Source organism: Felis catus, chromosome B2 (assembly GCF_018350175.1).
Source record: "Felis catus isolate Fca126 chromosome B2, F.catus_Fca126_mat1.0, whole genome shotgun sequence".
NCBI classification, from domain to species: domain Eukaryota; kingdom Metazoa; phylum Chordata; class Mammalia; order Carnivora; family Felidae; genus Felis; species Felis catus.
Window position 1 is genome coordinate 18,471,552 of NC_058372.1, and position 576,716 is coordinate 19,048,267.

Below are 576,716 nucleotides of genomic sequence, written 5' to 3' on the forward strand. Positions count from 1 at the left end.
TTTTTTTGCCCCTCTTATAAAAACCAAAGTACAAATTCTGAATTGTGCATTTCATTTTCCAAATACTTCCAGAAAGCTGCTGCTTGAGGCCCTTGGTACAGTAATATGTGAAGAACTTAATGGACGCTAGCCAGTGGCAGAATCAAGCCAGCTTTGTCCTAGTTCTTCTTGGACCCGGCACCTTCTTTCTCCATTCTCATCTTATATGTTTAACCCAAGAGGTGGCCTGTGTGGTTGTGGTGTCAGGTTTTCTGTGCTGTCGGCACGGAGACTGACGCAGGGCTTGAAATCACAAGCTATGAGATCATGACCTGACCCGAAGTCAAGAGTTGGACGCTGAACTGACTGAGCCACCCAGGTGCCGTCATTTCCCTAATCTCTCAATGCTTTATAGCCTTGAGAACTAATCTTGGTAGTATTGTAAGGCTGAGGAAATGGAATAATTCATGCCAAGTGTTAATACAGTGCCTGACAGATGGTAAGCCCTCAATAAATGCTAACTATGTAAAACATATATTTATTAAATGCCTATTGATTGCCTGAGGTTGTACTAGGTCATGAGCATACTAATATGTGTACAATTTGGTTCCTTTTTCTCAAGGAAATCATAGTCTTGCGAGTGAAATGGGACTAATAGTTGTGTAACATTATTGTTTGCGAACACTCTCATGCACTTTGCTGTTCCGATCCTGATAAACTCACCTGTGAGGTATTATTCCTGAATTCCTGCTTTGGTTTTCTGCCTGGCATCCCAGTTGCTGTAGGATTCGAGGACGTTTTATATCCAGAGGACAGCCAGATAAAAATGTCTGTCTTCCCCACTTTCCTTCTGGAATCCATTGAGACTATTCTCTTGATAGGTATTTATACTTCACGTAAGTCTAGTGCTCATCCCAAGTGCCCTTCTCAATGCCCATCACCCATTTTCCCCTCTCTCCCCACCAACCCTCAGTTGGTTCTCCGTATTTAAGAGTCTCTTCTGGTTTGCCTCCCTCCCTCTCTGTTTGTAACTATTTTTTCCCCCTTCCCTTCCCCTGTGGTCTTCTGTTGAGTTTCTCAAGATCCACATATCAGTGAAAACATATGATAATTGGCAGATAGATATATTTTAGAAAATAAACTGTTTAGACCGGCGCCCTGCCAAAAACCAAAAATGCACAGAGTGCCTTCTCCCTGTTCAGACCAGAGTAAAACTACTCAGAGCAAACAAATAAACAACAAGCAAACTACAAAACAAAAGCAAAATCCCCAGTTGTGTCTCCTTCTGTTACGCAGGTACAGCTGAGAGAGACTGCCAAGCAAGGAACAGTAGAGAGCTGGTGAGTTTCTAGGAGGTTCTGGCCAAAGCTGGGAGATCAGGTGCCCGTGGCTCATTTCGCTGGTGTTAATCTGCGATGCCTTCGGTGTCGTCACATGTATTTCATTAGTGTTTTTCCCTTATTAAATATGAAAATCATGTCAAAGGTAAATGTCAAGGGGCTATAAAATTACCCTTCTTATCTTCTGAACATTTATCAGTTGATAAATGGAAAGACACCGCTGCCAAAATAACTGAATGAATAATTTATAAATGACTGATGCATCTTGTATGTTGTTTCAGGCACAAAACAGTAGGACATCAATAATCAAAAGAAGTTGGATTAATTTAGCAGTATTTTGCCGCTGATGTTTTTATCTAAATGCTGCAGTGTGGATCCTGGTGGCCAGGGAACCTGGTTTCTCTTGTTTTGCTCCTTACCTACCTGGGGTACTGGGGGGGGGTATGGAGGTGGGGGAGGAGGGGGCCCCTTCTCTTACCTCAGACCTCCTTCTCCTTTCTTATTTGATCTGCACATCCTCTCTGCCTCCATGGACCTTTCTGCAATACGCCAGGATGAAAACAAAACAAAACAAAACAAAACAAAACAACAAAACACCTTGATTTAAAAAGGGCTTGCACGCCTCCCTTGAATTCTTACCTTGCCTAGACGTCATTTCCCCCCATTAATTTACATTGAGCCAGTGTTGTCTTTGAAATGCTAGTCTTTAGACGACTGTCTTAAATGCATTTAGAATTCTCTAACGTTGTCATCGTGGTCACCCTAAAAGGCTCCTTAATGTGCATTAAATTAATTAATGTCCTTAAAGGACCAGAGCAGAGCTCAACCCTGTTGCTTCTGGTGGCCAGGGTTTAGGTACCGTGCCAACCGCCAGCCAGAAAAAAAAACAACAACCCTGGAAGCGTTGCCTCCCTACAGCAGTAAACTCAACAGCAAGTCTTCCCGGGAAAGGCCGTTGGGGGGGAGGGGGTGGGGGTGGCGAGGGGGACCCATGCAGCCCCAGGAAAGTTCTGCGGAGAAAATTTGCCTGGCCTTGAAGATCTCAACCTGGATCCAATTTCCCCCGAAGGTTAAGCAGCCTTATTCCGGGACATAAGCTAACAAAGGGGAAGGGGCCAGACAATTAACATCATGATTTATTCTGACATGACTCTTGAAGGGTGGCCACTTTATTATTATTATTATTATTATTATTTTTTAAATTCCACCCTGTGGCTTTACACACCAAGCCCGGGATCTGCTCTTTGTCATCCCATTGTCAAAACGGCCTCGCCTCTGGTCCCCAGGTCCCGGCTGCCTGTTAAAGTCCACGGAGCGCGACATCTAGCCCAGCGTGGTAATCGGGCTGCCCCCCCCCCCCCCCCCGCCCCACTGCCCCTCGGCCGGGCTGGGCCGCGCTGGGTCCACTCGGAGCACCGAGCCATCCCCGAGGGCTCCCCGGCTGCGCGCGCGTCATCAGCCGCTCTGCCCGGGGAAGCGGGCCTGGACGGAGATGGGGACGCACCGCCCGGCCGGGGCGAGGGTGCAAAGCGGCGCCCTCCCTCGCGGGGCACCGAGCTGCTCTGCAGATCTGGCCCGGTCCCTGGACCTTCACAGGCAGTGCCGCAGAAGGCACGGGCGCTCCCGTTTGGGCATTTATTACCTGGAGCAAAATGTGCAGAGAGGGTCGGTAATGAAGTACTTGACTAATTCAGTGTGATCCAGCTGGCTGAGCCAGAGGGGCTGGCTGCCGAGGGAGGCCGGGAAACGAACGCACTCACTGCTAGCCGTTTTCCCTTGGCACCTGGGAAGCCAAAACAAAGGCGTGCGTGGATCAAAAAGCAGAGAGGTATCAATAATAAAGAAGGAGAGGAGACCGGGAGAGAAGGAGGGAGGGTGGGGGTGGGAGGGGGGTCAGGCCATCGCTTGTTTTTAAGAAAGTTATTAGTTTTTATTTTTTTTCTCATTCTGTCTCCGAGTTCAGTCCCCCTTCCCGCTCCCTGGGCGTTTACATTCTTTTGGTAACAGACACCCAAAGTCTGGTGGGTTTTCTTTCTTTCTTTCTTTCTTTCTTTCTTTCTTTCTTTCTTTCTTTTCTTTCTTTCTCTTTTCCTTCCTTCCTTCCTCTTTCTTTCTTTCTTTCTTTTTTTCTTTTTCTTCCTTCCTTCCTCTTTCTTTCTTTCTTTCTTTCTTTCTTTCTTTCTTTCTCTTTCTTCTTTCTTTCTCTTTCTTTCTTTCTTTCTTTTTCTTTTCCTTCCTTCCTCTCTTTCTTTCTTTCTTTCTTTCTTTCTTTCTTTTTCTTTTCCTTCCTTTCTTTCTCTTTCTTTCTTTCTTTCTCTTCTTTCTTTCTTTCTCTTTCTTTCTTTCTTTCTTTCATTTCTTCCTTCCTTCCTTTCTCTTTCTTTCTTTCTTTCCTTCCTTCCTTCCTTTCTCTTTCTTTCTTTTCTTTCTTTCTTTCTTTCTTTCTTTCTTTCTTTCTTTCTTTCTTTCATTTCTTCCTTCCTTCCTTCCTTTCTCTTCCTTCCTTCCTTCCTTCCTTCCTTCCTTCCTTCCTTCCTCTTTCTTTCTTCCTTCCTTCCTTCCTTCCTTCCTTCCTTCCTTCCTTCCTTCCTCTTTCTCTTTCTTTCTTTCTTTCTTTCTTTCTTTCTAAAGTTCTTTCTTTCTTTCAACTTGCATGTTTGCCAATGAATTCTGGCCAAGCAGGAAGAGACAGGTTCACACATACAGAAATCTATACAGTGTTTCTGGTGGAAATGGCGGTGTGCTTTCGTCCAACAGCGCGGTGACTAGAGAACTAATGTGTCCAGAGGACGTCTTTCTCTCTGGCTGCATGGAAGCCGGCTGCCTTCTGGTGTCCTCGTCCTTCGGTACCTGCTAATGGCCCACATGAAGTCCGGCCTCTGTTCGCTGCCTCGTGCCATAAATAATGGATCTTGCGTGTTCAAATGTGCTTAAACACTCTGAGGGCCATCTGCTTACAAAGACAATAAATAAAATACTGGATGGCTGACTTTAGTGCCGTACGTATTGTAATTATCTTTTAAAAATAGACACGGCACTCATCCTGGTTTCCAAGCATGAGTCATAACAGTCCTGTGGGACTTCTTGTCCTTCATACTCAGAAAAAAAGGGGGGGAGGGGCTCCCTAGACAGTCAGAAACAAATGTGACAGATGAGCTTTGGTGGGAAGAGTAAGTAAGTTGGTGAGGGAAAGGGAAGTAGTTCTACCAAACGTGAACTTGATTTATAAGGCCAATCGGGCCGTGAGTGTATGCTTAATAAGCAGCAGCAAAGTGAAAGTTTCTGGTAATAGTCTTTACCCCAAACTACAAGGTCTGATTTTAGGAAACACCGCAAGGTGTGAGGTCAGCTTCCTAATCTTTTTTCTTACTTTGTGCTGTCTTCATGTTACCTTTCTTCAGGGTCCCTCAGGCTCTTTCCTTTGCCCTCAGCAAAAACTCTTCTTTAATCTAACTAAAGTGTAAATGACTACCAGTACTTAAAGAATTAAGCCTCTCTCACCCTTGGACTATTTTTATTAAATGAATCAAATGATCAAACACAAGAGATGAAACTAAAAGTTTTGAAACATAATGCTTTCCGGCAGAGATTTGTGTGCGTGTGGCTGAAGACCCTTCATTTCCCCCCAAACATCACATAGGTTAGGCAGTTACCTGAATAATCCACGTGTAAGGACCAACGCATCCTCTCATCATCCTTGAAATTCAGGGGTATGCAGATGTTTTGTGGCTCTGAGCATATGATAGTTCTATTGGCTTCTCTGGCTATGAGAAAAAAAAAAACCAGGAGGAGATAAAATATTCACTTTGATTTTTAAAACTTTAGAGTATCACCTATGCTTATATGTGATACTTATAAAAAAAAAAAGCTTATATGCTTTTTTTTTTTATCAGGGCTTGAGATCATGTTTTGGTGAAGAGGAATGGAGACCCACTCAAGCTAGCTCAAGGAGCATTGTAAGGAGGGAGCCAGTGCAAGGAAATGATTGTTATGGACTCTAAGCTCCAGAACTCTAATATGGCTGAGTCTCACATGGACTTCAGTGAGACGGTGATTCTGGATCTGAGCAGCACGGGATTATGATTCATCACTTGAGTGCTCTGTGATTAAAGTGACTCAGCTATGCCTCATATGTCTGTTCATCCAGAATTTCTGCTCTCTCGTAATTTTGGCTCTCACTAGGCCCAGATGGCCTCTATAGCCCAGTGGCCTTATTTTCAATCCCCAAGAGGGAACTGGATTATACCAGTTCATTATGAGGCCCCAGGACACGGGTTTTGTACAGACAGACTATGGTGTGGGTCCCTCTGGGTCAGGTGCTTATTCCTCACCCACTCAACACCAGCCAAAGGTGGGTAGGGTTACGTGGGGCAGAATGTAGACCAGTGGTGGCCTTAGGCAGGAGGTATCCTTTGGGATGAGTTAGCAGACATTCTGATGATTATTCCACCAGGTGTAAATGAATGTTGAATTTGGCATTTACTCATGTATGAAATATACTCTTGTTTATTGGGTGCTGGGCTCTGTGATTATTACATATTCTACATATCGCTTTGGTCTATTGAATTATTACACAGTTAACAATTGACATATATTACCCTTGAATGCAAGTCTTCATTTTGTGAAGTTTCTTATGCCACTCAAGCGCATTCAGGAAAATGATTCATCTGGTGGCAACTTTAAGGGGTAATGGGACTTGCCTTCAGAATGTATCCTCCGTACTTTACATAAGCTTCTGTGTAATTCATTTCGCTTTATATACTTCTCGTCACCAAATAATAGTCTGCTCATATTTGTAATGAACTAGTTTCGACAGAGTCTGGCTTCTAACCTTCACCTTTGCGTGTGGAAAAAAAAAATAGATTCACTGAGATAAAATGCTTTGTGAGGAGATTCCACAGGATAGCCTCAAACCAGCTTTTCTGTCACAACAAAGCAGCCACTGGCTGCCTTGGAGGATGGTTTGAATGAGTCCATGTCGTATCCTCTTGTGGCATTTCCAGAACTTTACTCTTTGCTCTATAACCCCTTTGAGAACACTAGTTCAAGGAGTATCAGTTTGGGAAAGCAACATGGCGCCCATCTACTCAGACAGGTCAGGCACCGTTTGGGGGGCGGGGAATGGAAGGAAGTCTGTGGGATGGGTAGGGTCTGGATGACAGAGATTAAGTAGGCAGGCAGTACTTAGAACTCCATCTCCAAGTATCACATCTAGTCATGGATCAGAAAAGCAGCACCAGACAACCAAGATGTAGTAATGTGGTGGCCCAAGGGCCGAGAAGACTGTGACAGTGGGGCACCTAGATGGAGGAGATTCAGAAATCGGGGAGCTGGAGGCATTTAGGAGATCTGAAGTGATCATAGGTATGGCACAAAGCACCTTCTAGGTCAGTGGAGACTGAACTTGGATTAGGGACCAAAAGCAATAGCCAAGGTCCATTAGAATAGACGCCCAGGAGAAAGGAAGGATATGGGCTCAGGAGGCCTCACAGGGGAGCCCTGTTACCATAGTGTGTGCTTGACTGGGCGGGGTGTGGAGGTGGCATTGGAGTTCAGACATGGTCTGGAGGAGCACATTCCAAGTTAGCTTGATAGGAAGAAAACCATTGTACCAAACACTCTGATTTAAGAAGTGTGTGTGTGTGTGTGTGTGTGTGTGTGTGTGTGTTCAATGAGATATCACATCACACCTGTCAGAATGGCAAACATTTACAGCTGAGGCAACAACAGATGTTGGCAAGGATGCGGAGAAAGAGGATCTCTTTTGCATTGTTGGTGGGAATGCAAGCTGGTGCGGCCACTCTGGAAAATAGTATGGAGGTTCCTCAGCAAATTAAAACTAGAACTATCTTATGACCCAGCAATTGCACTACTACATATCTATCCAAGGGACACAGGTGTGCTCTTTCGAGGAGGGTACATGAACCCCTGTGTTTATAGCAGCAAGATCAACAATAGCCAAAGTATGGAGAGAGCCCAAATGTCCATCGACGGATGAATGGATAAAGAAGATGTGGCATATATACACGATGGAGTATTACTTGACAATCAAAAAGAATGAAATCTTGCCATTTGCAACTACGTGGATGGAACTGGAGGGTATTATGCTAAGCGAAATTAGTCAGAGAAAGACAAATATATGACTTTACTCATGTGAGGACTTTAAGACACAGAACAGATGAGCACAAGGGAAGGGAAGCAAAAATAGTATAAAAACGGGGAGGGGGACAAAACATAAGAGACTCTTTAAATATAGAGAACAAACAGAGGGTTGCTGGAGGGGTTGTGGGGGAGGAAGAGCTGAACAGCTAAGGGGCACTAAGAAATCTACTCATAAAATCATTGTTGCACTGTATGCTAACCAACTTGGATGCAACTTGTGTGTGTGTGTGTGTGTGTGGGTGGGTGTACACATGTCTGTCAGTGTGGGAAAAAGCTATTTAAGGAATGTTTGCCTCAAAAATGGTGAGCCTGGGCCACTTGGATGGCTCAGTCAAGTGAGCATCTGACTCTTGATTTCAGCTTAAGTCATGATCCCAGGGTCGTGGGATCGAGCCCTACATTGGGTTCTGAAACAAGCCTGCTTATGATTCTCTCTCCCTCTGCCCCTTTCCTCTGCTCGCTTTCTCTCTCCCTCTAAAATAAAAATTAAAAACAAACAAACAAAAAGACAAACAAAAAACCCAACAAAAACTGTGAGTCTGGGTATTGGCCTAGAAAGACATAGAACTGGGCAGATGAATCCTTACCCTTCTGTCCATATTGGAATAGAACCTTCCTGTTCAGGACGAGATAACAGTGGCTAGTCAAGTTGATATCCAGGACAGAAAACATCTATTAATGTTAACTTAGGCCATTATAGAATAGTTTAGCAAATAGATTGCTGGAGTTAAAGTGACCATACACGCATGCCTCATTACAACTCTGCAGACACTTATATTAACATCTGGCACGTTCTTGTTATATATCTACACTTTCACTCATTATTACAACTAACGCATTCTATCATGCCCGATTCGAGGGCCATAGTGAGAAAAATGGGGTGATCCTGTGAAGAACTCAGGGAGATTTATATCTGTTGGAATGCTGGCAGGAAACACGTATGGAACACTCAAAGGGATAACGGAAGTGAATTTAATAAAGGGACTGTTTAGAAAAGTGGGGGGTACAGTTAAGAGAACTTCTAAGAAATGATGAGGCATCCAGGGTCTAGAAGCAGAGAAAGCCATTACCACATCTGCTCTAGAGTGGCATGGGAGAGGACAGGGCTACTGGAACCTTATGAGAGCAGGAGGCATGGAAGGGGGTGGCCTGTGGTCAGAGGAAGGCACTGCTGTTAGAATTGTCACCTTGAGGGAAGAAGAAAGACCATGCTCCCCATATCCTAATCTCTCTCTCCTTCTTCCTTTCATGATTTCTCAGGTCCCTCACGTTGACCAAACCCACCCAGAAGTCAGAGGCCAAGGGAAATCACGAGTCGTGGTCTACAGAGGTAAGCCGCCCAGCCTACAGAACAGGGTAAAGAGGGGTGAAGTATGGATCTGGGGGGGCAGATGCAGCATGATGGCCACAATGTGTTTACAGGTGAACAGGAGGCAGGTCAATCTATCTGTACATTCCTAAGCTAATTGACCGAACAAATTAAAGTTGTTCTTGATGGGAAGATGGTACTTAGAGTATCAAAAGGCCTGGTTCTTTCATACTAATTAGATCTAAGCAACTTTGATGGACTACTTCTTAAATTATTAAGTAAAGCAGTAGAACCCTTTAGAGATGAACATTAGGTGAGCATTAGTAATTTTGCTTGTTACTCGGTGAGTTTAGCGTCATTTAACGTTAGCTGGGTTCTCCCACACTGTCACCCTTGGTAGCGTGTATTCGAACACTTGCCCTAAACACGTCTCTTGAGAGGGCGTTTCATATGTGCCGTGGGGGAATGTTTTCAGTCTTTAACGAACTGAGATTGGAAAAGAGGCCTTGTCATGTGCTGGGCTGGCATGGCAAACTGGTTCTTTTAGGGTATCATTCATCCACTCATTTTAGGATGTCTGCACACGTCGGGATTAGCATAGTGGCTAATGGGACCTCAGCCCTTTGGTGAGATGACATTCGAGTCTTAGGATTTTGACAATTCATGATACTTAGAATTATAATAACTGGCAATCAGTGAAGGACCATTGGAAAGGGCCCGATACAATCTAAAGCATAGAGCATGAATTTAACTACTGAAGTACATTTTATTTATTTGTTTACTTTTTCTTGACGTGCATTTTAAAAATGAGTCTTTGTCTTTGTGACATTTTATTTTTATTTATTGTATTTTTTTATTAAAAATGTTTGTAGTCTATTTGTTTTTTGAGTGGGGGAGAGAGAGCAAGGGAGGGGCAGAGACAGAAGGACAGAGAGAGAACCCCAAGTGTGGGGCTGGAGCTCCCGAGCCATGAGATCATGACCTGAGTTGAAATCAAGAGCCAGATGCTGAACTGACTGAGCCACCCAGACGCCCCTGTCTTAGTGACCCTTTAGCCCTAAATAAATTATTCTACCTAGAACACATGTGTTGATGTAGTTCTGTTTGAGGGCAACACATTTTACTGAACACTTACTATATGCCAAGAAGTTCTGGGAAAGGCAGTAGAGCGGTGTCTTGAAGGATTTCCTTTTACTGACAGAGAAAGCAGACCCTTGGCTTGCAAACACATTTAGTGAGCAATTCTGTACCTTCTTTGAAAAGCAATCTGTGGTGAAAAAAACCCCAACAGATTCTGGTCATTCAAACTGTGGTTCTTAGATGGGGTTTCATTTGTTGCCTATCTAAGTCATAAACCTTTGGTGGAGCCTGTTTTGAGGTTGTGCTTTGTAATTCTTGATGAATGGCCAATGGTAATTATGTTTATTATATTTGATGATAGCAGCAATAGTAATGGTAATAATAATAAAAATAATAGGCATCAGTATTTGTGACCGTGTAGTAATAATGTTCCTTGTGCCTGTTAAGTGTGGTCTAGCTCCAAACAGATTAGGTAGCTTGTCTATCTCATCCTTACCAGTACTGCTCCCAGGATGCAGCCACCTCTTGTAAAGAGGACAGAGATGTGACACAGAGACACAGAGGACACTCTGTGACAGCAGGGACAGGGACTGCCTTATTTCCTGCTGTGGTCTTAAGACACAGTCTGATGTACACCAGGATATCACACATTCGTATACATTTCTAAACAAAAGGAACAAAACTCCCAACGCTTCAATAATAAAGGAACACAAGTGGATTCAACATCCCTCTAAATCCTTTCTCAAATGCTCTCTCTTGGGGCGCCTGGGTGGCGCAGTCGGTTAAGCGTCCGACTTCAGCCAGGTCACGATCTCGAGGTCCGTGAGTTCGAGCCCCGCGTCAGGCTCTGGGCTGATGGCTCAGAGCCTGGAGCCTGTTTCCGATTCTGTGTCTCCCTCTCTCTCTGCCCCTCCCCCGTTCATGCTCTGTCTCTCTCTGTCCCAAAAATAAAATAAAATAAAAAAAAAAAACGTTGAAAAAAAATGCTCTCTCTTTCCTTGGGAGTCAGTAGGAAACACAACCTACTTGTAACAAATCTTTTGCGCATTGGATATTTGTGCTAAAAATGGATTTGAAGTCAGAGAAATCTCTCCAAAAGTTCTATTGAAAAGAGTATTTACTTCCTTCTCTACAATTCCTGTTTCACAGTGTTTTATTCACACGTACCCTTCATCCTAGAGTGGGGGGATTCACGGCAGGGAAAAAGACCACAATTAACAGATCTTAGTGAAAATCAGACTCAGTCTATGGTTTTGAATGAAGTTTAGGCTCCATAGTTTTGTGACCTCGGGAAAATCCTTTACTACAGAATATGAGAAAATGATGCTCAAGTTGCCTGGTCATTGACAAATAATAGATAAGGGTTTTATTTTTCTCTACTCCTCACCTCATGACGAAGAAGTTGAGGCTATATCTCTCTGGCTATAAACTGCATAATCATTTTAAAAAATTGGGCCATGTCAGTATTGTCCCTCATTGAAGTGTTGCAAATTCCATGTAACAAATTTGAACAAAGCCTTCACATTTGGTTCAAGCCTTCAGAAAACAGGCTTGCCCAGATTTCAGGTGCTCAAGTCACAAAGCCCTGTGATTTGGGGGCCTCCCACCAGCCAGACTGACTACTGAATGGCTCCCACTAAACCCCTTGAGTAAATGTCTCTCTTGGACCCAGTGTGGATGACTCCTACACTTATCTACGTTCTAGGGCTGTGATGAGGATGAATTAATGCTTATGAAGAGCTATAATCACCTTGGATGAAAGGAGTAGAAAAATAATGACCCTTCTTCTTGGCACCTTTCATCTGAGGATCTCAAAGCACTTCACAAGCTTGAACTAATTAAGCCAAGGTAATTGCAAGGTATAATGACAATAACAATAATGATTATAATTATCCTCAACATTATCCTTAAGAACCTGATTTGAAATCAATTCTTGACACTGTCTCTGCCATGGCGGTGGTCAGCCTCTTGCTCTTCTGCAGAGGCCAGTCCTCCCTCTGCTCACTCACCCCTTCCTCACCAACAGTGCCCATGACCTCTACCATCACTGGGGAAAGAATCCGGGTTTCATGGAAAGGGGGGATTTAGTGTTCTGGGGTAGGTCCTGTATTATCGTGGTGACTTTTGCAAATGTAGGAATACGTCACTGAAAGGAATGCTTATTATGTATTCAGTGATGGTTCTTGAAAGCATTTTGGACGAACGCTTTCTCACTGAAATTCTTAGTGACAATAGTTTATGCTTATATAGCCCTTACTATGTGTCTGACACTCTTCTACGTGCTTCCTGTGTATTTACTTATTTGAGCCCCACAACGACCCTATAAGGTTGGAACCATTAGCATCATTATCCCGATTTCACACCTGAGGAAACTGAGGCACAGAACAATTTGGTGACTTACTCACATCACAGAGTTTATCGTAAGCAGGTCGCGGAACTGGTAGGTGGCCGCCGGGAATTTATGGGCAGTCTCCTGCTAGAATGTGCAGTTACTCCCTGTACTTCACGGTCTCTGTTGAGAGGAAACAGAATTAAAGTTATTATACATGAAAAGGGGCCAGTTTTTCAATACCTTGTGTAGCTATTTTTATTTTCTGGACCTCTCAGAGCGAGAAATGCACGACTTCGGAATGCCTTATCCAGATCCAAGCCCTAGTTTCATTATTTATGAAACTTTTGAAAGGACCTGGTCTTTTAATGCCTCAATTCCCTCATCTTGAGATACAGTTTTTTCCTTATAGATAGAATTATGTGATGACTATATGACCTAATAGATAAAGAACTTAGAGTCATGGCTGGCACATAATAAGTGTTCAATAAATGATGACTATTTTTATTACTCACTTTTTACCAGGTAACAGATTTACTTAAACACTTAAAAAGTGGATGTCCAAGAGGCCCTAACATTAACGCTTACATGAGACATAAATGAGAGGTCTTCTAAGGTACGCAGACTGATCTTTATGGAGAGCCTTGTGAACTTAAAAAATCCTTCCGAGATATCAAGGGTCCAATTCTGTGACAAAGATCATTGAAAAATATCCACTGATGTTAGTAGGTCCCCCCCTTCTAGGGGACAGTCTTCTCCAGGCTTATTGTCTACATCACCAATGGGCAATGTGGGTTTGGGATTAGGCAAGGACCTATTACCATCTTCTGGTCTACTGGTGCTCCACAGAAAATATTTAGGGCAATAGTCAACTGTCCAGTGCTCTTTCTAGGATATGGTGTTTATGTGTGTGTACATGTACATATATATATTTTTTTCTTTTCTTTTCTTCTTTTCTTCTTTTTTTTTCCTTGATGCCCCTCTGGAAATCTCCCATCTAAACCACCACCACGTCACCCTACAGCAGGACCAGTACTGATGCTCCGAGAGGTAGAATTTCCATTGCTTTAGCGGTGGCACACAGCCCAAGTAATATAGGTGGAGATCTATTTACTTAAATAAACCTTGGGCATGTCCATGATGAGATCATGTTCAAGGTTTTTTTCATATTGTGTAACATTAGATTAATCCGGCATTGGCTAGAGTTGATGTTTCGGCATTGGCTAGAGTTGATCTTTAACCTGTTTCACTTTGAGGGGTCATCTCTAGGGGCACTAACCTTCCAATAAGTGAAATTGCATAATGCTGGTCTATTTCTGGAGTCTCCTGAATGGAACATATTTTAAAATTTTTTCTCAAAAAAAAATTTTTTTTAAGTTTATTTATTTATTTTCAGCGAGACAGAGATAGCGTGAGCGGGGAGGGGCAGAGAGAGAAGGAGAGAGAGAATCCCAAGTAGGCTCCGTGCTGCCAGCACTGAGCTCAATGGGACATTTCTTGTGGGTGCTGGGGAAGCTGTCCTTTAGGAATTGGAGTGCCTCAGACATGGGATTTTTAGTGTGTAGGAGAAAACAGCCCCATTCAAATCCCTATCTGATAGGTCCTAGATTTTGTTGATTTCGTCGTTTCCTTCAAAGATGGAGGGTTTTGGTTTTTTTTTTTAAGCCTATCTTTAATGCTGGCACTGAACCAAGGATTCGATTTTAAATAGATTGATTCGTTTTCATCTCCTTGTCTTGCCATTGGGCTTATGACTTTTTAAAATTTGTTTGTTTTACTCTAAAATTAGGGGCGCCTGGGTGGCTCAGTCGGTTGAGCATCTGAGTTCGACTCAGGTCACGATCTCACATTCATGGGTTCGAGCCCTGCATCCGACTCCGAGCTGATAGCTCAGAGCCTGGAAACTGCCTCGGATTCTGTTTCCCTCTCTCTCTGTCCCTCCCCACTCACACACACACATGCACACACACACTCTCAAAATAAATGAACATAATGAAAACATTAAAAAAATAAAATTAGATAAGCATTTTCTTTTGAGTTATCGGGGCCACTGCGTGACCTACTCAAGTATGGTGATAATTACCTCCTACATGTTCCAACTACGTGCTTTTTGGGACCGTAGAGATACCTTGGCTATTCTTTTGGTTGGGAAGAAAGTCTTGGAAAAGAAGAAATGAGAAGGCTTGGTGGGGGGTGGGTCTCAAGCCAATTAGTTGACTGTACATGAACTCAGAGTAGAATGATGTAACAAACAAAGCCTCAAACATTAATCTTAGATAGAACATAGGCTTAGATGCTTAATTTTCTCTGTTTTCTTAGATAGTTTGGTCTTACAGGCTCTGATATTCTGGGTGCTGGGATTCTTTGCCTTTTCTTCTTACTCATTTCCAGAATACCTCTGGGTTGAGCCGTGCTACAGCTTTGCGTTCCAAATGTCAGATCCTTCTGGGAGGGGCCAGTTCTGGGTGGTTCTCAGTTCTTTTTTTTCTGCCAGGTTTTCAAACCAGCTCAATTTCCAGCTTACTTTTCATCCCACATTTAATGGGGTAATGGCATTGAGTTCTTGGGCTTTTTCACCTTAGCCTGAGGGGCCTCCTGCCTGAGAATTTAAATCTCTAGTGAGCTTCTCACTGTAGCTCTAATGAGATGATCAAGAACCACCTGAGGCCACATCCTAAATTATGGACTACTGATGGGAAAGGCCTGTCAGTTGGCCAGGCCAGGGGACACCCTACCTGGCACCTTTTTACGTTTTACAAAGCTGATTGGTGCGACCTAGCTCTAATTAGCATTTAACTACTTGCAGTTGAACTATACGGGGAGCTGACGGTACATAAATATGCACACAGGCAGAGCTTAGGGAAAGATTGAAGCTTTTTGAAAACTGTTTTAAAAATTCACCTTGTACCTTGAAATGACTTGGACCTTGGAACCCTGGTTTTCATTCCCATGACTTCGGCCTTTTCTCTCTCCCGATGCATCTGACAATGAAGTTTTGTTGGTAAAATAAATGAAGGCGATTCACTTGGATTCTTTCCGTCTTTTCAGGCTTCTTATCAGGGCTTTTGGCGGTCTCAAGTCCCCCCTCCACCAGGATGGGAGTATTGACTCAACCGAGGGAGCGGGGTGGGTCACAAGACAGCCCCTTGGCTCTCCAAGACCAAGACTACTTGGGAGTCTAACATCACTGTTTTCTTTTAAAAAATTTTTGGAAAATGTTTATTTATTTAACGTTTATTTATTTTTGGGACAGAGAGAGACAGAGCATGAACGGGGGAGGGGCAGAGAGAGAGGGAGACACAGAATCGGAAACAGGCTCCAGGCTCTGAGCCATCAGCCCAGAGCCTGATGTGGGGCTCGAACTCACGGACCGTGAGATTGTGACCTGAGCTGAAGTCGGATGCTTAACCGACTGCGCCACCCAGGCGCCCCAGAAAATGTTTATTTATTTAGAGAGAGACAGAGAGTGTGAGCGGGGAAGGGGCAGAGAGAGAGGGAGAGAGAGAATCCCACTGATAGTGCAGAGCCTAATGCGGGGCTCGATCCCACGAACCACGAGAGCCATGAGATCATGACCTGAGCCCAAGTCAAAAGTCAGACACTTAACCAACAGAGCCACCCAGGAGCCCCTCTTTTATTTTTTTATTAAAAAAAATTTTAATGCTTATTTATTTTTGAGAGAGACGGGGGCGGGGGGGAGGGGCAGAGAAAGAGGGAGACCCAGAATCTGAAGCAGGCTCCAGGCTCCGAGCTGTCAGCATAGAGCCCAATGGGGGGCTTGAACCCACGAACTGTGAGATCATGACCTGAGCCGAAGTCGGAGGCTTAACGGATTAAGCCACCCAGGCACCTGTCATTTGTTTTTTTAGATTCCACATATAAGCTTCTTAGTCAGTGAAAAATAGTAAGATCATTCTCTAACTCAATTTAGCACTTCTAAGATGGCCCCAATCTTTAGATGCATTTACTCTGCTTTACTTTGTTTTTTTTTTATTTTGTAATTTTTTTTAATGTTTACTTATTTTTGAGAGAGAGGGACAGTGTGCCAGCAGGGAGGGGCAGAGACAGAGAGGGAGACACAGAATCTGAAGCAGGCTCCAGACTCCGAGCTGTCAGCTCAGAGCCCGATGCGGGGCTCAAATTCACAAACCATGAGATCATGACTTGAGTCTAAGTCGGATGCTTAACCAACTGAGCCACCCAGGCGCCCCCCCTACTTTGGGGTTTTTAATGTCATGTCCTCTCAGATAAGCCTCAGCCCGTGGGCTTCTATGAACAGTGTCAAAGGGGAAGAAGTGAGCCTCCCATCAAGTCCTAGATACTGGAAAGTGTGTTTGGCTGTTCTGATATTGCTTCTGTGTTGATCCTTGTCTGCCAGCCCCTTCCAGTCCCTTCGCTGGACATCTGAAAGATGTCCACAGAATGTCTTGGTGTTCGTGTTGAAGGCAGAGACCAGAGAAGAGGAGAGGAAAAAAAGGGAGTGGAGCAGAGTCCCTTAAAGGAAGAATGGGATCTGCCAGGAGGTGGGGTCGGTCAGGAACCCTGAGGCTCTCACACCGCCTGGGAAGAGGAGTTTCCCTCAAGGGTCCTTTGGAGGCTGCTTGGAAGTTGATGCTGACCTCAGCCTTGAGTAGGAACCCACTTAGAGGTGATGAGCACCGTAATCTCTCCTTTTCTCTCTCTCTTTTTCCAGCCCCATCCCTGCCAACAGAGCCCTGGAGCTGAAAGGGACGGGATGTGGAAGAAAGGGTAGGGAATGAACAAGGCTCCTGCAGGGCTGATGATAAACCGAAGCAAAGACACTCTGGGGAGATAGGGTGGGGGAAAGTAGGGACCAAGGGTTCATCTGTCCTCTCCCCGCTTGGAGATCTCCAAGCTCTTGAGGTCCCTGTGGGCCTATGACTGGAGGTCTCCCCCAGGCCTGCGAGGAAGGCACTGGCACTCTCTTAGGTCAAACCCACACAGCACACGGTAGATGTTAAGAAAGTATCTGGACCAAAAAAATAAATAAACAAAAACAAAAAACAAAAAACAAAACCCCCCAAACGAAAAAACAACCACAATTTTTTTAAGCAACAATAAAATTGAAAGGGAAGGATGAGAAAATCTTTTCCTTCTTTATCGAACAGAAATATTTACCTAGAGAACAGGTTTTAGTTGCTTTTCAAAGACTCCAGAAAAAAAAAGTAACTCATACCAAAATGCTTTGTGAAACTAACAAAAAAACCCACAACGTATTTGGCCAGGAAGTTCCTCTTTGTGCAAAATATATGGATGCGGACTCCTTCTAAATTTCTGAAAGGATGATTGAAAAAATGAGGTTTTCTCAAGAAATGAAGTAAATCTGAATCGCTCGCCTAAAATCGGGGGGAAGAATAGAAATGTCAGCAATAATGAAATGAGTAAAATAGCTCTTAATCCTTATTCACTGAAGAGGAAGGAATATGTTGCTTTCCCTTCACCCCTGTCTTTGGAAGCGGCTAAAGTCATAGACTTTATGACTTTTGAATGAATTTCCTTACCACAAAAGACATCCATTCAAAGAAGGGCATATTTTTTTTTTTTAATTTTTTTTTCAACGTTTATTTATTTTTGGGACAGAGAGAGACAGAGCATGAACGGGGGAGGGGCAGAGAGAGAGGGAGACACAGAATCGGAAACAGGCTCCAGGCTCTGAGCCATCAGCCCAGAGCCCGACGCGGGGCTCGAACCCACGGAGTGCGAGATCGTGACCTGGCTGAAGTCGGACGCCCAACCGACTGCGCCACCCAGGCGCCCCAAGAAGGGCATATTTTTAAAGGAAAGGCATACAAGCAGAGAGAAGACAGGTAGGGCCCAATGCCTTCTGCTTCTTATGGTATACTTAAGAAGCCTGAGATGAGATCACCTCTCATCACGGGCTTCCGCTGAAATTAGTGTTCCACATACAGTCACCGTGAGGGGCACCCAGCTTCGTGTGACGAAGGAGCAGCCGCCTTCTGGAACACATCCAGCAAGGACGCCCTGACTTGAATATGGGGGCAGGTTTTCCATTGTAATGGAGCATCTGTCGTAATCAACAGATGTACTAGAGAGGTTTCTGCTGTAGGAAATGTATCATTATTTATATTATCCCTAAATAGACCAAACAAAACCAGAATAAAGGCGAAAAACATAAATCCCCTCCGTGTCTAAGAAAAGGTGGAAGGAAGCAGCTTAGGGTTATGTGTCTTGCAGCCCTGACTTTCGGTCTGGTCTCACACGGGAAGGTCATGAAGGCAACATTCCTCCTCTTTTGTCCAGAAAAGTGCCAAAGAGATGTTCATGCCCCTGGCAAAACTGAGTGATCCGGGTCTAGAAGTTTCAGGTAAGTTAAGTGATGTCTTCCCAAGAAGGCCAGGGAAAGGAAACGGTTTATGATGGTGGCTGGACTGTGCCTTTTCTCTCTTTGTGTTGTCCTTTCTGTCTCAGTGTCAGAGTGTCTTATATTGGAGTCAATTTTATTTGATTAACATCATTTTGAATCTACATAGGAGTTGTCCACCAGAAATTATTAGTGGTGCAGAAAAGAGTTTGTTCTGGCTTCTTTTCTTCTTTTTGTTCTCTCTTCCTTCCTTCCTCCTTCCCTGCCTTCCCTCCTCTCCCTTCCCCCCCTTCCCTCCCCTTCCTTCCTTTCTTTCTTTCTTTCTTTCTTTCTTTCTTTCTTTCTTTCTTTCTTTCTTTCTTTCTTTCTTTCTTTCCTTCTTTTTTCCTTCCTTCCTTCCTTCCTTCCTTCCTTCCTTCCTTCCTTCCTTCCTTCCTTCCTCTTTCTTTCTTTCTTTCTTTCTTTTCTTTCTTTCTTTCTTTCTTTCTCTTTCTTTCTTTCTTTCTTTCTTCTTTCTTTCTTTCTTTCTTTCTTTCTTTCTTTCTTTCTTTCTTTCTTTCTTTCTTTCTTCTTTCTTTCTTTCATTTTTGGCTACTTTGCTCTGTCCTTTGAGTGACTGTATTTTATTGGAGTCCCTGCTTATGTGCATGGTTTGCTCTGAGCATGTGGTCTGGTGCACAATCTGTGTCCTTCTCTGTCTCTGGTAGCCACCCGACTTCCCCAAAGTTCTGTCGCCTTCAGCTCCTGTCTGTGAATAATGGTGTTTGTTGACAACCTATGTCAAAGAGAAGTTGTGAAAAAAATGTGCAGGGTACTTAACAGAGCACTCCAGGCGTCTTGGAAAAGACGCACAATGTAAATACAAGGGAGCCTTAGCTTGGAACCAGTCTCTGAGCACTGCTCAGGCCTCACATATAATTTTATCTCTCCATCTAGGGCCAGAGTGCTTGGCAGGACAGTGAAAGACAGTTTCTGGATTGCATATTCCAGATGGAGTGTGCGTGGTGCTATTGTGCGAAAGGGTGTGCCTTCACGTACGGCCTCCTCATGACTTAGTCATGGAAGTCCTCATAGAGGAGAGATTTTTAGGAAGCCTTTTATTTATTTACTTATTTATTTATTTATAATTTTTTTTCAGTGTTTATTATTTCTGAGAGAGAGAGACAGAGAGCAAGCAGGGAAGGGGCAGAGAGAGAGGGAGACACAGAATCGGAAGCAGGCTCCAGGCTCTGAGCTGTCAGCACAGAGCCCGATACAGGGCTCGAACTCACAGACCGCGAGATCATGACCTGAGCCGTAGTGGGCCACGCCCAACCGACTGAGCCCCCCAGGCGCCCCTAGGAAGCCTTTTAAAGATGAGAGGAAGAAAGGTGTGCAGTGAATGCAGGATGGAAGGGACGCTTTGCGAATGTCAGGCGGGATTCTAAAAGCGGGGACAGAAGAAATGGGGATCACTGTGTATTAAAGGAATGAAAGTGAATTGTATTCACTTAGGAAGATGAATTTTAACATCCTTCCAGGAATCTGATCTGGGAGGGAGGCTTCTTCTAACCTCAGAGCTGTGAAAATGATCATTACTCCTTTGAGTGATTCTGAGAAGGAAAGCCCCAGTTTACAACTACAGGCAGGTGTTGTGGCAAGTTTATAATATATTCCAGACAGTTTTGTTTTTAACTTGGAGGATGATTATCAGTTACGACTTATGGGAGGTGAATCACCCTAAAATAAAAACTGCAGCCCAGACCTCTACAGTCCTGAACATATCTAACCTTTCATACGTTTTTGGTTAATCAAACGAGTACGTAAGTAACTGTGTGACACAGAGGCTGCTTGTGACCTTGTTTGGTGAAAATGGTTATAAAAAATTAAAGACAAGGAAAACCTACAAGGTGGAACGGGCATTTCGCTCTGCCTTAAGGCCGGTCCTGAATCTAAGGGATGAAAGAAAGAAGACAATGATGGATTAACAGAGTGTGACAAAGAGCCAACTTTGTCACCAACACGAATTCCCTGGCAGAGCACCTCCCCTCCCCCGCCGCCAGCTCTCAGGCCAGTTTGGTTAAATTCCTTGGGCCCGGGGGCGCCTGGGTGGCGCAGTCGGTTAAGCGTCCGACTTCAGCCAGGTCACGATCTCGCGGTCCGTGAGTTCGAGCCCCGCGTCGGGCTCTGGGCTGATGGCTCCGAGCCTGGAGCCTGTTTCTGATTCTGTGCCTCCCTCTCTCTCTGCCCCTCCCCCGTTCATGCTCTGTCTCTCTCTGTCCCAAAAATAAATAAAAAACGTTGAAAAAAAAATTTTAAAAATAAATAAATGTGAGGGGCGCCTGGGTGGTGCAGTCGGTTAAGCGTCCGACTTCAGCCAGGTCACGATCTCGTGGTCCGTGAGTTCGAGCCCCGCGTCGGGCTCTGGGCTGATGGCTCGGAGCCTGGAGCCTGTTTCCGATTCTGTGTCTTCCTCTCTCTCTGCCCCTCCCCCGTTCGTGCTCTGTCTCTCTCTGTCCCAAAAATAAATAAATGTTGAAAAAAAAAAAATAAAAAAAAAAATTCCTTGGGCCGGAAGGTAGAGGTCTCTCCCGAGCAGGGGCTCAGGCTGGCCCTGCACCATCACCAGGCCAGAGAGGCTAAGGAAAAGTGGAGAATTTTCAGCGCAAAATGGAACTTGCCGTCTGAAAGCAGAAGGGCTGTGTTTACATCTGGGGCCACCATTTATTAGCCAGGGTGAGTGTCATTTTTAAAATCCAAGCCTCACTTACCACACCTGCAAAAGGTAGACAGTTTCTCACCAGGGTTATTGTAAAGATGAAACAAAAAAGTAGGTTTGAAGGGCCCCTGGGTGGCTCAGTTGGTTGAGCGTCTGACTCGACTTCAGCTCAGGTCATGATCCCGGGGTCATGGGATCAAGCCCGGTGTCGGGCTCTGTGCTGAGCGTGTAGCCTGCTTGAAATTCTCTTTCTCTCCCTCTGCCCCTCTCCCCCACTTGCATACGTATTCTCTCTCTGTCTAAAATAAAAAAAAAAAAAGTGAAAATGGAACGTTTTTTTTTTTTTTTTTAAACAGAAACAAAACACAAATTTTTGCTTGACTTAGTGACTGGAAGTGTAGGCCAATGTTATCCTTGTTTTGAGTTAAGATACAGAGCCAAAGGCTCTGTATTTAAGGTCCAAAAACGAGACATAATTAGAAATCCTTTGAAAGAGGGATCTTGGAAAAAAAAAAAAAAAGGTGTGGTATCAATACAAGTATTCCATCAAAAATCTATTATTTTGGCAAAATGTTGGGTTGAATTCTGGAAAGGCTCCTCCGGTTTTTTTTCTGAAGCACCACCCCCCCCCCCGCCCCCCCCCCCCCCCCCCATTCCCAGCCGTGGTGAAACTGGGCATAATCGCTCCATTATGACACATGCTTTCCTGCCACATTAAAGCAAAAATGAGTTTGCCAAGAAAAAGCACCTTTTCTCAGAGGGCGTAGCACATGTGGTGGGAAAACTAGTCTGGCTGGTTCTACCTCTGCTCAATCTTTGAGTGCAATTTTTGCTGTCAGCCATAGCAAGGAATATTGGAGCAACCGTTGTTGTGATGCCAGTTCCTCATTTGGGAACACACACACACACACACACACACACACTCATTCTCAGAGTCACTGGAAAATTATAAATTGACATAACTTTCTAGATGGCCCGAGGACTTCAGAGAGTTAGAGAAGCATCAATCAGATAAAACCTGTGTGTGTCACCTATGTTTTAAAATGTTACAGTCATGTTTAAATAGCTGGTAGGTCAGTCTTTTTAAAAAAAAAATTCTTTTTCTTTCTTTCTTTTTTTTTTTTTTTGAGTATGCAGCAACATAAGCTTTGATACACTGGAGAAATACAATTCGTTTCCTCTGTTCGTTTTGTTTTAATTTTTTGCTGCTTTCATTTATCCTGGAGGTGGTCCCAGTCTGCTCTGTCACCAGACCCAGGGGACCGGGCGGGGAGACAGGCCGCCCAGGAGGGAATAACCGGGGCAGCTAGGTAGGTAACTGCGGCAGATTTTTCTCTCCCATCCCCTGCTCTGTGCCCGAAGGCCGTGAACACGACCTTCAGCACACCTTGTCATAGGAGGAACTTTCTGGAAGCCAGCCAGCTGAAAGGCCCAAGGTCAAGCAACGAGCATGACTATCGGCCACGAGAGGAACCTGGGGGGACCCAGGGAGGTGACGGCAGGTGGAAAGGCAGTTAGTGAGCCCCGCCAAGCTGCTCGCTCGCTGCTGTGGCTCAGTCGACGGCAGCGGCTGCTGTGACCGCTGGGAAGGTTTTATCTACTGATCAACACGGTGTACCAGAGGGTTGATGGGAGAGCCCGCTTTCGCAGAGGGTTAGAGGGTTCCAGTTGTAGCCTGCAACCAGGCGGCAGAAGGAAAAGGGGAGGAGGGAATTCCAACAAGAGACCAGCAGGATCATTTCTTTGGAGCACAGACACCGGGTCCGGGCTTTGCCCGCTCCATCCGGGCTTTTGCAGCCACGACTGCCTGCTTGCATTAATTAATTACCTCTGGTTCCCAGACACATTTACTCCAAACTACCTTTAGGGTTCAAAGTGCAGGAACAGAACGACTTGGGTGGAAAGCAATTAACAAACAGGTCATTTTAAATTAACAGACACTTTTACCAGCTGACCCAAATAGCTGGTTTACATATGTCATGGCACAGCCCAGCGATGCCATATATCTGGTGAATGAATGAACGAATGAGTCATGTGCTCTCCAGTCAGGTACAGTGAGTTTATTTGGGGATTTAAATATTTCATCCAGACATAGTTGCCAGAAAGCTAAACCAAAGGGGGGGGGGGGAGAGAAAATAAAACTAAAAGCTTACACAAATTTTTAGTATCAGTCACCTTTATTTGGATGTAAAAAGTATGTTCGAATTTCTGTAAAAATGCATTATTCATTTGCTGTCAGTTTTTTTTTCCCACTGTGAATTTTTCTAGTATCCCTAGAATAGTTATTATTTTTGGAGTACATCCCTTTTCCCTTGCGTGATAGGTATCTATGGCTTTTTACTCCTATTTTGAAAAGAGGCACTCTGTTATATTGCCTTGCCGATAGTGGGGATTTAACAACGTTGAATGAAAAAAAAAATGAATTGTATATATTCCCGGAATTCAAAATAAATGACTACAGAAGAAAACCGCAGAATTTTATACCAAATTTCAGTAAGTTAATAAGAAGCTACCTATTGCTTCGTAAAAGGGTTCTTCATATAGGATAATGGGTTCCTTGACAGCATTTAACATTATTTGATTTACGTGCAACTTTTCAGGAACAGTTAACAACATAAAGTGGGAGAATGCCCATTGGGTTATTGTGGGTGGTAATGACACCTGGGAAGTAGCTGTGTTTTCATGTAATTTACAGCAGCAGTAAACGCATATTGATTAAAATATATCCACACGTGCAACCTGTTCTTCAATCTATTATTTAGATAGACTAAGTAGAGGTGATGCTCCTTTCGGTGTTTTGTGTAGTGCCTAGAGCACTGTTAACACTCATTAAAAGTTAAGGATAGTAACGTCTGGCTAGCACGCGACACAAATTTTCCATTTTACAAAACATTGAACAGAAATGGCAAGGCATGAAATGCCAGGCAAAATGCACAAGAGATATTATAGTGTCTTTAGCCTGCTAAAGACAAGTTGAGTATATTTGGTAGACTTTTCTCACCCAAGGTTTACCACTCAATACCGACCCATTATCACAAAGAACCAAGAGAAAAGGCTGATGGGGTCCTATGTTAAGGTAGATTAAGCAGGCACCTCCAAAAAAACCTGAATAATTCAGGGGTCAAAAGTAGTAGACTGAATTAAAGAATTGAAATGTAGTAAATACAATAAGACATGAGGACCGGTTCTAACCAAATTATTATTTATTTATTTTTAAATTTCATTGTAGCCAGATTTTTAAAGTGGGATATCCTGAATTTGTTATGAACCAAGTTCACTACTAATGAATTTTGAATTTTATTTTCCCTACGGAAATCTCACTGGGAAAATTTAGGCACTTAGGGAAATGCACTGAATTCTTCCTGTATAAAAAAAAAAAAATTGGCATCCTGGGGGGACAACCTTCTAAGACAAAGCCTTGGAATGAGAAGACCTAGGCTCTGGCCCGGTGCTGTTGTTAATAACTATCTGACATTGATAAAGTGTTGTAGTCGTTTGTACTAGTTTACTTTGGTTACTTCCTCTGTAGGTGAACGGCACTTTCCTGCAATGAAACTTCTTAGGTCTGATGGCCTGTGATTCTAAATAAGCAACTTTCTACCAGGAAGTCATTTGTGTTCAACCGACAGATGGCCAAGATCACCAGAAAAATGTATGGATAATCCTAAAACTAGTACGAAGAGCCCTGGAGTAGGAGTAGGAGGTTAGGAGACCTGCAGTGTGCTTCTGCCTTGCTTTCTGCCTGTATTTCATTTTCCACTTTAAAATATGAAGCAGAGGGGGCGCCTGGGTGGCGCAGTCGGTTAAGCGTCCGACTTCAGCCAGGTCATGATCTCGCGGTCTGTGAGTTCAAGCCCCGCGTCAGGCTCTGGGCTGATGGCTCGGAGCCTGAAGCCTGTTTCCGATTCTGTGTCTCCCTCTCTCTCTGCCCCTTCCCCGTTCATGCTCTGTCTCTCTCTGTCCCAAAAATAAATAAACGTTGAAAAAAAAAATTAAAATATGAAGCAGAGGACAACCCTTACCTAATTTGCCTGGTGCTATGAAAAAAATATGCAATTTCCTATATTTAAAAAAAACCTTATTTTTTGAGAAATACAATATAATAATTATACACATATAATATATAGTATATAAATATACATATATAATATATAGTATATACATATATAGTATAGTATATAGGATATACATATATAATATATAGTATATAAAATTATTATATTGTATTATATATTGTATATAGTATTGTAGATTGTATATATTGTGTGTATATTGTATATATTGTATATATAGTATATATAAATATAATATTGTACATTATATATAGTGTATATGATTATTATACTGAATTATATGTTGTATATTATAGTATCTATAACTATAATAGTGTACATTATATATAGTATATATGATTAGTATACTGAATTATATATTACATAGTGTACATTATATATAGTTTATATGATTATTATACTAAATTATATATATTACATATTATACATTATATATAGTATATATGATTATTATATGGAATTATATATATTACATAGTGTACACTATATAGTGTATATATGATTATTATACGGAATTATATATATTACATATTGTACATTATATAGTGTATATAATTATTACATTGAATTATATATATTATACGTATTATACAAAAATTTTACCTAAGTTTCAGTCTTGTGGGGCACCTGATGTTGCAGTGATTTGCTTCCAAAACACACCAAATTTCCTTTAGTTGTCCTATGTTTTCCAGAGCATAATACCTTTAGAATTCTAAACTCAATAAAAACAATGTATCCGAGTCAGCCCCTGATTTTTAAAAGTTCCATGAACAGACTTCCAATCAGTAGGACATGATTGTTTTCCCTTGTTTCAGATAAATAGAAAGCCAGTACACTGATTGAAATACAGCCAGAAATAAAATAAATAAAATCCACCTTTCATCAGATTCATTTCAATGTTTTTATTTATGTGACAATATTATTAAAAAGCATCTCAATAACTTAAGCAAACAGGCTGGAGTGGTTGAAATACCACGACTTTTGAAAGGGAATCACATGTTTACAGGCGACTTTCCACATCTGTCCTACACAGGATACCAGTTGACTTCAGAGCAACGCCTTCCAACATAGGGGAAAGGAAAACAGAAGCCACAACAATGAAAGAAATGAACAGTCAAGTGACCCAAGTGCCCAGATAGTGGGGAAACTGAGGCCGAATATATCACTTCCTCAAAGTCAAACAGCTAGGAAGGGCCAGTCTTGGAGCTGAATCTTAGCTTACAGATCTGGGCTCTTTCCACCACCCCTGCTAGTCCGGATACAGCTCTGTTGCCCCAAGAGAGAGGGAAACTGGCCGGGGATGGGGGAAGAGGTCAGCGCGTGCTCTCTTCTCCAGATAATGCAGCTCCTCGCATAGTCTGTTGGCGAACCTCCAAGTTTTACCAGTTTGCTTTGCAGATTTTGTGCCGTTCCTTCCCACTGTGCATCAGCTCCAACTGCTACACCCTTGCCCATCCTTTTCCAGGTATGATGTGGCTTCGGGAAATGAGACAAATGCTTTCATCCTGGGACACGTTTGGAAATTCCTGCTTTGCATACTTGCAGCCTTGCTCTCTATTCTGATCGAGCAGGAAACACATCGTAATATCAGCAAAATCTATTCTAATTTTCACAGGGGCCCCTCCCGCCTAGAGACTCACCACAGCACTTTTCACCTCCAGGAATCCGATAATAAATACAGTACCCTCCCTTTTTCATCCAGGGCTTGTTCCGTAATGACAATAACAACATTCACTCTTCCCTGTTCTAAAGAGGCCGCGGGTATGGTCAGTTCCCTGTGCTATCCACCTGGCTGGGGGCTTGGAGGGCTTCATTCCCACATTCCAGTCTCTAGGGGACACCTGTCTTATTCCAGGACCCTTGCGTTTTCTTAAACACAACCTATTGTAAATCCACTCCGCTTAAGCAAATCCAAGACTTGTAAGAGTGAAAAGGTTGAGTCTCTCCTTCTGCCACCTTGAGCAATAGTCCATTCTGGGCAATCAGTTGTCCGATTCCGTTCAGAGTGTTTAAGATATTTTTTATTTATTTACTTTTCATCTATTTATTTATTATACTTCGGAGGACTCCAAGAAACAAAGAACTGTTGGTGTTTTATAAGAATATAAAAAGAACAAACCATTAAGTAATTTTATAAAAATTAGAATTCCAAAATTCTAGTTCAATGTTGTTAGTACTTCTGAACATTCTCCTTTTCTTTTAATTTTTTAAAATGTTTATTTTTAAGAGAGAGAGAGAGAGTGTGAGCAGGGAGGTGATGGGTGGAGAGAGGGAGAGACACAGAATCTGAAGCAGGCTCCAGGCTCTGAACTGGCAGCACAGAGTTCGATGGGGGTCTCAAACCCACAAACCAGGAGTTCATGATCTGAGCCGAAGTCAGACGCTTAACCGACTAAGCCACCCAGGCGCCCCCTTAACATTCTCCTTCTAAGTATCAGTAGGTGGTGCTGAGATTAGCAACCACAAGACTGCAGATTACTAATACTTTGTGCTGGAAATGTCAACTATGAAATTAATTTGGCTGGTATTAAAAACGTTGGTGCTAATTGTAGGCTCAGAAGGCACAATACGTTTTATCAGCACAAGTCACACTATTGTGCAATTATTATTTACTCCTAATCATCCTATCAGTTTGCCAGAATTGTTTCTTCTCTGCAATTTTTTTTCCTATTACTCATCAATATCACTATAGTAGCTGAGCCATAAGCAAAATGATGTGTTTGAGAAGCGTAAATGAGGAGGTAAAAACAATTGCAACTTTTAAATGATGAGTTTTGTGCTCTAGACTTAATGCCAGAAATCGCAACTTTGAAAGATCACTGATAGAATTTAAAAATCATCAGAGTTTGAGACTGATTTTGGAGGATAGTTGCTTTACACCTTGACCGAGGGAGGCTGAAAACTACAGCATATAAAATAGAAAGTGGTCTGGGCTGCGCTTTACTGTGAAAACATCCTAGGCTTGTTTCCCACCACTGTCAGGATCAGATGGGGTGAGCTTTAGAACTTGGTTCTCTAAACAAGCCTCTCTCAGTTTTGTCAGGGTGAGTAGCAAGGAGGTTTCAAAGGAAGGAGGTTGCCACGAAAGACAGCAGAAGAGAGGTAAGTTCTAACCGATATAAAAAAGCTGGGCTAGAGAGCCATTTGATAGGCCGGCTTTCAACAAAAGGCAAGTTTCAAGGATCGAAGGGTTTAATAACCAAACTTGTTTGATTTTGCTGAGGACGGAATGCGTCTTACGAACTGCACCTGAAAGCAAACACTATGACTCTTAGAAGTAGAAATACAGAGTTCCAGGATGGGTCTGAGGACAAACAGTGTCAGAAGTGCCCAAGTTGTCAATTTCAAGACAAATACCTTCAAGTAATAGAGTTCAAAGACGCGGCTGGTTTTGAACGTTTTGCAACTCAACCAATATGGTAAGTTCTCTTCTTCACGTGTGTATTGACCTGAAGGCAAACATAAAAATGTTTTTCTAGAAGACCCTATAGTTTTTACGTACGTATGTATGTATGAATTTTACGGCATGATTCACACATAACCCTATACTCATTTTGGATGTACCCCACAATGGTTTGATATTTGTATCTATTGCAAAACGATCACTATAGTAAATCTAGTTAACAGGGGGTTATAGCTTTTAACTTTGAACCAGTGGGTTTATTTTTAAAAAAAATTTTAATGTTTATTTATTTTTGAGAGAGAGAGATAGAGTGTGTGGGGGAGGGGGCAGAGAGAGGGAGACCCAGAATCCAAAGCAGACTGTCAGCACAGAGCCTGACACGGGTCTCGAACTCACGAACGGTGAGATGATGCCCTGAGCCGACACTTAACCCACTCAGCTGCCCAGGCGCCCAGCATGGTTACTCTTTAATTACTTCCGTAACAATGGGAGGTAAAATTGGAGGGAACCGTAAAGATTTCTAGTTCCTAATCTAGCCTTTCTGGACTTAAATGATGAAAATTAATGATCAGCAAATAATTTTTCAGCAGTAGAGGTCTCAAAGTAAGTAATTCTTATTTCTATCACAATACGCAGGTCAAAAAAACACAATATATGGAATTATTTGTATAATTTCCTACTCGCAAAGCATAATTTCTCTTCTTCCTTCCTTCCTCCCTCCCCCCACCCTTTTATCTTCCCACCTACTTTATACGCAAGTCAGCTCTCGCTTTTCGATGCACAATGGACTGCCCATGCACTTTTTAGTAACCATCTCTATTCTCTTGCCTCCAACAAGGCAGTGAGAGTCTTAACTATAACAGCAGGACATAAAGATAAGGGCCAAGGTTGGGCACAGAAGACGTGCTGGCTGATGTTTTATTATAAAGCTGCCTCTCTGACAGGGGCTATTATAGATAAATATGGAACATGATCTGTTTGAACATGGAAAAGGAAAATATCCATTTGAACAGTGAAGACCTATTATCTACACATACCTTAATTTAATATTTTATTTCTTTGTGTCTACCAGATTAACAGCTGAACATATATTACATACCCTTATCTAATATATATGAATGTAAACCTAAGGCAACATTTTATTGAGAATCTCGAGAATTCCCTTTTCTAACGTGGTAAGAATGGCCCAGATGATGGCCTAAATTCTCACCAAACCTGAAAATCAAGTCATTGCAATTTTACTGGGCTAGGTGCTAAACTTTGCATTTTTTGCAATTCGGTTTCTTTGTGGTAGGTCAAAGATTGTCTTTGGTTGAGGGACAAAAAGCTTGGAGAGAGATAAGATTCCCCCTATCAGTTTGAGCAACTGACTCGCTAAGAGTCAAGCTGGAAAATGCCTCACGGTGTTGTCAGAATCAAATGGAAACATTTGTTATATAAGGCCTAAAAAAAAAATCTTGTGAAAATTACTGCAACTTCCCTACTGAATTCATAGATACAGATTTTTGAAACAGGTAAAGTCCACAGGTGTGGGATAAAGGCTCAGTGTATACAATAAAATAAAACGTTTAAATGTACAGGTAAAAATTTGACTTACTGTTTTTTATCTGCCCTCAGCTTCAGATAGTGGCGTGTAGTTCATGAATTTCATATTCAGGGGCCACTGTGAAAGTTTAAATTGTGAGTTGTTTTGGAAAACCTTAAAAATCCATAAAACCTTTAAGAGATACAAAGGTGTATTATTATGTTGGCTAATTTCTATTTGGTAGTAGCTTCATCTTTTATAATGTGAGTGTTTATTAAAGTGCTTCTATACTTTATTGAAAATTTTTTTTTAATGTTTACTATTTATTTTTGAGAGAGAGAGACAGACACAGCATGAGCAGGGGAGGGGCAGAGAGAGAGGGGGACACAGAATCCAAAGCAGGCTCCAGGCTCTGAGCTGTCCGTGCAGAGCCCAACGCGGGGCTTAAACCCAGGAACCATAGAGAGAAAGACAGAGCATGAGTGGGGGGAGGGGCAGAGCGAGAGGGAAAGGGAGACACAGAATCCAAAGCGGGCTCCAGGTTCTGAGCTGTCAGCACAGAGCCCGATGCGGGGCTTGAACACACGAACCGTGAGATCATGACCTGAGCAGAAGTCAGACGCTTAACAGACTGAACCACCCAGGTGCCTCACAAGTGCTTCTATACTTTAATAAGGAGATACTTTGTATGCTTATTATTCCTTTAAAAGACACCTTTGAAAGGGTATGTATATTTGCTCTCTTTTCTTCATTTTAATACTTGGGTGAATATATTCTTTCCTAAATTAAAGATAGTAAGTGGTATAAAATTTGATAAACTTTTCCGAGAAATAAGCTGAGACACTCTGAAGGAGACCTCTGTGACATACTCACACACGTTTGTAAATTAAGACAAATCATGGAAACAGCTTGCAATACACATGTATTACCTTTTGATGAACTGATACTTTTCAGCGTTGCGTGTTTTATATGGTCCCCACCCAGGAAGGCACGTTGTTGGCTTACTTCATCAAGCCTCTCTTTATTTAAATATTCGCTTTCTTTTTGAAATGACCTAATTCCATTTGGTGTTCACTACGCGTGCCGAATGCCTCTCTTTCTGGGGAGGAGGAACGGAAGGGGTGGGTGCGAAGAAAGAACCATGATTTCTTCATGAACTGTCTTCCTATATCCCAACTACCAGCTTGTTCCTCTGTAACCACATTGATCATTGCTTGTCTTTTTTTTTTTTTTTTAAGTTAATTTATTTATTTTGAGGCGGTGGGGGAGAGGGGCAGAGAGAGAGGAGAGATAGAATCCCAAGCGGGCTCCTAGAACTCGGGGCTCGATCTCAGAAACCACGAGATCATGACCTGAGCCGAACTCAAGAGTCGGATGCTTAACAGAATGAGCCACCCAGGCGTCGCTATCACTGCCTGTCTTGTGTTATTTATGTGTCTGTTTCTTCACTCAGAAGAGTTTGGTTGAACTCTGATAAGCAGCCCTGGCTGGATCTTCTAAGTTTCTCTCTTTTTCTCTGGATGCTCCTGTGTTTATGAACATCACAGGCTCCTGACTTCTCTGGAACCATTGCTTTCCTTGTCCAGGGTCACTGCCTAAAAGCTGGCCGAAACTCATCCCATCATTAACATTTCTCAGAGAATTCTTGGGCCAACGGGCTTGGGAACAGAGAGTAAGAGAAAAAACCCCTGGGAGAGAGATTTCTGCTTTAGTTCGGGACAAATGGGCGTCAGGATGAGGCCATAGCCCATTCCACAGACGGTGTCCTGCACAAATTCTATCGCCGTAGGCATCCCGGTCTTGCCTGGGTTTCTCAAACCTCATTTATATCAGGTTGTGAGTAGGCTGAGTGTTCAAACGAAGAGGCCCCTGAGGCTTCCAGAAACTTTCCATTCCTAGAATGTCAGCTTGATGTTTCCTGGTATCTTGAACCAAGCCTACCTTTCAATCAGGAGCCAGTGTGGAATAGGGTGCAAGAGAACAGGCTCAGATCCCAGGTCCAGTGCCAACCTTGTAACCTTGTTGTTTAACCTCTCTGTGCCTCAGTTTCCTCCTCTGCTACGCGGGTGTACTCATAGCATCCCTCTCCCACAGCTGTCACGAGCATTAAATGACTTAACACACGTAAAACATTGAAAACAATGACTGATATCTCTGACATCTAGAAAGCCTGGATTTTTAATCTAGCTGCGTTTGGTATTTATTAGTTTTATTACTGTGTGGCTTCTTTGCTTTCAAAGTTTTTTGACTTTTCCTTCCACTCCAAGAGGTTAATCTAATGCTGCAAATGACTCATACTCCCATGTTCCTTAAGGATACAGATACTGACCGGTCATGAGGTGAACAGGAAGAAACAAAACAATAACGTTGCTTTTCATGATGGTGCCTATGGATACCTCTGTTCTTGATGACCTAAGGCCCCTAAAGTCTCTCACCTGTCTACTTTGAATTCCTTCCAAAAAACTAAAACAAATAGTACCCCCCCGCAAAAACAAACAAACAAACAAACAAACAACCCCTCTATTCCGAGACCTTATTTTGTCTTAGAGACCTGCCTTCAGGCAAAAAACTGAGAAACCCTATAGCGGTAGCACATGAGGTAAATATCTCTGCTGTGGTCAGTTTTCAAGGTCAAAAAGGTGAGATAAGTATTTTTTTCACGTGCCTTTCTGGACTGAGTAGTTTAGCCAGGAGGAAAACGTGTGTATTTACACACATGCATACATGTATACGTGTGCACACACATACACACATTAGAGTAGTGAAGACAATGAGACAGTTATAAGACAAAAGAAAACAAAATTCCAAGGGCGGCGCCTGGCTGGCTCTGTGGGTTAAGTGTCCGACTCTTGATTTGGGCTCAGGTTAGGATCTCACGGTTCACGGGCTCGAGCTCCGAGATGGGCTCTGTGCTGACAGTGTGGAGCCTGCTTGGGATTCTCTCCCTCCCTCTCTGTCTCTGTCCCTCCCCCCCTCCCATGTGAGCGCTCTCTCTCTTTCTCTCAAAAATAAAAAAATAAAATAAATAAAACCTTAAAAAAATTTCCGAGAATAGGTGAGTCACCAGATGGTCACATATTTGAGAAGAGGAAGAAACACATTTGGCTACTTTATTTATTTATTTAATTTTTGATTTTTTTTAAATCTTCCTTTATTTTTGAGAGGGAGACAGCGTGTGAGCAGGGCAGGAGCAGAGAGAGAGAGACAGAGAGGGAGACACAGAATCCGACACAGGTTCCAGGCTCTGAGCTGTCAGCACCGAGCCCGACGCGGGGCTCGAACTTGCAAACTGTGAGATCATGACCTGAGCTGAAGTTGGACGCTTAACCGACTGAGTCACCCAGGCGCCCCAATTGGCTGCTTTAATAATTGTCTCCACGTACATTTTTTTTGTTTTCTTTTACAAAGTCACCATGAAACTCTCCAAGTGCCTTCGTCTAACAACCCAGCTTCCCGGGTGCTGTTCTACAGGCAGTGAAGCCTCCAAGTCATCTCAGCAGGCACAGTGTCCTGCCCGGTGGCTGGGGGACATAGACAAGACCAGCCAGACCAGGATAGCCATCATTGCGGTGGGACCAGAGGACCAGAATGTGTAATCAACCGATCGTGTGAAATTGGGCCATCCAAACAGCCTCTCCCTGCCTCTGTTTACTCCTTGTTAACCGAAAGAATTGCGCTAAATGACCTTAAATGTCTTTTCTGCATCCGAGATAGAAATATAAGAGGCAAGGTTTCCTTCATAGACATTGGCCAAAACCTACCTACAGAGTGAGATAATTGTGTGCCTCCCCCAAGATTTCTCTTTTGCTTGTTTTTCATGGGTTTTGACCATTTTGTCATCTATTATTCCCGACTCTGAGAGATGGACCAGTCAAGTGGGAGAATGATTGAATGAGCCAAGCCATCACTTATATATTTATCCTTGAGGGCAGCTGTTGGATGGTTCTTATGGGTGAGGTGGTTTATCCCACTGATTGGTTTATTGATATATTTTCTTCTTCTAACCCTTCGGATCCCTTTACCACTAGCAGTAGAGAATAAAGAGTATCTCACATTTCATATGTATGTGACCTTTTATTGCACACGCACATGAAACACATACACTATGAACAATTCTAAGAATGAAGGTAGATAGAGTGCTTTTCAGCCAGGTTGTTTACATGCACAATAAAAAGGGAACAGCATATAATAAATTTTTAAATCAGTTTTTTTTTTTTTTTTGGTAGGGGAATCTACAGTCCCCTCCCCTCAGTCGCTAATGCATTAAAACTGAAAAGCAAGTTGTCAGTAAATGACAAGTAATTGACTCATGATGACACTTGGCTTCTCCTCTCCTAATGGCTATTATTGTTGCAGGATGGGCTCATTAGTTCCTAGGTGTGGTTTTCCAACCGGGGCCAGATCAGTTTATCAGAGACCAAATAAGCACATGGGATATAATTAGAGATGTGTGAAGGGCCAAAGCATCCACTCTTCCCATTTAGAAGAAAAATACTCACTTTTTCTTGGCAGCCACACCTTCTAATTACTTGCAAATGTTTAAGAGTCATTATCTTCAAAGTTTGGGGCAAGACAGGAAAAGAGGGGAAAAGCACTGATAGTGGAAACACCGGGGGATCAAAGGCCTTGGTTAACCACCAACTGGGTTTTCTTTTGGGCGACGCAGAAGCCCCACCAGAGGGGACCAGTTGACAGCGAGTTGGCTGAGCTGGCTGTCCAGGTGGCCTGGAGAACTGTGTGCCGTCTCCCTGCCCATGAGCTACCCTTTCCACCCATCTCCTTTGAAGCCCTTCCGTTGAGCGAGAGGTGGTGACGGTGGTGGTAGGGGTGGGGAAGGATGGGTTCGAGTTTCCAGGGGTGAAGTGGTTAAATACTGCCACCTTTCTTTCCCTCTGCCACCCCACCTCTAGCTCCCCGCTGGGCAGGGTTGAAATGACCTTCTTTACCTTCAGACTTGGCATTTCTCCCTGGGAGTCTGTTTGGTTATTGAAGGTCCTCACTACAGGGGTCTGTAGCAGGGGCCTCCCTGCTAAGGGAGGGCCTGACGAGAAATTTTACTTCCACTGCTGGCATGGCCCTGGGCCTCATTATACCTCTGTTTAGGCATTTTCTATAATTTCTGCAAACCATAAGAGCTACCTAGTTTCTCCCTGTTGAGTGTTCAGCAAATGGGAAACAGATTAAGACTTTAAAAAGGGATAGTGTCAGGGCACCTGGGTGGCTCAGTTAATCATCCGAAGTCAGCTCAGCTCATGATCTCCTGGTTCGAGCCCAGCGTCGGGCTCTGTGCTGACAGCTCAGAGCCTGGAGCTTGCTTCAGAGTCTGTCTCCCTCTCTTTCTGCCCCGCCCCTACTTACCCACTCTCTCTCTCTCTCTCTCTCTCTCTCTCTCTCTCTCTCTTTCAAAAATAAATAAGTATTTAAAACATTAAAAAAATAAGTAAAAAGGGAGAGTGTCCATGTGGGGCTCAAACCCACAAACCCTGAGATCATGACCTGCGCTGAAACCAAGAGTTGGGTGCTTAACCAACAGAGCCATCCAGGCACCTCCTAAGGGCAAATCTTAAATCTCCTTGAAGGTGTTTGGCCTTTGGACAAGAACACTACAGAACTTCTTTGACAATGGTAGTCCATTCAATTATGGAAATGCTTCTGGAAGTTTCATGAATGAGTTAAGACGACCTAAGAATGAAGGAAGCATATACTTTGGTCTGGAGTTAATTCATAGATACAATGTTTCTTTTCTTCCTTTTTGTTTCTTTGCTCCCTCTCTTCCTCCCTCTTTTCCTTCCTTCCTTCCTTCCTGTGCTACCACAATCACGCACCCTTTTCTACTTGCAAACTATTTGAGAAAATATTTTCTCATTCAAATAAATCCTGGTGGTTTCTCTTTCAATCTTCCATTCTTTAAGGAGCATAATGAAATTCAGAAAATGCTGCACAATTTTGAATTACTTTAGAGAGAAATATTTCCAAGTAGTTTCCTCTGTCTCAGGAATTTTTGCGTTCAGGATTCTCTTGTAAAAGCTGCCATTTTGCCACTTAACGTTCAGTCAGCCATATCCAGCTTTTACTAGAAGATGCTCTAATTAACCAAACAGTGCCTCCATTTCTTTGAATTTTTATGCCACTTAAAACCCTTTAAAAGGGACTGGATTTTTAAACGTCTTCTCTCTTAAAGTTGAAAAACATTTTTAGTATCTGTTAAGTGTTCATGTTGTGCTCAGCACTTAACCGGTGCTATAAATGTTGGACTATATGAGAACCATATGATACAGAGTCTCTGCTAGAGGTTTTCATAGCCTGAAAGAGAGCAAGGGACTCATTGCATGTGTGTATGCGTCCCTATGTTGAGTATATATGGTATTTGTACATCCACATATATTTCTCATATATATGGACATAGACATACATATACACACGCCTATGTTTTAAACCAATGCGATGCACATGCATGCATCCAAAGACGCACACACAGAGCAGTTCCTTCCCAAACCCGAAGTCCTTGAGACCATAGGAAAAATACATGGTTGAGGGACTGAAGTCGAAAGTGACTTTTAAAATGCTATGGAGGTCATTAATATAAATAAACACCAACCCGACATGAAGCCCAAAGCAGTGATACTCTGCAATACAGGATGTGGTGTTGTGCATTTCACTTGCCATCCTTTGCTTACTGAGAAACTGCTCAGCAGCCCCCTTCACTGAATTTCTAGCGAATCCTGGCTGAGTGAATCGCTTTGTTCAAGTCGGTATGGTGCGGAGCCTAGTCTGTCCCGCCACCCCAGTGTCTCGTGCCTTCCTGGCTTTGTGCATCTTTCCTCTGAGTCTCTTTTAGGGTCCGACTGAAGCCTTGTGATGTCCAGCCTTTCGGCTGCCCACGAAAATCTCCCACCGACACCTGAGCCATTTATCCCTCTATACGTCTCTCAGCTCCCTCGTTTCTGACTGAACGTAAGGAGAGATGCTCAAAACCACAGTCTTCCCCCCCCCCCCATCTTCTTTTATCTCCTCCAGACTTCATTTCAAAAGCCAGCACTCCTCTTTTTCATTTACCCACGTTTTTTTTATTATTATTAACATTTGGTGAGTTGCACATAGAGCTCCGCATATATTCTGTTTTGGTGGCTATAACACATTTAAGAAAATACGAGCTACCATGTCATACTTATTATTTAATCCTTTCACAAAGACCAGCCTTGTGTCAGACACACTGAAGCACTGAAGGAGGAACAAGGCGGGTATGGTTCTCATCGGCACGGAGCTGTGTGCCAGGGGCTGTGCTAAATGCTTCGGTACACACTCCCTTCTTGTATCAACTTTACAAAAGAAATCTGCCCATTTTATGAGGGAGAACACTGAAGCCAAGTGGTAGAGTTACGAGTCAAGCTGGACAGTCTATCTGAGGCCAAACTCACTTATTTTAAACACTACATGGCGTTACTTTCACCTTATTCTACTCCAGATCTCTGGCTCTTGCCACTGGGTAAGCAGAAGAGAGGTAGCGTGACCCTGGAGGTAACCACGAAAGAGCAGATGATGGAGACTACGTCTTGGGCAGAACTCCAAGATGGCTCCCGAGATTTCCCTGGTATACGGTGTGTGGTTCCCTCCACTTGAACGAGCACAGAATCTGTGACTACGATGAAATGTCCACCCTTGTGATTAGGTTACATTATATGATGGATGCATGGCAAAGGTGAAGGGATTTTGTAGATGAGTTTTCTTTGAGTTAATTCAAAGGGATACGGTTCTGGGTGACACTCACTCCATCAGTTGAGTCCCCAAGAGTAGAGATTCTCTGATGTAAATATTCTGCTGTGAGATGGCCTATAAGCTGGGAGAATCTAGGGACTGAGAGCCACCCACAGCCAGCCGTCAGCAAGGAAATGGTGACCTCAGTCCCACATCTGCAAGGCAATCAATTCTGGTTGCAACCAACCAGTGAACTTGGAAGAGGACAATGAGCCCCAGATGAGGTCAAGCCCCCACCAACAATTTGATTTCAACCTGGTGAGACCTAGAGCCCATATCCATAAAGATTGTGAGATAATACATCTTTGGTGTTTTAAGCCCCTAATTTTATAGTGATTTGTTGCCCAGCAATAGAAAACAAATATAACACAGGGTGCCTAGGTGGCTCAGTCGGTTAAGCACCCGACTCTCGATCTCAGCTCAGGTCTTGATCTCAGGGTCTTGAGTTCACCACACCTTGGGCTTCATGCTGGGTGTGAAAAAAAAAATACAACATGCAGGAAACATTAAGAAGGAATAAAGATCAGAAGTTAAAGCCTTCTTCCCAATAAAAAACAAGAAAGTTGGTAAATCTCACTTAAACTTCAACTCTAATCACACTTTTTTCCTTTTTCTCCTTATACTGCTTATTTCTCCTGAAGTATGTTCACTAACTTGGGTTTTTTTTAAAATAAAACTTCATTTATTATGAACTTGACCACAATTGTATTAAACTAGGGATGAGTCTAATCCCTTTAGAGAGATGCCAAAATTCACTAGACTATAATAAGTCTCACTAGGATATGAATGCCACAAGAATGTGGGCTTCCTCCTGGCCAGGATTTTTGTCTGGCCCATAGTAGACACTAAATAAATATTTGATCAATGATTCATGGAAACTCGTTTTGTCCACCTTAGCTCTCTGCTGCAGTTTGCTGAAGATTTACTTATCTCCTAGTTTCAAAGTCTGAACTCCTTACTGATCTGCCCACCAACAACCATGCCTTGATTGAAGCATCCAGTCTTACTTCTCTGGGTTTTTCTAGGTGACACATTAAAAAAAAAATTTTTTTTTTTTTTTTGCAAAAGAACCCTCCGGAAACCCACTGCTGTGGTTTTAAAATACAGAAACACCTTCCTGTGCAGTCATAATAATTGATCACCTCTGATCCAAGAGCCCATGTGTTCTAAGTGAGCATTTCCGATTTATAAAATCAGAAAGGAACTGGAAATGTTCAGACATATGCCCTAAATCTGGAAAGGAAGACATATACATTGGATAATAGTTAAGTGAACATGGTAAACTTCGCACTATTGGTAAGAAGAGGTTATTTGAGCAGCTTGATTTTTTTTTTTCTGTGTTTCATAGATTAATGCAAGGTAATCAGTATCAGGCATTCCAGTGTCTTTTTTCCCTCAGTGCAAGCACATTTTCATTCATTGAAACAATATGCATGCATCAAAAATGCACTTTGGAAACCCATTTGTAATGAGTATTCAACAATTACTGTGCATGTAAAGGAATCTACTATTATCAGAACTCCAAACTCTTGGGAATTTATTGGGCACGGAAGAATAAATTTTTTTTACTGTAGATAAAATGGCACAATGGAAGTTTTAGAAAAAAAAGCTTTTCTCCCTGTAATCACTATTTCTTTCTGACAGCTATCTCTTTGGAGAAAACTATCTAATGGCCTCTCTTTACCAATCAGATCATTATAGTAATGGGTTCATGTCCTAAAGACATCACATTAAAGAAAGAGCAGTAGCTGAGCTCACAGATTTCATGGAATATGAATTTAGACATTTCTCTGTTTCATGCAGAAGGTTTTAAAATAAAAAGAGAGCATCAAAGCATCAAGAAAAGGTGCTGTTTTGTTCATGTAGATCAAACTTTTCATTTTTCCTTTTTTATATGTTTTTTTCCATAGTCATACACACATACACACACTTAAAAATTTTTATAATTTTATTAAAAAAAAAATTTTTTTTTCAACGTTTATTTATTTTTGGGACAGAGAGAGACACAGCATGAACGGGGGAGGGGCAGAGAGAGAGGGAGACACAGAATCAGAAACAGGCTCCAGGCTCTGAGCCATCAGCCCAGAGCCCGACGCGGGGCTCGAACTCATGGACCGCGAGATCGTGACCTGGCTGAAGTCGGACGTTTAACCGACTGTGCCACCCAGGCGCCCCTTAAAAATTTTTTTAATTAAAAAGTTTTTTTAATGTTTATTTTCGAGAGAGAGAGAGAGACAGAAAAAGAGAGAGAGAGTGTGAGTGGGGGAGGTGTGAGAGAGAGGGAGACACAGAATCAGAAGTAGGCTCCAAGCTCTGAGCTGTTAGCGCAGAGCCCGACACAGGGCTCAAACTTATAGACCATGAGATCATGACCTGAGCCGAAGTTGGATGCTCAACCAACCGAGCCACCTAGGTACCCCTAAAAAAATTTTTTTTAATGTTTATTTCTTTATTTTGAGACAGAATGCAAGTGGAAGGGAAGAGAGAGAGGGAGAAAATCTGAGGCAGGCTCCAGGCTCCGAGCTGTCAGTACAGAGCCCGATGCAGGGCTTGAACCTAGGAATCGTGAGATCATGACCTGAGTTGAAGTTGGACGCTTAACCCACTGAGCCACCCAAGCGCCCCATCACTCACCTTTCTTGATCATGATATTTCTATATGAGGCAAATGAATTTCTTGTTCAAAATGCCTCTAATTCCTTACCATTCATTCCTTTCAAATGGTTCAACTTGTAAGGAGAACAGGAAAGATGCAGGACAAGAATCATAGGTCTGTGTAAGCAGCTTCATAGGCGCCCGATCAGGACAAAATGAGGGGCTTGCTCTGCCCGGGATGCAACAGGGATGTGGTTTGGAAACGTTTAGGAGCCTCGCAACCTTGTGAGAGAAGGAAGGGAAAAACAGGAGAGAGTAAGTTTGCTCCTGCAGCATCTCTGTAACTTCTGTCTAAAGCACGTGACGTCAGAAGCTTGAGCTGAGGCTCAGTACATTTTTGTCGGGTACCTGGGGCTGCCTGACAGCCGATCCCTATCAGTCACGAGAGGCAATGTGCTCAAAGGTGGAGAGAAGAACCACTCTCTGAAAGACCACTTTCCATCTTTATTATACACAAGCGAGCCATTCTGGTTTGAAGCTTCCCCTCACTGTGAAGAATGGACCAATTCAGAGTTCATTTCGCTGAATCAGCTTGCTAGAGCAGTCCCATTTTGCCATTAAGAAGCCAGTGTCTGCACCTGAAGAATCAATTGGTTCCTTCATGGAACGAAAACCAACTGTTGTTTTTAAATAGATCATGGCAATTGGCAAGAGAGATTATATTACACTATCAGTGAGACTATACACATATATATGTATATATACATATACATATATGTACACACATATGTGGGTATATACATATATCTATATATGCATACCTACATGCCTAGGTATACATGTGCACATACATGCACACATCACAGTTGTTACCTCCCGATGATTGTGGTTTCAAGACCGACCCGGGACCACAAACAAACCAAAAGCAAAAAATACAGTCTCAGCTTAGGAACTTGGCCAAAATGGCTTTTCGTTCAACCTAAGTTTCGTCATCAAAACCACTTCCCCACAGAAGTATTCGTCCTAAAATGAAATAAAATCTCTCAATCTTTTAAAACTTGGTCATGCTTGAGTTCAGAGATGCTGCCATAGTTCCAGATACAAGCAAGTGTGTGTGTGTGAGATCGGCATCATCGACAAAAATAAATCCGTTGAAAATGCAGAAAGGAAGAAACAAGTGTTGGCGAGGATGTGGAGAAACGGGACCCTCTTGCGCTGTTGGTGGGAATACAAACCGGGGCAGCCACTCTGGAAAACAGTGTGGAGGTTCCTCAAAAACTTAAAAATAGATATACCCTATGACCCAGCAATAGCACTACTGGGTCTTTACCCAAAGGGTACAAAAACCCTAATTCAAAGAGATACGCACACTCCTATGTTTATTGCAGCTTTATTTATTTATTTCGTAGTTGGAAAGCAATCCAACTATGAAAGCAACTATGAAAGCAATCCAAGAGCTCATCGATAGATGAATGGGAGGCTTAAAAAAGAATGAAATCTTGCCATTCCCGACAACACGGATGGAGCTGGAGAGTATAATGCTAAGCAAAATAAGTCACTCAGAGAACGACAAACACCATGTGGAATTTAAGAAACAAAACAAGAAAAGAAAAAAAGACAGAGAGAGAGAGGAGAGAGAGAGGCCAAGAAACAGACTCTTAAATATAGAGAACACACGGGGCACCTGGGTGGCTCAGTTGGTTAAGCGTCTGACTTTGGCTCAGGTCATGATCTCACAGTTCATGGGTTTGAACCTCACGTAGGGCTCTGTACTGACAGCTCAGAGCCTGGAGCCTGCTTCGGATTCTGTGTCTCCCTCTCTCTCTGACCCTCCCCCATTCATGCTCTGTCTCTCTCAAAAAAATAAGTAAATGTTAAAAAAAAAAAGTAAAAAAAAAATATAGAGAACAAACTGGTCATTACCAGAGGGGAGGTGAAACAAGTGATGGAAATTGAAGAGTACACTTACCATGATTAAAAACAAAACAAAAACAAAAACTGAATTAAAAAATGCAAAAGTACACAGGACTAATGATACAAGTTACTGAAAATATCCGACTTACAGATAACAATTCTTTGCAAATGGATTAAGAGAATGTGGAGAATCTAATATTTTGGCCCAAGTATCTCCCTTTGTTTGGACACATCATAAAATGATAATCTGAACATTCACAGGCCAGAAGGGAAGTCAGTGAAGCAGAAACACACTGAGAATTGCAGGGAGAATTCAGGACACTCAGGCACAACCCAAAGAAATGTCTCAATTATGTAAGTATTCAGTGCTATCCCCCATGCAAATTTGCCTTGTCCATGGTGCTTGGGTGGCTCGGTTGGTTAAGCCTCCCACTTCAGCTCAGGTCCTGAGCTCGAGTTTCATGGGTTCTAGCCCTGCTTTGGGCTCTGTGCTGATGGCTCAGAGCCTAGAGCCTGCTTCAGATTCTGTGTCTCCCTCTCTCTCTGTCCCTCCCCTGCTTACACCCTGTCTCTTTCTCTCAAAAATAAAATAATTAAACACAAATGTTTGCCATGTCCAAATTCAGAATACCTGGTACTCTATAAGCAGTAAATTCTCATAAAATTTAACTTATTTTTCTGCCCCTTCTCCTCCTCCCAGGTAAGACACTTGAAAGAATCTAATTTTGCTATAGCTGAAAAAAAGAAAAAAGAAACAATATGAGCTGGGTGCTATCTCTGAATTGGTCCTATAGAATTAAAAAAAAATCGCCATCAGTGTAATTCTTGCTGTGAACTGAATCGTTTCCCCCCCAAATTCATATGTTAAACCCCTGACCTCTAATGTGGCCGTTTTTGGAATAAGGAGGTAATTAAGGTTAAGCGAAGTCCTAAGGGTGGGGGTCCTGATCCTGTCAGGTTGGTGCCCTCACAGGAAGAGGAAGAGACACCAGAACTCTCTTCTCTTCCCTATTTGTGAGGTCACAGTGAGAAGGCAGCTGAATGCTAGCCAGGCAGAGAGACCTCACCGGGAACCGAATCAGCCGACAGACACCTTGATCTTGGAATTTTTGGCTTTTCAGAACCGTGAGAAATAAATGTCTGCTGTTTTTTGGCTACCCCATCTGTGGTGTTGTGTTACGGTAGCCTGAGCAGGCTAAGATCTTTTTACTCTTCGATAGGCCTCCAAAAAGATCATCAGTTTCCTCTTGTAATAATTCTGACACTGTCCCCATATTGAGACAACAGAGGTACATAGCTGTTAATTAAATGATTGCTCAAAGGCATAGCCCAGGCATCTGGATGTTCTTTCAGAGTACCCAGCATTCCGGGGCTTCCGGGGGACCACACTGGTCGTGGGGGCTTGGCAGACGACCCTGCTGTCCTGCCCCGTCCTAGAGTGTCCCAACCGAAGTCACCCACTGCTGGCAAGTGAGATCTGCCATGTCCTTTAGGCAGAAAAGGCCTTTGAGAAGCGTTGAGGTATCCCTGGAAGTATTAGTTTCAGGGCGCTTGTCATGCAAAAGGAAGGTTGCCCTTCATTTTCTTCCTGCTTGAAAGCCAGGGGTAAATACTAAATACTGCCGTATCCCCTGGTTAGCTCCGTTTCCCTGCCTCTTCGGACAGAGCCCACAGACGTGAAGCACCCTTTCCTGATGCCTCCTGAAGATCAGCAGGTGTACTCATTGTTGCAGAGTTGTAGAACCGTAGTGGTTCCAGAGAGAGAGATTTGGTGGGCTGTTTCTATAGTGAATGAAACCAGACAGCCTTTTGTTGTTTTTATTTTTACCCATGCCAGCAATAGGTTTAGAAATTTTTAAGCACTTTCTTTGTCTTAATTAGATGGCGTTATGATACTCATTATAATAGATAATAGTTGACGTTAATCAAAACAACCAACTTTCTAATTGAATTGATAAACCAATCAGTCCCCTAAGGCACTTTATAGCATACTATGTGGCGTGAGAATAATTAGATGTATTTGTACAATATGGTGAAAATTAAAAGTAAAAATATATATATATATATGATTTGTAACTGTAATTTAAAGTGTTGATTTTTTTTTCTCAATAATAATTATCATCAGTGGTTCTCCAGGGAAATTGCTAGTGAAATTCATTTGGACTTTTATGATCTGAAGAGCCTAAGCCCCAAATTAAGCAAACACATACATATCTATTTTTAAAAGAAAACAGGCACATTTGCTTATTTACTTAAACTGGATTTTCTTTTCTCATCCAAGCAATAGAAAGACACACTTTGAGGGGGGCTTATGCCAGCAAGAAATCCACATCTCCCTCAAATGCCCAGATTTTAGTCTGTTTGATCTTTTGAAACTTAGTCTTTTATATCACGAGGTGAACAGAGAGTTCTGAGCAAGTGTTGATGTGGAAGGTGGGGTGTAGTTAAGGGAAATGGTTTGTCAGCCTTGGAGAGCTGAGGAGACTTGTGTATCACTTCTGGGACTCGGGTGTCCGTGTGGGCTCAGGTTACTGTTAAAACACAGCTTCCTGTGGAAGGGGAGTTTCGGTAGTACAGTGATTCCCAACCAGAGTCCCATGGAGGGCTTGCCTGGGGGGGCCGCATCCCCAGAGTTTCTGCACGTCGTGGGGTAGGGCTGAGGGTTTGCCTGGCTGACAAGTTCCTCATATTGCTGCTGGCTGCTGGTCTAGGAGCGACAGCTTTAGAACCACTCCTATGTGCTGTGTAATACAATTTAATAAAATGTATAAGTGGGGTCCTCTATATTTTCCAAGGTCAAGTAAAACCCTGTAATGGACAGTCCTTTGGTAAGCACAAGAAGCCCGGTTGCCATAATACCCTCTAAGAGATCACACAAAATATGCCTAAGTACAATTTATAAGGCCTTAGGACAAGCCTCTCAAATTGTAAAGCTTTCCAAAGCAAGTATCCTTTGCTTTACAAAAACATATGTGTTTGCAGGTATGTTTGTGTATCTAGGAAGTTGGATGCCTTTCCACTAGTTTCCCTGCTTTGTAAACTTATTTGTTGAAAAAATGTTCAAGGATGAGCCCCCAGTGACCCTGGTCTCATCATGGTCCAAAGTAGAAGACTGGTCAAGAAGAATAAATAAGGTATTTTTTAAAGTCATACAGAAAGAGATCTAAGAATGGAATCTCAATTTCTTATTATGAATCTCATTTTTCATATGTATTCCAGAAGAATCTTGGGAAAATTAATTATACTTACTGTAGTCCCTGAAATCAAGGGTCTTCACTTAGGGTTTTTGTGTACCTAGGAACTTCGTGGTAGGCAAAGAGGCCTTTTAACTTTTCTGAAATTGCACATGCAATATCATATACATGTGAATTGTACATTTTCCAGAAAATATTTTGTACATTACTTCTAAGAGCTTCCCAAAGCTATACAGATTATATATATACATATATACACATATGTATATATATGTATATATATGTATATATATATGTATATATATGTGTATATATATGTATATATGTGTGTATATATATGTATATATGTACATATATACGTATGTATATATATGTATATATATATATACGTATATATGTGTATATATATATATATGTATTAGAAAGAAAATATATACCTATAATATACAAGAAATCTTTACTTGCTAATTCTGGCTATCTTTAAAATCACAATATTTATTAAAATTATTTATTTAAACTATTCACCTGGACATATTCTGGACTGTATCTCCCAAATGAATCAAAGAGTGGTAGTTGCTAACTTACTTTTCAAAATCAATGTGGAAAAAAATAAAAGATCATAGGATATATGGTTGACACTATAAACAATGGCCCAGTTCAGAAACCATGCCAATATCTAAGACATTTGCATTAGAGACAATGGCACTACTGTATTTTTTTTTTTTTTTTTTTTTTTTTTTTTGCAGTGAGGGAAGAGGCAGGCATGTTGCCTGCTCAGACAGAGTTATGTTGGGCAGAAATCAATACGCCATTTCCAGTTTGTCAAGACGGCTTCATGGAGATTGTGGGATTTCAGTCTTCTTCATTCCTCCTACCTGTTTCATGACCGAGATCTCAGCTTAGTCTTGAAAATGGTTCAGAGGGTGATTATGTTCAAATAACACACATTTAAGGGCATCTGGGTGGCTCAGTCAGTTAAGTGTCTGACTCTTGATCTCAGCTCAGGTCTTGATCTCAGGGTCGTGAGTTCAAGCCTGGTGTTGGGCTCCACGCCCAGCGCCCACTTAAAAAAAAAGAATAACAGTCATTTAAATGTTTACATTTTATGCAGTGACGTCTTCGATTGATTTTTCAAATAGAAAATAGGTCGGCCATAGGCTTTAAGTGGGGTCACAACAAACTTACCTTCGTGCGGAAACAGACTGGGTCTTATGTGGTGGGGCTTTGCTATTGTCACATTGTCATGTACTGAATGGAACTCAAGACCAAGTGATGGGGACTAAAGATTCTAAAAGGATATTATTATAAAAGAGATATTTATCAGGCAAGTTCCACAGCATCGCATTCAGCCAGGGAGGTGGGCATTCACTCACTGGATGGTGAGTTGGCCTGGCTTTTAGAATCCACCAGAACTCTGAAAGGGTCACTCCTTTCCGTCAGCACAAGGTGCCGCCTGGGAATTCTACACAACCATAGTAGATTCGCCTTATGTGACTTCCAAACTTCAGAATAAAGTCTTCAAACTTTACAGCTCTCTAAGGCAACTGTCGTCTGATAGAAAAAAATTAATGAATGTGATGCCTTCTCTCTGCTTTCTCCTTTGTAAGGCAACAGTGCAGTTACACCACACAAAAATGGTGGCTTATCCTACCCTCCACTTCGTAGCTCCTTGAAAAGAAAAAGACAGTGACCTAATCGAAGCCTCAACCGGTTTCTTTTTCTTTCTCAAGGATTTCAAAAATGGCACTCAAGTGAAAGTCCTTTACGTTTTAGTCTGAATCACACTGGGGTAGTATCGATGGATGAAATATTTAGTGACTTTAATTCAAACATTGTTTCTCATTTCAGGAAATCATCTACCTGTCAGTGTATTACGCATGGATTCAAAAGATAGCACTATTATAAAGGAGAGATTTTTTTTTTAGAAATTATATTGTCTCTATAAGTATTGAAATGTAATATATTTCAAAAAAAAAATAAACAGGGAATAGGTGTCATTGTTTAGTGTTTTGTGGGCTGGGATATTATTCCTAATTTGAAATCATTGGAGTGGGATGCTATTCCTTAGATTGGAGATTAGCCTCCAGGGGATATTTGTACACTTTCATGTTTGGGGGAATATGTTATTTACCACCTGTAAGTTGCCTATCTTGTTATTTTTGTTGGGAGTAAAAGCTGTAGCCTCTACCTCCATTAGGTAGTGTAGTTTGGTTAATGGATGGGTAACAGGAAAGAGTGTAAAGGGAAGCCAACGTTAATGTGAACTCCTGCCGTTTTTATTATAGTGGCACCCGCAATAGTTAAGGTTGAGCAGCTGTTTCCATTATGAACTCCTATTTCAGGGGTTTATAACTGAGCTGTAAAAATTTGCTCTAGGCGAAAACTCCGCTCATCGGGTCTTAGCCTGGGAGAAATTTTTTCCCCTACCTTTTTTTTTTGAAAAGAAGAAATCAATTTAGCCATTTAAAATAAATAATCTAAGAACATGGTAATTTCAAAAATGTTGAGTTTTTATCCTGTTCATTCCAGATGTTGGGATTGGCGGTAATTACATTCATGTACTTCTAACAAGAAGTAAGTCTCGAAATCATACCCTTCAGATGTACACTTCAAATGTCTAATGCAGACTGATGTAGCAATTTACCAAGACAAGCGATTTCTTAAGCCATAAAGCTAGTCATTATGCGTTATAAGTATACCAATAGGCTTCTTATCTTAACAGTATTAATTTCCTTATTAATCAGATCTGGCTATAGAGATTGGGGTAACTATTTCTAGAACTTTAAATTCCTTTGCATTTTAACAGATCAATACAATGACATGTGAGGCTGATGTAGGGTTATTGAAGGCATTGGTGACATTTTTATTCCTATGTTTAAAAGTTCTTGACAGATATAGGAGGGTTTTACCTACCTGGCCAGAGAAGGCTTTGTATACACATGATGACAATAGGAATCTCTATGATCGACAGAAAGACTACAGATATTGACATCACAGCATGTTTTAAAACATAGGTTTCATTACTATTCGAATATGGTGAGACCAACAGATCAGGAGACAACTGCCATTTGAAGACATTGCTTGTTACACTCTTAGATCTCAAGAGAAGGGGCACACCATAGCTTGGAGGGCCACACAAGGAAGCACCAGGAGTTTGAGGTGGCAGAGGGAGAGGGAGAAATTTGTGGAAGAGGTTTTATTGCAGTTTCAATGGGAAGGAACAGAAAAGGCAGAATAAGCAAGTTTAGGATTGTCTAATCTGAATAATTTCAGCGGGCTCTGGGGGCATAAGGGTCCTCCCTAACTGGTACTTTACCCTATGGATCCCCGGGCAGGTGGATAGTGATCCAGCAAGTGAGAGCATGACAAAAGAGGTGGCTGGGGATATGGTCTCTGGATTGGTTGGATTGTATTTGAGAGGTGCACTCATTGGCTAGTTTACTCTTTCTAGGAATTGGCTCATCTTGCGAGGAGCAGTCCCTCTAGGGTCAGCGAAGCCCAGATGTCAACATTTTTAGCAGAGGAATTACTAAAGAGTAGATAGAGTCTGTGAGACATGTTTCCATATTGCTTTCCAAAATCACGTGTTGTCATCAGTGATGCATAAATATTACAACTTCTGTTTTAGTCTAGACCAGCCATGAGTACAAGCTATGTGCTCTGGGGCAAGTTACTAACCCTCTCTGTTTTGTAGTTTTCTCATCTTTAAGATGTTGAGAATAAAATTGTCTATGTCATAGGGTTGCTGTGAATATAAAATGAAACCATCCATACAAAACAGCCTGGCACATTGCAAACCCTAAATAAATGGTAGTTTTGCCATAAAGGTAATTTCCTTGGAAGCCAACTCTCCATTGCACAAGCCTATGGACTTGGAGTCTAATGGTTTTGAAAAACTGTTCTGAATCTAGTGGTGTAGAGAGAAAAAGCATTCTTGTTCTTGTTATGCATTGGCTATTATGTTAGCGTGGTTGTCACCTTTGAGGATAACTGCATATGAGAAAGAGAGCTCCAGTGAGTCCCCAGGATGCTCAAAGCAATGGCAAGATATGTGGATACCCCAATGGGGGTTGATAAACAGATGATCTTGCTTATTGTTCTTCCACCATTGTCCTCCTTGGTCTATCTAGCTCCGTCATTGACTGCAGAGGTCACTGATGCGGATCCAAATTCTTCCTACCCATGGCTAACACGGCCACTTAGAACCAACATAATAACTCTTATCCTTGTAGGCTGGACAACAGGTAGTTATTGTTGCTGTTTTTAAACACTTTGTTTTGGAAGAAACACAACTTCACTTGCTACCTTCCTTCTCCTCAAAACAAACCCTTAAACCTCCAAGAGAGAGTAGCAAACCCTAGCCAAGAACAGAGTAATGTACAATCCTACTATCATTTTCTTCAGTCATCATGGGACTTCTTACACACATTTTTCTCATAGGGAACAATAACCACCGATGCAAAATATGTTTTTCATGTAACACACAACATATGTGACGGTGGATCTATTATGTCTTTCCCAAATTTATCTGGAGTTATGTGATTCAATTATTTTTTTAAAAAATATTATGTGTTGGCTTTCATAGGGATGTGGGTATTCGAAGTTAATAGAAAAAATAGGTACTTTTTCTTTTGGGTGAAGGAAACAAATTCTTCCAATAGTTGTGGTTCACGCAAAGACTCCTACAATCAAACAAGGATATGCCAGTTGTATTGAAGGAATCCTTTCCCAAATTGTGTTCCTAGTGTCCCAGGAGATATTAACAGATTGATATTCCTAGTGTCCCATAGACAGTAAGAGATCGGTCAGAAATCAGTAAGAATTTCTGATAGTCTCAGAAATTGTTGAGTTAAAATAAATCTATGGTAAACAGTGTTGTAACATGAAATATTTTTCATTGTATTTAGCTTCTAACCACATCACTTTTTCAGGATGTTCATGTACACAGTGAGGATCATTAGTATTCCACTGATCAGTGTTTGAGAAATATGAAAATTGAACTAAAGAGCCCCACGATTATTAGATCATTGCCTCATCCTTTGCATGGACTTATGTGATAGTTTCAGTCTACTTCTATCCTTTGGAAGTGTGCATGGACTCATTTAGCTTCCTGGGTGCCCAGTAGCATACCAATAAAACTAACCTACACTGCCGGAACTTTGTATTTTTAAAGTATTTAATATCAAAGATGTCATATTCTAATTGTTTTCTTTCCCATTTATCTATTAATTCACACATCCAATTGCTAAAGTTTTTTAGAGTGCATTAAATTCTTGATATTAGTTTCTTTTTTCAACTACACTTTCTTTTTCTAGTAAAAGTTTAGCATCTATTTCGATAGATTTAAAAATGAAAATGCTTATCTCTATCAAAATACCACCGGCATTTTTTCACAGAGCTAGAACAAACAATCCTAAAATTTGTATGGAGCTGCAAAAGAATAGCCAAAGCAATCCTGAAACAGAAAAGCAAAACTGGAGGTATCACGATTCCGGATTTCAAGCTATATTGCAAAGCTGTAATCATTGAGACAGTATGGTACTGGTGCGTGCGCGCACACACACGCACACACACACAAAGATCACTGGAACAGAATAGAAAACCTAGAAATGGACCCACAACTATATGGTCAACTAATCGTCAAAACAGCAGGAAAGAATATCCAACCGAGAAAAAGACAGTCTTCAACAAATGGTGTTGGAAAAACTGGACAACGACATGCGGAAAAATGAAACTGGACCACTTTCTTATACACAAAAATAAATTCAAAATGGATGAAAGATTAAAAAAAAGGATGAAAGGGGCACCTGGGTGGCTCAGTCGGTTGAGCATCTGACTTCAGCTCAGGTCACGATCTCACGGTCCGTGAGTTCGAGCCCCGCGTCGGGCTCTGGGCTGTTGGCTCAGAGCTTGGAGCCTGCTTCCGATTCTGTGTCTCCCTCTCTCTCTGCCCCTCCCCCGTTCATGCTCTGTCTCTCTCTGTCTCAAAAATAAATGTTAAAAAAATTAAAAAAAAAAAAAAGGATGAAAGACCTAAATTTGCGATGGGAAACCATCAAAATCCTAGAGGAGAACACAGGCAGCAACCTCTTTGACCTTGACCCGAGCAACTTCTGACTAGACACATTGCCGAAGGCAAGGGAAACAAAAGCAAACAAGAACTATTGGGACTTCTATACAGAGATAAAAATCTTCTATACAGAGAAGGAAACAATCAGTAAAACTAAAAGGCAGCTTACAGAATGGGAGAAGATATTTGTAAACAACATATCTGATAAAGAGTTAGTATCCAAAATCTGTAAAGAACTTATCGAACTCAATACCCAAAAAACAAATAACCCAGTTAAGAAATGGGCAGAAGACATGAATAGACACTTTTCCAAAGAAGACCTCCAGATGGCTAGCAGACACATGAAAAATTGCTCAACAGCACTCATCATCAGAGAAATACAAATCAAAACCATGATGAGATACCACCCCATACCTGTTAGAATGGCTAAAATTTACAACACAAGAAACTAAGTATCGGTAGGACGCAGAGAAACGGAAAACCTCTTGTACTGTTGGTGGGAATGCAAACTGGTGCAGCCACTATGGAGAATAAAATGGAGGATCTTCAAAAAACTAAAAGTATAACTACCCTATGATCCAGCAATTGTACTATTAGGTATTTACCCAAAGGATACAAAAATACAGATTTGAAGGACTACGTTCACCCCAATGTTGATAGCAGCATTATCTACAACAGCAAAACTATGGAGTGAACCCAAGTATCCTTCAACTGGTGAATGGATAAAGACGAGGTGGTATATATATAAAATGGAATATTATTTAGCCATCAAAAAGAATGAAATCTTGCCCTTTGCAATGATGTGGTTATAGCTAGAATGTATTATGATAAGCAAAATAAGTCAATTAGAGAAAGACAAATACCATATGATTTCACTCATATGTGGAATTTAAGAAACAAAGCAGATTAACATATGGGAAGAGGGTGGGAAGAGAAGAGAGAGGAAACAAACCACAAGAGACTCCTAATGATAGAAAACAAACTGAGCGTTTGGGTACCTTTGGGTACGAAGGAGGGCACTTGTGATGAGCACTGGGTGTTGTGTGTGAGTGATGAACCACTGAATTCTACTCCTAAAACCAATATTGCACTGTATGTTAACTAACAAAAATTTACATTAAAAAAGGGGAAAAAATAAAAATAAATATTCTTGAGAATAAGAAGCTAATAAGGGCATTTAAGAATCATGGCTACTTTTCTAGAAAATAGAAAACAAAGTGATCTCCAAGATCAGTTTTGAGAATGATTTTCACAAAATCCTTTTTGATTTATTTTTTAAGTTTATTTCTTTATTTTTGAGAGAGAGAGAGAGAGAGCATGTGAACATGTGTGCAAGTGGGGGAGAGTAAGAGAGAGGGAGAGAGAATCCTAAGCAGGCTCTGCACTGTCAGTGCAGGACCCAATGCGGGGCTCGAACTCATGAACTTGAACCATGAGATCATGACATTAGCTGAAGTCGGATGCTTAACTGACTGAGACACCTCGGTGCCCCACCAAATCTCTTTTTAAATTACATGGTAGAATCTTCAAGTGTTTGAGGACCATGGAATAATACTGAGCAAAGCAATGCCCCATCAACAGCAATAGATAGCACAAGTTTTGTGTGGCTGAAAACAACTTTATACGTGTAAATTTAACTTTATACTTGCAAATGTGTATTATTATTAAAATGGAATTTATGTGTCACATTTGTTACACAAATATCATAGCCACATAAATGGATTTCTACACAAAGAAAAGACAAAAAAAAATCTTAACCTTAATGCCTAAACAAGTTTAGTCAGTAGGAGTCTGAGGTTTTTCTCCCTAGGCATATCCTTAAGTGTACATAATTTCTACATATATTATATATGTGTATATATATATATTTATAATTATTTATTATACATATTTATATATAATATATATAATTTATATATAATATATATATTTATACATATAATATATATTATATATAATACATATAATATATATTATATATATATTTTGTTAAACTCAGAACAAGTATTGTCTTACTACAAGCCTTCAAAATTATCTTTTTAATGTCTTATATTTCATAAGTGTACTCTGATTTATTGAACTACTCATCTACTGAATTATTTCCAAGTATTTGTAAATAATTCTGGAATAAACTTTTTTTGTATGTAGTTTTTCCCCATGTGTTGGTTTAGGCAACATTTTCAGCTGTGGAATTACTATATCCAAGAGTAGAAAGACTTTTCCAGTTCTTGAGCCATGTTTCCATATTGAATTCCCAATCCATGCTGGGTTGCACTGTTATCAATGATGGATAAATATTACAATTTCTATTCTAGTCTACTCTAGTGATGAACATGAAAACAAAATAAAATTTTGCTTATTTATTTGATATAACATATTTTGGTGTTGGGTTAATTTGTATTTCATTTCATTTCATATTTTATTTTATTTTGAGTGAAAGAGGGGGTGAGAGGGGCAGAGGGAGACAGAGGGAATCTTAAGCAAGGTCTATGCTCAGTATGGAGCCCAACATAGGGCTCGATCCCAAGACCCTGGGATCGTGACCTGGGTTGAAAACAAGAGTTGGATGCTCATCCCACTGAGCCGTCCAGGCGCTCCTAATTTGTATTTATTAAACTCTCAGGTTAGGCCTTTCTTTTTATGTTTCTTTATTTGTAAATTGTCCTTCAAGTAGTTAAGGTGTTTGGTAATTTCCTATTGTGGTCTTAATATTTCTTTTACAAACTTGTATGTGCTCTTTAGGTGCTTCAGTGTTAACTAATTATAACAAAAACATTTAATCTCCAATTTCTCTTTTTATGTCAGTTATTCACCCATTTTGTTATCCAGAAGTCTTTACTAAATTTCAACATGAGAGAAATAAAGGTATTGTGGGTTTCATTGCTCACCATTGGGATTATTCCAAGGAAGAAGATTTTGACCTTACACTAAGTTTTCCATGTTGTCTCTATCAGAAAGTGAGTTCTGGTTTAATAAATCCAGCATAACAATTATGTTCTTTCTCTTATCTTCCCATAATGCAAAAATTCATGCCTTCCTGGGTAAACAAAAAGGCTCAGTTACTGTCAGTCCTGATTCCCCCCTCTTCTTTCTTCTTCCTTGTTAGGTCTGCTCATTATAGGAGCTCTTCTGGGCTAGTCCATTTCTTGCCTCTGGTGCTCTTTGGTTCCCACTCTGGTTCTTTTCAATTGTCTTTATTGCTTTTTATCATCTATCTCCTCCCTGGTTTACGCTGTGAGTGAGAAGTCATCCTCTATTGTACCCTGTGTTTCAGTGTAAGGCAAAGAAATCTGATTCATCAGAATTCCTCTTAGGGACAATCACTTTAGTTACTGTAATGACTGTGTAGTCAGACATTTGGGTTAAAAACCGAGACCAGTCTTGAGTGTGTCTGTCACCTACGTTTCTGAGAAAAAAGGATGCTGGTAGTGGTAACACTGTTATTTATTAGAATAGGAGACGTGGGAGCTGGTCCGGATTTGGGAGTGGGGGAGGAGGCAGAATTCTGGTAGAGAAAAGGATGCTGGTTATTTATTGTGACCCCTCCTTGTAATTTGAGAACATTTTATTAACATTCACTTAATACTTTGTGTGACATTAAACAGAAGAAGAATTAAACTGGGAAGAATTTTGTGCCTAGGAATATGTGAAGCAAAATAGAGTCCGCTCATGTGGGAGAAGGGGCTGGGGGTGAAGGAAAAGGTCGTGGCCCTCTTGGTCACATCCAAATTCACAGAATCCTACAGTTACCTGCTCAGCACTCAAAGTCAAGTCTTTTCAAATTTACCCCATAAAAAAATGATCAATCATACAATTTCTCTGCATTTTATAGATATTTGTTTAAAATTTAGATACCCAGATCTTTTCACCTGCTCAGTGACTTTTACCTTAAAGAAATTAACTTATTTGATAGCTCGGATTATTTGGGGGCCAATAACTTGTGATTTTACTCTATTTTGATATTTGGTTCTTGTACTTCTACATACAAAATTCCATGCATGAAGAAGGCTTTCAGCAATCAAGAGCTCTTAGAGGTCTTTAAAAGAATGGTCATTCATAGCAGCATTATTCCCAGTAGCTGGAAACAGTTCATCAAAGGATGAATGGATAAACAAATTGTGGTATATCTATACAATGGAATATTATTCAGCCATAAAAGGGAATAAAGTACTGATACATGCTACAACATAGATGAATCTCAAAAGAAAAGAAACCAGATATAAAAGGCCACATATTGTATGATTCTATTTATGTGAAACATCCAGAACAGGCAAGTCCATAGAGACGGCATGTAGATTGGTGGTTGCCAGAGGCTAGCAGGGGGCAGAAAAGTAAAGCAGCTGTTAAATACATATAGGTCTTTTTGGAGTGATGAAAATGTTTTAGAACTAGGTAGTGGTAGTTCAATATCGTAGATATACTATGCTACTAAAATAGTTTTCACTTTACTTCACTAAATAGATTCTTCACTTTAAAATAGTAACTTGGTTTATTTTTTATTTTTTTCAATTTACATCCAAATTAGTTAGCATCTCGTGCAACAATGATTTCAGGAGTAGATTCCTTAGTGCCTCTGACCTATTTAGACCATCCCCCCCTCCCACAACCCCTCTGGCAACCCTCAGTTTGTTCTCCATATTTAAGAGTCTTTTCTGTTTTGTCCCCCTCCCTGTTTTTATATTATTTTTGTTTCTCTTCCCTTATGTTCATCTGTTTTGTCTCTTAAAGTCCTCCTATGAGTGAAGTCATACGATTTTTGTCTTTCTCTGATTGACTAATTTCACTCAGCATAATACCGTCCAGTTCCAGCCACGTTGTTGCAAATGGCAAGATTTCATTCTTTTTGATTGCTGAGTAATACTCTGTTGTATATATAAACCACATCTTCTTTATCCATTCACCCATCAATGGACATTTGGTCTCTTTCCGTACTTTGGCTATTGTCGATAGTGCTGCTATAAACATGGGGGTGCATGTGTCCCTTCGAAACAGCACACCCGTATCCCTTGGATAAATGCCTAATAGTGCAATGGCTGGGTTGTAGGGTAGTTCTACTTTTAGTTTTTTGAGGAACTTCCATACTGTTTTCCAGAGTGGCTGCACCAGCTTGCATTCCCATAAAATAGTTACTTTTATGTTCTATGAATTTCACCTCAATAAAAGAAACAAGAATTAAAGAATGTGCTGGAGACGCATTGACCCTGGTTCTGATCCTAGCTCTTCCATTCACTTGTTGATTGACCTTGGATGAGTTACTTCACCTCTCTGAAACTTGGATTCATTTTCTGAATAAAAGTACCTACCTTACAGGATAGGTAACTGGCAAATGTTAATCCTTTGTCTCCAATAATATCTGAGTTCAGCTACCTAATTCCATTGAAACCATTAGAATCAATTATTTAGAAAGAGTGCATTCCTTTGTCTTTTAATGATAGAGGTACATACATCTTACAGAAAATATAAACACTAAATGAGTGGAAAGAATAAAATAAAAATGACCCGTGACTACACAACTTCAAAATAAACACTACTGATAAATTTAAAAATATTTCCTGTGTCTTTCCCTCTTTGTATGCCCCAATCCCTACTCCTTTTTCTTCATACTGTCTCATCATCACCCTTTTCTTTCTCCTTCCTCCTTTTCCTTTTAATTAGATAATAATATAACTCTAACTTCCCCATGCTTTTCTCGTCCATTGATCATTATATTATAAGCAAGTCTCTATGTCCTTGATATGCTTCCAAATATATTTTTATGATTATATACTATCATTTGTAGATTCTCCATATCATAATTTACGTATTGCTTCTCCTATAGCTTCACATTTAGATTATTTGAAAGTTTCTAATATAAATATTGCCACAAGAAAAGTCATGTCATAGTTTTTAGAACATAAGCTATGAGATCAGAGTGATTTTGGTTATTTAACTTTTCCACTTTCAGAATTCTTATGTCATAAATAGGCATAATTATATTTACTTCTGTTTTAAAAAATATTTATTATGTAAAGAAAGAGAGAGCATGAGTGAAGGAGGAGCAGAGAGAGAGGAGAGAGAGAATCCCAAGCAGGCCCCATGCTGTCAGTACGGAGCCTGACGCGAGGCTCAATCCCATGAGCCGTGAGATCATGACCTGAGCCAAAATCAAGAGTGGAATGCTTAATTGACTGAGCCACCCAGGCACCCCAATATTTACTTCTTAAGATTGCAGGATCAAATGAGATATTTAATGTAAAACAATTAGCTTAACGATGTAAGATGAATTTGAAGACGACTGTCGTGTTTCCTCCACCAAAACAAAACAATAACCTTATTGGCATTTGATTTCAATTTCATTAAAAACCAAATTATTAGGAAGAATTGACATTTTTATTAATTCATAGACTTCATTCTTCTCCTTGCACTGTGGTCATCTTTTAAAACCCAGATGATAGGCTCCTGGGGGGGCTTAGTTGGTTAAGTATCTGACTCTTGATTTCAGCTCAGGTCATGATCTCACAGTTCATGAGTTCAAGCCCCTTGAAGCCTGCTTGGGATTCTCTCTCTCTCTCTCTCTCTCTCTCTCTCTCTCTCTCTCCTTCTCTCCCTCTCTCTCTCTGCTCCTCCCCTGCTCATGTTCTCTCCCTCTCTCTTATAAGAAATAAATAAACAAACTTTTAAAAGATTAAAAAAATAAAACCCAAATAAAATGCTGTCACTTCTCCATGCAAATTCTTCACTGGCTTGCCATCTTTTAGTATAAGGTCTTCTTTTTTTTTTTTTTTTAAAGGGGCTTTGCAGATGTGACTAAAATCATGGCCCTTTAAAATGTTTATTTAGTTATTTTTTGAGAGAGAGTGCGAGCAAGCAGGGGAGGTGCAGAGAGAGGGAGAGAGAGAGAATCCCAAGCAGGCTCTGCACTGTCTGTGCAGAACGGGATTCAAACCCATGAACTGTGAGATCACAACCTGAGACAAAACCACGAGTCAGACGCTTAACCGACTAAACCACCCGGGCGCCTTATCTTTTAGTACATGTTCTTGCAATTGACTTGTAAATCCACTTTTCTGGTAAAATGGCCATTAGATTCTTCCTGAATTGCAGTGTCCATAATTACCTACCACTCCATAAAGATATGAGGTCTTTTAGGTCCCTCTGTCCTTATTGGGGAAATACTGTGTCCTTTCCCTGCACTGCCTTTCCTCAAATTGTTTATCTGCCAAATTATTATTTGGTTTTTAAATTTATATACAAAATTTACATCACTATAAAGTCACCCCTGATCACTTTTCCAGTCCGACCACTCTGCTTCTATAATGTAATTACTCCTTTTGTTTATATATCTTTCTCTTCCATTAGCTTTTTGGCCCTTGGTAACCGGGACTGTTTATTTTTTAAAATCTCCTGATTCCCTGGATCTAGAGTAGAACCCGAACATGAAAGGAGCTCAAAAAAAATTCACGAATTTTGATGATGGTATGGAACCTGTTCTAGAATATTGGCACACTTTCATGTTTCTAATCATGAGAAAATTTATCAAATAGTAAGTTTATAATACTAACTAATCACTTTAGAATGATATACATATTGACATAAAGAAATAGCATTCCTGGTCTTGTATGAGAAATGTTATAGTTTACCAGCTGTATTCAAATATATGCCATCTTTGAAGAATCTATTTTTCCAACATAAACTTTATGTCAACAAGGAAACCCTCTGGAAACCCTGAAAAATCTTTTTAACATGTTAAAAAAAATGCCTTTTTTTTTATAATCCATGGCGGTACTTACTGTGTTTGATAACCTCATGACGTTAAATATGTTAAGGGCATAATCAGTGTACTAGGTTCTGAAACCACTAGCCAGTTTCTTGAGTATAATTTCACTGTGTGCTCAGTTAAATGAATCTGTGTTGATGGCATTCCCTTTCATGTCACATTAGATTAAGCAATTAAATTAGATATTTGAACTGTTCTGCAAGGAGTTTGCAGCAGGCAATTCTACTTGTACTTTGAGTTTGTCCTCAGTAAAAAAAGAAGAAACACAAAGTGCCGCTTTCAAAGTTTATGCTTTTTCTGTATCTGAAAAATTATAGATCAATCTCCTCTTGTAAGGACTTAGGAAATAAGACATGTAAAATATTTTTTTTCTGACCTGCATAGAAAGGGAAATGTGTGTATTATCGTTCATACACCCTATGTGGGAGTTCAAAGCTTTGGTGTTTTTTAGAGGAGTAGTTTTCTCAGTTTTTTCCATGACCACACCTAGGAGAAATGACACTTATCTGATACACGTGGTCTCTGATGCAGATAAGATTAGCTTCCGTGTTTCCCCCTGCGAGTCCCTGCGAGCTTACTGTGGCTCAACGTTTCTTTTCCTCTCAAGAAAGCATATTCACAGACAATCAATGAGACAGACCTTAATTAAGAGCTTGAATAAAGAATGAACTCATTTGTAAACTATTATCAGTAGTGGGTTATATCCAATCAAATGTGTTCTGTACACTGAATGGGAGTGGGGGGCGGGGAAAGCCAAAAATCTACCCGATAGTTTAACAAATTATGGAAATAGTTGAGAAGCTTAAAAGGCATTTTTGCCTTTAAAAGAGAAGCGTAATTCTGAAGGAAATGCTAGAAATTTTTGGATAAATTGTGATTATAGGAAAAGAAAGGTTGTAAATTTCATAGAACATAGGAACTCAGCCTTTATAAGGCTGTTATTTCATCTATTATGTGAGTCTACTCTAAAATTAACATTCCACTGGACTATGGAAAGAGAATAATGGATTAATGGCTTTTAGGGCCTAATATTTTTAAAGTCTTGATTAAATTATGTTATAAAAAATACTTTACATTAGTGGTTAATGAAAGAGCAGGCTCTATATGTTCCTGCTTTCGTGTGATTACACACTTCTTTCTGGAATGTCCCTCAGTCTCTGTATATTACAATCTTATATATGCTTTAGAACTCATCTCACTGCTCAAATAACTTTAGCCTTGGTCTACCCTGAGGGCTCTTAATCTGTATTAGTCAGCCATCCGTTCTTATCTCTACATGGTTGTCTCAAAGGCAGCTCGAACTCAACAGGTTCAAAACCAAAGACGTAGCCTATCTTCTCTCCCTGACAACCCAGTCCTTGTCCACTGTCCCTGTGGGCCATCCATGCCGTTCTGTGCCAGAGTGTCATTGTCGAGTCCTTTTTATCTCAGGGACATTTTCCATTACCTCTGATGTGGACCGAGTCATTGCCTTTTTATTTAGGCCACACGTGTCCTCTGTTCTTTCTCCACGTCCCGGTCAGCGTGATTGAATTGAAGCGCAAATATAATCATGTCCTAAGTACAATGGGAGAGTGTCCACATGGGCATACACACACAGACACTAACCTAAAACTTTCAGTGACACTCCCTGACTTCCCTGCTGGCCTGACCTGGACTCGCTTTGGGTCATTTCCCCTCAGCTGTGTGTGTTCCAGCCTCATGAACTTTCTCTCGGACACGTCATACTCCTCCTGGCTTTTGCCATCACAGATACTTTGCCCTCAACCGTACTGTCCCCATTGCTTCCACTGTCATGCTCCCCAGTTAACCCTTTGTTGGCTGACTCCTACTCCCCCTTTCAAGCCCAACTCAATATCACTTCCTTAGCTAAGTCTTCCCTGACCCTGTAACCTAGTTTACTGTGCATTGCAGTCTCCTACACTATTCTCACTTGACCCTGTACCATTAACAGATACACATTTGGAGTAACACCTGTCTCCCAGACTTGATTGTGAAGTTGAGGCCCTTATATTTTTCCCTCGTAATTTTATTCCCTCAGTATTATTCAGGTCAGCATCACCCAATCATACTCAAACGCAAGTCTGATTTTCAGAATGATAGTTTTTATTTCAGTTATTTAACTGAGGTGGATTTAGTCTTGGAATGCTATCGGCAACGAACAGCTTCAAAAAAATTTTAACTTGGCATTCATTTTGCTCTTTTTTGCTGAAGATAACGTCTTAAAACCCTACCGGATGCCAAGATGGGATATAAATGCACTGTTTGGAGATGACACATTCTCTCCCCTGCTCAGGTAGGAAAAAAGTAGGACTCAATTCACCCCAATGAACAACTATAAATAATAATGGTGGTATTATTCTTTTGTCTCCCCCTTTGCAGCTGCTAATGGGCTTTGACAGTTAGCTTTGCTCTTTTATGAACTCTCCACCAGCTGTAATCAGACATGGGGAAGTCAGGCAGCAAAATTTGCATGTGCCAATTCTCACCCTAGCTTTCGGAAAAAAAAAAAAAAGAGCATTTGAATGTAGAAAACATTTTTGAATGAGAGTTTTTCCAATGTTCCAATGTAGAATTCCATCTTTCGATATCATACTGCAGGCTTTGATTGTAACGTTAGTTTTCACCTCAGAACAATGGGTGCTCTGCTCTTTCTAGAAGGGAAATAATGGCACTTTTAAAGAAATAAAGATTTGCAATACAATGCCAGATGACCAATTGACTTGTGGACACATAAAAAACTTGCATACAAAGGCTTACTGTTGCTGCTCAAGAATTTAGCCATGTTGACATTATGCACATTCTGATGAGAAGCCAAGTGGGAAAATAATATTTTAGTGAATTCTGCTAGCACTCACTCAGGCTCACATTTATTTGCTCTGATGTTCGGTATTAAAACCCGGGCAACTAGTGGCTTATTTGAAAGCTGATGACGAGAATGGAAGTTTCCTTGAAGAAAAAAGCTATAAGGGAGGTCAAGACCTCACTGTGACCTCAAATGTAACTATTACCCTACTGGTTAGTTGAAATTGGAGATCAAAGCCTGAATGTGCTAAATGTATGGGGCTGTGAATTGTTTCTTGAAAAAGGTAAAAGGAAGTACTTGATGGCGTGGCATTTGTTTTCATTTGGGGGAGTGGGGAAATGTATTTGCCCTCTTTTAAAACTAGAATTGTGCACAGCGTGAGAAAGGAATACTTCATAAAACATGCACCGCTTGATCTTTTTCATTCTTTGGAAGTGAAATGATCTGCACAGATTCCATGAAAACTGATTTTTAATGTACACGAGAGGCAGATTACGTTTACCTGAGTTTTTATCACATTTTTGGTTCTTACGTATAGTTTTCAGGAGTTCAGATTGGGGGGGAGGGAAGAGAAAAAAAATCTCTTAATATGTAACATTTTACTTTCATCTCTCTCTTTCTCCGTGTCTGGGAAAAACGTACCCGTCCTATGTGTTTCTCTTACTCTTTTAGTACTTTTGATGTCAGCTGTTTGGGTTCTCCATACATCAAGCAGTTCTCCGTGACACCAGCTGGGTGTCCCATAATTCCATTCAGTTATGACACTATCTGCCTGGAGATAGTGTCAGATCCCGCAGGTGGTGAAGGGTTCAGTCCCACGAGACTGTCCCCGCCTCGGATGCCCATCCCAGGTCCCAGGCTGTCACCTGTATTTCTGACTCACTGGCTGTCAATCAGTGTTCCCAGAATCCCCTCTTTGGGCTCAATAATTTGTAGGAGTTTCTCACAGAACTCAGGGAAATATGTTTACTGGTTTATTAGAAAGGATATAATGAAGGAGTCAGAAGAACAGCTAAAGAGACACATAGGACAAAGGACTAAGGGAAGGGTCTCACGGCTTCCATGTTCTCTCCAGGCATATCTCTCTCAGCACCTGTACCAACCCGGAAGCTTTCTGAACCCCATACTTTTGGAATTTTTATGGAGCCTTCATCAGGTAGGCTTGATCGATCATTAACTCAGTCTCCAGTCCCTCTCTCCTTCCGGAGGATGAGGGGAGGGGTGGAAATTTCCAAGCTTCTAATCATGGCTTGATCTTTCTAGTGACTGGTTCCCCATCCTGACCAAGACCCCAGCAAGAGCTGCCTCATTAGAACAAAAGACACTCCCATTACCTAGAGAATTCCAAGGGATTTAGGAACCCTGTATCAGGGGTGGGGTCAAAGACCAAGTATTAGAAATTAGAACAGAAGAGGTTCCTACTGTTCTTATCAGTTAGGAAATTACCAGGATGTTAGAAGCTCTGTGCCGGGAACAGGGGGTGGAGAGAGAGAAATATGTACTTTTTCTATCATTCCGTACTCCCCTTCTCATTTTGTCTCTTCCTTTCCAGTAATGGGTCGTTTTATGGTAGAACATACTTTTCAAGCTATAGTCATAAGATTACCTGGATCAGAATCGTCACCTAAAAAAAAAAAAAAAAAAAATCCAGATCCCTGAGCTTCACTGAAGATGTGTTCCATTGGCATTTCCGGGGGAGACTTTGAAATCCAGTATTTAACTAGCTCCCCAGGTGATTCTTATACACCCTTAAACTTTAGAACCACTGTGGTAGAAGATGCTAAAAAAATAGGATGAAAGGTAACATAATCTTAGCGATTAGCCCTATTCCTCTGCAATTCCTGATCCCTGTAAAAATAAATGCTGACGTCTTTCCAGTAAACCATTTGCCTCTCTCTCTCACCCCGCACTCATTTGGTCTATGTCTTATTCTGCATCCTGCTGACCATGGCCTTGGCTCCAGCAGATGGGGACAGATGGCTCTCCGGCAAGTCAGGAAGGAGCCCCATCCTTAGGTAGGTTCCCATTTTTCTTCTTTTCACTTTTGCTTGCTCCTCGTTTTGCTCCATTTCTGTTCGGTTCTATTTTTGCTCTTAGGGGTTCTGGAGGAGTATGGCGTTCAAAGCCAATCTTTGCCGTTCTTTTATGAACGAACACAGAGAACGCGGCAAAGACTGGTCAGACGATGATATCAACGAGAAAGCTAATATCGCCTGGTTGCAGGCGGCCGGTAGAGTTTTAACTGTGAACAAAAGGGCGCAAACAAAAAACGCTTTCTGCGGGAGAGAGAGTGACTTTTGAGTGGGCAGTATTCAACTCAGATGTTTTTCTTTTCTCTCCCTGAAAGCAAGGGAAGTGTTTAAAGACCCGTCTTAGTGCAAGCAACCCAGAAGACATTAGCCTGCAGGCACTTGCGGACACATTCACCAACAACGGTGTTCATTATGCAGCTAGGAAATAAGATTGGAGGTAGCAGAATTTCAGGTAGGTACCTGGGTCTGTGTCTTTTAAAAAATGAAAGCGTTGGGGTGCCTGAGTGGCCGTTGGTTGGGCGCGTCTGACTCTTGATTTCAGCTCAGGTCACGATCTCTCAGTTCTTGGGATAGAGCCCCACGTTGGGCTCTGCACTGACAGTGTGGAGCCTGCTTGGGATTCTCTCTCCCTCCGCCTCCCTCTGCTTCTCCCCCACTCCTGCACGTATGCTCTCTCTCAAAACAAATAAATAAACCTTAAAAAAAATGGGTGTGTGAACAACTGCAACCTAAGAACCTTATTTGAGAATAGTGTTTCACTTCTGATGCAAGGGAGATTTCAGAAACGCCCAAGGAGAGTTTGGAAATAGAAGTGAGTCAGGAGACAAACAGGAAATTGATGAGAGAGGAGGAGGAATTAGAACCAATCCGAGATATTTCCCTGACATTCCTTTTTAAGGGCTTCATCCGTACCTTGGCTGGGATGGAAGAAACCGGTTAGAGTCACAGCCACACACAGCCTGTCAAGGAAGAGTCCGTGGTTTTTCTCAACATACCTTTTTTTTTTTTTTTTTTTTGTCTTTACAGATTTTCACATCAAACGAACCCTTCAGGCATCAGGTAAAGGGAAAGGGAAAGGTCCAAGTGACATGGATGGTCCTGATTTTGATCCTCAGAACTGAAAAGCCTGAGTAGCAGGATCCGTAGAACTGTGTCTGAGGAAGGACGATTCTCGTTTGGGTTACTCGCCTCGTCCAACGGCATTTCGTCACATTTAAAGTCGTTGGAAGAGAAGGAGAGTAGAAGTGAAAAAGGACTGGCCTCTGGTCTGTCTGGCAGGGAGAGACCCGGTAAGACCTTGGAGCCTCCGCTGTTGCTGTTTGGAGTGAAGGATGGCGGGCGGCAAGGAGACCCTTGCACAATGATGCTGAGCGAACCTGGTCTCAAAGGTCTCTTCCAGCCCTCAAATTCTTTTAAATCCTTTCATTTCCTTAGGTGTTCTATAAATAAAAATTTTAAAGGTTAGCGCTGTTCCTTCTCTTTCCAGTTCTTTGCCTTAAGAGTTTTGATGGAGTGCCACGGTTCATACCTGGTGCTTTTAACTCTGCTCCCACCTGGATATGGCCAAAAGAGGGGCTGGAATTCATTGCCTCAGTACCCGCATGTGCCCCACCAGACTGTGGGCTGCTATAAATCATTTTACTAGGTCCTATTTCCTGAATATTTCTTTTAGGTAGTGGGGGAAGGGCGGGCTGTAGAATTCAAAACAGATTTATTGCAAGTCCTTTGGAGAATAAACTGCGAGGGATGACCCAGCCTTTGCTGCTCCTGCATAACACGGTAAGGGACTCCCAGCGACAAAGACGAGTAATTAGTTTCATTTGTAGGTGAAAGAGGGTCTTTGAAGACGTCTGGCATTAATTATGATGGTGGTCACTGTGGCCGGTTCCAAATCCTGCTTTTTAAGATCGTGCACTGTCAGTTTAGAGAGGAGTCTGGGGAGGAAGGGAGTCCTTAATGGAGCACAAATGGTAGACGTCTGAGACAGATGGCATGGGCAAGGGGAAATGACGTACCATGTCCCCTCCTTGGAAAACCCATTCCTGAAAGTTGCGTGAAAGGTTCTGTTTTTTCTGTATCCTAGGGACTTTGCCCTCTGTCTCAAGAAATAAGCCACCATTCCAAATGTTGCCACACTGCATACGGACCTCAGCCAGCTCTTGTACTCGGTCATTGTCCCAACATATCCCCGGTTTCTTACCACCTGGGGGATCTCACATGCTTTTGTGCAAACCCCACACAATCCTAATTTCCACCCTTCTCAGGATACCATTGGAATCACTACTGAACTCTGAACTCATGCTTTGTGGGATGAGCAACTCCAGAGGCTCTACCGAGTGCCTTTCCTGGCCGCTAGGTTATCTCCGGGTCCTACAGATCATAGGGTCCATGGAGTCTCGGAACCTTCTGTGACTCTCCAGGCTCCTCCGGGTTCTGCAACTTTAACATACGGTGGGTTCCAGAACCCAACAGCACTCCGAGTGTTATTCTCACACATCCTCGTTCTATTCTGTCCGTGTTCTCCTACGGTTCTACTGCTACCTCTGCGAATTGTAGGCACTGGCATTTGTTGAGCCTTTGGTATATGGTATCATTTTTAATCCTCACAAGAATGTTGTGAAATTCTTTAATATTTGCATTTTTTTTAAAATATTTTTTTTCAACGTTTATTTATTTTTGGGACAGAGAGAGACAGAGCATGAACGGGGGAGGGGCAGAGAGAGAGGGAGACACAGAATTGGAAACAGGCTCCAGGCTCTGAGCCATCAGCCCAGAGCCTGATGGGGGGCTCGAACTCACAGACCGTGAGATCGTGACCTGGCTGAAGTCGGACGCTTAACCGACTGCGCCACCTAGGCGCCCCTAATATTTGCATTTTACACATGAGGAAACTGAGGCACAAACATGCAAAATCATCTGCAGATGTTACACAGCAAACATCAGAGCTGGAGGTTTAACCCAGGAGGTCCTGATTCGGAGGCTTGGCTCATCACCACAAGTACCGCCAGCCATGGGGCGCCCCGGGAAGCCATAATCCAGTGTTCTCTTCGCCTTCTGAGCTTGAAAAATGTCCTGCTTCTCTGTGTGTTGAGCAAGGCCCCAATTATAGGACCTTAATTTATTTGCCCTATTTCTAAGAATCAAAGGCCCTGACAAGCACATAGATTAGTTGTCTATTGCTGTACAATGAATTACCCCACAATTTAGCGGCTTGCAGCAATCATTTATTATCTCATAGTTTCAGAGGCTCGAGAACTCAGGAGTAACTTAGTCGGGTCCTCCTGGCTCAGGGTCTCTCGTGAGGTGTAGGCAGGATATAAACCGAGGCTGTGCAGTCTGATGTTTGACTACATCTCCTGAAAACGTTCACTCACCCAGCTCTTGGCCGCAGTTCCTCTCAAGAGTCTCTCCACAAGTTTTCCTGGGTGTCCTTAGGGAAAGGCAGTTAGTTTCTCCCAGAGTGAGTGACCAAAGAAAGAGCCACAGTCTTTTCATAACCTAATTTCAGAAGTGATGGGTTTTCATTTCTGTGTGTCCTATTTGTTAGAGACAACTAACGAAACCCTGCCCACTCTCCAGGACAGGGGACTCCAACCCCACCTCTCAAGGGAAGGAGTATCATAGAATTTATGGAAATATTTTTACAACCATCACATGCAGGTACTTGAGAAGTTACTTCATGCAAAGTCCTATTTACTGCAGTCCCGAACTTCATTGTTTAAGGCACCTGTGGTACAAAAGAAAGAATCTTCTGCTCTCAACCATGTCAGATTGTTCCAATCCGAGCCTGATCGGGTACGAGGTGTAGGAGCTTGGGTGCTAGCTAGTACCTCAGTTTCCAAACCTGAAGAGTGGAGATAATAGTCCTTACTTCATATTTGTGTTATTATGAGAATTTAAAACTTAGGATTTCTGTGAAAGGGCTATGGAAAAAACTATGCAAATAGAAAGAATTTTTGAATAATTTTGAATATTAGAAAGCTCAACATTGTGTTTGTTTGTTTTTTAATGTTTATTTATTTTGAGAGAATGAGGGAGAAAGAGACAGAGAGAAAACACAAATGGGGGAGGGGCTGAGAGGGAGAGACAATCTCAAGCAGGCTCTGGGCTGTCAGCCCAGAGCCCAACTTGGGGCTTGAACCTATGAACCATGAGATCATGGTCTGAATAGAATCAAGAGTCAGATGCTTAACTGACTGAGCCACCCAGGCGCCCCTCAACATTGTGTTTATACCTCCTGGATAATATGGAAATTATAATTTTGGAGCCAGGAATATATCTAAAATTCTCCCATTCTTCATTTTGCAGAGTATTTGTGAAGTTAGCAAAACAGTTAAAGTTAGCTTTCTAATAAACTCATGGCATGAGCTCCACTGGATGGAAGAAAAAGAATATTATTGAGTGTATAACAATGCACACATTTTGATCAAGATAAAAACAAATAAACAGAGTCATTAAGACAACAAAAAATGAGCCAGCTTATAGAGTAGAGTTGCATGTTTGACTCTTTAGAGGGAAGACAGACATCAGTACTAATTAACAAATTATGAAACTCACACAGTGTTAAGGATAATTTTGTGACACCTATTTCTTGTTATAAGAATACTGCTAACAACAGTTCCTGCCACCAAATATTAATTAAAACTTCCCCCCCCGTCCTCGTCTACAAAGTAACGTCAACAGCAGAAAAAAAGAAAAGTTGTGACTGTAAGGATGTTATTTGGAATCCCAAACACAGTGAAATTTGCATAAATTCTAATAAAGCAAAATTAAAATCCATTAACACTTGTCTCTGGTAATTAACATAAGTTTGCTGTTTTAAATGACTCTGTTTCAGACATATGGAGGGAAGGAAGGATGGGACAATGTGGAGCCATGGAAAAATATGAAGATTATAAACTAAGAATAATGTTGCTTAGAAAGTCCCCAATTTTAGGGAGGAAATAAAAGTTATTTAGGCTTTTAGGAAACATTGAAAAATGCTTTCCCTTGTATAATGTATAGATTCACTCAGGAATTTCACCAGATGTTTGTTTTACAAGATACATATGACACTTACATTTATGTACATTAATGATAATTTACTACTCAGTTCTAATTGCTACCCTCTGGAGAGAACAGAAATGTTGACAAATATTGATTATTTAAGACAAACTACAGAAAACCCATATTTTCTGATCTCAAAACACAAGAGAATTTAAATTTTTCTTTTTCATGGATTCTCAAATATTTGAAGAGAATTAAGCCATAATGCATTGAAAGTGAATACTTCAAGCTCTATATTTTGGCTTATTGATTTGAGACGAAACACTTTCTGCTAAAGTGGAAAATAAGTTTCTCTGGAAAAAAGATAAATGATAAACTTTCCTCAAAAACAGATTGTTGAGGATCATCGGTTGTAGTTGCTCCTAGACTGGAAGAAAAGAGAGTGAAAGGACAGAAAGACGGAAGGAAAAAACAGGTGCATCTTAGTATTATGATGGTGATGGTGGTGATAATGATGGAGACGATGCACTGAGATCTTTTTTGAGTGCAGACTGGATACCATGCAGTGGGTTAATGTGGATTATATTATTTTCTACTTGCAATAATTTACCTACACTAGTGAGAGTAAAATAATGACAATTACGATTTATCGAACATCTGTCACGCATCAATATTTGGACGTTGTGCCAGGCACTTCACCGAACCTATTTCTAATCCTTCCTAATCTAATCCTCCCTAATCTAATCCTTGTAAGAGAAGTATGATAGTAATTGTTTCTCATGAGAGGAAATTGAAGCTCAGATAACAAAAGTACAGTGTTCGAGTCGCACGTTTCATAAGTGTGCGAATCAGAGTTCCAACACAGATCTGTCGAGTTCCTTAGCCTTTTTTTATTCTACCACTCTGAAAGGGCATGTTCTCCTAGATTAATGACAATATTAATAACAGTGACGGTAGTAACACCACCACCACCGCTACCAATAAAAATCTGTACCTATAAAGTGCTTTCCAATTTACAAAGTCCTTGGGGTGGGCAATTGTCATCTGATAGAAGGGTTGAGCTTTCTGTGAGATGAAATCTGTTTACTGTCACCTTTTGTTTTGAAATTGAAAAAAAAAAACTATGGTAGAAAACACGTCACATAAAATTTACCATTGCAACCATTTGAAAATATACAGCTCAGTGTTGTTAAGTGCATTCATATTGTGCCACCATCATCACCGTCCATTTCCAGAACTCTTCATCTTGCAAAACTGGAACTTTATGAGAGTTCCTCATTCCTCCTCCCCCCCCCCCCGCCCCCGTCCCTGGAGCAACCATTCTGCCTTCCGTGTCTATGAATTTGACTACTCTGGGTACCTCACATAAGTGGAATTATACAGCACTGTAATTTTGTGAATGTCTTATTTCACTTAGCAAAATGTCTTAAGGTTCAATCATATTGTGGCACATAACAGAATTTCCTTCCTTTTAAAAGCTGGATAATATTCCATAGTATGCTTAAACAACATTTCATTTATTTATTCATTCACCCGTCAATGGCTTCTTAATTTCATATTTGCTAAATTATTGACAAATCCAATGTTGTAAAAAATTTTACTCTGAGTTTTCTTCAAGGGTTTTGTGTATTTACCTCTCGCATTTAGATCTTTGATCTGTTTTGTGTTTGTTTTTGTAAAGGGAGTTAAGTAAGGGTCCAACTTCATTCTTTTCTGTGTGGATATCCAGTTTTCCCAGCACCATTTATTGAAAAGACTGTCTTTCTGCCACTGAATGGTCTTGGCACCCCTGTCAAAAATTTTTGACCATATATGTGAGAATTTGTTTCTGGGATCTCTATTCTATTGGTCTATGTAAGTACTAAATCCTTTTGATTACCGTAGCTTTGTAGTTAGTTTGGAAATCAGGAAGTGCGAGTTGTCCAATTTTTTTTTTTTTATCTCAAGATTGTTTTGGCTAATTGGAACTTCTTGAGATTCCATATGAATTTAAGATAGATTTTTCAATTTCTGCAATAAAAGTTGGGATTTTGACAGGGATTGCATTGACTTTGCAGATCCTTTGACTTGTATTGACATTGTAATAACATTAAGCCATCCCAGGCCATGAATAGGAAATATATTTCTATTTACTTAAGTCTTCTTTCATTTTTTCAGCAGTGTTTTGTAGTTTCCATTGTACAAGTTTTTCACTTCCTTGGTTAATTCTTAAGTATTTTATTATCTTTGATGCTATCATAAGTGGAAATGCATTTTAAATTTCCTTTTCAGATACTTATGATTAGTGTATAAAAATGTCATTCACTTTTGTGTGTTGATTTTATATCCTGCTGCTTTGCTGAATTTCTTCTTTTTGTGTGTGGAATCTTTAGGATTTGCTACATATAAGATCATATCATCTGCAAACAGAGATACTTTTATTTCTTCTGTTCCAATTTACAAGCTTTTTATTTCTTTTTCTTGTCTAATTGCTTTGTCTGGAACTTCCAGCACTATGTCGAATAGAAGCTGCTCTAAGAACACATGCAAGGCTGCCTGCCTGGGCTAGAGGGCAGGATGTGGGAAGCTGCTACTGTGCTAAGAGCTTGCATTGACCAAAAAGAAGCACAATTTACTACTGAAGACTTTCTTGGAAATTACAAGTCTTTGAATAGACTTGAGAGTTCCCAAATGGTTACATCAGACAGATTGTGCCACTAATTGTGAGTTACTTGGGTAGATAGATTCCTGGTGGTTCCTCTTTTGTCATCTTTCCCAAATTGTCCTTTTATTTTTAAATGAGGGTGAGACATCAGCTGATTGATAAGTACAGAAATTTTCTATGTAATATTTGGTGAAGTCATCATTCACATGGTAATTTTCTGCAGTTTAATGACCTATAGACTCTGGAATAAAACAAGAGACAAATGAATGCACACACAATACATAAATCAAGGGGGTGTGCTCAATTTCTTCCTTTCTAGGTTTTTCAGTTTGCTGTTATTCTTTCTCTTCCCCCCACCCCTGCTTCGAAAAGCTGATAATGAAACAAGGCTCCTCTCCAAGGGGATGAATATGGTTTCTGCCTTTTTTGTGTATAATAACGAAAAGAATCATTCATGGATCCAATGTGAATTAGAATTTCAGAGGATCTGGATTCTCACTCACCTACATCTTCTTTTTCGGAGGGAAAAAATGAGTTAAAACAAATGTTAAGTGCTGAGCCTAATTCTTAACAGCAGCTGTGCTTATGGTCAAATTTTTGTGGCCGTTTCATAGATCTGGACTTGTTTATCTCATGACGGCTGGGTTTGAGGCTTTGTACTTCAGAAGCTCATGGTCCACATTCTACAAATGGTTATTTCTGCACCTGTGGCCAGCTTTAAGATTTTCTTCTGCCTTGCAGGTGTCTTAAGAGCTGGCTTCAAAAGTCACAACAGGAACCAAAGTGGTAATTTTCTTTCCAGAAACTATCCCATAAGTTGTGTTTCAGATTGGAAATTGCATTACATAAAACGTATTTTTGTTAGTGCTGAAATACCAGAGTCCCCGAAGGATCGTGTGAATATGGAGGAGAGTCTCAGGCAATATTTAAGAAATACCCATAGTTTTGAAATGTGATCCAGATATTTAGAAAGAATACCTAGGGCGCTGTAATATTTAGGAAAACATACATTTTGAAATCTGTACTTATACGCTCTCATTTTATTTATGCAATGACAATCAATTAGGAATCTTTCAAATTTGAAATAGGGAGCAGTCAATAAAATATGCCATCCATACAGTGAAGAACTAAGAAAATAAAGACATAAAAGAATCATATTTATGTCAACATGCAGGCTTGTATACACACATATGCCTATACTTCCAATAGTTTACTTGGTATCTCATGAATTGATATTCCAAGATTTAAGATTTGCTGTTTTGAGGCACCTGGGTGGCTCAGTTGGTTAAGTGTCCGACTTTGGCTCAGGTCATGATCTCACAGTGTGAGTTCGAACCCTGTGTCGGGCTCCGTGCTGACAGCTCAGAGCCTGGAGCCAGCTTCGGACTCTTTGTCTCCTTCTATCTCTGCCCCTCCCTCACTTGTGCTCTGTCTCTCAAAAATAAATAAATGTAAAACAAATTTAATAAAAAAGATTTGCTGTTTTGCCAATTTGACTTTCTTTCCATCCAAGTTAGGGAGTTAGATTTTGTAACATAACATTAAAAATCACTTATTTTTCTAAAAAAACAAGTGTAGCTTCAACTACAAAAATTTCATTGAGCAGAATGAACATATTTGGAATTATTCTAATCATATTTTCCTGATTTTGTGTTTCTTTATGAGCTTATCAAACGTGGAAAATTGGTTGCTTTATTCGCAGGCCCCTTCTAATGTTGTTCTTTAGTGGCTGAGTTAGCATCAATGACAAAGAAGCCATTGTCAATCACAAATATTATCTGACCATTATGTTTTCCCCAGGCACTGTACTTGGTCCAGGTGAAGGAAACAGATATGGCTCCTGCCTGCTTGAAGCTTGGGGAGGATAAATAAACACATGAGAAATGAATAAGCAAATGAATGTACACACAATACACAAATCAAGGAGGCGTGCTCAATTTCTTCCTTTCTAGGTTTATCGGTTTGCTGCTCTTTCTCTTTCTCTGCCCCCCACCCCCCTAGAAAAGCTGGTAATGACACAAGATGCCACTCCAAAGGAATGAATATGGTTTCTTCCTTTGGAGAATCACAACCCCATTACCGACGATAGTGACCCTGTAGACAGAAGAATTTCGGGATGTGAGGGAATAGATGGGTTCCAATTGACTTAAACAGTCACTTGTGAAGAGAGTTTGCATGAACTCATTCTTTCTACAAGTACTTATGGAGTACCAACTATGGACCAGGCATTTGCTATTTCCTTTGGGTAAGACTCTGAACGAAATACCTGCCTTCAAGGGCCTCAGCATATGGTGTAGAGGACAGAATTGTATGAGATAGTGTGGGGATTGCTACATCAGGAATAAGTATGGTGAATTATTGGGATACAGAGGAGAACATATAACTCACTATGATGGGGTGGGTACCAGCAAAGGCTGCTGGAGGAAATCATGCCTAGGTTGAGAATAAGCATGGCTAGACATCAAAGCAAGGTGAATGAGAACACTTTAAGAACAGAGAGGCAGGAAAATTCCTGGAGATCATGTCTAGAAGCTTAGGTGGCTTCTTTTTTAAAAATATTTTTAGGGGCGCCTGGGTGGCTCAGTTGGTTGAGTGTCTGACTTCAGCTCCAGCCATGATCTCTCTGTTTGTGGGTTCGAGCCCCACGTCGGGCTCTGTGCTGAGAGCTCAGAGCCTGGACCCTGCTTCGGATTCTATGTCTCCCTCTCTCTCTGCCCCTCCCCTGCTCATGCTCTGTCTCTGTCTCTGTCTCTGTCTCTCTGTCATAAATAAATAAACATTAAAAAAGTAAAAAAAAATATTTTTAAAATATTTCTTTTGAGAGAAAGAGAGAGTGCAAGCAAGGGAGGGGCAAAGAGAGAGGGAGAGAGAGAATACAAAGCAGGCTTTGCACTGTCAGCACACTGCCCGACGTGGGGCTTGAACCCATGAACTGTGAGATCATGACAGGAGCCGAAATCAAGAGTCAGACACTGAACCGACTGAGCCATCCAGGTGCCCCAAGAAGCTTAGGTGGCTTCTTAGCTGATGTGGGACAGTGGATAGGTCTGTGTGTGTGTGTGTGTGTGTGTGTGTGTGTGTGTGCGTTGTATGGTAAGATGCATACTGGACATCACAGAACTAATTCATGAAAGCCCTTGTTAATCATGTTAGGTTTTAACTTTTATGTTAGTTTTATCTTGCAAGTTTGAAGCTTGGATGAATGTGCATCTAATTTGTTTCTTACTTGATCCAGTGATAAAAAGCTACTCCATCAAAGTTATTACGTGTTTTATCATAAATTAACACATTTTACCCAGAAAATTAGACAGGAAAGCATAAAGAAACATGTAAAAAACCTATAAATCACATTAACATTTCATTTTTTCCCCTCCACTCACACCAGTTAGGTGTTACCTGGAACTCTTTCACTTCGCATTGTATTAGGAATATTTTACTCTGTCGGTGAGTTTACTAATTTTTTTTTTTACAGTAGCACAAGTCAGGAGATGTCTGCTCTTTTAGGTGCCAGCCTGCCAGGCATATTGGCAGAGATAAAGTGAGGCTTAAATGGGGACAGCAGAAAATACTGTTTGGGCAGGGAAGAATTTTAGGATCTCGGGAGGCTACAGTTGGAAATAATCCTACTATCCCTATGCAAACAAATTACGACCTTCTCTCCGCATTTCATCCTCCAGTAGCAACTTGCGAGACCTTAAGTGAGTGCAAACCCTTCTGTTTACTATGGAAGAAACTGGAGTTTGGGAACATTAATAGCCAGGTAGAAGCAGATATAGAACCAAGTTCTAGAGTGATGCTTTTTCCATTACCCTTGGTTCTCCAAAAACAAAAACAAACAAACAAACAAAAAAAAAACAAAAAAACAATCAGAATGACAAAAACTTTCTTTCCCCTTGTTCATAGGCCTTCGTTTTTACCTTAAGTTTGCCCAGCTAACATGAAAACTCACTTTGGAGAAGTCTATTTGTTCTGTCTCATTTCTAGAACTGAATTGAATGCTATTTTCAAATATCTCCTTGAACTTTGGGATGGTTAAAGAATGCTCTACAAAAATTTTTAATCTTTGAGACACCTGGGTGGCTCAGTCCATTGAGCATCCGACTCTTGATCTCGGCTCAGGTCATGATCCCAGGGTCGTGGGACTGAGCCTCGCATCAGGCTCCTCACTGAATGTGGAACTTACTGAAGATTCTCTCTCTTTCCCTCTGCCCCTCTCCCTGGCTCCTGTGTTCTCTGTCTCTCTCTAAAAATAAGTAATTTTTGAAGCTGGACATTCCTTTCAAATATATTGTAAAAGTAAATAATCCTTTGAGATTTAAGATATTTTTATTGGGCTTTGATTTGTTACTAAGATGTATAATTTTCTCATCTAATTTTAGTCTTTAATTTTCTATGAGTGGTAATTAAAGTGCTATGTCAGGCATTTGGGGGAATACAGAAGAGAGAAACCAAAATATTTAAGTTGAAATTACTTTATAATAATAAGCTACACAAACATTTGTTCTAAACCTCAATTCTTTTATTGTCATAATTGGAAGCAGCTAAGAAAGTCTTCCTTTTGTTTGTCTTTGGCATGTAATGAAGTTGAAATATAACTATTTATAGTGACTAAATCAATAATCCACTTCTCCAAATACGATTATTTCCATAAAGTTTACATTTTCTCAACAGTAGACAAATCTTGATCATAAATATTATTTTTTTCCCTCAGGAAAGAAATCAAAATCCATTTTTAAGGACCAGTTGAACGACTAGAGATTTCAACATGCCTAAAACTGAAGAAATATTTTGTGAAATACGAATCCATTGTCACTACCTGTCACCCAGACCCCTTCCCCCACAGCACTTAAAAATTTCAGCAGGAAGCTTTCAACCAACAGAACACAGTGATCGATACCACAAGCAGGGACTCACAGAGTCAACGGCATGAAACATTAATTGTCATTCTGACAGTTCAGGTTTTGAGACACGATACTCTAGTTGAGACGAGTCAATGCATCGGGGCGCCTGGGTGGTTCAGATGGGTTCACTGTCCAACTCTTGGTTTTGACTCAGGTCATGATTTCATAGTTTGTGAGTTAGAGCCACCTGTTGGGCTCTGCGCTGACAGTGTGGAGCCTGCTTGGGATTTGCCCTATCTCCCTCTCTCTCTGCCCCTCTCCCCCCCCACACACTCTCTTTCTCTCTCTTTTTCTCTCAAAAAAAAAAAAAAGACTAGCCGATGCATCAAGTATCATCAACCAGGCTGCTTCATACAGCTGCTCAGGATGTGCACTGCCAACTTCCAGGGGGAGCCATAAAACAAAAACAAAAACAAAAACAAAAACAAAAACAACAAACAAACAAAAAACACCTGTTGTCTTCTGTAGCAAACCAACACCAAGTATTTAAGGAGTACTGCTTTAAATAAATTAGTGAGTTTTTATTTCTGTTTTGAGAGTGTTTCATTTTATTGTAATTTTAACTGAATGTGTCCCCTGAAGTAGGTTGGTAAAGGACAATTTCCAAAGGTGGAAAAATAAGTAAGTGGCATGACTAGGCATGGGGAGGTGTGATTGCTGTTTCAAACCCTTCAAACCCTGGTTTGCCAGCAGATGTTGAACATGTTGTTTCGACACTCCTTCCCTCCATGTACTCTTCAAGAAGACACGGCTGGCGATGTTTGCTTCATATTTCAGATGGGATGCTTGACAATGTGTGCCACGCCTTTTGCCATTCTCAGACAAAATGGGACACCCTAAATGTCTTTAGCCTTTAATATCGGCAAAGTTAACACATCCCCCGGGCCTGCTGCGGACGACAGGAAGTACATTGAGCAAGTGAGCGTGAATCCACAGATCCCCTTAAAGGCAGGGGCAAGGGAAGGACCAGAGTTAGGGCTGGAAAGATTTAAGCTAAGTGCTTACCTGTCCTTCTGCGAGGGTTCAGCATTAGTGCATTCTGTCTTCCTTACTCTGTCCCACTGTTCCACATGGGGGGACCTTGAATTACAAAATGGATTCGTGATGCTTTGAAATTGAGGGGGTGGGTGGGGGAAAGGAGACAAGCAAAGGCCTGCCGGAAATTAGAGATCACTGCACATCTTTCTATGCTTCATCTCCCTTGACCCGGGGCTTTGCACTTAGTGCGAGGGGAAGGGTAGTGACAAAACGGAGGTGCCAGTGAACCTATGTTTTGTTATTCTACTGAAAACGGTAGGTCCTTAATAAAGGCTAATACATTTCATCGTGCTTAGTATTGAGGATCCTTTGCTATACAAGTGAAAGGCGAAAAACACTATTCGGGATACATTCTCGTGGTTTTCCTGTTTTCCAAAGACTGGTGACCTTTTCAGAGTGCAGAATCAGGTTGGCAACATGTTGCGATGATGTACGGAGGGAGGTATGAATACGTGACAATTCACAAGATTTTTCAGAGCCCATGGTGAAATTCCAGGCAGAGGGGAAAAAAATACCCAAAGGACTAGCCCTGTTGACTTTTCTTGTAAAGCTTCCACAAGTTTTAAGGATGTAAAAGTTTTGTGTGTGTGCGTGTGTGTTTGAGAGTGTGTGTGTGTGTGTGTGTGTGTGTGTGTGTGTGTGTGTGTTTGAGAGTGTGTGTGTGTGCGGTTGAGTGTGGGTAAGAGCTCCTGCCTGCGACTCTGAGTTCCATGAAGAATTTGCTTGTAGAAACAGGCCTTCTCTCCATACAATGTTAACATGTTGTTAAGTCTAATACAAAGGCAATGACTTAGGATATAATGACAAATCAATCCGAAGCATCAAATGAGGGCTTTTTAAGGACTTTACTCTGTCAAATAAATATCCGGCTTTGCATTAAAATCTGATTGAAAGAAATCACTGTAAGGGCCACATACCTCCACCTGCTAAGATGAACACAGAATGAAACCTTTGTCCCACACGCCCAACATTTGTCTTTTTCTTTTCTACTGGGCTATTATTTCACGTTTGTTGCCCCAGCTCTGGGCAGTGCATGCTGTCTGTGTTAAGTTCAGGGCTTTTGTTTATGGACTTCACCAGCACCTCCAAGAGGTACCCTTTTAGTTTCTTTTTAAAAATTTTTTAACGTTCATTTTTATTTTTCGGAGAGAGAGAGAGCGAGCGCGCGCGCGTGCATGTGTGCGAGTGAGTCGGGGAGGGGCGGGCAGCAGACAGCCTGATCCGGGGCTCGAACTCATGAGCTGTGAGGTCATGACCTGAGCCAAAGTCGGAGGCTTCACCGACTGACCCACCCAGGCGCCGCAAGAGGTGCCCTTTTAGTTAGTGAATTGCAGGACCTGTGCCCTGGGAGCACCCTAGCGCGTGCTGCTTTGTTTTAAGCAAAACCCACAAAGGGTAAACTCGCTTGGCACAGAGACTTCTCTCATCTGCCCCTTCAAATGTTCTTCTTCCCCTCCATGTTCTCCCACCCCACTCACTTCCTTGGAAATGTCTTTTTTTTCCAACTACTTGACTAAAAGTCAAAAAATGCAGAGTTTGGCACTGGTGTTTTTTCCTCCCGTCACCGGTAAGTCTTGGAACAGCGTTGACTGAAAGTGTTTTCGAAAGCACATTTTCACGCCTTTATTATTCAGCAGTCGTACCTGACAGGTTAAGTTCACTCATGTGTCACGCTTCTTCCTTCTTTCCGTTTTCAGAGCATCATTTATGGCACAGGAGGAGGAAAAGGAAGTGGAGGAGGAGACAGAGTGGGTTTTGTTGCTGTTCCTGATTTATTCAACATCATTATCGCACACGCCAAGTCTTTTTTTTTGTTTTTTGTTTTTGTTTTTGTTTTTGTTTTTCTGGAGATAGACAACAACATCCGAATGTGTTCCTTTCAGCGAGTCAGCTGAAGTAGAGATGCTAATTTCTCTATTGATCATGATTGCGGTTCCTTCTTTTCCTTTGTCTTCCTCTTTCTCTCTCTCTTTTTAAAAAACACTTATTTATTTGGGGGAGAGTACAGATGGGGGAGGGGCAGAAAGAAGGGGGACAGAAGATCTGAAGTGGGCTCTGTGCTGACCTCAGAGAGCCCGGTGTGGGGCTCGAACTTATGAACCGTGAGATCATGATCTGAGCCAAAGTCGGACGCTCAACAGACTGTGCCACCCAGGCGCCCCTCTCTTTCTCTTTTTTTTTTAATTTTTTTTTCAATGTTTATTTATTTTTGGGACAGAGAGAGACAGAGCATGAACGGGGGAGGGGCAGAGAGAGAGGGAAACACAGAATCAGAAACAGGCTCCAGGCTCCGAGCCATCAGCCCAGAGCCCGACGCGGGGCTCGAACTCACGGACCGCGAGACCGTGACCTGGCTGAAGTCGGACGCTTAACCGACTGCGCCACCCAGGCGCCCCTCTTTCTCTCTTTTTAATAAATTACCCCCTTAATGCTTCACTTATGATTTCCAGCTTATATTTCTTTAAAGTGGAACGTGCTAAGTACAGAAATTATCTAGATTTTATTTATTTTTTCTGACTTTTGTTGTTTTCTCCATCTTCACCATCTTTTCATCCGTATCTATTTTGACAGTTTTTCTTCCCCCTAATGACTTGCCTTGATTTGAACAAAGTACTCATCTCAGTTCTCCTGGAAAGCACGTTCTCTTTTTGCACTCATATTTAGTTCAATAAATACGTAAATCCGATCGTCCCATGGTAAGTATAGCACAAGTGACAGGAGCAGATTTGAGGACTCTTGAGGAGCCAACCATTGACCTGGTGGGATCAAAGCCATGTTGGTGACAAGAGAGGGGCCGGGGGGTATCTGGAGGGTCTAATTTGAAGATCAGTGAGGGGAATTGGTATAACATTCTTGGGGACAGCCGCTACACAGAAAGCACCAGTTATAATTGATTGGGATATTGGGGTACTTGGTGAGAGACACAAAGAGACAAGCAGCAACGTGGAAGAAAAAAACAAAACGAAACGTTATGGGTATGGGGAGCTTCAGTGCCGTGATTCCCAAACCTGGATACATTTAAAATTTTTTCAAATGGTTTTGTTTATTTTTGATAGAGAGAGAGAACAGGCAAGGGGCAAAGGGAGAGGGAGGCAGAAGATGTCAAGGAGGCTCCATGCTGAGACCAGAAAGCCCCATACAAGGGCTTGGACTCACAAACCACGAGATCACGACCTGAGCTGAAGTTGGATGCTTAACCAACTGAGTCACCCAGACGCCCCATACCCGGGTGCATTTAAAATCACTGAGGAAGCTTTTAAAAGTACTGATGTGTTAGCATCACCCAGGCCATCAACTAGAATCTCCGGGGCTGGGACCCGGACATCAGTGTTTTTAAGAAACTCCACACCCAGGAGCCTCCCATACAGACAGGATTGAGACCTCAGCTTTAGTATGAATGATTGGTTTAAGTAACAAAAACAAAAAAGATGATTCTCACACAATTATCTTCGAGCGTTTCCTCCCAGCAGATGAAGGGAAAGGACAGTTTTGTTCTACCTTCAAAGTACCAGAATCACTGTTGGCTGAACTTGACGAGGAAAGTCTGCTTGTCGAAAATGGGGTGATCTCACAATGGCCGGAAATGGGAACCAAACCCTGTTAGGCAGAAAGCAGCCGGTCACGCTCGTGTATTAATCTGCGTGGACTTTAGCTCCTTCCCGACTTCTAGGAAGAAACAGTCTGCCACTCAACAGCAACAAGAATTTGTAAGTGTTTGTAAGTGTATCTGTGGTGAGTACTTGTCCTTAGTGCATTTGCTTTTTTCTCTTTAATTTTTAAAATGTTTATTTATTTTTGAGAGAGAGACAGAATGCGAGTGGGGAAGGGGGAGAGAGAGAGAGAGAGAGAGGGAGACACAGAATCGGAGTCGGGCTCTAGGCTCCGAGCTGTCAGTACAGAGCCTGACGCAGGGCTCGATCTCACGAACCATGAGATCATGACCTGAGCCGAACTCTGACACTTAATCAGCGACTGAGCCACCCAGGCCCCCCTAGTGTTTTCGCTTTTAATAAATACACTTTTAAGTATGCATTTCGCTGTTGGCCTCCCTGGATGTATTCATTCCATCCTTAATTTTTTTTTGTTGTTAAATGTTTTTTGCTATTTCCCAAAGAATGTTAAATCCCAAATATACACAGTGGAGGACTCAGAAGGGGTTTTTCTCGTTGAGGTGTTTTCTTTCATGAATTTTTATGCCCTTTTCTCAATTAATTTTTAACAAGTGTAATTTATCTCTTGTCCCTGATTCTCTATTCATTTTTGGATTCTCCCCGATTGCTAAGAACTTGTAACCGTTTTACAATTTATAAAAGGAACTCGATCAAAGTTGAGCTATGCATGTAAAAAACTAGAACTAGGATACAAATTTATTTCTGGCCTTTGAGTTTGACGTTGTTATATGTATGTGTACATATATTCCTATATAGATACATACATGTTTGACAAACAAACAAAAAAAAGCATAAAAACGTTCTAAACAGTGAATGGTACCAGATAGAAAATTTTTCTTGCTTCTCCAGAGTGAAACACTTTGTTTACATTAAGTCAGCTTTGCTGGTAAGTGTATATGTGTGTGTGTGTGTGTGTGTGTGTGTGTGCGTGTGTGTTCATGTATTCTTACTGATTCATTTCATTGTTTTGACCAAATTATTTCCTTGACAATTTTATTTTTGCTTAAATCACCTATGATTTTTTCACTTAGCTAGCAAGTGGCAGAGATGGAACTCAACCTTTGGAATCTCTCACTGAAAACCCTCCATGTTTCATGCTACAACATGGATAAGCCTCGAGGACAAATGGTAGGTGAAAGAAGCCAGGCACAAAATGTCGAGTACGGTATGATTTCACTTATGCAAAATCCCTAGAAGAGTCAAATTCGTGGAGATAGAAAGTGGAAGAGGGGCTGCCAGAGGCTGGGGGTTTGAGAAATGGGGAGTTATTTTTTAATATCTTTAATTTTTTTTTTAATGTTTATTTTTGAGAGAGAGAGAGAGAGAGAGAGAGAGCAGGGGAGGGGTGGAGAGAGAGGGAGACACACAACCCAAGGCAGGCTCCAGGGTCTGAGCCGTCAGCACAGAGCCCGATGCGGGGCTTGAACTCCTGAGCTGTGAAATCATGACCTGAGCTGAAGTCTGACGCTTAATCGACTGAGCCACTCAGGAGCCCCAAGGAATGGGGAGTTATTATTTTTTTTTTAATTTTTTTTTCAACGTTTATTTTTATTTTTGGGACAGAGAGAGACAGAGCATGAGCGGGGGAGGGGCAGAGAGAGAGGGAGACACAGAATCGGAAACAGGCTCCAGGCTCCGAGCCATCAGCCCAGAGCCCGACGCGGGGCTCGAACTCCCAGACCGTGAGATCGTGACCTGGCTGAAGTCGGACGCTTAACCGACTGCGCCACCCAGGCGCCCTTGGGGAGTTATTTTTAAATGGATGCAGAGTTTTGGTTGAGGAAGATGAAAATGTGCTGGAGATGGATGGTGATGGTGGTTGCACCACAGTGTGACTATGTTTAAAACCACGGAACTGTATGCTTAAAACATGGTTAAGGTGGCGAATTTTATATTATGTATATTTAGTCACAATTTAAAAAACGAGAAAATAAACCTATGTGTTTTCCAATTTAGCAAGCCTTTCATTTTATTTATTACAGATAATACATCGTTAATTTTTATTTTAACGTAGTCAATTTTAAAGATCTCTGACAATACGCCAGTAGTTTAATTCGTGAGAATGGCCCGAAATTGAGATAATTCCTGAACAGAGGTGATTCCTGAAAATGATGATTGCCATTTGATTGGAAACTATATATATTATTTTTTTAAACTTTTTTTTTAACATTTATTTATTTTTGAAAGACAGAGAGAGACACAGCGCAAACGGGGGAGGGCCAGAGAGAGAGGGAGACACAATCCGAAGCAGTCTCCAGGCTCCGAACCATCAGCACAGAGCCCGACGTGGGGCTCGAACTCACGGACCTCGAGATAGTGACCTGAGCCGAAGTCGGCCGCCCAACCGACTGAGCCACCCAGGCACCCCGGAAACTGTATATATTCTTAAATAAAAGATCCCTTAGTGTTTTCTTACATGTGAATAGGGTTGCACGGTTTACAAAATGCTTTTAGGTATAAATTTATTTCTTTTTTAATTCTCAGGACAAACTTATAAGCATTATCCACATTTGACAGATTAGAGAATTAAGGTGGAGAGAAAATATCCGGTAGAGATAAGTCACCGACTCCATGCTAATAGCTCCCGTAAGGAAACTTTACCAGTAGAAGCACCACACCCGAATTGCCACCTCTTTAGGGAATGTGACTCCTCACATGAAGGCAGACTAAAGACATTTGCAGGACAAGGGGTCAGGGAACGGAAGGGCAGAAAAGACAGAGGATGGGGATTGTGAGGAGCTGTACACAGGGTCAGTCCATAGCAATTTGGGTATTTGATGCTTCTGTTTTTGCAAATCTCCGTATTTCTGCTGTGAGGCACAGCAACACCTGAGAGAGTGTATTACATGTAATATTGGAACCTTAAATTAACCAGCAAACTCTGCTTCCTTCCCCTGGTTCCTTAAACCCTTAGTGTTTGTGATTTGCTTCTCATTCTTCACACACACACACACACACACACACACACACACATCTCGAAAGTAGACAACAAAAGCTCAGAACCCCCAAACACAACCGACATAAAACAAACCCTCCCTTTCGTGTTCGGATGGAATGTCTCCCATTTCGGTGTGGGTCTGTTGTCTTTGTGTTAGAATGTGAGTGCCCGGTGGGCGGGGACCCTGTCACTCTGGATTAACTCTCCCACGGGTTTAGTGAATCACTGCAAGCCGAGGTGTGCTTATTAAACTTGAATGACTGATAAGACAAGTAATTGCGCCAGAAGAAATGCTAATTTTAAAATGTCTCTAAATTCCTGAACTTCACACGTGGGAAGTCCAGTGACCTGGGGTAGCTCTTGGGAATTAGTAATCCGATACAGAATCTTTCCCCTTTGTGTCACCTGTTACAATTTGGCTTCCCTTTGCTGGGACTGAAAATCATTACCAGCTGACAGCTCTGTGAAGCCTGATGTCTGCAACCAAAGCGACGTGTAGAATGTTGCTGACGCCGGGCAGGTAAGGACCTTGATCCATACGTTTGTCTGGATTGCTTAGATAATCCAGATCACTCTGCGGAGTTCTGGAAGTCCGTTTCGATGGATATTTATTTTAGTAGGTTGCCAACTGAGTCTGAGGACAACAAATCTTGATTTAATCTGAGGCAGGGTCTAGAATTGTTGACTTTGCCTTTTATTAACGTTATAGGAAGAGGAAGTGCCTATTTTGATTAACTGAATAGCCATGGAGTGGAAAAAGATCTATTTGCGAACACAGCAGACTGACTAGTACTTAGAACGAAAAGAGAGTGGATCCAGACGAAACCAGGATCTCCCGGATCACACCATTCACACGGCAGCAGATTTTGGAAACCACATTGACTCTTTTGGCTGCACTCAAGTGATATCAACTAAGAGGTATGTAAGTTGCAAAACAAAACAAAATAGAGCTTAAGTGCGTATTGCTGGACTCCCACTAAAACACGGGACAAACCTTTGCTTACATAGAGATGCTATGGTGTCATGGAAAAATGGACGGGCTTGGAATTAGAAAAGCTGGTTCTGCAAGCTAGCTCTACTAGCTGTGTGATTGGTCAGTGTGAGCCCAGTCCTCAGCTAAACAAAGGGAAACCGTTGTATGCCATTTATATTTTAATTAATTAATTCGTTAACTAACTTTAAAGTTTTACTTATTTATTTAGAGAGAGAGAAGGGCAGAGAGAGAGAGAGAGAGAGAAGCCCATTCTGCACTGACAGCACAGAGCCTGATGTGGTGCTCAGTCTCATGAACCGTGAGATCGTGACCCGAGCCGATATCAAGAGTTGCTCGCTCAACCACCTGAGCCACCCACGTACCCCTTGTATGTGCTTTTAAAAGTGGTTGTCTGTGAAAGTTCCAAATACCGAATGAAGATACACCCCTTCTCCAGGAGTTAGAGCTTAATTTTTCTCCCTTTGGAGATGGACTGTATTTAAAGACTTGCTTCCAGTGAAGCGTAAGGAAAAGGGAAATTTGTACCCGTATTGTGCAGAAAAGTGGCAAATATGAGCTTAACCAAGTGATCAAGGCCAACATTACCAATGATAAGTAACGTCAATAGTATATACCCAGTGAGATTATGTCATGAGTCAGGCACTTCACTCTGGTGTTCTTCCCCACCAAACCATAACCCTAGTCTTGACATTGAACACAAATTAAAGGTCATTCTATAAACTGCCTAATCCATACTCTTCAAAAGATATTAACCTCTACAGGGAGCCGGGTGAAGGGTCTATGGGGACTCTCTGTGCTATCTCGGTGACTTTTCTGAAAATCCAAATTTATTCCAAAAGAAAAAGAAAAAGAAAACAGTGGTCATGATAATTGAGCTGATGTACATGACGGGAATTTGTGGACACACAGGATTCTAAAAATGTAGAGAGTATTATTATTATTAGAATAACTACATTTAACGCTTAGTGATCCACAAAGTATATTATTAGTCAAGTACTGGGCTGATAACTGATGTTTGGAGTTCTAGACGACCAGCACCCTCAAAGTAATGAGGATTTTTCAGGAAGAATTGAATTACTATCCATATAATCTACATGTAGACGGCTCAGATCATGATTTGTGTATCAATAACCAAATAACTGATAGAGTACATAAATATGTTAATTTCACTTATACAAACTTGGATGAAATTGGGCAGCAAATTAGAAATTCAAAATCTCGAAGATGCCTATAAAGATTAAGGTAATTTTCCATTTCCTCCAGAATTGGCAGCACTAAGTAAAGCGAGATCAATATTAATTAAGAAACCCAGGGAGAAGAATAATAAATTACCGAAATTGGTTGGTTAACTGAAGTTGTTATGTCATTCAGAAGTTAGAATTACGGAATTAGACTTAAAAGGAATTTTAGAGATCAGTTGCTCAAATCCTTTTATTTTAAGGGGAAAGGAAGAATATTTAATTTGGAGATGCTGTAAAGCTTTTTCAAGATCTTCCCCTTGGTTGGCAAAGGCACAGAACGTGGATTTCAATCATTTCCCTCAGAGGCAGGGGCTCTTTTGTGGGGCATGAGCCTCTGGGATCTCTCGACCCCTGCAATTATATGCAAACACTTACCTGTATGTACACATTTGAATTTTTCTGAAAGAAGTTCATAACAGCTTTCATCAGAGCCTTAACGGAGCCTTAACCTCCAGAAGGATAAGAGGAGCCACTGCTTTAGAATTCAAAATATTACTCATTACAACTGCCCTTGGAACATTGCTAGAATAATTTTAATGTTTCTACAGCTTGCATCGTATATTTTTAATTTTTAATTTTTTAAAAATTTTTAGTGGTTTTATATATTTTTGAGAGAGAGAGAGAGAGGGAGAGAGAGAGAGAAAGAGAGAAAGTGGGGGAGGGGCAGAGAGAGAGAGAGAGAGAGAGAGAGAGAGAGGGACAGGGCATCTGAAGCAAGTTTTGTGCTGACAGGGAAGAGCCCGATGCAGAGCTCGAACTTGCGAACCGTGTGATCGTGACCTGAGCCCAAGTTGGACGCTTAACCGACTGAGCCACCCAGGCACCCCAGCTTGCGTCATATTTCAAATAGAGAAAGAGTAGCTGGGTCCTGGTTCCCAGAAGTTATCACATTCTTTGGCAAAACCAGATGATAAGATTTCATCTGGACATGTTCTCCTTTCTTCTGCGAACAAGGTAGGCTTTTGTCAACTAGGTAAAAGGTAAATGATGTATGGAGCACCTCTGATGTGCTGATCTCTAACTATATTAGTCTAATATCAATACTAATATTCCATTTTACAAACGAGGAAACGAAGACACGGAGTAACTTAGTAGTTGGTAACTTGTCTGAAACTCACAAAGCTAGTAACTGGTAAAACCATACTTTTTGAAGCCAGATACCAGGGCTTGTACTTATAAACACCACAATGCACGTCTTTGCTTCTGATGTATTAAATAATTCTGTGGTGCATTGGATGAGCAAGCTTATCATTGTGCTTTGTGGAGATTTTTTTTTTTTTAATTTTTTTTTCAACGTTTATTTATTTTTGGGACAGAGAGAGAGCATGAACGGGGGAGGGGCAGAGAGAGAGGGAAACACAGAATCGGAAACAAGCTCCAGGCTCTGAGCCATCAGCCCAGAGCCCAACGCGGGGCTCGAACTCACAGACCTCGAGATCGTGACCTGGCTGAAGTCGGACGCTTAACCGACTGCGCCACCCAGGCGCCCCATGTGGAGATTCTTAATTGGCAACAGTAAAGGCCGCAGAATGTGGAGAAAGAGGTATGGGCTCGGTAGGTTAAGGTAATACAAACGTGAGGAGTTCGGTTTCCACCTCCTTCTAGCTCACCTTGGACAAGCAACGTGACCACCCTAAGTCTTGGTTGTCTTATCTCTAAAATGGGGATAATAATAGTATTTACCTCATAGGGTTGTCCCGATGATGCAATGAGATAATGCATGCAAAACACTTAACATTGCTCGTGCCAAAGAGTCTATGCTCTTTAAATGTTAGCAATTATTCATATAACCGGATGTGCTAATTCTTCTTCACTTCATAATATGGTTTTCGTCAACCAGGAAAAGAGGAGCAAAAAGGTTGCCACATATAGTTAAACCTTAACATGGTTTAAATGAATTCCCTAAAATTTCAATTTATCCCGATACCGACTTTACCAATCTCTAAAAATAGCCAAATGAAATGCCACCCTGGCTGTGTGCAAGTCTGTGGATATTCTAAAATCTACTGAATAGTACAGTTTAACATGGGCGATTTGTACCGTATGTGAAATATATCTCAATAAAGCAGATATATGTTTTCAAAGTTACCATGGCTGACACAAGACACAGAGAAAACCCACTAAATCTAACCAAGCATTTAATGAAGGATAGACACTTGATTTTTAGAATCGAATGATGTCAAATGCCAGTAACTGCTCGTTGCCTGATGCTTTGATTCTTCTAGAAGTTGTAGAACTTGTTTTCTGTGTACTAATAGACTTCATTGTACTCATCTGGTGGCCTGAAATACAACAGTACAAATGGCATGCAGCATATGATCAAGGGGTGCCTTAAACGAAAGGAGTCTGTGCCTCAATGCGTCCAAGTAGGTAGGAGATATCAATATGTTACAGGTAGATAAATGATTTCTGTGGCACGTTTTATACATAAACATCATGAGTTATGGTACTTCTGTTGATACGCATTCATATTCTAACATGGTATTCAGTGGGACTCGTCTATAAATTGCATGGAAATCCTGATTTATAAAACAGTGCTCCTCAGGGCTTCCCTCCGTTCATTTTTGCTTTTGCTTTTTGGTTACTATAACATTTTGCAGAGGATCAAAGAGGCGTTCACACAGAGTATCAATGCATGTCAGTGGCTTGGATTTGTAGATGTGCAGAATAATGGCATCTTGTTAAAAAAAAAAAAGGTGTGTCCTCGGGAAAGGTGTTGAAAAGACATTGAAATCCACGATGTCGGTCTTTTTATGGATCCAGTTGTATTTTGAACAGACAAAATGCCCTCCAACTTTAGCGTCTTGATGGCTGTTTTGATGCTGAGTGATTCCAGCTTCACAAATCAAAGGAAACGAAGGAAACATTACACGACCTATGCAAATTCTTCCTCACACATTTACTCCTAATATACTTCTTTGAGGTGAGACGTTGTGCCCAAGTTGAAAGTCTAAAAGCTGGAGAGAGCTATCGGCTTTCTGTCTGGGATCTACCGTGCAATCAAATGGGACATTTTTGATCTGGATTAGCTGTCATAGTCTCCTCGCTTGTACAATGTGAGTCAGAAGTGCACATTCACGAGACAACGGAACTTCACATTTTAGTGTAAGACTAACGTCTCATGTCCTAGACCTTCTCGTTCCTTATGAATTAACAGCATTAGACGATGGGGCCAAGAAGAGTGTCAGCTATCAATCGTGCCTTATCGAAGTAATATCAGGCGAGATCATCAAAAGTACTTCATTTTTTTTTTTAAGTTTATTTATTTTGAGAGACAGAGAGAGACAGCATGAGCAGGGAAGGGGCCGAGAGAGGGAGAGAGTAGGAGAATCCTAAGAGGGCTCTGCACCATCAGAGAAGAGCCCCACCTCAGGCTCGAACTCACGAACGGTGAGATCATGACCGGAGCCAAAATCAAGAGTCAGACACTTAACCGACTGAATCACCCAGATGCTCCAAAAGTATTTCATTTTAAAAACTGTCTGTTGGGGCGCCTGGGTGGCTCGGCCAGTTAAGCGTCCCAACTTCGGCTCAGGTCATGATCTCACGGTTTGTGGGTTTGAGCCCCGAATCGGGCTCTGCGCTGACAGCTCAGAGCCCGGAGCCTGCTTTGGATTTCGGATTCAGTGTCTCTCTCTCTCTCACTCTCTCTCTCTCTCTCTGCCCCTCCCCCGCTCGTGCTCTGTCTCACTCTGTTTCTCAAAAACAAATAAACGTTGAAAAAAGTTTAAAAACTGTCTCTGTTATCGAACCATTGACTCTAGGTGAACCTAAACCAAAGGAAGAATTTGCAGTTTGAAATGTTTAGCGTGTCTTTTCCACTTAAAGCAAGCAGCTTTGAAGGCCCTAGCGGTCTGGGGGCTGGGGTGGGGGTGCGGGGGGGAAGGGATAGTTCAAAGTCCTCTGTATTCTCTGAACCTAGCTTTTCAGACAGAAAGCTCTGTGTGCAGCACAAGTTTTCAGAGTCAGAGTCCAGAGGAAATCAGGCCTTTGGCAGAAAGTCCTGTGCAGGGGGTGGTGGTGGGGGGGGGGGTGCTGTTCCTCAGGGGAAATTGCTACCTCTTTTCCAATTAGTCAGAAGCTTCGTGGAGGAAATCAGGCTTCAGAAGCTGTTTGAATGATGGCAGCAAGAGAATTTAGGACTAAGTGGGGCCTGTGGACGGCGCCAGGTGCTAAGTGCAGCTTGGGAAAAGCTTGCAAGGGGATATGGCGATGTGATCAAATGCTTCGACGGAATAAGAGACGCAGAGAACGCACACCACGGTGGTGAGCGTGTTCTGCAAGTGGCACCACGTGACGTGTGCTGCTTGTCACCCGCACGAGACTCCGCTCTACCCCAAATCCAGTTTTTGGGCACACCGCCTCCTTCGGGCACAAGTACTAAGCCCATGCTTCCAGTACTGGAATCACGCACACCGGCTGGCCCTGAAAGCCGCTTCCGCCGTGATTTTGGGGGGGATGCCGGAGATCTAGTTCGCAGGTCGAGGTTTTTTTTCCCTTTCATTGAGTCATTGAGTAACTCAATGAAAAATTCACATTTACCGAGAGGCAGTTACTGTGCTAGAGATACGGGACCAGATGGAGAGAGGTCCTGTCCCCTTAACTCTGCGGGACGGGCTGATATCAAGCTGGCAGTGGGCTCCGGGCACAGAGGTACCCACCCCCCACCCCCGGGGGGTAGTCAGCAGACCCAGAAGAGACGCCCAGAGAAAGCGGCAGGTGGAAATTCAGCCGCTCCTCCTGGGATGAGTGCCAGTTCGCTACAAAGTACAGACAACAGCAAAGGACCGATGGATATAAAAGGGCTGAGAATTTAAAAAAAATCATGCACGAGGTACATGGCTGTCCCTGTACGAGACGGTGGTGAACCCCAAACATCGCAGTTTTGTGGCTGGACAGGTGGCACTCGGGTGACACGATCTATACATTCGGCGGAGCTGAGCACAGTGGTGGGATATGGAAGGAAGATGAAAAGCATTGTCTTGGATGATGCACTTTTTGATCGCTACTAAGCTAGAGGGCTAATCGCTATGTCTCAGATACTGTTAAAGTAATAGTTAATGGTTATTATTGTCTTACAGCATTTGAATCTAGCTTAAAAGAGAAGTGTGTGCTTGGAGCTAAATATGAAAGCTCATCACAACCACATGAGATGAAAACAGAAATTTCTATTACTATTGATAGCCGTGGATGACAGAGATGATATTTATTACCGCAGACAGCTAAATCTCTATGTATATCAGAGGGGAGGGGGAGGAAACTTTTGGAAATCAAATGCACTGACAGGAAATGCCTAAGTGAAAAAAAAAAACACGTCGGTTCAGAGAGGCAACCTTTATCTTTCACTCTCACGATTAAACATAAGCAGCCTCCTTTGGGCCGGGTTTGTGAGTGTCCCTCTCCAGTGTTAATTTCCACTGGTGTGTATTTGTTAATAAGAATCTATTCATATTTCTCAGGGGTAGAGTTCATTACTTCGGGAACATTACTTACGGAGATTTCCCATAATCGGAAATCTCCATAGCTCTTGTAAAAATCTTTGCTTTTCTTTAAATGTGGACACCAGTTTAGAAAGATCAGCCACCGATAACTCAGGAAGCTTTAAAGTGTAACAAGTGGAAAAAGATTAATTAGCCTTGACTGAGTTAGATGATAACACAAAACAGGAATACTGCGTATTCAAGGTTATATGGCAGGATAAGAGATTAGAACGTGTTACGTTAGACTTTACTATGATTCATGTGCAGAACTTCTGGAACACCTAAGTATGTCTGACCCTGGGGTCAGGGACCATGTTACTGATTGTCTTTCTAATCCCCCTTAATACTCCCTGATAAAGGAGATCCTCAGCACTCTTGAGGAAATATTTTTAGGGAAATCCATGAAAAGCGTGTGATATGAAGAAGTGTTAATAATTGGACGATGACTATTGCAGGGTCACATAAGAATAGAAGCATTTGTTTATTTCTATTTTTTTGTGGTAAGAGGTACACGTGTATGTAATGATGCATTCAAACAACATGGCACTCACAGAAACTGCTGGCTGTCCAAAATTCCTTACTTTATTAAAAAAACGTTTATTTATTTATTTTGAGAGAGAGAGTGCAAGCAGGGGAAGGGCAGAGAGAGAGGAGACACAGAATCTCAAGCAGGCTCTGCACTGTCAGCACAGAGACCGATGCGGGACTCGAAGTCCTGAGTAAGATCATGACCTGAGCTGAAATCACGAATTGGATGCTTAACTGATGCCCCTGTCACTTAAAAAAAAAAAAAAAAGTTTATTTTTTTTTTTGAGAGAGAGAGAGAGAGTGCGAGTGGAGGGGAGGGGCAGACACTAAATCCAAAGCAGGCTGCAGGCTCCGAGCTGTCAGCACAGAGCCTGTCACGGGGCTTGAACTCACAAACCGTGAGATCGTGACCTGAGCTGAAGTTGGACACTTTAGCCACTCAGGCGCCACAACTTTTAATGTTTTAAAACAAGCTTACTATCTTTCAAGTCCTGGGGATCTCTTACAAATTCCTTTTTTATTCTTTGATCAAAAATGGTATCAACAGATTACCTTTGATTTCAGCTCGCTGTTCATCTAGCAGATTCAGCTCGCTGTGAATGACTAATAGGAAATATCCACCAATGGGTATTTGCTCCTGAAAATGTGCATATTTTTAACCAGATCAAGTCTTAACGGGTGGAATGTTTTGAGGTTTTTGTTTTTGTTTTTTATTGTCAGGGAGGTTGCTTAAGGTGCTGCCCATGCTATTTGTTGTCTTATGTTCTTCCCTCTAAACCTATTTATTTCCCTTCTTTAAAAAGTCTGTCAGGGAATAAAAGTCATATAGTAAACCCTGTTTAGCAATAAGAATTGCATATACAACTTTATTCCCCTTTGTCAACAATATAATAATGTAATTTTTTAAAAGAGAAAAATATCATTGTCTCGGGATTTAACCTTGACTCATTTTCATCACGTGACTTTTCTTCCATTCTTTGTTTATAGCCAGAGACGCATTTTGACATGGCTGCAGTCTTAACATAGGTTGAGCTGTGTTGGAGAATTCAGTGAGGTGATGCCTGTAAGATGCAGCCACAGTATTTTTTTAATCCTTTTTAATGTTTTTATTTATTTTTGAAGGAGAGAGAGAGCATGAGCTGGGGAAGAGCAGGGAGAGAGGGAGGCACAGAATTCGAAGCAGGCTCCAGGCTTCGAGCTATCAGCACAGAGGCCGATTTGGGGCTCGAACTAACCAACTGTGAGATCATTACCTGAGCTGAAGTCAGACGCTTAACCAACTGAGCCACCCAGGCGCCCCTAAATTCTTTGCCTGCATTTTAAGATTTCATCCCCACAAAGGCCCAGTGAAGCTGACGGAATCATTGCTCTCATTTTCCATTGAGGGAACTGGTGCAGTGAGGTTAAGTGACCTGGCCAAGGTTACTCAACTGGTAGGATATGAAATCAGGCAGATCAGATCATCCTAAGGCTTGTTATTGTTATTAAAATGCCATGCGGTGATTTTTCACAACAGTGTGGGCACCGGGCATAATCATTAAGTGTCTTAAAGTTATTAGGTGAAAAGGTAGCTGTTTGCATCTTACAATCGCATCTGGCAATTGTGACTAACGAAGTTAACTTTTTTCCTTTTTGGTTTATGAGTCCTGCTCTCTTACTTGTATAAACTGTAGGTTTACAAACGTTGTAAGCAACAAATAGCATCTCTGGACAGATTGTCGTGGGTTTACGCAAAGTCAGGACGGTATGCCATTGTTTCCGCTTCGTGGCTTGATTCTACGGCACGAAATGAAAAGATTCTACCTAAGAGAATTCCAGTCATATGGTCTGACATGTTCACAGTGGTTTAAATAGCCGTGCACTTAGCACGGAGAGAGAGAGAGAGAGAGACAAAATATGCGATTTAATTACAATTGCCGCGATGAATTCCGAGTTGATCTTGCTTCTCCCACATGAGTTGACCACAATTTTAAGCTTGGCATCGTCTGAAAGCTTGAGGAATGTATTTCCAGTAATTGCCAGGCCACTTCATTGTTCCTCTGTATACATAAACACTAGGCTGTGATCAGAGTCGTCATGCTTGAGCTGTGATCTGAAATTCACTTTTGCTATAAGGATTGACTAATCTGGTTCCTACTGACAGCAGTTTCCATTTACTGTATTAGCTCTCTCACTTCAGTGCCACGCAGCTCCAGTTAGGGAGAGGAAAGCAAAAACTGTTAAAAGTAGTAGACGTGTTAGTCATCACATATCAAATTGCTCAAACATCTGATGTCGTTGCGATCCGTGTCCCCCCCCCGCCTTCCCCCCTCAACCCGGCAAGTTAAAAAAAAAAAAAGTTCAACAATCTCCACTTGTTGGAGACACAATGCTGCTCTGCGCTGAACAGGTTAAATGAGGGGGCTGCAAATTAATGATTCAATGGGAAATAGCGCATGCTGCAGAACTCTTGCAACAGCTTCCCCTTTTCTCCCCCGTGCTTCATCACTCTTGCATGGCTTGGCCTTTCTACCCTTCACCCCTGCCCTGTCATTATCTGCAGATGTTATCTGCCCAGCATATGTTGTAACCTATGAGATTCTGGGACTTGTTCCCACCCTGCTCCACTCCCCCTCCCTCACCCCTCTGTGCTGGGGCCCTGGTCCTTCCAAAGGGAGCCCTTGAGACCGGGAGAGACGGACCGACAGGCAAAAGGGAAGGAAAAAGAGGTAGTAGATCTCTTACGTTAGCGTGAGCTACAGACTGTGCTTCATTGCCACCCCTATTTGATGAGAGCTGTTGCGACACGGTTGAAAAAGTAAATAGTCATCTTATGAGTCTTAAGGAATTTGATTCCAGGCCATGGACTGAAAGACACTTTTCTTCCCCCCTATGTCAAGTGCACTCGTGTTTTATAAAATGAGACATCTCTGAGAAGAGAATAATGTGGCATTCTAGTGAGAGTACTAATTGAAAAGCCGTTTCATTTGCCTTCGTGCTTGTATTTATTGCTTCGTTGAATTAATTTTGATTATTTTACATTTTCCTAAATATAGACAAAATAAACCAAGAGAGAATGTAAAAAAGTAAAATTAGGTATCAAGATATACTTTTTAAAAATCCATATAGGGGCGCCTGGGTGGCGCAGTCGGTTAAGCGTCTGACTTCAGCCAGGTCACGATCTCGCGGTCTCTGAGTTCGAGCCCCGCGTCGGGCTCTGGGCTGATGGCTCGGAGCCTGGAGCCTGTGTCCGATTCTGTGTCTCCCTCTCTCTCTGCCCCTTCCCCGTTCATGCTCTGTCTCTCTCTGTCCCAAAAATAAATAAACGTTGAAAAAAAAATAAAAAAAAAAATCCATATAAAATGGGCCTGTCCATGCCTGACCTGATCTTCCCCGTTCGAGCTCAATTTTGTCTGTAGGAGGAAAATCTTTGCTACATCTCAGATGGTTCCACCATCACATATCAGCAATGATGGGTTTTATAAACCATTGGCCACGTCTCACCTTCTGCCCACGTCCACTGTATCGTGTTTATGGGGCATCTGGGACTGAGGCAACTTCAGACTCCAGAAGTAACCCACTAGGGTCGCTCTAGAGAAAATCTAAATTGGATTAATCTAAAATACCATTTTAGACTTTTCCGTTCCGTCCAGGCAACCGCGACAGTTTTGCTAAAGGCCCATAAAATACAGCGAATTGTTAAATAATATTCCCTTGGCGAAAACCAAATCGTACTGAGAAATCTTTGGAACTATTTCTACCATATGTCTCTTAGATAAGATCACAAGTGTTAAGTAATGTGGTAACTTTTAGCAGGTTAACAATCACAGCTTCAGTGTCATAAGATCGCTGGGTAACTGTCATGACCCAGAATCAAAGTCTTTGGTATTTGCTTTCACATACTTTCAAACAGTAAGCTCCATTAGCAATCTTCTCGGATAGTCTCAAGTAGTTTCATATTTGCAAGTGGTGATCAATGTTGTAAAAACATACATTAGCCATTAAATTGATATTTCCCTTTGGGAACCATTTTCATAAACATTTACATTTTCTCAAATAAAAGACCTGAGCTCTTTTATCATAATATTGTGGAGGGCCATTAATTGTGAAGACAGAAAAAAACAAAAAACAAAATGGAAGCTGGAATTTGGGCTTTAACATATATCACTTAATGGGACTATTCTGGTTGCTGAAAATAAGGCTCTATATGATACTGGGAAAATGTCGTTCTTAAGGATTTATCTTTTTATATTTATACTGTGTTCCAGTTTATTATTTCTGGGCCTAGTTTCTTCTTTATCTTCCCAGCTCTGTCACTAACAGGCCATGTGATTTTGGGTATTTAGCCAAATCTTGGCTTGATGTTGGAGTAATTGACCACTTGGTTGCTAAGATCTTTTCTAGCCTTGAGAGCCTTTGACACCGTGGTCTATATCTTGTAGTAGTCCATTTGTTCCTAGACACAATCAGGGGACACTTCGATAGGAGACAGTACAAGTGTCGCCACCTATAGGTGGAAAATATACTTACAATAGCGAAAGAGAAGGACCATATCCTGGTCAAGAACACCCTAAGAAAAGAATAGGAATTCATTTTAATCCTTACAAATGCCCAACTCCACCTACCACCATATTCCTAAATGTTTCTCTTTTCTTTTTCTCCTTCTAATATTACTGCAGGTTTCAATCTATGTTATCACTACACAGTTAGCTTTAGTTTCCTTCCGCATGCTGTAAAAACTTGACCGATGGATCTAGATTTTGAGATTTTTACCATGTATGAAAAATTTCATGACTTCAGTATTATTAAAGACTTCTATTAACCACACGGCTTCACTCTTCATGTTGAACCAAATTTCAGGTTAGGTACCCAGGGGAAAAAGGGACGAGTACAAACCACCTGGAGGAAAGTTTGAATCACTTCGTAATTGAAGATGCTGTTGTGGCTTTATGGATTCAATTTTTAATGAAAATGAAATAAAACCATTGTAGTGTTGGTAGCATGAAGATACAGTAGATAAATTGAAACTCAGCTTCGATTTATTTCCCTGTTACGGGTAAGGGGAAATCTTCCCTCAAAGAAAAATGAACAATTAGAAGAAGAAGAAGAAGAAGAAAAAAAACCTTGATAAATTAAGAAACCATCTACCAGTTAAACTGACACTCCATATGCAGAGGAAACAATTTCCATGCATGTTATAAAAAATGTGTTAAATCAACTAACATTGATATAACTTCAAGCAATTAGGAGAACGCTAATAATGATATGAGTCTTCAGCTGTAAATAATTATGCTGCCCCAAGGCTATGCTTTAATTCTGGCTTGCTGTATCTATAAACAATAATCAAACTGCAAAGCAAGTTGTGTTGTTTTTGTTCACAGTTTGTGAAATGATTTTTATACCCTACAGTGATGCTGATGGCTATTTTGACCTTCAAGAACTCCGGCCTGTGAGGCTAAGAGCTAATGTGCACTTTCATCGATGTGAGTTGGAGACACACAGCGGGTTGTAGTGCCTGTTTTCCATGAGTATAAAAGCTGCTCTCGTCAATCAGTGTGTGTTGTGAAAAGGGGGCTTGCCGCTGTGACTCAATAAATGGGGACATTAGGAGGAAATGTTCTAATTGCTGCTACCCACATCTTGTTAATGAGTAATGTACAGTGAGACTCCATGCCATTGTGGCTAAACTGTTTCTACAATTTATTCTTATGTTGCAACTAACATTTAACATAATGAAGTATCATAATTGCAACCATTAAAGTCAAGATTAAGATTTGTTTAATTAGAATTAAGAAAATGTAAAATAGAAAACTACTTTCCAATGGTGGGTATACAGGATGGGTTCAGGGAGACGCAGGGGAGACAGCTCGCGGGGTGCCCGTTGCAGACATTGCATGTAGAAAATTGTTCACTGGAGGTCTCTTCCTTGGAATTTGTTGGTGTTGTTGTTGTTGTTGTTGTTGTTGTTGTTGTTAATGCTCCAGTCAAAAGTATAGAGAAAACAAAGTATACAGGGCATTAACTTGGCCACGTATAAAGATAGTGTGTTATTATTCAGATCGTTAGAGTTGTAGCTTTTAAATTTCAGAATTTACATTACCCCTAGGCTAAACAAATAATATCTTAAAACACACAACTCACATTACCATCAATGCAAGTTATCAGATGAATTAGGGAGGAAATAAGCCCCTGACTTTGTATAGGAAATGTCATAACTTTGTAAAGCCAAATGGACACTAAACCTCTATTTTAATTATCTACATGTCCAAACACAGGCGCTTATATAATATGATATTTTTACATAAGCGAAGGGACGAAACATGGTTAATGGAATGCTTTGAGGAAATATGCCTTGTCCAAATTCATTAAGTGAGACCGGTTTCATTTGGGTCACGTCGTGTTTTTCTTCCCCTCACGACTTTGTTAAATGCTTAAAGGTTCTAAGGTGCTACCAGCGATAGAATTTTGGATTTTCTCTCTCTGAGAACTGCTCTTCACCCTCTTCTAACACTCTCTTTCTAGACAACTCAAAAACTCCAGTCCCCGCCCCCACCCTAGGTCTACATTTTGTTATCAAGGTTCTTTTCTTTGGGAAAGAAGTTCTCCTTTTGTCGCCATGAAATCTATCAATAGCAGACTCTGCCATAAAGGGAGCCCCCCGGGGAAAGAGTACTAGGTTTGGGGAGAGACCAGGGTTCTATAAATCCTTGTCTATCTTAAGCCAGTCAGCTGAAATCTCGTGCCTTTATTTTTCCCTAGACAGATGGGGTTAACTCTCTCTGTTCTATCCTCACAAGTTTTGAGAGCATCTAATAAAGGCACACTGAAACTTGAATGTGTCCAAAAAAATGCAGCTTGGGGTTCACTTCATGGAGGTTGACCCATACTGATTTCACTGACTGCATTGATTAATTACCTTGAAAGGAGATAAGAAGGGGGGTGACATTTCACTACTTCCAAAAGAAACTATCTTCTTTTCTTCTTTTTCTTGTATCTTATATGCATCACATTGAAGAGGTTCTCAGTATGAATCAAGTGACCAATTCCATAAAATAATATCAAGTTCTTTTTTTATGAACTTTAAGCTAAATTTAAACAAGCACTGCAAATTATCTGAAAAACAGAGATCAGGATGCTTTCTCACTTATTCTTTAACAAAGCTGTAAAATATTATGTGTACAAACTAAGCGAGGATCTGATTTTCATAGCAATATATTCGAAGATAATGGTGTTTGAGAACCCTATCTGATTGGCTGGCCGTTACAGTGTGCTAAGCAATTGTTGATATCAGATTTCTTGGCTTACTATGGAATTTATTTTTGTAGTCTTTTCCCTTCCCCTCCATTATTAATTTAAAATGACAGCTTAGCTTTTGTATATACTTAAAACTTTGGGGGTGCCTGGGTGACTCAGTCAGTTAAGCGTCAGACTTCGGCTCAGGTCATGATCTCGCGGTTCATGAGTTCGAGCCCCGTGTTGGGCTCTGTGCCGGCAGCTCAGAGCCTGGAGCCTGCTTTGGATTCTGTGTCTCCCTCTCTGCCCCTCCCCCACTTGTGCTCTCTCTCTCAAAAATAAACATTAAAAAAATTTATAATTAAAACTTTGTATAAAATTCGAGTTTACCAATTTGTAGAAATGCTTAAGAACTTCAGCTTACAAATGCAGTTACATTCATTTAATCCATGTATTTAATCATTCAATATTTATTGAGAATCCTGTATGTATCCGTTGGTGGGCGGGACACTGCTTATAAAGAACCACAAGGAGGAACAGGGTGATTTGGGAGGAGGGAGAGATAATGACTTGCACTTTGGACATAGTACTTTGACTTTCTGGGGAACTTCCAGAAGCGTTGGGTCAATTGGTGGCGTTCAGAATGATCCTTGACTGATAATATGTAAAGATCTATTGCCTTTCGTAAGAGTTTAGAACTTAAACTTTCTATGCAATTGTGGAAAAAATTGACAGTGTTCAGTATGTGAATTTACAATGTTAGTTGACTCCTGCTGTTATGTAGGTAATTCAAGAGCAGTTGACAATTATGTTTAACTTGATGATAAAGGAAAAATTGTGGTTGCTTGAAATAGGATATTCACATATATTCTAAACTTTCACCAGATCTGCACTAAATGATTATATGAGTGAAGGAATTTGTGTTAGCCTAATTCTTTTAGTGTTTAAAGCAAGAACTTCCCTTCCCTCCTTTCTCCCCCCCCCCCCCTCCCTTCTCACTGTGAATCATCTATGCCTTCACTAAGATGGCAACCACTGGCCACCTTTGAGTATCCTGAACCTAAAATGTAACTAGTGAGACTGAGGAACTAAATTTTAAATTGTATTTAGTTTTAATTCATCCAAGCTAATATTTATTTATTTATTTATTTATTTGTTTATTTATTTTTGAGAGATAGAGACAGAGTGCGAGTAGAGGAGGGGCAGAGAGAGAGGGAGACAAAGAATCCGAAGCAGGCTCCAGACTCTGAGCTGTCAGCACGGAGCCCAACACTGGGCTCGAACTCACAAACCTCGAGATCATGACCTGAGCCGAAGTTAGACGCTTAACCGACTGAGCCACCCAGGCACCCCAATCTTAATTTTTGAAAAAGTGAAGTGGATTAGAATACTTTCTGCTAAACACAGCGTTATTGTTTGGCAGGACTCCGTTTCTCTTCAACTGCTGAACTGCGTGAGATCTCAGTATTGCCCTGTAATGAGTATTTGGGGCACAGGTGTTGTTTCACTATCACTCAGAACCACGTGATCAATCTGGTCAATGTCAATGGATGCATTCAATTTGATTTTTTCCCCCCTAGTCACCTAAGTAATGTTGCATTGTATTTATTTGAATATTTTATGAAGACAGCACCAATTACAGTGATAATGATGTAAATCATAACTGGTAATCACATGGATATACTTATTATTTAATTATCTCATAACAAAGTATATTACCATTAAAAATTGAAGTATGGGCGCGTTTTGAGATTCAAAGCAATGGCCTACCACTGATGCAGAATTGAATGGCGATGTGAGAAGATTGAAATAGCAGATGAAAAAAGAGGTCAGAAGAAGATGTCATGAATTTCACCAGGAACAGCAAATACGGTTTACCGCAGCAGAGCAAATTGGAGATGCTGGTTTGTTTGCTGCGCAAACGAATTTTTAAGATGATGAAGTTGGCAACGTAAAAGGGCCGTTTTCTGAAATACATGGTGAATTGCTAATGAAATACATGGTGAAATACACGATGAATTGCTCAATGGTCAAAAAGAATTGATGAAATTAGGTGCCTGAAAGCAAAATTAAATGTCCAGAAAACTATTTTTAGTTTTCTAACACCCTTTGAGCTTGGAAAATTGGCAAGCTATAAAACAGCTTGGATTCTCACAGACACAGAGAAAACTCTCCATTTTTAGCTGGAGAGATGATAAAAGAATGTGTTATTTTAGTTACAAAAATTTTGTTAAAAAATGATGAGGGTAAGGCTAAACAATATCTTATACAAAGTAAAAGATCTTTAGTTAAGCTATCAGATAAATGCCTGTAAAGTATAAGACCTTGTTAACAATATTAGAGATCAATTTGTTCAAAATTTAAACAAAAACCTGTAAGTACTATTTTTAAGCTTTCAATGAGATGTGAGGAAGGAGATGCTGCCCTTCAATACTTTGGGAGTAATTTGTCTCAAAGACTTCCAAATTTCTGAAGAAATGTTGCCAATTCATGGCTTAAAGAAAATCCAACTGATGATACAGATAGTTTTGAATGCTACATCTGTCAAAGACTTTCACTTAGATATAAAAAGTTTCGTTTTTATAATGATGGAGAGTGTTCTAGCAATGTTAGACCAAAAAACAAGTGTTGTTGGAATTTTAAAACAAGAGACTGATGTTTCTCTTATTTCTTTGTTTCATTGCATAACACATAGAAAATATTTGTGCAGGGGCACCTGGGTGGCTCAATCGGTTAAGCATCCCACTTCGGCTCAGGTCATGCTTGTCGTTTGTGAGTTTGAGCCCCGCGTCGGGCTCTGCGCTGACAGCTCGGAGCCCGGTGCCTGCTTCGGATTCTGTGTCTCCTTCTCTCTCTGCCCCTGCCCCACTTGTGCTCTGTCTCTATCAAAAATAAATAAATGTAAAAAAAATTAAAAAAAAGAAAATATTTGTGCAGGATTTTCCAAAACAGATTCTATGAAGAAATTGCATGGATATCGTTATTAAAATCATTCCCTGTAGATATGCAAATGTCATGAATTAACTCTAGTATGTAGAAATGCCGAAAGAAATGGAAGACAGTAAATTTAATGATTTTTATGTTCTTCCAATGCTTACTGGTAGAGTCATAGAAGAGTTTTACAAATGTTTCCTGCATTGTTAGCTCCAACATCAAGAACACTCGGTGTATTCAATACTCAACAAAAATAGCAAAAATAGCAATGCAGTGTACATTTTCTCACCAAAGATGCACAGCATAAAAATGAGCCAAATGTGGGGTGCCCGGGTGGCTCATTGGCTGAGTGTCTGACTCTTGGTTTCGGCGCAGGTCGTGATCTCACAATTCATGGGACAGAGCCCTGCGTTGGGCTCTGTACTGCCAGCACAGAGCCTGCTTGGGATTCTCCCTCTCTCCCTCTCTCTCTCTGTCCCTCCCTTGCTCATGTGTGTGCATTTGTGCTCTCTCTCTCTCTCTTAAAATAAATAAATAATGTTTAAAAATGAGCCAAATTTGACTCTTTTCCAAAGAAAAGAAAGCTTATTTGTGACTTTGGTAGGCAAGTGCAAGAATTTATGTTGAAATCAGTAATAATTATTTTATGACCAATTATAATGATTTTATACATTTCTTCCAAAAGAATCAATATGCAGAATACCTTAGCTGTAATCAACAGCATTGTATGAATTGGCTGAAGCAACTACAAAAAATTGAGGAATGCTTTGTTGATATTGACTAAAGTTGCTTTTCAGTTTGTATCTTTTTGAATTCAATGTTAATAATACTAAGTTGACACAGGAACTGGTGGGTTTACTTCACTTGACAGATATAATTTTAAATTAATGTGCTTTTGATTTCAGTTAGATAAGCCCTTCCAAAAGAGCTGAACCAGACCACGTTTGTTAACGTAGACTCGAGTGCTATAGGAAAATGATCTTTTTTTGGTAGTCGATTCAGTTATTGGGAAACTGTTAAGGATGTTTGGAACAAAGGGATTATGTGACTCTACCCCAATTGTAAATTTTATGAAATCTAAATACAGTTCAAGTATTATCTATGAAAAGTAAGATGCGATAGAAGTGTAAACCACATATCTGATTTTGAAGATTTTTGTATGAAACAAGGATGTTAAATAGCTTGTTATTTTTAAGTATTTATTCCATGCTGCAATGGTAATACTTTGGAAATATTGGGGAAATGAAATGTCTTACTAAAATTACTTGACTTATTTCCTTATACTTTTATTTAATGTGGCCACTAGAAAATTTAAAGTTATATTTGTGATTTACATCTCACTTCTGGTAGACAGTACTGATCTAAGTACATCTTACCGTTCTTCATTCGTCTTTACTTACATTGATGTCTAGGGCTGGTTTCATGAAAAAATCATCCCTCCTTTTTCAATGAAGAAGACATCCCAGGGGTCTTTCACATGGTATTCAGGCTGCAAAAATTACCTAATCCATTCTTAATCAGCTTAACCCATGTATTACAGGTGCCAACGAGATTACTAATATACCCATAACATTTGTTCTTGCTCTTTTTTTTTTATACCATATTAGTGCTTTTAGGTAAACTACCAAACCTGTAAAACTTTTTTAATATCATGGTCGTGTTTGAACACCAAAATGACGTAGATGCGTAAGCGTCACTGGTGAGTTTTGTCTTTGATGAGTATATCTAGACCTGGTTCAGTGCTTGACTGCGTTAGTTAAACTCTATCCCTCTCTACTTAGTTGAGTGTTTGAATGTAAGTATATGAAAACGACCATAATTTCATCTCTATCATGGTAAATGGAAAGGTCATTTGTGATTTGTAATAGATTCACCTTGACCACCTATCATTTCTCGATTTACCATAAATTCTCAACTATTCAGTTTTCCGTGTGTCTTCTGCGTAGTGTTAGCCGAGAATGGTTGACAGGGCTTGCTTCTAGGTCTATGATCAACAGTCTGAAGGGGAGTTTGTAGATCATTTGTAGAGATTATTGCACTGGGGTTTGGGAAAGTCTTGGAAATAAGAGATCTATGCTTGGTTTGTCTCTGAGTTCAGTCTCTCACTCTGTTTAGATTGTGGGTAGACAACCTTTGTTGTCCTTGCTAAAGTTAGGATGAACCCCAATGAATAGATGACATTCCTTGAACACATGTTTTCTTAATGTTTTATGTTCGCTGCCAACTGACCAATGAAACTACAGATGGAAAACTTGGGATAGTCTTTTTTCTTTTTCTTTTTAGTGGAAGGAATTAGTAGACTGATTATACATCTTGATTAATGGGGTACTTGGGTGGTTTAGTTGTTTAAGAGGCCAACTCTTGATTTTTGGTTCAGGTCATGATCTTGTGGTTCATGGGATTGAGCCCTGTGTCAGGCTCTGTCCTGTAAGCATGGAGCCTGCTTGGGATTCTCTCTCTCTCTCTCTCTCTCTCTCTCTGTCTCTGCCCCTCTCCCACACTCTCTCTCAAAATAAATACATGTAAAAAAAGATTAAAATGGAAGTACTAGGAATGACAGTGAGCTCAGAGTACCAGAATCTGCCAATCATAAAGTGGGCAGGATCAGCAGAGGGAGAAAATGAAACTTAACACGATGCTATAAGAGTACCTCTGTACAGTGAATTGGGTCTTTGTGAAAGGATCTGCATTTGTTTAGAGGTCACCCTGCTGTTGACCGGGGTTGAAGACCACAGTGTCACAAGAGAAAAAGATAACAATTGTAGCAAACGACCTGCAGCTCCTATACAATTGTCTATAAATTTTTGATTGTGAATAACCAATGCAAGTAGGAGTACACTTTTCTTTTTGCGTGCATGTCTCAGGATGGAGGTTGCATTTTAGGACTTCATTTTCTCCTTGAGATTCCTGTGGGGAATTTAAACCTGACTTAATCTCCACAAAGATGTGCTGTGGGGAGAGGGCAAGACCTATACACCTCTAAATTTATGGGGATGTTCTTGGATGATGTCTGCTTTGACAACTCACTAGTCTTGGTGATAGCTACATTGTCTCTGCCCTCGAGGGACTTAGTGAGATGGAGAAGACACATGAAAACCCACAAATACAGTAATCCTACAGGTGTTATGATTACTGTGTTCACGAAATGATGGTGGGCACATGTAAAAAGAAATGGTCATTCTGCCTGAAGAAGACAAGTGCCACATCAATAAGGACTTGATGTCTGAAGAGTCTAAAATGATGGCCAGGAGTCTGCCAAGCATACAAGGTAGGTGAGCGCAATCTAGGATGAAGGAATAACAGGGGGAGAGGTTTAAAAAATCACAATTGCAAGAGATAGAGAGTAGCCAGAACCTGAGATATGTGGCAGGGAAGGGTGGGAGAGGAAGCTCGAAAGGCAGGCCTGGGTCCCTGAAGGGCCTTATGAACCATGCCAAGGAGTGGGGTCTTGTATATATAGGTGGGGAGCAACAGTGTAAGATTTTAAGCAGAGGAGATCATAGCTTGGAGAAGCTATGGAGAGTTAATTGGAGGGGCAGGCAAGGGACTTGGGTAGACTGTAAACAGGGGCCATTTGGTCTGGCTGGGTATCACTATCCGTGAAAGCAGTGGTACACTGCACTAAATGGGCAACACCTTCTGTCCACAAGAGAAGAAAAAGCTCTGACTTGTAGCATTTGTTAATTTCTATGGTGCAAACGTTCTCACCGTAGTCTATTTGAAGCTATGGACACGGTATCACTGAACACACAGTAAATGATCTCAAGAGCAAAGACAAGGAGGTGTATCCGAGTCAAGGTGATGAGCATTCTGGGCAGAACAGCATGGTTGGAGGCTAAGGGAACTGAAGAAAATGAAAGACATTTGGCATAACTGTGGATTAGATTTCAAGGGATCAAGCATTTGGAGCTCAAAGATGAGAAATGAGCTTGATCACAGTATCATGTAGGGCGTAGGAGCTAAGACATTTGGATTTTATCCTAAGGGTAATAGGCAGCCATGTGGGTGTTTTAAGTGCAGGAGTAACATTTGGCCCATCCTGGGGAGACCACACTGGGCAGGGGGTTGAGGCATGATTAGTGGAGAGTGTAGCGGGGTGGCCAGTAGCGTAGGCAGGAGGTAATGGGGGATAATGCAGGCAACTGACCAAGGAGAGAGGAAAGTACGAAGATTTGAGAGACAGATAACATGTGGAAGTGACAGGTATTGGAAACTGATTGGAGTTAAAGATGAGTGAGAAGGATTTCGGGGTGCTTCTGTATAGAATATCTGTGCAGACATTTTTCTAGGGGAAGATGAAACCATGGGTCAGTAGTTCCACAGACAAGTTATGTGTAGACATACAGGTTTGAGTGTCCACAGGAATGGTGTTTGACGCCAGAATTATGGGTAAAGTCCTTCTTGGGGAGTGTGTGGTGGGAAAAAAAAACAGACCATGGGAGGAAATTTGAAAAGCTTAGGACGCACTAGCATTTAAAGGCAGACCATCTGATTGGTGTTGTGCCAGGGAAGACCAAGTGAATATGATGATATTAAACATCTATTCAGGACACTTCATTGCTGATTTCTCTTTCTTCACCCTGATCTGTATGAATGGGATAAAGTACAATAATTGCCTGAAGTCATCCCTGAGTTGCTTTTGTTTTTTTTTTTATTGTTTGAAAAACATTTTAAAATTTATCCTTATTTTTTAAAAAATGTATTGTCAACTTAGCTAACATACAGTGTGTGCAGTGTCGTCTTGGCCTCAGGAGTAGATTCTCATGATTCATCATTTACACACAACACCCGGTGCTCGTCCCAACAAGTGCCCTCCTCAATGCCCAGTTTGTTCTCTGTATTTAAGAGAGTCTCTATTGGTTTGCCTCCCTCTCTGTGACTTATTTTTACTTCCTTTCTCCTATGGTCTTCTGTTAAGTTTCTCAAATTACATTTATGACTTCAAACCATATAATATCTGTATTTTCTGGCTGACTTATTTCATTTAGCATAATACCCTCCAAATTCCATACACGTAGTTGCAAATGGCAAGATTTCATTCTTTTTCATCACTGAGTAGTGGTCCAGTGTGTGTGTGTGTGTGTGTGTGTGTGTGTGTGTGTGTGTGTATTCCATTATGTGCATATATGTATATATATATATATTCCATTGTGTGTGCATATATATATATATATATATATATATATGCACATCTTCTTTGTCCATTCATCAGTTGATGGACATTTGGGCTGCTTCCATAATTTGGCTATCGTTAAAAGTGCTGCTATAAACATTGGGGTACATGTGCCCCTACGAACCAGCACTCCTGTATCCTTTGGATAAATTCCTAGTAGTGCTTTTCCTGGGTTGTAGGGTAGTTCTATTTTTAGTTCTTTGAGGAACCTCCACACTGTTTTCCACAGTGGCTGCAACAGCTTGCATTCCCACCAACAGTACAAGAAGGTCCTGGAATTGCTTTTAATATGCTGACCATTACATTCTTATCAACAATAATATTTCCCTATATGTTCAGATAGGCATGATCGATTTTTAAAAACCTTAATTGAACACCTACTATATGCTGAGCTCTGTCTTTTTTTTTTTTTCCAACGTTTATTTATTTTTGGGACAGAGAGAGACAGAGCATGAACGGGGGAGGGGCAGAGAGAGAGGGAGACACAGAATCAGAAACAGGCTCCAGGCTCTGAGCCATCAGCCCAGAGCCCGACGCGGGGCTCGAACTCCCGGACCGTGAGATCGCGACCTGGCTGAAGTCGGACGCTTAACCAACTGCGCCACCCAGGCGCCCCTGAGCTCTGTCTTGAAGAGAACACATAAGTCAGGTTTCGGTAGCCATTTAGTTCCACGTACAGACTCTAGAGTTGCACTCTAAACCAACGTTGCACTATAAAGTCTATTGTTGTGCTATTCATGAAATTTGGTGCCATCAGTGTGACCATTAACATTTTGAAAGATCTGCTTCATGTAATTCTATAAGAAGGGGAACTTCCTAATTAGTTCTCGTTGGGTCACATCTCCCTTGTTTTCTGTTTTCTATTTCTTAATCTTCATCTTTTGTCCTTTTTAAAAACAATCATCTCAGGGTTCTCATACATACTTACGCTGTGGAGAAAATGAAAGTTTTTTTGTCAAATCACATAATATTGAAATTACTCCCCATTAAACTCAACAACCTTCTTTCAGTTAAGAGGAAACTGATGGGGCGCCTGGGTGACGCAGTCGGTTAAGCATCCGACTTCAGCCAGGTCACGATCTCGCGGTCCGTGAGTTCCAGCCCCGCGTCAGGCTCTGGGCTGATGGCTCAGAGCCTGGAGCCTGCTTCCAGTTCTGTGTCTCCCTCTCTCTCTACCCCTCCCCCGTTCATGCTCTGTCTCTCTCTGTCCCAAAAGTAAATAAACGTTGGAAAAAAAAAAAAGAGGAAACTGTTGATCTAATGTTCACAAGGAGGGAGCACTAAGTAGACAATCTATGCGTTGTGTTGAGTACCAGCTCTGGATTCAAAACTGATTGTTTAAAGACCCTTTTAGTTACAAGGATACTGAAATTATTTAAAAAAAATTGCTTTCAATAGGAGTTCTTTATTAAGATTCACATTTCTAGGAAAGGATGTCTCGTGTTTGATTTGTTAAAGGAGCTTCACGGTGAGCTATTCCTTCTCTTGTGTTAGACATGAGAAAGCCATGGGTGGAGAGGGGGCCCGTGTCCCACCCCTGACACCTGATACCAACTTGCTATCTTGGCTGCAACAAAGAGACCTTACTATTATCACATATCTATTGCATGTCTCAAACAGGTTTGAAATCAAACAGGTTTGAACTCTTACGAGAGTTGCAAACACATACCTGTACCAAAACAAATAACGCCGAGTAACTGGATGGCAGCGTCGAAATGCTAAGTGTTCTCACACGTATTTACTTTATGTGTCGTGACAACAATCTTGTGAATTACTCGTCAGGTTTATGGTCCCCATTTTGCAGATGGGTAAATTAAGGCGGAGACTGGTTGTCACACGTAAGAGAGTGAGAGAGCCAATGAACAGGATTAGAGCTTGTACTTTCCACTGTGACTCAGAAGTGTGGGAAGACTTAAATCAGATAAGAAAGTGGGATTCACAGACAAGTGCAGGCACGTGCAGGTGGTAGAATTGTAACTGTGTTACTTAATTATGGCTGAATTAATTTTAAAAAACTACAAGGGTTTTGAGTCCCTCTGAATTTTCTTTTTTTAAAAAAATTCTTTTTAAGGTTACCTATTTATTTTGAGAGAGAGAGAGAGAGAGAGAGAGAGAGAGAGGGAGAGAGGGAGGGAGAGAGTCAGGGAAGGGCAGTGAGAGAGGGAGAGGGAGAGAGAATCCCAAGGACGCTTTGCACTCTCAGCACAGAGCCCGATTCGGGGCTTGAACTCACAAACCGGGAGGTGATGACCTGAGCGGAAACGAAGAGTCGGACGGTTAACCCACGGAGCCACCCAGGCGCCCCAAGTCCCCCTCAAGTTTTCTATTCACGCGAATGTTGTCCGTGGCTAAGAAAGGTGGCCACAAAGAGTTAACGTGGAAACAAAAAGAAAACAAAATTCCCTGAAATATTGAACCAAGGGTATAGAAACAATGTCCAGAGAAGAGCAATTTTGAAATTCCAGAGGGCAGATGACAACTGACTCATGAAATTGTTGTATACTAATTAAGCATTTTCTCGTTTTAATAGCCTCCTTCTGAGGCAAAATTCTGTGGCTGCTGGATTTGAAGCGAGTCCACACCAATCAATATCAATCTGCTGACAAATGTTATTAAATATCTCTCTGATACCTATTTACAACGAAGAAAATAATTTCACTGCCACGGGATTGTAAATGTGTGAAAAGAGCCCCTGACAGCTTACCTCACTCACTGTCTCCAGTCCCGCGTCTGGGCGCTAAAGCCAGGAGGAAGGACATAATTAAGGAAACATATGAAGGCTAGCACTGGGTTTGAGATTAATTAGCTGTGCGTCAATAATCTCATCAATATCCGATTAACAAATGACACATTGCCCAATGAAACATATTGATTCATGCACACTCCTCACTGCTAATAAATTGAAGCTGCTTGGCTAAATGAGAAAGCTGACGAAATAATAGGGGCTGATACGGCCCCTGCTATCGTGATAAAAAAAAACACAGAAAATTAGCCTGAAGTATACAGTACTTAATTTAGGAGGGCTGTCAGTCCGTTTCTGAAGTGGTGTTAAGGAATGACTAGAAAAGGGAAAAGAATTTTATGGATAAGTTACTCAAAAGGACCAGGAGAATTTCCCAAGGGCAGGCATTTGAAAAGTGGAATATGCGTACCGATGGCCCCGGGCTTGAATGCTTTTGTTAGCTGCTTTGCAGGAAGAAAGTTTTGTCGTTGCCCTTGTCTGCGAGTATAGCGTTTTAATGGCAAGACGCTTGTCTTAAATTTTGGAAGTAAGCCTTTACTGTTTATCCCTGGGAAATCATGTCGTTCATAACAAGGAATCCCTGGGTTCTCTGCCATGGAAGATTATGTAATGGAGTAAAAAGCAACCGGTTTCAAGCAACCCGATCGCATGTCAGAGTATGTGATGTGGTGTCTGTGCCTGTGTGAGTGCTTCCTGTGCAAACCGTTGGCCAGTAATTACTTTCTCTGCCCCTTGGGATCATCGTTGATGGTCCCCATCTGTAACGCAGGCTGATAGTGTTCTCCTTGTCTTACCTGTGGACACTTGCTTTTTTCTGGGCTCTCTTTCGAGGCGGGTAGTTTTCAGACCAGGCAGGACCTTCACGCTGTTGTGAAGACTAGAGCAGTTACAATTTAGTTTTCATCCTAGCCCGTGACCAAGAAGTGGCGATAGGGTTGAGGAGGTGGGGATCCAAGTCCTAATGGCAAAGGTGAGCATGCAATGCATGTTGAGGAAAGCAAAGAACCCTGCCGGTGGGTGAGAAGAGAAGGGCTCTGCTAACGAGGGGGTGCCCGCACCCCTGCACACCGTGGAAACCGCGGCTTCTGCCCCTGAGACTCTCATGGCACCACCTCCCCCCCCCCCCGCCCCCCAGGAACCCTGGCATAGGAAGGACCCCCTCTGAGGAGGAAGTGGTTAAGAGTAGGAGACACCTGCTTGCAGAAAATGTTTTCTCAACACATAGTCCCCAGAAAGCGCAAGGAAGAAAGGCATTGGGAGCGTATTAACTGGTACGGGTCGTCAGGGCATTACCATAGAGTAAAGCCAGAAAGAAGGAGAAGTTTATTACCTGGACTCTCCATGGGACCAGATTCCCCCCTCCCTCTCCCGTTCTCTTCACTTTTAGGAGGAAGAGACAAACAAGAATGTAAACAAATGGCTGTCAGAGAATTAGTATATAACCTGGGCATTTCAGACTGAACGCAGTCCCTGGTCACATCTGTCCTGAACTCCCGAACACATGTTCATAATCCAGATGCCTAACCGGAAACCAAAGGCTTTTCAACAATTAGGGATCTTTAAAGAAAAACCAAAGCAGGAACACGATATAGGTAGTATGAGGAAACTCGAATTCAGACTGTTTCCTCGGCTATGACACAGCTGTGTAAGCTCCCACAATTGTTGGGCTTTAGCCTTCTTGGCCATAAATGAGCGATTGGAGTAGGTATTCTTTTTTTTTTTAATTAATGTTTATTTATTTTTGAGAGAGAGAGAGAGAGACAGAGAGCGCACAAGCAGCCAAGGGGCAGAAGGAGAGGGGGAGACACAGAATCCAAAGCAGGCTCCAGGCTCCAAGCTGTCAGCACAGAGCCCGACGCAGGGCTCAAACTCTCGGACCGTGAGATCATGACCTGAGCCGAAGTCGGATGCTTAACTGACTGAGCCACCCAGGAGCCCCTGGACTGGGTATTCTTTGAAGTTCCTTGGAGCACTACGATTTAGGGAGCATCACTAAGATATATGTGCATATCCTCTGTGTTTAATAAGGTAGAAGTTATTTCCAGTATAACAACAATTGAAAAAAATAAAATAGCCCTCCTGTAATCAACTCACCAGAGTTCCCTATTTCCTCAGTGATTCTAGTGTTCGGGACATGGATATTTAGTCTCTTGAATAGTGTGCCCTTTCTTACCATGGTGTCCAGAATGAGCATATGTGGCTCCTTAGGGTGTCCCTACCATGATAAGTAGTTTTGAGAGAAGCTGGGTCATTAAGTTGCATTAACTCTAATTAGTGATCAGAAGGGAATATAAATCAATAATTTTCATTAGACATCATGAGATATGTCGAAGCCCATTCCTTACAGTCCAAGCTTTTCCTCTGGAACAAAGTAATGTGTTTGGGAATGAAATTTCTTTCTGTAAGGTCTCTGCAATGCAAATGAGCTGATTTTTTAATTTGAGGTCCACAGAAGAGAGGTTTATCTTGTGTGAATGAATTCTTAAGGACTTACGTATTTTCAAAAAATGAAAAAAGGGAGCGGCTAAGTTTAGAACTTAGTGTCAGCAGGTTGAGATCGTTTTACGCAGGAGACACCCTTGATTTTGTCCCACTGTATTCCTAAAACCAGTCTTGACTGTGTGACTGTTTAAATGTGAAAATGCTATCTATTTAATACCTTACATTATTGAGCTCTTTGAACATAGCAGGCACTTTTTATCCACTAGGTTAATCAACTCACACAGCAATGCCATGTGTTAAAAATAATATCCACTTGGGTGGCTCAGTAGGTTGAGCATCCGACTTCGGCTCAGGTCATGATCTCGTGGTTCATGAGTTCTCGCATTGAGCTCAGTGCTGACAGTACAATGGCTGCTTGGGATTTTCTGTCTCCCTCTTTCCCTGCCCCTCCCCCACTTGCGCACACGCACACGCCCAACACACACACACACACACACACACACACTCACTCTCTCTCAAAATAAATAAATTTTTAAGAAAGAAATTCTCCCTCTGCGCCCCTCACTCTCCCCTGCTCTCTCTCTAAAAAATGAGAATAAAAAAATACGCAACCGTAGATCAGAGAGGTTAAGTAACTTACCCAGGATCACCCAGAGATAATTGTTAGACCCGCGTCTATCCTAGACTGATTCCAAGGCCTGTGGTTTTAAGCACTGTGGTATTCTGTCTTCAGTATATAATGGTTGCCCAGACCTGGAAGGGACTCCTGCAGAAGTAGGCACTAACCACAGGTAGTCTGGGAAGGTGGCAATCTTCAGATTTTCAGTGGATCGCCAGACTTCACTAAGGAACATTCTCTCTCATCGCTAACACAATGAGTTAGCGTATAAAAAGAATAACTCACTGTGCCAAGAGGATGTCACGAAATCTACCAGCGGGAGAAAAATACCTGGGCTCTCGTTTCACTTTGAGAAACTACGAGGACGCACAAATTAGGACAATTCATTGCAGTGTGTGGCGAGAGCCGAGGTGACTCGAGTTCTGTGGAGCATCTGCTAGGTTAACGTGGGCCCATGTTTCATCCCACGTCAATTTCAGTCACTGGATGTGGGTTATTCAAGGGGTTCACAGGCAGCTGCTCTGTTGGCCGGCTCCAATATAACTTGTGCTGGTGAGTCAGATTTCATGCCCAATTAGGATACAAGGGGAAAGCTTCCCTTGTGTAAAGGACACAGCTGCTCTAGAATAGCAGCTTCAAGATGTTCAGAACAGTCTCCTAAATCTGGCTTCCTTACCCCTCTCTGCAGGCACAGACAGAAGTAAGGAAATCAATTCTTTACTCCTTGGCCTTGAGTCTATGCAATTTTTAACATGTATATTAACATGGTATATACATTAGTTTAAGATAATTAAGTTAGTTATAATAACACATAGAAGCACATATATGTACACATATATCTTAAACTAATGTATATACCATATAAATATACATATTAGCTTACATACTGTGTATATATGTGCATATGTATATTTGTATGTATGTATATATCTATGTATATATCTATTCATGGTTGTTACTGCTTTACTGTTGTACTCAAGAAACTCAAAGGCAACTCATGAATATACATATATATTTTAGACAATATATGCACACCATATAAATATATATAGTGTCTCTGTTGGTCTATACAGTAGGGGTGTGTGTGTGTGTGTGTGTGTGTGTGTGTGTGTGTGTGTGTGTATTATTGTGGTACTCATACAAATACATTAAATACCTTCCACAAGAGGTAAATGAAGGGAGGATCAAAGTGAAGAATACTGAACACTTGTAAAACATGGTGGGGATGTTGGGTCTTCATTTTTTTTACCTCACCTCAAAATCCAGACGTCACATACAAAATTTTTCAGATAAATTACTGCCCTTGCCCACTCTATAATCCCAGAAATGGTGGACAGCAAATGGCTTAGTATCCAAATTATGCATGTTACTGATGTTGGTGAAATTCGCCCAATTGCAACATTTTACTTCCCATCTCATATCCTCCATGGGGGCATGGTCAATTCTTTACTTTTGCGCCAGGTTTCCACACGCATTTGTTTTTTTGTTTTTCCCTTTGTTGAACTGCCTTCTGTTTCTATTCTTGTTTCAACTTGCCCCATGGTCATTCTAGTGACACTCCATGATTTTGTTTCTATTTTTTCATTGTTGCAACAACCCACATCCAGTTGGTTGTCAAGTCCCTTCCTCTAGATCTCTGAGATGTTTCTGAATCCCTTGGTGATTTGCTACCCTTTTACTGCCATTTTCCTGGTTTAGTAGCTCCCCACCTCTGGCCTCGATGATGACTGTTTCCAGGACACTTTGCTTTACCTTCCCTCTCCTTGAGAACAAGCCCCCCTCTTGTAGCCAACTCACATTGAAGTGTCATTTGCTGGGCACCTACTAATTTATATAATTTAATCCTCAAAGCCTCTTTGTGAATCTGATTTCACATGTGGGGAAATGGGCCGCAGGGGAAGCTGGTCCCTTGATTCCAAAAGCAGTGTTTTTTTGTTTTTACGACGTATTTCTAAAACATCGACAACACGGATGTAATCCGCGCCTGTTTACAAGTGTTGGTGCCTCCCTCTTGCTTGTACGACACACTCGATTCCTCAGAATGCTTTGCAAGACTTTTACAACCTGCCTTCATGGTTCCTTCAGGACTTCTCTTCCTCACCATTGCTCACTCCATGCCCTAGGTGTACTTGTTCGTTGACTTTACTAAAATGTTCATGTACTTTAACGTGTCTGTAATTTTGTTCAACCTGTTTCCTTTGCTTGCAATGCCCTTGCCTGCCTGGTCTACACTTGAAATTTTTGTCTAACAAGCCACCACCTTGTTAAAGCTGCCTTTTACTCTCCCAGATAGAATTAGGTGCCTCTTTATCTGTGTTCATATCATCATTTATGACTTGCCTAAGGGTCCTGTCACATTATTTTCCCATTTAATAATAGGAAAATGGTTGAATAAACAATCACATGTGCATTGAATAGTGGTGTGTGCATACGTTAGAAGTATGTTTTTCAAAGAATATTGTATGATTGTATGATTTTGGAAAATACAGTATAATGTTAGGTAAAAAAGCAGAATGCAAAATCGAATTATAGAAAGATGCCATATAGTATATCTATGTTGTATATATGTGTATATATATATAACATATATGTACCTATATATATATACTATATGGCATCTTTATATATATATATATATATATATATATGCACACACACATATATATACTATATGAGAAGGAACATATATATAATAATTTACCAAAATTGACATTATCTCCAGATCTCTCTCTCTCTCTCTCTCTCTCTATATATATATATATATATATACTATACGAGTATTATGCTATATGAGTATATATATATATATATACCATATATATATATACATATATATACTATATGAGAAGGAACATATATACAATAATTTACCAAAACTGTCATTATCTCTAGAAGGTGGCATTAATGATGCTTAAGTAAGTTATTTTGCATTTTCTACTTTTTCTTTATGACCAGGATTATTTTTTAACAAGGAAGAATTATTATTTTTTTCACTCAAGTAGATTCTTCTTGTTTTAGATGGCTAGCAAAATAATAGTATCTAAAATGGTTGTTTAGTGCAGGGTGTAAAGAAAGCAAAGGATTGACTGGGTATATCTAAATCTACACCACATTTTAAAAATGTGGCATTTTGATAGAATGCCACATTTGATAGAATAAAAATAGCATTTTGATAGAAAAATAAAACACCATAAAAATAATAACAATAAACATTTTCAGGTAGTTTGAAAAAGTAAAAAGGGGGAAAGGAACATTTTCCTACTTCTCTCCTCCTTCACATCTAGATCTACACACCATTTGTATGTGAGGTTTTTGTTTGTATCAGTCAGCTAAGTAATGCTGTGTAACAGACAATCCCTGTCTCTCGGTGGCCTTCAAACACAAGGTTTATTTTTGCTCGCATATGGCTATCGCAGGTGGGCTGTAGATTTCCATTACACCTTCATTCCAGAACTCTGCCTAGAGGGAATTACAGCCAGAAACTTCCAGAACTGGGACATCTGAAGAGTTAGGTGTAGGACACTGCTTGCCTGATTCTAAGGGCGGTGTTGCATTTATCTTTACCGTAGATACATATGCAACCAATTACAAAAACTGTATTGTGGGACCCGATTCCATTTCGTTTCACCAGAAACTTGAAGATTTTTGACTAATGTAGCTTAAAGGGATTGTCTTGCTTCAGGTTTCCATCCTTTCAGCTTCTAAGTTCTTTCTGCTGACACTTTATCAAATTTGTCCCAGCCGACGTTTCCTGTGTCTCTTTGGTCTGTGCTGAGATGGCCACTTCCTTCTCTTCAGCCTCCTGTCAGTGTTTATGGGGCATTGTTACACTCTGCAGCTGCAATTGCTCAAAGCCCAGTGTTCAATTAAGATGCCCTCATCAACCCTACGGAAAAAAGGCTGCAGTTTTCACGTTAACTGCTGTCAGTTAACGCCTTTGGAAAGCAGCTTTGTTTCCTTTGGATTGTGTGGTGTCTCTGCTTCAGCTTCTCCTGCTCTGCCCCACGTGCTGGTAAAAATTTTGGTTTAGGATCTTGATTTATTTTGGCAGATAGGGCAGAGTCCAGTCTTGGGCTGACCTTCAAAATGCTCCTCCGCAGGGAGAGCAACGAGTTTGGTAAGACTTCCTGTGCACTACTATTAAATATGCTGTGGATCTTATTGCCCCACCAGTTTGGCAAGGCAGCCCAGTGTTAACGAGTGGAAGCATGAATTCTGAAACCAGACTGTCTGAGGTTAGAGCATGGTGTGCTATAAACTGGCCACATGTATTTATTTAATCTCTATTCCTGAGTTTTCTCTCTCTCTCTTTTTTAAAGTTTATTTTATTTATTTTGAGAGAGACAGAGAGAGAGAGAGGGAGACAGAAAGAGAGAGAGAGAGAGAGAGAGAGAGAGAGAGAGAGAGAGAGAATCCCAAGCAGGTTCCACACTGCCAGCATGGAGCTCAATGTAGGGCTCGAACTCACGCATCATGAGATCATCACCTGAGCCGAAATCAAGAGTCAGATGCTTGAGCAGCTGAGCCCCTCAGGTGCCCCCTGAGTTTTCTCAATGGCAAAATGGGAATGATAGTCACAGTTCCTTGATGCAGTTGTCTGAGAATTAAGTAATCAGATATAGGTAAAATAGTACTGTACTTGGTATAAGTAAGCATTCAGTAATGTGAAATTTTCTTATTGTTTCTTGTCCATTGTGTTGGCTGCTATTTTAGGACAGTTCAACTTATGATGTTTGGCTAAAGAGAATTGATGAATAGATATTGGGGGGTGGGTGGGATGTGAGTTTGGTATAAAAACATATTTTCTTACAATGAGAGCTAGCAAATAATGAAACAAGTCACCCCTCAAGATAGTGGACATGGTGATTGAACGTGTTCAGGAAGAGTTTGAACCGTGATGTTCTATGAAACAAGATCTTAAACCAACAAAGTGCAATAATTATTTGCTAAGTAAGTGGTTATTGATAGTGTGATTTTATTATGCTTCTCAATATTCTCCTTTAATGCCATAATTTAGAAATATTCATGTATGGGACTCAATTTTCGTCTTTGTTCATTGCTTCTTTGGCCTAAGTAGTGTGTTTTATATATTGACATAGGAGTCAAATAACATCAAGGTGTAAATTTAGGTTAAAGAGAGAAACTGTGGTTAAGAAAAATAAGGCGGAAATTAGATTTGTATTTGTATTACTGAAGTTAAGTTACACAAGCACTGGTTTCAGTTAGTTTTCCTGAATGAGGCTCATACTTCTGGAGGTTGCTTCGGATGATACATTTTAAAACAGAAAGGCTCAACTTAGGGGTACCTGGGTGGCTCAGCGTTGGTTAAGCGTCCAGCTCTTGATTTTGGCTCAGGTCATGATCTCACAGTTCGTGAGATTGGGCCCCGTATTGGACTCTATGCTCGTAGCACTCTCTCTCTCAAAATAAATGAGTAAACATTAAAAAATAAAAGCCCAATTTATTGTCATGATATATAAACATGTGTGTGTATATATTAATGTATATATGTATATGTATATATATATATAATGTCATATATAAAATATAAATCTTTCCACTTTTCACTAAAATTGGTGTAAAGTTTAAAAAAATATACCCTTTGGGGTGCCTGGGTGGCTCAGTAAGTTAAGTGTCTGACTTTGGCTCAGGTCATGATCTTGTAGTTCATGAGTTTGAGCCCCATGTCAGGCTCTGTGCTGACAGCTCAGAGCCTGGAGCCTACTTTGGATTCTGTATCTCCCTCTGTCTCTGCCCCTCTCCTGCTCGTGTTCTCTCTGTATCTCAAAAAATGAATATATATTAAAAAATTAAAAAAGAAAATATACACTTGATAAACATCTTGACTCGATATTAATTTCTGCCCCTTTATTTCTGTAGGTCATATCCCCTCAGCATTGAGATACCTATTTTTTACAATATTATTTTGCATATACTGTTCTATGATTATTCTTTGTGACTCATGGATGTGTAGAAGACGTCTAGAACTAAGCTATGAGGTCTTGGAGAGTAGAGAATACATCTTCTGCTTCTTTATGACTCCTTAATCTCCTTGTCCCCGTCACCATCTCAATGCACTTCATCTCTTGTCAGCCATAAATCAATAAATAAGAAATCAATAAATGCTTACCAAGTGGTTAAATTAGCAAACAAATTATCAAATGGCAACTAACATTTAAAAAAGCTAATAGTCTAGAAAATTCTTCCAGCTACCTGTCATTTAAACCTGTTTGTTTCCATTACCCTCAGCAGACTATGCATATACCATCGGGCTAATTGTTAGAGAGATCAAAGGTAAATAATTAATGAAAATCTCATTTTCCTACACTGCTAAGTCCACAGCGAATTATTCCCTGAGTCGTTGGGTTCCATGAGGTAGTTTAATTTTGATAATTGGTTTAAAGAATCTCCCTACTTGCTCCCTTCTACAAAATTACAGCATAAATTCAATGTTAAAAATCATATAGACTAGATGCACACACTGGGCATGGTAATGAAAAGAGCATTTTAGAATATGAGTTTAAGCACAGGCATGCCACTGAAAGTAAGGCTAGAGATCTATCTGTATTGTTTAGGACAGTTTGGAATAATGTTTTGTTGTGTTTTTTTTTTTTTTTTAATGGGTTCGACTGGTTGAATACGGACTTCTACCGAGTGGTGTATTTACTGCAAAATTTAGCTGAGCACGTACTATGTTATCAGGCACTGTTTTGAGTTTTTGCCTTTACGGTATCATCGGAAATTGATCCAGTAATGGAAAATACCATGATGTGTGAATGGGATCTCATAACGACCATCTGAGGTAGCAATGGTTAATATACTCTTTTTACAGAAAATGAGACATCAAGAAATTAAATAACTTGCCCTGGGGCGCCCACTTAAGAGAGGGATGGAATTAGAATTTGAACCAAGGCAACCAGATTCCAAGGCCTGTGCTTTTGCTCTGGACATCTTTTTATACAATCATCCCCTTTATAGATTGTTTCATAAAACCAAAGAGTCTTTAAAAGGTCAAAATTAGTCTCTTTGGCTCAAATGTGCTATTCTTCCATTGCATTTCAATTTTCAAAATTTATTTATTTATTATTATTATTTTTTAACGTTTATTTATTTTTGAGAAGAGAGAGACAGAGCCTGAGCGGGGGAGGAGAGAGAAAGAGGGAGACACAGAATCTGAAACAGGCTCCAGGCTCTGACCTGTCAGCACAGAGCCCACCTCGGGGCTCAAACTCACGGACTGTGAGATCATGACCTGAGCCGAAGTCGGACGCTTAACCGACTGAGCCACCCAGGTGCCCCTCTTCCGTTGCATTTTTAGCAGGATGACTGATTTACTTTTGGTACACTCCAAAGTACCAAGAAGATCCAGTTTCATTATTTTTCATAGCTATTATAATATTCCTTACAAGCCCCACCCTATAAGTAGTGGAGAAAATGAAATTAAATTCCATTTGGTAAACTTAGCAAAACTTGAAACGACCTCTTGGATAGCCCAGTCGCTTTGGGATAACTTAGTTTTTCGCATGCTCTTCCCGTCCTCTTGTTCATCTTTAATCTGGGTTTAGGGTTTTTGGAGAGATGGAGTGATCTCAGGGTCTCTAGGGGTCTGAGAGCTGGTATCCACTGCGGTGTAGTTTGTCTGGTTGCATTCCTGAGTCTTCTTCAAGTTGCCTCCCGCTGTCTATTGTGGCTCGTGGCCTCTCTTCCCGACTTGGTCAAGACTAGGGTGCTTGGTTGATGTGGCTCCGGGTCAACTCCCCTGTGACTGTGCTGTCTTACTGTGCCATACCCTGTCCTCCATTTATTGCTGATTGATCACCCATGTCCACAGGGCCCCTTTACCCCATTACCAAGGCACTCCACCCCCAGAAAGGTACAATCAGAAATTTCAGGGTGTGTGCATACCTCCTGAGAACCGAGTCTGACCCAGGAAGGCTAAATTAAGCTTTCTCTATGCCTAATGATGGCTTCTCTAAGTTGTTGAGGTAACACTAGGCAGGTGGATTATTGGCCTCTAGAGCTCCAAACAGGAAGTGGAGTAAACAGCTTTCTGCTTTTCTCTTTTCTCTCACCCTATATGAAATTCCTCTCCTTTCCGAGATTTTGGATCCAGTATGATACAGGGTTTTCCTGCGTATCTGGCCTCTTTCCTCTAGAAAGGGTGAACTTTACCCTTCATGTTTTGGCTGGGGTGGACCACTTGCCTACATCATAGCTTCCTTGTCCTCTCCCTTTTTCCCTGTGGCTACAGTTTATTTAACAAATGTTGAAGGGTAGGCCAGTCTTCTGGGCACTTACAAATATGAGCTCCTTTTGTTGAATTCACATAATCCTTCTAACATCTCTGTGAGATAAGTAGTATCACCCTTCCTCTGTAGAAGAGGAAACTGAGGAACAGGAAGTTAAGCAACTTGCCCAAAACCACACAGCTGCTATGTGTTAGAGCCAAGACTTAAACCTTGGCAGGCCCAGCGTCCAGGCTTCCAGGCGCCATGCTACATTGACTCTCACGTAAAATCATGGCAGATGGGGTTGGGCAGAGAGGAACCGGATTACTGATAAGGAAATAGAGACTTGGAATGACGTCAAAAACATTACATCCATGACACGTCGATAAGTTTGAATTGGGCTCACTTGGAAAAATAGGTCTTAAAGGAACAAAGACCACTCAGAGAACACTTGAGTTAAGTACTTTAACGGCCAACAATCATTCTGGATTTCAGGTGAAAAAGAAGTGATCTCTAGAGCTATGTGTCTGAATAACGTTACTGTATAGTCTTATTAGTATTTGTGGCAAAGTTTTTTATTTTATTTTATTTTATTTTATTTTATTTCATTTTATTCTTTTCTTTTCTTTTCTTTTTATAGGTATGTGGGGTAGAGAGTTTGGCTGTGTATACGGTTTTGGCGTAAGTAGTCGTGGAAGGCCCATCTATCCCTAAGTATTTCCCTCATGGACTAAATTCCTTTACTTTATCTGAACTCCTCTACATAAGATTTCACTTGGAGTGGGTGAAAGCTGATTTTGGAGCATGAAGGATTTGAAGGGGAGCAAACCAGTGTGATTTCATGCAGCTGGGCTCTTGGGGTCTGGACTGTAGAAAGGCGGTTGGCACCTGGGGCTGGGAGAGAAAGAGCACCAGAAAGATCAAGGTTGAATCCTATAAAATTGCCGTATTCACTCTTTTTGACCCACAAAAATGTCAGTCTCTTATCGTTCAACCCAAAGAAGGGAATTGGATATTTAAATTATTTTGAAATTTTGCCTAGGATTATCCTAGACTCCATCTATACTCTTATTGTCCCCAATCCTAACCTGTTCTATCCTAACCCTTCCATAAAAGCGAAAAATGACCTTAGGGAAATATTTATTTTTAACTTTTTAACTTCATCGGTCGATAAAAACCTCCTGGTGCCTTCTTGCATTTTTTTTTTTTTAACTTTCATTTTGAATCTGCTGTAGGATGCTTGTGGGCTATCTAGCGTTGATGGGCTGCATTTTCTAAACCTGTATCGTGCAATAAAGGCCATAATATACCTATTTTAAGACCGGAGTAATTAAGACCTAAGTAACGATATGACTGCAATGTTCTCAGCAAAAGGTGAGAGAAAGGCTTTGCTTGTATGTTATCTTTTCTAAGGCTATCAATTGCAAAAAGAAATGAAATGTGACTTTGAGTTTTGGGGGAAGCGGGTGTTGGGATAGCATTGCTTCGTGTGTATCCGAAAGCATATGATGCAAGAGTTTTGTTTGATTCTAGAAAGAACCCCAAAGAACTAAGCTTCTTAAGGTTAAGCAGATATCTTCTTTAAGATCAGAAACCAATTCAAGAATAATATGGATCTTTTTTTTTTAGGAATTAAACGTGGAAAGAATTTACCATGTTGACTTTGCAGTCTGAAGTATTTGAAGGCAAACCAGGCCTTCAAAAATGTGTGGGTTTCTGGACTACAGTGAGGTTAACTTTTTCTAAGTTGTGTGGGTTCTTATGTAGTGTTTTCAGCAAGTGCATGATAATGGCCAATTCTCTTTATCTGCTTTTCTTACAAATTGTTTTCCACTAATGTTGGCATACTGTCAGAATATTTCAGTAAATTTCAGCTATCTTAAATATATCAAATAGAGACTTATTTCAGTTGTTAAACTGTGCCTTTGATTCTCCCAGAGTTTACATATCTAATAAAATTTTAATTAAAAACTAGGTCATCAGGATGGTTTCTCATATATTTAGAGAGGAATTGCTTTTACACTTTATGCAGATCTGCTAACGGGACTCCAATCACTCTTGAGTACCCAACAGTAGATAAAGCAAAAACATTATAGTTCCCTTGACCCGAGGCTTTACTCAAATCTTCATTCTCAAGGCAAACAAGAAGCTGCTCTCATTTTGAACCTCTGTACTCGGTATTAATAATGTAAATTTAAAAATCTACTTTTATTCAGAATTACAGCATTGCTAATTTCTATTTAATCATTGAGACAAAAGTTCTGGTTTAAATTTGGTTCCAAAAAGGGGCGCCCGGGGTGGCTCAGTCGGTTGAGTGTCCGACTTCGGCTCAGGGTATGATCTCACGCTCCATGAGTTCGAGCCCCGCGTCAGGCTCTGTGCTGACAGCTGGGACCCCGGAGCCGGCCTCGGATTCTGTGTCTCCCCCCTCTCTCCGCCCCTCCCCTGCTCATGCTCTGTCTCTCTCTCTGTCTCAAAAATAAATAAATAAATAAAACATTGAAATTTGGTTTCAAATGTATCATACTCAATACATAGAGAACTTATTTCAGTGGTTTTCTAGTTAAATAATAAGAGCATTTGTGGAAGGTTTATAGTTAGTGCTATTCAGAATCCACTGCACATATTAACTCATCTGATCCTCCCCACCATGTTATGAGGTAAGAAATTTTTATTATCCTCATTTTACTCATGACAAAATTGAGGTCCCTGGGATTAAATCAAGGCCATACTGCCAAAGAGTAACAGAACCAGGGTCTGAATTTAGGAAGTCTGGAACCAGAGTTTCTGCTATTACCTACTACCCTGTTTTGTTTTATTTGAAATAAATATTTTATAAAAATCACACAAAAATAGAAACCTGTATGTTTTTCTGAGACGGAGTCAAGTTCTTGTTCTTTGGTAGAAGTCTATTGAATCGGTTTTGTTTTTGAATTTCATGGAAGACCAAAGATGTCTACAGAAGCTGGCATGTTTTAATGTTGGATTAAGTTAGACACTACTGATAATATTAGACATTTAAAATAAATTCCCAGTTGGCTCAGTCGGTTAAGCGTCCGACTTCGGCTCAGGTCATGATCTCGCGGTCCGTGAGTTCGAGCCCCGCGTCGGGTTCTGTGCTGACAGCTCAGAGCCTGGAGCCTGTTTCAGATTCTGTGTTTCCCGCTCTCTCTCTCTGACCCTCCCCTGTTCATGCTCTCTCTCTGTCTCAAAAATAAGTAAACATTAAAAAAAATTTTTAAATAAATTCCCAGCAATATGGAAAGTGATAAGCCATCTTAGATGATCACTTCTTAAGCACTTAACTTGTGTTGGGCACTCTGCTGTGCAAACTTTATACTTTATTTCACTTAAACCTCACTACCATCATTTGAGATAGGCAATATTATTTATGGATGAGAAAATGGACTCAGGGTGACTTGCCTAAAGACAAGAAATGGTCATACTGTGCTTTTAACGGGAACTACCACACTCCGAAACATTAACCCAGTATTTGCAAATTGTAGTCAGATGTCCAGCTGCATCAAAATCATCAAGAGTAGAATTAAAAATATCTCTTAAGATTTCTGGGGAGCAAGTCTCATTGAATCAGAGTTATTAATGTGCATCTAGTGATCTTTATGGCACACCCAGGATTTGAGAACTGTACTAGGGCCAAAGTTTCTCAAACTTAGCAGGCAAGGGCCTCACCTATAGGATCTGTTATGACACAGATCGCTGGTCCCAGAGTTTCTCATCCAGGGAGTCTTGGGTGGAGACTGAGAATTCACACTTACAACAGGGTCTCATGTGATGTTGGCTTTGCTAGTCCAGGGGCCACACTTTGAGAAACACTGTGCCAGGCAATGCTGCTATAAGGTGATAGGCACGAAGAATATGTCGTTTTTAGGTTAAAATAATTTCCATAACATCCTTGCATTCTTTTGCCTTGTTAATTTCATTATACGTTCTCTTTACGTGCAGATAATTTTAATCATATCTGTTTTCTTTTTACCTACAACGTTCTGGTCGCTTCTGCGTGCGTGTGTGTGTGTGTGCGTGTGTGTGTTTTACTGACATATCCACCTATTATATATTTAAAAGTGTGAAGGTGTGAACCTTTTCTTTGAGTCCTAAGATGCACAAATAATGCTTGTTACCGCTTTGCTTAGATTAAAAAATGAGGTAAACAATTACTGAGCCTTCTAATCATTTAGGAAGTCGAGAGATAGCACTTTTCAAATGAAAAGCAACATAATCTAAAATCACATGCATCTTCTGGCTGTCACTCCAGCCCCCACGGACTCCCTATCCCCATCAATGGATGGTTGCTTGAGCATAAAGCCAGGTACAGTAAAATGCTTTGACTGGAGTATGTAGCAATTATTCTGTGAGTCGGTAAAGTCCTGCCTCACCGGAGAAAGCCAGCTGACGCAATTCTGCCTGAAGGGCTTTTCAGCAGAGCATCTGTTTTTTTGATACACTTTGCCTATTAATTTTTATCTCCAATGTGTTGGAACTGAGAAAAAAAAATTCTCCTCCTTGATGCCTGTCTCTGCTTATTTTTCATGTAGGTAGTGTTGATGCTTCTGTAGTGCATATTCCCAGGAAGCAAGAAGTGTTCTTTTTTTTTCTTTAACATTCTCTTTGCTTAACTGTGTATTTGTCAACAGCAGATTAGATAATCTTGAAGACATCTCCCAACCTTTTGTTTCTAAAATACTACCTCATGTGTATGCATATATATATATGCATACATATATATATGTCTATATGTATATATATAGACATATATATATGTCTATATATATACGTGTATGTATGTCTATATATACGTATATATAGACATATATATGTATATATATGTCTATATATATAGACATATACATATATAAATATGTATATATAAATATATATAGACATATGTCTAAAATACTACCTCATGTGTATGCATATATATATATTTATATATATAATTTATATATGTATATATATGTCTATAGACATATATATGTATACATATACATATATAAATATGTATATATAAATATATATATAGACATATAAGTATACATATATGTATACATATATATGTCTATAGACATATATATGTATATATCTATAGACATTATATATGTATATGTATACATATATACATGTATATACATATGTATATACATGTATATATACATATATATGTATATATATGTATACATATACATATACATATACATACATATACATATGTATATATATGTATATACATATATATACATATATATACATATATATATACATATATAATGTCTATAGACATATATATATATAATTTGGGAGGAAAGGAGGGTTTATTCCTTCAAGAGAAACATAACTTATATTCAAATGTATTCTAAACTTTTTTTCCCTAAGTCATACCTGTTTTCATTTCCAGCAAGGTATAATTAGGGACATAATTTTCAAAGATCATCTATTTCTTTCATGTCACAGGACCCTATCAGGCTTGAAGTGCATTGCCACAGTGAAGCTACTTCCGCTTCTATTGAAAACACCATCTCACGATGAAACTCAAACCCAATTGTCACTATGGAAACCACAGTAAAGATAGGGATACAGTTTCAAAACGAAAACTCTGCCTGGAACTGGGAGACAGGTAGGATTTTTCTACAACTCTTCAGTCATAAATTAAACTTTGGTGACGGTGAGGAATTTTTAAGAATCATTTTTGAACTTGCCTAGGGGTAGAAGAAATTAAACTTTGACACTTTTCTGAATTGCTTATATTACCTAATTCCCCTGGGGTTTTCAGAAAGGATTATACTATGTTAGATCTTGTTGAAGATGGCATTTTACAAGCCACCGAGATCAGCAAGTAGCACTAACACTGCATTGAAGTTGAAAAACATCTCGATTTTGCAATTCTGTATGCAGGAAACCAGTCATTTAATCATTAGGTTTGTTATGAAGGGACAAGTAGTCATTCTCCTTAAATATTTTAGATTATATGGTGTTATGTCGCTTGTTTTATTATCAGTGGCATCTTGCCTTCTTTCTAATAACCTTTTTTTTTTTTTGAGAAAGCCGTGGTGATCGTGAGACTCTGAAGCTTAAGTAATCGTTATATTCTTTTGTTTACCAAATGTCATGCTTTTAGGTTGGTTCAGTGTAGTGTTGAGGAAGTAAAACAGCATCTACTGTCTCTGTCTACTAAATAATCTATGAATTACTGAACAGCCTAAGTAAAGGGAGAGTGTAATGAAGAAAGGCAAACACAGAAACTGCTCTCGCATAGCATGCCATGCCACTCAACCTCATCAAAATCAGTAGGTATCACTTTCTTTTGCGTTATCAACACAGTATGGATCCCACCTAGAAGGATGGCGTTAGACAAGCAAAGACACAGAGCAAATTACCTACCAGTCTTATTCTTTCCTCCCTCCTTGCCTTCACTTACTTAGAGTTCAAACAGAAGACGATGTAATTTACATACTGTTGATGCCCAAACGAATTTTGGCTTCAAATAGTTTCCCATGTCTCATCCTAGAGTAAATAGTTGATTTATGTGTTCATTGAAATAAATGGGCAAAGGAATTATTAATGATTAGTGAGTTATTGTGGAGTATCGCCCAAGGGAAGAGAGAACAGGATCAGAGAGCTCTAGTCCCTCCGTTCTACAAGAGCTTCTGATGAAAAGCTCTTGGCATTGTTGACTCTTTATAGCCTTTTTTTTGGGCTATTCATGCATTTTATTACTAAAAGAAATTGGAAATAGCACAATTTGCAATAAATGGAATTTTAGCGCAGTAGAGCCTTGAGCACTGAATTCTGGAGTTAATTTTATTGGCATGAGTCACATTTCTCACTAGAACCCACTTCTAAGAAGCACTGTGCCTGCAGATCAAATCTTACCTTGGACTTATTTGACTTGGTGTTGTTTCATTGCTTATTACTAACTCTCAATTACAAACACCACAACAGTAAAATCTGGCTTCCATAAATGCCTGCTAGAGAAATGAAACTGGAATAGTGTTTCTAATTTGGGGTACATGCTTCTTTGAACATTTATGGAATTTTAAATGGTTTGGCGGATATTGGAATAAAGAGAAGTCAGCACTGTGAGGAAGTGTGGAAGAAACTCTTTTGTTCGAGTTTGCAAAGCTGAGATATCTGATGGATAGGAATAGACTCACTGACTTATCATCTGACTTTGGTCAGATGCTTTCCTGACGGAAAACACATAACATAAGCTGATACACACCCTAGGAATTTCAACTAGAAATATGCCATCAAGTTCTCATATGTTTCTATGAGTGTGTGATGTTAAAAACAATTAAGTTTATGAGTTGATATAAACCATTCAATTTCAAGTAGGCACAATTCATCAAGTTCTCATATGTTTTCATAAATGTACTGTGAAAAAGATCAAATTTATGAATTAATGTGATTCATCCAATTGATATATTAAAAGCAAGAAGGAGTTTTTATTAATTCCTACAGATGGCCTCCTACTAATGAATTTTGTATAAAAACCAAAGAGGAAGATACACTGACTGCCTTAACCATCTTCAGGAAAACAAATTGAATTAAAGAATTATTGAATGAATGAATACATGAATGGCATAGGAATTAGATCATTGGTACTTGGAGTGCAAGGAGCTGGACATAATAATTCTTTTAGCATGAAGGGACATTTGGAAAAACTTGCACCATAATGCCCTGATAGATAGCTCAGCATTTCCATTTGTAGATGCTCAAATTCAAGTTGAAAAATAATTTTTTAAGAGAATAATTGTCTGGTGTTGACGGTTGCCAGTTGCTGCCCACTTGTCTCTTCCTTTTACCAGGAAATCCAGGGCATTTAACACAGTGCCTGATACACACACACACACACACACACACACACAGAGAACAAATGGATAAATAAATAAGCATAAATAAGTAAATATATACCCATGCTGGCAGTCTTGTTTTCTACTTAAATTGCATGCTCTGGACGATGGCACAATGTCTCTCTTAGAGATGCCACATTCAAGTGTCCTAGGAGGCTTCTCCCAAACTCCTCCCTTCTTCTAAAATGAGCCCTCCCATGCTGTCTTGTTCCCGCTGATCTCAGTTGCATTTTTCTTGTCTCGGGGAATTGTCTTCAATTTTTCAAAGGCACGCAGCATTTCTCAGAGGCCCTGTGTGCTGTGAAGGGCTATAATAGTGACCTCCTATAAAAAATGGTAAGTCTTTTCGCAGATTATGCTCATTTGATTAGGAAAATGTTGGACCATGACTGCTCCAACATAATTTACTAGTTTTATCATTCTTGTTCACAGGTAAAACATTTGTGGGGCTTTCCTGTCCTGTGTGTTTTGTTCTGCGTCTGGCCGGGAAAGAGTAGGCACACATTTTGGACCTCTTCCTTTGCCAAGTGACCGCGATTACAATTATGCTTAAAAGAAATTGAGGCAACGGTGATTCTAATTTTCTGAGTTAAGCCGGCAAATTAACTCAGTTGATCTCGACTTTAGTGCCCATGAAACACTTAAACCTGAGTTAAGAAAGCAAATTAACTCAGTTGATCTTAAGCGAGTGCCCATGAGGCATCCTGGCCCATTATGCAAATCAAACACGCAGAGAAAAGCCAGGGACTTGCGTCAACCCCAACAGATTGCAGGAGTGTCCACAAAAGGAAATCGAAAGTGACGGAGAACGTAAAGGAAAATGTTTTTCTTCTCTCAACATGCTATTAATTAAATTATTATACAAAGTAATGCCTTTTGAGGCCCCCATTTGTTTCTGTTTTCCCTTCAAACAAACGCTGGCTTTATTGTCTTAAAAGGTGTCTGGAAAGTGTTTTCTTTGGAATCTGATTTTTATCTCTACAATAATTATAGAAGAAACACACTGTCCTGTTAGGGACATATAGATCTTGTGACTAAAAACTATTTGGGGATCAGGAGCGATAGGTTGTATTTAATCGGTTCCGGCATTGCAATTGGAAGAGTGGTTTGAGGTGATTTCTCTCCGGAGTTCCTCCTTTTCTATCTGTAAGACGAAATGACACCATTTCACATAAATGAACTTAACTCAGATAGATGTAGCCAAAAGCAACTAATGCAATCCTAGGCACACACAGTGGACATTCTTTAAATACTGGTGGCTTAATGAGGAGCAAAAGTACTTCACATGCCAAGCGCTTTGGCTTCCTGGAGCAGCACATACCAACAGAAATATAATGCAAGCCATGGCTGTAACTTCGAATTCCCTCCGAGCCACGTTAAAAAAGTGGAAAGAAAATTGGACTGGATTATAATGATATATTTTATTTAACCTAATATATCCAAAATATGTTCATGTCAACATGTAATCAACGTAAAATTTTTAGTGAGATGCCTAACAGTTTTTCTTTTATCAAAGTCTTTGGAGTTTTGTATTTGTTTCACACTCCCAACACATCTCAGTTCAGACTAGCCATGTGTCAAGTGCCGATAGCCACATGGGGCTAGTGGCTACCGTATTGAGAAGCACGATCCTAGAAAGCAGGTGGGTATTGCTATAGATATAGAAATGGTCATCACTCATGACTTCAAGTACATGCGGGGACTCGGCCACCAAATTGGTGAGTTTTTACCAATAGTTCTCGACAGAGGCTACTTTCCAAGAGGACACTTGGCAATGTCTGGGATATTTTTGGTTGTCATCACTGGGGAAGGGGGTTACTACTGTCATCTAGAGGTCAAGGATGTAGCAAAACACCCTATAATGCACAGGTTGCTCCCCTAACAAAGAATTATTTAGCTTTCTTTTCCTTTTTTTTTAATTAAAAAATGTTTATTTATTTTTGAGAGAGAGAGAGAGAGAGAGAGAGAGAGAGAGAGAGAGTAAGCAGGGGAGGGGCAGAGAGAGAGAGAGGGAGACACAAAAACCGAAGGGTTCCAGGCTCCTAGCTGTCATCCCAGAGTCCAACGTGGGGCTCGAACTCATGAGCTGTGAGATCATGACCTGAGCAGAAGTTGGGCACTTAACCGATTGAGCCACCCAGGTGCCCCTGAATTATTCAGCTTTCAATATCAGTAGTGCCAATGTTGAGAAACTAGTTTATACAGAATTGAGTGTTAGATAGTAAATTCTGTGACACAGGGTTTCTATGGAGCTGTGTTTTATCTTCTTTAGTGGAAATTTCTTGAAAGACAATGAGTATCTACACTCTGTGATGGTTTCCCTGCAGTCCTCTGAAGACCAGAGACTAGAAAAGATCTCTTGAGTTCTTTTCTGCCTCGTAAATATTTTAGATGCTTTGATAAATATTATACTTCTTTTAAAAATGAGAAACAGGTTATCTAGTTACCCACTGAGCCCAAGTGACACATGTAAAACCAAAAGACGGAGAATGTGTCAGTGAAATCCTTAAGAAGCTTTGACTCACAGTACAAAGTACTGTATTTGGAGAACCAAGTAGTTGAACCAAGTAGTCTTTTGGTCAGGTTTGTGGATCCTGTGGGTAGCTGGCTTTAAGACTCTAAAAGGAGTTCAGAGGAAGCTACCAAGTTCATAGTTGTGATTTTTTAGGCTAATGGAATGTCTGTAAGGTTTAGCCATATATATTTCTCTTTCTTTCATAACTTCCACCTTCGTAATTCAAGGAGTCTTTGTAAGGGATTTTGTGAGGAGCAAAGGCCTTTATTGACTGGTGGACTCAGAATGAGTCCCAGCTAAAAGCAAGTTGCCTGAGCTCTGCAGTAGGAGTTTTTGGGGGGCTACCTTTGAGCATGCTTCATGTGACTTAATAATGTTATCTCTAGTTCACGTGATATTAATCTCTATACTAATCAATTAAAGTCAGAAAATAATGATCATTTATGCTAAGAACACATAAGAGGAAGTGTCATTGTAAGCAGATTAGTAAAAATAAAATCAGGAAAAAGAAATAAGCCTCCTTGTGTTAAAGATTGTGCTTTAGTTTTCTATTCTTGTGTAACAAATTACCACAGGTAGAGTGCAGTAAGGCAACTCACACTTAATATCTCATGGTTTCTGTGGGTCAGGAGTCTGGGCATGGGTACCTGGATTCTCTACTCAACATCCCAAAAAATGCACTCAAGGTGTTCACTGGGGCTGCGATCTCATCAGAGGCTCAATATCCTCTTCCAAGTTCACTGGTCGTGGGCAGACCAGTGATTCCTTGTGGTTGTTACATTGAGGCAGTCGGCTCCTGGAGGTCACTGGCTGTTCCCTGCCACAGGGCCCTCTCTACAACATGGAAGTTTGCTTCATCAAGGCCAATGGGAGAATATCTTCTGCTGCTCAGCTCTTTCTGATTTCTCCTGTAACACCTCTAGACTGTCTTTTAAAGCCGACATGATTATGTTCGTCCAACCCAGGATAATCTCCTTTTGGATTTTCATTAACTCAGCTGGTTAGGGACTGTAATTACCTGCAGATCCCTTATCCCTTGCCATATAACTTAACCTATCTGTAAAAGTGAGGACTCATTAGGGTCACAGGTCTCTCACACAAGGGAGTGGGGAATTTTTGGTGCCATTTTTGGATTCTGCTTACCAAAGATAGAATAATTTAGTTTCTGTGTGTGTTAGGTGTTTTAAACTTCCAAATGCCATTGGAGTTTATAATAGAAACAAATATTTTAATATTGAATATTCTCTATTTTTTCCTTTTCCTAGGGTTACTTGTCCAAAATTCTTTCTTCAAATTTCTAATATAGTCAGATTCCTAACTGAGCTCAATCATCTCTACCCATCTTTTTGGGGGATTTCAATCTGTTTACATTTAAGTTTATTATCCTTCATTTAAATTTAAATTTATTTTAAATTTATGTAAATTTTTTCATTTAAATTTTTTTTATTGTTATCTTTTACTAAATGTTTTACTTATGTCATTTTTATAGTGGATATTAAATTCTTCATTTCCTCTTAGGTCAAAAATTAATTTTATTTTTAAAAACATTTAAAAATGTTTATGTATTTTAATACACCTGTTGTATTTATATATATATATATATATATATTTGCAATAAATATTAGCAAGTAAGTGAACTTGAAATTCCACACAAAATCACACATCTATATCCACATGTGAAATCTAGTATCTGGATTGAAAGATCTCCTTCTCTATAAAGCCTCTCTGAAGCACTCTCCAGAGTTGGTAAATTTCACTTTGGTTCCACTACTGGGTTCCTTATTTTGAAACCATGATTTTAGCAATAATGTGTTTGCTTAAAAACTCTGAAGACGGAGACAAATTATTATTCACTCCTGTATCTTTAACAGAGTGCCTAACCTATAATAGGCATTATCTCATTAATTGAAAGCACAGGTAGAATCAAGATGTTATACCACAGGGTATCAATGTAGGTTTATCAATGGGAACAAATGCCCCCATTCTGGTGGGGGGTGCTGATAATGAGGGAGGCGGTATATGTGTGGGGGCAGGGAGTCTATGGGAACTTTCTATACTCTCCTCTTAACTTTTGCTGTGAACCTAATACTGCACTAAAGAAGCCTTTAAAAATAATAATAAAGTAAAAATGATAAAGTAATAAATAAATTAATACAATAGCAAGAAATTTCAAATAAGTGCTATGAACCAAAGAAAAGAGAAGAGGGCACTTCAGTTTGGGTAACCAAAACCAACCTTGATAAGAGGTGAACTTGAGTTGAGGTCTGGATAAAGAGGGGTCAAGCATGGGAAGGTCTGAGAGAAGAGTGGAAGCATCAAGAAGTTCAAGGCTTTGAGTGGGAAGAGAGCTTACCGTGGCCAAGACAAGAACAAAACTGGGAAAAGGGCAAAGGAAAAGAATCATGGGATGGAATGAAAAACGAGTAGGGCAAAATGCATGTGACACGAGGTGATTTATGGAATGCTCTGGTCCTCTGTTGCATGTAGCACACAGTTTTTGTCAATTTATGTTAATCTCTGATTGACATAAGCATTTAAAGTTATACCATTAAGGGCGCCTGGATGGCTCAGTTGGTAAAGCGTCTGACTTTGGCTCAGGTCATGATCTCACAGTTTGCGGGTTCAAGCCTCGCGCGGGGCTCTGTGCCAACAGCTCAGAGCCTGGAGCCTGCTTCGGATTCTGTGTCTCCCTCTCTCTCTGGCCCTCCCCCACTCACTTGCTCTCTCTTTCTCTCTCTCTCAAAAATAAATAAACGTTAAAAAATTAAAGTTATATCATTAACTTTCCTTTTGTTAATGTCTTAAACATCTCTTATTTGTCTTAAAGAATTTTCAAGTATCCTCAGATGTCCATTCATCTTTGCTGCTGCGGGTTTGCTATTGTTTTCCATTGTTTCGCATTGGGCTTAGAAGGAAAGAGTTGCCCCTGTGCTTACAGAGATGTCCTTCCTCAGTCACTGTTCTTGGGGCCTTAGCTTCAGTTCTCTTGGCTTTCTTTTCATAGCTCTCAGCGAATAAATTCCACGTTACTTTTATGTTTGAATTCTTAAGGCTTTCCCTCTTATTCGCGACTGATAAGATTTTTATCCTTTAGGTTAAAAAATTGGCAAAAAGGTGATGCCTTCTTTTTGGAATTGTTCTTGGGTGGATTTCTGGACCATCTCTTACAGTATTGCAACTGTCTTTCAATTTGGAAAAATAGGTTTTAATTTTATTTCAGGTCCCTTCCATTTCATGTAATGTGTCTATTAGGAATCACGTTAATCAAGTAAATCATTGTGGGTTATTTAGAATCATTTTCTCAGTTTCCCTTGCATGATTACTACCACTTTTGCAAATACTTGTGATGTAGGGATGTGGTGCTTTGACTGTCTTTAGCATAACTAACAGGTTACTCCGTTGTGTTATTTTTTCCCCATCATAGCTCTGAATTAAGTTTATGATAACGTCTAAAAATTATTGTATTTACAGTGTTTCTTGCTCTATGTGAAGGGCTCAATCAGCATTATCTCACTTAATTCATACGGTAATGGTCCTTTTGCCGTGTTGTGTTTTTTCCACTTAACAGGGGAAATGGAAACAGAACAGAGGTCAAGGACTTGGCCAAGATCACAGAGCTAGAAAGTTATAAAACAAGTATCTCTCTACTGCTTCATGATGTGTGGATGTGTCCACGTGTGTGTGTATGTGTATTTAAAATACAGTATGTTCCTTACTTTGGCTATCATTACTACAATTTAAAAAATAGAGTGATTTATTTGTATTTGTTCAGACTCTTGGTATTTGTACTTCTATCTTTATTTAGTCTACTTGCATCTGGGCCACTTGCTTTTTAAATTTTTATTTATTTATTTATTGGTTTATTTAGAAAAAAATTGCTTTGTTAACATACAGTGCAATATTGCTTTTAGGAGTAGAATTCAGTGATTCATCGTTTACATACAACACCCAGTGCTCATCGCAACAAGTGCCCTCCTTAATGCCCATCACCCCTCTAGCCCATGTCCCGCCCACCTCCCTCCGCCAACCCTCTGTTTGTTCTTTATCATTTAGAGTCTCTTGTGGTTTGCTTCTTTCTTTTCTTCCCCCCACCACGTTTCCCCTTTTGCCATCTGTTTTGTTTCTTAAATTCCATATATGAGTAAAATCATATGGTATTTGTCTTTCTATGATTGACTTATTTTATTTACCATAATACATTCTGGCTTCACCCATGTCATTGCAAATGGCAAAATTTTGTTCTTTTTGATGAATGAGTAATATTCATATACACACACAGACACACAGGCAATATCTTCTTTACCCATCTATCAGTTGATGGACATTTGGGCTATCTCCATGGTTGGGCTATTGTTGATAATGCTGCTAGAAACGTTGAGGTGCATGTGCCCTTTCGAATAAGCATTTTTGTATCCTTTGGGTGAATACCTAATAGTGATATTGATAGATTGTAGGGTCTATTTTTAGTTTTTTGGAGGAACCTCCATACTGTTCTCCAGAATGGCTGTACCCGTTGGCATCCCCACCAGCAGTGCAAGAGGGTTCCCCTTCCTCCACGTCCTCGCCAACACCTGTTGTTACTTGTGTGGTTAATTTTAGACATTCTGACAGGTGTGAGGTGGTATCTCATTATGGTTTTGATTTGTGTTTCCCTGATGATGACTGATGTTGAGCAATTTTTCATGTGTGTTGGCCATCTGGATGTCTTCTTTGGCAAAGTGCCTATTCATGTCTTCTGCTCATTTCTTAACCGGGTTGTTTTCTGGGTGTTGAATTTGATAAGTCCTTTACAGATTTTGGATACTAACCTTTTATCAGATATGCCATTTGCAAACATCTTCTCCCATTCTGTAGGCTGCCTTTTAGTTTTGTTCAGTGTTTCTTTCACTGTGCAGAAGCTTTTTATCTTGATGAAGTCCCAATAGTTTGTGTTTGCTTTTGTTTCCCTTGCCTTTGGCGACGTGTCTAGTAAGAAGTTGCTGCAGCCGAGGTCAAAGAGGTTGCTGCGTGTGTTCTCCTCTAGGATTTTGGTGGTTTCTGATCTCACATTTAGGTCATTCATCCATTTTGAATTTATATTTGTGTATGGCATAAGAAAGTGGTCCAATTTCATTCTTCTGGTTCCCATCCAGTTTTCCCAACACCATTTGTTGAAGAGACTGTCTTTTTCCCATGGGATATTCTTTCCTGCTTTGTCAAAGATGAGTTGCCCATATAGTTGTGGGTTCGTTTCTGGGTTTTCTATTCTGTTCGATTGATCTATGTGTTTTTGTGCCAGTTTCATGCGGTCTTAATGGCTATACCTCTGTAATATAGCTTGAAATCAGGATTCATGATGCCTCCAGTTTTGTTTTTCTTTTTCAGGATTGCTTTGGCTATTCAGGGTCTTTTGTGGTTCCATACACATTTTAGGATTTGTTTGTTCTAGTTCTGTGAAAAATTCTGGTGGTATGTTGATGAGGATTGCATTAAATGTGCAGATTGCATTGGGTGATACAGACACTTTAGCAGTGTTTGTTTTTCCAATCCATGAGCAAGCGTTTTAAATTTAGTTTTTCATTAACTTTATCTTGGTTCTTATTTGCTTGTGTATTATGTTTCTTTTCCCCTCATTTTGACCTGTCTTTTTTCTCTTGCTTCATTTTGCTTCCTAAATGCTAACTCCCATTCCGAATTATAACATTATTTGCATCAAGGCATTCACTGGTCTTGGAGTGAAAAATAAAAATGGCAAAATGTCTTTGAATATATATTACAACAATAATTACAACAACAATGACAACGATAATATATATTGTTTTGAATATATATGGCCAGGTGTAGTATAACTCAGCTTCTGAAGAAAGAGCCTAAGATTGTATCAGAATCAGGCCGCTCACCCTAAATCCGTGTGATGTCTAATTTGTGACATAATAATATATAACTTACCATTCTTAGAGAGAAGCGAAGGGACGCACAAAATGCGATTGTGAACCACAGAATTATAGTCAAATATTTTCTGAGCTCCAAGATGCAATTCATCTAACCTATACATTCAAGTCCTACAGATGGGTTTTTCTCCAGGAAAAGGAAAGATGCTCAAAGTGATCAAATACCAGAGAGAGACATACATGTGATCTCTTGGTTATTAATTAGTCTTTTTTGTGTGACTCAGATAATATTCTATGCATGTATTCTTTGACTTTGCTTAAAGATGTGATACTTCACCTAACGTACACCTAACCAAGTTAATACCACTTTGTATCGGTTTGGGGTTTTCCTTTCGTAAAACATAAAAACACAGAATTTGCCTCACTTATGCATTTCCAAGAATTTTACACTTTTGTAGCATTTGGTATTTGCTGAAGCATCAATACAAACACCAACACAAATAGTTGATAATGTACAGATGGTATCGCGTATTTAAATACGGTTAGCTATTTTTTTTTGAGCCAAAGAATGCCAGCAAGATGATAGCCTCGAATAAAGAAAGGATGACGGAATGGAATAATTGTAATGCAGCAACTCTGCTTTGTAACAAGGTTGTGTGGTGAGTAAGTGTGCCTGTGTGCGTGTGTGTATGCATGTGTTATTTTAAATTCTGTCCCGAAAGGCAAGATATACTAGTTAGACTGGTTCCTAAGTACTATCATGTCATGGATTTGCTGTTTATGCAACATATAACTTTACCAAAATTGTCTTTAGTAGTCACTACACTACTAAGGTCGTCAGCTGGGGGTTGAATTTTATCTTCCGTTGCAGGTTCTGCTAGGTAGATAAAACTTGGTGTTTTCCTACAATGTGTTTCTTCCCCCCTATTTTATTCATCTATAATTGAAGTCCCATAAACTACACCTAATTGAAGTTTTCAGTACCAGCACTTTTGACACAGGCACACACCCTTGAAGTCATCGTCACGATTAGGGTAGCACAAGTTTCCTCTCCATTTTGCTGTTCCCACCAACCTCAGGAAACGCTGACTCGCTTCCCAGCACTACAGAGTAGTCTGCGTGTTCTAGAATTTCAAACGAATGGAATCATACAGCACGTAATCTTTCTTGACTGTCCCTTTTCACTTAATGTAATGATTTTGAGATGTATCCACGGTATCGAGTATATCGACAGTTTCCTCCTTTTTGTCGTTGGGCGTTACCCTCTATGGAGAGGTTGTAATTTGGGGCTGTTTCCAGTTTCTGGTGTTTGGAAATAAAGCTGCTATACCCAGAAACGTAAAAGTCTTTGGACACGAAGACTTTTTGTTTGTTTGTCTGCTTGTTGTTTGTTTCTCATGGGTCGGTGGCTAGGATTGGAATGGCTCTGTCACATGGTAGACTTGCCCAAGCTTGACATTTTAGGAAATGACCATGTCGTTTTCCAAAGTGCTTGTCCCATTCTCCTATTAGCACTATCTGACAGTTGCAGTTCCTCTACGTCCTTGCCAACACTTTGGATGGTCAATTTTCAAAATTTCAGGCAATCTAACGCATGTGTAGTGCTATTTCCTGGTGACCGTAGCACCGCATCTCATATGTTTTTCCACATTCTACCTACAAATATTTGAGGGACAAAGGTTTCCCTTAATATTCAACATCTTTCAAGTGTGTCACTGCTCCCAGCATGCTTTTGTGTCATCAGGACATGCTCTGTGGCGAATGACTTATCGGTGGTGGAACTCAAAGGGCAGGACGCCACGATCAGCTACATGAGAGACGTTATTGGTAATATTTATTGAGGCAATTCTTTCACACTCAGTGGGAGAACAATCTGCTTTTGAGTTTCTTCTATGACGGAAGGAAGTTTGGAACATTTCTCAGCACACTGAGTAATTAAGAAAAAATAGAACTTGGAGGCACAGAAAAAAAAAAGCCTACTTCCTTTAAGTCTGTGGTTCTCAGTGGGGAGAAAGGCTGATTTAGACGCCCAGGGAGGCAGTGCAGGGGACATAATCGGTCATCACCAATGGCATCTAGTGGGTATAGGCCAGGATGCTGCCATATATCCGAGCATGTGAGAGTTCCCCTCCTTCCCTCCCCCACATCAAGGAGCTATCTTAGCTCAAATTTTAACAGTGCTGCTGTTGAGAAACCCTACTCTAAGCATCCGATACTTAGATCCAAATCTGGCCCAGAAAGTATTCCTATCCCTCCACTGCCTCTAACACTTAAGTGACTAGACATGAGATGGCCTTATGATTTCTTTTGAACGAGATGGCGTTTGTTCCTGAGAAAATCTTTGTCACTATTTTCATCTATGACCCCGTGAGGATCCTACGTTTAATTGGTCAGCTATGCGGTGTGTGTAGAGGACTAGATCTGGGTTAAGGGACGGACTCCATTTATCCCTCCATCATTTCTGAGATACATTTGATGTAAAATGACCAGATGGTTTGCATCCAGGCTGCCTCTGTCACATACTGGCCTCATGTTGTTGGAAAGCCTCTCAAATTTGCCGAGTTTCAAAGAGGAATTTAAAATAAAAAAAAGAGGGGCGCCTGGGTGGCTCAGTCGGTTAAGCGTCCGACTTCAGCTCAGGTCATGATCGTGCGGTCCGTGAGTTCGAGCCCCGCGTCGGGCTCTGTGCTGACCGCTCAGAGCCTGGAGCCTGTTTCAGATTCTGTGTCTCCCTCTCTCTCTGACCCTCCCCCATTCATGCTCTGCCTCTCTCTGTCTCAAAAATAAAAATAAACGTTAAAAAAGTGACATAAAATAAAATAAAGAATATTTAAATAATTTAAATATTGACAAATAATTTCAAACTGTGCTTTAAAGTGGGAATAACCTCATGCGCTGTCGTGAGGACCAACTGAGATAAATCCTTCGTCATAGTGCTTTTATGATGTGATATTTGTGATTAGTACTCAACCATGTTCATGTGCAAACCCTGGGTGCCACTGGGCGTGAATCTTGCAAACTTTTCGGTTCTTCCCATGGTTCTGAAGGATCACAGTTTGATTTAATAAACGCCACTCGTGAGGGGCTTCTGATGTCGAAAATAAAAAGGGGTGGCATTCATTTGCTACATGTTAGAATAAAAACTTAGGGTTTTCATAACTTGGGATTGTTTTGTTTATGTATTTCCAAGCTCATTAACGCAAGTCTGTGATGAAGTAACCCTTAGAAAAAAAAGCAAACAAACCTACAAACAATTGTAACACTTGCTCGCTCTGTGGACACTTCTAATTAATTTATTTTGTTGTGGAAAATGTTACTGCACTTGGGAGAAGTCAGTGCACCCCTGGGGAACTTCATAAACGTTCTGATTCCAGACTTGGCAGCTGGCGACGTTTCTTTTGTTGCCGTTTTTCTCCTAACCGGTCATTACCTGTCCTCGCCCTCCAGTCAGCTAGTCCGAGGACTGGGATACCTCAAAGTAGTTGATTTAACTGGCAACTCAAAAATAATATTTGTGAAAATACTCATCACCCAGGGTCAAAAGAGCTAGAGAAGTTCAGGGAGAAAACCAGCAGGATTTGGTACCGTGAGTGCATTGTGAGCGTTTTGATGTCGATACGCTACGCGTCACCAACAAACATTTAAATGTTAATTTTTTAAGGTGCTATTTTCTGGGGACAGGGAAAAAAAATTCCCTGCTACCTCCTAGGGTAGTGTAGTGGGGAGTGACACCCCCCATGGCGGTGGAATATTCCCCGATGCAGGGGTGTGGTATGGATTCAGAGATTGGAGATTTGAGAGGTTGGAAAGATCATTCTAATGCCATTAGGTCCCCACTGCCTCCTCAACTTACCTGAGCCTTTTCAGAGTAAGGTCACCCCCCTTAGTGGTCCCCAACTGTTTAGACTGCAGCTGTGAAGACTTGGCCCAGAAGGAAGTGAAAATTCTCCCAAATAAGCACAGAGGGCAGTGTGCTGAACATTCCCAAAGGTTTCTTTCTTCTGCCTTATACCCTCCTTTCTGGTTGCCTCTGATTATTTTGTTGTTCGTTTCTTCATCAGGACACCACGGAGCTTTAAGAAGGGAGAGACTTTCCTTTAGTATAGTTTGCCGAAATTACCGCACTGGATAAGAAACATGCGGCACGTTTATTGTCGTTGAATTGGTATTTCTTTTATTTCAATTCAGTAAACAATTCACTTGTGAGCCTCACTGTGGGAAGGCGAGGAACTGGTTCTCATTAGTCTTTCACACGTAGCTCGGTTTCAGTGTTGTAGGTAAGAGGTCTCAATCCCATAGGTAAACTCCGTGTGTGTGTGCGCAATGTGCTTGTGCGTGTGAGTGTGTAAAAATGAGGCGGGCACTCAGAGGCGGCCCTGCGAATGGAAAGAGTTCTGGATTTGGAGCCAGAAAATCGAGGTATACGCCAGGACTTGGTCTTACGGTTGAACTGTGCAGCCTTGAAAGTGTCCGTGGACTTTCATTTCTTTGTCCAAGAAGTGGAAATGCATTGAACTCGCATTTACTGATTGTTTTCTGTGTATCGAGCGTGCAATGAGGTAACAGCAACGATGTTTTGCCACTGGCATCACTGAATGGTTAAAATGATAAAGGGGACGTGGTATGTTCGTGAGACTTGCAATCTCTAGGAAGTTCTCTAACGGACTTAATTATATGACAAGTTTGACTAGCGAGGCAATTATGTGCCACCTAATTGAAAGGCACAACCGCAAACAAAGATACACTCGAGGTGCGGTGGGAATGTGAAAGGAGCTAACGAGGTAAGATTTTTCTGGATGAGTAGAAGCTGATCTAGATGTTGACGGATGGCTAGACCACACATAAGCAGGAAGCTGGGTAGAGAGAAGAACACGTGTCCCTCTGATTCTCTTTGGCAAGTCGGAGTCATATTCTCTGGAAACCGAATCGTTTATTGATTCACCAGGGACTGCTTTGTGCTGCAACGCAAGTGCTGATTGCATTATGGTTGAAGTTTTCATTTTATTCCCTAGGTTGGCTGCTCGTGATTTCCTCAGTGATATCCTGGTCTGTGGGGTCAACGCTTCACTTGGTCATAAAGGGGAGGCTTGTGTCCCCTGGACACTTTCTGCCTTCGCTGTCAGCCCTTGACTGTTTCTGAGCCCCTTCCCTAGGCCCGTATTCATCCGAGCCACTTGTCTCCAGCAAGTTTGAAGGTCGTGAGGTGGATCTCCACATTCTTGTGAACAACTGAGCAGTAAGTACAGACTCAAAGCTGCAGCAGCTGTTTTGTGTTTTTGCCTTGCAGTCTGGTGTCTTAACTGGAACCCTTTATGTCAGGACATTATCCACTTGAAAAAGTTACCATTGATGTCATGAATCAGAAACTCGATCGCTCTTTACAATATACAGACAGCCCTTTTGAGGTGCTTCTTCAGACAATAGGCTTTTTCCCCGGTGAAGAAAGTGGAACAGTAATCCTTTTACGCTTCTCATGAAATATTCACTCTTCGTATGACTGCGAAAAATATAATTGGCAAGTTTTGTCTCCACTGTATTCACAGCATGTAGTATTATTATATATCAAATGTGGTACTGAGGTATATCCTACAGGTTAGGTTTAAAATATGTGTGCTATGTGTATAAAATGGGTTATAAAACACACACACACACACACACACACACACACACAATCTAAGAGGACAGGGACGCTTGGGTGGCTCAGCCGGTTGAGCATCTGACTTTGGCTCGGGTCGTGATCTCACAGCCTGTGAGTTCAAGCCCCACATCAGGCTCTGTGCTGACAGCTCGGAGCCTGGAGCCTGCTTCCGATTCTGTGTCTCGCCCTTTCTCTGCTCCTCTCCCACTTGCTCTCTGTCTTTCTCTCAAAAGTAAGTAAACATTAAAAATTAAAAAAAAAAGAGGACAGAGAGGTCTCCGAAAAAGTCCGTGCCTGGTGGTTTTAAGTTTAATGACTCCATGACTCATTTCCTGACCATTGGGAAAAGCCATTGGGTTGTTTGAGTCAATGGCCTACCACTTTGTCCTACCTCAATTCTTTTCTTCCTCCTCCGCGTTGCCTGGCTATATGAAGTCCACATCTTTTTCTAATCCATATCAACATCTACAAGCACCTATCTGCATCTGCCCAGACCTCACCAATGGTCTGCTTCCTTGTCCTTTCTGCACTGGCCGGTTTTCAGGGATTCCTGAAGCAAAAGCAGATCCAGAAGAACCATGGATCATGCTCACACCGCACAAAGGGCATCCCGTCCCTCTGTGACACAGAGACAATAGAATTGTCATCAGCACAAGGTGATGAACGCTGTTTCCACTAATTGGGTGAGCGGAGGACAAATAAGGGGGCCACTTGGCCTCATTCCTCAGCAATCCAGGCTTCAGGAAGCTTCCTTTTGGACTGGGGTTGGCTGCTGAACTCGGGGGAAATAAACACGTATCTCTCTTAGTTTTTAGCTTTGGTGATATTGCTTCTTGAAGTGACGATAAAACTCAAACGTGAAAAATATGGTTGCTGCAATAAGAAATTTCATGAATACTTTAGCAGTAACTAAACAGAGCCAAAGAGACAATTAGTAACCATGAAGATAAACACGAAGAAATATTGGGATGAGCACTGGGCGTTGTATGTAAGCCAACTTGACAATAAATTATATTTGAAAAAAACATGAAGAAATGAACTTCGGTAGAGCAAGGAGATTGACAATATAAATTGAGGCTAAGAGACATGGAACATATCATGGGAAGATGTAGCATTTCAAATTGGAGTTCTGGAAAAAGATAATAAAGAGAATGAGGAGAGGAAATATGTAGACAGGTAGTGATTGATATATTTTTGATGTTGATTATACACTTGAATCATCAGAAACTAGAAGCACACATGATTCCAAGCAAGAAAGATAAAAAGAGAAACCTATACCCCTATGCACATTGTAGCACCAAAGACAGAGAAGATCTTCAAATGATTCAGGAGGAAAAGAGAGGACCAATAGTTAGACTGATAGCAACCATGGATGCCATGTTGAGATTTAGTTGTCAATCCTAAATTGTTCAGCATGTGAAACTGTATTTCAAACACCAAAATCAAGACATACTTTTAGATAAACAAAAACTGAGAGTTTACCATCATAAGGCTCTACCCAAACTTCTAACAACTATACTCCCATGCAAGAATAAAAATGACTCCAGAAGGCATGTTTGAGCTACAAGAAGAAAGATGCACAAAGAAATTAATAAACATATAGCTAAGCCTAATCACTGACAGCAAAAAAAAAATACTAACAATGTGTACTTTGTGGGGAAAAACAAGACAGAACTAAAATACTGAGTGACAATGGCTTCTAAGTCTGGGGGGATGGGTGACAAGAGTGAAAACATTCTATGGTTCCTGCCTTGTTTAGTTGGACAGTTAAGACAATGTGTTAAGACTTGTGACTTTGATATGGTATGCTAAAATTCCAAGGTCAGAATAGGTACGAATTCTGTTAGAGCAGTAGAGAAAATTTGAACTAAAAATTACTGTAAGATAGAGGGAAGAAAAAAGAAGGGACAAATAGAATGTACAGAAGAACAGAACATAAATGAATGAAAATATACCACACAGTAAATGTAAATGGACCAATTTCGTCAGCAACAAGATGGATTGTCAGACTGGATAAATATAAGACGTGGTTCTTGCTTTTTACAAGAAATACATCTAAACCATATGGAACTTGTACATGTTCACTGGGAGACAGCTGCAAAAATGTTCCTGGAAGCATTGTTTCTTCTAGAAACAAAGCAAAAAATAAAAAATAAAATAAAATAAAATAAAATAAAATAAAATAAATGAAATGAAACGAAACGAAATGAAAAACAAGAAAACTGCACACAACCCAGATACCCTTCAATAGGAAAATGTATAAATTCATTTCAAATACAAATGAATTAGTTGGCACAATGTAGGGAATGGAAAGAAACGACAACACAGATCAATGTGAACGAATCTTAAAAAACACGATGTTGGACACAAGGCATGTTTATAAACTTCAAACATACAAAACCAGAACATACTTAATGCCTGTGTAATAAAGCCTCCCGAAACTATGGAATTCATATCTGGAAAATCTAGTGCAGTGATTTCTCTGTGTGGGTGGTGATAGATGAGTTTTCACAGCCAGTTTTGTGGACCCGTGACCAGTGTTGCTGTGCTGGTACCCACGTTTAGAAGGCCTTATGCTTGATCTCACCGTCTTGAAATTCTTGATAAATTTGGACAAGAGACCTTGCATTTTCAATTTCCGTTGGGTTCCTCAAACCATGTAGCCAGTCCTAAGGGTAGCAATGTAAGGGGTTGCCCAGGAACACTTGAGTTGTACTGATCATGTTCTTTCTCAATCTGGGTGATGAGTACTCATCATTTGTTTTATATACTTTATGTATCGCGTTACACATATTTGCCCATATGAAACATTTCATTTTACAAATTAATTTTAAATGTTACCTCCAGAGCCAACGGGTTTATAATACTCTCATCTGGAATACCTAGGCAAAAGAGTCACATAATCACTGCCTAGGTGGAATTGATATCTTATTTATATGGCTGCGATGTGGAAATTGGTCTGAGTTGTTGAGTAATTATACTTAAGCATATGCTTTCGACTCTATAAAACCCGGGTGAGTAATATCAGTTTGAGGGAAAAGAAGAGCCCTCTGTATTTCTTTACACAGTTGGATAACCAGCTGCTCTTGTTTTCATATTGCAAGTGCATTTCCTTTGCAAACTTGTTAGCTCCTGCATTATTTGGAGGCTCTGCCTTTTAAAAGCAGGCAGCACTTAAAAACTACAGGGCAGAACCTATCTGATTCGATTGCTGTCACCAGCAGCTGGTGCACCCAGCGTCCTCTGAGGAAGTGAGCTGCCCTCTAGCCACTGTGGATATTGTCAGACCCAGCACATCTGCTGTCGTCGGTGGCTCACTGCGCTTGGTGCCACTGTAGGGGCCAACGTGCCATTCATGTGCAGTTTGGCAGCGTCGAAACTCACACATAGAGACAGCTGGTGAAATAGTTTGCTAAGTGGTGCGCCCCCCTTTCATCTAGCCACCTGGATGATTCTGAGAGGCACAATGTGACCATCACTCTTTAATGCATTGGCCAAACTTCTTGGGAGTTTTCAAAAGCAATACAACATGCTCAGTGTTTCAGTACAGCTCCCAAAGCACTCTTGCTTGTTTCAGCTTAATTGTATCTCTTAAGTGCCTCTTGACTCTGACCTTCAATCCCCTCTCACCGTCTATCATTATGCTTCTGCTCTCTCAAGTGCAACGAAGTGCAGGGACTCTGGTATTATGCATCCATTCCTTCAGTCACTCAATAACAGTTTATAGAATGTCTTCAACCTTAACTCTCACTCACAGATTTTCAAGTTTTGGTTTCCTTTGCCTCATCTTTCTTTCTTTCTTTCTTTTTTTTTTTTGTCCTTTCTTTTCTAGCGGCTCTGATTTATGGGTTGAAGGGCCTATGCTTCCTGGGTTTATTCTATTTTTTTGGGGGGGGGTAAGTTTATTTACTTATTCTGAGAGGGAGAAAGAGAGAGAGAGAGAGAGGCAGAAAGAGAGGGGGAGCGGGAATCCCAAGCAGGCTCCACCGTCAGCTCGGAGCCTGACACAGGGCTCCATCCCATGATCATGAGATCATGACCTGAGCTAAAATCAAGAGTCAGATGCTTAACCGACTGAGCTACGCAGGCATTTATTCTTTATGGCAATGTTTTTCAAGCTCCGAACCACTCCCTTCTTTACACCAATCCATCCGTGATCCTTTCTGTTTTGTGGTGGATTCTGGAAGCTGCTGTGCTCCTTAGAGGTTCCTTGATGAATTCTCAGATGGCAGAAATTAAAATGAAATACAAAAAAAAAAAAAAACAACAACCTTTGGAAACCATAATTTATATAAAAGCGAGCCTCACCTGTACCTGTTGCTCTCAAATACAGTGATCGACCTACAAGGTAACTTCAAAAGTAATGAATACTTTTAGCTGAAAATGTGAGCTGCATTGCCAAAATATTACCAAAATGTTACCTGGTTGCCCAGGTAACTAGAACCACTTTCTAGTTCTTACTCGTTGGTCAAATTTGGTGAGTCTAGATAATCTTAGTGGCAGAAGTGTTGCCACGAATTAAACCAACAATGAGTTGAGTGCTTATTTTGTGCAAGGCATTATGGGACATACAGGAGGTGCAAGATACAGTTGCCTCTTTTGAGGAACTTAAATCTCTTAGTAGAGATTTATGTATATAAAAGGATATTTATAACACGAGTGGCCGATGAATCATCCAGGTATTAAGTGCAGTAGGAAGGCAGAAAAAAAGAATGATGATTGGTGGCTGGGATCATCAGAGAAACATAGAGGCAAGGGCCATTTCTCCATAGTAAATTAGACTCTTTAAAGTCAGGTAGGCTTATTATTTCTGCAGATAGTTCACTCTGTACAGAGAAAACACTAGATTCCTCTATTCTTTACTTGTTCATTGCTTGAGACAGATTTATTTTGAATTATTGTTGGATGTCTTCCTCTTTTGTTTCTTTTAAATTGAGTGCACGTTTGCGGATTTAATTGCTTACTTGTTTCCTTGGAAGGTTAGGTCAATGAAATTTCTTCTAAGAATGGAGTCCTTATTTGGGGTTATGTGTTCTTTTTTACTGTTAATAATGAGTTTGAGTCATTGTAAACTAATTATACCTACGGGAGTTATTGAATGTCAGGACATTGGTGGTGACAGGACCCCACGTCTTAGAAACAGATGGGCCAGAGTTTGTATCCAACTTCTGCTCACCCTAGTATTTATTCAATTTATTTAGTCTCTTAGCCTCAGTTTCTTTATCTGATGAGTGAGGGCACATCTCATTGAATATTTATTTTCTAGGATCACAGAGGATGATACATACGATACTTCTGTTTGATTCGCACAGGGTGTCCTATATACAATAGCAACTATCGTTATTATTTTCCTTTTCTAGTTATCCCAATTCATTTCATATATGCGAGGGGGCTTCTGCTGAACACACAAAAGAAGTCTGTAATTTTAGGAAATATTTTGAGTTCGCTGGATTAAACTAAAGCCTTTTTAAAGTTAATGCTTTCAACAATTGTACTGGCTAGAGAATGCCTTTTTTTTTTCATGTTGTTTAGATCTTAAGGGTACTTCGTGGGTGGTCTGCCAATTGAGTTTCTTCTTGATTTTTTTTTTCTTTTTAAGCAGAGTATCTATAATGCCTAAAATGGGTATTTTGCCAATTTTCACATGCCTTGTTTTCTCTTCTCAAATCAACATGTCTCTGTATTTATACAATTCAGAGTTCAAACAACATTCATTACACTGCTGTCACTGTACATAAAGACAATCCAAACTTGTTATGCCCGAATAGAAAACACGATCCAACTAAGTGAGCAGATGTGTTATAGGAGCAAAGCCTCACCATGTTGTTCCTATTTATTCTCTGCCTGGTTTGGAGGGCGTGCCTGGTGCCGTGAGGTGGTGGTTAAAGGGTCTTGCCAATTGAGCTCATTTAATGAAATGTTTTATGCACATTTTGTTTCTCTGTTCTGTTGCACTGCCCTTGGGTGACAGAATGGTTTTTAGGAAGTTTGGCGAAACTTGTCCAGCCTTTGAAAGGACTTTAGAAAATGTTTTATAGTTACACAAACGAATTGTGTTTATTTCAGAAAACAAGACATGCTTTCCTAATTTTGCAGCTAAGACCGTGAGCTTTCAAAATGCAGGATGTTCCTGCGTGATCCCCTCCAGGTTTCAAAATTTACACCACGTTTTCCTCATGGTATTATACTTATCTTCCGTGTCTTTTTTTACACCGTTCCCTTATCACAGAATGAGAAAATACAAGCACTTGTCTGTGGAAAGGAGTCCCAGAATCCCTTGTCAGACAGAAGTCTTCATGAAAATGAAATTCAAATAATATGAGCCTTCTCCTTAGGCTCTTTCTGTGGTTAGTATTACTTCTCGGGATCAGGGGAAGGCAGGGGAGACTGTCCATCAGCACTAAGCCTAAGGAGTTCATGCTGCGGTCCTGCCCCAGTTCTCAAGTGTTGCTTGCTGATATTTCCAGGATGTGCGCTAGGATTTTGAAGGAAGACGCCAGTTGTTCCGGTGTTTGTTAATACTTCATAATAAAATTGAAAAGAATACCTGGTAATGATTGGCATTTGAGAAAGGAATGATTTCCAAATTCTGCATCCCTCCAGCCAGGTTCTGTTTGGAAAAACAGTCCCTTCCCCTCTGATTATTTGTTACAATATTGTTAGGAATTACTGTCCTGAGTCCCTCTCTTTTTCCATCTTTCTGATTTTCCATTGGCCTGGGGTATGTTTCTGAACTCCTGACCAAAGACTGTTTACACTCATCAATATTTATTTGATGGGCACTACCCCCATGACAGGGGCTCCGGGAAGTGCAAAGAGCTTACACACGGAGTGAACAGCCTGCATTCACCCTCTGATTCTCTATTCACTCCCTGTGGCGATAGAGAAGGATGTCAGCCTCTTCTGATTTGTGATTCTTTACCTGAGCACATGGGGATACCTGCCATTTAGCGCCTTCCTCCAAGGCCTGTGTTTTAGGACAACAGCAAAGTTATCAGCTGCCTCCTCCCTATGTGCTGGGTCTTGCTTAACTTAAAAACAAACAAAAAAAAAATATGACAATGAACGTTCTAAGATGCAATGAGACAGACAACAGTCAAAGGATTGGGGGTGTTTGTTTCAAAGTGCCTGTGAAATACAGTATTACTCACTCTGCCCTCAGTGCTTTGGCAAAATGTGATTCTTCCTGTCTTGGGCAGGGAAAGACACCTACAAGGGCCCACTGGGTGGCCATGGTGGCCCCCGGGGAGTTTGTCTGCAGCACACAGGCATGCTCTATGGTGAAGTCCAGGATTTAGAAGATTTGCTCTTCCTGGCAATGAAGCCCAGAGTGCGAACCCTTGGTGACATCTAACTAACTTCAGGATCAGAGCTGACATCCAAACACAGCTAGCTCTCCTGATGCAGAAAACTGCAGGGCAAAGGTTGGTTTTTCCTTTTAACTTAATTCCTTAATTGACCCATGACAAAGTAGGCAAGTAAAATTTCACAATTTCTGGACAAGGAAGCTAAAGCCAGAGATACTGCAGGGATGCACGTTTTTCTCGAACCTTGCCGCAAGTGATTAGTTTGGTCATGGGACATGCGTATCTTGCTTCGCTTTGCTTAAGGGTTCTCCTTTGTACTAGCCCTGCATGTTTTGCATGAGGATATAAAAGGGTGTGGTTAGTGTTAAGTGAGATTAACAACATTTAGCATGGTGCCTGGTCCTAAGTAGACTTAATAAATGTAAATAAAGACCCCTAGCCTCACTACCTCTTCCCACCACAACAGAGCTGCTGTTTAAATACCACTAGTAGTGGGTTCTCAAGCTTTCTATCTGCTGTTTTTCCCTGTTGTCTTTATGGAATCCTTCTTTTTCACTTTGCTACTTCCCATATGGCTGACTATGCCACCGCGGCCACCGAATAAATATTCCGTGTATAACACCTGCTCCAAACCACCTTGTCTGGGCTGTGGTGGAGAGGGGAGCTTTAAACCCATTGAGTGTTCTTTATTTTTATTCTGTTTTTTAAACCCATTTGGTTTTAGACAAGGAACAAAAATTAGTTTAAGAATGACGTGTACTACTCTCCCCTGTTTCTAACACTCTGTTACCGTTTAATTCCTTCTCTTTACCTCCCTCCCTGACGGTGCCTGGTTAAAGGCTTCCTGTTTAATCATGTCGTGTTTATTTCTACGTGAGCTTATATGAATTATGTAGGTCACCAGTGTCGTCACTCTGCAGGATGAAGAGATATTTGGGGAGCACCTGGGTGGCTCAGTCGGTTAGGCGTCCGACTTCGGCTCAGGTCACGATCTCGTGGTCTGCGAGTTCGAGCCCCGCATTGGGCTCTGGGCTGATGGCTCAGAGCCTGGAGCTTGCTTCCAACTCTGTGTCTCCCTCTCTCTCTACCCCTCCCCCGTTCATGCTGTGTCTCTCTCTGTCTCAAAAAAAAATAAACATTAAAAAAAAATTAAAAAAAAAAAGAGATATTTGGTTTGGGAAAGGATCCCCAAGACAACCTCATTCCTGGGTCTCCCCACCACCCACCCCCAAGCAAATGCCGGTTTGTAATGAGACTTTCTTTGGACACCAGCGTTTCCCCTTAAAAGTGATTAAAGGCTACAGGCCTTCACCGCAGAGCTGGTTGATATAACATGATGTAGCAGAGCATTTTGAGTTTATACAATGTTATGTTTGAAATGAAAGGAGAAGATTGACTCTTAGTTCTTATTTGAGCTCTGGGTGTGTGTGCACGCGAGCGCGCGTGTGTGCACATGCCTGGTCAGTCCAGTTCCCGAAAGCCTGGTCACCCTCGATGTGGATCAGGACCACACTTACCTATCTCAGAGAGGCTTGTGCGGCCACAATCGTACTTGTCAAGACCCAGCATGCATCCTCTGGCTGTTCAAGGTAGAACCCATCTCCTTCGGATCTGCAGGCACCCCAGGGAGGCCAAGCCAGGAGGTGACCTCACGTGTTGGCTGTTTTTCCCATGGATTACTAGTCTGTGTGAAGACCAACTTACTCAGAGCAACAAACAAACGAAACTTGTTTGCAGCCCCACCCTGACAACTAGAAAGACAGCCCCTAATCGGACAGCTCGCATCCAAAATACATACAGTATTTTGAGACACAAATGATCAGTTAAATGAATAGGCATGCATTTGCAGAATTTTCTGGATTGGATTGAATAGAATTTGTATATACCAAAACAAGTGGAAAGGCTGCCCTAAGTTAGCAAATCCAGTAGTCTTTTTTTTTTTTTTTATAAACTTTATTATTTTTTTTTAACGTTTATTTATTTTTGGGACAGAGAGAGACAGAGCATGAACGGGGGAGGGGCAGAGAGAGAGGGAGACACAGAATCGGAAACAGGCTCCAGGCTCTGAGCCATCAGCCCAGAACCTGACTCGGGGCTCGAACTCCCGGGCCGCGAGATCGTGACCTGGCTGAAGTCGGACGCTTAACCGACTGCGCCACCCAGGCGCACCATCAAATCCAGTAGTCTTGATGAGCATATCAATCATCGTAACTGCAGAATATAAACTGATTCTTTGGGGGAAGAAGAAAGAAAATATAGTAATTCTATTTCTTTTCTTGAAAACCTACTTGGTCATGTATCTAATCGCTTGAAAACAGTATGCATGCAAGGTCAAATGTTTTAAGAAGGTGGATATCTGTTGGATGCCCTGAAAAAATCAGTGCATTTATAAAGGAAATAAGGCCAAAATTGATCTCATACTTTGGGCCAAGGGAGTGGGGATAGAGAAACATACCGGTTGAAACCAACTCAAGAAGAGCAGTGGATGAATCAGGTACAGAGCCTGAAGGCTAACCATTTCATGAAGATTGTGTGGAAGATTTAGCACTGGAATATTTATTTTCTATTCCATGCAACTTTTATGTTCCAGGTATGGTGTAAGCCTAGGTCTAGAAAAGACATCTACCTTCACTCAAATGGTTTACATCCTTGAAGGGGAGGAAAACAAACGAAGGATATGGAGCCATGTGGTGTTAAGACAACTGAAGGAAGATAGCTTGGGAAGAAGTAAGCATTAAGAGAGGGAAGAAAAGGATTCATAGACAATACAAAGGGAAATCTAATGGGATGTAGCCTTCAGGAAACCAGCCAAAAGGTTTGTGTATAAAAACTCTACTTATTAGACACTAATCTTAAGCAAATAAGGCAGAAGGGACTCTGAGTGTTTCTGAGTCATGTCCTAGTAATATTCACCGGGAATACCATAAAATGGGATTCAGATATCCGCCAACAATATTGGAGGATAATTGGGCGAATTTGATAATCTGGGAAATTTGACCATGAGTATTTAGATTTCAGAGATTGAGATTGGCCAAAAGATAAGATTTCATATGAGAAACTCCCTGGAGATTATTCAGAATAATGATTCTCAGCCCCAGTTGTATATTTTAGAGTCACCTGGGGAGATTTTATGAGACGATTTTCATAACGGAAACTTCTAGAGATCCAAGGGAGGGGCATAAGCATATTATAAGTGACTCCAGTGTGCAATCAGATAAAATCGCTGATCTAGAGTAGTTGGTCAGAAGTATAAAAAGGGGAGCAAGGAAGATCCCCCAACATACAGTCTAGGTCAGTATTTTTCAAATTCAAGCATACGTCAACATAATTTGGATATTATAATGCAGGGTTGCTCTCCCTACCTTCAGAATTTCTGATTTATTAGATCTAGGGTGTAAGTTCTGAGAATTTGATTCCTCACTCGTTTCCAGGTGATACTGATGTTCTTGGTCCAAGGACCACATTTTATTTTATTTTATTTTATTTTATTTTATTTTATTTCATTTTATTTTTAAAAAAATTTTTAAGTTTTATTTATTTTTAAGAGAGAGACAGAGAGAGTGAGTGGGGGAGGGGCAGAGAGAGGGAGAGAGAGAATCCCAAGCAGGCTCTGTGCTGTCAGCACGGAGCCCGACGCGGGGCTCAAACTCACACACTGTGAGATCATGACCTGAGCCGAAACCAAGAGTCAGACTCTTAACCTACTGAGCCACCCAGGCGCCCCAGCAAGGACCACATTTTAAGTACCACTAGACTAGGTACACCATAGAAGAGGAAGGTGGATTTACAATTGGGGGTAGTACAGGCATAATTGGCTCACTAGTTAGACCTTAGGTTCAAATGATGTGACAGCTTGGGGAATAGCCGTTGTGGTCAGTGCTATGATCTAGAATCTTGCTAGTCAAACTGGAGTCCTCAGGCAAACAACACAGAGTCACCTGAATGCTTGTTAGAAATGTAGACTCTAAGGGGTGCCCGGGTGGCTCAGTTGGTTAAACGTCTAACTCTTGATTTCAGCTCAGGCCATGATCTCACGGTTCATGGGTTCAAGGCCCATGTCAGGCTCTGCACTGATGGCATGAAGCCTGTTTGCACTATTCTCTCTACCCCTTTCTCTGTCTTTCCCATGCTCACACTCTCTGTCTCTCTTTCTACAAATAAATAAACTTAAAAAAAAAAACAACGTAGAATCTCAGGCCTCACTCTAGAGCCAAAACTTTTATTGTAATAAGATCTTCAGATTATTTACGTGAATTCTAAAGTTGGAGAATCATACTCATGGTTCTTAGTCTTGGTTTCGTATTACAGTTTTCATGGTGTCTCACATCATAGTCGTAAAATCAGATTCTCTAGGAGTGGAACCCATTATTAGTACTAGTACCAGTTATTTTCAGTAATTTTAAATATTAGTACTAGTCCTCGTATTTTTGAAGAGCTCCCTGGATGAATCCAGTATGCAGAAGACTCTGATAACCACTGATCTAGAATTTAACTTGCAACAGTATACTCAAGCTTATTACTTTTCTTGGCTTGGGTTGCCATGACTCAGGAAATAGGAAGGCATTGGAGCTGCACATCGTGGACATCAGGACACCCACAGTGGACATTAGTATATCCAGTTGGGAGGTGAAGAGACGGCAGAAGCAGGGAAGATGATGCAGGGAATGACACAACCATATCCATCCCACCTCCTTCACTCGAACATGCGCATTGCCAAGCCGAACATGCAAAACCAGTCAGCTGGCATTCCGCTGGGTTTTCCTAGGCCTCTTCCGTGATACAGTCTCCTTATCTCACCAAGGTTAAATTGACCCCTTACTTGTACCCTCATGTATATAGATATAGATGTTTCCAGTACACAAATCTATCGTAGAACCTCCTGACGTCAAGTTTTGTTTCATTTAGTTTTGTGTTTTTCTTCACTCAGCAGATCATAAGCCTTTTAAGCGCAGGAAAACATCTTGTTTGTGGCACTCACACCTGGAACTGAAATCTACACATAAAAATATCCATACGTACAGATGCACTCAGAGATAAAGCAAATATGGCAAAATATTAACAGTTGCTTAGTCTGGGCAAATGGAATCAGGTCGTTTATTGTAATATGGCTTCCCCTGCTCTCTAGATTTGAATATTTAAAATGTAAAAATTATGAAAAAAGACATCTGAAATAGGCTTTGAGTTATTTTTTTTTAAGTTTATTTATTTATTTTGAGAGAGACCTCACGTGGGAGCATGGTGGGGGGGGCAGAGAGAGAGGAAGAGAGAGAATCCCAAGCAGGCTCCGAGCTGTCAGCACAGAGCCCAACATGGGGGGCTCCATCCCATGAACCGAACAGTGAGATCATGACCTGCGTGGAAATCAAGAGCTGAAGGGTTAACCAACTGAGCCACACAGGCTCCCTGAATTATTTATTTCAATTGACAGTTGTTGCTTTGAATAAGTGCTAAAATAATAAAATTCACATTGCTATCGTATGTATAAATTTTGTAGAATATAATTTACTTCCCTTAGATCTACTTTGATTTCTGAAGACACTTAGGATGGCTTTATACCAACCAAGATTATTTGAAACCTAAAGACATAACTGTACCTTACCGGTTAAAAGCTATTTTCTTATGAGAGAAATGTTGGTTTGGCAGAATTATTCAGATTGCCTATTTATGCTTATTTACTTATCTAAATCTGAATTTCCACATTAATTTCACTCAAAAAAGAAGGCCATATATAATCTTGGAAATTCATTTTGGTTTTCTTAATTTTTCATTTGATTATTTATAATTCTTTAAAATGGCAATTTAGATGATAATTGATGTTATTAATTTATCTTTCTGTCGTATGAGGCCTATTCATCACCAGCCTGATACTAGTTGATGCAGAATTTCTCCTTTTTAGCCTAGAAAATGGCTCCTAAAATCAAAGCATTTCTGTTGATATTTTTGTTCTTTTTGAGCATTTAGACTATTTGCAGGGAGAATCTTTGTATGTGTCTCTGGAATCTCAACTGGGGACTTCCTAAGTACATTAAGGTAAGGAATTTTGTAGTTGTTATTTGATTTCTATGTAATTAGAAAAGTGATCTCCCCCTCATCCTAAAAATAGGTGAATAATCAGTGCATTTGAACTGGCCATTTAGTTTTTTTGGGACAGGCTGTTTTCAAGAATTCAGGCTTAAAATACAATGCCATAAATACTGTTAAGCCCCACCCTGACAGGACTGATGAAAATCTTTGAATCGTGAAGTTGTAACCCCACTGAGTCAGTGACATCCTTTTGGAAAAGAGAGGTAGGTAAGTAGCAGAGGTCTCGTAGAAATATGTGCCCAATGTCTAGTTTTCATTACAAATAGAGGTTAAGGGGACTTCTGGGTGGCTCAGTTGGGGAAGCTTCCGACTTTTGATGTTGGCTGAGGTCATGATCACGGTTCGTGAGATCAAGGCCCACGTCAGGCTCTGTGCTCACAGCACTAATTCTCTCTCTCCCTCTCTCTCTGCCCCTCTCCTGCTCACTCTCTATCTCTCAAAATAAATGAATAAACATTTTTTTAAAAAATAGAAGTGAGGATTTTACTCCACGTTGCTTGTTATTTTTTTTCTTTCCAGCTGATTCCTAACCAATGAAGCCCTATTGTCTCTCAAAAAGCACCTGGATAATCCAAAGAAGCTTCCTTCAAGTAGCTTATTTTAATAGTTTTGTTCTCCCTTACTATCTAAAAAGCTTTTCCTTAATTTTTTATTTTCTTTTTATACATTCCTTTTATTTCTTGTTTTCTCTCTCATGGAGGATGGCCAGCCAACTTCGTTCTCATATTAACTTCCGTTGACTTAAAAATGGTTCATCCCTTCAGTATTTATTGAGACCTTGTAATATGCCAGGTACTGTTCTTGATACATTAGTGAGACAACAAAGATGTCTGCTTTCATGGTGCGCGAGTCCTTTGAGGGGGAAGACAGATGACAGGCATGGATAATCATGGTTAAAAGTAAATTATCTGGCACGGTCAAAGGAAATAAATGCTGTGGGGGACAAAAAAGCAATATAAATGGAATTACTAATGTAAGTGTGTGTGTGTGTGTGTGTGTGTGTGTGTGTTGAAGAACACCTTACAATTTTTAAATAGGTTGGTTAGGGTGGGTCTCATTGAGGTGGTGACATTTGAGCAACAGCCTTATGGCAGAGGTGGGACGTTCCTGGCGTGTTCCAGGAACATGACCGGCCAATGTGACATGGGAGCAGGAGAGATAGATGGTCTTTTATATGGAATCAAATGTGCTGCCATTGGATAGCTTAAAAGGACAACAGTGGCTGCTTGTTCAAGAATAGCCTGGAGAGGGGTCAAGAGAGAAGCAGGGAGTCCGTTTAGTTTTATTACTCCCGGGGGGAGACGGCAGTGGGTTGGACCAGAGTATTGATAGTGGAAGTGGTGGGAAGTTTTGGGATGTTGATGTATTTTGAAGATAGAGCCAACAAGGATTTTCTGATGGACAGAGTGGGAAGTGTAAGTGCAAGAGAGGAATCGAGAAAAATTCTAGTGTAATTAAAAAAAAATTTTTTTTGGCTTTTCTTCTGGGTGCCTGCAATTACCCCAGCAAATTCTTCCTACACCTGTAGAAAAATGTTTCCACGTCTTTCATATTTCCTATGGCTGTTTCCTGAAAATCTTCATATTTTTCTTCTTTTTTTTTTCTTACGTTCTATTAAAATGTTCACAGTAAGTGTAGGGACACAAATCTGATAAAGGTCTTACCCAAGGGTAATCCGTGGGAAACTGCTTTCCATGTTTGAGAGTTTGGATAGAGATAAGCACCATGTTCTCTGATAGGTAACTGAGGAGAAGAAAAGGGGGAGACTTTGTTGAAAACTGGAGATTTCATGGACATGGTTCTGTATCACTGAACATCATCAGAAACTATCTCAGGCAACACTGTCACAGCCTTGATAAATGGGTTGGCACCTTCCTTTGAAGACAGTCCAGGGTATCCCTTCCATTCTCATCTAGGCTGTTGACTAATCGTACTAAAATCATGACTCTCTTGGGTCGTTTCCCATCTAATTGACGTCACTTCTAAATGTATTCAATCCCATCTGTGAGAAACTATGGGAGATTTCCAATATTCTACATCTGGTAGTAACTCTAACATCAAAGTTTAGTAACTTTGTAGTTACTAACTACAACTCTAGTAACTCTAACATCGAAGCTTTAATACTTGCCCTCAAGAGTACAATCTTCTTGGGGTGCCTGGGTGGCTTAGTGGGTTGAGCGTCAGACTCTTGATTTTGGCTCAGGTCATGATCGCGCGGTTCATGAGTTCGAGCCCCACATTGGGCTCCCTGCTGATGTCACTGAACCTGCTTGGGATTCTCTCTCTCCTTCTCTCTGCCTTTCCTCTGCTTGTGTGCGTGCACAAGCGCTCTGTTACTCTCTCTCAAAATAAATAAATAAACCTAAAAGAAGAAAAGAGTACAATTGTCTTGCTAAACACTTGTTTTGGAATGAATGATAAATTAGGGAATTGAATGTGAGTAAGTCAGGGGATGATTTGAATACAGAGTGAATTTTGAGTTTGCTCATGCACATTTCTTCTGCGATGAAGTCACATAGAAATACACAGAACACACAGGTGCACCCACCTCAAATATCTTCCAGCTAGCATTATCCTTGAAAGTTAGTTATCTTTTCCTACTTTTTCACATTTGTAACATTCTTCTACATTAAAGCAAAAGAAAAGCCCACCTCATTCAACATCCCAGAAAAACCTAAACGTTCTGGTTCAAATTGCCAAGCAGTGCACACAACAGGAAAACATGATTTGTATTCAAAGACCTTAAGCAGAAATTGTCTAATTCTGCAGAAGTGATCCCTTTAGGTGCCAGTGGTGGCTTGGTATAGTGGTTTTAAATGTCATTACAATTTCCAAAGCCCTCAGCAGTTAGGCAAAGTTGTGAGTGCAGACGACAAAGCCACCCAAGAATTTCCAGCAGTGATATAGAGGTTGATTGAGGAAGGAGCCTACACATTGGATCCGATTTTCAATTTTGATGAACAGGTTTCTGTTATAATTGCATGTCTTGAAGGACCAACATCTCAAATTCAGGAAAACATGTCCCAGGGTTTAAGGCTGCTGAACTGAATTGTGATGTTCATGCTGACGCTCAAAGGAGAATGAGGACCCACATGTACCCACATCTGCTGTTACAGCTTCCTGCCTATTTTCAAATCACTTTTTTTTCCTTTGCTTTGCAATAACTCACAAGCTGCGACTCTTCCCAGCCCATTTCCACAGCAAAATTCCAGTCTTTTTCAAGGTAACGTGCCACATCATTTGTACGTATTTATGTGTTTCTTAACCAGTGAACACGTATGAAGCTCTGCCACTGTTTTTATTATGTTCCTATCCTTTTTTCCCCCTTCTGAGTCCCTGATGACATTTTTGAGTGTTGCATTCCTAACCCCACTTTCCCCATAAGTCATGTTTTGTTTTGTTTTTCTCACAATTTAGCATAGTGTGATGATTTTTAGGAACACATACATGGCATTATTGCAGAGCTGACAGTGTGGGGTAATAGCATTTTTTTTTTGGTCTTGAAACAGATGACTGTATTAGCTGTTAAGATCTGAACTCTCAAATTGTTTTGTATGCCCCGTAGAGTAGACTCTAACTTCTGGGTCAGGTGCAGAATTATAAAATGCTATGAGATTTTTATAATTATTTCAGTATATCATTTAATGGGGGAATGGAGTCTCAGAGAAGTCAAATGAATTTTCTAGGGTCACACAGCAAGCCAATGGTAGCAGGTCGAGAATCAGAGGCTGTGTCTCTTGAGTCTTAGCCCAACACTCTTTCTCATTCAGATTGGTTTACAACTGGCTCTCATACGCTAGTCCTTGAACTTGCAGCACTAATATCATCTTCAAACTTGTTAGTAATGTCAATTCCGTGGGCTGGCCCAATGGCTCTCTGGGCGATTTGGATGCATACTAACATTTGAAAACCACTGGCTTAGAATAAACAGCCAATATCTGTGACGCAGGAGACACCAACACAATAGAAAGTGGGTGTAAAATATTAAGCATAGTTGGAGAAGGTTACATTGTTACATTATTCTTATGATTTTCATTGATTCAAAAAAGTATTTAAGATATATATACAATATATATACATATATACAATTATATATACAATATATGCAGTATACAATATATACAATTCTAAGATCTTGGTTGTATCTTTTGATATAAGTAGATAACACAGCACAAAACAAAAATATCCCTTTAGATAGTATTCAGACAATAATATCCCTTTAGATAGTATTCAGAGGATAGAAAAATGCTACTTTTCCCTCACCATGATTGTTAACAGCAAGCCACCAAAAAACTACACATATGTGTGAAAAATCTATATACGTGAAAATCTATTTGTGTGTGTATAGTTATAATCTTGGGAATAACAAAATAGCAACCAAAGAAACAGTTTAATCAAACTGAATATTTTATAGTTGGAGAACTAGAAAGAGACAGTTTAAATAGCTGTGAACCGCCTTTCCTGTTTTCCCAGTTGGCTGCTGGAATACAAAGTTATGTGAGCCAGGAAGATCTGGAAACTTCCTTAAGTTCCTTACAATCCATGGAATTCTCAGCGGCTAATTTTAGTGAATACATACAATGTTTGGGGCCAGTTCAGAACTTTTACTGGGGAACTTAGAAACATGCATATTAGTCAAAATTCACTCGGGAATCAATGTAAGAGGTTTTAGATCTCTGTCAGTTATATAGAAGGATGACAATAGGTTTTGCAGTCCTAACAAGTTTTTCATTGTTTTTTTTTTTCTTACCCACCTCATTTGGAGCAACGATAGGCTTGGATGCCAGTCGAAGACCAGAAGTGATGGGAGAGCCACTCAGCTAAGAGTTTAGTCTAGGCAATTGGCTCTCTGCTTACTGGGTGGCTTTGGACATGTTACCTAACCTCTTGGAGCTCCAATTTCGTCATCTGTAAAATGGGGCTATAATATAGCCCTGCTCATGGGTTGTGGTAAGGATGAAATGATATCATATATGCAAAACCTCAGTCCCTAGTCATTCACCATGATGTTGATACATACCCTTCCAATGAGTTTCCTTTTTTTTTTTTTTTTTTTCCCCTGCCTCGGTCGAATTTTAGGCTTTGGTCAATTTCTCAGTAGTCTCTTGGTGATGAACTGTGCCAATTTTATCTCATCAGTTATGCTTTTCTATTTGATATTCCTGTCTTTTGTGTACCAGTCATTTCCTTATCTTAGTCTGCAATTGCCTTAGGGACAGGGATCCCCGTCACCCACTGCACTTAAAACTGTGTCTTTCATATTGTAGGTGCTCAATAAACATGTGTTGAATGATTGAGAGACTAGACAGGTCAGTGTGGACCTTGGAAATAAATACAGCATATCCCAGCAATTAACTTGCTGGCTGAGAACATTTGTGCTTAGAGCGACAGTTCAGGTAGGGGGCACACTGAATAAGTCATAATGTTTGTTTCTTTTGGTAACAAAAATATCTGTTCATGACGTTAACTTCCCTTTACTTGTGAATCAACCTATGTTTTGTTCCCAGACACCTGACAAAGAAATGTAAACCCACACTGATGTGTGTATTGATATGTATAGCCAGTGTCAAGTTGAATGTGAAGTAAAATGAAGGATAGAAATGTGACCATATAAACAAAATTGTTTCTTGCGAACCCATATGTGACACTAATCCAGAAATGCATGCCACGGGCAGCTGAAATATGCTTTGAATTACTGGCTGTGATGTTTCTGAAACCGTGCATATGGCATGATTTATACCCCAATGTTCTCAATCAGATTCTAGGGATCGATTAATCACGCTATCAATAACAAAGTAACAGGTGTGTTTTCTCAAGTCCTGTGCTTGCTAAAGGCAATTATTTCCCCCCTATTGGTGCTACCTCATAAACGCAGTTTGGAAGTGCCCTCCTGTCCGGTGCTAGGAAAATTGCAAGTTGCATTCTTGCTTGGATAAAGCAGGGAACGGGATTCTATTCAGTGACCCTAACACTATGCTTCAGTCACAAACCAGACCGTCAGCGTAATGCTCTGTAGCTTGCGTTAGACAAAGTTCATTTTAAGGATCAAAATGGCAAAGCTGAGCGCTGGTGAGAGCAGCTGATTGCCCCCGAAGAGGCACTTGACGGGACCTTCGCTGCTCTGGGTAGAACAGATTTTAATGCTCCGTTTACATTAGCTGGTGAATTAGACAGCCATTGATTAAGATCATTCTATGAGTTTTCAGTTCAGGCTATATATTTTTTCCCTATTTCTCTTGAGTTTTTATTAAAAGGCTAGTAAAAGACCAATAAAGCCTTGTAGGATGAGGGACCTGTGTGGCCCAGTCGGTTAAGTTGGTTTCGTTCGGCTCAGGTCATGATCTCAGGTGTGTGAGTTCAAGCCCCATGTCCGCATGGAGGCTGTCCGCGCAGAGCCTGCTTGAGATTTTCTCTTTCTATCTCTGCCCCTCCTGTGCTCACACTCTCTCTGTCTCTCAAAATAAACAAAGTTAAAACAAACAAACAAACACGTAGGATGAGAGGGAAGGTGTCCACTGCTAAAAGCTGACCACAAATGTTTGGAAAATGAAAAATAGTTGAACTAAGACTGGTCGATGAAGGAGGATAACTAAAGCGATAGCTTGGGAGGCACGGGCAGGGGAAAGGGCGCCCGGAGACCCAGCACAACCCTGGAGAGCTGGCCAGTAGAACAGGGTGGTGCAGATACAAGGCTTATTTCAAAGGTGAGAACAAAACCAGACGTCCCTCCCACCGCGGCCACCACACGCACGACGACATCATTCTTACAGATAAAGGAGAAGGGAGGTTTTCAGGCACAGATGGCTTTAAAGTAATTAATTTCCAGATCCTCCTCTTCTATGTGTACTGTTTTTCTAAGGCTGATCTTAGAACCCACTGGGTGTCCTTTCCATCTCTGCGTTCACAGCCGCTTCTCAGAAGCCAGGTCTCCCTCTCCCGTCCCCATTCTTACCGTAGCCACTTGTCCTGGTGCTAAATATCACCAGGAAGGCCAACAGCAGCAACAATTCCGAGGGGCTACGCATAGGTTATTAAAGTAATTTGATGATTCTGGGGCGCCCGGGTGGCTCCCCATTTAAGCGTCTGTCTTTGGCTCAGGTTATCATCTCACGGTCTGTGGGTTCGAGCCCCGCGTCAGGCTCTGTGCTGACAGCTCAGAGCCTGGAGCTGCTTCGGATTCTGTGTCTCCTTCTCTCTCTGCCCCTCCCCTGCTCACGCTCTGTCTCTCTCTGTCTCTCAATGACAAATAAAAAAAAGTGCATCAAATTTAGATTGGTTTATAAGTGAGTTCTTCCAGTCCTTCAAAGAAAGAGAATTCTTATGTATAAACCCTTTCCAGACATAGGAAAATATCCAAGGCTCCCCACTCATTTAACAGGGGTAAGGATCAGTGGGTAAGAAATGAATAAGGGTAACAGAATGAAAGGAGGGTTGGGGAAGAACAGCAGCTGCATGTTAGGGGTTTTGTTTGACCCACATTATTGGCTCTACTTACGAATTTTAACTGGTTGAATTTGTTGCCAACATTTAAAACCTGGGACATTTTTTCATAAATATTAGATTGAAATAAGACATATGCAATAGAGGGGTGCCTGGGCGGCACAGTCAGTTCAGCGTCTGATTTCGGCTCAGGTCATGATCTCACAGTTCATGAGTTCGAGCCCCGTGTCAGGCTCTGTGCTGACAGCTTGGAGCCCAGAGCCTGCTTCGGATTCTGTGTCTCCCTCTCTCTCTGCCCCTCCCCTGCTCATGCTCTGCATCCCTCTCTCTCTCTCCAAAATAAATAAACGTAGAAAAAATTAAAAAATAAATAAAAAATAAAAAAAGACTGTTACAAATGATCAACAGTCACGAAGAGCTAGGGCATATATTTTGAAAATGGAAAATAGAAGTATCAAATACTATTGCATTTAACTTCCACTAGATATATTTGCAAGAGGAACAGTGATGTAAAAGGATTAACTAAAATTAAAGTATTTACAAATCATGCTTGCAGCCACTGTGTATAATAGAACATTTTGCATGTCAACTCAAAGTCATTTAAAGATAGATTATTTTTCAAATTTCTTTTGGGGGGGATATGTGAACAAAAAATAATTAAAAATCTTAGAACGACCAAGAGCCAGGCGTTTACCAAAAGGCAAAAACTGAGGAGTTTCTTATTTAAAAATTTTGAAACAACTGTCTGAGACCATTTAGGCGTGTATTATGGATTCCAGTGGTTTCTTCTCACAGGGAGGAGGACAGGTTAGCAGGTGATTTCTTTTCTTCTCAATCTGGAATGAGACCTTTCCACCCTAAAAAGAAGACTCCCTCATGTACACAAGAGTTCGCTAGCCTTTTGATACTCTTATGGTTAAATACGAATGGTCAATGGAGGATCATCAAATATTTGAGGAAAAACAGAAACGTGAAATAGAAAGACCATGGTAAGCAAACTGAAAAACGGACTCTGGGGAAATGGAGGTATTTAAGATAGCAGGGAAATTATAACAAAACAAATAAAAACTCAAACTCCTTTTGGAGAAATTAAAGAACGTATGACATCTCTAAAGCAATAATAGGGTGCCAAAAAAGGAAACATCAGATGGCAAAAAAGAACTCTCAGATATTAAAAGTCTAAGGGCTCCTGGGTGGCTCAGTCGGTTAAGCGGCCGACTTCGGCTCAGGTCATGATCTCGCGGTCCGTGGGTTCGAGACCCGCGTCGGGCTCTGTGCTGACGGCTCAGAGCCTGGAGCCTGTTTCAGATTCTGTGTCTCCCTCTTTCTCTGACCCTCCCCTGTTCATGCTCTCTCTCTGTCTCAAAAATAAATAAATGTTAAAAAAAAATTAAAAAAAAAGAAATTAAAAGTCTAACTGCAAAAATGGTTTTTAAGTCAATGAAAGAGTTAGAAGACAAAGTTAAAGAAATGTTCCACAATGTAGAAAAAAAATGTCAAAGGTTCAGAAGATACGAGAGAGTTAAATGAAGTAGAGATTTGACCCAGGGAATCAAACATTTGATGAACTGACTTTCCATTGAGAAAGAAGAAACAAAATTGATGAAAGGGCCATTTAACCTTGATTTTCACTCAAGGTTCATTCAATGAAGCTTGGTTCATTCTCATTTAAATACCACAACGGCCATGGCACTGAAATAAGGAGAAAAAGAACTTAGCAAACTACATGCGTGTTCTTGCCATAAGTTTTATTAATATGTCATAACTATAAAGCTGTTCTCAGGCTTTCATTGTTAGAATCAGTTTACAGACAAGGCACAAAATGTTTATAATTATTATAACAAGATGTATATTTTTAAGCTTGAAAATTAAAAGAAGAGTAGGGGTACGGTTGATAGAGATTTGGAGACAGAAGATGGGGAGAAAGATGTGGGAAGAGTGTGGACCCTAAAATGTTCATCTTTAAAAAAAGTAGGAAGTGAGAAGATTCTTTCGGTAGGCTATGAAATAATAGATGTTCAATATTATTTGATACAACCATTAGAATATATGACAAGGGTGATATCCAATTAAAGTTCCAGTTGGAGGCGATGAAGAGAGAAGGGAAAAAGGGGAATAGAATAAATGAGATTAATCATGTGCCGTGTATGGTTTGCTAGGATTGTCATAACAAAGCACCATATATTGGGTGACTTACACAAGAGACATTTATTCTCTCAAACTTGTAGAGGCTAAAAGTCCAAGATACAAGTGTCAACAAGGTTGGTATGTTCTAAGGGCTGGGGGTGGGGTGTGGAGGGAGAATATGTTCTTCCTTTTCTTCTAGCTTCCGGTAGCTTTGGGTGTTCCTTGGCACATCCTCCTGACTCTGTGTGTATCTCTCTTTGTGTCCAAATTTCCCTTTTAGATGAATTTGTCAGTCATATTGGATCAAGGTCCTATTTCCAGATAAGCCCACATTAATAGTTACGGGGAATTGGAATGTTAACCTTTTTATCTTAAGTTTATTTATTTTTAGAGAGAGAGAGTTGGGGGGGGGGAGGGATGGAGAAGGAGAGAGAGAATTCCAAGCAGGCTATCCACTGTCCATCAGCTCAGAGCCTGATGTGGAGCTCGATCCCAGGAACTGTTAGATTATGACCTGAGCTGAGATCAAGAGTCGGTTGTTCAACCAACTGAGCCACCCAGATGCCCAGAATGTTAACATTTTTTGAGGGGATACATTTCAACCCATAACACATGGCGAGATTAAAAAAACAACATAAAGAGGGGTACTTGGGTGGCTCAGTTGTTTAAGCATCAGACTTTGGATCAGGTCATGATCTCACGGTTTGTGAGTTCGAGCCCCGCATTGGGCTCTGTGCTGACAGCTCAGAGCCTGGAGCCTGCTTTGGATGCTGTGTCTCCCTCTGTCTCTGCTCCTCCCCTGGTCGTGCTCTGTCTCGGTCTCTCACAAATGAATAAGTGTCAAAAAATAAAATAAAAACAACATGAAGAAACATATAATTAATTTCAATACCTTATTACTCTTTAATATTCATATAATATATAAATATGCTATCAATTATAAATGAGATAAAGCGTCAGTCACTTAACCGACTGAGCCACCCAGGTGCCCTGGTGTTTCTCATTTAAATTAAGATATAATTGATATGTAATAAAATTCACCCTTTCTAGAAAGTGTAAAGTTTTGTGAGTTTTGACAAATGCATATATTTAACTATAACTAAAATCAATAGCTTAACCTATAATCTATCCTGAAGTATATTTTATGTATGTTTGGGAAGAATGTGTATTCTGCTTCTGTGAAATAAAATGCTATATACATGTCTGTTAGGTTCATTTGGCCCACAGTGGTGCTCAATCCACTGTTCTCATATTCTGTCTGAACGATTTACCCAGCATTGAGAGTATTAAAGTCCTCAACTATTATTGTATTGATGTTTATTTTTCCTTTCAGTTCAGTTAGTATTTGCTTCATATTTAGGTGCCCTGATGTTGGCTGCATGAATATATTTTTTATATCTTCTTGATGAATTGATGGTCTGATCTCTTTGTCTTTTGTGGCAATTTTTAGCTTAATGGCTACTTTTTTTTGGTCTGATGTAAGTATAGCTACTCTGACTTTCTATTGGTACCATTTTCTTTTTCCTTCTTTTAATTTTTGGTTTTATTTATTTATTTTGATAGAGACAGAGACAGCGTGAGTAGAGGAGCAGAGAGAGAGACAATACCAAGTAGGCCCCACACTGCCAGTGCAGAGCCCCAGGTGGGGCTTGAACTCACCTAACTGCAAGATCACAACCTGAGCCAAAACCAAGAGTCGATGCTTAACCAACTGACCCACCCAGGCACCCTGTTTACCAATTTCTTGGAATATCTTTTTCCATCCCTTTACTTTCAAATCAATGGATGTCCTTCAAACTAAATTGAGTTTCTTGTGGGTAGCAAGATGTGGGATCTTATTTTTTTAAATCCACTTACCCAGTCTATATCTGTGGATTATGGAATTTAACCCATTTATGTTAAATTTTATTTTTGAGGGGTAAGGACTTACTATTGCCATTTTGTTCATTGTTATTTTTGAACTGTTTTGTAGATCCTTTGTTTCTTCCTTCCTCCCTAGCTGACTTCCTTTGTGATTGATGACTTTTTATGGTGGTATTCTTTGACTACTTCATTATAATTTTTTATGTGTCTACTACAGATTTTTCTTTTGCAATTAGCATGAGGCTCATATAAAATATATCACAGTTATAGTATCTTATTTTAAGCTAGAAACAACTTAACTTTGATAGAATACAGAAACTTTGCATTTTTATTTTCCCTCTCACATTTTAGGGTTTTGGTATTCCAGTTTATGTAATTGTTATCATTGTGGTATCCAATAATAAATTATGATAGCTTTGGTGATTATTAATACGTCAATTTTTAACTTTTAAACTAGAGCTGTGACCTATGTATCCCCATTGCAATATTAGAAAACCTGATTTCAGCTATAACCTTATTATGAGCTTTACATATTCATGTTGTATGATGTAATTAACATAGTTCCATTTCAGTTTATAGAATACCCTTTAACGTTTCCTTGATTGGAGATCTAGTAGTAATGAACTCTCCAGTTTTTGTCTTTTGAGAAATGTTTTTATCTCTCCTTCATATCTAAAGGATAGCTCCTTCAGGTATAGTATTCTTGGCTGACAGGCTTTACTTTCATTTAAATATTTTGAGTATTTCATCCTGCTCTCTGCTGGCCTGCAAAGTTTTTGCTGAGAAATTGTGCAGTAGTTTTATGGGGGTTCCCTCTCACATGATGTCTTATTTTTTTTTCCTTGTTGTTTCAAAACTGTCACAGTCTTTTGACAATTTAATAACAATGTGTCACAGTGTAGCCCTTTCAACTTATTTGGGATCTTTGGAGCCTCATGAATCTGGATGCCGATTTACTTCCCCATGTTTAAGTGTTTCTCCATTATTTCTTTAAATAAACTGTCCTTTTCTTTTCTCCTTCATGATTTCCATAAGGAGTCCATGGCTCCTTGTGCTGGTTTCTCATTGGCCCTACAGGCTTTCTTCACTCTTTCCTTCTTTTTTCTTTTTGCTCCTTTAACTGGATAATTTCAAATGATCAGTCTTGGAGTTCACCAGTTCCTTATTCCGCTTGGTAGAGTTTGCTGTTGTAGCTTTCCATCGAACTCTTCAGTGCAGCCATATTTTTGAGCTCTAGGATTTCTGTTTGTTTGTTTGGTTTTGATGGTTTCTACTTCTTTGTTGTAGTTCTCATTTTATTCATGCACTGTTTTTCTAATTTCAGTTAGTTGTCTGTGTACTATTATAGTCTCCCTAAACTTCTTTGAGAAGAACATTCTGAATTCTTTAAAAACAGTTCATACATCTCTATTTCTTTAGGGTCAGTTATTGAAGTTTTTTAAGTTTCCTTTGGTGGCACGACATTTACCTGATTCTCCAACATCTTTTTATTTTTGCATTAGTATCTGCATATTTGATAAATGAGTCTCTTCTTTCAGACTTTACAGGTTTATTTTAGTAAGGAAAGATCTTCACCTGTTACCTCAGCTTGGGGTACTAGGCTGGTCAGCTGCTAGCATACATGGGCATGCAAGCCTTACTATTTGGGTTTTTAGTTTGGCAAGCCTACTGTCCGTAGTCTGAGGTGGGGGGGTGGAGGAGGGGTGCCGCTGGCTGGGTTTCATGGGTTGAGCTCTGTATTCAAGCCAGGCTGCTTGGTGGGTCACTGGTTGGGTGTAGCTGCTAGCTATTTCTATAGTAAGGTGGGGCCCCTACCTGGCTCTGCATTACCTCTGATTGGGTTGGTTACAGGCTCTAATCCCTTATAGGGTAGTGCAACCGGTTGGAATCCAAGACTAGGCAAGGCTGTGGGTTGTGCTCCAACATCTTGGTTGTGTAGAGCCTCAGGCTATGCTTTTCTACTGAATGGGACCACGGGTACTCTGTTCAGACAGGGTCATAGGTCAGGCTTTATGGTTGGATGGTGCCTCAGGCAGTGTTCTGTGATCAGCTGGGGCCACCCACTGTACTCTGGAGTTAGGCATGGCTACAAGCTGGGCTTTGTGATCAAGCAGGCCCCTGGCTGTACTTTGCTGTTGGGCATGGTTGCTGGTCAGTTTCTCCGGTCAGATGGAACCTCCAGTTATGCGGGGCTGGAGACTGTACTCTACAGTTGGGCAAGGTCACTGTCTGCGATGCCTGGTTGGGTAGGCCCACAGGTATTTCTCCGTGATTGGCCAGGGTCATTGCCTGGACTCTGCCTGGCTAAGGTCACGGTTCATTTTCAACAATCAAGTGGGACCATACGCTGGGCTTCACTGTTGGGTGAGATTGTAGGCTGGGTTCTGTGGCTGGGTATTACTGTAGGTTGGGCTCTGGACTTCTTGGGGGTACTCTTCAGGCTCCTTGATTATGCAGGGCCAGAAGCTATGCTCACCCCAATGTTTATAGCAGCACTTTCAACAATAGCCAAATTATGGAAAGAGCCTAAATGTCCATCAACTGATAAAGAAATTGTGGTTTATATACACAATGGAATACTACTTGGCAATGAGAAAGAATGAAATATGGCCCTTTGTAGCAACGTGGATGGAACTGGAGAGTGTGATGCTAAGTGAAATAAACCATACAGAGAAAGACAGATACCATATGTTTTCACTCTTATGTGGATCCTGAGAAACTTAACAGAAGACCATGGAGGAAGGGAAAGAAAAAAAAAAAGTTAGAGAGGGAGGGAGCCAAACCATAAGAGACTCTTAAAAACTGAGAATAAACTGAGGGTTGATGGGGCGGGGGTGGTGATGGGCATTGAGGAGGGCACCTGTGGGGATGAGCTCCGGGTGTTGTATGGAAACCAATTTGACAATAAATTTCATATTAAAAAAATAAAAATTGGGCAAGGCTGCTGGCTTGGCTTCCTGCCCAGGCAGGTCCTAGAATGTGATTTGCTCCTTCTAGGCATCTGTGGCCATGCTTCCCTGTGGGGCAGAACTGGAGGCATTGCTCAGCAGTTGGGTGGGCCTGCAAGTTTGCACCCTTGCCCGGTTGGGCCAGAGGATATGCCCCATGGCAGCACAGCCCTTTGGCTGTGGATTCAAATAAGGCAGACCTGCCAACTGAGATCCCTGGGCAGGTGGAGACACAGGGATCCACAACATACAACAACTGACACAGTCCACTGATACCTGAGCAATGGTGACGATAAGCCTCACCCCCTTCTCCAGCTCTGTCTGATTTCCCCAGCTTTTGAGCTCCACAGATTCCCCCAGGGATGCTCTTTAGGTGAGACCTAAGTGAGCCTCCCAGGAAGCATCCCTCAATGCTTGAAAAGTTGATGTCCACCATGGTTCTCTTTTTCCCACTGGAGAAACTGCAGGCCCAGGAAATCCCTGTCTGTTAGACATTAGGCTGACCTGGGGGAGGGTTGATGAAGTCAATGAAATCACTCCTCTTATTTTTTTTTAAATACTTATTTAGTTTTGAAAGAGAGAGAGAGAGAGAGCACGGGGGAGGGGCAGAGAGAGGGGGGAACAGAGGATCCGAAGCAGGCTCTGCGCTGACAGCAATGAGCCCCACGTGGGGCTTGAACTCATGAACTGTGGGATTACAACCTAAGCCAAAGTCGGACGCTTAACCGTCTGAGACACCCAGGCGCCCCTCTTATTTTTCTAATGGCATCTGTTGTCTGGGGTGTACTTTGGCCTCACCCCCTGGGTTTTAAGATTTGCACAATGGTGTCTTGCCTACGGAGGTTGCTGGTTGTTCTTTTCCTGAGGGGGACTGAAGTCAGGGATGACCCATGTTGCCATCTCAGTGACGTCACTTTATCCAATTATTTAAAATTTTTTTTAATGTTTACTTATTTTTGAGACAGAGAGAGAGCATGAGCAGGGAAGAAGGGGCAGAGAGAGAGGGAGACACAGAATCTGAAGCAGACTCCAGGCTCTGAGCTGTCAGTACAGAGCCCAAGGCGGGGCTCGAACTCACGAACTGTGAGATCGTGACCTGAGCCGAAGTCGGACGCTTAACCGACTGAGCCACCCAGGCGCCCCGATCCAATTATTTTAAATTCTCTATCTGACAGATCCCACATCTTGGTTGTGTCTGAGTCCATTTTTCTGTTGATCATTTTATCTTTTGGACAGAAGTGTTTTATCTTATTTTCCCTCGCTTCTCTGTTTGCCACCTAACGTTACTTGAAAGTAGGTCATCCTGGGCGAGATGGTAGAGAGTGAGGCAGATGTTATTCGCAGCCGGCAACGGCCTGTCTTTTATTTTGCTGGTCTTTCCACGTGGGAGGCTTGGTCGGTCTAGCCAGCACTTGAACTGGGTTTGCATTTTTTTTGCCGTTATGGTTATATCATCAGCGTCCCACAGGCTTGGGATTCCTCTGGCCTTAACTTATGCTTAGAATGGTTGGTGGTTTTTGAAATTTGCTCAGTGTCTCCTCCAGCTTCAAGTTGAAGTCTTTTCCTTGTGACTGCACGCAAGGGAGCATCTCTATTCATATCCTTTCTGGTCTCCCCGCTGTGCTTTGATGTTACCTGCGGCTCAACCCCGGTTGCCTGATGGTCGGGGTGGGGGGTGTGAGTAGTCCCCCCTGGAAGCTGCTGTGTCTCTGGGTCCCAAGGGTGGGGCCATCTCAGATCCTGTCCCTCTTTCTGCGATAGGACACTTCTAGTAGTTTGGGCCAGGATGTTTTCTTGCCCCCATCCCAGGGCAAGAGGGTATCTTTGTGTTCTCTCCCAGCTGCAATGGGTCATAACCTTGTTGGGAAGTGGGGGGCAAAAGTGTTTGCTGCTGTTTCCCAGAAAGTAAGGCTTTTGTGTCTGAGAGGAGAAAAAGGTGAAGTATCCAGGTGGGGCTTAGTGCTTTTCTGCAGTGGCTTCTTTCCATAACAAAGGAGAATTTCTCGGGACCAGTGGTTCTCAACTGCAGTTTTGGATTGGGTAGTTCTTTGTAATAGGGTGCTAGTCTATGCACAGCCAATGGTTAGCAACATTCCTGGCCTCTAACCACAGGGTACAAAGAGCACCCCCCCTCCCAGATATGTCAATTAAAAATGTTGGGGCGCTTGGGTGGCTCAGTCGGTTAAGCATCAGACTTTGGCTCAGATCATGATCTCATGGTTTGTGGGTTTGAGCCCCATGTCAGGCTCTGTGCTGACAGCTCAGGCCTGGAGCCTGCTTGGGATTCTGTGTCTCCCTCTTGCTCTCTACTCCTTTCCCACTTGGACTCTCTCTTTCTCTCAAAAAAAAATGAACTTTAAAAAATGTCTCCAGATGTTGCATAATTTCCTCTTGGAGGTATAATTGTTCCCCATTTAGCACCACTGCTCTGAAGTCTTGCCTTGTTCCCAGTCGTTCTTCTGAGAACCCAGGAGGTCCATGGAGAAGTGTCTGTGAATGGGTGTGAATGCCCCTTGTGTTTGATGATCCCTCAATCCCTTGAGTTCTATATTCTCACCCTAGGTCACATTCAGACTTTAGAGACTTGTTTGCCATTTGCAGCTGAATTTTTACCGGCTTCTGTGGGGGCCTTGCATGTGCCTCAGTAAGCACATACCTGCATCCTGTTACTCCTTCGGAGCACCTGCCTTTGCCTAGATTTTGGGTTAGGAGAATATGCCATGACTTCAGCTCTCTGGTGGGTTTCAGAAAAGTTGTCAATTTGTAGATATTCAGGATATATCCTGCTTTATGTTTGGGAGCAACACCTTTCCAGCTTTCTATACCCTAAGTGGCAGCCAGAAGTCTGACATGCATAGTTTTTAAATTTTCTCAACCATTATGCAGAGTAATTGGAGACTTTTCGAGGTTAAGCACCTTCCCCACGAGCAAGAAAGCTGAACCAATGCCTTTTGAGCTGTAAACACAAGTCCGTGCCACACTGTTATGCTATTTAAAGCAATAGTGTGTTTTACGTTTCGTGACTTTCCAGGGAAGGTTTTGTATTCCACTTTTGATTTATTCTCTGATGTAGATGTAGGCTGTGGTGCAGAACCTACTGAGCAGGATGAGGGGAGAATGTGGTAAGAGCAGCTTGGTATCATGGGTGAGAGACCTACTCCTGTCTCTGTGCCAGAAGTTTCAAATCCAGATGCCTGCAGGCACCAGACCAAGAAATATAAATGAGTGAAATGTGCTGGGTCTGTGTTCACTCTCATTTGCCCTGATGCTTGTGGCCCTACTTTTTTTTATAGTAGCAGGGATACAGAGAAATATTTCTTTATAAGAAAAACAGCAGGGCGAGCAGAATGATAGGCAGGTAGTTTGTCTCTTTCTGCCCGAGCACTGGCAGAATTTATTTGACCTGCACAGATTAAAAAAAAAAATCTTTTTAATATTTATTTATTTTTGAGACAGAGAGAGACAGAGCATGAGTGTGGGAGGGACAGAGAGAGAGGGAGACACAGAATCCGGAGCAGGCTCCAGGCTCTGAGCCATCAGCACAGAGCCTGATGTGGGGCTTGAGCCCACAAGCTGTGAGATCATGACCTGAGCTGAAGTTGGACGCTCAACCAACTGAGCCACCCAGGCGCCCCAATGACCTGCATATATTTTTTAGATAATTTTTTTAATGTTTATTTGTTAGAGAGAGAGAAAGAGAGACAGAGTATGAGCAGGGGAGGGGCAGAGAGAGAGGGAGACAAGGAACCCGAAACAGGCTCCGGACTCCGAGCTGTCAGCACAGAGCTTGACGCGGGGCTCGAACTCACGAACTGTGAGATCAAGACCTGAGCCAAAGGCAGATGATTAACCGACTGAGTCACCCAGGTGTCCCCACAGATTTTTGTTTTTAACTGAGACATGCATTGTGACAATTCCTGGACGTGCCCATTGTTTTTTTAAAAATTAATTAACTATTATTATTTTTTGTTTTTTTGAAAGAGAGTGTGAGCAGGGGAGAGGGACACAGGGAGAGAGAGAGAGAGAGAGAGAGAGAGAGAGAGAGAGAGAGAGAATCTCAAGCAGGTTCCATGCTCAGTGAGGAGCCTGATGCAGGACTCACTGCCCCGACCCTGGGATCGTGACCTGAGCCGAAATCAAGAGCAGGACACTTAACTGACTGAGCCACCCAGGTGCCCGTAGGAACATTCCTATCGTTTTAATGCCACCCACTCAAGTTACCTGTGTGTCCAGAGATCATTTCATCCGACATTAAATGTTTCTCGAGCACGCACTACTTGCCAGGCTCTGTTCTAGGTTCTGAGGATGTAACAATGAATTAAGTAAGTTCTGACCTTACGGAACTTACATGTTGGTTTGTGGGTTGCAATAGGGAGAACGTGGACTGTAGACCAGGAGAGCACTGCCTAGAGAGCATGCTTCCACGGCTCACCATGGACGTTGACCCTCGCTTGCCAAATTTTTTAATTTTCCAAGAGAAGCCAGGAGTCAGATTTTTACGGCAGTTTTCTTATTTTTAAATAGAGGCTCAATATGTTTTAAATCACTGTGGAGGTCAAACAAAACACGTTTGCAGACAGAATCTGGCTTGCGACCTCTGTCTAACACCATCTTTGCCCTTGCTGGTCTGCTTGAGAAGAAAAATGCAATGGAATGACAGCTGTAGCCATGTTAATTCCCTTCTCTGGAAGCAATGAACCAGTTGTCAGAGATTTGGCAATTCCAGGATTTAATTTGCAATACAAGGTCAACAATTTCAGGGAAAGCCATTTTAAAATCAGCACTTAAACAAACGAACAACAAAAAAACCCACCAGTGACTATACAAATTAGCAGGTGGTTATTAACCCAGGCTCAGCAGAAGGTGGCCAACAGGTTCCTTATAAGCAGGTGATAGTGCAGTTATAAACCTGCTTGCAAGTTTGAGACTGGCTTTTAAATCGATTGCCACGGTCGTTCACTTGTGTTGCAACTGACATGCTACACCGTGGTCCAGATTTGTAGTCACAGTGAGAAGTTTGTAATGGTGTCCATTAGTTCATTAAATCCAACGCCCCTGAAAGGCCTAAACCAAGGTTTTTGGTAAATGCCTAGTATTTATAACTGTTATTTATTCTCCTTTCCTCTTAAGAAGGAAGCTGTTTTGGGCTGTTCCTGAAAATGTAGATATACAGACAGTTCAGCAAATACATCAGTTCTTTGATTGGCTCCATTTTTTGCCACTTACACGAGTGATCAATTTTTTAGAGGGTGTGGTGGCGACTCATGAATTACTAACTTGGTGAAATGATTATTTGCTGACAGATTCTACTCGCTGTTCTACGAACTTATTCTCACTTTCGTTTGCCATTCTGTGCTCATAGTGTTTTTCCAACTCTCTCTTTCTATTTAACTCCTAATCCTGCCTGTTCCTCAGAGTCCATTATTGCTGCCTGAGCATCTTTCTCACTGATTCAGCATCTGGGGCCCCTAGAACTTGCCTCACGCCTAGTTCTCCATTCACCAGCCGCCCCCCCTCCCCCCCCCCCCCCCCCCCCCCCCCTTTGCCACAGCACTTAGGAACTGACCTTTGGACAATTCCTTCCCATCTTGGAGGCCTGCGAGTTAAATTCCTAGAAATTGCACTGGGAACATGCATTTGTGTGTCAGTATTTAGACTAGCAATGACACCTTGCCCACATCATTGTTATGTCCTACAGCCTGGTCACATGTTCACTGATAGGTCTCTGGTGCAGGGCGGGGGGGGGGGGGCGGGGGGGATGGGGAGGGGGTGACGATTGTTCTTCAATGCCTCTATTCTGCAGGTTGTAAGGGATCTGACCCAGCTGTGAGGGATCTGACTCCCACATTCCAGCTCGTGGATACACAGAGACTGAGACTCTTTATTGCAAATCATGCTTGATCTAAGCTCAGAGATTCCCAAGCAGAGAGGAATGCCAGGCCAAACCCTTTTCTCATGAGACAGGGGGATATACAGTTTTACTTCTCCAGAGAGAGCTGCTTTTTATATGACACACGACTTGGTCCTATCAAACCACTTTCTGGGTTTAACGTCATAATTTTACATGAGACAATGTAAAGATTCTGACCGCATTTCATGATGTTACTGACTCATACTGTATTCTATCGCATTCTAAGTATCTGTGCATAAAGATGTCTAAAATGCAGCCTGCTGTGAAGGGAGAGAAGTGGTTTGCCTTACTTGAAAGTTTCCTGAGCACTAACTTGACGTGAGTAGAGGCACCTTGTGTTTTTTTGGCTCGTACAGTTTGGATTGTATGCCTGCGAGATACATTTATGATGACAATAACATGAGACAATTTACAAATCACAGGTATCTTAAAGACAAATCTTAACCCTTAGAATAACAGTGCTACTCCACATATGTTCTCGGAAATATGTGCTTTTGAATACACTTCGGTCCCTGTGCGGTGGCAAAAATAAGCAAATCAAACTCCAACTTCTGCTATTTGGATAAAATTTCCTCATTTTGATGCGGACTCTTTTCCTTTAAAAACTTTTATACGCACTTCCCTCATTTTAGGACGTAGTCAATATAATCTTTGAATCTTTTATGTTACTCAGACATAAACGAGTACGTTTTACAATTAACACTGGAAGGACTGAGATCTTTCATTTTTCAATATTGTTGGCCATATAAGAGCTCATACGCACATTGTGAAGTGACTTTTTAAAACTACGATTGAGAGCTCTCCAAATTAAAAAAAAAACAAAATGTGTCCCCTGTATCATTCATACATGATGTACTTTGTTTTACTGCCAAATACTGATAACCATTTTGAAAGGGCAAATTCCCAGTTTAAAAGGCTCTTTCGGTGAATGCTTATGATAATCTAATAAATGCTGGGACTACATTGCTCGTTAAAAAAATTCTCACTTATTATTATTTCCACGTATTTTTATAATCATCTGGTCCCAGACTGTGTTCTAGGGCAGTATTTTTCTCAACTGACAAAACATCAAATGTAATCTCTGGCAGATTAAACCTGATAATTTATCCCACACTGCCTTTCACGAAAATTTGTGTACCCATCTCTGGTGGATGAAGTTCTTAGAATTTAATCTGCTTGGTCCTTAAGTGCACATACTTATCATGGACTTTATCAGACGTTATCTATTTATGACAGTTGCGACCCTGGATCCTGTTTTTTAAAGAGATAATGTAGTACAGCTAACGAAAGCCTCAACAGCACATTTTTAGCATAATTTCAGGGCAGTCTGAGTTAGTCACCTCTTGGCATACAACAGGAAGGTTGGACTGTCTTAATCAAGTCTGAATTTTTCCCACGCATTACCTTCGTAAACCGTTTTGTGAATATTCACTGACTCTCAGTTTAGTAGAAGTCTGGAACGACAATAAAAACAGGACCCCAAATCAAAATCTGTTGGCTCGACATGGAGTGTTTAAGGGACCATTAAGTAACATCCTAGCTCTCCAGCCCCAAATTGCTTCATATCCCTCCTGGTCAGGCCAATTTATTTTACTTAAAAAAAATATTTTTTCTTTTTAATGTTTACTTATTTTCAAGAGAGAGAGTGAGACAGAGTGTGAGCGGGGCAGGGCCAGAGAGAGGGAGACACAGAATCGGAAGCAGGCTCCAGGCTCCGAGCTGTCGGCACAGAGCCCAACGGGGGGCTCGAACTCACGGACCACGAGATCATGACCTGAGCTGAAGTCGGACGCCCAACCGACTGAGCCACCCAGGCGCCCCTATTCTACTTTTTAAATATTATTTGTCTTTTTTAGGGGGACTTGATTTAAATCTGTGCATCGCCAAGGGCAAGGGGCCGAGAACATGGATAGAGAGGTAAGATGGCTATAACCGTAGTTCCCTCTTCTGATTTTTTCCTTTAAAAGCAGCCTTTCGAGCTTGATTTTTCATAATATCATCCATGGACTTGAAAAGTACAGGAGGAGTGAGCAGAAATTTAGCCTCCTTGGTAGCACTCACGAGTAAAGAGGATGATTAACGAAGTGTAGCAGACAATGTAATAGCAAAAGAGAGTCTACGGAAGTCAAACAAAAGTGCCTTCAGAATTTCCAGGGATTCCCATGATCCATAATAGGACCTCACTGAGCCCGTCCACTGTTTCTATTTTTGATTAGATTTATAAACACAGCAGCACATATTTTCATGTGGCTTATCGCCCAGGGGCAGAATTAGGTTGACTGCCCTGAAAATGTGAGGCTTGTGAGTTTGGGGCAAGGGCTAGAGCGAAATAAGTAGTGTAATTGTTTTTGTGGCGAGACCGTGGGACCTCCTCTGTTCTGAATTACACATGGCTCAACCCTTTGACCTGACCAGACTCGGCCGTGGCTGACAGAACTCCTAAAGTCGCATGAGAGGGTCCATCGCTGACGAGCTGGGACGTTATCTGTCAGGCAAGATGTGGGCCAGCAGCCACAGCGAGCTATAGAAGTTACGAGTGAGACAATATTTGTGACCACCTTGGCTTCATTAAGCTTGTCGCCGTAGCAGTTAGCACTGTAACAGAAGGTGCTAATGTGAGGGATTTCTGGAATCCAAATGTCACACGAATATATATATGTATATATATATACATATCATGTATATATATATATAATGTATATATATATATATCCTGTTATTCTGTTTCAATATATTTTCAATACATATTCTATATATATATACATATATATATATATATATATATACGTCTGTGTGTGTGGATACAAATATATATAGTTTATATATATTCAGCATATTACATTGTTCTCATATATATTCAGTATATATTCTGTGTATGTGTATATATATGCATGTATATATTTAATTTATATATACATAGATTTTACTAAATTTTGGATAGTCTTCAAGGATATTTTGGAAAATTATCTGAACATTATTATTATGATTAAAAAAATATCCACAAGGTTTGGGAAAATGTCATAAGCCTTACTTCAAGTTCTTTCACTTAATTTACATTCTTTAAAAATAGATGGTGGCTCACTGATATAACTCCTCAGAGCTAAGGGGGCTGCAGAGGACTTCCAGAAAAGGTTGGAGAGAATCACGGGCTGGCACTTTTGCATTTGTGGAGAATGTGCTCTGTGATTTGCATGATGATATCACATATACATCTATCTAGGTATGATTTGGAACTCAGTCACTTGAATTTTTATTTTCCATCCAGTCAATTAAAAGTTCAAAGATAATACAAGCAGAGAGCGTTGGTTCACTTTCAGACACTCAATATTATTTCCCAAACCAGTCCTTCTCCTGTAACATCCCCCAATTTTTTTTATCAACTTTTTTTTTCATGGCCAATTTTATAAATTAAGGGTCTCTTTAGGTATTCTGTGCTTACAACAATTTGGAAATAACCTAGCATTTAAAGTTTTTCTCTCTCATCTGAGACAATTGAATGCTGATTTAATTCTTAGTTACATGACATTTAAATTTTCCTTTAAAGAATACACAACTTCTCTGCATTTTTTTCTGAATTGCATTTCTTTTACTCTAGGAATTCTAAAACATGAGAATATGGTGGTCCCTATCAAATTATTTAGAAAAGGGGAGAAAGCCCACTAAAATATCCTCTAGGTCCCCCAACAAAACTGCATTCAGCCTTACCCAGTCTTGTTCTCATTAGCAATGAAGAGTTTGCTCTCTATATAATCCAACATGGAATGTTCAGAGCAGACAGGTGCAAATTGCAAGCTGTTTCACTTTGGCTGTTATCCCTTAAATAGACAAAGTAATAGACCGGGAGAACAAAAAGGGTTCCAGCTCAAGCTGCATAAATGAAAGTCTTAACAGGGACGGACCAGCTGGCTAGGAGACCTCAGTGTAGTGAATACTAAATGTTACCTTTATGCCACTTGCCCAGGAAAATGGCTTCAATGACAGCCCCTGCCTTTTATGATTGAGATGCCATTCCTTCAAGACAGTCTTTTGCTTTATTGCAAAGGCAACAGTGTGGCCCAAGTGGATGAGAACAGAAGCCAACATACCTGTTCCTGTTTACCATCATTACACTCCTCCCAGCAATTCAGGCATGATTAGGTTCCTGGAGGTGGACCAGATCCACAGTATTTCTATCCATGTCTATTTTTTTTTTTTTTTTTTTTTTGGTTTTGTTTTCTGGCTGATCCAAGCAAAGCCCCACAGCAGTGAAACAACTAAAACAATCTCCACCACTCCCTCCTCCCCAACAAGATGAATCTGCTGAGCTAGTCTGCTGGAAAACAGAAAACAAAACAACACAACACAACACAACAACAACAACAATGAAAAAACACAGTTGTTCATGTCAGGAACACCTAAATTAATTTCATGGAAGAGACGTGCCCTGCCAGAATGTGTAGGAATCTAAGGCATGTTTCTGAAAGGAGGCCCTGACTCTGTCATTCCTAAGTGGCCTCACATTGTGACTTGCCGGTCGTGCTCTGGAACCGCTGTCCGGAAGATGGAACTGTTTGGTACGCGCAGAGGCCCCTGGCGAGGTCGGACTGCGAGGTCTCCCCGCGCACGCGAGGGGAGGCCGACAACCCCCAGCCGGCCTTGTTTACAGCCGGACAGAGGAAAACAGCTAGACACAAATGAGGGCTGACGGTTTCATCACGCACGATCGGTTGATCCCAGATGCAATCTGACTGCCCTGAACCGAGCGATGATCTGTGCAGTATGCAGTATTCACTTTCTTGCTGGTCTGTGCCCACCAGGCTGGCCGCGCCCCTCGGCCATGGCTTTGACTGCAAGCCGAGCTGAGCGCTGCGCTGGGGGGGACCCCATTCCTCCCGACGACAATCACATTCTTTTAAAAACTTCCTACGTGTGGCTCGCCACTGGTTATAAATGAGTTTGTTGTTGTTCGTGTTCTCGACTCTGTCGCGGTATTATTACAATTATTATTTTTTCAAGTTGACCATGTTGCATGAAAAGGCATTTGTTGTTCTTTTGGACGAAGAGGATGTGTATTGTCCAAAACACCGTCAGGTCTTACCAATTCCAGGCAGGTTTTTTTTTTTTTTTTTCCTTCTTTTTTTCTTTTCCCCTCTGTTCAAATCACAAAGTATTTCTTGCTTTCTTCCACACTACGTATTCCATATTTAGGGGGATAACCTTAACAAAAAATGTTTGAAAGACCGGATTTAGCACTATTTAAGCACACACGCAAAATAAACGTGTTCCCAGAAACTGCTTGCTTTGATTTGATGTAGAGTTAGGTTATAGCAATGAAATAGCAACGTAAAGGGCAGAAAAATAAAAGACATCAGGCCTATCTGTGTTGGTTTGGTCAGGATTTCTAAACATTCTGCTTTTCTTCAGGACTAAGTAGGTATCAGTGAGAAGCAGGAAGGTACTGATGATCAAATTTTGTTTCTCGATTTGATTTTTGAAATGCCATATACATATTTAATAGGTTGATGTGAGCTTATTAAGAATAATAACAAGTTCCATAAATAAGCTAACTTAACCAGTGGCAAAGAATGGAGGCATTAATGTGAAATAGAAGCAAAAGATTCGTTTGCAGGAGCTGGGGAGAGAAAATCTCATCAGGAAGGAGGGCATCTGAATCGAGGTGGGGTGGTTGAAGGTGCAATTTACCCCCTTTAAAGGTGCCCATGTGTAGAGAGGAAAGCGGAAAGGAATTGGCCAAGGAGAGCACTGGGAAATCACTGCCCGTTTCCTCTCGAACATGTGTTAGTAGTAAAGAGGTCACAAAATACAATCCCTCACTTGCTAATCCCCTCCAAGAATTTATCTCTGGTGTGTACAATCAGACTTGGCCTTCCTTTTAAATACGTGAACTCGTGAAAAAAATATCTTTGAGACCTTTTTAAACATTCGAGAGAAAGCACATAATTTCATTTGAAGCCCTTAGTAAGGAAATGAGGTCTATTAATAGGCCACATCCATCTACTTAAAAGCGTGTTTAACTGGATCTGAAAGGAGTTGAAGTCGCAGGATTACTGAACCACGTCAAGAAGACTCCTATCTGCTGCCACTTTAGATGGAGGCTGTGAAAAAAAAAATCATACTTCACCCCCTGTCTTCCTAAATGTGGGAACATTCTTGCAGTTCTGAACTACTGTTTGTAAAAGTTTACCGAGTTTTTAGTGCCTGTCGTCTTCTGCGTTTAATTTAAAAGTTGAGAAGGGATGTAAATTAGTGAAATGTATTCTCTCTTGTGATTTCAGTGTACATTTTCATACACGACCCTAATACTACACATCTTAGGATTTCTATCAGGTTGCGATGCTATTTTTATCTTTTAAATAGAGCAATTGCACAGAATACATCACGCTACTTTGACAGTGGATGTTAAAAAGAAATGTCAGAATTCCTGAAAGCAAGAAAAAAGTCTTTACAATTATTGGACTTTTCTCTAAATAAGAGTCATTATGCATTTCCTTTAAAAGAAAATCTCAAAATACTAGAAATTTTTTTTGGGGGGGACGGATTGTGATTTTTACCCCTGCGGGGCTCTCTTCACCACCTTTTTAGAAAAAAGATCTCTGGAGTACATGTTTTTCCTTGATTTCGTTTACAGTCACATTAAATACATTTTGTTTTAAACCTATTGCACACTATTTGCCTTATGTTTCAAAGAGGAGATTCTCAGAAAAACAGGTCCTGCATTTGGGTTGGCTACGTGGACTATTTGCTCCTAAATCTTTAACATGCTTTTATGGTACCAGGCTATTTATGCAGCCTGTTGTATTACGATTTAATTGCTTTGTGATATTTATAAGAATAAGGAAAGAGGTTTTTAAAAAGAAGTAGGGTTTTTTTCCAAACACTGTAACGCAAAATGGCAATGTTAGAAGCTCCAGGAGATCTAGTAAAAGCAATGACACAGGGTTGTAAAATGGACACGACATTTTGTTATTCTGAATCCAGTCGTCAGAAACTTGATTTAATGCGTTGTCTGATACGCCATCTTTACATGTGACCGTGGCTTGCTCATTTCTACGTGCTTTATCTTTCTGGCTCTTTGGCTTATGGCTAACCTAAATTTTCTAATTTAATCTGAAACTTGAGCATTTCCACCACGGATATTTTTAAAATTTAGTCTGACAGTTATCAAGGATTCATTTGGAACTTGTAGGAGTCTGAGGACTCTAATAATATTTCTGGCTATTCATTTTCATTTTTGAACATTTATTATGCATTCTCATATTAATGGCTTTCCCAGTCACGTAATGAATTCTGGTTTTCAGTGAGGTGGCATTTTATGAAATTTGTGTAAGTCCCAGGAGACTATGAAACTCTTGGCATTTCACATCATTTTGACTTTTGCTGAAATTTTGGATCGTATTTATCCTTGGTTAGATTTCAAGAAGGAATTAATTCACACACTGGAACTTAGAGGTTTAAAACAAATATGGACACAAGCAAGCACCAACGCTGAGCACATTTTCTACAAGATCATTCTATCTCACCGAGATGAAATGGCATCATAGCACTGTCCGAATTCCTGTCGATCCTGCAGTGCAAGCTTCTCTGTGCAAATTGGCTAGTGTCCTTAATTTGTTGAGGGCCCTTTGCATTAATTAAAAATGATAAAAACAAAGTATTTGAACGTGACCTTCATTTGGCATTTGTATTAACTTTTCTTATCCTCTTTTATTTAATTCTTCCACTTCTGTTGTTCAATTAGTGTTTGACCCCTTTAGGAGAGATGTAAATTAAATGACATTTCAATGCCATCCCATATTTAAAATCCTGTGTTAGTTGTGGATCATAAATGATGATCTTCATTCTTTAGCTAATTTATTCATTTAACAATTTCCCTCCAGAAGTTTCGGCAGAAGGCTCTGAAGCAAACTAAGCAGAAGAAATCCAAGTCGGCTGAATTTCTGATGGGTGAGCCTTGCTTGATGAGTTATTGCTCATAATTTGTGTAAGGATTAATTAACTAATTACAGACAAATGGCTGTGGGCGAAATTTTGCTCTTGCTTGTCAGGGTGCAATTTGTAATTATTTTAATCATTTATTCTTTTTTTTTTTTAAGAGTTAATTTTAACCTAATTCTGTTTTGGTGACATTTGAGGATGATACACTTGAGTCTTTCCGCACAAGAATTACTGGGAGGAATTTTCTGCTTGTCATTGGAATACATTTTGCTTTAGAATGATCTTCTGACCTCCTTGTTTTGCTCTAGTTAAAGAAGATAGAGAGGCTACGGAAGGCATCGGGAACCCAGCTTTTAACGTGAGCAGCCCGGATCTCTTAGCACATCAGACTTCAGACAGGAAAGTTATTAGACGTGACACGCTGGATCGTACCCTTGCAGCTCACCAACAAAAATGCAGGCTGCTGGCCTCTGCTGAACCAAAAGGTGTGACTTCAGTCCTGATTATCTTCATACTCGCTGACAGTTGCCGTGCTTCTGATCTAACCTGGGCATCCTGGAGCCGGCATCAGGCATTCCATCCCAGCGTGTCTGCACAGGCTTCCTGGGAGGCTCTGGATGCCACGCGGAGGGCACACGTAGGATCTGTTTTGCCATTGGTATGCAGGCCATAATCTCATATGTGAAGGTTGCTGAGCAGTGAATCCAGTCTTGTCTCGGGGTGCTGAGATGGAACGGGTTCAATCTCAGGACATCACACTCTGGGGCAGATAGGGGATGAAATGCTGACACTCCCATTTATAGGATGCCATTGTGCCAGTATGTTCGTAAACGATGCGGGCCTCTCACTCTGGGGCCTTAAGACCTCAATGGCCCCTTCCTTTGGAAAAGGACAGTTTCTCTATAGGTTGGGACATCTGTGCTAGGAGCTTCACTTAACATCTGCTAAATGCAGAAAGCATGCCTTAGTAGTTAGGATTTATCTGCAGGAATCCACATTCACCCACAGTTTCCTCCGTTTTCTGGCATAGGGCTATTTCCAATAGTTAACTATTTAAAAGATTCTACCCAAGCAAGGGGAATGCGTACATACTCAGCATCGGGCTGATACAAGATGGCGGACTCCTAGAGAGAGGGAGAGACACAGCTCTTCTTCTAAGCTTGGGCCTCTTTGCTGCCAAGAGGGAAAGATTGTTTATTCTGTACCTATCGAGAAGGAAGTCATTAAAACTTGCTGTCTTTGCTCTCGTCTTCATCCATCGAACAGGACAGAAGACATCAGAATTGAATGGCCAGATAGCTTTTTGAAAGGGAGCTGTCTGAAGTAATGAAGCATGAGCTGGCACAGATGTGTTTCTCTGCTGGTCCCACTTAGCAGCCTCATCGTGATTTCCACCTGTACAGAGCAGGCAATCCAGATCCCCATGGGTTAGCACGGTGTACAGAGCATTTATTGTACCAATTTTGATTCCTAAGGCTCGGGGGAAATTCTACCAGCCTCTAGATTTCTGCATTCTACGTCGTATCATGCGTGTTCTCATCAGTGAATTTGGCTTGGCTTATTCTCCTTGCATGTGTCTGTGTGTATTTTTCTGGAAGTCTGTGAAAAGTGGCTAGACGTAGGGCTATCGCTTGTGAAAATAAAAGCCTCCGTTTGCAAGTGCTTAGTATAGGTTAGTCACTATGCTAAGCATTTTATGTGCACTCTCTTCTCTCATTTTGTACTTCCTTGGGCGTATTAGGATACATATCAGCTAATGCAATAGAAGCCTCAATAACAGAGGCTTAGACTTGCTCTAGTACCTTCTGTTTTGTTCCTTTGGATTCCTTAAGCTCGTTCCCATCTGCATGATCCAACATGGCTTGATATCAGCTCCATGTTCCAAGCTCTGGGAAGGAAGCTGAAGGTCACAGACCCAGAATTACATGTATTGTCTCTGTTTATAACCCTCTTGCTGGAAACCGGTCACCTGACAAGTCTAGTCACAGAGACCGGAAAATGTTGTTACCTGGGAGTCAAGTTTCCAGCTGCGACTGGGGGGTTCGTGAATGTATATTGTATCCAACCGGTAGACTCTACATCCAGTATATTTTATTACTCTCCTCATTTTATAGACGAGGAAATCTAGGTTTTAACTTGACCGAAGTAAGAAAGAGAATAAACGGTGGAATAAGGGATTTAAGCCAAGTCTTGTTTGACTCCGTGATCTCCACATCTCATCCCACTGCCATATACCTTCCCTTTTTTTTTTATGGGACATGCCACAGGGCATTGTGCGGGAAGATCAAGACAACATCTTGAGAAGTTGCTGACATATTCAGAAGGGAGACTCTAGAGCTGGGTCAGACATTCAAGATCAGCGACCTCCCAAGCTGGCAAAGAAAATTCTGGCAGAGTGACAGATGTTCAGCTGTATGAAGGAGACTTAGGGACCCATGGCATTCGTCTGGCTTCTTCTTGTTCAACCCCGGACTCTGAAGGAAAACTTCTGGTACCTTCAGTGCAAAGATTTTTTTTTAGGTCTTTGGTTCCTGTGGTGGGAAATTAGTCTTTCTTATGGAGCTAGGGTGTTTCACCGCAAGAGAGAAGTGTGTCCCTTAGGACAAATGAAGGCTGGAGCAGGCTTTTTTTTGTTGTTGTTTTGTTTTGTTTTACAAATTTATATTCAACAGAGGTGTTCAGGTTTTTTCAGTAGGAATTCTTATTCTCTGTGATCCCAGAAGACTAGAAGCCTACGTGGAAACCTTGAATTTTAAGTTTTTTGATGAATATTCAGAAGTGGAGTACCAACTTGATGGCTTGGCTGGTAGAAGCTGAATAAAGCCAGTCATGGAGAATAATTACATTTATGGTACAGTAAGTGTTGGTGAGAGAGGATAGGATGAGGTCTATGAAAAGGATGACATTTGTAATAAGTGTTGGGGCGGAAGTAATTATGGGTAAGTATTACAAAGTAGAAATATAATGCGAGCCACACACACAACCTTACATTTTCTAATAGTTCACATTAATAAAAAGAAACTAGTGAACTAATTTTAATAATACATTTTATTTAAAACAGTAGCTACAAATATCTACAAATATTATTATTTCAAGTTATAATCAATGTAAACATTTAAAGATACTTCACTTTTGGGGGGGGTATGAAGTCTTTGAAATCTGTGTGTGTTTTACGTTGACAACAAATCCTAACGTGGGCTAGCCTTATTTCAAGTACTCCATAGGTGTATGTGGCTGGTGTCTCGTACTAAGCAATGTGATTGTAGCTAACTACTTCTGGAAGTTTAGCTGTGCAAATCTGCATGGTAGATTTTCAAGAACTCTTAGAGAGCTATAACATCCCAACACCCCAAATGCTGCTTAACCAATATTGACCCACAATATAATATTCCCAACATGGTCTCAATTGTACTTGTTATTTCTAATATCAGTTCTATGATATTAAAGAAGTCTGAACACAAAGGGTATTCCCAGACATAGGCTGAGTGAGTTCTGCGTGCCAGGAAATAGTAGCTTCTCCATGATTTTAAAGAAGGCCTATACCAAAGGCCAACTTCCTTGATGCTGGTTTTGTATGTAGGAGTTTCCACGAGAAGAGTATAATTGCTTAGGTAAACATATATTGCTTTATCACTTTTACATATGCCTAAAATTAGAATTTATGTTCCTCTGTTAGTGTTTATCAACCCTGGCTATATATGAGAATTATCTAGAAGTGAGAGACTCTTTGGCACTCATAACCTTCAGGATGGTTGTTGGGTAGGTCTACATTCCAAGTTTTCTACAAGGCATTTTGATGGACAGCGTGGGTTGAGACCTGCCACTATGGGCCTCTTCCCATATCTGGGAGATAGAAGGTAGTAATTGTCATGAGTGACAGTTAGTTGGCCTGGTTCTGGAAGATGAAAGGAGAGAGAAAATTTTGTGACTCAAAGGTAGAGAGAGCAGAGTGGAAGGAACAAAAAGAAACTTTAGATGGAAAATCCAGAAATGATTTATTATCATCCTGACACAATCAGCCAGACATTACATAGGTAGGGGTTATACCATCTGTCTTCTGGAACATGGTCAACATTTAGGAAAAAAATTATTTGCAGGGTGCCTGGGTGGCACAGTCTGGTAAGCATCTGACTCTGAGTTTCGGCTCAGATCATGATCTCACAGTTTCATGAGTTCAAGCTCTGTGTCAGGCTCTGCTCTGACAGCAGGGAGCCTGCTTGGGATTCTCTTTCTCCTTTCTCTCTGCCCCTCCCCTGCTCACACTGTCTCTGGCTCTCTCAGAAATAAATAAATAAATAAATAAATAAATAAATAAATAAATAACTTTAAAAATAAAAAAAAGAAAGAAACAAGTTATTTGCTACATCTCTATTCAAACCCACCCTGTTTGCTTGCCTTTGAGAGACCCTCCAAAAAAGGATTCAATTGCGAATGAAATGTACAATTTTACGGTCAGTGAATGAAGAAGAAATACGTGATTTTAGAAACTTGAGATATTATAGAGCACAGTGTTTCTTGTTAATATTAAAAAAAAGAAAATTCTATATCATCTACCCATGTGATTACTTAGGCAAAAGGGTAATTAGATATTTCCCCCACGGTATTATTACAATGAGCATAAATTATCATCCTATAAGTAAATATCAGTGTATTTCCACCTTTTAGATGCTTAACAAAAAAACATTAGTAAGAATTATGGTATTATTTTTGGCCACATGTCCTCTGTTCCATCATGCCCAGAACTTGTGCTTTGTGTGTGTGGACTGCTTTTCCAAGCCCAGCTCATCCTGTCTGCTCATTGCCAGCTATGCACTGATCTGATGATGATGAGCCCATGGAAATTCAGAATTATAGTACTCGCAAAGGGGGCACCTGGGTGGCTCAGTTGGTTTAGTGTCCAACCCTTGATTTCAACTCAGGTCATGATCTCAGGTAGTGGGACCGAGCCCCACATTGGGCTCTGTGCTGACATTGTGGAGCCTGCTTGGGATTCTTTATCTCCCTCCCTCTCTGCCCCTTGACCACCCCCCCAAATAGTCATTGAAGAGGGAGAGTGGCAGAGAACCACTCAGTGTGTGTGTGTGTGTGTGTGTGTGTGTGTGTGTGTGTATGTGGAATCCCAGTTTAGCTGATTCAAGTATGTTCAGTCTAGGACTCAGTGCATGTCTGAGTATTTGTGGTTTAAAGGAGCCCAAAATGAACATAGCTTTTAGTGACAAAACTGATACAGGAGTTTAGGTTTTCTGATAGGTCAGTGATTTGGTCAATATCTTAGCAGTTGGACAGAAATGCCATTTTTTAAAAACCTAGTTTCCTTTAAATATTGGGTGGGAATTTAAAAAATACTTTCTAGCCATCAGATTAAGGAGTTACACTCTATCAATGAAATTCCATATTAAATTCAAACGTTGCTAAGCTTTTCTTAGCTGCCAGTTGGCTGGCTCATTTATTGCATTTCCATTTAAGAAAAAAGTAAGATGACTCCTAGGAAAGGGTTAATTCCAAGTAAGAGACAGTCAGACACACAAGCTTGATGTCATGCCAACAGCTCAGGAAGAGAGGAAGGGACTTTTTTTTTTTTTTTTGATTTAACTTTATCTTTTATATTTTAAAATTTACATCCAAATTAGTAAATAGTGAAACAATGATTTCTGTAGATTCCTTAATGCCCCTTCCCCATTTAGCCCATCCCCCCTCCCACAACCCCTCCAGCCACCCTCAGTTTGTTCTCCATATTTATGAGTCTCTTCTGTTTTGTTCCCCTCCCTGTTTTTGTATTATTTTTGTTTCCCTTCCCTTATGTTCATCTGTTTTGTCTCTTAAAGTCCTCATATGAGTGAAGTCATATGATTTTTGTCTTTCTCTGACTAATTTCACTTAGCATAATACCCTCCAGTTCCATCCACGTAGTTGCAAATGGCAAGATTTCATTCTTTTTGATTGCTGAGTAATACTCCATTGTATATATAAACCACATCTTCTTTATCCATTCATCCATCTATAGACATTTGGATTCTTTCCATACTTTGTTTATTGTTGATAGTGCTGCTATAAACATGGGGGTGCATGTGTCCCTTCAAAACAGCACACCTGTATCCCTTGGATAAATGCCTAGTAGTGCAATTGCTGGGTCCTAGGGTAGTTCTATTTTTAGTTTTTTGAGGAACCTCCATACTGTTTTCCAGAGTGGCTGCACCAGCTTGCATTCCCACCAACGATGCAAAAGAGATTCTCTTTCTCCGCACCCTCGCCAACATCTGTTGTTGCCTGAGTTGTTAATGTTGCCATTCCGGCAAGTGTCTCATTGTGGTTTTGATTTGTGTTTCCCTGATGATGAGTGATGTTGAGCATTTTTTCATGTGTCAGTTGGCCATCTGGATGTCTTCTTTGGAGAAGTGTCTATACATGTCTTTTGCCCATTTCTTCACTGGATTATTTGTTTTTTGGGTGTTGAGTTTGATAAGTTCTTTGTACATTTTGGATACTAGCTCTTTATCTGATATGTCATTTGCAAATATCTTCTCCCATTCTGTGAGTTGCCTTTTAGTTTTGCTGATTGTTTCCTTCGCTGTGCAGAAGCTTTTTATTTTGATGAGGTCCCAGTAGTTCATTTTTGCTTTTGTTTCCCTTGCCTCCAGAGACATGTTGAGTAAGAAATTGCCGCGGGCAAGATCCAAGAGGTTTTTGCCTGCTTTCTCCTCGAGGATTTTGATGGCTTCCTGTCTTACATTGAGGTCTTTTATCTACTTTTAGTTTATTTTTGTGTATGGTATAAGAAACTGGTCCAGGTTCATTCTTCTGCATGTCGCTGTCCAGTTTTCCCAGCACCACTTGCTGAAGAGACTGTCCTTATTCCATTGGATATCCTTTCCTGCTTTGTCAAAGGTTAGTTGCCCATACGTTTGTGGGTCCATTTCTGGGTTCTCTATTCTATTCCATTGATCTGAGTGTCTGTTCTGCTGCCAGTACCATAATGTCTTGATGGTTACAGCTTTGTAGTATAAGTCTGGGATTGTGATGCCTCCTGCTTTGGTTTTCTTTTTCAAGATTGCTTTGGCTATTTGGGGTCTTTTCTGGTTCCATACAAATTTTAGGATTATTTGTTCTAGCTCTGTGAAGAATGCTGGTGTTACTTTGATAGGATCGTGTTGAATATGTAGATTGCTTTGGGTAGTATCAATATTTTAACAATATTTGTTCTTTCTATCCAGGAACATGGAATCTTTTTCCATTTCTTTGTGTCTTCTTCAATTTATTTCACCAGATTTCCATAGTTTTCGGTGTATAGATTTTTCACCTCTTTGGTTAGATTTATTCCTAGGTGTTTTATGGTTTTTGGTGCAACTGTAAATGGGATCGATTCCTTGATTTCTCTTTCTGTCACTTCATTGTTGGTGTACAGGAATGCAACCAGTTTCTGTGCATTGATTTTATATCCTGCAACTTTGCTGAATTCATGAATCAGTTCTAGCAGTTTTTTGGTGGAATCTTTTGGGTTTTCCATACAAAGTATCATGTCATCTGCGAAGAGTGAAAGTTTGACCTTCTCCTGGCCGATTAGGATGCCTTTTATTTCTTTGTGTTGTCTGATTACAGAGGCTAAGACTTCCAATACTATGTTGAATAACAGTGGCAAGAGTGAACATCCCTGTCTCGTTCCTGACCTTAGGGAGAAAGCTCTCGGTTTTTCCCCATTGAAGATGATATTAGCGTTGGGTCGTTCGTATGTGGCTTTTATCATCCCGAGGTATGATCTTTCTATCCCTACTTTCTTGAGGGTTTTTATCAAGAAAGGATGCTGTATTTTGTCAAATGCTTTCTCTGCATCTATTGAGAGGATCATATGGTTCTTGTCCTTTCTTTTATTGATGTGATGAATCACGTTAACTGTTTTGTGGATATTGAACTAGCCCTGCATCCCAGGTATAAACTCCACTTGGTTGTGGTGAATAATTTTTTTAATGTATTGTTGGATCCGGCTGGCTAATATCTTGTTGAGGATTTTTGCATCCATGTTCATCAGGGAAATTGGTCTATAGTTTTCCTTTTTAGTGGGGTCTCTGTCTGGTTTTGCAATCAGGGTAATGCTGGCTTCATAGAAAGAGCTTGGAAGTTTTCCTTCCATTTCTATTTTTTGGAACAGTTTCAACTCTTCCTTAAATGTTTGGTAGAATTCCCCTGGAAAGCCATCTGGCCCTGGACTCTTGTTTTTTTGGCAGATTTTTGACTACTAATTCGATTTCCTTACTGGTTATGGGTCTGTTCAAATTTTCTATTTCTTCCTTTTTCAGTTTTGGTAGTGAATATGTTTCTATGAATTTGTCCATTTCTTCCAGACTGCCCATTTTGTTGGCATATAATTGCTCATAATATTCTCTTATTATTGTTTTTATTTCCGTTGTGTTGGTTGAGATTTCTCCTCTTTCATTCTTGATTTTACTTCTTTGGGTCCTTTCCTTTTTCTTCTTGATCAAACTGGCTAGTGGTTTATCAATTTTGTTAATTCTTTCAAAGAACCAGCTTCTGGGTTCATTGATCTGTTCTCCTGTTTTTGTGGTTTTGATTGCATTAATTTCTGCTTTAATCTTTATTATTTCCTGTCTTCTGCTGGTTTGGGGTTGTATTTGCTGTTCTTTTTCCAGCTCCTTAAGGCGTAAGGTTAGGTTGTGTATCTGAGATATTTCTTCCTTCTTTAGGAAGGCCTGGATTGCTAGATACTTTCCTCTTAGGTTGCCTTTGCTGTGTCCCAGAGGTTTTGGGTTGTGGTGCTATCATTTTCATTGACTTCCATATACTTTTTAATTTCTTCTTTAACAGCTTGGTTAGCTCCTTCATTCTTTAGTAGGATGTTCTTCAGTTTCCACGTATTTGTTACCTTTCCGAAGTCTTTCTTGTGGTTGATTTCGAGTTTCATAGCATTGTGGTCTGAAAATATACATGGTATGCTCTTGATCTTTTTGTACTTACTTAGGGATGGTTTGTGTCCCAGTATATGGTCTATTATGGAGAACGTTCCATGTGCACTGAGGAAGAATACATATTCTGCTGTTTTAGGATGAAATGTTCTGAATATATCTGTTTAGTCCATCTGGTCCAATGTGTCATTCAAAGCCATTGTTTCCTTGTTGATTTTTGGATTAGATGGTCTGTCCATTGCTGTGAGTGCGGTGTGGAAATTTTGATTACAGTAGTGTTTGCCAATCATCTTGTCCCATGATCTAATCCCCAGGCATTTCTTCCTGGTTTTTTGGGAGAGGGTCTTGGAATAAGAACTGAGATCTCTGTCAGTTGTTGAAGAACCACAATGGTTCTACCTGCTAACTTGTGTAATGTGGAGGAGTACCTTGTGGGCAAAGACTATGTATATCCCTTCACTTGACATTGCCAATGGCACATGGGATGGATGGAGGCACGAGTCTAAGGTCTGATCAGAACAAGAGAAGATGTTGGAGAGAATGTGCCATAGCCTAGAATGGGTCCCAGCAAATATTAGTATTGGAGGCAACAGTGGTCACTGGAGGTGGCCCCAACGGCAGCTCTGGAATTGACAACAAGTGGTTTTCCTGTGGCTTCATAGAATGGAGGTGCCACCATTGATTCCGTGATAAGAATGGTTTGAAAAACTCCTCTGTTGGTAGAAAAACCTTTACATAGGCAGCAGCAAAGCAGAAGGCGGAGTGGTAGAGAAAGAAAATGGCAAATGTTCTAAAGACACTGAGGGAAATTAGTTTGGGCATATATGATCTAAGGCCTTAGATCCTTCCAGCAGAGATGAGGGGTAATTTGAAATAAGGGTAGGAGATCCATAATAGTTGTGCCTGAGCCAAAGAAATCATGGATTAGGGTTACAAATGTGACTCTAAATCTAATTTCAGATTGGTGTAGCCATTAAAGTTACACCTGCACAAAAATTTGTAATAAAAATAACTTGTAGTGCACATGTAAAGTGCATAATTCAAATTGTCTGAGCAAATATGTGATGAGAATTGTTTCTCCCCATAGTGCACATAGCCTAGGTTATTTTAGAAGTCATGTTGTATAAAACTGTTTACATCACTCTCACTTGTGGCTATTTTCCCCTTAAGATGGGAAACAAGTGTTATATGAAATTTATAGAACATGTTTAAATTTTTTTCATGTTTATTTATTTTTGAGAGAGAGAGAGACAGAGTGTGAGTGGGGTTGGGGCAGAGAGAGAGGGAGACACAGAATCCGAAGCAGGTTCCAGGCTCCAAGCTGTCAGCACAGAGCCCGACTCGGGGCTCAAACTCACAAACTGTGAGATCACGACCTGAGCTGAAGCCGGACGCTCAACCGACAGAGCTACCCAGGCACCCCTAAATTTATAGAACATTAAAAAATATATATTCTTTTTGCTTTAAGACATTTCAACTGTTATTAAGATGAAGGAAATAGACAGGCAAATCATTTGCTTTAGGTTTATTGAACTGACCTGGATTTGTGTCTGTAGACCCCATTTGGCTCCTAAGTGAGTTGAATCTCCTTCATTGACCTCAAAGGCTAAAAATAAACACTGAGGAATGTATCCTTCTTTCTGAAATGAAGAAATATTTTTTGGAGATACATGAAAGATAAAATATTTGGTCAGTTTATACAAATCAACACACATCAATTTAAGTTTACTTTCCTGTTTTTTTTTTTTTTGTTTTTTTTTTTAATGGAGTAAGAGTTCTAGAACAACATTCAGTTTGGGAAAGAGCATTTTAATCAGATATTTGAGTTTTGAGAATTTCAATCGAATAAGAAAAGTTTCATTTATTGTCCTCTCAGAAAGAACTGCCTGCTTAGAGTTAATCAGACAGATTTGCCCAGGAAATTAGGAGAACGTCTATTTGTGTTATCTTTTCCTGTTTCTGTTAATGCTAAAATTGAAACCATTGGTAACACTTTTTACCAACCATTCAGCACAATTATTTTCTGTGTTGTCTTCAAGTCGATGTTAGCAAAACCCCTAATGGATAACTGTGTTCGTAAGATAATATTTTATAAAATCGTTCGTACATCGTTGGTTGGGATAAGAATTCTTTTAAGAATGATTTTAACATTGAGAGATGTTGCGTTGTTACTCTGGTTCATGGATGAGAAATGGGCTCACACATGACAACCACTGGATCTATTTATACGCCGGTGAAATTTATATAGCTTTAACATAAAAATGTGAGCATAAGGGGGCACCTGGGTGGCTCAGTCGGTTAAGCGGCCGACTTCGGCTCAGGTCACGATCTCGCGGTCCGTGAGTTCGAGCCCCGCGTCGGGCTCTGTGCTGACCGCTCAGAGCCTGGAGCCTGTTTCCGATTCTGTGTCTCCCTCTCTCTCTGACCCTCCCCCGTTCATGCTCTGTCTCTCTCTGTCTCAAAAATAAATAAACGTTAAAAAAAATAAAAAAAAAATGTGAGCATAAGAATGTATACGAGGGTGGAAAGGATGGTTAAGAATCTTAGAATCGTGGAAATGCTAGACTGGAAATCACAAAGCTGGTATTGCAGAAGTCCAAGTCTTTTCCTAATATAAACAGCTGCACAGTAAAAGGACAGAACAAAATGTGACAGAACAATGTTTCCTGCCGCATTAGCGATGCGATCATCGTTTTAGCAGCTGGACGTGTTACTGGATTGTTTACCCACATCCTCTGAAATAGTTGGTGAAATTTTAAAAGACATAACTTCCTATCAGAATAAGAAGTTACACCATACCAATGCAGTTTCATATACATTCAAACTTTGCAAGCCATGATGTTGACTAGAGTCAATGGTTGCATTTCCATTTTAAGAACAATTTTGTTAGAAAAGTTTTTCGTGACCTTAGTATTTTATGCTCTTAAATATAAATTAGTCCTTCATCTCCAAATAACTCCATTTAGAGTTTCTTTCAGATCACTTTTGTTTTCTATTAGAGAGAATTTAACAGCAAATTGACCAAAAACCTTATTTCAAAAACAACCCAGGGGAAGTCCGTTCAGGACTTTCCAAAGGGTTCACCTTTGCTTTAGGAGATAAAGTGTAGTCATCTATAAATTTCCAGAGTTTTCAGAGAAAGGATTATTAATTAAGATTCTTTAAACTAAATCTAATAATCTATGGTATTGATTGCTTCCATATTGAAATGTGCTGCACTGTGATGAAAACATTACTACCTGGGCAGACTGGGTGGCTCAGTCAGTTAAGGTTCCGACTTCAGCTTAGGTTATGATCTCAGAGTTTGTGAGCTCGAGCCCCGCATGGGGCTCTGTGCTGACAGCCTGGAGCCTGCTTTGGATTCTGTGTCTCCCTCTCTCTCTACCTCTTGCCTGCTCACACTCTGTCTGTCTCTCTCTCAAAAATAAATAAACATTAAAAAAAATTAAGAAAACATTACTACCTAAATGAAGTCTTAAATATAGTGCATAAATACAAGTAGCCTTAGATCCATGAGGAAGACGTATTATTAAATGAATGATGGCGCAATAAAAAAGGTTAGGGTGGGGTTCTTGGGTGGCTCAGTGAGTTGAGCGTCCCACTCTTGATTTCGGCACAGGTCATGATCCCTGGGTCGTGGGAACGAGCTTCGTGTTAGGCTCTGCACTGACAAAGCAAGCCGGCCTGGCATTCTTTCTCTGCCTCTGCCCCCCTCCCCTCTCCCCTGCTCACTTTCTCTCTCCCTATCTCTCTCTCTTAGAAAAGAAAAAAAGATTAGAGGGTGATTGATGTTTAATTTCAGGTGGGTCCTAATTTGAAAGGCAATATTGCACGCTACATACATCAGTTTATTTACATGTAGAATCATGCTGCCAGGCTTCAAGCTAGAAAAAAAAAAAAAAAAAGGAAATCCACCTTGGTATTTTTGGAAGGACTTTGAAACGTGTAAAAAAAATAGTATATTTATACTTCACCTTTGAATTATCGCCATTACTTAAGTAATGGAAAGATCTTCTTGTTTAGGAGCTAGCTACTTAGGGACACACTCTACCGCTGCGGATTTGAGGTCCAGGGGAGCACAGGATGCATTAATGCCTCGAGGTGCTATGGGATAATGCCCTGCAGGAATTATGCACTCAACGGCACTATGGTGGTTTGAAAGTTAAGATGCCTCATAATCTACCACGAGGGAGGGCCTTCGGGGAAGAAAGAATATGGCTCAATTAATTAGTACTTGTTAGCAAACTTCTACTGTTACCCTATTTAGATTTTCAAATCACTGATATCTCAAATACCCACAAGATGTGGAAAGGAAGTAAGAATAAGCAGTTGAGAAGACGAATTTGCCCAGCAGGGCACCCGTTCTGGAATACAGGGTTAGTGGTCAAGTAATTGGCACAGGCTAGCTTTTCTGTAAAGATGAAAAAAGAACTATTATCCGTTTGCTGTTTTTAACCCGGCTGTTAAAGAAATTCATGCCTTTCAGTTTGAATTTCTGAGTAAGATGAATACTCTTGATGACGACCAACGGACTCCTATGCAAAATCTAATATAAATAATTTAATTTTTGAGAGCGCTCTGGAGCTTTTCTGGGTGTTCTTTTTCTTAAAAAAATTTTTGTTTTAATGTTTATTCGTTGAGAGTGACAAAGAGACAAAGTGTGTGTGGGGGAGGGTCAGAAAGGGAGGCCCAGAATCTGAAGCACGCTCCAGGCTCGGTGCTATCAGCACAGAGCTCGATGTGGGGCTCGAACCCACAAACCATGAGGTCATGACCTGAGCTGAAGTTGGATGCTTAACCCACTGAGCCACCCAGGTGCCCCTGGGTGTTGCTTTTCTATACTCATTTTGTCTTCTAAGTGGCTATTGTTGGTATTTAGAAAAGTTAATGATTCCTAACGATTATCTGGTTATTTTCAAGCTATTGTGCCAATAATATCTCCTTTGTTCTAAAAGTTTTTTGGTTACATCTCTTATGTTTTCATGGTAGGGAAGCATATCATCTTCAAATAATAATTGCATAAGATATAATGATTTTCAATAGTTTGAGCTCATCTACCCCTTTATGTTTGTTCTAACTGCTTTGGCCAAGATTTCTAAGAGAGTGCTGAATAATGGTATTGATAGTGAACATCTGAATCATACTTTGAGTTCTTGTCATTAACTTTTATTTTTGGATGTTTATTTGGGTTGTGTTGTTCTGTTTAAATATTTAGTATAATACTATGCTTTATCACAGTAAGACGTATTCTTGTATCTTTAGTTGCCTTTAAGTTAAATGTAAAATATGTTTGGGGGTGCCTGTGTGACTGTTGATTATCTGACTTTTTTTTATTTAAATTTTTTTTTAAGTTTATTTATTCTTCAGAGAGAGAGAGAGAGAGAGCACGCGAGCAGGGGAGGGGGAGCGAGAGGGGAGGACACAGAATCCAAAGCAGGCTCCAGGCTCTGAGCTGTCAGCACAGGGCCCGATGGGGGGCTCGAAATAACGAACCTCGAGATCATGACCTGAGCCGAAGTCGGACACTCAATGGACTGAGCCACCCAGGCGCCCCAAGCATCTGACTCTTGATCTCAGTCAGGCATTGATCTCAGCCCAGGCATTGATCTCAGCCCCACGTTGGGCTCTGTGCTGGGCATGAAGCCTATTTAAAAAATATATATATACACACATATATTTTATATTTTATTATATTGTTTATTGTATACATAATATATTATAATATTGTATTTATATATTAAAATACTAGATATTATATATTTACTTATATTTATTATTTATATTATATATATTACAAACATAATATATAGTGTGTATATATATATATATACACACACGCATATATATATATGTATATATATATAAAATGTTTGTAAATCAACCTTATAAAACAGTATTTGGATTGATTTAGTATGGTAAGGCATGTATAAGTTTGACATAGTTTTCACTTTCTATATTCTATTACAGCCCCTGATTTCCACATATGTATATGTAAACTGGCATTGTGGACATTTAAACCTGAGTTCTTCATACTGGATTTTCAAAGAGGGGAAACTAGGAAGGTTTCCCAAATGTATTCATAAAGTGCATAGCAATTCAGTTTCATTATACTTACGTAGCCTTCATGCCTTTAAAAGGAATAGTGTTCGGGAGAATATCCTAGTTTGGAAAATTTTGGTGCATGGCTAGCATCATAGAATGTAAACCGTTTAGTTAGTGATTTAGTTTGCATGCAGTTCTCCTATTTTTATTTCACTGACAGTATATCACAGAAAACATGATGGTTGGTGATAAAAGGCTGAGCTGAAACAGGTGGATTCACAGGAAAAGGACAAGAATGGAGTCGATAAAAACCTCCCAAGGAACAGATAGATGCCTTCAGATTTTCTTCCTCGGGAGCTAATGGAGCTGATTTGAAAGGAAGTGATTGCCTCGTTGAGCCAAGACACTGCCATGATTCACACTAACCTTCCTCTGGTGGGCAATTTCGTTCTCGCTCTTACAGCCCCCAAGGAACTGCATGGGTGCACACTGGAGTATTTCCTGACCAAAGTTCATGTACACTGTAATTTAAGTAAAAGCCCTGATTACATTCTGTGCTGCTCTGAGTTAAATGATAGGAAAACCTGATATGTGTGGAAGGGCAGAGGCAAGTACATGTGTTCTCCACCCCCCGTTCAGTAAAAAAATAGCACAAGAAATGAATCAACTGAGGCTGATTCTAAACATTGAACGGCTAATTCTAGGAAGTTGGAAACAAAAATAGAGTACCAAGAGTACCTGTAAGACCAGTGTCCTGCTTTATTAATTTATGTATCACATCCAATTGCTTCAATGCATCCTGTAAGATATATATTTACACGTGGGGCTGTCAGATTATTCATCTGAATATAACAAACAGTTAAATGCCAGCGAAATTAGAATCTGTTGTATGTATGTTGCTAGATGCCCTACTTTGAATTTCTCAGTGGGTCTATTAATTTTCCTGTGAGATGATTTTAGATATATCCAAATGCATATTCTGAATGACTAGGGCACTTTCAGAAATTTATCCTATTAGCAACCTACCTTCTGGTAATTTACATCCTATTCAAAAGCCATCCCACTTTATTATATCCTCACACTATCCAATGAAACTTGAGCAAAGGAGCTAGTAGTGTTAGGATGAAGTCTGTTGTTTCCAAATGTATCATAGGTTTGCTGTGCTTTACTGTCTTAGACTACTGGATTTAGCCTACTGTATTCAGGTTAGTGGTTTATCAGGGCAAGACATAACCGTAAAGAGGAGGACTTGTTCTGTCATTTAAGTGTAGGTTCTTATCTGACTCATAGGCTGATTTATTGTATAGCAAGAACTTGGCAAAATCATAAGACGTTATAAAGAATAGGTTTTAAGTATTGCAGTATGGCTTCACTATCTCTATAGTCTTGAGAATATAGTGATTTGATCTTGAGTGTAATTCTTAGTGTGAAACAAAGGCATATGCAAAACACGTGACCCTTACTCGTCCTTGAGTTGCGTCATCATCCTTATCTGGCTCTCATTTTTTCCCACGACACTTATCACCATCAAAAAAACCCCCCACAAAACCTATAAAATATACATATTTGTTTGCCTTTATTCTTCCACTCCCAGAATGCAAGCTCTGGGAGGGGAAGGATATTTGAGCATTTTACTTTACTGACATATTCACATAAAAAGCACTCAATAAATGCTGGTCGAATGAATAGATAGGAAACATCATACCAGCAGAAAGTGCAAAAACGTAATAATCATTTGAACAAAAACATGAGTTAAACTCCATTCTGGGACTACTGAGGAAGTCTGGACACCATTACTTACTGTACGATATTGTAACTTCAGGGGACTGAGCAAAATCGAACAGCATCTGCTAACGAAACATGCTTCTCCTGTCTTTACGCTCTTTGTATCTTTTTGCCTTTGCCCATGCTTCCCCTTCCATGAAAAATTCCTTTCCCCTGTAGTTTTAGATTTGGCTAATTCCCGATACAAAGGGAAGAGGGATCTTGGAGGAAAGGATAGAGGGGGTGGGGAATAGAAAGGAAGAGATGAATAAAGAGTGGGAAAAAAGTCGTTCAATTAATCAAGACAAATCATCTCAGACAGGGAAGAATTTGCAGTAGGTTTCTGAGAAGGGTTGATTTAACAAATGAATTCAGATGTTATGAGTACCTCTGTGTGCCAGGCACACTTTTAGACCCCGAGGGGGCTGCAGTAAACAAAGAGATAATGTCATTGTCCCCATGGAACAATTTTATTTTAGGTTAGTCTGAAAAGATGTTTTTTAGGTTTTGATTTTTTTTTTTAGTAGGGGAGACAGACAATAAACAAGCATAATATTATAGAGCAAGTATAATATATGTTATATATTATATTGTGTATGTAACACAATGTACAACATGATGTAAAATATAGTGGAAAATACACAAATTGTAAAAATATATGAATTATACAACATATATGACTTTTATAAAGACATATGAATTAAGATATATGAATTATATAAAAAATGAATTATATAAATATATGAAATAGAAATAATGAATTCTATAAAATATATAAAATACATGAAATATATATTCATAAAATATATGAATTATATAAAATATATGAAAAAATATGTGAATTATATAAATATATGAAATACAAAAAATATATGAGTTACATAAAATATGTGGATTATATGAAGGTATATGAATTATATAAAATATATGAAGTTATGAAATATACAAAAATGTACGAATTACATAAATTATATGAACTACATAATGATATATAAATTATATAAAATACATGAATTATATAAAGATATGAATTATATAAACTATATGAGTTACATAACATTAATATAAAAAGATAAGATAAGAAAGATAAGATAAGCTAAAATTTGGGGATGCTAAAAGGGAACCTGTGGATTGCCTGTCTTACTTTGTAAAGATTCCTTATTAGCGTTTACCTGTCCTCTCCCAGAATGCGGAGCACAACATAAATCACTCCAGGCATGGCATTTATAACTTACATGTGTGCCTCTGCCCAGAATGAATGTGGGAGGAACGATTTGCATAGATGTCAAAACCATACGTGGACCTTTGAGGGGCCCACCTCCCAGGGGCTTGCGGAAGCACCCAGCCCTGAGGGGACACTCGGGGAGGGGGGGCTGGAGTCTCCCAGCAATCCCAGGGGGCAGGCCCCCTTGCACAGCTGGGCGGGACCCTTATCTCTCCACTGACAGCAGGGATTGAAAATGGTTACGAACCAAATAAATTTGGCTAATACATTTGGTTACAAAGCAAATCAACTTCTCCAGACTTTTGGTTAAAAATGACTTCCCTCTGTTTCTTTCTCCAAGGTCTTGATTCTCTCGGTGTTATTTACTAAGTCGTTTCAGGAGACAAAGAATTGAGTTTTGTACTTGATGGGGGGAGATTGCAGGATCTGGGCACCGATTGTTGACGGCTGTCGCTTCCATTAATAGTAAGAAACAGACCACCCCTTGCGCTCTCATATAGGCGAGTTATTTTGCGAGCATATGGAAGACTGAGCTTAGGGTACCACAGTGCTTTGTGGTAGAGGGGGAAAAAAACCAAAAACAATCACAGTGAATGAGGGAGAACGGCTGTGTTATTGCAGTACACAAGACTTTGATTACATACTGCCAAGATTCATACCAGCCTAGTAGTTGTTGACAGATAAAGTAACAAAAATGAAACTCATTTATTTATTTTTTTCCTTTATTGAGACCTCAAGGAAAAGCAGATTTTCAGTTCTTGTACTTACTACGTTGATGGAACAGAGACTGACAGCAAAAATGTGCCAGTCCAGAAATATAAATTAAACCTCGGTTCATATCAAAATTCCATTTAGTCTTGGAAAAGGAAACGCTGGTTGGATTATTTTTGATCCTAAATCAAATATACCGTGGAGTATCACCGTGTGCCTAGTATATGTTAACCCTTTCCTGTGAACAATACTTTCAAAAGCACTATTGTTTTCAGACTACGATGCCTTATTTCTTGGACAGTGTTGGAGGCAACTTGAATTATCGTCAGAGTAGGTTATATTTTACTGAGTTCAAATTACTAGCAACGGACATGTACATTTCGGTCTGCAGGAAGTATGAAACTAGATTTGGAAAATTGATAACAGGCCCTTTTCTCTCTTACAAAGTCATATTTGATGCTGCAGGTTGATTATCGAGATAAGGACAAAGGTAAGTGGGAAACATAAAGTGAGAGTTTTTGGTTAGTTTGTTGAGAGTGTTGATGTGTTTTGACCAAATTTCTGACTGCATCATTGGTAACTTCCCTTCATGTAACTTGACTTGACAGAACAGAAAAGACCTATAAGCAATACCATCTCTCACTTTCTTTTCTTTTTCTGTCTCTCTTCCTCTTCCTTCCTTCCTTCCTTCCCTCCTTTTCTCCTTCTTTCCTCTCTTCCTTCCTTCCATTCCTTTCTTCCCTCCTTTCCTCCTTCCTTCCTCCCTTCCTTCCTTCCTTCCTTCCTTCCCTTCCTTCATTCCTTCCTTCTTTTCCTCCTTCCTTCCTTCTTTCCTTCCTTCCTTCCTTCCTTCCTTCCTTCCTTCCTTCCTTCATCCTCTCTCTCTCTCTCTCTATTTTCTCTCTCTCTCTCTCTCTCTCTTTTTATTCAACTGTCAACATGGAAATTTTCTACAGTTTCTCATAATGAAGGTACTAGTAAGTTGATGACAGAATTCCGGAAACAACAACACAGTTTACTTTGGGAATGATATACAAGCAGGCAAACACAACGATCGGTGAACTTGAAACATCACTGTAATCCAACAGTGTCCATTTTTTGAGTCTATCCTAAACATAATTTTGCTTCAGTTTTTTATATTATTATTCTAAAGTCTACATTTGATAATTTTCTCATTAATTTTTTAGCAACCGAAAGATAGCATGAACTTGTTTCTTGAATTACCTTTTCTGACCTTTTGCAAGATGATAATTACAAAAAAGGAGGCCTGGAAGGACTTGTACAAAAATTAAGCTTATAAAGTAGCTAAAATGGCCCTTCTGTGCTGGTGTCGATTTCAAAATTAACATTTTGGTTCATGTGCTTCTAATAATCACTGACCCTTACTTCGTGTACTTTCCACAGGAAATGAATACAGCAGAAATTACTTTGACCCACTGATGGATGAGGAAATAAACCCAAGGCAGTGTGGGATGGAGGTCAGCAGAGAGGGTGAGCTAGAATTAAGTATGTAATTTTTGTGTCAGAATATTCTTTTCCATTCATGAAAATGAGGTGACAAAGATCACACATGCAGTTCCGTTTAGATTTTGCAGCTTACAATTTAAATGGTAAGTTGTAACCACTAACAACGTGATGGGCAGCGAAGGTAATTTTTGATCAAGGACAGCCAGCTGGTCAGATAGAAGCAGCAAGAATTTGCTTTCATTTGACACGGGGCCGTAAGCAGTTTGGTGTCATTATAAGGCCTGTGTTATGTATATGAGGCGCATCATTCCTTTACAAATGCCGCCTCTGCTCTTTGAGCTTAAAATGAGCATTCTTGGATGCAGTGCAAAATTCATCTAGCATATGGAGCTTCCGTGCCTAGTGACTACTGAATTCCTTTCATTGGAACGCATGGAACCACCACTTAAGTTTTGAACCACAAGGTGCAGTGATATGACTTCTGATTTCTTCTCCTGTAACCTCGAGTCTGGTCGCAGTTGTAAAATAACAAAGACCGTATTTCACCGTTGGGCGCCAGTCACCGAATCTGCACTTTTTAGTGAAAGAGAGGGGTAAATCCTCCGATAAAAGGGATCAAACACAGTGCAAACATTTTTTGAAAAGACAGTTTTCAGTAACTATGCCTAATTTTAGACGATACAGAATCCACGGATATCATCAAAAGAGACATGTACAAGAGAAGGCAAGGACTTACTCTCAGGATAGTTTTTAGCAGTAGCCCAAAGCAAGGTGAACTGAAAACTGAAAAAAAAAAATCCCAGCCTTTTATTTGCCCAATACACTTGGGGGATGAAAGGTAATCCCAGTGAATTCTGGAGAGGAGTTATTGGTTGGATTCTTCCTGAAGTCTGTTTTAATTCCTCGGAGATCACAATATATAGTTGCATTGGGGGAATTTTTGTAATGGAAGGACGAAAGTTGACTTAATAAGATGTTCGATAAGATATGAATGGCTCTAACCATGGACAAGTAAGTGTAATAGAATCAAATATTGTGGGTCACTCTTCCTTAGTCCGCAGTGATTGTCCAATGCCTGTACTTCCCTCTGGGTCCTACATTTTCAAGCAGGTGGCCATCTTTACATCGTTTGCCGTCTATCTTCACCCTGGTTCAGCTTTGTTCTCATATTCATTTGTTTATCATTTGCTTTTTTCCCCCCGGAGTCAATACAGCTTTTATCGCATCTTGAAAATATCACAGATAAGTCTGAAAAATCACCGGCATCTTGCTGTGTCTGTAGCTGGACGACTTAGATCTTACTCATCAGCCCTGGTGAACTGTTCCTTTCTCAGAAACAGAGATAACATTCCCAAATTTTCTGACATCCTTGTTTTTAACCGTTGTAGCTTACCTAGTCAAAGCAACTGAGTTCAATCCAAGTTCAATGTCGTTTCCTTCAAGAATTCACTCATCTTTCTGGGCTTGAGAGATTGAACAAACAATGTCGGGCCTCATCTAAACCCAGCAGATGTATTTCTCACCCAAGAAATTCCGGATTCCAACAGGAGAACCATTCTCCTGAATAGCAATGTTGATGGGGAAGTGAGCATCCATAGACCTGGTCTTGTAACGGAAGCCCAGTGTAACGCCCTTGACTGTGGTCTGTATGTGACTACGGATGCTGCAAACAGTAGCCAGTTTTTTCTTTTTGAAAAATTTTTAAAAAATATTTATTTTATTTTTGAAAGAGAGAGAGAGAGACAGAGTGTGAGCAGGAAAGGAGCAGAGAGAGAGGGAAACACGGAATCCAAAACAGGCTCCAAGCTCTGAGCTGTCAGCACAGAGCTCTACACGGGGCTCGAACCCACGAACTGTGAGATCATGACCTGAGCTGAAGTCGGACGCCCAACCGACTGAGCCACCCAGGTGCCCTGCCAGTTCTTTTCTGTTTCCCACCATTTGTCAAGTCAGAACCTCTTCCTTTTCTTTCCAAAGAGACTGAGTTCTGTATTGACATGATTTAAGTCCCTTCACAGGATTCCTCCAGGGCCCTTCATGAGAACAGTGCTTCCCTTCAGAGTGATGTCGACATTTTCTGGAAGGTTGTCAGTCTCATTGCTGAGAATCGTCTTGATTCTTGCAGTAGGTGTGGTGAAGCTATTTATAATTTGTTCTCTACTTACTTCCAAAAAAGTTTGAGGCAGCATATAATAGAAATGCAAATGTATATGATGAAAGCAGAGTTCAAATATAGATGAAAGAGGGATTTGGGGGCACCAAAAAAAGGAGAAGTAAATGTATGAGAAATAGAGGACGGTATTATACCTATACTAAGCACTTATCTTACTTTGTGCTTCCTGGAATCTAAATATAAAGGGACATATGTTAGACAACGTTCAATGTTTCGTAGAATTTATGACTCTTTTTCAGTGTCAACAATCTACCAACACCACCGCCATTTTCTCTTTTTAGCAATAAGTCCTGGCAGGATAGTATGTTAATTTTTATGTAACAAAGATTGTAGAAACAATGGACAATTGGTTCTTGGCTCTTGGTAAATACACTTTACTTAATATGGACTTCAGATCTCAGTCCTTCTATATACCATCCACTCCAAAGCTGCACAGCGTTTTATTATTTTACAATTGTGTATATGATTTGATGTAGGTAATATTAGCTTATGTATCAGGGTTCTCCAAAGAAACAGAGCACAGAACCAATAAATAGGCTCTCTTTTTGTTTGTATGTATTATATAATACATATAATATACATGTATATAATACCTATATTTTATGTATATATATGTGTGTGCATACACACACACACACACACACACACACACACACACACGCATACAGAAGGAGAGATAGAGAGAAAGAGTGACAAAAAGAAAGGGAGATTTATTTTTATTTTCCGAAATTGGTTCATGTGACTGTGGGAGCTGGCAAGTCGATCTGCCGATCTGCAGGGCAGTAGGGCAGGCTGGTAGGATGGAGATTCGGGTAAAAGTTGATGTGAAATTCAGGCAAGCATTGATATGCAGTCTTGAGACTGAATTCATCAGGGCAACAGACTGGAATGGAGGCATAGTTTCTATCTTGCAGCGTTGAGGAGAATGACTTCTTTGGGAAACCTGCATTTTCCCTTATGTCTTCAACTGATCAGTTGAGGCCCACCCACATTCTGTAGAGTAATTCGCTTTACTCAAAGTGTACCAACGTAAATGTCAATCACATCTAAGAAATACTGTCACAGCAGTATCAAGACTGACATTTGACCAAACCACTGGGCCCCACAGCTTACCCCCAGTTGACACATCAAGTTAACCATCACATGTTGAATTTATTTAATAATAACTAATTCATAATAATACCTTATAGAGTGTTGAGGCCCACGGATTTGACACACGAAATGTGTTTTCCCTGATCACCAGACTTTAATTATGCTTCTCTTTCGCTCATCACTCTTTTTTTTCCTTTGACATGCATCCTAGTTATTGTTTACATATTTATCACTATACTTATTTCTTTAGCAGCTTTCTTTTCCACTAAACCTTAAAGGTCCTTAGACTCCAGCGTAATGTTTGGCTCATATATAGCACCTAATATTTATTTGCTGACACGGGAATCACAAGATACATGAGATCTTGTTCTTTGTTGCCTCTCAGCATCTCTGCTGTTCCTACCCAGTCTCGAGTGAACACCAGCTCCTATCTGGAATATTTTGGACCGCTTTTGTCCACATCCGTGCCTTCTCTCCTTTAATCTGTTGTCCACACAGCATCTTGCCACTCCCTCATTGATGCTTTCTTATTGTTGCCTATTGCTTTCAAGGTAAAGACCGATATACTGTCCTTCTTCATCTCAGGTTCCCACCACATGCTCACTGTGCTCTGGCCACGTGGGACTTCTTTCTGTTCCTTATATTCATGGAGCTCTTTCTGGACACCAGACACTCACCAGATGCTGGGGCAGCCTCCTTACTGGCCATTGGACTCTCTTCCCGAAGTTTTGGCTTAAATGTCAATTTTCAACTCCCTTGACTAACCAAGGTGATGTTTCCCTGTATACCTTCTTTATCACACTCATACGGAATGATCACGAATCTCTTTATTAGTGAGGTTATCCGTGATATGTATTTCTCCCCATATTCTGAACACAGAGGGCAGAGATATTGCTTACCTTGTTCACTGATGAACTTTTTTAAGTTTATTTTTTTTTTATTTTGAGAGAGACAGAGTCAGCGTGAGGGGAGGGGCAGAGAGAGAGGGAGACAGAGAATCCCAAGCAGGCTCTGCCCTGCCAGCACAGAGCTAGACAAGGGGCTTGAGCTCACGAAACTGTGAGATCGCGACCTGAGCTGAAACCAAGAGTCGGACACTTAACCGACTGAGCCACCCAGGTGCCCCATGCTGATGAATTTTTAAATCTTACCGCAGCAGACGGCATAGAACATGAGTCGACTTGAGGAATATTTGTTGAGTTCATGTATAAATGACTAAACGAACGTGAAGTGCTGAGCATAGTATCCAAAACCTGGCAAGTCTTCTGTAAACATTGGTTATTATGACTTACTGAGTGCTCAAGGGATGTCTTCAGGTGGGTATAGTAGCTCTGACCAACCAATGCAAAATCACCCAAAGTAGTTGTTACTATTTCCACTTTTAAGATGAAGAAACAAGCTTAGAGAGATTTAGTATTTTTCTTAAGATCACAGAGATCTGGCAAGCATGGAGGGGACGCCCATCTTTGGCTCTCTCTGTTCTCTTTCCCCTCGGGAGTTACATTTGTGCTGTTGGCTTTCTCTACCTTTCCCTTTGGGAAAATTTCTGGAGGGGAAAATAAGCAGATTCATCCAAATTGTTGAATTTGAGTTTGAAGGGGACATTCTCTTGTTTTCAGTTTCTGTCTTATGTAACCCGTTTGACTCTCCAGGGTTTTATTGGGGCATCATTGAGGGGGTTTCCCTACCGGGTCTGCCTGGTAAGGAAAGAAACCAGAACCTCTATAGCAATTATTGGTTAGGGGTCTCTTATTCAGGTTTCTCTCATACAACACCCCAAAAGTGGTCTAGAATTCATTACTTCATAGTGAAAACACAAACACTAATTCAGAATCACAGAATCTAAACTATTGAAAAAGTATGCACTTCATACACTTGCTAAATGGTTAACAAACAAGTAAAGGGGGGGGGTGGCTGCCCTTTACTGGGTACCTACTCTATGCCAGGAATGAAGCGAGGTGCTCTATGTGTGTTATCTTCTTAACCCTCACAACCATTTCATCTTTGGGGCAAGGAGATTCGAGTTCAGGGACTCTAAGAATCTGCCTCAGGTTACAGAGCGAGTAAGTGGCAGAGTTGGCGTCTGGACGTAGGTTTGCCTCTCTCTAAAGATGTTATCTCTGTATTGATCCCATTTACCTTTTGGCTATCCATTTGTTTTAACATCCAAATGCATGTTCATTTATTCTTGTCTGTGACCCCCATCGGTGTGTCAGGACCACCAAGTCCTTATATTGAAGCTTTTATTACATCTGTAGGTATTTTCCCATCTATGCCTTTGCTATTGCTCATTGTTAACTTCCAAATAAGATTCTTTTATGAGCCATATATCAGCTTTGTAAGTTTTGTAACTGTTCCACTAAGAGTTATAAAGATCCAGGCAATGCTGGAATGCAAGTTCATGCTTCCCTGATGCAAAATTTGCAAAATGGCTTCCAGAAATGGCCCCTCTCCATTTTCCCAAAGTGTTGGGGTGGTAGGAGGTTTGTGCTGTCCCTTGTCAGGAAAAGAACGCTTGCAGGTCAACTGCTACTTGGGAAAGCCATCTGCAGGATTCAATGAGCAGAAGCTACTAACTTTAAAGACCTTTTTAGGTTGCCCTTTCAACCATTCTATCTGGCTCCAGCAACCTAAGCCTATGAGTATAGGCTACACTGGATTTTTTCCCCAACACTAATGTTCAAAAGATCATAGGTGGATAGAAAGGGGAGACCTGGAATTTTCAGGAGCTTCTAACTGGCTCAGTGAAGACCCCTCAAGGCTCTTCTAGACCACTTGGTGGTAGAGTTTCAGGTGTGAGTTGCAGAATTTAATGACCATCTTCAGCATTGGCTCACCCATGGAGTGCAAAGAGAGAGATAAGTAGTAGGAATACTTGGGCTGGATTAAAACTACTACTGTAAAAGTGCAACCACAGTTTAGCTGGTTCACTTGCCTTCTATGGGAAGGGGAACATATTTGATGTATGTATGTATATTCGAATTCTAAGACTGGGGTGGTCATCCACATTGGCATCGTTTATCTTTCCAGCAGCAAATCTACCTGGATGATTCTTTAAACCCTCTTCCAGTGTCGTGTTTTTATGATTATGTGTTTTTTCTTTGATTCTTTGGTTGTTTGTGTTTTTTGTACTGACATAACCTTGTTACTTTAGGTTCACAAAAGAACTAAGTAGCATTTGTATTTGCTATTATATTGCATTAGCATATATATGGGAATCTAAGACCATCTAACACCACCCAAGTTTGTTGTTTCCTATATATATTCAGTAAAAAATAAGATATACAGCGAGTATTAGTAGAAAATATTCATTTTGCTTAAATATTCTTTTCTATGATTTGACAAACCATAATGGCTTGTTCTGAAATGACTCTTGTGTAATATATATCATATTCCATTGAATATTAGATCACTTTTAATGGAGAAGAAGTATCCTATTATGAATAGCCTGTGATATACATTTAAAAGTCCTTGTTCCAGTTATCATTGATTTACTAAAGGTTTTTTTTTTTTATTTCAGAACAAAGCAGCATATTGGATAGAATTTGTGTCTATGACCTATAAATAACTAAATAGCCATAATGGTTGATAATTTCTTTTTGTAATTAAATTAACTGATGAGAAAGTTACCATAAATATGTTCTTTTAGCACCCCTGCAAGTTGATACTAGAATTCTCAATGATCGATTAATGAAGCTGTTTGAGGAGAGAGGACAAAGAGAAGCCCAAGGTAAGAGACTAATTATTTTCAACCTTTTGTATTAACATTAGTTGCAAATTCATTAAGACGGTTTCTTGCAAAAGCTAATCTGTATTTTCTAAATATAACCATTGATTGGTGACCTATGTGTGCTTCTGATGGCTGCAAATCCCTAAATATAGCTAAAGTTGGGGGGGAAAGCTAAACATGGCCCAATTTTCTATAAGTACATAGGATTTATAACCCTAAATGGCAAAAATGATTTACTTACTATTGCGGGATCTTACAATGGCATATGGCATATTTGGATTCTCTAATATGAAGCCATTCTTTTTAAAGAGTGTGTTTTAGCTTTTAAATAAGTGCTTTGGGTGATAGAAGACAAGTAGTATATTGTCTTCAATCTTAGCATGGGAGTTCATATTTATGAATGTTAGGCTCTTTAAGTAAGTAATTCTCATGTGTATTAATCTAGGAATTTAAAGGTAATCCCTTAAAAACTAAAATCTAAATTCTTAGGTTAACACATACAAATTCATGCCAGAACCACACTGGAGTTTTTACCAAAGCATTAAGTGTCAGTTGTATACACATGAATTCAAATTCATGGGGAAAATTCTATTTTTTTTTTCTTTAGTGTTTGCTTAGTTCTCCTCAAATTATCATTTTGTCTTTCTTATTTAAATAATTCTTTAAAATTCATGCGAGGAGGCAGGACTCATGGTTAAGCCCTCTATATTTTATGATATTTTTTCTATTGACTTTATGTTTAATCTTCACATTTACTGTGTGACCTTGGGCCAATTTCTTTTTTTTTTTTAATTTTTTTCAACGTTTATTTATTTTTGGGACAGAGAGAGACAGAGCATGAACGGGGGAGGGGCAGAGAGAGAGGGAGACACAGAATTGGAAACAGGCTCCAGGCTCTGAGCCATCAGCCCAGAGCCCCACGCGGGGCTCGAACTAACGGACCGCGAGATCGTGACCTGGCTGCAGTCGGACGCTTAACCGACTGCGCCACCCAGGCGCCCCTTGGGCCAATTTCTTAACGTTTCTTTGCCACTTCTGTGAAACGGACATATCATACTTGCCACAACGGGGTAGCTACGGGGATTAAATTATCAATTATTATGTGGGCAGACATCATAAGCACATACAGGGAATAATGAAGATAACTGATGATAACTGATAATTGATGAAATGATGGTGAAGATAATTGATGATAATGAAAATATTAACACCAGCTAAACATTTACTGAGTTCTTACTACGTGCCTGGCACTGCCTTAAGACCATTCTATTCTAAATAGTGTAAATATTAATTTATTTAAATGTCATAACAATCCTAAAGTTTAGGCCCCGTTTTTACATCCCCATTTACAGAATAGCATCCCCTAAAAATTTTATTCCTGCCTAGATACATCGCCCCTTTGCTTTTTAATGATCAGATTGTGTAACTTTTTATTTCATTTTGTCTTTATAATCCAAACAAACTCATTTTTCAAGCCAGCTTGATCCCTCGTTTTGAGAAATCCTAACTTGAATAATCAATTAGTCAGGACTCCCCCGGAAAGCAGAATGCAGTAGAACCAATAGAAAGAGAGAGTTATGGGGGCTGGCAAGTCTGAAATCCTTAGGACACACTGGTAGGGTGGGGATTCAGGTAAGAGTTGATATGAAATTCAGGCAGGAGTTGAAGGCTTGAGTCATAATCTCACAGGACAGTTGGCTAGAGATTCAAGTAAGATAGAGTTACAGTCATGAGATGGAAATCCACAGAGCAGACCAGCAGGCCAAGAACTCGGGCCATATTTCCTAGTTTGCAGTCTTGAGACCCAATTCCTTCCTTTTTGGAACACCCCAATCTTTTAGTCTTAGGGCTTTCAGATGACTGGGTGAGGCCCACCCACATCATGAAGGGTGATCTATGTTGCTCAAAGTCTACTGACTTAAATGTTAATCACATCTAAAAATCACATTGGATGGCAACATCTAGACCCGAATGTGAACAAAGAACTGGACGCCACAGCCCAGCCAAGCGGACACATAAAATTAAACATCATAAATGGTTATGTTTGAGTAAGTGAGACTTCTATATTTTTAGTCTAATATCTGAGTCAGCAAATAGATATTGAATACCTTTTTGTGTGTGTGTGTGCTAAACATTGAGCAATGCACTTTTCTATCTATCATGCCCCTTCGATTCTGACACGTCTTTGCAACTTGGATCCTGGAAGCCACCCAGGTACACGTTTACAGGTAGCACCTAACAGCCTTTCGAAATCATTTGTGAGCTTACAAAAGGCTTATGGAACTTGCAGAGTGAATAGTCAGGCTCCTTATCAGCTATATTATACACAAGGATATAATTGAGCTCTAGAAGGTTTAAAGACTTGTGCAAGGCAAGACAGTGTATCCGTGAACAAAGAAGAAAGGCCAACAGGACTCTGGACACTGTAGTCCAATGCTCTCTCTCTTCAGTTCCCCGCCTCAGGTCCTGCTGGAAACCAAGCTCTCTTCCTTTGGTTAAAAGTGCCTAGATTTTTGTTAAAATTCTAACTTTGGAAGGCGTGGAAAATCCCATATTTTATCTTCCAGCGTTTTTGTTTCCGAGCCTGGAAGAGAGACGTTTGTTTTATATGTACAGTGTCCATCCAGCTAGATGAAGAAATGCACTTTGTAGATGCTACCGTTTTCAGATGATCGAGAGAGAAATACCGTACATGCAGCGTTTATAGACATGCAGGCATTTCTATGCAAATAAACAGGGCAACCCAAATAAAGTCCCTCTGTGTTTGCATAGCTTGGGAACTGTTCTCAGCGTTCCCCACTTGAAAAATGAACCCAGGGCGCCTGGGTGGCTCGGTTGGTTAAGTGTCTGACTTTGGCTCAGGTTCGTGAGTTCAAGCCCCACATAGGGCTCTGTGCTGACAGCTCAGAGCCTGGAGCCTGCTTCGGATTCTGTGTCTCCCTCTCTCTCTCTGCCCCTCCCCCCACTCATGCTCCGTCTCTGTCTCTCTCTCAAAAATAAAGAAACGTTAAAAGAAAAGAAAAGAAAAATGAACCCAAGTGCACTGGCCTCTTCTGAACCTCTTCATCTCCTGAGTTGGTTTTAGCAAAACAACAAGAACTGCTAGATGTTGTGGTAAACAACATGTAATATTAAGGCACAGAAACACAGGGTATCTACACTTCAGGATCTATTTGGTAAGTGGGAAAAAAGGCTGGAATGCAGAACCTATAATTTACCCACTTTGTGAGCATCACAGGAAGAGGAACAAAAGTTGTTGGCGTTGTGGTTGTGTTGTAATCTTAAAACTTGCTCCAGGCTTTAGCGATTTCCTGGTACATTAGACAGAAAATAATTTGCTTAAACTGTAGATTACGGAAAACCAAGCTTTATCCCCTATAAGAAAAAAAAAGTGGTTAGATTACTGTGTGTTCAGCCAACGTTAAATTGACATAGAGAAAGTCAAGTTTCGTGTGATCCTTTTGGGGTGAATAGATGGGAGCCGCCAGGAGGAGATTTTGGATTCTGAAGAGACAGTGAATTCCAGAAAGAGACCGGAATCCCACAAAGAGGGCAGCGAGGCATCTGAAGGATATGTTCCGAAAAATACAATTCTGCTTGGAAGTTCTTCTTTGGAACAGGTCAGCATTCAAATATACATTGATAAATGTTAAAATAATCGCTCTCCTTTTTTTAAAATATTTATTTATTTTGGGGAAAGCACAAGTAGGGGAGGGGCAGAGACGGGGGACAGAGAATCTGAAGTGGGTTCCGTGCTGGTAGGCTGACAGCAGAGGACCCCATGTGGGGCTCGAACTCACGAGCCCCGAGATCATGACCTGGGCCAAAGTCCCACACTCAGTTGACTAAGCCACCCAGGTGCCCCAAGATAATCTTTTTCTAAGATAACAGTTGAAATGTCGGTCCTGCCCATTGTCTCTTGATTTTCCCAACCCATGCCTGTCTAGAACGCATGATTCATGACTCACCCAAATCTTTTCCCTCATTTTTCGTACACGTTGTATCACGCAGAACTCATGCTGTTTCTCAATATCAATTCCAGCCCTCACACAATTTATTTTTACTTCATCCAGTTTTACTTCATGCTAAGCTTGCTCACAGGTAGCATATTATGAACGGTCTGTAATGAAATCTGAAAACAGCATCAACATACTTGGATACAATTAAGAAAGTACTTGGATCTGTTTTGCATGACACGTGAATAATCCGGTATTTGTGAAGTCACCGTTTAAAAGGGAACTTGGACATTTTAACTGTTGTGACTCATGCCCCACAAGGCCGTCTCTAGCGCATGGATTGTGTTGACTTTGGAAACACTTTCCTGTTTTCTGTATGTGTTTCTGTTGACCCATGATGTAACATTATGTGCTCAGATCCACCAAAGAGAGAAGCGTTACACATGGGTAGTTCTAGAGGGGTGTGTGTGTGTGTGTGTGTGTGTGTGTGTGTGTGTGTTGTTGTTGTTTGTGAAAGGTAAGCTGATTCAGGCCAAAAAGGAAAAAAATATCACCAGGGACAAGTTATATCGCCAGAAGGAGATGACTCATACATAAAATATCCAACACAAAGGAGGTACTCCTTAAATGGCAGGAAAGAAAGAATGGCGTTCTTCCCAGGGGAAAATCTAGTTATCTGCAACTGATTAAGAACAGGTACATCATATACAATAAATGATAGGAAATGTCCAGGAAGAGAGTTTAAAAATGAAATTATTTTATTTTTCATTCAATACTTATTGGAAAAACAAGGTATTGTTGCGCCCCTGAATTTCTTCTGTGATCAAGTTTGTTAAAGCTATGCACCTAATTGATTGGTTTTGTTTCTGGCTGGGTCATTCTCAGACCTAAGTCATTTCATGCCTTTCCCACAAGCTTTCTAATGTCTAGGAGATAGAAAACGTCTTCATAAAAATTCGTAGGGTTAGTTTATTCAATTAAGTCACCAGGCTTTCGGGAGGTTTTAAGACACGATTTATGTGTAATATGCCATAATAAGGAAAATTATTTTAAGTTTTTGTCTTGATTTTATAAATAAAACATTGGATTTGGGGTAGTGGAGGAATAATATGCTAGTTTGAACCAAGCATCTTCCAGGGGCACATTCTAAAAAGCTTACCAGTGTGTAAGGTGCTTGGGTGGCTCAGTTGGTTAAGCATCTGACTTCTTGATTTTGGCTCAGGTTATGATCTCAGGTTCCTGGGATCGAGCCCTGTGTCAGACTCTCCAATGACAGTGTAGAGACTGCTTATGACTTTTCCTCCCTCTCTCTCTGTCCTTTCCCTACTAGGGTGCTCTCTTTCTGTCTCTCAAAATAAATAAACATTAAAAAAAGCTTATCAGGGTGTATTAGCTACCCTTACTTTTTTAAATCCTTTTTTTTTTTTTAAGTTTATTGGCTTATTTTGAGAGAGGGGAGAGAGGCTGAGAGAGAGGGAGACTCTCAAGCAGCCTCTTCCCTCTCAGCACGCAGCCTGACACTGGGCCGGAAATCACAAAAGTGTGAGATCAGGACCTGAGCTGAAATCAAGAGTGGGATGCTCAACCCACTGAGCCACCCCCTTTTCTAAATTCTTTACAACTGACTGGCATTTGGCAACGGGACTGAATCAAATCTAGTATTCTGCATGAGTGAAAGTCACGTCTGAACCCTCATTCCCCAAATACGAGCAAAAATGTAGAAGTGTAAAATCCATAATGAAATCTCCATTAATAAAAGACAGATTTCGTAAGACACTTTAACAGATTAACCAGTATATTTTCTGTAGGCTGGACTGTATTTACCTCTGTGGTTAATATGGAAAAAGTTTTGGAGATGAAATGGATTTTTATTTTTATTTATTAAAAAAATTTTTTTAGATGTTTATTCATTTTTGAAAGACAGAGAGAAATAGAGCACAGGCAGGGGTGGGCCAGAGAGTGGGGGAGGGGGGGACAGACTCTGAAGCAGGCTCCAGGCTCTGAGCTGTCAGCACAGAGCTCAATGTGGGGCTCGAACTCATGAACCATGAGATCATGACCTGAGCCAAAGTCGGCCTCTCAACTGACTGAGCCACCCAGGCGCCCCTGAAATGGATTTTTATAAATCGCTAAGGACATTTACATGAGCTCAACTTCTACATGATTACTTGAACCAATACAGTCGCTTATGTATCACTCCTTAAATATTATATTAAATATAAATTAAGATATCATGAATAAAATTATAAAGATAAACAGAACAAGAGCACAAACATCATATCATGGTGAGAAAAAAAAAGCAGTGGTGACTTTCCACATGTTAATTCAAGGGATTGATTAAATCTACATAAGAAAAATTTACTGTCCAATTTATGGCACTCACATGTTTCCTTCTTTAGCCTCCATTGTAGGTATTTAGTTTTCTTCCTCATTAGTTACCTGGCATACGTTTTTGAACATCCCAGGAAACAAAAAGTTTCAGATGGGGGCATTCTTGTCAAAGCTGACTGGCATTGAAGGAGAAACAGGTTACCATGTAGAATGAGTAAACACATTCCACTGATGTCATCTTTGCTCTGAAAAATCTTTATCTAATGCGGTCACAATCAATTGTTGATTTACTTACTGTCAGTTCACATTCCATCAGCACCTCCAAGTGAAAAGAGATTTGCAAAATGAAAACATGTTATTAGTTGTTACTTTTTTTTCATGGAGATTTATTTCATATATTACCTTTTTTTTTTTGCCGTGATTGATAGTATTTTAGTTTTAGTTCCTACTAAAAGATAAAATTGTTTCCATCTTTTCTTTCCTCCTTTCCAATAGTAGGATCTATTAGGCAAGTGGGGTCACTGGAGAAATTTATGTCATTAAAAAATGTGTGTATACGTAGTGGAACAGCACGCTGAGAGTGACAAAGACAACTAATTCTGCAATCAGGCAAAATTGGACGATCCGAGCATCTATCTCAGGTGTTGGACATGGTCTAAGGATAGCGTTTTAGATATCTAGAGACTGAGTAGGCTGGTCATTCTTCAAAAAAAACCCCATTAACATAATTTCTTAGAAATGAAAATTTAGCATCTCTAAACTCCCAGAAAGTTTGAGGTTCTGTTATGGTATACAGATCTAAAGTGCAAAATTCTTTATTTCAGATGCATTTATTTTGGTATTCAAGTAAGTCATAGGGTATGGTTTATGTGCTCCTGTGAAAATCCAGGAGCCTACTAGGACATGTTCCAGAACAGGAAGCCACTCCACTTCTGTATGGAATTGAGTCAAGGAAGGAGAAAGTTCCGTGATTTGGAGGACAGGTTTAAATGTGCTGATACAACTATATGTACATAGGAAAAGACAAAGTAGGAGAGCTGAATAATCTTTGGTAGGTTGTCACGTTCTATGAAACTTCTAGATCCTTTTCTACATTCGCATATTTAAAATTGTAGTAAAGTGGTTCCTGACATCTCTAGCCATTCATTCCCCTTTGTCTTTTATTAATATATAGTCCACCACCAATAATAATCAGGCTTCCTCAGAGTTCAAGGCAAGTTCCAAGTGGCTGTATTTATTTATTTATTTTGTCAACGTTTATTTATTTTTGGGACAGAGAGAGACAGAGCATGAACGGGGGAGGGGCAGAGAGAGAGAGGGAGACACAGAATCGGAAACAGGCTCCAGGCTCTGAGCCATCAGCCCAGAGCCCGACGCGGGGCTCGAACTCACGGACCGCGAGATCGTGACCTGGCTGAAGTCGGACACTTAACCGATTACGTCACCCAGGCGCCCCTCCAAGTGGCTGTATTAGCATTTTGACCAGATATCCTTTTACCTGTAGTAAAACAGATCAACATTTCTGAAACAAAGTTATTGATGCAAATCAATCACAAAACATGATTTTTTAATGTCTATTTTTAAAACAAAATAGGATCAGTTTGACACATTATTTAATAATTCTATTCTTTTCTTTGCCCAACTCTCCCCATTCTCATATAAAGTTCCTTGTCTCACCAAATTTCCTTCAGAAACTCAGCCTTCAATTATATATCAGCAAATGAAAATGTGTGCTGAATGAGACAGAAATGAGAATAGTACATTATGTTCAAAGGAAAGGAACCCCATACATGATATTTAACACTCAAAATAGTACTTCAACAAATATGTCAAGATACTCTTTATTCCATGATCTCCTGTACAGAAAGGGTCATTTTTTTCTAATCTTCAAAACCAAGTACAGAGCCTGGCAGAAAACATAAAGTATACCCTTGTTAAATTTTTTAAAATGTTTTATTTATTTGTGTGTGTGTGTGTGTGTGTGAGAGAGAGAGAGAGAGCTGTCAGCTTAGAGCCTGATGCAGGACTTGAACTCACAAACCATGAGATCATGACCTGAGCCAAAGTCAGAAGGCAACCAAGTGAGCCACCCAGGGGCCCCAGTGTACTCTTATTTTTAAATGAATGAATGAGGGGCGCCTGGGTGGCGCAGTCGGTTAAGCGTCCGACTTCAGCCAGGTCACGATCTCGCGGTTCGTGAGTTCGAGCCCCGCGTGGGGCTCTGGGCTGATGGCTCAGAGCCTGAAGCCTGTTTCCGATTCTGTGTCTCCCTCTCTCTCTGCCCCTCCCCCGTTCATGCTCTGTCTCTCTCTGTCCCAAAAATAAATAAACGTTGAAAAAAAAATAAATGAATGAATGAATAAATGAGTGAGTCCTGTCGATAACTAATAGGGCAAAATTATCATGGATATCATTAGCATAGAGATGTTCTCTGATATTAATTTTTCTAATACAGTCTAATGTCATTATGTGGAGTGTTAGGATTCGGTACTTTCGTGCATATCATCTCAATTATATTGAAAAATATTTGTGTCGTAGGATAAAGAAAAATCGTTTTTATGTCTTATGGGCTTATTGAGGTATAATTGAAAAATGAAATTGTACTATATTTAAAGTGTGTACTGTAATGATTTGGTATACTTTTTGGTTGTTTTCATGAGAGTGCTTAAGATCTACTGTCTTAGCAAACTTCAAATGTACAATATACTATTAACGATAGTCACGATGATGTACATTAGACCTTTAGAACTTACTCAACGTACAACTGGAAATTTGTGCCTTTGAGCAACATTTCCCCACTTCTCATATTCCCCACCTCTGGCAATTACCATTCTATTCTGTTTCTATGAATTTGACATTTTTTTTTTATTTTTGTTTTTTTAGATTCCACATATAAGGGATACCATACACTATTTGTCCTTTTCTGTCTGGCATATTTCACTTATCATAAAAATCTGAACAAATTAGGTATAAAGAAATGTGTATCAACATAATAAAAACCATCTGTGACAAGCCCACAGTTATCATCACACTCCATGGTGAAAAGCTGAAAGCTTATCCTGTAAGATTAGAAACAAGACACAAATGCCACTTCTATGCAACATAGTACTGGAAGTCCTAGCCAGAGCAATTACATAAGAAAAAGAAATAAAAGGCATCCAAATCAGAAAAAAAGTTCTTAAATAATACAATAGTGAACATTCATTGCATACCTACTGATTCTATTCTAAACACTGCATAATTTAACCTTGTAACTGCCTTAAGAACAAATTATCATTGTCATTTTATAGAAGACCAACGTGAGGCACAGAGAGGCTAACATGTTTCTCAAGTTAAAGTTTTGCAGCTAAGTTGCTGAGTCAGGATTCAAACTTCAACAATTTTAACCATTACATTATGCTTTTAGTGGCAGTTCACAGTATTCAAAGAATATGGCTCTTTAACATAAAATGTTCTGTCATTTATCTGGTATTTTTGGAGGAAGGGACATTCTAGACCAATTAACTGCTTTTCATATCCTTTATATTATTCTGTAGGGAGTATACACCGATATATTTTGTGAAGTGAGTGATAACACTTTCATCTTGTACTTGGTAAAACCAAGAAAAACAAAGTTGAGACGTGTTTAGAACAGCTTAAAGGCTCAGTGACATTCTTTGCGGTGAAACTGGTAAAATAATGTCCAATAAAGAATGAATTACAAAATAATCATTCCATTATTTTTGAAAATACAGAGCATTAAAAATGGCTCACATCTTTACCCTGCCTACCATTGAATTCATACCTTATACACTTTCTTTCACCTTAAAAAAGGACTTTCATTCCCCAAATATATACTGCACTAAAAATAAAATTCTTCACTGTGTAGCCAGTTACATTCTACTGCCATTATCTTTAGGGAACCCAGTCTCTCCCTTTTCTTTACATTTTACCTTGTATTCTCTGAGTAAGTGCCATATCCCTATCATGTTCTCCTCACCTTGAAGTTAGGAGCTTTATCCTTTTGTGTGTCTTTCTATCCAACACCCATCCTGGAGTTCAGTCTTTACTCATTAGATATTTGTTGAATGGGCATTTGATACATAGCATCTTGGATAAAGGAATTATTGCAGACACGTCTGAACCATTCACCTCCTAACTTATATCTTTATAAGGTCGTGAATCCAGTTAGAATTTTTATATGTTAAGACTAAACAAAGTCATTACAGCCTGTTGCTACTGTTCTTTGTATTCTTCAATTCTAGCTGCCGTAACAAAATACCACAGCCTGGGTGGCTTAAACAACAGGTGTTTTGTTTTCCCACTGTTCTGGAGGCTGCAAGTCTGAGATCAGGGTGCCAGAATGGTTGGTTTCTGGAGAGATTCCTCTCTCTTGATTGTAGGTGGCTGCCTTCCCCTGTATCCTCACATGGTGGGGAAAGAGTGAGAGAGAGGGCGAGAGAGCAAATCTTTGGCTCTATTTATGAGGGCAGTTACCCCAGCACGAAGGTTCTACCCTCACCACCTCATCTAAATCTAATTATCTCCCAAAGGCACCATCTCAACTAGAGTCACATTGGGATTAAGGTTTAAATAGATGGATTTTGCTGGAACACAATTCAGTCCATAGAACTCTTCCTTAAAAAATAGGAGATTTTCATGAAAACTTTTCTGCATAGATCTTAGCTCATGAAAAATTCATTTACCCTGAGTACTGAAGAATGGACTTGTTTCAGCTGAAGTGCTTCTAGTGGCTGAGTGCTTTGTTTATTTTAGAATAGAGCTATGCATGGGAGAGAGGCCTCAGGCTGAGAAAGAAGGCTGCTGGGAGACAGGTGGATTGCCCAGGCTCCAAGAAGTTGTACTCCTTCTTGCCCATCAGAGACCCAAAGTGCTTCTAAATATTACTGGAAGAAGATTTTTGACATGCGCTTTTAGGAGGGACAAAGTAAAATAAAATTGCCTACCTTCTCACGAATATTTATAACCGTTTCTTCAATCTTTTGAAGTCTGATTTGTACCGTAATGACTCTGTGCCATCTATCCATTTTGAAAGGGTGAAATCTTTTCAAACAGGTGCTGAATATGTACCTTTTTTTTTTTTTTGCTATTCCAATTGCTCACTTTGAGTGTTTAATGGGTTAGAATATAGACAGTGAAACATGGTTTGAGAAGAAGCAGAAAACGCATTTATATTCCTGTGATTGAAAATTTCCAGCAAAACCAATGATTTGACTCTTAGGTTTTTTTTTTTAAGTTTTATTTTTTTAATTTACATCCAAATTAGCATATAGTGCAACAATGATTTCAGGAGTAGATTCCTTAATGCCCCTTACCCATTTAGCCCATATCCCCTCCCACAACCCCTCCAGTAACCCTCAGTTTGTTCTCCATATTTCAGAGTCTCTTACATTTTGTTCCCCCTTCCTGTTTTTATATTATTTTTGCTTCCCTTCCCTCATGTGCATCCATTCTGTGTCTTAAAGTCCTCATATAAGTGAAGTCATATGATATTTGTCTTTCTCTGACTGGACCACGTTCTTACACCATACACAAAAATAAACTCAAAATGGATGAAACACCTAAATGTAAGACAGGAATCCATCAAAATCCTCGAGAAGAAAGCAAGCAAAGACTCTTAGTTTCTTTAAATGAAAAATTGGATTACCTAATTTCCAAAGAAAACTGAAGTGAGTGTGTGTGTGCATACGTGTGTGAGTGTGCATGTGCATGTGTGTGTGTGTGCGTGAGAGAGAGAGAGAGAGAGAGAAGAATTGATTAAGGATCATTAAAATGAAAAAAAGGGGGTATAGAAGAAATAACCTTAAATTTTTTAAATTTAAATTCAGATTAGTTAATATACGGTGTAGTCTTGGCTTCAGGAGTAGAACCCAGTGATTCATCTCTTACATATGACATCCAGTGCTCATCCCAACAAGTGCCCTCCTTATTGCCCATCACCCATTTAACCCATCCCCCCACTTACCTTCCCCCGCCCCCCAGCAACCTCCAGTTTGTTCTCTGTACTTAAGAGTCTCTTATGGTTTGTCTCCCTCTCTGTTTTTAATCTTAATGAGAACTTTTGATGCTGAGTCTTTTGTACCAAATCGGTTGAAATGTGAGTTCTCTGTAGAATTTGCACACATCCAAGAAAAACTCCCAATATGTGAAACCCTCTAAACCTGGGGTAGGTATATTTGCAAAGACTTCCCAACCGGAACTGTGAGACTACAGGAAGCCCATTTCCAATATGTCTGCATAACAGCAATTAATATTAACAAGAATTATATCTGAATATGGAGAGAAATAGCCTTCTTAACTTTTACCTCCTTTTTTCCCCCTAATAAGTTATTGCTGACCACAATGCTCATTAGTGGCACAATAAAAAGGACCTAGTGGTAAATAATAACAATTCTTTGTAGTTATACAGTGCCTTTGATCAGAACAGCTCAAAGCCTTCGTGACTCATTAATTTTTGAAATACCTCCGTGAAGTATGAGGGTGTCAAGGATTACTACCTTCGTTTCATAAACAGAGAAAACCGACTTTTGCTAGAAACTGTCCCAAGGTCATTCAATGATTTGGTGACAGTAGCAGGGATATAATCTATAAGCCAGAGATAATTAGAGCAAAGACCAACAGTGCTCAACAGAAACCAGCAGCTTCTGAGAGATTGCGGAGAAACTTTACGTAACGCTTGGAAATAATACTGCTTTTAGAAACATATTTTTTTATTTAGCTTTTATTTGAATCACGTCTTCTGTTAATAATGGAGAGCTCTCCACAGTTTCACATTTAGATCAGTTAGTTTGGGGATATTTCCTTGGGGCTTTTCTGTATTTTTATTTCTTCTATTTGAAGAAAGAGTGTACATTTTCTTCAAAACCATTCAAATTAATTACTAGTAGAAAAAAAGAAGAAAATAACTATATATATACACACACCTATATATGCTTATTCAAATGTTAATCTATTTAATCCATTGATTTTGAAAAACATTAAAAAATACATTGCGCTCTGCTTCATTGTAATTCTCATCTGGGTGGAGTTTAAGATGCATTATTATCATTATTATTTTTCAAAAACTCACTTCTCAGTTTCAATTGGAAATGACACTCAAAAGATGGCAGATCATATTTTCTTTAAAACTTGTCTCAAAACCCCCTCCTTGTGTGGTTTATTGGAAGAATAAAAATTTATCTTTTACATGATTGTTTTTTCATTGCTCTTTTGCTCTGCTATGGTAATTTAAGCTTTCAAAGACTTGTGCCTAAGGATGCTTGTGGAGTGGCAGAGTCTATAAGAACAGGTATTATCTTGTTTGTACACACACACACACACACACACACACACACGGGATTTTGTATTTCATGTTTTTGTCCCCACTCCCAGATTCCTAAGTATATCACAGTTTTATACATAGTAGACCTTCAAGATTGTCCATTGATTTCCTTGTCATTTGGCTAAGGGTTTACTTTTTTCATATTATCCATTTTGTTTTTATAACACACCAAGTCTCTCTTATTATTATCTCTTCTGGTCTTCAGAGGAAACTCAGTATTACTGTTTGTTTAAATGTGGTCTACCGACCTCTCTCAGGATACCTGAGGTGCTAACTAGAATGCATATTCTTGAGAACCAATACAGACTTACTGTCTCAAAATCTCTGTGACAGGACTCTTAGATTGTCTAGTTTAATGCAGACCTTCTAGAAGATTCTATACACATTAAATGAAAGATCTTGTCCTATATTATAATCATAGATAATTCTTCCATAGCACTCACTCTGTATCAAACATTTTGCGGTGTTATGATTTTAAAAAAAGGTATCTTGCTAACAACATAAATTCCTACTCTCCATATAAATTTGTAATGTACTGATCACATGTGAGATGACAAGACTTTTAAGATACGAGGTAGAATTTCAGATTTAATTGGCAATAAGTCATAAAATTAGTATAGAAAATTCTTGACTGCCCTTCATTCAAATTGAGTTGCTTTTTAAAAAATTATCTTTGTTTTTTTTTTTCCTTCCCCTCTCCCATGGAAAGGAGGTTAGAGTGGGAGAGAGCCAAAGCATAAGAGACTCTTAAAAACTGAGAACAAACTGCGGGTTGATGGAGGGTGGGAGGGAGGGGAGGGTGGGTGATGGGTATTGAGGAGGGCACCTTTTGGGATGAGCACTGGGTGTTGTATGGAAACCAATTTGACAATAAACTTCATATATTGAAAAAAATTATCTTTGGAGTGGCAATTTGATTTCATCAAGGTCTTCTTTTTTTATGGTAGAGTGGCTTTATTCTATCTTTAGGTCTCAGTCATAGATAATGAGACATTTTCAGGGAAGTTTTGGACTTTATCATCATCCTTCCATTGTCAGTTTTTGTTCTTAGGTTCTTAAATTTTTCTCACAAATAAACTATCTCCAAGAAACCATTTTTTTTCAGGAATATTTTTGGGGCAACTGAGGAAGTTTGGCTATAGAAAGGATATTAGAATATGAAAAAAATTAGCTGCCAGAGTACTCATGACAGTGTGGAACTGGTGAGAGAATGGACAAATGGATCAATGTAAATAAAAAGAAGCCCAGAAATAGGCTCACACAAATATAGTCAATTGAGTTTTGATAGAAAAGCAAAAAATTGGATGGAGAAAGAAAGTCTTTTCTATGAACAGTGCTGGAACATGTGGACATCCACATGCCAAAAAATAAAAAAAAATAAAAATAAGAACAGAACCTAGACACAAACCTTATACCCTTTGCAAAAGTTGACCCGAAATTGATCATAGACTTAAATGTAAAATACGAAACTATAAAATTTCTAGAAGACAGCATAAGAGACATTTTAGATGACTTCAGGAACGTTGATAACTTTTTAGATACAACACCAAAGGCATGATCCAGGCAAGAAATAATTTATGAGCTGAACTTGATTAAAGACTTCTGGTCTGTGAAAGACAGTATTAAGAGAATGAAGAGACAAGCCAGAGACTGGGAGAAAATATTTCCAGACACATCTGAAAAAGGACTGCTATTCATACTATACAAAGAACTCTTAAAACTCAACAAGAAGAAAATGAACGACATGTTGGGCCTGTTAAGAGATGCTGAATGTCCTATGTCACTAGGGGCATGCAAATTAAAACAACAGTGAGGTACGACGACAAGCCTATTAGAATGGCTGAAACTCAAAACAGTGACAACATCAAATGCTGGTGAGGAATTGGAACAATAAGAACTCTCATTCCTTGCTGGCACAGCCACTTTGCAAGACAGTTTAACAATTTCTTACTAAACTAAACATATTCTTACTGCACGATCCAGCACTCTCCTCGATATTAACCCAGATGAGTTAGAAACTTATGTTTTCTCAAAAATTTGCATATGGATGTTTATAGCAATTTTGTTCACAATTGCCAAAATTTGGAAACAACCAAGGTGTCCTTCAATAGGTAAATGGATAAGTAAACTGTGGAACATTCTGACAACAGAATATCATTTAGTACTAGAAAGAAATGAGCTATCAAGTCTTTTCGTGAAAAGATACGGAGAAACCTTACGTGAATATTACTAAGTTAAAGAAGCCAATCTGAAGAGGTTACATAATGATTCTCACTACATGATATTCTGGAAAAGGTAAGATAGGGAGGCAATAAAAACATCAGGGATTAGGTGGGAGGGAAGGATGATTAGGCAGAGGAGAGAGAATTTTTTGGGCAATGAAGCTATTTGGTATGATACTGTAATGGTAGATACATGTGACCATACATTTGTCAAAATCCATAGAATGTACAACACCAAGAGTGAACCACAATGTAGACTATGGACTTTGGGTGATAAAGATACGGCTATGTGGATTCGTTGCTTTTAACAAATATACCACTCAGGTGTGAGATGTTGACCATGTGTGTGTGGGGGGGTGTGAATCTGTCGGGGCAAGGGGAGTTTGGGAACGCTCTGTATTTTCTGCTCATTTTTACTGCAAACCTAAAACTACTCTAAAAACAGTCTGTTTAAAAAATAGTGTTAATTTCGTATGGTGTCATAATGTTATGGTTATGAAGAAAATGCACCTTTTCAGATGGATACTAAAATATTTAATGGTGAAATGTCAAAATGTTTTTGATTTACTTTAAAGGTTTTCAATGTGTGTGTGTGTGTGTGTGTAAAGCAAATATGGCAAGAATTAATCATTAGTAAATCCGGATAATGGGGATATGTTAAATTCATTATGTAATTATTTCTACCACTTTTATATATATTCAACATTCATAATTAAAAGTAAAAATAAACACTATATCCAATTAACATATGTTAATTTTTAAAAATGTTAGGTTGGTTCATGTTGATTTGTTTGACTAATGTGCCATCCATCGGGGCAGGAATTTTTGTTACCTCATTAGTTTTTCTGCACACAACCACAGAGAGATGTGTGATGATCGCCATGTTTCAGGTGCAGAAATTGCAGCTGAGATCTTCTTATCCTCTCCCGATTTTTCATCTGGAATTCCCAGATGCCCCTTTGCTCTTGACTTCTCAGAGTTTCTTCCATTCCGTTCTGTGAAGTGGATACTGTAGCCTTTTGTTGTAGGAGGTCATGTAAATATTCTTTCCCATCTTTGCATCTGTGGATTCTTACATTCCTCATGCCTTTCCCTTAGGGTCATTAAAACTCAAGCCTCACGTTTGACGGAATTGACTAAAGTATATTTAAGCAGCATGTCATTCAAATTATTTTTCTTAAAAAAGCAATTTTCTACTGTTGATTTAGAGACCAAGAGATCTTCTTTAGCCAGCATAATTTCTGATTAACTAATTTGATCTGTACAAAATTACATAAGCAAACCTGAAACAAGCCTCCATCATTTTTTTTTTTTTTTTTGCCTTTGGATTTAACAGTATTTTCAAAAGTGAACCAAATAGAGCAAATAACCCCCAGGCAGAGCAAATGACTCTAATGGCGATCTCCTACACATTGTTTTGGTGGAAAGACTGAAAATGAAGATAAAAATGTGACAGCCCAAAGGGTGAAGAACCTCCATGTGTTCTATTAAATAACAGTTTTGAATGTGAATATGTAGGATTATCTTTTCAGGAGTTCAGAAAGGGAAGAGAATTGAGAAGTCTTTTCTTTGGGCTGTCAAAACCTCTCTTCTGACGGACCATGTGATTTCCAGCAGTGCTTGGTGGTCTAAAATTGCATGGAGAGACTTTTGTTTTTCAGTTTCTTTAACTAATTAAGTTTTTATTTGGTTTCCATTCCATTTTTTGTGGTAGCATAAGATCACAAATAAAACATTATAATTGCAGTTGATGGGAATTAACCTTTTATGTGTCGGAGGTGTGAGTTCTGGGTCCCAAAGCTCGGACTAGCTCTGCATCACTTGGGTGAAACGGTCAAAAAATCTGGATCTTGGTTTTCATATTTGCACAATTCAGCGGCATTTGATCACTTGTAAGTTTCTTTTTTCATTTCTAAAATATTAATGGTGCTACCTTACATTTAAGTACAATAGTCATTAAAAAGATAGCACGTAATCCCAAATTCATGAAATGTTGAGTATTTTCTTCTTTCTGGGTCGATTAAACTTCACATTAATACTTCTAAAATTTTTGTGAGCATTAAGGCCACCTGAGGTGCATGCTGAGGTGTGGGTTCTTTGCTGGTTTTGGAGTACGACCAGGAAAGGACATTTTCAATAATTCCTCGAAATGATTCTGCTGCACATTGTGCTCAGGTGGTATTTGGGTAACTGTGCACTAGAAGTCGTGCTTGGGGACGGTGCTCAAACTTTTCTGTCTAACGATTGTATGGAAACTGATTTCCTGACTGTTAATAGAAGCTCCCTTCTGAACTGATTCTTACCCAGGGAGAGGGCTTTGCCGGTGAGGATGTGGCAGAGTGATAAATATAAAAGCAGGGAAGCACGGTTTGAATAGCCTTCTAGGTGATTCGCAAATATTGCTTTGACAGGGCTGGCATGGCGGTGGCAGAAAACTTGACTCTGTCCACAACCTTGGCAGTTAAGAACACTGGTTGAAATAACATGAGTACATATATGAAGCACTGTATAACTTGCTTAAAAATATTTTGACTTGGGGCCCCTGGATGGCTCAGTCCGTTAAACATCGGACTCTTGATCTCAGGTCAGGTGTTGATCTCAGGGTCATGAGTTCAAGCCCCGTGTTGGGCTCCATGCTGGGTGTGAAGCCTACTTAAAAAATTTATATATTTGACTGAATGTGTATATTATACTGTAAAGCATTCACAGAGAAAAAGGCAAATCAAAGAAGTTTTTTCAATGGAAGAAGAATCCCTGATCCTAATTCATTTTTCTTTACTGTGGGCCATAGCTCTCCAAATCCCCAGCTCTGAAGATCCCCAACTTCCCCCATATTCCATTCTAAACCAGTGGTTATTCCCTTTTCCTCATCTTCATGATCTCAAAAACTAATTTTTTTACCTTTTGGGTTTTGTCTGTTATTCATTTTCTATGTAATTGATTTCTTCCCTTATCTTCATTATTCCTTATTGTATTACCCACAGATGTGCAATGGGCCCCCACCCCCAAATCTGTCAGATATTGAGATTGATGGTTTCACATACACACAACCAAGAGGGCATGAAAAGATTTATTACTCGTCTTTTTTAAAATGTTTATTTATTTTTGAGAGAGAGAGAGAGAGGGAGACTGAATACGAGCAGGGGAGGGGCAGAGGGAGAGGGAGACACAGAATCCATGAAGCAGGCCCCAGGCACAGAGCCTGACGCGGGGCTTGAACCCGTGAACCACGAGATCATGACTTGAGCCAAAGTTGGACGCTTAACCGACTGAGCCACCCAGGCGCCCTGGTCTAATACTCATCTAATGAGGCTTTCTGGGAGAACAGGACAGGTTTGCAAGTGGACCTAAAAATGGCTTGAGAGAGCGGAGAGAGGAGGTGCCTTGGCCTTTATCCCTGTTAGGTGGTGGGGCTGGGGTGAAGACGCTCTATGCAGCATGTGCTAGCCTGGTTTGAACTCCCCACGGACACCGAAGTAGAGAGTACCTAAGCTTTCTTAATAGCTTGCCCACAGATGGAGGAGAGTGGGAGGAGAGAGGCTGGAAACTATCAACAATCAAACATCAAAAAAAAAAAAAGAGTGAGATTTTTTATCGCACCTCCATCTGCTTATTTCGGAGTTAATTTGCTTTTTAAACTTTTTTTTTTAAAGGTTTAAGGTGAAAACATACATCGTTGATTTTATACTTTATACCTCTCTCTTACAATGTAGAATTTAAAAGCTATAGATTTTCTTCTATGACCTTCTTCGTTTCATTCCACTGATTTGACATGTTATACTTTAGCTGCCTAATTCATCATATTTTATTTTATTTTATTTATTTATTTTTTTAATGTTTATTTATTTTTGAGACAGAGAGAGATAGCATGAACAGGGGAGGGTCAGAGAAAGAGGGAGACACAGAATCTGAAACAGGCTCCAGGCTCTGAGCTGTCAGCACAGAGCTGATGCGGGGCTCAAACCCACAGACCGCGAGATCATGACCTGAGCCTAAGTCGGACGCTTAACCAACTGAGCCACCCAGGCGCCCCTAGTTCATCATATTTTAAAATTTCTCTTTTGTCTTCTGGGTTCTTTTAGAAGCATCCTGTTTAATTTCCAAATATTTGGAAATTTTTCTAGACATCTTGGTATTGATTGCTAATTTAACACAGTGTGATTAGAGAAACTGTATTACGTTAATCTTTTGAAATTTATTGCAACTTATTTTAAGACCCAGTGTATGGCTTATCTTATTAAATGTTCCACCTGCACTTGGGAAGAGTGTGTATTATGCTGTTCTGTGTAGTGTTCTATAAATGTCAAATAGGTCAAATTGTTTGATGGTGTTGTTAAATTTTCTACATTTTTATTGATTTTGTGTGTGTGTGTATGTCTTTTTCCATGAGTTATTGAAAGGTATTACATTCTCCAAGTATGATTATGGATTGGTCGATCTCTCCCTTTAGTCCTGTCAGGTGCTGTTTCATATGTTTGGAAGCTTTATTATTACATGTCTGTACCTTTAAGTTTATTATTTTTCCTTTTATCATTATGAAATACTCCTCTTTACTTCTGGTCATACTCTTCATCTGGAGGTCTGCTTTGTCTGATGTTAATATAGCCACATCTGATTCCTCGTGCATAGCATTTGCATGGTTTACATTTTTTTGTTCCTTTACTTTCAAAATTTTATGTTAAATGCATGTTTCATGTTAACAGCATACACTCTGGTTTTGGAGTTCTATTTAGTACAACAATCTCTGCCTTTGTATAAAGCATATTTAGACTATTCACAGTTAATGCAATCACTAATATGTACGAGTTTAAATACATCGTCTTGTTATTTGATATCTATTTATCTTGTCTGATCTTTGTTCCTCTGTTTCTTTTTTCTTGCCGTTTTGGAGGGTGTGTGTGTGTGTGTGTGTGTGTGTGTGTATGTGTGTGTGTGTGTGTGATGGATCCATTTGATCTATTCTATTGATGTTTTATCATGCCTCCTTGAGGTATTTTTTCTTTAATGGTGTTTTCGAGGTTACTAAATGCATCTTTAACTTATCACAGTCTGCCTTCAAAAAATATTTTACTGCAGAGGCACCTGGTTGACTCAGTCGGTTAAATAAATGTCAGACTCTTGATCTCAGCTCAGGTCTTGATCTCAAGGTCATGAGTTCAAGCTCTGTGTTGGGCTCCACGCTAGGCATGGAGCTTACTTAAAAAAATATTTTGCTGTTTCACAAAACATTTAGGAACTTTCCAATAGCCTATTTCCAATTGTGAACCTCCCATGCTTTGTGCTCCTGGTCACACATATTCCATTTCTATAAATAAATGCTATAAACTCCAAAGCATTCTTATTATAATTTTGCCTCAGAAAGTTAATAGGCTCTTCAATGGATATTTAAAAATATGAATGGTAATATATTGTAAAGGCCTTTTTAAAATTTACTATCATTTTAGGGGCGCCTGGGTGGCGCAGTCGGTTAAGCGTCCGACTTCAGCCAGGTCACGATCTCGCGGTCCGTGAGTTCGAGCCCCCGTGTCGGGCTCTGGGCTGATGGCTCAGAGCCTGGAGCCTGTTTCCGATTCTGTGTCTCCCTCTCTCTCTGCCCCTCCCCCGTTCATGCTCTGTCTCTCTCTGTCCCAAAAATAAATAAATGTTGAAAAAAAAAATAAAAAAAAATAAATTTACTATCATTTTATTTCTGGTGTTTTTTATTCTTTCCTGCGAAACTGGATTTTCTTCTGAGATTTCTAGTCAGACTAAGGAACTTCAGTTAGTAACTCTTTTAGTGCTGTAAGTGAATTCTTTCTGTTTTCATCTGGTTGCAAATATCTCTATTTTGCCTTTACTTTGAAGGATATTTTTGTTGAATACAGACTTCTCGATTGACGGTTTTTTCTTGAAGTGCTAACATATGCTATTCCATAGTCTTCTGGCCTCTGTTGTCTCATTTGTGAAATTGGCTTTCATTCTTACTGTTGTTTCCTTACATGAGATCCAGTTGATTGTCATTATTCATAGATTCCTGATTTGCAAACTCACTTGCTTGCTAAAATTTGTTGGTGACTTCCAAATCAATCATTGTGGCACTTTTGCTGTGATTCATGAACACGTGCAGCATGGTAAAAATGTTTGAGCTGTCTAATGTGCAAGTTGCAGGTGTGATTGAATGAGGCAACACGCTACTTCCTTCTTTAGCTCTCATATTTAAACATGGGTTCTTTTGGGGGTCTATTTAATGCCTCATTTTTTTTGTATTTCTTTCCCTTACTTGGTGATTTCACTGTTTCAAGTGGTCCCCACATGTAGTTAAGTCTGTCCAGTGTTCCTAAGCACAAGGATGTGCCTTATGGAAAAAAATACATATATTAGATAAGCTTCATTCAGGTGTGAGTTGTGCGCCATTGGCTGTGAGTTGAATATTAATGAATCAGAAATACAGTACAACCAGAAAAAGGAAGAGGAAATTCACCTACGCTGCATGAGTCTGCTCCAGAGAGTGCTAAAGTGACTCATCTACTATGTAGTGAAGCTATGGAAACGATGGAAAAGTGACTAAATTTGTGGATTCGTGGGACGACCACTAATTTAAAAAGCATAATGGGCAGTATTTTTCTGCGACTGAAAGCCAGATGCATTTGTGGTCATGTTTCCGAGGTTCAAGAAAATGTTAAACCTATCTCAGGAAGTGCTCCCCTACTCTTGCGTTTCAAAAGGTGATACAGTATGAAAAATGTTAAACTAGCAGACAAGGCAGGCTCTATAGATCAGGAGGCTGTGGAAGAATTTTAGAAATACCAGCGACATTTTACATGAGGAAAGGTTATGTGGTGAAGGAGGGTTGCATAATGAGACAGGCTTGTTTTATATGGATGTTGGCAATGAATATATGAAACAGGTTGTGTCTCTATTGATGAAATGTGGCCAGAGGTTCATAGGCACCCAACCCTGCATGTCCCCTAGGAACAATAGTTTAGTATTTACTAATTCAGTGTTTGCAGTGACTTTCTTGAACATAATGACCCTAAGTATCAAGAATTAACTATATGTCTTTTCACCTGGGTATGTTCAAGATTTTTCTCTTTATTTGATTTCCATTGTTTTGATTCTGATGGTTTTTAGATTTGATTTTGTTTTTGTATGTTTACTGAATGAAGTTTGCTGAATTTCTTGGCTCTGTGGTTTTGGTCTTTTATTAATTATGTAAAAGTCTCAGCCATTACCTCTTCAAATATTTCTTCTGCTCCATTCTTTCTCTCTTGTTTTTTTGGGACTCTGTGTGTTAGGCCATAAGATAACTATTTCATAGATCTTGGAGTTGACTAACTTTTTTTCCTCCTTGAATTTTAGTTTGCATTTATATTAACTTGTCTTTAGCTTTACTGATTTTCCCCCTCAGCCCCATTCAGACTGCTAAGTCCACTGAAAGGGTTTTTGATCATTGCTATCTTATTTATTTTTTTAAGTGTCCACTTGACATTTAAATTCTTTGTAGTTTTCATCATCTGCTCATGAACGCTGTTTATCTTTTTTTTTTAACAGGACCCATTAACTTATTTCTTTTATCCTTATTATATAGGTCCCCATCTGATAATTTCAACATTTGGTAGATGTAGCTCACCACAGTGCTCAAATTATCTGATAATAAAACCAGAGCCTTCCTTTAAGTGGGGCTTCGGATCTGAATGCTGGAGTTTTTGTCTCGGTTTTCCTGCCCTCATCTGTCTGTCAAGAGCCTCTGTACTTGCAACGTGGGGGAGGTGGTCTCTCTAAGCTTGTCCGTCCCTTCTCGGACCCCTCAATGAAGGTTCTCGAATAGTTGTTGACTCCTCTCATTCTGGGTATTCGGTAGCTTTTGTGTCTTATGTTTGGGGCATCGGGTGTCTCAGCTTTCCTGTCCTGCTGCCTCTTGTCCTGTAGTCTCTTGTGACTACTCAGTGGGGACTCATGGAAAAGAGTTGGGGAGTGGATGTAGATTTTGTTTGTTTGTTTGAAGCTCCAAGGTCTTCTAAATCTTCATGCCAGCTCACTCCTGGCTTTGTAAAATTAGGGAGATAGTTGTTTTCCTTCCCATGTCGATGGTAGCTTCCTCCTCCTATCCCTGCTCTGTGAGGATAAAAGCAGATATGGGACTCTTTTCTTCCAGGAGAGAATCATAATTTTTCTGGATTTCACTGGATTATGTTTCTTTGTGACTTCAGCTCTCAAATAGGCTCAGAAAAAAAAAACCCTATTGTTTTGTAGATTGTGCTGCTTTTTTTATTTTTTATTTTTTAGGAAGGGAGAAACATTCTCCTGAGACTTTTTATGTCTCACATGGAAGCAAAGTCTCTCTTGTATCTTTCAACTCTTCTTTTCCTTTGATTTTTCTCTTCATACATTACGTCAAATCCCCCTCGGTTTAAAAACAAACGGGAAAGTCCCAGTAAGCTAATGGATAAGGCACTGGCCTCCACGACTCTTCCTTGACCATTCATCCTTTTTTCCCCCTAGGGCCATCAATATTTATTCTCTTCTCCCCCAAACTAGAAATAACTTCCCCTTGCTTTCTCCATTTCTTTTGCCTTCTAGTCTTTTCTCAACATACTGATTTTTAATTTCTGATGACTGTTTCTGTGACTTCCAATTACCAAGGCAACCACTTTTCAATTTGTATTTTATTTTGACCTATCTGCACTCAAAACATTTGAACTGGTTTTTTTTTTGAAACTGCATTATTGCCTGGTTTTACACCTCGGAAAAGTCCTCCTTGTCAGTGTATCTTCAGCATGCTGTTTTTCTAGAGTTCTTCCAACGAGTTCCTTTCACGCACTACACGTTTCCTGTGGGTCATCTCATCTGTGCCCATCAGCTTCAGCTTTTCAGTGAAGGCTCAACTTGTATCTCCAACTCAGATCTCCATCCCGCCCTCCAGTGTTGTGTATTAAACCGCTTTCAATCATCAGATGCTCCTGCTATCGTATTGAAAACCACACTGTCCTCTATGTGGTTTTCCCAACTAGGAAACTGGAAATCATCCTCAGTTCTTACCTTTTCGTTAATCAAATCAACCACCTGGTCCTGTTCGTTCACCGCCCAAGCATTTCTCTAACCTCGTTCCTCTTCTCTGGCCCCATTGCCACATCCCTAAAGCTATGGCACCTGACCCCTCGCTGTGGCTATACCTTCTTTACTGGTCTCCCTGTGTTGTGATCAGCCCTCCACTCTGCTGCCAGAGATACTTTCTAAAATGACAATCTGATTAGATTTCCCCTCTTTGAAACCTGTGATTGTTTCCTGTTCATCTATAATGCTTAGCACATAAGAGACCTTCAATAGTTTTGAAAGAATGAAAGGTAAAACTCAAAAATTATACTGAAGTGTATTCAGTCTTGCTCTCTGATTCTTGTCCATTTTTTCAACTTGCCCTTCTATTTTTCTGCCCTTAGCCCTCTGTACTCTGGCAATGATCAAATCTTTTATAGTTTCAGGATTAAGCTTCTTTGCCGTTGACATGTTGTTCTTTTTTTTTTTTTTTCCTGATGCTTGCCTTGTTGACTGTCCCCAGGAAAACCAGGTGGTGTTTTCCTTCAGTTCTAATGAGCTTTGGTGAAATCTCCACCCTAGCAATTCCTTATTGGTTTGCTTATAGATTAGATTCCCATAAATGATACGCTCCTAAAAGGGGAACTTTGCCTTTCCTATTTAGTATCTCAGCATCTAGTAAATTGTCTGGCACATGATAAAAGCTCAAAAAAGTAGCAAGATAGGGTGTCAATTCAACCGAGGTTATGACATACTAAACCAGGAACAGGCTGTGACATGTCAGAGCCTGCCGTTGGCTTATTTATTATTTATTAAGGATACTTTTCTTCGATCGGAAGGAAATCATTTAAGACTGGAAAAATATTTAGGAAAGCAGTGATGAGGGGCGAAGATGATAGGGACATAATAATTGTTTTCTATTTTTATTTTGTGTTTCCTTTGCAGAAGAGGTAATGAAGAAAGAAAGCATTGGAGAAAAATAGTTTTGAGACTTTTTTTTTTTTTCCAGAATAGTTATATGGTGAGGGTTGAGCAGACAGGAGAAAATCTCAGAGGTCCATCATTAATGTAGTTTAGGCAGCAGGAGGAAGTTTTGCTGATTTTAGAGCTTGCCAGAGGGTTTGGACGGTCTAGGTCAGATCAACAGCTGGGGGCAACGTAGGTAAAGAAAGTGCAGGGAATTGTCAGAGTAGAGAGAAAAGTCAAGGACATGTCAGCAATAACACAGTCGCAGCTGACTTGATGAGATAAGGTACTTTTCATGGCTCTTTAAATTTTGCTTCGTTTTATAACTTGATGCGTTTGTGAAACAGTAATCAGAACACCTTAATGATTGACTTTGTGGTTTTAATGAGGAGTTAAGTTTCTTTTTCATGAAACACGTTTACAGATGCATTGTGGACCTCAGTTCTTGTGTGGTCTGTTTTCTCGGATGATATTGCTGTTCTGTTTTTATCCATCGGCCGTGTCATACCTGAGGCAATGATGGGAGGTATCCCAGGCTTGGCTCCTGGAAGGGAATGGCATGTCTTTGGGAGGCTGCCCTCGTATTTCTGGATGAAAGAAAGATGTGGATTAACCAGAAAAATAAGAAAGCATGTGGGAATCAGTCATAATATCTTTAGGTAAAACAACTGAAGACATTTGCCTGTTGTTTTCAAAACGAGAAACCAGCCCCAACGGGCTCTCCACCATGTGATAAAAACAAGAGAAAAAATTTTTTAGCAAGTTACAAAATGTAACAACAATGTAGCAGGGATTCCTGCTGCATGGTGCTCCACTATGTGAGTCTTAAGTGAGTCTTAAGCACATAAGACTTAAGCACATGAGCACTCACTATGTGAGTCTTAAGGTCTTGCTTGACCTCTCCGGAACCCAGTGTTCTTGTCTGTAAAACAATAGGAATGACACTTGCCCTTCTTACTTCATAATGTTGTGAAAGGTAAATTTGATACAGCATCTGAAAGTATTTTTGAATAATTTAAAGTGTTACATGAAAGTAAGTTATTATTCCTGTGTTATATTATATTATATTATATTATATTATATTATATTATATTTTACTTTATTTATGGTCTAGATTCTGGTCTCACCCAACTTTCTTAGGTGGAGTTCTCTAGTTGCAAGACATGGAATAGGAAATTGGGAGCATGCCATGTAGATGAGATCACAAGCTTGAGGTCAGAGTCGGGGACAGGCGAGTTTGAATTCCAAGTATACGGTTTCATATTGGGTGACATTGGGCAATTGGCTTCTCTATGCCTCAGTTTTTTGTTTTTATTCCGTAAAATGGAAATAATAATAGAACCCACCTCATAAGTTGGTGTGAGGCTTATATTAAAACATAAAATAATACGTGAGATAATTTGGATGAACTCTTTTTTTTTAATTTTTTTTTCAACATTTATTTATTTTTGGGACAGAGAGAGACAGAGCATGAACGGGGGAGGGGCAGAGAGAGAGGGAGACACAGAATCGGAAACAGACTCCAGGCTCTGAGCCATCAGCCCAGAGCCCGACGCGGGGCTCGAACTCACGGACCGAGAGATCGTGACCTGGCTGAAGTCGGACGCTTAACCGACTGCACCACCCAGGCGCCCCTAAAAAGATTTTATTTTTAAGTAATCTCTATGCCCAATGTGGGGCTTGAACCTAAAACCCCAAGATCAAGAGTTGCATGCTCCACCGACTGCGCCACCCAGGCGCCCCTGGATGAACTCTTAATAGAGTGCCTGGGTCATTGTAGGCATGTGATAAAGATTAGCTTCAGTAAGGAAGATATCTCAACTACTCTGGATAAATGGCTGGGACCTTGGCAATGAGCTCTGGAAAGAATTGTTGCATTGGTGAATATAAATTTTATAAAGCCAGGCAAATTCTCCTTCTTCTTCTTCTTCTTCTTCTTCTTCTTCTTCTTCTTCTTCTTCTTCTTCTTTTTTAAAAACTGGAGATCCACCAAAAGCCTTTATTAAGATCTTTTCCTTCAATGGTTTATTTTCCAAACTGAAGACCCTGCCAGATTCTGAACGTAATTGTTCCTTAGTTAAGATTAGCTCAGAAAGCACAAGTGGATAACATGATACTATGTTCAGTAGGCATTGTGATTAGTGGGAAAGACTTTATTCATTCATTCATAACCCTCTACTCATCTTACCATGTGAAAACAAGGAAAATAAATCGAGTAACAACAACAGAAGAGCCTACACACACACACACACACACACACACACACACACATATATATATGTATATTACATATAATATATATATACCTATACATACACATATACCCACATATATATCTCATACATATACGTAATCTTTTAAATATAAATATATATGTATTCATGTGTATTTATATATGTAAATATACATTTACAGAGCACCCAATATTACCAAGTGTTACAGACAATATAGTAATGATGAATAATTAAATTAGACATAGATTTTTTTATTTACAAAGTGTTATGACCTATTCTGAGTATTTTATATATCTTAACTGATTTATTGCTCATAAGGCAGATAAATGTTACCATTAACACTTTACAGGTGAGAAAACTAAGGCTCAGAGATATTCAGGAACTTGGTCACACAAATCATAAGGGTGGACTGGAATTTGAACCTAGTTGACCTAGGTATGGTGCCCACTCTATGAAGCAATAGAACTAATAGCTAGTTGTTAGCGAAAAGTAAGTGATGCAACAAATTCATATTGAGACGGAGAAGAATAGAACATCTGCTCAACCCAAATCTCTATCAAGTGAGATCTCTGACAGCTTAACAAACCAAGATTAATGGGAGGAGAATGTGAATTTTTGTTTTAAATGTTAATGTACTCAGTGTCCCCAGTGGATGATTAATAAAGTTGAATTAATTATTCCTGGAAAAACAAATATAGACATCCCATTTTCTGTAACTCTATTGCTCTAGATCAAATGGAATTATCACATAGAGAATTGGAATCAAAGGAATCCATTGTGCATTTTGCATGTTAATTTGTTTATTTATTTATTTACTTATTTCTGTTTATTTTCTGAGAGAGAGAAAGAGAGACAGAGCATGAGCATGGGAGAGGCAGAGAGAGATACACACACACAGAATCTGAAGCGGGCTTAAGTATCCAAGCTGACAGCACAGAACCCAATGCAGGGCTCAAACCCACAAACTGTGAGATCATGGCCTGAGCCGAAGTCAGACGCTGAACCCACTGAGCCACCCAGGTGCCCCTCATGTTAATTTGTTTAATGCTTTCAGTTTAGATTATTCAAATATACATACCCAGGCATGTAGAGTTTAAAGAAATGTGAGAATTGGGATGCCTGGGTGGCTCAGTCGGTTCAGCGTCTGACTTCGGCTCAGGCCATGATCTCTCGGTTTGTGGGTTTGAGCCCCGCGTTGGGCTCTGTGCTGACAGCTCAGAGCCTGGAGCCTGCTTCGGATTCTGTGTCTCCCTCTCTCTCTTCCCCTTCCCCACGTGCAGTCTGCCTCTCTGTCTCTCTCAAAAGTAAATAAACATTAAAAAAATAGAGAAATATGAGAATTGATAAGGAAACAACATCGTGATGTAAGTTTATGTAGGGTTATCCATAATCTCATCCACTTGAAGAAGACCTCACTTCATGGCCTGGAGAAATATATTAAGGAGCAGAAACTAAAGGTAGTTTGTCCATTTTGTGTATGCATGTGTGTGTGTGCATGTGTGTGTGTGTGTGTGTGTGTGTGTGTGTATGTAATCCAAAATACATAGCAAATCTTGGAATATATTTTATTTTTCTGAAATGAAGGGTAAAACCTTAAAATTAAGTATTATGGAATCCAAGGTGGAGCAAAAAATAAAGGAGAAATCAAATATGGCCAGGGCTGTAGAACTGAGGCATTCTCGTTGCACAGAGCATGGGTCTCTCTCCTTACAGGGTGGATGTCCTCTCTAGTAATCACCTCACTGCAGTTGGGTCAAGAGAAATCAGAAGTGTTGAGCCACCCAGGACCTTTTATAATTCTCCGAGCCTGTTTTAATCTGTTTATTTGCCTCAAGGTCATATTCCAACATAATTTAGCACTCATTGTCAAACAATGGACAGATACTGCCATTGTCATTGAATGAAGAAATAAAAAGATTGCCTTTAGTCTGCTAAAATTCGTATGCAAGGTTTTTTTTTTTTTTTTCTTTACTCAATGTTTCAAATGCCCTGTACTTCCATCTGATTGGACATTGTAGGCCTTGTGTTCGGTCTCTGAATCCTCAGTGGGCTCCGACCTGAGATCATGTTGATTGGCTCAGTCCTGGATCAGATGTCCCAGCCTAGGAGTGGGCGGGCTTGGCCTCAGCTTCCTGAACCTGAACGCTCCTGTGGGCAGCTGGGAAATATTCATATTTTAAGAACACTAATCCACCTCTTGTAATTTTTTAGAGGTATTTATTTCCAATCTATGGTCCAATCTATGGACTAAAATAGTTTTTCAGCTTTCCTTGTGGGGAATGTTTTTTTTGATTTGTGTGGTTTTTTTTTTATTATTATTATTTTAATGTTTATTTTTGAGAAAGATAGAGACAGAGCACGAGAGGGGAGGAGCAGAGAGAGAGGGAGACACAGAATCTGAAACAGGCTCCAGGCTCCGAGCTGTTAGCACAGAGCCCGACGCGGGGCTTGAACCCACCAGCCGTGAGATCATGACCTGAGCCGAAGTGGGACACTTAAGCAACCGAGCCACCTGGAGCGCCCCTTCTTGGGTGGAATGGTTTTACTCCTTACGTTCTTTTCCTCCCTTCTCCCTAAAACTGTCATTTTACCTCTTCTTTTAGCATGTATTGTGATCATAGCTACTTGTAAACATTTTGAATGATTTGAGATACCATAATTTTTGCACGAATGTATAATTTTTGAAGGACTGTTTGATGAAGGGTGGGGACTAGAAATGCAAGATGGTTAAGAATGAGAAAGGGTGGGACAGGCTGTGGAGGAAGGAAAAAAATGTGAATTCTGTTCTAAGACCCATGCTGTTTGGACTCGCCTGAAATTACCGAAATTACTGAAATTGCAGAAGATACTGTTTTCCTAAAACTCTTAACTAAGATAGAGATATGTAAATATCTGTTTTTTTTTCCAGTTACTTCCCCTCCCCAAGTGATTAAAAGAGAACATCACAATTCGGCGTACATTTTTTTAAATATAACACTTTCAGTCCTTGCTGAACAGTTGTGCAAATATCAGCAAAAGGCTTCTTACTAAAGTACGTAAGGCACTTTAACAAAGCTTAGCTGTTCTCCTGGCTTCTCTTCTCTCTTTGCTCCTATCCTTTCCAGAATTAGTGCTTAAGGTATAACTGATCATTTTACTTCCTTGGTCAAAAGCCTTAACTAGTTTCTCACAGGCGTCCCTGTCCAGTTAATTATATTTTGAGGGAGGCATCACGGGATGGTGGGCAAACTTGTGTTTTGGAGTCAAAGAGTAATGCGTTCAAATAGCCTCCAAGTCTTACGTCATATGCGGTCTTAGACAAGTCATTGAAACTCTCAGGGTATCAGTGTCAGTAATTCACATCATACCATGTTGTCACAACTATTATGTGTAACAAAAATATTAGCTGTGAAATCGTATATAAATCATTCAGTATCTTTATTCATTAGGAATTTCCCATTTTATCTGTTTTTGATCTTACAGTACGTTGTACCATTATTCAAATGTATTTTATTGCAAACTTAATCGCAATTTTCTTATGGACAAGGGCTTTTTCTTATAGCCTCTACTTGATAGGAACTTAGAAATATATGTTAAGTTAATATTTTTTGAAAAAAAAATCTTATTTTGAGAGAGAGAGAAAAAGAGAGAGTGTGTGTGCACAGTGGTGGAGGGGCAAAGAGAGAGGAAGAGAGAGAGAAAATCCCAAGCAGTCTCCATGCTCAGTGTGGAGACCTGGGCACGATGTGGGGTTTGTTGTAGGGCTTGATCCCGTGACTGTGAGATCTTGAGCTAAGCCAAAGTCAAGAGCCTGATGTTTAACTGGTTGTGCCATTTAGGCACCCTAACTTAAAATTAAAGAATACTTGTTTAGCTTCTAAAATGTAAATGTCATTTTATGCGAAATTAAGGCATTGAAAGAGCAGAACGTACGTGTGTGTGTGTGTGTGTGTGTCTGTGTGTGTCTGTGTATGTGTAAAATGTCTCACCATTATTTCAAGTGATTCTTGTTTATTTGGTACAGATACCAGAGGGTCCTATTAAGATTTAACCTGGCTTGGGCACCTGGGTGGCTCAGTCAGTTAACCATCTGACTCTTGGTTTTGGCTCAGGTCATGATCTCACGGTTTGTGTCCTTGAGCCCTGTGTCAGACTCTGTGCTGACAGTGCAGAGCCTGCTTGGGATTCTCTCTCTCTCTCCCTTTCTCTCTGCCCCTCCCTTGTTTGTGCTCTCTCTCTCAAAATAAATAAATAAGCTTAAAAAAAGTAAAGATTTTTACCTGTTTCTATAAAAAACCTGCAAAAGAATGAACCTACTTTCTTACACCACACACAAAAATAAATTCAAAATGGATGAGAGACCTAAATGTGAGACAGGAGACCATCAAAGTCCTAGAGGAGAAAACAGGGCACAACCTCTTTGACCTCAGCTGCAGCAACTTCTTTCTAGATATGTCTTCAGAAGCAAGGGAAGTAAAAACAAAAAATGAACTATTGAGACCTCATCAAGATAAAAAGCTTCTGCATAGTGAAGGGAAAAAAATCAAGAAAACTAAACGATAACCTGTGGAATGGGAGAAGATATTTGCAAATGACATATTGGATAAAGGGTTGGTATCCAAAATCTATAAAGAACTTAACAAACTCAACACCCAAGAAACAAATAATCCAGTGAAGAAATGGGCAGAAGACATGAATAGATGTTTTCGAAAGAAGACATCCAGATGACCAACAGGTACATGAAAAGGTGCTCACTCATCATCAGAGAAATACAAATCAAAATGATAATGAGATGCCACCTCAGACCTGTCAACATGCCGAAAATTAACAATTGAGGAAACAACAGATGTTGGCGAGGATGAGAAATCCTGCACTGTTGATGGGAATGCAAACTGGTGCAGCCACTCTGGAAAACAGTATGGAGATTCCTAAAAAAGCTAAAAATAGATTTACCCTATGACCCAGCAATGGCATTACAAGGTATTTATCCAAAGGCTACAAAAATGCTGATTTGAAAGAGCACATGCATCCCAATGTTTATAGCAGCACTATCAACAATAGCCAATCCAGGGGCACCTGGGTGGCTCAGTCAGTTGAGTGACGGACTTCATCTCAGGTCATGATCTCGCAGTTCGTGAGTTCAAGCCCCGCGTCCGGCTCTGTGCTGACAGCTCAGAACCTGGAGCCTGCTTCGGATTCTGTGTCTCCCTTTCTCTCTCTGTCCCTCCCTTATTCACACTTGGTCTCTGTCTCTCTCAAAATGAATAAACATCAAAATAAAATAAAAAAAATTGCCAATCACAATGGAATACTATTTGGCAATCAAAAATAATGAAATCTCACCATTTGCAACAACGTGGATGGAGTGTATTATGTCACAGCGAAATAAGTCAGTCAGAGAACAAACAGATGGTTGCTGGAGGGTAGGTGAGGGGGGATGGGCTAAATGGGGGATGGGCCTTACGGAGGCCACTTTTCAGGATGACGACTGGGTGTTGTATGTGAGTGATGAATCACTGGGCTCTACTCCTGACACTAGTAATTCATTGGATGTTAACTAACCTGAATTTAAATAACTAAATTGAAAAACATAAAGATTTTACCTGGTTCTATAAAATAACTTATAAATTATCTCCGTGTATGCTTTTGAGGAATCTGTTTTTTATTCTTGTGTTCACCTTGCTCCATAGTTTAGTTCTATTACTTCATTGAAAATTCTCCGTACTTGAAGCTTCTCAGTGATTCTCCTTGTTCTGTGATAAGTCCCCCAATGTTGGACTGTCGGCCTGCTTATTCCCAGGGAACATCAAGCATTCGATAACTGTTGATGAAAGTAATATAAAATATTAAGAAGGCCTTAAGGTGAATGATATCCGTGCAAAAGGGGAGACAGATAGAGTGCCCCAAATAATCTGTACGTTTGAAAATGCCCACATAAATTTAATACTGGTGGAAAAATTGTATAACTGTTAAAGAAAGCTCCTCAGAACGCTTTCTTTCCCCCATTTATATTAAGTGGCTTCATTTTAGAAAATATAATTTTTTATAGTGGAAAAACCACCTGGAGATTTTTTTTGTCACTTTTTTTTTTTCCTATTGCTGCTACTTCCTAACTCCAGTGTCCCTAAGGTAATTAGTGGGCTGAAATTTACATCATCGGCTTTGAGATTCTGTGAATATGAAGGAATAGCATTGTATGGTGACATATGGTGATGAGCATAGCAGAGCATATAAACTTGTAGAGTCGAAACCTGTGCACCCGAAAGTAATGTCACATTGTGTGTCAACTGTACTCGGATAAAAACAAATTATTTTAACTATTAATGATGTGATTTGGGGCCGCTCAGTCAGTTAAGTGTCCCACTTTGGCTCAGGTCATGATCTCGTGGTCTACTGGTTCAAGCCCCGGGTCAGGCTCTGTGCTGACAGCTCAGAGCCCGGAGCCTGCTTCGGATTCTGTGTCTCCCTCTCTCTCTGCCCCTCCCCACTCACACTCTGTCTGTCTCTCAAAAATGAATAAACATTAAAAAATTTTTTAAAAAGATGTGATTTTTTAATGACAAGTTTTTGTCGAGTCCCAATTCTTACTGTACTGCCACAATTTCCAACAAAATTTTGGAGATTTATGCAGATGATGGGATTATTTGGGGGATGATGCTTTAAATACACATATATAAATATATGTGTGTATATATGTATATATATGTGTATATATATATGTGTGTATATATATATACACATATATATATTTAACGTTTATGTTTATTTATTTCTGAGAGAGAGAGAGACAGAGTACAAGCAGGGGAGGGGCGGAGAGAGAGGGAGACACAGAATCGGAAGCAGGCTCCAGGCTCTGAGCTGACAGATATTCCAGTATTATGGAAGTTGTTCTGAAAGTGCTGGTCGAGTGCAAGATGAATATCTTTGACTGGAGTACATCAGAGACAATACGGTGAAGTCCGTATTTTGATATATCTAGAGATGAATAATATCTGGTCATTGATTGCTTCATTTTTGATGCTAAAATTGGTTGTTGGTTTATGGTGATGGTATCGTGACTCATCTGTGATTTTCCCTTTGAAATTAAAAAGTCTGTGTGATTACTTGGGTATCAAACAGTATTCACTTCCTCATCAACCAGTCACTTTTGATGGCTTTATGTCAATTGATAATCCTTGCCAGAAATAATTCATTAAGAATTGCAAGATGATGGCTTTATATTCTACCATTTTGTCTAAATTTGTTAGCCGTAATTCTTCCATAAATAGAACTTGCTTTGACCAACTGCAATTATTTTGTTATCTTAAATAGCTTCTTCTAAATGACAGGGTACATGTAGAAACAGTTTTCACAGTATTAGGTCATTGGTAGACACTTTCCTCTACTTGAAAAGCCAAAGGCATGATTTTATTTATTATTTTAGTTTTCAAAGGCATGATTTTATATTTAACATCAGAACCATTTTCCCCTCACGACTCTAAAATACATCTCAATAAGGCAGTTATTACAAATACTTTGAAAATTAAATAAATTTAGGAAATTGGTATGTTAGGAAAGTTTTCACGAGTTTGTAAAGTGATGCATTATTCCTTAGCTACTTCTCAGTATCTTCCTTACTCTGGATCATACCAAATACTTCTTGCATATTTGACTTTATGTTTCTTAGAAATTTAAATTTAAATGTTCTTTCTTTCTCAACTCATGTCTCCAAAATTTTTATATTCCCCTGCATATTAATAGAAAACCCATTCTTTTTTATATTTTTTAAAATGTTTTATTTATTTTTGAAACAGATGGAGACAGAGCGTGAGCAGGGGAGGGGCAGAGAGAGAGGGAGACACAGAATCCGAAACAGGCCCCAGGCTCTGAGCTGTCAGTGTGGAGCCCGACTCGGGGCTCAAACTCGCAAACCGTGAGATCATGACCTGAGCCGAAGTTGGATGCTTAACCGACTGAGCCACCCAGGCGCCCCTAGAAAACCCATTCTTATAAGGGTCTGGGATCTGACTCCCAAGAACTTTAAGTAGAAGATGTGAAGAATGGAAAGACAAAGACAACTTTCATTGTTTCTTGATCAAATGTTGTATATGACCTTCACTTCTATATTTGTACATGTTGTACATGACCACAGATTTTTTTTTCTTATTTTGTTTCTTTTTGGAGAGTTTTATGTTTTCTGTCTTTTTAAGTAGCAGATGTAAAAGTTAAAAAGGCGTAATTCTTGTAGCCAATATGGAGCAGATAGTCCATATCACAGTGTGTCAAGCTCCTCAAGGATGCTCTGTATTTGGAGAAAGGCTTCTGGGAGTTTTTTGTTTGTTTGTTTGTTTTGTTAACCATAGTGTATCCTCACTCTTCACTCTGATATTTGAGAAACATAATACAGAGTTTAAAGTACTTTAATGTTATTATGAGTTTCATCTGGCAAGATTAAGCTATTTAAGTTTTCTAAGGTATTATTTTTCTTAAATTTTTAAAAATGTTTTATTTATTTTTGAGACAGAGAGAGACAGAGCATGAACGGGGGAGGGGCAGAGAGAGAGGGAGACACAGAATCCGAAGCAGGCTCCAGGCTCTAAGCTGTCAGCACAGGGCCCGACACGGGGCTGGAACTCACAAACTGTGAGATCATGACCTGAGCCGAAGTCGGACGCTTACGTGACTGAGCCACCCAGGCGCCCCTAGAAAACCCATTCTTATAAGGGTCTGGGATCTGACTCCCAAGAACTTTAAGTAGAAGATGTGAAGAATGGAAAGACAAAGACAACTTTCATTGTTTCTTGATCAAATGTTGTATATGACCTTCACTTCTATATTTGTACAAGGCATTATTGCCTATTATTCTTTAGTAATTCTTGCCAAACTGTTCCCTGTGTAATCCCCAATTATAACAAACCATCCCTTGTTCAGACTAATAGGATATGGTGGACAGTCTGTGTGGCAAAATATTTTGAAACAAATTCTACACACACACACACACACACACACACACACACACACACACAAGAATTATTTTTCTCTAAAAGCAGATATATGACTAAAGCGGCAAGAAATAATTGTTACATAATAAAGTTGGGGGCAAAATCTTCCTTAATGAAGTGATACCTTTTAATTAGCTCACCGTTAATAAATCGTCCGTGCTTCCGGAGTCCTTGAGAGGATTTGAAAATAGTTGGCTCCGTGAGGGAATTCATCATCTTTGCAAACTATGCTTGCCCTGTTTGGTCTTTTTTGGAAAATGGTTGGTGCAAAGGAAAATTTCCTAAGTTTTAATAAAGTTTTACTGTTTAGCTCTCTGCACGCCTTTCCAAAGGACCATACACATCCATCGATGCAAGCCTTAATTGTTGGCACAAGGATGTTGATTTGATCATGGGCTAATAATAGAAACTATATGGAGTGAAGTGAGTGAAAAAACTGTCACCCTGTGCATGTAACGTCTAAAAAGGCAATGTGACTCTGTGCAGGGCCAATTACGTGGATTAAGATGGGTCTTTGTTGGGGCGCCTGGGTGGCTCTGTCAGTTAAATGACTTACTCGGGCTCAGGTCATGATCTCACGGTTCCCAGGTTGGAGCCCGTGTGGGGCTCTGTGCTGCCAGTGTGGAGCCTGGAGCCTGCTTTGGACTCTGTGTCTCCCTCTCTCTCTGCCCCTCCCCCACTTGCACTCTCTCTCAAAAAGAAATAAACATTTAAAAAAGAAAAAAAGACTGAGCTCTGGAACCACAGAGAGCTGTCTCCAGTCTCCACCGGGTACCCGAACCTCAAGGTCTCTGAGCCTCAGTTTACCCATCTGCAAAATAAGTGTGATGCTCAGAGTGCATGCATTATAGGGCTGTTGCAAGAATCAAACGACGTAATGCCTACAAAAGTGCTTAGAAGTGCCTCGCAAGGTGGCTTCATTAATTCCCGTCACCTAAATTCCATCGTCTTGCTGGTGAGAACCAGAAGCTCTGATCTCTTCTGTTACTGTCAGACTCACGTAGTTCACTCCTATTTACCGTTGCCACGCGGGTATCACAAAAACACTGCACATTTAACAGGTGCGACCTGGAAGCTTGTATTTCGTTCCTCAGAACTGTGTTTGCATTGCCTGCCCCACCTTTCCTTTCTCAGTAAATGGCACCACAGACCATTGATTTACTTAGGCCAGAAATCTCAAATTGGTTTTTCGTTTTTCATTTCCCCTCATCTTCCTCATTCAGTTCATCAGCAAGGCTTCATAGCTGAGTCAAGTGGTTCGCCCCGTAGGTTGCTCTACATACACCGTTTGCTCCTTGGTAAACTTGCGAGTCTAAATCTGCCACGTTTTCTGTCACACAAGACTAAAGTGTGAGGCCACACCTGTAGGGCTCCTGTACCCTATGCTTCTGGCTGCTTTCCATCAATGGGGAGTCTTGTTAAGGGTTAAGAAGGAGAGAAGAGAGAAGTCATATAATAGCTAGTTCCTCCCTCCTTCTTGTGAGGTCAAGGCTGCATTGAGCTGGCTCTGTCCCTCCACCCAGGGTCTCTGTTCTACTCAAGAGAGATGACTTTATATGACTCTCCTTCCAGTGTCTGGTGATGGCTGTGTGTCCTCATCCCTTCATGCCTGATGGTAGAATCAGCCTGCTCCTAAATCCATAGCTCTTGATAAAACATTTGTCATCATCTCATTTTGAGAATGCCCGCATTTCTACTGGGACTTTTTCTGATACAGACCCTGAACTTGGGCTTTCTTGGTGATTAACCACAACAAAATTCCCATTTTGCGTAATGTGGTTAACTGGTTAACTAGCCTTACGCCTGCCATGTTGGAACATGGGGTTCACGTCTCTCAGAATTTTAACTGAAAGTCTGGCATGACCCTTCAGTTCCTTGGTTTCTCCTCAAATTGTCACACACTTCTGCAGTTCCTGCAGGATTTCTGCCTTGGAGAGGAGGGGATGAGGTGGGAGGAAGCCACCATACGTACACGTTTGGCTGCTTGATTTCCTTATTTTTACCTCCTTCTTCAGTTCCCACTCCACGTGGAGCAAAAGGGGGAAGAGTCCCCACTGCCTCTTGCTTTCTGGTTGTGACTTCTTTTTGATGTTCTCCATCTTGAGAAGACATTTCCCCTCCCCCTCTCCAATTGTCTGAAGCTGAATGTTACCATAGCTGAACTTTGCTGAGAATTGTGATCTATTGGAGGGAGGAATAAATAAACACACATTTAATAGTTTCAAAATTTCATCACTGGTTATACATAGGTCAGATAATTATAACTTATTTACTTAAACCTTCTAATGGCTTCCTAGTTGCATATAATATGTAGATTGGTTAACATCACCTGCATGTCCAGCAAGGTCTGGCTCCTATTTATATTTCTAACCCAAGTTCCCAGTATTCTCCTCTGGGGCTATACTTAGGTCACAGCCAAACTTCTTTCCTTCTTTTCCTTTCCTTTCCTTTCCTTTCCTTTCCTTTCCTTTCCTTTCCTTTCCTTTCCTTTCCTTTCCTTTCCTTCTTTCCTTTCCTTTCCTTTCCTTTCCTTTCCTTTCCTTTCCTTTCCTTTCCTTTCTTTTCCTTTCCTTTCCTTTCCATAAAACTATGTCCTACCTCAGGACCTTTGTACATGCTGTTCTTTCTGCCTGGAACAATTAATTTCTTTTGCTCTTTGCATGGCTAAACAATTTTTTTACTAGTCTCATTAAAAAAAATTTCCGTCTTTCCTAACCTTCCCCCACAAACTTGTCCCTTAAAATTCTTCTCTATACTATTCTTTGGGTTCTTCTCTGCATTTTCCATTCTTATCATACTTGCCATTGTTTTATTCATTTCTCAAGTTTGTTTTATTTATCATGTCCAGTAGAAAGATGGTTTTACAATGTGAAGTATAATGTATATATTTGTATACCACTGTATTTCTGGCTTCTAGCACAGTGTCTGGCATAAAGCAAAACCATAATAAACATCTGTAGAATAGGAGGCTGAACAAAGTACAGGGCCTAGTACAATGAGTATCAATGCTCAATAAGTGCACATTAGCATTGCTATTATGAAACTCCTTCTAAACTATGTGATAAACTTGAGAAGATTTACTTACTAGAATTTACTTACTACAAGATTTACTTACTAGAATCACAATATATGACATGGCATCCTTTCAGTGGAAACTTGTGGTAGGGAAGGTCTTCTCTTGAAGAGATTTGTGGGTTTGGTTTTTGTCTAACCAAGTGGACTCCACTAAGATTCACTGAAGACCTACACAGTTTTAAATGGAATTAGATAAGCAGACAAAGCACCTGCTTGGATTGAAAGAGACCGAGAGAGGGGCACCTGGGTGGCTCAGTCAGTTAAGTGTCTGACTTCAGCTCAGGTCATGATCTCATGATTTGTGAGTTCGAGCCCTGCGTCAGGCTCTCTGCTGTCAGTACAGAGCCCGCTTTGGATCTTCTGTTCCTTTCTCTGTGCCCCTCTCCAGCTTATGTGCCACCCCCCCCTCAAAAATAAATAAACATTTAAAAAAAAGAAAGAGACTGAGAGAGAACAAAATAAAGATGTCTTTGGACTCCCAAATTCTATTGGCAGAAAACAGGTTGAGAACACTATGTAGCTGCAAACGTGGGTTACCTTTCATTAAAAAAAAAAGCAGGGAAGATCCAAAGAGTGGAACCAGGCATCTAGAGGACAGAGCTGAGAGCCATAGAGAAGCATTCCAACCTTGAGACTTAATCAAGGAACTGCCAACATTTGCTTGTTTGGATTTCATCATTGTCGTGGACTCAGGATCCTGGCCTCCCCTTAGCACCTTTTCATAGTTCCATCCCGCACTGTATCAGGGTTCATCTGTGTGGCCAATAGGCTGTAGCAGAAGTGCTGCTCTGTCATTTCCAAGGTTAGGTTACAAAGGACAGCAGCTTCCATTCTGAGATCTTTCTCCCTCTTTCATTTCCTCATCATTCACGTTCACTAAATATGTTGATATTTGTCCATATGATACCCTTTCAGAACATCTGGATCAGTATTCTTAGAAGGGTTGCTGCGTGTTATATTTTGCATGGCGCAATCCTGAGTTATGCCTGTTTGTCCTAGAATAATTGTTTCCTCATTGACTACCCAAGTGTTCTGGATTGGATGATAAATTGCATGATCACAATTATTATTAACATCTCTAGCATCCTACACATTCAGCCATATGTCCATTTACATTTTGTTAAACCGTACCATTGTGTGGTGTGTATGCAGGCACGTGTGTGTGTGTGTGTGTGTGTGTGAGAGAGAGAGAGAGAGAGAGAGAGAGAGAGAGAGAGAGAGAAGCAGAGACAAAGAAAGCTGGTTTTTCAGGGCGCGTGGGTGGCTCAGTTGGTTAAGCGTCTGACTTCAGCTCAGTTCACGATCTTGCAGTTCGTGAGTTCATTCCCTGCATCGGGCTCTGTTCTGATGGCTCAGAGCCTGGAGCCTGCTTCACATTCTGTGTCTCCCTCTCTCTCTGCCCTTCTCCCGTTTGCATTGTCTCTCTCAAAAATAAATAAACATTAAAAAAAGCTGGCTTTGCATCTCTCAATTATTTCTCCTCCTTCTAAAATGTTTTTATAATTCTCTCCACCTTCCTGGCCAAAAGTAACTAGGCAGAGTTAGGAAAGTCATAGTCTATAAAAGGTGGCTGCAAAAGGTGTAAGTCCCATGTTCTCATTAGTCTCCTGGAACCTCAACCCTTACAGTAGCATATCCAGGTCTTAGAAAAACCAACTTCTACATGTAATGCTTCAAGTGTTTTTTTGACCAATTTTATTTCATTTCTTTTTTCTTCCATGCAGGACCTGAAATGTGGAGGGGAAGGACTCAGTCAGTACATTCCTATGTCATGTTTAAACACTGACAAAACATTTGGCAAGTACGTTCCTTCATGGTGGACCGAGTGCATTTTATTTTATTTTGTTTGTTTCACTCTAGGTTAAATATGGGGCAATTATAGGTACCAAGCAGCCCGAGTTTGATTCACCTTAAGGATCAGGTTTGTGGGAGACATGACCTCCCTTCCTCTTGAGATTTATCTGTGCCCTTCCATTCCTATATGACTGTTGGGGATGGGGCCATCATAGTAATGGAAGTATAGCTTGGAACCACCCCTTACTTACCTCTCAGGAAGTATCTAAATTCTTCGTCCAGTGTAGGAGCTTCCAAGATCAGGCTGTGGCACCTGCTGTTTCTCTGTGCCAGGAGAGGAAGTGCAGTAGTGGTGGGTGTGGGTTCAGAGGGGCTCTCAAGGTAGATGGTCTCCCTTTGAATCTCGGGCTTTTATGTCTTATGACCATGTGACCTCAAATAAGATGGTCAACATTCCCCAACATCGGTTCATCAGTGAAGTAGAAATAATAATATCTCATTGGTTTATCTGAAGGGTTAAATGAAATAATAGATATAATGTTTTCAAAAGAGTACCTTGAACATGCTAGGCATCCCATAAGTGTTAGTTAATACTGTATATCAGGGGTTCTCAACAGGGATCAGTTTTGGCCTCAAGAGACATTTGGCAATGTCTGGAGACTTTTTTTAAAAAAAATGCTTTTATTTATTTTTGAGACAGAGAGAGACAGAGCATGAGCAGGGGAGGGGCAGAGAGAGAGGGAGACATAGAATCCAAAGCAGGCTCCACGCTCTGAGCTGTCAGCACAGAGCCCGACGCCGGGCTCGAACTCACGGACTGTGAGATCATGACCTGAGGTGAAGTTGGACGCTCAACCGACTGAGCCACCCAGGCGCCCCTGGAGACATTTTTTTTTTTTTTTTTATTATTATCATGACTGGGACTAGGGAAGGGTCTGTTAATGGCTTCTGGTGGTCAGGGGCCAGGGATCTTGCTAAACATTCTACAATGCACAGGCTAGCCTCTACAACAAAGGATTATGGGGTTCAAAATGTCAATAGTGCAGAGGTTGAGAAATCCTGTTGTATATATCAATGCTGTTTGCTCATTGTAATTTTACTTAATTTCTAATCTGACTAGCAGAGAAAATAAGGTATCAGCTGGAGTGGGGCCTGTCTCTCTGTGAAGACAATTCAGTGCCTCAGGGAACATGCCAAGCAGGCAAGATTGTATTTTGCTGAGATGTCATTCAGTGCTCAAGGTGGTATTACGGAGGTATAGGGTAGCATGTTCCCAGCGCCCAACTTTTCTGTGTTAGGACTTCAGACCAGGAAAATGGCCAGGGATGTCTGCAGGACATTATATGCAAGGGAGTTAATTACAGACTCATTTACAGTAGTGAGAGTTGGAACAAACCTAAATACCCAACAATAAGAGATTATGCCATGGGGAAAAAAAATCGAGTCACATGGAAAATGCCTATAATGTACAAAGTGGTAAATATGGGTTACAAAATAGTATTTACATCATCAGTCTTATTTTGTAAAGAATAAAAAGGTATATTTTGCTACCTGGCTATGAGGAACGGACCTCAATATTTCATCAGTGTTTATATCAGGGTCGTGGACTAATGGATGACTGTTGTGGGGCTTTTTATACAATTAAATTTTGCATAATGTGCAAACATAAGCATATATTTCTATAATCACAAAAGTAATAAGTATTGTATATGAGGGGAAACAGAGAGTAATAATATGCTACAGGACCTAATTCAAAATGAGCTCATGTCTGGTCTGGTTCCTGGTCTAGGGTCTGACTACTCACTCCAAGGGGACACCAATCTCTAGACTTACCTCTCCGTACCTGATAAGGTGTTAAAACTGTGTATTAACCTTTTGATGTGCATTGTGTTTCTTTTTAACTAAGGGAGGTATTCTTAGGAAACCTTTAATTACAAAGAACTAAGATTGTGACTAAGGACCTTCCCCCCACCTTTAGGATGATAATCATCCTAAATGATTAGAATGAATTCAGCATCTAATTATTTAGATTAAGTTTTTAAGATATTTCATGAGTGCCTTACAATGCTTATCAAAAGAACAAAGAAAGAAACTGAGGAAACCATCTCACTGTGGTTAACACATCATGTTTGATGTTTACTAATGAAATCTGTTTACCTTCATAACTGTATAATAGGGCCATTAAAGACAATAGATACAGTAGTTTAAAAGTAATAAAATTTACAACAAAGTGTATTTAATTTGAAATTGAATTGCCAGCAAATGGTGTCCTAATGAACCCTTGTGTCAGTGGAGCTCTAACCAAATTAAGGGAAATCATTTCTATCACAAGAAACTAAATCAGCTGTGAGATCCAAAAAGGCCATTCCTCTGGTGGGGGTACAGTCATTGTCACAGATGGCTCTGCTGATGAAATTAAGCTTAAGTTAGGAGAAATGAAACACAAGATCCTTCTTAATTCAAATGAATTTGGGAATGCAGGCAAATGTTAGAAGCTCAAAATTAAATAAATAAATAAATAAATAAATAAATAAGTGAGTCATAAAAAAGAAACTCAAATAAAGGCAGTAAATGTTAACAGGAGGAAAAAAAAAAAAGCCTGGGGAACATTTTTGAAGGTAGAAATAGATCTTGATTTCTGGCCATTGCATTAAAAAAATAAAAAAGTTTATGTCATATCAGCTATTCAGCTATTTGAACGATTCCTCTATTTCCAAGTTTCTTCATCAGTTTATAAGATTGAAGGAGTGGGGGGCTGAAAATGAAGTGGCAAAATGTCTTACCAAATATTTGATCTTCGGTAATTTCTGAAACGAGCCACATTTTAATTACTGGGAGATCAGTATTGACTACAGGGAGTCTTGAATTTTATAGAGATCACATTTCAAAAGCTACTCATCTCCCCAACTTTAATCAACGGTAGTTGTGTGGTATTTATCTAATTCTCAGTTAATCTGACACAATGTTTGAGGAAAACATCAAATTGTGTTGTGGTTCCAAAGGCAAACCTTTTCATTATCCCCATTGTCAATTTCTCTTCCTTTTATCTCCCCTCCTCTTGTACCCGCTGCAGAGTGCCAAGTCAACCATTAATTGCACATCGAGATGTCTGGAAAGAAAACAGGCCGGCCGAGCTCTGTACTCTCACAGACGTAACTCACGAATCAAAGGCAGCAGCAGCAGGACCTTGCTGGAAGGTGAGACTCTCGTGACTGACTCTTTCTCGGATGCAAAAATGTGAAATGAGATCAACGGTTCTTGGCTCACTGTCCTGGTTGGCTTTTCCTCCTGCTGGGACCCTCTAGAGAAACAGAGTTTCAACAGGTCTTGGTAAATATCTTTGAGGAGAATTCTACGCTCAAATAGAAGGGCTAAAATTCTCGACTGTAAAGCATTGGGAATTCCTCAAGAACGGTGTGCACAGTGCCAGGCTGGGTTCCCACTAGACAATGAGGCAGGACTGTCTCCATGCAAATGAGACAGGTTTGAGATTTGATGAATCTTCTGTCTTCGGTCCCTACTCATCTGACACTCGCTTTGAGGAAGGTTGTAAATGCAAGAGAGATTGTGGTATAATTCCTCAGACTGGCATTTCTGCCCCCTAGTCACCATTCGATTATCTTCCGAATTGCTGTGTTTCAGAGAGATAAAGATTTTTTATGGCTTGCTGACTTGAAACAACCACAAGAGCCAGCAAAGAAATGACTAAGCGGCCATGCATAGTAATTCCATTGGTAAATGACAAAATCTTTGTTTGTATGACATTTCCAAAATTACTACAGAAGATGGATCTAAAATACAAAATGTCACATTTGGCATGCAAAACTATCACAATATATTTCAGTATAAAATTCATAGAGGCGTTTAATTTAGAATGTGTTTAATAACTCGGTCTGCCTGCATCAGTAATCCTGCCTTGAGGTTTAAAGAGCTTGTCTTATTTATTCACATGGCGTTAATTTTTAAAAAAAAAATATTTTTGGAAGCCAACATATTAAGGTTAAGTCTTTATTGTTAATTAAGATTTTCTAATTAAGCCAAAAATAATTGTTATTCTGATTGGTTTTTAAGTATGACTTCTGTGAGAAAACAAAAGAAGTTTAGCAACTTCCACTGTTTATTTAGCTGTGATTTGATTCCAGAAGCATACTATCTATATGGAAATATATATTATCGCTCACAAAATAAAGTCTAGGCAGGATTAAAAGGTACTTAACCGTTGGCTGCAGATTAATGGGTAGCTACTAACTCCAGGAGCCAAGAGAGTACAGTAAACTGCTTCGAAGAACGGCATTATTTTTTGCTTAAAGCACAATGTAATAGAGAATTCTTTGAGGTCAAATGATTCCAAAGACTATTTGGGACTTGTGAGTATAGAAAACATGACTTAATGACATTTGAGTTATTAATAATCCCAGTTTAATTTTTGTTTAATCTGAAACAAGTCCATTAAAAAAATCTTATCCATTTGGATAACCTTTCCAGCACTTGCTAAAAATAATGAAAATGGCCTGTTCCTGCGAGTGGAAGGTAAGCAATGAAGTTCAAATGCCCCATAAAATATTCTTGACTCCTGTTCTTTAGTTACATACAATGTATGCTAAGTTTTAGGTTAAAGCACACACAAATGCTACTCCGTCCTTTAGGTTGTTTTTTTTCTCTCCTTGGAAGCCCATGGGGTAAGTTGACCTCATGCTTAAACTGAATAAAAGTATCTATCAGGTGAAGGGTTTGCCTGACCTACTTTGGACTTGACTCATCAAGGTGGTATAGGGACCAAGGGCAGGCTGCCCCAAATGTACCACAAGGGCACACGGACTATTTTGAATTGAAGCTACGTGAGAGACAGCCAGTGCAAGACCACTCAGATCCTCCTCCGTCCCCCTGAAAATAGGAAATAAATCTCCCATATGAAAGGTACCCTCCCTTTACTAAGAAGTGAAAAGACATCCTTATCACCAGAGATTGGAACTTTCAAGCGAAGAACGTTGTAGAAAGCTTGTTATTTATTTATTTTTTTTTACTGATCTACAATCTCAGCCCAGATTTTGCTTGGAATTACTTCCTCATTAAAACTCTTAAACACCCGTTTTCTTTATCCTGTCTCTTTCTCGCAACATTATTTTGTTTCTTCCTAATCTCTTTCTCGCAACATTATTTTATTTCTTCCTAAAATGTCTAAAAACTGCTTTCCTTGGTCATTTCTTTATGTCTCATTTTCATTATTGGGCCTCCTTGTGTGTGTCAAAAAACGTTGGCTTCTTTCTCCAGTTCATCTGTTCACGTAAACTTAATTTTCAGTCCAGCAAAGACCTGGAGGGGTAGAGAAAAAAGCATTTTCCTCTCCTACGGCATCCTGTGGTCTGTGATTAGTGTCAGAGGTAAGGGTTTTTGCCTTCCAAACTCTTGAGTTTGAAACTCACCGCCCATACTCACCCTCCCAGATACCTCGAAGAGGCACGATGTGTGGTTTTCAGAAGTGTTGGTATCCTGTTAATTCTATCTTATTATAATAGATGAATGGTTTCTGATGTCACAGATCATTAACATACCATGCTTAAAAATTGGCTAACCTTTCCCCTGGCGTAATTGGCAGGCTTGCCTTTTGACCTCCTAATTATATATCGTGTGTCCTCCTCTGTTATCATTGCTAATACCTGACAATTACAGGTTGAGCGAAAATAATTGTCTATTTCCCCCCACCCCCAAGAAGTGCATTGTGGCTAATTGTGTGGTTTCATCTAGTTCCTGCGTATTTCAGGAGACCTGCCTTGTCTTTAGGTTGAGCGCAGCCAGGCGCCTCAGCATCTTCAAGTACGGATGAAATGTGCAAGAGGCCTCAAGAACAAGGCTCCCCGAGGCTCCTACAGCCTCAGGGTGTCCCTGCTTGGTCGACCAGGTGGCTGTGTCTTCCAGTGGCAGCAAACGGAGCAGCTGAAGACCAGAACACACCCAGTGAGGCATGATGGAAATTTTTATGATCTGGGGCTCTATTTCCACGAAAGCCTTTATGTGGTAAGCTGGCCTTTTTGCACACATGTCCCTTTTTATGTAGCTTCCTCACTCTTCCTATCTATCCATCTTTTCGTCTCTACTCATGTGGCTTGAGATATTCAACTTTGCGGAGTGAACAGAAAGGGTTGCATTCATTCATTCGTTCCTTCAGCCAATACCCAATGAGCCCCCGCTATGCACCAAGCGTGTGTTGTGGACCATAAAGGGACACCCTAAGTCCCGTGTAAAATGGAAATGCTGTCTTTATTTAGCAACCACATGTATGGTGGATGCTTGGTCTAGTTCTCCTCCTTTTTAGGCTTTACATGCTGAGTGATTAATGATGTACATTGTTGGGCGTGTAGTACATGGATAAGCGTGTAAGCAGCCAGGGACGCTGATTTTAGGTGAGAACCAAGCTTGAGGCCAGAAGAGAAGTTGGAAGGATTGTTCAGAAAATATATTATGGATATAGGGAGGGGTTCTAGAGAAGACAGTGCTGAGTAAAGGAGGAAGAAGGTGGGTAAGGTTAACCAGTGACCCTGGATGCAGGGATGAGAAACAGGCTGGAGACCATCAAGTTCCCTTTGGAAGCAGAGAGAAGGCTCAGTCTCGTCTGGGGCATGTTCCATGAAACTCTAGCCCTTCCCCCCCCCCCCCCCCCCCCCCGCCCACACACAAAAAAGAAAGGAGGGTGGGGAGGGGCATCTGGGGGGCTCAGTAGGTTGTGTCTGACTTCAGCTCAGGTCATGATCTCATGGTTCGTGGGTTTGAGCCCCTTGTCGGGCTCTGTGCTGACAGCTGGGAGCCTGGAGCCTGCTTCGGATTCTGTGTCTCCCTCTCTCTCTGCCCTTCCCGTGCTTGCACTCTGTCTCTCTCTGTCTCTCAAAGGTGAATAAATGTTAACAAAATAAAATAATAATAATAATAAAGGAGGGTGGGTTAGTCCTGGGACACTTACCACATGCTGGTGCATTGGACGTTGAGCATGAGCACAGACTGTCCACAAATACAGAACTGCCTTTTACACTATTAATTTGAAAGAGTAAAACACACATCTTGAGGGTCCATATAGGTATCGCAGAGTGATATTTAAGAGAAAAGCTAATTTCTCTCTAAAATAGATAGGAGTGTGTTCTCTTTCTCCATTTCCCCTTAGGTTTTGTGCTAAAAGGTATCCTTTTAATTAATTTTAGCATGTGGTATTTCATTAAGGGTTGTAATCCATTATTCACATGAATATACTCTGCAGATAATGTCTTGTATTTATTCTGACCAACTGAAAAAATTAGAATAAGAGGCGAGACTGTAAAAAATGAGCCATTCTGTATGGTAGGTCTATAAACTACACACGTAGGCTGTCATTATTTACTTGTTCTGAGAAGAGAATTATCAACCTTCATTTTTTTGCCACCTTTACTTTCTAGATATCTAAGACCCTTGAGGATAGTGTTTTTTTGTTGTTGGTTGGTTGGTTGGTTTTTGTTTTTTGTTTTTTTCTTTTTAATGGTCAACAACTCTGTAGTGAATTTTAAGAATAGAAAACATATGGGCGCCTGGGTGGCTCAGTCGGTTGAGTGTCTGACTTTGGCTCAGGTCATGATCTCACGGCTGGTGGGTTCGAGTCCCGCATTGGGCTCTGTGCTGACAGCCCAGAGCCTGGAGTCTGCTTCGGATTCTGTGTCTCCTTCTCTCTCTGCCCCTTCCCCATTTGTGCTCTGTCTCTGTCTCTTAAAAATAAATAAATGTTAATTTAAAAAAAAAAGAATAGAAAACCTATAGCATCCATAAAAGCCATGCCGTTGAATAATGTGTGCAAAGTCTCAGGTGACCTCTGTGTTTAGAAGTTGATGGGGCTTTGGGGCGCCTGGGTGGCTCAGTCGGTTAAGCAGCCGACTTCGGCTCAGGTCGTGATCTTGCGGTCCGTGAGTTCGAGCCCCGCGTTGGGCTCTGTGCTGACAGCTCAGAGCTTGGAGCCTGTTTCAGATTCTGTGTCTCCCTCTCTCTGACCCTCCCCCGTTCATGCTCTGTCTCTCTCTGTCTCAAAAATAAATAAACGTTAGAAAAAAAAAAGAAGTTGATGGGGCTTCAAAAACAAAGAAAACGAAGCCTGCTTACTGCTGGGAGCCTCATAGACAAAATAGACATTTGGTGAAAGTCACAGCTTCATCCCAAGGTGTATCCACAGTCCACTTCAGATAGGATTTGGAGAATTGCCCGTGTTGATGGTGGTGAGAACACCAGAGGTCTCTTTCAAACAAGAGACCGGAACTCTTCCTGGGAAAGAATTCTTCCTGAGAGAAAAGGAATCCCCGCTGAAAAACATTCACTGGGGAGTCAACTCTCAGTTGGCTCATCTGTGAGATGAGGTTAAAAATATGTGCCTCTCAGATGCATCGTGAGAAATGATGGAGATAATACTTGGGGAAATACACAGAATTCAGAGGCTTCTTTTGTTATTGCTATCATTATTCTGTTTCTTTGATAGTGGAGCCCATAAATGTTTCCCCAGTGGACTTTCATTTGAATATCTATGACATGTTCATATTTCAAGTAACTTTCAAACTAACCTTTGCTTGAGAACAATGTCGGTTAACGTTTTTTTCCTCTAATGACTGATCCCAAAGGCTTTGTGAAGAAATGTGGGATAATTGTGAGAGGAGTTAGTCTAGGGTAGGTAGGGAGAGGACATTTTCCCTGGGGGAACCCACTGTCTCTGTGGAACCAGACTTTGAGGATGTGTTCTAAGAAAGCAGCAAGCATAATTTAACCCCTGAGCTGAGGTCTTCGTTCCTACCTATCACCTCAGAGGAATTTCAGAAATGTGGTGTTACCCAAAATTTCAGTATATTATACAATTAATATTAATATTTATTTAGAGGATCTTAAGCAGGTCCACGATCAGCAAGGAGCCTGATGTGGGGCTCGATCCTATGACCCTGGGATCATGACCTGAGCTCGTGACCTACCCTCAACTGACTGAACCACCTAGGGGTCCCTAAAAGACAGAGCATGAGTGGGGGGAGGGTTAGAGAGAGAGACACACACAGAATCTGAAGCAGGCTCCCGGCTCAGAGCTGTCAGCACCGAGCTCGACACGGAACTCGAACCCTTGAACTGTGAGATCATGACTTGAGCCGAAGTCAGATGTTTAACAGAATGGGCTACCCAGAGCCCCCAAATTTAGCTATTTTCTTAAAAAAAAAAGAGTTCAATGAACACCTAACAGGCAGGTACATTCTTTTTGTGCCTTTTAATTAAGTATCTGAAAATGTAAAGCATGGAGATAGGTTACAAAACATATTATTCAGTTTGCTTTCTAGAGCCATCTTCATTAAGAAGTGTTTTATGGGGCGCCTGGGTGGCTCAGTCCGTTCAGCGTCTGACTTCGGCTCAGGTCATGATCTCACGGTTCTTGGGTTCAAGCCCCGCGTTAGGCTCTGTGCTGACAGCTCAGAGCCTGGAGCCTGTTTCAGATTCTGTGTCTCCCTCTCTCTCTGCCCCTCCCCTGCTCATGCTCTGTCTCTCTCTCTCAAAAATAAATAAACATTTTAAAAAAATTAAAAAAAATAATAAAAAGAACTGTTTTATGGTAAAAGGAGATACGAGCGTTTTTATCATTGTTATTATTGGTTTAGATGCCTATCCCCGTCTGCCACCATCAAAGCATGAACTCTGAGTGCAGAAGCCACATATATATTGCTGTGTTTGCTTTGGGAATATTCCATGCACGCTGTTGGAGGTTCCTAACAGAGTGTGCTACAGTTCAAATGCCAGGAGGGACTAGAAGATGAAGAGGTGCCCCAAGGATGCCTTCAGGGAAAGGGCAAAACCACTATGTGATTCATGTTGCAAGATCATTCACAGTGTTGGGATGTCTGGGTGGCTCAGTCAGTTAAGTGTTCGACTCTTGGTTTTGGCTCAGGGGGTTGAGAGATCGAGCCCTGTGTCGGGCTCTGTGCTGACAACTCCGGAGCCTGCCTGAGATTCTCTTTCTCTCTCTCTCTGCCTCTCCCTCTGCCCCCTTCCCCCAAATAAATAAACAAACTTAAAAAATATTCACAGGGCTAAAAAGTACATCAAGTCTGCAGGGGAAATCAGAGCCTGGTCCTTCTTTCAATAGTAAAATGCATTTTTCCCTTCCTGCCAAAAAGAACAAAAAGTATCTTGGAATCGTGGAAGTAACAACCCCAAATTTTCTTCCCCTGTGTCAGAAGCAAACAAACAAAAATAATTACCTCCTGCCACAGCCAAGGAAAATTTACTCTTTAACAGCCTGACAAAATGTCACGGAATTACATCCATCCCTTGGTATCACCTAACAAAATCCTGGATCCCCAAAGAAATACACCAGGCTATTTCACATTCAGTGTGTATAAGAAAAGTACACAGTTCAGGACAAAACCAACACAAGAAAAGCACCAAAACCTCCAGAACTTGACAGGAAAGAGAAGTCATCGGAGGCTGTTTGATTTCAGAATGAAAATTCTGCTGCTCAAAGTCCTGTTCATTCCACTGGGCTCTACCCAATAACAGCAAAATTTTCACTAAACACACAATTCTGCCTGCCAGTCGCTCTGTTAGCAGTGTGTGGGAGACTGACAGTTAAAACAGCAAGTTTTCCAGAAATATAATACTTTCAATAATAGGAATATACATACGGGAATGCATAAATGTGCATTGTGTATGTAACTGATATAGGGACACTTAAGACATTTTTGTCCCTACTTTTAAAATGCAAGTCTAAAGGGCTCCTGGGTGGCTCAGTCAGTGAAGTGTCCAACTCTTGCTTTCGGCTCAGGTCGTGATCTCACGGTTCTTGAGTTAGAGCTTCGCATCAGGCTCCGCACTGACAGTGCAGCCTCGGGATTCTCTCTCTCTCCCTCGCTCTCTGCCCCTTCTCCTAGTTACTCTCTCTGTCTCTCAAAATAAATCAATAGTCTTCAAAATAGCAATACAATAAAATGGAAGTCTAAGACAGGGTCATCTCTATTGTAACTCCACAAACAGGAGAAATTGGCTTCATAAGGTCATTTGGGAGGGCAGGGTACCTTACAAATGCTAACTGGGGGGGGGTGGGAGGAGTGGTCCCTTATTCCCATGCGGAAAGGAGGGACTGAGAAGGCATTGCCCTAAAGGAGGGTAAATTACAGAAGCACCTAGTCTGCTGAGGAAATGCCTGCATTACCCACTTGTAAGGTTCCACGGTTAATGGATGTTGGAATGAGGGTACAATGTTACACATCACAGATGGCTTCCCTTTTGGCATCAGGCTGTGTCAGGAGGCAAATATTTGCAGGTTAAGGTGAAAAGGTTGCTCATAGGGTTGGAGAAGTCTCCTGAGGGAGGTAGTGGACACATTGGCGAGCCCAAAGGTAGTATCACCCCCAAGCTCCCAAAATATGACTTCCAGATACCGTCACTCAGATTTTGTTTAAATAAACTTACATCTTAACATTGATTTTCTCCTTTTGCAGAGCGGAGGTGGTCAAAAATGATGAGTTAACTGACAAGTCTGAGCTCCAGTCCCCTCGTGTAAAATGTTTGAATACTCTAAATTATGGATTTTAAATGTGGGTTCATTTTCTTTGAAGAGTTTGAATAATTCCTTGGTAGAGACATTTGGAACCTGCTTGTCCTTTGACACTTATCCTGGAAATCTTTCGTATAGAAAACATCGCCTTCTTTGTGGATCGTGGTCATTGACGACGAACAGGCTAGGGTCTTTGAGAAGATATATGCCAAAAAAATATGCCTTTTGTCTTTCAGTTTTGGCAGGGTGATAAACTAAGTTAAATATGCAGATTATCTTAGTCTACCATTCTGCCAGAATCAGGAGTCAAAGGCATGTTTTGTTTTCAGATTAGGTTCTATGAACACCTGGAAATTCTAGATGTGATAAGAGCAAATAGCTCTGAGATGCACAAACACCTAAGAGAGAAAAATGATTTCCTTGGTTATCAGAAATGAAGAGGAAATTGAAAATCAGAGAGGGAAGTGAGTAATCCGAGGTTATGGCTGCCTTGGATGGAGGGGGAGAAGAGAGTATCAATCTTGGGTGTCTAAAGTTTTAGGTTTCAGTGACCATTCAGGAGGTAGGGCCTTGGGCTCATTAGCTATGGAGTGTTGAAAGTCTCCTGCATAAATCAAGGATGTTCAAGACTAGTCTGAAAAGGACCAGACCAAGAAAAAAATCTGCTCTCAATAGGGAAATAAGAAACTCCTCTTTCTCTAGGCTCTGCTGACAATTTTATTTCTCCAGGGGTGCCGGGTGCCTGGTGCCTGAGTGGCTCGGTTGGTTAAGCATCCAATGCTTAGTTTTGGCTCAGTTTCATCATGATGAGATGGTTCATGAGTTCGAGCCCTGTGTCGGGCTCAGTGCTGACAGCATGAAGCCTGCTTAGGATTCCCTCTCTCTCCCACTCTCTCTCTCTCTCTCAGAATGAATAAACTTAAAAAAATATTTTTCCTGTTAATCTAGCAATAGAATTCCTATGATGGAAAATATATAGTAGTTGAAATGAAAAACTCAAAAGGTATATAATATAGATTAGACCTTCTGAGGAGAGAGCTAATGGCAAGCTAAGACCTTGCTTGGACTGCACCACTAAGGGATAAAGAGGTGGAAAAAGTGAAGTGATTTGGGAGAAGGTCTCTTATAATATTTCCGGGAGCAGAAAATAGAGAGAAAGAGGGAATAAACATTACATGAGTTAATTTCTCAGCGAGGTATTAATTTCCCGGACTTGCTGGAAAACCCAAGCTCTCAGATTCAAGGAGCAAAAGTCTGTGAGCGGGAGAAAATACAATCAATCCACAGGTGGTCGCATTGTGATGAACCAGCAGACGGCAATTATAGAAGTCTGAGGACAATTGAACAACGTATTCAGTGCCGTGGGAGAAAATTTAAGAAGATGGTTACCTAACTTACCCTTCAAGAGTTAGGATGGGGAATGGTCCAAATGAAGAGAAACACTTTTGCCTAAGAATACTGTATTAGCATCCTAAAGCTGCCTTAACAAAAGGCTGTAACCTTAGTGGCTTAAAAAAAAAAAAGAATTTTACTGTCTTACAGTGCTGGAGGCGAGAAGTTTGAAGGCAGGATGTCAGCAGGGCCCTGCTCTCTCAGTCTGTGCTAGAGAAGAATTGTCCTATACTTCTCTTCTCGCTGCTGGTAGCCCCAGGTGTTCCTTGGCCTGTGGATGGACCACCCCAATCGTCTGTCTTCACATGACCCTCTCCCCGTGTGTCTTTACATCATCTTCCCTCTGTGTGCATTTGTCTTTGTATCCAAATTTCCCCTTTTTATAATGACACCAGTCGTAATAAGTTAGGACCCACCCTAATGACCTCATCTTAACTTGGTTAAACTTGCAAAGATCCTATTCCCAAATCAGATCACATTCTGAGATTCTGCAGGTTCGGATTTCAATATAGCTTCTTTGGGGGGGGGCTCCGTTCAATCCAGAACCCATGTATCCTTCATAGAACCTTGCTAAAATAACTAACAAGGAATATCTCTCAAGAAAAGGAAGAATGAAAGAACTGATGTCGTCTTGTACTATTCTTTTGAATCCTCTATATTTGAAACATTTTGTAACTTTCCAAAGGAATACTAAATAAACAGTATGCCTTTACTATTCAGTTCTGATAAGCTATTAGGCAGTTAAGAGCTTTTGGATAGCAGAGGAAGGCGTAAATGATTGTATCATTTGTATAGTTACATGATTATTTCTGCAACTAATGAACTCAAAGTTAAATCAAGAGTTGTGGCTAAGACATCTCTACTTGCACAATATGTACACCAAATTTGGAAAGCACTGATTTCGACCACGCATATATGCATGGAAATTCATTTTGTTTACAGCTACAAAGATGAGAAGCTATAGGAAACGGTACTATAGAAAACCACTACGTAAGGAAAATCTTATTCTAAGAAAATTGGACTGATCCTTTGAAAACTTGGTGAAAGATTTTGCCGTCTTCCGTCGCACTTGGTTTCTAATATTCTAATCTATGTGGGTAAATAAACATGGAATTTTCAGCACTGTAGGGAAAATTGAAAGAGAAGAGAAATCAAAGTACTTTGTAAAAATCTAAAGTCATAAATTAAGAATTGTAATGACTATGAGAAGCATTTTGCATTATCACTTAAAGTATTATCACTATTTAAATATACTTAAATATGACAAAAACATTACTGTTGCACTTTAGCAACAGTATCTGAGCTGAGAGAACATTTTGTTAATTATTCGATAAAACTGCTATGCTTATAATTCTCATCTTCATTGGGTACAGGCATTGGCCAACTTAAACAAATGATACAGGGGCGCCCAAGTGACCCAGTCCGTTGAACTTCTGACTCTTCATTTTGGTTCAGATCATGATCCCAGGGTTGTGGGATTGAGTCCCGCTGGCATTGGGCTCTGCTCCGAGTGTGGGACCTGCTTGTGATTCTCTCTTTCTCTCTCTGTCCCTTTGTGCCTCCCCCACTCAAGCACTCTCTCTCTCTCTCTAAAATAAAATGTAAAAAAATGATACAGATGGTAGGTTAAAGAAACAAAACCAACAGAATTGAGGCAAAGAACATTGATTAATGAATTAAAAAACAATTCTGAAAGGTCATGTTCTCAAGTTGGGCTAAGCCTTCAGGCAGCTCTAACAAACGTGACCAGGCTGTCTGTATGGAGCAGGTAACCCATGCTGACTCCGAATTTGCTGACATTACAGGGTTATTATTTCTGGAAGGATGTAGCATTCTGGAACAATTTCTCTAATGATTCCATTAAGACCATGGTTTCCTTCAATTTGGGCTTCCATATTTCATTTTTCACATTACCCGACACCACAAAGAAAATAAAACCGGGTCTTGGAGAGAGTGTCTGTGTCACCAAGGGGGGAAAGAAATCACTCAATTTTGACGGTACTTAACCCCATTTTATTTGATAAGCACATCTGTTGTTTGAATCACATGTCAGCGTGTGCATGATGAAATTCTATGAATGCTAGTTTAAAGGCAAAAAAGTAATGTGCCTTACGGTAAGTTGTGGCAGTCGGAGGATTTAAGAAAGAAGCCAGACACACGCCATCCTTTGATTGGATAGTATTTAAAAGCACACCACAGCAAGGAAGCTACAGGAAAAGAAATATCTAGAACAGAATGTGACGACCACACAGGCTTCCACCTGACAGAATCGCAGTGAGCAGGCGATTATTAGTCTCTTACTTTCAAGAGGATCTGCTCTGTACTAATTTGTGACCGAATGAGGCTTTTTCTATGAATGAAGGGAAGGACAATACCTCTTAATTCCTCGAAAAGAATCTTTTGGAAATACTTCCAAAGAAAATTTTCTTGTATATTCAAATGGGAAGAATAAATAAAGGAAACCAGAACATGGTAGGCTGGGGGATAAGTGTGCGCTCTTTACCTGGAATTGAATTTTGGTTTCCAAAATCTGCTTAGCGATGAGACTTAGAGCAGGTGCCCAATCTCAGTTGGTTAAGCGTCCAACTTCGGCCTGGGTCATCATCTTGTCAGTCCCGAGTTTGAGCCCCGTGTCGGTCTCTGTGCTGACAGCTCAGAGCCTGAAGCCAGCTTCAGATTCTGTATCTCCCTCTCTCTCTTTCCTCCTCCCCCGCTCACACTCTGTCTCTCTCTCTCAAAAATAAATGAACATTTTTAGAAAACTTAAAAGGATAAACAATTGTGTACAATATTTGTATCTTAAGTCCATTATTTCTAAAACCAGTAAAGTGTTTATTTTTTTATTATTTTAAAAATGTTTATTTATTTATTTTTGAGAGAGACAGAGAGAGTGTGAGTGGGGGAGGGGCAGAGAAGGAGGGAGAGAGAAAATGCCAAGCAAGCTTTGTTGCTGTCACAAACCGTGAGACCATGACCTGCACTGAAGTCAGGAATCAGACCCTCAACCTACTGAGCCACCCAGGTGCCCCCAGTAAGGTGTTTTAGACCAAGATAGAATTTTCTGTTTTCACTAATATTATGGCATGTAACCTCAAAAGAAATAAGTGAGATAAACATTAATATTTCTATTTCATAAATGAGAAACTGCATTTTGGAGAAATGATGCTAGTTATCAAAGATCTTATAGCTTAGTAAGGAAATGTTGGCAATGAAACCCTTGCTCTGTACCTCTGGCTACTCAACTACCTTCTGCCTCTAAAAAGGGCTTTCCACTGACCCCAGGGGCATGATCAATGTTCCTTTGGTCGTCATTAGGGAAAGCGGTCTTTCCATCACCTCACTCTAGGACTTTCCTTTTAACACATAGGTTGACTTCCCATTACTCTTAAGATAAATCAAAGTCTTTGCCATGGATTCAAAGAGACTGGTAATATGGCCTCAGCTTCTGTCCACAGTCTGATTACCCTCATTAATCAGAGCCAACTTCCCATTATGAGCCCAGGCACACTCTTAGCTCGGGCTATACTCAAGTTCTATGTATCCTACAAGTTTGGTGTGCCATTGGACATTTGTCCCCAATGGTAACTCCTACATATCCTTCAAATCCCAGACTCAATCACTTTTGTTATCATTTATACGCATGAATGAGCTCCAACAAGATTTCAGGTGTTTGAGGGCAGTGGGCGTATCATATTCATGTGTCTTTTGAAGCATACAGTATTTGTACATAGTAGGTATTCTTTTTTTAGAGAAAAAATTAATGTTTATTTATTTTTGAGACAGTGAGAGACAGAACATGAACGGGGGAAGGAGCAGAGAGAGAGGGAGACACAGAATCCAAAGCAGGCTCCAGGCTCTGGGCGGTCACCACAGAGCCTGACGCGGTGCTCGAACCCATGGACCGTGAGATCACGACCTGAGCTGAAGTCGAATGCTCAACTGACTGAGCCACCCCGGCGCCCCTGTAGTATCAATAGATACTCCTAAAATACAAAATAAAATGAAATGTGAAACTCTGGTTATAGAGATGCAACAAGGTTTATTGTAAACTCAGTTTACCAAAAATGAGTATAAGGAAATGTGAAGATAATCTTAAGAGTCAAATCTTGGTAACAGTAGCTTCTAAAATGGAAATAGACCTGGCTGAGAAGACCCATCAATTCAGAGAAAGAGATACTATTTTCACATTACTTATAAATGGGGAGCCCATCACTGGTAATGAATAAGAAAATACATATCAATGTTTCATGATTTTACAATTTTATGTTTATTTTTTATTTTCTCCCTTCTTTAATATTCAAAAGCAGTATTTTAGGCAAAACTTTTCTTTTAAAAAAATTAATATTTATTTACTTTTGAGATACATACAGAGAGAGACAGAATGTGAGTGGGGAGGGGCAGAGAGAGAGGGAGACAGAATCGAAGCAGGGTCCAGGCTCTGAGCTGTCAGTGCAGGGCCCTAGGCGGGGCTTGAACTCACCCACAGCAAGATCATGACCTGAGCCAAGGTCAGACACTTAACTGACTGAGCCACCCTGGCGCCCCATTAGGTAAAACTTTTCTAAAGAGAGAAGTGAGCTCAGAAACTCCCTTCCTTGAAGCATGGCCAAATTGGACAAAGCTCATTCTCAAGTAGAATGCCTTTTAAGAATTCCCAGGGTACATAGGCATGCATGGGGACCTCCACAAATACATCTGTTTTCTGTTATAGTAACTGCAAACTTGGTTATTTTAAAGGCCAAGTACAGAGTTCTCCAGATTATTTTTGATATTTCTAAGTGAAAATAGCTATATCGGCCTTTCTAATTATAGAATGCCACTATAAGCTCTTTATTAAGAAAATCATAGAATTTAAAAACTATATGTAAAAGTTTAGTTCTCAGAAAGCATGTGTGTCTATTCTGCAGCCATATTAAATGCATACACACTCACCTTCCTTTTGTTAATCATTGCCATCTAACCTAAGTTGCTTAAATTATTCATTCACTGTAGAAATGAAAAATAGATTTAGTAAATAAATAGACCAGCACTTCAAACCTAGGAGAAAACATACATAATAAAAGAGTTAAAAAAATTTGAAAACCTGGCAAGTAGTATTCTTGAATTCACATTAGCTTACTTGAGTTACTGGAAATCTTTCATGTTTGCTGTTAATTCAGATGGAAGTTGCTGGGTTAGTCAAAGGTCACTGCAATGTACATGGCCAAATGGATTAATTTTATTCGTATTGCATAATATATTTTGCATATTGTCGTTCATTCAATTACCAAAATCCTGCTGTGGTAGATTAAAGGTGGCTGTAACTTTTTTGCTGTTCCCCCCCAGGCTGAAAAGTGAGCTCCATGTTTTCTCCCCTTCAGTCTGAGAGGTGGGGGGAGAAGTCCGTGACTGCTTAATCGATAGAATATTATGGAAGAGATGCTCTCATTTTCTAGGTGTAAGTTCTGGTTTTAAAAGACTTGAAAGGACAGGTAGCTTCACTTCCTGTCTTACTGGAAACCATGCTCGTAGAGCCCTGAGGTGCTACGTAAAAAATTTCCTAAGAGGCTACCTTGCTAGAGAGGAAGGAGAGGCCTTGTTAACAACAGGAGAGAGAGAGAGCCCCTGAACTGGGTCTAGCTTTCCCTTTGTCTTTGCCAATGTGCTTGGCTTGTGAGAGAAGCCATCTTGGACCCTCCGGTTCAGGTCAGCCACCAGATAAATACCACCTAGTGGCCCCAGCTGATGCTGTGTGGAGCAGATGAGTCACTTTGCCGAATCGTGCCTCTTTTCTTGAGCCACAGAATTGGCAGATATGGGAAAATATTGTTTCAAGCCACTAATGTTTGCATTAATTTTTGTAACTGAAGAACTTATTTCTTTAGCCCCTTATATGACCAAGTATATATGACCAAGTATACCAAGAGCTGGAGGAATAAAGTCAGGACGTTCTCTGTAAATTGTGTAGGTGGCTATTACACACTGAAACTTGTGTGCTTAAGGGGAAAAAATCATTTTATTTCTAAGTTCAGCTTTGGATCCCCCAAAAGGCATTTGGATCTTGGCTAGTCCTTTAGTTATGCTATCTACACGTAAAAAGGTAGGTGTAGAAGATGAAAGTGGATAGAGAGGGGGCCGTTATGGACTGAATTATATCTCCTGAATTGTGGCTGTATTTGGAGAAAGGGTCTTCAAAGTGGTAATTAAGTTAAAATGAGGTCTTTAGTGTGAGCCCTAATCCAATATGGCTGCTGTCCTTATAGGAAGAGGAGTTTAAGACACAGACACACACCCTGGAAGACCATGTGAGGGAGACTAAAATTAACCCTGTCAACACCTTGACCTTGAGCTTCTAGTCTCCAGAACTGCCAGAAAATAAATTGCTGCTGTTTAAGTCACTCAGCCCATGGTACTTTGCTATGACAGCCCAAGAAAATGAATACAGGAGCTCATGAACAACCGGTGACAGTGAATTATCCTTTTTTTTTTCCCAGTTGGAAAGAAGAAGTAATGATAGATTTTAACCTTTTAGAATTCTATGTGTAAATCCGGCATCATTGAAATAGGGTCTGGCTCTCCTATTCCTTTGGCGTAGCCGCATTATATGTAGGTAAGTTTTGGCTAATTGTAGGGCACAAATACTTACCTCAGAAATTCCACAGAAAACCTGACTTAGATTCACTGTACTATCAGACTATTTCATGTATCTATAGAATTTTAAGAAGTCTATCAACCAGTTAATATTTATACATCAGTGTGGCAAGGTATCATTATTATAGTAGTAGATGGGCACCATTTTTGTTTTACTGGAGGGAAATCCAATATGAATAAAATAGCAACTTTTCAAACATGACATTTAATCCATGCATGTAAATCAAACTGAGAATCTATTATTCATTATTAAAAGGGTGGCATATTTTTATTACATTGAGAATGAAACACAAATACTGTGAAAAATTTAGTGCCTCTTCTTGAAATTTTAAGACACTTATCATGTAGTCAGCTAACCGATACTGGCACTCATTTTAAAATATAGCCATGAAATTAATAAGTTTGATGTTTTATGCCTGAAAAGAGGATGCTCAATTTCAGTGAACTAGGCAAATTTATTTTTTATTTAAAGCTTCCTAAATACTTAAGATGGTAAAGTACTTCAGTAACGTTCTGATTCCAATATGTATATGAAGAATATAGTTCATATTCTTGTCATTATTAGTCACGGCCACAGTGTTCTTCCCTGAAGTGCTTTCTGAAAACTGCATATATCAGAAACTGATTAAAATGACCTAAAGTATTAATTCTTAAAATATGATGAACCCAACATTTTGCAAGAGGTTATTTTCTGTGTGACATTTAATACCAAAAAAATAAAATGATTTTAGTAACTCATAAGATGGGGCAGTCTTAGGACACTTAGAGCCTGAGCATCATTGCTTTTATTGATTATTGATTATTACCATTAGTAACGAACAATCTTGGAGTATAGCATGCAGCTTTAGAAAGTTTTCCATTATATCAGTTGGAGGAAGGCTTTTTTCTCGTCAATTCTTGGACAGGTCACTTCTGTTGGTCAAGAGGGCCCCCAGACTTGTGGGAACGGAATTTGCAGATGGTTTTTCCCATATGGCATGGTTGGTCGTGGGGCATCCTGCTCTTGTCCAAGGTCTGGCTCTTCTGCTTACTAGTGCTCAGCACTTTAGGAAAACACTGAATCTCGCTGGCCTCAGTTCCCTCATGTGTACAATGGGAATCTAATACCTAATTCATAGGGGTTTTGTGAGCATTAAATAATACGGCGCACAAATCGCTTAGTGTAGTGGGTTACATGTAGGAAATAATTGGTTGCTCTAATTATTTTTATCATTATGATAATAATCTGCCATGTAGAACGTTCTCTGTTTCCCTCTGAGTTAGGTTTCTGCAGCTCTTCCCTTCAAGAAGTATTAGTTAATCCATCCTTGATTTATTTAAGACAACTCAATTTTCGTTACATTTATTTGATGCTCTTTTGCCTCTGCTCCTTGCTACTAAGTGGTGTGAGGGGTTCAAGGCCATCAGTGTAGAAGGTCACTTTATCACTGTGCCTCATATCCTCTCGCAGAGAGGAAGAGTAAGTATAACTGAGTACCTACAGTGTGTCAGTTTCTTCACCGTATGCTTAATATACACTATCAATGCAAACTTCACATCACCCAATCTATTGTTAAACTCATTTTGCAGGTAAGAGAAACTGAGGTTTTGGACACAAGGATTTGCCCATACATTTGAAGCTGAGATTGAAACCCAGGTGTGAATAACCCCACAGAGTAAACACCAAGGTTCACAATCCACCCTAAAGGAAGCAGCAAGAACTGATATATTGGTTTTTCTCTCTCTCTAAATTACTCATCAATGCCCATTATATTTCTTTTTTATTTTTACCAGACTTATTTCTATTTCTAATGCCAAAACTCTCTCTCTCTTCCCTGTACTTTTGGAGGACAGATCTTGTATCATGTAGTAAACTAACATTTGGGAATGAGGCTGTTACAGTACATGCTAAGATCTTAAGGATATTTGATAACACTGGAATGGAAACCTTTTGGGAGTAAGAGTTGGGTCTATTTTGTTCACTGCTGTATCTAGCACCTAGAAATGTGGCTGTCTCAAATATTTCTTTTTTTAAAAATTTTTTAATGTTTTTATTTATTTTTGAGACAGAGACAGAGCATGAGCAGGGGAGGGGCAGAGAGAGAGGGAGACACAGAATCCGAAGCAGGCTCCAGGCTCTGAGCTGTCAGCACAGAGCCCGACGAGGGGCTCAAACTCACAGACTGTGAGATCATGACCTGAGCCGAAGTGGGACACTTAACTGACTGAGCCACCCAGGTGACCCTCAAATATTTCTAAAACGAGCAAATCTAAAAAGTCCAGAGTCTCAGTGCAGACTTTAAATAGTAAGCTATTGCCTGCCTTTTAGTTGAAACGTTTTTAACTTTAACTGTTTTTGGTGTTTTATGCAGATTCACATTCTTTATTTTATTGGAAATGATTCCGACGTGCCATAAATCCATCCTTGCCCTTTGTGTCTGTTCTCTACATCTGTTCACATTTGCTGTATTCAGAGTTAAGAATGCCCTAGTTACAAAATACTAGTTCTTCTCCGTGTTGCATGCCATTCAACAATCAAATCATTCTGAATTCTCTAAAGAGGAGAAACTTGCTTCTATATTTGAACTCACTCACATTCAGAGGGGATATGTTTTAATGTTTCAACATCTACACAAAATGCTTTACAATTACTTTTAAGGCCCTAATTCTCATATGAACACCGAGTGGATCCACAAAGGGCTGAGAAAAGTTAAGGAATTTCTCCAAGGTCGCATGTCCTGTTAAGTGTGAAGAAAAGGGCCAGTGATCTTTTCCTACCAAGCAGTAGTCAGTGACTTTTCAACTGATGGGTCTCTGAAAGCTCATGGTGGGAGCAGGGAAATGATTTCTGGTCAAACAAAATCATCATTGGAACTCAAGGGCCAGTAAGGGTCTATTTAGTAAACTGCAAATCAGATCATGTCAAGCCTTTGCTTAAGATCTCCCGGGGGCGCCTGGGTGGCTCAGTCGGTTAAGCGGCCGACTTCGGCTCAGGTCATGATCTCGCGGTCCGTGGGTTCAAGCCCCGTGCCAGGCTCTGTGCTGACAGCTCAGAGCCTGGAGCCTGTTTCAGATTCTGTGTCTCCCTCTTTCTCTGACCCTCCCCTGTTCATGCTCTCTCTCTGTCTCAAAAATAATAAATAAATGTTAAAAAAAAAAAAAAGATCTCCCAGTGGCTCTCCATTACATTTAGAATAAAATCCAAATCCTAGTGGGTTTCACTCCAGCCTCACTTTCCATTCTCTGAACACAACCAGCTCATTCTTGTCGTAGGGCCACTGAATTAGTGGTGGCTTCCTACCTACTAGGGTTCCTCCTTCAACTGTGACATGGCTGGTTTCAGGTTAAGTATCACTGTCTTAGACTAGATTTCCTTAACAGATTTATTCCTTCCCTGGTCATTTTCTAGTGCATCACAATTTTATCTTTGTTATTTCAGTATCAGTAGTGGTAAATTAGAGCATTTATTGCTATTAAAATGGTCTGATGTGTTATTGATTATCCCTTCCCGCATCAGATTATAGATTAACGAGAACTAGAAGCTTCTTTGTCTTTATTCTATTATTTTTATTCTCAGTGCCAAAAATGGTGCTTAAGTGCAGTATGAACATTTAATAAAATGTGTGTGAGTGAATGAATGAATGGAAATACATAGTGAATTTGGATTATCATTTTTGATATAGTCAAATCAACAATTTAGTATCTGAGAAAACATGAGCCAATCATTACTTTCCTAAATCTTTTTTCCCCATCACCTGTGAAATGGGCTAATATCAATTATATAAAAGGATTGATGTGATCAGATGTGATAATATGCCTTTAAGAACTTTGTAACATAGAAAATGTGGCATAGGTATGACTATTATTACTAGATGTCTTTGGTACAAAGTGGTTGCCCAAAGGAAAAATGTTGATAAGCAATTATTGCCAAAAGTTTTCTCCTTTCCAAATGATGCATTTGTCTGCCCCTTTGTAAAACCATTTGTGGTTAATTTGTTGGTCTTTGATCTAATCATGCTGCAGATGTTCAGAAATGCCATCTTTTTGTGCATTGAGGCTCAGTCACTGGGGTTTGTAAAAGTAATGGGCTGTGCCCAATTTTTCCCCAATGTGTTCAACTCTCAGGGACAATGAGGGGGAAATTCATCTTTTGCCTAACAAGGAGAAACTGAAAAGGAAATTCAACTTTTTGTTTTCACAGTCAAAAAAAGGGGGGTGTGTGGAAATCCCAGAACTGAATTTCCTAAATTAAAATATTCAATTAGATTTTGCCATCTCCCTGGAGTGAAATATTCTTAGTTGAACACTTGAGTAGCACGTAGAGATGAGTTATGACACATTGAGGTTGAGGTCAGGTAATGGAATTTCGATATAATGAGATGGCATGCCATATATTTCTTTTTGGTTTCAGTCACGTGTGATGGGAAATGGAGGAAAGGTCATATTTTTCAGCCTGTAATTATTCAGGTCTGAATCAGTTTGATTTTCAAGAGAAAGGTGGTTGCCCGACGCTGTGTAAGTCACGCGATCAAGGACGTACAAATCTGTCTTATCTTTGTGTCCATATTAGATGGTGATACTCAAAGTGTGGTCTGAAGGACCACCTGAATCACCTTACCTTGGCATGCTTGTTAAAATTCACATTCCTGAGACTCACCCCAACCTTATTGATTCAAGATGAGAACAAGGCCTGGAAATCTGCATTTTTCATCAGCACCCTTGGGTAATTCTTAAACAAATTAAATTTGGAGGACTGCTAGTCTAGAGCCTTGAGGATGTCATTGTATGATTGCTGATGTTTCTCAGATGATTACAGTTTGTTGTTGAGAAGTCAAAAAATTAGACCCGGGACTGGAGGTTTTGAGAGATCATAGAGTTGTGACCCCATTTCAGGAAGATTTTTGTTCAGAATTAGTATTTTGTAAGTTATCTGGTGAATCTAGCCCTTCAGAAAGAACTCATTCTTTAATTAAGGATCCTGGACAATGGGGTTTTATTGAAATAAAAAATGTTTTTTCTCGGTCAGTCCCGTGTGTACTTTCAATGCCTGACCTCAAAGTGAACCATTTAAGAGAGAACAGGCCGAAACACGTGGAGAAAGAGCCCTAGCTCCTCAGTTTGTAGGAATCACGAAGAGAAGTAAATAGGACAGAGAAGAATCCCCTTGAGCCTTTTCTCCGTGAATCCAAGGCAGGCTTTTTGCTGTAGCATCTCCTACATGAGGAAGCATATCCTGAATGGCCCTGCTGTAGACTGCCAAGAGTCAGACACTAGCCCTACCGTCGACATCTATTGTCTGTGTGACCTTGAACTCAATCTCTTTGTCTCATTTGTGTCCTTCACAAAATGGAGCTAATAATAAAATCTTCTTCTTAGAATTATTGTGGTGATGGAGTTGACAAGGGTAAAGCGATTGAAAGGGTTCCTTGCATTTCATCAACTTCCGATAAATGTCAACTATTGACATACTGCCTTTTAGGATTAAGGAAAACCAAAGGAAATCAATTTTCTAACACAGGGAACAAGAAATACTACAGTTGCACCTGAGAGCGCGTGGTTTTCCAGTGGTGTGGGAAGGAAGATTTTCTCTCGGGAACTATTATAGCTGTTACCACCCTCCGTCCTTGATCCCTAGTCTAAGAAAAGTTTCCAAGAGTCGTTACTGTGTTTTATCCCACAGCAGAAAGACTGGGGATTAGAACTAATGTGCCTATTTATTTATCTTGGCTGAGGGACTGGAAAGGAAAACAATGGTACTATAAAACTTTCACTGGATCACCTAGGTTACCCTGGGCTGTGGCATCAGTTCCCAATCATCTGTCCAGAGTTGTCTGCCGCAGAAAGAACATGTTGCTATTTCTACTGCAAATTAAGTGTATTTCTTTACCTCCTGGACTCCCCTTATTCTTTGAATGTTAGTCCTAGAAGATGCTGTTTAGTTCACTTCCCAGTCTGTGTAGCTGCCGCCTTCCCTTTAGCATCACTGTCCTCCCTCCTCTTCCACTACTAAATGCTACTACGGCCAGCATTTAATAAATAGCAAAATCAAGATCCTGAGATGGTAGGTTACCTATGTAACTGATCAGTTGGTATTTGATCTCATGTTTGTTTGAGGCCAAAGCCCATGATTTTAACCACTAAGATATATAGCTTCCCTTTTAAAGTTGGAAAGCACTTAAACGGAATGGGTTTGAACAATGAGGACTGAAGTAATCCATGTTTAAGGTCAAGTTAAAGTCAACGCACCTAAATGAACCATTTAAGGTGCATTTAGAAGAATTGGAAGCAAAGAAATGTGCAGATAGCCCCATTATCGACCTTGAACAACATGAGCATTATTGAGTATTCTGCTTCTCTACGGAGGTACACATTATATGAGTATCTGCATGTTCCTCAGCTATTGACTTGGTCATGAACCTGACAAAAACCACTACATCCTTGACTTTATCTCTGGTGACTGAGACTGGTGGCTCGAAGCTCTTTGGTCATAATAATCATCTTGATAGAACAGCAAAGACTGAACTTGAGTCAATACAAAGCAGGCCAATGAATCAGTGTACCTCAGCTTGGTTATTCTACAGAAACAAACAAAAAACCCTCAAAACATCTCAGTGGCTTAATACAATAGAACTTATTTTTCACCTAAACTCCATGTCCACTTTAGGAAAGCTGGGGGTTCTGTTTTAGCCATTCTCATTCTGAGTCAAAGACTGATTGAAAGATCGCTGTCTGGAACATCATTTGTCACTGTGACAAAGGACAGAACAAGAGAACTCTGGAGGGTCTAGAACCAACAATAAACGCTCTGGCCTAGAAGTGATACTTGTTATGTTCACTCACAGATCATTGGACAGAACTGGTTCAAGGGCCCACCCACCCACAAAGGAGCTAGGAAGCGCAACCCTACCATATGTTTAGAAATATCTGATGAACAGAAAATATTAGAAATATTTGACAAACAGCATTAATGACAATATGGCTTCTTAGGAGTGATCAGAGCTTCCTAACAGAACTGTTCCCGCAGGCATTAATTTACCTCATGAATTGGCAAACCTTCCCATCAGCCAGTGTAGGGTTCAGATGGAGAATGAGCAACTGTCTTGCATGTTATACAACAGATTTCTAATGGAGCAAGGGGTCGAATATAACACGGTTTCTCAATTTTTGTGTTGTATCTACCACCTGTGCCTTTATTAGATTACCTGTATTCCTCAACAAAATTTCTAAAAATGCCCTTTTCTGAAGTCATTGTATATTTGTCCCTCTTTTCTTATTATTGTTATTATTTCCTTTACATTTAGGGACTTTAAAATTCTGAGAACATCTTAGTAATTGTTATGAAAATGTGTAAGGCTCCTAGCCCATGTCCGGGCCATCTCTGCCTGTACTTCTGCTTGAGAACCTGTAGATTAGAAATTGTTACCTCAAAGGTATTGTTCAAGATACTTTGGTTATAATGAGCAAAACTTGGGAGAGGAAGAAGGATTGCCTGACAAAAGGGTGTTGTGAGAAGATAACTGTGTGTGTGTGTGTGTTTGTGTGTGTGTGTGATGGGCAGACATCTGAGAAAATAATTTTGACTATACTTTATTTGTATATATTTGATATTTTAATTATATTGTTATTTAATTATATTTAATTAAAATAATATATGTTTATTGTGAAATAATGCTAGAAAGTTAGATTGTGGTGAGGGTGCATTAGGGCCTTTAATATGATGCTAAGGAACTACAAGTTATACGATAAATATAAGTTGACAAAAAGATGTCAATTAGGTAAGAACCAGCCTACCCAAGAAGCAAAAAGTGGAGCTTATTCTTAACAGAAGTTTCTGCAAATTTTTTGTTTAGTGCCAGAGACTGAAGTAACTTTACGTGACCAGACTACAGAACAACAACAAGAAAATGAAAGTAGAATTTTCCATATGATATAAATATTTTTATGTGACATCAAGGAGTTCACAATGAGGGAATAAGGATACTTGACCATACTTGGCCCTTTGACCGCCAATAATAAACTTTTCTGTTACATATCATAGGTGGCCCTACATTTTTAAGGCTTTTATCTCTGGTTTTCATCAGCTTGACTCTGATAAGCTAGGTATTATTTCCTTCTTTTATTTTGTCTTCTTGGGGTTTTCTGAGCTTTTTGGTTTTGTGGGTTGATGTCTTTCATCAATTTTCGAAAATCCTCGGCCACCGTCTCTTCAAAATTGTTCTCTGCACCATTGTCTTTCTCTTTTTCTTTCAGGACTCCAATCCTGTGTGTTCATTATTTTCCCACGGGTCTTACATGCCCTGATCTGGTAATTTCTTTTTTTCTTTTTTCATTCTTTTTTTCTTTCTGCTTCAGTTGGGATATGTTTTTGATCTCTCTTAGAATTCATCCATCCTTTTCCTGCTATGTACATTTCTACTGTGAAGTCCACTCAATAAACTTTTCATTTCAAAGTACTTTATTGTTTTTAAAGAAAATTATTATTAAAAAAGTAATTATTATTATTATTAATTATTATTTTAGAGAACTTTTAAAAAGTTCCCTCTTGGAGTTTCTTCCTCCTCATGGTTTACTTCTATCTTTTCCTTTATTTCTTTATCTCAATTATGATTGCTTAATGTCTTTGTCTGTTAATTTTACAAGCCAGGTCAGCTGTGGGTCGGTCTCCATTGGCTGTTATCTTTTATCTAGACGTCACATGTTCCTGTTTCTGTGGCTGCATCTTGTGCCAAACATGGTGTGTAAATGAACTGTAAAGACTGAAGTAGAAGATATTTATCCCCCACTAAAAAGCTGTCTCTGTCAGGCAGCTGTGGTGAGGGGAGGATATCTCTGGTTAGAATTAAGCTAAGTTGGGGTTAAGTTGTAGCTTTGGTTAGTGTTAATTCATCCTTGGTTTTCAAGAGTTTTGAGGTGTAAAAAAATCCCTCCTTCTAGTCGGGTTTGGTATCCAAGCACCGTGTAACTGTAGGCTTCTGCCCTGCTCCCTCGCCCTGCCTGAAGATGTCTGGGCCACTGGAGATATCCCTTTGGCTCTCACCCTGGGCCCAATTACTCACATGTGGCCGAGCACTGGATACAAGTGCTAAGGTTGAGAATTGGTCGATGATGAGGACTCGTTCTGTGTCTGGGGCTCCTATGTGTTCGGTATTCCACGTTAGGCCAAGATGGCTAAACATTCAGCTAGATTCTCCATTTATTTGTGAAGCCTCCTACCCAGTGACAAGTCTGCTTCTTCATCTATTTCCTAAGATTAAAAGCCACCTGTAGTCCAAGGTCATATATGAAGGGCTTACCCCTCTCTGAGGTTTAGGTTTTCCCTAAATTTCTTTGTGCCCTAGTTCCCCAGTGGGTTCAATAATATGCACAATTTGGAATTTAGCCAGTGTCTTTTCTGTGTTATAGTGAGAATTACGGTCATTTCTGACCACCCTCCTCATAAAGCAGAAGCAGCACTTCGAAGGTCTTCTGTTGGCGAAATTACTTTGTTAATTTTTTTTCTGATCGTAAAAATAACAATCTTTTTCAAAATTTCAGAAAGTCCAGAAAATTGAAGAATACTTTACCGATATGCATTTTCATCATTTTGTAAGGCTTACCCTAATCCTCTCTGAGTTGCTTCAATCTCCAGGTATCTGGTATCTAAGAATTTTACTTTCTCTTCCAATTTTCCATGTAGGCTTCAGCCTTCAAAATTCTTGTTTTCTTCTTGGATTTTGCTTGTTCTCTACTCTCCTTTCACATGTACCTTCTATCACATGGAAGGTGAAATGCATCACCTTTATGCTATACAGTGAACTCTAGGTCTGTAGTGTGTTTTCCTTCCAAAAGTAGGCCCTTCTTGGTACTCAGAAAATAAAGGTATTATTCCAAGGACATTATGACCCCCAACCACCGGGACTGATGAGATGGCATTGGTGGATGGCAGAGACCCATGCATTTATTTCCCTCATTTTATAGTACTCACGAAGCTATTGTAAAATACTCATGGAACTATCACACCATAAGATAGCTGTGGAAATATCCAGGTTGGTAGAGAGGATCCTCTGAGAGATACAATGAAACTCGGTGATCCTTTCTTGCTGAAGAGGAAAAGAATGAGTCCCAAGCTACACATTACAGAGCAACAGATCTCTCCTGTGATACAGGGTGAGGGAAAGAGACTATAAGAATAAATAAGATAAGACAACTGTTGTCAGATAAATTCCTTTATTTGATAACATATAGCTCTTTTCCTCCTTTTCAATCAATATCAGTGACTAGATTTTTGTTCATATATTTATTTTTTTAGGGCTGTCAAGGTAGCTGCATGTGACTCTTCTATCTTGTAAAATAGGCTGCCGTGGAATTTCCTTTCGTGCACGAGGACTGGCTTCTCATGGACACATGCTGCCTGGCGTTATTAGGTTTTGTTTAGCGGCCTTGAACTGTCGTTCCTCACGCAGAATGATACTGGTGTTTTACAAAGTTACAGATGAATTTTAACCTCGATAGGTTCTTTTCTTTTTTATTAAATACACTGTAATCTGATTCGTCTTAGAGATAACTGAAATAAAGGCTTAAAATAATAATAATACTAGTTATGTGCATTTCATGTTTTTATGACCTTTTTTTTTGTATTTATTGTCCAACCCAATGGTTGTATCAGTTTACTGAGGAAGATGCTTATACCCTTGTCTTTTAGTGAGGAGGAAACTTGAGTGCATGGAAACCTTGATTTAAAAAAAAAAAAGTGACTAGCCCAAGACCACAGAAACTTAATGATAGAATTGGGTCAGTACTGGTCAAATTCTTACTTTATCTATTTTGGATGTATAGCTGAGTAAGATCAGGTTAGTAGTAGAGGGGCATTTTTAAAGGCACCGATAAGAGTAGAAGAAATTATTATAATGGCATCGGTTCAGCTTTATTTTTAAATGATGATTCAAAACAGGTTTCTGACTTCATTTCTCCTCCTCCTCCTTCTCAGTTAGCTTTGATTCTCTTATCACAAAGGTTACTCACAGCCAACTAGCCAAATGAAAAGTATGGCTTGATTAAGAATCTCTTTTGTCAGTAATTTGTGTCTAATGTTTTTAGCTTTCCCATGGGCTGTTGTAGAAAATGGTAAATCTGGTTTAAATGAAACCTGATCCTGTTAATGGTTTAATAGCAGCTGCCACAGGGTTATGGTATTTTTCAACAGATGCTTCTGTTTCATTTTAAACATAAACTGAGTCTTGGAATATTTACATAAATCATATAAAATATGCCTACACACTTTTGGCTAAATATTTTGTTATAAAATATTCTTAGGCAAGTCCCTATCTTTGTCCATTTACAACTATTCACATAGAATTTGAAAAAGAAACCCAAGCCTATGCTCTATTAAAAAAAAAGATTATTCAGTTTCCTGAAATTCTTTTTTGAAAGGCCAAAGGGCAAGCTCCATCTCTACATCTGGGGACCTGAACAATGATTTGGTCAATCGGATCATTTCATCCATCTTTATGCCTAACACTATTTATTTAGCATGGACAAATTGCTTATACAGTGATGTGCAGTACAGTTTCAACTGAAATAAACAGGAGAGTCACATAATTAAATGGGACACTATTTTTCCTTGAAGAGGTAGATGTTGTAATAGTAATTTAAGCTATCATTATACCTAGGATTAGTTTCTCTGGAGTGCGATAGCTCAACCATTTTGTATCTATTTTATTTTTTTAAATGTTTATTTATTTATTTGGAGAGGGGAGAGCGAGGAAGGGAGAGAGAGAGACAGAGAGAGAGAGAGAGACAGAGACAGAGAATCCCAAGCAGGCTCTTCGCTATCAGTGCAGACCCCAACATGGGGCTCGATTCCATGAACCATCAAATCATGACATGAGCAGAAATCAAGAGTTGGACGCTTAACCAGCTAAGCTGCCCAGGTACCCAAGTTCAACCATTTTCTTTAAAGCATTTCTTCTGTGTAAAGGACTTGTTTGGGGCACGTGAAGACTACAAAGATGAGTGGCAGGCAAGTAAAACGATGATGGTGACAACTGATAGAAATAGTTATACTATAGAAGCAGCAGCTCAAGCAAAAGGAACTGGAAGTTCAGTATACCGTGTTAGGTAACTTACGAAGTGCAGAATCTTGAATGGGCGGGATCAAGTTTGTTGCTTGGGTCACATTTTCATGCTGGCGTGTTGCTCGATTAATTTGGGCTGGAAAGGTTATACATGCAAATACATCCAATACTGAATTTTTCTTCAATTTTTTTTGATTTGGGTGTAATTGACACACGATGTTTCATCCATTTCACGTGTATAACGTAGTGAACCAAGTTTACATCTGACGCTATGCTCCCCACACATGTAGGTACCATTTGTCCCCATACGTCCCTATTACAGTATCACTGACTACATTCCTTATGCTGTGTCTTTTATTCCAATGAGTCATGCAGTATGTAACTGGAAGTCTGTATCTCACCCTCTCCTTCACGCATTTTGTTCATCCCCACCGGCCTCCTCCCCTCTGGCAACCATCAGTTTGTTCTCTGTGTTTCCTCATCTGATTCTGCTTTTTGTTTATTTCTTTGTTTTTTTTCAGAGTCCATGCACATGTGAACTCATATACTATTTGTCTTTGTCAGTCTGACTTACTCTCTAGTGTAGGTTCATCCATATTGTTGCAAATAGTATGATCCCATCTTTTTTAATGCCTGTGTGATATTTCTGCACACACACACACACACACACACACACACACCCCAAATCCCCCTTATCCATTTGTCTGTCAATGGGCTCTTTGGTTGCTTCCACATCTTGGCTATAATAAATAATGATGCTGTGCAAAACAGTATGGAGTTTCCTCAAAAAAGTAGAAATACCATGGGATCTCATAATTCCACCACTGGATATTAATCAAAGAAACAAAAACACTAATTTGGAAGGATATATGCACCCCTACGTTTATTGCAACATTATTGACAACAGTGAATTTTTAAGGGCAACCAATGGAAGTAAAACCCAACTCTGTCCTTAATTCTAAATTATATATAGGTGCCATTGAATGTAGCACATTTCTGTGTACAAGCATCCCGATCTCCCCTTGCCTTGGTATCCTTCCCTAGGCACTCCCTCCGAAGAAAGATGTGAAACCTGGCATGGCGTTCTTGTTTGAACTCTGTCTCCTTCGTGGGAAATATACTTCTTTTGACTGGGTTGTGGGCTGGGCAGCCTTCCCTGTGTGTGATAACAACTTCGATGTAGTGGACGGGAAATTCAAGTGTCCCCTTCTCCGAGGTCATTATGACCAGAAATTTGACAGCTTCAGGAAAATGGAAGATTTGATGTGCCGGGACTTGGACCACTGGCTGTGCAATCTCTACTTTCAGGTTTGTAATATGATTTTTTTTTCAAATGTTTTATTTATTTTTGAGAGAGCAAAAGTGGGGGAGGGGCAGAGAGAGAGGGACAGAGGATCTGAAGCAGGCTGACAGCAGCGAGCCCCATGTGGGGCTTGAACTCACGAACTGCGAGATCATGACCTGAGCCGAAGTCGGATGGACACTCAACCGACTGAGCCACACAGATGTGCCTGTGATATGATTTTGTAAGTAAAGAACTTCAATTTTTTCTGAAACCGGGGCGCCTGGGTGACTCAGTCATTTAAGCGTCCGACTTTAGCTCAGGTCATGATCTCGTGGTCTGTGAGTTTGAGTCCCGCATCCGGCTCTGTGCTGACAGCTCAGAGCCTGGAGCCTGCTTTGGATTCTGTGCCTCCCTCTCTCTCTGCACCTTCCCTGCTTGCACTCTGTCTCTCTCTGTCTCTGTCTCTCTCTCAAAAATAAACATTTTTTTTTCTAAAACTGCTTATTTCTAGCGTTTAGCTGACTTTCGTGCTATTGAAAATTTCAATATGTATCATAAATCTGTGAAAGCATTTACATCTTAATGCTTTCTTAATGCTGATTCAATTGATGTCTACAAATAAGGAATAAAATTCCAGAACTAGCAGGAAATTTAAAGATAATTTAACCCAAACTTCTATGTCACGAGCAGGCTGAGAAGGGCACCCAAATCCTTCAATTCTCTGTTTATAATCTGCTGCTGCCGGATCTGATCTGTCTCATCAACTTGGGTATCGGGCGATGGTGTTTCCTTATCCAATGTACTAATTGAGCTACTACTTTGTGTTGGGCATTGCTTGTTCTAGAAATGCAAAAGAAATGAGATAGAGTCTGTGCCTTCCTGATGCTTACCACTTATTTGATGAGACAAGCATGTGTTCATACATAAGATAATTAATGACCCACATTTCCACGGGATGAAAATGGTCTTCACCAAACTCCCTTTACCATACATATCACTTCAAAGCATGCTGTCTTAATTACCTCAAGAATTAAAAACGAAACACACTCCCAAAAAACCCTTGGGTGAACACCATTTATTTGTACATATTTGGAAATTTATTTTCTAACCAAGTCTTTTAGCAGAAACGTCATTGCAGAAATTCATTCTAGGAAGACACTGCGGAGGATCCAAAAAAAAAAAAAAAAATAACAGCATACCTTAAGTGTAAAGCATTCCAACAGAATTTTAGTTTATTTCAGTCCTCTATGTGCAAATTTATTCTTTCTGATTATGATGGTTTTCCACAGCGCCCGTATCAGAAAATGCTATGATTTTTTTTTTCTTCCTTACCTGAGTGTTTGACATTTCCTTGTCTGTCTGTCTGTCTGTCTATCTAGCTAACTAGCTAGGTTGCTAGCAATCTAATCTAATGTATGTATGTATGTACATGTACATATATATGTATTATGTGTGTATGGATGTATCATCTATCTATCACTGTCATCTACCCACCTAAGTGATGGAACTATTAAATACGGACATTTCCAGGAAACACATGTAGTTTTGGCTTAAAAATCAGCAGCTATATATCCTTCTTATGTGATCGTCTTCCGGTTTCCTGTGTAGTTTATGTTGAATCAACCGGCATGTTTCCCCCTCTTAGCGAATACCATTATAATGTTTTGCTGAAATATCTTTTTGAGATATTATGGGTTGCTGTTAAGAAAACAAATATAAATATAAATATGTACCTTTCTACTCATTCTAAAAATAGTCACCATTCTGGGATAAATCTGACTGTATATTGGAATTATGTAGGAAACTTTAGAAATAGTCCAAATCTTGTTCTCAGAGATTTTGATTCAATTGTTTTGAGGTGGGGTATCAGGATCTGAAGTTTATAAAACCTTCTATGGTTTAGAAATGCTGATATAAATACATTTGAAAAGGGAGACCATTAGAAATGAATTCAAAGGAGTTGTTGAAAAATCCCTCAAATTTTGAAGTGAGCTAACCCAAACAAAATATTTTATAAGTGGATGATTTGAATACCGCATTAAAAAATCAAAATGAAATAAAATACAGTTATAAAAGCAAATAAATTTTGATATAGGTTTACTAGTGAATGTGAAAGGCGTCTATGATTTTTTTACTATTTGTTCCCTAAAATTCAGTGTTGTGTTAACTATGGCAAGGAAATTCAGCACCAATTTTATTTCATAAAGGTCATTTCGGTAGTGCTGGTATTGATTATAAAGACATAAGTATGTTATATTTAAGATAAATCAAGAAGTGATGTTTAAAATTTATAAGGTCAAGAAAAGTAGCTATTTGCAAAACAACATTAGAAAGCTTGATTTTACTAAAATTTACTTGATTCGAACACATTACTAAAATTTTCCTTTTTTTTTCTGACTCCCTTAAAAAATGGTGAAATGTAGTATTATGGCTTATCTGTAGAGCCCACTGGTCATTATTCATTACAGATGATTGTAATTGTCCATGACTTTCTTATTTGTTAATAAATGTTTTCTCTCTGTATATTTCATGGGGGGGGGGGGCCGTGAGTCTTATCAAGGAGAATAGTGTCATTATTTAAGATAGGATTTTCTGATTGTCAGTAGCATAAGTAGGAATGCATTTGCTTCTTTTTCATGAGGATAAGAATGAAATATTTTTATCTTGAAATCCGATTTTCCTCTTATGTGAAATTCTTAAATATTTTTTCCAAAGTGAGTCTTCTCAAATGCAATTTTTGAACAAGCAAATGTAATTTTTGAGTACTTCTTTTGGAGTTTCTCAGGAAAAAAAAAGTAACTTGGATTAGAGAAGAGAAAAGATAGGTAAATGGGATACTAGAACAGGAAAGTCATTTCTGTAATGCAGCCTTAGGAGATATTAAAGGAAATAAGTCAGATAAATGATCATTTCCCTCCTGTGTCTGTGAGTGGAAAAAAAATATCACACTCAAAGAGATTGTGGCCAACCCAGAGCACGTAGCTAATCCATGACCTCACATGTTCTACCATGTTGCTTTTAGGGATAGAATTCAGGCTCACAGTCCGAGTGTGGAGACTGGGGAACAGGTCTGATTCGTCCCCCTAGGGTATGTGAAAAAATACAAGGGGAGAAATTATGCAAGCAAAATAACCTTTAACTTTTCCCTGGCAAAAGTTCCTCACTTTCTTAAATATTTCACTTCCAATGTCATGGAGTTTTTCCACCAAGCACTTTATTATTAAATTTGTAAACATAGAGAGATGTTAAAAAAGTTGCACAGTGAAACCCATACAGTCACCCCTAGAGTCTACAATTTTGTCTTTTATTTTTGGACTAAAAACATTGTTTCTTGGAGATAGTAAATACAGAATGAATATTTGCTAACTTGATCCCAGAGTAAGTATCAGATAGTGTTATTTGCAAGAAGATATTAAGGAAAATTATAAGGTAAAGCAAAGGAAAAACTAAGAACTAAATAGAGCAATGAAAATATCTAAAGCAATTATGTAAATCGTTACTACAAAAAAAGCATACTTTGTAAAGCCGCCAAACAAAAGCAATTATAAGGTTCGGAAAATTGATTCGCCATTGACCTTTTAGAGTTCGCAAATTGTATCATTGTTCTAGGGTAAAATTCACTGTGTGTGAAATATTTTCAACAGTTTAGATAAGAGATTTATCTCTTAATAGGTTATTAAACTTCCTCTGTGTTTGGATGATCAAACAACCTATGAAAGGCAGACTCAGCTTCCTCCCGAATTTCCAGTTTCTTTAATGGCTGGAGCAGAGACAGCAGAATCAGGCGTGGAGAATACGGCTGGCCTTTCAGAGAAACAAACAGAAGAAAACATTTGTTCATCCCTGGATGGTAAGGCTAAAATCCTCCCTACGCTCTTCTCAGGGTTAGTTGACCGTCTTCAGCATTCTATTACTAATATTTCAAGTTGTGTTATATTGTAGAAAACTGAGAAAGAAATTTTAATTATTGATGTAGTTATTTCTATGCCATGCTGCTTAAAGGGAATGTAATCATTGACAAGAATATTAGTTTCCATACTGCATAATTATTTACTAATTATAATCAACTGTAGAATTACTTCATTGAAACACAGGTCTTTCTCCATGGACTTGTGGCTTAAAGTAAAGCTCTAGAACTTTCTTGCTTGCTCACAAGAGTGGTAACCAACAAATGGCTATGAAAGAGAACATACTCTCATAAAGCAGTCTTCAACTAATATAGTTTATTTCATAAAGCTGTTTTCAAAGACTGGCTTAATCAAGCATTGAATAAGCAAATAACATTCTCTGAACTAGTTACTGTACAGCTTACAGAAGGGATATATTAGCGATTACTATTATTTTTTGCGAACGAATTATTTCCTTTACCAAAAGATGTACAAGATTCTTTAACAGGTTGTATCTTCTAGCAGTAATAATAGTATCAGGAGCAAGAGTAGGGGCTGAACTGGTAGTACAACTAATATTAGAAGACTTACCAGTAATAATAATTACATGTGATACATGTTTTTCCTGTGCCAGGCACTATAGGAAGGACTTTATTTTTTAGTTCGGAAATTAGCAAATATTTCAAACATATGGTTCAGCAAATAACATATACCAGTAATAGTAACCAGCTGTGTCCATTCTTGCTACTTTGCCATCTTTGCTCTACGCCTTTTCTTTTAAAAATTAACAATTTAGGGGAACCTGGGTGGCTGTCTGTTGGGAGCCAGACTCTTGATTTTGCCTCAGGTCATGATCTTGGGGTTCGTGAATTTGATGCCCGCATTGGGCTCTGAGCTGGTGGCACGGAGCCTGCTTAGGATTCTCTCTCCTTCTCTCTCTGTCCCTCCCCCTGTTGCATGAGCATGCATAAGAGTGCATTCTCTCTCTCTCTCAAAATAAATAAACATTTTTTTAAAGTAACATTTTACATGTGATTCAGGTCACCTGTGAACTGCTTGCTACTTATGTTCCAACCCTCTTAGACTTCCTATTGATAGTTTCCGTGTATGTTTCAATACATTTCCTACAGATGTATGTAATTATCAGCAATGTATAATGTCTTTTCTATGTTTTTTTTTTTATGAAATTTATTGACAAATTAGTTTCCATACAACACCCAGTGCTCATCCCAAAAGGTGCCCTCCTCAATACCCATCACCCACCCTCTCCTCCCTCCCACCCCCCATCAACCCTCAGTTTGTTCTCAGTTTTTAAGAGTCTCTTATGCTTTGGCTCTCTCCCACTCTAACCTGTTTTGTTTTTTTTTTTTTTTGTCTTTTCTATGTTTTTAAAGGTTATGTAAGTAACCTTGCTTTATACCTATTTCTGCAACTTTATTTTCTCTCAGCATTATCCTTGAGATTTACACAGCTCATACACACACACTTATATATATATTTTGGTTTATTGATTCCTTTGCCATATAATTGCATACATAGCAATGTGCATGATTTTAACAAAATGTGTTTATTTTTATTTTATATGTTGTTTCAAGTTTGGCTCAATTGTAAACAAGATTACAGTGTTTATTCTTGGACATGTTCTCCTTAAGCACATAGGTGCGAATTTCACTAGCATCTATCTACCTAGGAGAGGAATCACTAAATCACAGGGCACACACTTAACTGCCATCAAAATTGTTGTATCAATTTGCCCTTCTAACAGATGTCTAGGATATTGTTTGGCTCACATCCTATCAATCTTTGTTACAGTCAGTTTTTCCAATTCAGTTGCAATGAAAATATCTCTTTGCTTGAATTAGAATATTCCTGAATATGACTAAGTTTGACCATTTTTTCCAAATGTTTCTTTGACCATTTGGTTTTTATCTTCTGTGAACTTTCTATACCTATATTTTGTTCGCTTTTCCTCTGGGTCATTTTTTTCTTTTCTTTTTTAAAAAATTGTTTTAACGTTCATTTATTTTTGAGAGAGAGAGAACATGAGTGGGAGAGGGGCAGAGAGAGAGGGAGACACAGAATCTGAAGCAGGGTCCAGGCTCTGAGCTGTCAGCACAGAGCCCGAAGTGGGGCTTGAACCCACAAGCTGTGAGATTATGACCTCGGCTAAAGTCGGACACTTAACCGACTGAGCCACCCAGGTGCCCCTAAAACTTTTTCTTACTAATCTGTAAGAGTTCTGGACTTTTTTTTTTTTTAATGTGAAATGAGTCATGGGAAGCACTTGATTTCTAATTCAATCTTTGATTGTTACTGATTATTCACTCATTCTATTTAATTCATTTAAAAAATCAATTGAATTAACTTAGTCATAGTATTATTGTGCATATAATCTATAGTAATACTATGACTATATATGATTATATATAATGTATAATATACATATTTAATTTAGATTATATTATATACATATGTACATAATACAATATGTTATGATATATACGTGTATTAAGTCTATAATATATGTTATACATTATACCCATGATATATGTATATTACATTTGTATTCATAGTTTATTATCTTTAAAGTTCATTTCCTTTTGTTCCAGTTTTCTTGACTAGGGAATACACTCAGATTGCTCAAAATAAAATCTGCGTCCCACTGGAAACTAGTTCTTCTCCTTGAAGGAAACCAATATTTTCTGAGTATTACTCTATAGATATTTTATGTTTCTATAGGAAAATACATAAAAATACTATTGTAATTTTTCAATACCACTATTACAGTCTTCTTTTCATTATTCATATTGGTTAATATATGCCTTCTTAGCTTTTCTTTACCAGTTTTGGTTGGGTTTTACCTTTTTATTCATTTTTTTAAACATTTACAACTGCTATCTATCTCCACCAAGACTCCCTCTCCGTTGATCTTTTGTTTTCCATGTATTTATACTTAGCTTTATTATTTCTGTACTCCTATTTTCTTCAGGTTTGGGGGAAGAGTTACTTTTCAGTCCTGATTTGAAAGCTTGAGTTATTTATCTTCAGTTTTATTTATATGGTAGATATGGGTGAAATCACGAATTCTGACCTAGATCTGTGCATTTGTCCTTATAGTGCTATCAATATTGTGTTATATATTTTAGATGTGTTGTTAAATGCATGCAATTTTATGATTATTAGTTTATATGTAATTATTTCTCTCATACAGATGTAGTCTCTCTCTATGTGCCTATTAATGCTTCAATTTTTATTCTATTTCTTCTGCTATTAATACTACCACCTAATTTTTTTGATAAATGTTTTATGGCATATGTTGTTTTTCTAATATTTATTTAAAAAAAATAAAATTCGAGGCAACTGGGTGGCTCAGTCAGTTAAGCATCTGACTTTGGCTTGGGTCATGATCTCGTGGTTGGTGAGTTCGAGCCCTGCATTGGGATCTGTGCTGACAGCTCAGAGCCTGGAGCCTGCTTCGGATTCTGCGTCTCCCTGTCTCTCTGCCCCTCCCTCACTTGCACTCTCTCTCTCTCTCTCTCTTCCTCTCAAAAATAAATAAACATTAATAAAAATTAAAACAAAATTCAGCCCATCTTTAAAAAAATAAATTAAAATTAAAAATTAAAATTCATCTGTGGTGTTCTTTTGAGTATGGTTTAGCAGCATGAATCTAGATTTTAGTTTTGTATTCAAGACAAGTAGTTAATATGTGTCTTTTAATAGATGAGTTTAATTTTTTGTAATCATTGTTATTGCTGTTACATTTGTACTTGCTGATAACATTTTTTTTGCAATTTAGTTTTGCCACCTTATTTGTTTGCTTTTAAAAAATACTTTATTTCCTGCATTTCTCTTTCACCAAAAATAATTTTATTTTGTTTATCCTCTGCTGTTTATCATCTATAGATTTTATTAATTATTTCAGATGTCATCCTGAATTTTCTTATCTACATTTTTAACCAAAAGTTGTTTTTTTTTAAGTTTATTCATTTTGAGAGAGTGAGTGAGCATGAATGGGGGACGAGCAGAGAAAGAGGGAGAGAGAGAATCTCAAGCAGGCCCTGCACTGCCAGTGGAAAGCCGGACTAGGGGACTGAACTCACAAAGTGTAAGATCATGACTAGAGTCAAAATCAAGAGTTGGATGCTTAACTGACTGAGCCACCCAGGCACCCCTAAAAATTGTTTTACAAAATCTAACTCCATCTGGTTTTTCTCTTCTCTTCCTGAACATGACAAGGACTTTTGGTATATTTTGCCTACCTATTAAACACCTCCATGTACTCTCATATTATTCTTGGCTACGCTTTCAGTTCACTCTTTCCTTAAACAGAAAACTCAGTTATTTTTTTTTTTTACTCTCAAGAGAAAATTAATTTACTGACACATTTCATCAATATTTGTGCTTCATAGTCTTTTTATATAGCTTGTCTTCACTCTGGTTCCATTTTTCTTCTTGTTGAAAAAATCTGTTGTAATTCATTTAGAGTTTGGGTCTATAAGTAGCAAACTCTCTTAGCCATTGTATATCTGAAAAAGTCTTTATTCTTTCTTACTTTTCCTCTTTTTCACCATTTATCCATGTATTCATTCTAGAATAGTAATAACTTTCCCTCACTATTTTCTCCAGTGTCTTTTTGTGTCTGTTGAAGCTGATGAGAAGTTGGTATTAAGTGGGTAGCAACTGAAGGATCTTAAGAAGGGAAGTGATGCATTTCAATTTCCATTTTAGACAGTTCCCTCTGGTAATTTTTAGGAAGGTTTATTTGAAGAGGGCATGTCTAAAATCAGATGAGTTAACAAAAATTTAGAATAATGCCAGCCACAGAAGAGGGTCTGAATTAAGGCAGCAATAGTAAGTTGGAGAAGAGAGTATAAATGTATCAAGTATTAAAAAAGTGCAAGAGAATAACTATAGGACTAAGAAAAGAATGTCCCTGTTGATTGATTAAATATTGATGGTAAGGAATAATTAAGGATGATTCCTCATATTTTAGCACGGGTAGACATGAATATTAACCAGCAGATAGTATTAAATAAAGGAAAAGGGACAAGATTAGAGGGAAAAAAAAACCAGGAGCTTGATTTTGGAGCTACTGAGTTTGAGATCCCCATGTTGTATCCAAGTAGAAATGTTTAGGAGATCTTTGGGAAAATGCACATGAAGCTCAGGAGAGAGATGGAAAGTAAGGGAGAAGAATGTGTCCATTAGAGAGGCATAAACACAAAGACCCTACCTGAAACTGCTAAGTGGTTGAGTTCCACCACGGAGAGTGCGTAGAGTAAGGTGGCGTTGGGTTGAGAGCATAGGTCAGGGAAACAACAGTGTTTCCTGGGAAGTGATATTGGATCTCTGCCATAATGGCCAGATCTAAAGCCTGCAGTATTTGATTTCCTAATAGCATCTGCCTTCTTGGCTTGTTCTGCCTATCAGCTGGGCAACACAGAGCTTCATACTCAACTTCTGATAAATGTTTCTTGTGTCTGGAGTTTCCCAAAGCCCTTGGAGATTATGCTTTGCTGAGCCGAGTAAGACTCCACTGATTGCTGGACTCAATTTCTAGAACCCACTGCTTTCTTCACTAAGAGGTGGGTCCAGTACAAGCCCTCGGCTTCCATAGCCATACCTGACCTGTTCACTTGTGAGGAAACCATTATCATCAGCTGGTGATTACTAAATTACCAACCACCTCCAGACAAACAAATGTCTCTTTATAGAGTTACATATAACTGGGAAGGTTATGTTGAAATTTTATATACATAATTTATATATATCTAATAACGTCACTTGGCTGTCAACAAATATTTGTGAAAATAAATTAGATATGAGATACTGTAGTCCTCCCTGATCAACAGGGAATACGTTTCAAGACCCCCAATGAACGTCTGAAATTGCAGATAGTAGTGAACCCTAGATATATTATACTATGTTTTTTCCTATACATACATAGCTATGATGAAGTTTAAGTTATAAATTAGGCACAGTAAGAGATTAACAGCACTAACTAATCGTAAAGTAGGACAATTATAACAAAGTACCGTACTTAGAGTTATGTGGATGTAGTCTTTTTCTCTCTCATAGTATCTTATTGTAGAGGTGACATCATAAAATGCTTCTGTGATGAGATGCAGTGAGGTGAACGACAAGCACTGTGACGTAGCGTCAGGCTACTGCTGATCTGACAATATGTCAGAAGGAAGATCATTTGGTTTCTGCCATGCAGTTGACCGCGGGTAACTGAAACCATGAAAAACAAAACCCCAGATAGGGAGACTACTGTATATACTGAACCTAGGTTGTCAATGCCAACACTACCAAGCAAGTTGATGAAGGTGTATTGTTTCCCACATTTGAGAACTTGGATTTGTTCTACTTGTAGCCAGAGAAGATGGGTGACTGACATCACGGTCTAGTTTTGCAGGATAATGAGTAGAGCTGATTGTCTTCAAAATGCACAGGTTTAAGTTGAGTTTAAGCGTTCTGTGTTAGAGCTTAATAAGTTTAAGACTTTAATTTTTTTTTTATTTTAGGTGGATAACAATGCTATTGTCAATATGCTTGGTGTGATAAGGGGAGGATGGAATGGTGGGGTACATAGAATGAGCCTAAGGCACTGGCAGTGTAAGAAAAAACAGTGCCATAAAAAGCCAGCCAATGCCAGACTTAGAATCTTTCCAAATTGGTGGGGCAGTTCTATTGAGGACATGGGTGGCCACTGTGGTTGAGACTTACTGTGTGTCTATAGGAGAATGACTTCAGCCCAATGTCTCTTCTTTATACTGAATCAGATGGTCAGGCCTTCCAACAGGAGGGTCTGGGATGCCTTTATTCTGTGAAAACAAATTACTTCAACATTCGAATATTACCTGTTTAATTTGGGAGTCTTAGATATAGAAAAGGAAATAAATGTCTAAATCTTTTCTGATGGTTGAATATCATCAAGAATTAACAAATCAAGAAATGTAGAAGAAATGATTATAATTTCATTAGATAAAAAGAAAACATTGCAGTTGATTTTTTGTTTAAATTCCAAGTTCAAATGTCCAGTCAATTCAAGCCACTGTGGGGTACTAAAAAATGTGTATGTGTAATATAGATTTCCTTCCTTCCTTCCTTCCTTCCTTCCTTCCTTCCTTCCGTCTTTCCTTCCTTCCCCTCCCCCTCCCCCTTCCTTCCTTCCCCTCCCCCTCCCCCTTCCTTCCTTCCCCTCCCCCTCCCCCTTCCTTCCTTCCCCTCCCCCTCCCCCTTCCTTCCCCTCCCCCTCCCCCTTCCTTCCTTCCCCTCCCCCTCCCCCTTCCTTCCTTCCCCTCCCCTTCCCCTTCCTTCCCCTCCCCCTTCCCCTTCCTTCCTTCCCCTCCCCCTTCCCCTTCTTTCCTTCCCCTCCCCCTTCCCCTTCCTTCCCCTCCCCCTTCCCCTTCCTTCCTTCCCCTCCCCTTCCTTCCTTCCCCTCCCCCTTCCCCTTCCTTCCCCTCCCCCTTCCCCTTCTTTCCTTCCCCTCCCCCTTCCCCTTCCTTCCCCTCCCCCTTCCCCTTCCTTCCCCTCCCCCTTCCCCTTCCTTCCTTCCCCTCCCCTTCCATCCTTCCCCTCCCCCTTCCCCTTCCTTCCCCTCCCCCTTCCCCTTCCTTCCTTCCCCTCCCCTTCCTTCCTTCCCCTCCCCCTTCCCCTTCCTTCCCCTCCCCCTTCCCCTTCCTTCCTTCCTTCCCCTCCCCCTTCCCCTTCCTTCCTTCCCCTCCCCCTTCCCCTTCCTTCCTTCCCCTCCCCCTTCCTTCCTTCCCCTCCCCCTTCCCCTTCCTTCCCCTCCCCCTTCCCCTTCCTTCCTTCCCCTCCCCCTTCCCCTTCCTTCCCCTCCCCCTTCCCCTTCCTTCCCCTCCCCCTTCCCCTTCCTTCCCCTCCCCCTTCCCCTTCCTTCCCCTCCCCCTTCCCCTTCCTTCCCCTCCCCCTTCCCCTTCCTTCCTTCCCCTCCCCCTTCCCCTTCCTTCCTTCCCCTCCCCCTTCCCCTTCCTTTCTTCCCCTCCCCCTTCCCCTTCCTTCCTTCTTTCTTTTTCTTTTTTCTTTCTTTTCTTTCTTTCTTTCTTTCTTTCTTTCTTTCTTTCTTTCTTTCCTTCTTTCTTTTTTTCTTTCTTTCCTTCTTTCTTTTTTCTTTCTTTTTTCCTTCCTTTCTTTTTTCCCTCCTTCTTTCTGTTTCTTTCTTTTTCTTTCTTCCTTGTTTTTTTCCTCCCAACATTTTAGGATTAAGCATGGAACCAAAAATCTTATTTTAGAATTTTCAACTTTTGGGAAAATAGGTTCTGCCTTAACAGTAATAATATTTCAGTGATACTGACATTTTAACCTAGTTTTAGGATACTGAGCTGAAGACGCAAAGCAATTACTCTCAGACTCTTCGTCACCAGATCATTTTTGCTTTCTAGTTTTTCCTCGTGGGACTGTGGCTATATTTTCCACACCTTCTGCACCATGCTCAGAACTTAGCTTTTAGAACGCTGCCCTCAGTTCCCCTAAAAGGAAGACAGGTGGTATTCCAAGAAACATAAATACTGACATGATCAATAGAACACTGTGTACCGTGAGAGGAAGAATGTTTTATGCTTGAAGAAAATGCTTGGAAAAGGCTGATTTGCATCTGCTCTGCTCTCAGCTCAGAGACGGATTTGAGCTGCATAGTCCAAGACTGCAGGGGGATGTTTTGCTCCCATTCAGAATAGATTTATATAAAAACGGAACATAACAACCTCTTCAAATACATGTCTCTGCTACATTGGTTATATTTATTTATTTTTCTTAGAGGCTTCCTAAACATATTATTAGCAGTTAATATCCCCCATGGGTTTGTTTTCTAATATATCAGGGCTGTGCTACAGTATGCTGTTTCTGCCACTGATATGTTGCTAAGAGATTTAATAATGGGTAAACAAACACAACATGTGGTAATTCATTTCAAATTAAAAGTTTATTAAACTCTGGCTTGATGGCTTTCTGGCTATTTACAATTAAAGGAGTAAACCTTAGGGAAGGGGTGGCCACGTGATGTGTTCATGGCTGCCACGTTTCTATCTGAAAAATATGTTTATGATCTCTCACAAGCTGTCTCATATTGACAGGCTCCAGACAGAATCTGCCGAATCCACTCTACCCCCCAAATCATGAAAAAGTGACGTTAAGATTCGCTTGCAAACACTTTAAAATTCACTGGCAAATCATGAAAAAAGTGACTTTAAGATTCACTTGCAAACACACACACACACACACACACACACAGGCACTCTTGAGAAGATTCTGAATTTAACCCCACGGCCGGTATTTTGAGCGGTGATCAGCCTTGCAAATAGGTGGATGCCTGAGGCCAGAACGTATTCATGAAAGGCTAGAAGAAAAGAGCCATGATAATTCTTGCATTATTACCATCTTTTAGGCTGTTTTACTTTTTAGGGGGCAGACTAGGGAAATATCTGTTATGCTTGATAATTTTGTTTTGTGTGTACCTACATGGCATACACAATGGTCTCTGGCAACATCTATATATGCTTTTTGATGCAACATTCAATTCGGGCAAGTTTTATTGTGTAACCAGCGTCAACAAAGAAGGCCACGACATTCTCTGGGAATGCAAACCAAAATAGCATGCAATCCTCGCCTTGCAGGGGCTTACTTGAGCCCAAGCATACTCCTCCGCTGAGAAATACGCACGCACGCATGCACGCACGCACCTGCGCCCGCGCCCGCGCGTTGGATACATGATGGGAAGGTCTACCAGCGCTCTATTCACAATTCAGGACCATCAAGCTTTCTGGAACAAACTTCAGACTTGGAGGAGTAAAGCAGATGCAACTGGCTGAATAAGAAAGACGTAGTTAGAGGAGTTAGGTGGGAAATGTACCCTGTTAATCAGATGTGTTCTCTGGTTCAGTCATCTCATAGTGGGATTCCCAGGGAGAGGGGGACCACACGGAAAGAGCAACCTGCTGAAAGAGAGAAACTCCTCAATGGAATTATGGGAGACATGGGAGTTTACAATACAGTATAGTACATGCTACCTTGTGACGTACTGGGTTGTGTTATATGCATATACTGTGTTCCCTATACTATAATTCTGTAATCCGAGGTGTCACAGAGCCTGCTGTGGGAGAAGATAAGTAAGCAGATTGTGAATTCATGTGAAACCCTCGGATGGACTCTCAGAAACAAACAAGTGAGCTTTTGGAGGCAGGTGACATTCTCATGAATGAGAGTTCTCATGAACTCTTTTTAATGCAATCCCGTTTTAAATCCTACATCGGTGTGACCTGGAAAATGTGTGTTAACTTCACAATTTTGTCCTGGGGTGAAAACGGTAGTTTGGGATTCACTGGTGGAAATGCTTTTGGATAAAAGAAGAGCCACAAGAGAAGTTAAGAAGTCAGAATGGTACAGAGTATATTTGAAGAACTATAACGAACTGTAGGATTCCAACACACGTATGGGGATAGATTTGGGCAAAGGAGTAACTGAAGGTGAGAAATCCGGTAAGAAGGCCATCGCATCAGCCCAAAGAAGACGAGATGGTAAGGGCTCGGCATAGGATAGTGGCAGCGAGATGCAATCAACAGGGTTTCTTCAAGAGAAATGTTAAAGTCGAGTCAACCGGATTTGGCAGATGAAAAGTTGTGCCGTAAAGAGAAATGAGAAAATTATAGCTCGGGTATCTAGGAAGATAGTCTTGCTTTTATAAGAGGTGAGGTACCTAAAGGGGCTGATTTCAGATAAAAGTTGACCAATTGGTTTTGATCAAATTGAGTATACATTTTTTAAAATTTGTTTGTGTGTTATTTGTTTATTTATTTATAGAGAGGAAGGGAGAAAGACCAAGAGAGAGAGGGAGAGAGAAAATCTCAAGCAGGCTCTGCACTGTCAGCCCGGAGCTGGATGCGGGGCTCAACTCGCAAACTGTGAGAACATGACCCGAGCCAAAATCAAGAGGCGGACGCTGAACGGACTGAGCCACCCAGGCGCCCCTTGATCAAATTGAGTTTAAGGTATTGGGGAAATTAGTAAGACTGTGACCACCTTGGAGTTGAAAAAAAAATGGATTTAAATTCAGGAGGGACATATGGGTGTCATCCTAATAGAGATGGGGCCTAAATCACAAAAAGGACAGTGGGAAAACTATAGGAAAACCTTAATTTAAGGGACAGATGAAAGAAAAGGGTAGAGTCAAGTGAAAAGGAGCAATCTGAAGAAGTAGAGGGGCGCCTCGTGGCTCAGTTGTTTGACTTCGGCTCAGGTCATGATCTCGCGGTTCATGGGTTTGAGCCCCGCCTTGGGCTGTCTGAGCTCTCCACTCTCAATGCAGAGGGCAGAACCCACTTCAAATCCTCTCTCTTCTTCTCTGTCTGCCCCTCCCTCTCTCTTTTTCTCAAAAATAAACATTTTTTTTTTTTTTTAATGAAGTAGAAGGACCAGAATGTGTGGTATCATGAAGGCTATGGAATTTTAAGCATCTCAAGAAAGGAGCAGGGGGGTGGGTCACATCAGTAAATTACTCTGTTGAAGCCCTACTCAAATTTTAAATGCATACAAATCACTCAAGGATCTAGTTAAAATGCAAGTTCTGATCCAGTAGGTCTGAGTCGGGCTTTAGACTTTGCAGCTCCTACGTGATACATGACACATTCCTCATCCTTGAGGAATGACGAAAACATAGTTTGCTTTGCAAATCAAGTACATTTTGATGCCTTTTTAAAGGATAGGTAAGAAATGCACAAACCAGACTGCAATGACCAGAGGAGGGAACAAAAAAGAAGAAATGAAGGCGGTGAATATAGAAGACGCTCTCAAAAATGAGGTGAAGGAGTTTCAAGAGCAGCTTAATGGAGTGAAGGGTTGAGAGAAGATTGTACTTGTGTGTTTTTTTTTTTTTTTTAATGGATGAATACTTACCCCTCTCTTAATAAACGATGGGAAAATATCCGGAGGAGGAAAAATCAAGAGTGTAAGGGTCTGTTGGGGAGAATTCCCATCATAAGCAAGATAGATGGGAGAGGTTAGTCTTGGAAAGCAGAAAGGATAATTCTTCCTCTGAGGTAAAGGAGTAAAGGAAAAAAAAAAAAGCAGAGTAGTTTAAAAAACAATTCTTTGATACTTTCTATTAAGAAAAAATAAAAAAAAAACTAACAGCAGCATAAAGAAAAAATTTTTTTTGCTTGTGAAATTTAGGAAATGTAATAAATCACCAAGGAACAATAATGTTACTTCGAATTCTAATTTTTAAGTGTCTTAATCTTATTAAGTACTTTCCCTTCTGGGCCCTCTCAAGATAAGCTACTGTTTTCAAAATTGCTGTAGGTTTTGGCCTGAGGACAAAATAACGATGAACAGGGCTCTGATACCTTCTGGAACGGCTGAGCCACACAAGTGTAGAGAAGTACTTTCTTAGAGAACATGAGATTACTATGGCACTCACTTTTATCCAGCATTATTAAGATATATTGGGACTGTGTTATACTGTGAGATGGGTCAAGGATATAGGGGTCAGAAATATGCCCTCCGTGGGTGGGGGGGGGGGCATAAGACTAGAACCATGTATCCAGGAAGTCCATCTCAAAGAACCTTTGAAATAATATTATAGCTCTATCCTGATTCCCTAATTATTTTTTGCTTCAGCCTGTGATCCCGTGTGGGTGCTACATGAATGCCATGTTCCTTTGCAAATAGGCATTTCATCCATCTTTGGAAGCATATTTCTTGGGGAGTCCATGGTCTCCTTCTTACTAGATCTCTCTCATCAATGACCATAACGTAAGTACTGTCATATATAAGAGGAAACAAAGAGCCCCTATTTAGTCTTGCGTCATGTGCCGCATATATTGAAATCGGTTAATATGATGTGAGTTTGTTAGTACGAAGCAGACCACTCGAACTTGACTAAAGATAAAAAAAAAAAAATTAAGACCCACTTGAAATTAACCAAAATGTGGATGAATTCCGAAAGAAGTCTATTCACACTTAAACATAAATTTGCCGGGGCGCTTGGGTGGCGCAGTCGGTTAAGCGTCCGACTTCAGCCAGCTCACGATCTCGCGGTCCGTGAGTTCGAGCCCCGCGTCGGGCTCTGGGCTGATGGCTCAGAGCCTGGAGCCTGTTTCCGATTCTGTGTCTCCCTCTCTCTCTGCCCCTCCCCCGTTCATGCTCTGTCTCTCTCTGTCCCAAAAACAAATAAACGTTGAAAAAAAAATTTTAAACAAAAAAACAAAAAAAACATAAATTTGCCTGGAATCTGTGGTTCGACAAACCTAATAAAAACAGTGCTTTCTAAACTTTGCCTATACATCAAATCTTCTGTGGGGCTTTAAACAAATACTCTTGTCTGGGCTCTGCCCCAGAACAAATGTATCAAATTCTCAGGGGGCAGGACCTGGACATCGCTATCCTTACAAAACTCCTTCTGGTGATCCGAATGTGCAGCCAGAGTTGAGAAGCACTGATGTGCAGCTGTTGATTGCTCTGGTTTTCTTCAATTCCTACAAATAAAGCAACGTGATTTCCACCTGAGGGTATTCTTTCATGCTATTTCCTGTATCAGGAAGAGCCTTTAACTGCCACTCTTTCTTCATCCTTCATAATCTAGTTTAAGACTTCCTTCCCAAAGAGGCCCTATTCAGTGCCTCCACTGAGTTACCCCAGGGTTCTTTCCCTTCGTGACAATTGTGCCTTCATCGTATGTCTCCTGATCTAGACTACAAGCCTCTTGAGGATAGGCCCTAGGTCTACATCTTCCATTGCTGTACTTGGCCGTCAACAATTGCTCAATCCAGATTTGTTAAAAAAATGAGTGAATTAATGCACTTCTTAGGTAATTCTGGATTACCAAAGCCGAGAGGTATGAAGGAATGATTTTCACTTGGCCGTGACGCTGTGGTACAGGGGAGAGTAATATGGACCCAGAGTCTGAAAACCAGTGTGAATCACAAGTTTACTGCTCCGTATTCATGAAAGCTTTGTGAGATCGTTTTCTTATGTACATGAAATAAGGATAGTAGTGGCTGAATTTTTGATTTTCAAGTTTGCGGAGAGAATCAAATAAAATAGTAAACATTCTGGTAATTCATTGATCTTTTAATTTGGTTTGATTGTATTGTGTTACCTGAAACTGCTCTCTGTGACAGAGCAGAAATTCTTGAGTCCTCTCTCGTTTTGGTTCCTGAAGATGAGAACAAGGGTGGGAGGTGGCCTAAGTATGGTAGGCGTTGCAGCCGTGCTGGGGATGATACACTCTGAGAAGGGACTTTGAAACAGATGTACTTTTTTTTTTTTTAAGTTTATTTATTTAAGAGAGAGAGAGAGAGAGAGAGTAAGTGTGAGTGGGGGAAGAGCAGTGAGCGAGAGAGAGGGAGGGAGAGAATCCCAAGTAGCCTCTGCACTGTGAGTCCCGAGGCCTCAAACCCAAGAATCGTGTGATCATGACCGGAGCAGAAACCAAGAGTTGGACGCTCAACCCACTGAGCCACCCAAGTGGCCTGAAACAGACATACTCTTAGATATAAGGCCTCCCTCATCTCTCGAGATGAAGACTTGAGCTCCTTCTGAAAGCACTGGCTCCATTTCATCTTCAAGCCCCTATTTACTTGACTACATCTTAGAAAAGTCAACGTAAGGAGGTGTTGCTGGACTGCAGACTCTGTGAGGAGGGCTGGGATCTTCGTTTTGTTGATTCGTGTACCCATTGCTTACAGCAATATTTAGCACATCACAGATTCGCAGTAAATATTTGTTGAATGAGTAAGAGCATAGGTTCTGAATGCTACCGACCTTACGGTTCCTTTCTATGGAAATAAGTCAAGCAAACAGGTTATTTATTTTATTTTTAAAATCAACATACAATAAAATTTACTTTTTTTGGAGTGCTAATGTAATTTAGCACCTATCCAGATTTGTGTGATTAGCACTGCAATCAGGATAAAGAAACATTCTATTACCCCAACACTTTCCTTTTTCTTTCTGCTATCTGCTGTGGGCCCCCCACCCCTTACTCCATCGCTCCCACCCCCTCCAGTAAGCATTGGTACTCACTGATCTCTTTACCATCACTAAAGTTTTGTACTTTCAAAATTGTTGTGGAGTACAGTAATTTTTTGTTGCCAATGCCTCCTTTTAGCCAACATAGTGCCTTCCAGACTCATCTGAATTATATGTATCAACAGCTCATTCCTACTCCTGGCGGGATAACATGCCCCTGAATGGATGTCGCATTCTTTAACTGTTCACTTATTAAAGGACACAGCGATTGTTTCCATATTTTGGCGATTATGAATAGAGTTGCTATAAATATTCACATACAAATTTTCGTGTGAGTATAGTATTTATTTTTCTAAGAGATATACCTAAGAGTAGAATTGCTGGGTTGGAGGCTATGTATATTCTTAACTTTATAAGGAGCTTCCCCTTGTACAGAGTGGCTGTACAATTTTGTATTTCTGCAAGGAGCACATGAGACTTTCAGTTGCTCTGCACCCTTGTCTACACTTAGTATTGTCAGTTTTTTCCAAAAGTTTTTCTAATTCACATTCAGATTAAATTTGAAATCATAATTTCAATTTGTGTTCTTTTAGTGGCTAATTTTATTAACCATTTTCATATATGCTTACTGGCCATTTATATTAATATCTGCTAAAGTATCTGTTCAAGTATTTTGCCTATTTTGAATTGGGTTGTTGGTTTTTCTGTTGTTGAATTTTGAGAGTTCTTTATACATTCTGGATACAAATCCTTTGTTGGATACGTGGTTTGCAAATGCCTTTTCCGTGTCTGTAGCTTGCCTTTATTTCTTTCTCGCTTTCTTGCTTTCTTTCCTTCTTTGTATTTATTTGTTTATTTTTGAAAGAGAGAGAGAGAGAGAGAGAGAGAGAGAGAGAGAGAGAGAACAAGTGAGGGAGGGGCAGAGAAAGAGGGGGACAGAGGATCTGAAGTGGGCTCTACATGGACAGCAGAGAGCCTGATGTGGGGATCAAACTCATGAACAATGAGATCATGACCTGGGTCGAAGGCAGATGCCTAACCGACTGAGCCACCCAGGTCCTCCTGACTTTATTTTTTTAAAATGTCTTTCTCAGCACAAAAGTTTTGAATTTTGATTTATCATTTTTTTAATGGATTGCACTTTTGAAATCGTATCTATGAACTCTCTTCACCTAATCCTAGGGCACAAGATTTTCTCTTATGTTTTTTCTTTGGAAGGTTGTAGAGTTTACATTTTATGTTTAGATTGATGATCCAATTTGGAGTTAGTTTTTGAATAAAGTGTGAGGTGAACATTGAAGTTTTTTTTTATTATTACTATTTTTTCTTTTTAGACATGTGAATGTCTAGCTGTTCCAACAGCATTTGTTGAAAAGACTATTTTTTCGCCACTGAGTTGCCTTTAGCCCTTTGTCAAAACTCAGTTGGCCATGCACATGTCTTTCTATTTTAGTGACGTATTAGGTGGCTTGGTGGGAGGCCTCTGCCCAGCGTGTACCATTGTGTTCAATCTAAGCCACGAAGTAGAGGCATAATGGAGGGAAAATTAATTAGCCACAGTGGGAACAGAAGCATAGATAGAAAGTAGCTGAAGGCCCATAATACTCAGAACTCAGAACAGGGAGCCATGGACAAGCTGGTCACTAGCGCTCAGTTAGTATATTCATTAGTATATATCATTATATAATATTTTACATATTGTTATATAAGGGGACTTCCGTGTGGATGTCAGAGCTCCAGTATGCGTGGCCAGTTTTAGACAATTCTCCACATGTTCCCCAAAGTCCTTAGGCCACCTTTCTCTCATGTGTAAGATAAGGAAAGCAATTTTCAGGCACTGTTAATTATCCCAGACCATAGTGGCATATACTTTTAGTTAGTAATTCGAAAGTCCATTGCTACCTTGTTTGTATGGAAGAGTTATGAATCTGATATTTAAAAATGGTATATATATGACTTCTTTGCTTTTGACAGTTGGAGTTGGGTTTGTGGAGACACTGGCCCCCAACAATTTCCTGTTAGGTGTATTTCTACTCACTCAGCTAGCTTTTAAGGAATGAGTGCATCTATAAAATGCATCCTAGATTTCAAGAACTTGGAATGGTCACTTCAGAATCACCACTTGGTGAGATGTTGAGGCACTTTTTAGATACGACATTTGTTCTTTTGGGCTTCTTGATTTTCAAAAAAAAATTTTTTTACGTTTATTTATTTTTGAGAGACAGAGCACAGGTGGGGGAGGGGCAGAGAGAGAGAGAAGGAGACACAGAATCCGAAGCAGGGTCCAGGCTCTGAGCTGTCAGCACAGAGCCCGGCATGGGGCTCGAACTCAAAGACCATGAGATCATGACCTGAGTCGAAGTCGGCCGCTTAACCGACTGAGCCACCCAGGCGCCCCAAGTTTCTTGATTTTCAAATAGCATAAGTGAGTATGAGTTGATTATAATGCATGCAAAATTGAACCTCAGGGAACCACCACAGTATGTTTCCAAGTGATTAATCGGCACAAAAACTAATTACCTGCAATTTGAAGATGCTTTTACTTAATATATCAGGGAAATTCATCAAATTATTTTAAATCAGAAAAATCTTTTGAAGTATTTTAAGTAATTAAAAACTGTTAAAGTGTCAAGTGGTCAAGATCAGTCAATCTTTCTTTCTCTTTCCCCTTCCTCCCTTCCACTCTCCTTTTCCTTCCTTCCTTCCTTCCTTCCTTCCTTCCTTCCTTCCTTCCTCCTTCCTTCCTTCCTTCCTTCCTTCCTTCCTTCCTTCCATCCATCCATCCTTCCTTTGGTCCTTCCTTCAGATCAATGAAATTGTCATTTTGTAACTTTATTTATAAACTAAATACAATTTCCAATAGGTGCAACATTAAACTCCCTAAATTGGGCTCAGCTAGGAAATTTCCACAGATGTGTTAATTGGAGGTGTAGTAAGGATTTCTTTCTCTCCCTCTCTCTCTCTCCCTCTCTTGCTCTTTCTCTCTCTCATATATATATATATATTTATATATTTATAAAATATATATTTATAAAATATTTTGAAATATTTATATATTTATAAAATATGTATTTATATTTTATAAATATAAAATATTATAAATATAAATATTTATAAAATATAAATATATATAAAATATTATAAATATAAATATTTATAAAATATAAATATATTATACAATATATAATATATATTTATAAATATAAATATTTATAAAATATATATTATAAAATATATTTATTTATTTTATAAATATATATTTTATAAAATATATTTTATAAATATATAGTTTTATAAATATATATTTTTATAAATATAGTTTTATAAATATATTTTTATAAATATATATTATATATATTTATGTATACATTTGTTTTAAGCTTTGCCTTATTGCGTGAGTTTTTTCACCATCCACTGCAGTTAATTACAGCAGTGGTTTCTGGTCTGATCCACTGCAATGTCAAAGTCATTTCAGAAAACTGCCGGAATCGAAAAAGCTTTAAACAGTCATGCAGGTCTTTAATTGTAAATTAGTTTTGACAGAACTCCGACGCAGAGTCTTGCCTGGTTCCAGAGCGATGCTAGCTGACAGCCTCTCACTGCTCCAGGAGCAAAGGAACATGTGGAAGGAATTGTTCTTTTACATTTCACAGCTTGTCATTTCCTCCGCAGGGCAGCCCCTGACCCCTCTGAGGGATCCCGACACCCATAAGGGAAGTGTTCCCACTGATGTAAAGGAAGTAGAGACGCACTTTAACGCCAAGGAGGGAGGGAGAAGGGTGTGTCAAAGGGATCTGGGGAGCAGAGAGAGGAGATGGGCTTAAAACGTTTCCAGCAGGTTAGAATCCTGGCTGTGTTGCTTCCTTTCATGAGGGAAGGATGAAACATTATTTGGAAGGGTTCAAGAAATTCTGCAGGGTTTCAGGCTGCCTCTTTAAAATTCTTGTTTTGAGTGGAAATGGCAATAAAAATGAATGTGTCACGTGTGAACGATCGGAATAAAGGTTTGAGGGAAAAGTACGAATACGTGCTTGCTGCCCTATTCCAATATGTTTCTAATTACAGAGTGTGTGTGTATTAGACTGACAACCGCAGATTACAATTTGTGCTTTCGGGACATTTTACACCCTCAACGTTTTATTTGCTCTCATATATTCATCACGCTCGGTTTTTCCTCTGTACCTGGGCTGTTAAATAGCTTGGTGAGGAAACATAAAAAAAAGGCAATTCACTTGTGTTATCATTCAAACGGATTTGTCATTCTTCCCACTCAGTTGACTTGGGCCATTTCAAAACTCTTCAAGTTATTGATACTTTAAGAATCACTGATGAAGTCATTTTTGGAAACACTTTTTGAAATAATTGAAAGGATACTTACTTTCCTGAATGTGGTCGTTCATGCAGAGGTAATAAGTACTGACTCCTCCCTCCACACACACACTGTTTTGTGGATGTGTGTGTGTGTGTGTGTGTGTGCGCGCGCGTGTGTTTTGTAGTCTGTGGGTTGACAAATGCAAGTATGCCTTGTCTGTTCAGCAACTGCTCAAACAAATGAACTATCCATGAAAATAATCTGATTTTTCCTTGATGAAATCTCTCTTATTTAATCTGTGGATACTCAGTGCCTCAGTATTAGACAAATACCCTTGCAAAATGATATCGCAGGAGTGCATGTTGACGACAAATACTGTCATAGTTCTGGACTAAATACGAACCACCCCCATCGACCTAGCAGTTTGGGAAATTTTGAACCTTTCCAGAAAGGCTTGGGAGCATTTTTTAAGGAAGGAAGTGTCGCTGTAGACCTGGGATAAAACAAACTTGTCTTTGGCCCCACTCTTCAACTGAGCATTCCAGAAGTACCCAACGCTAAATGCACAGTTTGGGCAAGTTGGAAATAAGGACCTGTGGGGATAACATGTACTAAATGAATTATCCAAGAAACCATGGCCGAGGAGAATTTGCACCTCAGACATGACAAAGCAGCGGGCTTTCCGACATGACTTTACAACTGCTCTACTTGATAGGACTGATTTTAACTACAGCCTCTTTCATTTTTCTTTTTTTCAGTATTATTTTATTGTGGTCACAATATAACATGAGATGCACCCTCTTAACCAATGTTTAAGTGTGCAAAACGGTGTTGTTAATCATGTGGCTGATGTACTACAGCCAACTTCTAGAATGTACTAATCTTGCATAATTGAAACTTTCTGCCCATTGATGAAGGGCCCCCTATTTTCCCTTCCCTCCCCAGCCCCTGGCGTCTACCAGCCTACTCTGATTCCCTGAGTTTGACAACTTGCAACTCTTCCTGGGAGTGCAATCATGAGTAGACATTTTTCCAAAGAAGACGTACTATAGGCTCTTTCTATAAGTACTCCGCAGGGAGCACTGCCTTTGGTCTAGCACTGTGCTTTTCAAACTGGTAAGACCACATATGAAAATGAAAAGTAAACACTATTGTGAGTCATCCCAGGAATAAATGAGTTCATTAACTCTTTCTAAACGTGAGTCTGGCTTTGAACACTTTAATGGTCTGACTCACTTAGTGCACCTTGTTCCAGTGTCTAACTTCTTATGAACATACAGTTGACTTTGTTCCAAGTGGAAATAAGTTAGAATAAAAAAGGCCAGAAAGGGGAAGTAATTAATTTTATCCAGAATGTTCCACTCAGTCTAATTAGATGATCCATATGGAATAAGAAACAGGAAATAAAAATTAGAAAATAGGATTTTGAGTGAAACAATATTTCCCTCAGCCAGTCTTTTGGAAGTCTCCTTATTTCTTAGAGAAATCAATCTGTTCTTGAATGCGGACACCTTGGCAATGAGTGAGAGAAGAACTTGGCACTTTGTAACACCATACTTAACACGTGGTCTTTGAGTATTTTGCATTACTAGAAGCCAGCGAGTTTGACCCACTTTTATTTGAAAAACCTTTTTTTGGTTAAGATTATTTGCCATAACTTGTTAAATGACCACTAGACCTTAACTATTTCGGTAGGGCCTTGAGCATTTAGAAGTTGGTAGGTTTGAAGCTCTCGTGAAAAAAAAAATCCTGCAATGGTTTTGACGTGCATAGACATAAACATAGAGAAGGCACGATGCTAGTTTTAAAGGCACTGATGGTTCCTGGAGTGCAGTGAAGAGACATGGGTTGTGAAAACATGAGTTAGTGAAAAGCAATGCAGAGCCCAAACCACAAATATTTTTGCCCATTTTATCCACCCTGTCTTTTCAAACGAATTCTCTTTAGTTAGTTTCCTTATGGTTAGGCCGGTGTATTGTTTTTATCAGCAAGCATGTCTTCTCCAGCGTTAAGATGTTATCAATCACACATGCACATACTCATGCATGTGTAAATTCACATAAAACTTCCTAAGGTCAAGTATTTAAAAAGTGTCATCATTTTTTTTTAAAAACACTATAGCATTTTTTAAACCATAATTAATAGCATTTCCTTTACCTCACACAGACTTATACTAAGACATTTTTTTTTCACCTTTTCAGACTTGCAGAAATGAAGCATCATGTGTGTGAATAATTACCATAAAATAAAGTTTTAACGAAGTGTAGTGAGTTAGTCATTGGAGAGACGAGGAGTTCGTCGTTTTCCCCCTGTAACACATGTCATGCTGGCTAAAACCAATAGTCCTTGAATATGTGGTTTGCAAACATATCCTCTCAGTCTGCACCTTGCCTTTTCATCCTCTCAACAGGGTCTTTCATTAAGTAGAGACTTTGAATCTTAATGAAGTTCAATTTATCAATCTCCTTTTATGGTTCAGCCTTTTAGTGTCAAGTCTAAGAACTCCGTGTCTAGCTTAAGACCCTAAATATTTTCTCCATTTTTTTTTCAAAAAGATGATCTATTTTAAGTTATTTTTAATATAAGGAATGGGGTTTAGGTCAATTTTTATTTTATTTTATTTTATAATAATTATTATTATTTTTGGAATAGATGTTGAATTTCTTCAACACCATTTGTCAAAAAGGATATCTTTCCCCCAATGAGTTGGTTTTGCACCTTTCTTAAAAATCAGCCATGGAGAGGCACCTGGGTGGCTCAGTTGGTTAAGCGTCCCACTTTGGCTCAGGTCATGATCTCACAGTCCATGGGTTTGAGCCCTGAGTCAGGTTCTGTGTTGATAGTTCAGACCCTGGAGCCCCGCTTTGGATCCTGTGTCTCCCTCTCTTTCTGTTCCTCCTTCTCTGTCAAAAATAAATAAATATTTTAAAAAATCAGCCATTGAGCATATTTCTTGAACTTTTTCTTCCTTCTCTATTCTAGTCCATTGATTTATGTGCTTATCTCAAGGCCGCACAGAAATGAATACTGTAGCCATATAGAAAAGCTATGGAATTGTTTTCACACACTGTTGGATTCAATCTACTAATAGTTTGTTGAGGAGTTTTTAAGCTCCTGAGAGATATTGGTCTGCACTTTTGTTCTTATGCACTTTGTCTTGTTTTGGTGTCAGGGTTCAAATGGCCTCATTACATGATTAGAAAGTGTTCGCTCCTCTATTTTCTAGAGGAGATTAAATAAAATTTGTGTTAATTCTCTTGTATATTTTTGTAGGATTGTGCAGGGAAACTATCTGGGCCTAGAGTTTCAGAATTGTGAATTCAGTTAATTTAATGGTTATAGGACTATTCAGATGATCTCTTTCACCTGGAATGAATTTTGGTTACTTTTAGTATTTGAGGAGTTGATCTATTTCTTCTAAGTTGTTGAACGTATGAACATTAGTTATTCAAAGTATTTCTTTTTCTTTTTTGTGACTGCAGTATCTGTAATAATATTCCACTTAATTTCTAATATTAGTGAGTTGTTTCTTCTCTCTTTCTGTCTTTGCCAAGTTTGCTAGAGGTGTATTAATTTAATAATTTTTTTTTTGGAAATTCAATTCAGTTTCACTGCTTTCTATTCTAATCATTATTATTTTCTTCCATCAGCTTGTTTTGATTTTATTTTGTTCTTGTGTTTTCTAGGTTCTTGAGATAAGATCTTAGATTATTGACTTTTCCCTTTCCTGATGTAAGCATTTAGTGTTATAGATTTCCCTCTCAGTATTACTTTAGCTGAATCTCACAAATGTTGATCTTCATTTTTATTCAGTTCTATTTTTTATTGCCTCTGAGGTTTCTTCTTTGACCCACAGACAATTTAGAAGTGTGTTCAATTTCCAAGGGCTTAAAGGTTTCCTCTTGTCTTTCTGTTATTGATCACTGGTCTGATTTCATGATGATCAGAAAAATTATTCTACATGATTGCAGTTATTTTCAGTTTGATGAAGTTTCTTTTATGGCCCAAGATATATTTGTGAATGACCCATAGGCACCCGAAAAAAATGTATATTGAGCTGTTGTTGGGTATAGCGTACATGTTTCAGTTGATATTGTGTGTTGATTGTGTGGGTCCGATTTTCTATATCCTTGTTGAGTTTATGTCTAACGGTGCTATCATTTAATGAGAGGGGAGTGCTGAAATCCTTAACTATAATTGGGAAGTTTTCTATTTCTTTTTCAGCTCTATCAGTTTTCACTTCATGTATTTTGCATCTTTGCTGTTTGGTGCACGTGTATTTAAGTGTTATATTTTATAAGTAGATTGATCATTTAATTATTATATAATCCTCCTCTCTGGCAATTGTCTTTGCTGTGAGCTCTGTTTTCTCTGATATTTTCTCCGATATTAATTATCTATTTTATATGATATTAAGATAGCCAATCTCATTTTTTAAAAATTAATGTCTGCATGATAGGTTTTTTCATTTTTCTTTTTGCTTTTAATCTACGTCATTGAATTTGAAGCACTTTTTTTTGTAAATAGCATATAATTTGCCATGTTTTTAAATTTAGTTTCTCAATATCTGCCTTTTTATTGATATAGTTAGACCATTTATATTTAAGGTAATTGTTGATATGGTAAGGCTTAAGTCTGCCACTTTAACATGTATTTTCACACTATCTTTGTTTCTTATTTTTCTGTTCCTTTTTACTTCCTTCCTGTGTATTACTCGAATGCTTTTTGGGATTCTGTCTTGATTTATTTATAGTTTTTGAACATATTTCTTTGTGTAGTTTTCAAAGTAGTTTCTCTATAGGTAGCCATGTAAATATGTGACTTATCACAGTTTCCTGGTATCGGTATTTTACCTGTTTGAGTCAAGTGCAGACACGTTACTCACATTTAAGTCCCTTTTCCTTCCACACTTTTAAATATAATCGTCTTGAATAACACATGGTGTTATAAGTATTGTCTTAATCACTAAATATGATTTATAACACTCACAAGGGATAGAAGAGTGTATACTCACATTTGGTGATCACTCCATTTTCCTTTTTTTCCTTCCAGATGCTTCAAGATTCCTTCTTTTATCGTGTCCTTTATCATTTCATGTTTGCAGAACTTCCTTTAGCCATTCTTTAAGGATATGTCTCCTGGTGACCGATTCTTTTAGCTTTCCTTCCTGCATCTGAAAGTGTATTTTCTTTCATTCCTGAAGTGTAATCACTGAATATAGAATTTGTGGTTGGTAGTATGTATTTCTCTATCAGCCCTTGAAAAATGCTGTGTTGTTTTGGTGTGCACTATTCAGTTTGTGCATCTGGGGCTCCCACCGGACCCTGCCAGTAACCTCAGAGAGGACAGAAGGAGCTTCCCCAGGCCTGGCCACCCGGTGCTCTGGGTGGGGAAGGGAGTCTCCTGCCTCAGGATGTTAAGAGGCTTCCTCGCCTAGTCACTAGTAGCAACAGGATCCACCTGCTACTGCCACTGCCACCTGTTGTGTCTTGGTCGGGAGGGCTGTCTCAAGCTGCAGGGGAAGAGAACGTATCCCCTGGATGCTCATTCCAGTCTGGCTTCTGGTTTACCCTCCTCTCCAATGCTACCGGACCCACTTGGTGGTGTTGGAGGGACTTCTTTCTGAAAGGTAGGTAAATGAGTCCATCTTCACCACTATCTGCTGTTGGGACGGGTTTGAAGATGCTGGGTCTGGGTCTTCTGTTGGATGGTTGGAGGATGGGATTAAGTTGCCTTGTCCTACATTGGTGCTCCGATTCTGGGGTCTGTAATCACTTCTCCTTCCTCAGTATACTTTCAGAATTCTCCCTTGGCTGCCTCTTACATTATTTCTGGAATCTACAGTTATATTTAGAAGGAAGGAGAAGGGAGAGATGAGTCTAAGCCCTCTGGTCCTAAACAGAAGTCTCTTCTTATTGTTTAAGGTCCCACAGCATTTAAAAAGTTTCTTAGCATTTCATTTAGGGTTTGAAAAATATGGAAGTAGAAAAATGTTTTTAATTGTGGTAAAAATAGAGATCGCCGGAAATTTACCCTTTTAACCGCTTAGGAAGTGTAGACGTCAGTGACATTTAGTACACGGACAGTGTCCCACAACCACCACCACCATCCATCTCTAGAAATTTGTCATCTTCCCAAACTGCAGCTCTGTCCCCATTAAATACTAACTCCCCTTTTCTTCCCTCTCCCAGCCCTGGGCAAGCACCATACTAATTTCTGTGCCTACGAATTTGACTACTAGGTCTCTCACATAAGTAGAATTGTAAAGTATTTGTTCTTTTGTGACTCTTTAAATACACCTAGCATAACGCCCTCATAAAAAGTGGTAAAATTTGAGTTGGCAAAATGTATTAGTCATTGAAATGTTTTAAAACATTGAGGAGGAAAGTTTTAAATTCGTAGCTAACTTGGGACCTTGAAACCTGTAAAGTCTGAGATGTAGTATGAACTCAACAGCGTGGCTATCACTATTATTTTGTTCAGTATTTTGTTGTTCCTTTCCTCCTTAGCATGAATAACTAAAAGTCAGCAGTTAGGGTGTGGAGTCAAAGCTCTGTTTTTGTTCCTTTTTGAGAAAACTACCCATAATCCCTGTCTATTACCAGAAATGCACCAATGAAGGAATCAGTAGAATTCAGATCAGTGCAGATTTAGTGGGGGGGGGGGCGGGGATAGACCTTCAATATGGGAGTCAGAGAGGCTTAAATTCATACCTTGACTCTGACATTTAGTGTCCTTTGTCAAATTCCTTAAACTCTGAATTTTTGTAGCTTCACCTTTAAAGGGGAGGTAACAGGCCCTATTTGGAGATTAGTGAAAATTCATGGTAAGAGTTATATACATATAATAGGTGCTCACAAAATCACCCCTGTTTTGTTGAGTTGATTATCATAATATTAGATACACCCTTGAGTATGTCTATATCCTGCTTCATTGTGGTATTGGGCGATGACTTTATTCTCACCTGTAATTTTCATTCAGCACTAGCAAAATTATTTACTCTTCTAAATAGATTTGGATGTTCTAAGTTCAACGAAAGTGTTCATTGATGATAACCAAAGAACACTCATGAGAAACATATTAAAATATGTCTGAGCTCTTTCATGTGCTTAAGATGGGGAGTTTCATATTTTTAAGAATAATGAAAAAAAGATGCTTCCATGAAAAAGGTAAAATCTTCTCTTTGTTTAATGTTTATTTATTTTTGAGAGAGACAGGGACAGAATGCGAGTGGGTTAGGGGCAGAGAGAGAGGGAGACACAGAAGCAGAAGCAGGCTCCAGACTCTAAGCTGTCAGCACAGAGCCCGATGTGGGGCTCGAACCCACAAGCCGCGAGATCATGACCTGAGCCGAAGTCAGACGCTCAACCGACTGAGCCACCCAGGCGCCCCAAAAGGTAAAATCTTCTTAAGCATGGCAGAAATGGGTGATGCTTGAACATTATTCTTAGAAAGAATAGCCAAATGTCTTCCTGCTCTTACATTACGATACTATTTTATTAGGCAAGGCCTGCGTGCATCAATCTATTTTTCTCCTGCAAGGGCAAAACACTCAGAGATTTCTGCTGGATGGATACTGTGGCAGAAATATTTGCAGTTCTGTGCCAGCAATAAAGTTAATCAAATAGCTTGAATTAAATAAGTAGCATATGCAAATCTGTTTTTATAAACTGCAAAATACTGGATAAAGCATAACGTATTATTGCCAGTCAACTAATTGCTGAGTTTCAGAAGGAGTACCCAAGTGTCATGTGGTTCCCTGTGGACAGATTGTGGTTTAATGGTTTGGACAGAAGTGAAAGTAAGGATGGATTTGTTGCATTTCTGCTGCCAATAATGTCAAAACATCCCCAAATATGAAACCATTAAGCTTCTTAACACTTGTAAGAAACCAACTCATAACATATTAGGTACCCGTCACCTGTTACCAAGCACTTTGGACTTTGGAGGGAATAATCCCGGCCAAACCTGAGCTCCAATTTTTTGATACTTGCCCTTTGTCAGCGCTCAGATTTAAAGATCCATGTGTCCGTTAGTTCTTCCTGTGAAGAAAAGATAAGAGAATTTCTTGTGTCTTGACATTATGACAAACATTGGTTTATTCATGTCTGCGGCATCCAAGAAGTCACTGCTTCTAGGTTTAAACCATGCTGCTGGCAGAGCACGTTATCAGCTCATTCCCTGAACTTATGTCATTCCTGGTTTGTTCGTTGTATCCTCCAATAGATATTGGACTATCACTCTAAAAGTGGTTGAAACATTTCTGTTTCCTAACTGGAACCTAGATATTAAAAAATCACGTTTTGGGGCGCCCTGGGTGGCGCAGCCGGTTAAGCGTCCGACTTCAGCCAGGTCACGATCTCGCGGTCCGTGAGTTCGAGCCCCGCGTCAGGCTCTGGGCTGATGGCTCGGAGCCTGGAGCCTGCTTCCGATTCTGTGTCTCCCTCTCTCTCTCTGCCCCTCCCCCGTTCATGCTCTGTCTCTCTCTGTCCCAAAAATAAATAAACGTTGAAAAAAAAATTTAAAAAAAAATCACGTTTCAAAAATTGGGGGCATCAATTTCTAATGTAGAAACACAATGCTAAGGCCATGGTCTATGGCTGCAGCCAGGGTCACTGCCACACGTCATCGAGAATTCATACTTTGGTGCTTATTTTGGCCTTTAGACTGTTCATTGGTACTATGAACTAGATTATGTGCTTTTAACTGTCAGTTCTCTGAATGCATTTCAAGTCCATTTACTAAAATAGTCACTGTTAAGCGGTATATTTGGACAGAGTTGACACCTTTGACATTTTCTAAAATGGCAAAAATAACTGTATTTAAGGGTATGATTTATGAATGTCGTGTGCCTACAGAACTTCCACCTGATTATGGTTTTCACGTAAGCTTCTGGGACTCTTTCTACAAACTGCGGAAAGACAACTAATTAATGCCGTGTGATCAGATATTGAACACAGACAGACACACGTACAGAAACACATAAAAACATAATATCAGTCCAAAACCTATGATCTTGTTGCTTCTTGTAATCGCCTTTGTCTAACAAGAGAATGATTGAGGCCACAGCAGAGACAGAAGAAGGAAAGGAGAGAGAGGGGGAGATTGATAGTTACAGAACTGCCTTTATGAAACACATATGCTTTGGTATAAATAAGGAAAGCAACTTGCAATGATTAAAAAGTATTTCGAATCCTTAGTTGTCTTCTAGATTGCTGGCCTCTATTAAAAACTTCTTAAAATAATAGATAGCTTTAATTCTTCAAGCCAAAGAAAAATTATATCATCTTAAAGATTTTCTATACTTATTACATAGATGTGACTTGACTATGGGGGAAAAAAAAGCGCAAAAATCTCTTGTATTGCAAGTTTTAAATGTACCAGGCTAAGGTTTACTTAATTAGAACCTCGAGGCAATAAAGGAGCCCTTTTAAAAATTCTGTGATTCTTAATATGCTAAATAATGCAAAGCTTCGACTCTTCAAGCATGAGACACACATCTGGCAGCTTACCATTTAAATTACAGGGGGAAAATATTCCTCACTTCAGTAGTAATTTTCTCAAAGAAAAGAATAGAAAATGTATTATAACTAAATTTAATTTCTTTTTAGATTTCCATCCGGTCTAATTGCAGACATCTTTCTAGTTTCTTCGCATTTATATTTTTTTACCCATATTTCCTGTACGTTTTATTAATGTTTAATTTGAGATGCTTCTCACTGTTAGAGCTCTTGAAAAATTGGGGTGTATTTTACTTAGTAAATTGTTTTGAGAAATCTATCTGATCTCAAGTAATTAAGACAATGGTCTAGAAAATAAAAGGGATTGGAATTTCAGAGACACACAAAAATATTACTGACAAAAAGGCAACATTTTTCAGTTAGTTCCACTTTCAAGCTTTAATTTTTTTAGTATTAGTGTTTTCTCTGTTTTGTCATTTTCTGGCTGTTTTTCATGCAAAAGTTATTATAAACAGCATTCTTTCTTTGTATTTCTCCAAAGGATAGTGTCAGATCCTTGATTAATTTTACAAAGGTCATTTGGAAAAACCATTAAAAATATGCCAAGTAAAAAAGATTAGCACAACAGGGAAAACACACTTTTATAAACATATGCATTTATATATAGATAGGGTACTGTAACATACAGTTTTGACAAGTGTTTTTTTTCCCCTTGTGCACCTCATACATTATTAAAAAATATGCCTGTTCCATTTATTTTTTTCTAGGTGATCCCAGCTGACACATTCCAAAGGCATCAGCAGGTTACTATTACTTGTAAATATTTTGTCTTTTTTTCTCAATGTAAGAGGATCTGATAATTAAGTTGAGTAGTAGTTCCATAAAAAAGAGTGAACTTTTTAAATAATTAACCTGTATTTGTATTACGAAAACATAAGCGTGGGTGCTAGCTTGCCCATGACAATAAATATATCCAATTATACTTTTTAATTAAAAACTTAAACAATAGTGAAACTTCCAAGTTTGGCTCTGACAGAGTAGCTGGTATCAGACTAGCTCTTCTGTTAGAATCAATTATTAAACTGGAGAGAATGTATGAAACAGCTGTTCTGGGCATTGGCCCTCAGGAAGCGCCAGACTTCTTGATCCTTGAGAGAAGAGAACATTTTTTTTTTAATTTTTTTTTCAACGTTTTTTATTTATTTTTGGGACAGAGAGAGACAGAGCATGAACGGGGGAGGGGCTGAGAGAGAGGGAGACACAGAATCGGAAACAGGCTCCAGGCTCCGAGCCACCAGCCCAGAGCCTGACGCAGGGCTCGAACTCACGGACAGCGAGATGGTGACCTGGCTGAAGTCGGACGCTTAACCGACTGCGCCACCCAGGCGCCGCGAGAGAAGAGAACATTTTAAGGCAAACGCTGGATTTCTACCTGGGCTCAGTGTCCTGACAGTACAGCAGGGAGGTAGAATCCCAGCAGAGTCTCCCTGAGCTGAGGAGACAGAGCGTGGCATGCAGGACAGTGGAAGCAGCTGGGGTCTGCAAAGTAGAACGCAGAACAGAGAGATTTGCAGAAGGGAACTAAGAATTCAGTATAGGAAATCCACCATGAATCCTTGTTTCAGGGAGACTAACTAGGGCTTTGCTAGGTGAGCCTGAAAACGGAACAGAGATACTAGAGCTGGAACATAGATGGAATTCAAACCAGGAGAGGCATGTTAATACCTCATTATCGATTTGACAGCAAATGGAGATGCTCAAAGTCTATGCAGTGGGAATGAAGAACATTTACAATTGCACACACACACACACACACACACAATAGTAAAATACCTAGGAATAAACTTAACCAGAGAGGTGAAAGACCTGTACTCGGAACACTATCCAACACTGATGAAAGAGATTGAAGATGACCCAGGCAAATGAAAACATGTTCCATGCTTATGGATTGGATGAATTCGTGCTGTCAAAATGTTCATATTACCCCAATCTACAGATTCAACGCAATCATTATTAAAATACCAAAGGCATTTTTCACAAAACTAGAACAAACGATACTAAAATTTGTATGGAACCACAGAAGACCCCGAATAGCTGAAACAATCCTAAGAAGAACAAAACTGGAGGTATCACAATGCCATCAAGATAGACTACAAAGCTGTAGTCATCAAAACAGTATGGTATAAAGAAAAAAATAGAAACATAGATTAATGGACCAGGGTAGATACCCTAGACATAAACCCACATTTAAAAGGTAAATTAATCTATGACAAAGGAGATAAGAATATGCAATGGGGAAAAGTTTCTTTTCAATAAATGGCACTGGGAAAACTGGACAGCTACATGTAAAATAATGAAACTGGACCACTTTCTTACACCATATACAAAAATAAACTCGAAATGGATTAAAGACCTAAATGTGAGACCTGAAACCATAAAAATCCTAGAAGAGAGCACAGGCAGTAATTTTTTCTGACATCAGCCATGGCTAACAGTTCTCTAAATATGTCTCCCCAGGCAAAGGAAAAATATGAAAAATAAACTATTAGAACTACATCAAAAAAAGAAAAAAAAACTTTTGCACAGCAAAGGAAACCATCAACAACAACAAAAAGATAATCTACTGAATGGGAAAAGATATTTGCAAATGATATTATCTGATAAGGAGTAAATGTCTAAAATATATAAAGAACTCATACAACTCAACACCAGAACCACAAACAATCCAGTTAAAAAATGGACAGAGGAACTGAATAGACATTTTTCCAGGGCAGACGTACAGATGGATAACAGACACATGAAGAGATGTTGAATATCACCAACTATCAGAGAAAGGCAAATCAAAACCACAAATTAAGCATCACCTTACACCAGTTAGGGTGGCTAAAATCAAGAAGTCAATAAACAACAAATGTTGACAGGGATGTGGAGAAAAAGAAACCCACATGCATAGTTGGTAGGAATTCAAATTGGTACAGCTACTGTGGAAAACAGTATGGAGGTTCCTTTAAAAATGAAAAATAGGAACACCATATGATCCAAAAATTCTAGTACTGGGTATTTACCCAAAGAAAATGAAAACTCTATTTCTAAAATATATATAAACTCTTATGTTTTGCAGCATTATTTACAATAGCCAAGATATGAAAGCAACCCAAGTGTCCATTGACAGATGAATGGATACACACACACACACACACACACACACAGCCATAAAAAGGGATGAGATCTTGCTATTTGTGACAAAATGGATGGATCGAGAGGGTATTATGCTAAGTGAAACTGGTCAGACTGAGAAAGACAAATACCATATGATTTCGTGCATTATGTGGAATCTAAAAAACAAAACAAATGAACTAACAAACAGCAGAATCTGACCTATAAGTATAGAGAACTGGTGATTCCCAGAGGGAAGGGAGATAGGGGGATGGATAAAATGGGTGAAAGGGAGTGGGAGATACAGGCTTCCACTTAAGGAATGAATAGGTCATGGGAATAAGAGGTATGGCATAGAAAATATTGTCAGTGATATTGTAATACCCTAACATGGTGACAGATGGTAGCTACACTTGGTGTGACTATAATACAACATATAGAGAAGTCGAATCGCTATGTTGTACACCTGAAACTAATGGAGCATTGTGTGTCAACTATACTTGAATTTTTAAGGTCCTATATATATTAAAAAAAATCATATGCTCTAAGTGGCATACTCTGAGACTGCCCTGAGGAAAACCTGCCACCATGCTTCAGCAAGATCATCAGAGGATTTATGGTTTTGAGGTTGAGTTCTGATAAGTTCATGTGGCTTGAAAACCCTTGGTTTTTCACAGATAGGTTGTAACTAAATGTACATTCAAGCCTACAGAAGTTTAATGGGATTTGCCAGTAATCGAACTGTTAACTAAAAAAAAAAATCAACACTTTCTCCAGGCAGATAACAGAATCCAGAGTCTTCTCTGGAGTACATTATATGATCTGCAATTATGATGTATGCAAAGATCAAGGGAATATAAATCTTAGACAAAAGAAAATAGTGAATAAAATAACTCCAAGATGATTCAAATATTAAACTTAGCAGGCAAAGCCATTAAAATATTTCATTGTAAGTATGTTCACGAATTTAAGGAAATTAATTTCTGATAAGTAAAGGAAAATAGGGTCTTAATGAATGGTTAGATCATCCCAGCAGAGATCTGGAAACTATAATCAACAAACCAAATGGAAATTATGGAACTTAAAGTCCAAGAATTAAAATAAATGAACCAATCTGAAGTACAGAAAAGAAAAAGCCAAGACAGAAATGAAGAAAGACTCAAGAGACCCATGGGGAAATATCATATAGTTTTACATACATGTAATGCAAATCTTAGAAGGAAAGGAGGGTCATAAAATGGAAGAAATATGTATTAAAAGAGTAATGACTGAAATTTCCCAAATTTGGTGGAATATATTGAATTATAAGTTGAATATCATCAGTGAACCCCAAAAGAATGTACAAAAGGGACACCTGTATTAGGAATATTGTAGCTGGGACGCCTGGCTGGCTCAGTCAGTGGAGCCTGCAACTCTTAATCTCAGGGTCATAGGTTTGAGCCCCATGTTGGGTGTAAAGTTTACTTAAACAAATAAAATTTTAGGGGCATCTGGGTGGCTCAGTAGGTTGTGTCCGACTTTGGCTCAGGTAATGATCTCACAGTTTGTGAGTTCAAGCCCTGTGTTGGGCTGTATGCTGACAGTGTGGAACCTGGATCCCATTTTGAGTTCTGTCTCTCTCTCTCTCTCTCTCTCTCTCAAAAATAAACATTAAAAAATTAAAACAAATAAAATCTTAAAAAAATAGTATCAAATTGTAGAACACCAAAGTTAAAGTGAAAATTCTGAAAAGAGACAGAAGGAGAAAAAAGCCTTTATATGGAAGTGACTAATGGTATGAAAAATGGCTAACATTATCATTAGAAACGATGGAGACCAGAAATCAATGTAATGACATATTCGAAGTGCTGAGGAAATGTCATTCCAGAATTCGTATCTGGCAAAAACATCCTTCAAAAATTGAGGTTGGTATGAGGACATTTTCAGATGAAGGAAAGCTGAGCAAATATTTCTACAGCAGACCAGCACTACAAACAAACCATCAGAACTAGAGAATGTTCTTCAGGCTGGAGGGAAAATGCTACAAGATGATTGACACAGGAGAATGGAGAAGAACCAAAAATGGCACGTATAGAGGTAAATACTAAAGACTAATTTTTCTGATATTTTTCTTAAAATGTGACTTACTATTTAAAAAAATAAAATGGCATTCTGTGGTGGAGTTGTAAACCATGTACTGTTAAAAGACATGATTGTTATCATGGGTGGGGGGTAGGAAATAGAATCAAGTTGTGAGCTTATTACATTTGTGAAATGAGAAGCACGAAGCAGACAGTGTGAACTGTCAGGTGTGAAGTGTGAAATTGTACAACATTGATGATAACCAGACGTGGATTTAAAAATTTGAATTTAAAAATTCAAATCCATGCTATTAGTCTTGGGTTGAATAGTAGAACCGCCCCAAAGATGTAGAAATAATAGAAAGTAATAGAGGACAGTGTAGAAACAATAGAGAAAATAAGATATAATACTACAAACACATGTAAGATACCAAGAAGAAGGCAGGAGAAGTTCAACGTGAAGAAAAAAGAAGCAAAAAACACAACAGCAAGATGGCAGACAAACTCAACCACATGAATAATGGCATAAAATGTCGACTAAATAATTAAATTAAAAAGCTGGGACTGTCAATCTAAATGAAAAGGCAAGACTCCACTATAGGCAGTCTATGAGACGTGCCCTGTAAATCTGAAGACAAAAGTTTAACTTAGGACAGCCTGGGTGGCTCAGTCGGTTAAGTGTCCGACTTTGGTTTGAGCCCCACATCAGGCTCTGTGCTGCCAGCTCAGAGCCTGGAGCCTGCTTCGGATTCTGTGTCTCCCTCTCTCTTTGCCCCTCCTCTGCACGTGTTTTTTCTCTCTCTCTCCTTCAAAAATAAATAAACATTAAAAAAAATTTAAAAAGAAGTTTAACTTGAAGATGAAAGGACAGAAAAACAGAAACCATGGAAATGCTACACAAAAGAAAACTGATGTGGCCCCATTAATATCTCATATGAGAAATCTAAGAGTAGACTTGGAGACGAGTATAAAAGGGACAATTTACCAGGGAGATATAACAATCCTAAATGTGTGCCGAATGACAGAGATTAAACAGCCTTGGAACATCTTGAAACCAAAAAAATTCTCAAAGAATATACAGGAAGTGAATTGCTTGATGTTAGTCTTGCTGACTGTTTTTGGATTTGGTACCAAAAGCAAAGGAAATGAGCAAAACAAGTAAACAAAACAGAAACAAACAAGTGGGATTACATTGAACTAAAAGCTTCTACACAACAAAGGTAACCACCAATGAAATGAAATGAAGATAATCTACCAAATGCGAGAACGTGTTTGCAAATCATATATTTGATAGAGGAATATATCCAAAATATATAAATAACTTATACAAGTCGATAACAAAAAAAAATCATGGAAGCTGATTAAGAAATGGGCAGAGGATCTGAATAGACATTTTCCAAGGAAGATATATGGATGACCAGCAGGTAAAATGCAAAGATGCTCAATATCACTCATCATCAGAGAAATGCAAAGAGATGAAAAAGAAATCAGGAAGGATATACAAGATCTGAATGACACTACCAACCAGCCTGACTGAATTGATTTTACAAAACACTTTACCTAAAAACAGCAAAATACACCTTCTTTTCGAGGAAACAGAAGGCACAATAGATCATATATTGGTAATAAATTAGATCCTAATATATTTTAAAGACTTGAATAGTACAGCATACATTTTTCTGGCTTAGTGGAGAGATGTTCAATGTTTCCTTTTATAAATCAGGAACGAGGCAAGGATGTCTAGTCTCATCACTTTATATCCTAGAAGTCATAGCCAGGGCAACAAAACTTTTAGAAGAAAACATAGGAGAAATCTTCATAATCTTGGCAGTTTTCTTAGACAGGAGACAGAAATGACTTACTTTAAAAGAAAAATAAATGATCTATTGGATTTCAACAAAATTATACTTTTCTAAGCAAGTTGCCATTGGGAGAAATAAAAAGGCAAGTTTTACAAACTGAGGGAAACCAATTGCAGTACATGTATCTAAAAAATGGTTTGTATCCAGACGATATAGAGAACTTTTACATTCACTAATAAGAAGAAAATAACGTACTTTTATTTTTTTATTTTTTCAATGTTTTTATTTATTTTTGGGACAGAGAGAGACAGAGCATGAACGGGGGAAGGGCAGAGAGAGAGGGAGACACAGAATCGGAAACAGCCTCCAGGCTCCCAGCCATCAGCCCAGAGCCTGACGCGGGGCTCGAACTCCCGGACCGCGAGATCGTGACCTGGACCGCGAGATCGTGACCTGGCTGAAGTCGGACGCTTAACCGACTGCGCCACCCAGGCGCCCCGAAAATAACGTACTTTTAAAAAATTATACTTAGAAGTTTCACAAAAGAATAGATGAAATATCCAGTTAGTTTATAAATATCACCTAAGAATCTTTAGTCATCAGGAAATGCAAGTTAAAACCATGTGTTACCACTTCACGATTACTAATATGCTAACATATATAAAAAAGAAACTACCAAGCGTTAATGGTGACTTGGAGGAAACTTTCATACTTTGCTGTTGTGGTACAACCACTTTGGAAAACTGACAGTTTTTTGTTAAATGAAATAAACACCTACAAAAGCCCCAGTGATTCCACTGCTATTACCAAAGAAAAATGAAAAGATGTCCACAAAGAGATTTCAACATGAATGTTCATAGAAGCCTGGTCACAACAGTCAAAACTTTGTAACATCCAAATATCTATTAATAGATGAATTAATAAATAAATTGCAGTACAATCATAAGAAGGATGGTTACTCATAATAAAACAGTGATGAGTATCAAAATATTGTTCTGGGTAGAAGAAGTCTGAGACAAAAGAGTAGATACTGTATCATTCCATATGTATGAATGTTAAACATAGTTCTAATATATAATGGTAGAAATCAGATAAGTGGTCACCAGGAGTGAGCGAGTGAGTGTGAGTGTGTGTGTGTGTGTGTGTGTGTGTGTGTGTGTGCGTGTGTGTTGGCGATGGAACGATCGACTGCCAAGGACATGGGGGGGATTTGGGGAGGTGATGCTAAATGCGTTATATTTTACTTGTGGTGGGAATAAATGGGTGCATATGTTTGTCAATTGAATATGTATATTTTATTGGATATAAATTATCACCCGGCACTTTGATTTTAAAAATAACAAGACTGGATTCAGCGATTGTGGATTTAGCCAGGGAAAATACAGAGTGTGTGGTCGTAAAGTTGCCAGTAACATCATCATCTGATTCAAGTGTTAACAGGTGCAGGGAATAAGGGGGCCCTCTCCCTCTACCACAAACGTAGCAGGTGGAGTTGGAGTATGAGGTGGGTACCTGTATGAAGGGAGTCTGTGGTGATCCAATATTCCTCCTTTGATCTTATTACCACTCCTGCCTCCAGTCTGAAATCACTGGTTCATATGCCTAGTTGGGCTAGTAACAAAAAAATGTTTTCAACATCTTTTAAAGGCTTCACCCAGCCTACAGTTTACTTCAGACTGGCCCTAAATATTGAGAAGTGCAGGCAGAACTTGGGTATATCCTTTTCCAGTTTTGAGTATTATGCTTCTACCCTTTCTCTCCATCTTGTGAATTGTGGTTATTGAGTCCTTTGTGATCTAACCAGGAACAGGACAGAGCTGAAGGCAGAGAAGGGCTTATTTCTCTGGTGTTGTCAAATGGCAGAAATTGTTGGGTTTTTAAAACATGTCCTAGGGGCGCCTGGGTGGCTCGGTCGGTTGAGCGTCCGACTTCAGCTCAGGTCACGATCTCGCGGTCCGCGAGTTCGAGCCCCGCGTCGGGCTCTGGGCTGATGGCTCAGAGCCTGGAGCCTGCTTCCGATTCTGTGTCTCCCTCTCTCTCTGCCCCTCCCCCGTTCATGCTGTGTCTCCCTCTGTCTCAAAAATAAATAAACATTAAAAAAATAAATAAATAAATAAAAAATAAAACATGTCCTATTCCCTCATGGGACACTTTTATGCTGTCTTTAGACATACACTTCCATATCTTCCCCTTTGCCAGGGGTCTCTCACTTTGTGCTTTTTTTTTTTACCGCTCCCTTATTAGACCAGACACCATGTGGTGCACTTCTAACTTTGTCCTTTTTGCCTATGCCTACACTCTGGAGAAAGTAATCATAATTTAATAGGGTAGCACATACAGTAAGGAAGGAAATACCAAGATAAACGAATATCATCCTATGCTAATCAGCAACACAAAAAAAAAAGGAAAGGAGGGAGTAGAAAAGTAAAATGAATGAAAAAGTAATAAAATAAAACATATAATATTTTAATAATGTGATAATTTCCCCATTAAAAGATCCTGTCTAAGTGAATTAGAAAGAAAGCCCCAACTATACAGTACTTACAGTAAACAAGCATAACATAGTTAAAGAAATGTTGAACACCTATGGATGAACTGATACCAGAAAATTCAAACAAAAATAAAGCTGTCCCAGGAAACAATGTCCATATCAGGAAAGTTGACATTTGAGGTTTAAACAGGTCTAAACAGTAAAAGAACATTTTATAATGATAAAAGGTATCATTTATGAAAAAGATATAATATAACACAATCTATATGCATCAAATAACACAACAGCTGAGTATAAAATGTAACCTAATCTTGTTAGGTTTTGTATCTATGACAGACATATGTGAAATACAATAATAGAGGCCACTGTCTCTGATCATCATAGAATAATGTTATGAATTAATAATTCAAAGGTGATCTACTGGTGGCAAGGATTTAGAAAAATAGATTTTCTTATAAATTGCTATGGAAATATATACATATATGTATATATATACATATATATGCTTATATATTTACATATGTAAATACATATGCAAGCTTTTGGAAAGGAATCTGACAACATCGATTAGCATTTAAAATATGAGCACTCATTGACCCAGCAATCTCACCTTGGAAACCCATCCATAGGAATAAAAGCACGAGTAATGGATCTTACTGTCACATTCTTTTTGGTAAGAATATAAAAATAAAGGCACCTGGGTGGCTCAGACAGCTGAGCATCCAACTCTTGATTTCGGCTCAGGTCATGATCTTAGGGTCATGGGACTGAGTCCTGCTTCAGGCTCTACATTGAGTGTAGAGCCTGCTTTCAATTCTCTCTCTCTTTCTGCCCCTCCCCCATTCACACACACACTCTCTCTCTCTTAAATAAATAATAAATAAAATATAAAAATGAAGAAAAATGAATGTCATCAATAGGGAATGGTTAAATAAATCAAGCGACATCTGCAGTGTTAATATATTATGCAGCCATTGAATATAACAGATTAGAGCTCTAATAATTGACTTGAAGAGAATTCCTTCAGATACTGTTGAGAAAGGGTATAGGCAGGTATTTACAAGATATAAAATGCTTTTTGTGTAACAATGAATATCACCTCTATCAATGTGTTGTCCCTGTGTTCACATATGTGTGTGTATGTATAGATCTGGTTAAATGAGCACAGAGAGGATAAAACGTGTTATGTGGAGCAGGTGGGATGGAAAGGTGTTAGGGGACTGTGGATGGAAGATATGAAAGAGGATCAAGGGGAAAATTTCATTTAAAAAAAACATTTTTTTAAACGTTTATTCACTTTTTGAGAGACAGAGTGTGAGCAGGGAAGGGGGCAGAGAGAGAGAGAGAGAGAGAGAGACAGGAAGACACAGAATCAATCGGAAGCAGGCTCCGGGCTCCGAGCTGTCAGCACAGAGCCCGACGGGGGGCTTGAAGTCACAAACTATGAGATCATGACCTGAGCTGAAGTCAGACGCTTAACCGATTGAGCCACCCAGGCACCCCGGGAAAAATTCATTTTAAGTAACATACTGTTAGACGTGTATTTTATGACTCATAGAGATGACCATGATTTCTTATTATATGAAAAAAAAAAAACACTTGTGGACAAAAGTATATGGCATGATTCTGTTTCAGTTAAAACTCACCACTTATCTGTGTATCTGTCCGTCTATCGATTTGCTTATACATTTGCATTTGGGAAAGTGATGAAACATGGCTGAAAAGAGGAAGGAATGGGTATAAAATCTTCTTAACAAGGTAGAAGACAGTGGCAAATGATTAGCTGTGAGTCACAGTAGGGAAGGAAAAGTCATGGAGGAGATTTTGAGTCTGGGTGGCTTAGCAAAGTGGTGAAAAGAAATAGGAAACAAAGGGAAGGAGTCCTTTGAGAGAAATGATTTTTGGTTTTGTTTGTATGTCTAACCCTGGGGTGGAAGGAGGACTTCCTAGTGTCACCATTGTTTACCTGAATGGCAGTGGGGGAGTATGAAAGACAATCATGCCAGAACCTCACGAGTTCCTTATTTACTTACAGTTTGTTTCTATGCACTTCATTTGACTATATAGTGTGGAAAAAATTTGTAAGCTTATAAGCAAAAAGAGAAGCAATAAAGCAAAACATTGACACTCATGATTATATAAGATTGAAAACCACCTCATACGCGCGCACACACACACACACACACACACACACACACACACAGACACACCTGTCAAAGAAATTAGCAGGCAACCTACGAACAGAAAAAATATTTGAACCAGTGTGCCAGGCAAAGATAAATACGATACGGAAAGATAAAAATTCTAAAGAAAATGTTAAATACTCCAGCTGAAAAAAAAAATGAAGGAATAGTAAGTTACAACACAAAAGACATACATGCTCAACAAGCATAAAATAATTCACATTTTTTTTTAGAATTACGAGATTGCAAATTAAAATAACAATGAGGGGTGCCTGGGTGGCTCTGTTGGTTAAGCATCAGACTTTGGCTCAGGTCATGATCTCACGGTTTGTGAGTTCAATCCCCGCGTGGGGCTCTGTGCTGACAGCTCAGAGCCTGGAGCCTGCTTCCCATTCTGTGTCTCTCTCTTTCTCTGCCCCCTCCCCTGCTTGTGCTCTGTGTCTATTTCTCTCAAAAATAAATAAATATTAAAAAAACTATAAAAAATAAAATAAAATAAAATAAAATAACAACGAAATGTTATTATTTTGTCTACCAAGTAGGCAAAACTGAAAAGTATGGTGGGAGTCCGTTTTGGCAAGCATGTGAGTGAACTGGACACTCTCATACATTGCTGGCTGCAGTTGGAATATTGATCGTTCTTACCGTGAATCCTGTGTTTGATTTAGTATTCCTGATCTTAGATACTCACCTGTGAAAATAAGCACAGAGAAGTGTAAAGATTTTTTGTGAAATTTGTTCAATATGATGTGAATATACAACCAAGGGGTGGTTGGTTTAAGTGAAAAAAAAATGATATACTGCTGCGGAGCGATTAAAAATCAGGCTTGAAAGAATATTTAATAACAGGAAACAATGTAAGTATAAAAAAGGATGAGAATGGTATATACACTATGATCATAATCTTATAAAAATTATATTATGTACATATTTATAAAATGTATAACATTTGTTACATAAGGTATACAATTACATGGAGTGAACATTAATGATTATTAACGCATACGTATTTACTATATACGTCTTTACAAATAGGAAGGTAGGTTATAGAGCAAAAAACATTTTACATAAAAACAAAGAAATTATTTAATTAAGACTTTTAGAAGACTGTCTCTTTGGTAGAGACTTTATCACCTGGACACACACAGTATTACTACATTTTAACATACAGCGATACAAATTCCGTTGCATCAGAAATTGCTCCTGGTTGGCAGAATTTTTAAGATGGCTTCCCAAAAATGTCCAAGGACTCATCCCCAGAAGCTGATCATCAGGAGGGAGACGACCTGGGTGAACCGAATCTAATTACACGAACCTTTAAAGGACAGAACTTTCTCAGGTGGGTAAGCAGAAGAGGAAGCCGAAGGAGAAGCTGGAGACGTTCAAAGCGTCAGGATGCATCCTGCGGTTGTTGGCTCAGAGGAAACTGCGAGGAATGCGTGAGAAGGAAAAAAACTCTACCAGCAACCAGCAAGCTCACAACAGGATCCCAAGACCCAGATGAGAACTGCAGCCCTGCCTGATAACATTGATTTTGACCTGGTAAGATTTGAAGAAGCAGAACTAGCTGGGCCGTGCTATGCTCGGATCTCTGACCTGCAAAAGATGTAAGCGAATATATGAATAGTAAGTCGCTAAGTTGTGGAAATGTGTTCCAGCAGCAATAAAAAATGCATGTATTGTTCAATGTTTAAAAAAGTGTAGAGGTAGAAAATGGGGTACGGTTCTCCCACAAGGTGTGAAACAAGGGGTAAATGTGTGGGCTTTGAGAACAAATAGAATTGGACCTAGATTTCAGACTTTTTACTGGTTAGCTGTCTGATTTGTGCAAGTTCTTTGATCTGAGTCTCAGTTTCCAAGTCTGTAACACTTTTGTGTCAGTGTGTGTGTGTGTGTGTGTGTGTGTGTGTGTGTGGTGTGTGGTAAACATCATAATATATATGAAGCTCTTCAAAAACGCTAAAAGTTTATTCTATTATTTCATATTTTTATATTCCACCCACCAACTGTGCACTGAGAATTTAGATTATAAGCCTTTGAAAGTAATGATGTATTTGGGACATGTGGCTGGCTCAGTCATTTGAGGGTCTGATCCTCAATGGCAGCTCATATCATGATCTCAAGGTGGTGGGATTGAGCCTGGTATCGGGCTCCACACTGGGTTTGGAGCCTGCTTAAGACTCTCTCTCTCTCTCTTTCTCTCTCTCTCTCTCCCTCTGCCCTTCCCTCCTCAAATAAAAAATATAATTAAAAAATAAAATAATAATATATTTAAAGTGTGAAACCATTTCCTTGCTTTCTTTCTTATCTCGATTTTGACCACACCAACCACACTATCAATGAATTCTGTTTAGACTCAAAATAAGGAAGCTCTTTTAAAGGTTTACATGACCCTCATCCCAATAGACTAAAGTGCCAGGCTTCTGAGACAAGGGGCCCTTAACCATTTGACTCTCCCTGAAGAAGGACATTTTTTGGTATCTGCCTTCAGTTTAGCATCGTGTACTGGGAGCAGAGTCAGAAAATACAATAAAACCTTGCTGTTCAAAAATGCATGAGCCACAAAGACCTTGACTGGGGAGAAGAGGCCGGCTGGTTCATCTTTAGGGAGAAGAAATTTTTTTTAAAGCATGCAGACACGGAGATGATGTCCAAAAATGTTTGCACTATGGAAATCTCCTTAAAAAAATGTCCACAAGGGCAATTCCAAAGGCCAGGATGAAAATATTTAGTCCCTGGAATGGGAGAGGAGGACAAGCAGTAATCCTTTGTCTGCTTATGGTGTATGATGCGTGCATACTTAAAAAAAAAAAAGTTGTTGAATCAACCTTATGGGAATGATCGGTAATTTAAGAAATAGTCTCCAACTCACACTCTTTCAGATCCTGTGTTAAACACTGCAGAAGAAACAAGATGAACAAGGCACATTGTCTGCAGAGACTTTTATTGTTGTTGTCGTTGTTGTTACTTTGGTTTGTTTACGAAGAGTTATGGTTCTGGAGCAGTAGTTCTCAACTGGTGATGTCTTGCTCCCCAGGAGGCATTCGGCAACACCCGGAGACATTTTTGGTTGCAGCAAGTGGGGGAGGGATGGAGGGGTGGAAGGTACTGCCAGCAGCCAGTGGGGTAGAGGCCAGAAATGCTGCTAAACAGTTTAGAAAACATGGGGCAGCCCCCATAACGAAGAATGATCCAATCCAAAATGTCAACAGTGCTGAGGTTGAGAAACTCCAGGATAAGTCACGCATCATATGAAAAAGTTAGCTCAGGTGGCAAATCCTGGGTACAGATGGGAACAGAACTTTTTAGCCTCAAGGTTTTATATTGGAACACTGGTATGAGGTGCAGAGGAGTGTCTTTGAAAACTCGATCCCAGAAAAACTAGCTGATAATGGAGAATCCTACCCGGATGTGGGTAGGAAAGCAGATCAGACTGCTGCTTGTAAATTGCATCCCCCGTGGGGTGACCACTGGTAGAGTTCTACCTGAGGTTCATACATCGACTGCATTAAAATTGGGAGGATAGAACATCTTAGAGCCTCCTTACAGTTCTTGAATTTATCCCCATTTGTCAGGCTTTATATACATTCTTAGATTATAGTAGTATAAGCTTACATGGCCTCTGGAGTGAAAATCTGTGATACATTTTCCCACCTTTTGTTTTTAACCCTAGGAAGCATTTCTAATAAATTTGGTCCCTGCCCTATGGACTGTGATCTCAATCTCTTAAAAGAAGACCGTGAATTACACAAGAAGGTAAGATGAAAGCCGTAGAGTTGGCTTTGGAAAGACCATGAAAACAGCAGCCCCTGATTATTAACTATGATTTCTTAAAATATATTTACAGGTAGAAAGTAATTTGGTCTTCAAAGCAGGGTTTGAAGTGTGGGACATGCTAAAGCAGCTGACGTTTGTGAAATCAGTAATGCCAATAAATTTTTATTACATCCGAATCAGACTTCTTTAAGCTGTTGAAGACTTTAGTTAATCAGTCTACAAGACTCTTTCCAGCTCTGGCAGGGTGATTAGAAAACGTGCTGATTGTACTGCGTTTTATTTGGCCTGATCAAGGCTGCCATGAAGTCTGTTCAGAAACTGTCTTGATGCATTTATATAAATTACGTAGCCTGGGTTTTCTAATGTTGATGAAATGAATTTTAGCAGCGTCACTGAATCCAGTTTTTAGATAATCAGCCGTTTTCAAAGTCCATATCTGCATACAGCAAGTGACTTTGGGTTTTAAGTATTCAGACAATTTGGCCCCGGCTAGGAAATGGAAATGAAAAGATTGTCCTCCAACCCTGCCTTTTCCCATATGAATTACTTGCATCGTCTTAATTTTCCACTTTCCTGACTAAATAGATATAGGTCTATACAATCAACTTTCTGCCTTACTCTCAAGACTGACTTTAAAGTCAGTTTTCATTTCTAAATACTGGACCACCATCTAATCAAATGAATGGTTAAGTTTTTAATGTTTAGATGAATACCACAACATTCACAATTGCTATTGTTTTTTTAAAATTTTATTTTACTTTTTACTTACTTATTTTTTAAAGTTTATTTGAGAAAGAGAGAGAGAGAGAGAGGGGATGGGGCAGAAAGATAGAATCCCAAGAAGGCTTAGTTAGCACTGTCAGTGCAGAGCCTGATGCGGGGCTCAAGCTCATGAACTGTGAGATCATGACCTGAGCCGAAATCAAGAGTTGGAGGCTTAAATGACTGAGCCACCCAGGCACCCCTAAATTTTATTTTGGAGACAGAAGAGAGAGAGAGAGAGCACAAGCTGGGGAGAGGGGCAAAGGGAGAGAGAGAGAATTTTAAGCAGGCTCCACACAGTGCAGGGCCCGATGAGCCAGATGGGGGCTTGATCCCACGACCCTAAGCGGAAGTCAAGAGTCAGACACTCAACTGACTGAACCACCCAGGCGCCCCAACAATCACTATTGTTTCTATCACAGTCTATATTTTAAAAGGAAGCTTAGGAATCAAAAATTTGTAACGATGACATTTGAACTGAAGTATTTACTGAGTGCTTGCAAATTACCAGGTTCCAGGAAATGTTCTCAGTCCTCTGGATGGAAGGGCTCACCTTGTTCTCACAACAAACTAATGGGATAGATGCTACAATTATCATCATTTTCCCTGTTTTATAGGTGAGGCAAATAAGGAGATGGAGTGAATTAGCCAAAATAACATTGCCAATAAGTGCACAGCTTTGAATCCAGACTGTCTGTTTCTGGCATCCATATTTGTATCCATCATGAAGTAATACTTCAGAAAAGTTGCGAATTTTTTTTTCTCCTTTCAGCCAGGTATACATGTTCTACTTCTGGAGTCTTATACCTTAATTGAAAGCCTGGAATAAGGAAACAAAGGACAATTTCCTAGGAAGGAAAAAAGCTCATGTCCTTTTACACATATTACATATTAGGTACTATTACACACTTGTATGTACACTTTTTGGAAAGATCAAAAAAGGATATGCCCATGAGGCTTCTAGGATATTGTGGATCAAATGTTGGTCTCTTAAGTATTTTTGTGAATTTTCAAACTACTTACTGAATTTAAACCTTGGGATTAGAAGGAAGGCTGAAATAGATAAGGTGAGAAAGATTACAATCATCCAGAAAACCTGAAGCTCATCTGCATATTTTCTGAGTTTGCATGTTCAATGAAGGAATTTTTTTTCATCTTATTTTTAATATTATATTCCAAAATTTGTGAGTCAATTGCTTGGGATATTATGCTCTTCCCTGGGGTCAGGCACTTTGAGAAGGTGTCTTAACTGAATTGCTTTAGGAAGGAGTTTATTCTTGTCGGGAATATGTCTAAGTGAAGTCAGTGCTGTGAAATGACAGAGCCACCCAGAACCAAGTGATCGAGTGCTGTGGACAAGGGCGATTAAACCGCCTACTAAACCTAAATCTAAAACTCCCTACTCCAACTTAAGTGTTTTCCTTTTTTTCTCATCTCGGCATGGTTATTAAGGATTAATTTGGATCTTCAACTGACGTTAAAGATCCAACCTAGGCAATTTACAGGGCGGCTGTGGGCCAATGAGGTTCATGTTCAACTTCACGTGGGAAGTGTCGGTTTTCCAAATACCACGTGCCCAGAAAACAATCAGAATTTGTGGTCTCAAGTGGCCAGAAATGTTAGTTGTCCTCCGGTGGGGGGGGGCAGAATCTAGGGGGTTGGTTACTCAATTTAGAGTTTTCTCTAGGTAAATTCTACCCACCCAAGGATAGATTATTTCTCCCTGGGCATTGCTAATGGAAAGCCTGTCGTAAAAAATTGTCTGGTACACACAGCAGATATGACTTAAAGAAAGAGGAAAGAGTATTCTTGATGGATGGCCTCAGGATTTAGGCTGGTTTAATTCGGAGCTATGATTTTTCCTTTTGGATGATAATAACAGCAAAGACGGAGTACGGAGTTGAACATGATGTCACGTTTATTTGCTTTGATATTTCAGATGCACCTGGTGTTTGTTGTTGTTATCTCTGACTTGCAATTCTGTGATCTTATTAACACAAGCCTCTTAGCAGAGTACCTGCACCCCAAATCTTCCTCCACTGCCTTCTTAAAAAAAATGATCCACCTCATGGGGCAGGCATTAAAGCATCCACCAGTGCTCACTTCTGATCTTCCCAGGGCAGTTCAAAAGCATTTGTAATCCTCAGGATTCAGCCTTTTATTCACTACTTCCTCTTTTTAAGACTCTGTCTTTTGATGAAACAATCCCCTCGTTCTTCATCTGGCCAGATGGGAGTGCTCCCTGGAGTCGTGCACAAAGACCCCGTAAAGAGTTTGGGGGAGAAAAAGCTGCCGCTAAGTGGAGCTTAATTGTGCTAGAACCGTAATGCCTTTCCAAGCACTGGTGCTGCTGGCCTGTGAGCTGCAAGCTCCCTTTCTCCACACACAGGCTTAACCACCTCTCGGGCTCCATCACGGCCACCTTCTCCACCAGCTGATCAGGCCATGGACGGAATTATGGCTGAGGGGCAAAACCTCTGAACCACAAGGTAGTGACCCTGGGCTTTGCTTCCTATCGTGTAACAATGAGCTTATCATGTCATGAACTGGCCAACTTTGAGATTTAATATAAATCTTCCCGTAACATTTCCGAGTTAACTGCTTCATAGAAATGCTATAGTAAATGCCAAAGAAAGGATGTGAAGTGTCCCATTGATCACCTGTGCTATGTAGTGCATTGTGCCAGATGCTACTTATGTCCTTAATAATCGAAAGCATTTTAAATGCTCTCCTCCCCACACCCAGAGGAATTTTATGGATATTATCTCAAGAATCCTGTGCTCTATGTAGGACAAATATTATCTGTTTCTCAGATTAAAAATCTTAAACTCGCGAACTCTAGATAATCTAAGTTTCCAAACAAGTGAGAAGACTTGAATGTGGGTCTCCTTGACCATCACTCGCCGACCCTTTGCACTACGCTACGCGCTTGAATTTTTCAAAATTCTTTAAAACACTCTTGGCTATCATTTTGTGTTGTGTTTGAAAGAATGCTCATTCGCTGCTTCCTAAACAATGTTGCATTTGAGTGACAATCCCCACAAACCAAATATTTAGTTCTTGAACTTGAAAATCATATTCTGAATTTCAGTAATTTATGTTTTAATATTTGCTGTTGATTTGTGATGGATTAGGGTGTGGGTAGCCATACACAAAATACATAATATGTGATGTTTCATAACAAATTTGCATCAGTGATGTCTTATGATGTCTTACAGTATAGATATTCATCTTCCTAAAGACATTGCTGTTGGAATAATTTTTTTTTTATTGATGATGTTCTTTGGTTTCAGGGTACATACAGCATCTATTTTCTGTCTTTTCAATGTTGATGATATGCTAATTAAAGCGTTATTTCTCCGGTATAGATTCAAGATATAAATCTGTGGTTGGTGGATTGTTTTGATTCCTCTGTATAAGTAGGCTCACACATCCTGGTACTTACCTGGGGACTTCCCTGCACACACTTACCTCCTTTTTGGATTCAAAACTCTTATTTATTTGTGTTTTTGTTCCTTTCGGGGTTCATTTCTTTGAATGTAAAGTAATTTCCACAACTTTATGTCTTCTAAAATACTGATTTGAAGGTATTTTTAACACATTAACTTACATTTGTTTCTTTGTTTGTTTTAAGTAGGCTCCATGACCAGGGTGGAGCCCAATTCTGGGCTTGAACTCACGACCCTGAGATCAAGACCTGAGCTCAGATCAAGAGTGGGAGGCTTAATTGACTGAGCCATCCAGCCCCCTCCCCAACTTAGTTATCCTTTAAAAGAAATCCAAGGGTGCCTGGGTGGCTCAGTCAGTTCAGCATCTGACTCTTGATTTTGGGTCAGGTCATGATCTTGGGGTTCTGTAACTAAGCCCTGCATCAGGCTCTGTGCTGACAGCATGGAGCCTGCTTGGTATTCTCTCTCTCCCTCTCTCTCTGCCTCTCTATTTCTCAAAATAAATAAATACACATTAAAAAATACTGTTACTGACACAGGAATTACAGAGGCTGAGAAAGATGAAGAGGACCACAGTGATTGACTGATTTTCAGGGGCTTTATTTCTCCTTTAAAAAAATTTGTTGAGGTATAATTCACATAGCATATTATAATAAGTTTCACAACATAGTGATTTGAAATTTGTGTATGTTACAAAATGGCTACCACAACAAGTCTAGTCCCCATCTGTCACCATACGAAATTGATAACGTATTGACTATATTCCAACTGCTGTACATTAAATCCCTATGACTTATTTATTTTATACCTGAAGTTTGTACTTTTTAATCCCCTCAGCTATTTCACTCTTCCACCCCTACCACTGGCAACCAACAATCTGTTTTCTGTATCTATGAGTCTGGGTTTTGTTTTGTTTGCTTTGTTTTATTGGATTCAACATATAAGTGAAACCAACGCGATATCTGTCTTTCTCTGTCTGACTTATTTTACTAAACATAATACCATCAGGATCCATCTATGTCGTTGTCAGTGGCGATGATTTCATTCTTTTTATGGCTGAGTAATATTCCATTGTATACATATGTACACTGCATCTTCTTTATTCATTCACCCATTGATGGACACTTAGGTTGTTTCCATATTTTTGCTAATGTAAATAATGCTACAACAAACATAGGGGTAAATATCTTTTCAAATTGGTGTTTTTGTTTTTTTCAGATAGAGACCCAGTAGTGCAATTGGTGGATTATATGATAGCTCTATTTTTATTTTTTTAAGTTTATTTATTTTTGAGAGAGAGAGACAGAGAGAGAGAACAGAGGAGGGGCAGAGAGAGGGAGAGAGAACGAATCCCAAGTAGGTTCTGTGCTGGCAGCATGGAGATTCGAACCCACGAACTGCAAGATCATGACCTGAGCCAAAATCAGCAATCAGTCATCCAACTGACTGAGCCACCCAGACACCCCAAGATGGCTCCATTTTTTTATTCTTTGAGGGAGCTTTATATTGTTTTGTATAGTGGCTGCACCAGTTTACGTTCCCACCAGCAACGAGTGAGGGGTTTCCTTTCTTCACATCCTGCCAATACTTTTTGTTTCTTGATTTTTTTTAATAAAGTTGTTCTGACAGCTGTGTGGTAGTATCTCCTTGTGATGAATTTCCTTGATTATGAGTGACGTTGAGCATCTTTCCATTATTTGTTATCCATCTGTATGTTTTCTTTGTGAAAACATCTATTCAGATCTGCTGCCCATCTTTTAATTGAATTTTTGTCCTTGTTATTGAGTTATACAAATTGTTTTTATACTTTGGATATTAATCCCTTACCACATATGTAATTTACAAATATCTTCTCCCATTTAGTCGGTTGCTTTTTCATTTTGTTGATCGTTTCCTTCTCTGTGCAAAAACATTTTTAGTTTGATGTGGTGTCATTTGCTTATTTTGCTTCTGTTTCCCTTGCCTTTAGAGTCAGATCCAAAAAGAGAAAAAATTGCTAAGAACACTGTCAAGGCACCTATCATCTATATTTTCTTCTAGATATTTTATGCTTTCTGGTCTAGCATTCAAGTTTTTACTCCACTTTGAGTTAATTTTTGCATGGTGTAAGAAAGTGGTCCAGTTTCAATCTTTTGCAGGTAGCTCTTCAGTTTTCACAACACCATTTATTAAAGAGATCATTCTTTCCTCATCGCATATTCTTGTCTCTTTTGTTGTAAATTAACTGACCACATATGTGTGGGTTTATTTCTGGGTTATTTTGTTCTATTGATCTATATGTCTGTTGTTATGGCAATACCATACTGCTTTAATTACTATAGCTTTGTAGTATAGTTTGAAATCAGGGATCATGATACCTCTGGTTTTGTTCTTCTTTCTCCAGATTGTTTTGGCTGTCTGGGGTTTTTGTGATTACATACAAATTTTAGAATTATTTGTTCTAGTTGTGTGAAAAATGTCATTGGAATTTTAATAGAATTTGCACTGAATCTATAAATTGTTTTGGGTAGTATGGGCATTTTAACAATATTAAATCTTCCAATCCATGCACATGGAATATCTTTCCATTTGTGTCATTTTCAATTTTTTTCATCAATGACTTATAGTTTATACTGTATGAGCAGTACGTTGATCTCTTTGTCTTTTCACCCCACTAGTCCATTTACATTTAAAGTAATTATTGACATGTATGTATTTATTGCTATTCTGTTCATTATTTTCTGGATGTTTTTGTAGTTACTCTGTGTTCTTTTCTTCTTTTTCTCAGTTTCCTTGTTGTTTGATAATTTTCTTTAGTGTTATGTTCAGATTCCTTTGTTCTTCTCTTTTGTGTTTTTACTGTAAGTTTTTACTTTGTTGTTACCATAATATTCACATTATTACCTTAAGTATGTGATAGTAAATTTTGTTGATAGCAGCTTAAATTTGAACACATTCCCAAACTCTACATTTTTACTGGTTGCTCTTCAACATTTTATATTTTTGTTGTCACTTTTAATATATTTTTATTTTATATATTTCTTAACTAATTTATTGTAGTTTTAGTTAATTTTACTACTTTTGACTTTTAATCTTAGTAGCTTTATAAGTGATTAATCTCTTACCTTTATTATATATTTACCTTTTCCAGTGACATTTTTACTGTCATATGCTTTCTTATTCTTAAGTAGTGCTATGTCTTTTCAGCTTAAAGAAATCCCTTTAACACTTCCTGCAAGGTCAATTTAGTGGAGATAAGGTACTTTAGCTTTTGCTTATCTGAAAAACTCTTTATCTCTTCTTCAAACCTGAATGATAACCTTGCTGGGTAGCATATACTTGGTTGGAAATTTTTTTCTTTCTTTTTTTTTTTTTTTGAGTTCTTTCAATATGTCATGCCCTCCCTTCTAAGCTTGCAAAATTTTTGCCGAGAAATATTCTTATAGCTTTGTGGAGTTACCCTTGTAAATAACAATCTGGTTTTCTTTTGCTGCTTGTAAGATTCTCTTTTTATCTTTAACTCTGGACATTTTAATTATAATGAGTCTTGGTGTGGTTCTCTTTGGATTCATTTTATTTGGAAATTTTGGGATACTTGGATCTGTTACCCTCCTTAGGTTAGGCAAGTTTTTAGCTATTGTTTCTTTACTTAAGTTTTCTGCCCCTCTTCTTTCTCTCCCCTCCTTCTGGGACCCCTATATTGTGAATATTCTGCTTCATGTTGTCTCAGAGATCCCTTAATTATCCCCATTAAAAAAATTCTTTTATTTTCTTTTTGCTGCTCCATCCAGGTGAGTTCCATTGCTTTCTCTTCCAGCTTTTTGACCCATTCTTTTACTTCATCCAGTCTGCTGTTAAATATATTTTTCAGTTCAGTTCAATATTCCTTATCTCTGTGAGTTTTGTTTAGTACTGTATTGTTTCCTCTCATCGTTGAAGTACTCACTGTGTTCATCCTTTCTTCTCCAGAATTCAGTGAGCATCTTTATGACTATTACCTTAAATTCTTCATCAGGTGAATTACTTCTCTCTGTGTTATTAAGGTCTTTTTCTGAGGTTTTTTTCTTGTTCTTTTGTTTGGAACACATTTCTCTGTTTTCTTTTTTTGCTTGATTCTCTGTTTGTATCTGCGTATTAGGTAAAACAGCTACTTCTCTCAGTCTTGAAGGAGTGCCTTGATGTAGGTGATTGTCTTTCTCATTAAACCTTGCCCTAGCTTGTGGTTGTCTCTAGACAGCTGCTTTTAAAATATGCAAGTATGTGCAGTCCTTTGGGGCCACAATTATAATCTCTGCTGACCTCCCGACCAGGAGATCTGGAGGTGTGCCCTGGGCAACAGTTGCAAAAAATCAGGGCCCAGACAACCGTATAACTAGTTTTTGGGAATTCTTATCAAGATGTAGTGAGGCCACAAAGGTGGGCAAGAATGGTCTCCATGCTTATTTTCCCTGGGAGTGCCTCCTTAGCCTTGCTTGATAGGTGGGAAACCTGAAGCTTATCCCTCAAGCTGAAGCTCCAGGCTAAGCAAATTGGACTCTTTTCACAGGAAGATCTGGGTTGTGTTTCAGCCCTCTGTGTTTCAGTGCACTAGGGATGGTGACATGGCAGGAATAGCCATTACTTTACATTGATGGCTGTCATTACTGGATTTTGTTCTTAACGCAATCAAACCATCCAATTTCATATTAAAATAAGTAGCTTTGTTGAACTCACTAGAGATTTGCTGATGCATCTTCTTCACCTCAGTTTCATTCTGTTTGTCCTGGTTACTGCAACCTGAGAATTCAAAGAAACATTTTGAAATTGCAAAAATATTTTAACTACAGAGTTGTGCAAAAACTTGTATAAACTGATTTCAAGGAATTGCAGGTAGCTGGCCTCTTACAAATGACAACTGAATATGTTTGAAAAGAGTCTAAAGCAAAAAAAAAAGACTTTTAATGGAACTATCTTATGAATACAGTCGTGCCTACTTTCATTTTCCCATAGACCAGTAGTTTTCAAATGAATTCTTATTTGCAGAATTTTGCAGTAAAATCTTACAAAAGACCGCAATATATAAACCAATGGAAATCAAACTATTTTGAATAGTGACTAAGGGAGGAGGGGCACACAGATTAGCTGCCACTCCCCATCATGATGGGGCTCCTAAGAATGCTTGGTTGAACTACAGGACTCAGTTTCTCCAAAGGGACAGTCTGTTTGCTGGATCCATCATCATGGGTCACACAATTCTCTGAAGTTGTACTAAATTAATTGCACAGACACAGTGTGGTCCTGAATTTAAATATGTTGTTGAGAGTCATTAGCTACGGAACTAAGAAGCTGTTGGTCGCAAGGCTAGAAGGAAGTAGCCTGCGAAGCAGAGAGCAGACAAGGAGAAAGGGTCCTGGTGGCCTTTGATTCATTTGCTACCATATTCCTAAAACCCAACTGTTTCCTTCCTTCTTCTCCATGAGCTGATTGTTCCCACTTTCCTTCAAATTCTTTTTTGCTGAAAGCTAGCTTAAACTGCATTTTCTTTACTTGCCACCAATAGTCCTGATTTATTGGTACAAATACCATGACCACGGTTGTATGTATGTATGTATGTATGTATGTATGTATTTATTTATTTTTTTTAATTCCAGCAACATTTGTAGAGGCTGCTCCAGGGGAAATAATGCAAAAAAATGAACATGACAGTCTTCCAGTAGAAACATGATGATTTAGTGAGAGAACGTGGAATGTAAAATAATAATTTCAATGCAAAAACCATGACTGATTATGCTTCTATATGATCAATGATTCTACAAATCATTCTGAGGAAAATGAACCAGGTGAGCTTTCTATCTGATATCTACTAAAATACTTTATTTTTTTTTATTTCTTTAATTTCATGGATAAGAGAGAAAGCCTGATAAATCACTCAGTGAAGGAAAAATCAGCTGCTTGGAGAACTGGAGAACTTGAGGATTATTCAGAGGATGTATCTTACTTGGAGGAACTGGAGAAACACAGATTTTCAGTTTGGTGAGTAACTTACCCTGTCTTTCTTTTTTCAAACTGAAATTCATTGAATTAAACATGTCTTTATTCATTCCATTCTTTTATTATTCATTTATTCAACAAATATTGATTGCAGGCCTATTACAGGCTATATGATATGTGCCCTGACTTGGGAAAGCTCATAGTCCAATAAAATATATAGATGCTTAAAAATATCAATGTAATGTGATAGTGCTGTTAAAAAAAAAGGCACAAAGTGCCACATACACACATGGAGAAGCTGATGGCTAAGTTTGCTTGATAATAGAGAAGCATTCTTAGAAAAAGTTGAAGCCAAATCTTGCGGAGAGGAATACGTGGAGAAATGGTGACAGTTAGTTGTGGGTTGCATCAGTAGACAGAATTGAGAGGGTGGCCAGGAAGGAAACATGCTTTAACCTTAGTTTACTTAAGATTCAAGCAGATAGTTATTGCCCTCTTTACCTGGTGGTGCATATACAGGTATATCTGTCTATGCAAGCATATATAGAATAAATATTTTAAAAAGTACGTATAAGAAAGAGCAATGGAACTTCTTAGTGGTAATGATGATAGACTTTTGCATTGGCAGGATTCATCAAGGGTGGGGGAATGAACAGCAGTAAGTGACAGTATGATACATAGAGTAACCTAGGAAACAAGAAGAGACAGAGTTCAAAGTCATCCATTCAAACTACTGCTTCCTTGCCCACCTCAAGATCCATGCCCTGAATGGTTTTCCCAATGGGCAATTATCTACCATATGACTGAGTTCCCAACGAGTGTTCCCTTACTCTCCCATCCTGGAACCACCATCAGGAAAACATAGTATCAGCTCAGATTTCTCTTATCCAGTCACATTTTAAATAAGTTCCACTGGTTTTAGTTGAATTTAAAAGTTGGGGTACTTGGCTCAGTAAAAGTTGGGGGCTTGGCTCAGTAAAAGGAACATGTGACTCTTGATCTCAAGGTTGTGAGTTTGAGCCTCACGTTGGGTGTAGAGATTACTTAAATGGATTTAGAAAACCAAAAGTTTAAATACTTTCACCAGTGCGTTCCTGAAGCAGCTGAAGTGTGGTCTCCAGGCTTGTGAGTATCCTCTGAATCAAGAGATGCAAGGCTCTGCTTTAGAAACAGGAACGGGAACCAAGGAGTCCAGAAGATGGGAAATATGAATACTTTTTCTAGAAAGAAAAATAATATATGAGAAACACTGTAAGTCTAGGCTAAGGATTTGCCAGTACAGCTCCAAGGCCAAATTCTGTTCTCCATCTGTTTTTTGTTAAAAACAAAAACAAACAAACAAACAAAAGTCTACCTGGAACCAAGAAACATCAGTTTGGTTACATATTGTCTTTGACTGTTTTTCTCTACAATGGCAGAACTGAGTAGTTGAGGCAAAATCACTGTGACCCATAAAGTCTAGAGTATTTACTATCTAGCTCTTTACCAAAAGTTTTTTCACCCTTGCTCTACACGGGTGTAAATCATTTCTCTGTTGTTCTCTCATGACACTTACACTATTTTAAAGATATTTTTATGTTTATATTTTCACCAGGCTGGGGGTCTTTGGTGTTTTGGTTTTCTATTGCTGCATGATGAATCTCTGAAGGTTTAGTGCCTTGCATTAACAGCCATTTTATTTGTTTGCAATTCTTCGGGTTGAGAATTCAGTCAGGGTCACATTATAGAAGGCTTGTCTCTGTTCCGCCATGTCTAAGGCTTCAGCTGAGGCAGCTCAGACAGCTGGGGTCTGGTTTGAATACTTCATTTGGGACCATGTGTCTGGGATCGTGGTTCCTGCTCTCACCTGAGGTCCTCACTTTTCCACACTGGCCTCTCTCCACTGATGCTTGGGCTTCTTCTCAGCACGGTGCCTGGGGTTCAAGTGGCATCTTTCCAAGAAGAGAAGGTGGAAACTCGGATTATCTCAAGGCCAAGCCGTCAAAGTTACACAGTGACTCCCACCATATCCTATTGGTTGAAGCAAGTCACAGGGCCAGGCAGAGGGAGAATAGATTCCACTTCTTGATGTGAGAGCAGAAAGGCGACATTGTTGGGATGGCAGACAGTGTGTGGCCATCTTTGGAAGCATAACCTACTGCATTTTGCTTCATTTATTTCTGTGTGGACAGATCCTAGTGTCGGGCTCAACAAATATTTGTTGAACAAAACAAACGAATTAAAGAAATGAAAGAGTGTAGCCTTTATGGATAAACCTGAGTATGAATTCCAGTTTTTCCCCTGCTTGTAGCCTTAAACAATTTACTTCACCCCTCAGAGACTATTTTATCCTGTATGAAACCAGAATAATAATACCTATACTATAGGAGGCTATGGTTATAGTGAAAGTTGAAAGAAAATGTATAAAAATCTAAAATGTATTTTTCATAAAGGCAACTAATATTACTAATATAAGTAATAGTGAAATTTGAAGAAAATGTCTTTTTGAGAGGTTAACATAGAGGCCAAGATCACACAGATGATGTCTCATTTCTCACATCCGTCTTCCTTTCTGTTCTTCAGTACCAAGCTCATTATCACATCATGGACTTCACACTTGATGCTTCCTTTGTCTGGAATGTTCTCTCAGCACTTAGTAGTATGGTCAGCTCTGGATGCTGCAGGCCCCAGCATCTATTGTACCTCTCTGGTGAGGCCTTTCCTTACTGCCCCACGTAAAGAGGTACCCACCCCTCTTCTGATTATTTACTTTCTCATAACCTTGTTTTCCTCTTTTTTTCTGAAGTGTATTTATTTATTTGGAGAAAGAGAGAGAGAGAAGGAGGGGCAGAAAGAGAGGGAGAGAGAGAGGGACAATCTCAAGCAGGCTCCGCACTGTCAGCACAGAGACCAATGTGGCTCGAACCCACAAACTTTGAGATCATGACCTGACTGGAAACCACGAGTCAGAGTCTTAGCCTACTGAGCCCCTCAGGTGTCCTCTTTGTTTTCCTCTTTAAGGTACTTACCACAGTTTAAATTAATATTTTCTAGTTATTTCATTTATTTACTTCTTTTTTTTTTCCCACTAAACAGAAGCTGTAGGTAGGAAGGAACCCTTCTTATCTGGTCACTCCTGGGTTTTCAGGCCCTGGTTCTTGAATACCTGGTTTGTAACAGACAATCAGTAAATACTTACTGAATGGTGAATAAAAGGTGAATAAAAAGCTTCTCTCTATCTCCCAACTCCTTTGGTTGGCATATCTACTTATTTACTTTCAATCTCTCCCTTCTTTTGAAATTGCTACCATTAAAAAAAAAGTAATATGGGATAATTAACCACTATAAACATTTCTTTGTAAACCAGGATTGAGGATATGGGGGCTGCCGAGACCTCTATAAACTTGTGTTTTAAATGGTCTGAGATACAATCTGAACAATTTCCTTGATGTTTTATTAGAGCTGGTAAATCATTTATTGGGGCAGCCTTTACCTAAATCCTCTCCAAATCCCCATAAAATGCATTTAACACAGAGTACTGTACTACCCAGATTCAAAGATACATGTGACATTGTGTAAGAGGTATTTGCTTCAGTGCAGCAAGATTAAATGTATGCATTTTCTTTCTCTATTTCTTATATGGCCTATCTTGCTCCCTTCCACCCTTTCTCTGTGCCTTATTTGAACATGCTGATTTGGGGAAACTTGGTAGATTGTTAGGGCTTCAGTAATTCACAGCTTCCAATTAAAAAAAATTTTAAAAAATATTTATTTATTTAAAAAAATTTTTTTTAACGTTTATTTATTTTTGAGACAGAGAGAGACAGAGCATGAATGGGGGAGGGACAGAGAGAGAGGGAGACACAGAATCGGAAGCAGGATCCAGGCTCTGAGCCATCAGCCCAGAGCCCGACGCAGGGCTCGAGCTCACGGACCGCGAGATCGTGACCTGAGCTGAAGTCGGACACTTAACCGACTGAGCCACCCAGGCGCCCCTATTTATTTATTTTTGAAAGAGAGAGAGATAGAGTACGCATGGGGGAGAGGCAGAAAGACAAGATGACACAGAATCTGAAGCAGGCTCCGCACTGTCAGCACAGAGCCCAACTTGGGGCTGAAACCCACGAACCATGAGATCATGACCTGAGCCAAAGTCCGATGCTTAACCAGCTGAGCCACCCAGGCTCCCCACTGCCAATTTTTCAAAAATGTATAGGATCTTTAGCTAGTCAAATGCAAGTTTATCTTATTTGTAGATGTGTATAATTTTTTCAAGTTTATTTATTTCGAAGGGGGGTGGGACAGTGAGGAGGGAGAGAGAGAGAATCCCAAGCAGGCTCCGCATTGTCAGTGCAGAGCCTGACGCAAAGTTCAATCCCACCAACTGTGAGATCATGACCTGAGTAGAAATTAAGAGTTAGATGCTTAACCTACTGAGCCACCCACACACTTCTATAATATTTAAAAAAAAAAATTTTTTTTAACGTTTATTTATTTTTGAGACAGAGAGAGACAGAGCATGAATGGGGGAGGGTCAGAGAGAGAGGGAGACACAGAATCCGAAACAGGCTCCAGGCTCTGAGCAGTCAGCACAGAGCCTGACGCGGGGCTTGAACTCACGGACCGCGAGATCACGACCTGAGCCGAAGTCGGACGCTTAACCGACTAAGCCACCCAGGCGCCCCTATAATATATATTTTTTTAGAAAGCTTCCAAATATGAGACTGTAGCATTTTCTCAACCAGAAAGATACCGAACTGAGTTGTCTCTGAGTGTGTAAAATCGGGAGTGTTATTTCAGCACTCTGCAACCCCAGTGGGCCTGTTGTCGGCAGGGTCAGGTGATCATAGGTGAGAGTCATCTGGGCTGCTCCCGGCAGAGTTTGCGTCTCCGCCATCTTTCCTGGGCTACAAGGTCTATCCTGGAAAGAAATTTACATTTTTGAGATATAGGCTGGGTGTGATGGGATGACTGTCTTTGGTCATATTTTAGATATCACTCCGTACTTGATTTATTTTCATTGTCACTCATTGGGGTGCACAGTGGTTGGCTCTGTTATATGCTCCCCTAACACCGTGCACATCTTCTTTGTGCCACTGAGCACATGGTGAGTAGGTGTTCTATAGTCTTTCTCTCCCATTAGACTAGAAGTTTAACAAATTTCACAGGGGTAGTCGTGGTAAGTCTGTCATGTTAAGTCTGTTGTGTTCTTTCTGGTCTAGCCACATGATTGATAAACTGCAAGCACTTAATAAATATGTGTTGAATTATTACATGAAAAATAAGAGTGACATCATAAATTGACATTTCCAGAAGGAAGTTCTGGCTGAAAGGCCAATGGCACAAAACTTGACTTTATATGCTCTGGGCCAATTTGTCTGTGGTGGCTGTTGTTTCTACCTGATGAGCATGTTTTTTCCCCAAGAATTCTTTCACTCACTCTCCTTTATGATAACAGTCACCCCTCCACCCACTGAAATATATGACTATATACCCCAAGGGGTCAGTCCATGATGTGTGTCATGTGCCTGTGACCACTATGATTGGTTCATGGGTGGGCATGTGATCTGAACAAGGCCACCCAAGCCCTTAACCAGGATTTTACATTTTGTTGTTTGGCAACAGCAATTCCTTCTCTTCTTCAAGGTCTTAAGTTGGAATGATTTAAATTTGACACTCCCTGTGGCCGTGGCCATGTTTCCCTCTACCACCTCTTGTTAATTTTTGTCATTTATAGCCTGTTTGAAGTCAGTAGATGTAAGAGCCTCACTGATGCTTTGTAGGTGACATACACATATTCTGTTTTATACCAAGGCAAACTGGAAATTAACGTAGTGTTCAGAGATATCTAACTTCCAACTGGGAACAAGGTTCCGGAACGAGACAATCTAAAAATGTTTCCATTGCTATTCAGATACGAGTAGGTGGGTAAGTGACCAGAGAATTACATACTTTTAGAGCAGAAAGGGGTCTTGGGGATTATTCAGTTCAGCCCTGTCAGTTTATATAGTATAAAGCTGAGACCTAGAGAAGTTAAGTGACTTGCCTTAGGTCATACAGCTAATAAATAATGGAAATGGGACTAGAACCTACTTCCTTTCCATCTTAATCCAGTCCCAATTATAAAAAAATAAATTCTCCCTAGAACTTTGCGAGTTGTTTTATAGTTTCCTGTTTCTATCAATTGCGAGCTGCTGTGATATTCATCAACGCGTTGAATAGAAGGCGCTAATTCTGGGGAAAATGCACGTAATGGATTATTGCTAGTTCTCTTCCGCCATGGGGGTGGGAGTAGGCAGATGCCGCCGTGTCTGTCAAAGGCACATGTTACCGGCCACACAGAGTGTTCTCAGTGAGTCATTTATGTGCCTGACCTGAATGTGTTGCTCAGGGAAGGTCTGAGTTAACTGTAGACATCACAACAGGAAAGTTATTCTTTAATAAAAGTGATCCACTTTCCTTTTTTTTATAACACACATGTGATTTGACATTGAAATAAAATGCAGATGCTACTTTGATTGGCGTATTCCCTATTGTGCTTTTCCAAAACACCTTCACATATGGCCTGCCTCATTCCTGAGAAATGACTTGTTGTTTATGTCATACAAACAGAACAGATTGATTTTACAGTGAGTAAGGAGGATGATGAATTGTACGTTGGAGAGAAATCCTTGTCTCAGCTAAACACTTGAAAATAAATGTTGCCTTTTGGAAAAGGCTCTCATGATACACCCATGATCCTTGTGTTTCATGCCCCCTTTTCTAGGGGTTAAATAATCGCACACATGCAATCTCAGCAAATAGAAAGGGTAGTTACAATAACCTCAAGATATAATTTTTCTTTTCACCATTTAAGCATGCTGTGAGACCTAACAGGTCAAAAAACGGCAGAGTTGTCCCAAAGAACCAACTCCAAACATCTATTTCAATATCGTATCTGCACTATGACCGGAAGAAAACATTTCTCATCGTGGTGGGAGAGTGGTATCATTTCTTTATTTGTCAAATCAATTTTACATATGAAATTTTCATGACAGGAAGCTTTCTTAGAAGTCTCCAACTTTTATCCCATCAGGATTATTCTGCACCAGGCAGTGAAAATAATGTTATGTCCTCACTCCTCCGACTATAGGCTAACCCCATCCATTTTGCAGAATATTACTGTTTATCAATCCCTTAATCTTATTCCCATACTTTTTAAAATTCAGTGTGCAAGACAGCCTTGTGAGATAATATTATTCATCCCATTTTACAGATTATATAATGGAAGTCTCGAGACCTCAGGTGGTTTATTTACCGGCACCTAACTAGCTGTTCTGTATCCCTATTCTCTTTTCTTTCCACTATGGCCTGACCTCTAGCATGTTTCTACTATAGCGCTTCCTGACTAGCTTCAGTTTCTTTTTATTAAACTAACAACAAGTTCATTTTTTTAATGTTTATTTTTGAGAGAGAAAGCGTGAGCTGGGGATGGGCAAAGAGAAAGGGGGTCAGAGGATCCGAAGCAGGCTCCGCACTGACAGCAGTGAGTCTGATGCAGGGCTTGAACTCATGAACTGTGAGACCATGACCTCAACACAAGTCGGATACTCAACTGACTGAACCACCCAAGTGTCTGAGTAACCTCAGTTTCATGTGTAGATTTCACTTTGTGTGTTTTGAAGGTTATACTGTTTTAAGTTCTAGTCTATGGGCTTGTCCCACAGAGTTGGGTGAATGTGGGGTAAAGGTAAAATGCCACGGAGAAAGGCGTTGCTAACTAAGTCAGTTCTAGAAAGGCCCATCAGGGGCAAATCTCTATGGGGATACATTCCTGATAGTGTTTTATCAATGACCCACATACAATTAGGTATTTATTGACTGATGTCTTTATCTTATTTGATGTGGCTAAAGCATGACTATGTATTCCTACTGAAAAGGAATAGATCTTAATGCCTAGGAATGCGGTTTCTGGAACCGTAATACCGAAACTCAAGCAAATTAGCTTTACAGCTAGTTAAGTTGAGTAGTTGAGTAGAGTAAACTTAGACAAGTCTTTTTGTACTTCCGTTTCTGTGAAAAAAGTTACAGGTTTTCCCTGCTATCAGAAAGTAGAGCGTTCCTATGAAAGCTTTTGTAAGCCAAAATGGCATAATGCGAAAACATAAATGCCATTGATTTATATGGAAACATTTTTAAGCATTCCAAAACACCAAAAAGTACCTCTCTTAGGCTTTTCTGATGCTTTAGCATCTTGCTAATGGATGCACAAAATAAATCGAGATAAATCACAGGTGCCCACAGACACAGTTCAAAGGTCTGGTGGCTGAAGGCTGAGCACAGTTCAGTGAAGGAGCCGGTGGTGCCACTCTTGCTACTCTGCGGTGGCCCCGCCTCCAGTTCACGATAAAACAAATGCTTAATGCTATTTTCAATTTTTTCCTTTTATCAGAAAAGTAAAAACATTCTTCGGATTTCTTTTGGTTTGCGAAAGCAGGACCTAATGTAGGTCTTCTGCAAAATCCCTTCACCCTTCTCATTTTCTATTGGCTCGAAGCAAGTCCTTGGTCTCTTCCATGCTTGAGGAGGGGATTACAGAGAGCATGGACACAGGGGACTGGAATTGTGGGGGCCCTCTCATGGTGTTCTCATCTGTCTGTGCATATAGGAGGGTGATAGGACAGCTGTGGCTCTTTGTAGTCCTGGGCAGTTGTCTCCGTACTCAAAATGAAATAAAGCCCTGCGTCTGGAAGATTCCAATCCAGTTTGCGTTTTTGTCGATAGTTGTGTCTGCTTCTTTCCTGTGTGTGCCTGAGGCTGAGAAGACCCGTATCCACAGGTGGTTCCCAGCAGTCTACTGCGCTCTGTATGCTACCTTCTTCCTCTCAGAAGACATTTCAGCTGCTCTATTTTCTTTATGTCTTGGTAATGTGAGGATGAACCATTCTTTCCCCCTCCGGTCCCTCTTCTGCTTGTACCCACTACCGCTCATATAAGTTGATTCTAGTTATATTTTTCTGAATAGTGTTATCTTTTGGTTTAAGTTTCATATCTACTTATCGTAGTGCAGTGCTCGCTTCGGCAGCACATATACTACTTATCGTAGTGCAGTCGGTGCTCAATGAACTCATTTTAAAGGCTAAAGGCTATTCACTAACAGGATTTCTCCCTGTTCATTTTGCATATATATGTGTGTGTGTATATATATATATATATATATATATATATATATATAAAATCTGTGTATATATATATATATATATATATATAATCTTATTTCCTGGACTCTATCTGTAGTTCACTAGATTCATATTTTATATATATATATATATTATATTATATTATATTATATTATATATATAAATATATATAATATGTGTATATAATATATACATATATATGTATATATATACATATATAATATGTATATAATAATATATTATATTATATATATATAAATATATATATAATATGTGTGTGTATATGTATGTATATATATATATAAATGTGTGTGTATATATATATATAAATGTGTGTATATATATATATAAATGTGTCTATATATATAAATGTGTCTATATATATATATTTATATGTAGTCTTATTTCCTGGACTCTATAGTTCACTAGACTCATATATATATATATATATATGTATATGTTATATGTGTGTATATATATAATATGTATTATATATGTGTGTGTATATATATACTATGCATGTATATATATATATATACTATGCATGTATATATATATATATAATATGCATGTGTATATATATATATATATATATATATATATATATATATAATGTGTGTGTGTGTGTGTGTGTGTGTGTGTGTGTGGTCTTATTTCCTGGGCTCTGTAGTTCACTAGATTCCTAGACTGGTAAGAAATACCATATCATCTTTATCCTCATCTATATCTACATAAGCAAAATAGCAAAGCAAAATTTACTTTTCATTGACATCTACTAGGGTACTTTGAGGCTTTGACCTTTCTGACTTGCCTTCATATACAAGCAGAGTTATATGTTGTGTTAGGCACTGTTGGCTGCACCCAGAAACCCGTCTTCCAGCCTGTCTTTCTAACCAGTGATGCTGCCTCCAAAGACTAAAAATGGTCTTTGGACCACTGGCACTTTCCTAAGCAGTCATGGACCCACTTCTGGCCATTGAGATATAAGAAGGTTGCAGCTTGGGCTTCCTTCCATTTAAGAGGGAAGCGAGTAAGAAAGGACCCTTTTGGCCACTGTCTCATTTCTTCCCACGGGAGTTTGTTGCTATATGGATGTGATGCTGGAAGTTTCTGGAGACATTTTGTGGCATGAGGAAGAAAATGGGAGAGAAACCAACCCAGCACCCTGTTATTTTGAGCCTTTGCTTATGATCTTCTTTTACCTATCTCAAGCTTTTCACATGAGGTAATTAAAGGTACTTATTGCTCAATTCCCTTGGATGAACATTCTGTTGTTCATAGCTGAAAGCAATCTTACTGAGACAATGAACCTGCCTGAGTGTGGCTGTGATACACCGAAGAGCAGGTGTTCTTTCTTTCATTTACTATTTATCATGTTTACATGGTGCCCTAAATTGTGGACATATAGTATTAGGATCCTTTCGTATAGCCTGGGATCCACCAAAGCATAGTGTGTAACCAGTTGCTTTTCAGCTTAGTACAATTTGGAAAATGGGCACAGCGTGGTGCAGGAGATTCTTCTCCATGGATACCACATTGATTCAGTTGGGAAGGTGGAGAATGAGGTGAGTAGAATTAATTTAGCCAACTGTCTGGAAACCTAACATGATGTCAGTGATAAGATTTAAACATCTAGGAGCTTCAGATCATGAGCCAGTCCAAATTCACGCTGCTTGATTTAGTTTAAATGATGAAAGGGCAAAACTGGGCATGAAGCAATGTAGGGATTTATTTGATGCAAAAACTCAAATGACCGGTAAAATAGATAATGTTCTGTTGTAGTCTTTTGCAAGCAGCACCAAGAAAACAATTGAGTGGGTGCATTTTGAGCTTCAAGCATTGTAAATTCTTTGACTCTCATATACTTTATGCCTTCTTTAATAAACTGGAGAATCTTGGGCCAGCCTCATTGGTGACGGTGGGTGGTCATTCATTTCACAATCCACTAACTTTCATGATTATTCAGTATTTTATGTTACCTAAACTGCTCTGGATTTTGTCTTATTCAAATTGCAAAATGGTAGTAGCTGATATTATTCCAGAATCATTAATCCAATTGGAGTTGTCAGCATATGGGAGTTACACTCTTACCTCTCCAAAAATGAATAGGAACTCAAGGGCCTTAAATACGCTGAAGGTATATAAATTTGTTTTTGAAATATCAATCAGTGGTCTGCTAACCTAGTATGTCCTGTTGAAATGAGGCAGAACCCAGAGAAAATTCCTAGAAAGGAAAAAAAAATTGATGCCAATTATAGTCTAATCTCACCTTCAATATACACATGTGTATGTACCTTAAATTTACTTCTACCTTAACAACTGAATTCTAACATAACATGGAACAAATGGTGATAATGATCAGGCTATTTACTATTTTAAGAATTTTTCCTCTTTGTATAATGTTTTATAGGGATTTTCAGGAATACATTAAAAGGGTTCCTAAAAGTATTATGTTCCTTCTCTTTGCCTTGTCTTTCTGCTGTATCCCTCCCTGCCTAAAATTAGATGCTTACTGACAGCTTTCTGCTGATTGTCATAAAACATGTGCTAATACTTTAAGGGTTGGGCCACTTATATATTTTAAGGCCACTCAATTAATTTGGGTCATTTTGATAATTAAAAAGTTTTTCCTAATGTTGAGTTAAATTCCATGTCCTTCTTTTTGAAATTATTAGCACCACTTTGATGCATTAAAACCCCAGGTCAAAAGCCAATCCACTTATTACCATTTATTTATCTTCTATGTATGTATGTAACTGTGTGTGTATGTATGTATGTATGTATCTACCTACTTATCAACTTATCTTTGCATTTCTTTATCTCGGGATTTAATGATTTGTTAGATATCATTTAGATCAATTATTTATCAGGTTATCACATCTCAGTTTCAACATCCCTCACCATCTTCTTAGCTAATTACTCGCCTCCAATAGTGTTGAGGAATTTACCACTAAGTGAAAAGAGCTCTGTATAAGTGCTTTGGATAAACCCCTCGGGTGTAGGTGTAGTTTCCACCTCTTAGGAGCACAAAGAACACACAGAGTATACACTTTTCATTTATGGACTAAAAGAATAGTATAGTTTATGGTTTAGTCTACTTGTGGATTTGATAGACATTACTCTGCTCTCTGATACTTGGTTCTCTTCTTCCAGGTACATAGAAAACTACATTCTCTGGTTTCCTTGTAGCTGAGCAAGTTCATTTGAATTATTCTGGCGAACTGGTTAGGAACAGAGAGGGTGTATGTCCTTCCGGTGCAAACATTGCATTGTTAATGTGAGACCGGATCCCTTCTTTGCCCTGCAAAATGTTGTAGGGGAGGCCTTGTGTGGAGATGACAGGATGAACAGATCAAAGCAGCTTGGATCGCAGACTTTTTAAATGGAAGAAAACCACACTGAAGCATCCTCCTATAGCAAAAACCTTTCATGAATAAGAACTAAACTTCTGTTGTGTTAAGACATAGACATGTGAAAGTTGCTACCATAGTCTAAGGTAGTCTACATGAACTAGCACTGTGGTCAACTCTAAAGGTCTGCATCCACCAGATACTTGCAAGTTTCTTGAGAAACTATTTGAAAATCACTTGTGATGGGACTGAAATATGGGGCTGAGTCTCAGCTAGTGATGAATGAGCTTATTCAGACTGCTCTCTACCTAATAGGTGATCTATTTCATCTTCAAAACATCAGGATGGAGTTGTTAATATAATATCCACGTTACAAATGTGGAAATGATACAATTTTCCATGGAAGTGTTTCTAAATTGGGAAAATCCCAAAGGCTTCTGAATGTATAATTCAAGAATGTCCAAGTGTATTTTGCAGTAAGAGGGAAATAATGGATACATATGAGAGTAACATTTATCAACCGTTAGTCTATTGTCCACTTAATGTATATATTCAAAATCCATACCCCTCTGGTATGTTTTGGAAGCATAGCAGTCATTTCACTCCTGTTCCTGAGTTATCATCTACAGTGATACTTTTCCAAGACAACCATGCTCCCCTTAGAGCTTCCCAACTCCCTTTGGATCTCATTCATTCTGCTCAAGCTAATCACTACCTGGACCCTTGGGATCACTACCTTCCTGAGTTGAAATACTTCTGTGTTGGCCTCCATGGTTGAATGAGGTGGTTCAGACCACATCCTTCTCTTTACTGCTTTTTCATAAATTACCCATAATGCAGTCGCAGCAGCTTATGAATATAATTGAGTCACTCTAAGGTTGGTGTACCTAAAGAGAATACAATGTAGAAGAATCAATTAAAAGCTTAATGGTAAATATAACTAGTCTCAGAGTTCAAGGGAAAAGAATTGAACTTAAAATGAAACCATTTCCACAATATTCCTTGATGGATATTCCTTACTTATGAATCATGACCTTGGTCATAGAGTCTGTCCTTCCTCCTTATTTCTGAGACCTTCTCCACTATCAACTTTTACTGTGTCTATATCCAGCCTCCTTTATGAAACTCTACACTCTATATGCAGAGTTTGCCTTATGACCAGTTGTCTCTCTCCATTTGGTTAATCCTGAGTCCCCATAGACTTCAGCGGCAAGTGTCCCAAGGATGACGTTAGCATGGAATTGAATAAGAGTCCAGTGTGGGCTTTGACCTTTCCACATGAATTCCTTTCCTTGGATTCTGTAAGCTTTGAGAGACAGCTTTGTCCCCTATTGTTCTTGATATTTAGGAGATAGATACCATATAAAACACATACAAAACACATATATGCACGTACACGTATGCATTTGTTTCAAAGACAACTCAAAAAATTTTCAGAGACAATCAGTCTATATTTACATTAAGGAAAAGAAACATTCTCTTAGCTACAATATCACCTTCACTAATTTCCTGCCCTTGAGGATGTTCGTAGTTGGTTCTACTAGATGTGGCAATAGCAGTTTCCAGAGACAGCTCTTCATCTTCTTTTAAACTTAGTTCTGGAGTTCTCAGTGTTCAAGAAGTGTGGCCTGTTAGCAGGCCAGCCTCCCACATGTTCACTTTTTATCTATATCAAAACCCAGATGTGATGTCGTAGCTTCTGTTTATCTTATATCAGAAGCATTCTCAGGCCATCTTTCTCACTTCCCTGTACAGACTATGAACCGGAATTTGGGGAAAAAGTTGGTCTTCCAAACCCACTAGAAAACTGACATTAGTTTTAAAACAATTATTGGCATACTTTTCTCGTGTCAACAAGGAACTGATATGTGTGCTTCTCCATATTTTCCCATTATTTCATGGTAGTCCATAAAATTCTATAAATGCCTCAATGCACACGAATTTGGGGCAATTACCTTTTCTGTTTGACTATAATGGGAGGCATCCTGACATCAACCCATTCCCTAAGTAAAAATAAAGTTCTGGGGCACTGGGTGTCTCAGTCAGTTGAGCGTCCCGCTCTTGATTTTGGCTCAGGTCATGATCCCAGGGTCGAGGGATCAAGTCCTGAGTTGGGCTCTGTGCTAAGCATGGAGCCCGCTTAAGATTCTCTCTCCTTCTGTCCCTTTCTCTCTCCTTCTGCCTATGCCCCTTTCCCCTTCACTCATGCTCTCTCTGTTTCTCTAAAATAAAATTGAAACAAAAATAAATTCTTGTTCTTGTCCTCCTGATCACCATAGTTCTGTCATTACATTATCATTCTCCCTAGCACACTGTTTTGAATTTGAGATAGCAATGGGCATCCCACCCCACACCCTTTGGCACCCTTAGGCACACATATCTGTGCCTAAACAGTATATATCCTTTCCTTGTGACATCTGTAGCCAACATCCCCTTTCTTCGTTTCTTTTTTTTATGGCTAAATTATTATGATATTCTCTCTTCCAATCCCTCTCCTCCCAAAAGCTCCATCCAATCCTGCATTCTAGGAACTACCTAGAATGAAGGATTTTCTTTTTAAACATGAATTTCTTCATGCCTTCCTCTGATGTCAGTAATTACTAACTCTTAGCCAATATTCTCTCTACGTGGGCACTATTCCAACTGCTTTGTATCATTTCTCAAGTCCTCAACAACTCTACAAGGTAGGTAATTTTACTATCCCCATTTTAGAGAGGAGGAAACAAAAGCCCAGAGAAGTTAACTAATATTGTCACGGTCACATATGTGGCAAGTAGTAGAACTGGGATTCACACCCAGGCAGTATGAACTCTCAGCCTGAATCACGATGCTGTGCTGCCTCCAATCACAAATGAAAATAAAAAACCACCTACTTCAATAACATCCTTTCATCCAGCATATAGCGTGTTAAAACTATCCAGCAGGCATGGATTCCCAGTGTCGGATAAGTACAGCTCTTGGACATGGCCAGTGAGTCATGTGGCATAAACCTGCCTAGGAGAAAAACCATGAGTCACATCAGGCTTTTAGAAATGTGGTCTTTCCTACAAGAGCACAGGTGGGGGAGTTGCTTTTCTTCTTGTTCTTTTTTTTTTTTTCTTCTTCTTCTTTTTACCACTCTGGGAGAAACATTTGTTGCACCCTGTGGATCTAGAACAGGAGAATTGGGTTCAATAATAGTAAATCTCAAATTTATTCTTATCTTGGGTACCTTTCTGATTCTGGCTGATAGCAGATTGGAATCAAGGGAATAACTTAAGAACAGCAGTTCTCAGGATATTTTAAATTAAAGTTGTTTGGGGATTTATCAGTCCTCGGCAGTCTCCTCTAGATAATTCAGTTTATGGATTTGGGAATAGCGATTTTTATTCTTATTTTTAATTTGATTTCTGACCTTTCTGCTCTCCTCTCCCCACTCTCTCTCCTTCTCTCTCCTCAAATATATCAATTTTAAAGCAGTCCTTCAATAGTTAAAGCAAATAATAGGGCAAAAGGTTTGAAACAAATGGCTTGGCTTATTTTGGGGTTTTGCCCAAAATTGAGACTTAACTTAGTCTCTCTTACTCTCTGTAAACCTCTCTTACTACCATATCCCTCTCATACCATCCCACCTCACCCCTCCCCCTACACATATGAGTCAATAATTCTCCACTTTTTGCTGACCAGTTCTCATTCGCTATCAAACATACTTCATCCTCCACCATCTGATACTATTGTAATCCTATGTCTGTAATATTTTGTTCCATTGCTCCCATACTTGCTACTTTACTTCTCTACCTTTCACCTCTATCATCTATTGGCAAGTGAGACCTAAATCTACATACTTCTGTTCTGGACATATATCTCCTGCTAGCTCATTAACTAACACTACTTCAAGAGCCGCAAAGTGCTGACGTGAAGTCACCAACCTTCTCCATCAACCAGATCTCTCTCCTCATCTAAGAAGCAGATAACTTCTTAAAATGGTCTCTAATGGGTGTCCCCCTTCAAAGGTTTGGAATCTCTTTCCATTTTCCCTACTTTGTTCTCTGCATTGAATTCCTGATTTACTCAGAAAACACTTATTGGGCACCAACCATGGTGCTTGGTTCCATAGATACAAAGTTGACGAGAATGATTATTGGACCATCATAATGTGCTTGATGTGTGTTTTTGAATTTTGTATATCATTATAAAGCATGCACTGTTGTTCTGTATGGATTTGCTTAAAAGGTATTGGGCTATAGATTATTCTATTCTATTCTATTCTATTCTATTCTATTCTATTCTATTCTTTCTATTCCATTCTGTAGATATTCTATTCTATGTCTATTAATTAGCCTTATGTCTTTCAGATCTCTTCATGTTGTTGTGTATAATATACTAATAGCTAAGATAATCTTCTAACAGAGTCTAATAGCTGTGTACTGTGTCATATGATGCATTCATGTTTTTGTGGGGAGGACTATTTCCAATCCCATTTATCATCAATAATGAAGTAAATGCGTGACATTCTGAGAAATATGCTTAGGGGTGGATTTCTGGGTCATAGTGTACACTTGCACTTGTACACACAAGTCTTATCCACCAAGAGAGCCTGAGCACTCTGTTTTCCATCATATCCTTCTACATGTGGCATTATGGCAATTTCAAATGGTACCTCATTGTTGTTTTAATCTGCTTTTTTTCTAATTACAAAAAAGTTTAAATGTTTTTTTCATATACTTATTTACATCTTCGTTTCTACTTCTGTGAATAGCTTGTTCACATTGTCCATTTTATACTGAGTTTTCTGTATTTTTCTTGTTAATTTATGAAGCATTCTAGTAAATTCTAGATATGCATGCCTTCGTGGTGTTATATATTGCCAATACCTTTTCTCAATCAGTTATCTGTCAATATTTTTCTGCTGGTCCTTACTAAATTAAAGTCCTTCATTGTAATCTGACTTTTTTTTTTAACCTTATGGTTTGTACTTTTTTTAATGCTATGTTTTAAAAAAATGTTCTTCTTCACCCTAGATGAAAAAGATAATCCTTTACTTTTCCTCTTCTAGGGTTATAATTTACTATTTTCATTAACATCTCAATTTGTTTCGAGTTCACTACACTCTGTTTATTTTAAATTCACCTAGCAATATGGTTTTCCCTTTTCTGTCTACTGAAGGGTATGTCTCTTATTTATGACATAGGTCAGGAAACTGAGGCTTGGCTATTTAAATAATTTGTCTTGTGAAAGAAATAATTAAGAGTCAGGCTGTGACTCTCACGTAGGTTTCTTAACCTCAAAGTTCACAAATACCCTTTCCCTTCCCCTTTCTATGGAAGTGCCCTCCTATATACTTCAATTTCCTTGAAGGCAGTGGCTGTGAATTGTCATGTGTTTGTGCCCAGTATCCTGGGAGTACAACTGGAACACCAATCGCTCAGTAAGTATTTGTTGGAGTTGCAACATTTCATTCTATCACTCTCTCTGTCCTTTTACCCTCTGTAGATTATCATAAAAAGTTGGAGAATTGGCTCTTCATCCAATCTACTGACAAACTCTTTCCCCATAGTGCTGTCTTTTGATGAGCTTGGCCTCAGCCTGCGAAGGCTGGACACACTCCAAGGCTCACTGGTGGAGATTTGACGTGAAGAGTAGTACTTTGGTGGCACTAGTGGACTTTGTCCAGTAACTAATGGGAACGTCAATGATGAATTCAAATCTGGGACACATTAAGGTAATTGTGCAGATACCACTGCTCTGGAGACATGAATTTTCATCTGTATCTTGATTCCGCACTGACGCCACGTCCTGACTGACACGCGTCCCAACGATGCACTTACAGGCCAAATGAGGGCTGCTATCTCCTTATCCAACTGTTCATTGTTGGAGGGGGTAGTATGGAGGAAATTCAGTTCCAGTCTTTGGTTTTCTGCCACGGACGACAGTATTTGGATGCCTGTGTGGTTTTTCCAGGTGTTGGCCATGTCTGACCTAATTTTCTGCCAGCTCGTAATGATGTGGCTCTCTGCTAAGGAAAATATCAACCCGTCTCTGAGCCTGTTTGCTCCTGTATATCAGCACCACCATCAGCGATGGTCTGGAGGATTGCCTCAGAGGTTTTAGTGGTGGCTGGCTGTCTAATGGGAAAAGAAGAAGTGTCCGTGAGAACGGAATTTAATTTTTATGGTCATGTTTTGAGTTTTGTTTGTGTTACTTCTTGGGCGTAATGCAGGAAAACAAAACAAGCAAACAGAAAATATGAGATTAAGTCTTCAGTATGCCATGCTAACCTTGTCAGATGGAACCCAACACTGATTTAGCTCTAGAAGTCAGAGTGTAACTGGGAATTAGGAACGAGGAGCCAATGGGATATGACAGACTGGGAGAATCTGGAACTTTGTTTTAGGAGGAACTAAAGAATCAACAGGAAGGTCATTTATTCATTTTTCATGAATGGATACAGCACACACTTATGAACACTGATCATGGACTGGGTGCTCAGGATACAAAAATGTATCGGACCCAGCCTGTACCGGCAAAGCGTTAACAGCTTACACAGGGCCACTAAGTACATTATTATGGGTAACACTATCTTGTGTTGTAGCAACTAAAAGTTAGGGAAGTTAAGTAACTCATGAAAACATACTCAGCTAGTAACTATCAAATCCAGGCATTAAATCTTGGTGTTCTAAGTCACATACTGTTTGCACAATGATGCAGCTACCAGGTAGCAGTGACTTAATCGTAAATAAATTGAACGAATAGGTAAGGAACTGCATACACTGTAAATGAAGCTTCAAGAGAGGATCCTAAAAGGGGCACCTGGGTGGCTCAGTCGGTTGAGCATCCGACTTTGGCTCTGGTCATGATCTCGCAGTCTATGAGTTTGAGCCCCGCATTGGGCTCTGTGCTGACAGCTCAGAGCCTGGAGTCTGCTTCGGATTCTGTGTCTCCCTCTCTCTCTGCCCCTCCCCCACTCATGCTCTGTCTCTCTCTGTCAAAAATAAATAAACATTAAAAAAAAAAGATTTTAAAGGGAGGATCACGAGGAACCGGAGGATTGAGTTTTGCCTCATGGGAAACAATTTCTAGAGAAGTAGGTACCAAGGGCAGATACAGCCCATAGCAACAATTCTGGATGCCAAGCCAAGGGAAATCTTTTATCAGTTTTTTAAATGTTAATTAATTTATTTAGTTAGAGAGAGAGAGAGAGAGAGAGAGAGAGAGAGAGAAAGAGAGAGAGAGAATGAGCGGGGAAGGGGAAGAGAGAGAGGGAGAGAGAATCCTAAGCAGGCTCCACAGTCAGTGCAGAGCCCAATGTAGGGCTCAGTTTTGTGACCATGAGATTTCATGATTCCATGAGCCAAAATCAAGAGTCAGATGCTTAACTGACTGAGCCACCTAGGCTCCCCATTGATATTTTAATATAAGTCCCTTCATGGGGTCAAGGCGGGTTTTGGGTTGGCAGTGGGGCTGGTGATGAGCCAGGAGACAGAATTTAAGGAGGCTCAGCTACTATATTTGGAAGGCTAGGTTTAGAAAGCATGGAACAATCTAGATCGTTTCATTTTTTACCTAATTTGTTTTGAATAAATGTATTTTTAAATGACTTCCTCAAAGTACTTAGATGCAGATTTTACGAAATAAGTACTGTTATTAAATCAACATGCCCTATTTCCCTTTAAGAACTAAAAGCGTCATCAAACCTCAGAGTTGAAAAGAATACTTTGCCAACTAAACATTTGCAACCACAAGTTGAGCAAAACATATTACACTTCACATAGACTAACTGTAATTATGCAAAATAAAAGTTTAGCTCACAATTGCCATTGATTTGAAGTGGTTTTATTCCTCTGTACTTTTGTGGGATGTCTCTTGGAGACATCTTAATCTAGAAATATAGCTTAGTTTAGTGGTTGAGAGCACAAGGCATGTGATTTACTACTTGGCTTTATCAATTAATACTGTCCTACTGTAAGCTTAACCTCTTTGTGCCTCAGTTTCCTGAGGCATAAAGACAGAATCTCTCTCACAGGGATATGGTAATGATTAAATGAGTCCATACAAACAGACCACTTACAGTAGTGCTTGGCATACAATAAGTGTCTCAGTAATACTGAATCTTATTGCCATAGGCTGATTCAAATTCTTTGTGATACCTTCTCCACTTGCAAAAAAAAAATGTCAATTTTAAGATTAAAAGTTTTTCTACCATTCTAATCATTTAGTTATCTATTGCCTTGTGTCAGAAGACAGGAACAATTCCTCTTCCATACCCCAATGGGCTCAGTAATACAACGGAGCGTATCATTATCTCTTTTCTATGGTCAAGCTTAAGAATCTTGGCTTCTATGGTAGGTAGGCTTCTATGGCTTCTTCATAGCTAATAAATATATACATATATATTATCTTTGCCAACTAATTCACACAAACCAGGAACACCCAGCACCTGTGGAGCTGGCTTGAAGCCAAGTGTCTACTCCTGCCACTCAATTCTTCTCTGAAGATTGCTTGTCCCTATTATCAGAGGCAAGAGAGGAAGGACCGCCCATTTCTTTTCTGTCCTAGTGCCAGTGCTGAGATCTATCCCCCTGGCACCTACATCAAAGATAGCCCACTGAAGGGGAACATGCATTGCCAGGTGTCTGGGGCTCTCCTTGGTCACTAATGTAGGCAAATATGATAGCTGTTCTGATGGATGTTAGGCTGGTCTTCGTGGGATGAAGTTGCTGGGGTTGTATAGTGGCCAGATGAAGTGGCTTGCAGCTCTTCTGTGCATGGTACGACTAGTCTTCTTTGCACTCTGAGATGTAAAAGGGCAGATGCTGCATGTACATGACGTACATCAATACAAACGAAACATTGTAAGAAGCGTCAATGAATCACTTTGTTCCCTTGACCTGTACCAAGCAAAATACTCATTTTGCTATGGATTTTGCACTCTGTAGACATGCATAATTTCTGGTTTCTCAGCTTATATAGGTTTTCAGTTGAGCCCAAGAAAACATATCATGGGGCTATATATGTCCATTGACTTGTAGAAACTCCAGCGAAGTAATTTGGGTGTGAGGTGCCACAGATAATATTGGATATTGTTTTCTAGATTTTGAGAAAGGTCTATTCTCTTTCACCTTTTTAAGTATTATAGAACCATACTATGTATTTATTCCCCTTGGATAAACGTGTTTGAAATTTCTCCACACAACAGCATTTGGGAACTTTCTTTGATTATCTGTGATAATACCGCTCTGTGTCTTTTACTTTGCACAATGTTTACCTACTGAGAAATATGGCAGTTGTTTACTAATCAATTAATTTGACAAGTCTTTACTGAGTACATACTATGAGCCAGGCACCATTGTTGAAACTAGGGGTAGAGAAGTAAAATCTCTGGCTGCCCCAAACAACATTGGAATGCTAGTAGACTCAATAACTACTTGTTGGTTGAATTAACCCAGAGAAGAGAAGAATCCATCTTTCTTCTTCATATGCACTGTTTATTTTTCTTCAGTAAAACAAACTGATTAACAGTAGGTTTAATCTAAAAAGTAACAAAAGTGACCAGTCATGGCTAATTCCATCACGTATCCGTCCTTGGTTTCCCCTCTTCCTATGTTCACGCCAACCCCAACCACACAACATACATTTCCATGTATCTGGCTACAAGGTATTCTCCTAATGAGTTTGTGGAATTGAATTGGTTCTTTGGACAGAATTACTGGCTAATGTTTTCTCCTTTTGCCCAATAGGAAAAGGACAGATAAAGGGAATAAAGGAGTTAACGTTACTCTCCAAATGCACAAGCATTTGTTCGCAAAGTACTTGGCACTTTCTGTCCACCATATAAATTCCTCAGTGTATTCCCACACCAGTCAAGGTTCTCTAATTCCTTCCGTGTAAATTCTTATTTAATGTAAAAATTAACCAAGGGCTACATTTACCAAACCTTTGGGCTTACGTTTCTCTTGAAAGACCAAGGATTTCACGACCTGTCCTGGGTTTCTTTTGTTTTTTTTTTTTTTTTTTCCTCTTGTATCTAGGAAGATAAATATATTTAAGAGGGAATTCTTAAGTCATATATTATGGTCTTAAAGTTGTGACCTTCATTTGAACTTACCAAGAGTTTCTTGTCATATTTGTAAACTTTGCATATAAACAAGAAGTTAATTTGGGGGTGAGGGTGCAGACAAGTTTATTTGTATCTTTAAAAATTTTTTTAAATCTGTTTTGTGAATCAGCATTTTAATATCTCAGAAGTTCTTGACTAATCCTATTATTGAAAGATACAGGATAAAATATTTTTACAGTGCTTTTAACTAGCTACTGATGTAATTTGTTATGTATTGTTTGCCAGCTAATCCCTAAATTATTTTTATCTTTGAAGTTTTGTTTCAATAAATGAAGACATTTTTGACTTCACATTGCCAATACGCCATTTTTTTAAAGAGAAATGCCGAAAGTGAATAACTATATTATTTCTTTACTTAGCCTGATAGTCTCAATTCATATTTATTACAGTTTTACAAAAATTTAAAGCCAAAATTTATAAGGCTTTCTGAAATAGATTCTCACTCTTGGTAGCCTCTTCAGCCCTAGAAAAAACATTTACATGTATTTATAAATGAGTTTAAAATCTTACTACACACATACGGGTGATGTATGGAATTGTTGAATCCCTGTATTGTACACCTGAAACTAATAAAACATTGTATGTTTAAATGATAAAAAAATACATTAAGGTATTTGGGGAAAAATGAAAATCAAATTATATGACAATTTTCAAAAAGATTAAAGTCAAAATCCGAAGGCTTTGTGAAATAGATCGCTGTTTTTAAAATGGTCTCCATTTCCAAAATCTTTCTCTTGTTCTTGCAACTGAGTTTAAGATTATTACCGAACATCTCAAAAGAATTAACAAATGGGGTTGAGGAGGGTCATGGGTGATGCTAAGAAAGAAGAAGCTCTACGTCTTTCTCTCCAGAGTCACATGTGATTTACAAACACGTCTTTCACTTTGCATCCAGTAGTACCACAATACACAGCAAGAGAGACAGGCTTTTTCTCTTCTTAACTCACATAACCTGACGAGTAAGTAGGTTTCTATCCAAGGACTAGGAGGGAGTACTTTGAGTATTAGTCATTCTCAAGGAGGATGACTTTTTTTTTTTCCCTAAGAGTCACCATCTCGGAGAGTCATTAATTCTGGTGAGAACATTCATTTTGTGCATCGACTGGCTTACAGACAATTGTGTTGCTCTCCCTGTACTCCTTAAGAATCTCCCTGATGCATTGTAAAACTTCAGCAGTAAAAAAAAAAAATTCTAAAATGAGAGAAGCTGCATGGGAATGCTCCTCGACGATTAATGATTAGGTGTCTGCAGTAACACCATTAAAAGGCAACTTTTAATAACCCTAGAAACAGGTGAGTTTAAAACGATTTCCCAAGTTACATCAGGTGTAGTTGATTCTATGTCAACACTGTGTGGGAGTACATTTAATAAAGATAAAGATGGGCGTGAGAATGTTGATGTTTCTATTAAAGGTATGTAGTGATTATATAACACTTTATAGTTAGGCTACTATATTCACGCATGTTGTTCAATCTCTTAAACAACTCATGGGGGAGGGCATTTTAATTTTTATCTAACAGGTAAGAAATTGTAGTGCAGAGATTATTGGTTATGTGCCTTATTCCAACTGGGCATTTTTTTTTGTTTCCACAAAGCTTCCATAAAGGGCTTATTATTCATGGTATGCTTAACTCTTGACTGTAGAAGACTACTGTACTTCGATCAGATAAATGCTTCCTCAGAACATGTTCTTTGTTCTTCTTCTCCCTTTAGCATGAAAGGTTCTAAGTTCCTTTGAACAACTAGTCTAGTCTGGAATCTGTGATGCCAACTCCTCTTCATAAGCTCCAGAAAATACCTTAGGAAACCACCTTTCTGGTTTTTCAAACCAACTCTCTTCATATTATAACTATCCTTCTGAATGAGCTAATTCATTCACAAGAGGCCCGTGGACACCCCTTAAATCATCAGGCAGAAGGTATTTCTCAGGGATGTCATCTGGAGCATTTACAGCTGAGTTTCCAAAATCTTCTCTGCAATCACTAAAATAATGACAAAGCACCATATGGTAATTACTTTTGTCAACGGATAAAAATATCTGGGTCAATTTCCAGCTTTCACTTGTCAAGGTTGAGTGCATAAGTTTGAAATGGTATTGTTAATATGCAATACATTTAGGCATTTTTCCTTGTACATTCCAAAACTTGTGTCCCTTCTTGGTTTCTAATCACGATCACTTAAACACAATATGGCAACATTTCCAGTAGATTCTGAAGGTCATATTTTGTCAAGGTGGTCCTCCCTTGTGTATAATCTGAAACTTCTGTGATTGAATTTAAGCCCCACACTTTGGTATAAATCCTGACCTTCTGGAGGATGTTGATGTCCTCAGAAACAATCTGTGGATAGTCTTTTTCATAATTGGCAAGAGTTCTGTTTCTTGTTTTAACATACAGAATGATGATTTCTGTGACATATTTCCATTTAGTCTCATTGATGAAGACATTTCGGTTGGTTGTTGTAAACATTATATTAGAATCTCATCAACAATCACTAAAGTGTTTTATATGGACTGTCAATTTCTACATACAATGTAATTTGTCCAAAACAAATTCACAAACCAAACTGTTAGAACAAATAATGCAGTTCCTCCTTATGACAGCAATTTAATGTTTATGAAATTATGTCTCTGAGTAACATTTCTAAGTTATATCTTGTGAACTCTTAAAATATCCTTTTCTTGTAGTAAATACTAGGTTGGTGAATAATATTTTGGCAAACGACTAAGCTTAGTCTATATTCAGGGGTCCAGGATTCTTCTCTTCAGGGATCCCTGATTATTATTTTTTTTTTACTTTAACATGGAAGAAATCAATTCTTTAAAAATGTGATTTTCTAGAAATTAGGAAAATGGGCATCTGTTCTTTGCTTTGCTTCAAAATAGTACTTTTGAGCATGAGGGTCGTTCAAGGTTTAAGACTGAGGTCTACTGGAAGTACTTAAGGATAGATTTAACTGCCTGATGGTGTTTAGATTTCTTTCAAAATACCATAGTATTTATATTCCTCTGGGACCTCCCTGCCACCTAGGTATGTGTTCCTATGCTTAGAAATTCTTCCTTCTCCTTTACTCATTCTTTAGATGAATGTCTTCCCTAAATTCCTATTTTGATTCTCATAATACCCTATATTTCACCTTCCTAACATATACCATCGGTGCAATTGACTTTTATTTGTAATTTATTTTATTAATATTTCTTTACTCTTATTGGACTGAAAACTCAGTGGTGGAAGGGACTGCATTTTTTTCTTACTGTTATACTCTACCACTAGCCCACTGACCCCAGAGTTATAAACATGTAAATACACAGGCTTAGGAGATGTATCAGTTACCCAGTGGAAATGATCTGTGCCCCTCCAGTCATAGTTATTCATATTCCCTTCTACGTGCACTTCTACATTCCTTTTGATAGACACTCACCTTCTTCTTAAAAGTCTTATTCCATTATGACATCAGGATGAAATCATCCTGGATTTCATCATGTAAGTCAGGACTAGATTTGAATCAGTCTTCTCAGATATAGCTACTTAGATATGGGACTGATGAACAAAAAGGACGAGAAATCTGCATGTGACCCCCATCCTTTGCCCTCCCCACCCACCATCATAGACATTCTCTTCAAAAGGAGAGGAGCAAAGCTCATATCCATAACTGGTTCCTAGCAATTCTGAAATCCAGGTTGAGTGTGTGTCGTTGTCAGGTCTCCTATTCGGGAGGCAGGGGATATATCTTGAGGAGAGTTCAGTTCCATTCCCTGCAAACACTTCTCTATGCCAGTGCTCTCTTTTGCTCTTAACTACCCTGCTGGGCTGTGGGCTACATGCTCTGAAATAGCTCTCATGTTTGGTGAGAAGTTACCCACGTTTGCAATTGGATATCCTTCCCACCCTGCTTCCTGCCCACCAAAAGCTGCCCATGTTTATTCTGAAGAGTCTTTCTTCCATGCTTTTACCATGCTGATGAAAGTCCATTCCATTCGACTCCTATATGAAAGCCACAATTACCATTCTTTTTGAAATCATCCTGTTATACTTTGGATGGCAGGTCAGGATGCTGTGGTACAACATCTTTAAACTTCTTAGAGAACTTTTATCCTGAGGAGGATATCACTGCCTTTGATGGTTTTCAGGTCTTGACAAAGGGTCTTGCAATACACTTTTGGTGTAATCTCTACTCTGGAGCCATTCCTTGACTGGGGGACTGTTTTGCTTGCTGAAGAGACAGAAGATGAGAAACACTTTCATCCGTCATCCCAGGAAGCCTTGGGCCTCTGTATTTCCAAAAGGAAAAGTTCTTTCTTCAGCTCCTATCTCGCTTGACATACTTTGTTACACACAGCTAGAAGCACCAAAGGTAATGGCTGTTGCTCTGACCAGTCTTCACATCCTCACCCTGCCCAGTGACCGGTGTTGCCCTCCATCCCCAGTGGTGGCCTGGGCACAAGGGCCAGACTTCCCTGCCACCAACCAGGCTTCAGTCTATTGGTCCAGCAGAGCTGGAAGGAGGGAGAGAGAATCTGGCAGCCAACGGACCAGTGTGTGTACAAGATGCACCATGCAGCAGAGTCCCTGGGAGCCTAGGTGAGTCTGCACCAGGCCAGAGAGTGTCTCTACATCCATAGAAGTGAGACTTTAAATAACAAAGTGAAAATTACACGCTGAGAGAAAAAGATGGCAGAAGAAAGGAAAACATGTTCTATTTTAGCAGCTACACCAAGACTTTCTTTTTCCTGCCATTTGTACAAGGATCTGTTATGGGCAGAACTGTGTCCCTCAGAATTCATATATTGAAGCCCTACCCTCTAGTATCTCAGACTAAGACTGTATTTGGAGATGAGGTCTTTAAAGAAGTGACTCAGTTAAAATGAGCTCCTTAGGGTGGGCATTAATTCTGTATTACTGGCATCCTTATAAGAACAGGACACTGGACACACAAATAGACATCGGGGATGCATACACACACAGAAGAAAGACCACGTGAGGAGATAGAGAGAAGGCAGCCATTTGCAAGCCAAGGAGAGAGGCTTCAGAAGAAACCAATATTGCTGACACCTTGATCTTGGAGTCCCATCTCCGCAACTGTGAGAATATACATTTCTGTTGTTTTAGGCACGAGGTCTATAGCATTTTGTTATGGCAGCCCTTGCAAATGAATACAAGCTCCCATGTTTTCGTTTTGCACTGGTCTCTGCAAATCGTGTAGCCGGTTTGGACTTTTTAATGGATAAACTGACCCTGCTTCTGATTGATTCTAACCCAAAAGTATAAAGGGAAGGAGATTCTAGGAAACATAGCTCCCAGCTTTCCAGATTTCCCGGTTGGCAATCGCATACAGGAAAGCATGAAAAGAGTCTTAGAAAAGCAAATCCATGCTTTTCCATGCCAAGGCAACAGTATTTGTGGAATGCTTATTGCATATTTAATACTTCCCTGGGCACGAGGCACGTAGGCGTATGTAGACATGCGTATTGCTGAAATGAATTTCTCTTTACCTGTACCTGTTCAAGGTATAAAATTTGATAGAGAACCTGAACGTCGTAAGTGTCTTTAATTTAAATTGCATTTTGACATTTCCCCCTTTTTTTTTTTTAATTTTTTTTTCAACGTTTATTTATTTTTGGGACAGAGAGAGACAGAGCATGAACGGGGGAGGGGCAGAGAGAGAGGGAGACACAGAATCAGAAACAGGCTCCAGGCTCTGAGCCATCAGCCCAGAGCCTGACGCGGGGCTCGAACTCACGGACCGCGAGATCGTGACCTGGCTGAAGTCGGACGCTTAACCGACTGCGCCACCCAGGCGCCCCTTGACATTTCCCCTTTGAGTCTTATAGAAAAAATATGGAAAAACATTTTCTTGCTCTATAACCATGAACCTTCTGAACTTATAGGATTTGACACATATGCTCCTTGTTGCCAGGGTCCATATATGAAGCAGCCATGATATCCCAGCCACAAATGCATGTTCATTCTTTTTTAAAAAAATGTTTCCTTCTTGGGGCCCCTGGTGGCTCAGTCAATTAAGCCTTTGACTCCTGATCTCAGCGCAGGTCACAATCTCAAGGTTCATGAGGTCAAGCCCCACATCAGGCTTTGCACTGTCAGTGCAGAGCCTGCTTGGGATTCTCTCCCTCTCTCTCTACCCCTCCCCTGCATGTACTTTCTCTCTCTCAAAGTAAATAAATAAACTTAAAAATGTTTTCTTATTTATTTTGAGAGGAGAGAGAGAGAGAGAGAGAGAGAGCACTCACGTGTGCAGTGGAGGGGCAGAGAGAAGGAGAGAGAGAATCTCAAGCAGGCTCCACGCTGTCAGCTCAGAGCCAGAGATGGGGTTCAGTCTCAGGAACCGTGAAATCATGACCTGAGCTGAAATCAAGAGCTGGTTGCTTAACCAACAGAGCCACCCAGGCACCCCACATTCTTTTATTTTGCCCTTAACCTTTGCTTCAATGCACTCAAAACAAGATTATATCGTCTAGAGCTGTGTTTTAACATTATTTTAATTTCCATTGTGGCCGGAAGCACTGTATCAGACATTAGACATTTTTAGTGATTCATTTATTGTTGACTTATTCATCCCTCTTGTATATAGATGCAGTGTCACCACAGTGTGTCTTCCTAGTTCTCGATGCAGGTGCCAAAGTTCAGGGCATGCTCCTTGGCAAGTTACCGGCCTAGGACTGGCTATGCTGGCATTAGGGCCTGGTGGCGTTTGGCCTCCTGCTTTTCATTAACTAGGAAGAGACAGAAGACGACAGCAATATTCTGACTTCTTGATGGAAACGGTTTCCGAATATTTCGGAACATAAAATAGCTAATTGAAACAGGCCTCAGGCCCCAACTTCCCACGGAAGCGACATTGCTTTAATGTATACTTGGGGCACTATTCTCATATTCCAGTAAATGCTGAAGTCCTTGCTCTGAGTTAGGCAATTTCTAGGAGAGAAAATAAGCAGTGTGCTTCCTAAAATACTTAGACGTCCTCGAAACAACCTGAAAGTCATTATTTAAAACACCCTGGTTTAAAAAAAAATGTAATTTCCATGGATCTTTTGTTAGTGTCTAAGACATGCCAACCAGGTAAAGAATTTTATGCCATGTTTTTTTTTAATATTGAGTATTGAGCAGAGTAGAAGTATGATCCCAGGGTATCCTGATTCCCCGACCGATTCTATAGACCTCGCTTCTTCATTATACAACAGCATTTGAAAGGAATTGGATCTTAGTTTAAATAAATGCATGCATAATTCTTTCTTTCAATATTAACATTCACAGCAGTTACAATAAAATAATCTTGGTGTATGTTGCAATTGCCTTATTTTCTCTGTTTAATAATTAAAAGGCTTCCTTTTTTATACGTGGTTCTAGAAAAGAAGCTGACGGAATGTTTTATGCTTACATCGGGTTATTAATATTGTTGTGACCACTTTTAATGTTTCCCCTTTTCCTCATTAATCAGGTAATTTTCTCATGAAAGTCTTCCCATATTAGAAATTAGTCGAAAAATAGTGCAAAAAAGGGCACTGAGAGGTACCCAGGAGGGGGTTGGGTCATCTCAATTCTTCCATGGGCGGGAGCCTATGGATACAGTAAGGGCCTAGCTTGTCTAGTATCAGAAAGCCGACTTGTAACCACTCTCCCTTCTTTGTATTCTTCCTACATGGTGGGTGATCAGTCAATGTTTATGAAACAGGTGGCTAAATATGCTTAATTATTTTACTGTTAGGGTAGCTTGGAGTCAGCATGGTTATTTGTTTTCCAGAACTTTCTCACCAAAAACTCAAGTGTGTGTGTGTACGTGTGTGTGTTTTGTGTGTGTGTGTGTGTGTGTGTGTGTGAGAGAGAGAGAGAGAGAGAGAGAGAGAGAGAGAGAGTGTATTTTCAAGTGGAGGAAGTTGCTTTTCAGAAGGCTAAGTGATCTGCCCACTCATGCTAAGGGGACAGCTGCTTTGCACCCTGGTTCTGACTGGAGCTAAAAATCCATGATCTTTTCCGTTATGGAAAAGACAGCCCCATCCATTGCATTTTCTTACTGGTTTGAAATCCATCCCAGGTAGATCGTGTGCACACCAAGTGACGCCACGTGTGGCGTGTCACATATTTTCACTTCACTGCAATTTGGGGCGATTTCCAGTTAGCTCACTGGTAAGCATTGTTGCGGGAAGTGGTTCCGCACCCGTCGCTCATTTCTGTATGCCCCAGTGATGGTTAAATGCAGATACTGCCCTCTGGGATCAGCATTTGGTAGATACGAAATGTTGGATTTGTCTGTTTGTTTATTAAATCAAACTCTGCAAAGAAAATATTAACTTTAAAGGAGGATAGATTTTCCTTCAAGGTGGTAAACTTAGAAGCTCTTCACAGTGAGCTCTCCTGGGTATATAAATTCTGAGAGAAAAAAATCAGAATAATTTGGCACAATATAAAACATGATGTTTAAAATTTGTATTTCAGTTTTTTTAATGTTTATTTATTTATTTAGGAGAGACAGAGGGAGAGAGAGAGAGCTAATGGTGGAGGGGCAGAGAGGGGCAGAGAGAGAGTCTCCAGCAGGCTCCGGGCTGTCAGTGCAGAACTCAATGTGGGGCTCGAACCCACGAACTGTGTGATTGTGACCTGAGCTGATATCAAGAGTCGGTTGCTTAACTGACTGAGTTACCCAGACTCCCCAAAACATGATTTTTTTAAAAAGCAGAAAGAATGGATCATCTTGCTCCTCTTTATTTTCTTTGTAAGAAATATGTAATTCAGAATATTAACAACACAGAACAAATGGATCTTTTTAAAAATTTACTTAATACTTAAGACTTTTTCAGGGGAAAGGTATTTCCTCTCTCTGGGAAGAAAGGTAAGAGGCAGCTAGGCTTCTCTTGTCCACCCTAGCACTTGCCCTCTTCTCAGATTCTGCTTTTATATGGTTACAATTCTCCAACTCTTACCCTTTGGCCAACACAAATGCTCCCATTCCCTCAAAGTCCTCCTCATGAACCATTTTCTCAGGAGATGGCCCCTGAACATTCCTGGCTACCTTGGCCTCTTATCCTCTCCAGACTTCTAGAACTTTCCGGTTAGAGAAGCAGCAGTTCGTAGGTGGCACATCTTGTCTCCCCAGGGAAGGGAGAAGAAACAGACACCGTGGGATCTCTGCTCTGTTGTTCTCAGTGCCTTTACTAGTGTTGGTTGAACCATAGATGGTGAATAAAAGGATATCCAACATTTCCAAGTAGACTCTGGTTGACAGGGCAAGAATTGTCCCTTCCCACAGTTTTGAGATTAGACATAACTTCCTGCTTTGTGGTATTAGTGTCCAGGTGGCATAGCTTGCAGGACGGAAAAACTGCCACCATTGAATCACCGAGGGCTTTAGGCTCACTTGGGGGCCTTGGGGATTCGAAAGGAAGTAAGAACCCGTATTGGAGACAAGGGGAGACATTACCGACAGTGGCAATGTAAGCAAATGACACTTGTTATTTGTTAATCCTGTACAATTAACAGTGACATGGGGAAAATATGGTTGCAAGACTACAATGTAATCACAACATATCCCAGGAAATCGTGTAGGATTTAACGGAGGCAGGTGTGAAATTAACCAATGCTATTGCCATAAATGCTATAATTAACCAGATTTCCAGGAAGAGGTCTTTAAGTTTCCCTAGAATTCTCTGTAGTCACCTCTCCCTCTGCATTTGCTTCTGAAACCGTAGGTGTACCCCTAGACAAGTTTTCTGCATGTGTCTTTGAACTGACCCTAATTCTAAGCCAAGTGGCAAATGTCAGAACCGTGTTTGTCTACAGCTCTCCCTCTTTTGTTCCCTGTGTTTTAAAATGTGTGTTGCAGGTTTTGGTTAATGTTTAATTTTGCTTCCAGTAAAAACAATCTCCATATTCGGCTCTGTTGTCTTTGCCACTTAAGAATGCAGAATTTATTATTATGTGCTTAAAGCAATCATTTAACACTGACATTTTAAGTATGACAATAATCCAAGTAATTGTCACCCATTCACTTAACTGAAAATATCTTTACTTCCTGAGACAACTAATTATAATGCCGTATTACTATCTTTTAATTGTAGACATGTTTGTTTTTGTGTTTATTTTGGTTTGGGCTGTCTTCAAGGACATCCTTAGTCTCAAACTTGGCAATCTGCCCTTGTTCTCTCTCTGCCGTTTTCTGAAAATAAACGAAAACACTATAGCAACAATCTTGAAGGAAAGCAAAGAGGATTTTTATATTTCACAAGCTTTGATCATGACTTCAGGATGTTGGATTATGAGTTCTTTCTTGAAGCAATCTGATCAACTGTTATATAAATGGCGATTAATTTCCAAACATACTCAAAGATTCTAGAAGCTGAGTTGAGATATCTCAGGTACTGTTCTCCTACGTGGCTCTCTACCATCGGAGAAAGATGGTGTTGCCCTCTGGGTTTCTTAAAGATTTGGGTTCGGATTTCCTGTGTGGCTTGTATCCTACACGGGAGCTCTATTATGATTTGTTTTACACGGGGATTATTGCCCTGTCCCTTCATTTTGAAAATCCCCTAAATTCTGGAATTTATAACTTTCTGAGTTAGTACTGGTTGTTTCCATTCAGAGCAGTCAGGCATTCCACCCACTTTTATCACAACATAACATAACCTTCTTTTTATTTTATACACTGTACTCCTAAATTACCTATTGAATGGGTATTTGCTTTCTCTACCAAGTTGGACCTAATAATTAATGTCATAGTTATGAGGAATAGTACAGGAAATGTAACATTTCACATAATCTATTTTCTCCATGTTTCTAAACTTATTGTGTGTGTATGTCTGGTGATTGTCTCCAGGGAGATGCAATCTCAGGGCTGTGAATTGCTTCTGAACACACACACACACACACACACACACTCAGATGCTCAGCTTGGCAAATGTTGCGTTAGGAAATATCATAGCAACCTCTCTAAATGGTACTTGCTTCTCATGATATGTGCAGTGCAGGCATTTAATAATCATCCTGCTGCCTATAAAATATGTACACACATACCAGCAGCCACAGCTCTAACATCTAAATCAATACATACTTCAATTATTGTTTTTTTTTTTACCTTTGTCATTCAATGAAGTATTTACGGAATATTTAAAAACCAAGCTAGCAAAAACTTAGGCACTTTGCTTTTCTGGCTTTTAGTGCCTTGAGTGACATCATGAAGGCAAACGAAATGATGTGTTTTGCTTCTTGTGATATTTTTTAATTCCCTTTCATCGTCCATTTTTGTTCACTGCCCGTTCCTCTTGGAGGTTTCACAAGATTTTAGAAATTAAATGTACTGAGTGGTCAGTATCAGCAAAGAACACTTTAAAATTACTAATAAAGGAAAAGCCAAGTACCAAAGGCCCACACAACGAGTTCACTCTTTTTCACTTAAGAGGAGTAGGTAAGAAGTCAGTTGCTGATATTGTTTCAGTAGCTTATCTAACGAAGGATTCTGGCTCAGCTTCTCCGTGGTTCTTTCTTTCTGGCCCTCCTAGTTTCAAGTGCTCTAAATATCAAGGTCACATTCAAAGGCAGAAAGAAGGGCCAGTGGAGAGGGAGCTTCCTACTTATTCTTTCTCTCCTAGTAGGGAGATTATTAGCATGCTCAGAATCCCTTCAGCAACCTTCTCGAGTTGCACGTTATTGTCCAGAACCGGGTCAGATAGCCATTCAGTGGGTGAGGGGGAGTTAAGAGAAGGAAACATCTAAATTTTTCTTGCCTTTACAGGTGGAGGTGGGCAAGGGACATTTTTGGATTGGAAAGCGCTTCTGGATAGCCAACTGATCATTGTTGTGTGGTCCATAAGAACCTAACGATGATTTTAATTAGCTGTGTTTACTGATTCACAGAAAAGAGGTTTCCTCTCACTCCCCACCCCATCCCCAGCTCCTGAACATGGCATATGAAAGAAAAGTAGGTGTGAATAGAGGTAGAAGATAAAAAGTAGACCTGGCCCACTGGCTGGCTGGCCTCAGGGATAGCTTGACCCAAGGACATCATCGCTCTATCTAATCTGATAGGGAAAGAGTTGGTTTCATCTCATTCAGATCTCATCAATGCCACCTTCACAGATAATCACATTCTATTGCATTATCCTCATTTGTCCTTTTCATAGCACTTATCAGTTTCTCATATGATCTTAATTTAAAGTAAGCTGCATGAATAGATGCATGATTCTTACCACTGGTGCACTGGAGGCCCTGGTTTCCAAAGGGTGAACATTTCCATCTGTGAACACACACCTTCTAGCCATAGCCACCAGGTCACATCAGGTTCCTCATGCTGGGAGGCCAGCAAGGAAAGAAAGGAATCATTACGACCTGCCTGGTTAATCACTCCTTATCATTAGGAGAGGTGGATATGCTAATATACAAAGGGGGTGGAGAAGAATAGGTTTGTTTTTCAGGTGATCCATTTGAGGTCTTTAACTGAGAATAGACACCACCTAAGAGGAGCATACCTTCTAGAAGTTTGGACACATCAGGAGTCCCCATTTAGACTATGCCACCAGGCAAGATCAAGCCATCTAGACCTGTAGAGATGCAGATCAGGATGAGGGGAATCTGGGATGGTGGAGGAGAGTGATGAAGAGTTTCATTACAACCTCAATGTCAGCTGCACAGCTGAGTTGTCTTCACCAACACTTCTCCACTAAGTTTCCCAGAAAACAAGACTGACCATAAGCCTGGAGGAACAGTTCCTAGATGGTATGAATTTACCGTAGAAGCAAATGGATCTGAGCATAAGAAGGGGTGGACTGTGATAGATACTATGGTGTTTCACCTACTTCCCTCCGGGTTAAACCCACACCCCTCAGTTGCTGAGAATATTGCCTGCTTGTGGCTCAGACCAGAGTCCGTCTATGGGAACTTTCCTCGGCCACAGGAAACATCCTCATCCAGATCATGCCCCTCCCAGAGGACAATTTGTTGTCACTAACTGACTGATGTGGAAATACAGAAGCCTTCTCCCGTCCCTTCTTGTTGAAACAGCCCCCAAGGACGAACTCCAGATCATCAGCTAAAGCCTCTGTTACAACCTGTGTGGGGGTCAGGGTTTCCTTGTGCTTGGTTATACTTCCTTGACTTCAGTACAAAGTGGTCAAGATGTCTTCTCAATGGGTTCTGGATGCACCTCTGCCTTAGAATGAAGGCAGCTACTTAGTGGTAGACAACTCAACACTTCTGTGACTTATGTCTACCTTGATGTTTTAATTAACATTCTGTTTGCAGATGTCCCCATTGAAAACGTGTGCTTTGGTAAGTGGGAAGATGAAGAAATTCTCACTTCTATACGTGAGAGTTTCACTTAACAAAACTTGTGCATTCCTTGAAATATAGGAGTATAGTATATACACTCAGCAAAGTATTTTGCAAATTGTGGTCATATTTTTTGTTTCAGGATGACATCCTGGAATTATTATACCAGATGTGCCTTTCTTATAATGCTTTTATAAATACGTGTATGAGCTCCATTTTGAAAATATTCAGGCAAATTATTTATGAAAGTATCACTTATATATGTGTGATGATGCGAAACTATTTCTAGAAATGGGGGCATTATTTAAATGTTTTATAAGTTACTTATTATTTTTTAACTTAAGATAGCAAAAACTTTCTCAAGATCCTCCATAGATAGTAAGTTCACAACAAAGGTCAGTTTCTCATTACCTCTCTTCCCTATCTTGATCACATTTTCTGACATTCTAGTTCAGCCTTACCAGGTGCATGATCTATGATTCCTTTGGAAACATGGCTTAAAGGTTAGGTGTGTTTGCCCAGAGGAAATGGTTAGTCAGAGTAGACATCATGGAAGGTCAATTTCCAGAAACATCTGGCAGTATTTGTCCATTCATGGATGTTTAAATATGTGTGCGTGCACACAGATGAACACACACACTTACATGTATATATTGATACAGAGACTCACAAATTACTCAGAAAAAATTTAATTAGCTCTTTAATTTCTAGATTTCCTCAGAGCTATCAACACAAATTACTTTTTATAATAGGTGGCTAAATAAAACAACACAGAATTAAATTGGAAAGAAAAAGAGTTAATATATTGTATTATGTATTTTTTTGTACTAAATTATAAGATATAGGTCCCTCCATTTTTAGGTATTTATTTAGAAGTTTTAAAAGAAGGTATGGATTAATAATTACTAAAAATTTTCTGGACATAATTGGAAGGCTTTACATTTTATTTTTACAACAGGCATCCTTCCCTGTAAGAAATCAGGGAGAAGAGAGAGAAACTTAAGTTATTTTCATTATTATTTATTTAAAAAATATTATTATTGTTATTGATGGTGTTAAACAATTCTGTTGACTAACATTAATTTGGCACTTATTATGAGACAAAAATTACATTTTCTCTCTAGATTGCTTTATAAACATTTGGAATAAGTATTGTAAGTATCTTAAAGGCATTATATTAAAGAGATTAAATGTTTTACTTAGGTTCACACAGTCATGTTGTGAAAGAGCTGATACTCAGTCCCAGCTCCATCTGATTTTAAAAATTCATTCTATTAGGGGTGTCATTGTGGCTCAGTAGGCTGAATGTCTGACTTCTGCTCAGGTCATGATCTCAAGGTTTGTGAGTTTGAGCCCTGCATCGGGCTCTGTGCTGACAGCTCAGAGCCCGGAGCCTGTGTCGGATTCTATGTCTCCCCCATCTCTTTCCCTCCCCAACTTGTGTTCTGTCTGTCTCTCTCTCTCAAATAAATAAACATTAAAAAATTCATACTTTTAAAACTGTGCTATAAATTTTCTTTTGATACATATCAAATATATATGTATATATTATGACACACTGTTATGTAAAGCTCATTTATTATGCTATGTGCATTTTTCAATTCAACTCAACTCAACCCAACTCAGCTCGATTCAATTGTACAGAACTTGAACATGAGTAAGAGCTACCCGTTGCTCCAGAGACTAGACAAAAGGGGAGAGATGACACCCTCAGACTTCTTGTCAACATTTGGCCATCACTTTTTCCTAAATTGTCTTCATCTTCATTTTAACTTGATTACTTGATTTATATCTGAATTAGGCCATCGTGTTGGGGTGAGGTGACGTGAGACTCACAGTGTATTTGCCATGTGCCCACATTTTGCTAGAAACAGTAAAATTAAACTCAATCCCACAACAAAATCTGAGCATGTTATAGTACTCTTACACATAATAATAGTTTATCAAGCTTCTGCTTAAACTCTTCTGCAAGAATATTCTCTCTTTCCTACTTTCAGCCTATCTGCTATTGTCAATAATTTGGGTTGCATTTCCCTTTATGGACTTATTACTGCAACAAAACAAAACAAAACAAAACAACAAAAAACAAACAAAGCAAAACAAAACAAAACAAAAACTATTTATCTAATACATGCTATCCAAACTATGATTTGGAAGAAAAGGGTCTAAAGATATATCTTTGCTTTTCAATTTAAATGTCTGAGATGCCATTGGTTGAATCACAACGTAATTCTTCCTGAATGTTTTTCCATTGCCCACAATAGTGGAATCAAAATTAGAAGTCAATTTTGTGAAATGGCTTTCTTGGTCTTGAGTGACTTTCCAGTTTGTATTATAAAATAATCCCTCTCTAAAAGTGGCAGGCTCCTTCCTGGAAATCTGACATCTTCTCTCAATCCTCATAACTCAAAACGGGAGACATTCCAAACCCCTATCTTAGAGGAAGTTTCTGAGGCCCAGAGATTAGATAACCCACAAAATATCAGCAGACTAGTAAACAGAAGAACAAAGACTTAAACTGGGTTCTGTGCTGTCAGCCTGTATACGGATCTGCCTCTCTCCAATCTGCATCTATATATAGCCTGATAAATTGTGAAGCCTCCTGATATTCTTATGGCTAAGCTGTGAAGTATCTTTTTTCTTATGCTGCCCTGCTTATGCATTATCATGCAGTTCATTAATGTGACTGTTTGCAAAGCTGATTTTACGTTATTGTTCCAGCCATTAATGAAGCTTCCATTATGCATAAAGTATTTAGCGAGTTTCACGTTGGAAGCGTTTTGTACACATTTTTAACTAATTAGGCCAAGCAAATACCGGCAAGGTAGGTGTTCTCCTTCTTACTAACAGATTAGCTGCAAAGGGAAGCGATTTCCTAAAGCCCTTCACAAAGCCGCAATAAACACTTTAACCAAACTCTGTTTCTACTCCCCACTCTGGTGGTGGTGTTTGGTCAGGAGCTCTGCCACTAGGTCTAACTAATTACATATTTACTGATTCTCGGCTCTAAGTGACTTTCTCTCGGAAAAATAGATGCATTCTAGTATTACATTCGGTATTTATTGGCGTGGACTAGTCACGAAAATGTTGTCAATGGCAAAAATTGACATTGTAAAACAGAAACCCATGCATACTGAAATGAGAGTATTTTAGGAAGGCAAAGCAGACCATGTTCACCTTTGCTCAAAGTGGTGACTTTGTGTTTCAAGTTTGCTTTCATTGCCTTCTTAGGCTCTGGGTTGAGTGTCGTCTGTCCCTGCCCCAGCTCCCGGTCCCATTCTGAGACAGTCACTGGAAATAACAGCCTAAAGAGTTTGGGAGTCTCTTTGGACTCCTTCAACATACTTCAATCCCTGTTTTCTCATTAGAACATTCATACTTTTGTGCCTCAGTGGGAATGATCAATTATTTCAATGTCAGTCGTGGTAATATTACCCCGAAGATTTAGCAATTTTCAAAGATCTTTTAACTTAATTAGAGGCATTTGTTATAAATTGAATTAAATCTGGTAAAAGTGCAATGTGTTATATTAAAAGTATAATACCCAAATTGGCCAAGGAGATACAATTTTAGGGCGGGGGGGGGATCTAGTTTAAAAATGCTAACATCAAGATAAACTTGTGAAGTTTTCCTCTTCATAACGTTTTATAAAAGTTGAAAGAATGGAACACAATTTTACCCAGAACATGTTGGTGAAATCTGTATATGTACAGATACTTCTGTGAAAGTATTTTTCCAAATACTTGAAATAATGACAAGGCAATATCAGATTTGAGCATTTTAATAATAACTTTGGTTAAAAATAAAACTGATATTGATGTCATTTATCAGATATATATATATATATATATATATATATCAATCCAATAATCATCATATGATAAGAGTATTGTAACAATTCATTTTTTTAATTGATATGATTATTAGTTTCAGCTATACAACATGATGATTTGATGTTTGTGCATCTAGTAAAATGATCAGCACAGTAAATCTGCCACCAGGCAAAATTATGATTTTTGCCTCTTGTGGTGAGATTTTTAAGATTTTTTCTCTTGACAACTTTCAAATATGCATTTCAATATTATTGACTATGGTCACCGTGCTATCTGTTATATCCCCATGATTTGTTTATTTTATAGCTGAAAGTTTACACCTCTGAACTCCCTTCACCCATTTCGCCCACCTCTCCAGCCCCCCTCCCTCTGTAATAATTCATTTGGGTTAATTATATCTCTTTCCAAATAAGTGTTTCCTTATCTTGGCGTATTTTACTTCATTTTCTTTAAATTTTTTTTAACGTTTATTTATTTTTGAGACAGAGAGAGACAGAGCATGAACAGGGGAGGGTCAGAGAGAGGGAGACACAGAATCTGAAACAGGCTCCAGGCTCTGAGCTGTCAGCACAGACCCCAACGCGGGGGTCGAACTCACGGACCAGGAGATCATGACCTGAGCCGAAGTCGGATGCTTAACCAACCAAGCCACCCAGGCGCCCCTACTTCATTTTCTTTTAAATATGGTACCACAGTGAACTTGCCCAAGAGTCCCTACCAGCCAAATCATTTAATAATATACTGCTGTGAATTTATGAGACTTTTCTCAGCTACCATTTTAATGGTGTTTTTTTATTTTCTTATGCACCGAACAATTAACTGTCTGAATGGACTATATGAATCTTGAAATGTTAAGTTAAAGGGACAGATCAAATGACTGAAGCAGATCAGAGTTTTTACCTAAACCATTTAGAAAATGACACGTTTAAAAAATTATTTATTTAACAAATGCCTGTTTTTAAGCACCTACTATGTACACAGCATGGTGTTTGGGTCTGAGGATAAGGCACTGAACAAGACAGTTCCTGCCTTCAGTGAGTGAATAGCGTCACTAATATCTATATCTTTATCTCTATCTCTATATCTCTATAATGTATATCATGTAGATATAGGATATAGATATAGATAAATGTTTATTTATATATACATATATAGCTATATATAGATATACATTTATACATATATATAGACATAGATGTAGATATAGATATACATATATACATATACATATATATACATATATAGATATACATATGTATACATATATATAGATATATATACATATACATATGTATACATATATACATATATATATCTATATATGTATATATATAAATAAACATTTATCTATATCTATATATCTATATCTATAGATAAATGTTTATTTATTTTGAGAGAGAGAAATAGAGAGTGAGCAGGGGAAGGGTAGAGAGAAAGGGAGACAGAGAATCCCAAGCAGGCTCCACACTGCCAGCACAGAGCCCCGTGCAGGGCTTGAACCCATGAACTGTGAAATCATGACCCGAGCTGAAAGCAAGAGTCAGATGCTTAACCAACTGAGCCGCCCATGCACCCCAAGCCTCACTAAATATATTAATATTAATTTCATAGTGCATTTTTACTGAGCTGCAGTATAAGTTCTTGGTACATGTAAATGAGTTGTGAACCTTCTTCCTGCCAGCCCCTTCGGCCCCCATGCACTTGGCCACACGGGTCGTGGAAACACACAAGCTGTGGTATCACACTAACATTAAGTTCAAATCTAGATGCTTGTTTTGTTCTGTCTCCTAATAGCTGTATGATCTAGAGCAAGTAATTTGAACTTTCTCTGTTCTCATTTCCCCATCTGTAAAATGTGTATAGAAACACCTGTCTTCCAAAGTGGCTCTGTAAATTAAATATAGTATATACATATTATATACTGTGTATATTTTTATTGTATCAGTTTTTATTGTCTATGCCAAAAATTCTCACTTACCTTAAAAACCCTTATCCATAAACTATTTTTCAGGGATGTGAATGAAGGAGGAGGGTTTTGTCTAGATTAAGTGGGTTTGCAGCTGTAAACCAACATATGGGAAAAGAATACCTTCAAAGAGTACTTGAGTTTATATTGTTCAAGCTTGTGATAGCTGATTCTGTTCGAAGAGAATATTTATATTAATCTGAGGGACAAGCACCTGTATATATATATTTTAGTTTTTACATCATTTCCACATACTGGGTATTGACAATGTGTCTCAATCATTCTAATGGCTTACTACCATGTTGGTGACTTCATCAAACTGTTTTCCAGTTCTGATATGTCTTGAACCTCACTTCCGTAGGTATGACAGACTATTGGGCAAATTTTCCTGGATTTACCATGAGCATTTCCATATGTGGGTCAATATGAGCTTATTGTTTCTTCATTTTCCCTTCTTCTTCACTAAATGCTTTTCTCTAATATGGCAAGCTGCTCTTTGGATGAGCTACCCGAGCCAGAAACTTTGGAACCATTTTAGATTCTTTTCTTTGGGATCCCAAATTCAAACAGTCTCCAAGTCCTGTTCATCTTAGTCAACTGTCTCTCAAATCCATCTCTTTGTCCCTGTCCTACACCCCTCTAATTCCCTTTTCCTCTAAAAGGGCTGCTGTTGGCAAATGCTATTGGCATTTGGGGTGTTAAAAGTTGAACTGTTGTCCTTCAATAATGTGTTGAAGTTGTAGGACTTAGTACCTCAACAGGGTTACTGTAAAGGTAAGCTAAAAGGTGATCGTACTAGAGTAGAGTGGGCCCTTAATCCAATATGGCTGATGTCTTTATTTGCGAAGACACAGATGAACAAAGGAGAGACAGCCATGTAAAACTGGAGACAGAGATTGGATTTTTGCTGCCACTAGGCAAGGAATGCTTGAGGTTACCAGAAGCTGAAGAATCTTTCCTTCTCCACCTCCCCATCCCCTGGAAACTTCAGAGAAAGCATGGCCCTGCCAACACCTTGATTTAGGACTTTTAGACTCCAGAACTGTGAGAGAATACATTTATGTTGTTTAAAACCACCCAATTCATGGTGATAGTAGCCCTCGAGAACTAACATAAGGGTCAGGAGAAATCTTTATCAGTTGAGACTCTCAAGCACATTTCATGAAGCTTTGTGCCTTTTCCACCCTTCAAGTTGTTGTGACAGCAAAGAACACCCATGCCCATACTTCTGAAAGGTCTACAGTTCTGCTCATCATTGAGCAGTACTAATCAGTCATCATCTAAGTCATAATCTGTTCTCCCCTTTGGTCTGAACCTACCCACACTATTTCCCCCCTGCAGCTAGAGCAGTATCTCTAAAACACAAACATGGCATCCCCCCATCTCCTTCCCCTTTAGTTACTCCAAGGGCTACTAAGAGTGCCAGGATGGAGTGAACACTCTGCAGCATGGCATCCATTAATCAGGCCTCCACCAACAGACCCCTTCACCTACTTGGACTTTCTCCACCCTATGCAACTTATATTCAGCTTTAGAAATGGAACTCTCTTGTCCTGAGCGGTGCATGTGTGATGGAATGCCCTCCTAGCTTTCCCATATAGCTCTTCCTCTCATTTGTCTGATTCCTCTTTACCTCATAGGTCTCGGGGGGAAGCCTTCCTTGGCCCAGTTGGAGATAGGTGTCCATCCTATGTTTTCTCATAGCATTCTGTATGTCACTGTAACACTTCTCACCCTGGATTTTGTCCCTGGATTTTATTTGTCTTTTCACTGATCTGTCTCTTCCAATAGAATGAAATTGCTGTGGGTGAGTGACAATGTTGCTCATCTGTGAAAATCCAGAACCTGTATCTATATTAGTGTTTTGGTGCTGCTTAAAGCAACACAAGTTTATTATTGTACAGTTCTGGAGGTCAGAAGTCTGAAATGGGTCTCACTGAGCTGAACTTAGGGGCCAGAAGAGCTACATGTTTTGTTTTCTGGATTCTAGGGAGAATGTTTCCTTTCTTGTTCCAGCTCCTAGAAGCTGGTCTCATCCCTTGCCTCATGGCTCCCTTCTTCCATCTTCAAAGCCAAGACATTTGAGACGAGTCTTTCGCACACTGCCATTCTTCTGGTTCTCCTTCTTGTTGTCTCCCTCTCTCTTCTGCTCTCCCCTCTCACTTTTTAAGGACCCTTGTGAATTCACTGAGCTCACCCAAATAACCCATAATAATCTACTTTAAACTCAATTGCTTAGCAAACTTAATTCTGTACACTACCTTAATTGTCCTTTGCCGTATAATTTAACATAATTGCAGGTTACAAGGATTGGGGTGTGGGCATATTTGGGGGAGGCCATTATTCTGCTTACTACATCATCCCAGGGCCTGACATTTACATTTATTTAATGACGATCTGCTGAATGAATGAGTTGTGTCCAATTAAACCAACTTCCATAAAAGAAGAACCCTTTCCTTCTTTCAGGTTTTGATAAAGGGTCTCTCTTTCAAGCAGGCTACACTTTCTGGTCTTGTTAAACTGATGGAGAGCTCCTAATGGCAAGTCTGGATACAGTGGTTAGAAAACTCTTACCAGTTGTATAAAGTTGGGCAAATCACTTAACTGATTGGGCTTTAGTTCCGCTTTTGAAAAAGTCTGAGGGAATCTGATGAGGTCTTCTCCAACATTAACACAGTATAACCTATCCATGTTTCTTTGATACCCTCATTAGAATGACTCCCTGAAATGCTGAATATTAAGTCTTAGAAAAAGCTTCACAGTCACCGAGGGCTCTATGTTCAAAAACTTGATAAATGGAACACAGTGAAAAAAGAAATGAGAAATACCGCCCCCCCAAGAAGAATTACAAAAAAAATAAAAAAAACAAACAAACTTGATTTTTAAAAATGTTATGTTTATGGGGCACCTGGGTGGCTCAGTCAGTACAGCATCTGACTTTGACTCAGGTCATGATCTCACAGCTCCCGAGTTCGAGCCCCACGTGGGGCTCTGTGCTGACAGCTCAGGCCTGGAACCTGCTTTGGATTCTGGGTCTCCCTCTCTCTCTGCCCCTCCCCCACTGGTGTTCTCTTTCTCTCTCAAAAATAAATAAGCATTAATTTTTTTCAATGCTACACTTAGTGTATGGTTAGTCATACAGAAGAAAGGAATATGGAAATTTTAGTGCCATTTATTGATAGTCACTTCTTAAAAGGATTATTATGCACAGCTGATAAATGGTGGGTTTGGGTTATATACAAATCCCTAAGGACTCCTATTCACTGTTCGATGTAAAAGAATGCATTCCATGCTTTTTTTTTTTCCATAAAGCAACTTGGGTCTTTTTTTCTTTTTTATTATTACACTGATGGATCATAGAAATCTTGTTTGATATCGGGTCTCTATAAGGACTGGGCATGGAAAGGGGGATATATGTGTGTCATATGAAATGTGGCTGAAGTTCAGAGAAATAGGTTTCATTTAATAGCTGAATACTGGATGACCTGACCATTCTTCTCAGCCTCTGGCAGCTCACCCTGTGAGCGATAGAGGATTCGCCTGCATGAACCGAGGAGTAGTTGCTGGCCTCAATGTGATTTTGCAGTGATCTGTGTGCTCTCCGGCTTCCTTCATAACCAACAAATCAATTCCCACTATACGTATTACACACCCCAGTGGCAGAGGCCATTTATTATCCTTTTGATGGTCATACTCTTTGTACATAACCAAGAAAGATTACAGGGGAAGGAGAGAACAGTGGAAATGTGGATGAAGATATTGTACAATGGCCCTGCATCTTATACTATGCCTTGCATGTGTACGAGAATAAAAGAGAGGTTTGCTTTCAAGAAAATGTTGAAACATGGATGCAGAGTTTTCTTTTCAATGAAATCTATTTCAGGAACAACGAATCGAGAGAGGGTTGTGGATGTAATTCTCCGTCGGTACACCCTTGGATTTCAGGTGCAAATTCGAAATGATTAAGAGAAACGGACTGTCACTGTCATATGAGAATTGTCTGTAAGGCTCTCCTTGATGAGTTTTGTTCACCTGATAAGCTTGTTGATAACTTCTTTTTATTCGGCATCATTTGGCATCAACTAATTCCTTTATTAATTTCAAACTCTGAAGTCTGTAATTGTTCAAACTCTAAATGATGGATTCCAGGTTTTTCCTAATTCTTTGGTTCCCGATGTTCGAGTTACCATTGTTAAACGAACAAGTAAAATCAAATATTGAAGTGTGTTAAGCAGGTACAAAACAACTGAGTATTTTGAGTTAGATATAAATGCTCCACGATGATATTTTAGTATTATTTGTCCTAACTCACATGCCCCAGAAACCAATATGCGTATCTGAATGTGAATGGGAAACATTTATCAGTGAAACTAATAGCAAAAGTATGACTTTATAGTGGGTTCTGTGAATAAACACTTAAACTGCTTAGTCATTTGTCTCAATGGGTATGAAAAGAACAGTGGAAATTTTCAAAGGTCAAATAGGCTACCGTCTCTTCTGTTTTGCATCATTTGAGATTTTCTGGTGTTTTGCAAACAACACAATGCCAAATCTGCATTTGATTTTCTCTTCTCTTTGAAGGGGCAAAACAGCAACGGAATAATTAACTGAAGAGGAGCGGGCACAGACTATTTTGCTTTAGGAGGGTAGAAAGTTCTGGGTTTCATTTCACATGATGATAAATGTAGCAAGGTATTCTGGAATCCTCCTATGAGGACTCTGTTACCAATGGTAAACCCAAACCTCTCAGGGGCCTGTTTCCTGTTTAGCTGTTCCTCGTTTGTATAATTGCAAAGCATGCTCACTACAGACTCCGCACGGAGTTCTGGGTTAGATGATGGTCTACATCTTCATGGCAAAATACAGACCCGAACAACAAAGGAACGGTCGATGTCAAATTCAGTGCCTCCTTCGTCCGGTGCAGACCAGAAGGCTAAAGTCTTGGGTTGGAATTCTGAGAACAATATGTTTCTTTTGTTTGTTTGTGTGTTTTGTTTTTTACTTTCTGTGGTCGTCCGTTTGTTCTTTGTTCCCCCAAAGGCTCTTAGTTCTATTATTTATCTTCTCCTTTTCATGGTGCAATTATCATCGTATTTAACAGTCTTCAGAGAGAGGTGAGCTTTTGCATATACAATCTTTTGTATCTCTCTATGAATCCCATTTCTTTTATGTTCTCACGCTGCCTCGACTTGTTTTGGTTTTATCATTGTTCCTGAACTACTTCGTATCATACTAGCTTCTTCTTTGGTAAGATGTTTTTAATCGGGACCATTTTTGGTTGAGGAATTTCCCAAATTATTCTAGAAACATATTCTAGAGCAGAATCAGACAGGCTAAGTTTCCAAGACAGGACTTGGAACCTAGTTATTATAAAGATCAATTACTGATTCAACAAAACCAACATTTTATTAAGCTGGTGATGGTATATACCGATGATATTTACTGCTTGAGTTAAATAACATATGCATCTCCTGTTTATATCTCTTTAAAATGAAAGGAATCATATCAACTGCTATATTTCTTAGGCTTGATGGAAGGCCAGCCTATTTCAAAGCAGCTCTGGTAAATATTGGAAGAGGGGAAAGAGGGTGAAAGCGTGGATTGAGTATTTACTATTTTGTGATGACAGTGCAGAATCACACTGTTCAAAATGTTTTACATCTGTTAATTTGGTCATTATACTGACCCTGGCTTATGGGGTACTATCACTACTCCCCTTTTCCATATGAGCAAACTGAGGCATAGATAGGAATTCTATGTAGACATCGAGGCTTTGGGCATTTGAGTCCAGAGTTTGTATTTCTAGTCGGTAAGCTATGGGAACCCTCCTGTGTACTCCCTGCACATTTTCTTGGGATTAGGTGGGGAACAAGTTCTGCCTCGACAGTTATTTTCAAATACTTCTTCATCTTCTTTCCTGCAAAAGCTCTAATTTTGTAAACTTTGAAAACATCGCTTTATCCCAATACCAAACAGAGAGAGGAAACCGAAGCTAAGTCAGAACACCTTGCATGTAATTATTTTACATTTAGTTTCAACTGAAAATGTCAGTATTGTGTTAAAGAATAAAAGACTTTTGAAGTTTCAAATTTTCCTTACCATAGTTTTGGTGATATATTAACAATGCATTTCAATTTTTGAAATAAGATGGTTAAGGGACACATGTACTCCAATGTTTATAGCGACGCTTTTGACAATAGCCAAATTATGGAAAGAGCCTACATGTCCATCAACTGATGAATGGATAAAGAAGATGTGGTTTATGTATACAATGGAATACTACTTGGCAATGAGAATGAAATCATGCCATTTGCAGCAACATGGATGGAACTGGAAGGTGTCATGCTAAGTGAAATAAGTCAGTCAGAGAAAGATAATGTATGTTTTCACTCATATGCAGAACTTGAGAAACTTAACAGAAGACCATGGGGGAAGGGAAGGGGAAAAAAATAGTTACAGAGAAGGAGGGAGGCAAACCATAAGAGACTCTTAAATACAGAGAACACACTGAGGGTTGATGAGGGGCGGGTGGCAGAGAGGGGAAAATGGGTGACGGGCATTGAGGAGGGCACTTGTTGGGATGAGCACTGGGTGTTGTATGTAAGCGATGAACCACGGCAATCCACCCCCAAAACCAAGAGCACACTTTACACACTGTATGTTAGCCAATTTGACAATAAATTATATTAGAATATAAAATAAAATAAGTAAAATAAAATAAAAATAAATAAGATAGTCAACTTTATATTTTTAATTAAAAAAATAAACTATTTTTTGAGAGTGTGGGGGAGGGGCGGAGAGAGCGGGAGACAGAGGATCTGAAACAAGGTCTGTGTGGACAGTGCAGAGCCTGATGCAGGGCTGGAACTCACAAACCTTGGGATCGTGACCTGAGCTGAAATCGAGAGTCGGATACTTAACCACCTGAGCCTCCCAGGCACCCCCGAAATAGTTAAATGTTTAACAGGTTATAACCAAAAATGAAATCTCATTTTAATAAAGAAGGATCATCGTGGGTAGGTGAGATAAGCAGGGATATATTACAGATTTTAAAGATTTTTAAAAATAAGTTTATTCTTTTTTTTTTTAATTTTTTTTCAACGTTTATTTATTTTTGGGACAGAGAGAGACAGAGCATGAATGGGGGAGGGGCAGAGAGAGAGGGAGACACAGAATCGGAAACAGGCTCCAGGCTTTGAGCCATCAGCCCAGAGCCCGACGCGGGGCTCGAACTCACGGACCGCAAGATCGTGACCTGAGCTGAAGTCGGACGCTTAACCGACTGCGCCACCCAGGCGCCCCAAGTTTATTCTTTATAATAGTTCCTTTCATACTTCTTTTAACATTTTGTATTGTTGTAAAAATACACATAACATAAAAATTTATCATCGTCACCATTTTGAAGTACCGTTCAGCAATGCTAAGTGCATTCACATCATCGTGCAGCCGATCTCCACAATTTCCTCATCTTGCAGAACTGAAACTTTATACCATCAACCCCCGCCCCTGACCCCAGACCCTGGAAAACTGCATTCTGCTTTCTATCTTTGTGAATTTGACTATTCTAGCTCCCACACGTTAAGTTAGCCCTACAGTATTTGTCTCTTTGTGACTGGCTTGATTCACTTAGCATAATGTCCTCTGGATCGAGCCACGTGGCAGCACGTGCTAGTTTCCTTTCTTTTTAAGGCTGAATAATTCATTGGGTGGACACTTGGGCGGCTTCTGCCTTTTGGCTGTAGTGAATAATGCTATGCACACGGGTGTGCAAATATCGGTGCGAGATTCTGCTTTGCATCCTTTTGGCTACCTACCCAGGAGGGGTATTGCTGGATCATATGTTAATCCTCATTTTCATTGTTTGAGGGCCTGCCATGCCTTCTGTGTTCCCTAGCAAGGCTCCATTTTATGTTCTTACCGACAGGGCACAAGAGTTCCTATTTTTTCACATCCTCGTCAACACTTGCTATTTTATGGCCTTCTTTTTCTTTTCCTCCTTTCTTTTTTTTCCTCTTCTTCCTCTTTGTCTACTTCTCCTCCTTCTCCTCCTTCTTCTGCACTTTTTTTTTTTAATTTTTGACAGTAGTCGTCCTAATAGGTGTGAGGCGATATCTCACCGTGATTTTGATTTCCATTCCTGGGTGCACGCTTCTTTCCATGTTCCCTGGGGATTCTCCATCAGAGCCGAAAGAAATAGAGATCACTTGAGCCCAAGTATTTCAGGAACAGTCTCGTTCAATTTTACTTTCACAATGTCTTTATTATCATTTCAAAATATTTTACTGCTGGTTGTCCTGGAAGCTCAGGATTCATCGTTTCTTTGTGTGTAGGTGTTCCTCGGTTGCTGATGGTACTGGATCTAGAGAATTCTTCAAGCACCTTCATTTCGGGATGGTGTCGGCGTTCTCGGAGCTTCAATTCGCTGAGTGGCGAAGCCAGGGCTTCTGGTACATCATCCTACTGATGGCATCTCTCTGGTTCCTGAGGCTCTACCTCCATTACCTTAGCCAGTGGCTTTTCCTCCAGGCCATTTCAATTCCTGTTACAAAGTGAGTGCCTTCCCTTGAAAGTTAAAGCGGTGCATTTTGGTCTTGATAGGCCAAATGAAAGTACAAAACTCCTCTCCGTCCACGTAGCGCAAGACCTAAAATGCAGCACAGACCCAGGATTTGGGAAGACAAAAAAATGTCTTTATCTCAGAGCAGGAACGTCTATTGCATTCTCATCTTCTGGGCCTCGATTTACAAATACGTAACTGGCACATCGATATTTATTTCAAATTGAACAGAGTCAAGTATGTTCTAATATCTGAGCAGAATCCAAAAAGGAGTTTAGCAACAGTGTTTTATTCTGTTTTGATTTTATCACAGTGACTCTGGCTGAGAGTAGTTTAGAAGTAATGTAAGTGTGATTTATCACCTATACGCACAGAGGCAAAGATTGCTTCTTCTGCAAAGTGATTGAATTCAAACAATTACCAAACTCAAGCCCAGGCAGCTTTCCGGGCCATTATACCCTGGAAAAAGATGACACTTTACAGGTTATCTCTCCATAAACATGATTCCATAGATGGTATAGATAAACAAACAGATAGAAATCAATATAAGTAAAATTCATTTTCCCAAATGTAGATGTTCCAGATAAAAGTAAAGATGTGTGTATATTTTCTTTCTTTTTTTTTTAACATTTATTTATTATTGAGAGACAGAGAAAGACAGCATGAGCAGGGTAGGGGCAAAGAGAGAGGGAAACACAGTATCTGAAGCAGGCTCCAGGCTCTGAGCTGTCAGCACAGAGCCCGATGCAGGGCTCGAACTCACAAACGCGAGATCATGACCTGAGCCGAAGTTGGATGCTTAACCGATGGAGCCACTCAGGCGCCCTTTTTTTTTTAATTCTTTTAAAGATATGTGTATATTTTCAACTAAGAGGACTGCATATAACTTTAAGACACTATGAAAAAGAATGTGTGTGTATACTATATACACACAGATGTGGTTTTTTGTCATGTTTTGAAATTAAGTCACAGATACACGAATGCTCTAGAATATGCACATTTACATATAATAAATTACTGTAGCTTCACAGGAGAATTTTTACCTAGCTATTATTTTTCTTCCTTTCTTCTCTTTTTTTCCCCTCTCTCCCTTTATCCCTTTCTTCTGTGTGAGGGCTTCCAAAGCAGAAGGGACAAATGTTGTATGCTCGAGCTAGTTGCTTTTTGCTAACGGCTCTTTTACTTCTTTAATTAAAAAAAAATAGCTTTATCTTTATTGGCTGCTAGTAAAATGGGACTGTGAGAAAAATATCTGGGCAGCCTAGGTGATCCGATTTCTTAAGCATCACAAGACCCAAGATATGATAGGATATTTTGTCTAGATCTGTAGGCTCGAATCCTGCATTAGCTTCACATCAAACTGTAGTTGTGAGACAAGACAATAACTACAGCCACAATGAGCATTTCTCCTGCTCTGACTCTATGTTGGGCCCTCGGCTAAGAAATCTACACACATTACTTCATTTGATATTCACAACTGCATAGGAAGGAAGCATAAAGCTTCCGTCAAAGCAAAGGTCAGGGAGTAGATAAAATGAAGAACTCTTTTTAGTAGAGAGCTGCTAAGTAGGATACACAAGCAGAATTACAAAGGCTGAAATGCAGGGGAGGGAAAATTTAGAGCACGGTGAAGTCTCACTTTGCATGGAAAAAAAGGTGCCAAGGCCTGGGTCAGTCTGTACTGGGCCTGCCTTGGATTCAACCCTTAGGTTTTTAGGTTGTGTCGCACTGTCCCTTTTAGAACAACTAAGAGATGCCCTATTTTTGTTGTTAGTAGAGCAGCATTGTTTTGTATTTAAGGGTATATCTAGAGGAATCACAGGAAAACTAATCACGTACGCTAAAGCTCAGAAGAGTTTTTAGACTGATTTGTATTTCTGGTCCCTATCAGAGGTTGACCCATAGCTAGGCAACTGATATATTTTGCATTTCAAATAGCCTACCTGTCAGTATGTGTTACTCGCAGGGCAGTTTTTATAGAATATAGAATGCTCTGCTCAGTGGATAGAATTGATATTCTTTCTATTGTTGCCTATGATACAAGAGCCATGGACAAGCTAGAAATAGCCTTTTACTGGAAAGTGAACTGTTGGGGTGGTACTTTGGGGTAGGGAAAGGTGAAGTTTCCTAACACCCGATTTGGGGGTAGTATTAAGTGTCATTGTTTGTATATTAAAAAAAAGAAAATGTGTCATTTAAAGAATGATTTTGTGTGCCTGGCATCTTGTATAATTTCTCTTGTTTACATGTGTGTGTTTGCTTTGTTCTCCTGCAGATTCCATTTTTCCCCTTTCACGGTTGAGCTTTGCTACCCATCTTCCTCACTTGCCATCAAAGAAGAGTTGCTCGTAGTTGTGGTGGGTCCTTTAATGCTGAATGCAGTGATACTTCCTTTGGTTCTGATCAGATGGGGCTGTCAGCTACTGTTTGCCTCCTGCCCTGATGTCTTGTCAAAATTAATCATTACCATGGGACTATGGACAGTTCTAGACCCATTGGCCGTGTTTATAGTGGATACTGTCCTCGGGGTAAGTCAAGTAAAATAATCGGGATATGAGTTCTTGACATAGAATTTAGCTTCAGTGCATGAATCAGCTGACATGAGAGGTTTCAAGAATCATGGGCAATTCACTATGTATCTTAAATTGAAGTTATTAAGCTTTCCACATCATAAAAAATTCTGGATGTCTATTATTATCCATTGACGTGTTTTTAGTATCTTAAATGAACATTTGCAAAATAAGCAAGAAATAATGTTGGAGATAAGATCCAAACTAATTTTGGTGCATTTTCAAAAAAAAAAAAAAACCTATCACAGTGAAGTCTTATTTGTAACTTTTTGCTGGTAACTTACTTTTTAGTAGTAAGGATTTTCACTGCCAAACTTTATTTAAAAAGTCATCATACAGTAGTTCCTTCAATTGGTTAGATTATTTATTTGCTTTGTGGTCAACGACTCTTCTGTAATAAACACACTCAAGAAGAAGAAGAGCTTTTTAGACAATTCTAGGTAGTGAATAAAATATAAAGCCTTCGTCCATAGGCATTTATTTTGACTTTTGTGATGCTAATAAAAAGAAAGGAAATCTGAATTTTAACTAAATTTTTGTATCGTAGATCTGGCTATGAAATATAACCCCAAGCAAGAGAGCGAATGGATACTATAAATAAATCAATATGATCAAATATTCATTTAGAAATTATCTTACTTTATCGAATAATATTCTACAATGGGTATATTTCTCCTATCAGGAAGAAAAAGGAAGGTTTCCCGATGGGTTTACATAGGTCGAGACTGCATTCATTGCGCCAAGCAGATCAAAGAGATGGGGCATTGTGATGGACTCTACTTGTTAAGTGTTTGAAATGTGCTTTTAGAACTAAAGACCAAATTGGTGTTCAAACTGCATCGTGAAGATAGCGTCCTGGGTGCTGTGGTAGAGACAGCTAGGATGGGCAAAGCCGGTCACGGTTTTATTTCTGTCTCTCAGGTCGCACAATGCTGCAGCAGGTTTTCTCAAGGATCCTGGGCTTGCATCACTTGGGGGTCTTATTAAATGCAAATTCTGATTCGGCAGCTGGAGTGTGGGATTCTGCATTTTAACAGATTCCTAGGCGACACCAGAGATGTTGGCTCCATGGGCCAGACCGCACCGTGACAGGGTGCCGGATGTTTTACTGAGAAGGCCTTTCTCCCTTTCCTTTGTTTGCTAGGTGGGGCTTTCACTTCTTCTGGGTTCCTGGGTTGTTCTCAACAAGACCGGGACCTAGGTGCACTGAGTCCCTTAATGGGTTGTTAGGCTTTGTGTGTGGGCATTCTGCCTGCATATTTGGCATTAGAATGACCTCTGCTAGAAAGGCTTAGAACCCGCAGATAAGTGCAGTAGTTGACCCTTGCGACCCTGTAGATCATTTAACATTATTAAAATGAATTAAAATCAATGCACATTGAACCTACCAATGTATCTAGTTTCTGGTCCCACTGCTGAGGATTCGGGGAAGGGCCACATACCAAGGACAGTTGATCAGTGTTTGGAAGGCCCGATTGTTTCCACGTTCAAACCTGCAACTACCGTCTTAAGCCTCCATACCGTCTAACACCTTGATGAGAGGTCCGAAGAGGTTGTGTTTTCAACCCCGTCTCTAAGTGTTTCCACCCTGATCGTTGGCCGCATTTCTGATTCTGAGTGGATTGAGCTGGAGCCAGTTGGACTTTGTCCACGTTCCCACTTCCCTCAGACCCCAGGTGAGAGAGGACGAGACCACGCCCTCAAGGTTGGTTGAGCAGGAAGTGTAGAGAAAGGTGCCGTGGACATTCTGGTAGCATCATGTTCCATGGCATCTCAGAATGCCTTCCAGAGGCCTGAGGTGCGTATTGAGCAGATGGGGTGCCGGTGTGATCCGCGACACCACATGTGAAGCCATTTGGAGAGGATGAGCGGCTATGTCTATGATCTTCTGAGATCTCCTCGTACAGAATGTCTGCAGCCCTCTCGGAATGGCTTTCTGTATTCCAGTCGAGTCCTCTAGAGAGATTAATAGCTGAAGGGTCCACTGTATCAAAGGCAGCTGACACAACGAGCAGTCTTAATATACTCTGGGGCCTCTGATGTAATCTATAGGAAAGTAGCCTCCAGCAGGGCCATCTCAGAACCAGTTCAGAGGTCTGTAACCCGATGGAAGCTGACTTGGACTCTAATAGATGAGTATGGCACCCATATCCTTCTCCACTTGGAAAGAAAAGCTGAAGGCTCGTTCCCCATCTGCACAATTATTGATTCTCCAATTAGAATCCATCATGCTTCATTGCAGATGACATCTAATTTTTCTGTCTTAAGAAAAAAAAAAACTTTAAAGCTGCATGTAACCCACAGAGCAGCAGCACTGGAGTCTACACATGGACACTCCCAATAATTAAATCTAAATACACTTTTTAACATGCTCTCCAGGGGCGCCTGGGTGGCTCAGTCGGTTGAGCGTCCAACTTCGGCTCAGGTCATGATCTCATGGTTCGTGGGTTTGAGCCCCTTGTCAGCCTCTGTGCTGACAGCTCAGAGCCTGGAGCCTGCTTCAGATTCTGTGTCTCCCTCTCTCTCTCTGCCCCTCTTCTGTTCGCGCTTTTTCTCTCTCTCAAAAATAAATACACGTTAAAGAAATTTTTAAACAAACAAACAAAGAACCAGCAAACAAGCTCTCCAGTGATGGAACAGTGCACCAAGTTTTCGAGGTGCTTCTCTAAAGCAGTGGTTCACAAAACGAGGTCACTGGACCAATGGCATCCGTTTTACCAGGGAACTTAACTGCAGTGCAAATTGAAATGCAAAATCTCAGGCCCTGCACCAAATCCGTGGAGGCAGAAAGTCTGGGAAGGAGCCCAGCCTCTGAGAAGGGGTTACTGTGTTTTAACAAGTCTTGCAGATGATTCTCATGCTCATTAAATTTAGAGAGCTACTGTTCCACATGCCTTCATAGTTATCCCAGACTGAATGTCACTCATGAGACTGGAGTTGTCTCAGTTCATACTTCCGGTTCTTTGAGCCCTTCTTTTTAGCAGATAAGCCCAGGGATCACTTGTATTGGATCCTGGTAGGCCCGCCAAGAGAGAGGCTACCTTATTTTCCTGATAAGTTTTGTTCTGGATCAATTTTTTTTTATAGCAATCTAAAAGGAGATGTGGCAGATGCAGTGGTTTGAGGCTGAGGCATTGAGTGGCTGTTGATGGTGCTAATAACATTTTGTTAGTCTCTCAGTTTGCTGGTTCAGAAGCTGGCAATGAATTCCCAGTCCCCCATTGATGATACAACAGTTCCACTGAGTTCATAAATTCTTTCCGTGCCGAAGCCCCAATCTAGATAAAAAGTAGAGGAAGCATTTGCTATTGAATGTTTTAATTGATCAGCATGTATTTATTGACTATATAATCTCTGCCCGGGATTTTCTCTTTCTTTTAAGTTTATTCATTTATGTGGGGGTGGAGGGGAAAGGGCAGAGGGAGAGAAAGGGAGGGAGAGAGAATCCCAAGCAAGCTCCAAGTTGCCAATGCAGAGCCCACCGCAGGGCTGGAACTCGCAAAACCGTGAGATCCTGACCTGAGCTGAAACCAAGAGTCGGATGTTTAACCGACTGAGCCACCCAGGTGTCCCTCTCCGCACAGGATTTTAAAAGAAACAGAATAAGTTTGAGGTTGTTTCTGCCCTCCGTATAGATAGTGAGAAAAGAATAGCACATAAGAACCAAGATCAAACAAAAGGTAGAATACAAGTGTCTTCCTTCAGCCAATCATTCTTGAAAATCCATCAGAAATGATCATGGAAGAGCATGGTAATAGAGCGATTTCCAAGGGGAAATTGGGTTCTGGTCCCAGCTCTGCCATTTGTCAGCCAGATGACGTTGGATAAGTCAGTTAACCTCTTCAGTCTTCACCTTCTTCATATGTACCACAAAAAAAGTAATAACACCTACAAAGAGTGACACCTACCATACTCGCTGCACAGTATTGTTGGGACAGCCAGTTGGAAATGCACTTTGAAAAATGTAAGGCACCACACATCAAAGATGAAAAGAATGAGGATAAAGATTGTAATGAAGTGATACGACTTACGCTCTGTATACAACATCAGGTAGAACAGCCGTGGCCCCAGTGATCCAGGCAGGAACTTACAACCTAACTGGAGAATCACACACAAAGAGGAAGTATGGGCAGTGTGTTCTGAGTGCCTTCTGGTAGGCCTGTCATCATTCCCTTATATCCTTTAAATCTTTGTTCAAATGGCACCTTTTCTGATTGCAGTATTTAATAATACACCCCCATCCCTCCTACACTTTTTTCTGCTTTACGTTTTTCTTCGAGATTCTATCTTCTTATATGCCATATGTATCACTTAATCTTGCTTACATGCTTACCATCACTTCCTTCCCCTCTCCCCAACCCCCAGCTTAAAAGTAAGCTCCAAAAGCAGGGCTTTCGTCCAATTTTACTCACTGTTTTACCTCCAGAGCTTAGTGACACATGATGGGCGTTCACAACAATGTGTGTGGATCAAACGAGTGATCAACATCTATTGGTTAGATTATGTTATTGGCATCAAATATATATCTTTTTTTTGTTTTTTTTTTCCAGCAGTGAATACTGCGTCTATTTCTCTTCTTTTAAGAAATAGTAGAGGGGCGCCTGGGTGGCGCAGTCGGTTAAGCGTCCGACTTCAGCCAGGTCACGATCTCGCGGTCCGGGAGTTCGAGCCCCGCGTCGGGCTCTGGGCTGATGGCTCAGAGCTTGGAGCCTGCTTCCAATTCTGTGTCTCCCTCTCTCTCTGCCCCTCCCCCGTTCATGCTCTGTCTCTCTCTGTCTCAAAAATAAATTAACGTTAAAAAAAAAAAATTTAAGAAATAGTAGAAAGATAAGATCTAGAAGAGGAGAGGTATACGGCAACACTTACAGATCTTCTGCCTAAAGTCCAAGTGACGGTTCTGTATTCTGCAAGGTAGACTGAGTAACACGTACAGAATATAAAAATCAAAGTTTTGGCATGACAGTGAAAGAAACGACAGTTGGGAGTCAGAAGATCTGACTTCTAGTCATTGCCCACATGTTAAAGGATGGTAAAGGGAAAATACAGATGAACCTCTCTAGGCTTCTGATTTTATCTATACATATGTGATATGGATTAGTTTTGAACATGCCCTTTTAAGCTATACTTATATAGTTGCCTGTTTCAAAAGTGAAGAAATTCTTCCTCCTTTCTTACATTGAAGAAAACATACCTTATTTACATTTATATTGCATATTACTTCCACCTGATATCAGAGTCATAATTACAGAACATTTATGTTTTATAAAACTCAAAGGTCAAAGATGTCAAATGACAATGTTCTAGGTCCTCAACATTTAATATTGTTTTTAAAGACCTCATTGCCTTGTATTTATTTCAAACTCAGTAGAGGATATGCTTTTCCTTGTCTCTAATAAGGACTTATTGTTAAATTGACCTAATGTAAACTTTGGTTTCCAAGCTCACATTAAATAGCCTGATAACTTTTTTATAAGTTTCTAAAATAAGCCATCTATTTTATGCATAGCACAAATTAAATTCCTTTCAAATCTGCTTCAGAGAGAAAGGGATCTTTCCACCATCATATTTAATTTCTTCATATCTTGTGCTCATTAAATTCAGAAGTTAATAGTACATAAATAATATATGGCTTTCACTTTATGAATTGCATGTAGAGTGTACACATTTAAAAGCTTATAGGGAAAACGAGGAGAAAAAAAACCCTAGCAAACCAGCCATGCAAGCCAAGGGGTTTTCTTTTCCTTTACAGCTGAAGATCTGGTGGTCTTTACTACCCTGAAAATTCAATTTAAAAACAAATTGTGTTATCATATGGGTTTTGTGTATAAAATTAATCTCACTTGATGATCAGTGTTTCCATCCTAATTTTTTTTTTAACTTGTATTTTTTTCCCTCAGCGGCTTACACAGAATGGGGAGACTCCCGTAGCTGACGCAGCAAAGCTGTACTGGGTGTTTGTAAGAACCACGCAGTCGGGAATTCTCGGTGTCATGCTCACAGTGCTAATTTACATCCTCCTGTTCATCATTTCTTCTTTGATTTTATATTTGTACTGTCTCAGGTAAGGTGCTTCAATCTTTTTTGGGTCTTTAGAGTGTTCAGTCTTGTTCTGCAGTCAGGCTGTGAGACTATGGTTGAAGAAGAGAAGTTAGAATCACATCTACCCATCTAAGATAGAAATGTCCTTGTTTGTAGCAACTGTCATGAAAATCAGCTGAGAAATTAATTGACTTTTGGGGGAAGATTTCTCCATAATGGAGAGATCACATTTTTCTGCAAATCATTATACTTAGCGCTTCCAACTAGGGGCCAACAAGAAACAAGGAGTAATCCCGTGATACCTAAAATATTCTGGTAAGTTTCCTGGGCAGCTCATGTAAAATTCTTTTTTTCTCCTCCTTCCAACCCACTCTCTTTCCATTCTTCCTGCCCCCGACAGAATCACCAATAGAAGAATCATCCTACAGCTTTTATCCTGAATGTCATAGGGTCTGGCTTTCCAGTTTGCTCATTTGGCAAGCAATGTATGTGAATGAAAAAAGATGAGAGAAGCAACAAATTTGAGGCAGCACGTAAAGGGCTAGGAACACATTTCACTCTGTTGATGGTATCCTTTGTTGTGTAGAAGCTTTCGAGTTGGAAATAGTCCCACTTACTCAATTTTGCCTTAGTTGCCTGTATTTTCAAAAGCCATTTTCATATCCATGTAATCGTTGTCAAATACAATGTCATGAAGCTGGACATCCATTTGCATGTGGATATCCAGTTTTCTCAGCACCATTTGTTGAAAAGACCATCCATTACCCACTGTATATTCTTGGCATCCTTGTTGAAGTTTGGTTGACTGCATATGCGTGGATTTATTTCTGGGATCTTTAGTCTGTTCTATTGGTCTAAATGTCTGTATTTATGCCATTACCACACTCTCTTAATTACTGTATCTTTGTAACATAATCCAGCAACTCCACTTCTAGAGATTTATCCAAAAGAAATACAATCAGGATCTCAAAGAGATATTAGCACTCCCATGTTCATTGCAGCATTATCCACAATTGCCAAGATAGAAAAACAACCTAAATGTTCAACAGCAGATGAATGGATAAAGAACATATTGTGGAGGGGCGCCTGGGTGGCTCGGTCAGTTGAGTGTCTGACTTCAGCTCAGGTCGTGATTTCATGGTTCATGGGTTCGAGCCCCACGTCAGGCTCTGTGCTGACAGTTTGCTCAGAGCCTGGAGCCTGCTTTGGCTTATGTGTCTCTTTCTCTCTCTGCTCCTTCCCCACTTGCACTTTGTCTCTCAAAAATAAATAAATGTTAAAAAAATAAGAAAAAAAGAAAATGTCGTGGACACACACAATGGAATATTATTCAGCTTTGGAAAAGAAGGATGTCTTGCAATATGTGACAATGTGGAAGAACTTTGAGAACATTATGCTAAATGAAATAAGCCAGTCACAGGAAGACAAATACTACATGATTCTACTTATATGAAGCATCTAAAATAGTCAAAGTCATAGAAGCATAGAGTGGAGTGGTGATTGTTAGGGTCTAATGGGGAGGGGGAAATAGAGAATTGCTTTACAGCAGACATAAAGTTTCACTTACGCAAGATGATTTAGTTTTGAGATCTGCTGTACAACATCATGCCTATAATTAACAATACTCTATTATACACTTAAAGATTATTAAGAGAGTATATTTCATGTTAAGTGTTCTTACCATAATTAACAAAGAAAAAAGTGCTAGGAGGAGGTCAACACAAGTGTCTCTGAGAGCATACGTAGAGCAAAGGAACCAAGACAGGTCTGGAAGAGGATTGGGGCAGAAACCTAAGACATCAGTGGAAATATAACCCTTGAGTAATTTTCAGAGGTTTCATATAATTTGGCTGGAGAAAAACAGAAGAAAACACATGCACGGGCAAAAGAAAGATGTGTGAACCCACGTGATTGTGAGAAAGTATGACGTATTTGGCCATTCCAAAGTTTTTTAATATGGAGTATAAGATAAGGGACAGTTGGCTGAGATAAGATTAGAAATGTAGTCAGGGACTAGATGATAAAAGTATTGAATATCAGGGTGCCTGGGTGGCGCCCAGTCAGTGGAGCATCCAACTCTTGATTTTGGCTCTGGTCACGATCCCAGGGTTGTGAGAACGATCCCTGCATTGGACTCTGCATAGGCCCTGAGTCAGGCCCTGTGTTGAGCATGGAGCCTACCTAAGATTCTCTCTCTCTCTCTCTCTCTCTCTCTCTCTGTCTCTCCATTTGCCCCTTTCCTGCATGCTCTCTCTCTCAAAAAAAATATTAAATATCATGCTGTGGAGTTTGAATTTGTTCTAATGGTAAGGTGAAAAGAATGGAAGATTTTAAATAACTTTAATTTTAGGGCAATAACTCTACTAGGAGAAAGGAAAGTGGATTTAATAGTGGTCAGGTTGAACTAAGGGAAATCTAATGAGAAAGCCATGAGTATCAAGAGCCTTAACTAAAGAGAACGACATGGGAAGTGGACAGTTGTGGCATATTGAAGAAATAGGTGACACACAATAGGACCTTTGGCCTTGTTGGAAGGTGAAGATGAAGGAAAGGATGGCATTTAGCATGACCTTAGGTTTTGGAGTTGGGTAGAAAGGTGGATGGTGGTAGCATTCTCAGAGACAAAGATTACAGAGAGTAAACATTTGGAGGAGGTAGACCATGAGTTCAATTTTTATTCATATTGACCTTAAAGTATCTTGGATATTGTCAAGGGAAAAAAAAACATCATAAGATGAGTGTAGAGCTCAGGGAAAACAATAATGACCGTGAATTCATGTGGAGGACGTCTTGAGTGTCATTGCTCGTAGGGTAGATGCTTGATTGCAGTAGGCTGAGTGAAGAATAAGGACACAGAGTTAGGATTTGCTGACTATGTTTGTTTGTTTGTTTTATTTAAAAAATTTTTTTTCAACGTTTTTTATTTATTTTTGGGACAGAGAGAGACAGAGCATGAATGGGGGAGGGGCAGAGAGAGAGGGAGACACAGAATCGGAAACAGGCTCCAGGCTCTGAGCCATCAGCCCAGAGCCTGACGCGGGGCTTGAACTCACGGACCGCGAGATCGTGACCTGGCTGAAGTCGGACGCTTAACCGACTGCGCCACCCAGGCGTCCCTGTTTGTTTTATTTTTAATACAAAGCTATGCTGTACATGGAAAATGTGGAAAATGGTCTGAAAAAGATATTTTTTTTATAAAAGAATGGTTTTTAACATGGGTGTGGTCTGAATATATTTATATGCATATATGAAAATTCTACAAGGAGGAAAAATATTGCAAATGCTTAAGCAAGGGAGAGTGACTGAGTGAGGAAGTCTCTGAAGACAGGAGGTTGAGCACATATGGAGACAAACCCGGGACTTTAGGAAATGAATCTTGTCACTCGATGTGATAAGGGAAGAGATAAGGGTGAATGCAATGGCATGGGGGTTCCTGGCAGGGCGCTGAAGGAATTCACATATGATAGCCATTGTAATTTTCTGTGAAATGGGAGATGAGCACACCCCCTCCATTCTTCCTTTCTTAGATCAACAACATAGCTGCCTTAAAGTTGTACGTCCCTGGGGAAGGGAAGACAGTCTTCCCTGTTCATTCACTTTCCATTTGACTACTAACTTGTCCTACGGCCCCAGGCAAGGATGTTCATTTGCTAGATTTCTGGCATTTTCTTGTGTAACTTGGTGAGGATGACACATATGTGTAGCTATTACAAGAGGCTCCACACGAAGCATTACTCTATTATTTAAAATGACTAGGGTCTCCTAGAGAAGTTGAAGAAATCAAATAGTGTATTGTACAGTTTAGACTTTCCAAGGATTAAAAACTTATCAGATAATGTTATGTACCATTTATTACCGTATCAGTATACTCTTCTCACTTATAGGAAGGTGGATGTTTACAACCAAGCATTTCTTTGTCCGAGGTTCACATTAAAAAATTTTTTTTTTAATGTTTATTTGTTTTTGAAGGGGAGAGAGAGACAGAGCATGAGGTGGGGAGGGGCAGAGAGAGAGGGAGACACAGAATCTGAAGCGGGCTCCAGGCTCTGAGCTGTCAGCCCAGAGCCTGACGTGGGGCTTGAACTCATGTAAGGTTCACATTGTTGTTATCAAGATTGCTTGTGAAGTATGGAAAAATAAGCATAGAATTTATTCACCAAATAGCTAGGATTTAATATTTTGCTGCCTCAGAGCAAGAGTTGTTTGCTTTAAAATAAAACAGAAGGGTTACCCTCTGGGAACGTGTGTGTAGGAAGGGTGGGAAGCCCTGTGATGGATGGATCAATGATTAGGGAAAAACAAAGGTAAATGAAGTGTATGGACATCATAGAGAATGAGCCTGAAAAAGTCCAGGAGGAATAAACAACTTTTATTCACTCTCTCGACCTTAGCCCCTCACTGCCTTCCATGCCGATCCTATTCTATCAGAACCAGGCATGCTTGGTAACCCCCAGGTTTTGCTTGTGTTTAGAAGCAGGTGCTCTCAAAATATCTCTACATGGTGATAGAGATAACAGTAATCTCCTACAGGGAAAATACCTGTATTTTTCATAGGCATAAAGTTGCTCTTATACGTCAGCTGAAAGAGCTCTCTTTACTGATGTTTGCACAACGTCTCTCTCTAAAACGCTAAATAGCTGAGTGGCGCTGTTCATCTACACAGCAAGCACTGCCACCAGTGGAGGCATCTGGTCAATGAAGCAGGGTTTGCTGTGGCCTAAAAGTAGACAAAAATGACACGAAATCACAAGAACTCATCTTGTGCCAGTCTGGATTTGTGCATGTTGACTGATGTAGGTTAGCATTCTTTTTTTTTTTTTTTTAATTTTTTTTTAACGTTTTATTTATTTTTGGGACAGAGAGAGACAGAGCATGAACGGGGGAGGGGCAGAGAGAGGGGGAGACACAGAATCGGAAACAGGCTCCAGGCTCCGAGCCATCAGCCCAGAGCCCAACGCAGGGCTCGAACTCACAGACCTCGAGATCGTGACCTGGCTGAAGTCGGACGCCCAACCGACTGCGCCACCCAGGCGCCCCTTTTAATTTTTTTTTAACGTTTATTTATTTTTGAGACAGAGAGAGACAGAGCATGAACAGGGGAGGGGCAGAGAAAGAGAGGGAGACACAGAATCAGAAGCAGGCTCCAGGCTCTGAGCCATCAGCCCAGAGCCCGACGCGGGGCTCGAACTCACAGACCGTGAGATCGTGACCTGAGCTGAAGTCGGACGCTTAACCGACTGAGCCACCCAGGCGCCCCTATAGGTTAGCATTCTTCATCCAAATATTAAGGCAATGATCCTAAATCTTCTGGGCTTTTGGATCAGTCCTGTCAAAACATGTGATAACGTGGCTAGTATTACAGGAACATAGAGGAGATCAAGTCTGTTGTGTAGGCTGTGAACAGAGAATTTTGTCTAGCTCTGTAGACGCTCTACATTATAAATGTAGAGTAAATGTAGAGGCTCTAGATTGGACCCTATTGAGTTTGGCTTTAGATCTTATTCCTCCAAGAGCCTGAGTAATTTATTGCTGAAGGGGTTCTACTAGAAAATTCTCACTTGTCATAGTTCTAGTGGGAGAGTTGACCTGTACGAGGACATTCTGGACCTGAGTGTGGTTATTTGAACTGGATTTTATAACTATAAAAAAAGCATTAATCTTTTTAAGTTATTTTTTCCTTATTATAGGAAGACTGTGTTATTTAGGAAAAAAATTGACACTACAGAAGAGAATCAAAACATAAATTTTAAAAACACCAATAATGTCACCATCTAGACAAAGTGGTGTTAATCTTTTGGCAAATTTATTTCAATTTTTTCCCCATATATATTGATTTCTACAAAGCTGAAGTTATTCTGTAAGAATAATTACATATGTTGATTTTAACCTTAATATTCTATGATAAAAATTTTCATATTCTTTACTTACTTCATGAACATTTAATGCCCACACTTTTTTTAAAGCATATAAGCAGTATAAAATATTTAAATATTTATTTATTCCTGGACAACAGATTGTTTCTATTTTTTTTTTTTTTTTGCATCTTATGAATAATTCTGATGAACATCTTAAGACTCAGGGTCTTGTTCACATTTTAGATTATTCTTTGAAGAGTGTCCTAGAGACCCAGAAACCCTCTTCCAGACAGTATGATGTTTATAAAACACTTGATACAGTTTCAAAATAGTTTTTTAGAGACTTTGTATGCATTTATACATGCCAGAAGCACATGGGGATCTTACCAAATCACATTCACATCATGTGTTAACTTGTTTTAACCTAATAGAAGAAATGGGATCTCATCTTTTTCTACACATGCTCTCCTTTGTTTCTAGTTACTAAATATTCTTAGTAGGCTTAACACTCAGTTGTATTTTTTCTTTGTGAATTGCCTTTTAGATGTCCCTTTGCCTCTGCCTTTCTTTCTAAAGAGTATCCAAATGTTTTCTTTACTGAGTTATATGAGTTTTATACATATGACAGAATTAACTCTTATGTCATATTTTAACATATTTAACACATTTTAGCATATTTTAATTCTCCATTTGACAATTAACTTTTAAATGTATTTTTGATAGTTTAGAAAAATAGTTATTATAATTAATATGCAGTAGGGCCTTTGGATCATTATTAGACTTATCTAAATGTATCTTAAGTTAAAAGAATCCTTCCTCATTCAGAAATTCTGTAACTATTTACTTCTATTTTTGTAAAATTTATATTTTGTTCATTGAACCCCTTACCATAAGCCATGTAGAGTTCATTTGATACAGATAGTGTCAAGATTTAAACAAGACACCTTTTATTTTATTTTACTGGTCTTTTCTATAAGTTGGTATTATCTCTAATTAGCTGTTGTGCTATTTTGTTTTACTTTGAGAAATTTTAATTGTCAGCTTATGTTTCCAGTGTGATAAATGGGGCTCCTCCTTGGTAGAGCCTCTTTAAAAAAATTACATTAAAATGTTTATTTATTTTGAGAAAAAGAGAGTGGGAGGAGGGACAGAGAGAGGAGAGGGAGAGAATCGCAAGCAGGCTCCCAGCTGTCAGTGCAGAGCCTGACGTGGGGCTCGAACTCATGAACTGTGAGATCATGACCTGAGTCATAATCAAGAGTTGGACGCTCAGCTGACTGAGCCACCAAGCGCCCCTAAAAAATTTACATTTTGACAAACTTTAGATGGCCATCTTATAGGCATTGGCATGAGGAAACACTGACGACCGTCTACACCTCACAGGGTGCTTGCTTCATTTGCATCACTGTGCGTCCCACATAACCCTTCTGAGGAAAGCCTTTGTTGATATTATATGGATCCCTCTTCTCTAAATCCCTTATTGGAGTCATCCAGAAGACCTACAGGCTGCTTACATATTTCTTTATAACATTCAGAGAATGAGAAATCACAATTTAAATGTCAGATTTGTTTAAGCTTTTATATTCTTGGGAGCTGTACACAAATCGGAAAGACTGGTACTCAAGTTAATTAGTTTTTGGGGTGTGGATGTGTCTTCCTAATTATTGACTTAATAGTTCCAAATAGCCTGATAAATTTTAGCTGCGGACACTGATTACTTAGGAAAATTAATTTGGATGAAAATAATTTAAAGGTAGGTTTTGATGAGGATATTATGAGCATATTCATTGTCTAGGGAATACATATAAGATAATCAAAGATTTTCCACTTTCCGAATCAATCTTCTTTAAAATAAAAGCAAAATATTATTTATCATGTAGGGAAAAAATTCTAAAAATTCTCTAACTGCTGCAGAGCTAAACAATTTTCATACCTCCTGAACTTGCCACCTCGTGACGGGCACTCAGTGCCCTGCTTGTCTAGGAATATATCTATTTAAAAGATTTGGACGCTACATTGTGTCAGCTCCAGCAAACTGAATGATTATAACCAAATTAGTTCATTGCTGTGGGTCCAGATAATTCATTGATCGTTCATTATTCAAAAGCCCATCAGTATCCCCACTCTGTGCCTTAGGCCCTAAGCTCTTCGGTGTGGGCAGCTGAGTTCCTGCTATATGCTGATTCCCCTTCTGTCTTTTCTTCAGCAAGTAGAAGGATCTATTTCTACCCCAACTAACCCCATCTGCAGCTGCAAGAAGCTGGGTCGGAGATAAACTGAACATTTCTTGACGTAATATTCTCTTGTAAAGATATAATAAAAGTGGCTCAGTTGAATCTAAATCATTCATCAGTCACTTGATAAATTGGCTTTTGGTAAATTGACCTTCTTCTGATACCTCTAAGATAAAAGAAACTAAAATAGTCTACCACAATTTTTAGTTTCATCCCGAACTCGCAGGAAACTGGGTATGTGAGTCTTGACCAATGGCAAGCAGGTGTCAAAAAGGTATGTGTACCTGGGTAAAGTGACAATGTACACACTCTCTTTTTGGCACAGTCCATATCTCTGGCATGGGCTTCTTTGGGGCCACTGGAATGAGAAATGTCCTTTCCTCCTTCTATGTAAGTATCTCCATCTGATAGTGCAGGTCACGTGCATGAACCAGCGTCATTCCCTACTTCTCTCTGTCATATCCTGTATAATCCATAAAACTCTCTGTGAAGGATGTTTATCTTAGCTTATCACTAAAATCATTGAACAAACAAGTGATCAAACACAAAGAACAACTGTTTTGCTTTGCTTCTACAAAATAATGAGGATTACATGTGCATCAAATGGCAGGTTACACTCTCAAACCATGTATCTAAAATGTTACATAAGTAGGTCAGAATAAAAAAGAAATATAGTGGCAAAATGACATGGAACTCTGGACTGCAAAGGGCAAAGGTGTTGATTGTAGAATTCACCATTGTCTTCTCTGTACCCAGAAAAGTGTTTAGAACACAATAGACACCCAACAAATATTGGTTGCAATGAAAACACGAATAAAGGAATGCATTTTCTTTTTTTTTTAAATTTTTTTTCAACGTTTATTTATTTTTGGGACAGAGAGAGACAGAACATGAACGGGGGAGGGGCAGAGAGAGAGGGAGACACAGAATCGGAAACAGGCTCCAGGCTCTGAGCCATCAGCCCAGAGCCTGACGCGGGGCTCGAACTCCCGGACCACGAGATCGTGACCTGGCTGAAGTCGGACGCTTAACCGACTGTGCCACCCAGGCGCCCCTGAATGCATTTTCTTAATATTGAAGACGTACCCCTTTCAATAAAATATGGTTCACAGACTGTAAGTTCAAATGACTCTAGTCCCCAACTGCTTTTCATTTTTAACTCTTCGCTGGAATATAATGAGGAGGTGTGAAAAAGACATACACACAGCTCTCAGGTGTGTTAATCTGACTTATCCAAGTGATAAAAAGAATAGATCTTAAGTTTGAATTCTCTGGCAACATCCAACTTCAAAAAATTACAGCGCAATGTGCAAAGAGGAGTCGAAAAGGAGTTGCAATGGTGCCCACAGCAGAGTACATGAGAAGCGTTTATAGGCAAAAAGTCCAGAGGACCCAGGGGAGGGCTGAACGTGTCATAGACACAGAGTGCTCTGTAACTCTTCTTGCCGGTTCTCAGCTATGATTTGGTGTCTCCAAAGCTCAATTCCGTTTGGCCCAATCTTCGTTCTCTACCACTCTCTCCAACTCATTTTTTCTCTTTATTCATCTGGTGAGTAGGTTCATATGAGGCTTGCTTAGATGCTCAGAACTGCGGATGGATTCTGAGTGATTTTGGTCACATTTGTAAAGGAGCCATCGTTCTGCAAGGACACAAATGGTTGAAGGTGCCTCAGCCTTTAGTCTGACTTAAGTGCTTAGGCAGCATTTTTTTTTTTTTTTTTCATTAATAGTGATCATGAGTCAGGACCTCTCACCAGCCCTGTGCTTTCCCAGTGGTCAAGGCCACACGGCTGAATTTGATTTGAGAAAATGCCACTGCAGTTCTTCTGGTTCACCCCACTCTTTAAACTTTGGGTTTTCCTGTAAAAATGATCTGCCTACAGTAGCACCGGGTGGCTTAGTGGGTTGAGCGTCCAACTTCAGCTCAGGTCACGATCTCATGGTTTGTGAGTTCGAGCCCCGTGTCAGGCTTACTGCTGTCAGTGCAGAGCCCGCTTCGGATCCTCTGTCCCCCTCTCTTTGCCCCCGTCCCCCCGCCGGCGCTGTCTCAAAAATAAATCAACATTAAAAAATAATTGATCTGCCTGCATCACCTGAGTCAGCACCCTCGCGGGAATGAAGACAATATGAACTGGACCTCGTGGTCATTAGAATGAACCACTGAACCAGCAAGAATAGAATTCTAACTCTAATATATAGTGAAAAATTCAGGACCTGCTAACATCATTTCCTTTTCAAAGTTGAGGAAACCAAGCCTTAGTGACTTTACGTAATTTGCCTAAGGCTGCACAGGAGGCCAGTGGCTCAGCTGATGTCCACACGCAGCCTTCAGACATCCAGAACCTGCAATACTAATTGTCCCTCATATTTCTTACTTTTTCTACACAATGAGATGACTTAAATTTCATATTTGTGGTTAATTTTCACCTAATGAATGAATACGATGTCGTGGTCTGATACCTGGATTGAAGACTGTTGGGCCTGGCTTGAATCTTGGCTTGTGTGTCTTTGGCAAGGGTTTTACCTCTATGATTCTTTAAAATGTGGACAGTAAATAAAGAGTAAAACTTTGTTTTTTAGAGTCCACATATGAGTGAAATCGTGTGATGTGTGTCTTTCTCAGTCTGATTTATTTCACTTAACATCATAGCCTCTAGATCCATCCATGTTGTTGCAGAGGCATGATTTAGTCCTTTATTTTATGGCTAGGTAACATACACACACACCCACACATACACCACACTTTTTTTTCCTTCCATTCACCTATGGGTGGACCCTTATGTTGCTTTCATATCTTGGCCATTGTAAATAATGCTGCAGTAAACATAGGGGCACATGTATCTTATCAAATTAGTGTTTTCATTTTCTTCGGGTAAATACGCAGTAGTGGAATTATAGGATCAACCAAATAAATTAATAAACAACAACAACAAAACCCAGAATTAGACCTGTAAGTACAGAGAAATAAACTGATGGTTGTCAGAGGGAAGGGGTTGGCAGGATGGGCAAAATGGGTGAACAGGAGTAAGAGACACAGACTTCCTGTTATGGAAGGAATAAGTCCTGGGAATAAAGGGCACAGCACAGGGAATATAGTCAATAATATTGTAACAATGTTGCATGGTGGCTACACTTGTGGTGAGTGTAGCATAAAATATAAAGAAGTCCAGGGGCTCCTGGGTGGCTCAGTCGGTTAAGCGTCCAACTTCGGCCTAGGCCATAATTTGGGTCATAATTTCACGGCTAGTGGGTTTGAGCCCCACATTGGGCTCTGTGCTGACAGCTCAGAGCCTGGAGCCTGCTTCAGATTCTGTGTCTCCCTCTCTGTCTGCCTCTCCCCTGCTCCCACTCTGTGTCTCTCTCTTTCTTTCAAAAATAAATAAACATTAAAAAATAAAAAAAAAGTAAAGAAGTTAAATCTCTATATTGTACACCTGAAACTAAGGTAACATTGTGTGACATCCGTACTCAATTTTTTTCTTTAGAAAAAAAGAGTAAAACTTTGATCTGAACTTAATTGATTTAAATAGTATATTTCTAACAGATTTGTAATTTAGGCAGCTCAGTTTAGTTCTAAAATTCAGTTCTTTCAAGATATACATGAATTTAGTCAAACAATTTAGAACTTTCAATTAACTTTGACAATTCCACACATATATGCCCATAGGACTTCAAAACTGACATTCTGAAAAGAAATTCATTGTTTTCTACTCCAAATCACTTCATCTAGGGTTCCCTGTCTCAGTAAATGACAAGATCACCAATCCAATTCTGAGAAAGAAAGAAAGAAGAAAGAGAAAGAAAGAAAGAAAGAAAGAAAGAAAGAAAGAAAGAAAGAAAGAAGGAGAGAGGAAAGGAAAGAGGAAGGAACTTGGGGTCTGTCCTCAAACTCTTCCTCTCTCTCAGCCTCCACTCATCCTTTCTAGGTTCTGACAATTCCTTAAGTCTTGAACTTGTCCATCGTGTTCTATCTATAGGCTCCTTCTTCTCCAATATGCCCTGATCTCTCCCTTGACTTACCATAACATTAGTCTCTTTGACTAGTCTCTTTATATTCCTCTTTGTGCCTTTTAATCTATTCTCTTCATTAGAACCAGAATGATTTTTAATTAAAAAGTATTATATCAAGGCTTGCCTTAAATCCACATAATGGCTGCCTATTGCTATCACAATAAGAGCTCTCTTGACCTGGGCCCTGCCTTCCCTATGTTATACTACCCTAATACTCTGTGCTTTGTTCATCACTCTGCCATCTTCTTGCAGCTTTCAGGGCCCCACACAGGGTCCTCTCCACCCACTTCCTGGGATACTCCCCTACCCCCTTCCTTACTGCTTGCACTTACCAAGTACTTGATGTTTGGTAGGCATATGTGAATGTTTGTTGATTAAGGTAGTAAATTAATGAGGAGTGAATGAAGAGGATGATTGTCCCCTTCAAAACATGAGACCACTCATATTTTGAAGGTTATAGAACTCATAAACCCATGATAGAGCTATCTCTGGAAATGGGGGTGGAGGGGGGTTGACGACTTCCCATTGTGTGCACATTTTCATTTTCTAAATTTCTTTTCTCTTTTTCTAAAAGTATTTTCCCCTTTTTTATTTTCTCTTTTTTATTCTTTTTTTTTTGTATTTCTCTTTTTCTTTATTTAGTATGATTTCAAACCAAAACCATTTGAATTTCAATTAGTGTTAACAGAATGGTGAGCATTCAAGTGTTTCCAGAAAGCCAACAAAAGCTTCCTCCATACATATAAAAACTTTAATGTCATACACCTCATTTAAAATATTCAACAAGTCTCCTAAAGAATATGTGAGCGGGGGCGCCTGGGTGGGTCAGTTGGTTGAGCATCCAACTCTTGATTTTGGCTCAGGTCATGATCACAGGGTTCTTGGGATCAAGCCGTGCATTGTGCTCTGCATTGAAAATGCCAACCGTGTTTGGGATTCTCTCTTCCTCTCTGTCTGACCCTCCCCCACCTCTCTCTCTCTCTCTCTCTCTCTCTCTCTTTCAAAATGAATAAATAAACATTTATAAAAAAGAATATGTGAAATCTGTTCACATATTCTTTTTTATAATTAACAGAATAAGAATAAATTTTGGCAAGCATATGCTATTCAGAGCTATACCTGAAGCATTCTAATGTACTTACACCAGTAGAAAAGTAGTTTTATGAGTAAATTGACTAGAGTATTTATAAAGCCATACTGCTGAACTCATTTGTAACTTTTGGAGTTAAAAGGAAGCAATCATATTTGATTCTTTTAAATTTATATATATATATATATATACACACACATATATATGTATACACACACACACACACACACACACACACACACACATATATATGTATTTTCTTTTAGAGCTGGTTTCAGTTACAGACTCCATCCTTTTTCATGACCCTTAAAATACTACATTAGCTAAATGTTCACACTTGTCCTTTTTAGCTTTAAAAGAAATGTCACATCCTAGGTTTCTGTAAATGACCCACATTCAGATGTGAACCAAACATAATAGCTTCTGCCATTCACCAGGCAATGAATTGCTTCAAATGTAGGACACAGGGCAGAGGACTTTGTAAATTACTTTGTTTCATTGGCCATCATCAGAACCTGTGGCATAATATGTGACCTATTTCTATAAACAATAATGCCTAAGGCTTTATGGACAGGTGGAATACCGTTTCTCTTTTAATTACATTTTGAAGAAATAATTTAAAAATGTAAAATTTTCAGACACTTTGAATAGTTGTATTGTTAAAAGAAATCCGAATTTGTAACCATCATCATGTAATGATATAGACTATCGTAAAATATTAGCTTTTTATTAAAGAGTAACTCAAACCTATAAAAATTGCTAAAATAATACAATGAACTTTCATATTCTTTTTCTAATTGCACTACTTAAAATTTTTCCATGTTTGTTTTTCCTTTTCTCTTCTCTCATCTACTAGGATTTAGTATCTTCAATTTTATATAATTCAACCTGATTTTTATACACACATGCCTACAATGGCAGAAAATGCATGGAACTAAATGTGCATCTGTGTGTGTGTATGTGTGTGTGTGTGTGTGTGTGTGTGTGTGTGTGTGTGTGTGATTTCTGACCCATTTGAGAATACCAAACTTTCATAATTAAACATGATCCTGGAAAATTTAAACTCCATATTTCATTGACTGTCTCCAATGTTGTTTATACAGAGAAATTAGTCTGTTGCTCTCTCTCATCAATGTCTCCCAATGCCTAGTTTATTTATGCAATTGAAACTGTTTAGACATTGAATGTCTTTATAGAAATTTACTTAACATTTACTTGGACTCTTTAACTTTCTAAAAAGAACTGGAGAAGTGAAAGTTTGAGATATGCACCACTTTTGATCAGTATGGCCTGTGTAAATATCCAAATGGATAAAATAACTCACTTTTGGGTAAATGTTATATCACTTGACTGATTATATTATCAAATGAATTATATAATATTCAACACTCCCTTTATTTTAAAAATTTTGCACATATAACTACAGACTATTTTTTTTCCCTTTTTTTTGTGAGAACTTGCTCTACAGACCTGGAAGCTATGCTAAACACTAGTAATGGTTGGTAAGTTGACTCATTCACAACCCATCACCAAGCTTTTTCACTGGAAAATGCCACTCAACATAGCAAGCAAAAAATGTAAAGCTAAAACACGATTAATCTTTGTACAGCTTTCCACACTCGAATGTGCCATTTTGTTCTCTGTTCAAACATTTGTGTACCATCCTGTAGATCCCTGCTTGGATGTTTACATAATTATTCTTTCACACAGAATGAAGGAGATATAAAGAGACGACAGACATTTTCTGGGCAAAAGGAACAGAAGTTAGCAGAAACAGGACTGTGATTCCTAATTAATTCAAAGTTAATTGCGTTGTTGATAATCTTGCACTTAAAATCTTCATATAGAAAATGTTTATGGCAGCAAATTGACAGTAATTTAAGTACATTAAATCTTCCTACCATTAAAAGAAAAAGATGAATGTTACATTAAGCAAGCTTAAGAGAATGGTAAAGACTAGTTCTTGTTTAACAAGACAACTAGCAAATCATTCAAACGGCCAACCTAGAATCCCAAGGCACAATAAGAGTAGTAGTTGAATTTCAAGACGGTACCAAGCCATATGGCCTGTCTTGGGCCATCGGTGACACTGGCTGGCAGTTTTGCTTTTATTGCCACTCTGTAATGAATGCAAAATAGGGGGAAAATAAAAGACACATAGACCTTACTTGGCAGGTAGGGTCAACAAATCTATTTTTACTATTTTGGAAAGAATCAAGATAGAGTTCGTTAAATGAAGATATGCATTGTATTGGTTACTTTCACTGAAGAGTCAGATGGTGGAATGAAATGAACCTTGGCATTAGCTCTGGGTTTAAATGCTGTCTTTGTTACTTATAAACAGCAAGACCAGGGGCGCCTGGGTGGCGCAGTCGGTTAAGCGTCCGACTTCAGCCAGGTCACGATCTCGCGGTCCGTGAGTTCGAGCCCCGCGTCGGGCTCTGGGCTGATGGCTCAGAGCCTGGAACCTGTTTCCGATTCTGTGTCTCCCTCTCTCTCTGCCCCTCCCCCGTTCATGCTCTGTCTCTCTCTGTCCCAAAAATAAATAAACGTTGAAAAAAATAAATAAATAAAAAAAATAAACAGCAAGACTATTTTTTTTTAATTTTAGTGTTATATTATGTAAAAGACAGGATTAAAGGAAGGCTAGATAAAATAATGGATGTGAAAGGCCACCATTATAATGGGAACTCAATAAATTTTAGTTTTAATCATCTAGCCTATTTAAACCAAATAGAATTATCCTGATCATTGAAATTAAATACTTACAGATCTCTACTTTGTACAGAAAGGCATTTCCATGTAATGCTTAACTATCTTGGGACTCTAATTCATAACTTGGGCATTTTGTAATAACTTTCCAAATGGGTAGTTTATTGATACTGTGATGCATTGGGTTTCTTGACTTGGCCTGCAGACTGTTAGTGGAAAAATGTGTGCTGCTTAAACTAGGTCCAGGTATACATGGTGAGCCAAGAGTACACTAAGTCACAGGATGAATACGATATTTCTCTAGAGTTTCAATTTTGTTCAAAGTTTTATAAGACAAAGCATACGATATTAAAGTAAACATACTGCTCAATCAGGAATAGAATACATATTTTCTCTTTTCGGAACTTAAGCATATTTAGTGGAAAAATGTTATAAGCATTGGCCTAATTGGTATTTATAATACTCACCTCAATGTTACTAAAGAAGTATTAATGTTTTTCAGTAAGATACTTTGTTGTTACTTTATTAGTGTCACAAGAAGCGCAGTGCATTTCTAAATTAATAGCTGGAGCTGTTTGGGGAAGTTGGAGACAATTAAGTAAACAGTTTATCTGTTTAGGTGCCTCACTAAAGCTATCCATTTATCATTCATGTTGGAAAACAACCAATTCAGCGAAACCTCTGTGCCAATGGAGCTGGTCCAGTGGGGTTTCTACCAAAGGGGGACTCAAACCAACTCAGTGAGAAAGAAAGAAATCCAAATTTAAGTTTCCTTTGCCAAATCCCTCACGTTCGAATTAATGTGGATATCCATAATACATATTAATGGCTAAATATTTCTTAATTTTCTACAGCCTATTGCTCAGGCATCAAAAATCAGAAATAGTAGGCTTATAGGAGATAATGGCAAAAAAAAAAAAACAACAACAACCCAGATTGTTCTTTGATGTTTAGTGGAGGAAATTATTAAATTATTTCTGGACTCTTAGTCAAATAATTTCTGAAAAATAAATGGGAATGATGAACTAGAATAGAATACATAGAAATTGATAGAAGAAACATAAATTGTTTAACGCTTTTGGAAGAAAAAAAGTTTACAATATTTAGGGAACAAAAATAACAGGTAGTTTTGCTCTTAGATTGCACAATGATTCTTGGATATTGGATGTATTTCAACGCATCCATAGTGAAGAAACCAAGTTTTTCATACCGTATGATTTGGAGATTTCCAATCAGGAGCTCAGTTACATAGTGAAAAGGTCTGAGCAGTGGAGAGGAATCAACGGTGACAGAAGGAAGGTGAGTTGGTTTGAAGTAGATTTGTTTTTTGACTGCGCAAGAGAAACTCATTCTGTTGGCATATCAGTAAGTTGTTAAATTTCCTCACATTGTTCTTGAAGCCATTTATTATTGAATTTGACTGCCACCACTATACAAATCTTGCAACTCAACTGTATATTGATCATTTTTTATGAGTTGAAATGAGGAAACATGGCCAGGTGGTTCTTAGAGTGCCGCAGTGTTATTTTCTTACAGAAATATTTATTGATACCTGCTGTATATATATTGGGCCAAATTACACAAGGGTGGTGAAGAATATAAAAGAAGCGAGGGACAGACTTCCCATATGTGACATAATTGTTGGCTTCAGTGTCATCTTGGGAGAACAGGAGGAAGAGAATATTATTTCGGTTTTTCTCCTTTGATGCCTTTGTTAGTCAGTCCTCTTGATTTTCTTCCCTCTTTCAATAATCTCCTTTACAGACTTCTTCACTCCCTCCATCAGCCTCTTCTGTGGTAGTATCTCCCGGGGCTCTGTACTTGATTTATTTCTCTTCTTACTCTACACACTATCCTTTTGTTAACCCCCTTTGCAACGGATCTTCCAGCCTTTCGAAGATTATTACGTGCGTATCTCAAGGCTACACCTCTCTTCTGAGTTCTAAAGTAATATCATCCAGCAGCCTATTTGATATCTTCCGGTGCGCACCCCAAAGACACCTAAACCCCAGTATGTTCCAAACAAAATTGACTTAACACATATTGTTAATTGGCAAATGCATTTCACTTGTATCACAAAACCATAGCATTTACACATCCGTAATGCACATGGCATTTTCATCTGTTCTGAATCCTAAAGATCGCAAACTCTGAGTTTTTTCTAGACTTTTGTTTCCGAGTTTTTTTTTTCCAGTTTGATCATCCAGTTAGTTCTACTGATTTTACTTTCTTAATATTGACTCTTCTCTATTTCATTTGCTTCTGTGTATCTGTGACCTCGATACCCAACTTCTGAAGACCAGCAATTCTTTGCTAACTGCTTTATCTTCAGTCTCACGCTGCACTTGCCACATCACCATACCGGCCATGAATTTATTCTCTAGAACGTTTCCAAAGTGCAAATCTGACCCTGCATTTCCCTGTCATAAACCCATTGCCTGAAGAATAAAAGCCAAAATTCATACTATTGTGTTTTTGACATTTGATATGATTCTCCAGTGATGTCTCTTGTATCCACATTCCTCCCCTCCGGCCATCCGGCCATCCTCTTGCCTAATGCTTCTTACTAAAATATCATTAGTCCGTACAAAAATAAGGATAACTTGCTACATATGTTATACTCTTTTATATTACCCTCCATTCCTCTGTCTTTGCAGAAGCGTCCTCCCAGCTCCTCAGATACGACCTGGCAAACTATTTCTTCTTCCAGGCTGAGCTTGAGTGTTGCTTCTATGGGGTGTCCCCAGAGAGGACCGACTCCTTTTTGCCAAAACCTGGTTTACCTGACCCTTCTAACACACAAATTAACAATTATCTGCCTGTGTTTCCCTCTTCTTTTTTAAACTAAGATCTTGTGTGATAGAGTGTCTTCTCCATTTTGTGTTCTTGATCTTTAATAATGTCTGCAGAACACAGTACATTTTTGCTATCTATTCATTTAGTACGTAAATGAATGCATGCATGAATGATTGAATAATTGAACATATTTAATTTGTCCATATAATGAACATATAATCTACCTCATTCCATTCTATGTCTGATAGAAACCTAAACATTAGCTTTAAAAAAATTCCACATAGATTTACTATTAATATATGCAATATGTTTTGAATTCTGTTAAGTTGACAGATAAATATAACATTCCAGCAGACATTTTGATGACCACTGTCTCTGACTTGAAATAAAACGCATTTCACTTTACCACATTCATCCGGGTTTCTTCTTCAAAAATCCTTGGCAACAGCATAATTTTTAAAAGGCCCAAATCATTGTGGCACCCTGCTGGCTCTGTTGATAGAGCATGCAATTCTGGATCTCAGGGTTGTGAGTTTGAGCCCCACGTTGGGTGTAGAGATTACTTAAAAAATAAACAGAATTTAAAAAGGCTCAAATTGTTTAAATAATCCCAAAAGTTAAGCAAAGAGCACTTTCTTTGTAGGATAACGTCAAAATGACTGGGGTAGGTAGAGTATATTTATTTCACTGTTTTTTTTCACAACATGGAAGTTTAGGAATTTGGAAGCAACCCAAAGTTGAGTACCAAAATGATTTCAGTTGAACAACAGGGGGAGAGGAGTGGGGATAAAAAGTGGGAGAAAAAATGAATGTTTAGGTGCTAGAAGGAAAATTAATGGAGATTGTGAAATTCCTTAATTCTTTAAAATTAATATTTATCCCCTTCTTGGGGCGCCTGGGTGGCGCAGTCGGTTAAGCGTCCGACTTCAGCCAGGTCACGATCTCGTGGACCGTGAGTTCGAGCCCCGCGTCGGGCTCTGGGCTGATGGCTCAGAGCCTGGCGCCTGCTTCCGATTCCGTGTCTCCCTCTCTCTCTGCCCCTCCCCCGTTCATGCTCTGTCTCTCTCTGTCCCAAAAATAAATAAACGTTGAAAAAAAAATATTTATCCCCTTCTTTATAAAATGGCGTAGCTGACCCATGATGGATAACCATAGAACTCAGGAAAAGAGTGGATACACTGTATACACATTGAGATGGATCAAAGAAAAGACGATTTGTTTAAATGCAGTGAAAGTAAATAATTTTATCAAAGGCATTTGTGTCTTAAGTAAAATATTTTGGCTTAGATTCTTTGGGGCCATTAACAGAAATTAATATACCCAGATAAATTGCTGTTGTCTCTTCCCCAATATGTATAGACTCAGCATCCATCAGTGATGAGATTCAGAGATGTTTATGCAAATCATCTGAAAATCTGTAGAGCACCTGTTATTTCTTGTTGGGGGGGGGGTCTTGTTTATTAAGCATATAGAAACATTCCTACACTTAAGTGAATAGACATACATATTTTATTTGTTGTGTCTCTTCATGACCTGGTATTTATACTGTGAAGACTTCCTCTTACTGATGATTAATTTTTTAATGTTCTTCTTCTTAACCTGTTTCATGTTTGTTTGTTCAGTTTATTTCAATAGGGAAGCAAGGTAGTCCTGTTGAATCATTGATGTACTAATTTCAAGATACAATGCTAGTTTAATTTAGAATCATCATCTATAATCTAAAATGCTAAATTAAGAGTGGAACAGACACTTTAATATCAAAGCATTTCAAGTAAGTAGTCTAGAATTTTTGCACTTTAAAAATTTGATCTAGATCCTTGCCACAGTAGCAGCTATTAAGCACATGCTTCTCATTTTTATGCTCTGGATTAAAAATTGCCACACAAATGGACACTTTATAATATGCTTAATTTCCTTTTATTAAATTGATAAATGCAAAAGCACAGAACACATTTACACTATGATGAGAATTTAGGATTATTGCATTTTGTAATTTTTACAGTGTTCATACATGTAATTTGTCATTTGTGCAAAGACAGCCACATGATAATTTCAAAGTATTTTAACCATTCTTTTGAAAAGGAAAAGGTCACTTTCAGTAGTCAGTAAAGACATTATTCTATTAAACTAATTTGCCTACATGCAAATTTTGTCATTTTTACCTCATTAACTATTTATCATGAGTAAAAATATATATATTCATGAAGGGGCAGCTCACAGCCTGATGGAATTGGAACTAATATTTTGCAACTCTAATGATTTTTTGCATCCTTAATTAGATAGCATAAGGTTGATATGATTAGGTCAGGATGTAGTGTTTTTCATTAAAATACATTTTAGAAGCTGTATTCATAATCTGCCCTTGCAATTAAATAATGAGCCTATGAATTTAATATTATCGACCCAATTATTATCCCATGCAAACGTATACCTTTAATAAATTTGTGCCGTAGGACCTTCATTAGCAACAGAAGAAATGATATTTCTAGGTACATAGATTGAATGGCTATGGTTAAACTTATGTAATGGTTTTAAACATATCAGGAAGCAAAGCTTCAATACTTAGGAACCTAATTCCAAAATGTGCCTTACTATTTGTCGAAGACTAATTTACATTGTAATTATTTTCTTAAAGAAACTACCACTTTAAAAGGGGCTATTGAAGCTCATAAAAATAGTGGGATGTTAGGCAGAGAAGAAGGGTTGGAGAAAGTTGTGCCTCGTGGGACAGTGGACCATAAAGTTAGAGATCCATTCAAGTAGCATAATTGGAAAGCATAAAACCTAAAATGTCTATTTCTCACGTGTATGTCTTATCTGGGAACTACCAGATGCAATTAATGAAGATTATTATTTTTGTTGTTGTGTGTTAGAATAGTTTTTATTAATAGGTGGCCAGACAATGGAATTATATCAGCGACTCTTATCATGAACGTATACAGGGGAAACACAAGCACACATAGATACATACCCTGCTTTCTCTTCTTTGTATAGGTGTTGCTACTTATGTGCACTTGGCTAGTGACTGTGACAATGTTTGAGTTCTTGAGTTCATTCTTGATGAAATTCTGTTATGAAGGTTATATACAATCTATAATTTTGAATAAAAGGAGGCAATTAACAAAAGCTGAATTTACATTTAATGATGAATTATACAGCAAGGTAAACCAGTGAGTAGAGGTACAGAAGCAGGAAATGCCAGGGCAAGTTTGAAGACTGAAAGCAATTTGGGCTGGAACAAAGGGCAGAGGGTGGAAGAAAGTGAAAGATCAGCCTGGAGAAGGAGTTTAGAAGCTGGAAATGTGCACAATAGTGGGGGCTATATATTTATTATAGGCAATGGAAAGCCATTGGAAGCTTTAGTAAAAAGAGGGAACTCATTCAGTTAAGAATTTGAGTTGCCTTTGCACTGAATTCTATCATTTGCTTACTTAAAGTTCTGATATTTTAATGCACTTTGTCTAATAGTACGTAGTTCAATTTTCCACCATTAAAAGTTGTTTATTCAGCGAATGTCCAAATTATCCATGGCACTTCCTAACTATTCAATTCAACTCAACCCCACAATCCCTTATAGGTTGTATTTTACATGCCACCAAGGATTCATCATCCTGATCTGCAGTGCAAGGATAGGTCTGTTTCTCAAGTGTGTGTATTGTCTGGGAACTACCAGATGGAACTATGTTCGTCGTCGTATGTTAGAATAATTTTTATTAATAGATGGCCATACCGTGGAATTACATAAGGGACTCATCATAAATGTGCATAGGGAAAAACAAGCTTGCAAGCTTGATGGGGACTTGAAAGAAGGTGAAGATAAGTAACAAGCTACATTGGACCTAGCCAAATTTGAAATCAGGAATGGAACGGGGAACCAAGTGGAAATGGAAACCAGGAGTCAAACTGAATTCAAAATGGTGGGTGGCAGAATGGTGACTGCAGCGTATAGCACCCTTGACTCTTGTCAATTCAGAGGGGAAATGGGCTGCTCTGATTACAGGAGGTGGGAAGCAGGGGCCTCATTTAGTAAGAGCTAAGGAACCTTTTAAACTCCTTACATCAAGAGAACAAAAGGGGAGCGCTCAAAGCATCTACATGTAACACTTCTTGGCCCCTGAATGTGATTGCAGTGAATTACATACGCATAGGATTGACCTGTGGAGGCTCCGCTTCCAAAATGACGGAAAAGCCTTTTACACTAAGTGTCAGGTACAAGAATAAGTACCCACAGTAGTTAGTAAGCATCTTGGACATCGGAACAGATCCTTAGTGAAAGACACATTCACATCAGTTTAGGAATGTGAATGAACAGGTCTCCTTGGGAAGTTAGTAGACTAAATACTAAAACACAGACTTTGCTGCATTGAAAAAAGAACATCAAATTTTTGTTGTTCCTGCTAGTAAAGAACATATCTTAGGGACCCGGGTGAATACATCCTAAAAGTGTGCCTCAATTGTCTGAAACATAGGGGTTTCTGCTCAGTAATCAAACACATATTCTGAACTCCATATCTAGTGTTACTTTCTTCTTGCACTGAACAAATTCCCAATTCTACAGAAGCATGAAGACATTTATCTTTTAAGGGTTTTTATATGAGGGGCGCCTGGGTGGCTCAGTCAGTTAAGAGTCCGACTTCAGCTCAGGTCATGATCTCGTGGTTTGTGAGTTCGGGCCCCGTGTCGGGCTCTGTGCAACAGTTCAAAGCCTGGAGACTGCTTCGGATTCTGTGTCTGCCCCTCCCTTGCTCACGCTCTGTCTCTCTCTCTCTCTCTCAAAAATGAATAAATATTGAAAGGTTTTTATGTGAATGTGGACTGTACTTAGAACTGCTAACGTAGAGTTTCCAATTTTTGCATAATGAAGACATTGATATTGAGCCAACTAATTTGAACGTGCACATCTTATCTATAATTTTAAAAATACAGATAAAAGAGGATGATTTAAGAAGGTGTATGACTGCCGACATTTCTCTTTCGTTTTGTTTTTTTAAATCACGTTGAACAAGGGGTAGAGGAAAATGTTTTGCGTTGGCATGGTGGTTTTGGTTAATTGATACATATTTCTCCCCTGATGTTTTTTATCCCTGAACTTCTGGGATGTCTGTTTGTAACTTACCCAGTATATTGTTAAACATTTGAAAGGTCATTCGGCCTCGGAGACATTGATCTTCTCTATAAAATGAAAATGGTAGGTCACTACTAAGGAAAGGAATAACTTAGAGCCTTCTGAAGACACCATAAATGCTTGGGTTTTAAAGATTGACAAAGACTTACATTTTGCTAAGTACTCTCCCCGTTGATTCTAAAATCATTTCTATTTGAAGTGAAGTGTAATCCATATGTTTTTGATTCATTAACACTTAATTTGTCAGCATCTCTTTACTGGAGTGCCATATAGCAGCCTTTTCATCTTTTTTATAAGCTTATTTTCCTCAGACACAGGAAATCAAGTTTTTCTAAGAGTAAACAAACTTAAACGCAAAGAGACAGGGGAGAGTTTTGCTTGTAACAAAGCACCTATTAGCTTTGAACTACTTCTGTACTTGGTATGCAAATTTCCTCTTTAGTGTTCCCTAAGATTCAGATATATTTGTAATTAACCGAGGCACAATACACAGCTTTCTGTTTTATTATTTATTGAATTTTCCTACTATCTTACTCTAATTTCTCTTCATGATAAAACAGCCAACTGCTAACGTATTCATGAACAAGTCATTAATGATAGTTATTTAATTGCCCTCTTATTATTTATTCTTATTAATAATGCAGAAGCGACTTATCTTTTAATAATTATGTGGTGGGAAATGGAATTTCATGTAAAGCATTAAACAGTGTTCTTCCCCCCCCCCCCTTGGAAGTACAATGTTCTTTAACGCAAGAAATGAAAGTCAAACTCCTTTCCATATTTGACTGTTTATGAAGCACAAGTCCCCCAGCATTATTTGCATTTGGATAGGCTTCCATGAGATGAAAATACAACTCTAAGGAATGCTAGCTCTACTATTACCCCTTGTCCCTTTTAGCTTATCTAATTTCTATAGGGTGTTCTTTGGGCTTTTAACAGTCACAAAGCCTGAATAAATCAGAATTGCAAAACCGTTACCATAATATTGCTACCTGTTCAGAGAAACCCTTTGCTAGGCTCTTAGCATTCATATTTCTTGATAGATAGGTCAAAGGGAATTTTTAAAAGGAGCTTAGAAGTTAAGTAATATTGTCTTAAGAAAAAAGGGGGAAGTAAGCAACTCTTACTGTGGGTCAGTCACTGGGTTAAGCAATGTATATGTTGGTTCATTGAATTCTCAAAGCAAATATATGTGGCGGGTAGTATTTCCATTTTCAGGTGAGGAAACTGGGGCTCAGAGATATGAAACAACTTCATTTATCCATCTATTCATTTATTGGCCACTTATTTATGGATCGTCTAATGTGAAGTCGGCGCTTTTTTCTTAGATGCACGTGAAAGTAAAACAAAACAGTATCTCTTTATTGTACAGTAAGGAAGTTAAATAGCTGTGGCTATAACACCAGCACAGTAGGTAGATTAATAGGGCAATGTGCTGGGCAGTAGGGTGGTAGCTTGAACAAAAATAGTAGTGTTAAAGTAAATTTGAAGATCTAATTGGCTTTATTCAGCAATTCAGGCATTGGGCAGCGTCCCATCTGGCACGTAGAGGGCAGCTCTGAGGAGTTGTACGAGAACGGAAGGTTTTCCGAGGAAAGAGGTGAGGCAACGACGTTAGCCTGAGAAAAGAAAGGATTATTTCAGACACGCTCACTCTCCTTTAGTGAAAGGGCTGAGGGTCTTCTCATGCAGATGATCTCCTCTTCCTTTGGGGCCCTGGAGGAGATGGAGAGAACCCTTGTGACAGATGACCTCATTGGTGTTGCTCAGAAAATTCTCGACTGACTGGTAAAGACTACATTTCTGGGGGAGTTTGGAACCGTAGTTAGGTTGGGTAATGAGCGAGCCCCAGTTTGGTGACTTGGCCCCAATGACTTCATTTGGGGCCCTGTGCTTTTCTTTTTTTGGACAAATTCATATTTTATGAGTTGATTTTATGGGAAATTTCAATTTATTTCTTTTTTAACAATATATCCATTGGAAGATGGCATGATTGGAGTGTCAGAGTCCTTTACGTCAAAGTTTTAGTAGTTTTTCTTTTTTTGTGTGTGTGGTTTTCTTTTTAGCGGTCTTAACTAACCCATTGGAAAGGGCCATGGAAGATCTCACAAAGGAGAAGATTATTGTGATAGGTATTCAAGATGAAGATGAAGAGCAGTCCAAGGATAAATTGGGCACCAAAAGATTGGGCACTCCAAGCAGAGGATGAAATATGGTATTTCGGAGAACAGAAAAGAATTCAGGGTGGCTGGACCATGCCCAACGTTAAGGCAATAGGACACACTAAGGCTGGCTAAATAGACAAGACAAGAAGTGATACATATTAGTATCTCACTTTCGGTGTGCTTTCCAAAACCATAGTTCCCGGTAATGCAAAATGAATCGGTATAAAAATGACCCATGAAAGACTGTAAAGTCAGAAGTTACAAAGACATACATAGAATTTTCACATAGGAGGAGGGGAAATTTAGCTTCTCCTCTTCATGCTTTTCTAAATTTCCTACAAATTTTCATGATGAACACACATTATCTTCATATTTGGAAAAAAAAGACCTCTGAACGTGTTTTGGTAAGGAAGACGTACCAAGCCCCATATAAAATCCTTTGCACGCCACCGTCACATGACATCCAGGAGCATCCAATCTATAGAAAGAACCGGACAGCTAAAAGTAGCAATTCATGCTCTGCTCACAAATAGGTGTGTGAGCCATGACAGTCTGTGTGCTACGTAATGGCCTCGTGATCTATCTTCAGACACAGAGGAAAGAAAATCACGGACAGTATTAATGTTGTAAGGATGTCCTGGCCAACCTTGCCATGGTGTCTCCCCTTATCCGTGCTGATCACCTTGCACGTTTGATGGAAGGTGCACCTTTCTTAATTGGGCAGCAGAGCCCGTGTTTCCTGATGAGATTTAGTTGGTTGTTTCTCTTTGTTCACATTTCCTCCTTTTGAATTAGAAATGCGGTTTGGTTTCCACTGTCCCCAGCAACAGTAGCAGTTGTGGTTTATGCCTCGATTAGGTCCTAACACACAGCGAAGCTGCTGTATATTTGGCAGGAACAGAGTCACCATGCAGCGCTCCAAGTGACACACACACACCGCCATCTACATTTAGCTCCTGGTTTCCAGGCTGGTCCCTTGGCTTCTTCTCAGGCAAGCTGTTGGAAAAGCTCTCATCGTCCCTCTACAGCCTGTCACCAGGTCAGGCTATGACTCATTTGTCCTCGTGTTTTAGATTCTTGCTTATTTTTAATTTCTTGATATAAAAAGTGGGTTTCTGGATTTGGGGGTACATTTTTATCAAGAAAAATCTTGCCCTCTCCAAAAGTTTGATCTTCCAGATTGTTTTAAAACCATTTTTATTTTTTTTTAATTTAATTATTTTTTTTTTTACAGTTGGCTGATTGATATTCCTTTCCTGGGTCTTTTTTTCCCCCCTTAAATGAGTAGTAGCAGACAAAGATTACTAGAGTATAAGATCAGAAAGTAAGAATAGCATGAAAGCTGTCTTTACCAAGACGGGCATTCAAAAGTGAATACCCTCCTGGGTCTTTTCTAATTGTCTTAGTCACATATAAACTTAAAAATTGTGGGCAATAAGCTTAATTTTGTTCTTATGATAGGATGGGCTATGCCAATAAGTGTTTTTGTTTTAAACAAAGAGCACAGTTCTTTAAGTAAATGGTCAGATTCTTTAAAAATGTATATGATGCTTTTAGATATTGCAAGATATCTAAAGGATATTTAGATATCTAAAGGATAGGTCAAAAGAATCTTAAGTAGAGGGAGTTTACTTCCCTTGATCAAGAGGTACTCGACGTCAAACTCTAGGCACTCTAACTGGGAAAATAGTCACAATCTAATCAGGGATAGAGATACTGATACAAAATGTGCATTGGTTCACATCCTACCGTTTCTTTATATCATATATCACCAAAGGAATTTTTAATTCGTTAAACAAATTGTTCCTATTGCCAATTTCTTTTAATGTCTATCTCCTACTTTTAAAACCTCTAATTTTCATTTCTTAATGTCCCATATATCCTAGAAATAAGCTAAACCTCCTTTTAAAGGGATCTCTGAGCCTCCCTGAAAGTATAATTAAAAACTTCAGAAGAGTCAGTAGCCCCTTAACATTGAGTTAAGTGATAAAGGTCTTATTTTATTACTTTAAAACACCTTTGCCTCTTTAAAATGGGTAAAATACTTTAACAACTTTGTTAAGAGATAATTTACAACTATAACGTCAACCCATTTGAAGTGCCCAGTTCAGTGGTCTTTATCATGTTTCCACAGTTCTGCAATCATCACCATAATTTAATTTTAGAATATTTTCATCACGTCAAATTTTGTCATGGAAATGGAAATTTAATCTCCAAATGAAAATTCTAGAACTTGCACTTGTGGAGAACCCACTTTTTATTATTTATTTACTTATTATTTATTTATGTATTTGTTTGTTTAATGTTTATTTATTTTGAAAAAGAGAGAATGAGGAGGGGAGGGGCAAAGAGTGGAGGAGGGGGGAGAGGATACCAAACAGGCTCCATGCTGTCAGCCCACAGCCTCATATGGGTCTCGATCCCACAAACCATGAGATCACGACCTGAGCTGAAATCAAGAGTCAGAAGCTTAACCCATTGAGCCTCCCAGATGTCCCTGTGGAGAACACACTTTTAAATCCCAGTTTAAGGAACATGCTTCAGATACTTCAGAGATCTGTGACAAACCCAAGTTGATTTTAAAATGTTCAAGCCAGAAGGAACTAAGCAATCTTTTTTTTTTTTTTTTTTTTTTTTTTTTTTACTAAGATTTTTAAAAGGGATTTTAGAACAGTAGAGCCCAAAGAATTTGGACCCAACGCTCAATTATAAATGCCAGGGATAAAAAGTTATTAATAGTTTGAGGTTTTTTTTTTTCTCTTGAGCCTCATGATAGCTCCTATGATGTTCTGTTGTTGCCTACCATAAAATTATGTAAGAGGAAATGGTACCAAAGATCATGGAGATCAAAAAGAATGGGTTCTCTTCTGATAATAGTACTATTCTGAGGCTCTCATTTTATTTGCCTTAACTTCAAGGTCATTGAAAATACCTACTACAGTTTTTACTTAAAACACCCAAATTTTGGGGGCCCTGGGCGGCTCAGTCGATTGAGCATCGGACTCTTGTTTCGGCTCAGGTCATGATCTCATGGTTTCTAAGTTTGAGCCATGCACCGGGGACCCCGTGCTGATAGTGTGGAGCCTGCTTGGGATTCTCTCTCTCCCTCTCTCTCTGCCTCTCTCTGCCTCACTCTCTGTGTCTTTCTCTCAAAATAAATAAATACACTTAAAAAAAAACACCCAGATTTTCTTAGTATTTTTTTCTCTTCCAAAAAGAATATAGAAAGATTTCAATCCTGAAACAGACATATTAAGTATGTGTAAGCAGTGGTGGAGATCGACCTAATTAACTGTTTACTATCATCTCTTTTATTACCATACCTGGAAGGGAGCTGTTATTTTCTGAGGTATTTAAACACATAGGCAAACTGTTGCTCCTGAGTCCAGGAAGAATCACGTAAGAACAGTGCACTTTACTGAAATTTACAACTCAAGAAGAGCTTCATTGAACAAATGGATGCATTGATGGCCTTCAAGACGATTTTATGGCTGTGGCTAGCAAAAGCTGCCTTTCCTTTTTGCCTTCCATTTTTCTCATCTTCTCCAAGATCATTTGTGTCCATCAGGCCAACTGCTAAAAATTCACTGAAGGAAGGTCCGCCATCAAAGGCTGGCATAAATCAGAGAGAGCACTCGGGGTTTCTGTCCTATTTGCAGGGCCAAATATTTTTGATTCTTCTGGGAAGAACATGCTCCATATGCTATCTTGTGTAACTTGAAATTCGATTCATTCTATCATTTAAGACACTTGCCTACTATTCACCAAGAATAACTAATATCAGATCCAAGCTCTACAAATAAGATGTGACATTTGGTTGTCCCAAAAAGTGGCATATCTATACCATATATTCCTTGAGTTCGGTTTCTTTTGTTTCAGGGTCAGGATCCCATATCCAGTATAATTTTTGTTGTCACCTCTCCTTATGAGTCAATATTAGAGAAAAATTTAGTTTTTAACACTAAATGGTAATGAACCAATGGTAATTGGTTTAGTTTAGCTTTTAACACTACATGGTAATGACTGAACCAAGTCACCTACTAGCTTAGGTAGTAGTATCCTTCCTTCTTTCCTTTCGCCTCTCTTTCTCCATCACTTTTTCCTTCCTTCCTCCCTCCCTTCCTTCCTTCCTTCATTCCTTTCTTCCTTTCTTCCTACCTTCCTTTCTTCCTGCCTTCCTTCCATCCTTCCTTCCTTCCTTCCTTCCTTCCTTCCTTCCTTCCTTCTTTCCTTCCTTTCTCCCTCTCTTCTTTCCTTCCTTTTTTAATTCTTCGATCAATTCTGTGCATAACAACTTTATTGTTGTGGAGCACAAATCAAAGATCTAATACATAATCCTATGTTCAAGGACTATTTAAAAAACCATTCTACTATGATGATGTTGGCAATGGCTCTTCATTCTTTGAAATGATCCTATCAGCCACTGGTATTTCCCATTTTTGGTAATCAGGAAATTTGCCACTAATGAAAATTTTTAAGAGGAATATTACGAGGAAACACAATGACAGCTGAACAATTGAATTGAAGCTTCTTTTGTTAATAGTGTGTTTCAACCTCCAGATTTAGCTAATCCTGACATTTCTAAATAGGAATATAATGGTGGAAGAGGTTTGTGTGTTTAGATTTTTCCGAAACCTAATCATTATACATTTATTGGCTTGACAAATTATTTCTGTATAGTGCAAACAGACACATGGGTTTTTCATTAATAGATATGTCAAAGGGGTACGAATATGATTTTCACATGTTACTACAAAACAGGAACAGTCATCAAACGTTTCTTTGTGTAATTCTCCCATGTTGCTTCTGATGAAAACTTGCCCAGCACCAACTAAATTTGTACATTGCTTTGCAATGAGTGGTGAAGTATAGAAAGTTATGCTGTGTGTGATTATAGAGCAAGGAAATGCTTATTCCTGCCTTGATTTCTGGTGAAGAATCACCTTATATTGCGGGACTGGTACATAAACCTATAGATGTGAACCTCTATATGTTGTAACCTATAGGATGTAACCTTGCTTAACAAGTCATAGGATTGAAAGATGATCATAAGAAAATGGAACCTCTAGGGGCACCTGGGTGGCTCAGTCCCTTGAGCGTCTGACTCCTGGGTTAGGCTCAGGTTATGAACACGGAGTCTGGTTCATGGAATCCGGCTTTGAGTTGACAGTATGGAGCCTGCTTGGGATTACCTGTCTCCCTCTCTTTCTGCCCCTCCCCCCCTCACGCACGAGCACTCTCTCATTCTTTTTTTTTTTTTTTTTTTTTTTTTTTTCAAACTACACAAATAAGCTTCAGAGGCTCCTGGATGGCTCAGTTGGTTAAGTGTCTGACTTCAGCTCAGGTCATGGCCTTGCACTCTGTGAGTTTGAGCCCCGATTCGGGCTCTGTGCTGACAGTTCAGAGCCTGGAGCCTGCTTCAGATTCTGTGTCTCCCTCTCTCTCTGCCCCTCCTTTGTTCATGCTCTGTCCCTCTATCTCTCTGTCTCACAAAAAAAAATAAATAAAAAATAAATACATAAATGAACATTAGAAAATTTTTAAAAATATTATTTAAAAAATAAATAAGTTTAAAAAAATAAAAAGGAACTGCTTTAGAGAAGGGTAGGGTCTTTTCCTTGTATTCTTTCTAAATTTTAAATCTCAAAGGTTTTGCTTTTATCTTCTAACAAACAGTTATTGGAATTTTTCATGGAAATGCAATCTATTTTTAGGTTTTAATTTAAAACACTGAAAGGAATAATAGTATCTTACATTAATATCACACGTTGGAGTCTTCAACATGTTGTCAACATAATTCTGTTTGCTCCTTAGAGAAATCTTGAGGTAATCAGGTCAGGAATTTCACAGGTGAGGGAAATTAGTGAGATTCAGAAAGTTGACTTGCCCGGCAACATAAATGTCACAGCCAGGACTAAAATCTAGGACATTTTGCCAGGCAGGATCTTTGCACATGTCACAGTATTTCAGGAAAGGGATAAAAACCTCCCGAGCAAGAACAGTTTTGCCTTTAATTGTGTGGTTTTTAGTAAATCATGTGCAAGTAGGTTATATGGCATTTTGCCCTCAATTCGAAACCTCAAAATGATGAATGGTAGAATGGCTTCGGCTGGATGTTCAACCCAGGAATCTCAGCTTGTCTGTCAAAACATCAAAAGTCAAATGTGAGGAAGTGGGCTTTCCAGTTTTTTTTTTTTTTTATTCCAGGTCAAGTTGGGATTTTAATATTGCTCTCAAAACACTGGTCAGGAGCTGAGCCTGCTCCCGTGATAAGATCCAGTAAGGGAATACTTGGAAAACCTTGATGAGGGTCCTACGGGTAGGGAGATTTTCCCAAACCTTAGGAGACCACTTTAAAGAACGAGAGTACCATATTTTACCTGAATCCTATAACTTTAACGGAGGAAGAGTTCAAAGTCATGTTAATCCTGTAGGTGTCTCAACAGAGGTGAATAATAATAGTAATAAAATATTATCTTCCCGGAACAAAAAGTCCCTACGCTGTAGATTAATAACCACGTTAGTTTCTTCAGGCACAAAAAGCCGAAAAAATAAGACTGAGACTCAATATTGAAAGAGTGGCCAACTCTGTGCAAAGAAAACAAAGCAACAAACGGTTCTTTGGGTTTACTGTTGTCACTCAGGCGCCGTCCCTGTGCGACTGGAAGTCAAGACATTTCATAAAATGGACTTGGGAATTGGGAGAGTAGAACTTTAGAGGCTTTCAGTCCTGCCTCTGCTCTCAGGAGCATAAGGAGCTAGGGTGTTGGCCTCGAAGCCCAAAAAGCAAACAACTCATTAAAATGCATGAAATCAGCTAGTACATCTGTCTTCAGTCCCTTAAAATACAGAAAAAGGGTGGTCCCTGGGTGGCTCAGTCAAGTGGGACATCTGACTTCGGCTCAGGTCATGATCTCACGGTTCCTGAGTTTGAGCGTGGAATCGGGCTCACTGCTGTCAGCACAGAGCTGGCTTCACATCTTCTGTCCCCTGCTCTCTCTGCCTCTCCCCACCCCACTCAAAAAAAAAAATAAACATTAAAAAAAGTTAAAAAGTCAAATATAAGTAAATAAAAATTAAAATTAAAAAATGCAGAAGATCCTTTAATTCTGGGGTAATGTGACCTCTTCCCAATAATCTCCACTAGGCTCTCACCTCCAAACAGCCCCCCAAAATGTGTAACCTAACTCAAAACTGCTGGCAGATTCAAAATAAATACCTTAACCCACTTCCAAGCTGAAGATGCCACTTCTTCCCCATTATGTCTATAGAAAATCTGCCACTCCCTGAGTGTTTTCCTTTGCCCTGTACTGCTCTTGGGTTTTAGCATATTTACGGATACCACATGATTTTTTTTTTTTTGCCTCAGTCAAGTGGTTTTCCGCCAGAGATCTCCAAGCGTCTTTCTTCTGAATCTTGTGATTCATCACAGTATTTCTTTCTATGATAACACATCACACACACACACACACACACACACACACACACCCTTCTTGAGTGTTCTTTTTCTCCTCCATTTTATACCGTTTCCTTAATTCCATTAGATATAAATCACTGCGTCAACTACAGGTCTGAAGTCCTGGGAGCTCCAAACTCCTGCCGTTTAGCACAGGTTTATAGACTTGTTATTTTCATTACTGCTTTATAAACGACAGCATTTGAAGCAATGTGTAGGTTAAGTAAAAGAACGCTGAGGATTTCAGTCGCTTGGATGTGTGGAAGCTATGATCTTGAAAAGTACACTGGTACTTTTGTATGCAAAACTGCCAAACTTGAAGCATGAGCACCGCCTTCAAGATTCGGTTTTAGTTTAAGAAAGGAAGCTTCATTGCAAGCGTAGATAACTCTTTTTAGGAGCTGCACGTTACTGAGTTTTGAACCACAATTGACATAGGATGTGGAATAGATCTGATCCATTGGAGGAGAAAAGACATTTCCAGTCTTAGTTTAGAGATTTTTTTTTTCAATTTTATCCTTAGCTTTCTCTTGCTTATTTATCACTAAATAAGACACCGATCTATTTTCTTTTACTAAATGGCGATGCCCTCTTAAAGGAAGAACGAAAAGTACTTGATTTTTAGAATTTATAATTTGTAGGGACCCTCATGCCCACATCCTTTTTCAGCTGTTTGATATAATTGAATGTGACTATAAATATTCCAGTTTATATTATAAGATACATCCAGGGTGTATTATATTACTTCCTTTTATAAAGTTTACTGCTTGACTTAAAATGCTTTTATGCCCTCCTGTTAAAGAACATCTTCTCCAGCTAAACTTATAAAAGCACTTTCCTAGATCCTGCTCTAATTATCCTGCTGCTACTGCCTCTGTTACCACGAGTAATTTAATCAAACATGTTCACACATATAATTTCGATAAAATGACATAACTTTAAGGCACAGCTTTTATTTTTCTACCTACCAGTAAAAGAAGACGTCAGAGCAGCTCTAAGGTTTGGACAAAGTTTGTAGTAAAAGGCAAAGCCTGGACTGAAATTTGGGATTTTGGACCCCAACACCTGTGTTCTTTCTCTTTCCTCCACAGCTGTTTGAATTTTGTAATAACACGTAAGGCAACATTCAGGGGTATTTCACAAAAGAATGGGGAACGAAGGTCACGAGTTTGTTGAATGTGATATCATTTAAACTATTAGATCGAAGCCGTTAGACACGAAGATAATTTTTAAAAATCTAGGTTACAACCGCTTTTAAACGAGGTTGAACTTGCATATCACACACCACAGGATGAGAAAATAGTAAATGTTGAGTCACATTCCTATCTTCAAAGGACACACCATTCTATGAGGGTAGATAGAAACTATAAGCATTTTAAGAAATGGAAAACAATTTGAGGCAATTATTAATGTGACAATGAGTCAGGTCCATAGGAGTTGAAATGTCAGGGACCACATCAGAGAGGCGTGGTATAAAAGAAATTGTTTCCTTCTTAAAAGTCACGCAGAAAACCCCAATGATTTTACCATAAAAATACTAATCTTGAGACACGGACGGTGGTCGATCGTGTCCCACCTTGGTGTCATTTCCCTTTGGGGATTCCTTCAGTAGCATTGCTGCTCCTGGTGGCTGAAGCAGACTTGTCTTCCTCCCGTTCTCAAACTCCAATAGAAGGGTGGACAAGCTTTCTCCTCCTCGGGTATTTCAACGTAGCCCGAGTAGGACTTACAAAAGAACTGGCTAAATACCAGGAACGACAGGGACACAAGATGGAAATGTAAAAAGTTGCAGCTTCCAAACCAGCCTGTGACCCCGCCAGAGCTGATCTACTCCCTGGGAAGACCTGGCCCAGTTAAACATCACGTGACACACCTTTACTCTGAAGCGCCTGTTGAAAGTTTTAGGAACGTCCTGGTTCCTTGTTTTTTGACTCTCGGTTGGCTGCTAAACAAAGGAAACTTTTTACAACCTGTAAGATTGGAAATGATCTCCTCCGGTCCTTGAGGGTAGCAAACTAGGATCTTTATGGAGTTCTGTTTCCTGGTCTGAGGACACATTTTTTCCCCCCCAGGTGATTCACAAAAGTTGTGGTGACCGACAGGATGACTTTCTTTCTCTTTCTTTTTTCTTTCTTTCTTTCTTTCTTTCTTTCTTTCTTTCTTCCTTTCTTTTTCTTTCTTTCTTTCTTTCTCTTTCTTTCTTTCTTTCTTTCTTTCTTTCTTTCTCTCTTTCTTTCCTTCTTTCTCTTTCTTTCTTTCTCTCTCTTCCTTTCTTCCTTTCTTTCTTTCTTTCTTTCTTTCTTTCTTTCTTTTTCTTTCTTTCTCTCTCTTTCTTTCTTTCTTTCTTTCTTTCTTTCTTTCCTGCTTTCTTTCTCTTTTTTTCTTTCTTTCTCTCTTTCTTTCCTTCTTTCTCTCTCTCTCTTCCTTCCTTCCTTCCTTCCTTCCTTCCTTTCTTTCTTTTTCTTTCTCTTTCTTTCTTTCTCTCTCTCTTTCTTTCTTTCTTTCTTTCTCTTTCTTTCTTTTTCTTTCTTCCTTCCTTCCTTCCTTCCTTCCTTCCTTCCTTCCTTCCTTTCCTTCTTTCTCTCTCTTTCTTTCTTTCTTCCTTTCTTTGTCTTTCTTTCTTTCTTTCTTTCTTTCTTTCTTTCTTTCTTTCTTTCTTTCCTTCTTTCTTTCTCAGTATAGCATTATCCCATGACCAGCTCAGTGATATAGCAATGTATCATCCAAGTAATTATGATATTCCTATAGCAAAAATGCTATATTTATATACCAGGAAACAGGGAGTGGTAGGAGTTTCCCTACAGTTGGGCTCTCGTGAGGGAGTGACTTGAAGAAATGGAAGGTTTCTATGTGCTACCTGAAGGAGGGAGTATTCAGAATTAACATGACACGTTGAGCCTGCTAGATTTCTTAAAATAGCCTTATTTTTCCAAGATTAGGAAATGTGCCTGCTAACGACCCTTTCATCAGCAGGCTTCTTAATTAAAAGAATATGAAGAGAGGAAAGGAAGTGGGAGGCGCTTTTAGTCAGGTGATCCCCTCACCTCAAAAGGCATCATGTTGCTTACAACATCAATAAACTTTCTTCTTGATAAGAATTATTTAGTCTGCAAGCGGCAAATAAAATTTTATTTTGTCCTCACACGTCAAGCTTGTTCCAGACAGACCACCAGCCTGTCGTTAAAAAATAAACACCAAAATAAAACAAAAAACGCAACCAAAAAACCTCAGGGTTTATTTGATGTGAGAGAGCAGAATATTAAAAGTCACATGGGGGAAGAAGATTATTCCAGAAAGGGGAAGCCCGCATATTCCCATTACTTGTATTTATTATTTGGAGATTTTAAGACGTGGATGTTTATTAAGGCATCTTTGCAGGTACTAGATGTTTGACAAAATCTCTCAAAGGATCAATCCTACATAGAGTTATCCCAAAGCAGAGGCCATATGATTAAGAACAGGAAGTAGAAATTTGAACCGTTATTGTATAGAAGTCAGATATCAGAAGCTTAGGTACAGTACAGATTATCCAGCCAAACCTTCATCAGCCTATTGGTCAATTAGTAAATCATTATTGAATGCTTCCTAGGTTTTCAGAATGACTATTAATGGTAGCTAACAATCAGTGTCTACTCTGTGTTAAGCCATGCACAAGCGTTTTTCATGGATTGTTTACTTCTAGAGTCATACTGTTACCATTACAGTATAGCTGTGTGCCATTACAGATGAGACACCTGAGGCACAGAGAGCTTTGGTAATGTGCCGAAGGTCACACAGCTGGCAAGAAGAGAGCTGGGAGGGGCATCTGGGTGGCTCAGTCAGTTAAGCATCTAACTCTTAATTTCCAGTCGGGTCATGACCTCACAGTTCCCAAGCCCCGAGTTGGGCTGTGTGTAGACAGAGCCTACTTGGGATTCTCTCTCTCCCTCTCTCTCTGTCTCTCCCCTGCTCTCTCTCTCTCAAAATAAATAAACGTTAAAAGAAAAATGAACACACAAACAAGAATAGAGCTGGGATATGAGTCCAAAGACCTTACCCTTTCCTAAGACCTATCACTTTAAGTTTATCATACAACCCAGAAGTTCTGCTTCTGTATGTCTATCCAAAAACACAGCAATCAAAACATATCCTTGTGCATGAATTTTTATAGCCCTGCTGTACTATCCATATAGCCAAAAAATAGAAACAAAATTAAAAATTTGCTCAACTTGTGGTGGGTAAGCAAAATTCAATATATCCAAACAATGGGATACTGTTCACCAATAAAAAGAGAACGACTAAAACATATACCATAAATAAACCTCAAAAGCATTAAGCCAAGTGAAAGAAGTCCCTTGCAAATATCACTCTGGTAAGAATAATTCTTTTCTTTTTTTTTTTTAACGGGTGTTTATTTTGAGAGAGACTAAGCGTGCGCACACAAGCAGAGGAGGGGCAAAGAGTGAGGGAGAGAGAGAATCCCAAGCAGGCTCCACTCTATCAGCACAGAGCCTGACTCAGGGCTCGATCCCCCAAACTGTGAGCTCATGACCAGAGTGAAACCCAGAATCAGACGCTTAACCAACTGAGCCACCCAGGCGCACGATGGTAGGCAGAATTCTACATGGCTGCCCAGATTCCACCCCCTGGTGTAAGCACCCTGTGTGATCCCCCAGCATGGAAGGCAGGATGAACCTGTGATGAGTCACCCCTGTGACTAGGTTAGTTATGTGCCAAGGTGAAGGGATTATGTAGATATAAAGGAGTTCCAAATGACATGGCTCTGAATTAATGAGAAGGGAGATGATTTGGGGTGGGCCAGACTCAATTGGATGAGTGCTTTAAAATTCATTCCAGACCTTGTATGAGAGACTCAAAGTGATAGTCTTTCATTAGCCTTAAAGAAACATTGTGAACTACCTACGGAGGGGGCCATGTGCCAAGGTCCTGGGTTACTGGAAGCAATCCCTCAGTGACAGCTGCCTGGAACGCGTGGACTGCAGTCTTACAGCCACAGGTAATTCAATTCTGCTGAAAACATGAATGGGCATGGAAATGGAGTCTTCCTACTCAAGCCCCAGATGAGGCCACAGCCTGGCTGATATCTTAATGGTAGCCTGGGATGACCTTCACCAAGAGGACCCAGCTAGCCTGGACTCCTGACCTACAGAAACTGTAAAATCAAAATGGATATTGTGTTGAGATGCGAAGTTTATGGTAGTTTGTTACACAGGGATAATATATATATATATATATATATATATATATATATATATATTTGTACGAAATATCCAAAAGAGGCACCTAAAACCCAGACATGCAATCTCAACAATGCAAAATGTTTGAAATGCCTGCTACCGTAGCTTCCTCAATGCATATGCTGACTTCTCTTTCCCAAACCCAATCCAGATACAGCACCGGTTTGGGTGTCAGAACTGGGATGGAAGAAGATATTATTTAGAGTATATAAAAGTTTGAAGGTTGTCCCTTGTTCCTTGGGAGCTGGCAGGGAGGAGTCACAGGTATAGAATTAGGAGCGACAGAGGCAGATTCTCAGATCTATAGTTCCCATCCTTACATTCTAGTCTTTGGGCTAAGAAAAGGAGGTGATGCAAAGTAGCTGATGGAAACTTGAAGTATAGCCTCTATGCTCCACCAAAACTGTAGTGTTTGAAGCTAACACGAAAAGTGTAGGGCACAAAGCATATGGTAGAGGTGTGATTCCCTATTCCTGGGAACATGGGGACAAACCTGAAAAGATGGAAGAAGCTGGAAGCGCAACGGAGTGGCGAGGCAGTCAATACCGCCGTGGCGCCTTGATGGCGGCCCTGGTTGGCCATCCCACAGCCTCAGCTGCAGGATAAAGCAGCCTGGTCAAGGGTTGTATGGAAGTAATGACAGAAGATGTCACAGAAGCCTCAGTAAGATCGGAGCGGTGGCCAAATCATCCAGGGGCCACCATTGGGCCCTGACCAGGCAGAAGGCCTTATCATGAGTTACATCAGCTGCCAACCTCAGTGGAACAAGCCGTGACCAGGCAATAAGGAAGATTGCCTCAATGAACACGAGGCACGGAAAGATGCCAAGAAGAGCCGATGACCCTCTGTTCTCACCCCACCACATTGCCTAAAACCTCCTGCCACTCTTTGGAGTATCTGTCCTGACTCTTCAGAGTGAAGCAGAGTAACAGGAGAGAAAATTTTCAAATGAATAAATGGATGAGCTATTAGAAAAGGTTTCTGTGAAGTCACTCTGATGGATTGGCTGGATGGGGAACGTGAAGAACAGGAAATGGAAGGTGACACCCAGATGTTAAGTCTGAGCAATTGAGGGATGCTTCAGTGCCACAGACTGGTGAAGGCAGATGCCAGAGACTCCCTTTTCTAGGGAATGGGGTGGGGTGAAAAACCATCTTCTATTCCAGCTTTGTGGAATTTGAGATGCCTGCCAGGTGCACTTGTGCAGACGTCCAACACTCAATTGGACACACGTCTGTAGCTCAGGGGAGAAGTCTGGAAAAGCAACCTAAATCTGAGCGTCATCCACACGTTGGTAATATTCAAATCAGGAAGAGCGTGTCAAGAGAGGGTTGAGACTTGGCCGGCAGGAAGCCACAGTCCTGGAGACAATGGGGGTGGGGGGTTGAAAAGGATAGAGAAGGAGCAAAAAAGATTGCATGATGGTGGAGCCACAATTGGTGTCTCTTCCCTAGGACAGGATTTTAAATGCTCGAGGTATTTATCGCAGTCTGAGGGCCACGCGCAGTCTCACTGGAAGTAAGAATTCCACGGAACTGAGAAGATGGAGAGCATTTTGGATTTCAGGGGTAGTTTGGACATAGTGAAGAGGAGAAATGAAGGCCGTGTGTTCAGACAAACCGCAAGGATCCGACGTCCCCCTTTAGTTTATTTCCACCAGAACTTGATGACTCTGGGACAACGGCTTCCAAATCGAACAGCTGGAATGTGATCTCCATCACATACGCTGTGGAAGCTGGAGCTCCCATAGCTTTTTATCCTGTGTATTAATAAGTCGTGGGGATGCAAAAGGAGAAAATTTAGTTAGGATAATGTTGTGTTCTTCTGTGTGGGATTATGAATCCTTAATGTTATTGTCTCTGCTGATGTTTGTTGCACGAGGAAAAGGCAGCTGGCTCTCTGTGGTTTTCACAGGAAGACATCCACCTCACCAGGCTCTCACAGTGAGAAAAATTTTAAATGCGTAAATGAAGATCGATCATTTTCCCAGTCCCATTGCTTCCCTTTGTGGTGTTTTTTGCCCCGAGATTATACAAACGGATGGTTTTATGGCCACTGCACATCGCACAGCTGTAAATGCAGTATATAATCCTACCAGAAATTATTCAGAAGTGGGGGGGGTATGGAAACACTGGGTAACGCCGTCAAGTTCAAAACCTGCGTGTGTCACCCTACCCCACGTAGCTCATATTGGTCACGTAAGTTAGAAATAACCTAAAGCTGAATTTAAATCGTAGGCATGGCTCCTTGGAGCGTTGCTGGCATTGTGCTTTCTCCTTTTATCTTTTTCTTTTTTAATGTGGGTTGTGCCAAATGCAAAAAAAAAAAAAAAAAGTAAAGTAAAGAAAGAAAGAAAAAAAGTTTTATCTTTGTCCTTCTCTGCAGATCTGTTTTTTTTTTTTTCTTGAAAGGAGGGCAAACTTAGCCTGCCCCATGTGAGCTGTGGCCCCCAGTATACCAGGGTCACCAAAGGTGCTATTTTCCTTGCAATGCGCTAATTTTCAAAACAATAGCGTTTTACAGTCATTCAGGGGGAAGCCCCAGGAGCCGAAAACAATATTGAAATTAAGCTTAGTGTGTGAAAACATTATGTACTTTTCTTCCCACTCCTCGGCCTTGATGTCTCTGTTCTCTGAGCGATAACATCGCCATAAAACCTCACAGCCACGCTGGAGCGCGTCACTTTGCTGATACCTAGGGGGGTGAGGCCCTCGCGAATCTTGGCTCTTCCACGGCTAGAAGCTGATTAAAACGCGCTGGCTTGAGCTCTGTTCCTTCCCGGGCTTCCTCCGTCCTTGCCAACTACCAGCGGTCACCGACAGGGCTCCCCGGTCTGCCTCTGCCAAGCGAGAGGTTTTGAAATTAAAAATCCGAAGAAACGGTGCCGGGAGCTCTTGATCACGTGGCTGCTCCTTAGGAAACCGCTTAATGAGGCAACTTTCGGCACAACCTCCCAGGGGCGCCCCCCCCCCACCCCGACCGCAGAACGCGGATTTAAAGACACAGGATTTCTTTCCCACACCAGACACAGGCGCTCGAGCGCCTCAGGGTGCAGACCTCCGTCTTCTTGAGAGACAGGGTGACTTTTGCAGGACGTGTGGGGCGTTGGCCGGTGGCCGGTGTAGTCCGTGCGCGTTCCAGGAGAAATTGGCGAGCGGACCAAAAGCATCAGGAGAAAAGGAGAATGAGGCACAATTTTCAAATCTCAGCAGAATTTAGGTCACACTGGGCGCCTGGGTGGCTCAGTCGGTCTAGCGTCCGACTTCGGCTCAGGTCAGGATGTCACGGTTTGTGAGTTCAAGCCCCGCGTCGGTCTCTGTGCCAACAGTTCAGAGCCTGGAGCCTGCTTCGGATTCCGTGTCTCCCTCTCGCTCTGGCCCTCCCCCCGTTCATGCTCTGTCTCTCTCTGTCTCAAAAATAAATAAATGTAAAAAGAAAATTAAAAAAAATTAAGGTCATACTGTATGCATGTCTGACTGCTTAAAACATTTCCCCCTGTCCTTAATGGTTCTATGGAACTATGATGTTCATATTTATTTATATAGTAGACCTTTGCATAAGGGTACCAATATTGATCTAATTTATTTTCCTTTATTTATTTACTTATTTATTTATTTGAGAGAGAGACAGTGTGCATGAGTCAGGGAGAGGGACAGAGGAAGAGAGAGTAAGCATTATCCATGCTCAGTGTGGAGCCCACGGGGGGGGGGGGGGGGGGGGGGGGGCTCAATCTCGGGAACCATGATGACATGACCTGAGCAGAAATCAAGAGTCAGATGTTCAAGCCACTGGGCCACCCAGGTGCCCTTATTTTCTACCGTAGCAGGATTCTCGCACAGAGAGTCGTGACACCGAGGCTTTTTAATTTCCAGGAAGCAACTTTATTTGTGCCCGCACCGCCTAGTTGGGTCCGTACCCCAAGAACTGAGCCCCGCAAGACATGTGCCATGGTTTTTTTTAATACATTTTCTAGTTCTTTGTCCCCCATATATAGTAACACACACAAACGTGTAGTCTGATTAAGTAGTCTCAGTTTACAAGGTCATGAGGGATGTTGTCACGTATGTGCATAGCCAGGTCACCTTGAAGTTTTCTCTTCCTTTTTTCTCTCTCCTTGGGGAGGGGACCCTCCCACACTATTATTTAGCATTTAAGTAGTTCCTCCCCTCTCCCCCTAATTTTACACTATTATGAATAATAATGAGCATTGTTATACAGAAATCTTGGTCCACATATGTGATAATTGTCTTAGGATCATTTCCTAGCAGTATATTTACCAAATCAAAAGATATAAAACTTTAAAAGACCTGTTAACAAATTACTCTCTAGAAATGTAATAACTTACATTATCACCAGTGGTTCAGGGCAGTATACATTCCAACCCATCATTATCATCACTGATTGTCATTCTTTTTTTTTTTTTAATTTTTTTTTCAACGTTTATTTATTTTTGGGACAGAGAGAGACAGAGCATGAATGGGGAAGGGGCAGAGAGAGAGGGAGACACAGAATCGGAAACAGGCTCCAGGCTCTGAGCCATCAGCCCAGAGCCTGACGCGGGGCTCGAACTCACGGACTGCGAGATCGTGACCTAGCTGAAGTCGGACGGTTAACCAACTGCGCCACCCAGGCTCCCCTGTCATTCTTAATAATAGAAAGAATGAAAGAAAGCGAGAGAGAGAAAGGAAGGAAGGGAGGAAGGAAGGAAGGAGGGAGGGAAGTAGGGAAGGAAAGAAGGAAGGAAGAAGAAAGGAAGGAAAGAGAGAAAGAAAGAAAGAAAGAGAAGAAAGAAAGAAAGAAAGAAAGAGAAAGAAAGAAAGAAAGAAAGAAGGAAGGAAGGAATGAAGGAAGGAAGGAAGGAAGGAATCAAGAAAGGCTTTGCCAGTGTGAAAAAGAATTTCATCATCTTAATTTTCATTTCTTTGCTAATGACTCTGAAGTTGTTCATATGTTTAATGTCTATTTACATTTCTTCTATGAGCTGTTCACTTAGGACATTTGCTATTTTTCTGTTGGGATGTTAGCGATTTCCTTTTTAATTTGTCAGAACTTATTACTGATTATAGCTATACTGTTTTACTTTTGGTCACCATTTTTTTTTATTATTATTATTGTTACAAACATGTTTCCAGTTTGTCATTAGCCTTTTAATGACCAATTTTTTTTAAAGCTTTAATTCTTAGTGATGTAAGTTTTTCTTTCTGAGTACTTGCATTGGTTTTATGGCTTCTGAGTCTTTCTAACTCCAAATTAGTTGGTCTAAGGCTTAAGGTCACTGTGGGGTGACTGGGTGGCTCAGTGGGTTGAGTGTCAGACTTTGGCTCAGGTCATGATCTCGCAGTTCATGAGTTCAAGCCCCGCATCAGTCTCTGTGCTGACAGCTCAGAACCTGGAGCCTGTTTCTGATTCTGTGTCTCCTTCTCTCTCTGCCCCCCTCTCACTTGTGCTCTGTCTTTCTCTCTCAAAAATAAACATTAAATTTTTTTTGAAAAAGATGTGGCAACAAGGTCACTGCTCATATTTTTAAAATAATTTTACTTTAAACACGTAAAACTTTGATGCACCTGGGAATTAATTTTGGTGTGCGGGTGGCATCATCAGAATCCAATAAAAAATCTATCACTTTCTTAACTATCAAATTTCCCTTAACTATTAAAGACATGCATGCACTGGGACTTATTTGGGGACAAAATATTCTATTACATTCATTATTAATTCTTTTTTTTTTAAATTTTTTTTTCAACACATTATTAATTCTTGTAGACCATAGTATTTTAATTGTTCCTTATGAATTCTCATATCTGATCACACAATTTTATTCTCGTCTTTCTGCCATTGCAAACTTGTTACATATGCTTGCGTATTTATTCTTTTAGACGAACGTTAGAAACATCTTGTCAAAGTTAGAAAGAAAAATGTCATCAGGATTGTACCAAATTGCTTTAAAATTACAGGCAGTTCTCACTGAGCATAATTAACTGGAATTCATACCACGTGAGTGTGCAAAACAAGGCGTCTGTCCAATAAACACATATTTTCGTTAGCACAGTACCAAGCAAGGTGAGAACTGCCTGAAAAAATCAGTGAATATATTTTACCCATAGTCTTCTTATACAGGAACATCATCCATCCTGTGTAAATACCCTGTGAAAATATTTATAGCTTGGAAGCTATATTCCAGGCATATAAATTAATCCACTAATTACGTTACATTTTCATTTTAAGATCTCTAAGGAAAACATTAGAGTGTTCTTCTTCTAGGTTGAATACATTGCAAGGTACTTCCTCCTTATTTTAAATTTATGTTAAGTTAAACCTCCTCCCCCCACCTTTTTTTTCTTTTTCTTTTTGACAGTAACTTTTAACTACTTATGCTCTTAAATAGCAAAGTTACTGATTTAATAAAATATTTATCTTGTGTCTGATTTTTATAGTCCCCTATTAATCTAAAAAGAGACCTTTTTTTTTTTTTCTATTTATTCTCTTCAGAGTTTTGGAATAGTAAGGTAACTCTTACCCACTCCTTATTCTCTGATTACATTTTTTATTTTCTTTCTTTTCTTCTTATTCTTTTTTTTTCTTTTTTTGTATTCCTTGCTTTCAATTCATATCTTATTGATTTGAAGTTATCTATAATTGCAGAACAAGTTTAAATAGCCCTAGTGATGGGGAGCCTGGGTGGCTCAGTCAGTTGAGCATTCAACTTCATCTCAGGTCGTGATCTCACGGTCCGTGAGTTCAAGCCCCTCATCAGGCTCTGTGCTGACAGCTGGGAGCCTGGAGCTGCTTCAGATTCTGTGTCTCCCTCTCTCTGCCCCTCCCCTGCTCATGCTCTATCTCTCTCTGTCTCAAAAATAAATAAAAACCTCTAAAAAATTTTAAAAAATAGCCCTAGTGATAACAGATAACACTTAATTGTTTTTTGTTTGTTTGTTTGTATAATTTAAATTGGTCTGCCTCTTGTGTTTCATTGTTGAAATTATGTTGACTCTCAGTTTAAGGTAAATAATCTTTTTTTATATTAAATAAGAATCCTTTTTTGAATTTTCTTAGAATTTTATCAGAAATATATTCTGAATATCGTTCAAACTTTTAAACTTTTAGTAGGGTTTTAGAATATGTTTTTTTTTGAAACTTGTTAATGTAATATACTATGGTAATATATTTACCAACACTGAAATAATTTTGTGTCTTGAAGAGAAACCTTACTTGGTTGAGGGAGATAATTTTTTATTACACTAATGAATAACTTCCCTCAGAATTATTAAGATTTTAAAATCATATATTAATAAGTGATTTTGAGTTATCATTTTTTTTTACACTTTATGTTTTTTTGATTTATGATTATGATAGTTTAATAAAAATTACCTTTTTTGGTCTGAAAACATGTATTTATGTATGTATGTATTTTTCAACATTTTTTAAATGTTTATTATTTATTTTTGAGAGAGAGAAAAGGAGAGAGAACGTGAGCAGGGGAAGGGGAGAGAGAGAGGGAGACACAGAATACGAAGCAGGCTCCAGGCTCTGAGCTGTCAGCACAGAGCCCGATGTGGGTCTTGAACCCACGAACCGTGAGATCATGACCCGAGCTGAAGTTGGACGCTTCATCAACTGAGCCTCCCGGGTATCTCTATATGTATGTTTTTTTCAGTCTAACTTATATTTACATACTCTGCACCCAACATGGGGCTTGAACTCACGACCCTGAGATCAAGAGTTGCAAGGTCTTCCAACTGAGCTGGTTAGGTACCCCTGGTCTGAAAGAGTTTAAATAGCATTAGAATAATTCCAGTTTTGAAAAATGTTTCTAGTGTTGTGTTCACACATAAGGTGCTCTAGCATTAAGCCCGTTTTGAAATAATTTTTTGATAATGCATTTATTTTCTTTCTGGGTTATTGATGTTTTCCTCTTATTGCTTCTTTGGCTTATTGTGGAGGATCTGAGATTTTCCCAGAAAGCTTTCATCTTTATTGAGACTTACCAATCTGTTTACAAAGTTGTGTGCCATTATGTTAATATAAAATATGTCCCTTTTCAGCAGCTGCATCTGGCACATACCCTCTTACCGTACAAACTCCCTTCCCTGAAGCCACCAACTGTTATTCCTGTGTGTTCCCAGGGAGGCCCGGGTGTTCAAATACAGGTCCTGTCAACTCAGGCACCTGACGTTATCCCCTGCCCTCCTTGATCTTCTGGGGCTTCCAGGTGTGTAGACAGCTGTTTCTTTCCATGGAGTACCATGTCTGCAAAACCTAGTAAATCCCCTTGGGCCGTAGGCACCTCTGTTTCTACTAGCCCCCACCCTGTCTCCTCGGTACTGCTGCTAACTCCCTCTTCCTTAACGTACGTTCATAAGTTCCTGTCTCCTCAAGGCGCGTAACCACTAGTGGAACTCTAGTTCCGTCAAGAAGTAACTTTCTATGCTCTGTTGCTATACTCCGCCACAAGGATACTCAGGTATCAGCAAAGGAGAATCTGACGCAAGGTGTCTGGGATGGGATCCTCTGTGTTCTGCTTGGTTAACATGTCCTCAAAATGTACCTGAAGCACCTTATGAATGTTTAGTTTGAATTGACAAAAGGCTGGAGTTGAAGACAAGTCATGGTGAAAAAGACCATGGCGCTCCCAGAACCAGTTCTCTCTGTTGCCCGAGACTTTGTTGATGGGGAAGCCTTGTTTCCCTTGACCACGAGTACTTCCTAAAGAGACTCCGCAGCTCTTCCTATAAATAGATGGCAGCAACCAAGCATGGCTATTTGCTAAAGAGGAAAACATGGAACTTAGCGGAGAGCTTGGGTTCTTCTACTGTACATCTATTCATTTTATTTAATTTTTTGAATGTTTATTTTGAGAGAGAGAGAGGGAGAGAGAGACAGGGTGCACACACATGCACAAGCAGGGGAAAGGCTGAGAGGGAGAGAGAGAATCCGCTGCAGCTCAGAGCCCCACACGGGGCTTGATCTCATGAACCCTGAGCTCATGACCTGAACCGAAATCAAGAGTCAGATGCTTAACCAACTGGGCCACCCCAGTGTCCCTTATTTATTTCTTTTTTTAATAACACATTTTATTTGCTAAAAAGCTAACAGCTTTGGCTTAGTTCAAAGCTGATTGGTTGAAAAAGCTTACAAGAACAGGAAGATAGGTTAAAGGATGGGCAAAATGATTTTAGAAGTTTAATATTACAAAATAGCTATTTCATGCACATATATCGAAACACAAGGATGGGTAAATCAACATCATGCAAACACAGGAAATAAAAAAAGCTTTCATCATGCATTTCATTTTCTTGATCCTTGCTCTATCCCTGTTTTGACTTGTTATGCTTTGAGAATTCAAAATGTTCATTTGTATCTATTTTTTCTATCTTGCCTAGATTAGATAAGGACTATTATCTGTTTTGCTTTGTTCTGCTCAAATGTGTAGCTGAGGGGTTTATGAATCAATTTGATTTATTTAATTTTCACTTTAGTATTTATTTATGTTTTATTGAAACATTTCCCCTAACTTTTTTATTGGATTATTTTATTAGGCATTTGAAGCATTTGTTTGTGTCCGTGAATCTGTCTTTAAGTGTTTACAAATTTGGTTGCATTATCTTATATTTAATTATGTTATCCTATTTTTATTTTCTGAAATGTAGTTAATTGTAGTGTTTATTTCTTTTCTGACCTAATCTGTATTTAGAAGATGCTATTTGTTGCTATAATGTTAAGTTTTAAAGTTCCAAATGTTTTAGAAATTTATACGATTTATATGCTTCATACAATTCTGGGGGCCCCTGGGTGGCTTAGTCGGTTGAGCATACGACTCTTGGTTTTGGCTCAAATCATGATCTCACCTTTCATGAGTTTGAGCCCCATGTTGGGTTCTGTGCTGAGTTTGAGCCCCATGTTGGAGCCTGCTTGGGTCTCTCTCTCCCTCTCTCTCTGCCCCTCCCCTGCTCACTGTCTCTATCCCTCTCTCAAAATAAATAAACATTTAGAAAACAAAATAAACTTGCACGATCCCACTTAAATTTACAAGATTAGTTCCTAGCTATTGTAATATATTCTGAGAATGTGTGTGGCTTGTATATTTTTTCACTGAAAACTCTATTGAGGTTTAGTGTACCCTTGAAAAAAAAAGATTATTCTTTTGTATTTACAGTTTGATATGTCTTTTTCCAGAATGCCCATTAATTCAAATAGTCTTTATTAGTGTATTAAAATACCTTATGTCTTTGTTTTGCACACCTGACTTAACAAAAACTCAAATGACATTACAGTTATTACAGTTCTCTTATACCTCTGAGAACTTTGGATTTATATTTCTGTAGCTAATCAATCATGGCCATGGTTTGACCTTTTAGGGTATGAAATGAATCTTTTTTTTTCTTTTACCTTAAATGCTTATATGGTATATAATTAGTATTTTCCACAATACTGTATTTATACTTTAGTGAATCTTTCTTAGTATAGTATATACTTGCTGGAAGTGCAGATTTCGAAACACCAGCAGAGTTTAAATTCTGATTCTGCCTCCTTAGTACTCTGTCCATTTCCTCATTTATAAAATGAGTTATTTCAGTTAGGATCATCTAGCTGATCTCCAGTTCAAATCAGTTTGGCGTCATTCTTCCTCATTTCTTTGAAATGCCTTCTGCTGCGCATCTTCTGGGTGTTAGTTTCACTCTCAGGCTGGCCTTGCACACGGTTGTAAGGGGGTTGTTGCAGTGAAAAGCTTCACATCCACTGACCATGATGCTTCACGTCCAAGAACTTGGAACCTTTTTTCACCAGCTCCTCTTTACCTCTCATTGGTCTCAGGAGACCGATGGAAGCTGGAGGCCTGGTCAGATTTGTTTCTGAGCAAGGCTGAAGGGGAAGGCTAACCACTTGATAAAAATTGGATCTATTAGGGTGGAAAGGGCCGCTGAGGGGGCTCAGTCAGTTAAACGTCCCACTTCGGCTCAGGTCATGATCTCGCCGTTCGTGTGTTCGAGCCCTGCGTCAGACTCTGTGCTGACAGCTCGGAGTAGAGCCTGCTTTGGATTCTGTGTCTCCCTCTCTCTCTCTCTGCCCCTTCCCCACTTACGCTCTGTCTCTCTCTCTCTCAAAAATAAACATTAGGGGCGCTTGGGTGGCTCAGTTGGTTAAGTGGCCGACTTCGGCTCAGGTCATGATCTTGCCATCCGTGAGTTTGAGCCCCACGTCAGGCTCTGTGCTGACAGCTCACAGCCTGGAGCCTGTTTCAGATTCTGTGTCTCCCTCTCTGACCCTTCCCTGTTCATGCTCTGTCTCTCTCTGTCTCAAAAATAAATAAACATTAAAAAATTAAAAAAAAAATAAACATTAAAAGATTATTAGGATGGAAAGAGTAGAAATCCATAATGAATGACAATAATAGCATTACCTCATATTGGATGAGGGTGTCTCAGTAAAGCAATGAAAAGTGTGTGGCACATTGCAAGTGCTTAATAAATAAAAATGCTATTACTATTAATCTTTTCATATTGCTTTGTATTTCCTCATGAGCAGCTTGTATTTCAGTTTTTAAAATCTAGTTTGGATCCTGCTTCTCAATGAGAAAACTTATACCATTTTGTACATTCCCAGAATTTCCATTTACTAATTGGTTCTGCCATCTTGTCTTACAAACTATTGGATATTCTATTTTCCTTTAAATTGCCTTGATTCTGTGCCTTTTGCTCTCTGAAATGTATACATTTTCTCACTCCTCAGTGGTTTCTTAAGTATAACTTATTTTTAATTTCATAACTGGTTACACGTAAAATTAAAAATTGCTTGAGCTTATGAATTTTTTTCTAATCTCTTTAAGATCAGTGTAGGAAAACGTGCTTTTATTTCCCTAATTCCCTGGCATTTGTCCATATGATTCTGGCTAACAGAAACAAATTATTAGTTCGTTTGTTTTAATGTAGTTTAGTTTCTTCTTCGAGAATTCACAAAACCAGAACCTTCTCATGTATCCCTTTGGCTGTATCTTCCCGGTGCCCTGTTCACACTAGTATTCTTTCCCCGTAGGGAGTGTTTTGTGCAAATCTCTGAGATAGTCTACAGTCTACTATCTCACTGCCATGAAACTCAAGAAAAGAAAATATAACGGGTTTCCGGGAGGAAACAGTCTGGAAAATGCAACTGTACACAGTGGAGACAACAGTTTATATCATTATGCTCAGCAGTGTTTTTAGAGTTTTTCAGAAGTCTCGATTCCAAACAGAATCATACTTTCCCTTTTAATAAGCAAACAGTCCAGGTAAATGATTTCCCCAAGACAAAAGAGCAGTCTTGTTTTTAATTTGAATTGAAATGTACACATTAAGAGAAATACAGACATGATATTTAGCCTTGAAATGTAGTATTCCTTCTCATTGCGTCCACTTAAAAGTGTGGATGTGTGGTCTTGGGGCACCTGGGTGGCTCAGTCGGTTAAGCATCCAACTCTTGGTTTTGGCTCAGGTTATGGTCTCATGGTTTATGAGTTCAGGACCTATGTCGGGCTCTGTGCTGATAGTGCTGAGCTTGCTTGGGATTCTTTCTCTCTCTCTCTGTCTCTCTCTCTCTCTCTCTCTCTCCCTCTCTCTCTTCCCCTCCCCCACCTGAGCACCCATGCACACACTCCCTCTCTTTCAAAATAAATAAGTAAACTTAAAAAAAATGATTTGAAAAAAGGTGTGGGTGTGCGGTCTCAAATATAATACCCTGTTAAAGGGGCAAGGGGCTGAGATTAAAGAAATCATCAAAGATGGCTTCCTTTATCATGTCATCTGATACCTGCCAAAGTCCTGAAACCTAGTGAATGTTATGAGATATGATGTCCCTTAGAAGCCTACCTCACAGTAAGTGGGATGAGACATGAAGGCAATGGTTTCTATTTCCAAATTCCTTTAGAATGGCACAGGTGTGGGAAGACATCAAAGAAATAGAAGAGGTCAGATCTTTTTGACGTGACCAACTTGACAAGGATTAAGCAGAATGTGTGTGTGTATATATATATATATATATATATATATATATATATATATAATGAGAGCTTATTTAAATCTGAGTTGGAATTAGTCACCCTGCTTCCTAGAAGAGGCAGGGGTTAGGCAGGTGACATAGAACAAGTAACACCACTGCCTCTACTATCCTTTCATGCCACTAAAGGAAGAGCCACCGAGAGTAGGTGGCCTTTTGTGTCGGAGAAGCACATCAAAGACCTTTGGTGTACCAATGTGGGCCCCAAGACAAATAGCCTCCAACAAAGGGAAACCAGAGTTCAGCACGCAACTAAAAATATAGAACTGAACGTACAAGAAACATGTGGTCTTGAAATATATATTTAGAATAAATGTACATAGAAGTGACCATGGCCTTAAGAGCCATACACCCAAGATCCACTATAAAAAGATCACAGGTCAATTCCAGTGGAGTAATGATTTTCAGATTGTTTTGGTGGAGGCTACTTAGAAAAAAAATAATCGGCTTATAAATATCACTTTGTTATATTTACTTTAAATTATTTTGCGAAGACAATTGCAAGTGAAATGTCCTGCAGTTTGAATGTTTACATCTTGAGAAGCCAATGGATTATTAAAAACACGTTCACTTTCTTTTTTTTTTTTTTTTCAACGTTTATTTATTTTTGGGACAGAGAGAGACAGAGCATGAACGGGGGAGGGGCAGAGAGAGAGGGAGACACAGAATTGGAAACAGGCTCCAGGCTCTGAGCTATCAGCCCAGAGCCTGACGGGGGGCTCGAACTCCCGGACCGGGAGATCGTGACCTGGCTGAAGTCGGACGCTTAACCGACTGCGCCACCCAGGCGCCCCAAAAAAGACGTTCACTTTCTTAATTACTTGACTATGATCTAGTTTCTAACAAACAGTGATGATCATTTAAAATAACAATAGTGATCGTAATAATGATAAAACATAGACTTAATCTCACTTGCTTTGTCATATGTCGTATTTTTATAAGCCTGAAAAGGAAGCTGTAAGTCTCATTTTCCTAATGGAGAAATTAAAGCTCAGATGGCTTAAAGCAAGTGACTGACATAACATTCAAACCTTTACCATCCTGGTCTGAGTCCAATAACTATTCTTTTTTACTATATTATACCTACTGTTGTCAAAATAGTTCAATGAAAATAATTTGCTTTTCTTAGGAACACACCCCTTCCAATATCCATTAGAATCAAACACACCAGCTATGCATAAATAATCACACATCCCCTGGGTCCAGGCAATACTGATCACTCACATGACAGAAAAAGCAGGGAGTAAAATTATTTAGAAAATCCAAGCTACAGTGTCTCATGATATAGCAATGTCTGAACAGGGCCCATCAATAATCATGATCGAAAAATGGATGCAAGTCCAGGTATGATCTGTCGTGAACTGATAGAAATGCTAGTCCAAATTTCGCCCTCTCGTGTCTGATGTTTGTTGCAGTGACCATGAATTCTTCAGGGTTACGTTGACCAGTCAGTTGATGTCGCTGGACGTTGTGTTTTGAATGTGCCATTTTGGCCCATTAACAAAGAAGCTTCTGCAGGCCATTGCAAGGGAGGGATGACACTAAAATACTACTAATAAGACATCACAGAGCTATGAACCTGCTTGAATCTTTAAAACTCATTCAAAGTGCCAAATATCCTTGACAGTGAGTGTGGCATTTATGGAGCACTGCTCTGTCCAACGCTGCAGTAAATACCTTGGAGGATATAAAGACATATAAAGTATGTAGTAAAGGAGCTTACTAGCCAGAAGTGTAGGACAGAAATTAAACACATAAAACAATCAGTGAGCAAAAAGTTGCCGCTGTAATTAATTGCTCCATTGTTTGGTGTGATTTTGATGTGTATATACACCCCGTAAGGAAATATGTGTGCCTGTATGATCGGAGACATATGTACATATCAAAAAGTTGCAGAGGTAACGTCACTTCTCAAAGAGTTTGTTTATATCAGAGAATTTATTTGCCTCCAAACGAATCAGTTTTATTATCACCTGCGGAACTGTTGGAAGCAAATAGTCCTTAGAATCGAGGCCAATAAAAAGAGCACACTGATAAATTTTTTCTCGCCCTTTGGCACAGCTGTTCTGCCTCTGTGATATGTGATCAACACAACTCAAGACTGCACACCAAATCACTCCTCTGCATCGACAGGCAAACTAGTACATGGGTGGACACGGGGTGGGGGGGGGGCGTCTATCCTCTGAAAGACATGAGGTTTCTTGTTGGGTCCCCAAATCAAACATCACGGAAATAAAACACATGTTTTGAAGAAACTGTTCTTTTCATGGACTCTGTCCTTATTCGCAAAACATGCTTTGGGGATGTGTGTGAAATATGATGGAATGTTCAATCGATATGATATAGTTGAGACAATACATACTAGTAAATGGCATCACGTTATTTCTGGTAATGTCTGCAGATGGGTAGGTACGATTCAAAGAAAGGCAGAGATAAAATGTAGCAACTTGGTTTTTTGAAAGTCATTAAAGTACGGGAGGTTGCTATTGAGGAAACACTGCGAGCTGATAATTTGTAGAATTTTAACTTTTACGTCAAAAGGACATGCAGACTTATGATTTCAAAATGGAAATAACCGTTTGTCACTTAACTAGCACAACATCCTGGGGCAGTCCTTGGATATCTTATTGGTCAGAGTTATGGGTTGTGGAGAACAGAACCCCCCTGGCCAGTTTCAGAAGACATGACTGTATAAAGGGGGCTTGGGGTTTAAAAGGAACCTGATAAATATTGTCTTAGGTTTTTCTCCACCTATAATGGGTCTGGAGTGCATGTTGAGTGAGCCAGTCTGCTGGATCTGGTACAGAGCTCCAAGCAATATACTCAATTGACCTAAATTTAGGTTAATTAAAATCTTGATGTCTAAGAATCATTTATGGGTTTTTTAAAGCATTTTTCTGTAAGGTTTGCTTTTGCTAACATATCCAATCGCAAAAATAAATACATGAATTTTTGCTCTGTAGGACACCCATGGAACTAATAATACATACTAGGCAAGTATGTAACTTGGGTGATTTGGGAGGAAACAAAGAGGGATCAAATAAACTCTCTGCCTTTAAGATTCTTCTGCGGGGCAAGTGTTGAAGTTTGAACACTTTGCACTTTGATAATTAGTCTTATGTAGCTTTATAGTTGACAGTTATGAACTCTGTGACATTCTATTCATATATGGTGTCCTTATTTTGAGAGAGAGTAGAATTCTTCCCATTGACCATGTGATTTTGGATTTTAAACCTGGTGGAGATGTTTTGGAGGAAAAACAAGGATCATTTTCCCGGAAAATAGGTAGGCAGACTCTATGTCTTTGATAATACTGGGCGAAACGTGAAGTGATGAATCATTGTATAGTTTATGGGTTGCCTGACTGAATTACTATTCACTAAATTCCCAGTTATCATTCACTGCTTGAATGTTCAAAAACTGATTAAAAGGAAATCTGTCAAGTTTGGAAATCAACTCATTCCTGTTCTTGGCTCTAAAACTAACTCCAGATGAAGTTCACCTGACAGTAATCAGATTCAGGGTCTCCGGCCAACATATGTTACAATCTAGAACATATACTCGGCCAACTGGGCCATTCTGGGTGGCACAATGTAGCAGGAAAAAACCCGTAAGCAATGGGGCCTGCCACACAGAGTGCTCAACTGTCAGGTTTTTTTCTTTTTTTTCAGATTCTGTGGCTCAGGCACCCGCCAAGCAGGAGATTTGTGATGAATAGCGCCCATATTGATTTTTCCATAATGGAGTGTAAAAGAAAAATGGACAGGTTTTGTTGCAGGTACTTTCATGGGGCACTAAATTGGAGGATTAGTTGCAAACAGCAGTACTGATAAAGTCTGCTGTCCATCTTGATGGTTGGGTCTTTCTATTAAAATGACACATAAATAACCTATTATATCCCCCACCCATGGAAATTCAAATGCACCTGTCAACTTGATAAAGCACTTGCCTGGAGGGAAGCATTGTTTACATTTTTACTCTATTCTCCGGAAAAAAGTGAGATTCTAATTATTTCTCCCACTGTAAATTAATGCTGACTGTGATGGTTAGCACATCTCTGTATTGTTACATCTTTTGGAAAGTTAAATAATAGAACTGATCCATCATGTATTATACAACGTGTATTTTATGACAGCCTTCCCTAAGCTCTTCCATCTTCTCTCTATAAATGCTCATTTCGTCTCTAACTTGGGCGCTTTCGGAGTCTTTCTTTTTTCTATCCCATGAGGACTCTTTGTTGATACCCAGTTAATTCCAAAACTCTCAACTTCCACCCTCTGTAGCCTGCCTTATTTCCTTCCCTTTTGGAAAGACATATACGATTTTCAGCCCACGACTACTTGTTTTTAACCATCTAATGTCACTTTTAGTGTCCGCCTGGGATTTTTTTTCCCCGTTAGATGTATCGTGTTTGAAGACAACTCATTTGACTACATTCAGAATGTCCACTTCGTAAATAATTGGGTTGATTTTTCTTCAGAATAAATCCACCTTTTCTTTGTTCTTGTTGTTAACTTTCGGTTGATATTTGTCACAATAGTCATGCTCAATAATGCCTACAGTAATAAGCTCTTCATTTCCCCTGACTTATCCCATAAATTTCTACCTCAACTTCTCCTTCCTCATCCTTCCCACACACTAATTCCTATAAAAAGAAAATTGTTTCTTCATGGGAAGAAAGCACATAGGGACACATAGTCTCCGTGAATTCCTATAACAACAACAGTTACCTAAAGTAACCTTAGGTTTAAGATTATAAAGTACCACGGGGTGCCCGGGTGGCTCAGTCGGTTGAGCGTCTGACTTTGGCTCAGGTCATGATCTCGCGGTCCGTGAGTTCGAGCCGTGCGTCGGGCTCTGTGCTGACAGCTCAGAGCCTGGAGCCTGCTTCCCATTCTGTGTCTCCCTCTCTCTCTCTGCCCCTAAACCACTCGCATTCTGTCTCTGTCTCTCTCAAAAATAAATAGATATTGAAAAAAGAAGAGTATAAAGTACCTTCTAATCCTGAACCTAGTGTTTTCTATTGTTTCCTGTTCACAGGCACTCACGAAGAGCGCTGTGTTTCTTAAACTCTAGGTAGCCTGTAGGTGACCTCGGAATTAAAAGCCCCTGAAAGGTAAAGATTCAAGAGATGAAGTGCAGCTAACTATTTGAAGATCTCTGTACAGATATTTCTAGAATTATGGTGGAGACAGAATGCCATGCCTCATGCACTCTGTGTACAGCCTGCACAGGATTTTCTTGAAGTATCTCCAGGGATGAGTTGATTCTTTTGTTGCTCTTTTTCTCCAGTTTGTGAATCTCAAGCCGATCTCTAATACCTGTATGTTCCATCAGTGAATTCCTGCCTGAATTCAAGATATTACCCCACAAAATCACTGGCAAACTCCAATTGGGCATCTGTAGCATAAACAATTTAAAAATTTGTAAATACCCTCCATTGAGCCAATTTAACAAAAGCTAAATTAGTGACAATCAAAACCTTTTAGCTGAAATAGGCAATTTGAATAACTTCATTAATTTGAACTTTTTTTTGTTTTAAAATTAGTTTTTAAGAATCAACTTATGTGTCTTTAAAATCTCTTCAATTTTCCCATCACTCAAGAGATATTGATATATTCTTATGGTCTCCAAGTAATTATGCCCAATGTTTTAGAGAAACGTGGCAGTGTATTATCGGTCAGTTATTATTTTGTTTACATTCTTTTTTACAGTATCTTGAAAATTATATGTTGGAATGAGAATTTGGACATGAATTTTATTTCCTCTATGCCTCCTTTCTTAGGAAATGGGTAGACTAAATGTCTTATGTGAGAGTTTTGGTTCTCTTAAGAGACTGAAGAGAAAAATAAAGTATGTCAGAGAATTGAAACCTAATCTGATAGCTGGACAAAACGCAGCTGCTGGTCAGCTGTCAATAAAAATAGAGCTGTAGTTTTGACAGAGATAGTAATAAACTGTATTTAAAAGATTACAAAAGGGGCGCCTGGGTGGCTCAGTCGGTTAAGCGTCCGACTTCGGCTCAGGTCATGATCTCACGGTTCGTGAATTCAAGCCCCACTTCAGGCTCTGTGCTGACAGCTCAGAGTCTGGAGCCTGCTTCAGATTCTGTGTCTCCCTCTCTCTTTCTGACCCTCTCCCGTTCATGCTCTGTCTCTCTCTGTCTCAAAAGTAAATAAACGTTAAAAAAAATTTAAAAAAAAGATTACAAAAGGTGTTCACTAAAAAAATTCCTTCAGTCTGACATTGCTTAAAATCTGGATTAGAACCTTTTTTTAAAATTTATTTTTAACGTTTATTCATTATTGAGAGATAGAGAAAGACTGAGCATGAGCAGGGACGGGGCAGAGAGAGGGGGAGACCCAGAATCCGAAGCAGGCTCCAGGCTCCAAGCTGTCAGCACAGAGCCCAAGGCAGGGCTCAAACTCACAAACTGTGAGATCATGAGCTGAGCTGAAGTCAGATGCCCAACACACTGAGCCACCCATGCGCCCCAGAACCTTTTTTAATTACCCAGAAAATAGAGGTGCTTGGTTTCATGTGTGTGTGTGAGTGTGTGCATGTGTGTGTTTATAAGAGAGACAGAAACAGAGAGATACACACAGAGGCAAAGAGCACAAGTGAACACTGATGTCCTCCTCTTAACTAACCACTCATCCATTCTCCAGTCTCACGTCAAGTAAACTGAGTAAACAAGAGAAACTAGTAAACATATCACCACACGTTACCTGAAATAAACAATTCACAAATTCGCTGCTCCATTCTATTGATATACAGGGAGATGCTAATCTGCCTGGTGTATAGCCGGTAGAATTTCATAGCAGATGAGTTTCGTGCTAAATTTTAACTAAAATCTTGGAAATATTTATTTCCTCTGGTCTCTTAAGTGAGAAATGCATGGCAATCATTGTCCTGTGTCTTGAATTTCCAGTTCCTAAGACGGATAGATCAATGGATAACATTTACGTATTTTGGCCTTGTACTCTTTCAGATTATAGCAAAGTTGAAGAAAACAGTTCTGTTAACAAATAAGTTTATCATGATTTGCTGATCTCTAGAAACTTGAGAAAGTGAAAACACTGACGTATGGCCCTCAGTCTTGGATTTCTTATGTATTCTCAACCTAATGCACATTATCACTCTAATATCTTACTACATTTCAGAGGTTGAAATTCTCTTAGAAATTACTGAGTTCAATAACTCCATTTTACCACTGAGGAAAATGAGAAATCAAGAATTTTTCCCAAATGATAAGAATACAAATCCAGGGGCACCTGGGTGGCTCAGTCGGTTAAGCAACTGACTTCAGCTCATGGCATGATCTCACGGTTTGTGAGTTCGAGCCCCGCGTCGGACTCTCTGCTGTCGGCACCCAGCCTGCTTCAGATCCTCTTTCTTCCTCGCTCTCTGCCCCTCCCCCTCTACACCACTCATGTTCTCTTTCTCTCAAAAATGAACGCACATTAAAAAAAAGAATACAAATCTAAAATTTTGTTCTCATGCCTACTGGAGAAGACTGCTTTCCAGAGACAAGAAAGGATGATAAGCCAAAAACATAGGCAAAAATCAATGGTCTATTAATATTTAAAACAAATAGTAAAATGATATAATCTGCATTTACAGGTTTTGTGAACACAGAGCATAATCAAACAATCCAAAGTTTGCATTTTTAAAGTGCCTGGGTAGCTCAGTCAGTTAAGCGTCTGACTCTTGGTTTCAGCTCAGGTCATGGTCTCACGGATTCATGGGTTTGAGCCCCACATTGGGCTCTGCACTGGCAGCACAGAACCTGGTTGGGATTCTCTCTCCCTCTCTCTCTCTGCCCTTCCCCCACTCTCACTGTCTCTGTCTCTCTCAAATGAAGTAATAAAAAAAAAAAATTAAAGAGTTCTGGGTTTGTCCTTGGTCCAAGAAAAGAACGGAAGGGAAACATTTGTTCAATATTTACTTATTTACTTTTTAAAAAATTTTTAATGTAAACTCAAATTAGGGAACCCCAATAAGAATAAATAACAAATATGTATAATTAAAAAAAAATTTTTCCCTTTATTTTTGAGAGAGAAAGAGAGACGGAGAGAGACAGAGTGGGGAAGGGGCAGAGAGAGGAGACACGGAATCTGAAGCAGGCTCCAGGCTCTGAGCCATCAGCACAGAGCCCGATGCGGGGCTCAAACTCACCAACCGTGAGATCATGACCTGAGCCGAAGTCAGGTGCTTAACCGACTAAGCCACCCAGGTGCTCCCAAAACGTATAAAATTTTATATTACGGATAGGGTCGATCTCTTAGAAATCAAGAGATACTGCATCATCAGTTTCTATTAGCCACATTAACAATTCTAAGCATTCTGTTTCATGGATTTGCAGTTGCAACATGAATGCACTGATAAGGTAAGTTTCTATAATGCAGTGACTCTTCAGTCTTATGTGAGTATTGTCTTCAACAGGAGGTGCTTTTCACTTCTAAAAAGGAATTGACGTAAAATTTACACAAGGACAAAAAAGTTAAGAAAACAAAATATATAACTCTTAGACCTGGAAGATGCCTTAGAAAGTACTTAATCCAATTTTCTCATTTTGTGGGTAAAGAAACCGAGACCCAGATTTCACCGATGACTGAGGCAGGGTACAGTGTAGGTTCCCAGGGTATTATTCTTCATCAAGGTAAACAAGGCAAGAAGATGGGATATTTCTTTACAGCCAAGTCCCCTCCAAACACTTGTTCCCCATCATTCAATTTCAATAATAAAGAGCACAGATATAACTATTTGATATATATGGTTTAAAGTGAATATAATTTCCTAGCTTCATTGCGGCTAGGGCACGTTGGCAACAATATTTTCCACATGCTTTACAGTTTTAACGTGTCCATTAGGGGCACCTGGGTGGCTCAGTCGGTTAAGCGTCAGACTCTTGATTTCACTCTTGATTTCAGCTCAAGTCATGATCTCACGGTTTGGGAGTTTGAGCCCTGTGACGGGCTCCACACTGAACGTGGAGACCGCTTGAGATTCTCTGTCTCCCCAGCTCATGTGCACTCTCTCTCTCTCTCTCAAAAATAAATAAATATTTAAAAATAAAAAATAAAATAAAATAAAATAAAATGTGTCCTTTAGAGACAAAGTAGACACAGAGTTTAAAAGCCTAGGTTTTGGGGTCAGATGTCCTTGCAGCCATACTTTGGCTCTACTGTTTACTAATTCATCCCAGGTAAGTTAGTTGACTGCCCCCCTCCTTTCCTTCATTTCCTTTACCTGAGATTTGGGGTAATGATAACCACCTAGGTTTACAATGAGGATTAAATGCAATAATTCATGTAAAGCGGATCATTGTCTGTGTTAGTTTCCTGGGGCTGTCATTTCAGAGTGCCACACATGTGGCAGCTTAAACAACAGGAATGTGTTGTCTCATGCTCTGGGGACTAGAAGTCCAAGGTTAAGGCGTTGGCTGGATTGAATCCTTCTGACAGTTTTGAGGAAAGATCTGTTCCATGCCTCTCTCCTGGATTCTAGCAATTTTCTGGTCAACTTTGGCATTCTTTGGCTTGTAGATGAATCACTTCAATGTCTGCCTTCATATTTATATGATATTCTCCCTGTGTGTTCACATTTCTCTCTGTGTCCAAATTCCCCCTCCCTTTTTTAAAAATAATTTGTAAATGTTTGTTTATATTTGAGACAGAAAAAGCGGAGGGGGGGAGTGGGGGAAGGGCAGAGAGAGAGACAGAGACAGGCTCTGAGGCGCTGAAGCTCCAGGCTCTGAGCTGTCAGCACAGACCCCAACCTGGGGCCTGAACTCACGAGCTGTGAGATCATGACCTGAGCTGAAGTCGGACACTTAACCTACCGAGTCATCCAGGTGCCCCAAATTCCCCATTTTTATAAAGACACAGTCATACTGGATTAAGGCTCATGCTACTGAGCTTGTATTGATGGAATGCAAAGGCTATTCCCAAATAAGTTAACAGTCATAGGTACTGGGATTTAAGACTTCAATATACTTTAAGGGAACAGGATTCAATCCATAGCATTTTCCCCATCCTGAGTTATTCCTTCAGTGTCAGCCAGAGTGATTCCTTCTCTACAATGTCATAGATGTTTCTTCTCTGTTCACAAATGCTCGATGGTTTCTCAATCCAGTTAGCATAAAAGCCATCATTCTTTAGGGGTTTACACATCCCTGAAGACTTGGCTTCTCGCCACGGACTCCCACCACTTCGGTCTGACCTCCTATTTCTCCCCTTTCCCACTTTGTTTCAGTTCTTTTGGTTTCTTTGCTTTTTCTTGAACATAAGGCAAGTGTGCTCTACTCACAGCCATTGCACTTGCCGTTTCTTTTCTTACGCTATTCTCCCAGTTACATCCATGACCGACATACCTTCCCTTCATTCACATTTATTCAACTGTCTGCTTCCCAGAGAGGCTTTCCCCAAATGAAATAAAAGCTCTGAGTAAAAAAATTGCAAAAAGTAGCTCTACCTTCCCCACTCCACTCCACTGCCTCATCCCTTACCCTGTTTCCTTTTCCTCCATAGCATGTATGATACATTCAGTTATGTACCCAACGTTTCTCTTCCCTGGCACACCATTTGAAGTAGAGCAAGGACTTGGTCTTATTCGTTCAGTTCCATGTGTCCATATTGCCCTGGTAGGAGGTAGATTTGAATACATAGATTTTGAGTGGAAGGTTGAATGAATGAACTAATGAATGAATGTGCTTTGAACAGAACCTTTTATTTTATTTTATTTTATTTTATTTTATTTTATTTTATTTTATTTTATTATTTTATTTATTTGTTTATTTTTAAAATATAATTTATTGTCAAATTGGTTTCCGTACAGCATCCAGGGCTCATCCCAACAAGTGTCCTCCTCAATGCCCATCACCCACTTTCCCCTCTCCCCAACCCGCCATCAACCCTCAGTTTGTTCTCAGTATTTAAAAGTCTCTTATGGTTTGCCTCCCTCCCACTCTATAACTATTTTTTCTCCTTTCCCTTCCTCCATGGTCTTCGAACAGAGCCTTTTATATAATGAGTCCTAAATAAGTTTTATTTATAATTCTTATACTTAATTGATCTTTTCCCAAATAGTTACTGCTGTGATCAATTTTCAATATGCTGTTTTCCTTTTTTATTTTATTCTGCCCTGGAAAATTCATGCTCAAAGAGAGAACTACATTAAAAAAGGGGGTGGGGGAGGATGGTAAGTATGATGATGAAATCAGCAATTGACAAAAATCTCGTGAAATCTCAAAAGGTGTTAATATTCTGGAAACTTAGACTCACTAGAAGTCATTAAACTAGAAGTTTGGTTGAAAGATGAGTGCCAATTTCTCCCATTCTTTTATTTTTCAAGACAAAATTCTGTATCTTTCCATATATAGCCTTTCTCTTCCTTCTAAATCTCAGCCTAGGGGAGATTTCCAGAATGAGTCATTTATTTCCATCACTTCCAGACATGATTTATGCCTCCTCAATTTTTTTTTAGAATTTTTAATCTCTCATAGAGCATTTAAAACTTCTTAGTTGTAGGCCACGTGGATGACTTAATCAATTAAGCTCCCGACTTTTGATTTCGGCTCAGGTCATGATCTCACCATCATGGGATTGAGCCCTTAGATGGGCTCGATCCTGACTGTTGAGCCTGCTAGGGATTTCCTCTCTCCCTCTCTCTCTTCCCTTCCCCTGCTCACACACACTCTCTTTCAAAATCAATAAATAAACTTAAAAAAAAAAACTTCATTGTAAATGGGAATTATTTATATATGTGTCTCACTTCCCTTACTAAATTGAAATTTCGTGGAACCCAAGATGATATAATTTAACCTGTATATCTCCCAACATCTGGCTTGAACGAGGGACTCAAAAACATTGTTGAATAATGAAAAAGGACCTAGTTTTAAAGCACAAATGATACCCACCGATTTCTTTTATGATTGTAAAAAATAATTGGGAAACATTCCCTGGTCCTGTAAGAGGAAGATATTAAATTAAATAGAGTCCCTTTTTTATGCCATTAAACCATTATTAGTCCAGTCAAAATAATATTTCTTTACTTGTTGAGCTGTTTAATAAGACAATTAATTATCATATAATAGCTTTGGAGTAAAGGTTTATATGCGTGCAAAGGGGTATTATTCCAGGAGAGTTATGACATAGGCAATCTTTGGCTTGTGGGTGGAGTGGGTGGATGATATGATAAGATAGCAGCTGAAAAAACTTCAGTAAATTAGGAAATAAGGAATTACAACTTGCATTGTGGGAAGCTGGTGGAGAGTTCACCTTGCCTACACTTCTGATGGAGTGGTCTTAGAATTTTTTTTTTTTTTTAATTACGTACAAGAGCTGTCGTTTTGCATATCCATTTTGGATCTGGCCAAAATGAATCAATTTCAGCAGCTTCAAAGAGCTAAAGAGGCATGTTTAGGCATGGCAAAAACAAAACAAAAACCGGGTGCCTTCAACACTGAACCAATTCAAATCACTTAATTCACGTACGTGTTCCTTCGACAAATACGTATGTGGGGCCCCTTCTGAACCAGGCTCTATTCCCTTTTTCTCACAAAGCTTACATTTGGGTGCAGGAAGACAAGAAACAAGTAACTCTAGAGTGTGGTTGCTAGTAATACTTTCAGTAAGAGTGGTGCTGAAAATAAAGCACAGGGTATGGCTGAGGATACAAATGTTATTTCATACGGGGCGAGGTCAGGAGAGATGCACTGATAAGGTGACATGTGAGCAGCATTTTAAAGGAATGGAGTGTGCTACTAGGTATCTTGGAAAGATTCACGCAACAGCCATTGCAAAAACTCATGCAGGAGCATGCTCAGTGTTTGGTAAGTTCACCCTAGCCGCTGCTAATTCTCCTTCCTAGATTTTCAGCCAATTTATACTCCCTAACTAAGGTTTAGGGGGAAAAAATTCGTTAGGGTATAAGAAAAATGATAATTTGTATAGTTTTGTTCATTTCAGTTAAGGCAAAAATGTTTGAGCAACTGAACTTTGGGGGTTACTTACCCTGAATATAAAGTAAAACACTCAAACATACACACGCATACATACACATACAGACAACTTCTCCCTGTATCGTTTGCTTGCCTTACGCTTTGGTATTTTTCTACCGTTGGAGAAAATGAAGCCAAAAGTATGGGATAAGAACCAAGTCTGAGTCACCAGTATGGTGGTGGTGATTTTAGATGAGTATTTGCTGATAGAGAGCTCACAGCACATCAAAGCAAAGGTAGGGGTGCTGGTGGCATAAATATTTTAGAAAAAAAGAGCAAGTCATTTCTTGGTGGCATTGAAGGGAAGAAAAAGAGGCACCTTTTCAATTTGAAGATCTGGGTATATTGTGCAATTCTTTGGCCACGGTTTATATATTTTATGAAATCTGACTGTAAAATTAAGGTTTTTTTTCTTTCTGTATCTATAAAGAGAGAAGCACAGGAATGGAAAATACGGCTGGCCACGTCATTATGAGTGCTTTCGTCTTCAACAAATGCATTTGCCACCTGTAGGATTTATCTCCAAAAGCAGCTGGCGGCTGGAGCAAAGTTTAGTTTTTTTTCCCTTCCCTTTCTCCTTTCTGTCATCTTTTGAATCTCATCTCCGCTCCTGATGTCAGATTTGTAGCGAAACGTTTTCACCTTATAGTCCTCTCTTCCTATGCCAGCGGTTCCCATGCACAGTGCAAACACAGGAGTGTGTGGGGGGGGGCGGGGATGGGGACTGGAGACGGGGAGGTGGGAGTGGGTACGGGGAGCTGCTCCATGCTTGCACACTCTCTGAAAGAAATCTGTAGTTGTTCCCAAGTAGGTGCATCTGTGCTATTATCAGATATAGAATGTACAGAAACCTTGGGAACACTGCTAAGACCTGGGACCTTCTACTTGCATGAAATGACCTGTAACTCTTTCTTTCACTTACTTCCATTCCCAAGGCCTTTGACACATGTCAGAACCAGAAGTCCTTTGTGGCCTCCTCGCGCCTTACTTAAGAATTTTGCAGCAGTGCTATGAAAAGCACATATATCTGCGAATAGATATGAGATATAAAATTGTGGGGGTTACTAACATTAGAGATATTCCCAACAGCAAAACTGATTATCTAATGTGTATACAGGCACATAAAGATATATATTAGCTTTCCCAAATTGCATAATTTCTACCCAAATTAAGCACAGGTAATTTTGTTCAGAAGTATGGCTTTCTGGCAATGCAACATAGTTTATTACCTTTCTCTAAATTGATTCAAATTTACTTAAGTGCTCCTTCTATACTCCTAATGGTTGTGTTAAAGAAAGAAACAACAAAGGCATAATCGTCTTGCTTACCTAATTTATTTATGGGTAATCTTCTATTAATTTTTTGCCCTTTTATTTCAAAGCAACATACAAAATGAAGAAACTTGCAAAATTGCTGAGATCTATAGTTTGCATGGAAATAAAAATATCTTGATGAAAATTGAAAACATTATCAAATGTGTAATATTTGCTTCAAAACTTCTGATAGTATCTCAGCGTTTAGTGTTTAAGCCAAGGTCATAGGTGAGATTTTTATGTGAGCCAAGTATGTCTCTGTCCAGAAAGTGGAAACTACGGATGAATCAAGGAAAAATGTAAATCCATTTTTATATTTGGAAAATCAAACCAAGTCCTGCCATGTTTTTTCCATCCTGTGAACAAGAATTACTATTTTTTACTAGACCCAAATCTTGGAAATGTTGCCATTTTTTAAAATCTACACTGGAATACATGATATTGTGGTACTACAGACACATTTAGTCAGACATTTGCATTCATTGATTCTAAAGAAAGGCGTTGCTTTCTAAGACAACACAAAACATCCATCTTACAGAGACCTAGTTTTTTAGTGACATAGTCTCTCCCAATGAAATGGCGAATAAAATCACCATCAACAAGACACAACTTATTTGGAGTTCTAAGCTTTAAATACCCAAGAGACCAAATGGATTATCCAGTATGACCTAATTTCCTGACCCTGGTTCCCTCTTGCCGACTTTCCACACTTGTAAAGAGAGTGCAAATTCCAGTGAGGAAAGAAAAGAAATCCACCCCCAAGAGCAGGCCTGTTAAAAATGTATCTATGCAGTAAATGTATGTACCACTGTGTAATTATAATAACATAAACAAATCCACTATAAGGACATTCACATCAGACCTAATTTCATGCTGAACTATTATAATGCAATTAACAGCCTCATAGTCCTATTTTAATTAAGCTCTGTTGTGAAATATGCAGCATTTGAACCTGTTCCGGCCTGTTTCGTCTATCATTTTATTACCGCCCTTAACTTGTTTTTCTGCTGAACGATGAGTTTCATTTAAGGATTACAGTTTGCGGGTCTGGCATTTTGTGGGTTCTTCTAAGCCACTGTGTGTCCAGATTGAGCTCTTCAGAGGCGTACTTCCTGGGCCGTCCTGGAAGGGAAGGGACAGAGTCGATTGGTTTTATGAAAGAGATTTCAGATGACAGGAGAGTTCACTTCAGACTCAGTAGGGCACAGTAGCTGTCTTCTGGCCTATCATTTCCAGAAATACTGAGTGAACTCCAATTTTCCAGGGATATTACTCAGACTGCCAAATAGTTTAACCATTCCTCACTAGGAAATGGAAAACAAAGGCATCTATAGAAAATGCACTTTATAGAAAAATCATATCCTGCTTCCTTCCTTTGATCCCTCACCTACCCTAGGCAAGAATGTCTAGGTTGTCTGGTATTTGCCTTAACAAATCTTTCCCTTCCTCTATTTGGATTGCCTTCATGGTCTGAAAAAAAATCAAATGAGAAATATTGCACGTGAATATTTATCAACTATCAAAAGGCAGTTTGCTGAGAAGCTTGTTACTCTACAGCTAGTTTTAAAGAAATAGAGCGAAAAGTCAAAGAGGACATAGTCGCCAAGAATCACGTTCGCTCACATAGGTTATTCAGGCTTGAGCCAAAGGACCAAAGAAAAATCGAATGGTGATTTCCTCATCACTCCTCACCTCTGTGTCCATCCATCTGATCTGCCTTTCTTCAGATTTAGTTCCCGTTGTAAAAATCCATGTTCTTCTTCTTTTTTTAATTTTTTTTTTTTTTTACCTTGCCCTACTTTCTTAACCCTAGGGAGGATTTTAAGAAGGTTTCAAAGCTAAGCATCCCCAACTGCTTCAGGCTGTCTTTGGTTGTAAGTCAGAATATAAAGCAATTACCCGTAGGGTAGGATGCGTTCATGGCCAATGGGAGAATGTTCAATATATCAGCAGGTAACCGAAAATATTCTCTTCTGCGTGAACATCTGGTTCAGATTCTTAACCATTTCTAGTGAGGTTTTATGGGTCTCTTTCCCTCACCTCTGCTGTGCTCTGCCTTCTTTTCCATAAGGAGCGTGTACCCATACAGCAAAATAATGGGGTTTAACCTGATCCACATGCTTTGCTGTTGACAGGTATTCGATTATCCTATCTTAAGAACCGCTAGCTAGAAATCCTAAAAACGACCCCAATTGCTTTAGTGTTACAACTTTATGGTCCAAAAGAAGGGAGAATAACACACCCTGGTATTTTTTCTGGTTGATCTTTGATTCAAAGAACCTCAAGACAATTCCACGGGGTATGGTAGACTTAATGTCCTCAGTGCTTTTGTTAAAATTGTTGTAATGTTTGTTTATTTCTGAGAGCCAGAGAGAGACGGGACATGAGCGGGGGAGGGGCAGAGAGAGGGGGGGATGCCCGCAGGGCTTTTGACACTGCTTCTGTTCCTGGTTTTCGTGACGACCTGTGCCACACTCTTTTTGAGTCAAAAGAGGGTGTTTATAGAGCTTCCACCCAGGATAAAACAAAAACAAAACAAAAACAAAAACAACCAAAAAAATTAAAAAAAAAAAAGCAAAACCGAAAACCAGCTTCCTTCGGATTCTTCCAGACAAGCACCTAACTCAAGGGAAAACTCCGCGTCCATGGTCATGTTCGGACACATCCCCATTCTTCAGCCACACGCGAACACACCAAGATAATAGTGTTTTACGTGATCAAACGTTTAATGATCAAATGTTAATAGTGTATTACGTGATCAAACGGTGTAATCAGAGGTGCATGGGCTTCGGAGTGAGACCAACCTGGGTTCAAATATCAGAGTGACTTGATTATTGTTGGGGTCTCATGTCTTTTCCCCATCTGAGCATGTGAGAAAATTAAGGAAACCCAGGAACCAGACCGAAGGCCACAAACATGCCAGCCTCATCACTGATAAAGCCATTTGGAAGATACGGGCCTAGATCAGCTGCCAGGTGGGCTTGTTAATGCATCACCCCATAAGGAAGGAGACTCGACAAGAGACAGAGTTGGAATGCAAGGTCGATCTCAGAAGAGGATCCTCTTGTTAAACCTAGACTATGGATGGGCAGAGAATATGAGTGCTTCCCAGAGGCAGCTTGGATGTAACAGAACAAAAGGGAAGGGATGGGGGCGGGGGGGGCGGGGGGGCGGTATTCTGATTTCTTATTCCGAGTTCACCAGGGAGAGAATAAGTAAAGTTGTGGAGAGAAGCCAGGAGTGTAGGGCTAACTGAGGTGAATAAGGATAATGAATAAGGATTATCTCTTAGTAAATATCATCACATCACTGTGTCTCCAGACAAGTTGCTTAACATTTCTGAGCCTTAGTTTCCTAATCTAGAAAAAGGGAATAATACACCAATTTGGCAGACTTGCAACGTTAAATAAAAATATACATACAGACGTGTGTGTGCGTGTGTGGTGTGTGTTAACCGCCCATGTTAAGACCTGCCACTAAATATTGTTGACTTACTTTCAAGTCCACCTACCTCTTTCTTCCTAGACACTTAGATCAAAGATGTCTCGGGGCAGAGAGCCACTTATGCTCTCTTCCCTAGGATTAGAAATGGTTAAAAAGGAGAGGACCAAGGAAGTGCGTCATCCAAGTGAATAAAAACTATTTAAGAAATCTCCTCGGTACGTTTTCCTGCCCAGATCCTGAAGATCACTTACCATTTGAAATGAGTCGGCTTCCACAGTAGGAGTTGCTGCTCCGCAGACAAATGTGTACATCTTCATAGACCTGTAGGCGGACAAACGGTGTCCAGGACTGCCACACGGGTTCGTTTCATATTGCATTTCCAAGACAGAGAGGCTCTCATCTATCAAGGCTCCAATCTAACTCCCGTATCACCCGGTACTTTGTGGAAGGCGCGGAGGCTCTATGGGTCTCCCGGACATGCCATGCTTGTTCCCGTCTCATTCATTGTATTCTGCTTTTCCCGAAGCTCCATCTTTTACATCCAGAGGCTGGGAAACATCAGTGAATGGGCGCCTTTAAAGAAGAGAAGGAGAGATGTATGTAATACCTGGCCTGGAGCTGTGGGCACAGGGCGGAGAGCTAGGTGGCCTCGGTGCTGAACCTGCACAGACTTCTTGGGGGCCTGGAGGGCGGGCTCTCATGGTTCCTGTCCTGATTTTTCCCTGGGGGTGTGTGGTGTGGCTTACCATCCTCACCAGGCGACCACGCACATTTAAGAATGAATTATAAAAATTGATTTGTGTTTGCATAGTTGCTGCCACAGTTGTGACATAGTTTCATAAATTTCTCATACATTTTGAGATAGTCAATGAATTGATTATCGCCCCCCACCAAAGCTGCACCATGTGCTCACTCACCGTAGCCCCATTTCAGTGGGGTCACTGGCCAGTGGGGTCTCAGGCTTTGAGGCCTCTCTTTCACTCACACCTCTGTATCTACCTAGCGACCAAACTCTGGTGGGTCTACCTCTGGAAAAGAAATCATGGACTCTGTCTCCAATCCAACCCAAATGCCAGCCCTCATCATCTATCTTGGGTGGGATGATCTCCAATCTCTTGTCCTTCTGGTCTACCTTTCCCGATGCTTTCAGCTCTATTCCTGTAAAATACAAGTCAAATCAGGCCTCTCCTCTATTCCAAAAACTCCCCCCCTTTACGAATTACAATCAAAATATGTTAGCACAGCGTCTGACAGCTTTGCAATCCCAGATGATGTTTCCAGCCTCATATCCTGGCCCTCACACTCCTGCTACAATCCAATCCATGGGACCATTCATCGGCCCTTGAATCCAACGTGCACGTTTGCATATCAGTACCGTTAGGACTACTGCTCCTTTGCGAGAAACACCTATGGTTCTTTTCACACCTACTGAAATCCTGCGAGGGTCTTGAGATACAATTCAAATCTCACTTCCTCCATAAGGTTCCTTCTGTGTACTCATCACAGCTAAAGTTGAGTTAAATGTATGCTTACCATGAATTCCTGCTAGACTGTTAGCTCCTAAAACATATTTCGATTTTCTCAGAAACCTTAGAATGGATCCTCAGTAAACTCCTGTTTCTAATTATAATAGACCTTGATCTTTTCTCATTCAAGCCATTTACCACTTCTGTACCTGTTCATCCAGATTTCAATCTTGCCTTGTTAGTTTCAAAGAAAAAAGAATCACTAGACTTGAAGTAACGAGTAATTGGCCAGAACTTTCTTTCAGTTTGCTATATCTTTACATATTTCTGAGGGTTTAAAGTATTTGTGAAACGTATTAGGAGGAGTTAACTTTGGAGCACACGTTTGATATGGACTTTCTGCAAAAAAACAGATAAATGTTTCCTGCCTCAGAAAAAAATCAGTGAGGAAAGAAATCCATTGACTACTTTCCTCTGTCTACTTCTGAAACTACGGCATCTACAGATATGAAAATTGGAAATTATAGAAAGCATCTATATAGCTCAATGGGTGTAGGAAATGATAAGATATCTGGAGACTAGAAGGTTTATCAGCCACAAACAAATGTTATAATGGTACAGTCTAATCTTCATCACCAATATTTTTTAAAAAAAATTTTAATGTTTATTTTTGAGACAGAGAGAGACAGAGCATGAATGGGGGAGGGACAGAGAGAGAGAGAGACACAGGATCTGAAGCAGGCTCCAGGCTCTGAGCCATCAGCCCAGAGCCTGACACGGGGCTTGAACTCACGAACCGTGAGATCGTGACCTGAGCTGAAGTCGGACGCTCAACCGACTGAGCCACCCAGGCGCCCCACCAATATTTTAAAGTTTTTAAAAAAGAGAGGGGGCAGACAGAGGAGACAGAGAATCCCAAGCAGGCTCTGTGTCATTAGCGCGGAGACTGATACAGGGCTCGGACTCACAAACTGCAAGTTCATGCCCTGAGCCAAAGTCAAGAGTCAGAGATGCTCAACCAACTGAGCTACCCAGGCTCCCCTGCATCACTGATATTTTACACAAGCAATAAAACAGTGTCTTTTCCACTCATTCTTAATTCAATTAATATTAATGAAGGCCCCACAGGTACATCGTATCAGAAAATAGAATTGTTACCTGAGAAATCCTACCAGAAAAAAAAGTCCAGTAAGTACAACAGTTGGGATCATTACAAAGGCAAAATAGTAGGTAAATGTACAAAGTAGGCAAAAATCCTGCCCTGTGCAGTTCAGCAAAACACATCTTTAATTTATCTTGTCCACTGTTTTGATGATGCCGAGACTTAGCACAGCGGGAACAAGGAAAAATGAGCAAGGATTTCTTTTGGATGAGAATGCACAAACACCTATTCGTAACGCCATTCGTAAGCATTTTTTTTTTAATCAACATTGTCATTGTCACATCCCGCTTGATCTTCCTACTTTGGGTTAATATGGGAGCCAATTACAGCTTCATCTGTTTAGAATTAACTTTATGGAGCACACACCGGGGATTTGTCTATCTTCACTATTTAGATACATGTCATAAAAATATGCATGGAATGGAGTGCAGGCATTGCAGATGGCAGAGACCTACAGATTTATTGTAAAATCATTTAAAATTGGTTATGCTCTTGCCAGAAGTTAATTAATTTTTTTCTCTTCATTTCTGGGGCCGGGGGGGTTGGGGGGGGCTCTGTGTCTCACTAGGTGGCAGTGTATGATTATATCTGGAAAAACCATGGCTTCAAGTCCAGAATCTCCAGCTGTGACCTCCAAAAGCAAAATGAAATTTCTGTGTCTGCACTTGGTCCAGGAGATATTATTTCTCATGTATCTATATACACCGTTTATCCCAGTGGATTCCAAGAGCTGTACCGCCATTTTCTCAGACTCCCCAGTGGTGCCATTGTTGAGGTACGTACATATGAAAATATTTTAATGCAAATGCTGTGTACTTTTAGTGCATGAATGTGTATGTTTGTGTGTGTGTGTTAAAACTTGATTTCAAGGGCTGCAAAATTACCTCGTGAGCATATTGTAATTAATGTTTTTTTTTAATACCCCAAATAGACTTGATGATCTATTTCAGTGTTTTCCTTTAGAAATAAAGGCACTATGTAAAAAATAAACTATTTCTGCACATAGCTGTGTGGGAGAGAGATGGAAACAAATCAAGTGAAATAATTCAGGATTCAGCCTATGCCAACTTTGACTCAGTTAACATTCGTAAATATCAGCAGGTTGATAAAGAGGGGTTCTCTGAGTCCATGGACACTTCTCAGGAAAGTACACAGTCCCTGGCTGAAATTCTCTCACACAAAATAAATGAAATGGTGGCATTTCATACTATTTCCATGAGAAAATTCTTAAAACATTAAGTGCTCACCCTTAAATTTTAAGAAACGTTCAAGTAGCACGTAGCAAAGGTCTTGAAGTCATGTTTTCTCTTAAAAAGTCAGAGCCTTTAGGTGAGCTAACTTGAGTTTAAAAAAGAAATCTCTCACATTGCACCACATTCTTAAAATCCAAATTTCATGGCACGTTTAAACCTGAGGCTCAGCCCTATTTGCCTCAGTGTTACTGAATTCCGAAGTCAGAATGAATGTTATTTCCCATTATATGGTGGAGATAAAGGGTACAGGAGAAGGAAAATTTAGATACATTTCACGTCTGGTTCCCTGGACGTGTTGGCATGCGAATCACTTAACAGTGTCACACTATTAATTAGTAAGAATTTGCAGAATATTTCTGTTCCCACCACCCTGTCCCTATGGACTTTGGCCATTGTTTTTATTATAAAGTTGATGAAGGCCTGTCCTCATAAAATTCGTTTGAACATAACCTTGAGGAAATTTCACGTGGCTTGGAGAGCAGTCTTGCAGATAGGGAGCCTCTCGTGTCTACAATCCCAACCCACGACAGCGTTTGGGTACTTGAGCGACTCACATAGAGACTGTACTTGGAAAAAGCACAGACGTGCCCCAGGATTCTTGATCGCTTCACCTCCTCACTCCCTTACTGAGGTGGGAAATGACAGAACTGTGCCTATTGTAGCAAAGCAACAGGTAGGGAGATTCTGAATGTATGTGATAGAATTCTTTGTGGGTTGGGTCAAGGGCTGCTGTAGGGTCCTTTTTAGACTTCTGAAGCATTTGCTTTAGAGATCTCCGTACGGAGCAAAACTGCCCTGGTTTAATTGGGGTTTTTTTTTTTTTTGGTGTTTTCTTGTTTTGTTTTGTTTTTCTTGTTTTGCTTGTTTTTATTTTGCACAGGTGTGTGCTTAGATACGTGCATACACCGTGCACTGAAAGACCTAAAAAAGCCAGGACACCAGGGCTGTCTGTGCTTCTGTTACAAACCATCTTGTGGCCACTTGCAGGCCTTGGGACCTGAGCGGGAAGGCCCGGCGCGAGATGGCGTGTTCTCACTAGCCGAGCAATCATCAGGACCCTTTGATTCACTCACTCTTGCATTTGCTCCAGAGCCCTGCCTTCGTCATTCCCCACTCCTCTCTGCCTACATTCTTATCTGTAAAACTGGGTTCATGTATACGTCTGCTCCCTGCCTCATAGAGATTTGGGGCAGATGAACGGGATCACATTTGCAAGGTACTTTTAGCTCTTTTTCTTTTTTTATTAACGTTTTTATTTATTTTTGGGACAGAGAGAGACAGAGCATGAACAGGGGAGGGGCAGAGAGAGAGGGAGACACAGAATCTGAAACAGGCTCCGGGCTCTGAGCCATCAGCCCAGAGCCTGACGCGGGGCTCGAACTCATGGACCGCGAGATCGTGACCTGGCTGAAATCGGACGCTTAACCGACTGCGCCACCCAGGCGCCCCTAGCTCTTTTTCTTAAAAAAGTGTAAAATAAAGATGCCGAAGTATGATGGATCATGCAGTGTTAAATTCATTCAACTGGTCAACATTGTTTCCCCAAGTACTAATAGCAACATTATGCTAGAAAAGAAGTCACTTTCTGGAAGGATTGAATCATGAGGAGGCAATAGGGCTCATGGGCACATCTGACTCTCTTAGCCTGTGTTTTTGCCACTATTGCATTATGTGATGGTAATGGTAGAGTGGCATGGGTGATGCAAAAGTCCACCCCGGCATTTGCGAACCTGTGCCCAGCAGAGATTCTAGCAAGTGCTGAACCAGCTCTCCCTCTTTTGCAGATGCAGGAAAAGAATGCACAAGGTCCTGCTTACTAGTGGGTCTGCAGTCTAGACATTCCCCACTTATTTCTTCATGCTTTGCTCTTCTTGCTTTTTGCTCTATGAAATCTATTGAAACCCATTTCAAACTGACCTATCCCCTTGCACCTTCTCTAACACTTAGCACGAGTACTAGATTTTATTTAGCTTTTCTAAACTTGTTTCTAGTATGAAATTTTGTCTCCTAAGAGGACAGGAACCGTAAAACAGTACAAGTTGTGGAGCAACTTGAATATTAGACAAATTTTCTTTCAGCCACATGGCCGGCTATTGACAATCGTCTTAGTTTCCTCCCTACCTCTCTTCACCCTCACCAGGTTACTTCCAGGTGTGTTATTGGCCTTGTGAGCTCTAAAACCTGAAATTGGAGGGCATTTGAGACCGGTCTTTTGTAACCTCAGTGAGAGATAAAATTAGTGTATTTCTTTCCCAAAGATGTATGCATTGAAAAGAAATTTCAAAAATCAACATCTAGGTAGATGATGCTTTCTGGATTAAAGAAAAATCTATTTGACTTTTAAAATTATGGTTTATAAGTGGTCACCTACTCAGATAAAGTTAACTTCTACCCTCGAGCTCCCTATCTTTATACTAAGTGTGGTATTGATGCTCTAGGAAATCTACTAAATTGCATTGACTTCCTGGATGCCAAATGGTTCTCCAAGGTTCATAAGTGGGCACCATGGTATCCTTTCCATTAACGCCCACATTATGTGGATTGAGAGAATTTCTAGTTAGGAAATGACTTAGACCCACTTGGAAATACCTGTGAGATCCAAACCACATTTTTAATGGATACTCTGCTATGGGAAGAAAAAGGTAGCTGTGTCTGAGCCTCATTTATTTAGAAATCTAGATGTGGCAAAAAAAAAAAAAAATGGATGAAATTTTGCTTCAGCCTTCTAGCCTGAACATGAGTCTTAAAGGTTTTATGGTGGATTTTATTTTATTTTTTATTTTTTTTGACGTTTATTCATCTTTGAGAGACAGAGAGAGACAGAGCATGAGCAGGGAAGGGGCAGAGAGGGGGAGACACAAAATCGGAAGCAGGCTCAGGCTCCGAGCTGTCAGCACAGAGCCCAACGCAGGGCTTGAACTCACGAACTGTGAGATCATGAGCTGGGCCAAAGTCGGACGCTCAACCTACAGAGCCACCCAGGCACCCCTATGGTGCATTTTAAATAGAATTTCTAGTTCCGTAAGATCCTTTTGCATTTAACGCAGCTCTAACTGGTGATAAGAGTGATTTCAAAGCCTCTCCTTATCCTGATATGAAATATAGGTCATATGTTAACCTTTTTCTTTCTCTCAATAAAACCCTAGTAATTTGGGTTTGAACAAATTATCTTCAAGATTTTATTTTTATGGAAAGTCATGTTTTTGGAACAGAATGGATTCTACATTAAAGAGGTCAGATTTCACACATCTGAAATAGAAGTTATATTACCAAGGATCTTTGCAATGGATTTGTGTTCACCATTTTGTTTTTCATCCAGACCTGTCACCCATAAGGACATGGCTCTTACTGTGTTCTACATATTTTGCTTTAAGGAGTAAAGTGCCCCCCCCCCCACACACACACTTGTGCAGAAGGTCATTGCTCTGTCTGTCGATGAGCACCTCTCTTTAATTCTCTTTTTATCTTTACCTCTGAGCTCAGTGATTCCTTAGACCCTCAGAGATCAATGCTTCATCTCTACTCCATAGGTAGGCTATCCTGTGTGTGCATGTTTTTTCTTTTTTTTTTTTTAAGTACAAAGTTACTTTAAAGTTTTTAATGCTACAAAACCTAGAAACCCAGGCAAGACTAGTACAGATTCATCAAGTCACAAATAAGCTTCCCGATCCCAGGGTATCCGCTGCAATTAAGAAAGTCCTTGGAGCATTGGTTGGGGTGGGATGGGAAAAGGGTTTTTTTTTTTTTTTTTTTTTTTTTGTCATTAGAGGCAGTGTCGCCCGGTGGTCTGAGCGGAGAAGTGGGAGTCAGGAACTCGGCGATCTCACAGAGGCTCTGTGAGACCCAGCTGAGCCGCTTCGGGCAAGTCTCTGGGCCTCAGGAGGACGGGCTCACCTACTTTGAATCTCCCATCTGAAGAGCTCCTTACCCAGGGCCAGGAGATACACAGCAGGAAGCCTGATTCCTTGTCTGCAAAATGAGAATATTAATACTTGCCTAAATAACACATTAACCAATTAATGATTGTTAAGTGCTCTGCTGATAGAAAGCAGCGGGAGAAGAAAGGCAAAAAAGAAAAATGGAAACACAGTTTTGTTACTAGATGAGTTTTACTCAGCTCTGGGCTTTTCTTCTGCTCATGGAGTTCAGTTACCACACAGTGCAAAGAGTAGGTGTTGGGACTGGACCTTTGTTAGTCTCAATGAGAAGATCGCAGATAAGTTGACTGTCCCCTGCAAATCTATATAATGCTTTGAATAGGCAGAGTGGAGGGGTGGGGGAACCACTTGAATTTGGTCCTTGAATCAGTAAATTGCATGGGGAAACATCATTCATATAATTGAGACTTTTCAGTTTTAACTCATATTTTCAAATCTTTCAGGAAAGACTAGTGAATTTCAAAATTCCCACATTCATCAACTACAATGACCAATTTGCAGAGTGTATGAGATAGAGAAATATACACACTAATGTGGAAAAGAAATCAATAGGAAAATACAGAAAATTGGGGGGTCTCTGGAATATATTCATTAAATGCATAAATTGTTGATGGTAGCTTTCATTTTCAGGGGGATTTCTTCCATCCATGTTTTTATTTTGTTGAAAGGCATTGCACATGGGAAGGAAAAAAGAAAACATTCGTGCGGTTTGTCGTTTTTTTTGTGTACAGTTTTAGATTCACCTAAAGAAATATTAAAATTAATTTATGCATGCAAATGGGAGAAAGTCATGTTTTCATTCCCTAAATTTGGACCACTTTACATTTTTTGCACAACACTTGAATAAAAAGATGCAGTTAGTCCTTTGGGCACATTTGCTTATGTGACAATATTGAAAATATACCTTAAAATGAAATAATAATAGCAATAGTTATGGCTTTGCATGAAATATTGTTCAAAATGTCAAGGACACTAATGTCTTTTACTTCTGTTTTTCAAATTCAAACTTAAGAGTCTCCACTTAGAATCTTTTAAAAATTGGGTCCGGATATTTGTCTTTTTCTTTCTCCAAGAAGGTTTGGCTATTTTTGCAAACTGTAGAGGGTCATCATTTTGTAGCATCTAAAACTTAGACCCTATTATAAGAAACATACTAAAAAAGAATCAGGATGTAAAAGCAAAGAGGAAATAAAAAATCAGACTAGTATTAGAATATAATATTATTTATAAGACATTTTCCTGTCCTAATTAATTAATACTAAAAGTCTTGAGTAGGCACATTCACTAATCTTTTAAATATATATATGAATTGTATTATTTGAAAAATGTGATAAAATTATTATTCCCATATGTGTGTGTCAAAATATGTGATTTTTGTCCATAATAATTGGGGGAGTATAACTTGCTATGAGGTTTTTTGTTTTTCACAAAACTAAGCTAGATAATTCTCACATCAGGCTTAATTTCCTATATATATATATATATATATATATATATATATATATATTTCCTATATATATATTTCCTATATATATATATATATTTCCTATATATATATTTCCTATATATATATATATATATATATATATATATATATATATATTACTGGTTACCTGTAAGAGAAAAAAAACATTTTTTAAATTAGCACATTATAAATTTTAAATAAATACAGCAGATTTCAATACAAAACATTACAGATATAGTAGATTTGTAAAAAGCTATTTCAATAATAAGGTCAAAATATTAAATTTTTGTAACTAAATTAATGCTAGTATAGCCACGCTTGGTTTCCACAGAAAATCATGAAGAACTGTTCTGATTCTATTTATTGTATATCAAGATGATATTTAGAAACATTTTAGAGATTCCCCATGTTTTTTCTGAAATAACCACTCTTGCCCTATCTTATAAACTATCAAATTTCCTATATTTTATTTATACTTATAATTTGAGACCATCATTTATTAACAATTTCTGTTTTTTACAGACCTCATATTTTTTGTGTATATAAGAAAAAAAGGATCAGATACATGTTTCTGAAAATACACATATAATTATTTTCAGCATCTTTGATCTCCTTTGACTCTTCAAACTATTAGAACTTCTAAAAGCCATAGAAAAGATTTATTCTATTATTATATTCATATATCTATCAGAAGTAATACATCTGACATACTGGAGAAAAGAATCCCCAGGATTCTAAATCATAGGAAATGTTTTAGAACACATATTAAGTATAAAGAATCAGTGTTAAAAATAAGCCTTAACATATTAATTAATAAACTGGTTAAATGTCTAATAGAAATATTAGAAAGACAAAGAATTAAATCTTTATTGCACACTTGATAACGATTGAATGTTTTATCTTTCATAAAAATATATTCCCTTTTACTTCTGAATATTTTTCTCTCTTATTCAATTGGATTTGAAAAACCATATCTTGAAGGGGGAAATGTGAAAAAAATTATACTTCTCTTTATTTCTGAATCCTGTTACCATGTTTGGAAACGAATTGAGTTTTGCATTAAAAATACATTTTAAATCCATGCAAACAAAAGTCAGTGCTTGAGAGGAGCATTTTTAGACTATGCCATGATACTACTAGTCAGTGATTTTTATCTTGACTCCATTTGATAAGGTTAATACTAATTACTTAACTATTTCAAGATAATCCACTCATGGAAAAAAAAACTCAAAACAGTCAACATAATTATTTGTCCTTATATCTATATACAGAAATATTATGAAAATATTTTGGTGCGTCTTGTAATTGTGTCAATATTAACCTAAAAACTATCTACAAATGTTCTGATCTTTAAGAATGCATAGATATAGAAGTATTATGGTTTCTCCTAAATAGCTTATGTGGCAAATTCTTCTGTAATTCCCTGAAACAATTACCTAACGATCATATGCTAAAATGGTGCGAAAAAAACCAGTGGCATAGCATCAGTTATTTTTACATGTTTGTATCCAATAAATTATTTTCAGTCTCACATTTTCTAAACACTGACATAAAATCATATACGCTTATTTTATGTGCAAAATCACATATAGTATGCTGAATGACACCTAAAAGAAATGAAACAGTAACAGTAGCTTATTTTCTGAAGCAATTCTGACACTAATACTAAATTACAACTTGGAAACATCTAGCATTTTTACCTTTATGAGAAAAGGCTTTTTACATATTTAACATAATTCCAGGGAAAATAAACTGGAATTATGTATAAAGGTATGTATACTGTAACCAAAGGGCATTTATATTCCCCTGTAGAATACTTACAATGATTTTATTGCCATTTTGTGTCATTTTCTAAAGGATATAAAATACAGCCAGTAAACAAACTAGACTTTAGATTTAAGATGACAGCGGCTCCTTCAGAAGCAATATTCAGATATTTAATCTTAAGAACATTGAATATTTTACAACCAAGTAAAGTACACTCTTGCAAAAATGAAAGGAGACTGTGCTTTGGCTTATAATTTTCACAGCTGTGGTGACCAACAGGGTCATCATTGCTAAGTCCCAGAGAATAAATCCCCTGTCAGCCTTTAGTAAACTGCTTGGGAAATTAACATCAACATTCTCCTTCTTCAAAATGCAAAACATCCTTTCTCTACAACAATGCTGATTCACCCTATTACTTATTATAGAGCGTCCTGTTATCGCTGTTCTATTTTTGAAGTCTACAGTTGTAATCGATTTTAATAGGCCCTTTACCCCTGGTTCAGCTTGCTGCTCTCCAAGTAGAGCAATCTGAATTCTGCTGGAGAAAAAATTGTATTTCAGTACAGAACCATAATAGGTTTAACTAGGCCTCCAAATATTGCTGTGTTCCTTCAGTCGGTGAATTACTGCTCTGCATACATGAGTCCTGCGTTAAGGGGGCAAATTAAATCAAAACCTATCTGGGAATAGTGTATCTAGGTTATTATTCCTCGGCTTCGTCTTCCTTACTATATTTATGATGGCCTCTCACTGAAGCTTTATCGGTGTGTTTTTTGGCAGCTAGGTATGACCCATTCCACCAGCCATATTGCCAATAAACTTGACTTCATTTGTCCAGTTGGACACTTGAAGATATATCTACCCTTGTTAGCAGATAATTTACTATCTCTTTCTTTCGGCCTGGTTTATCCACACACTTTTTTAAGAAATCCAGGGACTTCTTTATACCAAAAAGGGCCAGTCATGTCTCAAACACAAGACGGAAGGAACTCACATGTGCCATTGTCTGCACACTCACGGGCATCACTGTGGAGCGCTAGCTCCGTGAGGCCTGAGACATCCTCGTCTGTCTCTGCAGAAACCCTCTGCCAGCCACACCGCCCAGCAATGGCACCGAGATATCCCATGTTTGAACGCTGCTTGTTCACGTCAGAAATTTCTAACACCAGGGGATGGAGGCCCGAGTGGCTAGTCAAGTCTTTAATAGCTTCAACCTCAGCCACATAGTTTACCAGAAATTGTTTTTATCCAATTCTGACCCATGGAGCTACTAGGCCAAAAAATATGACAATTTAAAAGGATAGACATTTATGTGTATATTTGCTATCGATTTAGATAGATAGATCAATCCCAATTGCCCTCCAGAAAAGATGAACAAAAATACCCACAATTATACGGAATGAAGTTTGTCCAACATTTTGGTAATCTTTTTGGCCACAGTCACACAAATTTCACTTTCTCTAACTTAGTGAGATAGTGTTATGTTTGAAATAAGAGATCACATGGGTACCCCAGCTCAGGGTCACTTTCCGCCTTTGAAAAACGATACATATTTTCAAAGCATGGCACATTTCAATTCTGGCTTGTTATGAGATTGCACTTGTTTGTAATATCTATTTTGTAGCAATGTTTCTTCCCAGTAATCAATGAAGCCCATAAAATAAAATAAGTATGATTATATTCTTAACTTATTTTTCTAGAACAAACACTTGAAATAAATGGCTCTATACCGATGGATGCAAATTAAAAATATCCTAAAACCACTCTAAAATCACATTGCAGCAATTGGAAAGAAACCTGACTTGCACGCCAGTTTACTCGGAAGTGACAACAAACAGGTTTCTTTAGCAATATATTCAAGGCTAACTATCTTCTTATTCCCTTTTCCCCAACTTCTCAGGCCAAAGCATATATATTCACACAATACGTACAACTCATTTAAAGAGGTAGATCTGGATACTTCCATGATGAGTACAAAGAAAACTATTAAAATTGTAGGAGCACGTGAGAAGGACCAATACGAGCTAGAAATCTACCTGCTGCTGGTAGATGGTCCTGCCATTGTGCAGCAGGATAGAGAGATACTTCCAGATAATTGGTCCAGATGATAACTGGAGACGTTCCTCAAATCTCCAGGAGACAAAACCCCTCCTACACACATGTCCCTTCTTACCCACACGCTCTGGACTCTTCAAGGAATTCCTATGGCTGGAGCCATACCACTGAATACAGAGATGTCCCAAGCATTCATTCCTTAGAAGACAAAGTGATAATTGAGGTTGTTTCTCTGAATCTAATTCTCATCCACAAAGAAAGATTGTAAATTATAGGAAACTTAGAAGAGAGGGACCTTGTCGTTTTGTTATTCCTGATTCTGGTGGAGGCTGAATGCCCCCCAATTTGATATTAGGAATGTGCCTTTCAGAAGTTCTGACAACAATTGGCATCATCCACCAAATGAAGATCTAAAAGGGAAGATATCTCAAGAAACATGGACAAAGCTTTCTAATGGTGATTCTGACTTGTATTTTGAAACAGTCTTGAAAAGAAAGAAAATATGCCATGTCGATAGGCGCTGTTGTGATGCCAAATATTTCCCGAGAAATTCAGGTTTCTAAAGATCATCTACAAAGAAGTAGAAAGAAAGATGTAGAATAAAGAACAAATATAAGAGATGGTTAACAAGGGTGATGAAGAAGCAAATAATGGAAAATGACCAAAAAAGTTTAGGTACCAATGGGGAAAGTGGACTCTAAGAAGGTCTGCAAGAGAGACTCAACAAGACAGGAAAAATCAAGGTGTCCAAAGATATCTATTTTTCTTAACCTGTTTAGTTGTATATGTCAAACACCTAACTATTTCTGCTTAATCACAAAAAAGGTATTAATTAACTCACATAAGTGGGAATTACAGTAGATATTCTAATGGAATGGCTGAATTCGAGAGTTCAAAGGATGTTATCAGATCTCTCTCTCTCTCTCGTTCTCTTTCTTCTCTCCCTTTCTGTCTTTTCCTTATTCTGCCTATGTTGGCTTCATTCTTGATTCTGTCTTTTTTGTATGGTAGCATAACTCTAGGTTCCGATCATTCTTAATACTTCTTATCTTGGAAGGTAATTTTCTTGCCCTGGTTTCCCCTCTATACCCATCTGTGTGCCCATTTCTGGAAAACAGCTTTCTGATTGGCTTGCTATATGATGTATAGTCTCCTTAGGATTTGGAAGACTAGTTCTAGAGTAGTTAACTGGTAGTAACTAGTAGTTCTAGCTAAAAGAGAAAAATGGCTTCTGTAACCAGAAGAAGAGCTTGTCAAATAAGCAGATATCCTCTTTGTTATCTAGAGATATGCATCCATTTAGCCGAGGTAGATGTAGAGGTGGCTCTCTGCCTTTCTAACCAGGATAGCCTTTGGTTCAAGAGGCCGTTAGTTCTAAGGGAAACCGATCATTCAGCGGAATGCCTGGAAATGCTAGATACCTTCAGGATGTAGGAAAGACATATGAAGTCAGTGAAATTGATGATTATTATAAACAGCCCAGGAATAAACCCAAACTGTGTATGACAAGTGAAACAGGATGTTGGCATGCTTTCTAGTCCTGTATATACAGAAAGTTTCTCTAGGGACAATGAGTTCCTATTAAAAAGAATGTTGTCATGTGTTTTCCCCCATTCAAAAACAGTTTTGTTTTTGATCCATTTCATCACACAAAAGTTATTAAAGGCAAAAGAAAGAAAGAAAGAAAGAAAGAAAGAAAGAGAAAGAAAGAAAGAAAGAAAGAAAGAAAGAAAGAAAGAAAGAAAGAAAGAAAGAAAAAGAAAGAAAGAAGGAAAGAAAGAAAGAAAGAAAGGGAAAGAAAATCTCTGTCTTGTATTTGATTTTGGCATTTTTGGCTTTCATAGAATTAAGATAATCCACCTTCCAAATGTGTTTTAATCACTAATTATGACCTCGTGCTCTTTATTAACAAATGTTATACAAATTTTAATTGACATTTTTGTGTGTTATACAATGATGGCTGAAGTCAGAAGTGAAACTGAACGATAAAACCTAAATTGTAAGCTTCTGTTAAAACTGTGGAGTTAGGTTAACAATATGGCATTTCAGGGGATTTCCAGGCTGTAATCTTGGGGGTTAAGGAGGTAAGAAGGAAGTCACAGCATGTGCTCATTCCTACTAAATATTTCTTTTAAACATGGTAGGTTAATATGTGCCATTTTATCACCACTTCTCAGGTGTTTGGTGATATCAGTGGCCTAAGGTTTATCCCCACGGAAGTGGCCACAGCAATTCAGGAGCATATAAGCGAAATGGATGGTACATTGGAAGACTCCTTTGATATTAAATCAAGAGAAATGAAAAGAATCCATTAAAATTAAAAGGTATTATTTGCTTACTGATTAGATATTTAACTCTGCTGTATGTGAGTGTATCAACTAAGTAGGAGTCACCGAGCGGTGTTTTGTTCTTGTTTTCCTAAAGCTTCATGGTGGCGCGCAAGCCAGACTTGTCCACCTTCCTTTTCAACCTACTGCCTGATAACACGTACTTTACTGTAAGTCAATAGTCAGTACTGGTAACCACAACCAGAAGTCAAGTCACTCTTTTCGGAGAGTGCAGAATCTTGCCAGTCTTTGATAGTTTAGAAAAAAAATACTTGGCTACTGTGGAATTCGCAGAGTGCTAGGATACCATTGTTTACTTTCTTTTATAAGTGGTACTCTTTCATTTGGAGGGAATAAGGGGAGTGGCTAGAACATGATATAACCAACTCTCAATAAATGCCCTTTCCTTTTGGTGTAGCTGAAACATTTCGTATTTTTTAAGAAGGAACTTCAAGAAAAAAAAATGGAAAAAATAAATAATAAAAATAAAGTCCCTTAAGTGAGTAGGCTTGCAGAGCATATATTTTGTGTTCTAAGATAACAACAACCAATCCCCAAATGGCTGGCTCAGATGTGGGTTCCCTGCATGTACCTCAGCTCTTTCTAATGGGATCAAGGAGCACAGGAACTTTTCAGTTCTTATGTTAGCGCTTTTCTTTTTGCTCGGTTACCTTTCTCTCTTGCAACTGAAGATGTGGAGTGGGATTTATGATCACAAATGGACAATGAACCATCAGAGGGTAGATGGGCCATAAAAAGTCCTGCATCGTGCAGAATCTTTGGTCTCACCATAGACCAATACAGTGGACGGCTAGCTCTGAGGATTACACAAGGTGTTCCCTCTATCAGCTGAAATTAGCATATGCATATACTGTCTATATTTTTCATCCTCTTTGGCTATTACTGAAGGCAGATCAACCAACATAATATCGTATTATTGAATAAAGATTCTAAACACCTTTTAATAGTTCAAATTAACACACACGCACACCTCAGGCAGTTCAACTCGCCTTTTTTTTTTTTAATTTTTTTTTCAACGTTTTTTATTTATTTTTGGGACAGAGAGAGACAGAGCATGAACGGGGGAGGGGCAGAGAGAGAGGGAGACACAGAATCGGAAACAGGCTCCAGGCTCTGAGCCATCAGCCCAGAGCCTGACGCGGGGCTCGAACTCACGGACCGCGAGATCGTGACCTGGCTGAAGTCGGACGCTTAACCGACTGCGCCACCCAGGCGCCCCATCAACTCGCCTTTTAAGATGAGACTTGAATGTCACGATCAATGATTTTTTTTCCTTCCTCGCCTCCATTTTTCCAACTATAATTCGTTAGAGTTTTGATCACCAGGACCTTCTCTCTGCTTTCACTCAACAGTTTTATATTCTAATTGCATACTTCTACATTCCCCATTACAACATGGCTTACCTGTAGACCGAGAATTTTTCCTGCGTACCTTCCTGTTAACAGAACTTGGAAGGGGGCTGGGCACAATTCAGGAGCTCAGTAAATATTTGCTGTTGAAAACATGGTGTGAAAGAGAATGGGGGTGTGGTGGTGATGAAGGCCAGGTCTCTATGGTGTTGTCAGTTATAGTATAAAGAAGGCCAGAAAAAAAGGGGGGGGGGCAGCTCAGTAAAACAAATTCTATGAAAGACTTGTATGAGCACAAAATATACTGAAGAGGAATAAATGTATACAATTAGATTTCTGCATCTTAAGCTACATTTCATTAGATCCTTAGTTCAAGTTGATAACTCATAGTTGAACAAATGACATGGTAATTTTTTTTTATTTAGCTGTCATTCACTTGACTAAATTAATAAAAATCCCTACTGATTTTTTTTTTAGCTTTCTGATTTTTTTAAGCCTGCCACTTTTATTTATACTCCCTTCACTAAAATGTAAGCTTTATGAGGACAGGAATCATTGTTTCCTTTATTTACTTTTGCCCTCCCCAGTCCGTAATGCTATACTTTGAACTACTAAGTGCTCAGTAAGTTTTTCTTGGATGAAAGAATAAAGTGATAGGTCAAGTTTCGCTTAACTTTATATTTAATATGCTGTTATGACAGTGAATTGAATGAACAATACGGAGACCAGCAAAAACAAAAACAAAAAAACTCACTTTTCTTTGTTGTGTGTTTCCTTTAGGAATTGGTGGTCCCAATGAAAGAAGTGGCGTAATTAAGAGAAGCAATATTTTCTGGCCCCTGAAAGATGCCCATATCCACAGTGTATTTCTTAATCCAAGGAGTCTCTCACTACATTATTTCAGCATATAAGTTGTTCAGTGTTTTTAAATGGAAGTCTGTAGTGTTTTGTTGCTCTCATTGCTTCATATATGTTTTCCTTGCCATTGAACTTGTCTTACTGAGCAGCAAGCATTAAGTAATAGATTCAACATACGAGTCATTCTAACACTTATATAACATGATGTGTATGTTTGCACGCTCGTGCATGTGTGTCTGTGTGTGTCCGTGTGTGTGCTTATGTGTTGAGTAGAGATTGACTAACATGTTTTTCAGGAGTTTTCTTTTGTTGCTGAATATTCATGGGCTCAGTGATATAATTCAATCTAACACTCAAGAATTTGGTACTATCTTACCTCTGAAGTAAATATCACATTTGCATTGGCATTGAGATGACCTCTTTAATTTAGATTTTTTTTTTTTTTTGCATGTACAGGTATGGTTGGGTACTTAATAGAAAAATAGAGAAAAAGAAAATAAAGGAACTTTTTATTTTTAGAATCAATTCCGCTCATCTTTTGTGAATTATGAACTCACAAAAATTCATCTTTATGAATTATAAATGATAATTCCATGGAGTGGTCATTGTAAATAGATGGTCTACCAGAACAGAGTTCTAACATGTGACACCCTAGTATAATATCCCCTTAACAAGGTATACATATTTATACACAGGGCAAAGTGTAATATTAAAATTCAAGATAGATTTCTGGGGAACTCTCTATCTATCTATCTATATATCTATCTATTGATCGATCTACCTGTCTATCTGTCTGTCTATCTATCTATCTATCTATCTATCATCTATCATCTATGAATCAAGTCATCATTTTCCTCAGTATATTGAGGATAATTTATAATTTTCATAATTATTTTTCAAGAATCTGTTAGTAAAACAAGCTTTGCTTTATCTATAAATTCATGCCTATTTGCTTAATAAGTTCATTGGTAACTTTATTTCGAGTATTGCAGTTACTAATTAATGTGTGTCAGCTACATTGATATTTTTCACATATAGAAATAATACACAATACAAAATATGCATATAATTGAAAACTGTGAATTAAAAAATCCTTTTAGTAGATTTTGTTTTTGTTAGTACCTACTGTGTTCTTATTACCTAAACAGATTTTCCATCTGAAGTTAAATTCTTTTAAGGAATGAAAATATACATGAGAAGAAATTAAAAATTTAAGTGCTTGCTGTACATTTGAAAGTGAGATCTATAAAATGTTCCTGGTAGTAAGCTCAGTGACAATAAATAGATTACACCAAGTGTCACTTGAGCAAGTGGATAAAAAATGAGTGATTTCCATCCTTCAGTTAAATATGGTGCTAAGTGGTAAGTGCTAGCATTAAAAGCAAATTACTTATCACTTCAGCAATCACAGCATGAGAGCATCCTATTGGAAGTTGTATCTCCAGTCCTTCTTGGTCCTCAGCTTTATTAAATACATCAATTGATAACGCTTGGATAAGCAGAGGAAAAAAAGCCTTGATGACATAGTGGCATTTCCTTTTTATGAGTGCTTATTCAAGAAGTCTCCAAAATGGCCATTTCTATATATTTCAGTCAGTGTGGATACACACACACGTACACACACACACAATTTCATCTGGCTCAGCCACCTATGGGAAGCACAAATACCAAATACGACCTCACTTCCAGTTGGCCATCTAACTTAATCTTAATTACCTTGAGGAATGGGAAAAAAATCACCACTTTAAATGAGAATGCTTACTACAGGAATACCTTCCAGAAGCTGGAGAAGAGCTCTTGCTGGGTCTGAGATCTTTGTGAAAACCTACTAAATATAATAACTCAGGGCCTTGACAACTGGTAGGTCCTAACTCAACAAGTTACTGACTGAGTGAGGTAAAGTAAGCCTTGTGGTTTTTTTAAATCCAAATTCTTTTCTTTTAAAGACAGTACATGTGTATTTACATAGATTTTCCTTTTTATGACTGATAAGGAGGAGAGGTGGGAGAAAAGCAGATATACTCCAAGGTGGCGAAGGTAACCCTGGGTACTCCCTCCAGGGTTCCAGTAAAAGTTCAACTCTCACTACCACACACAAATTAACTTCTTAACTATTCCATCCATGCCTCAAATACTTTGTCTCAAAGGACCACATATTTATATTATACAGTGAGACGCTGGCCTTGTGGTGTTGAACAACAGAGAGTCTGGCTAGGGACTTGGCTTGATCTTGGACAATGAGGACATTTGTAGCACTAGGATAGATTGGAATTTAGAGGCCCTTCTCTTACTGATTTTCTTGATCTGCTGAAATCCTGGAAGGAGCAGAGGTTCATTCCTAAAATGGCATAAATTCCTTAAGGATAACCTCTCCAAGATCTAGGTCATAATAGGAACTCAGTAACTATATTAAGGGTGTTTATGAATGATACAGTATAGCATAGTGGCTAAGAGCTGGCACTGTAGGGGGCGCCTGGATAGCTCAGTTGGTTAAGTGTCTGATCTTGGTCTCGGCTCAGATCACGATCTCATGGTTTGTGAGTTCGAGCCTCATGTTAGGCTTCACACTGCTGGTGTGGAGCCTGCTTGAGATTCTCTCTCTCCTTCTTTCTCTTTTCCTTCTTCTCTCCTCTCTCTCTCTCTCTCAAAATAAATAAATAAACTTAAAAAATAAACTTAAAAATGAAAGAGTTCTGAGTTAGATCCAGGTTGAAATCCTGCTCTATAACTTTCTAGCTATGCAACATTGAATGCGTTACTCAACTTATTGTAATACATCAAAGAGTATCTGCTAATCCAGTGACATAATTTGTATACATGTTTTTCAGATCACATGATTAGAGACAATATCTATAATATGTGACTATCTGATGCACTCTGTCCACCTGAGTCCTGGAAAAAAAAAACTACTTCACAATTGGGATCACCAGGTCCTAGGCTGACCACATGGGATGTAAGAGCTGCTTGTTTAGGAAGAGAGTTTGAATAGGTATCAACTGACTCTCCAAGACACATTATCAACTAATGCACCAAAACTTTCTTGTCTTCTGAAGCTGACTGTGTACTTTCAGTTCAGCCTCTCCTTGAATGGCCTTGGTTGTGTTGCTTTAGTTCAATCAGTCCTACGCTCAATGTGAGTGTGGCATGATTTTCTTAACAGTTCTCTTCGTGAAGGTACCAAATTAGTTCCAGCAAACCTCTCATTTTGGGCTTTTTCAGTGTCCACTTTACAAGGGGGTTGCAAGGAAGAACAGGGATGATAAAGGAAGTGTATTAGCTATGATGGTGGTGAGGCAAATTAATGAGAGAAAGAAGAGGAGGAGGGAAAGAAACAGACAAAAGGAAGAATGGGATAGGGAAAGAAGAAATATGAGAAGAATCGAAGGAAAGAAGGATGAAAAGAAAAACTAAATTTCTAAAAGTAAGATTGGTTAAATCAATGGGTACCACATTTAAAATGTCAATATATAATAATTTTTATTTTAGAAATATTTTCTTAATTTCCATTTCAACCACAAATGGTAATTGAGATAACCTCTTTCTCCAGAGTATTGTTAGTAATTGATGTTAGTAGTAAAAGTATTTTCTTAACTGAAAAGGTAAAAAAAAAATTTCATTTGAGATGTGATTTATTTTATTATTTTTTGATGTTTATTTATATTTTGAGAAAGAGATAGAGACAGAGACAGAGTGTGAGTTAGGGAGGGGGAAGAGAGAGAGAGAGGGAGACACAGAATCTGAAGCAGGCTCCAGGCTCTGAGCTGTCAGCACAGAGCCCAAAGTGGGGCTCAAACTGATGAGCCATGAGATCATGACCTGAACCAAAGTCAGATGCTCAGCTGACTGAGCCATCCAGGCGCTCCTAGAAATGCTATTTATTTTAGATGATTAATAAAAAGGTAAAGTTTTACTATGGAACTCCTTTATTGTTATTGATTTATAATAGCTCTTTGTATATTAAGTGCTGTATATTAAGTGCTGCAAAACTTTGCATATAGGATGTCACCAAAATATGCCAAAGTTGTAAGTTGTTCAGTTTGCTTCAATATATATTTTGGCATAAAGAAGTTCTACATTTCTATGTACTTTAATCTGTAAATTTCTTTCTTTTTTGTTTTAACATGGTATATTGCATAGTTTATCATTTTCCTTATGTTTTGATATGCCACTTTTATTGTATAATAAGCACATATAGGTTATGTAGTTTTGACCTGGAGAGTGTTGTTGTTCCACTGTTTCATTGTCTATTCTCATGCTAGTATCTGACTCCATTGATTAATGTAGCTCATAGATGAATCAGGAGCATCCTGAGGCCGAACTTCACAGTACTGTGAAAGATTTGCTGGCAGCAGGGGAAGAAGGAGAGTGGAGAGAACATGACATGAGAAGAATATTGGACCTATGTAATAAATATATGCGTTCAGTAGATACTATTTTCTTCTAGTTTTGTATGCTTGAAATTTTTCATAGTAATAAATTAGGAAGGTTATAGAACAATATACACATGGAGGAAGTATAACATAATATTATATATCCATGAAAGTATATTCAAATAATAAATAATAATGAGGAAATGTTAAAAATATAATGTGGAGCATACGCAGTACTTTGATCCAATGGTAGAAAACACATATTGCATAGGAAGAATCTGAAAACACACACAAAGAGATGCTGATAACGGTTATCTGTGGGTGTTGAGATAACACATTACTTCATTTTAGTTTTTCTAATATCATTCTATATTTTCCACATATCTTTCTATGAGCTCAAGTTGTTCTTAATCCATGCCGAAACTATGAAGAATTTTAACCACTAAAACCACTGAAGAAATAATTTTAAAATATGTGATAGCACCTATAAAACAAAGTTATCTCTATCAGTATTATCTGCCCAAGAGGGCGGCCCAAAAGTTGCATCCTGAAAACATTTTAGAAGATACGCTTCTATGAAATAGGAACAAAATCTATAAATAGCGGACAAGTTTAGAAGAAGATACAGCAGAATGAAATAAAAAAGATGAATGCAGTAAAGGAAGATTAAAGAAAATTAAAAATGCAATAACAAAGTTGGGGTGCCTGGGTGGCTCAGTCAGTTAAGCGTCAGACTTCGGCTCAGGCCATGATCTCACAGTTGGTGAGTTTCAGCCCCACATTGGGCTCTGTGCTAATGCTGCGGAGCCTGCTTGGGATTCTCTCTCTCTCTCTCTCTCTCTCTCTCTCTGCCTCTGTCTCTCTTTCTCTCAAATAAATAAACTTAAAAAATCCAATAGCAAATTTAAGAGACATTCCAGAGGCTTGAAAGGGCAGAGCTGATGCTGCAGAAAATTAAGTCATAATGCCAATTCCACGCATGCCCCTTACTGATTACTACCTCCTGTCTTTCCAACTCACCTACTCTAGAATTCGACTCTAACAATCCATCCCCAACACACGAATTCAGACTCTATCACCTTTCCTCTGATTTCAACCCTTTTGTTCTCTTTCCTCCTTAAACTGCTTAAATTCCATAGTCACATGTTCCCTTTGAATATACCCTCTGCTTATATCCTCATATAAAAAACTGTAGCCCTAGTTGAACCCACCTGCACCTCATGTACGCCTATCCACCTATGCAGTTACATGCAATTGGCAAAAAATATACTTTGGTAGCAGCTAATCCTACTTTAAATTCATAACCATGGGTCTCAAGTGGTGGTTTAACACTATCTGGTAATCCTATTATGCTTTCTATTTCATTTGCTGTCTCACTGTCCTGCACGACTCTATCACATTTTACTGTCTCTTTTCAAACCTGCAACCTATTCTTCCCTAGGCTCACTCTCAACTGATAAATTGGTTTTCTACTTCACTGGGAAATTGAAGCAATCAGAAGAGAACCACCACTACCAATTCTTGCCACAAATTCTTGTCGGTTAGATAACTAACCAACCGACACCTGTCCCCAGATATGCTTCCTTTCAGCCTTAAGCAAAGATGAAGACACCATGCTCTTCTAAAGTTGAGCTCTCTCCTTAGGCATTGATCACATCCTCTGTCAAAGGCACCACTCCAACAGCCTTTTTCCTTTTTTCTAAATTATCATTTTAAACTCCCTGTTCAATAATACAAATCTATTGTTTCTCCATTCTGGAAAAAAAAAATTACTTCTCCAGACTCCACTGTCCTTATGATTTACCACCTCACATCTTTGCTACCTCCTTGGAAGAAATGCCTCTTCTTGCTATCACTAATTCCTCCAATGCTTGCCGAAACCCACTCTACTCATTATTTCACACCTGTACTCCACGGAAACTACTTTCACCAAGGCCAACAATCACCCCATCGCCATGTTCTTAAATCCAGTGGTCAATTCTCAATCCGCATCTTACCTGATTCAGAAGAAATGTTTTCCATAATTGAACATGTTCATTCTTTGTACACTTTCTTTACTTGGCTGCCAGGCCACTGCCCTCTTAGTTTTCCTCCTGCATCTTGGTTACAGCTCTCAGTTCCTTTTACTGTAGCCTCTTCTTTTCACTTACCTCTTAGTGTGAAATGCTCTGGGACTCAGTTCTTGTTTTCTCTTCCCTTTGCTCTCTCCTTTCACTATTGATCTCAGTTACTAAATCATATCAAATTTACAGCTCTAGCTCAAATCTATCTTACACATGTCAGACATTCATATCCAAATGCCTACCGGACATCTCCACTTGAGTGAACACCTAACATGGTATGCGCCCAACCTATGATGTTCCCCTTTAACCCTGATTCTCCACATCTTTATACATCTCAGTTGATGGCAAGATAAACCTTCAATTTTCTCAAGCCCAAAGTTTGAAGTTACCCTTGACTCATATTATTCAGGATATTATAATGCAGTAACAAACGCTACTCATCCACAGTGGCTTATAGCATCAAAGTTTCCTAGTTATGCAACATTTCCACTTGGGGTTGCCAGTGTTGGGACCAGAAGGATTTGTTCCGTGTCATTGTCATCCGCCTTCTGGACCCAGGCAAATGGAGATACCATTATATGGAAACATTGCCAATTATTAAAACAGAGGGGAAAGATATATATTTGTTGGTAAATCTCTACTTGTATGTTATACCTATCAGGTATATTTATATGTCATTCGTCAAAGCAGTCACCAAATTACTCCCTATTTCAACTGCGGGGAGAAGTAGAATTCTACCATACCCAGAGAGAAAATAAAAAAAAAAATTGTGAATACCTCTAATGACTACAACAGTTGACCATTTTAGTCAACTAAACTTCGTCAACCAAATGTTTGGTTCAGTAATCATTCGGTATGTAAAACACACTTATAGACTCTCAAAGTCATAATATCCATAGCACAAGATCTCTGGATAATGTACAGTGGTCTTTACCACTGTGAAGGAAGGGGTGATAACAAGTATCCTCTATATTAGGTGTGAATGTAGCTCTCCTTGATTCAGAAACCTATGAACACAAAGTAAACTTACTAACTACCCCATGTACTCAATATACAACATAAGAGCAGAGATAGAGGCATAGTAGATACTTCCATTCAAAAAGAGGCGGCAATCATTGGTCCAGAACCATTCTAAAACCCCATAGGCAGTTGAAAAGGTCTGCTCCTTTGGTTGCAGGGAATGATTATTGATTAGACTTCATTCCTGCTTCATGGGATAAGTTCCTCCAGTTCATTGTTCTCTGTGACTCCTGGATCCACTTTCTGGGAGTTCCTTTCTGTGACATTATCCTGTTTAGTTATATCTGAAGTGAGCTTTAGAGCATATGCCCTCCTTGGAGGCTGAGCAGCTTTGTCAAACTGCTTCCTGATCCTTGGGGCCTCAGGGTTCTTTATGGTCTGAAATGATTACAGTGTCTTAATTTAGGCTAGCAACTTTTTTTTTGGCAGTACAACTGTCTCAAAAACTTAGGCAGCTTTTTATTTATTTAATTCCAATCAGTTTCATGTGCCAATAACCATACTTACGGTTCTTTTTTTAATATATTTTTTAATGCTTATTAATTTTTGAGAAAGAGAAAGAGGAAGACAGAATGTGAATGGGAGAGGGGAAGATACAGAGTCCGAAACAGGCTCCAGGCTCTGAGCTGTTAGCACAGAGCCTGACGCGGGGCTCAAACTCACAGACCGTGAGTTGGAAGCTGGATGCTTAACCGACTGAGCCACCCAGGTGCCCCACTTACAGTTCTTTTTTGACACAGGACTTAATTGCAGGTGCCCTGAGGTCATTAAGCCTTGATGGGAAAGTGACATCTTTTTCCTGAGTCATTTTCTGCTACATGAACTGAGCATCACCGTAATCTACCCACAGATATGAAGAATGGGAATGAGGGGTTCCATTGATTTGATCCTTGCCAAAAGGCTTCCTTTGCTCAAAGACATTCTCAAGTTTACTTTGTACTGATGGAAAGCAGTTACCTATTCCAACCTTGTAAATCTCCAAATTTTCCCATTCTCTTCATCCACTTTGATTTCTGCTTGCTAATCAGTAAATTCTTTTTAAGCTCAGCTCTTTTTGTAGTACATTGTCAAATACAGCCAGTAATACCCAACACTTGCTACTTACATTCTATTTTTTCCTCATTTTGTCACATCCTAGAATACTCATTAGATATGTTTTATACCTTACAAGTGATTGCTGGTTAACAACTGTTAGCTTAAAAAAGACAGATCATTTCTTGTGCCAGTTATATATCCATTACAGATTCCCTGAGAAATCTACACAGTATTATTATCATTCTCACTCTGTGCCTATATTCATCAAGTACCAACTTTCCAGAACACTGTGGATTGTCATAGCAGAGAGAAAAAGGAGTACGTGGCAGCATGACCAATGCTTAAGCTTTCAGAAGACATGAGGTATGTCCCTTCCAACCAGAGGTTCAAAGCAAGTTACATGGTCATAGAAAGCTGGGAGTGCTGTCCTGAGGGCTGGTTCAACTGTAAAGATCTGGACTACCTCTGAGAGCACCTCTTGACTCCGTATCAATCGTCCAGAAACTCTACTTGAAAATAACCCCAGAATCTGAGTTCTTATCACATAGTTCCCTTCCATGGTCCCAATCTGAGTCACTGTTATTGCTCTCCTTGATTTCTCAGTAGTCTCCTTACTAATTTCACGACCTTTACTCTCATTCCACTCTGATCCATTCTCAACACATTAGCTGACGTGATCCTTTGAAAATAAGTCAGATTATATGATTCCTTTGCTCAAATTCTCTATTAAGTCGGCATAAAAACCAAAGTTATCATCATGGCCTCAAATCATCCTCAATCACCTCTCCTTATCTCACACCTACGCCTGCCTTTATTTCACACTGTTCGATCACCCTGACCTTTTCCTATTTCCCAATAATACCTGTTCTTTCAGCCCAGAAGATAATTCCATGCTTTCCCCTAAAGCTGATACCCATACAGCTAAATTTCCCCAGAGCTCTACATGACTAGTTCTTTCACTTCTTTCTTGTTTGCTCAAATGGCATCTTCTCATTGGGAACACTGACCCTTCTTAAAAACTGTATCTCACAATCACCCACTAGAGAGCCCTCTAAATCTGATGAGCACTTTTTTCATATTTCCATAGTCCCTAAATCTTATATAATTCTTAGGCAGATCAGTTAAACTATTTTCATTTACCACAACTCTAGGCTTTAACACATGCACAGCCACTGGAGCATTGACCAGTGAATAAGCTTTTAAAAGCATTTGCTCACCAAAAATTCTTCCTAGAAGAAAATCTTATATTTGCTACTGGGAAAAAAAATATGTCCAGATGAAAACAAAAGCAACCAACCAAGCAAAAAACCCAAACTTGATTATGAGCCATGAGGCAAACTTTTAATAAACAATCCGAGAACCAACTCTTAGATATTTTGAGTTAGGAGAACATTGGTAGTTCGTGGAAATCTATATTTTTAAAAAGCATTGAATGTAATTATAATAAATTTCCAGATATTTACTAATATAGATAACATAAATAATACAATAAACCAGCATAATTTACATAGAAGGATGTTAATGTTTTCTGATGACAATATAAAATCATTTTTATAAGAATATATCATATATTAGAACTTTCCAACAACAACAACAAAAATCACCAAATCACACATAACAGAAGATGTAAAATACATATTCAGGTAAGAGTGTACAGAAACAGTTATAAAGGTATAGAAATTTACATTAAAAGGATACATGTTGAGGAACTTATAAAAGTATTTGTGGGCCAAAAAAAGTACTTTGGGCCAAGAGGAAATAAAGTTGCAATCACAAATTATCAAAAAATTAGTGTTTAAGAAACAATTAGAGGGGCGCCTGGGTGGTGCAGTCGGTTAAGCGTCCGACTTCAGCCAGGTCACGATCTTACGGTCCGTGAGTTCGAGCCCTGTGTCAGGCTCTGGGCTGATGGCTCGGAGCCTGGAGCCTGCTTCCGATTCTGTGTCTCCGTCTCTCTCTGCCCCTTCCCCGTTCATACTCTGTCTCTCTCTGTCTCAAAAATAAATAAACGTTAAAAAAAAGAAACAATTAGAACACTGTATATGAAAACTTATGAAAGGTGGCCAGAGTTGTATCTAGATAGAAATAGTTTTTCTATTAAATACATAAATGTAAAGAAACTAGAAAAAATATACCAAATAAACCTTCAAAACTGAAGATAATTCAGAAAATAGGAACATAAATTAACAGTAGCAATTTTTTGGTGATAAACCTCATTATTAATTTCCTCTTCCATTAAGATTAGGAAAGAAAAGAAGAAGATTACAAACATACAACATTAGATATCAGAGATGTATGATATATCCCCAGATAAAGAAGAAGTTAAAAATCAGAGTTTAATATACATACCTCTGTGGTGATAAATAAAAACACTTCGCTGGGACAAATAATTTTTTACGTATCAAATGTATTTTAGAGGAATTGAATTCCTAAATTAATAAACCTGGAAAACATTTTTTAACTATTTCGGAAAACATCCTTCAGAAAATCATTAAGGCTGGGTGAATTTCTGGTTGACTTTTTTTTCTTTTGGTTGATGTAAATAAAGTCATTAGGGAACTGATACATTGCATGGCATTAAATTATTCTCAATAACTGCAAAGTATGAGCTTTTAACCATTTTATGTCTTTATGACCTGCATGTGTGTACAGTAAGACTGGTGGCTACCCAACAATGATGATGTGTACGTATACTCATCCAAACACACAGAGACATATATCTGCAAAGAAGAATTACGGACCTAAGGAAAATGTTAGCAAATTTTGTATAGCACTTAGTCATTGAGCAATGATTCACCATTAAAAATTTACTAGGGCAATGTATAACGTTAGTAAGGGAGAGACATTTAAAATGATGTTATTGACAAGAGTTCATTATCCATTTATTAGCCATTCAATTTTTTTAGTAAGCGAAGAACGATCCAATAAAGTGTGTTGGGTGGATTTAGAGTAGTGACATCAGCAAAAAGGTAGAAGAGAACTTTTTACCATCGTTGCCCTAAAAGACCCCATTTTAAAAAGTTTATTGAACTATTTTGAGAAAGAGAGAGTCAGTATGAGGAGGGAGGGTCACAGAGACATGGAGAAAGAGAATCCCAAGCAGGTTCCACTCTGTCAGCACAGAGCCCAATGTTGGGCTTGGACTCTTCAACTGTGAGATCATGACCCAAGCCAAAACCAAGAGTCATATTCTTAACTGACTGAGCCTTCCAGCCGCCCCAATAACAACAATTTTGACAACCACCATCAGACCAGAATATTTTTATGGAAGTCCTAGAGGCCAGTGGAAATGTTCTAGCATACTACTGGATTAAAAAAAAATCAAGATTAGACCCATGGAAGTGGGTAAGAGGAACAGTTTTATTTTACCTGGATCAACCGTCCTTCAAGGCATCATAGCCCAGTGCTCTTGGCCCATGATTTTGTCCATGGGGAAAGTGAGAGAGTGCACGTGAGCACCCAGCTTCTGCATCTATGCATGATGCTGCCTACAAGGCCCACTTCTTTCTTGCCTCAGACACAATACCGAGGTATGCTACAAAACTGAGGGGCAGAAAAGGGTGGAAAGAATAGCTAGTGCTTAGAGATAATCAACACAGATCCTATTAATTGCTTTGCAGTCTCTATCAGGAATCTTATCCATGAACCACTGAGGACACCTCACCAATGGATCTTTCCACCTATACCATGGGCACCCTCAACACTCTATGTGTCTCACCCAAACACCCTCCCCCACCACTTCGTGATCTGTGTGCTTTTCAAGGACAAAGAGTAAAAACCTTTGCAGATGATTAGTGAGCATATGTGAAAAGCTGACCAAATATCAAAGGATTGCAAAAAAGCACACAAATACGAGCATTCAGTGGCACTCTAGGGGAAGCAACCCTAGGGAGAGGCTGTTAGGACTTGGCCTGACTTTGCAGGATCAAATGAAGTCATACATCTTAAGAACTCACTCCACCAAAAAAGAATAAGGGTGAAGGCAGGCATATCCAAAGAAGGAATCCAAGAAAGCCTGACAATTCCTAGCAGGGCTGACAGAAGGTATTTCTCTCCTGAAACCAGTGAGTAAAGATTAGAGGAGGTGGCTACTTCTTCAAATCCAAAGACAGCAATGGAAGTCTTCGTGGACCATGAAAAATCAAGGAAACATAACACCACCAAGGGAATACAACAGTTTTCCAGGAAATGGCTCCAAAGGAATAGAAATCTGTGATTTGCCTGATAAAAACTCAAAATAGCTGTTCTGAAGAAGCCCACTGATCTACAAGAACACACAAAGACACTTCAATGAAATCAAGAGAAAAGATATGTGAGCAAAATAAGAAGACTGACAGAGAAATAGAAATCATAAAAAAGAGCCAAGTAGAAAATTCGTTGCTGAAGAATACAATGAACGCAACAGAGAGCATCAACATCAGATTTGATCGAACAGAAGAAGAAGAAAGAATCTGTGATGTAGAAGACAGCTCATTTGAAATCATCTGGTTAGGTGAGAACAAAGAAAAAAGAATGAAAAAAATGAAGAAAACCTACGTGAATTATGAGATACCATCAAGTGAAAGTTTCTATGCATACTGTAGTCCCAGAAGAGAGAGAAAGAGGTAGAAAGTTTTACTTGAAGAATGAATGACTAAGGACTTCCCAAATCAGGAAAAGATTCAGATATCCAAGTTTATGAAGTTCATAGTTCCCCCAAAAGATTCAACCCAAAAACATCTTATTCAAGACATATTATATTAAAACTGTCTAACAAAAAAAAAAAAAAAAGAGAATTTTAAAAGCAGCAAGAGAAAAAAAATTCTCACGTCAGGAAATCTGTGTAAGGTTATCAGTAGATTTCTCCGCAGAAGAAACCTTCAGACCAGATGACAGTAGATTATGTATTCAAAGGATATCACTACAGAAAATCATCAATCTACAAAACAAGACAGTAAAAGATGAACAAAGGCACAGAGAACTATAAAACAACCAGAAAACAATAAGGTGGCATTAGCAAGTCCTTACCTGTCAATAATTTTGATTAATAATTAGTCAAAAGTAAATGGACTAAATTCTCCAATTAAAAGGCATAGAATTGGTGAATAGATTAAGAAACAGTAACCTACAAGACACTTGAGATTTAAGGACACACACAAGCTCAAAGCAAAGGGATGGAAAAATGTATTCCATTCCAATAAAAACTAAAAGAGAGGAGGGATAGAAATACTTACATAAGATAAAATAGATTTTAAGTAAAAAAAAAACTAACAAAAGACAAAGAAGGTCAATACATAATTACAGAAGAGTTCCTTCATCAAGAGGATATAACAATGGTAAATATACATGCACCCCAAATCGGAGCACTTAAATATATTAAGCAACTACTAACAGATCTGAAGAGAGAATAGACAACAATACCCTAACAGTAAAGAACTTTGACACCCCACTTTCAACAATAGATAGATTGTCCAGACAGAAAATCAATAATGAAACATTGAACTTGAACTATACTTTGGACCAAATGGATCTAACAAACATGTACAGAATGTTCCATCCACAGTAGCAGAATACAGTTTTCTTAAGCACACACGAAGAAATTTCCAGAAAATGTTAGGTCAAAACAAGTTTTAGCAAACTTAATAAAACTGAATTATACTAAAGCTCTTTTCCAAACACAGTGGTATGAAAATAAAAATCAATAGCAGAAGGAAAATTGGAAAATTCACAAATATGGGGAAACCAAAAACACACTCCTTAAAAGCCAATGGGTCAAAGAATAATTCAAAAGGGATATTTAAAAAGGTATCTTGAGGGGTACCTGGGTGTCTCAGTTGGTTGAGCATCCAACTGTTGATTTTGGCTCAGGTCTTGATCTCATGGTTCCTGAGAATGAGCCCCACATCGGGCTCTGTGCTGACAGTGAGAAGCCTAGTTGGGATTCTCTCTCTTAGTTGGGCTATCTCTGTCCTGCTCCCTCTCACTCTCACTGTCTTTCTCTCAAAATAAATTAATAAACATTTAAAAAATATCTTGAACCAAATGAATATCTTGAGCACAACATATAAAAACTTATGGGATGCACAATGTTCATAGCAGCACTCTCAACAATAGCCAAATTATGGAAAGAGCCTAAATGTCCATCAACTGATGAATGGATAAAGAAATTGTGGTTTATATACACAATGGAATACTACGTGGCAATGAGAAAAAATGAAATATGGCCTTTTGTAGCAACGTGGATGGAACTGGAGAGTGTGATGCTAAGTGAAATAAGCCATACAGAGAAAGACAGATACCATATGGTTTCACTCTTCTGTGGATCCTGAGAAACTTAACAGGAACCCATGGGGGAGGGGAAGGAAAAAAAAAAAAGAGGTTAGAGTGGGAGAGAGCCAAAGCATAAGAGACTGTTAAAAACTGAGAACAAACTGAGGGTTGATGGGGGGTGGGAGGGAGGAGAGGGTGGGGGATGGGTATTGAGGAGGGCACCTTTTGGGATGAGCACTGGGTGTTGTATGGAAACCAATTTGTCAATAAATTTCATATAAAAAAAACTTATGGGATGCAGAAAAAGCAGTTTTAAGAGGGAATTTTATAGCAGTAAACATCCACATTAAATAAAGAAGAAAGATCACACATAAAAACCCTAACTTAAAATCTCAAGAAGCTGGAAATAAAATAACAAACCAAACCCAAAGTTAAAGTGAAGGATATAACAAAAATCATAGAAGAAATCAATGAAATAGAGGCCAGGAAAACTAAAGAAAAGACCAATGAAACCAAAAGCTGGTTTTTTAAAGGAAAAAAAATCACAAAATTTTCGCTAAACTAAGGAAAACAGAGAAGACAAATAAAATCAGTAATAAAAGAAGGGTCATTATAACTGTTACCACAGAAATACAAAGAATCATGAGACCACCATGAATAATTATGTACCAAAATTCGGACAACCTAGGAGAAATGGGTACTTGCTAGACACATACAACCTACCAAGATTGAATCAAGGAAATAGAAAATCTGAACAGACCAATAATACATAAGGGGATTAAATCAGTAGTCGAAAATCTCCCAATAAAGAAAAACTCAGGACCTAATGGCTTTTCTAGTGAGTTCTACCAAACATTTTTTTTTTCAACGTTTATTTATTTTTGGGACAGAGCATGAACAGGGGAGGGGCAGAGAGAGAGGGAGACACAGAATCGGAAACAGGCTCCAGGCTCTGAGCCAGCAGCCCAGAGCCCGACGCGGGGCTCGAACTCACGGACCGCGAGATCGTGACCTGGCTGAAGTTGGACGCTTAACCGACTGCGCCACCCAGGCGCCCCCCAAACATTTTTTAAAAACGTTATCTAGTTATTTTGAAAGAGAGAGAGCATGTGCACGTGCAGGTGGGGAGAGGCAGAAAGAGAGGGAGAAAGAGAGTTCCAAGTAGTCTTTGCACTGTTAGTGCAAGACCTGACATAGAGCTTGTCTCACAAACCATGAGATCATGACCTGAGCTGAAATTAACAGTTGGGTGCTTAATCGACTGAGCCACCCAAGCACCCCAAATTCTACCAAACATTTGAAGAAAAATTAATACCAATCTTTCTCAAACTTTTCCAAAGTATTGGAGAGAAGATGGGGAGTAAATTCCAAAGTCATTTACAAGGCCAGCATTAGACTAGGACAGAGCAAAACGAGAATTATGGACCACTATCCCTGATGAACATAGATACAAAAATCTTCAATGAAGTGTTGGCAAACTATATTCATCAGTACATTAGAAAGATCATACACCATGATCAAGTGGGATTTACCCCTGGCATGCAAGATGGTTTAATGTATGCAAATCAATAAATGTGTTAGTCTACATTAATAAAATAAAAGAACAAAAATTGTATGGTCATCTCAACAAATGCAGAAAATAAATTCGCAAAACAAAATGCAATGTCCATTCATGGTAAAAACTTAAAAAATAGGGGGCACCTGGGCAGCTCAGCAGTTGAGTGTCTGACTTCAACTCAAGACATGATCTAACTGCTCGTTGAGTTTAAGCCCTGTGTTGACAGGTTGGAGCCTGGAGCCTGCTTCAGATTCTGTCTCCATCTCTCTGCACCTCCCCCGTTCATGCTCTGTCTCTGTCTCTCTCTCCCTCGCTCTCTCAAATATAAACTAAAACAAAAATTTAAAAATAAATATAGAAGGAATGTACCTGACAAAATAAAGGTCATATGTGACAAGCCCTTAGTGGATATACTCAATGGTAGAAAGCTCAAATCTTTTCTTCTAAGATCAGGAACAAGACAAGGATGCCCATTCCTGCTACTTTTATTCAACATAGTTTTAGCCAGAGCAATTAGGCAAGAAAAAGAAATAAAAGCCATCCAAATAAGAAAAAAGGATGTAGGGGCGCCTGGGTGGCTCAGTCGGTTGAGCAACCGACTTCGGCTCAGGTCATGATCTCAAGGTTTGTGAGTTCGAGCCCTGCGTTGGGCTCTGCTGCCAGCTCAGAGCCTGGAGACTGCTTCTGATTCTGTGTCTCCCTCTCTCTCTGACCCTCCCCCACTCATACTCTGTCTCTCTATGCCTCAGAAATAAATAAACATTAAAAAAATTAAAAAAAGGATGTACAATTTTCTGTTTGTAGATGACATGATGCTATATATAGAAAACTCTAAAGATTCCACAGAAATTATTGTAACTAATAAACAAATTCAGTAAAGTTGCAGGATATAAAATCACTGTATGAATAAGTTGTGTTTCCATACACTGATAGTGGGCTACATGAAAGAGAAATGAAGAAAACAATATCATTTAAAACAATGCCATTAAAACAATGCCATTTTAATAACAGTGTCATTAAAAACAATGCATAGTTAGGAATAAATTTAACCAAGGATGTGATAGACCTGTACACTGAACAGCATAAGACACTGATAAAAGAAATTGAAGAAGACACAAATAAATGGAAATATATTCTATGTTTATGAATTAGAAGAATCAATATTGTTAAAATGTCCATTCTATCCAAAGTGATCTATAGAATCAATGCAATTCCTATTGAAATTCCACTGGCATTTTTCACAGAAATGGAAAAAAATGGTCTAGAACTTGTATAGAACTGTAAAAAACTTCAAACAACAAAAGTGATCTTGAGAAAGGAAAACAAAGCCAGAATCATCACACTTCCTTCTTTATTTTTTTTTTAATTTTTTTTTCAACGTTTATTTATTTTTGGGACAGAGAGAGACAGAGCATGAACAGGGGAGGGGCAGAGAGAGAGGGAGACACAGAATCGGAAACAGGCTCCAGGCTCTGAGCCATCAGCCCAGAGCCTGACGCGGGGCTCGAACTCCCGGACCGCGAGATCGTGACCTGGCTGAAGTCGGACGCTTAACCGACTGCGCCACCCAGGCGCCCCTACACTTCCTTCTTTAAAACTATACTACAAGTTATAGAAATGAAGACAGTATGACAATGGCATAAAAATAGACACGTAAATCAATGGAACAGAAAAGAGAGCTCAGATTTAAATACCTGTGGGAAAAGTCAACTAATATTTGATGAGGGAACCAGGAATACCTAAATGGGAAAGGATAGTCTTGTTAACAAATGGTGCTTGTTGGGAAATTGGATAAACCCATGGAGAAAATGAAATCTTATATCACTCACAAAAATTAACTCAAAATAAATTAGTCATAAACGTAAGTTCTGATACCATATAAGTACTGTGAAAAAAGCCACAGAGAAGAAGCTCTTCAACACTGATCTTGTGTATGATTCTTTGGATATGAAACCAAAAGCACAAACAAAAAAAGCAAAAAAAAAAAAAGTAAGAGTATATCAAACCTAAAAGCTCCTGTGCAACGAAGGAAATCATCAAGAAAAGGAAAAGGCAACCTATACATGCAAGCCATATATTTGATAAGGGATTAATATCCAACATATATAAGGAACTCATATAACTCAATGGCAAAAGAAAAAACAACTCAATTAAAAAATGAGCAAAGGACCAAGGGGTGCCTGGGTGGCTTAGTCGGTTAAGCGTTCAATTTCAACTCAGGTTATTCATGATCTCATGGTTTGTGAGTTCAAGCCCCTCATTAGAGTCTCTGCTGTCAGCACAGAGCCCACTTCAGAGCCCCCTGGTTTTCTCTCTCTCAAAAATAAACAAACATTAAAAAAAGGGACAGAGGATCTGAATAGATATTTTTCCAAAGAAGACATACAAATGACTAACATGTACATGAAAAAGTGCTCAACATCACTAATCATCAGGAAAATACAAGTCAAAACCACAATGATATATTATCATACACCTGGTAGAATAAAATGGCTTTAATCAAAAAGACAACAGATAATAAGGGTTGGCAAGGAAATAGAAAAAGGGAATCCTGTATACCGTCCATGAGGCTGTAAATTGGCAGTCACTATGGAAAACAGTATTGAGGTTCCTCAAGAAATTAAAAGTAGAATTACCATATGGCCCAACAATCTCCTGTTTTTTGGTATGTATCCAAAAGAAATGAAATCAGTATCTCAAAGAAATATCTGCGCTCTCATGTTCATTGCAGCATAATTTGCAGCAGCCAAGATATGGGAACAACTTAAGTTTCTGTCAACAGATGAATGGACAAAGAAAATGTGGTATACACACACAGTGGAATATTATTTAGTCATACAAATGAAGGAAATGTGTCATTGTGACAATATGAATGAACCTAGAGGCCATTATGCTAAGGGAAATTAGCCAGACAGAAGGCGAATACTATATGCTCTCACATATATGTGAAATCTACAACAAACAAACAAATCAACAAAAATTAAAAAGTCAAATTCACAGAAACAGACTATAGAATGGTGGTTACCAGGGGTTGGGGGTGAGGGAAAGATGGGGAGATGCTTCAGTTATAAGATGATTAAGTTCTGAGCATCTAATGCACAACATGATCAGTATGGTTAATGGTTGTGTGTTGTGTAGCTGAAATTTGCTAAGGGAATAGACCTTAAGTGTTCTCAGCACACACACACACAAAGGTCACTACATGAGGTGATGGATGTGTTAATTAACTTGACTGTGGTAATCATTTCACAAAATATATTATGTCAAATCTCACTTGTACACTTTAAATATGTACACTTTCATTTGTCAATTATACCTCAAAAAATCTGAACAAAATAAAAGTAATGATGCAATATTTTAAAAAAATGGAATAGTTTTAGATATTCCATGGGATAACTGGATCATTATTTGGTGCAGAAAACATTAAGAAGTGCCTTGTGTGGCTTAGTGGGTTAAGCATCCAACTCTTGATCTCCGCTCAGGTTGTGATCCCATGGTTCCTGACACTGGAGCCCCGCGTGGGACAGAACCTGCTTCAGATTATTTCAGCCCCTCTTTCTACCCCTCTCCCCATCTCCCTCTCAAAATAAATAAATAAACATTTTTAAAAAGCTTAAACAAATCACTACCAAAAAAACCCAAAAAACAAACAAACAAAAACCTGGGTATTTAAGCAAGAATTACTAGGTAGTTATCTTAAGAAATACTCAAATAAGTATGGAAATAAAATACCTAATACTTTCCATAGTGAGTTATTTATAAATAGGACATTAGAAATAATGTAAATATTTAAACTATGATAAAGGATTGGTGACATAAATCATTTAGATTCTTGTAATGGAATTCTCCACAGTCTTGAAAAATACAGCAGAATATTGAAATCTCGCTAACATATATAAAAGCATATTTCTCACTCAATGAAAGTCTTCTGTCTTGTATCTTTTTTTTATCTGATACTACTTACAGGGAAGAAAAGAGACTTAGAGTTTGCACAGGTATTCTCATGTCAAGACCTGCCAAGTGGCAATGTCAATTCTACTCATGTCTCATTGACCAGAGTTCAGTTGTATGGTCCCAAACACACTGCACAGTAGGAATGTAATCTTCCCAAGAAGATATGGTTTAGTATAGGGGTCTATACTTTTCCTGTAAAGGACCAGGTAAATCTTTCAGGTTTTTTGGCCATATTGTCTCTGTCACAACTCTTCAGCTTTCTTGTGATAGGATAAAATCAGCCATAGACATATGTAAGAGAATTGGTGTTCCTGTGTTCCGGTAAAACTTTATTTAGAAAAACAGGTAGTAAGGGGCCCCTGGTTGGTTCAGTTGTTTAAGCATGCACCTCTTGATTTCAGCTCAGGTCATGATCTCAGGCTCATGGGATCGAGCCCTGCGTTGAGCTAGAGCCCAACGCTGACAGCATGCAGAGCCTGTTTGGGATTCTCTCTCTCCCTCTCTCTGTCCCTCCCCTGCTCTCTCTCTCTCTCTCTCTCTCTCTCAAAATAAATGGATAAATGTAAAAAGCAAACAAACAAACAAACAAACAGGTGGTGATCTGGATTTGGACTTGAGCCATAATTTTCCAACCCCTTGTTCAGCAAGCACAAAGCATTGTTTCTGCTACTATTTAGTAATTGATTTGGAAGTGCATCTGTAATGTATATTTTTTTAATAAAATATTTTATTTTTAAGTAATCTCTACACCCAGTGTGGGGATCGAACTCACAATCATGACATCAAGAGTTATGTGCTGTATGGATTGAGTCAGCGAGGCGTCCTGTAATATATTTTATTTATTTATTTATTTATTTAAAAATTTTTTTTCAACATTTATTTATTTTTAGGACAGAGAGAGACAGAGCATGAACGGGGGAGGGGCAGAGAGAGAGGGAGACACAGAATCGGAAACAGGCTCCAGGCTCTGAGCCATCAGCCCAGAGCCTGACGCGGGGCTCGAACTCACGGACCGCGAGATCGTGACCTGGCTGAAGTCGGACGCTTAACCGACTGCGCCACCCAGGCGCCCCGCCCTGTAATATATTTTAAAGAAAATGCAAAGGTTGTTATTTATAATCTAAATATATTTTTATAAAATCTCTCTCTCTCTCTACATAAATACAGATATATGGATATATTTGCATTAAAATTATAGGAGGATATATGTCAAACATTGACACTAGTTTTCTGTTGGTATTGGTGTTTTAGGTGATTTTCTTTTCTGTGTATCTACATTTCCAATGTTTTTGCAACAAGCATACAGCACAGGTGTAATTAATAGAGAGAAAAAAAAGAGTGAAGGAAACTTGGAAAAATAACCCTTAAAAGTGTATTTTAAAAACTTCATCAATTATCAAAATATTTTAGAGGCACTGTTATAAGTAGAAAACTCAGTTGAGTTGAATAGAAAGCCTAAAATAGGTACAAGAAAACTGTAAGGATTTTCTTTTTGGTAAAGACCTTTTGTGTCGATGAATACAAATAGATGAATACATATGTACATGTAGACACTTACTGTATGCCAGGCATTTTATCAGATATGTATACGATATACATAAGATCAGATACACATTTCAGATATATTTCTGATAAAGCACCTGGTACACAATGAGTGTTGAATAAATATGCAAGGAATAAATTGAGTTATTAATTAAATGATTAATTCAATCATGTATACATCAATTCAATCAATTACACAGCATTTATTTTTTAAGGTATTCATGACTATATTTTATGCAGAGAGTTTTTATTGTCTATGCCATCAATCATACCAGTTTTTCCCTTTCTCTGGTCCCCTTCTCTACACCAAAAATGTGCTCAATCACGAGATCATATTCTCCCCTCAGTGTTCCATGGTTTTATTTCGTAGAATTAACACTTTAATTCCTGGAGAATTTAGTTCACGGAGGAAAAATTCGGGCTCATTTTCTTTTCACTTAACCCATTCTCCCCAGACCATTAATTCCTTACCACTTCCTTTCCCAACCAAACTGAAGGGGAATTCAATGAAGGGGAATTTAATCTTGCTCCCAACTACCCAAACCAACTACCAGGACTGCCCTCTATGGGTTTATGGCAATAAAAACTCTAACCCCTCAGGTCAGATCATCAGATGTATGATAATTAACTGTATGAGTAATTATTGTGTTATGCAAATAAACAATGCAGATGAGTCATTTCATTAAACAAGCACCATGGGGTCATTAGGGTTTGATCTCTGTCCTAGTCTTTTGGGGGAAAATACTTCCTATGAACCGCTCTCCTGAACTGGCAATAAAACATCACTGGTAGGCTCACATTAAGCTGGATAATATGCAGACTGCTTGATTTGTATTGAATATGTGTCTGGTGGTTGGGGCCCACTGTAATGAACTAGCCCACAAATCACAGCTTAATGGGAATCTACTTTTACATATCGCTTAATTAAAAGTTGTGAGCTTATTAACATGTGTCTTTGGCACTGAGCTTTGGGGATGTAATCTCTGTGCAAATAAGACTAGGTTGTAAAAGTTTTATAGATTGACGATGATATTATAGTCCATACCTTAATAACCCATCATTTCCCCAAAGAATTTTTCATATTACATTCCTCTATCCAGCTATGACAGATTCTTCTGTTTATGTTTTTCAATGTATAGGGCCTACTGGAATAGGTACTGGTAGCGAAAAAGGGTTATATCTTAAATATTTCATCTGAACACCTTTTCATCATTTAATCTTATTAGCAGAGTTATCTGGAAGAAAGTCTCAAAGCCTTCCTTTCATAAGAGGGGCTCTGGGTAGTATAGATCTATTAGGTATGGGTTCCAAGAATTTCCATTATAAATCTCTATTTTCGGGGATTTATAATTCAGCTATAAAAATTTTGCCCTAGGCTTCAACTTGGAATACAAGGTCTTAGCCTGAGAGAGTACATTGTTAACACATAAAAAAAGAAAAAGTCATGTTGTTGTTTTCATCTTACCAAAGTGAAAAAAGTAATGGCATGTAACCATTTTCAAATACTTTCTGATATGCCACTGTAAGATGGTGTTTAGAGCTTTTTGTTTTGTTTTGTTTTGACATGACGTTTTACAGTATGCTAGTTTGTAATTTTAACCAAGCCACTGGTGGCTTTTTCTAAATGCCAAAATGAAAGATGTCTTCCTTGTGCTAGGGACTACTGTCCTTTGGACTGGATACCTCTGCTCTTCTCTGGTGGACCCTTTGACCGAGAGCATTTCTGGCCTCCTTGCATTGAATTATCTCAGTTTACTAACTCCTATCAGTATCTGGAGGAAAAGAAGACTTACTGTTCTATACAATTGAATCTCATTATTATCTCTTAGGACAGTCATAGGTCTAATTTAGTTAAAAATTCAATTTGACAACCCAGGTTAAGAAAATTTCAGTGACCATGATATAATAAAAAGAGCTGTGGGAGAAGCTCCCAGTCCAGGGATGGCTATGTGACCTTGGGAGTTTTACTTGAATGCCTTGAACCTGTGTTTGTATCTGTCAAAAGAGTTTGAGGATAACATGATCTGCAATATTCCTTAGGGATTTGAAATTTTCATACAGCTGCTAATTAATTACACATAGCTTGTCAAGTTCACCAGTGACTTTCATGGCACTGAATGCAATGGACACTTTTTAGTCATAACCTAATCTCTCCATTACATTAAACAAATGACCCCTCACCACTTATGGCCACGTTAGCTTCTAAGTTATCCTAATGTCAAATATTGGTGGTTCTTTTTCTTTATTCTTGATGCCTCTCCATTATTTCCTTCCCAGGAACGTTCAATTCAATTCAATTCAATTCAGTCATTGAACGTTGACTTGATGGATTTGGTCCGATGAACTCTTCTCTCCTGTCCTACTCTCAGACCTTAAGCAAGTGTGTCCTTCCCAGTGGCTTCAAATGCTGCCTGTGCATTTTCTCTCAAATGTAATTTTGAGGTCCAAATCTCTCTTCTCAACTACAGAGCTCTTAAATACGAAATGTCTACACAACACTTCCTCTTGAATGAATGACCATTGTTATTTACAGATTTTTCCACCTCCTTTTTTAAAGCTCCTTCTTCTCTTCCCTATTAAATGTATGGCTCCACCTTTCACCCCGTATTCCAAATCTGTGGCTTCATCTTCAAATTATTTCTCCCTCTCTACATCATAAGCCATCAGTCTTTTCATTTGTTCAAATGTACACGTTTATTTTTTTTTTCCTACCATCTCTTCTTTAGCTTAGTCCGCTAATATTCTCTTTCATGACTAATCCAACCTCTTTCTCTCTCAGCTCCTGTCTTGCACTATTTAATTCAGCTTGGAACTTGCAGCCAGATTGATACTTACAGAAATAAAAAGAGAGAGAGAGGAAGTAATTCTAATCTTGTCATTAGCCAGTTTAATGTCATTCAAGAGCTATATACTATGCTTAAGCAAAGGTCTCAGATCGCGGCTACACAAAACCCTCCATGATCTGGGCCTCCAGTTTTATTCCTAGTGACACTCCCAGTTACTCTCTCTGTTTCAGTCCTCCTGGATTGCTACTATTTTCTCAAGAGTATCTTTGCCTTTTCTGCTTCAGGCATGACATGCTATTCCCTTTTCCTGGAACAGACACCCCTGTGGGTCTCCTATCCTTCTCCCAGGTAACTTTCCCTCACATGTGTGGTGGGGGTGGAAGGAGACAGGGGGTGATCCTTGGGATAGGCTCCCTTTGTCTTTCTGATTTTCCCTCTTCTTCTCTAGAGTCAAATCCTCATGAAGGCAGAGTCCTTTGCTCTATTTCAGGAACCTGACCCAAACTGCACCTCTTACCTGGCACGTGGCAGGTGCTTAATGAACTTATTATTGGACAGATCGCTGATACTTCAGTCCAGCAAATGACAGAGGCTGCGGCCAAGTCATAGCAATGTCTGAGACTCTGTGATCAGTGTGGATTACACATTCCAATTATCACTAAGTTACTATGCATTATGCTATATTGTTCCACTGGATGGTAAAAACAATTAAGCAACAGCTGCTGACAATATGATCTGGGCCTTTGGTTTGTAATAACCAGGGTGTACGTGAAGGACTTGCTAGAACTCTCAGTCAGTTCCGAGCAGGTATAGACTAGCCTAGCCCTGAAGTGCTAAAGTTTCCATTTACCATTCACTAGTCGCTAGAAGTTTCAGATAGGCACCTTCTTTTCCCAGATTTATCTTTCCCCCCTTTTTTTATTTATTGAGATATAATTGACATATAATATCATATTAGCTTCAGATGTACAACATCGTGATTCAACATTTGTATGCATTGCAAAATGGTCACTACTGTAAGTCTAGTTACTCTCTGTCACCTTACAAAGTTAACACGATATTATTGACTATATTCCCCATGTACATTATATCCCCATGACTTATTCATTTTATAGCTTTAAGTTTGTACTTCTTAATCCCTTCTTATACTTTCTTTTGTTGTGATAATTTACATGTTTCTGAGACCAGTTATTTCTGTAGGGGAGAAATTTAAAAAATGCATATAGAATATTTCAGCAATTCTATGCATTATACTTTTCCATAGTTACTGCATTTTATATTAAAAAATTAAAGGCTAAGGATTGAAACAATGGAAGATTCTCTAATGGTGGACATTTGAGCCTTTCAGTTTGAATGGAGTGGAGACTCTGAGACCATGGCAGCCTTCTCTGAATTTCTCAAATCACAAGTAGATAAGACAGAAGCTGTACTAATTTCTATAACCTAATAGAGAAATTTTATACCTTTAGGAAATCAGAAGTGCTAAAGGCCTTGTAGGGAGCAAAACTCCCCAGTTTCTTGGCTCTGTCCAGGCCTTCTTGCACGGTTTCAGGGCTGAGTTTAAATCAAGGCAGATTTCATTGACCATGGCATGGAAAATGTCATAGACCAAGGGAGTGGAAAAATATAGTTATTTCCTACATATGAACATAAATGATACCATTAAAAGTTTTCTTACCTCATGAGAACTTGGTAAATATTATGGGGGAGACTCCACAACTACGATGTGGATGAAAGTAAATGGCCCCTGAGTTTCTTTCTAACCCTTGGATTCCATTAATCTAACATTTCTTTTCACAGCACATAGATAACCCTTATCCTTCAAGAGGGGATTCATTTAGCACCTACATCATTGGAAGGAGTGAATATGATTGATTCTATTGACCTGAATGAGGAAAATCCTGTGGAATAGTCTGGAAGGCCATGTCCATTGAAGCATGGTGCCTTGGCAACATTAAAGAGATTATAAAGAAAGTGTGACCGGTACTTAGACCAGGTGACTACCTGGAAACCCATTCACATCTGAAAATCATTTGAGTCCATTTTCTTTTTCAACAAATTCCCTTTAAATGAGGCGAGAAATGCTGGTTTATGACAAAATGAACAGAAAAAGTTTATTGCAAGGTCTCAGGCCAGTTCTTTTTCCTAGTTGTGTGCATAAAGCTTTAAGAGGAATGCCATAATTTTCATGATGGTGAAAGAAAACACCTTCTATTTTAGTAAAAAGCCTGGGCAAAATGACAGCCAATCACTTTGCTGACTGCCATCTTGGGCATTTAGCATGTCACAGTTTCCACTTATGTTGATCTTGGTTTCTTTGAAGACAAGTTTTTTTAGGATAGAAAAATTGTTTCTGGGTGCATGGGTGGCTCTGTCAGTTAAGCATCTGAGTCTTGATTCAGCTCAGGTCATGATCTCATGGCTCATGAGATTGATTCCCGCGTCAGGCTCCGTGATGTTAGCACAGAACCTACTTGAGATTCTCTCTTTCTCTGCCCCTCTGCCTCTCACACACTCTCTCAAAATAAATAAATAAACATTAAAAAAGAAAAATTGTTTCAAATCTACTAGTAGTGTGAAACAGCTAGAGATATCGAACAGATTTAATCTTTGTTGCATTAAGTTCATTTAATAATCCTGGCCTAAAACTGTTTGGACACTTCTGTAATTGTTCCATAGACAGACATCAACCAATACTACAACTGTAGTTATTTTGGTAAACTATTTAAATACACAATATTTGTGAACCACATACTACACTCCAAAAATTGTGGTGTACAATTACAAATATGTGTAAACCACGATTTCTACTCTTAAGCAATTATAATCTATTTTTGGAGTCATGATATATGAAAAAAATACAATAGATATCATTATATATCTACTGAATGGCATTTGTAAATATAACAGCTAAATTTTAATAGTTGTCAATTGATCAGTGAAGCATAAATGTTTTCTTCGAGGCTGATCTCAAGAATATACATCAAAACAGAAAACGACCTAGGGAAATTATCTGATAAATTTGGCATTAGATGTCAAGATCAATCAAATAATGTAGTATTTACTTCCCTTGTTTTTTTGTTCTGTACTTAACTCCTAGCATGGCCAAGTTCAGACTGGCTTTGAGTAGGATCAGATCTACCAAATCATTGCTATACTGCCGATCATAGGTTACGCACAGGTGCAAGTACTCAGATTTTGAATTGGAATATGGCTTGATCTCGAATACTCAAGCTTGATCTTTAGCTGACCTAGAAGTAGAAGAAGTAGGAGTGGAATTTACTACCTATACGTAGCAGAGTAGCTGGTATGTTATTAGTGTTGAGACAAGAGATCCCGACAAGAGTTCTCGGGTTAGGGACCTAGGGAGGAACGATCCATTAGATATACTTATATTACACAAATCCTCCTCACTATTTACTTGCAAGTGTCTCATCTTGTGAATATGTAATGAAAATCAGGTCTGACATTTATCCGAAAACTTCCCTGAAGCTTCATCCCCGAAAGGATGTTATTGTTGAAATACATATGCCGGAGTGTGCTTAGAATGTTTATTAAGAACTTGTCTCTAGCGTATTGACGTGAACCCTGGGAAACATGTGTTCTAATTTCTGTCACTTTATACCACATGTCTTTTACTTTCTTTCCTTTCGATTCCATCTCCTTAACCAAGCTCCCTTTAAAAATATTCTGAATCTGGGGCACCTGGGTGGCTAAGTCGGTTAAGTGGCTGACTCTTATTTCTGTTCAAGTCATGATCTCGTGGTTTCCGGAGTTCAAGCCCTGCATCGGGCTCTGTGCTGATGGTGCAGAACCTGCTTGGGATTCTTGTCTCCCTCTCTCTCTGCCCCACCCCTACTTGCACTGTCTCTGTCTCTCTCAAAATAAATAAACTTAAAAAAATTCAAAAAAAATTCTGAATCTCAATGATTTCCCCAGTGACCTAGGATATATGTATATCTGATTATAAGATGAAAAAAAATTTCTAAGACTCTAACAAGAAACAAATAACTCTCCAAAAGGGTCATATTTTATTTGATGAAACTATTTCACTGAGATTTGACAGTTTGATTGTTGTTTTGATGCATTATATCAATATTAATTCGCCTGACTTTTGAATATGTGTGAGATTGTATATGGACTTTATTCTAGGAAGGGACATCATATAAATACACTTTCTGATTAATTGATATTCATATGAAATGTTCTTATTTTAATGGAGTCTGTAGTTGTTCTTTAGGGAGAAATCAGCATTTTTATGTAAAATTAGGTGTATATTGCTTAATCAAGCCTTTGTCAACTTAATTTACTCACAATAAGTATTCATGAGGGTTCACTTTCCAGAGACCCTTTGTTTCATTATAGCTAATAATTTTTGATGCAGTTATAGCTAATTATCAAAGAAAAACTAATGAGGCTTCTCATGACATAGTAGGATAACTATTTCTGTTAAGTAATTTAACTCTGCTGGTATAGTATTTTCAGGAAAGGTCACTAAATATTTAAGATGTTTAAAAATATCATAAGTATAGGGGCGCCTGGGTGGCGCAGTTGGTTAAGCGTCCGACTTCAGCCAGGTCACGATCTCGCGGTCTGTGAGTTCGAGCCCCGCGTTGGGCTCTGGGCTGATGGCTCAGAGCCTGGAGCCTGTTTCCAATTCTGTGTCTCCCTCTCTCTCTGCCCCTCGCCCGTTCATGCTCTGTCTCTCTCTGTCCCAAAAATAAATAATAAATGTTGAAAAAAATTAAAAAAATATCATAAGTATATACCTGTTTAACAGGATAAACTCAAAACTGTATTTGACCTCATTTTTTGAACTTTATTGTTTCCTGTGTATGACATTTCCTCCTGTTAAATATGCAGTGGGAAAATTATAAATATTAGTCTTGTTATTCTGTTGCTTTTAAGCAATTGTGATCTTTTAATGTCTCTCAGAGATGAAATTTTACTAGTGAATCACTAAAATAACTACATAAAGATTTATGAGCACATTCAGAGCGCTTTTGAAAAAAAAAACTGGACATTAATAATTACTACTTATTTTTTAAAATATATTTGGATAGTCATATTCTCTTTGCTTTTAAGTTCTCATATATTTTTCTGGGTAGATAAAAAAGATTAGAACTTGCAACAATGTGGAAATCAAATTATGAACAGGTTATGTTATATTACTACTATTAATAACTGAAATGTAATTAGATGTCTCATGTGTATAGCCTGGCTAAGTCCTTAAATACGCCAATAAGATGGGTGCTAACAGTTTTGCTGTATTTACTAATAAGGAAACTAAGAATGAAATAACCTGCCAAAGTTCACAGGGTTAGAGAGTGGGACAGTGTTAGATGTTGAATTGTGTTCCCCACAATTCATATGCTAAAGTCTTAACCTCTAGTACCTTAGAATATGACTTTATTTGGAAATACAGTCTTTGGAGATGTAAGTAGTTAATTAAGGGGGAGTAATACTCTAGTAGGGTGGCCCCGAATCCAATAGGACTGGTATCCTCACAAAAAGGAGAAATTTGGAGACACACACGGAGATCACAGAGATCAGGATGGCATGTCCACAACCCAGGTATTGCCAACAAACCACCAGAATGTAGGAGAGAGGCATGGGGCAGATTATCTCACATGGCCTTCAGAAGGAACCAACAATGCCAACACCTTAATCTCAGTTCCAGTCTCCTGAACTGTGGAATAATACACTTCTTAACACGTTGCTTAAGCCACCCAGTATGTATACTTTTTAATGGCAGCCATAGGAAACAGGTAGTCAAGACAATACAAGATGTGTGGATGCTAGGACATTTAATACTTCTTTCATATTCTACCATCCACACATAGCTGAGCCACTCCTCCTCTTACCAACCGTTATTCTAAAAGATGGAATTCAGGGGTGCCTGGGTGGCTCAGTGGGTTAAGCATCCGACTTCGGCTCAGGTCATGATCTGGCGATCCCTGAGTTCGAGCCCCGTGTTGGGCTCTGTGCTGACAGCTCAGAGCCTGGAGCTTGTTTCAGATTCTGTGTCTCCCTCTCTCTCTGACCCTCCCCTGTTCATGCTCTGTCTCTGTCTCAAAAATAAATAAATATTAAAAAATATTTAAAAAAGGGGCGCCTGGGTGGCTCAGTCGGTTAAGCGTCCGACTTCGGCTCAGGTCATGATCTCACGGTCAGTGGGTTCGAGCCCCGCATCGGGCTCTGTGCTGACAGCTCAGAGCCTGGAGCCTGCTTCAGATTCTGTGTCTCCCTCTCTCTCTGACCCTGCCCTGTTCATGCTCTGTCTCTCTCTGTCTCAAAAATAAATAAACATTAAAAAAAATTAAAAAAAATAAAAGATAGAGCAAAGTTCAATATCTATGAGACTCTAAGTCATTGGTTGAAAGGCCATGGTTGGTTGAACTGAAAATGGGATTCATCTACAGGAAATATATGGATATTACGTACATGAGGAACAGACATATAACTTTCAATTTAAGCTTTGATTTAGAATGTATGTTTTCATTAAAATTTGTTTGAACATATAAAGAAACATTTCTCTTTGATACTTTAAACATTCTCCGAAACCTTCTCTGAAACACTGAATAAAATCTGTTGGCTAAAAAATAGAATACATACATATCTTACCTTAGCAGATATTGACCATGTAGCATAAATATGGGTGGCATTTTATGAATGGTTAATTGAGGCTAAGTTGTAAAACAAAGCAAACAAAACTTTCTTAAGCTTGGCATGACCAAAATGAAAATGAATCATATTATCATATTGAACTTTAAAACATTTCAAATTTCAAAAGACTCCCTGGAGTTGGTCACTAGAAATGTCAATAGTAGAGGATTTGGGTCCTTATTTTCCTTGCTATGACTTTGGCAAGGAAGTTTTCAGAAGCTTCAGAAGGAAGACTCCGGCTGATGACTAAGTCTAATTCACTCAGATATATAGCAGTGCAAGCACCAGCTCAATTATGACAGGTCTTGGAACTCTACTAGGAGTCAGGAACTTAATAATTCCTCCTCAAAATAATCATCTGATTAAACACCGCAATTATTTTCCCATCAAAACCATTTGGAGCCTGTGGTGATTCATGGGCCACATTTCTTGCCACATGTTGATTTCACACAACTTCTCAATGTAATTCTTTCTCAATTGAAAATAGAATTTACCAGCTGCAGTACTGACATAATTTTTTTTCAGCATTTTAGAAGATAGTTCCTGGGATAACTACTAAAAGTTTATGTCTGCCAGGGCCCCTGGGTGGTTCAGTCAGTTAAGTGTCCGACTTCGGTTCAGGTCATGTTCTCACGGTTCCTGAGTTCCAGCCCTGCCTCGGGCTCTGTGTTGACAGCTCGGAGCCTGGAGCCTGCTTCGGGTTCTGTGTCTCCCTCTCTCTCTGCCCCTCCCTGACTCACACTCATTCTCTGTCTCTCAAAAATAAATAAATGTTACAAAAAAAGTTTATGTCTGCTAATGGTTTAACAATTTATACATTTCAGGTCATTTTAATGATTTCACTATTAATCACTAAAACTCCTACTATCTCCTTAAAAAAACGACTTAAGTTCCTCTTAGATTTTCATTACCTTTTTACTGGTTCTGGTTCTGTGGGATAGGAACCTGCAATGGACAAAGCTATTTGGCCTCAAGAAGGATACATCCCACATTAAGAATCATGCAGATTTTGCAGTAATAGGCTTCCTTGTTCATCGGGATGGGACAGAACCGCTTCCCTGAAAACCAGACAATAATCTCAACCATTTTTTTAATATGAAATTTATTGTCAAATTGGTTTCCATACAACACCCAGTGCTCATCCCAACAGGTGCCCTCCTCAATACCTATCACCCACACACCCCTCCCTCCCACCCCCCATAAGCCCTCAGTTTGTTCTCAGTTTTTAGGAGTCTCCTATATTTTGGCTCTCTTCCTCTCTAACCATTTTTTTCCTTCCCCTCCCGCATTGTCTTCTGTAAAGTTTCTCATGTATTCACATAGGAGTGAATACATATGGAATCTGTCCTTCTCTGTATGACTTATTTCACTTAGCATAACACTCTCCAGTTCCATCCACGTTGCTACAAAAGGCCAGATTTCATTTTGTCTCATTGCCACGTAGTGTTCCATTTTAAAATGGTCATGTGTATCTCTTTTCCTTTAAACATATTTGCTAACTACATGGACCCACTTTAGGTAAACTGAAAGTTTCTTTTAGAGATGGGTATGAAGATACATAAGTCCACATACATAAGTCCTCCTCCAGCTCTCTACAAAAATAATGACTTAGTTTTAAAAGTATAAGACAGGGGCGCCTGGGTGGCGCAGTCGGTTAAGCGTCCGACTTCAGCCAGGTCACGATCTCGCGGTCCGTGAGTTCGAGCCCCGCGTCAGGCTCTGGGCTGATGGCTCAGAGCCTGGAGCCTGTTTCCGATTCTGTGTCTCCCTCTCTCTGCCCCTCCCCCATTCATGCTCTGTCTCTCTCTGTCCCAAAAAATACATAAACGTTGAAAAAAAAATTAAAAAAAATAAAAGTATAAGACAATGCCTCTGTCAACACTGACACTAACATAATAGAATATGCTGACAACTTAGAGGAATTTCTTTGCAGTACAAAGTGGTCAAGAAGTAAAGGATTTCATACAACAACAACAACAACAACAAAACAGTCTCAAGGGTTGAGGAAAAACTTGGGTCCAAGGTCATGTTTGCTTTCTTACGCTATTTCATGGAAGTACCCATGGCAACAATAGCCATGCCAGACGAGGATCTCACAATATCACTTTGGAGAGAATGTCATGCTAACCCATTACTATAGCTGTCTCATAAAAGGAACAGTTAAATAAGAGAAATAATATGGGCCATATTCTGGGAAATGCCTGGCTGTCACAGCATATGTGACAAAAAAATGGATCTTAAAAGTACAACACCCGCTGGGCTGTAGAGAACTATGGCTCCTACTTCCCACAGGTTCTTGGATTTGTGATTAGACCAAGATCAACTCCAGGGAAAATTTGGTTTATGTAGTTTAAATCTTCCCCAAAAAGTTAGAATAAAGACCTACTAACTCTTTGAGATAATCCCTTCCATGAAATGTGTAACACAGGTCCTCTTACAGATGGACAGCAATTTGAGACATCAGGCCAATCATCTAGGAAAATACTACAGTTCCAATCAAGAGGACTTACCTGACAAATAAAAGAACTTCTGAGAAATAAAGTTATTGCCAGGAATAAGGAAAAAAAAGGAAATTGATATAATTATTGCCTCAATGGGAAAAAAAACAAAAATGAAAATAAGCAACCAAAAGAACAGACAAAATTGAAAAGCAAACATAATTTCCAACATAAACAACTATATTGGAGACAATGAATGAGATTTTGATTACTGGCAAAATTTAAAATGGTAAAATAAAAGGCAAAGTAAAGAAATGTTGTCCCCAAAATACAGAAAAGAAACCCCAGAAAGATGAATTGATTAAAGTTAAGAAACATGAAGGCAATCTAGGAAGAACATTACAGGAATCCTACAAATTGTAGAAACAGAGAATAGAGTGGATAGAAGGGAATGAACAATTTTCTAATAACAATAATAATTTAAAAAATAAGGACTGATTACATCTCACATTTGCATATTCTAAAGGCTTGCTTGTACAATATTTAACGTAATAGAAGTCAAGACCTAGCCATATCCTGGAGAAAGCTTAAAATTACAAGGGACAAAATTTCTTTGTGCAATCAAGAAGAAAAGTCAGATTGCAAAGATAGGAGAAAATTCAAGTTGGCCAAAGTCTTCTCCTCTACAACAATAAGCAATAGTGGAATGTGTCCTCATAGTTCTGTGGTAAAGCATTAGACCTAGAAATTGTTACACCCAGAGAGGCGGTATCTGTATGTAAAGATGACAGAAAGACACTCTTTTATGAGCAAGGGTACATCCCTGCCCTAAAATGATTACTCAAAAAAGTGAAATATTGATAAAAATACGGAAGGCCAAATGAGGAAGCTACTATGTCAAATAATTATGAAAACTAGTGGACACAATCAATAGATACAATCAAAATAAATGATGCACCTCTCAGAATAATTCCTAGCTCTGAAGGTGCATAAGAAAAACAATAACTTAGTAGTAAGATTATAGAAATGAATCTGAAAAGTGAATAGTGACAGCTTCTGCATAAATGTGGAGGAGTTAAATGTAAATACTTATCACTGATACCAATAATCATCTTACTAAATGAAAGTCAATATATATCTAAAGGTATAAACACACAAAATAAAACAAATAACAGAATAAATATGAATCACAAAAGGCCAGAATTAGATGGATTCATGTTCAAGTCCTAGAATTATTAAGCAATAGATATCCCTTTGAGAGTAGAGGCTGGAGGCTTTCCAGCAGTCCTACCTCCAGATGCCCAAACTTACTATATGTAATTAAGACAATGAAATTTATCCACCTGAGTACCAAGGATTTGCTCTCTGAGATGAATGAACCTGACCCAGAGACTCTGGATTTGAGGATACCAGACAAACCACATGCAGGCAGGAGCATTTATTAGACAGATAAATGAAAGAGACTTATTGTTGTATGGCCAAATTCATGAGGCTGCTTCTAATATCTAGCTCTGAGAATACTACCAGCCAAACATGCTCCAGGTATAAAATAGTAAAGAAAAGAAAGACAAAAAAATATAAGCATTGGAGTTTCCCTAGTTAAATGACTCAAGCAGATTTCTCTGTGGTAAAGCCTGCCATTTTGAAAGCTCTGTTAATGCACACAATGCTTTCTACTGTCTTGATCTTTGGTACTTCTTCTGTTTGGAGTTCTCTGAGCATCATGGTTTCTGTAGTTTCGTGTCTTTTATTATTTTGGAAATTCTTGACCGTTATTTCTTCAAATATTTCTCCTTTGTTCTTGCTCTCTTTTTCTTATAGGTTTCAAATAACACATATGTTAGAGCATGTGATATTATCTCAGAGCTATTAAATTATCTATTCTTTTTTTTCTTTAGTTCTTTTATCTTATTGTGTTTCAGTCTGAATGATTTCTGTGGACCTAACTTCAAGTTCATTTATTCTTTCTTCAGTTGTGTCCAGTGTACTGATGAGCCCTGTTAAATCAGAAACAATGAAATGTTTGAGATTTTATCCTACCGACAATCTAACAAGTTAGTCTACCACTATTGTATATACACATACTGACAGACCACAAAACCTCTGGGACAGAGAAATACACTATTTACTACTTTCAGCAAAAATAGAAGCCAGAGAAAATTTTTATGATGTTTTGTCCATGCCTCAGTTCCCACACAGTGATCTGAGAGTGGCCAGACATTTACTTGCATGGTGAGATGCACTACAGATGAAGAGTTTTGAAACTAGATGATGTTATGCTTTTAGGAAGCTTCTGGCACAATTGCCCAATTGCCAGTCCTCCTCTCCCACTAAAGAGATTACTTATTATCTTGGAATATGAGCCAGTTTTTTTTCTGGGGAGAAGTCAAAGTCTCTATCTTTACTATCATAAGATATTGCCAAGTAGGTGAGTCTCTAATTCTTTCTGGAGTGAAAAACTATCTCTAATATCTCTAGTTTCAAACACTGTTTTGTGTTCAAATAAATCATATCTCAGAAGGCCAAGTCATGCGAGAATTCAAGAAATCCATAGAGAATTGTCTTCCAACATCTCAGTGAAGACATTCTTCATCTCCGTTACTGTGTATCCTTATTTCTAGCAATTGCTCTTGAATTTTTCTTACCCTTCTCATCTTTCTTCTGAAATTTCCTATTTTAACAAGAATGCTGTCCAGATTTCTGTTGGCATCTTTAACAAATTAGTCATATAGACTTAAGTTCTCTGTCTGATAATTCCAAGACCCAGGTTATTTTTCATTTTGGTTCTGTTGACTAATTTTTTTATTGACAGCATATTGTTTTTATTTGTTTTTCTGTATGTATTAAAACAGTTCACTCCATTCAAGACCTTACTTACAGAACAATATAGCAGAGGTACATAGTGTTTACTCCTGGAAATGGGCACAATATTCTTCTATTGATGTGGGGTGTTGAATCCAAGTGGTGCAACACCTGAGTAATAAAATATTTGTAAATAAAACAAAAGAAAAACAGAGTGAGGGAACAGAAAATTATCTAAGAAATAATCAGAGAGAATTTGCAAAATTGAATGATGTGAGTTTCTAGCTGGAACTGATACATGAATTCAGTAAAGTCACAGGGTATAAAATCAATGTACAGAAATCGGTTGCATTTTTATACACCAATAATGAAGCAACAGAAAGAGAAATAAAGAAACTGATCCCATTCACAATTGCACCAAAACCCATAAAATACCTAGGAATAAACGTAACCAAAGATGTAAAAGATCTGTATGCTGAAAACTACAGGAAGGTAGTTTTAGGAAAGCTTATGAAGGAAATTGAAGAAGACACAAAGAAATGGAAAAGCATTCCGTGCTCATGCATTGGGAAAGTAAATATTGTTATCATGTCAATACTACCTAAAGCAATCTACGCATTCAATGCAGTCTCAATCAAAATTGCACTGGCATTCTTTTCAAAGCTGGAACAGACGATCCTAAAATGTGTATGGAACCACAAAAGATCCCGAATAGCCAAAGTAATACTGAAGAAGAAAACCAAAGCTGGAGGCATCACGATCCCGGACTTCAAGCTGTGTTACAAAGCTGTAATCATCAAGACAGCATGGTATTGGCACAAAAACAAACACATAGACCAATAGAATAGAATTTAGAACCCAGAATTGGACTCACAAATGTATGGCCAACTAATCTTTGACAAAGCAGGAAAGAGTATCCAATGGAAAAAGACCTCTTTAGCAAATGGTGCTGGGAGAACTGGACAGCAACATGTAGAAGAATGAAACTAGACCAGTTTCTAACGCCATTCACAAAAATAAACTCAAAATGGACTAAAGACTTAAATGTGAGACAGGAAGCCATCAAAATCCTAGAGGAGAAAGCAGACAACATCTTTGACCTCAGCTGCAACAATTTCTTACTTGACACATCTCCAAAGGCAAGGAAATTAAAAGCAAAAATGAACTATGGGGACCCCATCAAGATAAAAAGGTTCTGCACTGCAAAGGAAACAATCAACAAAACTAAAAGGCAACAGATGGAATGGGAAAAGATACTTGCAAATGACATATCAGATAAAGGGCTAGTGTCCAAAATCTATAAAAAACTCACCAAACTCCACACCCATAAAACAAACAATCCAGTGAAGAAATGGGCAGAAGACATGAATAGACACTTTTCCAAAGAAGACATCCAGATGGCCAGCAGACACATGAAAAGATGCTCAACGTCACTATCATCAGGGAAATATAAACCCAAACCACACTCAGATACCACCTCTCACCAGTCAGAGTAGCTAAAATGAACAAATCAGGAAATTATAGATGCTGGCGAGGATGTGGAAAAATGGGAACCCTCTGGCATTGTTGGTGGAAATGCAAACTGGTGCAGCCACTCTGGAAAACAGAGTGGAGTTTCCTCAAATAATTAAAAATAGAACTACCCTATTACCCAGAAATAGCACTGCTAGGAATTTACCCAAGGGATATAGGAGTGCTGATGCATAGGGGCACTTGTACCCCAATGTTTATAGCAGTACTTTCGACAATAGCCAAATTATGGAAAGAGCCTAAATGTCCATCAACTGAGGAATGGATAAATATGTGGTTTATATATACAATGGAATACTACTTGGCAATGAGAAAGAATGAAATCCTGCCATTTGCAGCAATGTGGATGAAACTGGAGGATATTATGCTAAGTGAAATAAGTCAGACAGAGAAAGACAGATACCATATGTTTTCACTCATTTGTGGATCTTGAGAAACTTAACAGAAGACCATGGGGGAAGGGAAGGGAAAAAAACAGTTGCAAACAGAAAGGGAGGGAGCCAAACCATAAGAGACTCTTAAATACAGAGAAAAAACTGAAGGTTGATGGGGGGTGGAAGGGAGGGGAAAGTGGGTTATGGGCATTGAGGAGGGCACTTGTTGGGATGAGCACTGGGTGTTGTATGCAAGCCAATTTGACAATAAATTATATTTAAAACAAAAAGAAAATTGGGAAAAAAAGAGCCTATGCCAATAAGTAACAAAGACTTACACATGGCACAGTTTATGATATGAGAGACAAAGAAAGAATCATTAAAATATTCTAGAAAAAGGAATAAAAACAGACCATACATGAAAAAACAGGACTCAAAATGATGTCAGATTTTCAGTAGCCATATTTGTAGCTTGAAGTTAATAAAGCAATAAAGCAATGATCCAAAATCCTCAAAAATGATTCGAGTAATGACTTGAAAAATGATGTTCAAATAAAATATCCTAACAGACTATGAATCAAGTAAAAGGGTAGATAGGGACTTCTGAAACATGAAAGTTGTAAAAATGATCTTCCATGTATACTAGCTCAGGAACTAAACTGAGAAACAATAAACTATGGCTGGAGAGCCAATACTACAGACAGGTGAAAAGAAAGCCCAGTGAAAATTGTATTGGGGCACCTGGGTGGCTCAGTCAGTTGAGCATCTGACTTCAGCTCAGGTCATGATCCCGCAGTTCATGAGTTCGAGCCCCCCATCAGGCTCTGTGCTGACAGCTCAGAGCCTGAAGCCTGCTTTGGATTCTGTGTCTCCCTCTCTCTCTGCCCCTCCCCCGTTCATGCTCTGTCTCTCTCTATCTCAAAAATAAATAAACATTAAATTTTTTTTTAAAGAAAAGAAAAAAAATTATATCACAGGCTTGGTGAATAGCCAACCCAGTGGTGAACTTCAGGAGTGGGGAGATTCTGGAGAGAAGTTCCCAATTAAAAAAAAAAAGTAATGAGGGGGCAGGGGGACAGTGAAAGAATTTCCAGTCTTTAAGAGTACATGGAGGATATTTATTAACTCAGAGAGTTTGGGGCTGCATAGACTCAGAAAGCTAAATAAATGGGAAAAAATGAGATTATGAGATTATTATCTCCCATAAAATGAAAAGTTTTACACAAAAAACGTAATTATACTACATTGCCTGGTTCAGCTACGTATAATATTTGCAAGTCATAATAATATAAGCAATGGGTATTGATTTAATTATATTTCAACTATTTTATGAGGGTCAGAGGGAGAGAGGAGAGGGGAAATACGTACACGTCTGTGAGGGTGAGGGATGCAATGCAAAGAAAAAGCCAGGTCTTTTTTTTGCCAATGTTAGTTAAATATTTTCCAAATAACAGCTAAAATAAGGAATCATGTAACTAACAGAAGTATGAGCACACTAACTGAAAGAGCTGAATAAAAGTGGTTGATTCTGAGGAGTTGAAATTAAAGTCTCGAATGAGGTATTCTTTCAATAGATTTTAGTTTATAACTTGAAGATGTATTAAATATGTCAAAATAGATCGGTGTATATACATATGCATATATACACACATATATGTATGTGTGTGTGTATGTGGGTATATGTAAAGATGGTCAAATTATGTTTATGGTATATCCTAAACATTTAAATACACTTCATAGATGATAAATATAGTTCACCATCATTTTATTTATTTATTTAAAACATTTTTTTAACATTTATTTATTTTTGAGAGAGAGACAGAGCATGAGTGGGGGAGGGGCAGAGAGAGGGAGACAGAATCCGAGGCAGGCTGCAGGCTCTGAGCTGTCTGCACAGAGGCCTTCACGGGGCTCGAACTCACCAACTGTGAGATCATAACCTGAGCTGATATTAGGAGTCAGACGCTAACTGACTGAGCCACCCAGGCACCCCTGATGTGAATATTTTAGATGACCTTAGGTTTCTCTAGGTCTTAGTTGCAGCTATAATAATGTTTTGCATTTAAATTCGCTTACTTCACACAATTTTCCTTTCGTCTTCTGACATGTATCTTCAACACGGAAGAATTTATAGTAAATTTTCCCTTGTAAACTATAATGGTCACTCCATTATTGGTGGAAGATTTACATGAGTTTTGAGTGTCTTTATATAAAACACTGAAATGGTTTCTGAAATGATAACAGCCTTTTCGTTCATTGATATTTTTACTTACATGAAAGAAAATACTTTGGAAAAGTTGGCCTTTATTCAAAGTCTAAAAGACTGGAGTGGGATTATGAGAATATTCCACAATCTTTGAAATAAAAATGGGACTGGCAAGGCTTGAATTTAGAATTCGGGACCTACTTGTTATGATCTTGGAGATGTTACTTCATTTTTTCTGAAAATGAACTTCTGAACATGAGATTCTTCTTCTATAAAAGGACTACAACAATAGTAATACCATCTGAGTTAACTTGTGTAGAGATTGTAGCATTTCAATATTATCACTTTTGAAGGGAAGTTTAAATTTGGACAAATGCTTTACATTCCATTCTGAAGATATCAACAAATCTTAAAGAGCTAGACCAATAAATAGACTTTGGTGGTGGAAGAACATATCTACAAGAAAATAAGCAAAATATGGGGCACCTGGGTGGCTTAGTCAGTTAAGTGTCCGACTTCGGCTCACGTCATGATCTCTCACCTCAAGAATTTGAGCCCCGCGTTGGACTCTGTGATGATAGCTCAGATCCTGGAGCCTGTTTTGGGTAACGTGTGTCCCTCTCTCCCTGCCCCTCTCCTGCTCCCACTCTGTTCCTCTCTCAATAACCATTAATAAACATTAAAAGAATTAAAAAGAATAAACAAAATTTGGGGCTCCTGGGTGGCTCAGTGGGTTGAACGTCCAGCTTCGGCTCAGGTCATGATCTCGCGGTCTGTGAGTTCGAGCCCCGCATCCTGCTCTGTGCTGACAGCTCAGAGCCTGGAGCCTGCTTTGGATTCTCTGTCTCCCTCTCTCTCTGACCCTCCCCTGTTCATGCTCTGTCTCTCTCTGTCTCAAAAATAAATAAACATTTAAAAAAATTTTTTTAAAAAGAATAAGCAAAATTTGTTACAAGGGAGGCATTAGCACAACAGATTGGAAGAGGATAGGCACTGTGTGAACAGGTGGAAGCAAGATGGAAAGGAGCAATGAATTCGATATCCTTTGTGCACCAATTCAGAATCCTTTTGACACCCATCTTACTCTGCCACTTTATGCAAGATATGAGCTGCTTCATGCAGTATCAGCAGTAGCTGATGGGACGTGAAAAAATAAATTTTTTCACCTCCGAGACAGGCAGTCCTGAGACACATTACAGGTCACTGCAGTAGGTCCTGGCAGTATTAGGCATCAGTCTCCTGCAGCAGTGGTCCACTTTCGGAAGCGCCTTCGTAGGTTTCTCCCTATGTTCCTTTTTCAGTCCCCTGTTTGTCACATCAGCTCACTGCGATTACGTTACAGACTTGTCACAGGCTCAGGATTCAGGTGAATGGAGCCTGTGATCATTGAGATGACACTTCGTAGGAGAAAATAATAGAACTGCTGACACGACTGCATCAGGACTAATCATGCAAACAGAAGGAGAATCTGGGATCGTCTTTCTAATTACAGTACTGGCCAGACAATGTGCTGACACCCTTCAACCCAAATTCAAGATATCTAAGTCTACTAGTATCTTACAAACTCCTCATGGCCTTCACTATACTCTGATTTTTCTATTAATTTAAAAATAGAAACTGTAGCTTGTTTCAATTTCTTTCATGAAGAAGAACTGTGAGTGATACAATGTACTTGGGAATCTGGGAATGGGGAATAAGTTTACTCTCTGGAGTAAAAACTCCGTTAAATTAAATTCTTCTAGTGGTAGGTAGGTTCCACAAGGCTCTCAATTGTCATTATTATTATTATTATTTTAACATTTCTTCATTTTTGAGAGACAGAGAGAGACAGAGCGCTAGTGGGGGAGGAGCAGAGAGAGAAGGAAACACAGAATCTGCAGCAGGCTCCATGCTCTGAGCTGTCAGAACAGAGCCTGATGCGGGGCTTGAACTCACTGACTGTGAAATCATGACCTGAACTGAAGTCAGACACTTGACCAACTGAGCCGCACAGGCGCCCCTGCTCCCAATTATTTTCAAAATAGATTTCACAATTCTCAGTTAAGAATAAGTGTGGTCCCGCTTACAGAAACCCTGAAAGGGATGAAATTAAAACAACAGCAACAACAATGGAAATCTTAGAAGGCATTGATGAAAGAAATTCAAAAAGATGAAAATAAATAGAAAGATATTTTGTTCTCATGGATGGGAAGAATTAAAATTGTTATAATGTCCACACCGCTTAAAGCAATCAATAGATTTAATGCAATCACTATCAAAACCCCAGTGGCATTTTTCGCAGAAATAGATCAAACAATCCTAAAATTTCAATGGAACCGTAAAAGGCCCCAAATAATCAAAGCAATCATGAGAAGGAAGAGCAAAACTAGAGACATTATGCTCCTTGGTTCCTAACTATACTACAAAGCTATAGTAACCAAAACAGTATGACATTGGCGTAAGAACAGACACATGGATCAATGGAACAAGATAGATCGCTCAGAAATAAACCCACATGTATACGGTCTATTAATTTATGAAAAAGGATCCACACATATACAATGGGGAAAGGGCAGTCTCTTCACTAAATGACATTGGGAAAACTGGTTAGTCACATGCAAAAGAATGAAAATGGAACATCTTACACCATGCACAAAAGTTAACACAAAATAGACTAAAGACTTGACTGTAAGACTTGACATCATAAAACTCCTAGAACAAAACATAAGCAGTAAGCTCCTTGACACTGGTCTTGGTGGTGATTTTTTTTTTTTTTGTATTTGACACCACAAGCAGAGGAAACAAAAGCAAAAATAAACCAGTGGGACTACATCAAATTAAAAAGCTTCTGCACAGCAAAGGAAGCCATCAAAATGAAAAGGCAATGTAATGAGTGGAAGAAAATATTTGTGACTCATATATCTGATAAGTGGTTAGTATCCAAAGTATATAAAGAACTCATACAATTTAATAACAAAACAACAACAAACAATCTAATTAAAAACTGGGCAGTGGATCTGAATAGACATTTTTCCAAAGAAGACATACAGATGGCCAACAGGTACATCAAAAGATGCTCAATGTCACTAATCATAGGGAACCAAAATGACATATCGCCTCATACATGTTAGAATGGCTGTTAATAAAAGGATAAGAAATAAATATTGGTGAGGATGTGGAGAAAAGGGAACCCCTGTGCCCTGTTAGTGGAGTATAAATTGGTGCGGCCACTATGGAAACGGTATGGAGGTTCCTCACAAAGTTAAACATAGAGCTATCATATGATCCAATAGTTTTACTTCTTGATATTTATCCTAAAATAATAAAAGCACTAATATGAAAAGACATATGCACCTTCATGTTCATTGTAGCATTGTTTACAATGGCCAAGATATGGAAACTACCTGTGCTTATAGATGGATGAATGGATAAAGAAAATGTGGTATAGACATCATGTATCTCTATGCTTATACTTACATATACAATGGAATATTATTCAGCCACAAAAGAATAATGAAATTTTTCCATTTAAGGCAATATGAATAGACCTGGAGGGCATTATGCAAGTGAAGTAAGCAGACAGAGAAAAAAAGAATACTGTATCATGCCACTTATATGCAAAATCTAAAATAAAACAAAAACAAAACAGTAAAAATGAAAACAAGATCATAGAAACAGAACAAGTCAGTGGTTGCTAGAAGTGGGTGCTGTAGTGTGGGCCACATGGACAAAGGAGTCAAAAGGTACAAACTTCCAGTTATCCAATAAATAAGTCATGGAGAGGTATCCAACATAGTTGACTATTGTAGAAAGTATTGTATCGCAAATTTGAAAGGCGCCAAGAAAGTAAGTCCCCATCACAAGGAAAAACATTGTTTTCATGGTAAGAGAAGGTAGCTACACTTATTGTGATTATTTCACAATGTATACAAATGTCAAATCATTATGTAGTACACCTAAAATTAATATAATGTTGCTAGTCAATTATACCATGATTAAAAGAAGAAAAAATTAATGGAAATCTTAAAAGGATATATCTTCCTACAATTTGACGTATGTCAATGCTATAGAAAAAGGAAGGATATTAAAATCAACCTACGTGTAAAAAGAGGTTTTCTGATGAGTTCATATGTTAAAAGATATTTATAGAAAATACAAAGAAAGTCACAACATCAAGAGTCATAAACCAAGGGTATGACGCAAACTTTGAAGAATTGTGTCCACGCTACTAAGGCCCCAAGTAAGCAAACGTGTGTAAACAGTGTTAAAAACAGGAAAACAAGATTACTTATAATCTATGGATGGAGAAAGAAAATGAGGAAGGAAATGGGGTTTCTGTCTGGAAAATATAAGTGAGATAAATAGATGACACCAAATTAGGGATGAAATAGTAACATATCCAGAGACTAAAGACAGCCAAATTTAACCAATATGGCAGGGGAAGAAAATTTGCAAAGTCACTTTTGGATATACTTCATTTCCAAAGATTGATTATGTTATTAGCTTCTTCCGGATGATGAAAACTATTTCTCTGTAAAAATATTTGGTTGTGTGCATGAAATGCAAGACTTGGGGAATTCAAACACATTTATAAAATAAAAATGTCTCTCGTTTTTCCAAGAGTCTGAGGTTGAGAAATAGCATTTTATTTAACTCTCAGAGGTAAACGGAGTTCTTAGAGCTAGCTAACATAGGAATATGGGTACTGTATGTGAAAGCATATAGAAAACGCACACACATGCATGTACTAACACAAGCGAGTATACTTTAGGTCATAAGAAAATATGGTTTACATGTAAGAGACTAGGAGAGGCAATTTATTGGGGGCAGACAGAAACAGAGCCATGGGATTTCCAAGCCCAGACAGAGGGGTGTGGGAAAAGGTGTCAGGCTTTTCTGGACCATCCAGGAAGTCTTTGTGAAGCAGACAACTTAAGGGATGTTAAAATGTCTACAGATGTGTAAACCTAGTCATTTCAAGCATGTATTTATCCCTGAAATTGAACCCATGTGTGTCAAGTCACCGACTATAGATTTCAAAGGGAAACAGGACTGAACATTTCTGTTCCAGGCAGGTTTTTTTGTAGTAGCAGCTGCATTGATTTTAAGATAAGGGCTTCTTTATCCAGGCAGATGCAGCAGCCATCAGAAGCTAATTTGCTGGGATATTCACATATGCAAATCATGTCACAATGCTGAAATGCAACCACGTAATGACTGGAAAATGTTATACTCATAAATCATACCACCACGATCATCAAAATTTCCACTCAGCCAGGACAAATTCAACAGCATTTATGTCTTTCCAGCTTTTAGCCCATAAAAACTCTGTGTTTTTGGAGAGTGTGTTACACTAGTGATCTTAAAACTCCCAAGTCTGGTATAATGAGTCCTCAAGTGCGTTATAACTTACCAGTAATTACATTTCAACATATCTGCTTTCAGCAGTTAGTGTTTTATTCATAAACATTTAAACACTGAATTAGGCATAAAATAAGAATGTTGGCAACCACCCGGCTTAATTTCATTAACTATTAGGTAAACTTAGTATTTCTTCTTCAAATAATCCTTGGTTTTGAATGCTAAAGATGTAATGAACTTCATGGTTCATAGCATCTGACATTGCTTAATTAATGGGTGCATTTATAGTACATAGGCCTTGGTAATTGATTTATATGCATGATTTGCACATACAGCTGTTAGTTCCTGTAGGAAAGTCATAATTCAAATGTGTGCATATTTTGCAGATATGGGAAAAAGAAAAAAAAATTGAACTTGACAAGTTCCCCCAAAACATGATAGCAAATTAATAGCTCAGAAACAAACCTACAGGATGAAACATTAAAGTTATAGTCTTGAATTTTAACAACATATGCATTTGAAAAATATTGAGAAAATGCTTTTGTTTCTTTTAAAACATTTAGTTCATAAGGAACAGGACTTTGTTTGCGTACCCTTCTGTTCAAATCTACATGTTAGAAGGAAATGTATTTAGATTATCTACTGACTGGGTCAGCATCATTAAAATGTATCCGAATCTTAAGAGATATTAACTTACGTTATAACCGCTCCCTTCATTGGCATGGAGGTCCAATGACTATGGAAGCAACTTAAAGGTGTTATTCTCGAGACATGAGAGGTCTACACCATTCATAATATTTGATGTTTGAGTAACATGCCATTTACATTCTCTTAGTTGGTTCTCTAAGTTAATAATGCTCATTTACAGACAAGCTGCCCTTACGTGAGGGCACAGTTTGAGATGATGAACAGGGAAAAAGTAACAGGTCTAACGAGTAGAAGTGTTTGCTCCCTTATATAAGGAAAGATGTGTGAGATATTGTGAATACTGTATCTATATTTCCTCCACGGCACCCAGGGACCTCTACTATCAGGAATAAACTATGATTTCTCTCTCTTCAAGGTCTTGGGTTAAGTCTTCTCCAGACGTAAGACAAATATTTTATGGGAAGGGCCTGTGAATTCCATTTTTCTACATGGCACAATGGATGACTCATGAAAGCCAAAGTTGCCAATTGAGGGATCGGAACTGAAGGCTAACCTGAGCTGTGAGGACGAGAGTCTTCCGCGGCAGGTAAGAAGTTTGCGGCAGAGAAATGGTTGTTTCTGGATTCCTCATTATCCCAAGGGAAGGGCAGTGTTCTCCGGATACAGTCGTGTTCTGTGTTACGGCCCCATACTGCACCCCATGCCTCTCACTTACTGTGCCATTTGCCAGAGTCATTTAGCACCTTTCCCCACATCATTGATGACGACTAACCCTTTCCCCTTTGTTAGCTGCTGGAGGTATTTCAGTGAGGCTTTCAGGAAACACTTGCAAACATTACCAGTTGGATTTTTTTTAAGGCAGCTATCAAAGTACTTTATTGTACATTAAAACATTCACAGCCCAGGCAACTTGATGGTTTTCACCATGTTGGCCCCATTTCCTGGCGCTCCAAGGCACTGCTTAGCTTCTCACTTTCTAGCTTCGTGCTCTACATCTGCTATTCTAATGCCTTCATTCATCAGAAGACCGGCAGCTGTAAATTGTTCCAAAGCCCTTCCCACACATGTGCATACACACGCGCACATGCACTCATGCTCACACACAGACACACAGACACACAAGCCCGCACGTGTAAGTAAAGGGTTGCAGGCTTTCCAGCACCCATTGGCACTGGGTGGAAAAGAGCGGCCGTGGACAGCAAATCTATTTGATTTGCCCATTTGTTGATGCCCTCTTAAATCTTTCAGTGGTTACTTGATGCTTTAACTACTCTTTGAAAATCTGGAATGTATAATAAATATACAATCTCCTCGGTGGAGAATTAGTCGGCTTACTCTAGCAAGGCACTCCATTTGCGAGAACGCACGTTCTCGTCTGAGGGTTGTAACAATTTATAACCTACGTAAGAATCAACTTCTACCGGCAGATTAGCATGATGAAAGCTGGAAGCTGATCTGAACTGCTTTGGCTTCTTCTGATAAAGTAGTCTGCAAGATGTTGGCATTTATGGACAATCCCTACCCACCTCCGCCCCCTCACACACCCACCGACACACACACACCCACACACCCACACCCATTCCCCCTCCCCACCTATCATATATATATTTATGTCCAAACTCTTGCATCGTCAGGGCTAAAGATGACCAAAATAATAGATGGCATCCATCCATCCTTTCTTTGAAGGAAATCTGAGGCTTGCAACTCATTATTCTCACATATGAAAATGTTGCTTTTGGTCCAAGTTTTTGAATTTTAGAATAAGTCCCAGCTCTTTTCTCTTGCCATCATTAATAATTTACATTTGCTGCTTAATCAAGAGACCCAAAGGGTAACTTGGGTGATATGTTAAGTCCCTATTAGAGAACAACACAAATAATTAATATTAGGTCAGTGTCCTAGAGTCTGGTGAATGACAATTATTTATGTAATTCTGTCAGGTACAAGGTTAATCCTTATACATTGCCTAGGGTCATTATTTTGTGTCTTGGGAAATTATGAATAGCAGTAACAACTACTCTTCTTATGTATAGCGCATCCCATTTTAAGAATCATTTCCCCAAGCATTAGTTCATTTGAGCTTCAAAATAATCCTTTGGCACAGGTAGTAATATCCTAACATTATCCCTTTTCTATAATGACAGAACTGGGGTTGAAAGGGGTAAAGTAAATGGAGCTAATACCTACATTTATGTTATTTAAATTCCAAATTATATAACCTTTTCTCTTACAACCAACCGCTATCCATTATCATCTCTGCATGTCACAACTTAATTATATAAAGTGTTTCACTATATATATTCATGAATTTTAACCTTTAACTACTTAAACCTCAGAAATAAAATACAGTTCTCTTCTTTATAAAGTAACCCAAGGGATGCCTGGTTGGCTCGGTAGGTTAAGTGTCCAATTCTTGATTTGGGCTCAGGTCATGATCTGACACTTTGTGAGATCGAGCCCAGCATTAGGCTCTGAGCTGACAGTGCAGAACCTGCTTGGGATTCTCTCTCTCCCTTTCTCTGCAACTCTCTCTCCCTCTTTCTCTCTCAAAAGAAGTAAATAAGCATTAAAAAACATAAAGTAACATGAAAACAAAACTTTGGATTTGTTGTCAGCTCCCATGATCGCACCTCCAGGAGAGATGATAAACTCTATAGTGGAACTATGATCTTTCACACACACAAAACTGGAAAAGATAATCCATTCATTCATTTGTTTGCTCTTCCTTTCTCTTTTTCTTCCTTCAGCACTTAAATGGGTAGCTAAAACAGTGACACTTTGAGAAAACACTGGTGAAACCTTACTCAAGACACCAACAGGGAATGTGGCAAAAAGAACAGTTCTATGAATTAGTGAGTTATGTTCTAGTTAGAGGTATCATATCTGTCTCGGGTTTTGTTTCATTTGTTTACTTTTAAGCTAAGAAATAAAAGAATTAGATTAGCTAATATCCAAGAGCGCTGCACCTCCAACATTTTATTAAGTTGAATGTCCCGGGGCACCTCATTGGCTCAGGCGGTTAAGCACCCAACTCTTGATTTCGGCTCAGGTCATGATCTCACAGTCCCTGATATCGAGTCCCCTGCTGGGCTCTGGGCTGACAGCGTGGAGTCTACTTGGGATTCTCTTTCTCCTTCTCTTTCTACCTCTCCCCCGCTCATGTTCTCTCTCTCTCTCTCTCTCTCTCTCTCTCTCTCTCTCTCTCTCCCTCTTTCTTTCCCTCTCTCACAATAAATAAATAAAGCAAAAAACAAATTAAAAATAAATAAATTAATTAATTGAATATCACATAACAAGTTCAGCCTAAAAAGAGCTAAATATTATGCTTGGGTCTTCATATCTTAGTAAGTGTTCAATAAAACATTGAATGAACCACCGATAGGATTCTAAGAAACTCTGTAAGTTTAAGCATAGCAACATAAACCAGTTTTGATGCCTCTACATGTTAACGATTTCCAAGATAGAGGGTTTCTATTTCAGTTTTTCTAAAATTTATAAATAGCTGGAGTGAAACACTTTTTGCAATTCGAATGAGGCCTGACTTTTATCGAGCTTTCAAAGTTAAACATCTAAATATCAGGAGAGAAGAGTTGACATTTTTTCACCCCAGCTATGTTCTCCCACCTCAAATGAGATACTCCTATGTAAGTTAGCTCATTCTGTAGAATGCCTTATAGGCTGCTTATTCAGATTGGTTCCCAGTTACTGGTTGTACAGATTAATTCTTATGGGTGTTGACGGTACTTAACCACCCCTCTGTGTTTCCATCTTTCTCGCGCACACACGCTCTGTCCTAATCAGATTGGTCTCAGTTTTCTCAGTCCGCACATACACCTCTCCTCCTCCGTCCCGTCTACTCTCTGCCTCGAGATCTCTCCCAGCCCTCATTTCTTCCTGTTCTTTCCTTCTTCAGTACATATTAACCAAACGTCTGCTACGTAACACACACTATTCATTTCTGCGGTGGACGCATCAGCGGGCAAAACAAGGTTCCCAGCTTTATATTTTAATTGGAGACGACTGAGAGTCACGTGAAGACCTCCATGCCCGGTCGTTTTAAGCGTGGCGGTGAAAAATAGAGCAGAGCAAGGGCACAGGAGATGACTGTCCTGTCCAGCCTCTGCTGTTTTCTTTACCTTAGTAGGAGGACTATCTCCTCTGCCTCCTGGAATTTTAACCGCACCGCCATGCCCAGCTCAAGCCTCCTCCCTCCATGCAAGCTTGCCCAGCATTTGGGTTCCAGATGCGCGTCTTTTTATGTTTCCAAACTCTGCTTTTGCACTTATCGTTAGCATGAGTCAAGGATTTAGATCATGATTATGCTCCAGTTGTTGAAAGTCATGGCCAGGCCACTCAGCTTGATTGCAAAGTCATTGAGAGCAGAGACAACTACTATTGTACCTCTTAGCGCCTCGCTTAGGTCCGTGCACATATCGAGGTCTCAACGGATTCTCATAAAATGATGCACTAGTGCATGTTATAGAAACATGAAGATAGATCTAGTGGAAAATATAAATATAATAATAAGCTTTAATTAAGCCCTGATGTGCTAGAAGCTGTGCAGAGTGTGAACATATTTTTTTTCCACTTAGAAACTAAAATGTCTCAGTGATATAAATTTTTATATAACTGGAAGCGGGTTTCTTTTCAATTTTTTTAATGTTTTTAATTATTTTTGAGAGAGAGAGAGAGCATGAATGGGGGAGGGGCAGATAGAGAGAGGGACAGAAGATCTGAAGCGGGCTCTGTGCTGACAGCAGAGAGCCCCATGGGGGGCTTGAACTCACAAACTGTGAGATCATGACCTGAGCTGAAGTCTGACACTTAACTGACTGAGCCACCCAGGTGCCCCGAGGCAGGGTTTCTTAACCCTTCTGGAATCATGGGTTTCTTTGGCAATCTGATGAAGCCTGTGAATCTATTCTCAGACTGACATTTTTAAATGGACAAAATATAGCACAACTAGGAATTTATCCAAAGGATACAGGAGTGCTGAGAGCACATGTACCCCAACGTTTATAGCAGCACTTTCAGCAATAGCCAAATTATGGAAAGAGCCTAAATGTCCTTCAACTGATGAATGGATAAAGAAGATGCGGTTTATATATACAATGGAATACTACTTGGCAATAAGAAAGAATGAAGTATGGCCTTTTGTAGCAACGTGGATGGAACTGGAGAGTGTTATACTAAGTGAAAAAAGTCAGTCAGAGAAAGACAGATACCATATGTTTTCACTCATATGTGGATCTTGAGAAACTTAACAGAAGACCATGGGGGAAGGGAAGGGGAAAAAATAGTTACAAACAGAAAGGGAGGGAGGCAAACCAGAAGAGACTCTTAAATACAGAGAACAAACTGAGGGTTGATTGGGGGGGGGGTAGAGGGGGAAATGGTGATGGGCATTGAGGAGGGCACTTGTTGGGATGAGCACTGGGTGTTGTATGTAAGTGCTGAATCATGGCAATCTACCTCCCAAACCAAGAGCACCCTTTACACACTGTATGCTAGCCCATTTGACATTAAATTATATTTTTTAAAATGTGCAAAATAAAATACTTAAGATTACAAATGAAATTGCTTATACTAAAATAAAGTTCTCAAAATTTAAAGGATTTTGATATAGTGGGACACCTGAATGACTCTGTCAGGGTGAGCGTCAGACTTTGGTTCAGGTCATGATCTCATGGTTAGTGGGTTCGATCCCCACATTGGGCTCGTGCTGACAGCTCAGAGCCTGAAGCCTGCTTCCGATTCTGTGTCTCCGTCTCTCTCTGCCACCACCCCCCTCTCGTGCTCTCTCTCTCTCTCTCTCAAAAATAAGTAAACATTAAAAAAAATTAAGGAATTTAATGTAGTAATACACCTACTTCATCAATTTATTAAATAACAAGATAAAGTGGTGGCTCCAATAACCACCACAATATCCAAGGGGTGATGAGGATAAATCCTATTCCAGAATCTCTGTACCAACGTGATATGAGTATACCTGTGATTTCTAATGGTGACAAAATCGTGAGTACTGTTAATACTACTAGAGATTTTGACAATATTAAAAAAGGAAAAGAAATGCCCAAAATTTTTGTCACATATTAGTGAAAATAAAGAAGAAATTTTTCCCTTCCAGGTTGACAGACTCCTTGAATCCTGTTCCGGGGATTCTGGGGTTGTGAGTGCACGTGACTGTAAATGGCAGGTAGAGAATCAGGATCTGTAGTCTTTCGTGATGGAGTATCCTTAGAATTCACGTCCAGAAACAGCTCAGTTCTTAGGAATGTTTAGTCCACGTTAATCCATGGCATAAGAAGCACAAACACGAATGAGTGAGAACATTTTGATGCACTGAAGGAAAACAAAATTAATCATAGAAATGTATGCTGAAATTAAGCACAGCAGGTAGACAAAGATCCTGTGCGGATTTCAAATGATACCACACATCAGTGCACTGGCTCACGTTGTCTTTCTATTTCTGCTGCAAAGAGGTCTTATTGGAAACAATTAAATATGCTAATGAGAACTGAGAAATAGCGCTGAGAATTTACAGAATATTTGGCCATTTGCTGTTGTCTAATATCTATGTAGTTTTTGGTTTCTTAACAGCAGGATCTACCCTGGGTTTAGATCTTGGGGTTTTCAGCGGGTAAGGGGATTACATTTACTTAGTGTGAACAAGGATCTTCCTCAAAATGGGAGAAGTGATCTGTTCTGGAGATTTCTCTAGTTGTGCTTCGAGTCATTCTGGCTACGTGCACACCTTACTGTTTATACATAACGTGAGGATCAGGGCTCGGCACGGAAACCTGGAGGGTACAAGGATGTGAAGTAAAGGACCAACGAAGAGACTAATAGCAATAAATTTGCGTCATCCATGGTGGTTGGCCAGACTCCTTATCTCACAGGCTTTGGAGACGGCACTGTGTGAATGGAAAGCCTTGAGACTTTATTTTCATTCTGTAGGTAATTCTGCTTGCCTAAGGTGGTTATATGTAGATATATTTTTGGTGAGGAAAAACAGCCTCTCCTTATGTGTCCTGAATGAGGTTGGTAACTTCACAACAAATCCATCTGTTCAAGCCATATTGCTCAGAAAAAGTAAGGAATACACAAAAAGTAGGAAAAAGGGATCATTCATGGGGTGCCTGGGTGGCTCAGTCAATTAAGCCTCCAACTCTTGGTTTTTTTCAGCTCAGGTCATGATTTCACAGTTCAGGAGGTCTGGCAATGCAGAGCTGGCTTGGGATTCTCTCTCTCCCTTTCCTCTCTGCCCCTCTCCTACTCATGCTGTCTCTGTCTCTCTCAAAATAAATAAATAAAAACTTTATGAAAAAAAAAGGAGGTAAAAACTTAGAAAAAGGGATCATTCATGATAAGCCCACAGTAGATTTTTTTTTTTTGTTTTGTAGAAGTTGCGTAACTGCACAGTAGGTAGAGGGCTCTGTGCCTCAGAGGGCATTTGAGAAACCTTATCTTCATATGAACTTACAGACAAGAGTCAAGAAATTGGATTCAGGGGAAAGCATGTCAATTTCACAATAATCAAGGTGAGACTTGTTTTTAGACAGAGGGAAGATACTTTTCTTTCTTGCTACTGGTTTATTGTATTTTTTTTTAATGCTTATTTATTTTTGAGAAAGAGAGATTGAGCACATGTGCAGAGGCAGGGAAGGGGTAGAGAGGGAGAGAGAGCCCGATGCGGGGCTCAAACTCCTGAATTGTGAAATCCTGACCTGAGCTGAATCAAGAGTCAGACTCTTAAAAAAAATTTTTTTTTTCAACGTTTATTTATTTTTGGGACAGAGAGAGACAGAGCATGAACGGGGGAAGGGCAGAGAGAGAGGGAGACACAGAATCAGAAACAGGCTCCAGGCTCTGAGCCATCAGCCCAGAGCCTGACGCGGGGCTCGAACTCACAGACCGCGAGATCGTGACCTGGCTGAAGTCGGACGCTTAACCGACTGCGCCACCCAGGCGCCCCAAGAGTCAGACTCTTAAATGACTGAGCTCCCCAGGTGTCCCTTTTGCTACTAGTTTAATGAATTCAATGAATTATGAGACTGCTAAGGTGTTGCCCTGGAAAATAAGACAAAATATGAAAACTCATGAAATTTATTATCATGTGAAAAAAGGAGACTATCAAATTGAATCAGTGTGGCCTAGGTAGATACAAAAGATCTAGACAAGGTCTAGAAAGATATCCATATTAAGTGTTTGAACTGTGATGGTAAGACAATGAGAAAAATTAATTTCGTTGAGTGCACTATTATTAAAAAATTAAGTCAGATGCCTGTTTTCTCTTACATGTTACATATGTGGGACACTTTCCCCCTAAATCAAAAGAGAGAGAGAGAGAGAGAGTCTATTGTATGAAGCCAGAAGAATGAGTTCTTTTTTTTTAATTATTTTTTTAATGTTTATTCATTTTTGAGAGAGGGAGGGAGACAGAGAGAGAGAGACACACACACAGAGAGAGAGAGAGAGAGAGAGAGAGAGAGAGAACAAGTGGGGGAGGGGCAGAGAGAGGGAGCCAAAGCAGGCTCCAGACTCTGAGCTGTCAGCACAGAGCCCGACGCGGGGCCCAAAGCCCATGAACAGCGAGATCAAGACCTGAGCCGAAGTCGGACACTTAACCAACTGAACCACCCAGGCACCCCGGAGGAATGAGTTCTTAGTACAAATTTGGTATCTGAAATTAGATGGAATTGGTTTCAGTACCCATGCTATCCAGTATTTGGTTTTTTATGCTGACCAACTCACTTTTTGTTTCTCTGAGCCTTAGTTTTCTTATGTTGAAAGCTTTTGTAAAAATAGTTGCTGTAAAGGTGAAATGTACTCAGCACATGTAAAGCTCCGTGCCTATAACTTAGTAAATCCTCCAAAATAATGTAGTTTGTATTAAAGGATTGTCGAAATTGTGTACTTCAGAAGGCATATGGTCTCAGTAGCCAAAATTCTGACATAAAATATCTACAAATGTATTCACAAAGTAATTTCTGCATTCAGCTTATTCAGGGAGACTCGTGGGCTTTATTAGAATATATATATATATATATATATATATATACACACATATATATATATACACACACATATATACACACATGTTTGTGTATATATGTGTGTGTGTGTATATATATATATATATATGTATACATACACATTTACAAGAAGCTTCTCAAATTTTTACTTACACAACAGACAGAAACCAAACATTCTCAGACTTTGTCAGCCTATGGATGTGAAAGATATCACTGCCATTGTTTCACTAAGTATTGCTAGTGGAATGCATCCATTTCCTGATGACGATATTCAACATCTTTGGGAAATCTCAATAATTATGCCCAGAAGTCCTTAAGGACCGCCTCATCTATGGTCAGAATCATGTGCACACTTTGTAGATTCTTCTCCTCTTTCTTAGTAGGTACTTACCGGGCATGCTCTTTGTTATCTAACTACATTCTGCTTCTCAGTGTTCCCTGGACATTCGTCCGGGACCATGTAACCTGTTCAGGCAGATTCTCTAGGCTTTTCCAAAGGGCAAACCTGAGCTAAAGGAGGGAGACTGGCCCGATGTCAGTAAAGGTCAGAATTTTTTCTGGATCCTCATGGGGCAACAGGTGTCTCAGTGCTCTGACATGCTCAGCACCCAGGCTCTCTTTTCCGTTTCTTCTTTTCACTCCTTGCCAAACAAAGAAAGAAGAAAACAAAAGAGAATTCAAACATCTCTTCACCAGCTTCTTTTACTCATAGGGTTTCAGGTGATACAACCCATTCCCAGATAAGAACAAGTGGTTCGTTGACTTCCTTTCTAGAGTGACCCTATAGAATAATCTAGGTTCTCTGTTGGTGTTCTCCAGAACTCCACAGCCAAGTTCCAAGCTGGTGGGCACACTCTAGCTGCAAGGTGGTAGGGCGTATTTGTTTAGGATTTTCTTTTCCCTAGTCTGGCTATGCAGAGTGGGTGGTACTTGCTTGTTCGTAGAAACCAAATGTCTCATTTTCTAGTCCTGGAAAAAAAAAATCATTGTCACTTCATTCAGGAGAATGAGTTAATGTTAAGTCTGTGATTAAAAATAAGGTTCAAGTAAACAGGTTTCTAGGGGAAGAATCCCATGGCCATGCAAAGGAATTACAGTTAATTCTAAAGATGACGTACTTTAAAACTATTATGAGACAGTAATTTTAGCAGTTCTGCAGATGATTAAAAAGCCATTTTCTAAAATATTCTCGCTGGAGTTTCTTTCTTTCTGTTTTTTTTTTTTTTTTTAAGGAAAACATTTAATTGTTCCAATCAAGCATAACTATGTTCTGCCTTTGGTGTAATTTGTATACTCTGATCACACGGTGCGTGGCTATTTGTCATAATTTTATAAGTAGATATTCCCCACTGTAGTGATTGGCTATCATTAATTGTGAATAATTTCCCGCTCATTAAGGTACTTTAAGGAGATCGGGAAACGAAGCCTAGCAAACAAAAGGAAGGTGGGGAGCCTGGTTTGAGTCCTGAACTCAAGATGCGTATTAAGCTTCCCAAGACTTCATAAACCTCATCTGTTTAGAAGACACTGAAAAATGATATAAACAAGTGACAGAAACCAGCTTATCGAGGCTTCTCAGTGCAAAACTGAGCGTACCTAATGCTTTCTCTGTTTCAGGTAGCAATTATTTTATGTAAGCGGAATAAACTTTACTTTGAAACCTTTAAACCTGCTGCAACCCTTCTCTTCACGTGTAGGTTAAACCATACTGACGGGAAACAGGGAACGACCTAAGGGTTGTCCCAAAGGGACCATTTCAGAATATAGTGATACCATTACCTATTTAGGGAACATCGAATCCTCACTATATACAAACCCTTGGAAGATGAAACATCTGGAAGTAACACCCATCTAAGTAGCTTAGCAAGTGCCTCAATAGGAGTAAGTTGTGCAAGGCTAATAAGAGTGAAAACAATCCGGGTTTATTTGGAATAGAGCAGATTCAGGACAATGAGAGCTGAGTACTGTGCTAATCGTAAACATCAGCAGTCAGCTGGCTGTCATACTTTATCTATTGTCTTGGTATAATAAAAACATCTTACGTATTTAAACGTTACATAGAACTGCCTACTCCCCTGTCCATTGGCCCCATTCCTTTCAGGTGAGGTCTTTTGTCTGTCCTTCCCACTCCCACCTCCGTTCTCTGTGCTTCGGGTGTGGCATGCACTCCGGTTCTGCAAATTCTCCCACCCAATGTTCAGGTGGTTCCAGAATTCCCACCGCTGTCTCCATAAGACCCGAAACAAATCAATCCAGGAGAGCTCATTGCATGTCCTTTAGCTTTCCTGATGAAGCGGTGGGGAGAATGGGAGCAGTCCTGTGACCGGTCACATGCCATTGACCCAGCTGCCCTTTCATACCTCACGCCGTAAATGTTCTACTTCTATACGCACTTGGAAAATGTTTGGTAAAATTGATGTTATTTGATAAATATTTATATAAGGTATGCATTTGTTGACATTTTCCTTATTTACACATTTGTCGAAACTTTCTTTTTTTTCAAATCAAATCGATAACTCTATACGAATCCCTTATTATCCATAAGGCACTGCTATCCAAAGCAGTGTTATGTGTTATTAGGTTTACATATAATTTTCCATAGCGTCTTGAGCAAATAGGCTTATATCACAGTTACTGCCTATTGTCCCCAACATCATTCTCAAGTGCCGGTGGCCTACATTTGGATCAGACAATGAAGGTCACTGAAGGCCCCGTATGTTTTTCCAATTCGTCATACATATCTTAACAGAAGCAGGCGATCATAGCTGCTTTCCTGTCTACATTTTCCTTTGTATGTAGGTGCCTGTACATGTACGTGTGATTCTTCTTTTTTCTATCCAACAGAATAACATGCATTAGCAGCGTTCCCTAAATCAATTTCCAAGTGCCCCAACACTATAGGCATTCGTTTTTTGACTGTCTCCCCTCATCTGCCCTCTGTATCATATCATTGCCTTGCCATCGTGTTTACCTGGTTTGAACCTCTTGTTTTGGCTTCTGTTCTTGGTTCTACACTGAGCCTTGGGAATTGACAAATGAGTATGGTTTCTCTCTGGGTTTAAGTCTCATTTGTCCTTGCACATAGTTGACTCATGTGATCTTGTTCCATTTCTGTCTAGCTGTTTCTTTTCATTCCATAGCCTCATTTACTCGCAGCTCTCAGGGTTCCACATTGGTTAGTCCTAAATTGGAATCCGAAGGAAGCAGAGAGGCAGTGGTAAGACAGCCATTGGCTGCTTGAGGAATAGACAATTTTTATGAACAAAACACAATCATCGTTCCCGAGAATTCATGCTCCAGCTCAAAATATATATTTGTAAACATCGTTAAATAGCATGATAATACTTTAACAAAACGATGTACAAATGACTGCTCAGGAAAAGATAGTCGTGTCTCAGTAAAGGATAGTTGAAAATCTTTAATTAAGCAAAAAGGCAAATGTCGTTCAAACAGAGGATGTAACTCAATTCCCTGAGTATTTAAAAGGAAACTGAAAATTTCTATTATAATTATCAGATTGTGCAGTTTCTTCTTCATCAATTTATCTACAAAACATCTTTACTCATATGTGATCTGGAGAGTATCTTTGTTTTGACACAAAGGATCAATATCTAAAAAGTCATTTATTTTTTTTTTTTTAAGTTTATTTATTTTTGAGAGAGAGGAGAGAGAGGCAGAGAGGGAGGAGACCAAAGATCCCAAGAGGGCTTTGAGCTGACAGCAGAGAGCCTGACGTTGGGGCTCGAACTCACAAACTATGAGATCATGACCTTGGCCAAAATCAAGAGATGAATGTTTAACCAACTGAGCCACCCAGGTGCCCCTGAAAAGTCATTTAAAGGATGAGATCTGGTGACAATTTTATGAAAGCTGGATAGAGAGGTAAACACGTTACGGTGTGAAGATTCAGGTGGGTTTTTTTGTTTTGTTTTGTTTTTATCTTATTGGTTGGAGTTTTCCCTTACAAGCACTCATGTTTTCTTCTAAGATAACCCGGATTTCACAAAAGTATATGCCATCATGTATAGATATCTGATTATACAAAAGCTTTACAAAATTTATCACTGTTTGGAAAGAAATTCTGTCAAACTACTGGATTCCTCCAGCCAAAACCACTTTTTTAAAAAAAGACAGCTCTAGGGGCACCTGGGTGGCTCAGTCAGCTAAACATCTTACTTCGGCTCAGGTCATGATCTTGCAGTTCATGGGTTCGAGCCCCGCCTCTGGCTCTGTGCTGACAGCTCAGAGCCTGGAGCCTGCTTCTCATTCTGTGTCCCTCTCTTTCTGCCCCTCTCCTGCTCACGCTTGTCTCTCTCTGTCTCTCAGAAATAAACATTGAAAAAATTTTTTTAAAAAGTGAGCTCTATACGAACATGGAGGAGGGTGTCTTGGTACCAGGTAGCATTATAGAGAGAAATTGTTACCTCTAATTATATAACCTGGAAGGATTTAGTGGAAACACAAGTAAGGGTGAAATTCACTGGTTTGTAATGAGTTTGCACAAGTGAACTGATGGGACTGTTTGTCAGTTGAAAGACGTTTATGAAAATTCCTAAAAAGACGTCACAAATGAGTCCTTGCTTAACTGTCTAGTTTGGTTTAAGTGTCAGTTTTGGAAGACATGGATGTACAGTATTGTGTCCACAAGTCACAAAGACAATGGATTCAGTTGGCTCCAACAAGTTCAGATAATTCTAAGTAATGCTGATCAAGCTCTTTATCTCAGGCTATATCAGTACTATCAAGAGACGGGGTGAACCAACACCACCTAATTCATGTACAGAATGCTACATAATTAAGGCAGGTACATAAAATATTTCGATTTTGATGTATGTATGCTTTGTAGTGAGAACTCCTTCGGTTATTGTAGGGCCTTTATCTGGAAGTCAGAATTATTGGTTGAGGTTTTGTAGGAGTTCAGGTTCCATTCAATTCATCATACATGTTCCTACCGCAACCTTCCATTCTTTAGTTTTATAAAACTACTTTGGTGCCCATTTTGGAAAGCATTCTCAAATGCACAATTATAGGCTCACCATTCTGAGAATACATCAGTATAGATGTTTTTAGTAAATTCCAAATCCATCCACTGAGATATATTTTTCTTTTCTTTTTTTTTTTCAAGTGTATTTGTTTATTTTGAGACAGAGACAGCATGAGTAGGGGAGGGGCAGAGAGAGAGACCGGAGAGAGAGAGAGAGAGAGAGAGAGAGAGAGAGAGAGAGAGACAGAATCCCAAGCAGGCTCCACACCATCGGTGCACAGCCCGATGTGGGGATCGAACTCATGAAACCAGGAGATCATGACCTGAGCTGAAACCGAGAGTCGGACGCTTAACCGACTGAGCCACCCAGGTGCCCTTATTTTTCTGATTAACTTCTTTTGTTATTCTTGCCACCGTACATATTTGTTTCTTTGTGAATTGCTCACATTTGTTGTGGAATTAATCTTGGAAGCAATCTGCTTTTGTAGCTTTACCTCTCTAGGAGTAGAAGGAGCAAAGCCCAGGGGTTTTATATGAGTGATGAAAGAATTTTAGACTGAAGAAAAGATAGAACTTATCTCTAGGGTATTTTTTAAATGTCTTCATTTGAAGAAAAAATAGGATTTTTTAAGCCTGGATCTGAAGACTTGTAGCTAAGAATTTAGGGAAGTGGTAAAACTAAACTCTATTCAGTTACATGTAATTGCCAAAGAAAAAAGTATTTTATGAATACACAGCATCACACACATACAGATCTACCTATAATGAGTAAGAGAGCTCAATTAGAGTGGAGGGTGCTGGAACTGGGAAAAGTGTGGTCTCCTTCCTCCTATCAGGGTCAACGTCACTTTCCATCTCTTGGCCATGTACCTCATTACCTTCAACCCTCCCTGTATACTAGAGCTTATCTTTCAGAATCTATAGGAAGGCTCAAATACTTCCCAGTTTAAAACAAAGCCAAAGCTATATAAATACTACTATTCCCTTGACCTTGCCTTCCCTCTTACCTGTGCCATTTCTCTGTCCTTCATCTCACCTAAACTTCTCCAACATGAACAGAGGAGGAACTCTTCCTAGGAAAATAACAGTATACATTTGAGATCTGTAATTCCTTGCTTCCCATCTGATAGTTAACACAACACGACTCTGGCCACCACTCCAGGGACACCAGTCTCCTTCAGGTGACCGTTTAATTCTCAAATTACATAGGGATTTTTAGCTCCACTCTTGCTAGACTGTGGATTTCATTTACTGTTATTGATTAGTTCTGCTTGGAATTGTTCCCATGATTTTATGATATCAATATGTTTTTATTCTTATACTTCTTTTACCACTCCTTCCCTGTTTTCTTTGTGACTCTCTTTGCTCACCTTTAAATTAATGGAATATAGAATTGAATTTTTCTTCTCCTCCTCCTCCTTCTTTTCCTAAGCCCACTTCTTTTTTTCATTTTTTTTTTTTCCTGGACAAACACATGACTAGCTATTATTGATATGTAGATCAAACTTGATTTATACCTTCAAAAGAACCATTCTCCTGAGATATAAACCTTCATAATCAGGTGCCTGCCTGATGTAACTACTTAAAGGATTCTAAGGCATTTTAAAGTAAATAAGTCCAAAATGAAGTAAATCAACTCTCTTCCTCAAAACACGTTATTAATCTTGTGCTCCCATATCAGTTGGTGGTTCAAACAAGGTCACCCAAATAAGAATTTTAGAGTCATTATTGACTCCTACATTCCTAATGCCTAATGTTATCAATCAATATTAGTAATCGATTATTTTACTTTAAAAATAATATATAATTTTTTTTCACTTTCTCTCCGTGCCTATTACCACTGTCTAGCTTAGGCTTTTGAGATCTTTCTGAGAGACATTACAGTAGCCTTCTAATTAGTCTCTTTGCATTTATTCTTGGTCCATTTAAATCTATATTTCACAGTCTTTACACAATGACAATGCTTGCACTAAAGTCAAATCTGTCTGACTCATGTCAATAGCTTCCCAGTGTGTAGGGTATGAAATTCGAGTGTCTTAGAGTAGTGTAAAAGGCTGTTCTCTATCTGACTGTAGCTATCATTGGTCCTATCATCTGTCATGCCTCACTTCAAACGTAAATTTTAGCTTTTTGGGGCACCTGGGTGGCTCAGTCAGTTAAGCGACTGACTTCAGCTCAGGTCATGATCTCACGGTTTATGGGTTTGAGCCCCGTGTTGGGCTCTGCGCTGACAGCTCAGAGGCCAGAGCCTGCTTCAGATTTTGTGTCCCACCCCCCCACCCCTCCACCACTCATGCTCTGTCTCTGTCTCTGTCTCTCAAAAATAAATAAACATTAAAAAAATGAAAACATAAAACATGTTTTAGCTTCACTAACCTATTTTTAGATACCTACAAATTCTATAGCTTCTCATTTGTATGCTCTTCTCTCCACCTAGAACATCTTTTTCACTCCTTAATTATTTTTCTTTCAGCTAGTTCTCAGTCATGTTCACAAGACCCAACTCTGGAGATGGTTCCTCCATGGAACTCCATGGTTTACCACAATGGGCTTATCAAGGCAGCCCTTACAGGTTCTTTCTACATTCTAAATGCATTCTACATACAAGCAACTTAAGACTAGGGCCATTTTCAATGACATTTTTCTTGGCACTTGGAGAAAGTGAGACTTCCTCAGAAAAGCTATGCAATATCTTTAGACTAAAACGAGAGCTGACAATTTTTTTTTATTTTTTTTAACAATTTTTTTTTTTAATAAAAACGATGTTATGGTGGTGGTATGTGTTTTCTTGTGAAAGATCCAAGATTTGATACAAAAGATCAACATTTTTGATGGCCTAAAAACTAAAATGGTTGAAAACTGCAAACTCTTCTTAGAGCAGTTTGGGCCACAAAAATGCAAATTAGTATTGGCTTTCTGTGCTTGATCTAGAAAAAGTTCTGCATAAAATTATAGTATCGCAAAGGTGGATAAGATCTTAAAGATTATCAGGCTCCACCAGATAGCAGTGACTCTCTTCAACAAAATCCCCACTTATGTTTATCAACATGTATGTCAACACCCCCCATGCTGAAGCACTTACCAGTCACAAGTTGGAGGAACACTTTCAGGGCACGTTGGGATTTCCTTGAACAAGTCAAAATCTTTATTCCTAAAAAGCTTGCACATTATCCCCAAGGCTCTTCTCCTTACATTCAGCCAGCCTGCTCATTTTCTACTTGACATTTCCTTCTCAAGGAGTCATCTTTATTATTATTATTATTATTATTATTATTATTATTTATTTATTTATTTTTGAGACAGAGAAAGACAGAGCATGAACAGGGGAGGGTCAGAGAGAGGGAGACACAGAATCTGAAGCAGGCTCCAGGCTCCGAGCTGTCAGCACAGAGCCGGATGCGGGGCTCGAACTCACGGACTGTGAGATCATGACCCCAGCCGAAGTCAGATGCTTAACCCACTGAGCCACCCAGGAGCCCCTCAAGGAATCATCTTATAGACGCCATAGACCATGTCTTCTCCGAGCTTTCTTTTAAGCTTTTTGGGGTGATTCACTGAGTTGATCCTCTTCCAGGATATGTTTCTACTAGTGTGTGTTTCCTAGAGTTAGGTCCGACTCTGTACATGAGTCAAGTGCTCCAGGAGCAGCTGATTGCATAGAAAAGAGGGTCACTGCCTCCCCAATTCTAATAATTTTGTTTAAGTTCTATTTATTTTGAGAAAGACGGAGACAGCGTGAGTCGGGGCAGGGGCGGGCTGAGACAGAGCGAGACAGAGAATGCCCAGCGTGCTCTGCATTGATAGTTCAGAGCCTGACGTGGGGGCTCGAACCCACGAAACTGTGAGATCACGACCTGAGCCTAAACGAGGAGTCAGCCACTTGACTGACTGAGACTCCCGGGCGCCCCTCGCCTATTCTAGATGTTTCACTTCTATCAATGTCTCAAAGGTATCCATTGGGTCTACATTAGTAGGTAGATCATATTATTGATATCCTAAATAAAATAGTTATTATGAAAGCCGTCTTTTTTTTTTTCTCTGTGAGTAGTCACATAGGCCACGGATTATCCTTCATGATGCTTTTGCTGTATTGCCCATGATGTAAAACAGGTTTGTGCTACAAAGAGTACCAATCACGCCCCACACTGCTTCTTTTCCAACCCCTGACTCTTTGACCCCATTCTCGTTGTTCTACCCTATTTCTCCTACCCTTGCCCATTCCTGTGGCATTCTCCTTATTTCTACATCACCCTATTTTTCTTTCTTCTTCATCTACAAATCAAACTCCTCTCTCTGTCTCTACTTGCACTACTTTCTACCTTCTCTGACCTCTGTCCTACCCTTTAGTCATCTATGTTATTAGTAAATATGCTATGAGTTCTAACAACGTGCTAGGATACTACCAGCCCACTCTTGTGATAGACTGGATGGATGCCTTTATTTTGGCAAATCAGATCAAGGTTATTCAGCCTACCAAAGACGAATACTTGTTTGGGCACATAGTGAGTCAAGTTGAGGCAAGGATGCCAGTGATTAGAAATACAGAATGCCAAGGGAAGTGAGTGAAGGAATATGATGTAACAGTGTAAGAAGAGAGTAATGAGCCTGTAGAAGATGTCACTCTCCTTCATGCAAGGTTCTTAACAAGCAAACAAAAGGTCATGTGAGCAGAATAAAGGAGAGAGGTTATAAGCACAAACTAAAGGTTAAATATAAATAAAATTTATCTACATCTACAATTTGGAATATTATACCATGATTATCAATTTCCTAATATGATCTACTATTCCTAAGAGTACCTTCCCAGTGTACTATAAAGGGGAAAAATAACTCTAATTATATAACTTGTGGCAAATATAATCTATGAGATTTTATGTTGTTTTCAAACTCAAAAGAGAAAAAAGCAGAAATTAACCAGAATATCAGAATTATAGATAACTATTTCCTCTCTCTCTATTTATACATTTTTCATATTTTCTACAGTGTAACACACAATGGCTTACTTTTAGGAGAACAGAACAGAAATACTATTAAATATAAAATGGCCCCAGTAATAAACTCAATTAACAGCTAAAAAACAAAGTGAATTATATGTTTCATAGGCTAGGTATCACAAGGATCATAACATGTAAAAATTGCATTCATAATTTAATTTCATGGTTTATGTTCTAGCATATAAAATATTATGGAACGTCAAACATAAATAAATATAAGATGATATGCGAATTTAACATCTATCTTTATGAAGGAAGTACCATTTCCCCCGCCGTCTCCCTCTTATAACACAGCCCAATCATTCAAGCATACTTTTAAATAGCATTTCTTGTGTTTGAAAAGTTATTGAGTAATCAAACAGTGACCTTTAGTGCTCTACCAAGAAATGCAATTCAGCCTTGTATGGCATCCAAACTAATCAATATCCTATTATGATCACAGACGAGATTTTTACAACTGAGACACAGCAGCTAGGGTATCAGACACACCTTTGTTTTCTCTAACACCAGAAATTTGGTGGCTTTGCATAGGAAACCATTTTAAGTAAGAACATCAATTCATTTCTCCTTTTCAACAGGACAATGAAGTTTTAGCTTCTAATTTTATCCTGATATTATGAGAATAAGGGGGTATTAGGCATCATTACCCCATACAGACTCGTTGCAAAGAATAAAAGTACATAATGCACCTCTTTTTATCCTGTCTCTACTTTCTGAATGGATCTGCAAAAAAATAGTGTGTCTCACACCGCCCGTAATACATCAGACCACAGAAATGCCAAGAGATGCTAACACACAGATGATTTGATTATTAGGCTGCACTAACAGGTTATTAACTAGTTATTAAGATAGCTGATTAGTTCATTAGTAATAGCCAAACCATTTGTAATGACCAAACCCTAGAAATATATCTGAAATGCTTACAGATCATTTGAAAATCTGACATTCAGTCTAGGCAAAGTGTTGTCTGTGGATTTTAGCCCAAATGGGCTTCCAGAGTAAAGTCCGGTTTATTGGAGGTTATGGCACAGACTATCAGTAGGCTCATTGATGAATTCTTATCACCATTGAGAGCATCGAAGACAGCTGAATTTAAATTCGTATTTGAACATTTATATAACCAAGCATTCATAGGATTTCCTACATTGCTACTTGGATAACACATGTTTTCGGGACTCACTGTCAGTATGCATGTCTCAGAATACTACTTAAGTAGTTCTTTTTGAACAATAAAAATGAATTTTTGATAAATTTACCTCAAAAAATAAATATAAACATCAAGAAAGGAGATAGAGTATTACACCATCATCAACAAGATGGATATTTTAGGAAAACTCTCATGCTATTAGCTAAGTTAACCAAGAAAAGGAATCTACCGAGACTTGACCATCATCACTAGAAACAATGATTGATCTTCACAAAAGCATTATTGGCCCTTCTAGGTTCTAAGTGTTTTTGGGGAAGTCCCTAAAGACTCTATTTATGACACTTAAAAACACCAGACAGGGTGCCTGGGTGGCTCAGTTAGATAAGCGTCCGACTTCAGCTCAGGTCATGATCTCGTGGTTCATGAGTTTGAGTCCCAGGTCAGGCTCTGTGCCGACAGCTCAGAGTCTGGAGCCTGTTTCGGATTCTGTGTCTCCCTCTCTCTCTCTGCCCCTCCCTGACTCATGCTGTCTCTCTCTCTCTCTATGTAAAAAATAAATATTAAAAAAAATTGAAACCAATTACAAAAAAAAAAAACCACAACAAACTAAAAACACCAGACAAAATAAACAAAGCACTTTCTATATACTGAAGAAGGGCCCTGCTTCTATTGTGTATATTCATTTTCTTAGTATACGTTCCTATAACCTGTCATTACAATAAGCTGTGGATATCTTGGTTTGGAGTTTATTGCCTAAAAGTGACCAAGAAAGTAAATAATAACGTTCTCATGTCACTTTGAATTTGAGGAGGTTTATCTTCTGTTCTGACATTGATTACATCATGAGCATAAGCTCCTTTAAAAGTACTTTGAGCTAATATCTATTCTGTGTAAGGCAGTTGTGTATTTCTCTTAGAGAGTACTAACAGAGCCTTGCTCATTTGAGTCACTGGGATTAAAAAAGAAATCCTAGGGGAAGGAGTGCAGAATCTTTACTGGGGATTATGTTCTAAAAAAAAAAAAAGAGGATCGAGAATAATAATAATACTTATTGAGTGCTTATTGTAAACACATCTCTGTTCTACCGTCTTTATATGTATTGTTAATTTCAATATTCACAATTACACTGTGGTTAATTATTATTATTATTATTATTATCATCCTCATATTACAGATGAGGAAACTGGGAACCAGAAAGACTGAATTATTTGCCCACCATTACAAATCCAGGAAGTGCCTGAGCCATGTTTAAACTTGGGCAGTCGGTCTTCAAAGACCACCTTTAACCACCATAATCCCTCTGTCACCCAGAGCACGTTGGTTTCCCTCTGTCCAGGAGCGCTGTAGCAAGGAGTAAACCACCTGCTGGTCAGAGTCATTGGCGATTTTAGACAGGAGTAATTCCTCTCTAGAGATAATGACTCAAGGGGAAAATTTTAACAGCAGCAAGTAGGGCTGATTTGACTTCCTTCATCTGCAGGAGTGTGATCTAGTGCCCTCTAGAGGGCAAAAGAGGAGATTATGGGCTACTTAGTTTTTTATGAACATAAGCAGAAAAAAATGCATTAAGAAAATATGAATATAGGTGCTTGAAAAGCCTAGACTCCTACCATTAAACTTCTCTCTCTCTCTCTCTCTCTCTCTCTCTCTCTCTCTCTCTCCCTCTTTCTCCCTGGTAAAGTTACTCATCTTCCTGTAATGTGGAAAGGATAATGTGTTCTGGATGTTGTGCAAATGAACTGCAGCCAAGATGATAATATTAAAATAAAGAGCATTAGAAAATACATAGTAAATATTAACATGTCAAAAAGAATCATTTAGGTAGTACAATTTCACAGCTCTATGATTTGAAGACACCAAAAATTACTTTAAGCATGCTCAAATAAAAAGAAAAGATAATTAGTAAGAAATCCATTGTTCTTTTTGCAGGGAGCGTTGGTATCACTCCAATCAACATGAAATCAGGTCATCTGCACAGTGCAGAGAGATACACGCCAAGCACCCAAAACCCGTCCTGGTTTTGAAGAAAGCTGATCTCTCTAGATGTCGGTATTTCGTGGATGCTGAAAATAAAGAGACTTTTTTTTTTCTCTAAGGCAGAAAAAAATATATATAATATATATCACTAATATTTTAGATAATTGGTACTATTAAATACTTGATAAATTAGTGAATGAATTCTGGTTCCAGTTATACTATAAAGGTCAAATACTCTTTGGTTCTTTTTTTTTATGTATTGTCTAACTTCTCACCCATCTTTGTTGTACTAATGAAATGAAGATATCCATCATGATGTAACTGTGAGCTGGGGGGATCTAAATTACCTTCATCTGGCACCATTCCAATATACTATAAATGAGGTAATTGTCCTTGACTATAAAATTTGCATTTTCAAGACTTAATTGCTATCATTACATCTTTTTGTAATTCTATTAATTTAACTGAATGGAGCGTTTGGTTTTTATGGTTAAAAATTTGCATTAAAACATTGTACATCTAAATAGAATTTTAATATTTTTATCCAAAGCTCCGTACAGTTATCCCAGAGGAGCAAAATAATTTCTCAAGAAAAAGGAGGAAGCTGTCAACACACAGGTTTTACCTTCAGTGATCATTAACAGACCTTCACGTCACCTGGCAAATGCCTCATTCTGGGATTTGAGAACTCACTGAGGCTGTGCGCTCGCTCCATGAGTCCTCCTGGTTAATCATTAACAGGAAATCTATTAGCCATAGCCAAGGCATGGATGGGTGCCCTTTCCTGTGATTGTCCTGGTGTCTGAAGGCATTTCCCTCTTCGCCTTGGTCAATGGGTCTTTCTATGTCTGCACGTGGTTGGTCCTGCCGGCAGGTACTGTTCCGACACCCCTCTCCCCTTGTGAGCATGTGTTTACGTATACATGTCTGATCTTCCAGCCATGGTTCATTGCACGGACTAGTTAGGAAAATGTTATAATTCTCACGCCTACTGGAGGGTGCAGTTGAGAAAACTTTCCCCTACTTAGCCTTTGGCATCGTCTGGGTCCCTTTACAACTATGTAGCAATTTCTTAATACATTTGAAGGTGACAGTGGACTCTTCCTACTGGATTGAAGCACTTTCTTTAAACAAATTTTTTAATGTTTATTTATTTTTGAGAGAGAGAGAGAGAGAGAGAGAGAGAGAGAGAGCATGAGCGGGGGGGTGGGGGGCAATTAGAGAGGGAGACACAGAATCCAAAGCAGGCTCCAGGTTCCGAGCTGTCAGCACAGAGCCAGATGCGGGGCTCGAACTCACAAACTGCGAGATCATGACCTGAGCCCAAGTCAGTTGCTCGAGTGAACCACCCAGGTGCCCCAACTACAGTACTTTAAGTAAGGTTACATATAACCGCAGTTCATTAAAATGACTTTTTACTTAATAATTCTCCAACCCTATAGACCCTTGAAAATGGCAGCATCTTGGTTGTCAGGACAGCTGAAGTGGGTTACAAATCAGAAGAGGACTGGAGCAAAATTGCAAAATGAAATTTGGAGGGGTAGGGGGTTGGAACTCGGAAGCAGACTTTGTATTGCAGTAGGTGGGGGCAGTGGCGGATTCTCCCACACCTCCCTAGTTGGGATGAACATTCTCGCACGTCTTTGTTCACAACTTCATTGACACCACGACAAAATGACCAGTATTTGCAGAAAAGGAGCCGGAAAATGTCATTAGGGACACAGGAACCTAAGGCACACTTTAAGTCAAGCACTCATTTTGAACATGAAGAACCAGAGCCTGGAAAATCTCTGTGACTTGACCCAGGACTTCCATGTAGTGAAATGACACAGAAGGATCTAGAAGGGAGAATTCTTTTTTTTTTTAATGCTTTTATTTTTAGAGAGAGAGAGAGAGACAGAGACAGAGAAAGAGTGTGAATGGGCGAGGGGCAGAGAGAGAGAGGGAGGCACAGAATCTGAAGCAGGCTCCAGGTTCCGAGCTGTCAGCACAGAGCCGGATGTGGGGCTCGAACTCACGGATATGAGATCATGACCTGAGCCGCAGTCAGACGCTTAACCGGCTAAACCACCCAGGTACCTCTAGAAGGGAGAATTCTTGACTGTCACTGCCTCATACTTCCCCTGTGCTGCCCGAAGTTCTTCTGAGGACCTTCTGAACAGCGTTGCGGAATGCGCACAAAGTGCCTGGGAAGGTTTGATGAGAAGCTATCGCTACTAGCCCTGGGTGCCAGGGTTACTTCCTCTCTAACCAACCTTTCTACCTGGTGGATCTTCCTTATGAATATTCCCAGACCCAACCCCTGAAGCCCCATAAACCAAAGGGTGTGTGTCAATGACAAAGCTCTGTGTGTCACTGGGTCCCTTCATCCACCACACTGACACACCCATCACTGATTCTATATGTGATGTCAGTTTTAATTCATTCAGAGGCTCTAAATGTGACAACTCCCACCTCAAAATAGATTCAAAGTGCACTCGCCAGAAATACAGAGCTGTAACGTATTGAGTACACCGTAGCGCATCTAACCTACTCGGCTGCGGCATCGGATGTGAGCAATATACGAAAAGGGAAACAGCACGTTAATTAGCATATAGAAAACATATAGCTGTGCCTATCCCGGGATATGGTATGGGTGCTTTCCATTGAATTGAACCCATCATTTCAATTATAGAAGTGAAATGTATATCGTTTGACTAATTTAATAAAATCAACCAATTATTTATGGATTAATGTTTACGACAAAGATATCTCTTGCTCAGACGGGAAAGTGATATCCTGATCTCTGCCTTTTGGCCCCAGATCCTCCCCCTATAGCTAATTAGCCATAGCTCAGTATGCACTGTATATCCTTGATGCGTGATGATATTTTGAATTTGCCCATTTAGAAAAGGGCACCTAATAATCAGAACTTTATTACCACCACGGACAAGTCAAAAGACTTTGTGTGACATAAACACACATTTATTTTGGTAAATACACCAAACATCTCAACTTAAAAAAAAAATCCAGGTCAATTTAATCAACATTTATTGAGCTTCTACTATACGAAGTGCTGGAATCTTCTAAATGAATGAAGCCTCTCCCTCTGCCTAAGAGACACAGTATAGGGAAAGCAAGAGGGACTTAACTCCTGTAAGGTCACTGGTAGGAGGCAAGGGTTAAAAGTTTTCCATACGCTGGGAGACAAATACCTCCTTCTGGAAAAGAGAACAAATGGCAGATAACAGCCATCAGGGAGTGATGGTTGTGTGAGCAACATTAGAAGTCACAACGTAAAGCCTGTTTGCACAAATATTTCTATTTTCCAGGAGCCCAAAGAAGGTCGACCACGAAGAGAGGCATCTTGCGGTTGTCTTGGGTCCGCTAAAAAGTAACAACCATAAGATAATGATGGTAGGACTGAAGGGACACTTCCCTACTCCCAGCCCCTCACCCTTTGGCAAAGTGCCTTTATAATCCTTGCAGGCTACCCCTTTGGGAAGTGACTTTCCTCCTTCCTGTCAGCTCCCTTGTAGCCAAGCTATCTCTAATAAATTCCACCTGTTTTCTTTCTCTCGCGTACAGTGTTCCTTTTTATGACACTGCGACTCAATAACTTGGTCTTGGGGGTGGGATAACAGAAGGAGTATACTTCTCTTGCCTGAATAGCTGTAGTCTTTGTCCCTTACCTGTCCCTTCTTTGCTACTTGGAAGGGTTTTGTTTTTTTTTAATTATATTTTAATTCTTAGCTACTATCTAAGGAAGCTGGGGTTTGAAAGCACACATTAGTCTTTATACTCTGCCCAGTGTGAGTCTGAATCCTGCTTGGCCTAACTTACCACTCTTGTCATGGCCTAATTCATAATAGCACCCCTTCTCACTCACCAATGTGTTCTGCTGTGAATGATAAATTCTGTCCTCATGACATGGCGTTTGACTTGTTGGCTTAGAGACCAAATGAGAAAGGCAGGAAAGTTAGAGCTACAGAGATGGAAACCTGTGTTTGATCTTTGCTCCAGCACTAGCCGAAAGGATCCCAGGTTAATCCCTTCAACCCCAGCCTTTAGCCTCCTAATCTACAAGATGGACAGATGACACCAACACCAATGCCTTGGAGTTGTTCTAAGACCAAAGGGTTTTAAATATTGGAAAGCGACTTGTAAAAGTAAAGCACTATGTAACCATCCTACTAAATAGTTGTGGCTGGTGACGATGTCACAGGCAGCATAAAGACTCCTGGATCTCAGCACTGGAAGTCCACTGAAGGGTCCAGTCTAACCCTACGATTAAGGTCCTCTTTCTCTGAGTCTTACCAAGAAGTTAGCCACATATCGCTGAGTATTAATAAGAGTGGCAATGGAAACGATCTTAGTTTTCGCTCATTGGATCTATCAGAACCTACCAGTCCTACCTTCTATCAGGTGTTACATATGTGCTATTACTAATCGTCATTCCTCTCCCCCCATTTTACATGTAGAGAAACTGAGATTCCGTGGTTGAAAAATTTATAATGGGCACAAATAGGAATGGCTGAGTTAGTTTTCAAATAAACACTTCCCACCAATCCCAACTGCCTTTTGCTGTGTACCTGCCCTGGTGGGGAATTCATAGCACAGGTGTAGTAATATAAACGCATGCTTTCACACACACACACACACACACACACACACACACACACACAGTCACATGCATACATCCCTACATACCAAGGAGCTAGATAATATAACAAAAGAATATATGCACACACCGTAGGAACAGTGCTCTGTCGAAACGAAAAATTTTAAAGTCTTGCTTTCCTTGAAGATGTCTTTAAACACAAACGTTTTTGAGGGGAGTTGAGGGGGTCTTTCTATAATCACATTTGTAAGATACAAAAAAATTGCTTTCTATAAAAGTGTTCCTTTTTAATACTTAATTGTAATATATTTTAAACAATTGTTATTTGTTATTTTAGATGATTTTTATTTAAATAAACACCAAATAAAATTATAATTTTCAATTCAAAAAAACATATTTCAACTTGCCATTAAACCAGAGAATTACGTATTATTTGTGTGTTTCTATTGTTGTGTTAAGTTCTTGGTCTATATTAATTCCTCCTTTTTTATAATAATACTCATAGCTGTTTATTCACAATATATTTTATTAGGCAAGAGCAATGTGCTTTCTCCACATTTTGTTTTATTTATTAGGTACTTCAATCACTTTATTTAAATGTTAAAGCCGTCAGCTTTTCTGAAAAAAGCATAGAGACACCATAGTAATAATTTACATTCTTCTCTGCATGAAATCACTTTTTCCGACTCTTAAAAAAAATGCAAATTGTTAGCAGTACATCACACAACGTTGCACTCTACACACTTTTGGAAGAGGAGGGTTCTAAACTACTTGTATTAAAATCATCTGCTTCACTTCTCCCTCAGCAACTGGGCTGTTCCTCAGGTACCAGAACCAATCTGGCCAAAGACAACTCAAGTGTATTTTGCCACGAACAGCTCCCCATGTGCACCAATGCTAGTAACAGGGTTCAGGGAGGGACGATGGCTGTTCATCGTGATGTGCTGAAGGTCAAATACAATACCTGATAAATGCAGCGGTGCTGGTAGGCATGAGATGCTATGGGACTGTGGATACAGGAGAGGTCTGTGACCCTCCATTGGTCGGGGTGCTGTGGGGTCATCTTACTGAGTATGGTGAGGTAAGCTCAATCTTTATAAAGATGGGTAGAAGACAGGGTCTGAGGCAGGAGACAGACCAAAGTCCAGAAGTGAGCATGGAAGAGGTTCCAAAGTAGATAAAGTCGTTTTGTGTTGTTGGTTTTCTTCTCTCTCTCTCTCTCTCTCTCTCTCTCTCACTCTCTGTCTCTCTCTCTCTTTCAGTGTGTGTGTGTGTGTGTGTGTGTGTGTGTGTGTGTGTGTGTTTTAAGGGTAAAATGATCTGAAGGCCTTTCTAGAAATTGTCCACAGATCTGTGTTGCAGAACTGTTCTCTCAGCCCTGCCTACACTTACTGGTGAGTTCTCAAGAAGTTTGATAACACCTTTGAATGCTCCTCAAAAAAATGAAAATTATCTCTGCTTCTTGCCGTTCAAAACCATGAGGATAAAATGAGGTACTACTACAAATGAGGGAATGGCCCTTGAACAATTCTGCACCAGTCCCTGCGAGAACTGGGAGGAGAAATAAGACCGCAGTCCTATAGGAACTGGCGTAGCAAGGAAGGACTGGGAAAGCGGACAGAATTACTGAAACTCAGCATTTTACAAAACGCCGGAATCCTATTATCTACGCTCGGTGCCAGGCTACCTGCTTCTGTGCCTGGAGAGTCAGCCAGTTCCCTGCTGGGAAGTTTCAGGATTCTACTTGTCCACTGCCTGAAACCCTAAATCTGTTACTGTCAAGACCCACACCCGCAAGTTTGACACTGTAGTGTTAATCTATACCATTTTTCTTAGACTGACCTCAAGAGAGATCAAAGAGAGGCAAAAGTTTCAATAAAATGAGAATGCCATGAAAATGTTGTACTTAATGAAGGTATCACATACTGTAGTGCTAGGTTAAAAAATCTATCGTGCCTATTTTGATATGAAATATGATTGCTTTTTACATGAGGCAGAATCACATAGCTGCTAGAAATGTGTTTTCTAAAGCCAAGACTAGCGAGGTTTGAATCTTGGGTCCCTCGATTGCTGGCCGAGTGATCTGGAACAAATGATTTAACCTCCCTTTGCGACTGTTCCTTCACCTGTAGAATGGGATAATCATAGCATCTACCTCATTGAGTTCGTAGGAAGAATACACTAGGTAATTCACATAAAGCCGTCAGAACAATGCCTGGCACTTAATAAATGCTCAGTAAGTGCTGGCGAGTATTCTATTCGACACCAGGGTCAAGACAGGTTACCTTATTGGCACTCAGTAAAATTTGTGATTGAAACAAATGAATGTTGGACTCGAATAATGACATAACACTTCATATAAGTTCATTTTAATAAAATCGCCTCCCCAAAAGGCATACCTGAAAGCAAATTCAGACATTAATCTGAGTCAAATGGACACACGTGAGAATTGCCATATTCAACGGTGAACAGTTTTTTAATGAGGGGAAGTTTCTGTCTGTGGCCTGTTATAACAAGAGCTCAGTAAATACCTTGCCTGTGACAGAGTGAGAAATTGTCACAAAGAGAAACCTTCGAGGTGTCAGAGAACATTTAAGATATTGAATCGCGAGTGAGACTTTCAAAGAAACAATACCCTCTGCTGTTTTCCACTTGTACTTAAAATATCAGAACAGAATAGCAATGATGAAACTTATTATTTTAATCAAGCTTCCACATTGAAATCCCACCTTTCATCTCTCTGGCCAAATGTCACACCAAGAGTGGTTTTGATATTCTGCCACCAAGTGTGTTGAAAGAGGCCGATGTGAAACGTCACCCCCGCAAACAAAGGTCTGTATATTTGGAAACAGCCAAACGGCTTGCTGAGTCACTGGCTTGCGTCTGCTTATCTGATGTAGATCTATGTGATGATCCACTGACTGAGCCAGTGGTTCAAAGCATCTTTATAGTCGAGACTGGCTACGACAAAAGTAAACAGCCAGCATCCAGAACTTGTTCCAGAAAGTCAACCCAAAGTCAACAGTTCATTTTCAAAGACAGTATTTTCCCGATTTTCCGACGTCTGGAACGTTGTGCTGCTGTCAGTAATGAGTTGCCTCCATCTGCACCTGTGCGTTCTAGATTTCTCACCCATGTGCTTGTACCATTTTATGTCTTCCACTGGTAGTGAGTGACTCACTTTTTCAATGCTTGGTGTTCTCTCTCTCTCTTTTTTAATTTCAGTGTAGTTAACGTCCAGTGTTACTAGCTTCGGGTGTACAATATAATGATTCAACGATTCTATACATGACTCAGTGCTCATCATGGTAAGCGCACCCTTAATCCCCTTCACCTATTTCACCCATCCCCCCACCCACCTCTCCTCTGGTAACCATCTGTTTGTTCTCTATAGTTACCAGTCTGTTTTGGGGTTTGTCTCTTTTTTTCCTCCTTTGTTCATTTGCTTTGTTTCTTAAATTCCACATACGTGTGAAATCATATGGTATTTGCCTTTCTCTGACTTATTTCACGTAGCATTATACTCTCTGGATCTATCCATGTTGTTGCAAATGTCAAGATTTCATTCTTTTTTATATTTATTATATATTATATATATTTTATATATAATATATATGTGTATATATATTTTATATATAAATGTGTGTATAGTCACTTCTTCCTTACCCATTTGTCTATCACTGGATATGGGCTGCTTCCATAATTTGGCTATTGACATTCTCGTTTTAACCTCCTAACTTTGAAAATTAAAGGTCTATTCTTTTAATTTGCAATTTCTTTATGATTGGATTGATCACCTTTTCAAATGGTCATTGACTACTTTGTTTTCTTATTGTTTGAATTGCCTGTTTGCATGCTTTGCTCATTTATATATTGGACAGTTCCTTCCTGTTAGTAATTTATTGACTTTCCTTATGCATAGTAATCCTCTCTTGGTTCCCTGCATTGTTCTCCTTCTCCAATCTGTGGCTACCTCTTTTATTCCCCTTATATTGTCTTCTACATACTTTGATTTGGAAACCATCTCAAATATACAGACAATTTGTAAGAATAACAGTGCAAAGAATCATGAATATTTTATCCAGTTGTATTTGTCATTAATATCCTGCCCTATTTATATGTATTGATATGTGTGTACATATTCATATGTCTATGTAATATTTTGTTATACAAATATGTTTTAAGGTAGTCTAATTTCTCAGATTTCTTCTCCATGGCTTGTGTTTTGGGGCCTTGTTAAAGAAATGCTCTTTACTGCTAATTTACTCTTTATTATATTTTCTTGTAGAAATGTAAAGCTTTGTTTTTATATTTAAGTCAAGTATCCACTTTTTTTGTGTGTAATGTGAGGTAAAATTTTAGTTATTATTTATAAACATACATAATTTATATGTGCATATTATATTTATATATAAATGCATGTACTAGTATCTGTTTCTATAGTTTCTGTTCTGTTCCAGTGGGCTATTTGTTTAATAATTGAGATAATAGGTTAGTGTTTCAAACTATGTCTTCATAAATTTCTCCCACCTTGTAATTCTTCTGGAGTGTTTTTACTGCTTTTGGCCATTTTTGTATCCTGCCACCATCATATTTTAAATTCTATGAAAACTTTTTGGCATTTTATTGGCTTTAATTTAGAGATGAATTTGGACATTATGATATCTTTCCTAATATTGTGTCTTACCATCCATTAACACGGTATATTTTTCCATTTATAAAGCTAGGTTTTTGTCTTCCAATAATATTTTATAATTTTCTTCATAGAGATCTTGAGTATTTTGTAGGCTTATTGCTATGCCCTTTACTGTGTTTTCTTGTTTGTTTGGTTTTGTTTTCCTACAGAGAGTAAGCTATCTTTGTTTCCTACTATATTTCATAACAGATTATTAGGATGCTTAGAAGTGCTTATTTTTAGGTTGTTTTCAGCCACCTGTTTAATTTTCTTCTTAGTTCTATGTTCTTCTTAGTTCATTCTTCTTAGTTCTTAGTACGTTTGGAAGTACATTCTCATGGATTTGTATAGCGAAATATGCTACCCTTGGATAATTGTATTTTCTCTTTTCCAGTTACTCTTCTTCCTTTTGCCTTCATTGCACTGATTAGCATCTCCAATACAAAGCTAAAAGGAAGTCTCCTGTGAGTCCTACCTTCAAATATGTCTTTGATAAGCATTTTCCTTGTTGTAGTTTATTTGTAGATGAGTTTTATTACTTCATAAGTTTCCTTTTCTTCACAAATGTAATGCATTTTTACTATTAATCACTTGTATTTCTGTATCTTTGAGGTGATTGTGGTATTTTCTCCTTAATTTTGTTAATACACTGTATTATTAAAATAGATTCTTTGGAGTTGAGCCACCTTTACATATTGTAGATCAATCTTATTTAATTGCAATACTTTTATTTTCAAGCACCGCCATCATAATTTCTATTATGATTTCTGTGTCAGTCTTTATATAAAAATGATCTGTATGTTTTTCCTTATCCAATTTAGTATCAAAGTTATAATAGTTACTGGCATAATGTTTAAAGCAATCTACTGAATCTATTAACATTTTGTTGCTGTTGTAACAATATCATATACTTGAGATGTTTCCTTTATTTTTTTTTCATTTATTGGTGTTGCTTGACATTTATCTGTTGTATTTTTTTCCACAAAAACAGATGATTACTTACATGGATACTTTCTGTTTCTCATTTTTGTTAATTTTAGTGCTTACCAGTTTTTCTTTCATTTTTTCTACTTTCTTTAGTTTCATCTTTTTTTCATTGCTTTTTGAAAACATCATTCAACTTGTTTCTTTTTTCCGCACTTTTTTCAATTTCTCTTTTTTTAAAGCTAGTTTTTTTTTCAACGTTTATTTATTTTTGTGACAGAGAGAGACAGAGCATGAACGGGAGAGGGGCAGAGAGAGAGGGAGACACAGAATCGGAAACAGGCTCCAGGCTCCGAGCCATTAGCCCAGAGCCCGATGCGGGGCTCGAACTCACGGACCACGAGATCGTGACCTGGCTGATGTCGGATGCTCAACCGACTGTGCCACCCAGGTGCCCCAATTTCTCTTTTTTTAAAATGGAGGTGTTCAAGATACAAAATAAAGGTGAAACTACACTTCTGCTAAAAATCTACTCCCAAGCTTTGCTATGTTTTGCTTTCATTGCTGTTCAGCTCAAAATATGCTGTATCCTGAAATTTTCACCTTAAATATTTATGGTGTTGTTCAAATTTCTTGTTTCTCTACCAATTTTTTAATCTACTTGAACTATAATTTCTGAGAGATGTGTGTTAACATTTTTCACTATGATTGGAAATTAGTCATTTTGTCAGTTTTGCTTTATATTTTGAAGCCATGTTCTTATGTGCTCACTAGATTGTGATTATTATAACTTCTAGGTAGATTGTTATCTTAATAACTATGTAATTTTTCTATGACTATCAAAGATCTTTCCTTGAATTCCATTTTCTGTAACAATTTTGTTATATGATCTATCTTTAGTTTGGAATTTTTCTGTTTTTTTCTCTTTCATACCTTTATTTTCAGTCTTTATGTAGTTTTATTTTCAGTCTATCTCTACAACATAGAGATCTAGATTATTTTAAATCTGTGATTAAAGCTTTTGTCTTTTTTAAAAATATTTTTTAATGTTTATTTATTTTTGAGAGAGAGAGAGAGAGAGAGAGAGAGAGAGAGCTAGCAGGGGAGGGACAGAGAGAGAGGGAGACATAGAATCTGAAATAGGCTCCAGGCTCAGAGCTGTCAGCACAGAGACCAACATGGGACTCGAACTCATGAACAACAAGATCATGACTTGAGCTGAAGTCGGTCGCCTAACTGACTGAGCCACCCAGGTGCCCCAGAGCTTTTGTCTTTAAATAAATGAGTTTAGCTCATTTATGTTTATTTAATGGCAAGTGTATTTGGACTTATTTCTCTCATTTTGAATTAATTTTCCCATCAAAACATTTTTTTCTTTTTTCTGATTTTTTAAATAATGGTTCATTTAATTTTTTTTAAATGTTTATTTATTGTGAAAGAGAGATATAGAGAGCAAGTGGGGGAGGGGCAGAGAGAAGGAGACAGAGAATCCCAAACAGACTCTGTGTTGTCAGCGCAGAGCCCAACATGGGGCTCAAATTCACAGACGGTGAGATCATGACCTCAGCCGAAACCAAGAATCGGATGCTCAACTGATTGAGTCACCCAGGTGCCCCTAAATACTGGTTCATTTTAAATATTTTTCTCTATTTGCCATTCCCCAAATTATAGATTATATTTTCTTTATTTGAATGATTCATTTTGACTTTAATGTTCAACTTAACCACTAGGTTTTCTACAAAACATTTGGGTTTGCAGTGCCTTTATTCCCTTCAAATCTCAATTTTGTTATTTACAATTTTTCTTTCTTTTTTTCTCACAGTACACAGTTACAGCTGTCAATTCTATCAGCTTGTATGTTCACTATTTCTTTTAATCCCACACTGTTCACTTTGTTTCCTCAATGAAATGCATTCTTCATTGACGATATGATTATGGTAATCTCTCTCAGTCATTTGATACGAAAAATACCAGTGTTGTGTAATAATTAAAAGCCTAGGTTCTCACGACAAACTTGGTTCATATTTGTCTCTGTATTCATTAGTTCTATGACATTGGAAAACGACTTAACATTTATGTATCTTAGTGTAAAATTGTAATAAAAAATTATTTCTGGGTCATAAGGGTTGTGAAAATAAAATAAGAAATAGAATGCCCAGGATTTCATTTTTCTGACCCATTTAAAAGCATGTGGCCAAACTGCTGCCATGACACTTTGGTGTATATTTTTATAAACAGATACTTTTCAACATCTGTTTCTTAAAAACAGATTTTTTTCCAACATGATCAAAATGAAAAAATTAACATTCATATATTACTACTCCAAACCTCAGACCTCATTCAAATTTTCCTAATTGTTACAAAATGTCCTTTGTAGCAATATATATATATATATATATATATATATATATATATATATATTTCGAAATCATGAGTTTCATTTAAGTTGTCATTTCTTTTAAGTCTTCTTCAATCTGGAACCGTTCTGGACTCTCCTTGATGTTTCTGTCCTTGTCATCTCTGAACCTTATGGGCCAGTTATGCTGATGAATGCTTCCTTCTTTGGGTTTGTCTGTTGTTTCCTCTTTAATAGACTCATGTTACAGATACAGGGATATTTCAGGAGAGATACTGCGTTTTATTGCATTTCATCAAGGAGTGCAAAATCTCCATTTATTCTATTGCTGATGATGTTCACCATGGTCACTTAATGAAAGTGGTATTGACATATAAAATGACTCCTTTTCCTTTTGTGATCATGATGGATTTTCTACCCCTTCTCCTTAGCGAAGATTGAATTTGGGTTCCCAGAATGCTTTGGCTGTATGGTTCTGAGCGAGAACCCCTTACAAGGGGAATCTGATTGAGCTGAAAAGCAGGGAGGTAGTAAGAGCCATGTTTATGTTCAGAGGCTTGGGGAAGTGTCAGCTGCTGTGGCAGTTAAGGCGCATTCTTGAAAATCTGGATGACACGAGGCACCATTAGAATCCACAGCTCTGCCCACTCCTGCTGGAACTACATCACGTGCATGTTGATTAGCTTTGCGATAAAGGGCATCAGCTTCTCCTACAGGTAAGATTACTTGTCATCAACATTAGAGGCAGTGTGAGACTGACATGGGTTCATCCTCATGGGTTCCTCTTTTTCCTTGCCCTCTCCCCTTCACAACCATGTTTCCTTCCTGCCTTCCTGCCCGCTTTGCGACGTCTGTCCCCGCACCAGAGGCAGAGGCAGTAAATAGCTATGTGTAAACTGCATAACCAGATCTCTTGATAACATAGGGTTAAACCTCTACAATAAAGTCCTTATTCTATGTCACTCCGGACTCTTCTGTTTCTTTGACCAATCCCTGATAGAAATATAAAAATATTCATACCTAGCAATCTATCTATAGCTCCCATTCAAAGCCAAAATTTTGAGGTTCATTCTTACCTTCCTTTTTCCATGTTTCTAGCTCTTTTCTAATATGAGAAACATACCGTCTATTAGAAATAACGTGTTTACTGTTTGACCAATCCCTCTGAATATAACCAATCGTTCATAGTCATCCAACACAGATACCCTACTCAACCACTTGGCACTGATATCCCAGACCAGCTCACTTCTGCATGGAGGCCACCTCTTACTCTGCTTGGCCTCTGACGTACCATGTCAGATGAATCTTCTCACCCTACTAGCATGTTGGTACCTTATTCCTGGGCAGGAGCCCACTCTCTCCTCCTCCGCCTCTCATCCATCTCTCCTCATTCTGTTCCATCTCGGACACACTGTGTACCCCCCATTCTCATTCCCAACCCCATGCCTGGTATAGAGGCCGTGTTGCTCAGCCCCATCTAATGATGTTAGGATTTAATTTTCCAGGAGGGAAAAGAGGAGCAAAAGGGCAGTAGAAGAAGAAACCGAAAATTCGTATGATAGCTGTCTTGCGTACCTTTCTAAGGTAAGAGGTTACTTGTTTGTTTGTTTACACAAAATTTAAAGATCTGCTTCTGTAATTTCTAACTTCTCTGGTTGCTATGTGATATTGATCCTAATTGTCCTCATACTATAGGTAATGTATTTCTCCTTGATTGTTTTAGAATATTAGTTTGTTTTTCTTTCCCTTGTGTTCTTCAGTTTGACTACAGCATGTCTCTATATAGATTTCTTTATTTATATATTTCCTGTTTTGTTCTTATACAGAATCTTTTGTTCTGAAGACTTTATGTATTTCTTAAATACTGAAAAGAAGTCAATAGTTATGTGAGGTGATAGAGATGTTAACTAATGGTAATGATTTTGTAATATTTAAGTATATCAGATCAACACTTTGTACACCTAAAATTCACACAATATTATATGTCAATTATATCTCAATGAAAATTGAAAAAATAAATTAAAAATAAAATTTTAAATACGTGGCAGTTGTGCACAGAAATAAAACTATTTGCAGAGGTTTTGATTTTTAAGATTAATATTGGATGTATTCAAATTAATATGAAAGCCAAAACAGCAGTTATTTTTAAACACAGTTACACCTTGGTTTGCAAGCATAATTTGTTCCAGAAACATGCTTGTTATCTAAAGCATTTGTCTGTCAAAGTGCATTTCAAGAGCCATTGGCTCCATTGTGATCACGTGACATTGGGCATCATGTACTACTTGTATTGCCAGATATTGCTCATTTATCAAGTTAAAATTTATTAGAAAGGTCTGCTTGTCTTGCAGAACGCTTGCAGAACAGGTTACTCATAATCCAAGGTTTTACCGTATATTGCTTTTCCTGGGGACTTGGATGGCTCAGTCAGTTGAACATCCAATTCTTGATTTTGGCTGAGGTAATAATCTCATGGTTTGTGGGATTGAGCCCCATGTCCGACTCTGTGCTGACGGCACGGAGCCTCCTTGAGATTCTCTCTTTCCTCTATCTCTGCCTCTTCCCCACTTGTGCATTCTCTCTCTCTCTCTCTCTCTATCTCTCTCTGTCTGTCTCTGTCTTTCTCTCATTCCAAAAATAAATAAATAAAACATTAAAAAAAATGGAAAAAACATATAAATTGCTTTTCCATCATCTATATACTCTTTTTCTATCTTTCTTATATAACAAATGATAGAAGGTCCCAATTGATCTCACATTTTCTTGCCATTGTGGTTTTTTTGTTTTCTTGTTTTTAGTGTCTTTTTTTTTTTATTTGCCTTGAGTTCTTTTTGGATTCCTCAGCACTACCTTAAAATTCAGTAATTCTCACTTCTGTTTTGTATAGACAGGAGTCTATCATACCTGTTTTACTGAAAACTTTTTCAAATATTTTATGAATTTTAGACCAGATTGTTCTGCCAAGTACCAGCTGTGTGACCTTGCAGAAATTACTTTGTCACTATGCCTGTTTTCTCCTATTTAAATAAGAATAATGGTGCTTATTTTATTGTTTCGTTATACTATCATTCTTAGCTGATATTATTATGTCATTACATTCAAATTTTAATTGTTCCTGTATTTCAAATTATATCATTATTATGTGTGTCTGTTCTTGTTTCATTTATGCCTGTTTTCATTTCATAATTAAAAAATAAAAAGAACTCTTGTTCTCTTTTTAAACATGCAGAACATATAAAATGCCTTGTCAGATTCATCTATGCAATCATTTTAATCTACAGTGAATTCTTATTCCAACTGATTTTGTTAACTTCCTTTCTTAACTTTCTCAGATTATTCACATGCATTAAAATTTGGGTTCATATGAATGCTGTGTGAAAGTGTCTCCACAGCATTTACTCTCTCTGTGTTAACTCCTCCTTGTACACCAATTTTATATTTATATTTATGGTCCTAATCCAGAACCAGGTCAAGTCATAGAACCAGTTTCCTGATTCAGAGTATTGCTGGAGAAATCATGTATTTAGCTACAGAAACAGAGGGCAGGTTGATTAGTTTCTGGTAGAAGACATTGCACTTGTGCCCCCTACTAATAATGCTCTAAAAGTCATATCTTCAGACAGAGGTTAGCAATGACTTTTTGTCTGGTTTTCAGGCTTCATATTGTGAGGAAATCATACATGGAGCACATTTAGTCTCC

At 39.3% G+C, this 576,716-nt stretch overlaps 1 protein-coding gene, 5 long non-coding RNA genes and 1 pseudogene across 6 annotated transcripts; 3 read left to right on the forward strand and 4 right to left on the reverse strand.

Annotated features, from left to right (window-relative positions):
* Nucleotides 1–1,087: 1,087 nt before the first annotated feature.
* LOC109500139 lies at nt 1,088–3,139 on the reverse strand. The gene is made up of 3 exons (XR_002157775.2): nt 2,962–3,139; nt 1,798–1,858; nt 1,088–1,436 (listed from the first exon to the last, which is right to left on the reverse strand). It is a non-coding gene; the product is annotated as an uncharacterized LOC109500139 (long non-coding RNA).
* Nucleotides 3,140–84,834: 81,695 nt separating this feature from the next.
* LOC101096891 lies at nt 84,835–424,228 on the forward strand. The gene is made up of 25 exons (XM_045058641.1): nt 84,835–85,061; nt 85,251–85,459; nt 127,602–127,764; nt 143,398–143,621; nt 179,560–179,620; nt 185,581–185,647; nt 185,947–186,123; nt 205,700–205,786; nt 212,677–212,757; nt 216,232–216,377; nt 254,559–254,635; nt 257,702–257,825; nt 260,410–260,643; nt 283,091–283,300; nt 283,691–283,741; nt 286,113–286,247; nt 287,254–287,517; nt 291,167–291,344; nt 335,511–335,593; nt 345,692–345,816; nt 395,780–395,998; nt 398,282–398,534; nt 404,474–404,637; nt 421,657–421,816; nt 422,816–424,228. Exons 5-25 carry the CDS (start codon nt 179,609–179,611, stop codon nt 422,957–422,959), a joined length of 2,991 nt encoding a protein of 996 aa, XP_044914576.1. The 5' UTR covers nt 84,835–85,061; nt 85,251–85,459; nt 127,602–127,764; nt 143,398–143,621; nt 179,560–179,608; the 3' UTR covers nt 422,960–424,228.
* Nucleotides 207,068–210,200, reverse strand: LOC102901130 (annotated as a pseudogene).
* Nucleotides 290,778–297,573, reverse strand: LOC111560423. Its single transcript, XR_002742192.2, has 2 exons — nt 297,425–297,573; nt 290,778–291,298 (listed from the first exon to the last, which is right to left on the reverse strand). It is a non-coding gene; the product is annotated as an uncharacterized LOC111560423 (long non-coding RNA).
* On the forward strand, nt 297,719–300,113 carry LOC123385306. The gene is made up of 2 exons (XR_006597574.1): nt 297,719–297,839; nt 299,793–300,113. It is a non-coding gene; the product is annotated as an uncharacterized LOC123385306 (long non-coding RNA).
* A 47,370-nt stretch (nt 424,229–471,598) lies between the features above and the next one.
* On the reverse strand, nt 471,599–474,446 carry LOC109499575. Its single transcript, XR_002156906.2, has 2 exons — nt 474,334–474,446; nt 471,599–471,760 (listed from the first exon to the last, which is right to left on the reverse strand). It is a non-coding gene; the product is annotated as an uncharacterized LOC109499575 (long non-coding RNA).
* Nucleotides 474,447–477,262: 2,816 nt separating this feature from the next.
* LOC111560593 lies at nt 477,263–492,144 on the forward strand. Its single transcript, XR_002742597.2, has 3 exons — nt 477,263–477,485; nt 489,366–489,512; nt 491,666–492,144. It is a non-coding gene; the product is annotated as an uncharacterized LOC111560593 (long non-coding RNA).
* Nucleotides 492,145–576,716: the final 84,572 nt, after the last annotated feature.

What these genes read in the sequence shown, in the direction of transcription:
- LOC101096891 (XM_045058641.1), top strand. An exon ending in AAACACAGATTTTCAGTTTG is followed by an intron (nt 345,817 to 395,779) that starts GTGAGTAACTTA and finishes CTTTGTGTGTAG; the next exon opens with GTGTTCCTCGGTTGCTGATG. An exon ending in TAGTGGATACTGTCCTCGGG is followed by an intron (nt 398,535 to 404,473) that starts GTAAGTCAAGTA and finishes TTTTTCCCTCAG; the next exon opens with CGGCTTACACAGAATGGGGA.